The sequence below is a fragment of the Homo sapiens genome, chromosome 1 (assembly GCF_000001405.40).
Source record: "Homo sapiens chromosome 1, GRCh38.p14 Primary Assembly".
Classification (NCBI taxonomy): domain Eukaryota; kingdom Metazoa; phylum Chordata; class Mammalia; order Primates; family Hominidae; genus Homo; species Homo sapiens.
Genome location: NC_000001.11, coordinates 82,758,006 through 83,334,721, shown reverse-complemented (window position 1 = coordinate 83,334,721; position 576,716 = coordinate 82,758,006). Strand labels below are relative to the sequence as shown.

Below are 576,716 nucleotides of genomic sequence, written 5' to 3'. Positions count from 1 at the left end.
CTTTCTATAGCAAATAGGAGAACGTCAAACTTAAATTGGCTAAACCTACAAAAATATTCACTGCCCTCCTAACTGAGAGTCTAAAGAAGGCCTGATTTAGGGTTGCTCTTTCTGGTGATGAGTCTCTTTCCCCTGAAATTCCCTTGGCTCTCCCTTCCTCTGAGTGCTGGTTTTATCCTAAAGTGGTAACCAGTCTCTGACCTCACATCTGCATGCAACAAAGTCTGAGGGAAGAATATTATACCTTCCTGTGTTTCTCAACTGCTAATAAGGAAACATTTCCCAGAATCCCTCCAAATTTTTTACTTTCATTTGATTGGCCCAAATAAGGTCACATGCTTACTCCTTTAGCCAATTTCCATGGCTTCAATGTGAAATCTTGAGGGATGACCATTACAAGTTTAGGCTAAGTAGGGTCCACCACCTGAGCTGGGCTCAATCTTCAAACTGCTTGGCTATATGAATTGGGTATTACCTAGCCCACCGAAACATTTACCACAGACATTGAGGATTCCTCCAGGGCCCTGGCACCTTCAGTAGCTTAAGGCAGATCCCTATCAGGAGAGAGGAGATTTTTTTCAACTCATGGTATTTCCTCCAGAGCATTCCCTAATTTAGATCTACCATGATCTAAACTGAATATCGTGAATTTAACAAGCTAATTAAACAGACTGAACAGAATTGTTGGCATTATTTCAGAAGTGATGTTTTACATCCATCCTGAAACACTGGGCTAGATGTTCCAGTATATTAAAACATGCCTGAATCTAGTTTTTTATTCCTTGGGTTTGATTTTCTGTGAATTACTGCATCTTCTTTATTTTCACTTTGATCCCCAGGGTTGCCCACATACCATAGTCCTCCCTTTTCTTCTATACTTTCCCTCTCTGCTTTGCTTTCACTATATTCTCAAACTACCCTATGACTGATACCAGTTATCCAAACTTCTACTGTGACCTTATGCATGCTTATTGTCCATACTGTATACAGATCATCCGTGTTAATACAACACTAGTCTATCTTTAATGATTATGATGGTGGGGACTGCAGCATTTTCGCTGCCACGTAAATTGTTAGGCACTAGTTGTATGACTGTTTAAACTAGACATGTGTGGTTGTTAAAACACACACACACAACACAAGCTGTGATAGGCTCTATGAAGAAAAATAGTATGATAGAGACTACAAAAAGGTGAGTGACAAACTAATTTAGATTGGATTGTCAGGAAGGTTCTTCTGGGAAACTGACATGTAAGATGACACTTGGAGGATGAGAAGAAGCCTGGATATGAAGAATAGAGGGCACAGCTTTCTAGATGGAGGAAACAGCATATGGGGAGAATAGCCAGGGGAGTCTGCTGGGGCTGAGTGAGTGTGGGCCACAAGATAAAAACAAAGAAATCGGCAGGTCTGGATCACTGAGGAACATGGAGGCAAGTTTAGGAGAGTGAAGTTTATTACAAGTTCAGTAGGAAGGTTCTGAAGAATTATAAGCCAGACAGTGACATCCTCAGGGTTTAACATTTTACTGCTCATTATAGATGTTTTCTAGATTAAAAAAAATAATTGGGAGGGCATGAATGGAAAAGACGACTTAGGAAACTTCTGAAATATTCCATGCTGGAGAAGACAGTATTTAGACTATAGCGGTGACAGGGAAAATGTTAAAAAACAAAAAAAGTGAATTAGTGATGTAGTTGGAAGGTAAAAGCAATTTTCTACAGAAGCATTTCATTTAGAAATTGATGGAAGGAAAATAAATCAAGAGTGACTCCTATATTTCTGATGTGAACAACTGTGAGGAGATGGGTTCCCAAGATGAGCAGGCTGAGTGAGGAAAAGGTTGTTGGGGTTCTTTGAGAGTTTAGCTTCATTCAGATTAAATCCAAGTAGAGCAGTCAAGAAGGCAGTCAGATATAAAGTCTGGTGCTCAAAAAGAGAAATCTTAGTTAGAGATAGAACTTTGGGAACTGTAAGCAAATAGATTGTATTTAATGCCACAAAGTTGGATGAGGTAGTAGTAAGTAGAGAAGAGTAAGTACAGATAGTAGTAAGTAGAGAAGAGATGATAAGATGAGTGAGGGAAAAGTTCTGGACAATCCCAATGTTTACAGCTTAAATGAAACAATGGAGCTGTTGAAAGAGCTTGAGATGTGGTTACAAAGAGAGGGGGAAATCTAGGAGAGTATGAAGTCATAAGAGCCACGTGATATTTCAAGAAAGAGGCATGATTAAGAGTCTGGAATGCTGCTGAGGAGTGTAGTAAGATGAGAATTGAAAAATGCTCTTTAGATTTATGTGGAAGTCATTTGTGACTTGGAAAAAATGGTTTTATTGGAGTAGGAAGGCAAGAAGTCAGATTGAATTGTCTAATGTTGACAGGTAAGAGTTAGAAACATTGGTTGTAGACAACATTTGTTTTTATGAATATTAGTCTTTTTTTTTGAAAAGAAGTTTAGTAGTCATCTGATTAAAATCATGCTGAAGAAAGCAGTATTTATTAAACCATCCACTCTTATGATAAGTATTCTAAATCTTGTGTTGTTAGGGACTCTTTCTCCTCTCCTTCTGTCTCACATTCCCCCCAACAAAAAATACATATCAGAATTGCCATATGGTGAGAAGAAGCAGGCAGATAGAAAGATGTTTATAAAAACAAAATAAAACCCTGGAGAGACAATGTAAGCCAAAAGAAAAGGGGCAGATGGATAAGCATGCACAGAAGAATAAGCCCTTAGCCTCTGCACAATCAATACATGTTGACTGGCTATTGACAAGAAAGGGGACAGGAGAGCCAGGGAAGCACATTGGGGGAAAGGCATTTCTTCATGACAGCTGCTGTTGCCACCACCAACCAGCTGTTCAGGCCCACAGCTCAGAACTTTCTGATCCCTTTACAACTCTACTAGAGGACCCCAACTCACACCTGATACTGCTGTCTCAGAAGAGGTGTCATGTGTGATTTATACTGTATTGAGCCAGAACTTGTTAAGTCACTGAAGAGGCCAGAAGAAAACTGCCTATGCAATGAATGAGTGAGTTTACATTGCAGTCTTTCCATGCCCTGAGCTCTGATGATCCTCGAAGCCACTGGAATATGCAAACATAGTTATAGTCTTTCCAGCTGTAAAGAGGAAGCCATATTTCAGTGACTTAAAAGAAAAACATTCTCTCATCTCTTTGGTGGGATTAGGTTGAGGATGGTTAAGATTAGGTTAGGTTTAGGTTGTTCGTTGAACTCACCTATTCATGTCTATTGAAAATATTGTTCTTGATTTTCTTGTCTATGAGCAGTCTGAGAATATCTTACTAGTGCTTTTCCATGCCACATATAACAGAGCTCCTTTACTGCTCATTTACGTATGTCGTTTGATAACAAATTTTCCACTTACCCACAAGGAACTGATGTATCAAACAAATTCCTTTTATTTTAAATATATTAATTTATTGATTACTTAGGAATGCCCTGGATAGAGGCAAGAATATTTCCATCACTATAGAGGTGTATATCTTAAATCACCCAATTTTTTAATGCATTACTAAAATACCACCAGTAATATTGATATTTTATAACAAATATGTTCACAATATATGATTTAAAAAAAAACAAACAGTGGAAATAAAAATGTAATACATTTGGTAACACAAACATTTCACCACATGAATCTGGCATTATTTGGTGGAGTGGGACAAGGTAAGACAGGAGGAGGTAAAGAACTTGGAGGAGGAGAATGGTAGAGGGAGGCTGTGAGCGCTTGGGCTGAGGATATCAGAGTCGTGAGGGGGAGGGCTTGGGAGGCAGAGAAAGATAAGGATGGGAAGTTGAAGAGAGAACAAAAAAAAGTGAACAAAACTGAAAATGAATGCCTGAAACAATGGCATTACACATACAAAAATACTACCAGTTTGATTCTTAAAATTAGCACAGAGTATCAGAATGCCAGTATCATATTTGCTAAGGAAGTCTGGAGAAATACTGGTGTTTGCCTTTTGCTTTCCTTTCTTCAAGACTTATGATAGACCACCCAGAGAACTCCTTTGTATTCACAGTCTATAATTACTAGGTTTCATCTTTACTTATTGCTTCTAATGAATAAAAACATATGTTAACATGCTCCAGTCTCAATACCACTGTTCAGCACTAATGATTTAATTACCACGGCATACAATCTATGTACACATTTATTCTATTCATTTCCTGCATTAGGGAAATCTTCCATGACCCAGGCTTATTTGGAAAGTGACAGTGAAATGCATGAAATGAATCCAAAATATTGAAAATTTCATCTGGGAGAACCGGACCATATAGAGAACAAAAGCTGATAGCGATGGGATTAATTGGCTCCGTGTCTATTTATTGAGCACTGTACTAAACACAAGGGAAGCAAACATAAATAAGACAGTTTTTGCAATGATGAAAGTTAGCCTTTAGTAGAGAATCAGGTGAGGTGACTGCCATAAACAATTAAATCACAATGTGACAGGTGTTAGGATAAGGGTGAGAACAGGGTACCATGAAAGCATTTAGAAAAGAGTTTTATTCCAGACTGGAGAGTGAGAAGGGAGCAGCCATGGAAAGGGCATATGGCAGGAGTCCTGAGCAGTGACTTGGAGAGAGGCGGACACATTTAATATTCCAAGCAGAGAGCCATGAGCAATGGCCTGAAGTTGAAGAGAACAAGACAGGTTCAGGAAAGCAAGATTAGTTGTTCTTGTGGCAAGGTCAGGCATAGAATCTGTATCAGGGGAAAGCAGCAAGGGATAGATGGAAGGAAAGCACAAGCAAGACCATTATAGACCTCTGTTCTATGCTATTTGAACTTTCTGAAAAGCCATGCAGAATTTCTGGAAAAAAATTAAGAAGAAAGGGGCATAAACATATTTGCACTCTAGAAAGATTACTCTAGCAATATTGAAAACACATGGAATAGAGGATGTAAGGACAGAGGGAGTGAGGAGGCCATTATAGCACTACAGAAAAAAAAAAGTGAACTTAAGAAACTAGAGACAAAATGACTCAGGCTTGTGGGGAAGGAAGCAGACTCAGGTTTATAGTTTGTCAAGTGCTTAAATAATAGAGCTATCTATTGAGCTAAGACACATTGATTCCTCCATTCAGCCAAAATTTATTGGGTGCCTATCATGTGCCAGGCGCTCCTCTGGGTTTAGAAGTAAAGACATAAAAGATAGAGAAGATCCTTTGGCTTATGGAGTTTTTGCTCCAGTCGTAAGGGTGGAATCAAGTTTACAGGAAGGAAGCTGGTGGGTTTCATTTTGGACAGAACGAGGACGAGCTATGTGGGAGAACATTCAAATAGAGCTAGGTAGGAAGGTGGCAGTCATGGCTGGAGACAGTGATAGTGAATAAATAGCATATGAGTGGTTCCTGAAAACATGACAGGGAATGTGAACATGTGAGAGAATGCATGAAGTGGGATCCATGGAAGACTTTTAGAAAGTTGATAAAAACTCTGACATTTTATAAAAAAATCATCACATATGTTTGTTTTCCTGACATATTCTTGGCTTTTAATGGATTCCTGAAATGGTTAGAAACCAACAGTTCAGAGTTAGAAGAGAAAAAAATAAAGACAGGAACATGGGCTACAAAATCAGAGGTATAACTATTAAAGGAGAGATGTCTTTATAAAAATCTGAGCAATAGATGCAAGAGAATTATAAGAAAATGTGAAATTATGGTATCAAGTGGCATGAGGAGCAGAGTCTCAAGAAGGAGGAAATAATTTATCATTTCAAATGCTGCAGAAGTCAAGAAAGAAAAAAAAATAAATAACTGGATTTAACAGCAGAGACCACTGATGACCCTGGTGAGAACAGTTTTGGTGAAAGGATGGATCAGTGAGTTAAAGATACCTGGAGAATAAGAAGGCGGCAACAGTGAGTGCAGGCATCACTTCAAAGAAATTAGTGTATCAGTGGAAGGAGAGAAAAGACAGTAGAGAGATAAGCACACAGGGTCAGGAGAAGTTTGTTTATTTGTTCTAATATAGGTGAGCCTTGAATATGTTTAGACAATCACAAGAAAGACCAGGATATAAGGAGATATTGGAAATACTAGAGGGGATAATAACTGATATATTCAAATCTTCAAGGATTCAGGAAGAAGCAGGACCCAGGATGCCACCTTACGTGGAAATGTGGATACTACTTCTATGATGGACGAAGAGGAGGAAGTTGTTTGCAGATGCAACTGACTCTGTAGGGTCAAGGGCAGAGAATAAGTCTAGTTCCTATACTGCAGCCTTCATTTTCTCCTAAAGGAGATGGAGGAGTCATGGGATTCAAGACTTGAATTATTATGATGTGATATACACACTGGGAGGAAGGGGATAGATTCATTGGAAAGGATTCAAACTTATTTGCAGTTTGAAACCTTAAAGATTTAATGGCATGAATTTATGCAGATATAATTTCCTTCTTTAGTTTTTAGCATAGGAAGATATTTAGAGTTTTTGAAAGATGATGTGTTCCAGGTAAGTTCTATGAAACAAAGGAGGGCCTGCATTGAAAATATGAGTTTCAATTGCATATCTATTAGAGTTATGGACCTTGAGTGTTAAGATGGAAGGACAAAGAATAGTCCTAATAGAGGGACTGGGTGGGTAGGAGAGAATCAGGGAGCCAATCATGTATCCATGAGCTCAAAGAACAAACTTGGAATGAGGGAGAAGATGTGCACGTGTGCAGGGAGGTGGCATTGTTATGGAAGGGGTGGAGGAGGGCTGAAGGAAGAAGGTGAAGAGAGAGGCTTGGGGAAACTGAGCATGTAGGAGAATTTATTTTCTTTAGATCAGAGATCTCATAGGAAAAAGTTAAAGTGGAAGAGAGAGCTAAGATTGGAGGTTTGAAGAAAAGAAACTCAGAGGAATATGGAGGTTTGCACACGGATAGGGATAGATGACTGGGACAGCTTGATTCTTACCATGACAAAAAGGGACGTGGCTGTGAAACATCTCAAGTCCACCAATAACTCTTTCATGGTCACATAGTGGTGAGCAAGATAGCTGGGTGTCAATTCCTGCTTTCTTAATTGCTAGTCCCAGTCTATTTTCAGGTTTGTCTTCATAAGGTGTTTCTTATTTAATGGACATTTTAAATTTCAGGATTTATCATAATATAAGAAACACATTTCTTTTAAAAAGATAAATCCAAATGCTAGAGAGGAGTTTTCATTTTGGTTGTCTGGATAGGGATATTGGTTTTAAAAAAAATTAATTGTAGTTTCCTTTTCCAAAAATCCAGACATTTTCTAGAGAAACTAATTATACTCTAAAGAAACTAAAAAGGGAAGAAGTTCCTTTAAATATGATATATATCAAAGTAGCTGACAAGCCTTCTAAAGGCTTTTATTTTAAACAGTATAATTGGTTTTAATAATTGAATTGTGTTACAAAAGTTTATGAGAAAATGTTTTATAGACTTCCAGGTAAGGGTGAGGGTAGGGGCTAAAATTCAATTTATAATGACAAACAGTATTAAAATAGGTGAAAGCCAACATATGCACTAAAAACTAGAGAAGGATGGTTTCCTTAAGGCAGACACATCAAGGACTATCTACTAAGTGCATGTAGATGGGGTCAAAAAAATGCTGGCGGTGAGGACTAACACACAATACCTCCTACTGTAAGGTAACTGCTTCAACAAAAGTTCATCCAGGAATCCTCCATTTGTGACCTTATCTGTGTATATTGCATCCTCATCTTTTGCATTTACTTGGCCAGTAATAATGCCCCAAACATTTGGAGTACATTTAGAACTTCTGATTATTACTATTTTTTTTTTTCGTGAGCTAATTATGTCAGTTGTCAATGTCCATGTGGTTGAGATGGAACTGACAGTATCTCTACTTGAAAAAAAAGTTAGCTGACCAGGAGCGGTGGCTCACGCCTGTAATCCCAGCACTTTGGGAGGATGAGGTGGGCGGATCACGAGTTCAGGAGATTGAGAACATCCTGGCTAACACGGTGAAACCCCATCTCTACTAAAAATAGAAAAAATTAGTCAGGCGTGGTGGCACATGCCTGTAGTCCCAGCTACTCAGGAGGCTGAGGCAGGAGAATCACTTGAACCCAGGAGGTGGAGGTTGCAGTGAGCCAAGAAGGTACCACTGCACTCCAGCCTGGGTGACAGAGCGAGACACCATCTAAAAAAAAAAAAAGAAAAAAGAAAGAAAAAGAAAAAAGAAAAAAATAATTAGCTGTGAATTACAGAAAACCCAAGATAACAGCTGAAACAGATTGAAATTTATTTTTCATGTAAATTAAGATAGATGAGTGACCAGGACTGGCAATAAGCCCTTTGGTATTCCAGATCAAAATTCCATCACTTTTGTTGCACTGCCATCCTCCCTGAAATGGCATATACACTTCTTACATGCTATGGATCAAAATAATACACCCATGAGCATACATCTAGCTCTAAGGAAGGATGGGAAATGAAGCCATGAAGCCAACTAAAATCCAAGAGTTATATTTATAAGGGAAGAAAGGGAGAATGAATTTTCAATGAAACTAGCAATGTCAGCAACACCACCCCTGGTATTAGAGTGGGCACTCAGAGCATTGAATCCCTTTGGCTGATAGAAATGGTTTAGAGATGCAGTTCCTTTATACTGCAGAGAACATTATAATCCTCTCACCACAGAGATTGTAACAGGAATGCAAATAAACTAAGAATGGCAAATTTGCTTGTATTCTGGGGAACTCTTCTTCTAGACTTAATCCTGCATTGATGTAAGCCTGGAGCTGCTAGTGGCATCATAAGAGTAAAGCCAAAAAAGAATACTGATTCAAGAGATGGGGAGACAGACAGACTGACAACATTAAACCCTGGGGTAGAGGCATGCCGAAAACTTTGTCTAACTCTGAATATTTTAATGAAGTAAATCAATAACTATTTGTTGAGTCTGTGTCACATAGAATGAAAGCTTATTGACCAAAAGAGAGGGCTGGAGATACAGAAAGAACTCAGGGAACATACCACTTGGATTCTGTTTTACTGGCATGAATCAGCTCCTTTGAATATAGAATCTAGGGCAACATGATGTACTTCTGTTCACAAAAATAAAAGAATGAAAAACAAAAGGATTAAATATATAATAGAGAAGAAAAGAAGAAAACTGATTGGGTAGTAAATTTTGATGGATGAGATTTTTCAATACATTTTTGAAAGACAGGAAAGGAATGGTCAATTGTACAAAGATGGCTGCAGAGAAGAGGGAAACCAACTGATGCAGTGAATCCCAGAGAGACTCTGCCCCATAGTTAGTGAGTATGATAGAAGAGAGCAACAAAATAACTACTCCTATTGGCACCCTTTTCTCCCTCCCATATCCGTGTTGTGGAGTGAAGACAGTCTGATATTTACCATGAGTCAAATCTCTTCCATACCAAAATTAAAGTAGCCATCCAGAAAAATCAAGTCTTTTAAGTGTGGTGTTGGTGACCCTCCTCATTCTGTAATTTGGGGACCCAATGTCTGCGTGCACTATACCATTCTCACACTTCCCACCCTCCTGGCTGGACCTTCTGCTCATGGAGAAACAAGGTGAGACATAGTGAGAAAATTAGCTCCTTACAGATGCAGAAAATACCCACGTGGTTACCTAGTCCTATTCGTGTAAAAATCATCAAAGATTATAAGACATATATAAAAATTTAAGAACAAAGATTTTTAAAAGTTTTCCCAGAGTAAACAAGGAGTAGAAAATATTTTAATGTCAATAAACACCAAAATATAATACCTTTAATTAATATTCACACAGATATTTGAGAAGATATTGTGTTCCATAAAATTAAGATAGGATGCTATGAAAAGTAACTACTATAATGTAAGAATGGGATGTTAGACATTAAAAATAGAATTACTAACATTTAATGGGATGTTAGACATTAAAAAGAGAATTGCTAAAATTTTAAAAAGTCAAGAAAGCTGCTTCAAATATACAGGAAATCTTCCAGAATGTAAAGAAATAAAAGTAGAATCAAAAACATAAAGGAAAGGATGGAACCTAATAAACAAGTGCAGAGGTCCAGTAACTGACAAGTAGACATACAGAACAAAGAAAATGGAAGGGCGAACATTATCCAAGAAATAATAGGAGACACTTTCTTTGAGTTACAGAACATAAATCTTTAGGTCGTATATTACTGAGTGCCTTGTACAAAGAATGGAAATGAAAACGAAACCCACATCTGGATACATTCTTGTAAAGTTTTAAAACATCAAGAAAATCTTAAAGATTCCAAACTTTTTAAAGAGGAGAAAACAATTTCCCACAAAGAAATGAAAATCAAACTTGCATCAGATTCTCGACAGCAACAATTAATGCTAGAAGAGAACAGAGAAATGGCTACAGCATAGAGGGAAAGTAATTTTCAACCTTGAAATCTGTAATCACAAAAATAGTTAGCATGAGGGCAGAATTGAGGTATTTTTTGATGTTTAAGAGCCCAGAAATTTTATCACCATTTTCAATATGTAATTGCATTCAGTAGCTAGCAACTGAGATCAGAAATAACAGTTACTTAAATTGCATATAAATTTTTCTCTTTCCCTTGTAAAATATATTTTTAAGTAAGTGGCAGCTATGTTTTAAGTACAATATAGTGTAACAGGGCTAGTATAGCAGTTTTATGATGTCATCAGCTTCCCAGACTTCTTAGGGCCTGGCTCCTCTCTTTGTTATCCTTAGTGCATGGCTTCTGTTCACAAGATTACCTCATGTTTCAAATGGCTGTTGGAGTTCCTCTTATCACGTCTGCATTCCAGTTAGAAGTAGGGGCATGCTTGTCTATGGAGTGCTTACCAGGTATTTTAACCCATCAAAGAAGTGTTCCCTGAAATTGCACCCAACAATGCCTCCTTAAATTATTGAACATACCTAGCTGCAAGGTTGCATCTTTATTTGGGCACTTTGCAGCCCAAGAAAAAAAAAAATCAAATTCTGTTCCTTAGTAAGAAAAGGAGAAAGGATGTTGAGGAGAAGATAACTAGGTCCCACATCATGAAACAAGCAGCCACACCTCCCGAATCTCTTTACATTTTGGTAAAGTTATCTGAGGGTGTACTCTAGCAAAATGAGGGAGAAGACCAAGAAATACAAAGACACAGGGACAAAGAAGCAGAGCAATACAGGGGAATCTCAGGATGACAGTGGTCCATCCGGCTTTAAGGTGGTCGTTTTAGAGTGCCATAGGAGAATGCTGGGCTCTGGGAGGGAAGCCAATGAAGAGAAAAGAAGATATCATGCAGGGGACTCTGTGATTGAGGGGATGGCACAAAGTGGAGGTATGATAAAGCATGTGATTCAAAAGAAAAGGAATGGCAATATGAAATTTCAGGAAAAAAATAAGTTGCATGTAAACAATTGATTTGAAGCAATTGTTGGAATATAAGAGAATTTGTCTTTGCCTTGGTGCTCCTAACATTCTCTTCTAGGTGGCTTAGGAGTTTTGGTATTATTCATATACGAAAGGAAATGTAACCAGCACACATTCATAATAACATAATAATGTAATAATGTCGTAATGGTTTTCAACTTTGGTTAACTCATGGAAAAATTGTGTAAGAACTTAGATGGTGATGCAGAACTAAATGAATATATTAACCAAAAAAAACTGGTATAAATGTAAAAGAATAGCACACAGACAGTGGGAAGTGAAATGGTAGAGGGAATGTGGAAGCAAATGTAAGCACACTAATATTTGAAATATTAAATATAATCTAACAACAAATTGAAGAATTGCAAGAAATGGTTCTATTAAGCATTGAGAAGAGAAGTGGAGTGGGTTAAAGGTTTACTTAGCAAAACTTTTTAAAAAAATTGTAGGCAATCAATCAATACCTGTCCGGAGTGTTTAAATAAAGTTACAGAGATGTAAGTTTATTATCTAGTATTTTGGAGGTAACAGGAACATGTTAAAGAGGTTTTTCCACAGTGCCTAGAGCATAATCATTCAATACATGTTAGCTGTTTTAACCATTATAGTGAATTTTAATTTGAACTGATTTTTAACAAGTAATTTTACTTTCTTTCTTTCTTTTTCTTTATTTGAGATATTAAAAATATCAAAAATTAACACCTATATTACCAATAAAAAAAAAGAGGTTTCTCCTGGAGAGTGGGACTACAGGTTTAAACACGTATGGGGGTAGGAGGTATAGAAATTAGGATAGGCTAATCTTAGTATTTGATTTATTCACATGTGAGAGTATTATTTTAATGATACACATTACAAAAATTGAAACAGGAAGATTTCGAATTTTGCTTGGGAACGTCACAAAACACAAAACTCAGCAGGGAAGCAGGGCCTTGTTTCCAGTGTAATATGGGCTTCCCTTTGATGTGGTGGCATCAGGTGGGAGACCAAGCACAGACACAGCTGGAATCTGCTCCAGCCAAACAGAAATTGGTACAGAAAATTGACCTCTGGTGAAGTACCTTTACTAAACACAAAAGAAAGAGAACATAGAAAACATCTCTCTACTGGGACTACACTCAACCTGGCTTCACTTCTCTCAGGTTGTTGAATAATGTAATTATTGATGTGAACTTAGACTTATCAGCTTCTTTAGCATGTTTGAAAGTTCTAACAATAACACAATATACAGTGAAGACAAGGGCACTCTTCATTTAGGAATGTATGCATTTTAGATAAACATCCCATTGAGACTATGAAAAAGTCCACGCTGTAAGAAAAGAGATGATGGCAATTAATATGAAGAAACTGGTCACAATTTTTGGAATAATTATGACAGTAAACAGATAAAATTGTATAAGTAACTATTGTATAATTATATAATTATGATAGTAAACAAACAAATGAAATTGTATAAATTACAAATATTAGGAAAATATTAGGAATGATTATATACCATGTATCAGTCAGGATAGGCATGATGTTGCTGCAGTAACAAAAAGTCCAAAATATCAGTGGCTTCAAGCAGGAAGATCTTATTTCTTGCTTATCCTACATATTTAGCATGGGTTGATAATGGGCTCTAGGACTTCACTCTAGGACCCAGGATGATGAAGAAGCCATGACAGTGAGTGTTGCTAATCACTGAGGTACAAAGATTATGAACGAGAGTATGACAATTATCTCATAACTCTTAAAGCCTCTGCACATAAAGTCTACATTCATCTTCCACTTACATTTCATGAGTCGAATCAGGTCACATGGCCGTTACTGATTTCAATGGGAACAGTACCTTCTCTACAACCTAAAAAACAAAACAAAACAAAACTAAAAACATGTGAACAGCCTCAATGACTACCATATTAGGAAACTAAAAAGCAATTTCAGAAAGAAAATTACTAGCAGTAAAAAGTTCAGAAGTGAATTGATAATTCTGAAAATCAAATAAATAATTTGAAAGACAAATGGTAATTACTCTTAAAGTGCAGCAGAAATATTCAGACACAAAGACAATAGGAACGAATATGGTAGAAATTGAACACCAGAGACAAGAGAGCCAATGAAGTGTAATATTTCTTATTAAAGAAAAGAGGGAAAACATGAAGAAGCTTCTCTGACCTGTGAAAGGCCCAAGTATACAGATCAAAGTGTTCACTGAGTAGCAGGAAAAGTTAATGAAAAGATAAAAATGGCTGGTTCAGTTTTTAAACATCAAGAATAATGAAAGAATCTTAGGCATCCAGAAAGAGAAAATTAAATCACTCTTTTTATTTTTTTTTCAAACTGACATGTAACAGACATAAAGAAAAGTGCATAAATCGCAATTGCACATCTCAATGAATCGTCCCATGAGAAAACAATTGAGTGACCATTACTCAGGCCAAGAAATAGAACACTCTTAGTATCCTAAAGACATCCTCATGCACAGTGTAATTATTACACTCTCTCTCCTACTCAAAGGTAACTGCTATCCTAACTTCTAAACTTATTTTTAGTTTTGCCTAGTTTTAACCTTGATCTAAATGGAGCCACACAGTGAAGGCTCCGAAATATGACTTTCCTCACTTTCATATATGTTCTTGAGATTCCAACGTATTGTTCTCTTGTAATTGTAGCACATTCAGATTTATTGTTGCATGCGATTTCATTGTGTGAATATACCAAAATATTTATTTATTCTAGTATTGATAGACTTGATAGATATGGTTGTTTCCAGGTGTTGCTGTTACAAATAATGATACTATAAACATTCTTGAACATATATTTTGCAGCACACACACACATTTCCATTAGGTGTGAAATTGTGAAATGTACCCCATTGTTACCTTTATTGGAGGTCATGCCTGGGTATCATATAGAAAATTGCAGCACTCCTCCCTCCCCTTAGAACTTCCATTCTCCTTTCTCTGCTTTATTTTCTCCATAGCACTCAGTCCTCATCTAATAAACTATATTGTATTTATTTATCTTGTTTATTGTCTATTATTTGCTTACTAGAATGTAAGCAGCATTAGAACTGAGATTTGGGTTTATTTTGTTAATGGCTGTTTTCCCAACATGGAAGAAATACTCAATAAATTTGTGAAAGAGTTAATTATTTTATATAATTGTGAGTGGGGTTCCATATCTCATCAGACATTTATTGCACATTTCATTATATTTTCTCTATACTGACTGTTTATAGCTCTTGCAAATTTTTCTTCAAGATTTTATATATGCATTTTGAAAATTTTGAAAATTTGTTTTGTGTCTGTTGCATATATTGCAAAATTCTTTTCCAGTTTCTTGTGGGCCTTTTGACTTTGTTTATGGTAAGTTTTTGTCTGTTTTAATGTAGTCAATGTTATCAAATCTTTGTAAAGGTGTTTAGTTTTCATGTCTAATTTAGAAAGATCTTTCTCATTTCAGTATTATAAATAAATACACAGTGCTTTCTTTCTAGAAATTTTATGCTTGCTTTAAATCTTTGTTCCATCAAAAATTTATCTTGTTTTAAAGAATGATGACTTATCTTTACTTTTATTCATATGATTTATAGAATTATCCCTATCTTCCCTACTAATTTACAGTTCCATCATTACCATAAACTAAAGCCAATCGTGTGTGTCTCTCTTTTTCCTTTACTCTGTTTTATTGTTTGGTCTAACTTATTTCTGGTGCCATTATAAATATGTATTCATTTCTAGTGCTAAGGTTTTAAAAATTATTTTATTTGATAATATATTTTTAAATTCTATGACTGTCTGCCCCCATTATTAGATTTTTCTAATTTTCTCCATTATTAGAAAATGTCCTAGCCTCTACATATTTATTTTCAAGGTGAATTTAATATAATTTGTTTAGTTTCCTATAGGTACAAAAATCAAATATAAATCTAAAAACTACAAGGGAAAAAGCATGTAAATGACAACAAAATCCTCTGGGTTTGTTAATTAGGATTGCATTGAATATATAGATGAGTTTAGTGAACAGTGACATAATGATGCAATTATATCTTCCTATTCAAAAGCATAGGATAGCTTTTCAGTTATTTGAATCCTCGTTTATACTTCTTTATAGCTTTTTAAATTATGTCTGATGCAATACTTGTAAAATTTATATCTAACCATTTTACCATTTTCCATTGTTTTTTAAACAACATACATTTTTTAATATTCTGTATTCTGATGGTGATTATTTGAACATAGGCAATTATAGACTTTTATATATTATCTTTCAATTTCTCTCTTATTAAATTCTAATATTTTTCATAACAGGTTTATAATCATTCCCATAATCCCTTGCATAATTGCAAGAGAGAAAAATTATAGAATTGACTTATAAATCCAAGATTTAAAAATAGTGAAAAATCCAGCTGATTTTGACATGTTTATTAAATAGGTATGTATTAGAAAGACAGTCAAAAGAAACATATAAAGAGAAAATATAAGCAATACATACTTAACAAAAGGATTTAAAATATTATTAAAATGCTAAGTACAATAATATAATTAATTTTCTACAGAGTTGCCAATGCATATCAATAAGAGAAATACAGTAATTTCAATAAATAGTACTGAAACAACTGGGTATTACTATGGAAAAGAAATGGGCCTTCACCCTTACATCAGGCCGTACACAAAAACTGACTCAGAATGGATCACAGGACTAAATGTAAAAGCTAAAATACAAAACAGATTGTGGGAGGATAGGAAAAAATCATCATCATGATGGTATGCTACGCACTATACTCACAATAATAGAAAAAAATGAAAAATTACACCAAATGTTTAAAGTTTTGCTCATAGAAAGATATTCAGTTAAGAAAAAGAGAAGCCCAAGACTTTGAGGCAATATTCAAAAAATATATATCTAAAAAAACACTTGTTACACACACACACACACACACACACACACACACACATTCTTACAGTTTAACAAGACAACAAAAAACAATGAAAATGGGCATAAATGTTGAACACATACTTCACACAAAAATATATATGTGTAATCAGTTATCATGGGAAAAGATGCTCAACATATTAGTCATCAAGAAAATACAAATTAAAACCACAGTTGAGACACTACTCCTTACCCACTAAATGGCTAAAATTTGAAAGTTTGACAATATTGAGTATTGAAAAAGATAAGGAGTCAATGAAATGTCAAATAGTGTTAGTGAGCATGTAACATGGAGCAACCATTTTGGAAAACTATTTGGCAGTTTATCATAAAGCTAAACATATTTACTGTCCAGCTCAGCACGTCCACCACTAAATGAAATAAAAACCTATGTTCGCAAGAGACTTGTTCATGCATGCTCACCACAGCTTCACTCATAATATCCTTTACCTTGTGTAGGAGGCAGAAAAATGGCCCCACAAAGATTTCCACCTCTTTGCCTGGAAAGGCCTAATCTCCAGAAACTATGAATATATTACCTTTCTTCCCAAAAGGGACTTTGCAGGTGTGATTACATTAAAGATCTTGGGTAGAGAGATTATCCTAGATGATCTGGATCTGGGTAAGCCCAATGTAATCACAAGGCTACCTACAAGCAAAAAAGAGACATTGTCAACTCAGAGGTAAGAAGCTATGAGAAAGATGTGTTGGCTTTGAAGATGAAAGGAGCCTAGGAGCCAAGGAATGTGGGAACCTCTAGAAGCTGGAAAAAGAAAGAAAACACTGCCTCTAAACATCCAGAAGAAATGGAGTCCTGCCACATCTTGATTTTAGTACCATGAAACTTATTTTGGACTTTTTATCTCCAGAGCTATAAGATGATAAATTTGTGTCATTGTATCCCATCAAGTTTGTGTTTATTTGTTAAAATAGCAATAGAAAACTCAAGCACCTGATGATAACCTAAATATTTATCATCTTGTGAATGGATAAGCAATTGTTTCTAAAGAATTTTTTTATTCTTTGAAAAGAATAACATGTTTCATTGGAAAGATACTATGCAGCAATAAAAAGGCATCAACTACTGATACATACAACTACATGGATGAATTCCTGTGACACCATGTTCTGCTGAATATGTGCCATATGATTCAATTTATATGAGATCTTCATCTAAATTGACAAAGTATATCAGTGGTTGCCTTGGGCAGAGGTAGAAGTGATTGTCTGCAAAGGGGCATGAGTGTACTTCTCTGAGTGATGGAAGTGTTCTATATCTTGTTTATGGTGGTGGCATTTGTGAAAGCTCATCAAACTGTACAACTTAATAGGTGCATTTTATTATATGTAAATTATACTTCAATAAAGTTTTTTTAAAGGAAAAAAGCCATCAAAGTTAGAATTAAGAATATGAAATAATTACTTAACACAGATTAAAAATGAGAATGCTATGTACAACTAGAGCTGGAAACTTGAATAAGGCAATTACCATGAAAATTTTTTTTCTTTTTCTTTCGAGACAGAGTTTCAGTCTGTTGCACAGGCTGGAGTGCAGTGGCGCAATCACTGCTCACTGCAGCCTCGACCTCTCATGCTCACATGCACCACCATGCCCTGCTAATGTTTTTATTTGTATTTTTAATACATAGAGTTAGGTCTCACTATGTTGTCCAGGCTGGTCTCAAACTCCTGGCCTCAAGCCATCCTCTCACCTCTGCCTTACAAAGTGCTGGGATTGTAGGCATGAGCTACCATGACAGGCCAAAAAATTATTTAGAAAATTAGAAAACTACTTGCAAAAAAAGCCCAGGGTCAAAACAGTTTTTCTGGAGAAAAAAGAAAAAAGTTAAATTTTATGGCAGAATTTAATCCTTAACTGGCTAAACAATTCCAGATAGTATAATTTATAGTAGGAAAGGCTGGTGTAAATTATATGTATACATAAAATCCAGTCAGTAAAATGATATATTTGACATGTAAAGATTTTAATGACATATTGTTGAATGAATTTTAGTTTTATTTAATGCATATTAAATGTCCACTATGTTCTAACCATAGATAATGGAATAAACCAAATATGATCCTTGTTCTCACATTGCTTACTGCCTCGTGAGAGAGAAAATTAAGTAACTGCAGAAGTATAAGTAACTATGATACAGACTACAATTTAAAAATGATAAGGTAACATATATGTAATAGCAGTGACTAATTTAGATTTGGACTGGGAAGTACGAAGGGAATCAATTTGGCAAGATCTCCTACAGCAAAAGATGTTCAGACTAAAAGTTGTGAATAAGCATTTAATTATGAAGTTCTTTATTCATTATACAACACCTACTCAGCCATATTGTCATTTTGATGATTTGAAATATTGCCATATTTTCTATGTGAATCCTGCTCTTTAGTCTTCAATCCGCTGCAATCTGCCTCTATCAGTCCATTAAAATGTTCTTGTCAAAATTAACAATGACTTCTTATTTCCTGATCCAACAGACACTTAAGTTCTCAGCTTACTTTATTGTTGTGTTTTCAGCAGCACTTCTCACAATCAATCACTCCCACCTTTTTCAAACTCTCTCTTCTCTTGGATCCTGTATTAGTCTGCCAGGGCTGCCATAACAAAATCCCACAGACTGGGTGGCTAGAACAACAGAAATTTATTTCTTACAATTCTGGAGGTTGGAGAGCCAAGATCCAGGTGTTAGCAAGTGTGGTTTCTCCTGAGGGCTCTCTTCTTGGCTTGCAGATGGCCCCTGCCTGGCTGTGTCCTCACATGGCCTTTCCAGGCATCCTTGAAGTCTCTTCCTCTTCTTATAAGAACACAGGCTTTATTGGATTAGGGCCCTACTCTTATGACCTCGTTTAACTTTAATTACATCTTTAAAGGTCTTATCTCCAAATACAGTCCCATTGAGGGCTAGAGCTTCAACACATGAATTTAAAGGGGTGGGAGACACAGTCCAGTCTAGAACTGTTTTTGATCCAGGAAACAATTTCTTTCTATCTTCTCTAACGGTTCTCCTTTTCTTTCTTCTATCCCTTAAATGTATTAACAATTTAAGGCATAGTCTCAGGCCCTCTTTTTATCTCTTTCTGACTCCAGCTCTTCTCTCACATTCAAATGATTTCAAGTCTACTGCATTAGAATAAAAGTCTACTTTCTCCATAGCAGGGATTGACATGTAGCAAGTTCTCCAAGTGGTAGTATCTCATCAAAGTGGAGGATCGTATCTCATTGAGGCAGAGGGTAGATGTGGGACTCTACAAGATTCTCCCCAAGGTGACCCTCTAAGCCCGGTCCTCAAAACCCAAAATCTGAAATTGTACCAGTGTTTCATTATACACCTCGCTACACAACAACCAGTAATATTTCCTGAGTATTCACTATGTGCCAGGCAGTCGTCTATGAGCGTTACACGTGTTAATTCAGCTTGCTAATCCTTATGATAATTTTATCCTCACATTATTCCAATTTTACAGATTAGAAAACTTAGTCACAGGATGATTAAATTAAATCACTTAAGGTCACACAGCTTGTAAGTGACAGTAATTACCTTGTAGTCTGACTCTAGGACTCACACTATGTGCTAAGGCTATGATTAAGTAGAGCACTTATGATAAAAGTCTTTTTAAGTCAGAATAGGAAGTTTAAGTCACAAAGGATATTAGGATAATTGGAATATTATTCGAGAAAAGTTAAGGTATTGTTAGATATTTTTCTTCATTGCACATATCAAACAAACTAAAGACTTTGGTAGAAAATGCACATACTTCAAAAGTAGAAAACGCACATTCTTCAAAAGTAGAAAACCTACACATTGCTTTTTAAAATACTTTCGGTGGTAGATAGGCATGTCTATACATGACATTGCAAACTGAAAACAAAGATAAAAACTAGCAGATTTGACTACAACCACTTAATTAAGAAAATCCTTTGCCATAAAATACTATAAACAAATGAAAAGACTGACATAAAACTTCGGGAGCATTATTAACAAGAAAAAGAAATTAATGCCACAACACAGAAATGGGAAATAACCTAACAAGTATCTCATAGAAGGATACATATACATATCTAGTAAACATATGAATCCACCCCTGAAAAAATTAAAATAGGACCATTTCCCTCTCAAGTTGGTAAAAATTAATTTTTAATAATAATTTTCCACGTGGGTGTGGATGGGGGTGTGGGAGATGTGATATTTTCACACTGCTGGGCTGGTGGGTGTGTAATTGGTAATACCTATCTGGAGAACAATTTGATAATAGATATTTTGCTTTAAAAATTGTTACCTTGTTTTGTAAATATTTTTCTTTTACTCCAGGATATCTACACTAAGAAAGATACTATAATGGAATATTTACAAGTGTACATATTTATTTTGTAAGGAAATTTATTCAAGTTAATTATAAGAGTTAAATATTGGTAACAATCTACATCTTCCATACAAGAGGATGGCCATAATGGGTTGAATATGTAATTTTGTTACTTTATCCACGACACATAGTCCTGCACTGAAGCATTTGGGGTTGTTTTCAGAGTAGTCTGTCGTCCACACAGCAAATTAAGGTTTAAATTAAGAGCATAGATGGTAGCACATTCAGAAGCCTATGATAGCTCTCAAAATGAATTCCTGGGCTGTGTCTGGGAGTCTTATAGTTTTTGGCATAATGTGAATCTACTATATCATATAACTTGAACTCTGTCATGTCACACAGTAATTTATTTACCAACCATTTGGGTAAAAATAAAACTTCTCTTATGTCTCCCAGAACTGCCATCAAGAAGTAGCCTTCCTTGAGAAAACACTCATATTATTTTCTTCATTATTACCAACCATCATCATCATCGGGATGGTTTGTATTGTCTTTGTATGGTTAAGCTGTGACACAGAGTTCTCAGAAACCTCTTCCCTATAGAGTTATAGGTTACAGTTGGCCCAAAGATATACTTGCTTGAGATTTGGAGGGTTGGAAATGAAGCAACAGCCATTATCTTTTGAAGGTCGTTATAGTCAGATGTTGCTATAGACAGATGCAGAAGTGGGTTCCTGTTTCTTCTCATTCTCTTCTGCTTGATATGCAGCTCTTCTTCCCAACTTCTGACACTGTTGACCAAGAGCAGCTCCAGGCCTACCACTAAATGCCAGGTTGTGGACCTACAGTGGTGAGACAAGGACAGAGAAGATAACCTTCCCATAAGTATCCCTAAGAACTTTCCTTTCATAGTCTAAGATTAACAGGTAAAATATAAAACATTTATTTAAATTGTAATTTCAGATAAACAATAAATATTTTTGTATAAGTATGTCCCAAATAATGCAAGAGTTAATTATAGCAGTGAAATATTGGTAATAATCTATTATCTCCTAGTAAGGACAATCCTGAATGTGTTAGAGAATTAATTGTGGCATTTTATCTTCAAAGACATAGTCCTCCACTGCAGGGACATAGTCATCCAAAAAAAAAAAAAAAGGATTTATTTAAAATTCTAATTGAACTGAGCATCCTGTACTTTTTAATTTGTTGGGTCTGGCAATATTAGTTTTGATGAATTGATGGCCTTGGTTCATAGATTGACTGATTGACAACCCTTTCTCCAATCCTCCAATTCCCTTTCCAAACTTGAACTCCTCTAGCTCCTCCTTCAGTTCTACGAGCTCTACTTCCTAGAGTAAATCCTCTTCCCCACTACACTCACACTCTGCTACCCTGACTCTTGATTTTTATCATAATAGGAATGATGATAATAAAAACAAGAGTAAAATCTAAAGTTTACTGAGGCTTACTATGTGCCAGAGCCCCCTGCTAAGTACTTTACAATAATCTATAATAGTTACCATTACTTACTCCCATTTAAGTTACTGTTATTTACTCCCATTTAAGTTTAATACATATTAAAATTCAACTCATTTTTGTTACTGTTATTTACTCCCATTTAAGTTTCATACATGTTACAATTCAATTGATATGTGGCATTTAGATGCCAACTTTCTTTGATCTCAGATATTTTATTCTCTTCTCTTTTCCTGTTTTATTTTTTCCTTAAAGGCAGTGTGAAGTGATTTAGTTATTTCAGACATATGTATTTGATAGAAAAGGAAACTGAGGCACCAAGGGATTTAGAGAAACTTCCAAGGTCATATATTGAGTTAATGGAGCAACTGAGAGTAGAATTTACCATCTCTGAGAGCCCAAGGTGCTGTCTTGACTGTTGTGCTAAAAAGAAACTATATATCTTTAGAAGAGAAAGATAAATAAATCCCAATGTTTCAAAAAAAAAATCAACCTCCTTTCTATATCTTTCATGGAGACATTTATTCTTGGACCAAAAGTTCCAAATGTAACTTACTTTTTAAATTTTATATTTATTTTTAATTCAAGCTTATATGTTCATTTGTTCTTCTCACCAAATTGGATATTATATTCTTTGCACAACATATGCTTATGATCAATTTCTGACTGAAACTGGTTTTTATGTAAGTGCTCCACAAGCCTTGAACAATGGGTTTCATATGTAACCCAGAATAGATATTAAAATAATCTCTAGGAATTTCTTATTTTATCAGAATTTCTTCCTTTGAGGTGGGATTTGAATGAAAAAAAATGCAGAAGAGAAAATGGCAATTCTTTGAGCAAATGAAATAAGTTTGATATATAAGATTTCAGTGAAAGTAAAAGAATCAAACATTTATTCTAAACAAGTCAGACCTAGAGACTGTCTCATGGAGAAAAATGGAATTTCAATATATTTCTAAGCATTGCTATAAAATCTCAGGTGTAATAAAGATGTTTTTCATTTATTCCATAATTGATTAGATACAAAATTTCTAATAACAGTTGTTCATTTCCCCCCTTTTTTATTTGGGGGATATTTGCGATTGTGGCCAGTGCAAGTCTCTTTCTCCTAGAGATCAAACTCCCCTGTGCTCCCCCAATACTATTTATATATTATAGAATATTTGTTTTGTAGAAAAACTACTATTCTGGTAGTACTGTATCTAAAGTACAGAGCAGGAAAAAGAGGGAAAGAAAGTGGAGAAATTTGGCCAGACCCGGAGTACTTATCTCAAAAACCTGATATTAGTTTAATAAATTATTGTTTATCTTTATAATATTCATAAGAATATTCAATTAGATATAGTTATTTATAAAGCTTCTAATTCTCTTAGCAAGTCTGTCTTACAAGTTGCTTACGATATTCCAATAACAAAAGCAATTACAACCTTATAGTGTAGTGTTTCAGAACAATGCTTTTAGAACCATCTGTGATGAAATGAGTTCTTATTCTTTTCAATCCATTGGGGACCAATATTTCATAAATGACAATTAACACAGATTACTATAAAAAATGATCACATATTGACATTGAGACAATATCAAAAAGCTACATAAGTTTTCAAACACTTGTGCTCAATTTCTGCACTTACCTTGTTGTGCACAGGCACTGATGGATCACTCCCTGAGTGCCATTGCTTTAGAGTATAGTCTTTTGAATTTGATTGCTTGGGTTCAAATTCCATCTCTGCCATATTCTACTTGTCCTGTAACCTTGTTCAAGTTACTGAAATGTACAATGAAAATAATAATAGTACCTTTTCCAAAGTTCGCCATGAGGATTTAATGAGGTACTATATGAAACCCTGAGAAGAATATCTAGCATGCACTACAGGGTCAATAAAAGTAAATCGTTATAATTACTGCATGCAGTTTTACAATACACAATGTGCTTTCCCATACAACATGTCACCTATTCCCTACAAAATCTCTGTAGGGGTAGGTTAAAGAAGTAATGATTATCCTCTACAGCACAGTTGAGAAAACCAAGGGTCAAGTGTTTAAATGGTTGCTCAAGTGTTTAAATGGTTGCGCAGCTGGTAAATGGTAAAGCCAGGCATTAAATGTGATGCTGTTTCTCCCTTATTCCATCCTCCCTTTCAAAGTATGTCAAAGGCTACATGAAGTAGTCCTTTTCATCCAGAACAAAGTCTTCCTGCTCATTTCCTGAGCCTCTAGGTCCCATGACATAGCTTGACAAAAAACAGGACCATCCCAGCAATAGCAGGATCTCCCATCCCCTCTCAATTTGTAGACTTCTTCTATAGGAGGGGTTCTTGTTGACCTTGCACCTATGTTTCCTCTTCACAGCTACTGAGAGCAAGATGTGTACAATTTATGCTTTCAGCTCAGAGTGCTGTATATCTGGTTAATGTGATGGCAGCTATATTTCACATGTTGGAAACGTCAGTTGGAAAAGAAATTTCCAGCCCCAAGATGAGAGAAATGACTATCTCTTTTAATGTGTTGTTGGATGGTCTGGCTTACATTTTTTTTTCTTGAACATACCCAGATGATATGAATGTTTCTTCGGTTGAGGTTTGAATATTTTACTTCTTATAAATCCAAAGAAATGTTTATTTCTTCCTGTGGTTAAATTGTGCAGATGAATTCTCAGAGAGTAAGGAGCCTGAGAAATTCATATGGGACATTAAATGTTCTAGTAATTGTGATCTCTATTTGATCCAGAGACAAAGAACCAAACCCAAGATGTGTTAAAAAGAATAAAATTTCCCTGTGCTAGTAAATTTAAAAAGGAGTTACAAATGTAAATACTGTAGATGCATTTTCTCCAATAATGCCTTCAGGGTAAGTTAAATTCAGAAAAAAATGTTTAATTATACAGCAGCAAAAAATGAGCTTACTATAAACAAACCATTGTCCACTACTGTAAATAAGTTAATGAATATCCCATTAGCTATCTTATAAAACAAATGATAAAATGAGTTAAAAATTTTATGGAATAAAGAAATGTGAGTGAAGGTAAGCCAGAATCATTCAGAATTACATCTAAGTGCTACACTGTGTACAGGCATACCTCACCTTATTGCACTTCACTTTATTACACTTCATAGATACTGCAATTTTTGCAAATTGAAGGTATGCAGAAACTGTATCCAGCAAGTCTATCAGTATTACTTTGCCAAAAGCAAGTGCTTACTTCCTGCCCCTTTGTCACATTTTGGTAACTCTCACAATATTTCACTTTTTCATTATTATTATATCCGTTATGGTAATCTGTTTTCACTGATTTTTGATGTTCCTATTGTGATTGTTTTGGGGTGCCACAAACCATGCTCACATAAGACAGTGAACTAAAGTGATAAATGTTGTATGTGTTCTGACAGCTCCACCCACTGGCTGTTTCCCTATCTCTCTTCTCCTTCTTAGGCTTCCTTATTTCCTGAGGTGCAACAATATTGAAATTGGGACAATTAATAACCATGCAATGGTCTCTAAGTGTTCAAATGAAAGGAGTAGTTACACGTCTTTCACTTTTAATCAAAAGATATAAATGATTAAGCTTAGTGAGAAAGGTATGTCAAAAGCCCAGAAAGGCTGAAAGATAGGCCTCTTGAGCCAAACTGTTAGCCCAGTTATGAATGCAGAAGAAAAGAAAATTAAAAGTGCTACTCCAGGGTATTCACAAATTGTAAGAAAATAACCTTACTGCCGATATGGAAAAAAGCTTTAGTGGTCTAGAAAGATCAAACCATCCATAACATTTCCTCAAGCCAAAGTCTAATTTAGAGAAAGCCTTTAATCTTCAATGAAGGCTGAGAGAAGTGAGGAAGCTATAGAAGAAAAAGTTTGAAAGAAGCAGAGGTTGGTTGATGAGTTTTCAGGAAAAAAAAAGTCATCTTCATTACTTAAAAATACAAGGTAAAGCTGCAAGTGCAGATATAGAAGCTGCAAGTTATCCAGAAGATCTAGCTGAGATATTGATGGAGGTGGCTACACTAAACAACTGATTTTCAATATAGATGAAATAGCCTTCTATTGGAAGATGATGCCATCTGGCACTTTCATTGTTAGAGAGGAGTCAATGCCTGGTTTCAAATCCTTCAAAGGACAGGCTGATTCTCTTGTTAGGAGCTAATGCAGCTGGTGACTTAAAGTTGAAGCCAATGCTTATTTACCATCCCAAAAATATTAGGGTCCTTATTATTATGCCAAATCTACCTTCCTGTGCTCTATAGATGGAACAGCAAAGCCTGGATCTGTTTACATGATGGTTTACTGAATATTTTAAGCCCACTGTTGAGACCTACTACTCAGAAAAAAGAATTCCTTTAAAAATATTACTTCTTAAAGGTAAGGCACCTCATCATCCACAAGCTCTGATGGAGATGTACAATAAAATGAATGTTGTTTTCATGCTTGCTGACACAACATGTATTCTGTAGCCCATGGATCAAGGAGTAATTTTGAATTTCAAATCTTATTCTTTAGGAAATACACTTTGTAATGGTACAGCTGTCATAGTTAGTGATTTCTCTAATGTACCTGGGCAAAGCCAATTGAAAATATTCTGGAAAAAAAATTTATGATTCTTGATGCCATTAAGAACATTTAAGACTCATGGGCAGAGGTCAAAATATCAACATTAACCAGAATTTGGAAGAAGTTAATTTCAATCTCTATGAATGACTTAGTGGAGGACGTCACTGTAGTTGTGGTGGAAACAGCAAGAGAACTAGAATTAGAAGTGGAGCTGGAAGAAATGACTGAATTGCTGCAATCTCATGATAAAACTTGACTGGATGACAAGTTACTTCTTATGGATGAGCAATGAAAGTGTTTCTTGAGATGGAATCTGCTCCTGGTGAAAATGCTGTGTATGTTGTTGAAGTGACAACAAAGAATTTAGACTATTACATAAACTCAGTTGGTAAAGCAGTGGCAGGTTTTGAGAAAATTGCCTCCAATTTTGAAAGAAGTTTTAGTGCTGATAAAATGCTATTGAAAAGTATCACATGCACAGAGAATCTTCATGAAAGGAAGGGTCAATTAATGTGACAAGCTTCACTGTTGCCTTATTTTCAGAAATTGCCACAACCACCCAACCTTGAGTATCTATCACCCAGATTACCCAGGAGCCATCAACATTGAAGAAAGACCCTCCACCAGCAAAAAGATTATAATTAGCTGAAGGCTCAGAGGATTGTTAGCATTTCTTAGTAATAAAGGATTTTTAAATTAAGATATGTATTTTTTAATATGTAATGTCATTGTATACCTAGTAGACTACAGCGTGGTGTAAAAATAACTTTTATATGCATTGGGAAACCAAAAATTTTGTGTCAGTCACTTTATTGTGATATTCACTTTATTGTGGTGGTCTGGACCTGCACTTACAATATATCTGGGGTATGTCTGTAAATCAAATTTCTACAGGAATGAGTCCTTTAGAATGAAACCTCTCTCTTCTATCAAAAGTGTCAAGTAAACAAAATAACTCAGCCTCACTTGTTTGGGAGCAGCCCTGTATTCTCACAATTCTAGGCTGAGGTCAGGAGTGCTATAACAACTATGATGAAAAGTGAGAGTCCATAGAGCCCTAGACTCTTGTTTACCACACATAAAGGACTTTGCACCAGATAAATATAGGAAGTTCCAAGCATTGCACTGTTCGTGGACCAAAAATCCGAATAACCTTTAGTTTAAAGGCAAAACTGTCTCAGATCTAATAACTAGGGATTGAGAATGCAGTGAACATAGTTGAAACTCTATTTCATTAAAAATGAAGGGGGAGTACCATGGTGGTTATAATACTGCCTGCAATCTGCTCAAATATTTTCTTTGCTGTACAATCTCAATAGGTAACCCAAAATTTTCAAGCCAGAATAAAAACATGGACATACTTGAGAAAGATTAATTTGAGTTATTTTAGAAGTAGACCCTGAGGCTAGGGTTTGAAAAGTACTGGTTTACTTGGCAGGAGATCCCAGGAAGCATTGTTAGGAGAGTGGAGAACTGAGGCAGAAAAGAAAAGGCACAAAATAAAGAGTATATTTTCAAGCCAGTTACCAGTACGGCAAGGTAAATGGCAATTTCAAGTGGGAACTCTGGGGTCATATATGACAAGTGCCTAAGAGTTAGCTCAGATCAGGGGCAAAGGAGCTAAGGATTTGCATACTAAATCTAACATTGGTTGAGAGATACTGGGCATGGGGTGGGGGGTAGAATATATTTTAACACTTTCTGATCTGATGTCATGGTACCTTCAGGCAGTTGGAAGCCCAGTAGTTCCTTACAATGGTGAGATCTCAAGGAATACAGTTGGGACATCTACTACAATTTGTGAAGCCATATTTCCTTTAGATTTTGTATAGCAATTGTCTCAGTATCCTTAGAAATGTAAACACACATACACACACATTTGACTTAGAAATTATCTTCATTTGCTTTTAAACATAAGAGTATGACTAACATAAATACAAGAACTCTAATAGATTGATGCACAGGATGAAAAAGTGTAAAGAATAAATGCTTTGGCGTTAGATAGACCAAGATGTGGATCCTAGCCTTACCAGTCAAGTAATTTGAAAAAGTAATTTACTGTGTTTCATCTTCATTTTGTTAATCTGCAAAAAAAGCAAATAATTTGCATTTTGTTTTGTTGTGAGAACACAGTTTAAGCTCCTATCTCAGCACTTGAAATACAGTAGTATCTCAGTGATGATTAGCTATGATCACCAACACTCACCAGGACTACTACCATCAGCACTCTAATCAGTACCACCATCACCATCACCATCATCATCAGTATCATCAACTTTTCCTTGCAAAAAATACTTGGAGTTTTCTCTGCAAAAAAAAAAAAAAAAAAGGAAAGAAAGAAAAAAGAAAGGAAATATACCTCTTTTGATATAATAAAAAGAAAACAGAATAATCTTCAATCTTCAAAAATAGGTGAGAAGAACACAAGACTTCTCTGAAATGTGTCAATTTTTATTTCATTTAGCATTGGTTGTACAGCTGCTTGTGTTAGAACATTTATACAGGTACTAATGAACAGGTACTAACAGCTTCAATGGAAAAGAGTTGTGTGAATACTTATTTAGAAAATATTTAAAGTAGTCGTTATTGAGAATCTCCAATTTACCACATATTTTATGGCAATCTCTTTTCTAAAATGAATCAACAAGACTAAGCCATTATGTTAAAAAGCCATGCCTCCATACCACCATCTTTAGATACAGATTTAACAGAGCAATTCCTTTTGTCTCTTCTGATAATTACAATATTAAAGAAAATACTAGTCACCTACATAAAGGAAACTACACTGACTTGGTGTCACTCAGTAAGTTTACATACATGAAGTTTGGAAACTTTAGGTTCTCAAAGACAGAGTTACCTAAATATTAATACATTGTTTACTGAGGAGGCCTCTTTTTGCTTTGACAACTCAATGACTCAGATGTGAAAACCCCAGGAATTGTTTTACCTTAACTGAAATGTCCAAGGATTCTTTTTTTTTAAAAAAAAAAAAATCATCTCTTTTTTTATCTTTAATTTTTTAGAAATTTTTATTGTTTTATTTTTCCATAATTTATTGGGGTACAGGTGGTATTTGGTTACATGAGTAAATTCTTTAGTGGTGCTTTGTGAGATTTTGGTGCATCCATCACCTGAGCTGTATACACTGCACCATATTTGTTGTCTTTTATCACTTTCCCCCCTCCCACTCTTCCCCCCAAGTCCCCAAAGTCCATTATATCATTCTTATGCCTTTGCTTCCTCATAGCTTAGCTTCCACATATCAGTGAGAATATACAGTGTTTGGTTTTCCATTCCTGAGTTACTTCACTTAAAATAATAGTCTCCTGTCTCATCCAGGTCACTGTAAATGCTGTTAATTCATTCCTTTTTATAGCTGAGTAGTATTCCATCATGTATATATATACCACAGTTTCATCATCCATTCATTGATTCATGGGCATTTGGGTTGGTTCTACAATTTTGCAATTATAAATTGTGCTGCTATAAACATGCGTGTGCAAGTATCTTTTTCAAATAATGACTTCTTTTCCTCTGGGTAGATATGCAGTAGTGGAATTGCTGGATCAAATGGTAGTTCTACTTTTAGTTCTTTAAGGAATCTCCACACTGTTTTCCATAGTGGCTGTTCTAGTTTGCATTCCCACCAGCAGTGTAGAAATGTTCCCTGATCACCTCATCCACACCAACATATACTGTTTTTTGATTTTTTGATTATGGCCATTCTTGCAGGAGTAAGGTGGTATCACACTGTGGTTTTGATTTGCATTTCCCTGATCATTAGTGATGTTGAGCATTTTTTCATATGTTTGTTGGCCATTTGCATGTCTTTTTTTGAGAATTTTCTATTCATGTTCTTAGCCCACTTTTTGATGGGATTGTTTGTTTTTTGAGTTTGTTGTAGATTCTGGATATTAGTCCTTTGTCAGGTGTATAGATTGTGAAGATTTTCTCCCACTTTGTGGGTTGTCTGTTTACTCTGCTAACTGTTCCTTTTTGCCATGCAAAAACTCTTTTAGTTTTGTCCCAGCTGTTTATCTTTGTTTTTATTGCATTTGCTTTTGGGTTCTTGGTCACGAAATCCTTGCCTAAAACAATGTCTAGAAGGGTTTTTCTAATGTTATCTTCTAGAATTTTTATAGTTTCAGGTCTTAGGTTTAAGTCTTCAATCCATCTTGAGTTGATATTTGTATAAGGTGAGAGATGAGGATCCAGTTTCGTTCTCCCACACGCGGCTAGCCAACTATCCCAGCACCATTTATTGAAAAGGATGTCCTTTCCCCACTTTATTTTTTGTTTGCTTTGTTGAAGATCAGTTGGCTCTAAGTATTTGGGTTTATTTCTGGGTTCTCTATTCTGTTACATTGGTCTATGTGCCCATTTTTATATCAGTACCACACTGTTTTGGTGACTATGGCTTTATAGTATAGTTTGAAATCAGGCAGTGTGATGCCTCTAGATTTGTTCTTTTTGCTTAGTCTTGCTTTGGCTATGCAGGCTCTTTTTTTTTTTTTGGTTCCATATGAATTTTTGAATTGATTTTTCTAACTCTGTGAAGAATGATGGTGGTATCTTGATGGGGATTGCATTGAATTTGTAGATTGCTTTTGGCAGTATGGTCATTTTCACAATATTGATTCTACCCATTCATGGGCATGGCATGCGTTTCCATTTGTTTGTGTCATCTATGATTTCTTTCAGCAGTGTTTTGTAGTTTCCCTTGCAGCAGTCTTTCAACTCCTTTGTTTGGTATATTCTTAAGTTTTGTTTGTTTGTTTGTTTGTTTGTTTTGGTTTTTTTGTTTTTTTTTTTTGCAGCTATTGTAAAAGGAGTTGAGTTCTTGATTTTATTCTATGCTTGGTCACTGTTGGGGTATAGAAGAGCTACTGATTTGTGTACATTAATCTTATATCCAGAAACATTGCTGAATTCTTTTATCAGTTCTAGGAGCTTTTTGGAGGAATTCTTAGGGTTTTCAAGGTAAACGATCATATCGTCACCAATAGTGACAGTTTGACTTCCTCTTTACCGATTTGGATGTCCTTTATTTCTTTCTCTCGTGTAGTTGCTCTGGCTAGGACTTCCAGTACTATTTTGAAGAGGAGTGGTGAGAGTGAGCATCCTTGCCTTTTTCCCATTCTTAGAGGGAATGCTTTCAGGTTTCCCCCATTCAGTATTATGTTGGCTGTGGATTTGTAATAGATGGCTTTTATTACATTAACGTATGTCCCTTGTATGTCGATTTTGCTGAGGGTTTTAATCATAAAGGATGCTGGATTTTGTTGAATGTTTTTTCTGCATCTATTGAGATGATCATGTGATTTTTTAAAAAAATTATGTTTATGTGGTGTATCACATGTATTGATTTGTGTATGTTAAACCATCTCTGCATCCCTTGTATGAAACCCACTTGATCATGGTGAATTATCTTCTTGATATGTTGTTGGATTTGGTTGGCTAGTATTTTGTTAAGGATTTTAGCATCTATGTTCATCGACGATATCTGTCTGTAGTTTTCTTTTTTGATTGTGTCCTTTCCTGGTTTTAGTATTAGGGTGATGCTGGCTTCATAGAATGAATTAGGGAGGGTTCCTTCTTTCTCTCTCTTGTGGAATAGTGTCAAAATGATTGGTACCAATTCTTCTTTGAATGTCTGGTAGAATTCTGCTGTGAATCCATCTGGTCCTGGACTTTTTTTTGTTGGTAATTTTTAAATTACAATTTCAATCTCACTGCTTTTTGTTGGTCTGTTCAGGGTATCTAATTCTTCCTGATTTAAGCAAGGAGGGTTGTGTTTTTCCGGGAATTTATCCATCTCTTTTAGATTTTCTAGTTTATGGGCTTAAAGGTGTTCATAGTAGCCTTGAATGATCTTTTGTATTTCAGTGGTGTCAGATGTAATGTCTCCTGTTTCGTTTCTTAGTGCGGTTATTTGGATTTTCTTTCTTCTTTTCTTGGTTAATCTTGCTAATGGTCTATCAATTTTATTTATCTTTTCAAATAACCAGCTTTTTTTTCATTTATCTTTTGTATTTTTTTATTTTAATTTCATTTAGCTCTGCTCTGATCTTGGTTATTTCCTTTTTTCTGCTGGGTTTGAGTTTGTTTTGTTCTTGTTTCTCGAGTTATTTGAGGTGTGGCCTTAGGTTGTCTGTTTGTATTCTTTCAGACTTCTGGATATAGGCATTTAGCGCTATGAACTTTCCTCTTAGCACCACCTTAGCTGTATCCCAGAGGTTTTCATAGGTTGTGTCATTATTGTCATTCAGTTCAAATAATTTTTAATTTCCATCTTGATTTTGTTTTTGGCCCAATACTCATTCAAGAGCAGGTTATTTAATTTCCATGTATTTACATGGTTTTGAAGGTTCCTTTTGGAGTTGATTTCCAGTTTTGTTCAACTGTGGTCTGAGAGAGTGCTTGATATAATTTCAATTTTCTTAAATATATTGAGGCTTGTTTTATGACTTATCATACGGTCTATCTTGGAGAAAGTTCCATGTGCTGTTGAACAGAATGTGTATTCTGCGGTTGTTGGATGAAATGTTCTGTATATATTTGTTAAGCCCATTTGTTTCAAGGTATAGTTTAAATCCATTGTTTCTTTGTTGACTTTCTGTCTTGATGACCTGTCTAGTGCTCTCAGTGGAATACCGAAGTCCCCCACAATTATTGTGTTGCTGTCTATCTCATTTCTTAGGTCTATTAGTAACTGTTTTACAAATTTGGGAACTCCAGTTTTAGGTCCATATATGCTTAGGATTGTGATATTTTCCTGTTGGATAAGGACTTTTAGCATTATATAATGTCCTCCTTTGTCTCTTTTAACTGCTGTTGCTTTTTTTTTTTTTTTTTTTTTTTTGACGGAGTCTTGCTCTGTTGCCCAGGCTGGAGTGCAGTGGCGTGATCTCAGCTCACTGCAAGCTCCGCCTCCCAGGTTCATGCCGTTCTCCTGCCTCAGCCTCCCGAGCAGCTGGGACTACAGGCTCCCGTCACCATGCCCGGCTAATTTTTTTTTTGTATTTTTAGTAGAGACGGGGTTTCACCATGTTAGCCAGGATGGTCTCAATCTCCTGACCTCATGGTCCGCCCGCCTCGGCCTCTCAAAGTGCTGGGATTTTTTGCTTTAAAGTTTGTTTTGTCTGATACAAGAATAGCCACCCCAGTCGCTTTTGGTGTCCATTTGCATGAAATGCCTTTTTCCCACCCCTTTACTTGAAGTTTATGTGAATCCTTATGTGTTAGGTGAGTCTCCCGAAAGTAGCAGATAGTTGGTTGGTGAGTTCTTATCCATTATGCGGTTCTGAATCTTTCAAGTGGATCATTTAGGCCATTTACATTCAATGATAGTATTGAAATGTGAGGTACCATTGCATTCATCATGCTCTTTGTTGCCTGTGTACTTTTTTTTTTAATTTTTTTTTTTGGTTTTGGTTTTGCTTTTTAACTTGTATTTTGGCTTTATAGGTCCTGTGTGATTTATGCTTTAAAGAGGTTCTGATTTGATGTGTTTCCAGGATTTGTTTCAAGATTTAGAGTTCCTTTTAAAGTTCTTGTAGTGGTGGCTTGGCAGTGGCAAATTCTCTCAGCATTTGTTTGTCTTAAAATGACTATCTTTCCTTCATATATGATGCTTAGTTTCACTGGATACAAAATTCTTGGCTGAAAATTGTTTTGAGGAGGTTGAAGATAAAGCCCCAATCCTTTCTAGCTTGTAGAGTTTCTGCTGAGAAATCTGTGTTAATCTGATAGGTTTTCCTTTATAGGTTACCTGGTGCTTCTGTCTCACAGCTCTTAAGATTCTTTCCTTTGTCTTAACTTTAGATAACCTGATGACAATATACCTAGGTGAAGATCTTTTTGTGATGAATTTCCCAGGTGTTCTTTGTGCTTCTCATATTTGCATGTCTAGTTCTCTAGCAAGGCTGGGGAAGTTTTTGTTTATTATTCCCCCAAATATGTTTTCCAAGGTTTTAGAATTGTCTTCTTTCTCAGGGACAACGATTATTTTCAGGTTTAGTCATTTAGCATAATCACAGACTTCTTGGAGGCTTTGTTCATATTTTCTTATTCTTTTCTCTTTGTCTTTGTTGGGTTGGGTTAATTCAAAGACCTTGACTTCGAGCTCTGAATTTCTTTCTTCTACTTGTTCAATTATATTGCTGAGACTTTCCAGAGCATTTCACATTTCTAAAAGTGTGTCCAAAGTTTCCTGAATTTTTTTATTGTTTTTTTCTTTAAGCTATCTGTTTCCTTGAATATTTCTCTCTTCACTTCTTGTATCATTTTTTGGGTTTCCTTGCTTCGGGCTTTGCCTTTCTCTGGTTCCTCCCTGATTGCTTAATAACTAACCTCCTGAATTCTTTTTCAGGTAAATCAGGGATTTCTTCTTGATTTGGATCCATTGCTGGTGAATTAGTGTGATTTTGGGGGTGGGGGGTGTTGACCATCCTTGTTTTATCATATTACCAGGGTTGGTTTTCCAGTTCCTTCTCATTTGGGTAGGTTCTGTCAGAGGGAAACTCTAAGGCTCAAGGCTGTTGTTCAGATATTTTTTGTCTCACGGGGTGTTCCCTTGATGCAGTACTCTCCCCCTTTTCCTATGGATGTGGCTTCCTGTGAGCCGAACTGCAGTGATTGTTGTCTCTCTTTTGGGTCTAGCCACCCAGCAAGTCTACCTGGCTCCAGGCAGAGTCCTGTGATGTTAACTGTCTATGAGTCTCTCAGCCGTGAATACCAACACCTATTCCAGTGGAGATGGCGTAGGGTGCAATGGACTTCATGAGGGTCCTTAGCTTTGGTGGTTTAATGCTCTATTTTTGTGCTGCTTGGCCTCCTGCCAGGAGGTAGTGCTTTCCAGAAAGCATCAGCTGTAGTAGTGTGGGGAAGGACCAGTGGTGGGCAGGGCCCTAGAACTCCCAAGATTATATGCCCTTTGTCTTCCGCTACCAGGGTGGGGAGGGGAGGACCATCAGGTGGGGATGGGGCTAGGTGGTTCTGAGCTCAGACTCTTCTTGCGCGGGTCTTGCTGTAACTGCTGTGGGGGATGGGGATGAGATTCCCAGGTCACTGGACTTGTGTACCTAGTAAGATTATGGATGCCTCTGCTGAGTCATGCAGGTTGTCAGGGAAGTGGGGGAAAGTTGGCAGTCACAGGCCTCACCCAGCTCCCATGCAAACCGAGGGGCTTGTCTCACTCCCACCATGCCCCCTGCAACAGCCCCAAGTCTGTTTCCAGGTGGAGGGTGAGACAGGCTTGAAAACTTGCCTGAGGCTTTCCACCTCCCAGTTGTGAAAGAAAAGGGCTTTAGTTCTTCCTCCACCTGTGAAGTCTGTAAGCCGGATTCACACCCTCTCCCAAGTTCTGGCCAGGAGGCTTCTCACTCTGTTCAAATTGTTACAAAGGTCAGCTAGAGAATTCCTTCTGCCTGTGGAGTTTTACCCTCGGCTTCTCTGGCCACCCTCCTGATGGATCCCTATGGTGCCAGGCAGCAATAGGCTGCTTGGGGACCCAGCAAGCTCCCAGAGCTTTTCTGCTGCTTCCTCTACCCCTGTATTTTGTTCAGCTTGGCTCTCTAACCTGACTCAGCTCCAAGTAAAGTTGGAAACTTCTCCCGCAAACAGACCTTCAGCTTCTCCAGCGGGGGTGTGTGTTTGGGAGAGGAGGCTCTCCCTTTCCCACTTCTGCAGCTGGGGCACTCACAGTATTTAGGGTGTCTCCTGGGTCCTGCAGGAGTAGTCGCTTCCTTCAGAGGGTCTGTGGGTCCTCTTGGGATTTCTGGTTTGTTCTTGCAGTCGATCTGGAGGTAAAATTCACAATGCGAGCCTCTGCATACTGCTGTGTCTGGAGCAATCTAGTCCTGCCTCCCATCTGCCATGATCCCTAAATCTATCCAATGATTCTTGTAACGAATTTTTTTCTTTATTAATCTCATCTACTTCTACAATTTTACACACCATTGATACACTGGTAAGTCTCTAATTTTTATCACAAGCCCTGAATTTTTATTCGGTTTCTCACCTCAACTGACCCCCCATCTTGACATCTTCATTTAGATGACTAATAGCATCTCAATATTGCATAGATGAAAAACAGTAAGCTTTATTTCACCTTCTCTACTACCAGCTCCCTCCTTCTCAAAGTAAATCTTTGAGAATCATTTTTTGATTTTTCGCTTTCTCTCTCTCCTCATTTCCAGTCTATCAGCAAGTTATTAAAGTTTTTCCCCCAAAATATTTGGGAACCCAGTCTACAGATTGTCATGCCACTGTTCTTATTTATTCCAAGCCACCATCGTCTCTGGTTTGAACAACCACAATGGTCTACTCATTGGACTTTTTTTTTTTTTTTTTTTTTTGAGACAGAGTCTTGCTCTGTTGCCCAGGCTGGAGTGCAGTGGCGCAATCTCGGCTCACTGCAAGCTCCACCTCCCGGGTTCACGCCATTCTCCTGCCTCAGCCTCCCCACTAGCTGGGATTACAGGTGCCCGCCGCCACGCCCAGCTAATTTTTTTGTATTTTTAGTAGAGACAGGGTTTCACTGTGTTAGCCAGGATGTTCTCTATCTCCTGACCTTGTGATCTGCCCACCTCAGCCTGGACTTTTTTGCTTCATGCCCTGGAATCAATTATCAACCAAGACAGAAAGACATCTTTTTAAAAACTTGAATCAGATCCTATTGCTTTTCTGCTAAAAATTTCCCAGTGGTTTCAGCTCATACGCAAAATTAAAATTAAAAATTTTACCCAAACATTCAAGGCTCTACATGGCCCTTTGCCCTTGGAACTCTTTCACACACTCTCCCACTTACTTTCAAGTCATTGTAGCTTCCTGTTTCAGGGACATACCAAACTTCTTCCTGACTGTGAACTTGCTTGCTTGCCATCTGGAATATTTTCTCCAAGATTTTGTATGACTAGCTCTGAGCTCAAATATCATTCCTTTAGAGGGATCTATCTTGGCAACCCTATTAATATCTCCCACATACCCTCTTCAGTTGCTCTCTACCCATAACCCATTTTTTTCTTCATAGCAGTCACAGCTCTTTGAAATGGTTCTTTGCTTTATTGTCTGTCTTACCCACTAAAATGTAACATCTATGAGAGCAGCCAGTGACTGGACCCTAGGACTATAAATGGCACTCTCTGGATGGGACAATGTGCCCCTTCCATGTGGTTCTTTCTATGTAGATACATGATGCTCCCCTGTCTGCCAAAGGAGACTCTAATATGCTGCATTAAATTGATTATCTGGCCACTGCGAGTTTTCCAGGGCTTGTTTTCTGGCCCCTGTGGTTCAAACAAGTTATCTTACTGAAGGAAAGGGCACTGATAGTGAAAGTCAAAATAATCCACAACCTCAGTTATATTTTATCCCCATGTAGGGGTGATTAATCTGACTATAATATAGATTTTTTTTTACATCAAGCTAAGTCAAATGGCCATTTAGATAGTCTGGGACTTGGAGTCACCGTGGGCTAGCTAAGATTCTTTCGCAAGGGTAGTTTTATACAATGGAATGGCTTTTCAATATTGGCCAATGAAGAAGTGTTTCATCCTTACCAGCATTATGTTTTATAGAGGTTATCAACAAGTGGAAAAGTGGGAGAATCATTGTCCTGAATAGAGTAACAGGAAGGATGTTTGTATAAGGCACCCAAGTAAGAACATTGGGACCTTTTCTCTAGTCAGGTCAGAGCTCCCATAGTCTGACATAGAAGAGAGCTTCAAGTGTATTTTTTGAAATGTTTCTTCTCCTATGTATTCTGTTATCCATCCTCCAGAGTTTATCATAATCATATTTGTGACTAGCATTGCAACTACAAGTTGCTGACATGTTAGTGTATTCTAATCTGATCTATAGGTCTGATGTCTATAGATCTTTCTGATCTATGAAGTCCCCTTTTGTGATCACAGAGAAGGTTTAAACTGAGAATCAAAGATTAGTTTGTTTAAGACTTCTTTGCAAGGTGGCCTTCTACAAAATGCTATGAAAACTGGTCATAACTGAGTGCTTAAGGCAATCAATTTTGGTAGAAAGCTGAGGGGGTAAATTGGGTCAGCCATTCACCTTACCATATAAGGTGTAACTACAAGGCCTGAAGCCCAGCTTTCTGATCACACTAGGCGTATTAGCTGTCTATTGCTGCATAACAAATTTCCCCAGGACATAGCAACTGAAAGCAAAAAGGTTTATTACTTCACAGTTACAGTGAGTCATAAGGAGGAGTAGTTGAGCTAGAGGGTGATGATTTACTCCCTTATCAGGATGTAATCAAGGAGTCCAGTAATTTCAAAACTTGACTTGGGGGAGAGTCACTTACAAGTTCACACATGTGACTCTTGGTAAGATTTAGAAAATCTATTTCCAAGTTCAACTATGTGGGCTGATCTACAGGGCTGCCCCATGACATGGAACCTGGTTTCCCCTGGAGTGAACAAGACAGAGGGAGAGGGAGAACCAAAGATGGAAGCCACAGTCTTTTTATAACCTAATTTAGAAAGTGATATTCCACAGCATCCATTCCTTAGAAGTGAGTCAATAAGTCCAGCCTATACTCAAAGAATGGGATATTAAACAAAAAATATGAACATCAGGAAGTGCCGATCATTAGTGGGCCACCTCAGAGGGTGCCTATAACATTTTAGAAAGGTAGGTGATTTCCATACATGAATAGGTTGCTTATAAAATAGGGTTGGTTTCCATGTTGTGTTGCTGTTGGATGCTAGCCTCTTATACCAGTAAGAGTCAGTATCCTTTAAATTGCATGATTTTCCCCAATCATGTAATTTTAAAGTCTCTCACAAAGAATCTGACTTCCAGCTCCATTAGATTTCTGTGTGTTCTCCAAGAATGTGATGAACAATAAGTAAAATAAACCCGACTACCACTCCTGTCTCCATAATTTTCATGATTTTCCCTCATGAACTAGCTTCATTGTTAAGACTGGCTTGTTGCCATTTTAGCAGACATGGCATATGCTTGGTCTGGTCATTTGCCCTTGTTGATGGATTACTTTTTTTGTCTTAGTATTTTATGTTCTCTTGGTATTTCAAACCCAAACCTTCCTTAACTGGTGTACACAATTTTATTCTTACTAGATTAAATCCTATTAAATATTCTACCCATTATTTTCTTGAAAAAAAAAATCTCTTTGGGAGATTTCTGACCTGCTACGTAGCAAATGAATATGAGTTGGCTTTTCCTCTACCGTCATCCTGTGGATTCCTTTAACTTCCATCCTGTAATGGATTCCCTATTTCTTAGATTTCTTGTATTTCTCCTTCTTGGTTACTTTTTGTTGTTGTTTAAATTATTGGATTCTGTTTTCAGTAGCTTATTAAAAATGGTACATTAGAAGTAAAATTATTAGGCATTAGTATGGAACTCTAGATTAGAAATCATTTTTGCTCAGAATTTTGAAGACTTGCTCCACTGTCTTCTAGCTTAAAAAAAACTTCCATCAACTAGCCTCCATACCTTTGTATAAAAAACGTTTTTTGTTTTTGTTTTGCCTCTCTGCAAGCCAGTATCACCTTCTATTTGCCTTCAGCACTCTGATATTTCACAATGATGTGAGTTAATTCACAACCATTGTACTAGTTGCTTGGTGAGCTGTTTACATCTGGGAGCTCATGTCTATGTCCTTCAGTTCTATGACATCTTCTTGACTTATGCCATTGATAATTTCTTCTTCTTTCTTTTTTCTCACTTTCCGAAATATATATATCTTTAATGCTCTTGTGTCCTTTCATATTCTCTTTGATTTAGGAATTAACACCCAAAAAACCATTTGGGGCAAAAAGAAAAATAAAACACTTTTACTCTAATTTTAGCAGGCTTATATAAGGCAGGAAATGAGCAGAAATTAAATGTCTGTATTTAATCTATTATCTTGATCTGGGCAAACTAAATTATTTTTACATTGATTTATTGACAAATATAATTAGAGTGTTTTATTCGTTACATTTAATACACTTATTGATGTGATTGAGCTTATCACTCACTATCTTGCTAAGTTTTATGTATGTGCACCCTCTGATCTTTGTTATTCCTTTTACTGACTTATTTTGAGCAGAGTATTGTTTAGGATTCATTTTATTGTCCTATTTGATTTTTAGAGTCCCTTCATTACATTATTTTGTCAACAGATTACTCTAGATATTACAATGCACACACACAACAGACTCCTATGAATTAATATTTTACTACCTCGTGGAAAAAGTAAGAATCTTGCAACATGTGGAAAGAGTAAGAACCTTGCAACATTGTAATTTATTATATTTACACACTTCCTGTCTATTATGCTATAGTTATAATGAATTTTACTTTGGATCTATTATAAGCCTCACCAAAAAAAAAATTACTGTTTTTATTTAAACTGTGAGTTAACTTCCAAAGAATTTAAGAAAAAAATATTTATTACTACCCACATATTCATTATTAAATTTCTTCTCAGAGATCTGTACGGTTGGCCCTTCTCATCTGTGAATTCTGCATCTGTGGATTCATATACATGCAGATGGAAAATATTTGAAAAAAATTGTTGGGTCTGTACTGAACTGTATAGACTTTTTTTCTTGTCATTATCCCTTAATCAATACAGTATAACAACTATTTAGACAGCATTTACATTGTATTAGGTATTATTAGTAATTTAGAGATGATTTGAGGTATACAAGAGAAAATGTGTAGGTCGTATGCAATAATACACTTGTTATATAAAGGAATTAAGCATCTGGGAATTGTGGTATCCCAGGGGGTCCTGGAGACAATTTCCCATGGATATTGAGGGACAACTGTAGTTTTATCTGGCTTCATTTCCATTCAACTTGAGGAAACTGTAGCATTTCTTGGAGAGCAAATCTATATGCAACACATTCTCAAGATTTTGATTTTTCTGCAAATGTATTTATTTGGCTTTTATCTCTTAAGGACGATTTCCCAGTTTATATCATCCTAGGCTAACATTTTTTTTTCTTATAACACTTCAAAAATTGTTTTCTTATCTTCGATCTCCTAATGCTGTCATTCTTACTGTTGTTCCCCAGTAAGCAATAGTTCCCCCTCCCTCAACCAATTTTAAGATATTCTTTTCTTTTCTTTGGTTTATGTAAGATTGGTTCCAAATTGCCTATTTTTATTTTTTTTTTTGTTTTCTTTTGTATTTTTAAATATTTTTATTGCTTGGGGTGCTCTGATCTTCCTCTATCTATGTATTGAAAAAGTGACTTTTTACCCTTTTTCTTTATCTTCTATTTCTGGGACTCTGATTACATGTATTTTAGATTTTATACCACAAGTCATTGAGGGTTTGCTCATTTGTCTTAATTCATTTTATCTTTCTGTGATTCAGCCTCATATATCCTTTTTTTTTGTTGTGCTAAATATGCTGGTAAACTTATCCAATAAATTTCTTATTTCACATGCTTCTTTTTCAAGTCTAGAATTTCCATGTAGTTCATTTACAGTTTGTACCTTTTCCAAAAATGTACCCATCTCTTTGCCCATTTTTTATCTTTTCATTTTAAAAAGTCTTTTATGAAGGATGATTTGTTTTATTCTAGTGAGCAGTTTAATTATGGGTGGAAACTTCGTTTGGGCCTTTGTTGGGATAAGTCTACTTCTGTTTTGCTTTTGCCACTGGATATACAGTTTGGTGTCAAGTGAAAATGCAAGGTATTTACTAAGCCTTTCTAACTTGACAAGACTCCAACTCCAATCTCTGTCTGTCCGGTAATGGGCAGCTACTGAAATCTCAAAAAGTTCTTTAAACCTTCCACCTGTATCCTTCTGCTAGTGTCCCTGAAACCTTGCCTTATCTATGTGCAATTCAGGGTCAATTCAGGATTTGAGGGGAATTTGTGTGCATATTTGCAGTTGCTGCTTCTGTAGCTGCATCTTTCTGAGGTGTTCCCTTACTAGTTTCCCACTGTTCTAGTGGCGCTGAACTAAAAAAAAAAAAAAAAGAAAGAAAGAAAGAAAGAAAGAAAAAGGAAAAGAAAAAAGAAAAATACTTCCCAGATCAATAGAATTTCTTCTTTTTGTTTGAGCTCTATCCCTTCGTGAGCCACAAGACTAGTAGCATCCTGAGAGAAAATATAAGTATTGCTTGTGGATCTCCTCCTAGTGTGTTTCCTTCTTGATAAGGGTGATACCCTCTCTAGGTTCTGCTTTTGGTCATTCTCCAATGACTTCCATGATTGTTTTCTTTATTATTTCCTTAGTTTATAGTTGTTATCAGTAGGGGGGTTAGTCTAATCAAGCTGCTTCACCATAACTAAAAACCAAGATTCTCTCCTTGTGTTAGAGTTCTCCAGAGAAACAGAACTAACAGGATATGTATAAATAAATAAATAAATAAATAAATAAATATATCATTATACACATAATTTAAAATATGTAGCTAATATATACTTACATATAAAATTATATATAGTAATAGATATATAATATAGTATAATATACATATCATTTATATATATATAATTTATTATAGAGAATTGGCTCACATGATTATGGAGTCTGAGAGGTTCTATGGTCACATGGAAAGCTGGAGACACAGGAGAGATGACAGTATATTTCCACTCTAAATCTGAAGGCCTAAGAAACAGGAGACCCGATGGTGTAAGTTCTAGTCAAAAAGCCAACAGGCTCAAGCCATAAAGAGCAGATGTTTCATTTTGAGTCTGAAGGCAGGAAAAGACCAATGTCCCAGCTTAAACCACTCAGGCAAGAAAAGTTCCCTCTTACTCAGCCTTATTGTTTGATTGTGGTCTTCAATTGATTGGATGAGGTTCACCCACACTGGAGAGGGCAATCTTCTTTACTCATCTATTGATTTAAATTTAATCTAATCGGAAACATCCATACAGACACGATCAGAATAATGTTTGACTAAATGTCTGTGCACCTGTAGCCCAGTCAAGTTGACACACATCCCACACTCTTTAAATAGATTATAATTTAAGGAAGACAATTTTCTTAAGTACTTATTTCTTATGTTAATTTTTCTCTAGATATAAATTGTGCCACTCTTTGAAGGACATACTTTGGAATGGGTGGATTTCAACAATGTGGGTATACACAAGGAATAGGTGATATTCTCATAATAAGGTTATACATAGGCAAAACCTTACAGGCATTAGGCCAGTGTCTCAGTCCATTTAGTGTTGCTATAAAGGACTACCTGAAGCTGGGTAATTTATAAAGTAGAAAGGTTTATTTAGCTCACAGTTCTGTAGACTGTACAAGAAGCATGATGCCAGCATCTGCTTTGGGTGAGGGCTTCAGACTGCTTATACTCACAGCAAAAGGCTAAGAGGAACTGGTGTGTACTGAGATCACATGGCAAGGGAGAGAGGACGCAAGAGAGAGGCGAAAAGGGTGGGGGAGGTGCTGGGCTCTTTTTAACAACCAGCTTTCTTGGTAACTAATAAAGTAAGATGAAGACATTCATGAGGGATTTGCCTCCATAACTCAAACAATTCTAGTTAGGCCCACCTCCAATACTGGGGATAAAATTTCCATATAACATTTGGAGGGGTCGAGCAAGCCAAATATAGCATCCAGGCAGGCCCTATGCTATTTATTTACATTTTATAGTTTACTTTTCACGAAGTGCACATTAATGGGGAATAAGAGAATATGGTGAGCTTCACATGTCCCTTAATCATGGCAGTGACACTATGTCTCTGTGATTCTCTTGACTCTGCCCTGCTTGGGGTGCCAGCATTGTTCTCAGGGTAGCTTACTTTATAAGCTTATGATGGCTAATGAAATTCCAAGCTTTATATCCAGAGAGTATTAGTATCTCCAAATTCTCTTATAAAGTATTTGTAAATGTGCTAAATTATCCCTTAACTAATTCCTTAAATAAGATAATTCATGTAATGAGCTTAGCCCATTATTTGGCAGATTATTAACAAATGTTACAATTGCTACCAATTTTTTTTTCTTCTGACTCCTTCCATATTTTAGGTCACCCTCTTTACCCAGCATTTCACCAAAGCAAGGCAAATAGTGATCTTGATCTCTCCTGTCCTTTACCTAACATTTTCGTGTGAATGAATTTTACCCATTTTCTCAACCAGAAGTAATTTGTTGGGAATAGAACCAATTGATGGCAATGGTGACAGTGATGAAGGTGATAATCAGTCTAGTTTGTTGAGTGAATAATGGCTTACAAAGTGCTTTTAATTTCTGTAATTTTCCGTAACCCCTATACCAATGATGGTAAAATGAATCTCCCTTGATGGAATATAAGGCACTTTGGAACCTGGCTATTTATGGAAATATAGGGATTGCATAGTACCTGGTTCAAATCTTATGTAGGGAATTGTTTATTCTGCATTTGTAAGGAACAGCATGCTTGGGACTCATATGCATATTATAGTCCCAAAAGCTGTCCCAATTGCCTGTGATTGTCTCAGAGTTAGTTCACTCTCTGAATGGATGCTCAGGGTAAATTTTATCCAAAAACATTGTGAGCTTTGCTGCTCTCTATCTAAAATCCAGCCCTGAACTATCTTGTAAACTTAAAATGAATCACAGTTCAATTGTTTGTTCCTAGGTAGAAACTTAGTGTGCTCATATTCTTTGCAACAACAAGGAAAATAGCTATATTTTATCTCTTTCATCTAAAGTTCATTCATATATACTACCTCACTTGATCTTCACAATTCTGTCAGACAAGAGGAGGAAGTGGAATAAATATTTGTTACCTGCATAATATGTGCCAGACACCAGATATTAAAAATTATTAACATAAATATAAATCACTATGTAACTTTTGTATAGTCCTCATACCAAGTGCGTGACTTATATAAATTATTGATTTAACCTTCAAAAATTAAAAATTTGGGGCTCAGAGAAGTTAAGTGTCTTGCCCAATGGCATGAAGTGAGGAACAGGAGAAGCTAGAACTCAATCTGGGTTTTCTGACTTAAAACAACTGTGGATTTTGCATTATCACAATTGCTGCATCTGACACTAATGATGCACGTGAGAAATGAATCTCCTCAGCTTTTTCTGTTGGTTGGCACTTTAACATAGACACAGAGAATAACATATTATCTTCTTTTGCGTGTGTGTGTGGAAAGTCTTTGTTCATTTACATATGCTTCTATTTACAGATTCATAGTCTACACAGCCATGGCTGCAAGTATTCACTGGTGGGCCATTATGATGATGTTTGCTCTTTTTCACTAATATCATAAATGGGTATAAGGCTTGATAGCTCTAAGTGACAAAAAATATTTTTATAGGTATAGCAGACACCCATGTCTTTGTAATTAAGCTTGCCTGAAATAAGACCAAATGTGTGAACATATTAATGCTTTGTTTTGTACTGCCTCTTTTCATGTAATTTTATTAACATAAGGGGTGCCTTTAATTATGCAAAGCTACAAACTACATTATTGATATTCTATAAACATTCACTACACCCGCCTTTAATGAAACAAAAACAAAATGCAGTCTCTTATTTTTCAAGATTCTTAGAAAGGCAGAAAGTCTGGAGTATAAAATAAAAGGAGTTAGGGACTTGATCCTTGAGTCATTGCTATGTGTAGCCAGGGCTATGTGTGCCAGGATATACATGGGATAGTTACCCCCACCCACTATTTTACTTTCTGTACCTTCAGTTACCTGTGGTTCAGCACAATAGGATATCTTCTGAGAGAGACAGACCACATTCACATAACTTTTATTACAATATATTGTTAAAATTGTTTCATTTAACTATTAGTTACTGTTTCTAATATTTACTGTGCCTAATTTATAAACTAAATTTTATCACAGGTATGTATATATAGGAAAAAATATATAGCATCAGTAGAGTTCACTGTTATCTGTGGTTTTAGGCATCCACTGGGGCTCTGGGAACGTATCCCCTTCAGATCAGAGGAACTGCCATAGTCATTTTATTGTTGGAATTTCCCAGCTCCATACCTCCATACTGTATTTGGTTCAAACACAGTAACATATTTTTAAAAATATACTGGATACTGGAGATTTGTCATCTGATTCTACTTGGCACACTTTTGTTTTTTAACTATGTTATTCTGGTCCACTGGTAAACTTATGAGAATTTTTCAAAGGGGCTGACTTCCACATGGGATTTGATTTGGACTCTGAAACCTACAGACATTTGTTTTTTAACTATGTTATTCTGGTCCACTGGTAAACTTATGAGAATTTTTCAAAGGGGCTGACTTCCACATGGGATTTGATTTGGACTCTGAAACCTACAGTCAGGTTAAATTCTAAATGTATTTAAAGAAAGTAGCTTCCAAGATCAGGTATACTTAATGGCGTCTCACTGAGATTTGTGTTGCTTTATGCTGCTTTACCAGTTAAATTTTGAGAGAGAGAGACAGAGAATAGCCAATTGCAGTTATGTGGTCTTTACATGAACAACCTACTATAGATGAATCACACAGGAACCACAGAAAATATTGTGGATGGTTTTGAAAAAGAGAATCATAAAAATGATGACTACTCACCTGCAAGCTTAGGAAAACTACAAGAATTGAAAAATCAACAGGCTTTATCTTGCTTCACTCTGCTCCATCTATGGCACTACCAGACAAAAAAATCCTTATGTTAATATCAACTATGAAAAATTAAAAAGCATTTGAGTAAAATGACTTCCATTACTATAACTTTAATAGTGAAAAATATATATGCCACTGGAACCATTTTTATATTTGGGGCTTGGTTCAAAAATTTGTTACAAGTGTCTTTATGAGCATTTTTTATGGCATTGCACTTGTAAAGCTTGTGGTGCTTAGGGGACTGATCTTTTATTCATTCCTTCACTCAACAAATACATATTAGGTATTTACTCTTGGATAAAGAAGAGAAACAGCCATTCATAATCTCTGTGTTGTAAAGTTTTTGGTCTATTTGGATAGGAAGACATTATAGAGAAGGTCACAGAAAAAATTATAGATGGTGTGATTAGCAAACAATGACTTTTAAATATTAAAATGTATTAAATAAATTATAAGAAAAGATATATATAATGAGTGAAAAAATGAAGAATTCTGTGGAGCTATAAAGACTCAAAAGAAGAACTAAATGGAAATTCCAGAACTGAAAAAGGCAAACAGTTCATTCAAGAGGATTAAAAGCAGATTGAATATTTAAGAGAAAAGGATTAAGGAACTTGAAGATGCACCAAGAGTTATTCAACTAAAGCACAGACAGCAGAAGTTAAAAACAAAATTGAGCCAGAATGACCTGTGAAGCCAAATCAAGCCATTCTGCATATCTGCAATTAGAGTCCTAGAAAAAGGGCGAGATAATGGTTCAGAAAAATATATCCAGATAAACAATGGCTGAAAAATTTCTAAATTTAATTAAAAATTTCAAACTCAAGATATAAGAGATCCAACACTCTTCAGGTAGGATAGATGCAAAGAAAACCACAACTACACACATTATAGTCAAAGTGCTGAAAACCAATACAGGCACACCTTGGAGATACTGAGTTTGGTTCCAGACCACCACAGTAAAGCAAGTCACACGAAATTCTGGTTTTTCAGTGCATATAAAAGTTATGTTTACACTACCTATAGTCTATTAAGTGTGCAAACACATGTTTGCAAAACAATGTGCATATCATAATTAAAAATACTTTATTGCTAAAAAATGCTAACAAACATCTGAGCCTTCAGCAAATTGTAATCTTTTTGCTGGTGGAGGGTCTTGCCTAGAGGTTGATGGCTGCTGACTGATCAGGGTAGTGGTAGCTCAGGGTTGAGTGGCTGCAGCAATTTCTGAAAATAAGGCAACAATGAAGTTTTCAAAGATGTCTCTGTAACATGTGAAGCTGTGTGATTGCATTTTATCCACAGAACTTCTTTCAAAATTGGAATCAGTCCCCTCAAACTATGCTGCTTCTTTATCAAATAAGGTTTATGTAATATTCTAAATCCTTGGTTGTCATTTAAACAATATACACAGCATCTTCACCAGGAATAGATTCCATCTCAAGAAACACTTTTATTGTTCATCCGTAAGAAGCAACTTCTCATCTGGTCAAATTTTATCACAAGATTGCAGCAATTCAGTCACTTCTTTAGGCTCCACTTCTAATTCTAGTTCTCTTGAGGTTTCCACCACAAATACAATGACTTTCTCCACTGAGGTCTTGTACCCCTCAGAGTCATCCATGAGGGTTGGAATTAACTTCTTGCAAACTGCAGTTAATATTAATATTTTGACCTCTGCCCATAAGTCACAAATGTTCTTAAAGGTATCTAGAATGGTGAATTCTTTCCAGGAGGTTTTCAATTGGCTTTGCCCTGATCTATTAGAGGAATTACTATCTACAACAACTGTAGCCTTACAAAATGTGTTTCTTAAAGAGTGACTTGTAAGTGAAAATTAATCCTTGATCCATGGGCTGCAGAATAAATATGTTAGCAGGCATGTTAACAACAATCATCTCCTTGTACATCTTCATCAGAGCTCTTGGGTGACTAAGTGCCTTTTCAATGAGTAGTAATATTTTGAAAAGAATATTTTCTCTAAGCAGTAGAACTCAACAGTGGGCTTAAAGTCTTTGATAAACCACGTCGTCATTGCAGCTTTCTTGTTTCATTTATAGAGCACAGGCAGAGTAGGTTTAGCATAATTCTTAAGGGCCCTAGGATTTTCTGAATGGTAAGTGAACATTGGCTTCAACTTTATTACCAGCTGCGTTAGTCCCTAATGCAGTCATCATCCCCTTTGAAGCTTTGAAGCCAGGTATTGACTTCTCCCCTCTAGCTACAAAGGTCCCAGATAGCATCTTCTTTCAATAGAAGGCTATTTTGTCTACATTGAAAATTGGTTATTTAGTGTAGCCACCTTCAACAATTATCTAAGCTAGATCTTCTGAATAACTTGCAGCTTCCACATTAGCCCTTGCTGCTTCACCTTGTACTCTTATGTGATGAAGATGGCTTTTTTCTTTGAACCTCATGAGCCAACCTCCTCTAGCTTCCAAATTTTTTTCTGCAGCTTCCTCACCTCTCTCAGACTACACAGAATTGAACAGTTAGGGCCTTGTTTTGATTAGGCTTTGGCTTAAGGGAGTGCCTGGTTTGATCTTCTATCCAGATCACTAAAACCTTTTCCATATCAGCGGTAAGGCTGTTTCACATTCTTTTCATTCATGTTGTTCACTAGGGTAACACTTTCAATTTCCTTCAGGAACTTTTCCTCTTTATTTATAACTTGACTAATTGTTTAGTGCAAGAGCTCTAGCTTTTGGCCTGTCTGGGTTTTTGACATGCCTTCCTCACTAAGCTTAATCATGCTAGCCTTTGATTGAAAGTGAGAGATTTGTGACTCTTCCTTTAACTTGAACACTTTGAGGCCATTGTAAAGTTATTAACTGGTCTAATTTAAATGTTGTGTCTCAGGAGATAGAGATGCCGGAGGAGAGGGAGGGAGATGGGAGATTGCATTGGCTAGTTGGTAGAGCAGTCAGAACACACATTTATTAAGTTCACTGTCTTACATGAGCATGCTTCTTGATACCCCAAAATAATTACAATAGTAGCATCAAAGATCACTGATCACAGGTCACCACAAGATAACCACAACATAACATACTTATACCATAATAGTAAATATAATATATATTTACTATTGAAGCCTAACATATTTTTCCTAAATATGAAATGAAAAAGCTTAAAATATTGTAAGAATGACCAAAACGTGACACAGAGACACAAAGTGAGCACATGCTATTGGGAAAATGGTGCCAATAGACTTGCTGGACACAGGGTTGCCACAAACCTTTGATTTGTAAAAAGCACAGTATCTGTGAAGTGCAATAAAATGAAGCACAATAAAAAAGAGATATGTCTGTAATTAGGAAAGGAAGAGGAGAAGGATGAGGGAGAAAAATGTTGGTGGGAATACTCTTTGTCTAACTCAGATATAATTTTAACAATTCTCTCCCATCACTTGAAAAAAATTACAGTTGAAATAAGAACAAAAGTATAAACTGATACATATATAATTCAATCTTTGTATTGTATGTATCATTACATACATACATATATATATATAAAATGTACATATGTATCATACATGATTTGAGTCAGATAACCCAAAGTCTCAATTTCACAACTTTTAGTTTAGTTATAAAGCAAGCAGAATTTTTATTCTTTGCTGGATTTGAACCTAGAATCATGTTCCTTTTGGAATTCATACCAATCAGTATTGAAACATAAGATCTATTGCCCAATGCAAAACTGCATGCAGATGAAGCAGATATAATCAGAGGAAGAAATGTTGTTGCCATTTTATCTCTTGAGCTGTTAATTCACACCTAACTTGAAGCAAGATACCTTTGTCTAAGATAGACCTATTAAACTCACTTTATAGTTTAAGCTAATATAAGGTTAAGTATGCTGTTATTTGCCTTCAAAAGCATCCTAACGGATAGACTTCCCTAGCATAATATGTATTCATAGAATTTTTAAAGTTAAGAGTGATGTAAATTTAAATTTTTGATAAATAATTACATAAACAGCCCATAGAACTGTTGGTAAGTTATTTAGTCTCAGCAAAGTGTATTGGGCAACTAGTTTTCCCACTTCATATAATATGGTGATTGTTATTCTTTTTCATTATTGAAACGCTGAAATTTATATTTTATTACTGATTTGATTAAAATATATGGTAACAGAATGGGAGAAAATTTTTGCAATCTACCCATCTAACAAGTGTCTAATATTCAGAATTTACAAGGAACGTAAAGAAATTTACAAGAAGAAAACAACCTCATCAAAAAGTGGCCAAAGGATATGAACAGACACTTCTCAAAAGAAGACATTTACACGGCCAACAAACATGAAAAAAAGCTCAACATCATTGATCATAGAAAAATCCAAATCAAAACCACAATGAGATACCATCTCACGCCAGTCAGAATGGTGATTATTAAAAGGTCAAGAAACAATAGATGCTGGCAAGGCTGTGGAGAAATAGGAAGGCTTTTACACTGTTGGGGGAAATGTAAATTAGTTCAACCATTGTGGAAGAGAGTGTGGTGATTCCTCAAGGATCTAGAACCAGAAATACCATTTGACCCAGCAATCCCATTACTGAGCATATACCCAGAGGAATATAAATCATTCTACTATAAAGGCACATTCACATATATGTTTATTGCAGCACTCTATACAATAGCAAAGTCATGGAACCAACCCAAATGCCCATCAATGATAGATTGGATAAAGAAAATGTGGTACATATACACCATGGGATACTATGCAGCCATAAAAAGGAATGAGATCATGTCCTTTGCAGGGACATGGATGAAGCTGGAAGCCATCATCCTCAGCAAACTAACAGAGGAACAGAAAACCAGACACCGCATGTTCTTGCTCATAAGTGGGAGTTGAACAATGAGAACACATGGACACAAGGAGGGGAACAACACACACCAGGGCTTGTTGGGCGGTGGGGGGTGAGGGGAGGGAACTTAGAGGACGGTTCAATAGGTGCAGGAAACCACCATGGCACACATATACCTATGTAACAAACCTGCATGTTCTGCACATGTATCCTGGAACTTAAAAGTAAAATTTATATATATATATATAATATATATATATTTACTATTGAAGCCAAACATATTTTTTCTAAATTTATTGGACATTTAAGTGTTTACTTTTAATAATATTCTCTATAAGCCATTTGTCTACTGCTGAAATTGAGCCAGGAAAAAGGCATTTAGCTTTTTGATGCCCTAGGAGATCTTTAAATATTAAGGATTTTAACCTATTTTGTCACATTCATGGTTACTATAATTTACCAGTTTGCTGTCTATATTTTGATTGTTTATAGCATGAGATTTGTATTGTTATAATTGTTTATTTTGTTTTGGTGAAGTAGAAGTTTGTTTTGAGGTAGAATGGTTCCTGTCAATTTGGTACTTATAGGATATATTTCACTATCTACTACCCTAGAGCTTTCATTATTTCTTTTGTCAGTATTTAAATTTTAATAAAATTTTATCTTGAAATATGGTATGAGGTAAGAATTTAACAAGTTTCCAATAGCACTCATTGGTCTTTCCTCACTGATTTAGAATAAAACTCTTAAAATATGTTACATTTCCATTTATACTGAGGTCTGTTTCTATAATTTTATTTTCTCATTTGCCTGAGTGCCTATTTCTGTGCCAAACTCACATTGCTATAATTACTGTTTCCTTAAAAGAGGAGTCTCTCTCTCCCTACATTTATATTTACAAATTTATTCTTTATTTATTTATTTTTTTTTTGAGACAGTTTCACTCTGTTGCCTAGGCTGGAGTATAGTGGTCTTGGCTCACTGCAGCCTCCGCCTCCTGGGTTCAAGCGATTCTCCTGCCTCAGCCTCTCAAGTAGCTGGGACTACAGGCACGTGCCACCACACCTGGCTAATTTTTGTATTTTTTAGTAGAGATGGGGTTTTACCATGTTGGTCAGGATGGTCTCGATCCCCTGACCTCGTGATCCACCCACCTCGGCCTCCCAAAGTGCTGGGATTACAGGCGTGAGCTACCGCACCCGGCCACAGATTTATTTTTTATGAAAAACTGCTAAATATTAAGTCCCTTTCCTCCTCAAAGTACTGAGATTTTGATTGGGAAGGTGTTAAATTTATAGATTAATTTGGGGAGAATCAAAATCTATACTTTTTATCCAGTAACATGGCCTTGCTCTTGATTTAACATAGTTTTATAGTAGTGATTCATAAACTTCTTTGCCAATATATTTATGGTATGTCAAAAGAATAGTGTAATGATTAATAGGAGTTCAAGTGCAAGTTTGTCTGCCTACTGTATTTTGAGATTGTAAATTGTGCTTTACCTTGTAAATAGAATTTTTTTAGGGCTTCCCATATGAGAGGCTCAGTTCTAAGAAGTTTGCACAGATAATATTGTTTAATCACAACAAAATTCTCTACTTTTCTGAAGAAAGTGAGATTCATGTAGGATAAGCAATTTTCTCAGATTCACCTAGGTAGTAAGCAGTGCAATCAGGACTCCATTTAAAATCTAACTCCAAAGTCTTTGGTCTTTTTCTGTTGGTTTTATAGGTTCTGAGCCGCAATTAATTAATTTATAAGATGAGGGTAACATTAGTATCAAATTCATATGGTTTTGAGAAACTTATTTTCTTCTGCAGTTTACTGATTATTGCCAACCTTATTTGAAACAAATACATTTTATCAATTTTCCTTTGAATGTTGCTTTAGCTGCATTGTGAAGTTTTTGAGATATAGATTTAATACAGTGCCTAATTTAACTAGTCTGCATTTTCAGTGTCTATGTCTAAGTCAAGAGTAAATTAAAGTGCTAATTTAGATCTTAACTTACTAGATTTTTTATTATTAAGTGGTTAGCATTTTTGTGACTCATAGTTTTAATTCCTTACGGTCAAACGACCACATTCCAAAATGAATTTTTACATAATGTGAATTTGTTTGTTAAATTTTACACGTAAAAACACTCATCAAATTTATTAATTATATTATTTAATTATCTATTATTAGTATCATATATTTCTTGCCATCTTGGTCTAGAAAATTCAGAGAGAAAATTTTAAAGTCTTTCAGTATGATTACGGTTCTGTCAGATTCTCCTTACTTCTCCTTCCATCTGCGGTGTTATGATACAGATTGGTTTTCATCCATGGCTCCCGGCTCATAACTCCTATAGCCCTTATTATAGCCTTTTGTTATAATGTTGGGTGTGTGGGGCTTCAGGGGCAGGCCTCTGACCTTCTCTTGCTCTCCTTTCGCCTGCCCCCAGGCAGAACTCTAATATTTCCCTGCCTTTCTGAATTTGGGCCTTAAGCCTCTCCCATGAGAGGGTCTCATCCTATACCTGGAGGAAGACATGCTGATATCATGAAGCTTCCATAAAAACCCAGGAGGACAGGGTTCATTGAACTTCAGGATAGCTGAACACGTTCCTGTTGGGTGGTGAGCCCAGGGAGGGCAGGGAAACTCCATAGCCCTTTTATAATACCTCACTTTACACTTCTCTTCAACTGTTTCCTTTGCAATATCCTTTATAATAAACTTATAAATATAAGTAGGTGTTTCCCTGAGTTCTGTGAGCCGCTCCAGCAAATTAATCGAACCGAAGGAGGGGGTCATGGGAACCCCAACCTGAAGCCGGTCTGTCAGAAGTTCCAGAGGCCCAACTTGTGTGACTGGTGTCAGTGGTGTGGGGGGAGGGGAGTCCTAGGGAAGTGAGCCTTCAACTTGTCAACCTGTCACATCTGACACTGTCTCTGGTTAGATAGTATCGAGACTGAATTAGAGGACACCCAACTGGTGACCGCTGCTTGGTGTGTTGGGAAAAAAACCTCCACACATGTGGACGCAGAAGTCTTCTGTGTTAATAATTGTTGTGGTGTGAGAGTACAGGGAAAACATGGTTAGGGATAGTTTTCTCACAATATCTAACATATTTAACTTGATTTATGCTTAATAGTATATTTTCTACACACTAGTATTTTATTGGTCATGTAAGTTTTGTGAATTGTACTTTTATTTAAAATGATAAATTCTTATTTCTCCCACTCAGCAGTTTTTGCCCTAAATTCTGCTTTGACTGATATTGAATCTGCTAGTTCTGCTTTCCTTCATTTACAATGGCCTATTCCATATCTGTTTCTTTCTTTATTTTAACATTTTTGTTTCTTTATTTTTTCAGCTGCACCTCTGTGTAAATAGCATACAGCTCACATATTCCTTTTGGTCTTTATGACAATCTTGTTTTTTTTTTAATGAACAAATAAAATGTTTTTACATTTTCTTATAATTATTGATATTTGTGATCTTATTCCTGACATGTTATTTAGTGTCCATTCTAGCAATATGTTTTATATTTTTTCCTTTCTTTTTAAAATATTGATCAAGATTTCTTCTATAAAAATCTACCATGGTTTAAAATATACAAATCTTATGTTACATCTTAAAATCAGGTTTTCCCCCAATTCTAGATCTTTTGTCTTTCTTTCTCGTGTTCTCCTTAAAGGAGCTCACCCATGCCTATCACTTCAATGATTATCTCCACATTAATGCCTATTACTGACCCTGGCATCTGTCCTCACTTCTGTTTCTAGTAATCGGTAACAAATGTCACTCATGGAGTACATCCTTGATATATTAAAAACTAATAACATCTTTTTTGGTCCAAATCTCTTTTTTTCCCCATGAATGTCCTCTAGTAATAATTGAATCTTCTCCAGTAAATAAGTGACAACACATTATAACAGCCATTCAAGCTAAAAAAAAAAAAAAAAGTCATTTATTCTCAGTTGTTATCCTACATAGCTCTTTATGATCATTCCCCAAACCCTTCTTTGTATTTCTCAAATCCACCTACTATCTCTATTTTCAGGCATCTATCCCTTCTCACTTGGACAATCATCTTTACACATTTCTCTTAAAATGTTGCAAATTATCTTTATATAACATATGTCTAATTATATTGGTCTTCTACTTTTTAAAAAAATCTTTAGTAGTGCAGTACAAAGAGCATGGGCAATGGGTTCAGATATACCTTGGGTTTAACACCAGTTCTGTAATTTGTAAGCAGGGTAACCATGGACTTTTTTTTTTTTTTACTCTCTAAGCTTCAATTCTCCCAACTGCAACTGGGAATAATAATGCCATCTGAAAAGGCTTGGCATGAAGAGTAAATGAGGTTCTTTATTTAAAGATAATGGAAAGGAGTGTCAAAAACTGTTACACCCTTCCCTCCCTCCAACACGCACAGAAACACACACACACACACACACACACACTCTTATCCATGTGAGCACATCCACACTACATGATATAGAACTCATGTACTTATGCTAGGATTTCAAGCCCCCATAATCTGGTTTGACTATGTCTACAAACTCATGTCATATTATTCATCTCAGTCCCTTTTATTTAGCCAACTTTCTAGCCCATCCTGCTACAGATACCCCATCAGACATTTTCGTCATGACTTTTCATGTGCTATTAGGTCTGCTAGGAATAGCTTCCTTATCCTTAATACTTGACAAACCACAAATCCTTTAAAATCTGACTCGGTCCTAAAGCTGTCTTTCTTTCTACACAGACGCATGGATCCTCTTTCCTCCACTCTTCCAAATCTGGGACACTTCTGGAACATATATTGTGATATAATCTAGTTGGGTTTAAATGTAGAAACCATGAACTAGACTGCAAGTTCCAAGAGAGTAAAGGCTAGGTTTTTCATGCCCCTAACTCTCAAGTCTTACTATGACCTTAATACATACTATGTGCCCAACAATTATTCTCTGAAAGCATGAATAAATGGATGAATGAGTACTGCTGCTGAGGCATAGAAAAAGGTAAGGGATTAACTATGATTTAAGTTCAGAGGACCCCATTTCAAGTCTGGAATTGCACATTTCTAGCTGGATAAGGCCTTTGCCAAGTCACTTTATCTCTGTGCTATAGTTTCGTCAACTCAAGAAAGAAAATAACGCCTTCTTGTCTAAGTCATTAGAGTCAAGTAGATACATAGAAGTGGTTTGTAAACTTTAAAATACTGTGTGCATTTACATTACATTATATTACTTCTCTTACTAAGAATTAGTAAAATAAAATTTTTAAACTATTTTTAAAAAATTATTTTCTGGCCGGGCACAGTGGCTCACGCCTATAATTCTAGCACTTTGAAAGGCCGAGGAGGGTGGATCACCTGAGCTCAAGAGTTCGAGACCAGCCTGGCCAACATGGCGAAACCCTGTCTCTACCAAAAATACAAAAATTAGCCGGGCGTGGTGGCACATGCCTGTAATCCTAGCTACTTAGGAAGCTGAGGCAGGAGAATTGCTTGAACCCAGGAGGCGGAGGTTGCAGTGAGCTGAGATCTTGCCACTGTGCTCCAGCCTAGGCAACAGGGAGAACCTCCATCTCAAAAAAAATAAAATTATTTTCCAAGGCTACATTTGGAAGCAGCATATGTTATACAACCCAACATCCTATGTGTCATGGTTCTTGGGATATATATCTTAAGTGTATAACATTTCACCCAAGGACTCTGCTCTTGGGTGAATGGGTAAGTGGGTTAGGAGCAGCCTTGAAAGGCAGATAAATATTGATACTTCTATGAAACATCTTTAACAAAGTGAATAAAGATTTGAGACAAATAAAGACAAAACAGACGAACATCTGAAGAGATGAGAAAACTTTTGTTTTGCTTTCCTGGCAGAGAATTTAAGTGAGCACTTACTTAACAATATATTTCAGTTTTAATTATGTGCTACACTCACATACACATACACACACACAGAAACACACACACACTTTCACTTACATTGTTTTGATTCCTATGTAAAAAACACCCTTGGGTTAGATATTCTTAATTCCATTTACCTAAGTCCTCAGGCCTCAGTTCTCTCATCTCTTAAATGGGAGCTATAGCTTCAATCTCATATCACTTCTGTGTGTATTAAATGAAATACTGCATAAAAGTTCCTAGCATATGATAAAGTCTACAGCAATTATCTTCTGTTTTATTACTTCAAAAAGATAAATCTTTAAAAATCTTCAATGTGCATATGAGATAGGTATTTTTCTGCAATAATTGAAGAAATGCAATCTCATTTTTTAGTCATCTGTGTTGTTCTCACTGGGAGCAAGAAATAAAACTTAAGGAAAAACAATTCCAAAGTATCCCATATGTAAGAAAGCAAGACTTTGAACTTACTTCATGGGACTGCAGAGATATGAAATAAAAGTTGAAATGAAAAAGGAAGCTAGAAATAGGGAGATACAGAAAGCTGTAGAGAAAGAACCATAATGATATACCACAGAAACTGGTGGGGCTGGGGAGAAGAGACAGATTTTATGATCCAAACACTGAATATTTCTGGTTTTGCTTTTATCCCGAGGCTACTGATCATGTGTCCTAAAGGAATAATGCATGTTTCATTGTTCAAATAGGAACCATTTAGGTTACAGAAGAATGGATTATTAGTTGAAGTAAAAACTTCATACCTTCCCAAGAGGGCTCTAGGTGTGAAATGCTTTAATTAAAAGTAATCTGATTATGGCAATGATTCAATTTTACTTTTTTGCTTTAAAATGGACCTTTAAAATAAAATGTCATGGGCTTTTAAAAAATTGCTTAAGGTTTTTTGTTTGTTTGTTGCCAGAAGCAATTACAAATGACCAGAAACATGTAATAAAAGTCTTTGCTCTACTAGCTGTTGAAGAAATACAAATTAAAGTGATATGTAACTGTTTTTCTATATATCAGAATGACAAAGATTATACTCTTTATGCTAACAAATGGCAATACCTAGTGTTGATGAAGAAAAGGGAAAACCAACACTTTTAAACACTGTCATTGAGAATGTTCATAAGGACCTGGGAAAGAGGCATCAAATTCTGAGGGAGTGAGGTGGAATTTGGTAAATATCCATCTAGATAAATGTTATTCTTCTTTGAGAAATTTATCTTAAGGAAATATAGCATAACCACACAAACAATAAGAATACATGGACATAATGTTTTACACAAATGTTAATGACCGGGGACATGTTTATAATATAATTTCTTGTTAAAATTTTTTTGCATGTGATATCATTTATGTGTGTGCATTACATGTCAGTATCACTCTAGATATAAATAGAAATAGACAAAATGATGGGCAGCTATTTTTAAATGTGGGAATTACACGATTTTTAATTTTTTCATTTTGCTTACTTTCCTGTCCTGCCAAAGCTCCCTACTATAAAAATGAGTAACTTCTGTAGTCATAAAATACTGTATTTTTCATAAGGAGATTACCTATATTTGCACTTTAAACCTAATTTTTATATCTTACTTAAATCAACTTATTTTTATTTTAATATGTTTCATGCAGTTTATTTCTGCAGATTTGGAATCCCCGCTTTACATCTGGATACAGAGAGCTGCTGGTGATTTGAATAGGCTGAAAGCACCCTAAGTAAATTTTTTTTCCATACACTAAGAACCAAAGGCTCATTTTTTTTAAGTCATTCAAATAAGGAAGTGATTGTTCACAGGCAAAAAAAATGCTATCAGTTTTTGCAGGAGTTGTTGGGTCTTGGAGCCTGTAATGGGGACCGTGGAAAGCAGCACAAAAAAGTAGAACAAGAGCCTGCAGTATGTCAGTGAAATGCCAAGGGATGCAAAGTGACAGCATAATGCAATGTGACGTGTCTCTGCAATGACATGTCAAGCCTGTACAATTCAAAGGCCGAGGTTTGCCTAAAACCTTGGCTAAAGCATGGTTCCAGTTAGTTACATGTAAGGGACCTCAACATAAAAAAAAAAAAAGTTTATTAACAAAATGCTTTTACTATGGGAAAATCTTCCTGTGACAAATATTTCCAGTGGAAAAGAATGGTTTGAATTGCTATTCTCTAAATAAAGCAGATTCTCCCACCCTAAAGGACTGCATTCCAATCAGGAAGCTTCAAAGCAAAAGAAGACACCATTATTTCTGTCTTTTCAGTGCCTTCATTCAAGTGTTCTTCCAAACTGATAACCGTATATGTGTACTGTCCTATCTGTATTACTTTGAGGGCAAGAAATCCTGGAAACCTGCTCTTCTGATTATTTACCTTACATCACATTATTTTTCAATTAAACACTATTATGCCAATTTTAGGATCAGCTCTTCAAGTTTTGTCAGTTTGATTTTGCTTTAGCATTTTCAAAACTATAGGAGAGACTGATGTCATGCTTTCCTTTTTCACTTGCAGATTTATATTAGGACTTCTTTTACAGCTACTTTACAAGAAAATATCAGGACTCCATCAAATAATGAATAGATACACACTTTCTCCATTCTTTCTACTATCTATATTCATAGGAGTTCCATTTCATTGTTTCCTAAAATATAACACTTTGTTGAAACCATTAAAGTTAGAGACTTTTTCATTCACTGTGTTTCTACAGGCATTTTATAATATGGTCTCTGGTTATTAAAGCAAATACTGCACATTTTTAAAACTCCATATGAGAAATGTCCATGTTTAAGTTTTTGAAAATATCTCTTCCACTTCTGATTCTTTTAATGTGGTCTTAAAAATATATATAACAGACCACAAGGAACATGTTTATTAAGAGTATGTACATTAAATACTCAGAAGTGAGTAGGTAACGCTATGCAGATGTTGTCATGGTAAATATTCACGATAACATACATGAAAATGGCCAGAACTCAAGTTTAGATCTAGCCCAGCCAGACATAAATTACTGGCTGTTATTTTTCCAAATGTTTTCCTTTATTTTAGCCTTAATGAATAAATGTTTTCAGATCCGATACAATAATGTTTGAATTCTGTTGAAACCACAATTTTCTTCTACTCCATATTCACCATGAGCTGTATAAAGACAGAACTAAGAGGTTGTGCTTCCCTGGAGATCTCTCTTTAGTACATTTACATGGTTTGGGTTATTTTTCTAGAAGTTGCAAGTTGGTCTGCTAGAGAAATCTCATAAAAATGGTCTAAAGATGTTTCCTTAAAGAGAAGGGCTTTTCTTTAAATGATTTTCATCCAGTTATTTATTGGAAGAATAGAATTGAATACTAACTAAATGCAGAGTTGCATTTAATTCATGACAGCCCTCTCGTTCAGCAAAACATATTTTTAAAAAATCACTATACCAGAAAGTCACTGAGGTTCTAATCTTCCTGAATCTTTTATAGCTGAAATGGAATCATTGAACTTCCATTTGGGCTTCACTTATGCCATCATGTGAAAGGCGATGAAAAATATCATGATGTCTATTGCTTAAAAATTGATACTTTATGCTAGCTTAAAACTCATATTTGGAGTTATCTGTCAAAGTTTCCCTGAAGCTCTTAAATGCAAATAATACTAGTCCCAGAAGAAAAAAACTGGAAAGCTAGTTTGTGCCCAAACTACAAGGTATCTCTTGGATTAAAGATCTCAAAACTCCTGGTTTATTTTCCTAGTTTCTCACTACATAGATGATAGAATAACAGATTTATTCAAAACTTCATACAGACTATGTATGCTTGATCAAGTCTCATAAATGGCAAGGACTTTAGTTGCTTTAACTCTCAAATGTTAGAGCAACTTCTGTCTTAATACATTTCTAAAATATATGGCAGATTATCTATTTACTACTTTGAATTGCTTGCTATTTTGTATCCCTTATGAATTATAATATAACTCTTCTCAGCATCTGATATATTGCCCAGCACATAGTAGGCACTCAGCATATGTTTGCTATTGCTGATGGCATTCTGTAGCTTACTCTTACCTTGATATCAGAGAGCAGTGTTATAGTTGACAGACATTAGCCTGCCTTATCTAAAATAAATGCTTTCTCTTGCCTTTACTGATAACATGCTGTTAACAGCATGCTGTGTTACCTAATATAATACGTGAAGTTTAATCACCAAAAGTAGCTACTTCAGAATACACCTAAAGGAATGACCTGATTAATGGGGCTTATTCCCAAAGCAGAAGCTATGGCTTCAACAGATTCTAAAATGCAGAACATGAGTTTACATGAGCAACAAGCATTAGAATACAAGTCTCCATTCTGTTATTCATTTTGTTCAAACACCTGTGAAGAGGGCCTTAATCTGTGATTGTTTATGACAAAACATATTATAGTATGTTTATGTCCTTCAGCTTCAATGTTGTAGCAGTCAGTTACTTTGTCCTGGGCAATCAGTGCTTGTAAAAAGCAGCTGAAATGTTTCCCTTCACAAAAGTCCTTCCAAATAATCCTCCCTGGGAATGTGCACCATAATATCAGAACATGGGCTAGCTTGAGGTCACCAATGCTGACAGTTCCTGCCTTTGGGGAGAAAAGAGACAGTGGAGACTTCCCAACAAATGTGTATTTGACTTACTTCTCCTTTATCTGTTCACAGAACAAGTGTCACACAAGGGATTACAAAGTCAATGGCGATTTCCCTATTTAAATACTGTATGTATTAGGCTGAGTTCCAAGACGGGAAGAACCAGTCATCTACTAATGCTTCATGACTTGTCAGGTCCTGAGCAACTCAGCCTTGTAGTTAAACGTAGTACTTATCATGAGGGCTTTGATGTTCAACACAAAATGAAACTGATGTATTTAGAAAACAACAAGCAGGACAAAATTGCTGAATTGACCCAGGAAAAGGAAATTTCTACACAGGTCAGTTAATTCATGACAGTTTTAGAATGCATTACTGAGAGCTGCTTTGTTTGCTTTGATTTTCTATAGAAAAACAAAACCAGACAAATGTGACAAGGTAGAATGCATGACTCAACAGTCTCCTTTAATTGACCAACCCAGTGGCCCAGACACCCAGGATAGCCTATTGCTTTCTCATGGACCATTGCTACTAAAAATGTGCACTTGACTTCAGGATATACATGAGGATGGAAAAGTTTCTTGTTGACAGAAAGCCAGCAAATAATACCATGGTTTCTCTCTATAACCTGCACTTTCACAGGTTTTTTAGGCATTGCAAGGACAAATGCTCTTTCTTTTAATAAAACTCATCCATTCTGTAAAACTTATGTTGTACAAATTTCTCTGAGAAAAATCAGATGGAAGTATAGTAACTTACACTTCTTCCCCAAGTGTATTTGGAAATGTATCAGATTTAGAAACCAAGGAAATACTTACCATATGTTGGGGAGGGGAGGATGAAATGAAATTGGATGTTTTTCATTTGTGAATATAGCTTTGCTTTAGTTCATGTAAAAAAATCATGAAGGAGCCAGTACATTTGTATATTTCATTTAAAATATCTTTGTGTTTTACAGAAACCTGCCCTTAAACTTGTACTGAGCAGTTTTATAAATTTTCATATTTTATGCTATAAAACCAACATGTATAAAAACTCCTCTGTCAGAATAACACCTGAAAAGGCATGCAGATAGACTTGGCCTTCCAATACATGTTACTCAGAATCAAACAAATAGTGGTTAAAGAAATATTTTTTGAAAAGTCAGGTGCAAAGCAAAACCAAAAGTACTCCAGGCAGAGGCAAAAGTACTATAGCAGAGTAATCTGCTATAGTCAGAAGATTACTACATTTCTTTGATTTTTGCCCATGTGGGGCCTCCTGCTGCGGTGAAGGTGTTGATAATATGAATACCCACATAGCTAATTTACAGAACCTTGGTGTGGAACTCCCTAATTCAAGAACCCCAAGGAAATGCTGGCCTCCCTGGTGAAAAAGCCATAAAATGACTGTTTATTTAAATGAGTTAATCTCCAGCTCTTTAAAAATATCTATGGAATTCTCATTGTGAAGCCTACCCCTTCTTCAAGATATTGGCTCTTTCACAAAACAAAAATCCACTCGTTTTTGAGTAGGTGCGTAATAGTTCCACGGCATTACACTTTTAATTACCTTTACTTAAATAGCAAGCAATTTTATTAAACAGTTAAAGCCACAGTTTCTTATATGCTTTCCCATTTTGAAAACTTTACTTATTTCAATGAACTGGCTTCATATAAAAAACCTAGATGAAAGTATTCCAGTCTGCAAACTCCATACTAATGGTTAAATACATTGCCCATTTGATGCCTACACTGACACGAATATAAGACATTATCTGACTTCATTACCACAAAGCTCACCTATTTTATCAGATGAGTTGAGCTTCAGTAATTCAGACAATGATTAGATGAAGAGCAAAATAGCCCCCAGCAATTAAGAAGCATATTTAAAAGCACTTTAGACCAAATGCACCTCTTGCAGGATTTATTTTTTCCTTCATTCTCTGTAGAGTATTTTCCAGATTCAGTCTTATAATTGAAAGAAAATTTAATCCTGCATTAACCATGTAATCATTTTGCAAACTAAGTTTTGAAACTACTCTTTGTTGAAGTGGGTTAGTCCAGAATTTGTGGATTAAAGCTGTGAGACCCTATTTAAAATCTTGTAGATTTAGCATACCTTACAAACTCTCTACTTTCATTCTTATTGAAGTCACTTGAATACTAATTCATAGCATTTAGCACCTTTCTTCTAAAAGCATGAAGTGTTATAAGCATGCTAGAAAAGACAGTGAAAACTATATTACGAGGTAAGGAAAATGTATTCCTACTTCCTACTTAGCGACTGGATAATATAGAAACAAATCCATAGCTATTAACTGGGCTTCTTGACAATGAAATAAATAAAACAAATTTCCCTAAAGCCTCGAGGATAACAGTGTACAGAATTAGGTGTTTTGTAACTGCTTTTCATTAAGATAGCATTTTATTCTTATGTAAAAGTATTTTTCTAAATTTTATTGTAGAAAAATAAAAATATTAGTAGCTGTCATATATTTGCATATTTACTTGCATTTTAAACAACCCTTTTGCAGTTTATCTAACTAAACGTTTCATAAATTTCTTTTTTTAATTTTATTTTATTATTATTTTTTCTTTTTTTTCTTTTATTATTATACTTTAAGTTTTAGGGTACATGTGCACATTGTGCAGGTTAGTTACATATGTATACATGTGCCATGCTGGTGCGCTGCACCCACTAACTCGTCATCTAGCATTAGGTATATCTCCCAGTGCTATCCCTCCCCCCTCTCCCCACCCCACAACAGTCCCCAGAGTGTGATGTTCCCCTTCCTGTGTCCATGTGATCTCATTGTTCAATTCCCACCTATGAGTGAGAATATGCGGTGTTTGGTTTTTTGTTCTTGTGATAGTTTACTGAGAATGATGATTTCCAATTTCATCCACGTCCCTACAAAGGACATGAACTCATCATTTTTTAGGGATGCATAGTATTCCATGGTGTATATGTGCCACATTTTCTTAATCCAGTCTATCATTATTGGACATTTGGGTTGGTTCCAAGTCTTTGCTATTGTGAATAGTGCCGCAATAAACATACGTGTGCATATGTCTTTATAGCAGCATGATTTATAGTCCTTTGGGTACATACCCAGTAATGGGATGGCTGAGTCAAATGGTATTTCTAGTTCTAGATCCCTGAGGAATCGCCACACTGACTTCCACAATGGTTGAACTAGTTTACAGTCCCACCAACAGTGTAAAAGTGTTCCTATTTCTCCACATCCTCTCCAGCACCTGTAGTTTCCTGACTTTTTAATGATTGCCATTCTAACTGGTGTGAGATGGTATCTCATTGTGGTTTTGATTTGCATTTCTCTGATGGCCAGTGATGATGAGCATTTTTTCATGTGTTTTTTGGCTGCATAAATGTCTTCTTTTGAAAAGTGTCTGTTCATGTCCTTTGCCCACTTTTTGATGGGGTTGTTTGTTTTTTTCTTGTAAATTTGTTTGAGTTCATTGTAGATTCTTGATATTAGCCCTTTGTCAGATGAGTAGGTTGTGAAAATTTTCTCCCATGTTGTAGGTTGCCTGTTCACTCTGATGGTAGTTTCTTTTGCTGTACAGAAGCTCTTTAGTTTAATTAGATCCCATTTGTCAATTTTGTCTTTTGTTGCCATTGCTTTTGGTGTTTTAGACATGAAGTCCTTGCCCATGCCTATGTCCTGAATGGTAATGCCTAGGTTTTCTTCTAGGGTTTTTATGGTTTTAGGTCTAACGTTTAAGTCTTTAATCCATCTTGAATTGATTTTTGTATAAGGTGTAAGGAAGGGATCCAGTTTCAGCTTTCTACATATGGCTAGCCAGTTTTCCCAGCACCATTTATTAAATAGGCAATCCTTTCCCCATTACTTGTTTTTCTCAGGTTTGTCAAAGAGCAGATAGTTGTAGATATGCGGCGTTATTTCTGAGGGCTCTGTTCTGTTCCATTGATCTATATCTCTGTTTTGGTACCAGTACCATGCTGTTTTGGTTACTGTAGCCGTGTAGTATAGTTTGAAGTCAGGTAGTGTGATGCCTCCAGCTTTGTTCTTTTGGCTTAGGATTGCCTTGGCAATGCAGGCTCTTTTTTGGTTCCATATGAACTTTCAAGTAGTTTTTTCCAATTCTGTGAAGAAAGTCATTGGTAGTTTGATGGGGATGGCATTGAATCTGTAAATTACCTTGGGCAGTATGGCCATTTTCACGATATTGATTCTTCCTACCCATGAGCATGGAATGTTCTTCCATTTGTTTGTATCCTCTTTTATTTCCTTGAGCAGTGGTTTGTAGTTCTCCTTGAAGAGGTCCTTCACATCCCTTGTAAGTTGGATTCCTAGGTATTTTATTCTCTTTGAAGCAATTGTGAATGGGAGTTCACTCATGATTTGGCTCTCTGTTTGTCTGTTGTTGGTGTATAAGAATGCTTGGATTTTTGTACATTGATTTTGTATCCTGAGACTTTGCTGAAGTTGCTTATCAGCTTAAGGAGATTTTGGGCTGGGACAATGGGGTTTTCTAGATGTACAATCATGTCGTCTGCAAAGAGGGACAATTTGACTTCCTCTTTTCCTAATTGAATACCCTTTATTTCCTTCTCCTGCCTAATTGCCCTGGCCAGAACTTCCAACACTATGTTGAATAGGAGTGGTGAGAGAGGGCATCCCTGTCTTGTGCCAGTTTTCAAAGGGAATGCTTCCAGTTTTTGCCCATTCAGTATGATATTGGCTGTGGGTTTGTCATAGATAGCTCTTATTATTTTGAAATATGTCCCATCAATACCTAATTTATTGAGAGTTTTTAGCATGAAGCGTTGTTGAATTTTGTCAAAGGCCTTTTCTGCATCTATTGAGATAATCATGTGGTTTTTGTCTTTGGCTCTGTTTATATGCTGGATTACATTTATTGATTTCCATATATTGAACCAGCCTTGCATCCCAGGGATGAAGCCCACTTGATCATGGTGGATAAGCTTTTTGATGTGCTGCTGGATTCGTTTTGCCAGTATTTTCTTGAGCATTTTTGCATCAATGTTCATCAAGGATATTGGTCTAAAATTCTCTTTTTTGGTTGTGTCTCTGCCTGGCTTTGGTATCAGAATGATGCTGGCCTCATAAAATGAGTTAGGGAGGATTCCCTCTTTTTCTATTGATTGGAATAGTTTCAGAAGGAATGGTACCAGTTCCTCCTTGTACCTCTGGTAGAATTCAGCTGTGAATCCATCTGGTCCTGGACTCTTTTTGGTTGGTAAGCTATTGATTATTGCCACAATTTCAGAGCCTGTTATTGGTCTATTCAGAGATTCAACTTCTTCCTGGTTTAGTCTTGGGAGGGTGTATGTGTCGAGGAATTTATCCATTTCGTCTAGATTTTCTAGTTTATTTGGGTAGAGGTGTTTGTAGTATTCTCTGATGGTAGTTTGTATTTCTGTGGGATCGGTGGTGATATCCCCTTTATCATTTTTTATTGCATCTATTTGATTCTTCTCTCTTTTTTTCTTTATTAGTCTTGCTAGTGGTCTATCAATTTTGTTGATCCTTTCAAAAAACCAGCTCCTGGATTCATTAATTTTTTGAAGGGTTTTTTGTGTCTCTATTTCCTTCAGTTCTGCTCTGATTTTAGTTATTTCTTGCCTTCTGCTAGCTTTTGAATGTGTTTGCTCTTGCTTTTCTAGTTCTTTTAATTGTGATGTTAGGGTGTCAATTTTGGATCTTTCCTGCTTTTTCTTGTGGGCATTTAGTGCTATAAATTTCCCTCTACACACTGCTTTGAATGCGTCCCAGAGATTCTGGTATGTTGTGTCTTTGTTCTCGTTGGTTTCAAAGAACATCTTTATTTCTGCCTTCATTTCGTTATGTACCCAGTAGTCATTCAGGAGCAGGTTGTTCAGTTTCCATGTAGTTGAGCGGTTTTGAGTGAGATTCTTAATCCTGAGTTCTAGTTTGATTGCACTGTGGTCTGAGAGATAGTTTGTTATAATTTGTGTTCTTTTACATTTGCTGAGGAGAGCTTTACTTCCCAGTATGTGGACAATTTTGGAATAGGTGTGGTGCTGAAAAAAATGTATATTCTGTTGATTTGGGGTGGAGAGTTCTGTAGATGTTTATTAGGTCTTCTTGGTGCAGAGCTGAGTTCAATTCCTGGGTATCCTTGTTGACTTTCTGTCTCATTGATCTGTCTAATGTTGACAGTGGGGTGTTAAAGTCTCCCATTATTAATGTGTGGGAGTCTAAGTCTCTTTGTAGGTCACTCAGGACTTGCTTTATGAATTTGGGTGCTCCTGTATTGGGTGCATATATATTTAGGATAGTTAGCTCTTCTTGTTGAATTGATCCCTTTACCATTATGTAATGGCCTTTTTTGACTCTTTTGATCTTTGTTGGTTTAAAGTCTGTTTTATCAGAGACTAGGAGTGCAACCCCTGCCTTTTTTTGTTTTCCATTTGCTTGGTAGATCTTCCTCCATCCTTTTATTTTGAGCCTATGTGTGTCTCTGCACATGAGATGGGTTTCCTGAATACAGCACACTGATGGGTCTTGACTCTTTATCCAATTTGCCAGTCTGTGTCTTTTAATTGGAGCATTTAATCCATTTACACTTAAAGTTAATATTGTTATGTGTGAATTTGATCCTGTCATTATGATGTTAGCTGTTTATTTTGCTCTTTAGTTGATGCAGTTTCTTCCTAGTCTCGATGGTCTTTACATTTTGGCATGATTTTGCAGCGGCTGGTACCGGTTGTTCCTTTCCATGTTTAGCGCTTCCTTCAGGAGCTCTTTTAGGGCAGGTCTGGTGGTGACAAAATCTCTCAGCATTTGCTTGTCTGTAAAGTATTTTATTTCTCCTTCACTTATGAAGATTAGTTTGGCTGGATGTGAAATTCTGGGTTGAAAATTCTTTTCTTTAAGAATGTTGAATATTGGCCCCCACTCTCTTCTGGCTTGTAGGGTTTCTGCTGAGAGATCTACTGTTAGTCTGATGGGCTTCCCTTTGAGGGTAACCTGACCTTTCTCTCTGGCTGCCCTTAACATTTTTTCCTTCATTTCAACTTTGGTGAATCTGATAATTAGGTGTCTTGGAGTTGCTCTTCTCGAGGAGTATCTTTGTGGCATTCTCTGTATTTCCTGAATCTGAACGTTGGCCTGCCTTGTTAGATTGGGGAAGTTCTCCTGGATAATATCCTGCAGAGTGTTTTCCAACTTGGTTCCATTCTCCCCATCACTTTCAGGTACACCAATCAGACGTAGATTTGGTCTTTTCACATAGTCCCATATTTCTTGGAGGCTTTGCTCATTTCTTTTTATTCTTTTTTCTCTAAACTTCCCTTCTCACTTCATTTCATTCATTTCGTCTTCCATTGCTGATACCCTTTCTTCCAGTTGATCGCATCGTCTCCTGAGGCTGCTGCATTCTTCACGTAGTTCTCGAGCCTTGGTTTTCAGCTCCATCAGCTCCTTTAAGCACTTCTCTGTATTGGTTATTCTAGTTATACATTCTTCTAAATTTTTTTCAAAGTTTTCAACTTCTTTGCCTTTGGTTTGAATGTCCTCCCATAGCTCAGAATAATTTGATCGTCTGAAGCCTTCTTCTCTCAGCTTGTCAAAGTCATTCTCCGTCCAGCTTTGTTCCGATGCTGGTGAGGAACTGCATTCCTTTGGAGGAGGGGAGGCGCTCTGCTTTTTAGAGTTTCCAGTTTTTCTGTTCTGTTTTTTCCCCATCTTTGTGGTTTTATCTACTTTTGGTCTTTGATGATGGTGACGTACAGATGGGTTTTTGGTGTGGATGTCCTTTCTGTTTGTTAGTTTTCCTTCTAACAGACAGGACCCTCAGGTGCAGGTCTGTTGGAGTACCCTGCCGTGTGAGGTGTCAGTGTGCCCCTGCTGGGGGGTGCCTCCCAGTTAGGCTGCTCGGGGGTCAGGGGTCAGATACCCACTTGAGGAGGCAGTCTGCCCGTTCTCAGATCTCCAGCTGCGTACTGGGAGAACCACTGCTCTCTTCAAAGCTGTCAGACAGGGACATTTAAGTCTGCAGAGGTTCCTGCTGTCTTTTTGTTTGTCTGTGCCCTGCCCCCAGAGGTGGAGCCTACAGAGGCAGGCAGGCCTCCTTGAGCTGTGGTGGGCTCCACCCAGTTGGAGCTTCCTGGCTGCTTTGTTTACCTAATCAAGCCTGGGCAATGGCTGGAGCCCCTCCCCCAGCCTCGCTGCCGCCTTGCAGTTTGATCTCAGACTGCTGTGCTAGCAATCAGCGAGACTCCGTGGGCATAGTACCCTCCCAGCCACGTGCGGGATATAAACTCGTGCTTCGCCGTTTTTTAAGCCTGTCGGAAAAGCGCAGTATTTGGATGGGAGTGACCCGATTTTCCAGGTGCTGTAGGTCACCCCTTTCTTTGACTCGGAAAGGGAACTCCCTGACCCCTTGCGCTTCCCGAGTGAGGCAATGCCTCGCCCTGCTTCGGCTCGCGCACGGTGCGCGCACCCACTGACCTGCGCCCACTGTCTGGCACTCCCTAGTGAGATGAACCCGGTACCTCAGATGGAAATGCAGAAATCACGCGTCTTCTGCGTCGCTCATGCTGGGAGCTGTAGACCGGAGCTGTTCCTATTCGGCCATCTTGGCTCCTCCTACGTTTCATAAATTTCTAAGGTAATATGTCTGTCAATATTTTCAGTGTTTAGTGACAGAAATCCAAGGAAAATTACTACCTTAAGGAAAAGGAAAATTTATTGGCTCATGAAACAAACAAGCAAAAAATAGGCTTTAGGCATTTGAATTCTGGGATTCGAAATGAAATGTTCTCTCTCTCTCAACTCCCACTTTACCTTCATTCTCACTACAAGTAGTGGCAACGTGGCCAATGGCAAATTGAAGTCAAATTTCTCTCATTGCTTACACCTCAGAAAAAGGGAGTTTTGTTTCTGGTTAGGTCCAGCAAAAGTCTTAAGAGAATATTAATTGGTATAGCCTGGGTCAAATGTCTATTTCTGTAACAATGGCCATGGCTAATCACTGGTAAGATTGTTCAGGACAGGTCATGTGTTTCGCTTGACAGAAACTGATCAACTTCTCTCAAACCACCTGAACTAATAATGAGTTTACGGTGGAACCCAGATACCAGGGGTGGGGCAGGAGTTGGGGAGAGCGTAAGCATTGTTCTCCAAAAAGGGCTCCAGATGTTATATGCATACACTCACTACTGGTATCTTACAATTCTCTTTTATAGTTGAAAAACCTGAGAGCAAAAGAGATTAGATACCTTGATTTGTATTTTCAAGCTCATTAAAATCAGATCTAATAATTTAAAACTGTGAGTTACATAACGAACAGAACACCCAGTTACCTCATTTACCAATGAGAAAACTAAGGCATCCTGGGAAAGGTAAAGTTTGAAACTTTTAGAACCAAAACAAGATCATAGGTGTTTTTGTTTGTTTGTTTTGTCATGTTGTTTTGTTTTGAGACACAATCTTGCTTCGTCGCCTAGGCTGGAGTGCAGTGGCTCACTGCAACCTCTGCTTCCCAGGTTCAAGCGATTATCCTGCCTCAGCTTCCTGTGTAGCTGGGACCACAGTTGTGTGCCACCACACTCGACTAATTTTTATATTTTTTGTAGAGATTCGGTTTTGCCACTTTCGCCAGTCTGAAGACCATAGCTTTCTTAGCACTCAGCAATACTGTCATTCCAGGCTATTAATTACATTCTTCATTCTGCCATTCCAAGCTATTAATTATATTCTTTTTGAAAATTAATAATCAACAACTGTGTGTGTGCTGCCTCTATATCTGCAAAAATATGTGATTGTATAGAAACACTCTATACTATTGCAATAAGCAAATACTTTGGTGCTATATAAAGGATAAGAAAACTGGCCCAAATTGTGAGATTTTTTTTCTGAGTTGATATTTTGAGTGTGAATAATTTTTATAACCGTTAATTAAAAGGTAAGATCTTTTAAGTGCTGACTTATACATCATAGTCTTAACTGCTTTTCTGAGATCTTTGATATCTAGAACAAAGGTGAATTATATTGGAAGAGACATTTGAAGCATTTTTTGCAGCTGAAATTATCTAATGACAAGTATTTATTAATATTGTGAGCTTTTTCCAGAGGTCTTTCTTCTCAAAGCATCAGCTTGGAATCCTGCCATCTAGCAGGACTCTATTTATTCAAAGAGGGTGCTTACTGTCAGGACTGAGTGCTCTACATACTCTCCTGGGAATTCAGAGCCTTACAGTTCTTGTATGAATCCTTTTCTCTATTTCTTACCTAAGATGTATCTACTCCTAAAACCATTCATTTGTACCTCTCTTTAATCCCAAAACTGACCTTTTTTGTGGGAAAAGCCCCTGTTGCCTGAGAAACATTTTCTACTTGGGAAGGGGTCAGGCAAAACCTAAACTTCATTTGGAGTTGAGAGTCACACTGATTCAGAAGGATGCTCCTGGTCATATTTGGGAATTTTATTTTGTAGGTGCAGTATCCTTAGAACATCTTCCTCCTAATTAAGCCAATTTTCACATAAATTTGAAAAAGAAGTGCACTTTTCAATGGGAATATATATATACATACATATATGTATATATACATATATGAATATATACACATATATATGTGTGTGTATATATATATTTTGCAGTTGGAAAAGGAGTCCTTGTAGAAGAAGATCAACATTTATTGGGAAAATTCTTTGGTGTATTGCTTAGAGTAGAAATAAAGAAGTTTTATGTCCTAGGAGTGGATAAAATTCATGTGCATAAAACATAAAAAGAATTTTGTAGGTGGCTCTGAATAGGTAAGAAGAGACAAGAGAAAAAACAGAAAGTATGTATGCAGTTATTTATACAGGAAGGACTCACTTTCCCTTCCTGTGATTCCCCAAATCATCTGGGACACCACCATCACAGAATACTCTGTGATGTGGTGTGTGTGTGTGTGTGTGTGTGTGTGTGCACACAACAAGTGAGGTGGATGGGCTGTAATTGAAAATAGCAGGTGCAGAGTCAAGAAGGAGGATATAGAGAAAAAAAATTAGAAATTAAACCCTAGAGAGTTGCAGAAAAATTTGGTGAGGGCCTACACATGGGTGGTAGAGCCGGGATTCTTATCAGGTGTAGCCACTTCTCTGAGACAAAGAGCCTGCCATTCTTACATCATTATTCTTTCATTGTCTAATGGGCCTGCTTCTTTGCCATATGTCATTTTGGTCCATACACTTAACAACTGAGCATCTGCAACCGTCCACCCCATAAGTCACTGTGTAATAAGAAAGGACATTTTGTAAAGTTCTTAAGTCTTTTGAACTGCCTCTTACTGTAAGTGACAAAACCTGAAACAATGACTTAAAAGAACAGATCACTTACTAGCTAATACAAAAGGAAATCAGAAATAGGTAGGGTTTAGTGTTGGCTAATCCACCACTGATATGGTTAGGCTTTGTGTCTCCACCCAAATTTCATCTTGAATTGTAATCCCCATAATCCCCGTATGTCTAGGGAGAGACCAGGTGGACGTAATTGGATCATGGGGGTGGTTCTCCCATGCTGTTCTCATGATAGTGAGTGAGTTCTCACGAGATCTGATGGTTTTATAAGGAGCTCTTCCCCCTTTGCTCTTCACTATTCTCCTTCTTGCTGCCTTGTGAAGAAGGTACCTGTTTGCTCTTTGCCTTCTGCTGTGATTGTAAGTTTCCTGAGGCCTCCCCAGCCATGCTGAACTGTGAGCCAATTAAACTTCTTTCCTTTATAAATTACCCAGTCTTGGGCAGTTCTTTATGGCAGTATGAAAACAGACTAATACAAGCACCTCAAAAATCTTCCCATGGACTCTCTCTCAATTGGCTTTATCTCATTTCTTCACAGATTTGAGACAAATGCCTAAAGTAATAGGGGCTACATGTTTTCTCATTCACAACCATTGGGGAGAAATATAAAGCTTTCCTATTCTCTCTTAAAAGCAAGGAAGAACTTTCCCAAGGGCCTGTCATAAACCTCAAGGCATGGCTTGTTGTCCAGAATTGGTCACATGACCATGACTAAAGCAATCTCTGGCAAGTTGGTTGGGAGTATCCCAGGACCAACTAAACCTGCTTCCAGACCTGGGGAAAAATTCCCAAATTGTCATCTTGCTATTTGAGGGGAGTATTAATACACCACATTGTATCAACTGCCAAATATTATGTTAGATGACAGATAAAACTGGTACCCATTACTTTCCACCTGAGAACGTTCCAAATAACTGTAGAATAAGATTTCAATTGCTAAGACAAGTATGGAAACTTGACCATAAAACCGATTTTTTTTTTCAGTTCTGAAAACTGTAAAGAGTCCTACTCATAGTGAGCAGGGCTGAGAAAATGATTCTAAAGTATTGCTAGAAATGCTCTATGAACTAATGATGTTTTGAGTTCTATGAGAATATTTTTTAGGTATTTCTGATTATTTTCTTCTTTAAAACTTGACAAAATAAAGAGCATTTCTGAATTGTTCACCCATGAAAATGACAGAGCTCAAACTTGAAACTTTTATGTAAAGAAGGGAGTCAGGAATGTTTATGCTTATATCACATTTTGTGCAGAAAATGATCCTTAAATGTAAAGGGAAATCAAGATGAGCACTTTTCTTCTCATCCATTCACATTGACATTGCCTTTGTAAGAGAACTCATCAGGAAGGATTATGTAAAGTATCCTGAATATTTTCGCAGACCAAAGAGGGAATCAACTCAAGGAAGGCACTGGTTAATGGTTTGATCTCAAACAGAGAGCACTTTCTCTGATGACCGTTGGCTGTACCTACATCTGATGGGTTTGTTTATTTTTAATTGCTCCACAGTTGTCCCAGAGTGTGAGAAGTCGAGTTCCATTGAGCTGGCACTTCTAGTTTTAATTTATGCATGAGTATGTACATTGTTTTTCTCCTGCAGTTCTCAAAGAATTTTATGAGCCATTACTGAGTGACTAAAATGGGTGCAGATTTTGCAAGCCTCTGCCAGAAGATGTTTATTACTGTCATCATTCTTAGGAAAATCATGTTCCAGCAGGTTCAGGCAGTGTGCAAAACGTGGCACATGTGTGAATTGGCCATTTCACACTGCTCTTACAATATTGTCAGTAATAATAAAACCAAGGGAAAGACCTTGGGGAGGGGGATAAGCTACACATTAATTTGGTCATGAAGCTTTGATTTGTGATCTTTGTTAGACCCAGAGATGCAAAGTGCAGCTGGTTTTGTAAACTTCCCACCATGGGCTGAGGCAATAGCTTTATTTTAAAAGTTCCCACTTCTGAGGGTGGTTCCTATCTCATGAATTCATGTCCAGAATGTAATATCCTTGAAAGCTTCTGGATGATTCTGTCTCTGTACTTGTTTTGTTAATTTTGAAAAACCACATCACATGTCATCTAAACTTCAGTGGTAAGAAAAGCAAAACCCACTCAAGGTGGCAATTCAAATTACAGCACATCACTAGCATTGTAAAGCCTACTGCAAACACTTCCATATTCATCTTTCCGCCTGGCATCCCTATATTTCTAGAACAATGTTTTGTCTTCCTTTGGGATGGTTGTTTTTTGGTGGTGTGAGCAGAGACCAGACATGTGAATTTGTACACATATTCAGCTAAATATCTCAGGTCCATACCTCTTGTCTATTACATTATATTGTCCCTACTTCCTCTTTCATCTGTTTCAGTGCCACTTCTCTTTGGATTCCTGAGAGTAATTGTCATGATGCAGCCATTTTTATATATCCTCAGAAACACTCTCAATATTTATATCCACTAATTGTATATAATTTATTTATTGTAATAAATTAAAAATGGGGAACTTATGTTTAATATTATCCCATAAAGGTTAAACTTTATTTCAAAAAGTCTAAATCAATAAACACTCCAAAATTTATGCCATTTATATAAATAGGTAGCATATATTGATAACCTCTTAGTTCCAGTACGTATAAATTAGCAAGAATAATTTGGGTTGAATTTTCTAAGGAGGGCATATAAACTTCCCTATAAAGTTCTGCAATCAAGGGTGAAAATATAAACAGCACAAAGGAGTAAAAGATGGGGCCTGGACTATCACCCTTATTGTTATTATTATTTATTTGTTCATTTATTTTTTGAAACTGAGTCTCACTCTATAGCCCAGCCTGGAATGCAATGGCACAATCTCAGCTCACTGCAATATCCGCCTCCCAGGTTCAAGTGATTCTCCTTTCTCAGCCTCCCGAGTAGCTGGGATTACATGTGCGTGCCACCACGCCTAGTTAATTTTTGTATTTTTAGTAGAGATGGGATTTCACCATGTTGGTCAGGCTGGTCTCAAACTCCTGACCTTGTGATCCACTCGCCTCAGCCTCCAAAAGTGCTGAGATTACAGGCATGAGCCACCGGACCCGGCCCACACCTATTATTAATTAAATCTAAGTTTAAAGCAAATTTTTTAGAGTTAGAGTGAAATGGCCTTCCTAAGTCTGAAGCTCAGAGTTAGAGAGCCTATCCATCCAGTCAAACAGACTGGGTCAAGATACCTCTTGCCTGCAACGGCAGAGGCTGCCCTTTATACATGAGAGGCAACTTCCTCCCAGAGCTGAGCAAACTGTTCCCAATTTTAGTAATCAGTAAGAAGGCAGAGAGAGCCTTCTGCAGTACTTAGGGATGAGTCCTCTTCATTAAGACCAGGAGCGTTGAACTGACTTTCCTACCTAACATTCCCATAATTACTGGGTGTATGTGTGGTCACTGACTGAAATAATCAAATGAAAACTACAGCCAGTCTGTGTCTTATCTTTATTTATTTTGTTTCCCATAAAAAGTTGTCTTTTTTTTGTACTTTTACAAAAAAAAAATGTATTTTAAATAACTCATGTATTGCAGTTTAAATGAGATTTCAAGTACAATTTCATGGGACATACTTATGCTAAAATTTAATTATTGTTTATCTGAAAATCAAATTTAAATGGGTGCCAAGTATTTTTATTCAATAAATTTGTCAACCCTAATTTTAAGGAATTTTATTTTTGTTTAAAAATGTTTGAATTCATCACTTCCAGCTCTGGTTCTAAATTTCCATGTTTTATCCCCAAGACTCACTTTTCTTCCTAGCTATTTAAAAACGGCCTGGTTTTGGGTTAGGGGTAATTGCCTCATTCCATGATCCAGAGATGATTTTTGATAGGTCTAACCCTGTTGAGGTAACCCTATGCCACAATAGTAATTGATTCAGGGACCTAAAATCTATACCGTTAGCATATGATATTTCTTTGTTGACAGATAATTTTTCTGGAATGGGCATATGATCAAATAAAAGGGCCAAGTTGAGTCAAGCTTCAAAAATAATTATGCTTCTAGGAAAGATGATTTTCATATTTCTCAAAGACCTACTTGTAGCCAACTTTTGTTTCATTCTGAAAGACGTGGCATAAAGATATGAAGTCTGGAACTATAAGTCATTTTGACACCATGAAGAAAGTCAGTGCTGGGATAATGCTAGTACTATGGAATATAGGGAAATAAAATTAAACTGGATCTTTAATGGTAATACTGAGCTGCTAAACTGAGCCAAATACAATCCATTCATCCTCTGGAACTTCTGGTTATATTAGCCAACAAATCACTCATATCATTAAACATTCATTGTTAGGTGAGGTTGGGTTTTCTAATTATTACTATTATTATTATTTGAACTGTGAAGAGTCCTAATTTATACCAAACATTTTTATCCAATACAAATTGTTTTTGTTAAGGGACACTAATATTCTGGAGTTTGAAGGTGAAATGAATCACAAAAGTTCCTCTGTTATCAATATGAAATATTTTTGGACTCAGACCACAGTATATGCTTAAATCACTGAGTGGATTGTAGTCAAAACTTAAAGTTGATTTTTATGTCCAAATGCTATGTTGTGCTCACTCTGTGATCAATTGCTAAATTGAGAATGCAGAGGCAGTGAGATGATCACTGAGATAATTAAGACTTAATTCTCGAAGACTAAATTGAATACCTGGAGCTGAATTCAAAAACAAGAACAGTCCTAATTTGGAAGTGGCAAAAGAAAAAAGAGCTTTTATGAGATGTTTGAAACATGTCTGTAGACATCAATTTCCTAATATTTATTATTGAATATACACTTTTATATTTCTGGTTTTGGGTAAAAGTATTTTAATAGATGTCACAGTTTTCAGTGTGAAAAGTAGAAAAAAGTTACAATTTTTCTTATGTTCCTTTTAGCTAGAATCACATAATATTATTGGAGGATGTGTCTTACCATTGATGTTGTCTTGTAGATACAGATAAAGAATATAGAGGTCTAACATAAAGTGTCAGTGAAATCAAGAGTGCCAATTTGATTATCACATGAGTAATGGTTTTAATTATTTCATTCAACAAATACATATTGAGTAGTTAATATGTGCCAGATGGTCTACTGCACCCTAGTGATTAAAAAATGGAAAACATAATATCTGCTCTCACATAACTCACAATCTAGTGAGAGAGACAAAGAAGTAAAGAAAATATTAGACCACAGCACAATATTTTATCATAGAACCATGAGTGTACTGGCAACTGTGGGAGCAAAAAATAAATAAATAAATAAATAAATAAATAAATAAATACATACATACAACTAACCCAGCCTAAAGCAAACAGATGCCTGAACTTCATCTTAATCCATTTATGCCTGAGGTTGCAATTTTTGAATATTTGCAATCAGACCTTGGTGATGACCTTGAGCAATAGGATATAAATAACTCCCACATACTTAGTGTTCCAACAATGGAACCCTAGGCATAAGTTGTAAAGCAGGAAGAAGAAACAGTAAGACAAGTAAGTCTGTGAGAAAGAGAGTTAGTGGTGGGGTTGTATGGAGGGTATTCAGAGAACAAATAGCAGATGGGTTCTGCATTTACCACATATGTGTGTTCAAAATGGCTAGAGTTTGTAATGCTTCGTAGTAAATAAGAAGAGATGAAATTAGAGCCAAAAAATGTTGTGTGTTATATTGAGAAGTTGAGAATTTATTTAATCTTGGTGAGAATTCATTGAGGAAATTTAAGTGATGGAATGATAAAGTATGATTGAAGTCCTTCTGATCAAAATGAGAATAGGTAGGAAAAAACAAAACTAATGACAAAAACTAGGTACGAGGCTAAGTGTATCTATAATTTAGGTGGAAGTAATGACCATCTAAGGAGTCAGAGGTGGAGGTGGGAATATGAGAAGGTGTTTTTGGTTTTTGGTTTTTATTTGGTCATAGTCTGTGCCTATGGTTCTCAAAATTTCTAATATGAATTCTTTAGAATATATGAACTATACATATTCAAATTCTACAGCAAAATATTAATCTGCATGTCTAGGTATGATATAAGAGGTAAGTTTCATTTTTTCTTCATCTATATATTCTAATTTTTCCCCTATGACCATATATGTTTCTAACATAAATATGAGTTATAAAATATTTATAATGATTTGTTGATCATAGTTGGAGTAAAGTTAGCAAATCTTAATGTAAACCTTTTAATACAGCTGAAATATTATCTCAGAGCTAGCATTATTGACAGGTCAATTTATTTTTTGTTTATGAAAGATATTATTTCTAAAGAATATATCATGTTAAAGATAATTTTGCTTTTGATCATGTAAAGCTAACTGACAAGACTGACTTGCACTCCCACTTCAAATAACTAAGACACAGAAAAAGCATTATAAAAAAAAAAACTCCAGACATTTGAAAGCAAGCTGAATAGAACTGGAATTTTTTATATTAATAGGAGGCAAAAGAATCATAGCATGAACTTTATGATTACCATAGCTTTCTAACTGGAGGCACTAGACCATTGTGATAACAATAGCACAAGGAAGAGTAGGGAAAAATAAGTAAACTATTATAAGTTTGATTAATGTGAAGTGATATAACAGTGCTTGGTGGTAGAACTGATAAATTAAAGATGAGTGCTTTAAACCTTAGAGCAAATACACACATATACACACACAGCTAACATATAAATCACTAGGGGAGACAAAATATAATTATAAAAAATATCGAATTAAAAGAAGGCAAAGGAGCAAAACAAAAACAAGAAAAAGATATAGAAAACTTATTTATCTAACTATCTAATTATTATTCATTACATTAAGTGTAAATGGATCAAACACTCCAAATAAAAGGCAGAGTTTTTTCAGACCAGGTAAAACAGCAAGACCCAAATGTATACTCATACAAGAAATTTACTTTAGGTAAAAAGAAACAGATAATTTACAATAACAGATGGAAAAATATATATTATACAGACACTAAGCATAAAACTTTTGGAATGATTGTATTGACATCAAAGTACACTACATTCCAAGGAAAATTGCCAAGGATAAAGAGGTAAATTTCATAATAACAAAGGTTTAAATAATCAAGGAAGAATAAAAATCCTTATTAACTTATCTAAATGTGTATGCATCTAATAAAAGAACCTCAAAGTACATGAAACAAATATTGATAGACCTGAATGAAGAAATAGACATATCCACATTGATAGTTGCAGATTTCAACATCCTTTTTCAATAATTGATAGCATAAGTAGACAAAAATCAGTAAAGATACAGATAACTCAAAAATACTTGAGAATAGTATTGAAAAATACTTCTAAATTGTATTTTTTAACAAGAAAGTTGAAAATACTATCAACCAACTTTACCTATTGCAACTGATAGGTCTATATAAAACACTCTACTTAAGAGCAGGAAAAGATATATTATTTTTAGTGTACATAATACATCCTCTAAGTTATATCATAAACTTTTCAAGTGTGTTAAGAAATTAAAAAGATTGATATATTATAAAACATGTTCTCTGAACACAAAATAATTATGTTAGGAATCAGTAGAAATATGTAGAAAATCAACAAATATTTTGAAATTAAACAATATCCCTGTAAAACATAATTTCTCATAAATAATTTGAACTAAATAAAAATAAGAACACAACTTTAAAATGTGTAGGATACAGGTAAGGCTATTTCCTTAGAGGAAAATGTGTTGCTTAAAATGCTTTATAACCTGGAAAAATGAGAGCAAATTAAACTCAAAATGAGTTTAAAGAAAGGAAATATTGACTATAAGGGCAGAAAAATGATCAAATGGAAAGCAGATAATAGAAAAATAAGTGAAAGCAAAATCTGGTTTTAAGAGAGATCTGGTCAAGAATAGGAGACAGTGAAATAACCAGTATCAGGAACGAAGCAGTAACTCTCACTACAGATCCTACAAACACTGAAAAGATAATTAGGGCCTATGATGAACAAATATATCCTACTAAAATTTCCAACTTTGATGAGATGTACAAATTCATTCAAAGGTACAAAATTTAAAAATTTGAGATGAAGGAAAAAGAACAACCAAAGCCCTGTCCTAATATATAGATATATTGAATCCATAGTTAAGTTTTTCCTATAAACAGTAGTCTAAGCTCATATGGCTTAAGAGATTTCAATCAATATCAATTATATACAAAGTCTTCTAAAAAATAGAAGAGGGGAAGAATCCCTGCTTATTTCACAAGATAAGCATGTGCTTGTATGAAAACCAGACCAATACCCTTCAAAAACACAGAATTAAAAATCCTTAACAAAATATCAAATATATACCAATTGAGGTATATCTCAGGAGTAAACAGCTGACTTAATATTTGAAAAATAATCAGTGTAACCTAACATATTAACAGAATAAAAGAGAAAAACCACTTTATCATGTTAATATATGGAGAAACAAATTTTGAAAAAAGTGCAGCACTGTTACGGGAAGTCAGGGACCCTGAATGGAGGGACCTGCTGGAGCCGTGGCTGAGGAACATAAATTGTGAAGATTTCATGGACATTTATCAGTTCCCAAAATTAATACTTTTATAGTTTCTTAACGCCTGTTTTTACTGCAATCTCTGAACATAAATTGTGAAGATTTCATGGACATTTGTCACTTCCCTAATAATACTCTTATAATTTCTTATGCCTGTCTTTACTTTAATCTCTTAATCCTGTTATCTTCCTAAGCTGAGAATGTATGTCACCTTGGGACCACTACTGTACAAATCTGATTGTAAAACGTGTGTTTGAACAATATGAAATCAGTACACCCTGAAAACGAACAGAATAACAGCGATTTTAGGGAACAAGGGAAGACAACCATAAGGTCTGACTGCCTGCGGAGTCGGGCAAAAAGAGCCATATTTTTCTTCTTGCAGAGAGCCTATAAACGGACATGCAAGTAAGAGAGATATTGCTAAATTGTTTTCCTAGCAAGGAATATAATACTAACACCCTAGGAAAAGAATTGCATTCCTGGGGGGTGGTCTATAAATGGCTGCTCTGGGAGTGTCTGTTTTATGCAGTTGAGATAAGGACTGAAATATGCCCTGGTCTCCTGCAGTACCCTCAGGCTTATTAGGGTGGGGAAGAAACCTCACCCTGGTAAATTTGAGGTCAGACTGGTTCTCTGCTCTCAAACTCTGTTTTCTGTTGTTTAAGATGTTTATCAAGACAATACGTGCACAGCTGAACATAGACCCTCATCAGTAATTCTGATTTTGCCCTTTGCCTTGTGATCTTTGCTTTACCCTTTGCCTTGTGATCTTTATTGCCCTTTAAAGCATGTAATCTTTGTGACCTACTCCCTGTTTGTACACCCCCTCGCCTTTTCAAGTCCTTAATAAAAAACTGCTGGTTTTGTGGCTCAAGTGGACATCACGGACCTACCAATATGTGATGTCACCCCTGGAGGCCTAGCTGTAAAATTCCTCTCTTTGTACTGTTTCTCTTTATTTCTCAGGCTGGCCTACACTTAGGGAAAATAGAAAGAACCTAGGTTGAAATATTGGGGGCAGGTTCCCCTGATACAGCACTCATTTAAGTTTAAAAATATCCGCATACTAGGCTTAGAGAGAAAATTTCTCAACCTAATGAAAGGTATGTGTGTAAAACTTACCGTGACCATTATACTTAGTAGTGGAATTCTGAATGCTTCCTTCTATGATAGAGAACAAGGCAAGATAGCTGTTTTCTCTAATTCTATTCAGTGTTATAGTGGAGGGTCTAGCCTGTGCAAGAAGAAAAGAAAAATGAAATAAAAGATACATATATTAGAAGGCATTAATAAAATGGTCCTTGTGAAGAGATGACATGATTGTGTATATAGGACATTATGAAGAATCATCATCAACAATAACAAAAATGTTTAAAATAAATGAGTTTAACAAGATCTTAGGATAAAAGAGCAATATATAAAAGCAAGTGTATTTCTAAACTAGCAAGACATAATTAGAAAATACAATTTCAAGTAAAATATACCATTTATAATGGCATACAAAAAGATGGAATATTTAGGAATACATTTAACAGAATATATTCAAGATGTACACAGTGAATAACTGAAAACACTTGCAACAATTAAAAGATACTTTAAATATAAGTGAAATGTAAATTAGTATATAGATGCTATACAATCCCAGTAAAAATTCAGTCATGCTTTTTAAAACAATTGACAAGCTGTTGAGTGCAGTGGTTCACGCCTGCAGTCCCGACATTTTGGGAAGCAGAGGCAGGTGACTTGCTTGACCCCAGGAATTTGACCAGCCTGGGGCAACATAGGGAGACCCCTTCTCTATGAAAAAAAAAAAAAATCAGTTGGGAATGGTGTCATGGGCCTGTGATCCCAGCTGCTCAGGAGGCTGGGGTCAAAGGACTGCTTGAGCCTGGGAAGTTGAGGCTGAAGTGAGCTGCTATTGCACCACAGCACTCCAGCCTGGGTGACAGAGCAAGATGCTGTCTCAAAAAAAAAAAAAAAAAAAAAGGAAAAAAAGAAAAGAAAAGCAGTGACAAACTGTTTCTAAAATTTTTATGAAAATGCAAACACCTAAAATAGCTGAAGCCATTTTCAGAAGGAAGTTGTATTGCCTTATTTTAATACTTATTTAAAAAGCTACAGTAATCAAAACAGTGTAGCATTGTTGTAAGGATTCAGGTAGATCAATGCAACAGAATTAAGAGTTTAGAAATAGACACTTTCATAGTAAATAGATTTTTTTAAAAAGATATTGCATTTATTCAATGGGGAAAAATATCTTTTTAACAAATTCCTATCCCTGTGGAAAAAATGAACCATAACCCATACCTCATGCCATACACAGAAATAAACTAAAAAACTTTAGAAAGCTTACAATTTCCAGAAGAAAACATAGGACAAAATTGTTGCAATCTTTTATTAGGTAAATGTTACTTAGATGAGATGCAAAAAAACTGTAAATAAAAAGAACTGATAAGCTTGATTTCATCAAAATTAATACAGCACTTCTCTTCTTTGAAGACTACCATCAAGAAGATAAAAAGGCAACCTAAAGATGAGGTGGACATATTTGCATTGCATATATCTGACAAAGGACTTATATTCAAAATATAAAAATCATTCTTACAATTCAGTAAGAAAACTAGCAACCAGATTTTTTTTTTAATGGGCGAAATAGTTGACTAAATATTTTACCAAAAAAGATACATTCATGACTAACAAACACAAAACAAGAGGTTCACTCTTTCTAGGCCTTACAGAAATAAAAGTAAAACCACAATGAGATATTGCTCTATACCTACTAGAATGGCTAAAATTAAAACTATTGAAAATAGCAAGTGTTTTCAAGGTTGTGGAGCAACTGTAAGTCTCATATGTTGCTGGTATAAAATTGAATAGCCACTGGGGAGATCAGTTTGTCCATTTTTTTGACATACACCCAATCAAATCTACTACTAATTATTTACCTAAGAGACATGAAATTCCTTGCACTGAAATGTTTACAGAAGCTTTATTTTCAATAGGCAAAAAAAATCTGTAAACCATACTAATGTCCATCAACAAGCGAGCAAGTGGGTGGAGAAACAAGATGTAGTATACGTGTATGATGAAATACTACTAACAGTTAAAAAAAAAGACCACTAAGTTACCCCAACCACATGAACAAATATAAGAAGCATTATGGCAAGCTAAGGAAGCTGTGCACTACATGATTTTATTTACATGACATTCTAGATCAAGAAAAATTAATCTATAGTGACATAAAGCTTATCGTGATGTCTAAAGTAAAAGGTTGGAGAATGACAGCAAATAAATACAAGGGAAGTTTCTGGGTGATGGAAATGTTCTATGAACTTGATTGTGATGCTGATTACACTAGTGTTGTCAAAGCTCATCTAACTGTTATTCTAAGTAAATTTTATAAAAATTATACAAAAAACTTGATTAGAGAAGAGTATATTATTTAAACTCATAAAAGAGACAAAAAGAACTGTGTGATTTGGTGCTAGTCCCTTTTTCTCTATACGTCATTTCCTTCTATGTTACAAGAAGAAAAGTTCAATTAGAAAATATTCAAGACTCATCATATGACATGTTGCTTAAAAAATTATTACATTTTTCCTATTTTTATCTCCAGAGGAGAAAGCTTGATACAGAAAACAGAGATGGTCTTGGATCAGAATAAACATTTGGGTTCTCACACATTTGCCTGGTGAGAGAAAATTTAACCTTTTATGGTTGGAATTTCCTTATCTACAAAATTAGATGCAGATAAACACCTATACTTTATAAATTTGTTGTGAAAAACCAAGTGATCAAAAAAATTAATGTAAGTCCTTGGCCCTCAGAGGCTACTGAATAGATAAAAGTTCCCCTCCCCTTTCACTGCAGAAAATTTCAAGTTCAAAACTAAAAGTAAAGTTAAATAGAATACCAACTATGTACCCTTATCAACTGAATCCTCCAGAGAGGACATTTAAGTTTCTATAAAAGATCTCATCTTCTACTAAGTGTCTTTGCAGATGCTCTGAGTGTAGCACCTGTCATACTGCTGAGGGTGAGAAGACAAGCATTGTGGAATGGCACAGCAGTGGGAATAAGAGAGGCCATCCTAAGGGAGCCTTCACTTTGCGCTGGTTTCTCATGCTCAATACCCTTGGACAGCTGAACCACATGAATCTTTTCTTACTCTCTGACTCAACGGAGGGACTCCCAAATGAGCTATAAAAGTTATTTAGTGCACTTTCTTGGGTATCTCATATGTGTAGTTGAATAGAGGGCAGCACAGGAAATTCACATTAAAAAAAAAAAAACCTACTTTGATTTTGCTTTGGTTACTTTTCTTGTAAATTAAAAAATAAAATAAAATCCCTAGCCACTTGCGTCTATTGAAGCCCTGATGCCACAGGTAGAATGATTTAGTATCTTAAGACCCTTGTGGGACACAAAATGTGACATTTTCTTAGACACACAACAATATTTTCTTTATGAGCAAAGACTTAAGGCCTTTACCATATCACAAGAGGACAAAAGAGTTTAAATGAAACTTCAATGATAAACCAAACAAGGTCAGAAAAAGGTAGATATTTCCAAACTCAACTACCACCTATGGACAGAGAACATTTCACAACCAAGGTATCAGCCAACCACTGCCAATGGGGTACTTTAAATAACTCCTCTAGGGCCAATTTAAAAGGGTAAACATGAGAGAAGCTTTTATTAATGTTTCCCTTCATCACAAAAGCAATTTCCCACTGTCATCTGAGCTTTTTACGATGGCCCACTACCAGCACAAGCCATTTTAGTTTACCTCTGACTGTGCACAAGGCAGAAACGAAAACAAATCAAATAATTAAAATGGTCAAAAATATACCATTTCAAAATGGCTCAATTATTTTAAAAAATTTATAAGAGCCTGCTTTTCTGAAGAGGGAAAAATGCAAAGGAGGAACAGAGCAGTGGCTTTCTGTTCTTCTCCAAATAAGCCAAACAACCTAAAATCTTCTCTTCTAGGGATATTTCAAGGTCTTCTGCTGTGACTACTAAACCAGCTGTTCATATCTTCATCTTTCCACCTCTAAGTAATATCCTTAGTGATAATCGTGTGTCCCAGTGCTTTTAGGACTAGAAAGCTTTCTGACTGATTAAAAAATTTATACTGGTTGATCATGGTGAGAAATGAAGATTCTCCTTATTCAAGTGTAAGAGTAATGAATCAGCCTCTTGTTTCTCTGTTGAGGGCGGTATTGTTAGAAATTTGATTATAAAAGAAACTATGTGTTAACTATTGTAGGGTGGGTTCTGGCAGAAATAGGGTTAATTTTCTTTCCCCTGAGCCAGTAGCTCCCACACCTGTCAACCATCAAGGCTGGGCTTGCCAAGAACCTAGGAGTGAATGGGCATGGGCGCAGCTGTAGCAAATTAGAGTATCCTGAGGAGGTCCAGCATAAAAGATGTGAACTTTTGCATATGTCTCTGTGGGGTTTTGACTGATCCAACAACTATGTTGCTATGGGAATCAAGAGTGGTAGGAGCCTCAGAGGCTTAGTAATATATAATATGTATTCCCGTCCCTTAGCAATATATAATATATATTCCCTTCCCTTAGTAATAATATATAATATGTAAAATTGGATATGTGCCTATATTTGTGTGTGTATCTATTTTTCATAATGCCCTTTGGGATCACAGCACAGCAGCAATGTTTATTTATAATTTTTTAAATTATAAAAATAATTTGAAAAGAAATATAATGATGAAAATGATCTTCCAGCTATGTCCATCATCAGGTATGGAAGCCACATAATTATTAATGAAATAATATTTAATAAGTCTCATCAATGCCTATTCCCAAGAGGACATAGGTACCATAATACAACAATTATATGTGTAAATGTTTTAAAGAAAATGACTAAAAATAAATAATTTGGAGAAAAGATACTTGGCCCTGTTGTGACAGTAGCTTATATCTGTCAATGCAAATTTCCTTGTTATTTTGAATCCTGAATTCTGATTTGGGTTTGTTTTCTAATTTTAAAAAATATTGAATGTATCTAAAGAGTTATGTCATAATAGGCCGGGTGCAGTGGCTCACGCCTGTAATCCCAGCACTTTGGGAGGCCGAGGCGGGCGGATCACGAGTTCAGGAGATCAAGACCAGCCTGGCTAACACGGTGAAACCCCGTGTCTACTAAAAAATACAAAAAATAAGCTGGGCGTGGTGGTGGGCGCCTGTAGTCCCAGCTACTCGGGAGGCTGAGGCAGGAGAATGGCGTGAACCCGGGAGGCGGAGCTTGCAGTGAGCAGAGGTCGCGCCACTGCACTCCAGCCTGGGCGACAGAGACTCCTTCTCAAAAAAAAAAAAGTTATGTCACAATAAGTCTCTTATATTCTTGCATGAGTATAAGATGTTCTAGGCTTTTGAAACCTGCCCATTTTCAGCTTTGTGTGTCAGTTAAAAGGAGTGGAATTTCAGGAAGAGGACGGAGTTTATACCGTGAAAGAAACATAAAAGGTGAAGAGAACATAGAAAAAATGCTTAAATGGTACTTTACATTCCTGTATTCATTAAATTTCTCCAGTGGAATGTGAAGTAGATATTTCAAGCAATAATAGAACAACATCATTGCAGAATTCTGTGTGTTCTTTGCACTGAGCAGGAACTAAAAAGCAAGTGGGGGCAGAGGGATACATCTTAGTGATTCCACAAAGCCAGCATATATTCTCAGTAGAGGGGTAAAAAAAGCAAATACAGTATATCTAATTGCTCATAAAATTTAGGTCCATTGACCATCGTTTAATTACAGTCCACCAAATCCTACATTAGGATAAAAAAATGTGCAACCTTAAAGAGTTAAAATAAAATGACATTCTGGCTGAGGAAAAGTTCCAGAATCTTACAGGGTCATGATTTAATATCTCACACACTGTAACCATCATTAATAGCCAAGATATAATGAAATCACTTTTGAAAGAGACTGTCTTCCAGTGCTTTCTTTTTAGGTGTGATATTTTTGAAGGGGAAGAAGGCAATTTTTGGGATCAACATCAGATTTGGCCCAGCACAGACACTCAAAGCAGATTTTTAAAACAATCTAAATTGCTATTTGAACATTCAGAGATCTTGCACAGATAATTGATTTAGAGACTTCTCAATTTATCAAAATACCCCAAGCATCTTAAGAGTAGGAGTTGCTTTAATTACAGTGGCTATTATTGGACATTTCAGAACCCATTTCTTAAGGACTTGCAGAGTCTGCAAAGTCCTGCTGAGCAGACCTTGCTCTGAGATGTTGATGACTAGCTGGGTCTTAACTGACTCAGCAAGACCTAACTGACCTGCAGAATAGAAAGTGCAGGTCCTCACTTTCTTCACTTTTCATTGACACTGACCCATGACTGCCCCCTAGCTCTGCACTCATCTTTTCTTGAATGATGGAGGAGTGCTTAAGAATACTGTGTTACCTTGCTTATTCACCAAGACTACCTAACACATGTCCTAGAACATGCACACTGGAGTATATTGTGATGTGCATGTTTTCAGTCACCTTGAGATTTTCACTAGGCAAGCAACTTATTTCACATGTGCTCACAGGAAGGCCATGAGTTGGAAGGATATTGTTTTTCATTACTACCAGTTGAGTTCAATATAAACCATTGACCTGAATTTACTGAACTTATGTTATTTCTTTCCCTTGAAGACACTCCCCACAACTACACTATAAAATCATAACTGAAGGAAGAAAACAAATGTCCAAATTGGAATTCTGATCTTCATAATGATTTAATTCAACAAATTGCTTAAAAGTAAGAATTATCTACACTAAACTTATTTGATTAAATACTAATGGTCTTTAACCAAGGATAACCAAAGAGTATTTGTGATAATCTCTCATAGAACAAAACAGATGTGTAAAACATAAACAATTTAATTATGTAATAATGATCATGCTGCCACATAACAGAAGTGTAGGGATGGCCGCTATCTTGCTACTAGTTATCATAGCCACGACGATATCCCTTCTGATGTAGGGTTGGGATCAACAGAAACAGCCTCTTTCTCTGCTCAGTGCTGGCATTTCTTAGAACTTTGGCTGTAAGAGAAATCATGTGTTACTACTGTAGGATAAGTGGTTAAATTTCACATATGCTGAACTTATACCTGAAAAAAGTCATATTCTTTTTATCTAATTTTCTGAAACTTGGATTCTCTTTAATGGTGGTGGGAGGAGCCAGGATAGATGGTATTTTAAATTTGTCATTTAAAGGTAACTCATCTCTTTCATTTTAAAATGGTTTGTTTTTCCCTTTCTCCTAGCCAAGATGGTACCTTGACATAGCATGAGGCATCAGAAAATCTCAAATTTGAGTAGTGGTGTTCCCTAGGATGTCCTTTGTCCCACTTGGTTGTTGCTCATCTACTTCTGACATCTATGACAGATGAAAGTCATGTTTATGTTTTATTTTGTTTTTTTTTTTCTGCATAGTGAGTGCCTGCAGGTCCTTTTCCTTGTACAAACAGGTTACACTGTTCTGACATGGCTCCACTTCAGCCTCCCCTGCCACTGCTGTTCTGCTGAAGCTCAGTCATGATATTCATCTGACCCCTTCTTAATTACCCAATGATTTCTCTCTTCCCCATTGTGGGCACACAGTGACTTTTGAGACAGTTCCCTCATTAGGTTTAGAATGTGTGGAATCAAAGGTGAGAGTAGGGTGGAGGGCTATCTACGAACATTTAGCCATCATTACTCAGCTGCAGTTGCTTACTATTGTTGTGGGATATTCAGCCAAGTGGCCTCCTCCTTAAGTCCCAATAGGTTGTAGGGCCCCAGCCTCCTTTTCTTTTAGCCACCCCCACCTCCATCCCTCTCTTGGGGCTTTCCATCACTGCTCAATCTTCATCTTGAGGCTTATCCTATAATGAACCAGATTGAGATGAAATGGAGAACTAAAGACACTGGTATCTTGCCTCCTACTTTTTTATTTTCCCCTGTCTCTCTCTCTCCTACCCTGTTTAGTCTACAGACTCACATATGTGTTTTCTCTGGAATAGCCTGTAGTTGCTTTCTTTCCACCTATATTCTACATAATAAAACATAAAATTCAGATCTCCAAAATGTTTTAACTTGTAAGAAAATTTGGAATTTGTAAATTCTTTTGTCTTTTATTTAAGTCTGGATTTCAAATCTATTGTTTTATTGGGACACCAAACCCTGATTTACCACAAACACTTGGCAACTTTGTTCAGATTATTTCAGAATTTCTCCAGAATCACGGAAACCCTAAGATTGAATGAATGAAAGTCAAAAATATTATAATTTAAAGTGATGATAAAATATATAATTTAAACTTTGAAAAATATTACACCCATTTCTGAGACCACAGTGTAATATTAAATATAAGGATTCTGGGATATTTCACAAACCAAGTGAGAAATTGCATTTTAGCTCACAATTGTCTGGAGCCAGGGCTCACCCTACTGTGGAAAACCTCATTTTCATTTCCTATCTTACTCTCCATGTCATTATATGGCTGTTTTCTTTTTTTTTTTTTTTTTTTTTTTGAGACGGAGTCTTGCTCTGTCGCCCAGGCCGGACTGCGGACTGCAGTGGCGCAATCTCGGCTCACTGCAAGCTCCGCTTCCCGGGTTCACGCCATTCTCCTGCCTCAGCCTCCCGAGTAGCTGGGACTACAGGCGCCCGCCACCGCGCCCGGCTAATTTTTTGTATTTTTAGAGACGGGGTTTCACCTTGTTAGCCAGGTTGGTCTCGATCTCCTGACCTCATGATCCACCCGCCTCGGCCTCCCAAAGTGCTGGGATTACAGGCGTGAGCCACCGCGCCCGGCCTGTTTTCTTTTCATCTCTATCAGTGTTTCTCTTCACAGACCAGCTTTCTCTACATCCTAGTGTACAAAATGAAGAATATGAAAGGTGTGTTGAGGCTCTCCAGTTTTTACACTTCCATTTCCTCTTCAAGAATCCAGCTTTAACTGGGACTGGAATACCACTGTACTCTGTCAATTTACCAAAGAGGAAAAACATTAATAGTCATAACTTGGATCTTGAGCCCATCTTTCATTTAACCTTTGGCCAAGGGGAAAAATGGGGTAGTATAAATATGGAGTCATGCTTCATATGAATCAGGGTTGGAAGGGGAAAAAATGGGATAGTATAAGTATGGAGTCATTTTTCATATGAATCCGGGTTGGAAGTGAGATTTTCTCTCCTTCTTCCTTTCTCTCTCTGTCTCTCTTTTTAAGAGAAAGAGTGTCAGGTAAAAATATATAAATGTTGGCTGGGCACAGTGGTACATGCCTGTAATCCTAGCACTTTGGGAGGCTAAGGCTGGTGGATCATGAGGTCAGGAGTTCAAGACCAGCCTGGCCAAGATGGTGAAACTCTGTCTCTACTAAAAATACAAAAATTAGCCAGGCGCGGTGCAGGCACCTGTAATCCCAGCTACTCGGGAGGCTGAGGCCAGAGAATCGGTTGAACCCAAGGGGTGGAGGTTGCAGTGAGCAGAGATCATGCCACCGCACTCTAGCCTGGGTGACAGAGTGAGAGTCTGTCTCCAAAAAAAAAAAAAAAATATATATATATATATATATATATGTCAGCTATAATATTCTTTCTAGAATTTATATTGGCTTATTTCTATTTACTTATTAAATAAATCTGGTACTCCTTTGTGCAGTTCTTCTAAGACATACATGGAAAATAACTTGTAGAATTTAATTTTTTAATTTGTAGACTTAAACTCTTTTATGCTAATGTTTCTGTAATTCCTCAAGATAATGTGTCATAACAAATTATTTATGGATAAAACAAAACAAAAACAAAAGCCTCTTATGTTATCTATCTTTTCTAGACAAAAGGTCATAGTTATTCAAGATGTATTTTTATTTCTGTTCTCTAGTACTTTGAAATTTTTCAAAATCAGTAACACGTGGAATATTTTTGTTTTCAGTGCACACTATTTTAACTAATTTGTTCATCTTGCATCCTAGTCTGGTGTTACTTTAAAGTCTTGCAGTTTAACTTTTATCTTAACTAATACCATATTATGAAAAATACAAATTTTTCACTTTAACTTATTGACATAATTAATTACATTAAATTTCTAATATTGAACCATCTTTGCATTCCACTTATAAACTGTTTATAGGGTATATTATTTTCAAATATTAGTAGATTATTCTAATAGTTCATTAAAATATAATTTTATTTTGGATTGTGTATTAACATACAAAAATTAGCTTGAAAGATTTTTTTGTCAACCTGCCTTTGGCAGGTATTGGTATCAATGTTCTACTGCTTTTATAAAAGATGTTGGCAAGCATTGCATTTCTTAGTTCTCTTTAATAATGTAAATAGAATTAGCACAACTGGTTGGTTTAAGTTCTGAAGGTTTAAACATTTAACTTAAACCCTTCATTACCTCACTATCCGAGTGTTACTCTGCCACGTTTATTAATTTTATATATGATTTTTTTTGTTTAGTTTTCAATGTTTTCTTCATTTTTGTGATTAATTTACTCTAAAAAGTTGCATATTTTCTTTAGGTTGTCATATTTATTTACATAGAATCAAACAAAGTATTCTCATTTTTAAAATTTTACTTTTTGATTTTGTTTGACAAAAATATAATAAAGAAAACTAGAATATTACTTATTGTAAAGGCAAAAATATAAAAGACATTATAATTTAAAAATTGATTAATGTATAACTTCAAACAGAATGAACAATTTTGTTCAATCGAGTCATATGAACTTATTGCCAACATTCAGTTTTTTTGACTTATTAGTTGTCATATCTTTCTAAATTCCACCTTAAAATAATACTGAGGAAAAAAAATGCCTGACTTGTAATATTTTTCAGGTATAGTGAAATAATCAACAATGCCAAGGATAATGCCTAACACAGAGGTAATTCTCAGTTAATTTTATTTTCATTCCAGATAAGTTTTTCCACCTGGTAAGAGTCTAGGTTAGAATTTAAAGATTATTCAATTTTATTTATTTTATTTTATTTTATTTTTGACAGAGTCTTACTCTGTCACCCGGGCTGGAGTGCAGTGGCACAATCTTGGCTCACTGCAACCTCTGCTTCCCAGGCTCAAGGGATCCTCTGACCTCAGACTCCTGAGTAGCTGGGACCACAGGCATGAGCCATCATGTCTGACTAATATTTGTGTTTTTTTTAGAGACAGGGTTTCACCATGTTGCCCAGGCTGGTCTTGAACTCCTGAGCTCAAAGCCATCTGCCCCCTTTGGCATCTCAAAGTGTTGGGATCACAGGTGTGAGCCACTGCATCCAACCAATATTTTTAATTTAAATAAAATTAAATAAGGAAAGTCAAGTGACCACCACAATGGATAATGATGTCAACCCTAGTGCCTTGTCCTGACCTTTCCCAAAACACATAAATAATATGGATAATGATATTGAATTTCTCCTTCAAAGAACTTTTCACATATGTGTAAAATATGGCCTTCTCTAAGAGGCTAGTGATACAGAATTATGTTACATATTTTAAAATAATTACATTTTAATTAAGTAAAAATATTAATTAAATTATATATTAATTGAATGTATCAATTAAATGAAATTATCTAACTAAATTAAAATTAATTAAAATAAAATTTTAATTGATTAAATACATCATTTTTATCTCAGTTCTCTCACAATAATCAGTGTAATGCAAATGCAGTCCAGTGTCATGTGAAGCATCCTTTTCTCTGAGGTTCTATCTGCTATAAATCAGAAACTTGATGTCTTATCTTAATCTAAGAAAACTTTTTATTTGTATTTCATTAGAGGAAAAACCAAAATCTGGTCAGAACTTAGAGTCCTATTACCCTTAAAGAGTGTGACTGGACTTTTGGTTTTTCCTCTGACCAGACTTTTGCTTCTTTCACCGTTGCATGTTATGGCTGCAAAAAAACAGGAAATCTAGATTGCCAATGCAAGCTCCAGTTTAAGAAAAAGGCCCAAGTTAACTAACCATGGTTTGACAAAAATTACCCAGTTCAAGCTGTGGAATTGCCTGATGCAAGATCCAGGCTGCAGCAGGACATGTGGTTATATCCAAGGACCAACATCACCGCTTATAAAACAGCATTTCATGAGATTTCAAGTTAAGGGGGTTTAGCAATCCACCAACTGCAAAGCTCAACATCAAAGAAAATTGAATGAAATGTCTTTCAGTTTTGCCATTACTTGCGTCTTAAAATTTTTACAAACATACATGTGCACATATGCTTACACATTTGTATACATTTTACCAAATGCACACTCATATTATTAGAATTAGAAACAGGTTTTAAGATGGTGACCAGATTAATTTATTGATTTGAAATGTATCAGCTGAGTACATATTGCTACTATACATTGTTCTTGGTGCTACAGATTTCAAAAAAAAAAAAAAAAGCTTATAAAAGGGATCCCAAATTGTCTTTTTAACTTCTTGTGATCATTGTCTGTAACCTAGACTACTGCAGCAGCTTCTACACTGCCTCTGATATTTGTCCTTTTCCAGAGTACAAAGTTTATCACTGTCAGGTCATTTCCCTGCCTCTTGGTGGTTACTTATTGTCTTTGTACATTTGTGTTGCTATAAAGGAAGACCTGAGGCTGGGTAATATATAAAGAAAGGAGATTTATTTGGCTCATTGTTTTGCAGGCTGAACAAGAAGCATGGCACCAGCATCTGCTTCTAGTGAAGGCTTCAGGCTGCTTCCACTGATTGTGGAAGGCAAAGGGAAGCAGATCTGTGCAGAAATCATATGGAGAGAGAGGAAGCAAGAGAGAGACAGTGGGGATGTGCCAGGCTCTTTTTCATAATCAGCTCTTGTCAGAACTAATAGAGCAAGAACTCACCAAGCCATTCATGAGGGATCCGCCCCCATGATCAAAACACTCCCCTTTACGTCTCTACCTCCAACGCTGGGGATCAAATTGCAACATGAGATTTGGAGGGGCAAACATCCAAATTATAGCACACATTTTCCTAGCATGAAGTCTATCGTCCTAAGTGTGCTTTACAAGACTTTTATGATATGGCCTCTATTCAAGTCCATCTTGAGATATAAAGTCTAAGGTCAAGAGCCAGGGACTCTAGAGTCATGCATCTTGAGTTTGAATTCTGATTCTACTTCTAACTAAATATGTGAACTGTGGACAAGTAACTTATCTTTTCTTTGCCTTTGTTTCTTCGAGTATAAAATGAGAATCACAAATATACCCTATGTGAAAGTTTGTAGAAAATTAAATAAGTTAATTAATGTGAAATGTGAATAGTGCCTAGAACATAGTGAGCACTCAGCAAATTAGGCTAGGATTATCTGTTAAATTTTGGTCTTTCCAGTTCATATCCTCAACTGCAGGTCCATTTCTGTGATGCTGAACAAACCAGGCCAATAAATGTGATGGCCTTTTTTCACAATGCTCTTTATGAAGTCCTTACCCCTGGCCTGCTTTGGCTTGGTTATGTCCTACTTTGACTTTAGATCCATGTCAAGAACTTTAAAAAGTTTGATAGTTTACTCTACTTGCAAGCTAACAAGTTAGGCTTCAATAGTTTTATAGATGCTGGCAGAAGATGGGACATTCCTGGGTCAGGGAAAAAAATTTATTAATCATTGCAATAGCAGTAGCAGAGTTTTAGTATTTTCTCTGATTCTCTGACCCTCTGTTCCCATAGGGTGATGCCAAGAGGGTTAAAGTGACACCTGCATACCTGTTGCATTTCAGGAGAGAAACCTTGAGCTTAGGGAGCCCAACTTTTATAATGAATAATAAGCATGTCTACCTTTTGCTGCCAAGAGAGAGGTTATACTTCTAAGACTATAAGCAAGCCTGCCTTCGCTCTGGACTGAGATACTATATCTTCCAAGTCTATTCACTGTACAAATATCATTGAAAAGATAGTTGGGACAAAGGCAGTCAGTACCTCTGCTATCGAGATATAGAGAGGTGCAAGAATGCCACAGGATAATTGTCTCAACAGTCTCAACTACAATTCTTCCATTCTGCCCTCACTTAAGACAGGGTTATTGGCCCATGTAGGCCATAAGCTCCTTGAAGACAGATTCTTTGTATTTTTCCCACTTATCCCAATTCCTAGCATAGTTCCTTGCACATAGTAGGTACTCAAAACACTTTAGAATAAATAAGAGAATTTAATATGAATGATATTATTTTCATTCCTACCATAACCAGTTGGAGAATAAAATTGAAAAATAAGTGTCATTCATATCAGCAACAACTTTATAAATACTTTAGTAATGTGCATACTTTATGAAAAGTGTGCACAAACTTTACAAAGAAATCTACAAAATGATATTAGTAACATAAAAAAAGATTTAGGTATATAAAGCTACATGCATAAAAATGGGAGCAGCACAGGTCTTGAATTGCAATGAGAAACACAGCTTTTATTTGCATCTTTGCAACTTAAGCTACATGCTCTTAGAAAAAAAGTGGAAGCTTTCATAACTTTTTATACATTTATTCAACAACTATTTACTGATCTCTCATTAGAAACCGTGCCCTTTTTCAATTGGAATTGTCTTTGTTATTCAACCCTAATTAGTAAGAGTGACTTCTTAGAGCTAGCTTGTAATTTGATATAATAAAAGCAATTGTTATTTCTAAGCTTATAGACCATATAGGAAAAATATTTGGGTCTTTATAAAAATGTATTATTATGTATAATATTATACATTAATACTGTATGACATAAAACATATGAATAATATGTCATTTATATAATTAAATATCATATTACTCTTGTAAAGATTATTAACTCTATTTTTCTTTGGTTTTATTTTTTATTTTTTCCTAGAAAACCTACTTTCTACTTCAAATAATCTCATATGTATATATATATATGCATATATATGAGTAATTTTATATATATATAAATATATATATAACTACTAGTTAGTAATCACGTCATGCCAACAACTCGATAAAAAGACTTTTTTTTAGTAAAAGAAGGAGTAATTCACAATATAAATTCTGTATTTGTTCTGAAAGCTAACCAAGGCAGATAATTAGAAAACTCAGTAATGGTGTAAATTTGAATTATATCAATAAAACTCATAGCTGTATATGTTTTCTGTTATGAAAAAAATGTGGATATAGCCTCATAAAATATATGGGACTAATTCATTATTTTACACCAGACAACTAAATGATAATGTTTAGTGTTGGTGTAATAACCAGACCTCTGGACAAGACAGTCTCATTATCACTCCCAGTAAAATAGCACTTCAGTATTCTGCAAGACTGCCATCACTGTCAAGCATCATTGGGTGGTGTTTACAAATAGTTAACCAGCCTTCCTCACAGCTGTTCAAAATTGAGGGCTCAGGAACACTTATGCAAGCAGGGTAAAATCTTATAAGCACAGATGAGCAGGAAGAGTGGTGGTACGCCAAATGCATAACAAATAAGAATTTTAATTCATCTCATCATGAAAACAATAAGAGATGAAGAAAGAGAGGACAGAGGCCTTGGATGCCCAGAATTAGAGACTTAACTCAGATCAACAGTGCCTGTCAGACTTAATGAAGATTGTTTATAAACACAGATTTGGCATATTTCAGAGCTGAATGTAGGAAACAACTACTCAAGTGCTCTTTTGGTTGTGTGGCTAATATTTGAGGGTATTTACAATTTAATCATTAAGTTTAATCAATTTAATAGAGACTCTAGACCATCAAGTATTTAGATAATCATATAATTAAAGTTTCTCTGGGATATTTCACAGTGTCGTGTTTTAGAAGATGTTTAATACTCTTTTAAGATTTTGCTACTCGATATATATTTCTGTGTGAAATATGAAGACCCCAAATCTTTAGATAATAGTTTATTTAATCCAATGTAAAAAGAAGAAAGTGGTGAAATCTCCATTGTTGTTTTGTGATTTTTGAACTAAGTCCAACTCCCTCCTGTCAGAGAAAACTGAGACAGAGGTAAATTAAGTCTTACCAGAAGACCTAGACATGATAAGTGGCAGAGCAGGAATTATAGCTCAGGTCTCCTGCACCTTAATCTGAAGTTATTTCCCCTCACCTTTCTTTCAGGGCAAGGTCCTTCTATAAGTGAGACTCCAAAACGTAAGATTCTAGTAACTTGAGTATCTTGATGGACATAGCACAAGTAAACCCAGTCTGTACATGCTGTTTCTGAAAAGCAATGGACATTGATATTTGAAAACTCTTAGTTCCTTTTCCTGCTCTCATTTAACAACAGTGGCACATTCATGTTAAGACATCTTCAGCTAATGTGACAGTCCCTAAAATTTCATGCCTCTCTTTGTTTTCACACATGCGATTTAGAATTGAGTTTAGTTCTCTTACTGACAAGTTGATTTGGATTTTTTTCAATGCACAAAATTAATTTTTAATTTATTTTCTTGGTTAAGTGTGCATTGATTAATGACTCACAATGAGGTGGCACAAAGTCGTAATTTGAGGAGGTTTCAAGGAATCAAAATTTTTTTAAATATTAGCTTTATTTTGCAAGATTTTTTTCAGTCACTGTACTTTTTTTTCTAATTCCATTGATGCTAAAATGACAAGTGTAAGTAGAATACTTTTATAATTGATTTAATTTAATTTTTTTAGCCAGAAAAATTCAATGAAACTTTCTAATCTCAGGTAGGACTTAAGACACGTGCCAACTATATAATAATCTTCTAGTTGTCTTCTTTCTTTCTTTCTTTTTTTTACAGTATATAGCAATTGCAAAGTTAACATTTACTTCCTCAGTACACTGAAGTGGCATAGTACCACTCAATTGTGTCACTTTTTAATACTCAACACGTTGATACTATTTCAGTATCTTAAGAGCCTGGTTTCATGAAGACACTACTTGCCTCCACGTATTCTGCAGAAAAAAGTCTAAATTTACAAGAAATCTTTAAATAATTTTTATTATTTACCTTCACATATAATAGCTCTTGTTATTCTCCGACATAAAATTTCTCCATACAAGTAAGTTGCTTTACTAACACCTAATAATTGTTTTTTGTGAAAAGACAAACAAAATCAACGAATCTCTAGCTAGACTAAGAAAAAAAAGTGAAAAGACCCAATAAAATCAGAAATGAAAAAGGAGACATAACAGCTGAAAGCACAAAGAATCACTAGAGACTATTATGAACAACTATAAGTCAACAAATTGGAAAGCCTAGAAGAAATGGTTAATTTCCTGGATACATGCAACTACCAAGATTGAACCATGAAGAACTAGAAAACCTAAATAAACCAATAGCAAGTAAAGGACTGAAGCCATAAAACAAGTCTCCCACCAAAGAAAAGCTCAAGACCCGATGGTTTCATGGCTGAATTCTACCAAGCATTTAAAGAAAAGCTAATAATAATTTATTCAAATTCTTCAAAATCAAAATCAAACAGCAGGAAATACTTTCAAACTTGTTATATGAAGCCAACATTACTCAGTTATCAAAACTAGACAAGGACACAACAAGGACAAAAACTATAAGCCAATATCACTGAAAAATATAAATGCAAAAATCTTCCACAAAATACTAGCAAACTGAATGCAACAACAGATTTTCACCATGATCAAATGGGCTTTATCACAAGGCTGCAATGAGTCCAACATACACAAATCAATGAAGATGATACATCACGTTAACAGAACCAAGAACAAAATCCATATGATCATTTCAATACATGCTGAAAAAGCATTCAAGAAAATTCAACCTCCCTTTATATTAAAACCCTTCAATAAACTGGGTATAGAAGGGGCATACCTTAAAATAACAAAGGCCATAGATGACAAACCCACAGTTAGCATCATACTGAACAGGGAAAAATTGAAAGCCTTTCTGCTCAGATCTGGAGTAAGACAACCCTTAGTTGTAGTAAACCACTAAGATTTTGTCAGAGTACAGTGTAACCTAGCAAAATTAACTAATTAATAAAATGGAACATGTAAGCTGTGTTCTGCTGAAACAGAACACCAATATATGTGCCATTGGCTTTTGAACGGGGTAGTTGTCTAAGAGGGTATTTATTGTTGATGGGATGCAAGACAACTTATTATGCATATGTATAAGCGGAACATTTAATATAATTGTTGCTTGTAATTACTTAGAAGACAGGCAATGTATTGTATGAGCTTGAGCTGTACGTGGAGACGTTGGAAAACAGAAAGCTACTCATGTAATGTTGGCAGCATTTGATAAGGTACTTGAAGAACAAGATGAGAAAAGAATTGGCCAGTTTACTAACAGAGACAAGAGGTGTAATTCCTTTACTTTTCTGTCAGTAAAACGTAACATTGTGAAATTTTAGTGACAAAGGCTCGTTAACACTCAGCCTCAAGACAAAGACCAAATTGGGGGTTAAGGGAGCTAAAGCCTATTATTAAAACTCAGAAATAACTAATGTGGCACCCATTCAATCTTTCCAATTGGTCAAAATTTCTCATGGAAAGGAGACTCAGAGTAAGACCTTCCCATAGAATCTTGCTAAGTTTAAATGACTGGCAGCTAAAACTAGAGAGAAAGGCCTATTTTAGGGGGAAAAAGTGTGTACATTGGCACTGGAAACTGGTATCAAATAAATAAAAATCTTACTATGCTTTTGAGAGAGTTGTGCCAGCACTCTAAATTAAACAGACTATAATTATTTGAGACTTGAAATTCCCTTTGAGTACTAAGGTGTCCAGAGTAATAAATAAAAATACAGAATGCCTAATTAACTTTGAATTTCAAATAAATAACAAATAATATTTTTAGTATAATTATATCTCATGCAATATTTAGGACATACGCTAAAATATTATTTGTAGTTTATCAAAATTCAAATTTAACAGTGAACACTATATTTTATCTTGTAACCCCATATAGAGATCCAAACTTTTACAGGCAGAAAATAGGCTGCAAAGCCATCTGAGCCACCAAGAAGGGCATATCCTTTAATAACCTCTTCAGATATGGCCAAGGAAGAGAATGGAAAAAGAAGGTCTTTGTAGACGTCAGTTCCAAGATCCATGACAAATAAAGAACTGAAGATGTTTTGCTTTCAGGGAACAATACCTAATCCAGAAATGTCTTGGGTCTTTCCATATCCTACTTCTCATTGCCATGTTATTTGCAGTATTAGTTTCTGTGAGTGGTTTGTAAGTTCATCCCATTGAGTCAGGTGACTGACTTTGGTCAATGTACGTGTTAGTAGAAATAACTTATGACATTGCTGAGCAGCAGCTTAAAGCATAATCACGTTGTTATTCAATTGCTCCTTTCCCTCTGCCACCAGATCAGCAATGTGGGAGACAGGAGCTTCACCTTCAGGCTGGATTCCATGATGGAGAAAACACATGGAGCAGACCAGCAGTTATTTGCAGCTATCATGTGAGGTGAGTAAGAAATCCATCTTTTTGTGGGGATAGGGGAGTGAGAAAGTCCTAGATTTGGAGGGCTTAGGATTATTTGCTAACCTTGCTAATATGCTGGTACTAACAGGTTCTGAAAAAACATTCATTCATTCATTCATTCATCTATTCCAATCACAACACAGCTATAGTTTATTATAGCTATAAAAAATATTTGTGTTGTAATCAAGATTAAACAGTTTGCCCAAGGTCATTGAGGAAGGCAAAACTCAGATTCATTTATTTATTTGGCTCCTTCTATGGACTTATTGCTATTCAAGACATTGAGAAGTACAAGAGAATAAAACAGTCCCTGACTTCAGAAAATGAATCACTTTGTTAGAAACATAAGTTCTATCCATGTTTACACACATGTGCACATACTCCATGTGGTTTGAGTCACCTCCCTTATAATATTTTACATTGTTTCTTACCCTCACCTCTGCCTCCTCCAGCAGCTGTGTCATGCTGTAGGACACATTGGCATGCCTTGGAGGCCTCTCCATCCACATTTAAAGACCATCATTGTATTGGCTTTCTTTTCCAAGTTAAACTCTGCCACCTGCTTTATAGTAACATATTTTTTAGTGAAAAATAATGAAATATAATTGTATAAATGTAACTTTGTCCTGATATGCTAATTTTTTTCCAAGATGTATACATTTATCTAATGAAAGAAAAGCCAAACAAGAAAATCATTTTAGTTGTAAAGAATAAATGCCCATTCAAAATATTCCAAGAAAAACAGGCTGGGTGAATTTTTATTTTATTTTATTTTATTTTATTTATTATTATTATACTTTAAGTTTTAGGGTACATGTGCACAATGTGCATGTTAGTTACATATGTATACATGTGCCATGCTGGTGCACTGCACCCACTAACTCGTCATCTAGCATTAGGTATATCTCCCAATGCTATCCCTCCCCCCTCCCCCCACCCCACAACAGTCCCCAGAGTGTGATGTTCCCCTTCCTGTGTCCATGTGTTCTCATTGTTCAATTCCCACCTATGAGTGAGACTATGCGGTGTTTGGTTTTTTGTTCTTGTGATAGTTTACTGAGAATGATGATTTCCAATTTCATCCATGTCCCTACAAAGGACATGAACTCATCATTTTTTATGGCTGCATAGTATTCCATGGTGTATATGTGCCACATTTTCTTAATCCAGTCTATCATTGTTGGACATTTGGGTTGGTTCCAAGTCTTTGCTATTGTGAATAATGCCGCAATAAACATACGTGTGCATGTGTCTTTATAGCAGCATGATTTATAGTCCTTTGGGTACATACCCAGTAATGGGATGGCTGGGTCAAATGGTATTTCTAGTTCTAGATCCCTGAGGAATCGCCACACTGACTTCCACAATGGTTGAACTAGTTTACAGTCCCACCAACAGTGTAAAAGTGTTCCTGTTTCTCCACATCCTCTCCAGCACCTGTTGTTTCCTGACTTTTTAATGATTGCCATTCTAACTGGTGTGAGATGGTTTCTCATTGTGGTTTTGATTTGCATTTCTCTGATGGCCAGTGATGGTGGGCATTTTTTCATGTGTTTTTTGGCTGCATAAATGTCTTCTTTTGAATATTTTAAAAGATTTGAAAAGGAAATGTGGACTCATAGGATCCAAGGCATCTTAAAACAAGCACTTTAGCTTCACATCTTTCTGATCCTGCGGTTTCTTGCTTCTTAGAGTCTGTTCCACTCTTTTAGTCTACAACTGAATTTTCCCTGCCCACCCTTTCTGTTTATTCATCATTTAGGAGGTTGTAATAATTTGCAATGTTGTCAGCTCAGGCCAAAACTTTTACATAACTTGTCCAACGCAGAACCTGTTGCCTTCAGAATACAGTTTCTCTGCCTCTTATTTCTGATAATTAAAGAAAAAACTGATTGACTATTGATTGGATCTCCTAGAATCAAATATACACTCCAGCCTAATTATAGGCATTCATCTGAAATACTGCAGGCTTAGTTCCAGACCCCCAAATAATGCAAATATTGCAGAAAGGTAAGTCAGATGATATTTTGGTTTCCCAGTCGATAAAAAATTTATGTTTACACTTACTGTAATCCATTAAGTGTGCACTAGCATTATGTCTAAAAGACAATGTACAAACCTTAATTAAAAATACTTTATTGTTAAAAAGTGCTAACAATCATTTAAGCCTTCAATTAGATGTAATTTTTTTGCTTGTGGAGGGTCTTGCCTCCATGTTGATGGCCGTTGACTAATCAGAATGGTGGTTGCTGAAGATTGGGATGGCTATGCCAAGTTCTTGAAATAAGACAACAAATGAAGTTTGTCACATCTATTGACTCTTTCTTTCATGAAAGATTTCTCTGTAGCATGCTATTTCCTTTTATAGTATCTTACCCATGGTAGATCTTCTTTCAAAACTGGAGTAAATCCTCTCAAACTCTGCCACTGCTTTATCTACTAAGTTTTTGAAATATTTTAAATAATTTTTTTTTATTTCAAAACATGTTCACAGTATCTTCACTAGGAGTAGAATCCATCTCAAGAAATCAGTCACTTTCTTTGTTCAGCCATAAGAAGGAATTCCTCATCTGTTCGTTTTATCAGAAGACTGCAGTGATTCAGTCACATCTTCAGGCATTATATCTAATTCTAATTTTAATTCTAATTCTTTACGTCTAATTCTAATTCATCTTGCTATTTCCACCACGTCTTCAGGGACTTCCACTGAAGTCTTGAATCCCTCAAAGTTATCCATGAGGGCTGGAATCGACTTCTTCCAAACTTCTACAAATGTTGATATTTTGACTTCTTCCCAGAAATCACTAATGGCATCTAGAATGGTGAATTATTTCCAGAAGATTTTCAATTTACTTTGCCCAGATCCATCAAAGTAATCACTATCTATAGCAGCTATAGCCCTATAGCCTTAAAATACTTCTTAAACAATAAGACTACAAAGCAAACATTACTCCTTGATCTATGTGCTGTAGAATGGATGTTTTGTTAGCAGGCATGAATGCAACATGATTTCCTTGTATGTGTCCATCAGAACTCTTGGGTGATCAGGTTCATTGTTAAAGAGCAGTAATATTTTTTAAGAGAATATTTTTGTCTGAAGGGTAGGTCTCAATATAGGGCATAAAATATTCAGCATACCATGCTGTAAATAGAAGTGTTGCCATCAAGGCTTTGTTATTCCATTTTATACAGCACAAGCAGAGTAGATTTAGCATAACTCTTAAGGGTCCTAGAAGTTTTGGAATGATAAATGACCATTGGCTTCAACATCAAGTTGCCAGCTGCATTAGCCCCTAACTAGAGACTCAGATTGTCCTTTGAGGCTTTAAAAGCCAGATATTGACTTCTGCTTTCTAGCTATGAAAGTGTTAGATGCTATCTTCTTCCAACAGAAGGCTGTTTTTCTGCATTGAAAATCTGTTCTTCACTGTAGGCACTTTCTTTGATGATCTTAGCTAGATCTTCTGGATCATTTGCTGCAGCTTTTGCATCAGCACTTGCTGCTTCATCTTAGACTTTTATGTTATAGAGATAGCTTCTTAAACCTCATGAGCCAACCTCCTCTAGCTTCCAACTTTTCTTCAGCAGCTTCCTCACCTCCGTCAGCCTTCACAGAATTGAAGACAGTTAGGGTCTTGCTCTGGATTTGAGTTTGGCTTAAGAGACTATTGTGGCTGTTTCGATCTTTTATCCAGACCACTAAAATGTTTTCTATATCAGTAATACAGTTGTTTCATTTTATTATCATTGGTGTGTTCACTGGGGTAGCACTTTTAATTTACTTCAAGAACTTTTCCTTTGCATTCACAACTTGGTTAACTGCTTGATGCAAAAGGACTAGCATTCTGCCTTTCTCAGCTTTCAACATCCCTTCCTCACTAAGCTTAATCATTTCGAGATTTCAATTTAAAGTGAGAGGGAGATATGCAACTCTTCCTTTCACTTGGACACTTGCAACAAGCTTGTTCAACGCTCAGCCTGCAGCCCAGGATATGCGTTGACCAACACAAATTTCGTAAACTTTCTTAAAACATTATGAGTTTTTTTCTGATTTTGTTTTTTAGCTTAACAGCTATCATTAGTGATAGTATATTTTATATGTGGCCCAAGACAATTCTTCTTCCAATGTGGCCTAAGGAAGTCAAAAGATTGAACACCCATGACTTAGAGGCTATTATAGGGTTATTAATTGGCCTAATATTCAATTTTTTTCTGAGGAAATAGAGAAGCCCAAGGAGAGTGAGAGAGATGAGAGAGCAGTTGGCAAAGCAGTTGGAATGCACACAACATTTATTAAATCTACATGGGTGTGGCTCATGGCAGGCACTCCAAAACAATTACAATAGTAATATCAAAGATCAATGATCACAGACCACCATCAAAGACTACCATAACGTAATAATTTAAAAGCCTGAAATATTGTGATAATTACCAAAATGAGACACAAACACAAGAAGTGAGCACATGCTGTTGGAAAACAATGCCAATAACTTGCTGGATGCAGGATTGCCACAGACCTTCAATTTGTTAAAAAAAAAAAAAGTGATATCTGCAAAGTGCAATAAATAAAATAATAATAAAATGAGGCATGCCTGTATCTATAACCATTCATGTGAGGTCAGCTGGTATGTTGCATATCTCTTTTAAGAGTTCGAAGAAGACAAATTATGTTAAATGGAATTGGGATATGGCAGGCATATTAAATTGACATGTCCAACACAAAGACATGGTCTGTAAAAGCAACACACACATATACAGGCACACATGTCAGGAAACTAAATATAAATATGTTTGTGTATTGGTGTGTATAGTTTCAAATTTTGTAGCACTTTGGATTTCAGATTTTTGGATTAGGAATGCCCCCAATCCAGAATACTCTAAAATCTAAAATTGAGCACCTACATGCCATCAGAAAATTTCTTACTTGATCTTAGGTGACAGATCATAATAAAATGCCATCAAAACTTTGTTTCATGAACAAATTTATTTAAAATATTGTATAAAATTACCTTCAGGTTATGTACATAAGACATATATGAAACATAAATAAATTTTATGTTTAGACTTAGGTCTCATTGCCAAGATAGCTCATTAGATATTTGTAAGTATTCCATAATATAAAAACAATTTATATATTAGGACTTCATAAAGTTTAAAACTTTCTCCAAAACCAGATTGGCACAAATATATTTAAGCATTATTCTGCTTCATGTATATTCAATAATGCTGTATTAATTTAAATTTCATAAAAGATTCTGTTATTGAAATTTAGGAGGTAGTTGATGCCGTTAGAGGCCTTTTATTTATACCTTTTGTTTTGATCTAAACTGTTGGTGATTTGAAAATCTTAATTTCTGAGTGAATTATACAGATAGTCATATTGCTTAAGTTTATCATCTTTTTTGTATAATTAGGATGAATAATTTAGTTTATATCTTTTGTATTTAATGCAATTAAAAATATCCACTGAAAATACAATTCTATTAGCTGATTTGAGAGAATGTCTATGGTTAACTCGCTTAATAGCATTGACTGGACAAAAGCAACTTTTATCATAATTCTCTCGTCTTCTCAATTTCAATATGAAATATTACCAGTGAATAAACAAATGAATTGAGAAAAGTTCACGTTCTTTGCTGAAACCCTAAGGGTCTGGTGAATACATTTACATTAATGGTGGATTTAAAAAGATAAAATATAAATCCATAATATTTTAAGAAATATTGTGTGGGCTGGGCGCGGTGCCTCACGCCTGTAATCCCAGCACTTTGGGAGGCCAAGGCGGGCGGATCACAAGGTCAGGAGTTCGAGACCAGACTGGCCAATATGGTGAAACCCCGTCTCTATTAGAAATACAAAAATTAGCCGGGCATGGTGGCAGACGCCTGTAGTCCCAGCTACTCGGGAGGCTGAGGCAGGAGAATCGCTTGAACCCGGGAGGCGGAGGTTGTTGTGAGCTGAGATCAGGCCACTGCACTCCAGCCTGGGAGACAGAGCAAGACTCTGTCTCAAAACAAAAACAAAAACAAACAAACAAAAAAAAGAAATATTGTGTGTGTGAATAATGTGCATTTGAGAACAGAATTTTATAATTACTTTAGTCATCATACTTAATTTTAACAGTAAGAAATTGTATGAGACATGTGATGTAATGTTTTCTTATCTAGTAAAATCATTGAGCATACTATCTCCACAAAACTCAATGAGAAACGGTAGGTAATATGTTAAAGAGTAAGAACCCAACAAATGTTATTTTCTGTTAGCATGATTGTGATCATTATTATCATTTTCATCATTAGTTTACACTCTGGATATGCAGCAACATAACAAGGTAATGTATGTTTTGTATTAAGTGTCAATGTTAATTTTACAAATATTAATATTTTTAAAATCCTGATTTCTAAAAGATTCTACTAATGATATCACAGACAAGTACAGTTTTGAATTTATAGTTATATTATACATTATATCCACCAAATTCTAAAATTTCTCGCTGGCTAAAATAAATTCTCCTATATTCTCTTTTCTCATTTCTTCCTGTGTATCAACAATTTTGTAAAACTTTAAGGTTGAAGAAATTTGGTAGCAAATACAAAGAGGAAAACTGCCAATTTCTTTCAAGCTAAACATTTATTTCTACAGAACCATATATTTTGATCACTTTCTGGTCCTGCATGATCACAAAAGATTTTCTCGTTTCTCTTTGTGACAATTTTGTATAAACAAATATGCCTTTCCTGTGGATAGTGTGATGGCATTCAAATTATTCTGATTTTCCCCAATAATCTAGCATTGTTCATAACACACACACACACACACACACACACACACACTCATCTAGTAACCATCAAAACCCGGAAGAACAACCAATGTTTCAGGACACAGATGTAATTGCAATGCAATGAAATATAGATAAAATTTCTAAATCTCCTAAGAGAAAAACATTTAGAAAAGCCTTTTTAAAAAGCTTTAAAGAACTCAGAACTTGCACACACCTGGAATCCCAGCTACTCAGGAAGCTGAGGCAGGAGAATTGCTTGAGCCCGGGAGCTGGAGGTTACAGTGAGCCGAGATCGTGCCACTGCACTCCAGCCTGGTCGACAGAATGAGACTGTCTCAAAAACAAACAAACAAACAAACAAAAACAACAACAAAAGAAACTCAGAACTTTTGATGATCACAAGTGAAATGACCTCCCCAAATCTCTTAAAAAAAAAAATTGATAAGCTCTAACCTCTAAAGACAAACTGGGGAAGAATATCCTTCTATAGCCAACTTTAAACAAACAATAACAAGCTTATAATACCAACTTCCAGGGAGAGAATATCATGGGATATCTATAACTAAATTTCAGTTAAAGAATTAAGCTTCAAGAAGACTGGAATGCCAGATTCTGATGTGAAAAGTAAATGTAACGAAAGCTATCTCAGAGAAAGAAATGAAATTGCATATTGGTTATCAGCACTAATTATATAAATGTTCATATAATGATGGGGCATAAAAATCATGTATAAATCAATAATTTAAAAATTGAAATAAATGCAAGAATCTTAGGGATACCATATTTAATTTTAATTTCCACAGAAATTGATTTAAATCGATTCTGACAAACAAAGTGCCTTTTAGAGGTGAGTGAGCCTTGAGCCACAAAAAAGATTGAATTGCAGTCAAGCAAATCCATTCAGGAACCAGCATTCAAAGCCACTGTAAATTTTGTCGCTTCTTCACTTAGGTCCCAGCTCCTTCATTATGTTGACACGTATGTTAGAAAATATTCTCAATTACTCTAAAATTACCAGGAGATCAGAGTACTGGAGACAGAACAAACAAGTTTGTGAGAAACTTAAAAATAATGATGCTCTTCTGACAAAAAAAAAAGTATTTTTGAGGACTTTGTTTTTCATTTTCTTATGAATCTCTAAGGTCTCCACTGAAATTTATATCATATCAAAAGTGAAAAACAAAATGGAATAGCTATTTTTCTACCTCATAACTTTCATGAGTAAAACATTCATCTTTCCTGCTGAAGGGAAGAAAAGACACTTCCTTCATAATAATTCTTAACTATTTCTTCATGATACTGTGCATCAGAGAAGACAATAGATGGACTGTAATAGGACAGATGAAAATCAAGGCTTCGAACATTTTGATAGGAGATGGAAATAATCATTTATTTAAGTATCATCACGCAGTTCTTGGTAAACAAGAAAGCATATTCAGTGCAGCTCTGATAAATTTTAGTTGAAAAGAATCTCCCTTTGCTAAGTTTTCAATTTTGTTCCAGATAGATGAAAACCATAGAAAGCACTTATAATCTCTTTCTTAACCATAGATCTGGAGATAAGGTATACTAGAATATATTTGGAGCTAGATATTGATATGTAGTAGACTACATTGAATAAGCTAATAACTCTCTTTAAATGAAAAAGATATTCCATGAACCTATTGCTTTGAGTCATTTAAATACATTACACTGTACCTGCCTTTTGGTAATTATACCAATTAGATTGGAGGACCATTTATCAGGGTGCCAATTAAGTAAATTCTATACTTTCTGGAACTTAACAAAACGGTCTAGATTGGAATGACTAAATAACTCCTATGTTCCTAGGCACTTTAGTTGACTTGATCATGTAGCATGACAATAATTTCCTACTATATGAACTAGGGTTATAGCTACTGAAAGACATAGTTTATTCATTTAGTTTGCTTTATCATCTGAATTTGAAAGCTAAAAACTTTAACCAAAAAAATATTGGCTTGGAATCTTACTTTTAATTTTGTTTAAAAACTGATTTCCATGAACATTTCCTTTTAGTTGATGCTTGAATTTAAAGGTTAATTAACTTAATGATTCTTGGGTTGGTAGACATGTAATTGTGGTTGATTGAAATTTTTTTCACTGCCACATTTTTCAGAAGATACGGAAGAATGAATTAAGAATTAACTGACATTCAATAATAGTGGAAACTTAAAAAACCCTTATAATCAAATTATTGCTGAAAAGGAGTTCCCGTTTTTTAAATTATTAAATCTAAAGGACTTTTTAAAGTGATTTTTTCTAACATCTATTAAAGAATGGAGATGTTCTCCAAGTATTTTAACCACTCTTTGAGGAGAAGGGTATGAAATTCTGTATAGTCACTCATAGAGTTACTATACTTAGTCACACTGTACATTATTGAGCAGAACACTAAGAGGTGGTAGAGTAAATATTCAAAAACACAACTATTCATTTAATTTTTATAACTGACATTTAGAGTATTATAATTATATACTAATAAAATATGAAACAAAACATTTCTGAAACAGAATAGTTTTGCTGAGAAATCTCCAAGCCATTTTTCTGTTGCCAGTATCTAAATATACATGTTTTTACTAAGTCACATGAGATGTTGGTGTTGGTCAAAGAAATTCCATCAGTTGTATTACGTGAAAGATATACTTAGATATTAAGTAGTCAGTTAAATAATTATTTTGTACTCAAATCAGCTCTTTTTAAAATTATGTAGTTCAACACTATGGGTGTCAATGTAGTGCTTTTTCTGAGAATACATAATATATTGCAAAATTCAAATAATGTAAAGGAGTTCTTATGCATTTTTACAGTGCAACAAAGTGGTACTCACAGGTTGGGGAGAAGTGAGACGAATTGAAATCTCGATTGAATTTGAAGAGGTATATATGATGAAGAGATATGAGAGGCAACCTTTGAGGAAATGAGTGGTACAGCAATTGAAAACAAGTTTTGTAAATAAAGTTGGAAGAGATTAACCTACATCATCATAGCAGATCAGATATCAGAAGAAATAACTATAACACAAGAACCAAAATAATCAAATAATTTCAGATATTAAATTTAAAATTTTAATCAATTCTAAATGATATACATGCAAATTAGTTTGCTTGCAAAAGTCAGAGAAAGCCTATTTTGCTTAATTATAGTCCTTGTAAACATTTCTCTCTACATCTATTTACTGTTATGACTTGTAGCAGCAAGAAAACCCTTTAAAGTCAATATACTTAATATCCATAAGGAGAGAGGACTTAAGTTAGTTTTTAATCAATTTAAAGCAGTTTAACATATACTTGAGGATCTACCACGCTACAAATGTTCTTCTGAGGACTTCAGGGAGTGTAAATATGAACATGAAGCACTCCTTACAGCAGCTTACAATCTGAGAACTAAGGTAGAAGGAGTTTACATATGAATGAATTACATGATAGAATAAGGTGAGTGCCAAAGTACAAAATGGTGTAAAAGCGTTTACCAGAAACAACAATTATCTTAGATGGTTAGGAGGAATCAAGAAAAATATCCAAAAGGAAGTAGACCTCTGCACATTTGCCCACTTATTCATAGCCAACAATGGAGAAAATGTGGAACATGATGAAGAAAGAGCTTATGGCCAAGATGGGTTGAAGTGTAGTGCAAGTGGTAAGGGGAAGTGGAAAATGAGGCAAGAAAGATAGACTGGAGTTAAATTGGAGGGCTTTGAATGCTGAGTTGACAATTATTAGCCAAAAAAAGTGACACTGCCTCTTCCATCACAGAATAGATGACAGTAGACCATTCTAAGAGATGCACATTGAAAAAACATTTAGAGAGCATGATGCGGCCTTTGAGGAATTTAATCATCAAACATTTATTGAAGACCTATTATGTGCCAGGGCGGCTTTGATTGTGAAATTTGTGCTATGCATGAAGACTACAGAAATACAAAGTAAAGTCCTAGTCCTTAAATGGTTCAAAAGTGAATGAGAAAGGACACTTTCAGAAGTGCTGTGTAAATAATTTAGGATATTATCAGGAAACAGGGGATGTTTGGATTATCTATTACCATGTAAGAAGAAATCCCAAAGCAGTGGTGTTATGGGTTGGATTGTGTCCCCACAAATTTATATGCTGAAATCCCAATCCCAAGTACCTTAGAATATGACTGTATTTGGAGTGTTAAAATACCTTAAAATGGAGACAAGGCCTAAAAAATCTCTGAGAAGATGAAACCAGTGAGGCCTCATAAATGACTTAAACCTTGCTTGATTTGCGAACATCAGTGAAACTTAACTTGAGCTACTTGTAAATGCCTATATTAAAGAAAAGCAGAGCTTAAGCTCAACCAATCAGAAGTAGCCAATAAACTTATAATTGTAAAACTAGAGACTTTCCAATGGGATAGTCCAAAGAAGGCAATTGTATAATTGTACTCAATCAAATATTTTCTTTGCTTTCCCTCTGTATTCATCCTATAAAATCCTCCTCCTTGCATTTCCTCATTGGAGCTCTTGAACCACTTCTGGTTTGGAGCTACCCAACTCATGAATTGTTGCTTGCTCAAATAAACTCTTTAAGGTTTTATTAAGCCTCAGTTTACTCTTCATCAGGAGTAGGATGTTTAAAGAGTTAATTAAAATGAGGTTGTATGGGTAGCTCTTGTCCAATATGACTGGCATTCTTTTAAGAAGAAGAAATTAAGCACAGATACACACAGAGGAACGACCACTGGGAAGATGTAAGGAGAAGACAGCAATCTATAAGCCAAGAAGTCAAGCCATAGGAAAAAGGAACCCTTCTGACACTTCGACTTCAGACTTCTAGCCTCCAAAACTGTGAGAAAATCAAGTTCTGTTGTTTAAGTCACCCAGTCTGTGGTACTTTGTCATGTCAGCTCCATGGCTCTTGGGTCTGGTCTTTAAATTCTTGGTTCTGCTTCTGAATTATCCTTCCTCTTCCATAATATGTAACATGTATTTGATGAAGTAGTTTTCTCAGTCTGCTTCCTGCTTGTATAAATTTGGAGTCTAAAGACCCCTTTTCATTTTTTAATGTCTCTGCTCTCACAGTCCAAGTTGGCAGTGTTACTCCATGAATAAATGTTTTAAAAATATTGAGTTTGTGTCATTATGTAAAAGCCATATCTATACAACACCAGATGATGTGAGTCATCTGAACACTGGAGGATCTGCTTCTAAGATGGCTCACTCACACAGCAGGCAAGGTGGTGCTCTGTCAGCTGTAAAGCATAGCCATGACTGCAGAGTGGGAACTTCAGTTTCTTTCAACATGGGCTGCTGGTCCAAGTAGCCTGGGTTACTTGGCTCATTTCCAGGGGTGATCATTTTAAGAGAAGGAGAGAAAGAGACAGAGAGAGGGAGAAAAGAGAGAGAGTGAGAGAGCACTAGCACCAGGTGGATGCACTATCCCCTTTTAATGCCTAGCCTTAGATGTCACACAGCTTTGCTTCTGCCATACCATATCAGTTGAAAAAGTCAAAAAGTCATAAGGACCTAGCCACGTTCAGAGAGAAGTACATACACTCAACTTCTTGACGGAGTAGGGGCAATGTTCTAGAAGAGAATATGGGTTCAGACATATGATGGCCATTTTTGGAATACTCATTCTGCTCTCCAGTGAGCTTTGAGTCTGAGTATCTGTTCCAGAATGAATGTACAAATCAAGACATGCTTGAGAGAAGACAATATTTTAGCTTTGTTATATTTAGCTATGTAATAGAATATTAATAATAAATTATTAATGTCATATATTTTGGGAGCTTTTTATGCTTCATTTTATTTAATGCTAACAATAATCCAAAAAGGTAGATTTTATTATTCTTTATGATAGATGAAGTAACTGAGGCTTAGAAATGCTATTTAGTTTGGTATTTAATTACTAAAGCTCACATTACTGTGGTACTTCCTAGAGTATGTTCAAATGCTGATGAAACTAATCCTACAGATATAGAGATATATGTTTTAGGAAAGATGGATAACTGTAGGAATAAAGTTCTTGAGTTGACCAAAAAAGGGATGAGATCCAGTGTATCATTGGAAGTTTTGGCCATAGCAATAAAGTTCATCAGTTGTAACAGGTGGAAAATGGAGTTCATGGGCATAGATAATGATAATTAGGTAGAATTGTTAGTGATAAAATGAAGTATTTTGTTTTATGACAGCATCCATTTCCTCAGTGAAATAGGAGGCAAGACTATCAGCTGAGGCATGGGTATCAAACTTTGACCATGGAGCCATTATGAAATAGTCAAGTTTGGGAGTGGAGGATGGGGGTAGAAAGAGGATGGTGGGGCTGTGCTCAGCACCTACTTGAGGTCTGTGGTCATGAATTTATCTGAGACCAGGTGTTCCCTGAAGTCAGGTGTTTTTCTCTAGTGATAGTTCACTGCTGGGTTTAGATGCAAAACAGGAAGAACATTTAAATTTATCCAGTGGTGTAATTTTTGAAATAGCATGAAGAAGGGTAGGAGAGGAAAAGACATTTTGAAAATGTATAAATAAATAATTTCTGTGATTGGTCTCATGACCTAACTAAGGAAAAGCAGAAAGTCAAACGTGACAAATGACAAAAACAGAAAAAAAAAATGCAGGTCCCAGTGCAGTGAAAAAATGTGGGAATAAAGTAAAGAAAACTCCATAGTCATAACAAAGAGATCAGTGAGTACCTGTAGAGTCAGTGCCTGACCCTTATTCCTTCCTTTTGGTCCTCCTCCCAAACGAAAACAGTTTTTTGTTGTTGCTGTTATTGTTTTGGTCTGAGGAGTTTCTTTTCCTTTGCAAATCATAAGCGTAAGAGAATTAATACCTTTCTGAATAGACTGCAACCAAGGACTGCTGGCAGTTATAAATACTCCAAATCCCTCTCCCTTAGGTGTGATAAATCTGAGACTGTGTCTTACACCATTTCCCAAACTTCCCCAGCTGGATTAGGCTTCAGCCAGCCAGGTGGGAACTTGCTGGACAACGCACCTTTAATTGACTCTGTCTCTTTCCTGTCTTGCTTCCTCGCTCCCTACTAGTGTTCCCTGTAATCATTTCCCAAATAAACTAATTCTATTCAAATCCTTATTTCAAGGCCTGCTTTCTCAGGGGACCCAACCAGCAACTCCTCCTTTGAGCCTCTAGAGCTCCTCTCAAAACACTTACCAAAATACACTTTGTGGTTTCTTACTTGTCCTTCTCTCCATTAGACTGTTTCCCCACGAAAGGAAAAGTATGTCACCACCTTTCTGGCTCCTTCTCCTAGTACAGTTCCTGCTATGTAATAACAACTTAAATATACAGTAAATGGAACAGAATGCTCAATTAAAATGGATGCTTTTGCTGACAAAGGATTGGAAGTATCTTCTTAACTTGTGGAGGCAAAACTAGATTAGGTTCAGTATAACATGAACATTATTTGTAGCATATTCTTGGCAATGTAATTCTTTGAAATTGATAATCCACAGTAGAATGTCAAGTCTAAAATTTTCACCAGCCAAAATATATCACTATTTTAGATTGTTAAATTTGAGGGAGTTGAATAATATAATATGATCTCTTCAGATACATATTTAACAATGCTAAGGAGTTGTGTGATTACACATTTATCATTTTTCCCTAAGCTGTTTATTCTATGAATTCTTTTAACATCAGCAACACAGAAATAACTGTAGGAAAATTTTTGTTTTTTGCATCATAAACACCTAACATGGAAGATGCTGAGTAAATATTCATAGAATAAATATTCTTGTGACAAAGATTATCATTTTAAAGTAAATTATTGTTGGAATAGATTAAAATGATTTTAAAATTAGGAAATAAAAGCACAGTAATAAAGTTCTTTATATATTTTTTAATTGTAATTTGACTATCATCTAAGTAACTGCTATTTATATACCTGTTTGCTACTGCTGATTACTTTATAAAGTTCAGTTACTCTGATGGCTAAATATCACAATCATTGTGTAACTAACTAAACCAAAAGCCATACTCGCTGTTTACAGATATATTTGTGACAATGCTTATTTGCATTTGCATATCTCAACAACTGCTCAAATATCTGCTTTCTAGCAATTAGGCAGCTGCTACTTAATATCAATAGTGGTAAACTCTGGTTATGTTTGGTTTGGAAACGAAGTGTTGTCTTGTGCAGCATTCTGGTACTTTGCAGAGTATTAATGAAGTCACTTTGCTTCATGCTGTTGTATCACAGCTACTTGGCATCCTTTCCTCCTCAGCTGGCTATTGCATTACTTCATCTATTTTCCTTTCATCCTTTGTCTCATTCACAGGCTTTGCCTTTGAATGGTTTTGAATTTCCCTTGTCAAGAGTTAATTTACACTTTTTAAAAAATGTATAGCTGTGAAGCCTGACCTGGTTGAAATATGTTGGGTAATTTATTAACAAAAGCTGTGTGTGAACTATTTAGGAGTTCCATTTGAATTTCCTAAACAGTTGGGGAATTAGCTTCATGGAGGGCACAGGTATGTATGGTAAAAACTGGCAGGCAAGTGGACATTAATTGACTGAAAAGAGAGCTTCAGTCATACTGGCTTCTGTACAAGTAAAACAATCAGTTTTGAGTGATGAATTATATCTAACCCTGTGCTAATAATTGAAATATGTACAAAACACTCATATCAAATCTCCTGTATGCGTTGCCTTTGTAATGTTATGGCTTATACTTTAGTGCCAAATTTTGCCTTGTTATGGTGTTTGTGTAAGTTCTCTTAGGATAGAAACATGTTTTAGAAGTATAGTACAAAAAATAGCTTAAAAATATAATGATGGAGTTAAACTAAATGCTATCGGAATACTGCTCTACAGTTTTTAAAGACACCATGCTGTCTCATACCAGTGTACCTTTTTTGCACATGATATTTTTTCTGAAATTTACTTCCCTCACCGCAAGCCCCATCTCCTGCCTACCCTAGGAAATTCTGCATTTCTTTCAAGTCTGTGCACAAACTTCACCTGAATCTCCCAGGCTAAGTGAGACAGTCCATTCATACTCCTTAATCCCATTGTACTTGTCTCTGGAAGACAGGATAATACATGCCATGGAATTAACTATGTGCTAAAGGCTTTAGTAGGATGATAAATGCTCAAACTCAAAACTCCCTAATTTTTAAAATATATATCTGAAGAGACAATATTGTACTTTCTCACCAATTCTCACTATTTTACATAATTAGGCTCACTAAATAAATATTTCTAAAGGCATTGCTTTGCAGATATGTCTTACAAAGTCTCCTAAATCATTTCACTTTAATCCAGGATTTAATATTACTATGTTGCTCTACAGCCTTTGGGCTTTATCCTTTTAGAACATTTTGTAACTCTTTTTCTCTATCACCTGAAGTCTCACTATTTTTCTTCTGGATCTTCATCCTTTTCCCTAAGCCAACCATATAAGCTACCTTAAAAATAATTAAGAGTTGTAATGAGAGGTACACAACAATTTCTTTTCTGCTATAAACCCTGGAATTAGTTGCATGAAGTTTTGGTTGACCATATCTCAAAATCACAGTCTTAATGCCCGTCACAGCAAAATGAGATGCTATCTGCCAGTAGAAAAAACTTCAAAAAATACAGAATATACAGATCCCCCCTATATATTTGATTATGTGAATGTTTAGTTTGCCTTCCTAATTTAGGAATACTAAATAAAACATTTAAGAACTTAAAGAAGATAATATTTGCTTGCTTCTCATTGTGCAAGAAATCCCATTATAGTGCCATCGAATAAATGAATTATACTGAGTCTTAGAGTCGCTTTGGGTTTGGAGATTTTAATACTTTACAGAGGTAGTCTACTCAAAGTATGCCAATTTTTCACGTTTTGTTTTTAGGGTGGGGATTCATGCCTATCTTGGAGCCATGACTACAGTAATTGGAAAACAATTGGCTCTTTAAACATTCTTCTACTATTGCTCAAACTATAGACCTATAAAATATATAGACTTGAATCATTTAAAAATATTGTATGTTAAGCTTTAGAAGTCAATAAGCTTGAGTTGTACTAAGGGCTTCTTAAATGTAAAGGTTAAAAGCCTTCCACTAACTATATCATGATGATTAAAAACCATACATTTAAATTTGGAATTGAGGATATAAATCATTCAATCAACTAGAAAATCATGGGAACAAGAAAGTAACTTTTAGGCATTTCTTAACCAAATCATCTCTATTCTCTTCACGCATCAATAATAACTCAAGTATTTGATTTAGAAATGTGTCTATTTTGTAATGAGCTGCTTCACAGTGGGGAAAAAAAAAAGGTGGGGAAAGCTGAAACCAATTTGCTAACACCTTAGACTGTAGTCCATCAGAAATGCAAATGTGAAATTCCCTGAAGTTATGATAAGCTTCATAGACAAAACAATGACTTTCATAGAAGATAATTTGTAGCATTCAGGAACTGAAAAGTTGGCTTTGGATGATTAGAGACTCAAAGAAGAAAGGCAGAAGTATCAGTCTGAATGAAGATATGTTTATTCAGCTTATATAAAGTCATAGCCAGCCATCTTACAGGTTTTATTAAATTTGAGTTTCCTCAAGTCTAAAATATTCTCATTCTCATAGCATAAATTGCTAACTTTAAGAGTGTGTGTGTGTGTGTAAATCTGATCATATTGAAATGCAGGTGAATGTTTGGCTCCACTATGTCTATTTACTTAACCTTGGCACTCACCACACAAACCAGCTTGCCCCCTATTGCCCCCTATTTCCATCCATAGCAGCATCAGGTTTCTTTGAAGTCTATAAACCTGGCTGCCAAGGTAATTCTAGTTTTGGAAAGCATCACATAGTTGAGACACAAAGTTAGAAATCAGTTAAATATTGAGTTAGGGGTAGGTTGACAGAAATAGGGAATTGTCTGAAGAGTAGTACAGATTGCAGTAATTATTTCAGGGGCAATTTAAGTTCTCTGATTTAAGCCTTCAGCTGGCTGTTAAGGATTGACAGAACAGATTTATTTGTTTGTCCATTCATTCATTTATTCAACATTTGCTTGAAGGAGTACTTGTTGTAATAGAGAGATGGATAAGCTCCAGAGGCTGGAGCCACAGGTGAGTGGAGGTGGGTGGGTGGAATGGTGGGGAGGGTCAACACCCAAAAACTTTGTTGCACCTTTTTATTTACATGTGTATGACAAGGTAAGAGACAGACACTTTTTAAAAAGATATGATCTTGCAAGATTAATGTGTGCACTGGAAAATTATGTGGGGTAGGGAAGGGAGTTTCTCAGTAGAAGGAAGAGTGCTGGTGAAGTTGTCAAAGTTTCCCACCACCTGGTGTATCTACGGGTAACTAGAACAGGTGACTAGGTTGAAGCAAGGGAGGTCACAGGAACAGGTCACATTGGAGAGCTAAGTGTATGCACATGTCACTGAAGTGCTTTAATCGCAATGCCGTCCCTCCAAGTAGGAGTGCTGAGGATTTCCCTGATACACAAGGCTCTTTCAGGACTTAATTTCACTTCACTCTCTGTTTCTTGGTCTTCTAAATGTTTTGGACCATTAAAGGGGACTGGAGAATGGCCATGCCAAGTGGCCTGTATAAAAAGTAACCGAAGTCATGGGGCCAGAGTGCGATTTTTCTGAATGAACCACAAATGGCATGCTGTTGATTGAAAACCACTGAAGACAGGAAGAAGAGGAACAGGCAGTTTGAAGGTTAGCACAAAAATCAGGCATTGGCTTGGCTTCTGCCATTGGTGAGACTCCCATTCAATGATTTCACATAGCCCCTGGGCTGGCCACCAAAACTGTCTCCTTATTTCTCTCCATGCTGACCTCCTCCTCCCCTCAGCCACTGCTCATTCCCTCTTCTCCCAGACACGAAAATTTTAGGTCGCTTTTCCTCATTCCTCTACACTGTCCTAAGCCTCAGTAGTAGTCTTCTTCTTATCTCTCCCGGAGTGGGAGCTGGATTCTGGTATAAACTGCGCTGATTCCCTCAGGTTTCCTAGCTGAATGTTCAATGCCTGATTATTGACTATTTTATTTGTTTTGTTTTGTTTTGTTTTGTTTTGTTTGAGATGGAGTCTCGTTCTGTCGCCAGGCTGGAGTGCAGTGGCGCCATCTTGGCTCATTGCAGTCTCCGCCTCCTGGATTCAAACTATTCTCCTGCCTCAGCTTCCCGAGTAGTGCCCGCACCACTTGCAGCTAATTTTTGTATTTTCAGTAGAGATGGGGTTTCACCATGTTGGCCAGGATGGTCTCGATCTCTTGACCTTGTGATCCACCTGTCTCAGCCTCCCAAAGTGCTGGGATTACAGGCATGAGCCACCAGGCCCGGCAGACTATTTTCTTTCATTCTATTTCGTGGTACTACCTTAGCAATGCAAATGCTTTCACTTAACCAAGGGTTACTTAGCAGGATGAGTAATATGCAAGATATTATATAGTTGCCCAGGTAAATAGAATACTTTTTCTCCTTAAGTTAATAATGAGCCATTGAAGTATTTTGGAAGGGAGAAAAAGTCAACAACAATGATTTGCTTCTTAGAAAGTTCCCTTTGTCTAAAGTGGGAAGGATAGATGGTGGGAGTAGCTGACTATAGAGCAGGAAGTGTGGGGAAACTATTGCTCAGGCCTGGGAGAGGGAAAACGGGGCCCTAAACCAAGGCAGTAGCAGATAGGATCCAGAGGAGGTTCTGCACTAAGGAGATGTTAAGGAGACGTGGAGACTACACTCTAGGGGAAATAAAAAGAAACAAAAAACTGAGATAGTCTCTTTTAGGCTTAACCAGCTGGGGGGATAGTAGTGCCATTGCCCATATAGAATGCAGAAGTAACCTACTTGAGCAAAATTATTTTGAGTTCAGTTTTGGACAAATCAAGCTTGTCTGAGTGAAGATATATTTATGCTATGGTTCATCAGAGGACCTGGACTAGAAATTTATATTTGGACAGCAGCTACATCATATGGTGGTTGGTGCTCAGGGTGAGAATGAGATGAGGAAGGGAAAGTATAGATGGAACAGTGAGCCTGTGACAGAGCTTTTAGTTCCTCCATTCTTACTTCCTCTACAGAACTGTTGGAATCTTTAAGTAAATCAACTTTCCCCACAGTCCTCAGTCTATTCCACTGGGATTTAGGAAGGAAGACATTTTATTGATCCAGTTTGAGAAATTCTTGCCATCAATAATTGTGAATACTTGCCAGATGGCTCAAAACAAGAAATGAGATCAAATAAAATCTGGAGTATTGCCTGAATGCAAACTTTTATAGGTCTAATGATGTGGTCAAATATATATGGACAGTGTTGAGATTAGAGCTTTCATCAAAGCTGTATGTTTCTGCTTGCTTTGCCTATAATTGCATTCCCATTTGTGGTAACAAAATACCTAAAAGTAACCTCAATGAAACACGTCTAGTGTATATTTAATGAAAACTACCAAATATAGAGAGAATTAAAGCAGACTTAAGAAGTTGGATAGATATACCATGCTTCAAGCAAGAGGGATGCATATTTAAATATATCTTCATGCTAAATTATTTTATTTATTTAATGTAATTTTATTATAAATAAAAGAAATAATTTTTGAAAAACTGGAAATTAAAATTTCAAATTCCATATGTTAAATCATATGAGGAGAGCTAGTTTTCAAAAAATTAAAATGAGGAGCAAGACATAATAGACATCAAATGTTATAAAACTATAATACTTAAGTGAACATGGTACTAACAAAATTAGACAGACCTCGATGAACACTACAAAACATATTTATAAGAATTAGACCTTATCTTCCATGAGAACTACTACAGTCATAGAGGTATCACAAACCAGTGAGAAAGAGACAGATTATTTAATAAAACTGTTTTGGTAATCAGTTTGCTATTTAGAAAATAATGAATTTATATACTCAACTCATATATTATTCCAAAATAAGATATGAGATGCAAATATTCAAACATGAATTCAGGGAGAAATAAAAATAATAATTCATTAAATCACAAGATAATGAGATGGTTATCATTTTAAGTATATTACAGTAAAAATGGATTTTTGGTACCTAAAGTTAGAACCTTGTTCAAAAAGAATACAAAGTTAAATAATACAATTAAGAAGGTCACATTAGATGAAATATCAATATTATTAATAGTAACAGTATTAATAAATGGAGACTTCAGAAATGAATCAAAAAATCCTATAATTCCAATAGATAAGTGGCCAAGGAATATGATCTGATGTTTAAAGAAAGAGAACATATAAATGGTTAATAAGCATATGGGGAAAATGAAATATAAATTTTTATTCTATTAAAATTAAGCATATGAAATTGTACATAATAATAAATGTGTGGTCAAATATAGTATGATAAAATTATTTCAGAAATAATTTGAGACAATTATGATTTTTCTTTTGACACAGGGTCTCACTCTGTTGCCCAGGCTAGAGTGCAATGGCACAATCACAACTCACTGCATCCTCAACCTCCCAGGCTCATGAGTTCACCCATCTCAGCCTCCTAAGTAGCTGAGACCACAAGTGTGTGCCACTACGCCCAGCTAATTTCTAGAAAGTTTTCTGTAGCAACAGAGAATCCCTATGTTGCCCAGGCTGGTCTTCCGACTCCTGGGCTTAAGTGATCCTCCTGCCTCAGCCTTCCAAAGTGCTGGGATTACAGGCAAGAGCAACTGTGCCCAGCTAAAAATTTAAAGTTAATTATGCAATTTGATCTGGTAATTCCATATCTAGAAATCTATTATAAGAAATTAATTATAAACTCTGAAACATGAACAAAAAGATAAAATAAGCACAAATACTGATGACAGAATAATTCCGAACAATCAGTCGGATTGTGTCCTGTGATGATTAATGTTATGTGTCAACTTGATTGGGTCAAGGGGTGCACAGATGTTTGGTTAAACAAATACCTGTTTTTGGATGAGATGAGCATTTGAATCAATAGACTGGGGAAAGAAGATCTCCCTTCCCAACGTGGGTGGGAAGCATTCAATCTGTTGAAGGCTTGAATAGAAGAAAAAAGGCAGAGAAATGGAGAATTCACTCTCTCTCCCTGACTGGATGGGCTAGAACATCCATATTCTCCTGCCTTTGAGCTGAAACTTATACCGTCTTCTCCCCAGTTCTCAGACATTGGACTTGGATTAGAACTTATACCATCAGCCTCCTAGTTCTCAGGCCTTTGGACTCAGATTAGAACTATCTCACTGGCTTTCCTCAGTCACCAGCTTGCAGAGGGCAGATCATGGGACTTCTCAGTCTCCAACATCAAGTAAGCAAATTCCTCATGATTAATCTCTTTATAAATCTGTTTCTATATCTGTATCTCTCTATATATCTATATTGGTTCTCTTTCTCTGGAGAACCCTGACTGATACAGAATCTCTGTTTATGATAGAATCATGGCTAAGTAATTATAGTATATACATTCAGTGAGCTTTTATAATGCCATTAAATATTATATAAGAGATGCTAGCTCTTGGAAAAATATATATATATCATTTTCATAAATGAAAAGGAAGGGTTTGGAGTTGCATAATCACTATAAAAAGCAAATATATAAATACAACAAATAAAGAAGTGAGTTAAAACACACTTGGATTACTATAAAGTGGCAAAGATGTTAGTGATATTTTTAAACACGATATATTTTTGGATTTCCCAAAATAAATTTATATTAATTTTAAAATGAAAATAAACACCTTAATAGGGGGTCTACCAGCCAAAAATATTAAGTAAACCTGATAAAATGTGTACCTTGTTATGCCTTGAGAACACTAGAATACACAGGAAGACTCACACATAAGTACAAATGCATGCCATCTACTACCCAAATACACACACTGAAAAATAGAAAGCACTGGCCCACTTGACTGCTAATGCTTCCACAGGTTCTGGAGTACTTAAACTTCATTTAAATACGGCCACTTAAGCAGAATGGGGGAATATTTAACACTATAGTGCCAATAAATCACTTCTCTTGGCATAAAGTGGCTCCTAGGCAAGAAATACCCAAAAAGGGACTGGGATGGCTTGTTATATGCGTTTCTTACTAGAATATAAATCAGTTTACTCCTGTTAGTGAACAGTGGTAATATCTTCACTCCTGTTAGTGAACAGTGGTAACATCTCATACTCACATGCACACATACTTTTTTCTATCAGAGAAGCATGGAATATTGATACAGGAGATAGAAATAAACTGTTTAGGCAGATAGTAAGGGCAAGAGTCCTCGGTGCAATTTCCCTTTTTAACAAAAAGCAGCCCCCAAATCATTTATTTTCTAACAAAGAGCAGCCTGAAAAATTGAGCTGCAGACATAGATAAGCAAGCTGGAAGCTTGCATGGGTGAATGCCAGCAGCTGTGCCAATAGAAAAGAGCTACCTGGGGGCCAGGTACGTTCAACATGGAGGCTCTATCTTCCCTTTTCTTTGTCACCAGGTGTACAGTAAACAAACAGGCAACATGGCGCTGGCAAGGTAGAAAATCCGTCTGCATAATAAAAGATCAGGGTGGGGGTGGCCAGCTTTTTGCGCCCTATGCAAATGGCACACCTAGTCCTAACTAGTTTTTTGTGCCCTATGCAAATGGCATACCTGGTCCAACCAATCTTTTGTGCCCTATGTAAATCAGACACTGTCTCCTCAAGATCATCTATAAAACCTGCTGCATTTAACCCAGAAGAGAGCTCTTCTCTTTCTTTTGCCTATTAAACTTCTGCTCTGAACCTCACTCTTCGCGTGTCCATGTCCTAGTTTTCTGTGGCCATGAGACAACGAACCTCTGTATCACCCCAGACAAATGACGCTGCTTCAATATCATGAAGAAACATGTTAAAGAAAGTGAAAATTTGAAGATAAAAATAAAGTTGAAAAAAACTCTGGCCTGGAAAGATCAATACTAAATATTCAGTCATGAAATTTGTATAACAAAATTAATGTTCACCTTTCCAGGAAATGTCAATAATTTGTTTTTCTTGCATATTTATTACAAGGGCTCTCTGATGACTAGAATTGATTTCTTTTTCACAAACATTTAATATGGGAAGATTATTTTAAGATACTGATATGCAGTTAAGTTTATGATAATGAATGTAGGTAGGTTTGTATTAAGTTTTACGTAAAAATCATAATTAGATGCTGCAAAATACAAATGTGTTTGCCATTGCAGCTTTGCTACACTTTGGTAGCTACTTACAATTTTTCTTTAATGTTTAATGCCAGCCTCAGGGTTCTGCTGTGCCTGAATCCTATTGTCCTCATTGACTCTGGGGAGTCCAGTTCCAAAGCAGTGTCCCCTCCATCGACCCTGGCTTAGAAAGGACACAGTGTTGGTGCCATCCTTACTAGCTCATCCCATATTGATTTACTAAATGGAGAGTCCTCTGGGCTCTCATTGAGAAAATAGGTCAGATAGTGAATAAATTCATTCTAGCACGCCTACCTCTCTAAGCATTTTTAATTCTTCCACACTATTCTGCCAAGGCATTTCAGCATCTCCATCCATTTATTAGAGGCTAGCATTTTTTTCCCCAAGCTTCAGGGAGCCATTTTAGTAGCAAATTAGAACAAGCTCCAGGTGTCCTTGTCAGTATGTTGCATACTGTACCATTAGATTGTTTCTTATATTTACAAACTCTCCCCCGTATAGCTTTATATTCTGCATGCCACTCAACACCTTCCCTCCATTCATCTAGTGCCCTCAAAACTCATTCCTGGGACCCTGTCAGTACATATTTGCAAGAACTATAGTTTTTTTTGAGGAGGTAAGGGATGGAAGAATCCCTTTCTTCCCAGAGGAGGTAATTTACTAAACTTTATACCAGCTATTAGTCTAGAAATGATGAGGGGAAGTGGAGGGAAATCTTGGAAAATTCCATTATCAACTTGGGAAGCATCCATCTCAGCAGAGGCCTCTGCAAGGTCTCCAGGCAAGAGAAGCAGGCCTCTTCTGCAGCCTTGGAGGATTCAAGGGAATGGGGGATTAAGTATTCTCAAGTGTGTCTGCTCGGATATTCCCCTCCCAGGTAGCCAGGGCACATTCTTTTTGCACCTAGGCCCTTTATTCAGCATAGGAGACATAAGTACTAGGAATCATGCCTTCTCTGTAACTCACCTACTCTCACAATTAGGTGCTGGGTCTAGTTTTTGTCCTGATCTGCCCTCTAGTTGCAGGAGATGAAGGAATCTTTAAATACTGTCAAAGATCCCCTTTGGCCCCTCCCACCCCACCGGGAAAAGGTATCTGTTTTCGGATTTGAGCCTGTCAGCATTTTAATTTCGCTTATTAATAGAATTTTAAAACAACTAAAGAATTCCACAGTCTGTAATGACCGTTGCCACCATACCTCTTAAATATCAGTGATATTGCATCCTCTTCCACAGATATTCCATTTCATTTCACCACTGGTGAAAAGGGCATTAATGGTTATGCTATAGAATGTCAAAGATTATCATTATCCCGACTACCACCAGCAATGCAGTCTTTTGCTATCTGGCCAGCCCCAAGACCCAACCCCAAAGTTCTCTCTGAGGATCTGTTTCCTAGAACAATTTCTAACTCCTTTAATTAGGTGACCCTAAGGGAATCAGACCCTGAGAAAAGGATGAGACACGCTTTGTTTATTTGGGAGCTGCAGGAAAAACAAGCAGAGGACTGTGGAGATGATGCAGGAAGGGAAAAGCAGGCCGTCAAGTTGTTCTGGAGCACAATCCCCAGGTCAGCTCTGAGAAAAGGTGAAAAGACATGCCTCAGGATTATTCATGCCAAGATGAGCAACCTAGGGTATTAAACCCACTGGCAAAGGCTCTCAGAGACATGCTAGCCCCCAGACATTTCTGGTTAGCTGTGCATTGGCAAAGAAGGTTCTGGAAACAGAGGACAGCCTTCCAGTACAGATGGCAGTATGCGTGGGGAGTCAGACTGCCACTTATAGAAGAGATAAAGGACCCAAAGGGAAATGGGCAGGGAACTGACTATGATAAATATAAGTTTAATGTATTTTTCGTTTCTTATTGAAATAATGATGAGTTAAACATAGTCTTAAATTGCTGGGTAAAATATATATTTTTGTAGATAAATAAACCAGATAGTTCTGTTAAGTTACTTCAAATATCAGTAATAGAACATAGTAATCAAATCTTAAACATAGCAATCAGAAAGACAATTTTTTTTTTTTTTTTTTTTTTTGAGACGGAGTCTCGTTCTGTCGCCCAGGCTGGAGTGCAGTGGCGGGATCTCGGCTCACTGCAAGCTCCGCCTCCCGGGTTCACGCCATTCTCCTGCCTCAGCCTCCCAAGTAGCTGGGACTACAGGCGCCCGCCACTACGCCCGGCTAATGTTTTGTATTTTTAGTAGAGACGGGGTTTCACCGTTTTAGCCGGGATGGTCTCGATCTCCTGACCTCGTGATCCGCCCGCCTCGGCCTCCCAAAGTGCTGGGATTACAGGCGTGAGCCACCGCGCCCGGCCCAGAAAGACAATTTTTTAAAAGTGGCAAAACACTCACAGAGCAGAATTGTTACAAGAAATCATTTACTCAAAAATTATTAGTAAATGCCTCTCCAAGGGTAAAGATATACAGGTGTGAGAGCACAATCTCTACTATCAGGTACATAATAGGTGACCAATTAGTGCAAATTCATTATTGCTGATTTAAGTAAAGTACTTAATAGTAAGCTATTTTAAAGAAACTTGTTCAGATTAGTGATTATTCTCATGGATTAGTACTTAACAATTTACAATTAAACCAGTAATAATACTTAAATGCAACAACTGGGCAAACTATTGCTTGGAAATTCACTGAGAATTGATCCACATTTTGAAACATCACATCACTGACAGCAGTGCTGCTAGTGGTATTTAAAATCATAAGGAACACTTGAATTTATTATTTCAATTATTTAATAAAGTTTTTACTGAGCACATACCATGTTTCAGGCATAGCTCCAGGTACAAAGGAAATAGCAGTGAACTAAGTAGAATAAACACATGCCTTTCTGAAGTTTACATAACCTTCACTTATAGCTACAACTTCATTGTAATTACACCTAGGGGTTTAAGTATCTGATTATTTCATTATGTCTTCTAGTGCTGTTACGTTGAGCAGTTTTTTAGAGAAATATTAACTTTATTAGATGTCTTTACTCCTCCTTTATACTACATTTAGGGCACTGTATTTTTTAATTATCTGTGTAGGTATTATGTGTATATTTAATTTCAGGATAGTAGAGGGAGCATTCCACATTATTTATTATCAAAGTAAGTATTACATCTGATGGAACTGATAACAACTTCATTAAAGTACACACATTCTTACTGTCAAGAAAGTGATAAGGTCCTTGGGATCCATTATATGGATGGCAGCCTGGAGATTCTACAGTAAATATCCTGGTATCTTCAAAAAGATGTAATGCCAACTTAAAAATAAATATAAATTACTTCTAAAATCACTTTATCACCAAAGAGAAAAATATGGTATAAACATCTATGAAGTTTCTCAACTAGAAAATATTTGTTGTTGTTGTATTTCCGAAGTAATAATTCTCTATATCTCTATAGTGGGGAAAGTATCCAATGCTTCAGTTGCTAATTTGCCCACACCCCTTTCTTCAGTTATTGAGATAGTCTGACAATTCTTACTGTCTTTTAATGACCCAATTCCCTTACATAGGCCAGGATCTCCACATTCATTTCTCAGTTGGAGGTCTTCATTTGCATATTCTGCAGATATTTCAAATCCCAAATGTAACTCATTTTCAATTCCTTTACCCAAATTTACTCTCTATCTTTTCTCTCTCTGAAAATGGCATGAGGACATCCACCCAGTTGAATAGTTAAAGACTGAAGAATCACCCTGAATGCCTCCTTTTCACTTGTATCCAATCCATCTATCTCCTGATCTGCTGTGAAATTCTCATCACCCTATTCCTATTGATACTACTCCATTTTAGAGAATCATCATTCCTAGCCTAGATGGCCAAAAAAGCTTCATAAGTTGTCTCCTTGCTTTGATACCATCTGATCTTACCTATTTCTCATCCACTTTCCTCTTTGTAGCATCCAAAGTAATCCTTCTAGAAAGGAAATCTGATTATGTCATGTACATGTTAACAATCTTTTCAGTGGCATCACATTACCTCTGGATTAAAGTTCAAACTCTGAAACAGGATCAGATTTAATTCTCCAGGTTCTATTTTCCTTATTTTTAGTTCTTTACTCATAAACTCCTTCTCATCATTCAGGCTTCCTTGGAGGTGTCACTTCCATCATGGAATCTTCGATCACCTACCCAGGTCTAGGATTGATAGGTTTCCTACATGCTCTCAAAAAATACTGTCTTGACAGGGCTTATCACAATATGTAGCAATTAACACTTGGTCTCTCACTTGTCTTATGGGCATAGAGGCGCTTAATATGTTAGTTAAATTAATATGTAAAAGAGCTATTATTAAATAGTAAGGTAAGGTATATTCAGTTATAATATTTTTGAAATATATAAACAGGTGTTTTTAGTTATAATACTACTTTTAGAGCAGTTTTGTCCTATAGAAAAATTGAGCAGAAAGTACGGAAAGTTCTCATATGTACTTGCCTACCCCAGTTTCCTCTATTATTAATATCTTGCGTTTGTATAATACATTTATTACAATTGATGAACCAATACTGATACATTGTTAGCTAAAGTTCATTGGTTACATTATAATATATTCGGTTTTCTATTTTTTCTTTGTTTCTGGTACTTCAGAATAAATCAGAAAATTACATTGTGTATTTTATAAACATAAATGAAATTTCTGAATATTTGAGCCAAAAATGGGCAAACACTGGTGATATTTGTCTAATATACTTAATTCAGTAAACAAATATTTGTAAGTAGCACAAGTATGTGAAGGACAGCACTAGGTTCTGAGGGCTCAAAGCTGAATAAGACAAAGCCCCTGCCCTTACTGAGCTCCAAGAAGAAGAGAAGATGAATGAGTAACCTAATAATGTAGGGCAAGATGATAGGTCCTGTGATGGGGTATCTACAGAGTGCCACATCAGTGAAGGAGAGGGTTTTTAAAATCAGATTGCATGGAGAATGTGACTAGGAAAAGTTTTCCAGGGGACATAATTATTTGAACTGAATGTTGAAGTTTGAATAGAATTTAGCAGGTAAAAGAGAAGCAAAAGCATTTCAGTTTGAAAAATAGCAGTTTGCATAACAGCAGTGTGAATGTCGGAATCCTGAAACAACAGAACATAGCTAAAGAGAAGGAGAACAGAAGTTACAACGCAAGAGAAAGAGACATCACTCAGTTAATGAAGGGCCTTCATGTCTAAGCTAAGATTTTGACTTTTATCTTCAAAAATAGAAAGTCAGAACATTAAGTGGGAAAATGAGATTATTGGTTTTATTTTATTAAAAAGATCATTCTCTATTGCTAGAGGAAAATAAATTTAAAAATGAGTTCATGTATGTTCATACATTTATGCTCAAAATTTTAAGATAAATCACTGGTAGAATAAACATAGGTATATTATTCTCAAATCACTAGAAAACAAAAACGAAAGAAACTTTGAATAGTATAGCAAAATCAGTGAACTGACTGGGGAATAGCATGAAAACTTAAGAACATAAAATATAAAGTAGATAACAGAAGCAAGCCCAACTGAAAAAAAAAAAAAGTGTTAAACCCTACTACTTGAAAACTCGGGAATTAGATTGCAAAACAAAAAACAACGAAAATACATGAAGACTGATAGCTAAATAATATAAACAAAATGAAAAATAATGTGACAAAAGGAAAATTACAAATAAAAGCATTAGTGGCAATATCATATTGCACAAATATCATTTATAATCATAGCAATTCCTTGTTTAGCATGTTGTCAGGTATTATATGAGGATAAAAGGTGTACTGTAACATGAAGATTTAGCTATCAAAAGTCATCTATGAGACAAATAATATCTCTCTGAACTATATTAAATGTTCAAAATAAAAAATAAATGGGAAAATATTTTTCAAACTTTCTGAAGATAAAATGATCAGAAATCAAATGAAGAAATTAAGAAATTGAATAATATAATTAATGTTTTAGTTCCTAGACAGAAAATATATATTTTTAAAAAATATTTTCAAATACTCATGAGGTATTTTTAAATATTGATTATATCCTGGGTCTTAAAAAATCTCAAAAGGAAAAGAATAAATCATAACAATTCTACTTATCTTATTTCAGTGAAATAAAAACATTAATAACAAAAGCATTACTTAAGGAACATATTAAATCACATAGGAACCAAAAATAATAACCTAAAGAACTCTTGAGTCAAAGAGGATATCAACTTTTCAAGACAGAATATATCAAAAAGTAGGAAACACAGACAAATATATGCACTCTGAAAATTTATGCCTGCAAAATAGGGAAAATAAAAATAAATGAGCTAAATATGCCACTCATAGAAATGTGGTAGGCAGAATTCTATGAGACTCCCAAGAGTTCTCTCTGTTGATAAACACACACCTTTTCCCATTATTCAATCAAATACCAATTTAGATGCTGTTGTGAAGGATTTTGCTAGTGTAAATTAGGGTCTAAAACCAGCTGACCTTAAGATAGGAAAATTGTGCCTGGCTCAACCATGTCATCTCTTTAAATCTGGGTCCAGAGGTAAGAGACAAGAAGTCAGAGATTCAAAGCATAGGAAGGATTGAACATATTGTTATAGGCTTGAAGATTGAATACAGTGTTGCAGGCTTGAAGACGGAGAGGTCACATAGCAAGGAATGTGGGGGGACTCTAGAAGCTGAGAGAAGCTACTGGGTTGACAGTCAAAAAGAACACCAGGACCTCATTCCTACAAGAGGAAGGAAATGAATTTTGCAAACAAGAATGATCCTGGAGGCTGATTTTTCCTCAGAACTTCCAAAGAAGACTCAGCATAACCAACATCTTGAGTTTAGCCCTATGATACACTGAGAGGAGAAACCAGTGATGTCACGCAAACTTCTGACTTGCAGTGAGCTAATAAATGGGTGTTGTTTTAAGCTGCAAAATCTCCTATAGATTGTTCACAGCACTAAATATTAACAGGGAGATAAGAAAGTACATTGAAATAACTCCTATTGATTTAGGATGTTTGCTCTTTTAGCTCAGCTCGGTTTGGGTTATTGTCTCATGACCAGGAAAAATTAGGCATGCAAACCTCAAAGAGTGAGTGGAGTAAAATTTAAGGGAAAGAAAAGCTCTCAGCAAAAGCAGGTGACATGGGAGGGGTGGGGTGGTTCTCCTACCTGAAGACAGGAAGGTTTTCTAATGTGGTGGAGCCTGGGGCTTTTTATGAGCTCAGAATAGGGAGTGTGTGCTGATTTGTTTGTGAGTATGCAAAAAAGGTCAAAGTGAAGAACACCATTCAAAGATGGGCACTACAGTGCAGAAAACCAATTAAGAAAGGGTAGGTATATGTAAAATACGTGAAGGATGGGGATCAAGGTCAGAGGATAGTGCATGAAACAGGAAGGCAGGTTCTTAATGGGGTCCAAGGATTTACCAGGAACAGTTTCCAACTTGAAGGTTGGGTTTCATTGGGACCTGCCCCTATCTGCCTGGGCATCTGTCTGCCTCCTGCCTCGATCACTATGAAATCAGTAGAAAGGAAGTTGTAAAGATAATAACATAAGTAAGGGAAGTTAGAAATGAAAATACATCTAATGCTAGTTATTTAAGAACTATAATGAAATAGATAAATCTCTAAAAGATACTCATGGGAAAATGTGTGAGAATAGTAATTCACAACATTAGTGTATGAAAGGTGATATAATCATTGTCATAGAAATGTTTTTTCAGATTAATTACATACATGAAATTGTGCTTAAGACATTTAAACACTAAGTGAAATAATAAACTTTTTGTCATAAAGTTAGGTTATTATACAGAATAAAGAAATTGTTCAAATAGTTTCATGACCCAGATGGTTTCATAGTTGAGTTTCTACAAACATAAAAAAATTATTTTATGATATATTGATGAACTATAGTTGTATATATTTATGAAGTAAAAAGTGGCATTATAATTTTTGAATGTAATATGAAAAGTTTAAATTAAGCTAATAAACATATCCATCACCTCAAATACTTAATATTCTTTTGTGATGAGAACATTAGAAATTTACTCGTTATGATATCGTGATATATAAATTAATTATTAGCTATATTCATCATGTTGGCAATTAGTCTAAAAAAAATCAAACTTATTCTTCCTTACTGAGGCTTCACTATCATTTCCCCACTACCCCACCCCCAGCCTCTGGTTACTATCATTCTACTCGCTGCTTCCATGAGTTCAGTTGTTTTAGATTCTACATATAAGTAAGAACATATGATATTTGTCTTTTTATGTTTGGGTTATTGTACTTAGCATAATGTTCTTCAATTCCATTCATGTTGTCACAAATGATTGACTTTCTCCCTTTTTAAGGGTTGAATTGTAGTCCATTGTGAATATATTATCACATTTTCTTTATTTATTCATCCTTTGATGGACACATTAATGGTTGATTTCATAATTTGACTATTGTGAACAGTGCTGCAAACTTTTAAGAAGACACAATTTCTTTGCTTTTCAATCCCTTCCAAGACATGGAGAAAAGAAGAGAAACTTTCTAATTAATTTTTTAAGCTAGGATGATGCTGTTAGCCAGCTTGTAATAAATATTAAATAAACAGAACAAAAAAAGATACAGCAATCTACAGACAAATTTAGGTTATAGATAGAGAGATACAAAGTGAAAGATATTAGTAAATCAAATTCATCAGAGCTTTAAATTCAGAAAGTACCATTATTAAGTGATAGTCTCTGAGAAGATTCAAATATTTTTCATTATTCAAAAATAGATTTCCATAATCAATCATATCACACAGGCAAAGGGGAAAATTTTGATGAACTTTTTGACAGATGCCAAGAAATCTTTAATAAATTGAATTCAATTTCTGGTATCAGACACATTTCCTCACTAAATACTATCATGATATGTTTAGTTCAACTAGGCAACAGGAAATATTTAAGCCAACATTATGCAGCAGCAAAATCTTAAAAGATGTGTCCACTGTAAAAGTAATAAGAATGCAAAATGAAGTTGGGGAGTAATGGAGTTAAAAGGTCTATGGTTCAAGTAGTATAATGAAAGTGATAAATAATAGCTTGTTTTAAATTGTAATAAGTATAGAATGAGTTATATACTCTCTAGGGTAATCACTACAAAGTAGTTGTAGTTAATGAGTTAATATAAGAAAAACGTTCTCACAATATTTGACAAAATCAAAAGTCATCAAGAAAGCAGTTAAAAAAGGGACTTTGCAGGATAGCAGACATAATCACAGCTCTATCCATTATTATTTTAAATGAAAATAGATCAAATGTATTAAGGAAAAAACAATTATGTTTAAGATATAAAACAACAACTATATATTGTTTATAAGAATACACTTTAAATATAAGAATGCAGAATGGTTGAAAGTGAAATAATGGAAGAAAGCATGATAATCACTAACCAACAGAGAGCTAGTTCTGCTGTGCTAATTAATGTAAGTCAAAGTAGATTTCAAAGTAAGACAATGACTAGAGATAAGAGGGACATTTTAAAATATAGAGTCTATCCCACAGGAAGATAGCACAATACCAAATGGGTATTCATCCACTACCATAGCTACATACTACAGAACCTAAAAAAGAAAAGAATAAATCTGCAATTTTTTTTTTTTTGAGACGGAGTCTCGCTTTGTCGCCCAGGGTGGAGTGCAGCAGTGTGATCTCAGCTCACTGCAAGCTCCGCCTCCCGGGTTCACGCCATTCTCCTGCCTCAGCCTCCCAAGTAGCTGGGACTACAGGCGCCCGCCACCACGCCCGGCTAATTTTTTGTATTTTTAGTAGAGACGGGGTTTCACCGTGTTAGCCAGGATGGTCTCAATCTCCTGACCTCGTGATCCACCCGCCTTGGCCTCCCAAAGTGCTGGGATTACAGGCGTGAGCCACCGTGCCCGGTCTAAATCTGCAATTATTTAACACTCTTCTCTCTATAACTGATAGAACTGGCAAAACAAAAAATGAGATGGTATGAATAATTAAATTTTTAAACATGAACTAATCGATATATAGAAAACACAACACCTGAGGAAAGCAAGGTATATATTAAGTATACATGTATGAAATTTAACCATATGCTAGGCCAAAAAGGTAGCTTCAACAATATCTAAGGATTGAAGTTACTCAGTTATGCTATGAGAAGAAATTAATCTAGAAGTCAATAATAAAAATAAAATTAGAAAATTCCCAACTGCATAATATTAAATAATACATTTCTTAGTATTTCAAGGTTTAAGTAAAAAAAATCAAGCAAACTAGAAAATATTTTGGTGTGATTTATAATGAAAATATAACAGTGTAGAATGTATGCAAGATATGGAACTTCTGCTCCTAGTCAAGCCTGAATTTACCTTTCCTTCTTAAGCACCTAGGGAATAGGGGGAAAAATATGAAACAAATGTTTTCAGACATTTATTGCAGGAATTCAACAGATAGTGCAGGAATATGATCCATGCGAGAAGGGTATTAAACAAAGTGAGGCCTACAATTACAGGCACTAACTCTGTGGAAGCATTTTCCAACTGGCAGCACCAGATTTAAGGTCTTGCTGAATTGAGGAGACAGAGAAGAGAGTTCAAGAGGCCACAGCAGCAAGAATTTGTGGGGAAGGTCTAATTCTCTTATTACATTCTTGCTGTTTGTTATGGTTTGTGATAAAATAAGTACAGAAGTGAAGATCAAAATTTAGAAATTCATTAATCCAATTTAAATTAGATAAATGAGGAAGTAAGAAATATGTTCATTTGCCACATTTGAAAACTTTAAATATTGATGTCCATAGTATTCATTCAACATGTGCAAAAATGTATTTGGCACGGGAATTGTTTTACATATAACTGTTTGTTCAGTTACAATTGAGGAAAGAAAAAAAATATGGGCATAATAGTGATTCTCTACCTACATACACATTTTAAATGAACAATTTGCAGAGTTTCCATAGTTCCCTTTTTTCCTATGAAATGTTGTTTTGGTTATATTTATTGAAATGTAATTTTATCCCTGATAAATCAAAAACTAAATAATTTAGACTTGTATTTTGGATGTCTTTTTTATTTTATTTTTGTAGTAATTCACTTTTTTTTTCTCTTTACAAAAATATTGGTCTCTGATGGACTGGGGAAACAAACAAACTAAACTCTCATTCTTCACCTGTTTGAAATGCCCTGTCCTGAAGAGGGAACATGTTTCTCTTGTCCAAACTTCTTTAGTATTATTTATATCAGAAAGTTAGTTCAATACTGTACATATACTATGCTTAATACGTATTTTTGGTTAAGGCATTAGGGAGAACTCAAGTTAATTAGATTAAATAATTGCAGAAACCAACGATGGTATCAATACAGCATCACTGAAACCAAAATAGTTTATGAAAATTTTACCTAAAGTACCTTTAAAAAAATTGTCTTTTGCTAGACTGATGAAAATAATTGTTGCTGTTGAATTGTGGACAGACTACTATTATTTTAAAAATCATTTTTAGATTTAATTTTACAGATTTTTAAGCCCAATTATTCCCCATTTGTCAGTGGACATAAATGATTTGGACTGAGAAAAATTAACACATACATCCCTATAAGAATCCTGATAGCATGTTAAGTACCTGGCTCAGATGCCTTATATTGGAGGGCTATGCTACACTTCAGTTTGCCTTGCCCTTAGCTGTTTTGGTTTGGCCAGTAATTCTTTTTGTCCTATCTAGTCCTAGAGATGTCTCTGAAAATTAGAGTCCTGAGAAATACAGCAGACATATTTTCCCTTTAGTTCCTCAGGTGCATAGGGCATATTTTTGCCTGTTTGCATATTCATGTATTCAGATGAAGTCCTTGGTGCTTTTATCTCCACTGTATAACCTTGGCACATTAGGGTCAAAGGGCCCAAGTGTAGAAAGGAAATTTATGACACAGGTCTGGAGTTATTTAATAAATCAAGTTGTATTTCATCTGCATGTCCACAAACAATTACACACACACACACACACACACACTCACACAACCAGTATGGAATTGGGTGTTACCTGACTTTAGCTGTTCCAAAAGGCATTATAATGTTTTATGTCTAAATTCCAAAAGAGTACTCTTGGAATTCTTCTACTTGTAAGGCTGTTTATAAATGCTTACATGAATGCATGGTTAATATATGTTCTAAAGACCCTCGTGAGACTAAAATTTACCTGTTTTTCTGTTCTCCTTGGTCAGAATCAGGCAGTCTGACAGCCTGACAAATAATATCAGACAACATATATAAAGGTCTTAGACACTGCCTGCCCAAGAAATGTAAACTGTTAATGGGATAGGAGAGGAATGATCAATCTGCTTAAGTGATGTATGTCATGGGTGGTGGGCAGTTGGGGAGGGCTTCATGGAATCAGAGGCCCTTGATTCATTTCTCTTTTTCATTCAAGAATTATATACTGAGTGTGGAATCTGGGCCATATGTTCTTCTAAGCACTGGGGATAAAACAGAGAATAGAGTAAATATTGTTACTCTTTGAGCATATATTTTAGTCCAGGAGATGAACAGTAAAAATTAAAACACACACACACACACACACACACACACACACACACACACAAACCCTAAATAATATAATTTCAATAAGTAGTTAGGGTTATAAAGAAATAAAGTAGGCTAACGTGATAGACAGTGACCAGGTTGTCTACTATGGTATTTTCCACAGGATCTCAAGGAAAGCCTCTCTGAGGAGAAGCTATCAAGCAGAAATCTAAATGATGTGACTGAAGCTTCTCAAGTTCTAGTGGGAGATTTTTCCAGAAAGAGGGATGGAATTTGGCAGGTGTGGGAACAGCAGGAAGGTAGTTTGGATGGACAGGGAGGAGCCAGATTCCAGGGTACTGGGCACTGGGAAAGGCTGGGATATCACTCTAAGTGTTGGAAGCTCCTGGAAGGTTTTAAACAGAACTTTTTTCAAGTTATATCCAAGGGTCATTTGGTTCAATTTGCTCTATCTTCTAAATTTATATTTCTATTTCCCATAATAACTGATTTACAAGATGACAACCATGAGGCATCACAGTGTTCTGAATCATTGGAAAAGGTTCCGTGATGTCCACTACCATGGTGCTTTCTAAGGCAAGAAAAAATACTAAGACTTCTCCAAAATATAATCTGCAATACTGACTGAAATATACAGAGGACCTAGTTAACCATTGTATTTATTTTTTTAGACTAGGATATTACCTAAGGATCCTAATTAAGCCAGAATGTATAAAATCCTTTTTGCAGAGTATCTGAGAGGTTGAATGCACTATCAACATGGTGACTCATTCCTTACCTTTCATTTATGAACCGTGGCAAAGAAAAAATTCCCATGAGAAGCACTGCTTTGACAGTTTACTCTCCTTCCCTCAACTTAAAAGACTAACATCAGATTCCACATTTTTCTCTGAATAGTGAACTGCAACATTTTGAAGGATGTCTGTGTCATCTACACCCTCCAAAATACCTTGACTTTTATTTTAAGCATTTAAGTGAGTCAGAACGCACATCTGTTCATTAGGGTATCATCATAGTGTTCAACAATGTTAATTTATTCAACCAGTATGTATTCAAAATCTGCCACTTGTTTGACCCTTCAGCAAACACTGGCAAAACAAGCTAAATGGAAACCTACATATCCTCTTGTTTTTGTAGAGTTTACCTTCCAGCAAAATAAAAAAATATGTATAACAACAAATATCCATCAATGAATTATGCCTACACAATTATTAAATTTCAATTCTGACAATGACCACAAAGGGGAGGTCCTCAGTGGTACAAAGCCCTATTGCAGGAGGATGTGACTTAGCCAAGGAGTAATATAAGACTCCATAAGAAATGGTAGATGACATGTGGCTGAGAGATAAGCAGTGTTAACTACTAAGAAGGGAAGGGAAGGAAAAACATCTTGGTAGAGATAATTGCATGTGTAAGATCTTCATGGTGGGAGGAAGCATGGCTGATCTAGAGTGATGGCTCCAGGGAAGGAAATGATAAGGAAAGAATAAGAGAAGAGCTGGAAAGGTAGACAGTGTTCACATCATTTATTGTCTTTTGGGTCATTTTATCTTTTTATCTTGAGGTTCTTCGTGGCCATCAATTTAAGAGGAATGGAAAGCCATTGAAGGGTTTTAAGTAACAGTAGAAATAATATGAGCAGACCAGCATTTCAAAGATCACTTCTGCTATAGGGTGGAGAACGAACTGTCATCCTGCCATTTTCTGCATAGCCTTCCTAAATTTACACTTCTTTGGAGGCCTTACAGTTCTGAGAAGCACTGAGAATTTTCATTGACATCTCTTGTTCACTTTCAATTCACAGAGATATTTTGTGATTAGGGTTGACTTCAGAGTCAGAACTATTGCCACAAAGCAAAATGGAACTATTCATACCAATTCTTCAGGATTGAAGGGATCAGAAATCTGTGCCAAGGACTCTTAGCATAGATCCACTTGACATGGAGATCCACTCTACTGAAATGGCAGTGGTATCATCAGAGGCACAGTAACATCCAGACACAATCCTTACTGCCTGTGGTTCCTAGATACCTAGATGACAGTTTGAAGACTTCACTACGGTAACCTTCTCCACATTTTGAGTTGAGACATTACCTATGATTGCCATAAACACCCTTTTGTGTCTTAGCCCTTTTCCATTATGTATTCCAATGTCAATAATGTTTTACTTTCTCAACAAATGCTTTTCATTCTATCAGGGAAGGGGAACCCATCAAGCTACCCACCAAGTAGAAAGAGCATTTAGGTTTATTTCATCATGTGTTTCTCACTCCTAATTGTGCCTTTTATCATGCCTTTCATCATACCTAGAACCCTGATATATTTAACAGATTGTTTGCTTCATACTTAACCTATGCTATATTATTGGTCTTAGACTATAAGCTCTTAGAAGGGAGGCAACATGGAAAGAGGAAATGCTATCTGTGTCACATGAAATTAAAAACTTAGAAAATGATTTTTAAGATGATAAACTATTTAATATGGATAATGTTAACTATATCATTGTCTATGTATTTGTTAGGAGGATAAAATTATGTTACCATTTATTATATATCTTAACTTTACTATTTTCTTCTTGATTTATCAATATGTGTCTGACACATATTTATTTATCAACGCATGTTAATATATGTCTGCCCAGGCCTAGATAAAAGATAACATTGCTTTCTCTCAATCTATTCTCTCATTTGAGATAGAGAACCTTATAACTGGTATCAGTTAGTACAGTTTAAATTATGTGGCATAACAAACAATGCCCATTTGGCTCTTGCTCATGGTCAGCACATGTGAATTAGAAATCTGGAGCTCAAACAACCAGGTTATTGAATATTCTACATTTTTTGATAATTCCATTTTAACACCAGGCTTAGAGGTTTGCATGGCAGAAGAGAATTGGAGAATTAAGGTCAAGTAATTAAGTGCTTTATTGAAGGAGATATTTCCACTTACATTTCACTGGCCAGAACCAATCACTGGCCACACCTAACTTCAAGTAGAAAGGAAAGCATAATTATCTGTGTACTGATAAATGAAAATAAACAATTATTGGGCAACACTAATGGTATCAACCATCTGGTATATTCTGATGATATCATTTGCCAATATTTGGGATACAATAAATGCATTTTTAATTCTGTTTAAATTTTTTATAGTTTTTTTCACAACAAAAATGTTCAGTTTTAAAATATATTAATTTCTTCTCTATATATAACCTCTATATTATATAATTTTTATGCTTTTGATGATTAACACTTTTAGTGCTTGTATTTCAGTCAATTACTACAGGACAAAAGCTTTTAAATGTACTTACATTTTATAAGTAAGACTATTAATATTTTTATATTACAGATGAGAACATTTATTTTTAGAAAGACTAATTAATTTGAACAAGGGCTTACAGCCAGAAAGAGGCAGAGTCAGGATTTGAACCCAAGCCTATTAAATGTATAATTAGTATATAGTATAGGTTCCCTAGTTTAGATTTTAACCCATCTTCTAAGGTTCAGATCAATTGTTACATCTTCTATAAGGCTCTTAAACCTTTAGCCCTCAACGATCAATCTTTTCCCTCAGCTGTTCAAATGCTTGTTTATATAAACATTTAGTTTTATCTATGCCAGAACTTTTAAACCAAATTTTATTAAATTAAACTGAATCCAATAGTGGTGAATATGTTAATTAAATTAATTATAAAGCAGGTTCTTTTCTCTGGTTTTAACAGTAATGTATTACAAGCTTATGTGTATTTGCTTATTTATTTGCAGAAGAGCTGCCATTCTTTTCTTCAGTAAGTTCCATTTTCTCCATGAGATAATTAGATACAGCAGAATCACCCACCAAAGAATTTTATACATGACCCCCTGTGTGTATGGGCACAAATATTAAGGTACAGATATTAGTGAAAACATACTCAGTACCCTAAAAGCATCTGAGTTCCAAACGAAACAGCAGCATGAACTCCAGGAAAGTGAAACCCCAGCACTGAGTTGAGCTGCTAGTGCCTCATTTCCAAGGACCCTTACCTTAACTCCACTTCAGCCAACCACTCCCACAGCCACCTGTGCACTTGTCTTCACCAGGACATGTCTACTTCTGAATTCATGAATGCAGATATCCCACTTTCTGAGCATAATCTCTTACCAACTTGGACCTCTAGTGGTTACTCCTCCACACTTGTCCATGTAATTTATGGATACTTCCAAATCTTGACCCCTCTCCTTTCCTCCTATCATCAACTTTCTCTTTTTACTTTCTTTCCATCTGGCTTATATTTCGTGATCCACTATTCAACTTACATTAATTTCATGTAAATCTCATAGGAAATCTTAACAGGTCCACGGCTGAAATCACCTTTATTACCCAAACCCACTCTCTTTCCTGTGTTCTAGCAAATTACATTACCGTCCATTCTGTTGTCCTGACCGGAAACCCAAGTGCCATTTCTGAATCTCCCATCTCCCTTGCCTCACACACCTAGTCATTTACCTGTTGATTTTATCTCCTAAGTATCTTTCAAATTCATCTGTTCCTTCTGCTACCACCCCAGCTGTGCCTTAGATCATAGCCTATGTGGATTGCTGTAATAGCTTTTTTAATGGTTTCCCTATTTTCAGCCTTGTCTCTCTCCAGGCAACTCTCCAGACGTCAATAAGACTGACCCCTAAAAAATACAAATCTGCTCATGTTAAATTCCTATGCAAAACCCTATATGATTTCCTATTGCCCTTCTGATCAATTTGAAATTCTCTAGCATGGCTCGCAAGCCCTTTCAAGATTTTGCACAGTTAACTTTATAGGCCAGTGTCCTTCTAATCCACACCACCCACTTAATCAGTAGAATTTACTCCTGTTGACTTTCAGTCTTTCTACATTACAACCATAAAAAGGAGAAATAATCCCAAGGACGTTGTACATTGTTTCCTATACTGAGAAAACTATTTTTCCTTTCTTTGCCTTTTCTACCATCCTGTCCCTAATTATTTCTCCTCCTTAAGAGGCTATCATAGGTTTGTTTTCTTTTTAGACCCTTAGGTCTGATTTAGATATCCCACTCGTGTTTTATTGTATACTGAATTTTCCCAAGGATTTCACATGGAATTATATTTGCTGATTTTTCTAATCACTCCCCATGGAATTTGCCCTAAAAATGGTCCCAACATTCCATGCATCTATTCCAATAAATTTTCCATTAAACCATCCTCATCTATTTTTATATTTCTAGAGGAAATTTCTTGTGCTACCTGCAAACCCATTTTCTGAAATAGTGTTTAAAGGTGCTTTAAATATTTCAGATCCCATAGGAAATATATAAATTTAGAGAGTATATATAAAGCATATCTTTGAAGTATATTTCCTCTACAGAAAATACAAAAATGACAGAAGCAGAAAATAAAGTTCTGTCTTTCTCCAATTACAGGTAGCCAAATGTGTCATAGAATTGCAAGTGCTGTTAGGCTTCAAATTATGCATTTTTATAAAAAGGGGTTAATGGGATTTTATACTAAGTTATAAAGTCACCTAGAAGGACAACATTTTTAAGTTTCTATTTTACTGTCAATGACATCCATTTTAATTTTGCTTAGCTTAGAAATTGAAACAAAAAGGAAAGTTTTTTTTTTTTTCTAATTGCTCACATTGCAAAGTTTAGATTATGAAAAATCAAGCTGTGTTCTCTCTGGTTCAGTATCACCTCAAGTAATAAAGTTTCTGCAATTAGCACTTTACTGACAGTTTGGCTGATGATGCATGAGGCAGGGTGAAGCCAGCTCACTCTTCCATAGCTGTAATATCACAGCGTAGCTAAGGGAAGTGTAATTTTAAAAGAAAAGCCAGCAGATATGTCTTGAAAACACCCAGGGAGCTAATATGCTGAATAAGAAGGTGACATTTTTTTACGTAGTTAACTTTTCTGAGTACATCCAAACCATGGCTGTGACTCATGGTTATCAGCATTTTATTCTTAGCTAATGGAGCTTAAATCTTTTGGGTTCTTACAACTGCAAATACAATTACCATTTTATGATTTGTAATTTGTATGTGCTTCATAATTGTCTCCAAATTAACCTGGATCAATTTAACTAAAATTAAAATACTTCCTAAAGTTTGTACCACCTCTATTAAACTGGGCTATTGCAAAACAAATTTGTTTTCTTTCCTACCCCTACGTGGAGACAAAATAATCCTGTGCATATCAAACCAATGCAGCAGAATATATTCTTAAATGTAAACTAGAAAGCTCTGTGATAAATATTTGAAAATTAACTATTTTTACTCATGCTTTACTGACCTAATTTTAATCTACAAATGTTACCATAAAAACTCTGTAAAATTCATTCCACATTAAGACAGTCTCTTAATAGTCCCCCAATTTATTTTTACTGTAAATTAGTTGTCTTTTATGTATCTACCCATAACACTTTATTATAACACTTACCTCACTGAAATACAGGTGGTCCTGGAATTTCGTTTGACTTTCAGACTGTCGTCTTTTCCTTTATTTTACACCTGTAAAATTGACTTTCATACTCCAGAGAGGACCTTTATGTGAAGTCACGATGAATTTGAAACATCCTAAGGCTCTGCCTCCCAGCCAACAGTTCATCTGGCTCTTTTTGGGATTCATTTATGTTGAAGTGCAAAGCTTCATGGTTGCATAATATTCTCGGAAGCATATATAACATTAATCCACCTTTTTAAAACTTCCTCCAAAATTAAGGACAATACACCTACTAGAAAAAAAATCTTCAAATTTAAGCAGACTCCGTGGGAAAGGGTGGAAATATTATGCTCAGGAACTCAGTGCAGTGTGTATTGCACTAACAAGAAAGCCACTTGAAGTTGGTTTGGCAAGTTTTAGTACTTTGCTGTTCTAAGGTCTTCCCAACATGAGTGCCGATATGTTTCTTCCCTTTTAGCCAGAGAAATATGTCAGACTCGGAGAGCTGTGAAAAGTATTTGAAAATTGACTATTTTTACTCATGCTTTGCTAACCTATTTTTAATTTACATGCATTATTGCAAGAACTCTGTTTTATAATTCACTCCAAAATATTAACTCCAAGAATTCAGCTCATTTCTCTTTTTTTGTTTAGCTATTTTCAATGCCTATTCAAGAAAGGCTGCTGAAAATCACTAATCATTGCTATGCCCTACACTGTCCAACACACATGTCATAGTAGGAAATTGCTTAGCTTTGCAGCTTCAATTTCTAAAAATAAATGTGTGTACTGCTTTATCAATTTTTGAAAGTTCAAATTGCAAATATACTCTTTTAGAAAGAGCTTATTTTTTCTGCTTCCTAGTAAACGTTTCTTATAGATAGCTAAGAATAAACTTTAAATAGAAGTTTAATGTTGATAAAATGTTCTAGGCATTAGGTTTGAAGATTCTTTTTTTTTTTTTATTATACTTTAAGTTTTAGGGGACATGTGCACATTGTGCAGGTTAGTTACATATGTATACATGTGCCATGCTGGCGCACTGCACCCACTAACTCGTCATCTAGCATTAGGTATATCTCCCAATGCTATCCCTCCCCTCTCCCCCCACCCCACAACAGTCCCCAGAGTGTGATATTCCCCTTCTTGTGTCCATGTGATCTCACTGTTCAATTCCCACCTATGAGTGAGAATATGCAGTGTTTGGTTTTTTGTTCTTGCGATAGTTTACTGAGAATGATGTTTTCCAATTTCATCCATGTCCCTACAAAGGACATGAACTCATCATTTTTTATGGCTGCATAGTATGCCATGGTGTATATGTGCCACATTTTCTTAATCCAGTCTGTCATTGTTGGACATTTGGGTTGGTTCCAAGTCTTTGCTATTGTGAATAATGCCGCAATAAACATACGTGTGCATGTGTCTTTATAGCAGCATGATTTATAGTCCTTTGGGTATATACCCAGTAATGGGATGGCTGGGTCAAATGGTATTCCCAGTTCTAGATCCCTGAGGAATCGCCACACTGACTTCCACATGGTTGAACTAGTTTACAGTCCCACCAACAGTGTAAAAGTGTTCCTATTTCTCCACATCCTTTCCAGCACCTGTTGTTTCCTGACTTTTTAATGATTGCTATTCTAACTGGTGTGAGATGGTATCTCATTGTGGTTTTGATTTGCATTTCTCTGATGGCCAGTGATGATGAGCATTTTTTCATGTGTTTTTTGGCTACATAAATGTCTTCTTTTGAGAAGTGTCTGTTCATGTCCTTCACCTGCTTTTTGATGGGGTTGTTTGTTTTTCTCTTCTAAATTTGTTTGAGTTCATTGTAGATTCTGGATATTAGCCCTTTGTCAGATGAGTAGGTTGCGAAAATTTTCTCCCATTTTGTAGGTTGCCTGTTCACTCTGATGGTAGTTTCTTTTGCTGTACAGAAGCTCTTTAGTTTAATTAGATCCCATTTGTCAATTTTGTCTTTTGTTGCCATTGCTTTTGGTGTTTTAGACATGAAGTCCTTGCCCATGCCTATGTCCTGAATGGTAATGCCTAGGTTTTCTTCTAGGGTTTTTATGGTTTTAGGTCTAACGTTTAAGTCTTTAATCCATCTTGAATTGATTTTTGTATAAGGTGTAAGGAAGGGATCCAGTTTCAGCTTTCTACATATGGCTAGCCAGTTTTCCCAGCACCATTTATTAAATAGGGAATCCTTTCTCCATTGCTTGTTTTTCTCAGGTTTTTCAAAGATCAGATAGTTGTAGATATGCGGCGTTATTTCTGAGGGCTCTGTTCTGTTCCATTGATCTATATCTCTGTTTTGGTACCAGTACCATGCTGTTTTGGTTACTGTAGCCATGTAGTATAGTTTGAAGTCAGGTAGTGTGATGCCTCCAGCTTTGTTCTTTTGGCTCAGGATTGCCTTGGCGATGCGGGCTCTTTTTTGGTTCCATATGAACTTTAAAGTAGTTTTTTCCAATTCTGTGAAGAAAGGCATTGGTAGCTTGATGGGGATGGCATTGAATCTGTAAATTACCTTGGGCAGTATGGCCATTTTCACGATATTGATTCTTCCTACCCATGAGCATGGAATGTTCTTCCATTTGTTTGTATCCTCTTTTATTTCCTTGAGCAGTGGTTTGTAGGTCTCCTTGAAGAGGTCCTTCACATCCCTTGTAAGTTGGATTCCTAGGTATTTTATTCTCTTTGAAGCAATTGTGAATGGGAGTTCACTCATGATTTGGCTCTCTGTTTGTCTGTTGTTGGTGTATAAGAATGCTTGGATTTTTGTACATTGATTTTGTATCCTGAGACTTTGCTGAAGTTGCTTATCAGCTTAAGGAGATTTTGGGCTGGGACAATGGGGTTTTCTAGATATACAATCATGTCGTCTGCAAAGAGGGACAATTTGACTTCCTCTTTTCCTAATTGAATACCCTTTATTTCCTTCTCCTGCCTAATAGCCCTGGCCAGAACTTCCAACACTATGTTGAATAGGAGTGGTGAGAGAGGGCATCCCTGTGTTGTGCCAGCTTTCAAAGGGAATGCTTCCAGTTTTTGCCCATTCAGTATGATATTGGCTGTGGGTTTGTCATAGATAACTCTTATTATTTTGAAATACGTCCCATCAATACCTAATTTATTGAGAGTTTTTAGCATGAAGGTTGTTGAATTTTGTCAAAGGCTTTTTCTGCATCTATTGAGATAATCATGTGGTTTTTGTCTTTGGCTCTGTTTATATGCTGGATTACATTTATTGATTTGCGTATATTGAACCAGCCTTGCATCCCAGGGATGAAGCCCACTTGATCATGGTGGATAAGCTTTTTGATGTGCTGCTGGATTCGTTTTGCCAGTATTTTCTTGAGGATTTTTGCATCAATGTTCATCAAGGATATTGGTCTAAAATTCTCTTTTTTGGTTGTGTCTCTGCCTGGCTTTGGTATCAGAATGATGCTGGCCTCATAAAATGAGTTAGGGAGGATTCCCTCTTTTTCTATTGATTGGAATAGTTTCAGAAGGAATGCCACCAGTTCCTCCTTGTACCTCTGGTAGAATTCAGCTGTGAATCCATCTAGTCCCAGACTCTTTTTGGTTGGTAAGCTATTGATTATTGCCGCAATTTCAGAGCCTGTTATTGGTCTATTCAGAGATTCAACTTCTTCCTGGTTTAGTCTTGGGAGAGTGTTTGTGTTGAGGAATTTATCCATTTCTTCTAGATTTTCTAGTTTATTTGGGTAGAGGTGTTTGTAGTATTCTCTGATGGTAGTTTGTATTTCTGTGGGATCGGTGGTGATATCCCCTTTATCATTTTTTATTGCATCTATTAGATTCGTCTCTCTTTTTTTCTTTATTAGACTTGCTAGCGGTCTATCAATTTTGTTGATCCTTTCAAAAAACCAGCTCCTGGATTCATTAATTTTTTGAAGGGTTTTTTGTGTCTCTATTTCCTTCAGTTCTGCTCTGATCTTAGTTATTTCTTGCCTTCTGCTAGCTTTTGAATGTGTTTGCTCTTGCTTTTCTAGTTCTTTTATTTGTGTTGTTAGGGTGTCAATTTTGGATCTTTCCTGCTTTCTCTTGTGGGCATTTAGTGCTATAAATTTCCCTCTACACACTGCTTTGAATGCGTCCCAGAGATTCTGGTATGTTTTGTCTTTGTTCTCGTTGGTTTCAAAGAACATCTTTATTTCTGCCTTCATTTCGTTATGTACCCAGTAGTCATTCAGGAGCAGGTTGTTCAGTTTCCATGTAGTTGAGCGGTTTTGAGTGAGATTCTTAATCCTGAGTTCTAGTTTGATTGCACTGTGGTCTGAGAGATAGTTTGTTATAATTTGTGTTCTTTTACATTTGCTGAGGAGAGCTTTACTTCCCAGTATGTGGTCAGTTTTGGAATAGGTGTGGTGTGGTGCTGAAAAAAATGTATATCCTCTTTATTTGGGGTGGAGAGTTCTGTACATGTCTATTAGGTCCGCTTGGTGCAGAGCTGAGTTCAATTCCTGGGTATCCTTGTTGACTTTCTGTCTCGTTGATCTGTCTAATGTTGACAGTGGGGTGTTAAAGTCTCCCATTATTAATGTGTGGGAGTCTAAGTCTCTTTGTAGGTCACTCAGGACTTGCTTTATGAATCTTGGTGCTCCTGTATTGGGTGCATGTATATTTAGGATAGTTAGCTCTTCTTGTTGAATTGATCCCTTTACCATTATGTAATGGCCTTCTTTGTCTCTTTTGATCTTTGTTGGTTTAAAGTGTGTTTTATCAGATACTAGGATTGCAACCCCTGCCTTTTTGTGTTGTCCATTTGCTTGGTAGATCTTCCTCCATCCTTTTATTTTGAGCCTATGTGTGTCTCTGCACGTGAGATGGGTTTCCTGAATACAGCACACTGATGGGTCTTGACTCTTTATCCAATTTGCCAGTCTGTGTCTTTTAATTGGAGCATTTAGTCCATTTACATTTAAAGTTAATATTGTTATGTGTGAATTTGATCCTGTCATTATGATGTTAGCTGGTTATTTTGCTTGTTAGTTGATGCAGTTTCTTCCTAGTCTCGATGGTCTTTACATTTTGGCATGATTTTGCAGCGGCTGGTACCGGTTGTTCCTTTCCATGTTTAGCGCTTCCTTCAGGAGCTCTTTTAGGGCAGGCCTGGTGGTGACAAAATCTCTCAGCATTTGCTTGTCTGTAAAGTATTTTATTTCTCCTTCACTTATGAAGCTTAGTTTCGCTGGATATGAAATTCTGGGTTGAAAATTCTTTTCATTAAGAATGTTGAATATTGGCCCCCACTCTCTTCTGGCTTGTAGGGTTTCTGCCGAGAGATCCGCTGTTAGTCTGATGGGCTTCCCTTTGAGGGTAACCCAACCTTTCTCTCTGGCTGCCGTTAACATTTTTTCCTTCATTTCAACTTTGGTGAATCTGACAATTATGTGTCTCGGAGTTGCTCTTCTCAAGGAGTATCTTTGTGGCGTTCTCTGTATTTCCTGAATCTGAACGTTGGCCTGCCTTGTTAGATTGGGGAAGTTCTCCTGGATAATATCCTGCAGAGTGTTTTCCAACTTGGTTCCATTCTCCCCATCACTTTCAGGTACACCAATCAGACGTAGATTTGGTCTTTTCACATAGTCCCATATTTCTTGGAGGCTTGGCTCATTTCTTTTTATTCTTCTTTCTCTAAACTTCCCTTCTCGCTTCATTTCATTCATTTCATCTTCCATCGCTGATACCCTTTCTTCCAGTTGATCACATTGGCTCCTGAGGCTTCTGCATTCTTCACGTAGTTCTCGAGCCTTGGTTTTCAGCTCCATCAAGTCCTTTAAGCACTTCTCTGTATTGTTATTCTAGTTATACATTCTTCTAAATTTTTTTCAAAGTTTTCAACTTCTTTGCCTTTGGTTTGAATGTCCTCCCATAGCTCAGAGTAATTTGATCATCTGAAGCCTTCTTCTCTCAGCTCGTCAAAGTCATTCTCCATCCAGCTTTGTTCTGTTGCTGGTGCGGAACTGCATTCCTTTGGAGGAGGAGAGGCACTCTGCTTTTTAGAGTTTCCAGATTTTCTGTTCAGTTTTTTCCCCATCTTTGTGGTTTTATCTACTTTTGGTCTTTGATGATGGTGACGTACAGATGGGTTTTTGGTGTGGATGTCCTTTCTGTTTGTTAGTTTTCCTTCTAACAGACAGGACCCTCAGCTGCAGGTCTGTTGGTATACCCTGCTGTTTGAGGTGTCAGTGTTGCCCTGCTGAGGGGTGCCTCCCAGTTAGGCTGCTCAGGGGTCAGGGGTCAGGGGTCAGGGACCCACTTGAGGAGGCAGTCTGCCCGTTCTCAGATCTCCAGCTGAGTGCTGGGCGAAACATTGCTCTCTTCAAAGCTGTCAGACAGTGACATTTAAGTCTGCAGAGGTTACTGCTGTCTTTTTGTTTGTCTGTGCCCTGCCCCCAGAGGTGGAGCCTACAGAGGCAGGCAGGCCTCCTTGAGCTGTGGTGGGCTCCACCCAGTTGGAGCTTCCTGGCTGCTTTGTTTACCTAAGCAAGCCTGGGCAATGGCGGACACCCCTCCCCCAGCCTCACTGCCGCCTTGCAGTTTGATCTCAGACTGCTGTGCTAGCAATCAGCGAGACTCCGTGGGCATAGTACCCTCCCAGCCACGTGCGGGATATAAACTCCGCCGTTTTTTAAGCCTGTCGGAAAAGCGCAGTATTTGGATGGGAGTGACCCGATTTTCCAGGTGCTGTCAGTCACCCCTTTCTTTGACTTGGAAAGGGAACTCCCTGACCCCTTGCGCTTCCCGAGTGAGGCAATGCCTCGCCCTGCTTTGGCTCGCGCACGGTGCGCGCACCCACTGACCTGCGCCCACTGTCTGGCACTCCCTAGAGAGATGAACCCGGTACCTCAGATGGAAATGCAGAAATCACCGTCTTCTGCGTCGCTCATGCTGGGAGCTGTAGACCGGAGCTGTTCCTATTCGGCCATCTTGGCTCCTCCCAGCAGGTTTGAAGATTCTTTTACATTTATTTTTGCTGTTCTAATGGGCTTTAATATGAGACAATTTTTTGAAAAATGCTGATATATTAATAAAAGGGAAATTCATTATATCCATACCCAATATTCTGTTCTGAGCAACACTGAAACAAAGCTTTGGAGAAAGAGAGGCTTTCTGTTTATCATCTCTTATGTTATAAAAGTGTTCTTAAAATACCTTTATTTTCTATGTCAATTAAAATTGCTTTGTAGTAGTGTTGTATATCATCTGGATTACTCAGCTCACAGATATTTTTGCAGTACTCAATTATGTTATGGAGACTGGCTTATGCACGAATCTTTCTAATGGTTATATATAAAGCACTTGAAGTCTCTATTATTTTATAATAGGCAATACCTAGATAAATAATGAATTTAACTCATCTTTCTTATGTGACTCTAAAGGTCAAATCATACCACCTGAATATTTTTATCCTCTCTGAATATTTCCATTAAAGAGTTTATTTAAAAGAATTTTTAAATCTTCTCATTATGTCTTAACAGCATGATATCATACTCTACTTTTTGACTTCTCCATTTGATATGGAATAAAATTGCATCATATGGCCAAGGCATATACACTTAAAGTCTTCAATTTAGAAGCTTTCCAGAGTCAAACTGAGTCAATCTCTACTTTAGAAGTCTCCCACAAAAAGGATCCTACATAAATTATTGTGTGTTTAAAGGTTTCTGATTTTAATCTAATAACTGAAATATCAAAACTATATTTTAATTCAGGCATTTGGGCATCACTACCAGGTGTTCTCATCAGATTTAGGAACCCTGCAGCAAGATTTATCAGTGTCAAAATGCTAAAATCCTAAATTTAGTGCCAGAATCCCTCTCAAATGGCATTTATATTTTGATAGCTTAACCTACTTTGAATCCCCTGAGCATCTTGTCTGTTTTTATTAGTAGATTTTGCTGATCTTTTTTAACTTTTCAAAGGCTCTTTAAATTATCCTAAAGTCATATATTTACCATGAGAAAGCAGGTGTCTTTTTAGAGTGTAGATGCTTAAGTCGCTCATAAAATTAATTTCCTCGGGTTAGGAGAACATTTTGAAACTCTAATTTGAAAAACTCTAATCTGGCTTCTAAAAACACTGTATCAGTATTCAGAAATAATAAAAACGGAAACATAACAACATAATAAATTTAATTTAACCTAGCATAGCAAAAGAGTAGGGCATTTTTGCATAATCAGCTAGATATTTTTCAGAGGCAAATAAAGAGCAGTGGAGACTTTGTTTGGAGACAGCCATTGTTTCAAGAAATGGGTGTTGCCTTGATGAAGCTACCCTTGCTTGTCTCTGCAGATCCGTCTCCTGCTATCACCAGCTCTGTGTTAACATTGCCTATGCTGTGGACACACAGAGATACTTGACAGTCAGTGGATGAACTCAATAAATGTTATTATTTTTAAATACACAGCTTACTAAACAGATAAATAATCTTAAAATTGAGACCGTTCCAGAAACCAGAATGCATTTTCTTCATACTCATAGCTTTTGTGGTTTACATACATTTATATAATTAGAATGCAATAAAATACATTAAACAGTAAAATAATACTCTATATAATTTAATCTCTGGGGATCCAGAAGGCACTTTAAGCTATTACAGTTTCTCAGAGTCAATGTTATGTACTTTATAATTTTTTATTCTACTGGTAAAACATGGTGATATTGATTAACAGAGATTTTAGTAGATATAATATTTTATAAACTGATTTTATTATGTCTTGTTAATATTGGGATAATCAGAATATAGAGAGACTTCTATACATACACATATATTCTATATCTTCATAGCTAGACTTGAAGTATCTCACTTTGATGTTTCTAAAAATAAAGTGAGCACTTTGTTCTTTTTAATATTTTATTTATTTACGTATTTATTTATTTATTTTTGAGATGCAGTCTTGCTCTGTCAACCAGGCTGGAATGCAGTGGTACAATATTGGCTCACTGCAAACTCTGCCTTCCTGGTTCAAGCGATTCTCCTGCCTCAGCCTCCTGAGTAGCTGGGATTACAGGCTACTGCCACCACACCTGGTTAATTTTATTTTGTGTGTGTATTTTTAGTAGAGACAGGGTTTTACCATGTTGCCCAGTCTGGTCTCGAACTCCTGACCTCAGGTGATCTGCCCACCTTGGCCTCCCAAAGTGCTGGGATTACAGGCATGAGCCACTATGCCCAGCCCACTTTGTCCTTCAATTTCTTCCTTCTTCTTCATTTTGACCCCCAGTTTACATCATTAAGTACATAGTCTCGAAACCTCAAAGTATCAGTGTCATCCTTATTTGTTTTTTTTCCTCCTTCTCTGAATTTGCCTGATAGTCAAAACCTGTGCCTACTACCACTTAAAGGTTTTTTTTTTCATCTGTCTGACTAGATTGTCCACTATCTCACCAAATCTTGCTTTGACTAGTAATAATGGCAGTTGAGAGTACTGCCTATCACTTGACCAGACTTTAGCTAAATGCTGAACATTCATTATAATATTTAAATCTTTAAACCAACCTTGATTTTTATTTTGATTTATGAGATGACTCTACCAAAGGTTAGATTCTGATTTTGGAGAGCTAGATCATAATAGAGTCAGAATTAAAATCTGTTCTTAACTTCTACACTGTACTCCAACAACAGTCAAACTGTTACTTTCTCATTCAGGGTAAAATCCTGACCAAACCCATTACTGAAAACCTTCCTTTTTTATCTCAGCTCCCAGTCTCCACCCCATGTATCTGATACACCTGTGACAATGATCTTTTCTCCATATCTAGAAAATATCACCAACTTACAGTGCCGTGTTATGGTATAGGCTCTTATTTCCACTTCCTTTCATCACAGTTCTATTTATTTCTCAATACACTGTTGAAGATCAGTTGAAATATCAATTTCAGCATAACTTCCCATACTTTAGGGGCATAATTTAATAGCTTACCAGACAGTAGCATATAATGTAGTGACTTGGGAGCCAGACTTCCTGGGTTTGAATACAGGATGAAAATTCACCAGTCTTTTGACCTTGGGAAAGTTACTAAACCTTCCTATACACCAGTTTCCTCATCTGTGAAATGAGGCAAATTATAGCACCTACCTCTTAGGGTTGTTATAAACCTTAAATCAGTTAGTACAAGTAAAGGCCTTAGAACAGCACCTGGCACATTGTAAGAAATGTCTAAAGGTTCATTGCTATCATTTATTCATTTCCACATCTCATTCCTAAAATTAAAGGTGTTATAAAATTGCCAGTATAATTAGAAAAAAAATGGGAAAATGTGTTAAAGAAAAATTATAAACAAATTTGAAGAAAATGTAGAATAATACATATATATCTTAGGAGGAAATCTCTTAAGCATATAGAAAATTAAGAAACTATGAAACAAGATTAACATAGTTGACTATACACAAACTTTAATTGCTAATACAGGCATACTTTGTTTTATGCTTTGCTTTATTGCACTTCACAGAATTTTTTTAGAAATTGAAGTTTTGTGGCAAGCTTGCATCCAGCAAGTCCATCAGCACCATTTTCCCAAAAGCCTGTGCTCACTTTCTGTCTCTGTGTCACATTTGGTAATTCTCACAGTATTTCAAACTTTTAAATTATTATTATATCTGTTATGGTGTTCTGTGATCAGTGATTTTCCATGTTAGTATGGTAATTGCTTTGAGGCATCACAACTCATGCCCATATAAGATGGCAAACTTAATTGATAAATGTGTATGTTCTGACTACTCCAAAGACTGGCCATTCCCCATCTTCCTTCCCCTCCTCAGGCCACCCTACTCCCTAAGACACAACAATATGGAAACTAGGTCAATTAATAATCCTACGTGGCCCTCTAAATGTTCAGGTGAAAAGACTAATGAAGAAGGCATGTTGAAGTTGAGATAGGCTAAAAGCTAGGCCTCTTGTGCCAAACATTTAGCAAAGATATGAGTGCAGAGAAAAAATTCTTGAAGGAAATTAAAAGTGCTACTCCAATGAACACATCAATGGTAAGGAAGCAAAACAGGCTTATTCATGATATGGAGAAAGTTTTAGTGATCCGGATAGAATACCAAGCCAGCCACAACATTCTCCTAAGCCAAAGCCTAATCCAGAGCAAAGCCCTAACTGTCTTCAATTCTGTGAAGGTTGAGAGAGGTGAGGAAGCTTTGGAAGAAAAGTTTGAAGCTAGCAGAGGTTGGCTCATAAGGTTTAAGAAAAGAAGCTGTATCTGTAATATAAAAGTGCAAGGTGAAACAGCAAGTGCTAGTGTAGAAGCAGGAGTGAGTTATCCAGAAGATCTAGCTAAGATAACTGATGAAGATGGCTACATTAAGCAACAGATTTTCAATGTAGACAAAACAACCTATATTGAAAGAAGATATCATCTAGGACTTTCATAGTAAGAGAGAAGTCAATGTCTGGTTTCAAAGCTTCAGAGGACAGGCTGATGTGATTCTTAGGGGCTAATGCAGCTAGTAACTTCTAATTGAAGCCAATACTTATTTGCCATTCCAAAATCCCTAGGACCCTTCAGAATTGTGCAAAATCTACTCTGCCTATGCTCTATAAATGGAATGACAAAGCCTAGATGATAGCACGGTATACAAATATTTTAAGCCCAGTGTTAAGACCTACTGCTCAGAAAAAAGATTTCTTTCAAAATATTATTGCACATTGACAATAACTTAATCACCCAAGAGCTCTGACGGAGAGGTACAAGGAAATTAATGTTTTCATGCCTGCTAATAAAACATCAATTGTGCAGCCCATGGATCAAAGAGTAATTTTTACTTTCAAGTCTTATTACTTAAGAAATATATTTCATAATGCTATATTTGCCATAGATAGTGATTTCCCCAATGGATCTGGGCAAGGTACATTGAAAGCCTTCTGGAAAGGGTTTACCATTCTAGAAGTCATTAAGAACATTTGTGATTCATGAGAACAGGTCAAAAATCAACATTAACAGAAATCTGGAAGAAGTTAATTCCAACCCTCATAGATTACTTTGAGGGGTTTTAGATTTCAGTGGAGAAAATCCCTGCAGATGTTGTGGAAACAGCAGGAGAACTAGAATTAGAAGTAAAGCCTGCCTGGGAGGGGAAGGACACGCACCGGAGCCTGTTAGGGGATGGGAAGTAATAGGAGGGAGAGTATTAGGACCAATACCTAATGCATGTGGGGCTTAAAACCTAGATGACAGGTTAATAGGTGCAGGAAACCATCATGGCACATGTATACTTATGTAAACAATCCTGCACTTTCTGCGCGTGTATCCAGGAACTTAAAGTAAAATTAAAAAAAAAAAAAAAGAAGTAAAGCCTGAAGATGTGACTGAATCACTACAGTCTCATGATAAAACTTTAGCAAATAAGGAGTTGCTTCTTATGGATGAGCAAAGAAATAAGTTTATTGAAATGGAATCTATTCCTGGTGAAGATGCTGTGAACATTATTGAAATGATAACAAAATTCTAGAATATTTGATAAACTTTATCAGCAGCATCAGAATTTGAAAAATTTGACTCGAATTTTGAAAGAGGTTCTACTGTAGGTAAAATGCTATCAAACAGCATCACCTGCTATGGAGAAATCTTTCATGAAAGGAAGAGTCAGTAGATGTGGCAGACTTCATTGTTGTCTTATTTTAGAAATTGCCACAGCCACCCCATCCTTCAGCAACCACCACCCTGATCAGTCAGTAGCTATCATTGTCAAGGCAAGGTCCTCCATCAGCAAACAGATGAAGACTGGCTTGAAAGCGAAAGTGATCATTAACATTTCTTAATAAAACATTTTCATTAAGGTATGCAGGTTATTTTTTAGAAATAATACTATTACATAATTAATAGACTATAGTATAGCATAAACATAACTTTTATATGCACTGGAAAATCAAAAGAATCATGTGACCTGCTTTATTGTGATATTTGCTCTATTGCGGTGATCTGGATCCAAATTTGCAGCTTCTGCAAGGTATGCCTGTGTAGGGAAAGGCAGCACAAACTAAACTACAATAGAAGTGACAGAGCACAGAGCAAAAGAGTATACTTTTAACATATGTGTTAAATAAATGTTTAATACACACATCAAATACAGAACCTCTAGAAGTCAATATAATTTAAAATGCAAACACATAAAATAATAAGCAAAACTCTAAATATTCAACATAAATGATATAAAAATGTCCTATAAACCTTTAAAAATACTTATTTAAATAACCTGCAATAACTTTGCCCCTTAAATAGGGTAAATTTATATAGATCAGCACTAATTTAATTTTGGCATGTATCTGAAGAAATGATAAATATTACACATTGTTTATGATGGTATAAATTGCAATATTATTAAAGGATACATGGAATCTATTAAAATGTTTGGAAGTGGATATATCTTATGATTGATTTGATTGATACAGCAATTCCTCTTTTGTGTGTCTTATACACACACATACATAATATACACTTAGGCAAACACATTTCAGACATTTGGATTGGGATCCTGGCTGCTGCTTCAACCTCATCTAATTTCCTATTACACCTCCTCTCTCTCCCTTTTTGTACATTTGTCCCTCTCTCTGATTTCCACCATCTGTCTTTCCAGTTTACTTTCTCTAGTTCCAGACAACAAAAATTCTTTAATCCCACTGGGATCTCCAATCAATTGATTCAATCAACTTTTCATTATGCCTCAACCCTTTGATCTTCTAATCTAACTTCTCATAACTCAAGTTAAATTCCATGGGAAATCCTTAACAATCACTTCCACATATACATCCTTAACTGCCTGCCTCCCTCTTATTGCTTTGACTTGTTTGGAAAAACCACAACTTGGTTAAATCCAGATCACCATTCTCTATGTCTATAATTCTGCAGCTAAACATAGGTAGAGATCAATACACAACCATCATTTCTCATCTTAAATTCGTAACCACAAACCTCATAGAGATCTGTTAATGCTAGTCAGGCAATTACAGTGTTTCCCATTCCTTTAATTCCTTCACTATCCTGTTTCAATTTCACACCTTTTTCTGCTTTCTTATATGTAAAACACCTCCTCCCTGTCCTTACTCTCAAGTGATCACTGTACATCTGATTTCATGAAGAATATTCAAATGATTAAAAGAAAACATCACAGATTCCCATCACCACGTCTGCCCCCACACCGTTTACAAACCCACACTCCCTGCTGCCCATCTTGTTGCCCCAGGTGAACTATCTGAACTACTATCTAAAGTCAGTTTCTTCCCACGTGCACTACATTCCAGCAGCTTTTACTTAGCAAAGAACATTTTCCAGCAATTTCCTTGTCTCTCCTTTAACACCATTTTCTCCCCTTTTCCTACTGGATCATTCTCATCAGCATGTAAACAAGTTATTACTTGTTTCCCAACCTGACCACATTTTTCATCTTCCATCTCCGTAAATCTGATCTGTGCCCCACTATTTATTTCCTGAATTTCTATGATGGCCTTTTACCTGATCTTCCTGCATGTGTCCTCTCACCCTACACAATCTATTCCCAGCATGGCAGTCAGAAACAACCTTTTAAAACAGAAGCCAGGTCTTGCGCCTCCTATTCTGAAATCCTCACTGGTTTTCCCCCACCCCACCCCTCATGTCACTCAGAGTAAACCCTAAGTTCGCATGTGCCTGACAGGGTCTTACATAACCTACCCGCCCCCACAGCCCAGACCTCTCTGATCTTCTGGACCATTGTTGTCCTCATTGATCACTCTGCTCCAGCTACAACTGTCTGCTGCTCTCCCTCCACCTTCCCAACTGAAGGCTTTTGTGCTTGTTGTTTCTATCCTGAAAATGAACTTCTATAATGTGGTTAACTTTCCCTTATCTCATTCAAGTATTTGCTCAAGTCTTTTTCAGTAAGACAGGCCCTAATCATCTTATTTAAAACTGGAACATACACTCCCACTCCCTACACTTCTGCACCCATTTACTTTGCTCTGCTTTTTCTTTTTTCATAGAATGTGTCACATTATAATACTACATAGTTTACTTTTTACTATTTATCATTTTATTACCTATCCCGGTCATTACATTTTGAGATTCAGGAGTACAAAAATCTTTGACTCTTTTGTTCACTGATGAATCACAAAAAAAAAAAAAACAAACCCATCAACTATAACCTATAAAAAACCTATAAACTATAAAATAACCTATAGAAAAACATATGATCACAAAAAAACCTATAACCTATCAGCAAGAAAATTGGCATCAATTAATACTTGCTAAGTGAATTAATGTATTTGTGCAAAATATATATACAGAAGCATGTCTGGTGTATCCTTGTTTTATTTTATTTTTTATTTTTTATTTTTTTATTTTTTTCAATTTTAACTATTATTAACGAACATTTATACATTTATATGCTTTTCCATTTTCTACACTATTATAAATAAGTGTGATGAATATCTTTGTAAGTCTTTGATGATACATGTGATGATTTCCTTAGGACAGATTCCTAGAAGTGGAATTCCTGGATGCAAGAACATGACTTTTCTTTTTCTTTCTTTCTTTTTTTTTAATTTTATTTTTATTTTATTATTATTATACTTTAAGTTTTAGGGTACATGTGCACAATGTGCAGGTTTGTTACATATGTATAGATGTGCTATGTTGGTGTGCTGCACTCATTAACTCGTCATTTAGCATTAGGTATATCTCCTAATGTTATTTTTCCCCCCTTCCCCTACCGCACAACAGTCCCTGACGTGTGATATTCCCCTTCCTGTGTCCATGTGTTCTCACTGTTCAATTCCCATCTATGAGTGAGAACATGCAGTGTTTGGTTTTTTGTCCTTGCAGTAGTTTGCTGAGAATGATGGTTTCCAGTTTCATCCATGTCCCTACAAAGGACATGAACTCATCATTTTTTATGGCTGCATAGTATTCCATGGTGTATATGTGCCACGTTTTCTTAATCCAGTCTATTGTTGTTGGACATTTGGGTTGGTTCCAAGTCTTTGCTATTGTGAATAGTGCCGCAATAAACACGTGTGCATGCGTCTTTATAGCAGCATGATTTATAATCCTTTGGGGATATACCCAGTAATGGGATGGCTAGGTCAAATGGTATTTCTAGTTCTAGATCCCTGAGGAATCGCCACACTGACTTCTACAATGGTTGAACTAGTTTACAGTCCCACCAACAGTGTAAAAGTGTTCCTATTTCTCCACATCCTCTCCAGCACCTGTTTTTTACTGACTTTTTAATGATTGCCATTCTAACTGGTGTGAGATGGTATCTCATTGTGGTTTTGATTTGCATTTCTCTGATGGCCAGTGATGATGAGCATTTTTTCATGTGTTTTTTGGCTGCATAAATGTCTTCTTTTGAGAAGTGTCTGTTCATGTCCTTCTCCCACTGTTTGATGGGGTGGTTTGTCTTTTTCTTGTAAATTTGTTTGAGTTCATTGTAGATTCTGGATATTAGACCTTTGTCAGATGAGTAGGTTGCAAAAATTTTCTCCCAGTTTATAGGTTGCCTGTTCACTCTGATGGTAGTTTCTTTTGCTGTGCAGAAGCTCTTTAGTTTAATTAGATCCCATTTGTTGATTTTGGCTTTTGTTACCATTGCTTTTGGTCTTTTAGACATGAAGTCCTTGCCCATGCTTATGTCCTGAATGGTATTGCCTAAGTTACCTTCTAGGGTTTTTATGGTTTTAGGTCTAACATGTAAGTCTTTAATCCATCTTCAACTGATTTTTGTATAAGGTGTTAGGAAAGGATCCAGTTTCAGCTTTCTACATGTGACTAGCCAGTTTTCCCAGCACCATTTATTAAATAGGGAATCCTTTCCCCATTGCTTGTTTTTGTCAGGTTTTTCAAAGATCAGATGGTTGTAGATATGCGGCATTATTTCTGAGGGCTCTGTTCTGTTCCATTGATCAATATCTCTGTTTTGATACCAGTACCATGCTGTTTTGGTTACTGTAGCCTTGTAGTATAGTTTGAAGTCAGGTAGCGTGATGCCTCCAGCTTTGTTCTTTTGGCTTAGGATTGACTTGGTGATGCGGGCTCTTTTTTGGTTCCATATGAACTTTAAAGTAGTTTTTTCCAATTCTGTGAAGAAAGTCATTGGTAGCTTGATGGGGATGGCATTGAATCTATAAATTACCTTGGGCAGTATGGCCATTTTCACGATATTAATTCCTCCTACCCATGAGCATGGAATTTTCTTCCATTTGTTTGTATCCTCTTTTATTTCCTTGAGCAGTGGTTTGTAGTTCTCCCTGAAGAGGTCCTTCACATCCCTTGTAAGTTGGATTCCTAGGTATTTTATTCTTTTTGAAGCAATTGTGAATGGGAGTTCACTCATGATTTGACTCTCTGTTTGTCTGTTATTGGTGTATAAGAATGCTTGTGATTTTTGCACATTGATTTTGTATCCTGAGACTTTGCTGAAGTTGCTTATCAGCTTAAGGAGATTTTGGGCTGAGACAATGGGGTCTGCTAGATATACAATCATGCCATCTGCAAAGAGGGACAATTTGACTTCCCCTTTTCCTAACTGAATACCCTTTATTTCCTTCTCCTGCCTAATCGCCCTGGCCAGAACTTCCAACACTATGTTGAATAGGAGTGGTGAGAGAGGGCATCCCTGTGTTGTGCCAGCTTTCAAAGGGAATGCTTCCAGTTTTTGCCCATTCAGTATGATATTGGCTGTGGGTTTGTCATAGATAGCTCTTATTATTTTGAGATACGTCCCATCAATACTTAATTTATTGAGAGTTTTTAGCATGAAGGGTTGTTGAATTTTGTCAAAGGCTTTTTCTGCATCTATTGAGATAATCATGTGGTTTTTGTCTTTGGTTCTGTTTATATGCTGGATTACATTTATTGATTTGCATATGTTGAATCAGCCTTGCATCTCAGGGATGAAGCCCACTTGTTCATGGTGGATAAGCTTTTTGATGTGCTGCTGGATTTGGTTTGCCAGTATTTTCTTGAGGATTTTTGCATCAATGTTCATCAAGGATATTGGTCTAAAATTCTCTTTTTTGGTTGTGTCCCTGCCAGGCTTTGGTATCAGGATGATGCTGGCCTCATAAAATGAGTTAGGGAGGATTCCCTCTTTTTCTATTGATTGGAATAGTTTCAGAAGGAATGGTACCAGTTCCTCCTTGTACCTCTGGTAGAATTCGGCTGTGAATCCATCTGGTCCCAGACTCTTTTTGGTTGGTAAGCTATTGATTATTGCCACAATTTCAGAGCCTGTTACTGGTCTATTCAGAGATTCAACTTCTTCCTGGTTTAGTCTTGGGAGAGTGTATGTGTCGAGGAATTTATCCATTTCTTCTAGATTTTCTAGTTTATTTGGGTAGAGGTGTTTGTAGTATTCTCTGATGATAGTTTGTATTTCTGTGGGATTGGTGGTGATATCTTCTTTATCATTTTTTATTGCGTCTATTTGATTCTTCTCTCTTTTCTTCTTTATTACTCTTGCTAGTGGTCTATCAATTTTGTTGATCTTTTCAAAAAACCAGCTCCTAGATTCATTAATTTTTGAAGGGTTTTTTTGTGTCTCTATTTCCTTCAGTTCTGCTCTGATTTTAGTTATTTCTTGCCTTCTGCTAGCTTTCGAATGTGTTTGCTCTTGCTTTTCTAATTCTTTTAATTGTGATGTTAGGGTATCAATTTTGGATCTTTCCTGCTTTCTCTTGTGGGCATTTACTGCTATAAATTTCCCTCTACACACTGCTTTGAATGTGTCCCAGAGATTCTGGTATGTTTTGTCTTTGTTCTCGTTGGTTTCAAAGACCATCTTTATTTCTGCCTTCATTTTGTTATGTACCCAGTAGTCACTCAGGAGCAGGTTGTTCAGTTTCCATGTAGTTGAGCGGTTTTGAGTGAGTTTCTTAATCCTGAGTTCTAGTTTGATTGCAGTGTGGTCTGAGAGACAGTTTGTTATAATTTGTGTTCTTTTACATTTGCTGAGGAGAGCTTTACTTCCCAGTATGTGGTCAGTTTTGGAATAGGTGTGGTGTGGTGCTGAAAAAAATGTATATCCTCTTTATTTGGGGTGGAGAGTTCTGTAGATGTTTATTAGGTCTTCTTGGTGCAGAGCTGAGTTCAATTCCTGGGTATCCTTGTTAACTTTCAGTCTCGTTGATCTGTCTAATGTTGACAGTGGCGTGTTAAAGTCTCCCATTATTATTGTGTGGGAGTCTAAGTCTCTTTGTAGGTCACTCAGGACTTGCTTTATGAATTTGGGTGCTCCTGTATTGGGTGCATATATATTTAGGATAGTTAGCTCTTCTTGTTGAATTGATCCCTTTACCATTATGTAATGGCCTTCTTTGTCTCTTTTGATCTTTGTTGGTTTAAAGTCTGTTTTATCAGAGACTAGGATTGCAACCCCTGCCTTTTTTTGTTTTCCATTTGCTTGGTAGATCTTCCTCCATCCTTTTATTTTGAGCCTATGTGTGTCTCTGCACGTGAGATGGGTTTCCTGAATACAGCACACTGATGGGTCTTGACTCTTTATCCAATTTGCCAGTCTGTATCTTTTAATTGGAGCATTTAGCCCATTTACATTTAAAGTTAATATTATTATGTGTGAATTTGATCCTGTCATTATGATGTTAGCTGGTTATTTTGCTTGTTAGTTGATGCAGTTTCTTCCTAGCCTTGATGGTCTTTACATTTTGGCATGTTTTTGCAGTGGCTGGTACCGTTTGTTCCTTTCCATGTTTAGTGCTTCCTTCAGGAGCTCTTTTAGGGCAGGCCTGGTGGTGGCAAAATCTCTCAGCATTTGCTTGTCTGTAAAGTATTTTATTTCTCCTTCACTTATGAAGCTTAGTTTGGCTGGATATGAGATTCTGGGTTGAAAATTCTTTTCTTTAAGAATGTTGAATATTGATCCCCACTCTCTTCTGGCTTGTAGAGTTTCTGCCGAGAGATCCGCTGTTAGTCTGATGTGCTTCCCTTTGTGGGTAACCCAACCTTTCTCTCTGGCTGCCCTTAACATTTTTTCCTTCATTTCAACTTTGGTGAATCTGATAATTATGTGTCTTGGAGTTGCTCTTCTCGAGGAGTATCTTTGTGGTGTTCTCTGTATTTCCTGAATCTGAATGTTGGCCTGCCTTGCCAGATTGGGAAAGTTCTCCTGGATAATATCCTGCAGAGTGTTTTCCAACTTGGTTCCATTCTCCCCATCACTTTCAGGTACACCAATCAGACATAGATTTGGTCTTTTCACATAGTCCCATATTTCTTGGAGGGTTTGTTCTTTTCTTTTTATTCTTTTTTCTCTAAACTTCCCTTCTCGCTTCATTTCATTCATTTCATCTTCCATCGCTGATACCCATTCTTCCCGTTGATCGCATTGGCTTCTGAGGCTTCTGCATTATTCACGTAGTTCTCGAGCCTTGGCTTTCAGCTCCATCAAGTCCTTTAAGGACTTCTCTGCATTGGTTATTCTAGTTATCCATTCGTCTAATTTTTTTTCAAAGTTTTTAACTTCTTTGCCATTGGTTTGAATTTCCTCCTGTAGCTCAGAGTAGTTTGATCATCTGAAGCCTTCTTCTCTCAACTCATCAAAGTCATTCTCCATCCAGCTTTGTTCTGTTGCTGGTGAGGAGCTGCATTCCTTGGGAGGAGGAGAGGTGCTCTGCTTTTTAGAGTTTCCAGTTTTTCTGCTCTGTTTTTTCCCCATCTTTGTGGTTTTATCTACTTTTGGTCTTTGATGATGGTGACGTACAGATGGGTTTTTGGTGTGGATGTCCTTTCTGTTTGTTAGTTTTCCTTCTAACAGACAGGACCTCAGCTGCAGGTCTGTTGGAGTTTGCTAGAGGTCACTCCAGACCCTGTTTGCCTGGGTATCAGCAGCGGTGACTGCAGAACAGCAGTGGCTGTAGAACAGCGGATATTGGTGATCCGCAAATGCTGCTGCCTGATCATTCCTTTGGAGGTTTTGTCTCAGAGGAGTACCCGGCCGTGTGAGGTGTCAGTCTGCCCCTACTGGGGGGTGCCTCCCATTTAGGCTGCTCGGGGCTCAGGGACCCACTTGAGGAGGCAGTCTGCCCGTTCTCAGATCTCCAGCTGCGTGCTGGGAGAAACACTGCTCTCTTCAAAGCTGTCAGACAGGGACATTTAAGTCTGCAGAGGTTACTGCTGTCTTTTTGTTCGTCTGTGCCCTGCCCCCAGAGGTGGAGCCTACAAAGGCAGGCAGGCCTCCTTGAGCTGTGGTGGGCTCTACCCAGTTTGAGCTTCCAGGCTGCTTTGTTTACCTAATCAAGCCTGGGCAATGGCAGGCGCCCTTCCCCCGCCTTGCTGCCCCCTTGCAGTTTGATCTCAGACTGCTGTGCTAGCAATCAGCGAGACTCCATGGGTGTAGGACCCTCCGAGCCAGATGCGGGATATAATCTCCTGGTATGCCGATTTTTAAGCCCATTGGAAAAGGGCAGTATTAGGGTGGGAGTGACCCGATTTTCCAGTTGCCGTCTGTCACCCCTTTCTTTGACTAGGAAAGGGAACTCCCTGACCCCTTGTGCTTCCCGAATGAGGCAATGCCTTGCCCTGCTTCAGCTCACGCACGGTGCACTGCACCCACTGTCCTGCACCCACTGTCTGGCATTCCCTAGTGAGATGAACCCGGTACCTCAGATGGAAATGCAGAAATCACCCATCTTCTGTGTCGCTCATGCTGGGAGCTGTAGACCGGAGCTGCTCCTATTCGGCCATCTTGGCTCCACCGTATCCTTGTTTTAATAGAAGAAAACTGTATAATATCAATATTGGAATGGTTAAATACTGTTTTACTTATTATATTGATATTATACATTCATTAGAAGATGACTTAATTAGCCAGGTGTGGTGGTGCATGATTGTAGTCTCAGCTACTCGGGAGGCTGAGGTGGGAAGATGGCTTGAGGCAAGGAGTTCAAGACCAGTCTGGACAACATAGCAAGACCCCATCCATAAAAAAATTCCCAGACTGACAAAGAAACTTAAAAAATAAAACATAGACTAAGATCTCATTAACAAATTAACATTGTATATATATAAAACAGCTGTGAAATAAACTACCAAAAAGATTCTCTTCTACATCATATGTCACCAGGGAAATGTGAGTTAAAACAACGAGATACCACTACCTACCAATTAGAGTGGTCAAAATCCAGAACATGCTGTGGAAAATGTAGAGCACCAAGAAATTTTATCCATTGCTCATGGGGATGTAAAATGGTACAGCCACTTACCAAACTAAGCATACTTTGACCATACTCTCCAGCGATCACACTCCTTGGTGTTTACCCTAATAAACTGAAAATTTATGTCCACACAAAAACTGGCACATAAACATTTATAGCAGCTTTATTCATACTTGCCAAAACATAGAACAACCAAGATGTCCTTCAGTAGGTGAATGGATAAACTTGGTACATCAGGACAGTGAAATATTATTCAGTGCTTTAAAAAGAAAGAAAGAAGCCATCAAGCCATGAAAACATCTAGAGGAAACTTAAATGCACATTACTAAGTAAAAGAAGCCAATCTGAAAGGATATATACTATGTGACTACAACTATTAGACATGCTGGAAAAGACAAAAGATGGAGACAGTAAAATAATTGATTGGTAGTTGCCAGGGTTAGGGGGAGAGAGGGATCAATAGGCAGAGCACAAAGGATATTTGTGGAGGTGAAACTACTCTGTGATATTACAATGGTGGTACATGTCATTATACATGTGTCCAAACCCACAGAATGTACATCACCGAGAGTGAACCCCAGCATAAAGTAGGAAATGTGGGTAATGATGATGTCTCAATATAGGTTTATCAACTGTAACAAAAGTATCACTCTGGTGAGGACTGTTGATAATGGGGGAGGCTGAGCATGTGGGGCAGGAGGGGCTACAAGGGAACTCTTGGTATTTTCTGTTCAATTTTCCTATAAAACTAAAACTTCTCTAAAAAATAAAGTCTATTCAAAATTATATATATAATATATTTTTCTTTTTATAAACAGACACTGTAAGAAACATCAAAACTATCTGTAATAGGCATACAGTTAGGCAGGAGAGGTTTGACAAAGTAGAGAAGGGTAAAAGTGGAATTTTTAATTGATTTTAAATTGTTTGAATTCTTAAAATGATATTCATTTATAGTGTTGATACATTTCAAAAATAAGAAAATTAGGGCAAAGGAAAAATAAAGTAGAAAAAGTACAATGAAATCAAGAGTAACATTAATACACAAGACATGCATATAGAATTCTCTACATTTGCTGTGAGTCATAAAATGGACTCTGATCTTTTCTGCCAACATTGACCAGTTAAATCATGGTGTTAACATGATAGAAAACAAACAAATTATTCGGGAGGTACACATTATTCCTGGCATGAGTACCTAAATAAAAAAATCTATTCTGTGTCTCTATTGAGTGATGTTTGAGCAGCAACTTTAATGCTATCTTTATAGCAACTCAATGCATTTCATTGAGGTTTTTCTTTGTAAATGTTCATGTAGACTGCCACAGTGCAGCTTGATAATACCTGTCTTGTAGGTCTTGAAGTTTTCTAGGTAGGAACTGGCAATGGGCCACAAAACAATGTGATCATAAAACATGGCTCTGCTATGGTCTTGTTTATTCCAAAAGCCATATTTAGAGTGTCCTAAACTAAGCTACTATTTTTTATTCTGCAAAAGTAGATTCTTTGGTCAAATATTTCAGAAAATTTATATCAAGCCAAGTTAGATGTGTTTCTTTGCCTTTGGGACTTCTTAGAGCCTTTAATATGCAAATATGCATTGTAAATCTTTAAGAGTGAGACAGAAAATATTGTGTTTGTCAAGCAAAATTAAGTCTGGGAGCCTATTTTTGAATGAGTGTCTCCAGGGCTTTGATTCCATAGAGCACACGTCTGGTAAGCAGTATGGCCAGATGGCTCCTCCTTTTAGGTGAGTCTCTACAAATAGGGTTTTGTTATTGTGGCTCTTTTCTTTCAATGAGGATATTGATAGGCCTTCTCATGATCCCAGATTTTATTTGTAGGTCTATTATTGTATTTCCTATTTTTGCTGAATTTGATTTTTCTTTACCAATTTCTCTACCACTTTGGAAATGCATCAAGAACAGTTTTTGTTACCTCAGTACCTAATAATGCCAGTGCCTGGCTCAGTATTTATTAACTATTTTTGAAATAAAAACTAAACATAGCATTTTCACAGGAAGATTATAAATCCATGGAGCATTACAGATAGTTCTAAGGTATTTAAATATTCCAAGGCTATGCGGAAAGTTAAATGACATCTTTGTTGCTGAAATTATACCAACCCAACATGTTAATAATCATGCTGATCAGTAACTGTGGTTTGGTAGTTGTAGATGTCTTTATAGTAGTTGGAAAACAAATTAATAGACATAGTTTGTTTAATAATTTTTTTCGAATTTGTAGTTAGAAAAGATGAAAATACTTCTGACTGAGAAAAAAATGTTGAAAAATGTATTCAGCTCCTTTACAGAGAGGAAAACTAAGGCTGATGTGGTAAAAGAGACTTGCCTAATATCACACAAACCCTTTAGAGCACAGTAAGTATTAAAACTCATACTTAATCACTTCCATGCAGTAGGTTTTTTTTCTAGACTCTCCCTTTTGCAAGTTTAATGGTAACATTTCTCTTTCTCCTTGTCTTATCTCCTGTCTTTTATTTACATAGCATGTGACATTCTCTTGCAGTTTCAAGTATTTTTGCCATCTCAGGACTGAGGCCCTGGCAAACTGGCAGTTGGGTAAGCTGCATTTCCCCTCCTTAATTGATGGGAAGCACTGCCTTTGACAGAGCTGATTCACAGTGACGGGGCTGACTGGCTGAAAACTGGTAGGAGGACTTTGCAACAGCTCTGGGCCAAACCGAGTCCACAGGCCATATGTCTGGCTCCTCCGTCATAAACAGATGACCAAGTGTGCACACTCCCAGGTGTAATGTCACTGGGACCTTATTTGCAAACATATAAATGAATGACATTCAATTATGTACAGAGGCAATGTTGTCAAAACCACCAAGGAAGCAATTTACTGCTCTTGCACAGTATGTGACTCACAGTGCATTAGCAAGTTTTCATTGCTTAGTTTGTTCAATATGTTTCTGAAGCAGTTCTTTTGCAGCCTGTTGTGTAACCATGATACACACACTTATATAGCATACATAGATAGGATTAAATTAAGGGTTGTTACAAAATTACCTCAAGTGAAAAAAAATGTATAATAAAATCAGCTAATTTCTTTGTAGACATTGGCCAATTAAAGGGAGAAAAGCATAGTTTCTACAACTAGTGGAGTAAAGTTATTAGTTGATACCAATGGATATTAGCAGAAAATTGATGAAAGGTTTTAAATTTTGGGCTCTATGGGATTCCATTTTTGCTAAATGATATAATATTCTCATGGTAGGAAAAAAGTTCTCTGATTTACATAAAATGCGGGTATAGCAAAAGCAATGGTATTTTAACTTAACAACAGCCCTCAAAACACCCTTATAATGTTCTTGGAACAAATGCTGTAAAAGCTGAAAGGGTTCATTCCTAGGTGTTCCTATTGGCACTATTACTAGTGCTAATAGAAAGCACCCAGAAAACTGAGTCAGGGAGATAAACTATACCTTCACACAATACATAACAACAGTAATAATCATAGTACTTTGCATTGGCATTATGTTTTACAGTGTACATAAACATGAAGTATGCCCTTGAACTTGAGTATTACATAAAACACAGATGGAGTGGGCAGCTTCAAAGGAAGTATCATCATTATTTATCATTTTTGTCTTTCTCATTTCCAAGGTTAGAAAACTGAGATTTAGCGAAGTTATATGACTTATCCAAGGCTATATCTCAATACTATTAGAATCAAAAGTAGATGTGGCTGAGTCTTCTGAATTCTAGGGCAAAGTGTTTTCTCACAAGTAATACTGTCTCAACTGTCAAGAGTACAGGTCTACCTTATAACTGAAACTATCGTAGGTATCAGAAGAGGGACTAACTATATCAGGAGGGCAGGTGGAGGAGCTCCATCATGATGGTCCTAAACCTTCAAAGATGGGTAATGCTTAACTAATACAAGAAAAAAATGAAAGAAATTCTGAGCAAGGCAACACCTTGGATAACGATTAGAAAATTAACATTTGTTGACTGATTTAATAAGTATTAAGCACTCATAAGCACCAGCTAGTGTTCTAGGTACTGTGATTTGGCATTGAGCAAGAGACACCATCTTAGTCTTACAGAATCTATGCTATAAGTGGAATATGGACCCTTAGAAATGAATAATAAAATTTAAAAATTATTTTACCTTCTGTTAAGAAAATAGAGTAAATGGGTTGAAAGTGGTAGAGGGAAGGAGTATTTCAGGCCAAGTCATCAGAGAAGGCCGCTCTTAAAGATGACCTTGGAGGAGACACCTGAATGATAAGGAATGTTATCATGCAAATGTCCACGGAAGCATTTTCTGGTGGATGAGACCAGTGATGCAACCTGGGAACAAATTTCTTTCTAAGTGTGGTAAGAAGACGTTAAGAGGTTCTATGTACTTTTTGAAAAGATCATTATTCCTGCTTTCTTTCACAAGTCCAAAAGAGGTCGTGAATGGAAACAGGAAGAGCAGGATTTTTTGGTAGTTCATGATATGTAGGAGAGGTTTACTCAGAGGGAGAAAGGGTGAAGTGAGAGATCAAAGCAAAATCCTAAATTTTTGGCTTGAGTACTTGAACAGATGAGATGAAGAAGGGTATGAACATAAGTAGGTTGTGATGCTGGCCCTAGTTACTAAAAGGGTGTGTATGTTTATGAAGTAGAAAACAACAGCTGGCTCCATCAGGGCTGTGAGTTTAATGCAGTTGGACTCCTCAGAATGGGCCGTGATGAGGCACGGTATAGAACTGAGAAGAAGGGGATCTGCAACTCAGCCACACCTTCTAAACCAACATCCCAATCTCATTTTCATTGTCTGTAAAATGAGGGGTTAGGTCACATTGATAAAATTTAGCTAATTGTAGGCTCTGAACTCCTTTTAAGAACCTAATCATTACTAACGATTCTCCAGAAAACTAAATTGAACATATGTTTAAAATTCCCATGCAACACAGAGACTTAAGAACTTCTTGGCTTGAATATTATCAAGGATTACTCCAGTTCGAAGTGTTTGATTCTATACAATATCAAAATAAGTCCCAAATTATAGTGATCTAACAAAACCATATGTGACCATTGCAGTGTGGCAGAGTTTTGCTGCAAGTTTGCCCACATATGTGAACTGATGAAGACCCTCATCTTGTAGCTGCAACATCAGGAATGTTCAGCCTCTTTCTTCATTGCATAGTGAGAGAGAGAACCAAAAACCACATAGAGAGTTTTCACTGCCTCTGACTGGAAGTGGCATGCATTCCTTTGAATTTTATATTATTGGCCAGATCTTATCACCTGGCACTTGTCCCCTAACTGCAAATGGGATAGAAAATAGAAAAGAGTGTATTTGGTAGACATTATATATTCTCTTTCACATAAGCTTTCTCCTTACACAGATATTTTCATAGCTCAACCAGAAACTTTTGGTTAAATAAGCATAGACTTGTCTAAATAATGGAATACTATGAAGCTGTCATAGGTTTGTAAAGATTGCTAAGGCATAAAAGTCTATTTAAAAAAAGTACAAAGTAGTGTGGATAGTCTGCTGCCACTCATGTAAGAAAGAAGGAAAATGAGAATTTATGTTTGTATTTGTTTGCATTTGGATAGAAAATCTCCAGAGGATAAGCTTAAAAGTGAGTAGTGATGGTGATGGGCCTCTTGGATGGGAAAGATGAGAGAGTGAGAGCAAAACTTTTCATAGTATATGGTCTCATATTATTTTGATTTTTATATGAACATTCTCAGTAATGGAGGGCATCAAAATATCAGTGGCTAATTCCAAAGCTCCTGCTATTACAGAATAACAGCATCCGATGGAGGAGGATGTTCATGTATCACCAAACAGCTCAAGCATGGCTTCATTACAGTGTAACATGCATCATGTCGTGTGTTATTGCTTACTTAACAAACCTCACTCTATCCCACGGATTAATCAAGATAAAGTAGCTAAATATTGCCTGTCTACAGATGAGGTTTCCATTTGTCAAGAGGAGATATAAAACTAAGTAAGGAATTGGTAGATTTTCTCTTCATCCACTCTTAGTGCTAATATAAGAACTTAAAGGGGATTTTTTGGCCGTAATTCGATATGACATTAATGTTAGAAAATTATTCATCTAAATGAACAAAAAGTTTTCCAAAGTAAAAAAATTATCTTGATAATGTAAATTTATATGCTATTCAAACTTGAAATGCATGAAACAATTTTTATGGTAGTATACTTTATTATGAATCGTTTATAATTTTTGAAGCAAAAACAATGTGAAATCATAGTAAATAGTATAAGATTTGGAACTAGGCAGATATAAATTCAAATCCTACCTCTACTAATTGTGTTCCTATGGGCTTCTTGCTTAATCTTTTGGAGTTTCCATTTCTCTATCTGTAAAGTGAGGATAACAAAATACTTGTATGAAGTTGTGAAAACTGAAATTAGATGTTTGAAACACTTAATACAACATCTCACATAATAAAGCATGCACCATAGATGTTTGCTATTATTAATATTACACATTGGCCAATTAATCACAACATTTACGAATGAGGTAGATATTATTTCTTTTTCCCAAAGATATGGTGAGATTTTCTGGGCAGATAAGAGGTTCCTTTCATGATTTCTCATAATATATGAAGTTAGAAGGAGTTTCAAGATATGAGAAAACATGCTGAGACAGCATGGATTAGTCAAAAAAATCTCTGACATCTGGAACTGCCATTTTGGAAACATGAGCTGTTGTTTAGAGTAAAGATAATATTTGGAAATATACCTATCATATTGTAAGCACTTGCTAAATGAAAGTTTTTACTAGCATTTTGTGGCAAAATGAGAAGATATATAACTGAGACCAGTAAGTTAAGCCATAATCCTAAAAAAAAAAAAATCTGTCATTTAGTAAATGGTTCACATTTGGAGAAGGTTAGTAGGGAGTTAAAATGTTTGAATAATTTGCCATTATAGTTAAATTTTTACCATATTATTAGACTTCAGTGTTTTGTTTTCTGAAATCTTTCCTCAAAGTTGTAGGCTTTATATAATCTTAAACATGTTTCTTCTTTATTTTTAAGCCCAGTGTATCTCAAGGAGAAATTAATTTGTATGTTTCTGATTCTTTTATAGTTAACTAATTCAAAAGTTATTTTGTAAGAATTCTTTGATGTCCAGAAAGCCTTATCGTTTTCTTATAATATATTCAAGGTTTTTTTCTTTTGGAAAATGGAAATCATGTCTTGCTTAAAGTAAATAAACTCAAACACCCAATTTTGGAGGACTATATCAAATCATATTCTCTCTCTCTCAATTTCTGGTAGTATCTTGGCTTACAGAAATGACCATTCTTGTTCAGGAAAGAATTGGATAGTTTAGCCTTTTTCAAGTTAGTTCAATTCAGTACACATTTTTTGTTACCTCTGATATGTGGAGAAATATGCACGTTTCCATGGGTGATAGCAATAAAAATGATACAGAAAAATAATATACAGTGCATATCCTCAAGGAGTTTATATTCTAGAGGTAGAGATAGATACATATTAAAGAAATTATAATATTTGACTGAATAAAATATCCAAAAGAGGTAAAAGCAAAATTTTATCTGAATAGTGGAAGAAGAATTATGAATTCAATTTGAGGAACTAAGGAAGGATTTTCATAAAATATATGGAATTCAAGGCAGCCTTATTAGAATTTCAAGGATTATTAGAATTTCAATGAGTGAAGTAGTTGGAGGAGGGTGTTGCTCTCTCAACAAAACCACTTGGGCATAACATAGTAACTTCATAACTCTATTGCTTGTGAAGCCACAAGTTACAGTACTTTGAATGCCAAGCTAAGAGTTCATGTTTTATTTTCTAAGTAATAGAGGAGCCATTTGAATGTCCTTGAGGAGAACACGTAATGCAAATGCAATTTGGGCTTTAGAAAGATTATGCTGATGGAACTGTGAAGGATGAATAAGAGAGGAGGAAATCAAAAGGTTTGGAAACCAAGGCTGTGACTACTTCAGTTCAGTCAAGGGCTAATGAAGAAATAAACTATGGTAGGAGAAAAGTTACAAAACAAAGAAAGGTAGCCAATTATGATTTCTGGATTTTTACTTAAGATGAATGTTAGTTAGAATATAGACTGAGCTGGCTATAACAAGGAGACCTAAAACTAGAGCAAGTCAAACAAGAGATAATTTTATTTTTTTCTTATATAATAGACCAGAGGTAGGGGCATGGCCAGGGTGGAGAAATTACTCTGCCTCATAAGATCATGCATGGTGCTATTGAAAGAGGAAAATTGTCTCTCAACCACTCTCATTCTGGTCTTTAGAAAGGGGAATGAGGAAGTCAAAAGCAAGAAACTTCCTTTTAGAAAAGTGACCCTAGAATTGTATGCACTGCATGCATTCACATTCCATTCATTGTAAGACTCCAAGAGAATTTTTGATTCAGAGTCTAAAACTTGCTTGTTCAGAGCCCAGAGGTTTTTTCTCAACATTTTGTATTTACACTGTGCATGGTATTTGAAATTAATTTGGGTAATATAGAGAAGTAGGTTATAGAAAGTGGGTTATAGATCCCATGAATGCGAGGATAAGTAGGAGCCAAATGAATGGGAGGAGGAGAGAAGACCCAAGTGAGGCTGTTTCTTTCCCTTGGCTTGAAGCCAGTAGAATGGCCTTGACATGGAGGCTCTGGAACTGAACGTCTTGCCACAGATTTGCCAGTGCTGGACTGTACCAGCAGAAGCAGGAGTCCACATGAATCCTACACAAGCACCAGACTCATTTATTACACTTATCGACCCTGGTTTTTAATATTATGTAAGTATTAGTTTAATGACTGTTACCTAAATACCTTAAGCACTATGAGGCCAGGGACTTGGTCTTTTTTGTTCAACATTGAATTCACTTCATATATCAAAGTGCCTGATATATATTAGGAGCTAGATAAACACAGATATTTTAAATTTATGTTTTAAAAACTTTCAAACCTAGGGAAAATCTGAAACAGTAGTACAATAATTATACATGTTTGCTAAAACTTTTGCTATATTTGCATTTGCATATTTTTCTTTTTCTCTTTTCATCCTGAATCTACTGAGAGTAAGTTGCAAATGTTATGACACTTCCTAAATAATTCAGAAAAGAAGGAAGGAAGAAACAAACAAAGACACACCTGTCTGTTATCCTTTTAATTTCTTTACTTTTCAATTTACCATGTCTTTGTGTTTAATTATCATTCCAAGGATAACTTAAGTAAAATTACTTGGGAAAGTTTTGTTTCATAGATACTTCTAACAAGATAAACTGAAGTCATTTACATGAATGTTATTTCTGAATATTCTACAAAAATAGATTTCATAATCACTTAAGAAGCTATCATAAATCAAAAGTCTTAAAATTAAATTTTATAAATGTTTAAATGATGCATTTTTCCCAAAGAGTAACTATTAGCTAAATAAAAAGAGAAAGTGCATGCCAAAACGTGAATAGAGTAAAATTGTAATAAAGCAGCTTTTATTCACTTGAGTTTTAGAAATATTCTTCATTGGCTATTTTTGCTTTACTTTGAGAAATGTGATTTTAAAATTGAGATACTTGTAAATAGAGGTAAGAAAATCATTTTCAGAAGGTTCAGCATATCCTAGAGGATTTCTTTCTGCTAGAAGAATAAGTTATCGACATTTCGATGACATTCATAGACCGCCCTAGAAGTTAAACATCAATAAACTCAAGACAATTCTGTAATTAGACTTTAAGAAGTTGGAAGTGGGATTTAAACCAAGCAAACAAGAGACTTGACAAAGCACAAAACTGATGTTAGGAAAACCTATAGTTGGTATTGCCAAAACACAAGAACACTGTCATTCATAAAGGACCTACTAACTTCCCAGAGACCCAGATCTAGTAAAAGGGCAGAGTAGATACAAAAGCTTATGTTTGACTACAAACAAATACCTTTTCTCTAGTTTAATATACAGCCTCCCAAACACCGAGGAGAATACTTAAATAAGAGAACGGGAAATCCTCTGTTGAGAAATCTCATATATTCTGTCCAGAAAATAAATGAAGACATTATATCGTGTATAAATATTCAATATCAGAATGTTGGCCAACAGATTTGTTCATAGAATAGTACAGTGTATATTTGTTTTATTCCCATACAAGGCTTAAAAGTTCCACACATTACTTACAGATACATAAATTACATATATATTTTAGCTTTCTAGTTATTCTATTTTACATTCACAGTACCTTGCAAAGGAAGTAGTGAAACTTTTAGCATTCCCATTTCAAGGCAAGGTAACTAAGGGACATCAAAATTAAATGATTTATCCAGTGTCATTCAGCTTGTCAGCACTGCTGAACTATAGGTAGCCATGTCCCCGGCACACTCTCTGTGTTAAGGATTTTACTGTCTAGGGATTCTGAATGTTCAAGATCTTCTTTGCTATTATTAAAGGAGAGATTAAGCTCAATTAAAAATTACAAAAAAAATCAGCTGTATTGTCATTAGAGGGTTAATCGAAATTTTAATGTTATAGATCATATTAACCTTTTCTAAATAAGAGCACCTTCATCTGAGTTTATCCTTGTCAGACTTGCCCCTTATAACATTAGGCAGACCATGACTCCTCTTCAATCCTAATAGGTGAAGAAGACATCAGGACAGCATGGAAGTGTGTCCACAATTACTCTGGGTTGTCACAAAGATCTTGACTGTTATCTAGGATGACCCTTTTTAGCATTTGAGGGGTCTCTTTAAAAATCAAACAAAATATATGGTCCTCATTCTCATAAAATAAAACAAAAACAAAGCAAAACTGAAAAGACCAAGAAACAAAAAGGTAAAACAGATACACATGGGATTGTTCATTACCTGTAGGTTAAGAAACCCTGGTCTGGGAATATGAGATTGAATCAGTGTACCAGCTTTGAAACATAGTAAGAACTGAAAGACTAATAGATGACAGAATGTTACAGACGAATTCACAATGAGCCATGAAGGAATAGGAGACCAATGGCAAGGATATAGAAGAACCTGGGCCTGAAATATGCTAGTCCTTCAGTAGCGTGACTTAGATAAGGATCTGTATCCCTGGACTCCCCATTTTTTTGTGGAGACTATACCTGGACTATTTTATTTGACTGAACATCTTAAATAAAAATTCAAGGGAAAAGCAGTAAAAGTACATAACACAATAGAGAAATAAATGAAGAAAAATTAAAAGTACTTTAGATTTTCCCAACATGAATAAAGAAAACTGTCTATAGAGATATCTAAATTATAAAGAGAAGAAAGACATATTTTTTTATCATGGTTAATGGAGTTATAACTAGAAACAGAGAAAGCTATATATGTGTATTTTTATAGGAATGAACATATGTACTCTCTCTCACACACAAACACGTGTGTGTGCATATGTGTGTATGTAAGAGATATACCATTTATCTATCTTCCTAGCTCTCTATATAATTTCTTTGACAATATCATTACTAGTAGATTCAGGTACTATCTCTCAAGGGATGTAGTATAAAATATAGCTTTCTCTGTAGAATGAAAAAAACAGACTAGATATGTGTGAGCAGATTGGTGTATGCAATTTCCAAGTAAACTCCAAGGCAGTAAAATATGAAAGTTTAAAAAAACCAAGTTTCCAAAAATATCATAGAATTTCTGAAATATGTATATATCATAGAGTATATTTCTATGTAATCAATTAGTATAAACATGCCAAAAATATTAGCTATTAATTAAATTGGAGCTATAAAATAAGACTATTCATTTAGAGTTTTACATGGTATCTCTGTAAACATGATTAAAGTTCTAACCCATTGTGAGATGAGGAATAGGCTGCCTAGCAACTGTTTTAACTAGTTCCCCTGAGATTCTCAAGCAAAAAATGGGTGTATGGATGGGAGTATTTATTTTTGTTTTTGTTTCTATATTAAAGCTTCTAGATGATTCCTAACTAGTCACTCTCATTGTTTTTCTTCTTTTCATCATCTGAAAGTAATAATTTTTAAAAATAGGAAAGAAAAAAAAGAAGGAAGGAAGGAAGGAGGAAGGGAATGAAGGAAGGAAGGAAGAAAAGAAAGATATATAAGGATCAACATGAGCCATTTCAAGCAATCACTGAAGAATCCAAATATAGTAATGCAAATCAAAGTCAGATGCTTCTGTTTATCAAATACAGGCATATACAGCTTTTTGTGTAATGCTCACAAATCAAATTCAAAGTAATGATACTGGCTTAATAAACTACAGGTTCATTGAAATGAATGGCAGGAAAGGTAGCATTTCTTGACTCAGGATGTAAGGGCAACTTTAAAACTCTATAGCTACTTCTTGAAACCACACATTGCCAAGAAGATGTTCTCATAAAGAAAACATGGCAGATTAGGTCATTCTCCTCCTTCCTGACTTCCTGGTTAGGTAAAATCACACTCATAAAACACTCCCAGCACATATTCATAGGATGTCCTAGCATGTTCCACCAGGAGAGGGGAGAGAAAGTGTTTGGTGGTGATTCAAGCAACAGTAAGCTATGTAGAGGGTTTTGAGTGTTTCCTTAGAGAGAGAGAGAGAGAGAGAGAGAGAGAGAGAAAGAGAGAGAGGGAGACCTTGTTTTTACTACATAGCTATCATAAAGCCCTTATGAGTTTGAGAGAGAAGAATTAAGAACGGATCTCAGGTTAAATTCCAGAGTTAATGATGTGTTAATGAAGATGTAGGAAGCAAAAATGATTAGTTTAAAAGGTCAGAATCTCAAGCAAAACAAAAGAGGTGGTAGGTCTGGAGTATCACTGATAAGTTATATAAATAAGATGTTTATTAACATACATTACCTATTTATGCAATTATTTTTGTAGCTTTTGACTCCATTCTAAGACTATATTGCTAATAGGGTTTAGTAAACATAGTTTTGCAAACCTACATTATAAAGATGTTTCAACCTCATACATTGGCCTTTACCATCACGTTGAATACAGAAATACTGTTCTCTCTGGAATTTATTCTGAGTCCTGGGTTCATTTACGTTTTATCAGTGACCCAACATGAAACATAACATTTACTTTTTGTTTAGTACTTTCCTGAAGCAGACAGGAGAAAGTCATTGAAATTGCTTCAAATTACCTGAGAAATTGCCATAATTTGCAACTTCACAATGCAAGCCTGGATCTCCCAAGTTAGCTCTGATCTCAATGATGAGTTTAAATGCCAGGATGATATTTTAACTATGCAGAGTCATAGGCATACATGAAACTCCATTAGTTTAGAATCTAATGAAGACTTATGTTGACATATCATTCTATATATTTCAGCATATTATCTACTAAGACATTATAAGAACAAAACCCCCCAAAATTCCATTCTTTTTTGAGGTAGGGTGGCTTTTTCTCTTTTAATATTTTTTTACATTTGAGTTCTTCATGTTTCCTGAAGGTAAATGATGCATGAGAAAACTTGGAATATCTTGACTAGCATTTTAAAAGCATATTAAATATTATTTTCAAAACTGAACTATGAATAGTTGTGCACAACAATTTTCTTGTTGGAAATAAATTCTGATATTTATCCATTTTTCCTTTGATGACCTAGCATACTAATGCTATACAGACTACTTAATTCTTCCCCAATGTTGTGAAACTCACAATTTCATGAAAAATCAAGGATACAGATACTCTTTGAAGGGGTGATTTATATGTTTAATGGAAGATGGTTATTTTTTACAAGGACTTTGGATTCTTGTGAATGTAGGTTTTACAACTAAAAATATGTTAGATGTTATTTTTTATAAATTTCATGATAGTCCTAAATTTCATTAATGTACAAATAAAATGATTCCATGGTTAATACAGTCCCAGAACTACCAGAGACCATGTTATTTAATTGCTATAAATCTTCCAAAAACAACAACAGCAAGAAAAAAGTTAAAATTCCTACCTAACCTGGTGTGTTATTTAAAAGGGTACCATATTCATTGCTTTATTCATCCTAGTTTTCTGCAAGAATTGAGAAAAATCTTTATATAGTTGAAGGTTTTATAATGAGGAAAAAAATCAGTAGCTTGCAAGGAAGCTAAAATAGGTTCAATGTTGCTAAACTGATACAAGTTGTACTCTAAAAATGCAACAATCATTGAGAATATCTAGGACAACCTTCTTTCCCCTTTTTTTTTTTTAGGGTAGATCCTCTGTTATGGTCTCACTGCTAGGAACTTCTTCACATTATTTCATAGAAATCTTGTGTAGAGCATAGAAAGAGTTGTGACAGGGTTGTTTTGAAATATGTGCTTACTGGAGCCAAACTGCTAAATTTACCATCCATCTGACATGAGAAAAATCATTTGATTTTTCTGTGCCTTAGTTTCCTCATCTTTCAATGCAGATAATAATACCCATTGCAAAGATTGCTGTGAGTATTAATATACATAAAGAACTACGGTGTCTGTCCACAAAATATCAGATGGATTGTGACATGGCATTATAACAAGCATAATGTTGTGTTGGCAAAATATTGTATCAGTTTTATAATTTAGTGCTTTGAGGTCCACCAAATGTAGTTTTTAATTTATTGAACAAGCATATTTGAGCTCTGAATTAGTTAAGATCAACTCCCTAAAATTATTGGTGCTACTTAGGAGGCCAGCGGTATAAATTGTTACTATTGTCAATGTTCCACACAAATCACTTAGGATATGTGAATGTCTGCTGGACAGAATTCGACTTCTTTTGTGGGGAACTATCTTTTGTAGGGAAATGGGCTCATCTTTGAAGACATTGTACAACCAAAATCAAATCATAGCCAAGAGACCCACTTTATTAATTTGTCCAATTTGATTACTAAGAATTTAACGAGTATTAGCTTCTTTAAACATGCAATATGAAATAATATTTTAATTGCCTGGTATAAGCAATACACCAATTAGGAGATTTGCTGAATGTCCTAGCATTTGTGCATCTTTATAAACGCTTCATGGATAGTTCCAATAAGAATCCATTCCATGCTGACTGCTGTGCTAGGGCTACTCACCCAGAGACGTGATAGGGGCTACTCCCCTAAGACCAATTCCTCCTGGCAGGCCACTCACAATCTCACAGCGGGAGGCAGCTAAACACAAAATCAGTATTAATATAAAATCAACTGCTATATTTTTAAAGAGTAGTGTTTGGATTACATAAGCAATCATAAAACTCCAGTTGGCTTTAGCAAGAGGTTTAGTCCTATAAACTCCAAAGGTTTTCTGTGTGTGCTGAGCAGACAAGCATCCTAACAGAATAAGCCAGAACTTTCCTAGCCATCCTAGCATGTTTGTGCCTTGTAAGATATTCCCAGTTACATCCTTTAATTTGCCAAAGGGCAGAAAAAGAATTTGGTAAGTTAACTTTCCCACATGCACAAATTTAACTGCTGTTTTGGTATTCCACACAGGGGCCAGATTGGATGGAAGGGCAAGAGGGCCGCTGAGGGAGATCACTGCAAGTGAAGGCAAAATCTAGTCTGATGGCTCAGACTAAAAAACTTGGCCTGCCAATAAGAGGGAGCAGTGCTTCCAGTGAAAATGTGAGGCAGTGCCTGGCTTTCCCTGCTATACTCCACCCTCCTCCAGTCCCTGGACTGCCTGCCAAGAAAGAGAAGGGTGAGCAATAGAGAAGGAAGTGAATCACTAGCACTTCACAAGTGCTGCTGCAGAGGCCTGCCATAGAGAGCTGGCCCTGAGACCTAGGTGCTCTCCTGCTGATCTGAGAGGGCAGAAAAATAAATAAATAGAAATGTCAAAAAGAGGACAGCAGCAGTGTAGGGAAGGGAGGCAGAGAGGAACAACCCCGGGCAGGAGGAGTGTGGGTCAAATGTGAGAACCAATACCCTCCTTCCCTAGCTAAAGTTGTTCCCCCATCAGCCTCAGTTTCCACCATCTCTGAGGGATTCACAGGAGGAATAACTGGTGTGTTAAAATCCACCAACCACTTATATACAGGAAAGAAAAAAAAAAGGTAGGGTCTTTAATCTTGTTGTAGTAAAGGAAACACAATGGAAGATAAGCGTAGAGCCTCTCGGTGAGAGGAGTGGCAGGTTTTAACAGAGTTTCTCCTTGTGCTGAATTATTGAAGAAGGGCTTAGGGATGTGGAAGCCGATCTGGATACACTGTCAAGAAGAGGGGGCAGTTTAGTTACCGGACATTTCAGTAATCTTTGTTCAGGAGGCCAGATCAGCTACGCAAGAAAGCAGCAGTAACTCAGAAGTAGCTTCAGTGTGATCTTGGCCACGTCCTGTTAGAAATACACTTTGTTCCTGTTGGCCTTGTCAGTGTCCTATTGGAAACATGGTTAATGTCTTGGCATCAACATCAGAATTCTATTACTAACAGTGCTGCTTTCCGTGGTCTCAAGTAGGAGATCCTCAGAAAGGACAAAACTCCAAGATATTAAAAGGAGAAAAGGAGCAGCAGGCATCAGAATTTTGATATTTTGTTTATTTTATAAATATGGCACACGAGTTTGGCTGGTGAGGCCAATAAAATACAGATTTTGTGTGTGTGTGTCACTAGTGTGAAAAAAGAGTTGTAGTGGAGAGCTTGGTATGTCAGGCAACGGTGCTAGGAGAGGCTGTCTTTTGGGAAATATTTCATAAAATGGGAAACACTTGGAAGAATTGGTAGTTTGATAAACTCCATAAAAGTGAGTTGAGTGTTGGCCATAGGTGAGAACAGCATGGAAGGAGTGGAGGGAGTGGAGAGAAAAGAATGTGTCCCAGGAGAAATAAAGGGCTGCAATATTTCAATGTACAGAGACCTGAGTATGTTTGGGTTTAGGAGACACTGAGTTACACAGAGGAATAAAATATATGGTCGAAGGTAAAAAGCGGCTTGGGTGAGGCTGGAGACAGAATCTTAAATGGAGTTAATACATTATTCTATATGTTCTTCTGAAGGATCAAAAAATATTATTTTATTCTCTAAAGATTATTCCCCAAGATAGTAAGTATCATAAAAGTACTTTTCTAAGACAGTTGATCCGTATGCAATTAGCAAAGTAAAACAGACTGGAAGAAATAAAAATATTACAAAATTGGTAAACTGTTATTCTGTGTTTACATAAGACAAGCTTCCTAAAACACTGCAAAGTGTATCATTTTATTATCTACACAGAGCAGAGAAAGCAAAGGCAAAATGTTAATTATGTTTTATGCTTGCTGCTGGATTCTATTATGTATTTATGATTTTTAAAATTGTAAATACAATGCAAGTACATATTGCTGTTATCTTCAGTTTACAAATGAAGAAATTGAGGTCCATTTGGTATAAGTGGTTTGCATAGGATCACAACAATGAAGTGCCACGACAGTGATTGCAACCCAGGTTTCTCTATTTCTGATGCTATACTATATGTGTTCCAGTAATCCATTTCATCCTATCTTTTGTGTCCACTTAGTTACTATCTACTACAAATTCTACTTTTAAATACTATTTATTTCCTCAAAACAGAAAAAAACATGAAAATTTGTTTATCCTATCTCTTCTTCCAACCACTACGTCATTCTTCTATTAACTTTTCTTTTAAAGAAAAGTCTCCAAAGAGTTGCTCTTTCCACTTCTTCACCTTCCAGTCTCGTTTTTTTTCAATCAGCTTTATTGCAGCATAATTGACATATAGTATATACACATCATTGTTAAGTTTTGATCTGTGCATGCACCCACTTAACCGTTACTGCAGTTATGAACCAAACTCACCCATGAAAATTTCCTCATGGTTCCTTGTTATTCCTACTTCCTTTCATTATTATGGATTGTAGTTTTCTGTATTTTGGCATTTATGGTAATTTTGTGGAGAATGCAAAATTTTTGTGAATATTAATTTGTTGGTGCTGGTTTTTTTTTTTATTTCTATAAATATTATTGAGCTTCCTCTTGAGATATAGTTAAGTTATATGAGTCTTATTATAAACTTTGTTGCATGAGAAGATAGTAGCATTTCATTTAGGACTAAGTTCACCCCTCTGTTTAGACATAAATCTTCTGAGCAATCTACCTGATGTCCTGTGAATCATGAGGTTTTCCATTCTGGCTGTTGAGAACAACACTATTCCTATCCCTTTGTGAGCATTGAAGACTTTTCCCTCATACCCTTTCAGGTGGTTCTTTTCCCAAACTCAAGTAGTTTTCTCACATGCACTGAGCAGTACTCAGCTGTATGTACAAGGGGGACTCTGGAGATTTCTGGGGTTATTTCTTTGTATAGCTCTCTGTACTTCAGTACTGTGCTGTATACATGCCAGCCACCTTGATCTCTCTGCAATTCCAGCTCCTCAACTCAAAGTTCTGTGTTTCACTTGTGTTCCCATTCTGTGGTATAAGAATAAATGCATATTTACTGTTTGTTCCATTTCTGGTACAAAGCAGAGCCTAAAAGCCTTGTAACTTCCTGAGTGATAGGAGTGTCTTTTGTTAATAATAACAAACTTCTTTCAACCACATTTGAATTTATGCTAATGAGGTGACCCTCTTATGGCCGTGAGATAGCTTCAGGGTGGGGGTTGGTTGTCAGAAGAACCAGCCTTCTCATTAGAAGGTTGGAATTTTCAGTCCCTTAACCTCCAGGGAGAGAAGAGGGATTGGAGATTGATTTCACTCACAAGTGACCACTGATTTAACAAATCATGCCTATGTGATGGAGTCTCCATAAAAAACCCTAACCCATGGGGTTTGAGAGCTTCCAGGTTGGTGAACACATTGAAATGCTGGAAGGGTGGTGCAACTGGAGAGGTCATGGAAGCTCTGCACCCTTTCATCCATACTTTGAACTTTGTGTCTCTTCCATTTGGCTGTTCCTGAGCTTTATAATAAACTGGCAATAGTAACATTAAAATAATTAATTGGGAGGCCAATAGGCTGAGACAACTAGCACCTTGGGTTCTTACAGAAGCAAACCAAAACCCAACTCAGTGTCAACAGTAACATGAAACTTAAGCTTAGCTAATCAGCTACTGCCAATCAACCTCTAAGGACTTCCACTTTAACTGGTCAAATATTTTCTTTGTCATGTTTCCATGTGTCCCTTATAAAAGTGTTTGCCTCATGCCCCCTTAATGGAGCACTAACTGCTTGTTTTCTGGTGCTGGCCAATCCGTATATTGCTGCATGCTCAAATAAATTCATTAAGATTTTAATTTGCCTAATTTTATCTTTTAATAGTCTGTAAAGCTGTTTCCAGTGTCTGTAAATTGCTACACCAAATTCTTAATCATGGGGGGATGTCCTGGGAACCCCTTACTTTGTAGTTGGCCAAGCATAAAGGTAGGTAGCCTAGGCACCCCATTAGCAACTGGAGTCTGAAGTGTGGTCAGTCTTGTGGGACTGAGCTTTCAAACCTATAGAGTCTCATGCAAACTCTAGGTAGTTAGTGTCATAATGGAATTTAATTGTAGGACCTCTGGTTGGTGTAAAAAATCAGAGAATTGGAAAATTGGTTGTTGGTGTTAGAAAACACCCAGGTCCTCCTTGTGCTATGACCTGGAATCTTTCTCCAGGCAGTAAATAGAGCAATCAAAAGGCTCATGCTTCTTGTCAATGGATCATTGTCTTTCATTTTTTAATGGTCAATGTATTGAGAACTTTTATTTTAAATATTTTGTCCACTTTTTTAGTTGCTTCATGTGGGAGAGTAAGTCCAGTCTCTGTTACTCCCTCTTGGCAGGAAGTGAAAATCCCTTTATCTCTCGAATCTGCAACCCCACAACTTTCCATCCGCAGTCATCATAGATGCTCCTACTGTTTTGTTCACGTGTGATCTTCAAAGGTCAATTCTCAATCCTCATCTTATTTTATCTACTACTGACAATTCCACATAGTTACTTATTTCTCTCCTCCCTTGCTGACTTAGGTTTTCTAGGGTGGCCTTTTTAAAGTGCCACAAATGGGGAGTTTACAATAAACAGAAATTTATTTTCTCCCTGTTCTGGAGAATTGAAGTCCAAAATCAACATGTTGACAGGACTATGCTCCCCTCTGAAACTCATAAAGGAAGAATTCTTTCTTGTCTCTTCCTGGCTTCTGGTGGTTTGCCAGCAATCTTTGTCATTCCTCTACTTGTAGCAGCAGCACTTCAATCTCTGCCTCCAATATCATGTCATTCTCACCTCATGCATCCATGTCTTCACATGGCATTCTCTTCTGTGTGTTTCTATCCCTTCTTCTTATAAGGACACCAGTCATATTGGATCCCTATTCTAATGACCTCCTTTGAATTTGATTACATTTAAAAGATCTTATTTCTAAAGAAGATCACATGCACAGGTACTGAAGCTTCAGATTTCAACATATATTTTGGGAGAACAACATTCAGCCTGTAACACTGATTATTCTATTCTACCTTCTTCTGAACTTCTGAAAGTTGAAGCATCCTAGCTGAGTCTTCAGACTTCTTCTTTTGCATACTCCCTCAGTAATAATCTTATTGGGTCCTAAGTCTTTAAACATCACCTCAACATTAAAGTTTCCAAACATTATATTACTGATGCCAATTTGTTTTCTGAATTCCAAATTCATATGTTCAACTGCAAAATCTATATTTCTAACTAAAGAAATCCAAAACAAAGCCTTTTTTCTGATTCCTGCTTACCCTCCCATCAAACATGTCCTTCTATTCTTTCTCATCTTAGGAAATGAAAATACTATTTCTCACTGTTGCTCACATTAAAAATTTGAATAATTTTAAACTTTGTTAAAACCCAGTAAATCTGAAATTTAGCATCCTAAATTTACCATCTAGCATCGTCTGATATCCTTGCCCAGTCATCATTGTTTTTTGTTTCTAATTTAACTTTAGCCCGTGCAATAGTTCTCTAATTGGTCTTCCTGTTTACATTATTACACATTGTATTCCATCATCTGCAAACTAACCACAGTAGTCATTTTCATGTTCAAAACTTTTATTGGCTTCTCATTACACATAGAACAAAGTTCATATTTTTAAACTCTAAACAATATTGTTCTATGTAATCTAGCATTGCATCCTCCTCCTCAATCTCACTTCCTTCCCTTCTTCCTGTTGCTCACTCCACTAGCTTTCTAGCTTCTGTTTGAATAAGTCAAGCACTTTCCTACCTCAAGGGCTTTGCAATAGTTCCTTTCTGCCGGGCACAGTTTTCTCAACCTTCTCATGAATTTCTTTCCACAAATATTCTTTTTTTTTTTTTTTTTTTTTTTTTGATGGAGTCTTGCTCTGTCACCACCCAGGCTGGAGTGTAGTGGTGTGATCTCAGCTCACTGCAACCTCCACCTCCTGGATTCAAGTGATTCTCCTGCCTCAGCCTCCCAGGTAGCTGAGACTACAGGCATGTGCCACCAAACCCAGCTAATTTTTGTAACTTTAGTAAAGACAGGGTTTTACCATGTTGGCCAGGATGGTCTTGATCTCTTGACCCCGTGATTTGCCCTTCTAGGCCTCCCAAAGTGCTGGGATTACAGGGGTGAGCCACTGCGCCTGGCCCTCTTCCCATAAATATTCTATAGTTCAATCTCTCTTTTATTCAAATCTGTGTCCCCAAAATCACTTCCAGAGATGACTTAAACCACTGTGTGTCCTGACCACTGTGACTTAAACATCACACCCAGGATTTCTCCATTTCTCTCTGCTTTATTTCTCCTTATAATTCTAATCCTTTATTGACATTATTTTAGAGATTTCAGAGATATACATATTTGTTTGCATGATTTCCCCTTTCCTCCATCAGACTGCAGCCCTATGAGGATCAGGATTTTTGTCTGTTTTTAGTATATTTAAAAAATTCCTGCTTAATACATAGGAGTTATTCAAAATATTTCTGAAAATGGAGTAATTTTTATTTATTGATACATACCTAGTATTTATCAGAATGCCTGGCATAATATAGGTTTCAGTAGGTATTTGCTCAATGAATGAAGAGTTTCTTAATGTAAACTGAATAAACAGAAACAATTCATTAGGAAATGTAATTTAGATTTAAAAGGCCTCTGTTGTTTACAAATGAATTCTAATCAGGTAGGTACTAGCAGCTCCTCAGGGAGGTAAAAGCTATCATTTAGAATGTAGCTGCCCTTTCTGGGTAGCTTTTTGTTTTTTCTGATCATAATGGCATGCAAAAAGATAATACAAGAAAGTACCAATGCTAAGGCTTACATTGGTAAAGAGAGAGAGAATATTACTCTTCAGCAATTGTTCATTGTTATCAGTACTGGATTTGATTACGGATATAGGATTTATAGCTCTAAATTTGGTTCTAAAGAAACCTTTAGTTTTGAAATAACTGTAAGAATTTGTAACTCTTGAGTTTCCAATATTAAATCATTTTCCCAACTTTTAAAAGTTAGATTCTCCTTTTATCCATAAAATGGTCCTGAAAACTTGAAGTTTATTATAGTCACATATCTCATGTTAAAACAAAAAAAAAAGCTACAATCCCTGAACTAACAATTTTCTTTTTGGGTATTCTGGGCAAGAGGGCTGACTAGAAGCAGCTAATATGCACCAATTTCAAGGAGAGAAGACAGTGTGATCAGTAAACACTAGCTCTTCAACTAGATCATCCAAGAGTAAACTTCGGAATTCATGAAGAAAACAACACAACCCACGGAGAATGGAGAAGCGTGAGATATGACAATTGCCCACCCTGTGAGTGGTACAGAGCCAGGGGAGGCCCCCACCTCGGGAAAATGGTCAGTGAGTGAGGGTCCCTGGGGACCACACTTCTGCCATGGACCCCTTTGCAATCCTGGGCACAGGAAATACCCTAGGACCCCTCCACCCATGGGAGAGAGCACCTTGACTGTGGACTAATGAAGACCCCCAGCATAGCAGAGCTGCCTTACAGAAAAGTGGCCAGACGTTTTCCATGAGGGTCCCCACCCCTGCTACTCCTCACAGGGCAAGGCCTCCTGACCTAGGATCTCAGAAACACCCAACCTGGGCTTTCGGCCTGTTGCAGCTCTGCGTTTTCTTGGAACAGAGCTCCCAGGGGTAACAGGCAGGCCTGCAAATTTTGCAGCTCCACAGTCCTCATTCCTGCTGCTCTCAGGATTGGGAGGGTAGTGCAGGGATTAGGGACTATCATGGGCCCCCAGCACAGCACAGCTGCCTTACCAACAAACAGTCAGATGGCTTTCTGCATGGGTCCCTGGCCCTGCTACTCCTCACTGGGCAGGGGGCTTTTTGAGGTGTGCCTGCAGCATAACTACACTGCCCGCACCTGAATACTTCAGTCAGTGGCAGCTCTGCGTTTCTCTGAAGAAAAAAATCACAGAGACATCCACAGCCCCTCTGTCATTGCAGCTGCAGTAGTACTGCCCTTACTGCCTTCAGGCTGGGGAAGGAACAAAGGGCCTGGTTGATATGCTGGCACCTCCAGCATGCCACAGCCACCCTATGAAAAGGAGCTCAGTCTTTCTTCCCTGTGAGTCCTCACCCCCAACTCTTCACCAGGCAGGGCCCCTGGCTCAGGACCACAGAACAGCTGCCCCACCCCAGGCTAAGCATTCTTACTGGTAGTTGCTCTGGGTTCCCAGGGATGGAGCTCTCAGAAGAAACCAACAGCCTCTCCGCTATGGCTCCTGCAGTGGTTCTGCCCTTGCTGCCCCAGGACTGGGAAAGGAGCAAAGAGTTTGAGGGCTTTACTCACATTTCCAGCTTGCCACAGTCACCATACAGATAGGAGTATAGTCACCCCTTCCTGTGAGCCTTGACCCCCAGCTTTTCACCAAGCAGGGTCCCTGGATGAATATTCAGCCACACCCAGCTGAACATTCCGGTTAGCAGGATCCTTGTATTTCTTTGAGGTGAAGCTCCAAGAGGCAACTGAAAACTCCTCTGCCACTGTAACTGCAGTGGTACTTCCTTTGCTGCCCTCAGACTGGGAAAGGAACAAAGACCATGAGTGCTTTAACCACACCTCCAATAAACCACGGCTGCCCTAAAGAGAAGAGGCCAGTCTGTCTCCCCAGGTCCCCTGGTCCCCACTGCTTGTCATTGGGCAGGGACTCCTGGCTTGAATCCACAACACAGCTGCCCCATCCAGGGCTGATTGTACCAACTGGTAGTGGCTCTGCATATCTCTGGAGTGGAGCCCCAAGAAACAAGTGAAAGTCCTGCTGCCACAACCATTGCCAAGGTCCCATCTCTTGCTTCCTCCAAGCTGGGGAGGGAACATAAAGCCTGAGCTTACCCCAGGGCTGCAGTGTGGATCCTGGGCATGCCAAGCTAAGATCTACAGCCAGCATTCTGGAGGAGCCGACACTTTCAGATCACTAAGAGGGAGCACAGATACAATTGGGAGGAAATACAGAGGTTCCACATGGCTGAGCAAGAGCCTACCTACTGGCCATTATGCTTAAGCACCATCTACTGAGTCATAGCCCAAACTTCGTCACCAAAAACATTTTGCTAATATACCCACCTGTGAAATCAAGGACAAAAATTAGAATTCAGCTACAAATAAAGACCCTGCACAAAGGTCTTGGCCTTCTGAAAACATCCAGAAAAGAAGTCAACGGACGATATTCAAATTATACCACAGTTAAAGGAATAACAGCCTACACAAATGAGAAAGGACCTGACCCATAGAAGAACTCTGGCAATTAAAAAAGCCAGAGTATCTCCTTTCCTCCAATTGATTGTGCTGGTTCCATAGCAAAGGTTCTTAACCAGACTGAAAGTACTGAAATGACAGACATAGAATTCAGATATGGATAGAAATGAAAAGCATCAAGATTCAGAAGAAAGTCAAAATTTTATTCTAATCCAAGGAATCTAAGGATTGCAGCAAAACAATACAGGAGCTGAAAGATGAAATGGCCATTATAAGGAAGAACCAAATGGATCTGATAGAACTGAAAAACACACTACAAAAATTTCATAATAAAATCACAATTATTGTATTAGTTTGTTCTTACACTGCTACAGAGAACTGCCTATGACTGGGTATATTATAATGCAAAGAGGTTTAATTGCCTCAGAGTTCCACAAGGCTGGCAAGGTCTCAGGAATGTTATAATTATGGTTGAAGGAGAAGTAAACATGTCCTTCTTCACATGGTAGCAGGAAGTAGAATGAGAACTGAGTGAAGGGGGAAGCTCCTTATAAAACCATCAGATGTTATGAGAACTTACCACTGTCACGAGAACAGCATGGGGAAAACTTCCCCCATGATTCATTTGCCTCCCACCAGGTCCCTCCCACCAGAAATGGGATTATGGGAACTATAATTCAAGATGAGGTTTGGGTGGGAACCCAGCCAATCCATATCATTCCACCACACCCAAATCTCATGTCCTCACATTTCATGCCTTTCCAACAGTCTCCAAAAGTCTTAGCTCATTCCAGCATTAACCCAAAAGTTGAAGTCCAAAGTCTCATCTGAGACAAGGGCAAGTCTTTTCCACCTAAAAGCCTGCAAAATCAAAAGCAAGTTAGTTACTTCCTAGATACAGTGGAGGTTCAGCCATTGGGTAAATACACCTGTTCCAAATGGGAAAAAGTGGCCAAAACAAAGGGGCTACAGGCCTCATGCAAGTCTGAAATCCAACAAGGCAGTTATTAAATCTTAAAGACCCAAAATAATCTCCTTTGATTTCATGCCTCACATTCAGGTCATGCTGATGCAAGAGGTGGGCTCCCATAGTCTTGGGTTCCAAATCTCAGTTCTTGACTTCTGTGTACCAGAAGGCTCAACAACAAGTAGAAGCTGCCAAAGCTTGGGGCTTGCACCCTCTAAAGCCATGGCCCAAGCTATTCCTTGGCCCCTTTTAGCCATGGCTGCAGCAGCTGGAATGCAGGGCACCAAGTTGCTAGGCTGCACACAGCAGGGGGACCCTGGGCCTGTAAAGCCATTTTTTTCCTCCTAGACTTCTGGATCTGTCATGGGAGGGGCTGCCACAAAGGTCTCTTACATGCCCTGGAGATATTTTCCACATTGTCCTGGTGATTAATATTTCTCTCCTCATTACTTGTGCAAATTTCTGCAACCAGCTTGAATTTTTCCCCAGAAAATGGTTTTTCTTTCCTATTTAGTTATTGGGCTGCAAATTTTCCAAACTTTTATGCCCTGCTCCCTCTTGAACATTTTGCCACTTAGAAATTTCTTCTGCTAGATACCTTAAGTGATCTCTCTCAAGTTCAAAGTTCCAAAGATCTCTAGGGAAGGGGCAAAATGCCACCAGTCTCTTTATTAAATCATAACAAGAGTCACCTTTGCTCCAGTTCCCAAGAAGTTCCTCATCTCTATCTGAGACCACCTCAGCCTGGACTTTATTGTCCCTATCACTATCAGCATTTTGGTCAAAGCCATTCAGCAAGTCTCTAGGAAACTCCACACTTTCCCACATTTTCCTGTTTTCTTCCAAGCCCTCCACAGTGTTCCAACCTCTGCCTGTTACCCATTTCCAAAGTCACTTCCACATTTTCGGGTATCCTTATAGCAGCACCCCACTCTACCAGTACCAATTTACTGTATTAGTCCATTCTCATGCTGCTATAAAGAACTGCTCAAGACTGGGTAAATTATAAAGGAAGGAGGTTTAATTGACCACAGTTCCTCAGGGTTCGCAAGGCCTCAGGAAACCTACAATTACGGTGGAAGGGGAAGCAAATGCCCTTCTTCACATGGTGGCAGGAAGGAGAAGAATGAGAACCAAATGAGGGAGAAGCCCCTTATAAAACCATCAGATCTTGTGAGAACTTACTATCATGAGAATAGCATGGGGGAAACTGCCCTGTGATTCAATTACTTCCCACTAGGTCACTCCCACCATACATGGAGATTATAGGAACTACAATTTAGGATGAGATTTGGGTGGGAACACAGCCAAACCATATCAAGTATTAACAGCAGAATCAACCAAGCTGAGGAAAGACTCTCAGAGCTCAAAGACTGGTTCTCCAAAATACAGTTAGACAAAAATAAAGAAAAAATTAAAAAAATGAACAAAACATTCAAGAAATATGAGGTTATATAAAGAGAACACATTTTCAACTCATTGGCGTCCCTGAAAGAGAGGGGAGAAAGCAGGCAACTTGGAAATCATATTTGAGAATATCATTCACCAAAACTTTTTCAGCTTCACAAGAGAAGCTGACATTCAAATTCAAGAGATGCAAATAACCCCTGCAAGATACTATATAAGATGACCATCCCAAAGACTCATAATTTTCAGATTCTTCAAGGTTGACATGAAAGAAAATATATTAAAGGCAGCTAGAAAGAAAGGACAGGTCACCTACAAAGGGAAACTCATCAGATTAACAGTGACTGTTTCAGCAGAAACACTCCAATCTGAAATAGATTGGGGGCCTATATTCTGCATTTTTAAAGAAAAGAAACTCCAACCAATAATTTCCTACCCAGCCAAACTAAGCTTTATAAGCAAAGGAGAAATAAGACCCTTTTCAGACAAGGAAATATTAAGGGAACTTGTTACAACCAGACCTGCCTTTCAGAAGGTACTTGAGGGAGTTCTAAACATGGAAAGCAAAGACCATTACCAGCCACCACAAAAACAAACTTAAGTACATAGGTTATGGACACTATAAAACAACCACATAATAAAGTCTGCATAATAACCAGCTAACAACACAAAGATAGGATCCAATTCCCTTCCCCCACCCCCCCGTGAATATTAACCTTGAAAGTAATGGGCTATGTGCCCCAATCAAAAGGCACAGATTGGCAAGTTAGATAAAGAAGCTAGACTGCAAGACTCAAATGTATGCTGTCTTCAAGAAACCCATCCCACAAATAGTGACACCCACAGACTCAAAGTAAAGGGATGAAGAAAAATCTACCAAGCAAACACAAAACAGAATAAAGCAGGGACTCCTATTCTTATTTCCAACAAAACAGACTTTAAACCAGTGATCATCAAAACAGACACAGAAGGGCATTGAATAATAACAAAGAGTTCAATTCAATGAGAAGACCTAACTATTGTAAATATATACCCACCCAATGTAGGAGTACCCAGATGCATAAAGCAAGTTCTGAAACACCTACAAAAAGATGTAGATAACCACACAATAATAGTGGGAGACTACAACATGACACTGACAGTATCAGGCAGATCATTGAGACATACAACTAACAAAAATATTCAGGACTTGAACTCAACACTTGACTAAATGGGCCTAATAAATATCTACAGAACTCCGCATCCAAAAACAACAGAATATAAATTATTCTCATCTGCACATAGCACATACTCTAAAGTCAACCACATGATTGGCCACAAAACAACCCTCAGCAAATAAAAAAAAACTGAAATCATACCAAACTTACTCTTGGACTACAGTGCAATAAACAATCAACACTAAGAAAATTGCTTACAACTATGCAATTACTTGGAATTAAACAACCTGCTCCTGAATGACTTTTGGGTGAACAATGAAATTAAGGCAAACATCAAGTAATTCTTTGAAACTAAACTCTGGTATCCCAGAGATACCAGAATCTCTGGGACACAGCTAAAGCAGTGGTAAGAGGGAATTTTATAGTGATGCCCACATCAAAAAGTTAAAAGGATCTCTAATTCATAACCTAAGGTCACACCTGGAAAAATTAGAAAAACAAGAGCAAACCAACCCCAAAGCTAGCAGAAGACAAGAAATAACCAAAATCAGAGCTGAACTGAAGGAAATTGAGAGATGAAGAGCAAAAAAGATAAATCCAAATTTTAATTTTTTTAAAGAATAAAAAGATTGATAAACTCTTAGCTAGACTAATAAAGAAAAAAATAGAGAGGACCCAAATAAACACAATTAGAAAAGACAACGAAGACATTACCACTGACCCCACAAAAATACAAAATACCCTCAGAGACAACTACAAATACCTATGCACACAAAGTAGAAAACTTAGAAGAAATGGATAAATTCCTAGAAACATAAGCTCCCAAGGTTGAACAAGGAAGAAACTGAATCCCTAAACAGATCAATAATGAGTTCCAAAATTGAATCAGTTATGAAAAGCCTATCAATTAGAAAACAACAGGGACCAGATGGATCCACAGCCTAATTCTACCAAATGTATAAAGTAGAGCTAGTACCACTTCTACTAAAACTACTCCAAAAAGTTGAGGAGGAGGGACTCTCCCTAACGCATTGTATGAGGCCAGCATCATCCTAATACTAAAATCTGGCTTAGATGCAACAAAAAAAGAAAATGTTGGGCCAATATCCCTGATGAACATAGATGCTAAAATCCTCAACAAAAATACTAGCAAATCAAATCCAGCAGCACATCAAAAAGCTAATCCACAGCAATCAGGTAGGCTTTATTCCTGGGATGCAAGATTAGTTCAACCTGTACAAAACCAATAAATATGATTCATCTCATAAACAGAACTAAAATAAACCACATGAACATCTCAACAGATGCAGAAACGGCTTTCAATAAAATTCAGCATCGTTTCATGTTAAAAATCCTCAACAAGCAAGGCATTGAAGAAACATACATCAAAATAACAAGAGCCATCTATGACAAACCCACAGCCAACATCATACTGAATGGGCAAATGCTGGAAGCATTGCCCTTGAGAAACAGAACAAGACAAGGGTGACCACTCTCAGCACTCCTGTTCAACATAGTACTGGACATCCTAGCCAGAACAGTCAGGCAAGAGAAAGAAATAAAAGGTACCCAAACAGGGAAAGAGGAAGTCACACTATCTCTATCTGCAATCTGTTTCTATACCTAGAAAACCCCATAGTTTCTGCCTAGCAACTCCTAGATCCAATAAAAAAGTCATCAAAGTTTGAAGATACAAAATCAATGTACAAAAATTAGTAGCATTTCTATACACCAATAACGTTCAAGCTAAGATCCAAATCAAGAACACAATCCTATTCACAATAGCCAAAAAAGGAATAAAATACCTAGGAATACAGTTAATGACAGAGGTGAAACATAAACATCTCTACAAGAAGTACAAAACGTTGCTCAAAGAAATCAGAGATGACACAAACAAATGTAAAAACATTCCATGCTCATGAATAGGAAGAATCAAAATTGTTAAAATGGCCATACTACCCACAGCAATTTAGATTGAATGCTATTCCTCTTAAACCACCAATTACATTCTTCACAGAATTATAAAAAACTGTTTCAAAATTCATATGGAAACATAAAAGAGCTCAAATAGCCAAGGTGATCCTAAGCAAAAATTAAAAAGCTGGAGGCATCACATTACCTGACTTCAAACCATACCACAAGGCCACAGTAATCAAAACAGCATGGTACTGGTACAAAAACAGACACATACACCAACTGAACAGAATAGAGAGCCCAGAAATAATGCCAGACAGCTACAACCACCCAATTTTTGACAAAGTTAACAAAAAACAAGCAATAGGACAAGGACTCCCTATTCCATAAATGGTGCTGGGATAACCTGCTAGATATATGCAGAAGACTGAAACTAAACCCCTCCCTGACACCATATACAAAAATCAATTCAAGATAGATTAAAGACCTAAATGTAAAACCTAAAACTAAAGACCTTAGAAGGTAACCTACAAATTACCATTCTGGACATAGGTCCTGGGAAAATTTTCTTCCCAAAGATGCCAACAGCAATGGCAACAAAAACAAAAATTGACAAACGGGACCCAATTAAAGAGCTTCCGCACAGCAAAAGAAACTATCAACAGAGTAAACAGACAACTTCCACAAGGGGAGAAAATATTTGCAAATTATGATTTGATGAAGATAGGTTCTTCATAGATTCTAATATCCAGAATCTATAAGGAACTTAAATTAACAAGCAAAAAACAACCCCATTGAAAAGTGGGCTAAAAACCTGAACAGACACTTTTCAAAAGAAGACATACATGTGGCCAATAAGCATATGGAAACAAGCTCAACATCACTAATAATTAGAGAAATCAAAACCACAATGAGATACCATCTCATGCCAGTCAGAATAGCTATTATTAAAAAGGCAAAAAACAGCAGTTGCTAGTGGAGTTGCAGAGAATGGGGAATGCTTATACACTGCTGGTGGGAATGTAAATTAGTTCAGCCACTGAGGAACACAGTGTGATGACTTCTCAAATAACTTAAAACAGAATTACCATTTGACCCAGCAATCCCATTATTGTGTATATACCCAAAGGAATATAAATCATTCTGTCATAAAGACACATGAATGCAAATGTTCATCACACACTATTTTCGTAATAGCAAATATTGCATGTTCTCACTCACAAATGAAAGCTAAACAATGAGACTACATGGGTACAAAGAGGGGAACAACAGATACCAGAGACTACTAGGCTGAAGGATAGGGGAGGGAGAGGATTGAAAAGCTACCTAATAGGGCCTATGCTTATTTCCTGAGTGATGAAATAATCTGTACAACTAACCCCTGTGACATGCAATTTACCTATATAGCAAACCTACACATGTATCCCTGAACCTAAAATATAACTTAAAAATAAAAATAAATATTTTCTCTTCATTTTTTGTATTACCAGTTTAGTTTTCTTTTTTACCTCTCACTCAGACTGTTGCAATAATCTCCAAGCTGTATTTTATGCATTTCATTTTCCCCCATCCTATTTATTCTCCACATTGCTTCCTAGATTTTCTTTTTTCTTCTTCTTCTTTTTTTTTTCTGTTTTTGAGATGGAGTCTTGCTGTCACCCAGGCTGGAGTGCAGTGGCGCGATCTTGGCTCACTGCAAGCTCCGCCTCTTGGGTTCATGCCATTCTCCTGCCTCAGCCTCCCCAGGACTACAGGCACCTGCCGCCAAGCCTGGCTAATTTTTTTGTATTTTTAGTAGAGACGGGGTTTCACCGTGTTAACCAAGATGGTCTCGATCTCCTGACCTCCTGATCCACCCGCCTTGGCCTCCTAAAGTGCTGGGATTACAGGCGTGAGCCACCGCGCCTAGCCCTAGATTTTCTTTCCTAAAGGAAAGATGTCAAGCCACTTTCTTGCTTGACAATATTTAGCAGCTGGCTTGCCATTGATTTTAAGATAAGCTCCAAATTCTCCATTGTATTAGCTAGCTATGGTTATGCAACAATATTGTAACACATTTATTGTCTTATTTTTTATGATGTCAGTATTTATGATGTCAGTTTCTGTGGGTCAGGAGTCCAGGGATGGTTTGGCTGTCTACTCTGATTCAGAGTTTCACAAGGTTTACAGTCAAGGTATAGGCTGGTGCTGCTGTTTCAAGCTCTGAAGTTTAACCGGGGAAAAATCCATTTCCAAGCTCATGTGGCTGTTAGTATCTTTCAGCTCCTGTGAGCTGTTGGCCAGAAGCTGTTCTGAGTTCCTGGCTGGCTGTTGACCTAAGACTGCCTCAATTCCTTGTTCCATGAATCTTCCCAATGTGGACGCTTACTTTGTCAAAGCCAGCAAGGGAAAGAGTCTCCTTATAAGATGGAGTTTACAATCTTAGGCAATGCAATCACATCACCTTTGCCACATTCTGTGGGTTAGAACAAGCCCCAGACTCTGCCCACACTCAATGGTAGGGGATTGCATCAGCCATGAATATCACAAGGTCATCTTAGAGTCTGTCTGCCACATTCATCAAGTCATATAATGCCCTTAAAATCTGGTCTCAACTATCCTTCTTTTTTCTACTCCAGCACTGTATATTTTGTCACACTAAACTATTTTTAAGAAATTATATTGAATCACACGAACAACTGTATTTTGTTGGGGGGATTTTTGTGGGTTTTTTTTGCTTCCAAGTTTTTCTCTTGTTATCTTCTGTGCCTGAATTACACTTCTGCACCTTACCTGGCAAAATTTTACCAAAGACCTTGTGCAAATTTCAGCTCTTCTTAAAACACTCCTGGTTCTACCCGGAAAAATTAATAGCTCCTTCTGAACTGTGTTCCTAACCTCCTCCCACCACCTTCCTATCCATTCTGATTTCATTATGGCATAATTTGGGGTGCTTGCCTAAAATTGTAATTCCAGTAAGAGTAGACAGTGTTTTATCAATACTGAACCCTCAACACCTAGCACAAGATCTTGTACTCGCAAGGACTTGTACATTTGCTAATGAAGTGAACAAATATTGCATTAATTTCAAATGTTTGTTGAACTGAATTTTTGAATGCTCTGTTGACCAAACTACTAGCAGAGCAATGTGTTTCATTCTTGAAAAGTTGTACCTTTGCATTCCAAACACAACCTTGCCTGCTTCCCAGAGTTCTAAAACTAAAGTAAAACATCCAATTAATCAATCAATTACTCAATTGATAAATCAAAGCTAGAGAAGTACTCTAATCAAGCATAACTTATTTTCCTATCTGAGATGTTTTTCACATTTTGTATTTGCTGAAGCAGTGCAAAATGTTGCTGCTTAAAGACATTATGTGACAATCTGTTTTCATTCCTATGCTCTAAAAATTATGAATAGTAATTTTAATATTCTTTATTATTTTTTATATTTTAAATCAGTGTTATTAGTTTTCCCATATTTATTTTAATGACATATATGTAATTTCAAGGTTTGGAAAACTTTAGATAGCAGGTCAAATTCTTTTTAATTCAATCTGTTCAACTGAGGTCTTTATGGGTTTGGAGTAGATATTGCTTTAGGCTGTATATTAGTCAATAAGCTAGATAATAAAAAATGGAAGTATATTTTTCCATTTTAGAGTAATGATGAAAGTCACATAAAGACAATTTCCCAGGTAACTGAAATTAATATTCATTATTGCTAAAAAGTTTTTGTTTTTATTTTCATGATTGGGAGGAAAGCATTTCTTAATTGGGTTATTCATATTCTGGCCTCCTGAACTAGAAGTTCAGATAATTTGAATTTCTGAAATAATTATCAGTCATAACACTGTGGTGTGATATAACCATGTCTTTAAAGCCTGTTACAGGGAATCTATGCTACAGATTGTAACAGCTATGCTTTTCTTATTTATAACTGCTTTTTAACTTACTTTTAAAAATGTAGTTTCTTTCTATCAATGTGCCTGCTTCCAGTGCTGCCTCCTCCACCAACTCTTCTTAGGCATTTTGAAACATATAACCATTGAGGGTATATATGATCCTGACATTAAAATAAATTCATTACAATTTTATTATTATTACTTAGTAGTATTGAACATTTACTGAGCTCTTCCTATTTGCCAAACACTGTTCTAAGTCCATTAGGTGTATAATCTCATTTGTCTTCACAGAGACTATGGGTTAAGGTAAATGGTAGAAGAGCAATAATCTCCTAGACAGATTAAATACTTTATGCAAAGGAAGCCCTGTGGTAAAGAGAGAGTTAGTATAAATAAACATGGAAACAAGTCCAAAAAAGCTGGAGTAAGAAGTGTCTTGGTGGAAATGGATAAAAGTGGGAATTAAAAGGTGTGCAGGGGCCAGATCTTTTAAATGCTCTGGTTCAACCTTACCTTGAGAAACATTCTGTTATACCCATTGAGCAAAATAAAGCATCCTTTCTTCTTTGTTTCTTGAAAACATAACTTCTACTTTGAATTACATTTGGTTGTTTCTGTAATTTACCTTCATTGGCAATTCCTTAAGGATTGGACAACACTTTTATTTCTTTTTTTTAGATAATCTTCAACATAGGTGTCAAAGTCATTTCTGTGATAAGTGTGCAATTAGCGTTGACGGATTTATGTCTGTGTTACTAAGGATTCAATCTGTGGGATGTATAGCCTTCAGCATAAACAGGCTTTGTCATTTCTTCCCATGTTTCATTTGAGTGTGGCCTTCTTACCTCTTTCCTGCATAGCTATTTACTTCTCCCTTCACTTCTTGCACAAACTGCCCCTGCAACTTCCCGCATACATATTTAATCATATTTTTTCAGCAGAAATTCTTATAATTTTCTTTAGTAACAAAATCTATCTTATGAAAATATTCAGTTTCAGAATGCACTGACATTGGATTCTTCCCTAAAGTGAAGATATCAACGTGTATTTTTCCTTTAAACATGAGAGCACGCTGCAATTCCCTTTGATTTGGTTGCATATTTGCAAAATTAAATGAAAAGCAAATGTAACTTTGTAAAAATCACCTCGTCCATGAAACAAGATAATGTGAGAAAGGAGGAAACAACATAACAATTAGAAGCAAACCGTCTTAGCAAGGTGATGAATTCTTTGTACAGTAGAAATGTAGAATCATCAAAGAGTTTTATCTTCCTCTGAATACTACATCACATAGGCATGTGTAAATGCCAACACACCTGCCTGAACATTGAGAAAAACACAAAGGCTCCATGATTCATTCTTACACTGGGCCCAATTTTTACCCTGAGGTGCTGTAGGCACTCATGTAGCACTGCATATTTTAAGACATTCAACACCTTGCATAAATGTTCCTGTGCCAGAGCAGATTATTCAGAATAATAGCCTTCAGTGGTACCTGTATACTTCAGGGGACTGCCTAACCCATTGTTTATTTCAAAAGGAGAGGCAGGCCCCTGAGAATAGACATCGCCAATCACATTTCTATGTTGTACCAAATCCTCTAAGGAAACCAGAAGGTTGACAGAAAGTTAAGCATTTTTTTCTAGAGGAACTGCATTCAGCATTTTCACTCAGAAAAGAGAAAAAAAAATCAATAAATAGACAATCCAAGAACTAGAAAAAGAGCATATTGATAGTGCAAGAAATTGTAAGAAGAAAAGTATTTACTCAAACCTGATTTTTGGGTGTGAGAAAGCCATGAGCAAGACAGAAAGAGGAAGAGAGAATGTTTTCTTCCAAGGGGTTACAAGAAAGTCCCTGCAGAAAATTTCCTCCTTCCGTTGTTTTAATTTTCTTTAACTAAAAGGCATTATGTAATATTTATAGTTCATTTTGTAAACAAGTTTGAGGAACACAGTAGCTGATGTTTTGCGGGGTAGGAATCAAAGTAATGGTGCAGTTGAACCTGGACATCTTAGAAGTGTGGCCCTCTACATCTGAAAATATATATCAACTTTACTCTGCAACTACTAGTATGACTCTAAGTCAGCATTATTCTTTCTTTCCTTCTGGAAATTATATAAACACAACAATGAAAATACATATAATTAATTTTCACAGAGGTTTGGAAGTATACAATCTTCCAACTTCAAAATATATGCAGGGGTTCCTAGAGGCAGCTTAACAGCTAGAGGCATGCAGGAATATGTGAAGTGTAGGAAGCATGGAAAATGGCAAAAGGGCTTGGTGGTGGCAGATCTCAGACTATAATGGAAAAATCTGCTTCTAGAGGCCAAGGGCTCACCTTGAAGGTCAAGCCATATATCCTGTTTGCAATAAAAAGTGAGAAAACGAGCACGAGCAGAGTTTGTAACAAAAGCCTTCATGGCTTTGGTTTAGATCAGAAAGAAGAAATGGGAGTCATATAGTAGAGAGATATTTGTAGGTAGCTGTCCATCTCTGTGAAAGCAGAAAAGGAGAGAACCTCTGAGTTACAAATGCTGGAAGAATACCTTGCCTCTTTGCCTTAACTTCAAATCATTCTAGGAAAGTTCAAATCAGCCTCTGATAAGAATTAACAAAAAACAAACAGTACTGGCCCCAAATGATACAAAGATACATAAGAAAAATTATAGAAAAGAGAACCAATGCATACCGACAAAAGTGAGTAATCAGAAATCATACAAAACTACAGACAAGAAAGTTTTAATATGGAAGATATCAGGTAATAGTGTTTCAGTAACCCATTCTTGAGATGGTTACTAACTAGAGATCAAATTTCAGCCAACCAAGAGATTCTATAACTGGAGATATTATGGCACAAGGGTATTGAGAATTAAATATATTTTACTAAAGAACTAACACTGAAACAAATTTGGAGATTAAAGTGGCAGAATTAATGTAAATGGCATATGTCTCATAATAATTTAGCAATAAAATAACTTCTACACAAATTAGGAGGACAAAGAAGAAATAAGATGAAAAGACAGTGAGTTTCCTGATTGTGTTTTCTTTAATAACTGGAATATTCTTTTTTTTTCATTTTTTAATTAGGGTAGAATTCACATACAGAAAAAGTATCCTTTTTTATTGTAGAGTTCTACAACTTTTGACAAATGCATGCTGTCATATAAAAACCAAATATTATTCCATATCAAAATATGGAATAATTCTATCAACACACAAACACACACACACACACACATCTTCAGATCTTCCTTTGCAGTCAAACATGCTTCTCTACTGCAGCCCTTGGAAGTCATTGATGTTTTCTGTCTCTGTAGTTCTGCCTTTTCTAGAATATTGTTAAATAGAAACATACAGTGTATAGCAATTTGAGTTCAGTGTCTTTCATTTAACATAATGCATTTGAGATCCATCCTTGCTATTTCATGTATCAATAGCTCATTCTTTTTTATTGCTGGATAGTATTCTGCTGTGTGATTGTTCCCCCAGGTAAGGAACATTTGAGTTGTTTCAAATTTTTGACAATTGAAAAAAAGCCACTATAAAACATTCACATACAGCTCTGTATGTGGACGTACATTTTTATTTCACTTAAGTAAGTAACTAAAGGTAGAATTCCTGGGTCATGTTAAGTAAATGTATATCTTTATAAGGAAGGCCAATTTTTTTTTTCTAAAGGGTCTAAACCATGTTGAATTACCACCAGAAATGTGTGAAAGTTCCAGTAACTCCACACTCTCACCAATGAGTGATGTTGTCAGACTTATTTTTTTGTTTTGTTTTAAGTCAATCTGGTAGGTATGTAGAGACATTTCTTTTCGGTTTTAGTTTGCATTTCTCTATTTCCTATTGAGTATCTTTTTAGGTGTTTATTTGCCATCTGTATACCAATCATCTTTGGTGAAGTCTCTGTTCAAGCCGTTTGTCCATTTTTTAATCGAATTATTTGTTTCCTTCCTTAGATTTTAGAATACTTATTAGAATCTGGATGCAAGTCTTTTATCATAAATGTGATATGCAAATATTTTCTCCCAATCTGTGGCTTGTCTTTTCAGTCTTTTAGCAGAGTATTTTAAAGAACAAAAATTATTAATTTTGGGAAAGTCAATTTATCTCTTTTTTTCTTTATGAATTATGATTTTGTGTGATCAAAAACAATTTTGTTTAACTCCAGGTCACATAGGTTTTGTCCCATGTTACCTTCTAGAATTTTTGTAGTTTTAAGTTTCAGATTTAGGTGTACAAGTCATTTTGAGTTTATGAAGGGAGTGAGGTACAGATTAAAGTTTATTTTGTGCATAGATATCTGAACTTTTAGAGCAACTTTGCTGAGAAGGCTTTTTCATTCTCCATTGAACTACCTCTATACCTTTGTTGAAAACCAACAGACTATATGTCTGAGTCTATTGTATTCATTGTTGTCTTCTGTGTATCTGTACCTATATCCTTTTCAGCACCACACTGTCTTGATTACTGTAGTTTTATAGGAAATTCTGAAATCAGGTAGCATGAATCCTTCAAGTTCATTCTTCTAGTTCAAAATTGTTTTGGTTATTTTAGTTCCTTTGTCACAGATATTTTAATGTATTAGCTTGTTTAATTCCTAAAAATATGCGCATGGGTTTTTTTATTGGAATTTTGTTGCATTTATAGATTAGTTGGGGGAATGTATACATCTTACTACATTTGTAATTTTATTTTTTTAAGATTTGTTGAGGGTTGTTTTGTTGCTCGTGATATGGTCAATCATGATGGATGTTCCATTTGTACATGAAAATAATGTGTATACTGTGGTATATTTTATGCTATAAATACTAATTAGGCCAATTGGTTGGTAGTATTTCTGTGATCTTCCATATTCTTATTAATTTACTGTCTTTTTGTTTTATCAATTACTGAGAGAAGAGAGTTAAACTAAGTCCACATTTTGTTTATTTCTACTTTCAGTTCTGTCAGTTTTTGTTGTATGCACAGTATTTTATAGATCTGCTGAGAAGTAGATATATGCTTTGGATTGTTATGTCTTTTTATGAATTGATCTGTTTATCACTATGTAATGATAATATTGTCTAATATTAATATAACCACTTTAGCTTGACTAGTGTTTGCATGCTATAGTTTTTCTATCCTCTCACTTTTAACCTTAGTTTTAAATTAAGTTTCTTATAGACAGCTTATACTTGAGTCTTGCTTTTTAATTCAGTCTGACAATCTTTGTCTTTTAATGGATTTGTTTAAACTACTTATGGTTAATGAAATTATTGATATCCTTAAGTTAATATTTACTATTTTTATTTTTGCTATTGTTTTCATGTACTATTTCTTTTCTTCCCATTTCTGTTATATTTCTTTTTTTATATAAATTGACTATTTTTATTTTATTTTATCTATAATATTGATTTATTATTTATATTACTTTTTAAAAAATTAGTAATTCTCGTAGGGTTTACAATATACATTTAAAATACACATTTAACTAATCTGTCTGCTTTTAAAGAATATTATACTACTTTTTGTATAGTTAAAAATCTTACAAATACATATATTCAATCTATTCCTTTTATTTATTTATTTTTTTGGTAATGTTGTCATACAGGTTACTTTTATGTTTGCTCTAAAAGTCAATACCTTACTACTCTCTTGCTTTAGGCAGCCAGTTGTATTTCAGAGTAATTAGAAATAAGAAAAAAAAATGGCCTTCCTGTATTTGCTTTCATATGCCGTTTCATTACCCTGTTTGTTTGTTTGTTTGTTTGTTTTTGTTGTTGTTGCTGTTGTTGTTGACTTAGATCCAAGTTGGTTTATAATTAATATATTTTTTCTGCCTGAAGTTATCCTGAAATATTTCTTGTTTATGGAGCTGCTGGCAAGAAATTCTCTATTTTGTGTTTCGGAAAATTTCTTAATTTTCCTTCCCTTCTGAAAAATAACTTTTTAAGGAATTGAATTCCGGGTTGACAATTTGTTTCAGAATTTAACAACCTAATTCCATTTTTCTTTCAGATTGCATATTTTCTGTAGAGAAATATGCTGTAGTTCTCTTTTCCTTTGTATAGGTGTGCCATTTTTATCTAGCTACTTTTAAGCAATGTGTTTTTATTTTTTTGTGTTCAGAAGTTGCAATATTAGACGTCTAAGTATTTCTGTTTTTATTGTTTTATTTTGTTATTTGTCTTGATTGCTGTTCTCTGAGTGTCATGAATCACTTGTGCATTTTTTCAAGTTGAAAATTCTTGGACTATCTCTTCTCCATCATTCTTTCTCTTGGTTTTCTTTCATCTGTGGAAATTGCCACTACACTTATATTAAGTGATTTCATATTATCCCACAGCTCATGCATGCTCTGTTCCTTTTAAAACAAAAACAAGAACACTTTCTTTTCTACTTGCAGTTTTTTTGGCTTATTTTTTTATGAACCTATCTTCATGTTTACTGATTCTTTAGCTGTTTCAAGTCTACTTATCAGCCTTTTGAAGGCATTTTTTCTTCTCTGTTATTGTATTTTCTCTGTATAATATTTTTATTGAGCTCTCCTTCAAAGTTTCATCTTTCTGTTGAAGTTACCTATCTAATGATGCATTTCATTCACCTTTTTCACTCAAGACTTAAGCATATTAATCAAAGTTATTTTAAATTCTGTTTTATAGTTTAAATGTCTTTGTCATATCTGAGTCTGGTTTTGTCAATTGCTTCATCTCTTGGCAGAGGTTGTTTTTTTTTTTCCTTCTTTTTTGTGTATCTTGTAATGTTTTGTTCAGAGCTGGACATGCTATGTAGTGTAGTGGAAACTATGGTGCATAGCTTTTCTGTGTGAAAGTGGGACCATCTCATTCTGTACTGTGATATAAGAGGGTTATTCTCTGTTGTTCTTGTTTAGCCTCATTCTCAGGTATGTACTATGTCACTGATCTCAGTGGTTGGGGCCTTCTCAGTGATCTTGTGTCTCCCTGACCGAAGACCTCTGATGGTCTGGGCCCAAGAATTATTGCTGTCTCTGCTTAAGGGTAGATATGGATAGATTTTATTTTATTTCTATTCCCTACCCCTAGATGCAGTGAGTCCTCACTTGTGGTTGATGCCCTTTATTTAAACAGGGTAAGGCTTGTGTTCTGTAGGTAAGATAAGGGAGTAGGATCTTGACAGGGTTTTGTATCTTTTCTACTAGAGCAGTTTTGTTTTCCCTTCAGCCTGAAACCGAATAGAGGATTTTTCAGCTATCTTTCCCTGCCCCAAATATTTCTCATGGATACTTCGCTGTGGTCCATTGATAAGAGCTTGCTAGTAAGTAAAAATTACCCTCTGTATAGACCTGAAGGGTTTGGTACTTTTATACTAATTCATTTTTATGCTAGCCTTTAGAAATTCATTGAAACTTTAATTGAATTACTTTTACGGCCTTGCATAGCATCTGGCATCCATCTCAAGGAAACAAGTCCTTGCATCTGTGTCTCTTTGAAGGTTCAAACTTATTGAGATTTTTATTTGTGGTTCAGTATACCATCAATAAATTTCTACAAGTAGAAATAAAACAGACAACATTATTTCACCACAATACAAAAGAACAAACAGAAATTATTAAGAAAACATGAAAATAAACCAAAAAAGCTACTCAGCCTATAAAAGTAAAAAGTATCTCTGTGATGGTTAATGTCAAGTGTCAATTTGTCTGGATTAAGGGATACCCATATAGCTGGTAAAGCTTTATTTTGAGACATGTCCAAGGTTTTTCCAGAAGAGATTTGCATCTGAATCAGTGAACTAAGTAAGAAAGACCAGCTCTCACTCAGTGTGGGTGGGCACTATCCAATTGGCTGAGGACTCAGACACAACAGAAAAACAGAAAAAAGGCAAATGTATTTGGAGCTGGGACATCCATCTTCTCCCATGCTTGCACATCAGAATTCCAGGTCCTCCAGCCTTGGGACTCCAGGATTTATACCAGTCACCTCCCCTCACCTCCAGGGTCTCGGGCCTTTGGACTTGGACTGAGCCATGCCACCAGCTTCCCTGGTTTTTCTACTTGCAGACAGCATATGATGGAACTCCTCAGCTTCCATAATCATGTGAGCCAATCTCCATAATAAATCCCCTTTCATATATCACTCTATATATCCTATTGGTTCTGTTCTCTGGTAAATACTGACAAATAAAACTCTATAACAATTGTTGAGTAAAAGGGAAATTTTAAATGAAGTTAAATTATATTAAAAACTGCATGTACTACATTTGTATGTTCAATACATATGCTACTACTGCATATGTACTACTAAAAGCACTTACAGAGAAAAAATCATAGCAATAAAAACCAATATCAAAGGAAAAAAGAAATGAATTCGACATTCGTGAAAAATTTTTTGAAAAAGAACAATGAAACAAATAAAAGGAAAGCTTATGGAAGGGTTATGGATTGAATGTTCCTACCCCACCTCCTAAATTCATATGTTGAAATCTTAAACCTCGACGTGATGGTTTTAAGAGATAGGACCTTTGGAAGGTAGATAGGGCATGAGGGTAGAGCCTTATGAATGGTAGCAGTGACCTCATAGAAAAGACCACAGAAAGGTTTCTTGTCCCTTCCACTATGTGAAGTCACAACAAGAAGGTGGCTATCTATAAAGCAGAAATCGGGCCCTCACCAGGCACTGAATTTATAGGCCCCTTGATCTCAGGCTGCCAGCCTCCAGAACTGTGAGAAATAAATTACCGTCACTTAGAAGCCACCCAGTCTGTGGTACTTCATTACAGCAGCCTGAATAGTCTAAGACAGGTTGTGGCAGGCAGAATTCTAAAATGGCTCCCAAGGCTTTCTATCCTAACCTCTGAGACTGTGAACATGATGCACTGTCATTCCCTTATTATATCATGTTACATGTCAAAGAGATTTTTTATTTTTTTGCAGATGTACTTAGGAGACTAATCCATTGACTTTGAGTTAATCAATAGAGAGTTTGTTTGGGTGAACCTATCCTAATCTCATGAGACCTTTAAAAGCAGAGTTTTCTCCATCTGATAGCAAAAGGGAAACTCAGAGAGAGAGTTAAGGCACAAGAAGGAATCCATGTGATTTTGGTGTCTTTGAAAGTGGAAAGAGCCACTTGGAATGGACTTAAGAGGGCTCTCTAGGAACTGAAAATGACCCTAGTTAAAATAAGTAAATAGGAACCTCAGTCTTATAACACTAAGGAACTGAATTCTGCTAACAACCTGAATGAGCCTAGAAGGTGATTTTATCCCAAAGCCTCCCGGAAAGATTCCAGCCCAACTCAACTGACCCCTTTGCTTTAGCCAGTGAGACCCTAAGCAGAGAACTCAGTTGAGTCTGTCTGCATTTCTGATCCACAGAACTATGTGATACTAAATGAGTTTTGTTTTAAGCTTCTAAGTTTTTGTGATTTGTTACGTGGCAAAAGAAACAAATACCAAAATATAACAATAATTAATGTTAGCCAACAGAAAAAAGTACAGTTAATATATAAACAGATAAATAAATAAGCTTGTACTTGAGAAAGTTTATAATACAGATAAATTATTCATAAACTAACCAACAAAAAAGACAAATAAAAGATAGATATTATTGTGCTTGGGGGAAAATAATAACATATGAACGGAATTAAAAAATCAGAAGATATTATTTTGCAGAAAAGAGAACGGATAACATATCTTCATATTTATTTTATCTGCCTAAAGAAATTCTGAAAGAATGTATAAGAGACTATTAATAATAATAACTAAAAACTGAAGGCGAGATGTGAGTGGAGGCTGAAAACTAGATCAATGGCAGACAGCTGTGAGAAAAAGTACATATATATATTTTATATATCTGTGAATTTTGTTCTTGAACTATGTGAGTTTATTTCTTTTTTCAAAAAAATTAATTTAAAAATAATGATTGCGCAAGTAAATTCTAAAACATTACTAAATTACTTCCTGACCTACATGTCTGCTGGTGTGATTTAATTATATGTATTTCAAGAAGTCTTATTTTAAAACAAATACAGTTCTTTTTAAATTATTTTTATTACATTAAAATAAATGTATGACAGACAGGTAATCACCAAAGCTGACGTACCTTCAAACACCTAGGGAATTTTTTTTTTTTTGACAATACTGTTTTAATTAAACAAGATGTCCTTTGGAACAGCCAAGATGGAAACATTTAGAAGTCTCTTTTCACTCTTCTGTGGAAAGTGTGGGAAATGAATAATGGACATAGGTAATTAAAATGAGAGGTTTTGAATTACCTAAGATGACATTCAGCAATACCAAGAGGACATCCCTGGGAACATGCAGAAAAATCACAAGGCTTCTTAATAGGATGGGAAACAGAAAAAGAAACAGGAATGAATCTTTTATTCAGACATGATGATAATGGTATTCCTTCTAGATTTGGATCCATGGTAAGAAAGCGAGTCTCATTATATGAGGGAGAAAATTATTCTAATATGATTAATATGGCAGGTTGGTAAAAATAAGAAAGGGATGTGATTGACATTGTTTTTGTAACTTTTTATACTAAAATTCATCATGGAGAGAAAATAGAGGAAGATGTAAATGTCTTCATATTGAATATATGCAGAGACCATATGGTAGAATTATAGCTCCCAAATGGCATCAATTTCTACATAGTGCTCTAATTTGGAATATTACTGATAACCTAATTTTGGATGTGTTTCAAGCCCATCATTATATTTATCTCCAAAAGAACCAAAGGAATGCATTTTGGGAAAAAAAAAAAGACAAACTTTAGTCTGGTGGATATTGAACGCATTTAAGAAAAATAAACAAATGATAAAAACTGCATGGAATGTAATGATACATGGCATGAGGAAGAAAAAATACAGGCATGTGGAAGAAATGATAGATTAGATAACATCCTGATAAATGTTATTTTTAAAATCCTTCCTTCTTCCTACAATAGGTAATCTCTGGGAAAATGATTAGAGCAAGGACTAATCATAAGTAGTGAGTTCTTTTAGAATACATGCACCCACTGCACACGCATGCGCGCACGCACGTGCACGCGCGCGCACACACACACACACACACACACACACACACACACACACACACACAAAGCTTTTTATTATAGCCAGAGATGGACGCAGGTAATAAAAAACCAACTCATCTCTACTTACAGTAAAACCCTAAAATAAAGAACAAACCTTATTATGAGGACATGAAATTTCAAACGAAAGTATAATTGGCTTGCTGCATTTTAAGACTGCATTACTGAGCTACAACATTATTGTGGTAACTTTATTACATACATTTAAAAATGAGCTCATTGTCAAGCAGTTTGGAGTGTCTGTCTCTTTCTGTCTGCCTCATCATTCACCCCTCCTATTTGCCCCAACTTCACCCTGATGAAAAACAATGCTCTCTTCTGTTTCCCTGCATAATAGGGATCAGAATTTATTCTCACTTTCCCATAAAAGGTGTCACCTGGTCATTACAAAATTTTAAGTCACAATTATTGCAATGTATCATATTCAAACCTTTAAATTTTTGAAACTTTCCCAATTGTATAAGCATAAATTTTCATGTAATAATGTAATAAACAAAAACCTTTTTCTGCCATGAATGATGAGAGAACATCTGGCTTTCTTTTTAAATGGTCAAAATCAGTCAGAAAAAAGTTTTATCAAGTTTTAAATATGAAAAAAATTACTGTTAAAATTTGTCACGATCATATCATAGAGCAACTTCATTTTTTTAATTTTAGTTCCATTCTGATGAAAGATGGCTAAAACCAAGGAGTGATGTTCCACTTGAGGAGGAAATGTTTTTTATTCTAGGTATGAAAACTATCCTTAAACCAAAATCAAACTTGATGCAAACACAATATTTAAGAATTAATTCATCATTCTATCTTGCAAGTTTAGAGTAATCCAGATTTTGTATTCAGACTACCTGGGCTCAAATTTTGATGCACCATTTGCTTAGCTATATGACTGTCTACAACTTCTCAACTATAAGATGAAGGCAAATAAATAAATAAATAAAACCAAAAACCTCACATTTCATAGTATTGTTATGAAGCTTAAAGGAGGTAATACTTGAAAAGTGTTTTGTTCAGTGCCTGGCAAATTAATTAGTATTTACTTAATGCCACTACTATTATTTTATATATAAAAAAGAGTCATCTAGGGAGGACATAAACCACAGTATCTCTTTTAAGAAAAATTTATCTCCCATTTATATGTGAAATGGGACAGGCAGGGAGTGGAGGTGAAAAGAAAAATTACTTAAGACAAAAAAAAGTAGCACAAAAGTTCAGAGACTTGTCATACTTAACGGCTTTGAATACACAGTTGTATATAATGTCATCACATCCTTATCCTTTGAAAGCTTTGTCAGATAACCCTACACAATTAAAACTAACAAAAAAACTTCATCACGATCTTCTCTTGCCACTGCACTATATATCTCCTACTCTTTGCAGTCACATATCTTTAAATAATTAAACCTGGATGTCACATTGACTTTCACAATGTGATTGTACATTTTGGTTATAGTCATATTGTCATTGTTTAAGCACCCTCTCAGTGACAATATGACTATAATAAAAATATTCTCACTATATATATATATACACACACACACACACACACACACACATATGTAGCTATATTCCTTAGACATATTTCAGCCCTTATCCTCCTTATCCTACTTGTTACCAATCCGTCTTTGGTTGCTTGAAACCTATCTGTAGCAACAGCACTCCTACAATAAACTAATTTTTCTCACTTGATGTCCATGTCCTTGTCCTTATCTTACTTTTCTCCTGCCCTTCTGGGCTTTCTCTTTTTACCATTCACTTTGCAATCTCCTAAAATGTTGTTGCTCTTTACAGCCATATCTATTCCTTCTGTTCTCATTCTGATTGACATCCAAAGGAAATCTCACCCACTTCCATGTCTCTGAGATTTACACTTTCTACTTAGGCTTATCTCACCAGCTCTTGACAAGTCTATCCAAGAGCCTTCTGAAATGGCTATTTAAATGTCTCAAAGTACTTCAGAGTTGATTATTTCAAACTGAATTCTTCTTTCACTGTCTTTTGCCCTTTAAAGTTACTCCTAAATTTCCTCAGCTCACCAAACGGTCACCACTATGGAGTTGCTCAGTTTAGAGTCCTGGGAGTCATCCTTGAATACTTCTTGTCCCTTGGAACCAACAACCTATCATCACTAAGCGCTGTCTCTTAGACTTCGGATTGCCTGTGTCCACTCAGCTTCATTCCTAGGATTAACACCAGAATCTATCCACAAATATTCTACTTGGATTACTTGTGAAGCCACTTAACTGCTCTCCGTAGCTCCATTCAGCCTTTCCCCCTTCATTTTCCATCCTCATTTAAACATCAACACTTTAAAATGAAAATCTCATGAACATTTCCCATAGTACACATTCTTTAATGCCTCCCTGTAGTTCGCAGGATGAAGACCAAAATTGTTTTACAGTTTGACCCTTGCTTATATTTCCAGGCCCATCCGTTGCCACTCTTCCTCTGGCAAAATACTTTCATATCAATCTTAACTTATTTTTCTGTTCCTTACTTTTCTGTTCCTTTCTGTTCTAGGATTTTAGTGTTTCAAGATTTTTTCTGTGAGTGTTTTCCTTGTCTGAAATGCTCAAACACCTCTAGTCTCTAACCATTAAGCACAATCGTTTTCTTTCTTAGGTTTGCTATCACTTCTTTAGAATATTTTGGGGATATTTTTTTCTCAGTAAGGGATGTCAAACCTACCACACCAACCACCTGCTCAATATTCCCATTACAGTTCAGAACAGGGATTACTATTTTTTCCATAAATATTCATCAGTAATGGATAAAATTTTATTAGTAGAACCCTCATATTTTAGCTACAAATATGGGAATCCAGCTAAAGACTGCTTTCCTGGCCTCCTTTCAGCTCAGTGTGGACAGGTAATTAATTTCCGTTTATGGGTTGTGAACAGGACTGATGTATGCCACTTCCCAATTGTGCTCCTGAAGTGAAATATAGATATATACCTCTGCCTCTTTCACTCTTTTCTGTGGTGGGAATATAGTGAGAACTAAAGCAGCCACCAAGGACCCAGAGATGGAAGCCACATTTTGCTCCTCTGGCCCAAACTACGTAACTGTGTTTTTAAGTCTCATCTTAGCAACTTAGCCTGCACATAATACACACTATATTTTCTTTACTGTAGATGTAATTACTCTATATTGTAATTTATTTATAATATCTACTTAATCTGTCACATGCTGTATATTAATCACCTCTATGCTTTTGGTACCTAATGCAGAATCTTGACAAAGAGGAATTAATGAATGAATAAATGAAAGTCTATAGGGTAAAGCTGGGGCATGGTAGGACTAGTCCTTTAGAAGTCTCCTGATTCTTAGTTTACTGCTCTTTGCAATCCACAGCATTAACCCCCACAAATATATGCCCCAGGTGTAGCCTGACTCATAACATCACTAACCCTACTACCAATGGTGATGTGTAAGCACTTTGTGCTGGGTTAAAGTTTCAAACATTTTCTTATAGAGATTAGATGATCTAAGCAGTAGAGTCCCTTAAATCAAGGTTCAGGGCCAGGCGCGGTGGCTCACGCCTGTAATCCCAGCACTTTAGGAGGCCGAGGTGGGCGGATCACGAGGTCAGGAGATCGAGACAACCCCGTCTCTACTAAAAAAAATGCAAAACATTAGCTGGGCATGGTGGTGGGCGCCTGTAGTCCCAGCTACTAGGGAGGCTGAGACAGGAGAATGGCGTGAACCCGGGAGGCGGAGCTTGCAGTGAGCCGAGATCGCGCCACTGCACTCCAGCCTGGGCGACAGAGCGAGACTCCGTCTCAAAAAAAAAAAAGAAAAAAAATCAAGGTTCAGAATGGACCATTTTTTGCCTTGAGTGAGATTATACAGCACACTGAAATGATACCTTCAGTACTGAATGATTTGGCGTTCAAGAGAATTAAAATAAGGCTTTCCTTTATGGTTAAAAGTGAATTACAAAAAAAGGGATACTGGCAGGCAATTACTCTGTAAGCTATAGGAATGAAAGGGATTTCACAATGTGAGTAGTTCAGATTCATATAATGTGAAGAGCTGCTGGCAAGTGGGAAATCACGTGGTAATCTAAAGGAGAGAACTGAGGCTATAAATGCAAACTCTCTCACACACAGACACACACACACATACACGTACACACGCACTTCATAAATGCACTAAATGAAGAAGTTCTGAAGTATGGATAAAGATTTTAGCCCAAAATGTGTTATATTTTAATTTAAAAAACAACTGAGAATGCACATAGTCAAGATATTTGGCATATAAGATAATAAATACTACAGAGCTAGAGCTAAAATAAGGGCATCTGCACTCTGTTGACATTACGTGATCTAATTTAAAATCTAGAATTAATATACAGGATGGCTTCTGAAATGCCTTATGAATTGAACTGTAGCCCTGCAAAATCCATACGTTGAAGTGCTAAACTCTAGTACCTCAAAATGTGACCTTATTTGGTAATAGAGTCTTTGCAGATAATTAAGTTAAAAATAAGGCAGTTGGCTGGTTGCGATGGCTCACGCCTGTAATCCCAGCACTTTGGGAGGCCGAGGCGGGCAGATCACAAGGTCAGGAAATCGAGACCATCCTGGCTAACGTAGTGAAACCCCGTCTCTACTAAAAAAAATACAAAAAATTAGCCAGGCGTGGTGGCAGGCACCTGTAGTCCCAGCTACTGGGGAGGCTGAGGCAGGAGAATGGTGTGAACCCAGGATGAGGAGCTTGCAGTGAGCCGAGATCGGGCCACTGCACTCCAGCCTGGCCAACAGAGCAAGACTCCATCTCAAATAAATAAATAAATAAATAAATAAATAAATAAATAAATAAATAAATAAAAATAAGGCAGTTAGGGTGAGCCCTAATTCAATATGACTGAGTGTACGTAAGTGTCTTTTTTTAAAGATATAAAACATACAACATTTATTTTGTGACTTACAGCAAGACTTAAAATTTTGAAGAAATCATCAGTTCAAAATTTTCAGTTTTCTTTGATAAACTGAGAAATACCTAAGTAATGAACCATTTAGATCCCTTCTCAGAACCGATATACAAACAGAAATTAGATGTGACTTCATAGATGTGTTCTTAGTTAAGGAAGGTAATATAGCTACAGTAACACTACAACTTAAACTAGCATCCTTCTCATTACTTGTGATGGTTAATTTCATGTTTCAACTTGGCAAGGTCATAGTACCTAGTTATTTAGTCAAACACAAATCTAAATATTGCTCTGAAGGTACAACACTCCCTCTTTATCTGTGGAGGATACATTCCAAGACCCCTAGGGGATGCCTGAAACCACAAATAGTACTGAACCCAATTGATGTCAATTGGAATATGTTTCTTTTCCTGTCTTACAGCCACAAATTTAATGCCTTTTCCATCTTAGCTAAGTACTTACTGTGTACCATGGCCAAAACATTTTCAATTTGAGGCTCTACATCAAACTAGCACAAATTTCTTTTTCCTTCTTCACAATCTCATTGATAGAAAATTTATTATTATTGCAGATCTTAGCAACCTCAACGTACAAACTTTTTTTTTTTTTTATGTATTGAGTCAAGAACTTTGACCTTTTCATCTCAAGGAAACACCTGACGGCATTTCTTCGGCCTATCTGAGTTTCCAGTATCACTACCCTTGCAATCTGGGGTCATTATTAAGTAAAATAAGAGAGACTTGAACACAGGCAGTGCGGTACCGTGACAGTACATTTGATAACTGAGAAGGCTACTGAGTGACTAAGGGGTGAGAGAGTAGAGAGTGTGGAGATGATGGACAAAGGAAGGATTCCCATCCTAGGAGGAACTGAGTGAGACAACTTACAATTTTATGGTGCTGCTCAGAATGTTGCACAATTTAAAATTTATGAATTATTTATTTCTGCAGTTTTTCATTTTATAGTTTTGAACCATGGGTAGCTGAAACTGAGGGAAGCAAATCCACAGATAAGGGAGAAAATACTGTATTTTGTAGATATGTTTACTATCTACAATCAGTTAACTTTAATTAAAGGAGATTACACTCAGTAAGTTTGGTGGGCCTCATCCAATCAGTCGAAAGCCTTAACAGCAAACATTGAGGTTTCCTGGAAAAGAAATTCTGCCTCAAGACTGCAGCATTATTCCTACTCAAATTTCCAGCTGTCCAGCCTGATCTACAGATTTTGGAGTTGCCAGCCTCCATAATCACGTGAAGAATTCCTTTAAAAACAGACACACACATAAAGATATATGCAAACCATTTCCTTAAAAAATAAAATGAAACAAAAAAGATATATATCTATATGGTTATATAGAAACTATATATATTATATCTGTATTCTATCTATATCTATCTATCTATATCTCTATCTATCTATCTATATCTATATCTCTATCTATCTATCTATCTAGTTTCTGTTTCTCTGGAGAACCCTGCTGATACATTACCTAACTTTAAAATGTAGTCTGTCTTTTATAACATTTCTAGGCTAAACAGATCATTAAGCATGTATTTAAATTATATTCAGTGATGAACATACAAATATGTATATTCATGGACCAAACATACTGATTGCGTTCTTTTATTATAATGTTATGTCTTGAATTTTGGTTGCAGACACTGGAAGCTCATGCTCTTGATAGACATTATATTGCCAATACTCCTTCCAGCCATTGGGCACTCAAAGTGGTAGCACACATTTGTTAACAGAACCGTTTCTGGTATCCCCACAAATGTCAAATTATGTTTTTATAAGAACGATGGTTTCTTATGAGATTTTGAACATGCTCATAAGCTGACAATGACTGAAAAATGAACATAAACAAATGCCTCAGTATGTCCATTTTCAAAGGATTAAAAAGTCATTCATAAAAGGTTATAGAATAGTGGCTAAATACTCTAATACTTTTGTGTAATTAAATTAATTTTACTTTTTAAGAAATTAGTAAATACAATACTATAATTGTGAGCCACCTTTTCATCAAATACCAAAGCTCCTCTAAGCAAAGTTTGGACTAGACAGATAAGATTTTAAATTCTTGCAATTTCAGTAAAGATTGCAATTTTTCCCATGTACTCAAAAAGGCCTTAAGCGTATAGACCATTATAAATAGCGAATAGGAAAGATTGTTTGACATAGGGCTATCTCCTTTTCATTTATCTCCCTAGACCCATCTCCTCATGCGAGTGCCCTCTGGCCTTATTTCCATTGGTAATAATCTGTAATTTCTGCTATTTTCTCTTTTCAATACCACTAAAGAGTCAGATTTTCCTTAGGCTATATTACCTATTTATAGCCATTTAGAACATTTTATACCAATCGGCACTTTGGAGCTGTATCTGTCAGTGTAAGTAGCATTTACAGGGTTTCTGTAGACTTTTATTACACGGTGTGACATTAGATTGATGGACTGTCTCAATCTTATTCCCTGTCAATTGTACACTGATCCATGACAGCATAATGGATATGTGACAGTGTTTGGAAGGGTGAGAGCTACTACAATAACATTTTGGGGAGGATGGATATCAGAGTTCCTTTTAATACTCTTCTTAATTTTCCCTTCACATTAAAATTTTTAAAAGCTGCCTACATTGGATATGCCAATTTTCTTCATCAGAAAAAAAAAATAGTACCTGTTTTAGACAAATGGTATTAAGTTTGATGGCAAAATAGCTGTCAATCATGCTGCACAGGGCTATTAGGCATTCCCTATAGCAAAGAGACTTCCAAAGACCCTTTCAGAAGGGAATCATGTTATGCTCCAGTCTGGGCCAAAGGCTATTACATCTAGGAAGAAATTCTCTGTTGAGGGAGGAGAAGAAGAAGGGTTTACTGCTCTTAAAGTAGGGAATTACTCAGGACTTGCCTGAGGAGATAGTTGAACCTTCCTCTAAGCAGGCTGTTCCAGGGAACATGCTTCTGTGACTAGCCAGAGAGCCTTTGAACACATGAAGATTTCAAGTGTATTTACTGTTTCAAAGGTTCCACCAGTGTTCTCTCTTAAGGGGCAGGGAAAAAGAGCTGCAAAAACATTTTCTCCCTTCTGAAATGTCACAAATAATACCCTTATGCCTGTGCTTCTCGGTTTCCTTGATGAGAGAGATTCCAGGAAGCTTCAAGGAAATGGCAGAGAGAGGACGAGTCAGCTGGGGGAGTCAGTTGTAAAGTGAAAGGCACTGAAGGGAGACAGCCATGACCCACCCTTGGCACTGTTTCAGCATGAGCAGGAGGCAAAGTTAACAGAGCTCAGACAAGAGGGTGGCAGCCTATGATATATGACATGGTAAAGGATACAAGACATGGAGCCTGGACTCAGCAACAAAGAACCAGCCAGGGGTGCATGCACTCTATTCTGAGTCCAAACAGAGAAGCTCAGCTGAAGGTCTGGAAGCTGTGTGAGTCAGTTTGATTTATTTAAACACTACCAAGAGCCATAGGATGGTTTATTTTTGGAAGGGACAGGTATTCTGAAATTATGCATGGGAAATGCATAATGTATCTCTGTTCATTGCCATGGGTCAGTGCTAAGTGCGTGCACACACACACACACACACACACACACACACACACACACACACACAGGCCAAGGTTCTCTCAGACATTTTTTAAGTGAGAATAATATATAAAACAAAAAGATAACGGACTCTGAATGTGCCAGTGTATTCAGTTAGAGAACCACAGGGTCATGACTAAAAGATCCTTATCAACACAAGCATAAGTCTTACACCAAGCTGTTGAATATTGAGTGTCCAGCTGCAGAAGGGTCAAAAGAGTATTGCAATCATTATCATGGCATTCTATTGCTCACTGGACTTATTTCCACCTCATCAAATGTGTTACTTGTCCCTAATTCACAGAGCCAAGACTCTCCCCGACTTCAAACCCAGTGGAGATGACTGGGTTATCTCCATGATTCTGATTCAACTAGGATGTTTGGGCTCTAGATAATAGAAGACTCAATACCAAATACCTTCAGCAATTAAGAATTGGTGCATGTGATTTACAAAGTTCAGAGGAAATACTGGTTTCAGAGAGGCTTTATCTGGCTACCCTAACAATGTAGATGAATCCGTCTCTGCATTGCTTGGCTCTACTGTCCCAGGATTTCTCTACAAAAATGGCTGCCAGTGACTGGCTGGACCGCAGGCTTTCTCTTTCACAGCCAAGGAAGTTTGAGATGGCCTTGGAAACCCATAGAAGCCATGGGAAAATGTAGATACTATTAATATTAAAAAATGTTTCCAGCAGTAAGAGAAGGGAGAAATGGATACTGAGTGATAATAAATAGCAAATGTCGACTGCTGCCCCTGTGTCACTTTATTTCCTCTGTAACATTTTATCTTTTGAGTTTCATCATACTCTTTATTAATGATTAATTGGCCAGTCATTTACTTAGCCAAGTAGTCATTCAGGCCACAAACAATTATTGAGCACCTTCTTTATGACTGGTATTATATAGTACGGCTGCAATAACACATTTCCACTCTTAAGGAACTCTTACTGTAGTGGGAAGAAGAAATATAAACTTTAATTAAAATAACAATGTATAAGTTCTAATTATGGGGTTATGTACAAGATATTGTGGCAGCATGACTATGCAGAAGGCCATCACAGAAGGCTTCACAGAAGCTGGATTTGGACTTTGAGCCCAATAGGAGCTCTTCAAGCTATGAAGGAATTACCTGCAGAAGAAATAACATGTGCAAAGGAAGAAGTGGGGGTGAGAAGTGATTTTAAGAAATAGTGAGTGGTATTCAGTATCTGGAGAGGAGACTGTAAGATAGGAATCACAGGCTTGGAGCCTGCAGAAACGGGCAGAGGCCTGCGATTTTCGGCCATGCTAATTGGCAGCCCTGAGCCTCTGCTCACACCGGTCATCTCTAGTCTTGTGCAGTCACAGTAAACTGTTTGATGGGGATCCACAATGGGGCCTATCCTATCCAGAATTTGTTCAACAAACATTTTCTAAATGTCTGCTATGAGCAAAGTACTGGGTCACTACAAATGCATCTCATGTGACCTCGCATGGAACCTTTCCATTGGTTGGAAATGCTCATAATCATCTCTCTAAATTGTGTCTTCTCTCTTTACATCTCTGTTCACTTCCTTTGCTTATTTTCTCTTACGATGACCTTGCCTTTCAAATGACTGAATATATTCAGGCCACATGTCAAAAGCTCTTGCATTCACTCTCTCTTAGGCTTCAGAGGGACCACCTACCTTTACTTTCTTTTTCAAACCTTAACGTCCATTTTCTGACGATGAGGCTTTTCTCCTCTTGTTTCCTGGTTGTAGTCGGTCAGGCCCCCCACAGGCAATGCCTAGCACTTCCTGATGAGAGATGCTCAGACAATCTATTCACTAGTTACTTATTTCAGTGTTAAATGTGCTCACGATTCTGCCTGAAGGATTCTGATATGGTTGAGACCCTTCCATCTTCTCTAGTCTTCCCAGTGATTTGTTCCATCATTCATTACTTCCCTCTTATTACCTGATTCCTCCACTGATTCCTGCCCACTGATTCCTGCCCACTGACATTCACAAATGCTCAGATTAATCCATCCTCCTCCAACAAAGAAACACTAAAAAGTATACATCAATTCTAGTCTCCCTTCAATATCCTCCTTTACATAAGAGAACAGCTTAGTCTTGCCCTTTTTATATCCTAACTATGCACTGATTCCTTAAACTACTGAAATGAACTTTTTATATAGGGTTGGTCACAAAATTTGTGAGGCCCTTTGTTCACAAAGCAGGAAAAAGATTTCTTTTTTTTCTAATCCTAGGGATCTCTTTTAACCCTTCATAAAGCCATTGAATTTATTTGCCATTGAATATAACCTCTCTTGGGCATAGGGATAGTCATAGGCAAGTGCAGACCCTTCCATGTGCTCAGATTGACTGAGATTCACCACACAGGGCATGTGCCTGACTTCCACCTTCCCTATAGCTGCACCCAGGACCCCACAGTGGGCAGGGCAACAGAGGCACCAGTTATTGCGTGGTGGTGGGGTAGTGACAGCTGAGAATCCCTCGCAAGGAGGCAGAGAAGCTGAGAGAGGCAAATCACATGTAAACTGAGGCTCCTAGACCCAAGTATATGCTCCAATATCCCATTGGACTTCATTTACAAAACACGAATTCAAAGATAAATTATGAGAGATTTCACGATAGGTTTGATTTGCATTTCTCTAATGATTGGTGACACCTATCCAGCCTTAAAAATGCATAAAATTCTATAATATGTACCAATATGGATGAACCTTGAGGACATTATGCTAAATGAAATAAGACAGATGTAGGACAGATAATCATTTCATTTATATAAAGTATCTAACGCAGTCAAATTCATAGAATCAGAGAGTAGAATGGTAGTTACCAGGGAAAGAGGTGAGGAAAAAAGGGTGGTTGCTAATCAATGGATAGACACTGTCAGTTAAACAAGATGAGTAAGCTTTAGAGATCTACTGTACAACATTGCACCTATAATTTATAATACTGTATTTTCACTTTAAAATTTGTTAAGAGATCAAATCTCATGTTGTGTTCCTACCACACTAAAATAAAACTTGAAAAAAAAGTCACGATAGCCACCACAGAGCATAAAACCCTAAGCATGGGACCCTGTGAGACTGCACCTGTCATATTCCCATGTAGCTGGCCTGTTTCTACAACTAACACTCTCACTTTTGCTCTGCCTCATTGTCATTATTCAGCATAGATTGCATTTGACACAGTTAATCACTCCTTTCTCCACTAGTATCTTAGTCATTTTGGGCTGCTATAACAGAGTACCATAAACTGGGTGGCCTAAACAGCAGGAATTTATTTCTCATGATTATGAAGCCTGGAAAGTTCAAGATTAAGGAGCCAAAAGATTGAGTGTCTGGCGAGGGCTGGCTTCCTGGTTTGCAGATGGCCATCTTCTCCTTGTGTCCCCAAATGGGGGAGAGCAGAGAGCAAGATTCCAAGTCTCCTCTTTTTGTAAGAGGATTCATCCAATCTTGAGGGCCCCCAAACTCTAATCTAACTCTAATTACCTCCCAAATGACCCACCTCTAAATACCCTCACACTGGAAGTTACAACTTTAGCATATGAATGGTGGGGTGGACACAAATATTCAGCCCACAACTACTAGTCTGCACTATTCAATCCACTACTCTCTCTGTCGCTCACTTTCTTACTTCACTGGCTGTTTTCTTTTCAACCAACTTTTCTGGTTCTCCCTCATCTGCCCAAACTCTTATTTCTAGAATGACTCAGGCCTCAGTCTTGAGACCTCTTCTCTGTTTCATTTACTAGTCTTAGGGATTTAAAAAACATTTGTATGCTGACATTTCCCAACTTCACATCTCTAACCTGGATTTCTGTTTTGAAACCCAGACTTCCATATGCATTTGGACATATAACAGAGATCTTGACATTTCCATCTAGACAAGTAAAGGGCATCTCAAACTTAACAAGTCCTAAACAGAACTATTGGCTTTACTCCTTCCTTGAAATCTGTTTTTCCTACAGTATCCCCCAATCTCAGCTGATGATAATTCCATTCTTCAATTGCTAATGGCAAAAACCTTAGAGTCATTACTGACTTCTCTCTGTCTTTTTCATACCACATTTTAACTCTCAGCAAATCCTATTAATTTTATCTTTAAAATACATCTAGGATCTAACCACTTCTCACTGCAACCAGGCTACCACTCTGGTAAAAGGTGTTATCGTCTTTCCTCTGATTTTTAGAATAGTTTTTTATTCATCTCTCTGCTCTGCCCCAGCAAAAGCTTCCAAAAAAATGATCCGGGTCATTTTTTTTTACATGGTGTCAAGCTATGCCATTTCTCTGCACAGAACCCTCCAATGACTGACTTCTCTCTCACTTGACATAAAGGACAAATTCCAGATATATATATATATATATATATATATATCCCTTAAGACACTGTGTGACTTAGCCCTGGTCCTGTGCTCTCTCTGTGCTTATCTCTTGCCATTCTCCTTGCCTCACACACCACACTGGCCTCTCTTTATTCTTCAGTGGTGACAGCAGGATCCTATTTCATGAACTTGGCACTTGCTGTTTACGCAAAAAAGGAGGCTTATAGTTTCACATGTATGAAAGTTCAGGGTTAAAGCTAACATCAGGTAAGGCTCCATCTAGCTATCCAGCAACACAATGAGGAACTTAGCTCTCAGGACTTTAACCAGCTCTCTGCAGTGATATCTCCATTCTCAGATAGCTACTCACCAGAAACTCTAGACTTGCCGACTTAGGAACATTAACAGAAAGAGTGTCTTTCCAACAGAACCAGTAAACATTTTTGAGAGTTCACATTAAAACACTTTGAGTTACATGCCAATCTCAAGAAAAAAAAAAGAAGAGAAAAGAAAAATGGTTAAAATATATGGCACTTTGATTGACCAGGCCTGAGTTATGTGCTCACACCTGGAGACTGTGGGAAAGGAAAGAGAATAAGAAATGTGTACTTCCCAGAAGGAAAAGATCTTATTTCTCAACATAAAATACATGTCAAATATGGCTATTTAATAGAATATTGTGTTACCATTAAGATCAGATTTTTGAAGAATATTATGTTTAATGACATAAAAGGCTCATGTATAATGTTAAATTAAAAAGTAGGATATTAAATGACAAAGAGTGAATGAATGAGAAAAAGAAAATGTGAATTCTGGAAGAGAATAAATGAGGTGTTAAGTGATAGTCAAGAAAATTTTCTCCCTTTGAGGGAAAATAAGCAAATATTTTATTTTTTAATGTTATTGATAATTTACCATGATCATGTATTTCACAAAAACATAAATAGATGGTTAGATAAGTAGATGAAGATAAGTATAAAATGCAGTGGGGCAAAGTGTTCATGAGCACAGCTTTTGTAGTTTTAACTTTCTGGGTTCTAACTCTGGATTTACCAACTATTATATATATAAGTTTGTGCAAGTTACTTAACATCTCAATCCTCAATTTCTTATAAGATAGGAATGATAGTGCCTATTTACTTTCTGTAAGGTAGGAATGATAAGGCCTACTTCATAGGATTATGGCAGGGAATAAATGATTCCTATAAACTGTGTGTTCGGCCCACATTTGGCTTAAAAATGTCATCATCATCAAGGTGTAGACCTGGTTAGAGGTGCGCCAAAAAGCAGAGAGACATGCTTCAACATTTTATGGAAGATTATCCATTCTTAAAGGACAATCATCTAGTAACTTTTAAAAACAACTTTTGGATTGGCTTTTATAACCAGTGCCTGAATGAAGTTGACTGAGTCAAATTCAAGACAAAAGAAAAGCCAATGGCTTATTTGTACTTTTGCCAAGAAGTAACCAAGGGCCTCTGTTCAAACACTAGGTATATTAGGTTGCTATCAGTCTGTCAGTCATCAGGGGATCAAGAGAGAGATAAGCTAGGTGGTTTAAGCCATGGCTATAGGCTCTCTTCAGGTAATTGTGCAGCAGTCTTCATTTCAGAGAGATCTTTTCTTTTTTTAAAAATTTGCTTCACAGTGAAATCTTTGTGGCCCTCATGTAAACTTCCCCAACCTCTAAGTAGGTGCCTAATTTTTTAATAAAAATAAATTTTAACTTATGCCTATCAGATGAGAAAACGAGAGAAAAATGTCACTGGCTGCTGCCTATCAAATAATTGGAGTCCTTGTGAACGGGCCCCTAGATGACACAGCAGTGTTAAATAAAAGATAAAATGGAAACAAGACTCTTTGAATAATACTGGCTGAAAGCAATTTTCTTCTTGAACTAGGGCACTGCTGATCTGAAAACCACAAATTTTGGGGAATCATGCAGGGCCTGATACTTTGATTGCATAGTTAATAAAGGATAAAAAAAACCTTCATCTCATACAGTTGATGATATGCAAAACAAACTCAAGATGTTCAGTGACAGAGTGGCAAGAATTCCAAATAAAAAAATGAAACAGGAACTAAGGCTGTTCTTTTAACTATTCACAAACTTACACCTATAGGGTCTGATGATTTTTTTTTTTTTTTTTTTGAGATGGGGTTTCACTCTTGTTGCCCAGGCTGGCGTGCAATGGCACAATCTCGACTCACGGCAACCTCTGTCTCCCGGGTTCAAGCGATTCTCCTGCCTCAGCCTCCGGAGTAGCTAGGATCACAGGCATGCGCCACCACACCCGGCTAATTTCGTAATTTTTTTTAGTGGAGACGGGGTTTCTCCATGTTGGTCAGGCTGGTCTCGAACTCCTGACCTCAAGCGATCTGCCCACTTCGGCCTCCCAAAGTGCTGGGATTATAGGCATGAGCCACCGTGGTGGGCCGGATGATTTGTTTTTCTTTTTAAACCACTGCACTGAGGTTTGGGGCCAGAAACTTAGTTTTAGATATTAATTCTCAAGATGTCTGCTTAGATATTGCCAGAAATTTATCTGACAACAAAAGTTAAATGCCTAAGGAGTTTTCATGTGTCAAAAAATTACTCTATCCAATTGAGAGTGTGTTTTAGGAAGACCCCTCCTTCTTCTGCCCCCTAACTTTCCTCCCGACATTGCCCTCTGTGTAAAGAAAGCTAATATATCTGACTCCATGGAAGCCACTTAGCTCAAGGCTCCCTGACAGTTTGTGTTCTTTCCCAGAATTGTGAAGTTTGGGTTTGAGAAAAAATAAGTATATTTTATATTTGTAAATGTATTCGTATTAAGTACATTCTTCTGCCAATATTGATGATGGTAAAAGGTTAATGAAAGAAATATAAGGAATGAGCCAGCCATTAAGACTCCAGGCAGAAAGAGAAATGTCTGGCCAGATGATATAATTCCAACAAGATAAAAGGGGTTAAGACTCCATTTAATCAAGTACAGCACAGGAAGAAAAGTTCCAAAAATTAGGTTTGATAGATGTAAGCAAGAGAGAAACATAGCATCATTTTTAAGAAATGAAAGAGGAAATTTTAGAGATGGAGCAAAGAGGTGACCAATGAGATGAGTCTTGCCTGGGTGGCAAGATCCATGGTACCTCCTGCCAGATTGTGCCTGTAATTGCCACAATCATTTTAGAAAGAAGTCTTGAAAACATTCTCTTAATATATATATATATATATATTTGCTTCTTTTTGCTAAATTCTGGGAATATCCTTGGATGTGGTAAGGGTCACTGAACTTTTTCATTTCAATTTAATGAAACTCTTTTATTTATGCTAAGATTCTGTCAATGTGAATATTATTCCATGCTCTTAGTGATCACAGTGTTTATGCTCTGCTTATGACATCTTCTTAATGAAAAGAACTTTGCTATGGTCTTGACCTTTTCTTTTCTCCCCAGATTATTTTCAGCCAGACTAGGCCAATTGAACTTGAGTCTGTTTCTTCTTTGTGCTTGATCAAATTGGTAATGGGGTAGGGGTTAGATACAGGAAAGGGAAGAATAAAGACCTGTGCTGTGAAAAATAGTAGCTGAGTTTAAAGGTGGCTTGACCCATAAACCTTTAATTTTATCAAGCTATGGCCTTTTTTCCCCTTAGAAATTATTTATGAGTAGAAATGGAAATTTTATTCTACTAATATAATTAGGCCATTCAGGGATAAGAATGCAAGTTCCTTGGCCTTTGGGTAATGATCTTCTTTGACTGATACTATCACCTGATCTGCAAGAAACTCTACAGGTCACTGATAGCCAGTGGGGAGGTACAAAAGAGGAACCAAGATTTCATAAGCAGAGATTGGCATTTAGCAGTAGAGCATTTATTCCTGGTATATATTTTAGGCTACATTATTGAGATTTACTCTCTAGAAAACAAATTAAAAGCTAAGTCTCAAAGAAATCAGGGCACTTAAGACCCTAGTAGAACCATACAAAGGCTTATCATGCTTAATCAGTGATTTACAGGCTTTTAAATCATTCATTTTGGGGACCAGGATTGATTCTGGAGCTCGAGATAAAGAAATGCAGCGAACACATCTAAAGGCAAAGAATAATAAACTGAGCACACAAAAATTGCCAAGCAAAACTAGGATATATGCATGTTCCTTCTTTTAAAATTATCATCTTTACCAAACTTTATTTGGCTTATGTGAATTCTACAGATAGCTTCCACATATTTAAATCCTAGAGCAACAACAGGTTGCTGAGATTGAGAAATAAGAAAGTCAAGGTTAAGACTTCTATGTCATCCTTAGTTCTAAATGATCTGCCCCTGATTTAGAGAGAGAGTCATCCATTGCCTAACTCTTTGATTGAGGAATTCTACAAGCAGATGATGATCTCCACTGGGAGGCCAAGTCAGCACAAGTTACTTTCTCCCCTAAAGCTGGAGCCAACATCTTCACGTTTGTCTATGACCATGTGTCATAGGTTGGGTTTTCTGGAAAGGAGACTGAGATAGATCATGAGGCAAATCAACAACTATAGAAGGGAGAGGAAGGGAGCAGATTCTGGCAGGAGTGATGCTGGCCTAATGACAACCTCAGCCAATGACCAACCTCATGGAGATACTTTAGAGCTAAAACCGTATCTTAATGTTGTCATGCATTGGCTGAAATGACCTGGCATTTGTATAAATACTCCAGCAGTCATTTGAAGTGGGCTGCTTTCTTAAGGGCACTGCCTTAGGTAAGAAAGTTCTCTGCAGCTGAAGCCATCCCTGAAGGGGCTACCAGCTGACACTTGCCTGCCAACAGCAACCTTAGCAGCTGGGAAAAGTCTTTCTTGAAGGGGAATTTAAACAGCAAGTTCTTTCTCTAAAGGGGATCTAGAGAGGGCATCACCATGGCCAACGCAACTTCAATTTCTGTTGTACTTACCTGTATTGGGTAGAAAAAAGCTGCATATAAATGTGGATCTCTTGGTGCACAGAAGATTAGTTAAAGGAAAATTTATCGTAATTTCCATGTAATTCTTGGAATGTTAATTCTTATGAATTTTTTTCTTTCTAAAAGAAGGCTTTCTAGTCATTTTCCCCCAAGTAGTAGTATAAAAATGCCTTGATCAGAGAATATATATATACACATATATATACATATATACATATATACACATATATACACATATATATACGTATATATATGCATATATACATATACGTACATATATATGTATATATGCATATATACATATATATTCTATATATATGCATATATATGTATAGATAGATAATACATATACATATATACATATATATACATACATACATATATTATATATATGTGTATATATATAAATACATGGTTATAGACTTATTTCCTCAAATCTGGGAGCTGTCAGTTGAGAAAACTTCCCATCAAGAGAACCTCAGGGCAGCTTTAAGTCTGGATGCACAGCAGTGTAGTCAACTTCAGGGGGTTAAAAATCCACTTAAGGTTTTAATAGTTTCAAGGAAAGTAGTTTCAAGACCCAGTATCTAGGACAAAAAACATCTCTAATATTCTGTAATTGTAACTCATCTGGTATAAGTTCTACCCCTAAAAGACCATTTTAAGTAGATTTTTCTTCACATTCTTGTGGTTGTAACCAAGGATCACAGTTGGAAAACAGAAGGAAAAAGTGTTGTCTCCCTGACCAGTGGCACAGAATTTTATCGAAGCATAGGAAAGCATGTAAAGATTATCTCTTTAAAGGCATTCCCTGGGCTGAGCTCCTTTACCAAACTCTCCTGCACTCTTTGGTGACCATAGGTGATTCTATGCTACCTAAACCTAAAACCAACATCTGGGAGAGCATACCGAGTTGATCTCATCCAGGACAATCCACTTTTTTCTTTATTAATTCCTTATTTAGCTGAACTATAAATATTATTAAACATTTGCTTATGAACTGCCAGAGCGCCATGCTGTTCAACAGATGAGGTTGGTGTGTTTTAATTTTATGCACACTCTGAACGTGCTTAGTTTAGCTCCTTCTCTGCACTCCACATTCTTTTAAATTCCAGATACTGGAGTTTCCCCTTACAGCCCAAGAAACAGATTTTCTTAATATTTTTCTGGTGGGGGGCAGGGGATTGCTTTGGGGACATGTGTGAAAGTTGGAGGATTATAGGGGTGGAATGGGTTATGACACATTTTCATTTGCAGCTGCTACGACTCCCTAGCCTTAATCCAGCCCAGATCTCAGCAGAAACTTAACACCACTCTGGTGACCCTGGAATTGCAGCAGAGGCTCAAATCACCAAATAAGGTAAGTCGTTTGTCATCTGAGCCATAAATATTTACATCCACTAGTGACAAATGTATAAAGAGTGTGGAGTGACTGTGTAATTTCAGCTGCTCTCCTCAAGCCTGTCAATAGTTTCTCTTATCTCTTGAAAGCCCCAATGACTGATTTCTGCTGGTTGAATAAGAATGCACTCTGCAGCTTGTTAACCTGCTTTAATTGTTCATTATAACCACATTAGTCACCTAGGAATTTTTTTTTTCCTTTTAAATTTAGGGCCCATTACACACATTTGTTGAGGCTGGGGACCATTCAGCCCCCTCCTGTGTCTCCCTCATTCTATCATATGTTCTATCCCATTGTTGCTACAAATCCAAGAGATTGTCCCCATTTTTTTTCTTCACTTTATTGAACTAAGAGCAACAAAACAATTCAATGTTTTTCTCCCTCCCACACACTCCCCACCCAGCGTGCATATAAGTGACTTAGGAGCTTAAGTCTTAATAATATCTCTAAGTAATTCTTAGACATAGACAGACAGTTCCTAAACCTTAAAAAGTGACCACACCACAAAGTGCTTATAATGTAAAAGTATTTTCCAACAAATGCCTAGAAAAATCTTTCAAATATTAATGGCCTGAAACTGATCATGTAAAGCAGATCCTGTTTTACTCTTCTATCAAGACGTAGACAACTAAGAAAAATAAAAAATCAGTTAAGATCACACTGTTGGTCTTTCATTCAATAAATCATTATGCAGAGCTTGCATTTATATATACTTACTACATAAAGAACTGCAAGGGTCAGATAGAGTGATAAACCCATATTTAAATGAATTTGAAATATGAGAACTGATATTATTATTAGAATTCAATATTATTATATCTCATTAATATGAGAACTGATATTATTATATTAATTCAACATTAAAAAACCTATCTTTTTTCTTTTGTTATAGGAATATGTTGACTGCTGTTGACTAACTGCATGTATACCTTTGTCATTAGGTGAAGAAAAATGGCTGTAGATTTCCCTGAAATGGTGTAGTGGTTTGATGGCTAAAATTCAATGCCCAAATGATAATTAGATTTACCAGCCTCTGTAGGATTTTTCCTGTAGGGAGAATTTGGGTTTAGCAAGAACTTAACAGAGCCTCAGAAACAACTGAGTTGATAACTTGCAGAAATGTGAACCCCACCTGAAAAGCAAGACTCAACTAACATGATCTCCTAAAAGTTTCCTAACACTCCAGCTCAATAAGGACTACACTTTTCTTGCTCCCATACCGTCCTATCTATATTCCCATTACAGCACCACACTGGAATTTGAGCTCCTCGATGCAGGAGTCAGTTGGTTCATTACAAAATCTCTAAAATTCAACACACTACTTTGCAGATAATTCGAGCATAGAAAATACTAGTTGAATGGATGAATGAGAAGGGAAGTTGAGAAAGACAAAAAGGAAAGGATCTTAAGAGAGGGAGTGTTCGAATTTTAAAATTAGAATTGCCAAGTGTCTGGAAATTAGCCCTTTCTTCTCATCTTCCTTATTAGTGCCTGCTTGTGTATATATGTATGTGTGCATATGTGTGTGTGTGTGTGTGTGTGCCTGTACATTATAGCAACCGATTAGGACAGCTCTGACTTTAATGTAGCAGTGACTTACAGAAGATTAAGCTACATTAGACTGCAGAGACACAGAGCTGACTTAAGAAGACTTATATTTGTATCCTTAAAAGTTATTTGGAATCTAGATATCCAAAATTAACAGCCATGTACAGAAGATAATTTTCAGTAACACACGGCTGCTATCCAGGGCCCAGTGCAGAAGTAACCTCTAGTGTACAATTACCTATTGACCGCCTGTTTGCCTTCAACTTTCCTAATATTCAGAGCCCTTCTAATGCTTTCTAGCTGTACAAAGTTCTTCCCTTACCACTGGTGCTTAATATCCTCAATGCTCTCAAATGATCTCTTCTTCCTCTGCCCAGCAAAACTCCCATTTCCTGAATTACTTATTTTCAGCTTGATATTCATGTGATTATTAAAATAATTGTCACTATGACTTAGAGATTTGATCTTCCCAGGATATTTGCTTTTAAAAGGAGGAGTTTCCTAGTCCAGATTAATTTCTAAGTGCTCAAATATTTATAAGAGAAGAGATATTTTAATCAGAATGACTTCTGGTGGCTCTTTTCTACACATACGTCTCCTGGCTAGGCACCCATTCCCATATTCATTGAATAACCCCGCCAAATAGTAAAATATAGAAGTCAGCACTGTTCAGTTTCATATGGTCGTACTCTGCATTCCCTTAGGTTTTTTGGCAAGTGTCCTTTTTACCCTGAAATTCTCAGTAAAAAAAAGAATTATAGTTAGACAAATGCAACAAGGCTTAAAAGGGTCATCATTCAAAATAGGAATCAAAATTGATAAATGTCAGTGTCACAGCCAACATTCCGTAGAGGCAGACAACCTGAGATTAAGACCTAAGACCTGGATGCAATCATATAGCCTCTTCCTCACCACTTCCTTATCTGTAAAATGGGAATAAATGCTCTTACGTGGGTTCAGAAAGTAATATATGTGAAAGTGCTGAGTCAACAAGCATCTAATATATCTAAAACAATGTTATTATCAATCAATAGACAACTTATATAGAATACTTAACATTTAACTATTATTCTTGAGCCAATATTTTCTCCTATGAAGAATGAATTCTCAGAAAAGAATGTATTTTATTATTTTAATTTTTTTTGGTCTTTACAATACAATTTAGTATTAAGATTTCAAAATAAAGAAGCCAATAGATTTTTCATTTTTATTCTGCCTCATAAGCTTTTTTTTCTTTTTCTTTATCTTTTTTTTTTTTTTTTTTTAGAGTTTGGGAATGAATACTAGAAGGTAGTATGTGTAAGTTATATGAAGACCTAATAAATTAGTGAGTGCACAGAACTCCAGAGTAATAATCAAAATCCCTCAAAGCCAGCCTCAATGGTACTTTTTCAACAAATAGACCTTGGGAATCTCACTGAATCTCACGGAGCCTTGGTTTTCATGTTGTGTGAAAGGGGATACTTCAACCATTTATTCAAGAAATACCATTAAGCACATTCTATATGTTTAGCATCAGTGATGAAAAACATAAACCCTGCCCTGGCGCCTGAGGGTTGACCTGCTCTGTCTATCACAAAAGAATTTTGTGAAGATCAAAGTAGGCCTATAAGAATGTGATTCAGCAACTGAAAAACTGTCTATAAATAGATACAATTAAGTCTTCACCATGCAAAGGGCTACCTATAAGAATGGTAAACAGTGATGTTTAATATTCAGTGAACATATGACTAAAGGAATAGGCTTTCAGATGTACTAAAAGAGCTTGCTAAGAGGGTATACGGAAGTTCTGTCTTATTTTTTTTGTTTGTTTGTTTTGTTTGTTTGTTTTAAATAAAGACTTAAATGCCAAAAAATGAGCAGGATGACCCCTTAAACTTCTTCCTACTTTTCCTTTCTGTAATCCTATGGCAGGCATATGTTGGTAACAATAGCTGAGGATTATATTTGAAAAATAATGGTACCCTGTCTTTATTTTTTATCTGAACATGCTCTAACCAGAATCTTTTTAAGTAGCCATCTGCAATTTAAATAAAGCCATTTCAGTTCATTTCTTTTGAACTTAAAATCTCTGGGAGTGTACAATAACAAACTCCTCTTATAAAACCTGATTTAAGTGATGAAAAATCAGTAAACTAGATAATAATTTAAGTTAATATATTTTCAAAGCCTTAAATTTCAATTCCAGAACTTGCAATTGAATATTAAAGCTCCAAGAAAAATTGTAGTTGGGCAGGTGAGTGAGCAAAAAATGACCAAATGCCTTTTGGTCTGAGTCATATGTTCTGTGTTGAAATTAGGTTCTGGGTGGGATTGTTTGCAATAGTTGCAGGTTTTCCATTTGCAAGAAGGCAGATTTTTTTATTTCATCAATATCCTCTCTTTCCTTATTGCCCTTGAAAGGCCCCAACAGTTCTAGTTACACGTGTGTGTATAATGTTTCTACATTGAGTTGATTCATTATATTGTCTCAAGCTTATTTCAGACAAGACTTCTACCTGCTTTAGTGCAATGGAAGCCTGTTCTATGTGACTTGAGAGAAAAAAAAAGAACTGTGGATCAGAGTGTCATGAAAAAAACGTATTGCATATCCTGAAACACCTAATAAGGTTGCTGCTAGGAGGGTTCTCGAAAATATTAGTGACACAAGAAATGTCTTTGGGAATATCTTCATCATATATATGTTTTTTTTTTCCTGAAGTGCTTCATTATTCACATATTATGAACTGTTCATAGGACTTGGCTTAGATCCTCTCCTTCAGGCACTCTGGTCTCCAGTGACTTCTTAAAGCAGTCTTAGCACATTCACAAGGCTTTTCATTGCAGTCCAGCCTGTTTGTAAAAACGATCCATCAATATCATGTTCAGATGACAGTCTATGTAGAACCTGCCTTTGCTTAAGCAGCCTGTCTAATGCTGAGAGTGTAGAATTCTATCCAGGAATGACATCTTGAATAAGTTTGGGTTGGGGCATATTGCATTCTTCTTCGAAACTATTTTTTCTTCTCTTCAGACATTTCCTTGCTTTTACAAGGCTGTAAAAATAGGAACACATTTTTCTTTCCTTTGAAATGATGCTGGCCCCAGCTTTGCTCTTCTCTGGGGTTCAAGATAATTAAATCTGCATGCGAAGAAGGAAATGTTTACAAAGCCATGATTTTGATGTCATATGCTGTATTCAACCCCAGTATGTATGACAGCCCATCCAACCTCTGCTTCTTGACATCAGTTGAATTATCTGGGTTGACATTTATGGAGACTATCATTTATAGGACTTTATGGTTGTCTTCTACAATAATATGCAAAGGAGTTCTCCAAAAGGTAGTTTCATAACTGTTACCCACATTCTGACTGATTCCTATACTTGCAGGAGAAGACATGACTAATTAGACTGAATTAAAAATAGCCAAGAAAGCTGTCAGTGACAGATATGTATTACTTCATGTACTAGTTCTGGTCCAGATGCTGAAGATATAGCATACTCTTCTCCCTTTTGCAGCCCTTAATTGAACTTCAAGTTGGTTTTGTGTATTTTTGGAAAGTGTTAATGGTTCCCCACCAAAAAAACACTCACTTTTTCTTCTCTTTAACATTACTACTTCACTAGTAGTCTTTTCCTCTCCCAGGGTGGGCTGGGCTGACACACAGCATGTGCCTTTTTCCCTAGATGCGAGGCTGTTGAAAGGGGTCTCATCGTTTGTTTTTTGCCTTCGGTACTCCTCACTGCATGCCCTAAGTCAGCTTATGTTTCTAATAGTCAAAACACAAACAGTCCCCCCAAAATATGACTTTATATTCTGGGGAATTGAGAAGAGGAGGACATCCAAGAAGAATATAAAATACTGTTTGCCATACATCTTTGTAGTCCACAGTAATCCCAACCTCTCATTCTAGAGGGTGGTCGGCTTTAAACAGCTTACTTGTTTGTCAAACTTAGAAAGACTGACACCACACTTGGATGTCTCCTTGTGGAATGCCTATGAGTATATTACTCACTATAATTACATATATTTTTTAAAACAATCTATATGCCAAGTCTTGAATTATATATATGCAGAATTTTATCTATTGTTAATGCTCTCAACAACCCTATGAGGAATGAACTATTATTTTCCCTATTCTCCAGTTATTGAAACTGAGGCTTAAAGAGATTTTATTTTTTCTAAGATAAGAGAGCTAAAACATGGCTAGAAGAGGACTATGTAGGCCAGTTTCTTCTGCCCCCAAAGGCCTATGATCTTAAATGCTTTATTACATTGCATCCTTAGGATCACAACATAGGAAAGACTTATTTTTAAATCATCACTTTATAAATGATGAGGGTAAGATCTTATGAGGTAGTGCTTGTTCCTCATTATTTAACGGCGGACCCAGGATTCCAATGTGGAGTCTTCTAACCTTTGGTCCACATTCTGGGCAATAATTCCTCTAGTGATAACAGCAGATCCTTGAAGAAATAATCATGTTAAAATACATTATACAGATAATGTTCAGGTTTCATATCTGTCTACTACTTTGCACCCCACCTAACAGCTAATCAATCTTTTATCATTTCTCATATTGTAAAATACAAAGTTTTGAAATTCAAGAGTAAAAGAAGCTTGACCACACTTCACCTTGAAGTTTCTGTCCTACTTCATTTCTACACAAACACTCCGATCTATCACATTCCTTTACTCTTATCATATAGAACAGCCTATGTGAATTTTTCATTTGTACAATTAATCCTGTTTGTTCCTCTATTTACTTTTCCCGAATTTTATGAATTATAATTATCATTATGTTCCAAAGGATGTAACTGAGGTTTGTAGAGGTAGGGTAAATTGCTTGGCTTATTTAAATTGTAATTTCCTTAAAGAAAGCAGTATGGTGCCATAGAGAGATCGTGAGTCTGGACACAAGAGTGAACTAGCAACAGATAAATTTGGTGAATTTCTTCTACTTCTCCAAAAAAGCAGTTTTTTCGTTTGAAAAGTTGAAGTAACACTATCCAACTCAATGAATTGGAAGGGTCAAGTGTGATACTGTTAGAAAAGCACCCAACACATAGTAGACTCAAAAATGTGTAGTTTTCTTTTCCTTTACATTCCATAAAATTGCCCAAGAAATGTTTGCTGTTAGGCACAACATTTTTAATTCAAGTGTTTGTTAAGATAGAGAGGAGCCTGAGTAGACTGTCTTTTGCCTGATGCTTAAAAACGCTTAGGGTCCAGTCAGTGATGTGGATTCAAAATGGAGTGAAGCTGTTTAGCAACAATGTAAGTTAGTTCAGCCACTATGGAAAGCAGTTTGGAGATTTCTCAAAGAACTTAAAGCAGAAATATCACAACCTACCAATCCCATTACTGGGTATATACCCAAAGGAATATAAATCGTTCTACCAAAAAGACACATGCACCCATATGGTCATCACAGCATTATTCACAATAGCAAAGACATGGAATCAACCTAGATGCCCATCACTGGTGGAGTGGCTAAAGAAAATGTAGTACATATACACCATGGAATACTATACAGCCATGAAAAAATGAAATCATGTTCTTTGCAGCAACACGAACGCAGCTGGAGCCGATTATCATAGGCAAATTAACGCAGGAACTGAGAACCAAACACTGCAGGTGGGAGGAGGGAGAGAATGTTCCCTACTATTTAGTAGCAAAACTATCAAGTACCTATTGAGTACTATGCTCACTACCAGGGTGATGAAATCATTTGTACACCAAACCACAGCAACATGCAATGTACCCATGTAACAAACCTGCACATGTACCCCCTGAATGTAAAAGTCAAAAAGAAAATTTAAAAATCTCCACTTTTCACAATCCCCTCACACTTATTGAGAAAGCAGGCACACTAAACCATTCTCTTATTTCTTCATGAAGGACTATCACTCCAGAATGTAACACAGGAAAGAAGAGAGAAGAAGAGAAAGGAGCTACCTGATGAAAGCACAGACCTCTATTTGGCTTGGAATCTGGGTTGTGTCATTAGGGCTCAGGCCCAAGTGCTTTTTTAAGGGACAATCTTCAGATACTGCTCCCTCTAACACACGATTTTATTAGATGATAATAGAAACTGGATTTGCATTATAATAGAGTTGCTTGTGCTGGACTTCAATATTTTAACAACCACATAAGTTAAACATTCAAAACTTCAGTGGATAGTGTTTGACACAAAGATAGGAAGAAAAATATCTAAATCACAAAGCATTCAAGTCCCATATTTTAAAGCTTTGACTGATATATTTTCTTACACCTGTATCTCAGCCAACAACAATAATAATGGCAATGAACCGTTATAGCCCTCTTATAGTGAGCACCATTGCCCCTTTCATAAAGAAGAAACTGAGGTCGAAGGATTGAACTGTGTTTCATGGTCTCGATGAATGGACTGAATTGTGCCAGACACTGGAAAATGTGTTCTCTTTCTTTTCTAAATCAAAACATCATTCTGGTTATATAACATTCTTATCTATAATCCCTGCTTCTCAGTCTTGATAACCACAGAAGAAGCTGATTTTTTTTCTATGTGAAAAGAAATGTAATTTAAATCTCTACTTACAATTCTTGTATAAATTTTGTTAAGTAAACTTCCTCCATGTAAGAGACATAGGGATATTCAGAAATCATTTCCTAAAGAATTCTTTTACCAGTAATTTGTAAAAGTTGCTGGGTTGCTAAGCTATGGTTAAGGCATTAGGAGTTGTGTTGTTTTGAAATGAAATTAGTTAAGTGGAAAATTACTCCCTATTCACCCCCAGTTACTCAGGTCACCAACTATATGGTTTCCTCAGGGCCAAATATGTTTCTGTGCAACTTTATGGTATATGTTGAGCTTCAAAGATAAATGGAAAATTTATTAAGTGACCTAACCTGACTTTCCCCAAATAGAGGGTGGCTTGTGTATCTGTCAGGGCAGGCTACGTTTTGCTGTGGTAACAATTCCAAAAGCTCAATGATCTAACACAATAAATAGATTTTCTACTCAGTCTATGTGAACAAAACAGGTCAGCAATAGGACTCTGTTCATTATAGCAATCCAAGGGACCGCCATCTCATAGATGCTTCAGCTCAATCCATACTGCCGCAATTGTGTGCTAAGTGGAAGGTTGCATGGCGCATCACACATTGGCTCTTGTGGCTTCCACCTGGGTGAGACATGCATCACTCCTACTCATTTTTTCACTGGCCAGAGCAGACCTCATGACCATGCCTAATTTCAAAGAAGGAAGAGAAGTACAATCCCTTATTTGCCTGGAGGAGGAGGTCTGGATTATATATAAACAGCCCTATAGTGCCTACCATAGCAGGTATTCCAGCTTCACTTACCAGATGGTTTGGGGCCATTTGCTTTGCTTCCACAATAAAGAGAGGTCAAACCACCCACTTCAAAAAAGGCTGAACTCCTTTGTGCTAGCCCATAGGTGGTTGGCCTTCAAGTCTGTGTAAGCTGCCATGGCTTATTCATCATGCTTAGGATATGAACTTGTTTCAACTTTTTGTCCAAGCTCTCTGTGAATGAAAACAAGTAAATCTTATGTATTGGTAGAGAGTTGTTGAAGTTACATTTGGTAAGATGCTTGGTAAATGTCAGTCATTTAGGCCCCATGAATTTCTCCTTAGTTCATCTACTGCACTTCCTTTTGACTGGCTTGCAAGTAATAGGATAAGCATGAAGACTAGAATTACTTGCCAAATTTGAGAACTGACACTCATTTTTTTTAAGTATATACTCTCTTCTCTCTCATGGAAAAGATGAAGGTAAGATCTAGTGATAATTACTTAAGCTATTTAAGGAGTAGTTGCTGGAATAATTTTCTAAATTCAAGTACAGCAAATATTTGAGTTTTTAAAGTAAAAATACCCTAATGTGAAAGGACGGAAAAACTAGGTTGCAAGATAAGATGGAGTATCAATTAAAGAGAAGTATATTGCTTAAATTGGGCAATAACAAACGACATAGACAGAGATAATTGAATACAAATAAGAATATTTGAATGTGCAATTGTACCTAAAGAAATATCAGTTTAAATGTTAATATTTAAAAAGTTTAAGTTTGTACTATTTTGCTTAAATGGTTATTCTTTGTTAGAAAAGGAAATATTTATAATCTATATCTAGGAAAGTTGTACTTTCTTTAGTGAGATTTTGTATTTTAGATTACATTATTTTCTGGTTCCAGGGCGCTCTCATCTCGGGATCAGAAAATCAGAACTTTTAATTGCTAAATATGAACACCAAGTAATGAGGTGAGAGTTAATGGTAAAGGAGCCAAAGACCCTGTGAGAAGCTTCTATTTCTGCTTTTCCCAACATAACAATATTGAATGTCATGTAATAGTTTTGTCCTTACTCTCCAACATATGTGATTATGTGACAGTTACATATTTTTATGTCTAAGGTAGCTAACCTGTTTTTGGATGCAATCCAAGACAGCTTTGGGATATTTTAATTTTCTTGTACAGTTTTTAGCAAAGCATTTAAAGATTGATATTAAAATGGTATTTGGTTAAAAGAACTTTGGACACTCCAATACTATCTTAAAGTCATCAACTTTACCCCACAAAGGCAAATATATGTGCCAAAGACAATGTTTACAAATTAATATTACTCCAAGATTATAGCCCTACACTGCAAAATACAATTCCTATGAGCAAGTCATCCATTTGTGCAGACATGCTTTTTCTTAGATAAAAAATCATTCTAAAAGTGAATCCAAAGCAGGCTCAACTTCTGGCTTTTCTTCTTTTCTCACTAAAATGGCACACTAACATAAAAGAGAAAAAATACAAAGTTGGACATCACTGATTTGGGTAGGCCTTTGGAGGTGGTGGAGAATTGAGAGGTCAGAAGGAAAAACATAGACCTTGTCTCAACTCACTGTTTTGGCATCCCAAGAGAAGAGCTGAATTACAATAATACATAGGATCATTATGTGTCTCTTTGTTTAAACTATAGGATGGAATAGGATTAACCAATTGGTATTGTGGTGTAGGTGAGTTGTGGAAATAGATTGCATATGCTGTGGTTGTTCTGCATTTTTTTAAATCAGTTATGTGATAAATCTATATATATTGATAGAGGTTAGAAAGGAGTGGTTATAAATTCAAGTGCATGGCCAAGAGTGCTTCTACCTTGCACATATCTGAAAATCTTGCCTTGATTTATTTTATATTGTTTGAGGAAAAAGTGAGATTAAATATGCCAACTACCTAGAATAAGACCTGAAACATAGTAGGAGCTTCAGAAATACTTGTTATATTTATTAATAAATTAATAATGCCTATTCTTTGATCTAATGATAAGTATTGCTAATGAAAGATGAGGATACACTTACTTAGTACTTCCCAGAATTTAAAGCCTTATTAAGAAGTTTGTACATTACCCACTATTTTTAAAGCTTCATTTTGGTTTGAGATCTGAGGACTGATTGTTATATACAGGCTTCTTCTAAAACATGCCAGCCTTCTTAATGTAATTTTCTGTACATCAGTTGGTGTATCATTAGATAATGTGCTGAAGGGTACAGCAACAGCATCTTAAGAGATGGTACAAACTCAAAGTGCTTACAGGGGTTCTCTTTTTTTTATATTCTGTAAAAATAATCTCTATGCTTAATTCCTTGCTGCTATCCACTCTGTCAATTTGAGTTGCAGGTGACACTCAGTGATTAAAATTTTTAAGTGCTGACATTTTTATATTCTAATTTCAAAATTCACTGCTATGTATTTGCTGAAATTGATGTGTTAGCTTTACTTATTTGAGCCAGCTGGTCCAACATAGAATTTTTTTTGAAGATTTTAATATACTAGGCTTAATAAATTCTTTAACTACTTTTTCACGTTTCATTAAATTACACTTGGAAGTGCTTGCTGATTAGCCACTTCACAGAAAAAGCAAAGTTAAAGTTATTAAAATATCTTCAATGCCTAAGAGGAAGTATGTTATTTAGAGAAATAACAAAAACTGAATTGCTTATAATTTTACTCATTGAATGTTGTCCTCTTCCCATCCACCTTCCTTCAATAGTACTGTAAGTACAAAAAAACTTGTACTGTACTTGAAGGATTTTGTTCTTTATTCTTGTGTATTTTTAAAAATGCTAATAGTCTACATCTAAATATAAGTTTATGTGTACTGGGAATATGTTCTTAAAATTAGCTTCATAAAATATAGCATGTCCTTATTATTTGGCATTTTTAGACATGAGAGGTATCATACGTATAACAACATATATTATCAATTTTCAAAACATTACAAGAGGAAGAACTTTAAGCTTTAGACTTCACATAGTGCAATCTCGCTTTAATGATTCAGAAAGAATTTAAAGACTAAAATGTCATGTGATCAATATTATAAACTTAATTTGTCTCCAACACTTTCTCACTTTTGAGAGATACCAAATGAATAGCACACTCAGTTAATCAAATGTAATGTTGTTCCTTTTAGAAATTCTAAATTAGAGCAGTAATTCTCAAAATGTGGTCCCCAGACCCACAGTGTCAGTGTCATCAGAGACCTTTGAGCCTTTCCCCAGACCTACTGAATCAAAACATGGGGGTGGGGCCCAGCACTCTGTGTTTATCAAGTGCTCCAGGTGATTCTGATGCAGCTAAACTTGAGAGCCACTGATTCAGAGATTCACTATGGAGCAAAAGAAACATGAGCTGATGACCTTGATCTTGGTTTTATTGACTATAGGGTAGCAATGCCAAGTATTGGGCAGTCCCTTTAGAGCAAAGTGTGGGTCTTAAGCGGCAATAAATTTGAAAGGGAAAATTTTTGTTTCCACTAAGGTCAGAAGATTGTTCCAAGGCCTCACAAGGAATGTAGCTGCTGATTAAAATTCTTATGAACACATAACCACAAAACAATCCTTTCACCTTGGCTTGGCTTTAGTTTCAGGATATCCCAGGTGGGTGGGACTAATTCCAGGGCGTTGGTGGTTACAGATTCCCCAAGTTGCTAAGGAGGTTCACTTGGATTTGTGCTATTCCTTTGGCATGAAATAGGGGGTGAGGAAATACCTAAGGTTTTTAAAGATTGCAACTGAGAACAATCGTAGGGATTATAAAGAACATTAATTGAGTGTAATGTTACCAGATAAAATACAGAATGCTGTGTTAAATTGGAATTTCAGGTAACCCACAAATAAGTTATCTGAGTATGTCCCATGACATATCTTGGGCATACTTATACTAAAAACAATATTTGTTATTTATCTGAAATTCAAACTAAACACAGCATCATATATTTTTATTTGCTAAATCTGGCGATTTTAATTGATTGTCTACTATGCCCATTTAATCTTTCCAATAAAATACTTACTGTATTTAGATAACTAGATATTTGCTGTTGTGTTGATAGGTTAATTTATAATTTTAAACTTATCAAATATCATATTTGTCTGTGAGGGTGTTGCCAAAGGAAATCAGCATTTGAGTCAGTGGGCTGGGGAAGGCAGACCCACCGTTTATCTGGGTGGGCATCATCTACTCAGCTGCCAGCGAATATAAAACAGGCAGAAAAACATGAAAAGGCTAGACTGGCTTAGCCTTCCAGCCTACATTTTTCTCCCATGCTGGATGCTTCCTGCCCTCAAACATCAGACTCCAAGTTCTTCAGCTGTGGAACTTGGACTGGCTTCCTTGCTCCTCAGCTTGGAGATGGCCTATTATGGGATCTTGTGATTGTGTGAGTCAATACTAGTTAATAAACTCTAATTTATAAATATATAGATATATCTATCTATCATCTATCTATCTATATAGATATACATACATACATTAGTTCTGTCCCTCTAGAGAACCGTGACTAATATAGAAGGCATGGGTTGGCATTGCCTCCAAGTTAGCCTCATTACTGGCTGGCTAGTAAGCTTTAGTATTTGCAGTTCAGTGTGAATAATTGAAACTAGTCCTTATGTTTGGAAAAAAATAATTAATATAGCTTCTTCTCCCATAACTCTTTGAGTCTGAGGCATTCTTTCCATAGGTGCTGTCTTATTTTCTGTTGTCATAACAATATCAAAACTGGGTAACTTACAAAGAAAAGAGATTTATTTGGCTCATGGTTCTGGAGACTAGGCTTCTTGTGAGGGCCTTCATGCTGTGTTATTCCATGGCAGAAGGCAGAAGGCAGAAGGGCAAGTGAGTAAACAAGACAGAGAGAAAGAAAGAGGGTGGAACTACCTTTTATAATAGACCTAGTCTTGTGATAACTCACTTCCAAAGTAACAGCATTAATCCATTAATCCATTCATGAAGGCACAGACTTTATAACATAATCACCACTCAACTTAATAGTGTTACAATGGCAACTAAATCTCAACATGAGTTTTGGGAAAGACATTCAAACCATAGCAGGTGCCAAGGTTTGGCTTTCCCTCCACTACACAAAAATTGGTGTTTTCTATTCCTGCAGTCATCATTGTGTCTTTAGGCAATCATCTTGTACTTTCATGCAGACCTTTTTTTCAGAAAGCTTATGTGTAAATGAGGCAGGACAATTTTATAAAAATGAGAAAGACCCATTATGTCCCCCACTTTTGGTATATGTGGGCTACTGTAAGGGGACTTGGAGAGAAAGGTCATCAGCAATGTTGTTATTATCCTTATGATACAGGATCATGTCAATCAATCAAGAGAATCTAAGTAACTGATCCAAAATTAAATTTGAATTACCTAGACCATCTTTTCACTAGGCTGCCACCAAGAGAGTTAAGAACCAGGCTTTCTAAACCCTTCATTCTAAATCAAGGGAATGAAAGAAGAATCATGCCTAGGAATGGTCAAGGCAGAATCCTAAATGGTCTATATAGTTCCCCCACCTTTCATCTTGATTATTATCCAGGAAGCAGCCAAAGGGAATGCTGTCTTTCAGAGACAGCCAAATCCAGTGACCAAACTGCCTTACTAAGGAAGAGGTGAGAAGAGTAGAGCTGGAAATTTTCCTATGTTGATTTTTGAGGAGATCCTTTCAATGCTCAAACTGACCAGGTGCCTGTGGGTGTTACAGAGCACGGTAGCCCATTGAATACCTTGACCAGCAGCTCTGTAACATCAGAAAGCTGAAAACATGACACAGATTAGGATCAAGAACCATGGTAGTGTGGCCAGAGTTGGCTGATTGGACTGGAAGAGCAACACTGTGACCTGAAAAGGCACTGACAGCAGTGAGGCAGCACTTTAGCCCAGAACAGTTAGTAAAAGTTTCAACTTAGTCATTTTTCCAGGAATGAATAAAAGCAATGCCTCATGTGTTGTGGCCTCCTTCACTACTAAAACACTGGTCAACTTTAGCAGGATTCACAACTTCTGACATGCATTCGTAACTTCTGTGTCAGAGAGATAGAGTCCCTTACTTTGTTCCTAGTCTATAATAATGGGTATGGTGCTGTGTTTAGTAGCATGATGGATCTGGGCAATAACGATGGCAATTGGGAGTGTTCAGGTTTGATTCTATTCAGTCTTCTCAGAGAATGAGATTTTACCATGGACATCTACATGAGTGACGAATTGCTCCCTTGCCATGATTTGTATCCGTCATTCACAGCTCCAAAAAGGGGTATCTTCAATTTGCCAGCTTGTGGTTTTCTACAATTGCTAGTCCATTGGCAATAAGTCAGTAAAAATATAGCATTTCATCAAAGGAGTAGTAGCCAGAGCTGTGAGAAGAGCATTGAGTTTTGCGCTCTGAATGGACCGACCCCATCCATTTTTCATTCTGCATTGCAGATACTGAGGTTAAATGGCTGTGGTAGTCCAATGGACAACATTAAGCTTCAGCTTAGCTAAACTGTCAATGAACCCAGTCAAAGCTTTTAGGGAACATCTGTGAATCAAGGACCCCTTGGAGCCAGCTTTTCTGTACATAAAAAGAGTGGAGATAAAGCTTCCCACAGAGGGATAACTGTCAGCTATTCTTGTAAAGCCAAGATACCTCTGAGGTCAGGGATGTTGTTAAAAATATCATTGGCATTGGACAAGCAAGGCTGGTTGGTAACTCAGTAACCTCCCATCCTGGTAGTTATTGAGTCTGAGTTGACATACACTCAAATGGAAACGCTCAGCAGTAGCGTTACAAGTCGTCCATGGGCCGGGAGTTCGGTTTTGGCAAGACCCCAGGAACAAGCCAATACTTGCTTCTCAGAAAGGGTGGTAGCTGCGTCACAGAAGCAATGAGTCCAAACCATAAGAAGCTCCCCTAAATAGAGGTTACTTTCCTCTGATAGGATACTTGGCAAAGCCAAGTCACAGAGACTTTCAATGTAAAGGAACTTATTTTGTGGTTTTATTTGGGTTAGTAAAAATCTTTATTGAGAAATGAGGGTTCCAGAATATACTTTGAATTTACTAATATGATTGTTCTTAAGGGATTTTTTTTTAGGAGTGTGGGGCCCCAAATGTAGAGTGTGCCACAACTTTCTAGACAATCTATTAATTTGGACCTCACACACAAAACATGCTGATTTGTGGCTTAGCCAATATAATAGACCCAGTAGAATGCCCCAGGTAGAAATACACTGTCCCGAATAGTCAAGCAGTTCAGTAAGGTGTTGGGCCTCATTTTGGTGGTAGAAAGCTGAAGCAATATTTTTTTCTTTGACTGCTAGGAAACTGACATTAAGAATCTGCCCATATATGGAGGTTGCAGTGAGCTGAGATCGTGCCACTGCACTCCAGCCTGGAGGACAGAGTGAGACTTCATCTCAAACAAAACAAACAAAACAAAACAAAACAAAACAAAACAAAACAAAAGAATCTGCCCATATAGTCTCAGGAAACTTTACCTGGTGACTCATAAAATGCTTTCTTGTTTCAGTGGGAAACAGTCTTCCAAGGCTACTTGCTATACAAACATCCTTGAAAGATAGCCCAGAAGAAAGGACAGCCAGTGCCTCTGCTCACAACACATGCAAAAATGTGAGCGACCCATGGAGAATTATCTCTCAGTACTACACACTGAAAAGGGTGAATTTCACTTCATGTAAACTATACCTGATTTTTTGAAAATCCATTTAAGCTCTCATTGAAGAAATCGGAAGGATGGGAAGGTGATCTCAAAGTTATTTCTTCACTGTCCTCAAGGGATTTATTTCCTCTGTAAGACATTTTTGGGTTTTGTTTATTTTTTTAAACATACAATTGGATTGCAAACTAAACAAACAAAAAAACGTGCAGATCCTTAAGTGAAAGGACCTAATAATGTACATACTATATACTCAAATGCCATTAGCACTAAATTTATTAAACTGAATTCATTCACTTCTACATACCTTGAGACATATATTGAGATTAGTGAAGACATATTGCTTGATATTATAATTGCCACTTATTTTCAGAAAAGGTCAAATGTGTGATGATCTATTTCTTAGTATTCCAAAGGATCCTATAGACTCAGGAATAAAAAAAGTCTTGAATAATTCCATGAGAAGAATGGAAGTTCCTGTCATTGATTGCATACTCTGAAACTCAATATTTTACTTAATATAAAAAGAACTTACTCTAGATTGCTCTATAGACAAAGGGTTTCTGGGTCTTTGGCCCATAATGGTTCTCAGTTCTGACTGCATACAAGAATTACCTGGGGAGCTTTAAAAATAATGATGCCAGACTCCATGCCTACAGAGCTTGATTTAATTGGTCTGGGGTGGGGCTTACGCTTTGGTGTTTTAAAACATTTCCCATGTTATTCCAGGGTTACAGCCAGGATTGAGAACCCCTAGCCTGTGCAATGGAATATGCTGCCATGTAAGTTTGCTGTAGCTCCTTGGTCTTGTGAGAACATTTTAACTCAGAACCTTTAGTATTATATAACTGTTTGAAAAAATAAAAGTACACAAAACAGTTTAGACATTTTATGGCTTTGACTTTAAAATTCGGAATGAAAGGTGAGACTCAAAGTATGTCATTAATTTATTTCAGCAGTTCTTAATTTGGGCGGGATGGAGGAGGCAAATCGGAACCACCTGGGTCATTTTTTTCAAATTAAAATAGCCATGTTCCCACCATGAGATCTTAATATTTGAAAAGGCATGTGAGTTGGGGAGGGAGAATTGTATAATTTTTAAAAGTTCTCCAGATGATTCTGATCCCCACATGGCTACAACTAATTCAACTTTTGTAGAAAACCACTGGATTACTTCTTTTTCTTCTAACTTGCCAAAGGAGTTAGATCGATGTTAAAAGGATCAGCGGTCAACCACAAGTTTTTACACTCTTGTTATGTGATCAGGTTAATCTTTTGGGAAGCCTCAAAATACACGTCTTATAAGAGGAACGCTATTGGTTAAGAAAGACACCACAAATTAGAGCAATTTAGGCACAGACATAGCCAAAAGCTTTCCTACTTTTAAAAATAAATGTATTCTAGGAACAACTACAAACTTGTGATTATTCTTGGCAATATAAAATTTATACAATGAAAAGGAATAATCGTGTTAGTCCATTCCATGTATCATATTCTGGAACCTACACTTCTCAATAAAGTTTTTGACTAATCCAGATAAAACCACAGAATAAGTTCCGTTACATTTAAACCTAAAAAAAGGAATTTTAAAACTTCATTTCTATGGATACACTATGTATGTGACTTGCTCAGAAAGATAAGTCAGAGGTGTCTCCCTCCAGTTTTTCAACCCCTTGCTACTCAAAGTGTGGTCCGTGGACCAGCAGTATCTTACTACCTTGGGACTTGTTAGAAGTGCAGAATCTCAGGCTCCACCCTACACCAATCAAGTTGGAATCTACATTTTAACAATATTCCCAAGTGATTCATATGCACATTAAAATTTAGAAACTACTGCTCTAGCCCACTGTTTTTAAGACAATCAACTAAACGTCTGCCCAGAAACAAGCAATAGTGCCCATAAAATGGCAGTAGAGCAAACAACATAAAAAATAATTTGTTTTATTAATAACAGAATGATTTACAAGGACAAAAATAAAAGATTTTAAGATCTCTAGTTCTCACCCTAAACCACTGAGGTGGATCCTCACACATTAATGTGGTGGGATTTTCATCTTTCTCTTTGTAAACAGTCAATAGATGATAGAAAGTAAGCTTGTGTTGGTGTAGGTAATAGAGGTATTATGTGTTTTGTTGTTATTCTTTTTATCTCAGTTTTCCATTTCTATTTTGGAAAGTGAATACAAGAGGCTGTAATTTGCTAACAAGCAGAAGTGCAAACTGCTCTTGGGGGAAAAAAAAAATACAACCACAGCCTCCACCTGTTCTTTTTACTTCGAGGCAATGCTATGTAATCCTATTTATCCTGGTATCACATATCAAGGCTAAAGGGGCAAGGAAGGAAGGCCCAAACTTAAATCGAGTCACCTTAAATCAATAAATGGCCTTATGTTCTTTAAAATGATAATGAAAATCAAGTTATTGATTTCCAAAAGCAGCCTCAACAAATTTAATATTAATTTTAAATTTAATATTAATTTAATATTAATTTAAGTATTTAAAATTTTTAAATAATTAAATTAATTTAATTATTTAAATTAAATTAATTTAAATATTTAAATAAAAATATTTTAAATAATTTAAATTAAATTTAAATAATTTAAATTTTTAAAAATTATTTAAAAATTTAATATTAATTAAATATTAAAATAAAATAGTAATATTTATTAATATTAAAAACAAAATAGCAACAATACTGACATAAGTATTTAAAGAACTTATTCTTTCCTACTGACACATCTGAACAGTTCATCATATGGGATTTTTTGCTTTTATTGGCCTCATCTGTATCTCCTTCAGTTATTTTACTATGACCCCCATGTGAGAATGCTTTCATATCATCTTTCTCACCCAGTTAAGTGACAAATGTCACCATGAAGGTAAAACTCTAGATTTTCTATTAAGATCTGCACAGTAAGTATTTTTGAACTAAAGATCATTATATCATATGCATAACATTTTCACGAACAGGCCACCAGAGGATCTTTTTTTTCTTTTCTTTTCATAATGTGTAAAACGCATAACTTTAAAATTTCCAATTTCTATAATTTGGGTCTGGATGGATAATTATGTCACTAACAAACACCATGCTTGCAAATAACATGTAGAATTGCACTTAATAAAATCCTTGAAAAGCTGTGCCAATAGGTGGACCATGTATAATGTAAAAGACCAAGCACTAATAAAGACCATGCCTTATAAAGAATGCAGTGTGGATTTGCCTGATACACATAGAAACAGGTCTGCACTTTCAAAGTGACACCTTGTGCCAAAACTCATAATATGAGACGTTTGGCTCAATGCCATTATAGGAGATTCTACTGTTGTTTTTCTGCAACGGCCTTAGTCCAGTCTCCTAATCTCCATGAAAAAATGATTGAAAAATGAAACCACTAAAAAAAAATTAGAATAACATGCCTAATCAAGTCATTAGTTTTTTGTTGTTGTTGTTGTTTTTGGTTGTTTTATGTTTTCATATGATCACCTGTCTTTTTCTTCTTTCAGAGAAGCTCCTTTCCATTACGTGTTTAGGTGAGAAAAAATAGCCTGACTTTCATTAAGCTCTAATTTAATGATTCTATTTTCCTAAGTCTGTTCCAGTCCAAATGTGATTTCATGGCCATATCAATGGTAGGAGAAATAGAAGTTTATGAAATGCTACATTCTTGGGAAATGGTAGGTGGCCGGGATAATTGTTATCATTGCAAAAGGAAATTTAAATGGAATTGGGAACTAAAAAGTAATTGGTCTAGAATTTATGACATAAGTTGAAATTAGACTATTCTAAAACAGATTGGTCTTAAATTATAGAGATAAAATTTTGGTTGCAATAAGAGATTAGGAGATGATAAAGTATTTCCAATAGTGTCTAGCAAGGAGTGTAACACCTGTTATTGATCAAATGAACAAATGAATTCATAAGAATTGCAGCATTCTATCATTTTGAATTGGATTTTAAAAAGCCAGTTAGATATCCTAGAAAACCAAGTGTTGATTAAGAACTTATATTCCAATTATGCTGGCTAATCAAAATAAATTACAATTTGATAGAAACCTCTTTGTTGTATTGCATGCTACTTTTGGCAATTGTTGACATACTGGACCACATGCTACTCTCAATGTTCTCTTTTTGGAATTATGGAATCCATAATTCCTTGGTTTTCTTGAATTTTTACTTTACTGACCATCCTCAATGCTTTTGACAAGGATTTCTGTCTCTATTCTGTCATTAAATGGAAGAACCATCTAAGAAAATTCTGAATTTGTATCTTGAGCCTGTATCTGTCTTCTAAGTTTGAGTTTTGTAGCACCAAAAGCTTAATTTTCTTACTGACTTTATGTCTCATTGGCTAACAGATATTAAGCTTCACATATTTAGGAGGACAATAAAAATTAATCCCTAGTCTTTTCCATCTCAGAAAGTGGGGCCATCATACATCTAATTCTTCCAACTAAAAACCTAAGAGATATGCTTAATTTCTATCTCTTCTTCACCTCCCAGCTCTATATAATCCATCAACAATTGCTGTTACTTGTAGATCTATAAAATGTCTTAAATCCTTTCATTTTCTTCATGTTTACCTTCAGTCCTAAATCATCATCTTGCTGCTGAGTTACTGCAAAAGCCTCTCTATATTCATATGTTCACTCTTTTCTACTTCTATTCCATTCTCTTCACAGCAACTAGAGTGGTTATAATGATTGCTACCTTGCTTGAGGTAGTTACATCGTTTTCCATTGAACTCAGGAAAAAAATCAACCTAACTCTTGGACCTGTAAGGTCTTACACATGCTACCTCCTGCCTACCTCTCCAGCTCTGTCTCATGTCACTATCAGCCTTTTTCTGCAGGGTACAGCCACACTGGCCTCCTTTCATGTCATACATTCCAGCATATTTCCTTTTACAGAGTCTCTAATTTGTTTTTCTCTGTCTGCAATGTTTTTTCCCCTACTCTTGCTCTAGGCCTGGCTGGCCACTTCTCACACTTCAGGTCCCAAATGATACCCGTGACTTCTCTGACCATTCTTTCTATAGTAGAACCTTGGCTCTCAACCATCACAATAACACTCTGTCACATTCACTGTTGATTTGCTTGACAGTATGTATCAAAATCTCTAAGTATCTCCTCTCTTTCTTCCTTTCTTTCTCTTTTTCTTATTTAAATGTAAGCTGCATGAAGGTAAAAAGCTTACCTGTCTTGTCTGCTGCCTTATGCCCCACATATTGCAAATGCTTAATAAGTAATTGTGTCATAAATAAATGAGGCTGTGAAAGAGCACTTCTCAGTAGTAGTCATTTAAATGTAACACTCAAATAACAATACACTTTTTCCTAATGTGTCAAAAGGTAGCAGAACCAATAGCTTTCTTTGTCCTATTGCACCATGTCTAAGATTCTTATATTGTGTGAAATTACAAAGGACTTGCTATGGTTTGAATTTGTGTCTTCAAAATTCTTGTTGAAAGTCAATCCTCATTGTGGTGGTATTAAGAGGTCTAACCTTTGGGGAAGTGATTGAGAGCCCCCACGAAATCATTAGTGTCCTTATAAATGAGAATTCAGAGAAAGTCTGTCCCCTCTCTCTTGCCCTTCCATCTTCCACCATGTAAGGACACAGCGTTTGTCTCCACTGCAGGACACAGTCACAAGGCACCATCTTGGAAAGAGGGAATGGGACCCTCACCAGATACAAATGCCAGTGCCCTGATCTTGGACTTCCCAGCCTCCAGAACTGTGAGAAATAAATTTCTGATCTCTATAAATTACCTAGCTGGTGATATTCTGTTACAGCAGCACGAACTAAGACGGGTCTTTCTTCTCTTTAAGATAAACGGTGATGGTAATGGTTAGGAATGATTACCTTAGCCATGGCATTTGTGTTCATTAAATATGGAAATACTTAAATATAAAGCTGCTGATATTCCCCTAATTATTGGGTTTAGGTTGACTATACCTTGAAGACAAACTACATAATAACAAATTATAGTATTAGAATTATTGTTATTCATGATTTGTTGAATTCAAGTTGTGAGGTTAGCTCTGTAGAGAACAACTGAGAATACAGAACTTTGTTTCAAAAAGCTATAGATGATTCAAAGATTGCATTTCTCCTTTTCCTACATCTCCATTTTCTTTCATTTCCTTTCCTTTCCTTCACCCTTGTAAGGGTATGATATTTTGAGCATCCTCAGTACTCTCTCCAGCAGATGTTAGCATGCATATGCTAATTCAACACACTTCCTTCCTACTCATTCCTAAATTCATAATATCTTCAGTGTTTTCTAAACAAAAACACTCCAACTATCCAGATCACAAATACTGATATATACTTGGCAAAAATTTAGCTGCAGAGAGACTGCACTTTTTTCTCTGAAAAGTTTTCAATTTCCTCTGAAATTGTTGAAGTTTTGATCTTCAGTTTTATAAGAGTTTTCATCCTCAGTGTGTGGGTTTCTGAAAAGGAAAGGATTTCTATCTGATAAAAAACAAAATAATGTGTGCTTTTACATAATTATTTAAAACTATTCCTAAATGTGGAGAATAGTTTATGTGATAAATACTCAGGCCAGTAAATAAAACAATATGCAGCTGTGGCCTAAAAAAATCGTCCTTGAAACATTTCTTCCCGTAATTACCCATTTCTTTCAGAAGGCATTTCACTTTCCATGTCCTGGATTTATGTATTTCTTTATTCATTTTTTATTAATTTAACATTTATCAAACACCAATTTTGTACAATAAATTATGATACACAAATTGAAAAACACAAAGGTTATTAAGGTGCAAGAATTCTCATTAAGGAGCTTACAGTTTAAGTTAATAGGCCATGGACATGTGTATGAGTCTGCTTGGGCTGCCATAACAAAATACCATATGCTGGGTAGTTTAAACAACAAAATTCATTTTCTCACAGTGTGGAGGCTGGAAAATCCAAGTTAATGATTCTGGTAGGATTCAGTTTCTGGTGAGGGCTCTCTCCTTGGCTAGCAGACAGCTGCCTTCTTACCATGTTCTCATATAGCAGAGAGAGAGAGAGAGATCGAGAGAGAGAGAGATCTTTCCCGTCTTATAAAACCACAGTCCTACCAGATAATCTCATTTCTCATTTAATCTAAATTATCTCCTAAAGACCCTATCTCCAGATACAGTCACACTGGGGGCTAGGGCTTCAACACATGAATTGGGGAAATAGATCGAGACACAATTCAATCTATACAACATACTCAGCTGTAATTCAAAGTAAAAGCAATGAGGGCCATTAAGAAATACAGTAATAAAAGTATTTCAATTGAATTTTAAAGAATGAATATGATTTTATGCATATTTCACATTGGGTGACAGAAAAAAACAGCATGAATAAAGCCAAAGGTAGAAAAGCATGAGAAACTGTGTTCAAAATACCTAGAATAGTTAGCCCAGAAATAAAATGCAAGAAAGAGAGTAATAAGAATAAGATTACAATGAACCGTGTATTGAGGCCAATTTAAGAAAGACCATGAATGCCAGGGTAGCATACATACTTTATTCAACAGGAAATGAAGAACCATTGATAATGTTTAGGTAAGGGAAATGCTTGATTATATGTGCTTTCATAAGATAAAGATGGCACACAGGTTGGATCATAGGGAAGTAATTTAGAGAAAAAGAAGTCAAACAAATCACATGTTATAACAGACTACCCAAATGGTAATTAGGGGGTCCAATGGTTAAATGAACAAAAGAGAAAAGATAGGAGAAATATTATAGAGGTAGAATGAGTAAGACTTGGAAATAAATTAGACATAGAAGTGGAAGAAATAGTGGTTCTGAACTTTGGTGCATATGAGCATGTGTTCCTGTGAACTATATTAGACCAGTGAAAGGAGAAGCAAGTATGAGAGTAAGGTTATTCAAGGCACACTATGAATGTAAATATATCCAATTGACAGATGGTAATATTGGACTTAACTGTAGTGGTGATGGTGGGAATAGAGGATTAGAAAAAGAATTCTAATTCCTCTGAGCTCATTGTATTTCCAGGAAATGCCCTCTAGTAATTTAACTTCTACAGAGCTTCTTAATGTTTAAAGGGTTAGTACAAGTAATTTGAACCAATTGCTCATCCATCAGTATTTTTTTCTTTACTCAATAGCAAACAGTTTATTATACAATAATAAAAAGAAGAAATTCTTGAGGTGTGTGCTACTATTATCGCCATTTTGCAATTGAGGAAATTGAGGCCTAGAGTAATTAAGTAACTTGCCCATGATCACAGTGTGTGAAAGGCAGATCTGGGCTTTCTAATCAAAATCTTTATCCTACAGTTGCATCTCACCATAAACCTTGAATCTCTGCCAACCAATGATTTCAGGAGTCATTCATGACCTGAAGTTAGTCTAATAGTTCTAATCCTAGTGGATGCACAGAGTGTGGGTCATTTGGCTTTCATGTGTCTATTGAGCTTTGTCACCAATAACCCTATGTTTAGTTTACTAAGTGATGATTGATTTACGCTGCTGCCCTTGAGGCTCTGCTCTATTCTTTTGGTTGGAGCCTCACCTATTCTGGCATATATTTTTCCCCCTTTCTCAACAAATTAGTCCCTGATCTGCATAACACTACCCAATAGCTTGGGCTTTCCTTCAACCCAGTTTAATGGTGTTAGAAGCACTGTTCTATTACTCATCTCACTTTGCTTAGAGATCCTCTACCCAACTCCTCAGAAATAATCCTATTAAAAACAGCTGACTAAAATAGAGCTGAGTTGCTACCTCTCCCTGGAGGCCAGACCTTAACACTGGCTGGCTTTATTCCCGCTCCTTCATCATTTCTCTAAGCCTGCTGATGAGTATTAGTTCCTCTTGTATTATACTGGGCATGGCATAATAAAATTAAGGTTGATATAATCAGGAAGGTGTTTAACGGTCTTATCTAAGAAATGCCATGATGAGCATATTACTACCCAATAGAAGTAATCTTTTTCCACTCAGATGCCAAACAATAATTACATTTTGCTTTAAAGAAGCATTCTCATTAGAGATTTCCCATTGCTAGAGCACAGGATGCAATAGAGAGACAGATGACTGACAGATGCACAGAATAGTGTGAGAAGATAATGTAGCTTAGCAGAAGAACAAGGGACTTTGAAACTTGTTTTGGGACACTAGGCAAGCAAATTTTCTTGTCAGTTTACTTAAATTTAAAGTGAAAATAGCAACTATTTTGTATGGATTTTGAGAGGCCTAAATGAGATAATTTTTATAAAATACCAAATATTTTCTACTTCCTGAGACTTGGTGGGTCAAAATAAATGACAGTCATTATCATCATTGTTATCATCATCACTTTTATTATTAAGCAGAGCTTCACTTCATGACAAGAGAAGCTATTTCTTAGTGACAAGAACTAGCATCTGGTAATTTTAAGACCATTTGAAAAGAAAACTACCTTCAATATAGATGATAATCATTAAATTTAAAGTTCACTTTGAGCAATTCTAAATGGAAAGATGCAGAATTTTCTGCAAAGAAAAAAAGTTATATATTGGAATAGAAACTTATGGAAAAAAATAGTACACAACATCATGAAGAATATCCATAGAACCTGAACAATGAAAGACTGGAAGAGACCCAAGCTGTAGTAACAAACAACAAGCTAACCAAACAAAAAAACATCAAAACTGTTGAGTGAGGAAAATAAAAAATTAATATCTGAACCTCGCTACATCATATTCTAGTTTATATGATTATGTTTTAGATACCTTGATCATTTAGCTATATGCACTTTTCATTCTCTAGTGTGTATTGTTTTCTTTATTGTCACAATTGTACATTGTCACATGGACAGGACAGACCTTATTTACTCATTGTAGCCAAGATTTTCTAGCCCTGACTGAAGAAACTATTGACTGTACTCTTGTAGAGTGGGGATATTATTAACTGTTTAACCAAGGGAGCCCTTCAAAAAAGCCCCTTATGTAGTATTTAGAACATTGAGTCATCTAGTTGCTGCTTTAAAAAACAGGGATGAAATCTGTTGCACCTTGTAGAAAGTCTATCAGTAAGTAAAGGGTAGGTTAGGCTGCAGTAACAATCCCAAAATTGTATTGGCTTACAACAAAAGTAGGTTAATTTCTTACCCACGTGACTTGTCAGTTGAGAAGAAAAGGCAGCTCTTCTCCATGTCTATTCACTCCAGGATTCTGGCTACTATTGCTTGTCATCTTAACAGGAAAAGGAAAAAATTTTTGGTTAACCATGCATTGGTTCTTACATCTTCTCAGGTTCTAACCTTTCACTGGGCAAAGTAAGTTTTGTGGCCTAGCCTGACATAAATGGAAATGAAATGTATAATATTCCCAGGGAGGGATAGCAAACTTTATTTTGTTAGCAATAATACAATCTATCACAGGAAATCTCATTACCTTTTGTCCCACAGGAGTGCACATTTTAAAATTATTTTTCCTAGTTATAGTATCCTTCTTTCTCATATTTCCCCCCACCCCCATAAACATGTAACATTTTAATATTTTTAGGATATATTGTTGCCAACTACAATCCAAATAAAACATTATTTTTTATGTTAAATGATGTTATTTGTATCATTGTTACTTTACTATCTACTATCTAGGAATCCTAGAAGGAGTTGAAAAATGAGCTCTAATTAACACTAGATTTTCCATGCATCACAAAGCATGTGCGTACCCCTTATGGGTCAAATTTTCATCTATGTAAAAACTTGATAATTTTACCACATATCCCTAGAGGGACCACTGTCACAATTCAGAAGAAGGCAGTGATGGTTTCCAGAAAGTGAAGAGCATTTCTGAGTCTTATTTTTAGTAAAGCTACTTAATAAAAAAACACACAATTTAACAATGGCATTTTAGGTTAAAGTATCAAATGAGGCTTACTTTTATGCACTTAAAAAGTTTCTATTTATGTGAATCTGGATAACCAGACACTTTGATTAAGTCAACTCAATTAGGTCTAAGTCCCTGATATGTCTCCTGGGTCTTATGTAGAAACCTCTCATTCTATGCCAGACATCAGAGGCAACATCAGAAAAAAACAGAAGTGAAATATTCTGTGACCACTGTAACACTGAAGAGTAATGCTAAAAGACACTGCCTTCTAACTCTTCCAGGTTAGCAATATATATTTGTTTCTCAGGTAAGAGTTTCTCTTGGTAAGAGTTTTTTGTATGAGAGAAAAGACAATATTGGAGCAAGGAATGAACCGTTCATGAGCTCATACAGTAAACTCCTCCTATTTCTCTTCTTATTAATGCCAAATAACTGAATCTTGCTCATCCACATAAAAGAGTCTAAAATCAATGGAAGGTGAATACGGGACAATAGCAACCATAGCAATATAGTGCATTACAGATGTCATACACACACATACACACACACACTCACACACAGCTCTGATAAGAAAGATGGTATAGCGTAGTGGTCTACAAACTTTCCCTGTATGTCAAATCTGGTCCAACTCCAGCTTTCGTGTGGCTATCAAGCTAAGAATGGTTTTTATATTTTTTAAAAGTTGAAAAAAGTCAAAAGAAAAAAATATTTTATAAAATATGAGAATTACATAAAATTCAAATTTCAGTGTCTATAAATAAAAGCTTTATTGCCACAGACACACTTTTCTTGTTCATGCATTGTCTATGGCTGCTTTGACAGAGATCACAGGCACATGGTCCACAAAGATTTACAGAAAAAGGATGCTGACCTCTGACTTACACCAATTCAGAAAATTGCTAAGAAAATGCTTGATAATCACAGGCATAAACCCCATAACATAAAGATTTTTGGTAAATGAATGTTGTCTTCACTGTGTGCGTTCACGTGTATGTGTGTGTAATTTAGACAGTGTATTTAATACGGACCAGTAAGATTTTTTTACCTGGCTTGGCACATCCCTAGTAAAGACTCATTAGACAGCATTTGTGATCCAAATGTTGTCTTCCTTGCCTGTAGAATCTGAAAACTTTATAGATTTTCTTTGATTGAATTGCTATAATTTTTGGCCTGAAATTGACTCCCAGACTAAGGTTGATCCTCAGGCTTTAAGATTATTTAATTGACAATGAGGTTTTCTGATTTCACTTTTCAGATCCTATTTCACTTATTGAATATAATGACCTTGAAGTGTTTCCTTCTAGTTTTCCCAAAAAGCTCATAATTTTAATATCCTACTACTTTAAGAATTAATTTGAGAAGACAGTCCTCATTTCAAACATTTGGCAATAAGTATGTTTTCTAATATTTCACTTTAAAAATATAATGCTATGTAATCATTTTCAGACAGTTTTCCTTTCACTTACATTTGAAAAAACATTTGAAAATACATTTCAACAATCTGGTACTTTCATTTTTAAAAATTCAACTAATTGATTAATTGTGCCCTCTACTACTAAATGAGAAATGTTACTGAAGTTCATGATTAGATTAGAAGCTTTGGAAATGGAATTATGTAAATGCTTGCTTTTTTTTTCTATAGAAGACAGACTCCTTACTCTTCCAAAAAATTATCAAAATTTATTGTATAAATTCTTCCATTACTTTCAAAAATTCACCAATTTTAGTTATATCCATCACACTGAAGTTCCTATATGGCACTGCTGTTGTTGTTTTCCAGATAGTTTCTTCATTTGTTTACTAGTGTCTTTCTATTATGAACATCAAATTTCATAGCTTGGTGAAGAAGTTTCATGAGTTCCTTTTTGAATATGGTATAATAAAATATAAGGTCCTATGAATCTAAAAAATATTAGTATAATATAAAAAGGGAGCAATAAAATTGGCTAATCAAGTACATCATTATTTACCAGTTTTGTCCTCCCCCCGCCTTGATAGCAGGCCTTTGTTATGGAGAAATCTCTAGGTATATTTCATGATGAGTAGTCTTCTTTTGCTGCTACAGGTAGAAGGGTATTTTCTTGAATCTGCACTGTGAGAATCTGGGGTTAAGGAAGAAGGGGCTGGTTTTCCAGTGGTAAAATCTACAAAAGCGTGCTCTGCCAACACTGTGGCCTCCAATAGTTTCTCATTCTGAAGCTAGTTCACACTCAGACTCCAGCAAATTGTCAAAATTGCCATATATACCAATTTATGGCACCAGAGACTTCCACTTCAGGTTGACAAATCTTGGCTCTTACTGTCTGGATTCATACGTCTCCAGATTTAGGGTATTTTGCTTTGCAACCTCAAGTTTCTACGAGTTCAAGACAAGTTGTTGATTTTCAGTTTGATCATCTTTTTTTGTTGTTGTTGCTGTAAGCACAAGAGTGAGAACTTCCACACTCTTTACAGATCAGAGATGAAAATGAAAGTATCTCTCTTCCATTTTGGGGAAGGGAGTCAGGGGATAGATCTTTCTTTCTTAAAGCTCAAATGTTGCCTATTGAAAGTGGTCTTTCTAGCTAAAATACATGCCCTCCAAGATTTCTCTATATCACATTATTTGTATTGTTCTAATTAATGGGAGCACTCTGATCCCTAAGCTGATCCCTAAGCTATTGGGATCAAAATCATGAGTAGCATTTGGATCACAAAAGCCTAGAAAAGTCACTACCCAGAATTGGAATGTACATGATTGAAAAACAAATATTTATTGTGTAAAGCCACCATCACGCTTTAAAGAAGAAAATTTCTCTCTATGGTTAAGAGTATATGAACTACGCTTCTTGGTTAGAAGTACCAACCAGTTTTGGAGAGAATAGACTGCAATCAAATTCAAATGTATTATTGTTCTATGCTTTTTTACTTAAATAGTTGCCAATAATATAATAAGTTTTTACAAAATAAAGAAAACTGGGAAATGATTGACTTTTGTTTGAGGGATAATAGGAGAAAAACTAGACCTTATGGAAATTTGATCAACCTGAATTGCATATGATGGTCCTAGATTTGAGAAGCAGAGAAAAGAGAAGATAAGACAGCTTGTCTGAATATGGTTGAGCACTACCAATATCCTGCAGAGTCCATGTCTCTCTGCTCTCCATAGTTCTAACATAAGGTAAATTCAAGGCTTTTAAAATGTAGAAATGTGTTTGCTGGTAGGATGAATAATCAAAGATTAGCTGTACACCCCAGAAAACTATTCCTTCTCCCATGATTATGGAGGTAATCAAAGATTAATATTCCCTTCACAGAAAATGGAGATGGAAAGAACATGTTGGCATAAATCTTGTGTATAAACCAACAGGAGTTCAACAGACTTAAAAAGCAATTCAAAATAAAATACTTCTCAACTCTTGATTTACATTATATAGGCAGCCTAACTATAAACTTGACAGTTCTCTTATTATAAATGAACTCTCCTATGGTTCATTGAAACATTTTCCTACTTCTAAGCCTAAACCTCTTCATAAAAATAAATTAACATTTTGGTTTGCAATACTGTATTGTAGATCCTTTGCTTTAGAAGCAATATAATATCTTTCATTATCCCTCAAACACTATAGACTACTAAATTTGTGTTTATTATACTTCATTTAATCATTAGTATAAGCTGCAGCAGCCAAGAACCTCTATTTGGATTATTGGCAATTACCTGAAACACTGTAGATAGGATAACAGAAATAAGGCTTTCCGTTTATGACCCTTTTCAAATCAAAGTACCAGTGCTCATAGTCTGAATCTTGCCACTTCGAAAGACAACATAGAAAATTAGAGTAAAATTATCAGTGTGCTGTGTTTTTTGTCTTGCCACTTCGAAAGACAACATAGAAAATTAGAGTAAAATTATCAGTGTGCTGTGTTTTTTCACCACTTCTTTTGGGAAAAGTATTGATGACTAATATGGCACCATTGTTAGCAGCATGAATTTCAGAGTTAAATAGAACTTGAGTTGAATCTGTAAGTTTGCTTCTTCCTAACTGATCTTGCACAAACCTTAACCTCTCTAAGCCTTTGTTCTCTTCTCCATAAAATAGAAATAGTATTATTTACCTCACAGAAATATCTGTAGTACTGCAAATGATAATGTTATTAATGTGTTAGCATTGAGTCTAGATTATAGTAAGCATTCAAAATATGTTAACATTATTTTCATAATATTATTTTAGCCAGGAGCCCTAAAATTTGTAAATTTTATTATACTCCAGGGAAATTAACATAGAAAAAAATTTGATTATTGCAATTATTCAGGAAAAGTTACCTTATAGATTGATTCATTCAATTTTAGTCTCTGACATTCCATCATACTTTGTGTGCGTGTATGTACTTATGTTTGTCGTGCATGTACTTAGGTTTGTTGTGCATGTATGTGTGTTTTGGAATACCTTTTTTCGGGGGTGAAGATTATCAATACAAATTGCACATCTGATTATCTTATCATCTGGTATTTTTTTTTATTCATCCAGAAATAAAATACCAATTTCTTGTTCTGGCACTTAGGACTCCCTCTATTCTGAGCTTCATACTCCATAGTAGGAGGGTTAGTGCAGAAAGTTTGGTACATTTCCTATTGCTGCATTTCATCCCAAGGCAATAATAAGGGCTCATTATTTCCTTCTTCTACTAATATTTTGGATACCCTCACTCTCAAACTACACTTTTACTGCTCTAGGTTGCTTTCTCCATAAGTTTTGAAGTAATTAACTTGCTGCCAAAGAACTGGTTGGTGTCTTTAAGAAATGGTACCCTTAAAGGTACTATTAAAGACTCAGTGATGGTCTCTGATACTCATCAGGCTTAGTGAAAGGAAGTGTAAGCAGTTGGGTTCACAGATAGCCTCCTTCCACTGTATTTATTCTGTTCATGGGCCCATTGTACAAGCACCAACATGGCTAATGACAGAAGCTGGCTTACACGTACTGATTGAATCATTCTCTCCAGTTGGTTGTCCAGCAGGTCTTCTGTAGTAAGCACTCTAGTGAGCATTGATGTAAGACACAAAGATCTATAGGCATAGTGCCTGTTCCTAGAGGTCCACATGTCTAAGTCTACTATTCTCTTCCTCAACACTCAGTCAATATAATTCTGGTATTTTACCCCACTTATTATAGGCGATCTGTGCCTCTAAACTTCAAAGAGCCACTCCATGTCCCTGTGAGGATATTAAATCATAAATCACAGAAGATTGCCCTATTTTTAATAAATCTTCCCTGTCTTGCCTTATATTTCAAATGCTTCTCAGTGCAACACTCTAGGATCACCGTCATAAGATAACATAAATGTTATCTTATTAAGTGCCATTAAATATTATAAATGCTTCAGCTTCTTTTGGTGAATAATTCATACCAGTTAGGCCAGGATAAGGCTTGATGCTAGTGATCCAGAATTACTAGGGGGAGGCAAGTAATTCTTCACAGAGCTTGAAGAGGATAAACATCCTCTGTCACACATTGACCTTAGATGAGACTTTGGAGTGGTTTCCAAGCAAGGAGGTCAATGCTCTCCTCTTGCAATCTTGAGAGAGGTAGGCAGTCAGCTTGGACTTCTAGAACAAAAGTGTCATAGACTAGGTGGCTTAAACAACAAACATTTATTTATCACAGCTCTGGAAAGTGGTAAGTCCAAGATTAAGGCTCTGGAAGATCTAGTGTCTAGTGATGTCACTCTTTCTGGTTTGCAGGCTCTTCTCATTTTATCATTGCATGGCAGAGAGCAGAAAGGTAGAGAAAGCTGTCCCATCTCTTCTTCTAAGGACACTAATCACATTCATGAGGGCTCTACCTCATGACCTAATTATCTCCCAAAGGCCCTACCTCAACATGCCTTTACAGTGGGGATTTGGACTTCACACATGAATCTGGTGAGGACACAAACATTCAATACATAACATAGGGATTGAAAGTTCTATAGCATATCTACATATTAAATGTCTCAGCTGAGGTCCCAGTGTCTCACTTCTCTACTATGGCCCTGACTTTGGCATAGATTTTCTGGAGCTGTGAATTTAGATTTGTTAGTAATTCCACCTTTCTTATAATCAAATGGTGGGCCTAATTTTTAGCACATGTTATACTTCATCTGCAGTAGAGGGTCTCAACCGCTGCCATGAAAGCTTTCTGCCTTTACAGCCCTGAGTAGATAGTTGTTTGACCTAAGCTGTCATTCTTTTTCTGCAAGGCTTTTATGTCAGTTATAAAAAGTCAATCTGTTGTACAATTTTTATATTTATTCTCATACTTTTTAAGTTAGGGAGAATTGACTGTTAAGCTTTACAATGCATCAGAATCATCTGAAGGGCTTTTTAAAACACAGATTTCTGGACCTCAACCCCTGAGTCTCTGATTCAGCAAGTCTGGGATGGTGTTTGAGAACTGGCATTTCTACCAAGTTCTCACATGATGGTAGTGCTGGTGGTTCAGACACCACACTTTGGGAACCAGTGTGATAGAGCTATTAAAAGTCAGAGCTTTCTCTTCCCTGTCCCTCATCCCAATTCACCAGGGATGAGAATCTATATGATTATGATACCACATCACACATGGCCGATAATATTCCATTTGTCACCAGAAACGGGACCCTTGTTTCCATGCGATCAGCAGGCAACCCAATTCCAGATTATCATCCAGAGAGTCTTTTCTAATGCCTCTACTAAAACCACAGTTTTAATTTGGATTCCCCTAAAAGCAGACCCTAAGACAGAGATCCGAATGCAAGTAATTTATTTGGGAGATGTATAAATCTGGGTCCAGTTAAGACATAGGAACTACCCAGAAATTTGAACGTGGAAGATGTATTAGTCCGTTCTTGCACTGCTATAAAGAAATGCTGGAGACAGGGTGATTTATAAAGAAAAGAGGTTTAGGCCTGATGCAGTGGCTCACTCCTATAATCCCAGCACTTTGGGAGGCTGAAGTGGGTGGATCACTTGGGCCCAGGAGTTTGAGGCCAGCCTGGGCAATACGGTGAAATCCTGTTTTTACAAAAAATATTTAAAAATTAGCCGGGCGTGTTGGTCCATGCCTGCAGTCCCAACTACTCGGAAAGCTGAGGTGGGAGGATCACCTGTGCCCAGGGAGATGGAGGCTGCAGTGAGCTGTAATCACACCGTTGTACTCCAGTCTGGGCAACAGAGTGAGACCCTTCTTCAAAAAAAGAAAGAAAAGAAAGGGAAAGAACGAACGAATGAACGAATGAACAAATGAAAGAGAGAGAAGGAGAGAAGAAGAAAGGAAGGAAGGAAGGAAAGAAAGAAAGAAAGAAAGAGAGAGAGAGAAAGAAAGGAAGGGAGGGAAAGGAAAGGAAAGAGAGAAAGGAAGGAAGGAGGAAGGAAAGAAAGAAGAAAGAAAGAAAGAAAGGAAGAAAGGAAGAAGGAGAAAGAAAGAAAGGGAAAGAGAGAAAGAAGTTTGGCAGGCTGTACAGCTTCTCCTTCTGGGGAAGCCTCAGGAAGCTTCTAATCATGGCAGAAGGCAAAGAGAGGGTGTGGCACTTCAAATGGCCAGAGTAGGGGGAAGGTGCTACAAATCTTTAAACAACCAGATCTCACAAGAACTCTATCACAAGAATAGCACCAAAGGGATGGTACTAGACCATTCATGAGAAACCGCCCGCACGATCTAATCACCTCCCACCAGGCCCTACCTCCAACCTTGGGGATTACTGTCCATCATGAAATTTGGGCAGTGACACAGATCCAAACCATATCAGAAGATTTCATATTAAGAAATATTAACTATGAGATTGGAGTAAGAGATAAGCTAGTAAGGAGTAAAGAGATACTTGCTCTTTACCCACTTCTTTATATGATTTCTCTGGTCCAAATCAGTGTATTCAGACTCAATCCTATTACTCTGATGCTTCTTTTATCTCCTAATCCCTATAGCACTCATTGACTTTCAGCTAGTACATAATTCCTTACATCATTGCTTTGTTTAATCAGTTATAAGTCAATGTTCATAACTATCTTTAGACAAAGAACATAGGAATAGAAGATATAAGGAGGAGGAACTATCTCTAAGGCTGAGATAGAGTGCCATGGAAGGTCCTCTAGTAGAGGGCCACTGCTCCTGCATCACACACACACACACACACACACACACACACACACACACACACACACACACACCTCTCACCAGGGCTAAGGTCCAGACCTTGCTGAATAGGATGCAGCTCTGGCTCAATGAGTTCATTGAGGTTGTGTAGGTGTCCAAGGAGAACCAAGGGAGGTCATCCCCATGGAGGGGTGCCAATATCACTTTACTGTGAAGTTGTTACAGGGGCTGACATGGAAATCATTCATGGAAGGTGCTGTGCTGGAGGCACCATGCCTCAAAAGCACCTAAAGAGTGTGCAAGGAGAAGCTGCTCATGGAGAGGTGGCTGCCAGGTATGTGCAAGCTTCATGTGCTGCTGTAGCTTGCCTAGAGGGGCATGCTGAAATCAGGAGGAGAAAAATCATGGCCTCATCAGAGTATCTCTCTCTCATTTGCCTCTCTCTGTCTCTCTCTCTCTCTCTCCACCACCCTCTACTGAGAAAGCTTAACATTGTGCCAGCTAGTGGAGGGAGAATTTTACAGGGTCCAGCTTCATTATCATAGAGCAGGAAATAAAGGGTAGATTTGGAGTTGAGAGGCAGCAATGAATTAATAACTGGCATAGGAAGCAAAATGTGGGAGTGAAGAAGTTAGACATGGAAAGGAGAAAATTCATAAAACCTCCTTTTACAAGCAGATTACTCTTTGGGGAAACTGGAATCCATGTCCACTGGCTATCATCTAATAGAATTTCCAGGACACAACTCAGTCACCTCATAAAAGGAAAGAAAGCTGAAGTTCTTACAAATTTCCTTTTCTCATACATAACTCGAGGACCACTCCTAGGGTTGCTCCTTGGCTTGCGCTCCTGGCATGCCCAGGCAAGCCAAGCTCAGACCCCTGGCTTGAGAATGGCCTCAGGCAGAGAGACTCAGGAAGCAATAAGCTCACAGGGACACTGTGTGAAGTCACTACTCAGACAGGCCAAGGGGATATGGGTGGCACAGCATCTTCAGCATTCACTGCACCATCATAAAATCCTAAAAAAAACAACCAGAATCTAATTCACTCAAAACTAAAAGCAAGTAGAAAACAAAAGAAGTGTATACCCAAAATTCATGTTAAATAAAACTGTCTAGGCATTTCAAATGGTCTGTATAAATTCCACAACTTTTGTGCAAACTCTAAAACTCTTCAATAATGATAATGGTTGTTAACAGTTACTGAATGTTTACCATGTTCCTGGCACTGGGCCAAATAACCATAAGTAAGAAAAAGTGAGACACTATTATTGTTATCACTTTACAGCTCAGGAAACCTTGGTTTAGAAGTTTAAGTAAGTTGTCCAAGTCTCCAAAGACAATTGCCAATGTTGTTATTTAACTCTAGTCCTTAGAGTTCTAATCCCACACTTTTAATCAGTAGGTCTGACAGCATTTGTGTTTGCTTTGTACATTGTACTCACTCAGGAAATGTTAACCAATGGTGACGGTCTTCAAAATGAGAACTCCAGAATTTAATCATCTGAGAAATATTAAGTGAGATTATCAGATACTGTAAAAACTGCCAGATTTGTCTTTTCAAGTCTCTTCAAATTCAAACCATTCTGTATACTGTCAGCTTTTTAATATTTCCAAATACTTGCTTTATTATGTCATCTTTTGATCCAAATTAATGTATTCTGACTCAATCTTATTAATCTATTCCAATTGAAAATATTTTTCATTTCCTAATCTTTAAAGGACTCATTTATTTCCAGCTGGTTATATATTTCCTTATGTTGTTGTTATGCTTTCATAAGTTAATATCTCTTTTAATCTATGAGATAATAAACTCTGGAAGTCAGGAATTATCTATTATGAATCATCCATATCCACTATAGTGCCTACCATTGTTGAACCTAGATTAATTCAGTAAGAACTATTCAAATAGGCATTATTAAATGTAGGAATAGGAAGAACAAAATACAGACTTTTTGGTCTTAAGGAGAAAATTAACAAGAGAATCCCATTATCCCAATTCAGAGTGTTCCAGTTAATAAGGTTCTACTGTACTTTGCTCCTTCTCTCTTCTAAGTAATTAAAGCCCTCCCAAGCAGATTAAATAAGCAGAGATAGGGTTTTCCTTAATTTTATTTTCTCTTTTAAATTCAGCCAGCATTAAATGGGGGAAATGTTCCAATCTCCTAGTCAGAATTAATTTCTTCCTCCTCCAAAACAACTCTTGTAAGCTTTAAGTTTTTAACTACTGAATAGGCAGCACAGAGCATAGGTTACCTTCTATAAGAATTGTACACGTACTTACTCTTGTTACTCATTAGACTGTGAGGTCCTGGAGTTCAGGAATCCTGTGATTTTAATTTTGAATCCACAAGCTCACCCAGCAGAGGGATTTGTACATAGTAGGCATATTTGTACATAACACTATTTGTACATAGTGTATCATCTATGTGATACCTCTAGCTTGATTGACTGATATCATGATATATACCTAAAGGATAATAGTCACATATGGCAAGCAAAGCTTTGTTTTCACATACTTTCCTACTCTTGTCTTCTCACCAGTGTATAATATCAGTATAAAATTTCTATTCTATAAATGAAAGAATCAAGTCTCATAGAAAGTGAAAGTGAAAGTAACATTTTTTTAAAGCTCCAACTCCAGGTCTCCTACCGGATACTTTACATATCCATTCCATTTTATATCAGTTGGCTAGGAAACTAATGCTTAATTACTGTCTTAGGAATATTATATTTCAGGGTGGTTAATGAACTTCACAGGTGAGACACTGCAGAGAGAGTTGGCGCTCAGATGTTCTTGGCTTCTAGAACCGCACTTATCCCATGGTTGCATAATGCCTTGTCTAAGATACAAAGAAATAAAATCAAGATTCCTGACCTAAGGAAGTTTACACTCTTATTTATGAACTGATGTGGAGTGAGGAAAATGCAGTTTATGTGATTGTTGTCTTCCTATAAAATGCTTTTAGAGTGAAGGTCTTAGGTTTCAGTGAGCATAGTGATTACCCAAATAACTTAACTAAAAAGAAAGATTCCTAAGTTATGCCCTTAGGGTTTCTATCACCCCAGGTGATAACAGTGCAGGTCACCTCTTGAGGATCTTGTGAAAAGGCTCTTTCGAAAAGAGTTGAGGTGACCAGAATTAAATTCTGAACTGAATGCACAGCCCAAACAAAAAGTCTGAAAGGGGAAATCACCTCCCATCTCCCCAGACTCAAATAAAAAACAGAAGGAACAGAGCTCTCAGAAAAAGCGCACCAAAGCAATGAACAAATAAACAAAAACAATAAAGACTAAAAACACACTTATTTCTTGCACAAAGTCAGATTCTTCTTTACCAAATCAGAAGAGGCCCCACTTTGCAGCTCTTAGCAGGAGAGTGCACACCATGAGAACAGCTGAGAACAGCGTGTGTGGAAGAACTTGTAAGCACGCAGTGAGCATCTCTTCAGATCATCACTGAGACACCAGTCTTAATTAAAGGAAAACAGAAGGAAGGCAGGGAGGGAGGTAGAAAGGTAGAGAAAGAGGGAGGCCTGAAGGAAGGGAGAGAGGGCAGAGAAGAAAATTAGATGATGAAAGTGTAAAAACTACAGTAACACACAAAACACAAGAATAGATTTAGAGAAAAGGGGACAAAATCTATGTTATAATCTGGAGAGCCAGAGAGGGCAATTCTACCGCATGCTTTATGAAACTGACTTCTCCACTTCTCCCCAGGCTGGACTGTACAGAGGAAATTCATTAGCTCCATTTAAATGCACATCCCAGAGCCCATCTTCAGTTTCCAGTAGAGCACAACACATTTCACGTTGGATAAATCACTCTGACTCTAGAGAATGACTTTTTTAACTTAAATCAACCTTCATGAAATGGTTTGTATTCTTATGAGGAAAGTTATTATACTAAATAATTCATAGTAGGGAATTTTGTTGTGATGAGATCAACAAGGCCCTAATGCTCTAAGCCATTGACGTGGGCTTAGAAATAATCTTATTGTTGAAAACTTTTTCCCCATATTAGTTCTTGTTAAAATGGAATTTAACTATACAAATACATTTATAAACATTTACAGGTCACCAATATATACCAGTAAGTCTCATAGTCAAAACTTTAGAATCTTTTTTTTTTTTTCTAGAGACAGGCTGGGGTGCAGTGGTGCAATCATAGTTCACTGCAGCCTCAAACTCCTGGGGTTAAGCAGTCCTCCTGCCTCAGCCTCCCAAAGTGCTGAGATTATAGGGGTAGAATCATTTTTTAACTGTTTATGCGTTATTGTCACATCCAATAAATGGCCAAGTTCTTTCCTCTACTGGATTTTCTCTTACTCCTCTTGGATCTTCCAACAGAGTCCATTTCGGACTGCTAGTCCCTGACTGTGCCTTAAATGTTTTTGATCCTTTCTCTGAAATCTTCTTCTCTTACCACAGAATTCGAGGGCTAAATTGTCCACTCTCATGACTTTAATTACCATTTATTTCCTTATAACTTTCAATTATATTTCTAGACCACACCACTCTCATAAGATTCATTTGTATGTTATCCAGCTGCCTTCTGTTACCTTACATGGATGTTAACACAAACTAATATGCAAAAGTGGACTTTTCATGCCATTCCCAAGGCACTTCCTTATCTCCCCCTATAATCATTAACTCAGAGAACAGTACCACATTCATCTAGTTGGTGAGGCTGGATGTACCTCATTCCCACATCCCTCATTTAAATTACCATCATCAGAAGCATTTTACTAAAATGGGGGAGAAATGTCTCCTCCACTCTGGGACCCACAAGGCCAGAGAGGAGATAGCAACAGAACTGCCTGACTTAGATGGAGTGCCTACCTACCTTCATATCCCATCAGCATCAAAGATGGGAGTGTGTTACAAAGGAAGGACTCCTGTATGAAGGACAGGAGCAACCTATTCCTGAATTATTATGAGAAATCCCTCGGGAACTCTCAGAGAAGCTATAGAAACACTTTGCGTAGAGCCATACCTAGCAAGTAAGACTGTAGGGGCTTTTGCTCTTCACTTACACTGAAAGTATCATATATAAACTATTTCAATGAAATGGACATCTTTCTGAAGTAAAAAACTGGATAAATGAATGTCACCATTATAATCAACCAGGACATATGCTTATTATACCAAGGCTGTGGAAAATAGGAAAATGGCATAAATGAAAGTAAGTACAATTTATGTACCTTTCAAAATTGCACATAATTTGATTTTAAAGAGAGTCCATGCTATATTTGAGAAGTGTGAATATAAGCTGGAGAATTATTCTAATGCTTGAATTTTTATCACAGTGATATATGGAGATGGGTTTAAAGAAACAAAGTTGGATAAATTAGGATGTTTGTCAATGCAGAGTTTGTTCCAGAAATGAGTGAAGGCATTGCCTATTTAGCATTCTGAAAGTACAGAATGGACTGAATCCAGGAAATGAAGAGCTACTGTGAAGCTAACAGAAAGGAGGAGAAATTGTGGCAGGCACTTAGCCTCCATGAACAAATCAAATACTTAGAAATCAAGTACAGGCTTAGAAGCCCTGGGAAATGGGGAGCTCAAGATCCAGTCAATAAGCCGGCTTCCTTATTAGTTGGCTAAGGCACAGAATGGAGTCCTCCCCACCATGCATCCTCTCCCATATTACCAGAGTCCTAGAGGAGAATCCAGAATACTCAAGTGCACTGAAGAGTGCTGCAGAAGAAAGAGTTGCTTTTACCAGGTATTCAGAGGTGGTGCTACCTGTTACTGTTTATGAATCAAGAAAGGTTTTAACACTTTAAAAAGAAACATTAGCCATTATTTTTTACACTATAGATCTGTTGGTTGAGAAGTCTTTGTAAATCGATCTATATTGGCTACAACTGGAAGCACAGGACACCACAGGACACCATAATGACTGGCACACCATACTTCAGCAGACATGCTTCAGATGGAAGATAATTTCCTTAAGGCAGGCAAAATTTGCAAGCTATGTGGAAATATGCATTAGTGGTCATGTGTGTGTGTGCTTCTAGTAGAGAATGTGAATTATTTCCCTGAATCCATTCAAAACAGTTGAAATCACCATTGATGTTAGAGTCAGAGGATGAATGATCCCACTTATTTTCAAAATGTTGCCTGTCCAAGACGGAATTTTCACTCGTTCTCCAAAAGGGGTCACAGGAATTCAACCTCCTGTTTTTGCAACAAGAATTCATCTCACAGCCAAAATTTGCAAAATAATGAGGCAACCTTATTACGTTACTTTCTTTTTCTTCTAATTCTGGTTCCATAAAGGATGTCCGCAATCATCACTCTCAGGTCTTTGTGACTTTCTTTATTGTAAAGACTTTTCTTCTGTCTGACAAACTAACACAATATAACAGATAGGGGAATGTGCTCTATTCAAAGAGTTTTTTCTTTTTCTTTTTTCCATTACTTAATCACCAGCTATCCAACATTCTGATATATCCAATATACTTTTTGTCTTTACATCTGTAGATTTTTCAGACTAGAAAACCACTTCTACAATTTTAGCCCTGGAGACCAGAGAGCTGGCAGTGTTGCAGATGACAGCATTTCTTGGCTGTTACATCCACATCTGACTTCTGCATTTCTCCTTTTCCTGGGCTTATTGGAAACCTTGAAGCCATAGTCACAACAAAATAAATGCTGGTTCTTAGCCCTCCCTCCCGCTCTCTTGGTGCTTTGCCTGAAAATAATATATTTGTTTCTATTTCTTCTTCTTATACCTTTTCCTTTTCCTTTGTACTTTTGTGATTACCTGGAGAATTACTTCTCCCAATTCCAGTATAGCGGCTGCTGCTATAAAAGCCCACTGAATTTTATTCCTGTGACAACGAATCGTATGCTGTCATAAAGATACCCTCAGCATCCCTCAGCATCCTTAGGCACAGGAGAAAGGAATGCACCTGGGAACACGTAGTTGCAAATAGCTTAACTGTTGCTAAACATCAGAGGTCCCAGATCCAACCAGTGGCCAGCTCAGGCCCTGGCATCTAGCCAAGGAATTCTGGGAGACCTGGAGGGGAATGAAAGCTATTAAAGACTGCAGCCAAGGTATTTTTGCAGTAAAATGAGAATAGTGGTGTCTAGTCAGTATTAACTTTAAATTTCAAGGTTTATTTACTTTCACAAAGCTTTTTCAAAGTCCACTCATTACATACCAATTTAACAATTGGTAACACTATTATTCCTATAGGTCACCTGTAAATTAATGGGCTTATATAATTAACACAAAAACAAACTAAATTACTTGTATAAAATTTCCAAACCCACTATTTCGCTTTGTTAATAAGGGATTTGATATAACTTATCATAGCATTTATTAAAATGCCAATATGGTCTACTAAATCCCATGTTAAAAGTCTTCACCATCACGGCTGATAATCAGCCTCAATCTGGGTATCAGCAGGCTCAACAACAGCCTCGCATCCCAAGATTGAATGTTCACTGTGTCAGGAGATTAAGAACCATGCTCAGAATCAAGCTGCAACTAGATCAGCCTTCACTCAGCGTTCCAACTCTGGCAAAGAACTCTATCTGTTCCCCATCCCCAGTCTATCTCGCGTGCCCTGTTTTCATAACTGAGCTCCATCATTTTTTGCCTTCTGGTAAGTGATCTAGTAATCATTTCTTCTTCTTGATCAGTATTGTAGACATTTGTTTTTTCACATCTAAAATCTCATAAGCTTCTGGAATCTGCCATCATGTAACTCTTGACAGAAAGTTGGTTCCTGGAGGGAAACCAAGGAGAAAAAAAGGTATTTTTCTATTTAAAAATGTTTAATTTCTATTTTAAAAAGTCTAAATACATTTTAATTAAAAATTATTTTAATATTTATGTTTTTTAAAAAATTAAAAAGCAGCTAAAGGAAACTCACAAATGACCTAAGCTTGTGCCATTTGACTCCTCCTGCCAGGGCATTTGGAGTAAATGTCCATAAATGCAGGAACAATTCAGAATTCCTGTGGGCAGCAGTAGTACAGCATCCTCTGTAGAGTGTCAGTGGCAGCAATAATCCAGCTTCCTTTTTCCTGTCCATCTTCTGAGCATGGTGCTCAAGATTTAATTGATTTTAGTTGACTGTAACCAAGAAACCAGCTAGAACTTTCTTAGTTTTCATAAGTCTGCAGACCTGACCCTGAAACCCAGCAAGCAAGCCCAGCCTTCCTGCCAGCAGCTGCTGTAATCAACTAAATTTCTGAGTGTCATGTAACCCAGTCTTTCCAAACAAGCAACTATTTGAATGTGGGATCCCATCAACCACCTATTTTATTCACCTTCAATACAACTAGAGTTTGATTGAACCCATGCACCCTGCAACTCAGGTCAGCTCTTCCAGGACTGATCCTGCTAAAGTGAGTAAATCTTATGGTCAGAGTCTGGCTTCTCTCAGCCTGTTCCCAGCCTGTGAAGCAGGATGCATTTCTGAACCTGAAGATAGAACGACTAATATATTCTCTTTAGAGAATGTACTGATGTGGAAAAGTATTTTGATAAATGCACCAGGGGTAAGAGAAAACCTAAATAAAACTGCTACTACTGCAGGACCAGTCTCAGATCTGTGTTTTTTTCAAAATTACATGGATTGACTTCCAAACTCCTTGAAGAATAACCAACTTTTATTATGAGTTTCTTTCGAGGGTGGTATAAAAATGTATAAAAGATTTATAGAGTTCTTCCATAGGAAAACTGCCTAAAATTCCCCTTAAGCCCTTTTTCTCATTGCAGCTGCTTCTAGTCATTCCATCTCCCTAACCATCCAGTTGCCTCACCCTCCTTGAGGTATGCTGCTCTCCTGGCCACCAACTGCTCTTCTGACAGCCACAGGCCTTAGCAGGAAGCCTCTGCACCTGCCTTCTGTACATCTTCCATCTTGCAACAAATAACCTCTGAGTGGTGCAGTTCCTTTCTCACTTCTATTTGTTTGTTTGTTTGTTTATGTTAGGAGTAACCCCTTAGGAATTCAGGTTCACACATGGAACAAATATTTTTTAGTCACCTATTACATTTCAGGCACATAACCATTACACACAGAAGTTAAGTAGCTATCATAGGAAGATGTTTTAAGCATTTTCTCTTATTTACAGGCATTTAATTTTTTTAAATAAAAACTTTAAAAAATCGTTGCTTTGTTTGAGTCAAATCATACTTAATTTTGTTTCTGTTCCATTCTTCTTGCATATTATAGTAAGATTTTATAACAGGATTTTGACAACCTCTAGAAATATAAAAAAATTAGTTTCTTATATTTGAGGCTTGCTTAATTCTTTCCCTCTGTAATTTAATTAGAAATGTACATAGTTTACATAATCAAAACAAATGTAATAGGTTATAGATCAAGATTGAAAGCAGGAACATGTAGTATACTCATTGTTGGTGAAATAATTTTGAATAGTTGAGGAATTCAGGAATCCTTGGCTCTGAAAATATTTAAAAGCTGATAAAATTAGGGATAAACATTGACTTTGATGTGGTACCTGAGTGTTTCTGTAAAAGAACAGTGACCAAATGTATTTTAACCAACAGAATAATCACACACTTTTATAATGTATCAATATGTATGTGTAAAGCACATTGCAGGGTATGTCATCCCAGTGCAAATTTACAGCTATATTAGTCAGGATTTCTTAGAGGGACAGAACTAATACGATAGATTATATATACATGGGAGTTTATTAGGTATTATCTTACACGATCACAAGTTCCCACAATAGGCTATCTGCAGGCTTAAGGAACAAGGAGAGCCAGTCTGAGTTCCCAGACTGAAGAACTTGGAGTCTGATGTTCGAGAGCAGGAAGCATCCAGCACGGGAGAAAGATGGATGCTGGGAGTCTAGGCCAATCTCGCCTTTTCATGTTTTTCTGCCTGCTTTATATTCGCTGGCAACTGATTAGATTGTGCCCACTAGATTAAGGTTGGGTCTGCCTTCCCCAGCCCACTGAATCAAATGTTAATCTCCTTTGACAACATCCTCACAGACACACCCAGGATCAACACATTGCATCCTTCAATTTAATCAAGTTGACACTCAGCATTATCCATCACAACAGCCCTACTTATTGGTGTATGGGCACCCTAGGAACCATCTATTGGTAGAGCTAGTTAACAGAGACTATAAGGGATAGACTCACTAATCTAAGTGTACCTCTTCTTTGAGGCCTCAGGAGCACTTAGAAGAAGGAGAACTGGGGTGATCAAAAAAGTATAAGAACAGCCCAAAAGTAAGCATCTCTTGTTCAATCCTTAAAATACTCATGGAGCAACTAAAGCTGCCCTATAGTTGCTGGGATTGCATACTCTAACTAAATCCTCTCAATTGTCCTGAGGAAGACATATGGAGGAAAAGACGACTATTTTGCTCTAGGAATGCGGGATTGTGCAAGAGTCAAAATAGAGGAAAAAGATACGTTTGAAGGATAATGAAGGGTGTAGAATAAATGAAGTGGAAAGATGCTGAAAAAAAATCAAGAGAATCACTCTTTGTTACTCAGTCTGATGAAATCAAGGTCAAAATGGCACCATTGTCTATGTAACAAGTGTCCCAGGGAATGTTACTGAAAGACTATATAGCAGGAACTGCTTTGGGAAGAAAAATAAATTCCAAAGGCTACTCCAGGAGAGAAGGATTGTATGATAGTGGTCCAAGAATTTTAGAAACTTTATAACTATGGAGTCAAGGAGCACCAGTGACAAGGCACCAATCATTCACTGAAATAGGAAGCATTTCTAACAAATGGGCTTTGAATAACCAAGTGTGCGCCTCTCTGCAGAAATTATTAACCTTACCTTAGGCAAACCAGTCTGAGGAATGATATCCAGCTTACACAGACAAGAGGCTATTTTTGATTCAAGGGATGGAATAACACAGCTCAGACAAGGGATCTTCTTTCATTTGTAAGTGCCTTAAACTACATACTTCTTGTTATAGTCATTTTCTTTCTCCTAAATGTCTTTATTTCAGGATATGTCTTCTATGTATAGACTGTATGAAATTTTAAATTTATTTTACCAAAAAGGCTCCCAAGTATCAAGGTACTTATATCAGGATCCTAACCCAAACTTAGTATTCTATGACTTTGGCAATGTTATTTAACTTCTCTGGGGACCACCCTTCTTATTTATGAAATGCAGAAATACAGTATTTGCCTCATAGGATTAAATTAGAAAATCCATGTAAAGAATTTTGAATATGTCTGATACCTAGGTATGAGCTCCATAAAATGCTAGCCATTGCTATTAGGTTGGTACAAATGTGATTGTGGTTTTTACCATTACTTTTAATGGAAAAAAGCCACACTTACTTTTGCACCAACCTAATATAAAATTGATCAAGATTCTTATCATCACAATGATTTGACTAGAAAGACCACATGCAACTATGTAAACATGTTTTTCTCGTTTTACTTCATTCCAAGACCTAACAAAGGTGAATTTGGGGAAGTAATGACCAGGGGCAAATATGCTTTGACATACTTGCCTTTGGTAGGAAGTGTGATAGGTAGTTGAAAGTGACAGTGATTTATGATCACCATTACCAAAAAATGATACTCAATAAGTTCAAGTCAAAAAATATGGACAAAAGAAAAATAAAAGGGAGTAAGGCAGGGAGGGAGGGAGATAGAGGAAGACAAAAAAAAAAAAGAATGAAAGGAAAGGAGTTACATTTCAGGTTACTGATGGAATGTGAAGAACAACTGAACTGATTATCTGTACGTTGGAACCCAAAGATTGGGTTTATCTACCATAATAGGATTATCATTCCTTTGAGAAACTGGAGATATATAGAGCTGATAATACTGTTAGTCATTCCTTCAGAATTTGCTTTCTTGACAATTGGAACAGGTTCTTCTGCTTTCCAAGTTTCCTCCCTGGCTCCAGTGGGCTGGCAACTGGTGAGGAAGATGTGGGTGGGGCCAGTGGTACTTCAAACTAGTTTTTTTAGGAGACAGTTGCAGGCCCACAGAATTTTAGTGGGCCTTCACCTCATAAACATCAAGAAAAAGGGAAACAAAGATAAATGTGAAATTCAATTTTTGAGAAAAACAAACTGGAGTCAAAAAAGTCAACTTTGGGTGGCAATAGAGTAACTACAGACTAAGAGAAAAAAAAATGTAGCCTACAGTCCACAACACTCTACAGAAAAATTGGTTTGTCTTGTTGAAGGAGGGAGAATGAATAGACTATAAGCTAAGCCAGAAAATCAACAATCCAGCCATCATCACAATGTATTTTATGCACTTTTTAAAAAGCTGGTTTTATTTAAAATGAGAATTTATAACAACAATTTCTTCAGGGGGAGAAAAAACAAAAGCAAAAAAAACCATAAATTCATCTGAACTATATCAAGAACAAGAGAGCAACATTAAAACAGTTCTGCAAAGTTAAAAATTATATTAAAATGTTTGCCTACAAACTTTGTATAATTCCTGATTGTTGCCCTAAAGTGATTGTTGGATAGATCTTGGAAACCAACATGAAGAAGCGTATCTGTTTTGAGAGCTGAGCCAGATCAAGTAGGGTTTATAGACATATTCTAGAAATTGGAGTTCAGTAAATACTAGATGATCATCTAATACATGCTGGGCACTGTACCAGGAGATTAAAAAGAAGAGCTCACGATGAATCCATAAATGCGGCAAATAGCACTACTACAATCCAAAATGGCCTATGAAATTGAAGTGCCATTGTTTCCATTTCCAGCACACTACAAATCCAAAAGTAGTTGTAAGGATCTGAACTTTGGCTTTGTTTGCTACAGTTTCCTTTAGGCAGATGTTGACACTTTCATTATTCTCCCTGCAAGCTTGAGACTGCTCAGCTGTGAATTTTAGCTCAATCCCAGTATAAAGAACCTATATTTTCTCACACATAATATGCCCGTGATTGTAAGATGCAATGTTATTTAATGCTCCACTGAAGATAAAGGGGGTGTGGGGAAGAGAGAGAGAGAGACAGACAGACAGAGAGAGAGAGAGGGAGAGTGGAATTCTAACAGCTGATTCCAGCAAAAACCATCCTAAACCCTCACTGCAGAGGTAAATATGAATTAAGCCCAATGTTTGGAACAGTTAAAGAAACTTGCACGTTTCAATATTGACAATGGATGGAAGAAGGGAAAAATACCTCCCCTGAAAATGTGAACTACAATCCGCCACTTTTGCAGGTGTGCAGTCTGAATTCACAGGGCTAACATGGTACAGAAATTCTTAGCAGAGGATTTAAATTGAAGTGGACTCCACTGGATAGTGCCCTCAGGTGACTGGCAAGAACAAACACAAAAGCTACCTGGAAGGAGAAAGGAGAGTTCAATCCAGGGCAGCAGAAACATTACAAGATACATCAAATGAGAGGGGCATCCTGATTTCAGAAATATGCAAACGTAAGTAAAGAGCCTGAGGAAATCCAGCAGCTTGTGTGAGATTTGGGTTGGTCAAGCACAGTGTTTTTCATATATGCTCAGTCATGTAAGGACCATGCAGATGTCTTTTGACTTTGTTGGACTTGATTTTGGGGGATTTCTTTATTCTTAACTGCCTTATCATTTTGATCATCCTGAAGCTTTGGTCTAAGTAAGGTATCTCTATTTGTTTGGATTGCATCTTACTCTTTGTTCTTTATCTCTGATTTTATAGTGCTTTCCTGAGGATCTATTTTTTTCATTAACGAAAACATTCAAGAATACTTATTAGGTGTGCCAATTATGTTCTCGGCACTGATGATTCAGAACTTCATGAGACAGACTGGCCTCGACTTCATGGAGTTCAAAGACCTCCCTAGGGAGTTTCAGACTTTAGACTGAAATACATGTTAAATACAGACTTTAGACTAAATACATGTTAAATTTACCTATGAAGCTTATTAAGAAAGAAGGTGCTTATGTCCTTCGTTCAGAGACTCTCATGTAAGAAGTGGGAGACTGGTCCTTAGTAACTCTGGAGTAGCTGTGTTTTTGATGAGGTGCTAGTGAATCTTATGCACATTTAGGTTTGAGAAGCCCAGGCTGGACCACTGCTGTGTGTGTGTTCCTATCTCACCTCAAAAATTCCAGAGTTGACTCTACTTTTTCTGCCAATCATTAGTCTCAATCCTGGGTCTAAAGAAACAATGGGAATTAAAACATATCCATGATAATTCACTAAGGCAGTTTTGACTGAAACCAAAGGAATCAAATTCTTTTATTATTAGCTAAACTTGATCAATGTTAACAGCTCAGCCATATAAATTCACTGTAATGTTTACTCCAATAGCCCCTGAATCACCTGCAGAAGGGCCCCAATCTTCCATTGAAGGACACACACACTCATAACATGGGGCTGTGCAGTCTGAGATTCCAGTTATGAGATAAGATCTCTACAAATGTTTGTTGAAGTGAATAAGTTGAAGCCTCTGGAAGATTATTCAATACTTTTGAATAACAAGGAAAAAGTTATACTAGAAATTGAGGTATGCTGTTAATAGCAGAGATTTCCAGTTTTAAGTGGTAAATTATTTTCTTATTCCCTGGAGACATATGCCTAGTAATTACTAGGATGTACAGGAAGCTGGAAATTCTCATTTCATAATCATGTCAGACATAAGACACTTTTCTGTTTTGTGCGTTACAAGCACATTTGCAAGGCATGCCAGGTTAAATATCCTAATCATTTTTTTCAGCTTGACTTTCAAATAGAGAAAGGGGAAGGAGCACAGATTCAGAATTCTAGTTCCAGCTCTGTCACTTAACAATTGCCATAACCCGGGCTTCAGTAACAACACCCATAAAATGATGAGACTGAATTACGTGCAACCTAAACTCTCAGGGTTAGTGTAAAATTCCAAAAAGTTAACCTATGATAAGCATAAAATGCAAGATGGAGTTATCATTAATAATACTGTCATTAGAATGAGAAAACTAGCTGTTGAGACTGTTTTCTTTCAATAATATTCAAAACATGATTGGGAGCATATTACAGGATATCCCAACCTGATTACACACTGAGTAAATATATGTGCCTTCATTCACTCAGCATCCACTGTAGATTTTCAGTTTGGAAATCTACATGAACAATGACACAACTTTAGACTTGACATTGCCCCACACCTCTCAATCAGTATTGTCATATAGCAGGTGATATGGTTTGGCTGTGTCCCCATCGAAATCTCAACTTGAACTGTGTCTCCCAGAATTCCCATGTATTTTGGGAGGGACCCAGTGGGAGTTAATTGAATCATGGAGACCAGTCTTTCCCTTGCTAGTCTCATGATAGTGAAAAATTCTCACAAGATATGATGGGTTTATCAGGGGTTTCCACTTTTGCTTCTTCCTCATTTTTCTCTTGCTGCTGTGATGTATGAAGTGCCTTTTGCCTCCTGCCATGGTTCTGAGGCCTCCCCAGCCATCTGGAACTATAACTCCAATTAAATGTATTTTTCTTCCCAGTCTCGGGTATGTCTTTATCAGCAGCATGAAAACAGACTAATACAGTAAACTGGTACCAGGAGTGAGGTGTTGCTGAAAAGACACCCGAAAATGTGGAAGTGACTTTGGAACTGGGTAACAGGCAGAAGTTGGAACAGTTTGGAGGGCTCAGAAGAAGACAGAAAAATGTGGGAAAGTGTGGAACTTCCTAGAGATTTGATGAATGACTTTGCCCAAAATGCTGATGGCAATATGAACAATAGGGTCCAGGCTGAGGTGGTCTCAAATGGAGATGAGGAACTTGTTGGGAACTGGAGTAAAGATGACTCTTGTTAAGTTTTAGCAAAGAGACTGGTAGCATTTTGCTCCTGCCCTAGAGATTTGTGGAACTTTGAACTTGAGAAAGATGATTTAGGGTCTCTGGCAGATGAAACTTCTCAGCAGCAAAGTGTTCAAGGGTTGACTTGGGTACTATTAAAGGCATTCAGTTTCATAAGGAAAGCAGAGCATAAAAGTTAGGAAAATTTGCAGTCTGACTATATGATAGAAAAGAAAAACCAGTTTTCTGAGGAGAAATTCAAGCGAGCTGCAGAAATTTGCAAAAGTAGCAAGGAGCCTAATGTTAATCCCCAAGACCATGGGGAAAATGTCTCCAGGCCATGTCAGAGACCTTCATGGCAGCCCCTCACATCACAGGCCTGGAGGCCCAGGAGGAGAAAGTGGTTCTGTGGGCTGGGCCTAGGGTCCTCGTGCTGTGTGCAGTCTAGGGACTTGGTGCCCTGTGTCCAAGCCACTCCAGCCATGGCTGAAAGGGGCCAACGTACAGCTTGGGCTGTGGTTTCAGAGGGTGGATGCCCTAAGCCTTGGCAGCTCCCATGTGGTGTTAAGCCTGCAGGTGCACAGAAGTCAAGAATTGAGGTTTGCAAACCTCCACCTAGATTTCAGAAGGTGTTTAGAAATGCCTGGATGCCCAGGAAAAAATTTGCTGCCAAGGTGGGGCCCTCATGGAGAACCTCTGCTAGGGCAGAATGGAAGGTAAATGTGGGGTTGGAGCCTGTGCACAGAGTCCCTTCTGGGGCACTGCCTAGTGGAGCTGTGAGAAGAGGGCCACCATCCTCTAGACCCCAGAATGGTACATCCACTGACAGCTTTCACCGTGTGCCTGGAAAAGTCACAGACACTCAACACCAGCCCATGAAAGCAGCCAGGAAGGAGGCTATATCCTGCAAAGCCATAGGGGCAGAGCTGCCCAAGACCATGGGAACCCACTTCTTGCATCAGTGTGACCTGGAGTCAAAGGAGATCACTTTGGAGTGTTAAAATTTGACTGTCCTACTGGATTTCAGACTTTCATGGGCCCTGTAACCCCTTTTGGCCAATTGTTTTGGCCAATTTCTCCCATTTGGAATGGCCATATTTAACCCAATGCCTGCACCCCCATTGTATCTAGGAAGTAACTAGCTTGCTTTTGATTTTATGTAGATCAAATTTTACATTGATTTTACATGCTCATAGATAGAAGGGACTTGCCTTGTCTTGGGTGAGACTTTGGACTGTGGACTTCTGGGTAAATGCTGAAATGAATTAAGACTTTGGGGGACTGTTGGGAAGGCATGACTGGTTTTGAAATGTGAGAACATGACATTTGGAGTGGCCAGGGGTGGAATGATGTGGTTTGGCTGTGTCCCCATCGAAATCTCAAGTTGAATTGTATCTCCCAGAATTCCCACTTGTTGTAGGAGGGACACAGTGGGGGGTAATGGAATCATGGGGGCGGGTCCTTCCCATGCTAGTCTCGTGATAGTGAATAAGTCTCAAGAGATATGATGGGTTTTATCAGGGTTTTCTGCTTTTCCTCATTTTTCTCTTCCCATGGTGATGTAAGAAGTGCCTTTCACCTCCCACCATGATTCCGAGGCCTCCCCAGCCATGTGGAACTATAAGTCAAATCAAACCTCTTTTTCTTCCCAGTCTCAGGTATGTCTTTATCAGCAGCATGAAAACAGACTAAAACAGCAGGCTATTAAAAATATACACTATCATGTTCTTGGTCCCATCTTTTCCAGTCTTTCTTGTATTTTCTTTTTTTATTATTAGTATACTTTAAGTTCTAGGGTACATGTGCACAACGTGCAGGTTTGTTACATATGTATACATGTGCCGTGTTGGTTTGCTGCACCCATTAACTCGTCATTTACATTAGGTATTTCTCCTAATGCTATCCCTCCTCCATTCCGCCACCCCACAACAGGCCCCAGTGTGTGATGTTCCCCGCCCTGTGTCCAAGTGTTCCCATTGTTCAATTCCCACCTATGAGTGAGAACACGTGGTGTTTGGTTTTCTGTCCTTGCGATTGTATGCTGAGAATAATGGTTTCCAGCTTCATTCATGTCACTGCAAAGGACATGAACTCATCCTTTTTTATGGCTGCATAGTGTTCCATGGTGTATATGTGCCACATTTTCTTAATCCAGTCTATCATTGATGGACATTTGGGTTAGTTCCAGTCTTTCCTGTATTTTCATTGTAAACTGTTCAATATGTCATGCCTGTGGCCATGCTGAAAAATGAAGGAGGGAAAATTCCTTGGCAGGCTATGTAGCCCTGCTTTAGGGCTTTGCTTTCTGGATCCACCGCTTTTCTTCTGCATTTTATTGTGCATACTAAAAAGGTGTGAGTAGGTCACCAAGGCACCTAGTCTCTTGATGACTGATCAGCTGCCCCCAAAGCATTTACATTAGTGGCCTTATATTCTATGACAGGAAGGAGTTGCCGTAAGTCAGCATTTCTCAACCCCTTCAAAAGTTTGAAATTCTATTTCCAAAAAAAATCATTTTTCTCTCTGCTACTCTATGCCTGAAATACAACTTTTGAATATTGTCGTGTGTTTGCTGTTTGGTTTTACTACTTAAGTCTTATTATTACTACTCCTGATTATTATTTAAAATAATGGTTCCTCTCTTCAGGTAAGTAAGGAAACATCAAACCTGGGTGTTACACAAGCTTTACCCACAGGGGCACTGTTGACTGGGAGAAGGGAAAAGCATGTGTGACTGCGGTGTTTATTGGAGGGGTTTCCTGATAATATTGATTTCCTAAAAAGGGGGCATCCCATCTTGTGCTGGGGAAATTGGAAGCCTGGCACCACAATCCCATGGGGATTGAAACGGCTATCCATAAATCTGCACAGTGTGCCTGATTTTGTCCCCATTGAGCAACTGTAATAAGAATTCTATAGACACTGCAGGAGCTGAATCAAGACTACTGAGCAAAAGAAGGCTATTGTCAGTGCTGTGTATGCATTAAACACAGTAGATTGCCGGGTGTGCATCCTGGAATTGTACAATTTCTCAATAAACTAAGTCCTAGCTTTTAATACCATTTGTATTTCTTTACCCATACCTTACTATTTATTTTATTAAGTTTGTCACTAAACTCTGTTTTGCATACACTAGTACTTGCTCATGCATGCCTTATGAATATAGAAATTAGCATCTCATTAACTTGATAATTAGGCCAATGATAAACAGCTGTTTGGTTGCCATGTAGGGCAAGATTTCTACTGAAGTTGCTTATCTGCCATACACAATAGCTGTGCAGTTATTTGTCACACTATCAATTATAGGCAAACAACAATAGGAAATAAACTTTTCTTTGACACATTTGCTTTCATTGTAATTAAGATCCAAACTCACGCTCTGCTTTTGGAAAAATGATAATGCAGTGTTGTCTAACAATCTTGATAATGTAAGTGTATATTTTCAGCTTGGCTTTTATATTTCTCATGCAGTTCAAACATTTCACATTGTGCATTCGGCTATAAATGACTTCTTCCAAGATGTCTTTTTTTTAAAACTCGATTTCCATTCCATTATGTTGAAAAACATGGCATATATTGATCACTGAGAATTTCTCAAGTTATCCTGTTTCACTCTAGTTTCTGTCTTACTCACTGCCCCCTCCAAGATTAACCTACACTTTGAACTTCTCTTGCTTATAATAGGCCTTACATTGAGAGAAATCATCTAAGAAATGTTAGGCGTGTAATGAAAGCTATGAAAATGTTTCCTCAATTGTTTAGGCATGGCTCAATCCATATTTATTTCCAAAAAAAAGGGGAAAAAAGAAAACGATGTGTTTCCCTTCAATTCATATGGATTTAAAACTGGAGATGTAATTTAAAGGAAAAAACCCAGAAACCTGTCTTTCCAACTAATAAAAAAGAAACTTGGTGCTGTGCTCACAGCAAAGTCATGGAAGATAATTTGAAACTTCAGTTAGCTTCCTGTAGAGCAAAATAACAACCACCAAACTAATGGGTAATCAATGGCCAATTGCTTCAGAAAAGAGGCACCCCACAGAATTCCCTGGAAATTAATGTGCTACAAAGAAGCCACTGGGAAATGCCTTAAGACTATCCAAGTGAGCCCACCTTTCTTAACAAATAAGTAAGGTCTGGGGGTGCTATTTTTGCTAATCAAGGCCTGGAGATGAATCGCTGTCTTCATTTAAATTTCTCTGTGCTTTGCTCTGAACCGCTATATTAAAAACAATCTTCCTCCATGATTTTTGGTGCTATAGTGGAGTACAGTTTATGTGAAAGTAAATCTGGAAAGATTACCTTTCAAAACTGCCAGATGCTTCGCATTTTCTGGTAGAAATCTGGATTCCAGGTCTGTAATGATATTTCCTGCTGTGCTCAACACTCAATCAACGTATGCTTCTTGGTGGGCAATGTAAAGATTCCAAGGCTAACCTGGCAGTTTGGCTTTTATATTTTTCTAATCCAGCTAGGGGGTATAAATGTAAATTCTGGGCCCCCCAGGCTAAACTTCAGAAGGGATCTTTGTTAATTCAGATCTTCTGCAGTTGGAGTCCCCTTTTTTCATAAACTGCCCCATGCAATGCAATTTATGATTATATTTATACCAATGAATAAAACATAGTCTTTTTAAAAGAAATCTAAATTACTGTATTAATGATACAGGAATGTATGGGTTCTTATTGTCCCTCGCTCTCCCATGTTTAGATTTAAGTTCTTCCACTCAGTTTGAATTACATTAACGTCCCCTTCCCTCTCTTCCTTAATCCACCTTACACATTTTGTCATGTGGTGTGGTGGTTATTAGTAGATTTTCTGGAGTCTGAAAGACCAAGGTTGGAATCTTAGCTCATTCATTTTAAAGCCGTTTGCCCTTGGGATGAATAATTTAATTTCTCGAATATGTGGTTTATTCATCTATGAAATGGGGCTAATAATGGCACCTACTTCCTAGGATTATTGTGAGGATCCAATGAAAAAAGGTAAATAGACTGTCTAGCACAGTGCTTCACACAGGTCACACAGCAGTTGATGTTAGCTGGTCTTCCTTAATGGGGGATGGCTTTAGGGAGAGTGAACATAGCATAGTGATTAAGGAAAGAATCTTGAGTCTAATTTAAATCCTAACCCCTCTGTATACTAGTTGTGTGACCTTATACACTTATCAATATCTCTGTGCCTCAGTTCCTTCATTTCTAAAATGGGACTAGTAGTAGTACCTACCTCATGAAGTTATTGTGAAGATTAAATGAATTAATGATTGGCAAATAGGAAGTTTTATATAGTTTATTAAATAAACCTATAAAACACTTGGTCCAGTCCCTCCCCTGTCTCAATTTGGTTCAACCTTTGATAGAGTTTGGCTCTGTCCCCACCCAAATCTCATCTCGAATTGTAATCCCCACATGTGGAAGGAGGAACCTGGTTGGGGGTGATTGGATCATCAGGAAAGTTTCCCGCATGCTGTTCTTATGATAGTGATTGAGTTCTCATGAGATCTGATGGTTTAAAAGTGTTTGGCAGCTCCCCCTCACTCTTCTCTCTCTCTTGCCACCATGTAAGACATGCTTTGCTTCCCCTTTGCCTTCTGCCATGATTATAAGTTTCCTGAGCCCTCCCTACCCATGGGGAACTGTGAGTCAATTAAACCTCTTTTCTTTATAAATTACCCAGTCTCAGGTAGTTCTTTATAGCAGTGTGAAAACTGACTAACACAACCTCCCTCTCCATGTCCCACTGTTGTCCATATCATTTCCTATGGTGTTACTTTTCAAACTGTGGGGGAATATTCAATCAAGCTCTTCCTGTGGGAGAAACTCACAGAGGTGTCTTGTGTGACAAACTGGCCATTTAAGATAACCAAGGTAGCCGGGGAGTTATGCATTCATGCTTTACAGGCTGCTGTTGTTGGCTGCTGAGCTCTGGAGGTTCTTCCTTTTTAAATCCACTTATTCATCCTGGGATTTTCATTATTCTATAGCCTCTGACCCTATAAAGTGCAGCACATATAGGGAATTGGGCACTTACTACTGGGATGTTTCTTGTAGTACTTCCAGCCTAGATGCCATTGTGTTTCCATCACAAACAACAGAGAAACAAGAGGGGAAACTTCTCACTTGAAGAAAACTATCTTATTGTTGAACACCAGGTACATTTTCTTAATATTCCACTGGCCAATGTTCCATGCACAGTGATATGGTTTGGCTGTGTCACCCAAAATCTCATTTTGAATTGTAATCCCCATAATCCTCACATGTCAAGAGCAGGACCAGGTGGAGGTAACTGAATCATGGGGGCAGTTTCCCCCACACTGTTCTTGTGATAGTGAATGATTTCTCACAAGATGTAATGGTTTTGTAAGGGGCTCTTCCCTCTTTGCTCAGCACTTCTCCTTCCTGATGCCTTGGGAAGAAGGTGCCTTGCTTCCCCTTCACCTTCTACTATGACTGTAAGTTTCATGAGGCCTCCCCAGCCATGCTGAACTGTGAGTCAATTAAGCCTCTTTTCTCTATAAATTACCCAATTTAGGTAGTTCTTTATGGCAGTATTAAAACAGACTAATACAGCAATAAGGAAGACTAGAAAATGTTTGTTATTTTATTCTGAATCATGATGAGTGCTGCTAATAATCACAATTTGATAGAGAAGAATGGGAGAATAGACACTGGTGATGTTTATTGATTTTCAGAGTTGGCGACATAATACCCAGTTCATTTGCCTACCTGTTTGCTACAAAGAGTTATAAAAAGTGAAAAAATAAGAATACCTATTATTTGTCAAATGTGTGATATATACTAGGTACCAGGAGATACCCATTTTGATCTTCACAACAATCCTGTGAGGCAGATTTCATTAGTCACATATAAAGATGAAAGAAATCAATCTGGCAGGGCATGGTGAGTCATGTCTATAATCCCAGAACATTGGGAGGCCAAAGCAGGAGGATTGCTTGAGCCCAGGAGTTGGAGACCAGCCTGGGCAACATGGTGAGACCCCATCTCTACAAAAATAAAAATAAAATTAGCCAGGTATAGTGGTGCATGCCTGTGATCCCAGCTACTTTGGAGGCTGAGGTGGGAGGATCACTTGAGACCTGGAGGTTGCGACTGCAGTGAGCTATGATGGTGGTAATGCACTCCAACCTGGGTAACAGAGTGAGACCCTGTCTCAAAACAAACAAACAAACAAACACACAACAAATAGTGTTCCTGAAGAGGGAAGAAAGGTTTGAGCTTCAAAATAAATGGATACTGAATATTATTGCCCATATTAAGATCTCTTCCCTGGCAATAGCAAAATGTAGACAACAATTTCTGGGGTAACTGCTCAACTCAGTCCCCATTCTTTCTGAACTGCAAGTCACACCTCAACCCCATACTCTGGACCTGATAACAGTATGTGTCACATATGACCCCACACCCCTGGATGGGAGGTAAATGGATGGGTTGGGGAGGTTCTCTTGGCTAAAGACTAATTCTTTCTGAGGAATTGGTAAATGGGGCTGAGAGGCTGTCAGTCACTTCAGATTTTGAAATGCCAGTTTGCTTTTCAGTATGTGAAGAGATGAAGGCAGCTGGACTGTAGAGAGACAAAGCGAAGGACATGTGCGAAGAGGAACAGAGACATAGGATGGAGAGTTTGAGTGCCCAGGGTCCCCTAAGGCTTTTTGCTTCCTGATTCTTTCATTTCTTTCTTCTTCACTTGCATTGGCTCAATTTGATTTCTGTTACTAAATGTAACACAATGAATCTTAACTAATTCAAGAGGAAAACAGAATATCAAGAGAGGCAAAGTGGAAGAAGAACTTCTAAATCAGTCAACTACCGTACAGAAATGAGGCAGGAAACCAAGACCCTCTCCAGAGATCCAAAGTAGCCCTGTTGTTCATACCCTTCCCACCAGTCCCAATTTGGAGTGGAGAATAGTTTCCTCACTTCTTGGGTCACTGATAACAGTATCTGATCACAGAAGCTTCTTCCAGAAAGGTGTTCTGGAATCTTTGCCCCATAAGATATTTGAAATGGAACTGTGCAAGCTTACAAACAGAATCTCACCATTCATAGTGTAATGGGAACAACAGGACTCCCCGTGCATACCTTTGGCCAGGGACATCTAGAAGCTGTAAAGCCTGAAATGAAAGATTCTTGAAACATAATGCTTGAAGATGATCTTTTCCCTTGGCAGCCTTCCACAAGCCTTCAATCACTCTGTGCACTGAATTTCTTTCCATATGTTTTTCATTCATTTACATTTAAGATAAAAATTATTAGCTCTGAGAGCCATTTGATGAGTGGTGATTCTTCTCATTGTGATCTCAGCCCAGTGATGATGCATATCATCTGTACAATGTTCCAAGAAAGTGGAATCATTCATGATGCCATCTGAAGTCATCTCTTGATAATAACAGACTTGCATAAATCCTTTTTCTTTCCAGCAAAAATGTTTGAAATAAAATCAATGTCTATGTGTTTGCTCTATTTTGAATTCGCTTCTTTTAAGTTTATTTACTGAAAAACTAACATTCTAATTTTAAGACAAAGATGCATTGTTTAATTTTTGGAAATGGCACTTACGCATTATATCAATTGTTGCTTCTGAGAACTGTAAAGACACAATTCAAATCTTTTAAATTAATTTTGGCATCTCTTACTTTAGTTTATATTCTAGAAAAAATGGTTATTTAATTTATTTTTATTATTAGAAACATTGAAAAATTCTTTCAACATGTTCACATTCATGCTACATTGAGCCACCTGACAGGCAATTACTTCAATTCTTTTCCTGACATTGCTAGTATGTATCATATTAACATTCAAAATATAGGCATAAAGCAAACTAAGAAAAGCAGCCACTAATGTAAAATATTTGAGCCATTTAATATCTACCCATTCATATCCTCTCTTTGATGAAATGTAATTTCTCTCTTGCCTTTTGTGAAACCATGTCTGTCTACCTGGTGCCAAAATATCAAGTTATTTTGATGAGACAGTCCAAAAATCAACGAAAAGCATTCATTTACCAAGCTCTATAGTGACATACAGCCATATGTTTTTTCTTGTCTGGGATTCTATATAGAAAGTTTGCCTAGATATAAAGATAAAATAGATATGGTCTTGGAGAAACTATTTTCATCATTTAAGAAAAATATATATATTCCCGAGCCTTCACTGAAACTGTCCCACTTGGGTTTTTAGAATGACAAAAGGCATATTTTGCCTCATTTGCCTGTAAAAATATGCCTTTTTAGAGCATGGAAAACCTATATTATTTGAAGTGCAACTTGATAAGTGTTTCATTCTTTATGAACCCCAGGAAAAGGAACATATTCTATTTTTACAAATAGTAAAGTTTTTTTTTATTCCTAGAACCATCTCTATTCAACAGAAATTGGAATTATATACTGAATATTTCCTATCTAGATGTAGAATTATTCATAAAAGATAGCAGAATATATTTTTTCTTATGACAATTATTAGAGCTAACATTGAGTTTATTAAGAGCTGGCTATTTGCAAATACTATGTCATCTAACATTTTCATAACTTGAAATGCCTAATTACTAATCCCATTTTACAAATGAGAAAATGAAATTGTAGGGCTTAAATAATCTGCCTATAATCACATAGCTAGCAAAAGAAAGAGCTGAGATTCAATCCCAAGTTTCATCAAATTCTAAAAGCTTTGGTAGTAATTGTCTGAAGGTACATCTATTATGAGTTTTGAAAAACATCATTAAGGAGAAGAGAGGCCAGGACGACAGACATGGCCCCACCACTTCCTTGTAAAGTGGGCTTGAGAAAGGTACCTACTCTACTTCTGCGTATGTGTTTTTTTCTTTTATAACACAGGGATAATAATACCTTCTGTGCCTGAGAGGGTCAGAGGAGATTGTTTCTGTAAAGGTACTTTGAATCTGCCAAGTGCTCTTCATTGGTAAGATAGAACAATTAAGCTCATCTGCATCTAAAATCTTAGAACTTGACAGTGTGCGTCTGCTGCTAGGGTCACAGATAAGAACCAGTGCACTCCGGGCAGCAGGGTTGTGCATTCTTTTTGAGTGAGGAGTGATTGGTACTGATTGCTCCAGCTTTTCAAGTCGTCTGTAGACACAGAAAATATTGTTGTGTTTTATCGGAGGAAACAAGATACTTTTTCAGAGTATTCACATTCTCATCAATTTCTCTTGAAAAACATATAATTACACAATGGCTGTATCTGAATCCTGAGTGTGAAGAGTGAGAGATGGAATTGCAGAAAACTGTAAGATGTGATGAGTATGGTGGAAGATATGGATTAACATCCATTTCCTTTCCAGAAATGATGGCTTCATTTTCTGAAAGAGAAATGATAATGATAGTTTATATAAGAGAAATAGACTGTTCCCTGAGACATCTTGAGGGATATTTTTGTTCAGAATAGGAAGTGGTTTCAGAACTAATCATAGATCCTAATTTTCTGTCAACTTTAATGTTTAGAAAAGATCATCAGATGAGCTAATTTTAGTATTGGTATTCTCTCTCTGTCTCTCTATTTATAGGTATATAAATATATACATATGTGAAAATATGTATATGTACATGTATATTTATGAGAGAAAAGGTAGTATGAGCATTGGATAGCCACTGTTCAATGAGCACTTATTGAGACCTTAAGGATTTTCCTTTCTGTTATCTTATTTAATCTTCTCAACAATGTGTGGGTGTTATTACCAGATGAAAGGCAGAGGCTTGAAGAGGCCAGTGACCTCCACTCATTCCCCCTCCCAATAACTGTAATGGAGAATCTACTGTGTGCCAGACATTTTGCATACATTATCTCCAGTCCTCAGAGCAACACTGTTAGGCTATTAATATGGTTGGCTTTTTTTTTTTTTCCATTGCAGGCACTAATTCACTGAAGACTTCAAAAAATAACCCAAGTCATATACAATGACTGAGTTACACAGCTAAGAATTCATGCTATGCTGGGCCAACTTCAAAGTCCAAGTCCACAAATGATGGTACAGATTATGTATAGTCAGTTTCATTGGTTGTTGGCACAATTTAGTTCCTTGAAGCTGCACCCTCAGGAGGCCACCGAAGTTCCCTGTCATGTGCTGTTCTCTACTACAGAGCCATTTGCCTCCCTAAGGACAGCAAAAGATTGTCTCTCTGCAGTGTGTTAAAATAGTCTTACATAACATAGTGCCATCAAGGGAATGACATAGCATAGCCTTTGGCACATAAAATAACCTTACCAAGGAGTGGCATCTTACTTTGTCAATTCTTTTGGACAAAGGCAAGACAGTTTCCACTGCACTCAAGGAGAGGGGATTATACAAGGATGTGACTCACCGAGGGTCACCTTAGTGTATGTCTGCAACCGTTAGTTCACCAAATAATTCCAGCCTGATTAGAAAGATCATATAATCTAATCTCTGTTATTCTGTTTTTTATTGTTATGTAAACAATACAAAGAGTTGAAGGCTCAAAAAAATAAACTTCTCTCTATTAAGTTATAGTAAAGTTATGTGCCAACATACTCTGCTAAATGTTTTTACTGTCACTATTTCCCCACATATCTTGTACCTGATAACCGTTGTGTATGTAAAATTAAAAATTTTCACAAGCATCACTAATTATTGCAGCATTTTAACCTTTAAATGATAAAGGTTATCATTTATACTTCAATTGACAAATAATTTACCATATAAAATGCAGGAGATTTTCATCCAAGTTATATCTAAAATGCTTGTCTTTTTAAAAAAGAACATTTGGATATTAACAACAAATTCAAATAATATATCATGTTCCTATTAAGATAAAGTGATTATTTCATTTTTTAAAAAAATATTTTTTATCTTTTTATTAAAAAAAAAAAAATAGAGATGGGATCTCACTATGTTGCCCATGCTGGTTTTGAATCCTGGCTGAAGAGATCTTCTCACCTTGAACTCTTACAATGCTGGGATTACAGGCATTAGCTACCTCACCTGACCACAGTGACTATTTAGGATAAAAAACTGTAATCACACAAGCATAGATAATACAGAATTCCAGGGATGCTAGATAAAATGATGAAGTAGGCTAGTCAGCTTCTAAAATAATGACTTTAAAGTTAGAAGCAAGACCAAGGCCGGGTGCCGTGGCTCACGCCTGTAAACTTAGCACTTTGGGAGGCCTGTAAACTTAGCACTGAGGCAGGTGGATCTCCTGAGGTCGGGAGTTTGAGACCAGCCTGACCAACATGGAGAAACACCGTCTCTACTAAAAATACAAAATTAGCCGGGCATGGTGGCGCATGCCTGTAATCCCAGCTACTCTGGAGGCTAAGGCAGGAAAATTGCTTGAATCCAGGAGGTGGAGGTTGCGGTGAGCCAAGATTGCGTCATTGCCCTCTGGCCCAGGCAACAAGAGCAAAACTGTCTGCTGACTTTTCATTCATAGTGTCTTTCTTTAGAATTGCTGTTTTATCTCTAATTCAAATACATTTTTCATTCTTAGTTTTATTTACTTTTGTCTTCTATCATTTTTCTTGATTAGTTTCATAAAAGGTTTGTGTATTATATTAGTTTTGTTAAAGAATTACCTTTGAACTTTTTGATTAAACTTCTCTATGCCTTAGTTTCTTTTCTTGTAACAAGGGAGATAAAAATAGAACCAATCTCATAGGGTTCTTTTGAGGACAAAATAGATTAATATATATAATGCACTTAAATTAGTTCCTGGTTTATTACATAGCAAGTATTATGTGTTAGTGATATCACCAACAACATCACCATCATCATTAATTCTATCTCTTTAAAATTCATTTTCTATTTCAATGACTTTCTGTTTTCATTATTTTATTTCTTCTACTCTATTTGAGTTTATCCTGTGTTGCTTCTTTTCTTTTTAAATCATACTTCAAGTTCTGGGTTACATGTGCAGAACGTGCAGTTTTATTACACAGGTATACACGTGCCATGGTGGTTTGCTACACCCACCAACCCATCGTCTACATTAGGTATTTATACCAATGCTATCCCTCCCCTAGCCCCACACACCTGGACAGGCCTTGGTGTGTGATGCTCCCCTCCCTGTGTCCTTGTGTTCTCATTGTTTAACTCCTACTTATGAGTGAGAGCAGGTGGTGTTTGGTTTTCTGTTCTTGTGTTAGTATGCTGAGAATGATGGTTTCCAGCTTCATCCATATCCCTGCAAAGGACATGAACTCATCATTTTTTATGGCTGCATAGTATTCCATGGTGTATATGTGCCACATTTTCTTTATCCAGTCTATCATTGATGGGCCTTTGGCTTGGTTCCAAGTCTTTGCTATTGTGAATAGTGCCACAGTAAACATACATGTGCATGTGTCTTTATAGTAGAATGATTTATAATCCTTTGGGTATATACCCAGTAATGGGATTGCTGGGTCATATGGAATTTCTGGTTCTAGATTCTTGAGGAAACACCACAGTGTCTTCCACAATGTTTGAACTAATTTACCCTCCCATGAACAGTGTAAAAACATTCCTATTTCTCCACATCCTCTCCAGCATCTGTTGTTTCCTGAGTTTTTCATGGTCGCCATTCTAACTGGCATGAGATGGTGTCTCATTGTGGTTTTGATTTGCATTTCTCTAATGACCAGTGATGATAAACTTTTTTTTCATATGTTTGTTGGCTGCATAAATGTCTTCTTTTGAGAAATGTCTGTTCATATCCCTCACCCATTTTTTGATGGGGTTGTTGGTTTTTTCTTGTAAATTTGTTTAAGTTCCTTGTAGATTCTGAATATTAGCCCTTTGTCAGATGGGTAGATTGCAAAAATGTTCTCCCATTCTGTAGGTTGCCTGTTCACTCTGATGATAGTTTCTTTTGCCTTGCAGAAGCTCTTTAGTTTAATTAGATCCCATTTGTCTATTTTGGCTTTTGTTGCCATTGCATTTGGTGTTTTAGTCATGAAGCATTTGCCTATGCCTATGTCCTGAATGGTATTGCCTAGGTTTTCTTCTAGGGTTTTTATGGTTTTAGGTCTTACAATTAAGTCTTTAATCCATCTTGAGTTAATTTATATAAGGTGTAAGGAAGGGGTCCAGTTTCAGTTTTCTGCATATGGCTAGCCAGTTTTCCCAAAGCCATTTATTAAATAGGGAATCCTTTCCCCGTTTCTTGTCTTTGTCAGGTTTGTCAAAGATCAGATAATTGTAGGTGTTTGGTATTATTTCTGAGGCTTCTGTTCTGTTCCACTGGTCTATATATCTGTTTTGGTACCAGTACCATGCTGTTTTGGTTACTGTGGCCTTGTAGTATAGTTTGAAGTCAGGTAGTGTGATGCCTCCAGCTTTGTTCTTTTTGCTTAGGATTGTTTTGGCTATACGGGCTCTTTTTTGGTTCCATATGAAATTTAAAGTAGTTTTTTCCAATTCTGTGAAGAAAGTCAATGGTAGCTTGATGGGGATAGCATTGAATCTCTAAATTACTTTGGGGAGTATGGCCATTTTCACGATATTGATTCTTCCTATCCATGAGCATGGAATGTTTTTCCATTTATTTGTGTCCTCTATTATTTCCTTGAGCAGGGGTTTGTAGTTCTCCTTGAAGAGGTCCTTCACATCCTTATAGGTTGTATTCCTAGGTATTTTATTCTCTTTGTAGCAATTGTGAATGGGAGTTCACTCATGACTTGGCTCTCTGTCTTTTCTTGGTGCATAGGAATGCTTGTACGTTTTGCACATTGATTTTGTATCCTGAGACTTTGCTGAAGTTGCTTATCAGCTTAAGGAGATGTTGTTTCTTTTCTAACTTAAGTTAGATCTTCCGCTCTTTAATTTTCAGCATTTCTTTTGTTTGAATATGAGCATTTAAAGCTGTAAATTTTGTTGTAGCTACTTTTTTAGTTACATTGCACAAGTTTTGGCACATTGTCATTTCCTTATCTTTCAGACCTAAGTGTTTCAAATTTTTAATAATATTTATTCTGTAACCCCAAAATTATTTATGTCTGACTTTTTAAATCTAACAAATGCATTTTTGTTAGGCAATCTTTATATTGATTTCTAATTTAATTTCATTTTGACTGGAGATTTGTGTGACACCTATTTCTTATGAAATTCATTAGATTTCCTTGATGGACTAATATCTGCTCAATTTTATAAATAAGCTTTAAAAAGATTGGAACTTCCTTGGCTGTCCTTATTTGATAAACTACAAAAAATAGTGACTTAACATAATAAAATTTTATTTCCTACCCATGTGAAATTCTAGAGAAGATATTGGCAGGTACTTCAAGCAGTAATTCAGGATTTAGGCTGTTTCCAGCTGGTAGATCCTTCATTTAAAAAATGTGACATAAGGTCAGTTTGTAAGTAATCTCCATTTTGTGTAGCTATGAGGGAAACATTATGGAGACCATCCTATTTAAATGGCCACAAATAAGTACAAGAAGAGCTGAGAATTGTAGTCTAGCTAGGTGTCAGGAAGGAGAGGCAGTGGGTTTTGTTGATTACCTACAATACAACCTCAGTTCTGATTTTTGTAACCCTACAAATTAGACACTTTTAATACAGAATTACAAATCTGTTTGTTTAGGTTTCCTTACATGTTTACTAAGATCCTTGCTCATTAGCTTCTTAATCATGGGCTTTCCATGTTAGCCAGAATAAGCAAGTTAGGTTGAGGCAATAAATTAACCTGAAATCTCAGGGGGTTCACAATCAAAAACTGTATTTTTCACTCATATCACATGTCAAACGAGGCTGCTTCTCCTCAAAATCAGTCAAGGACCCAAGCCAATGAGGACCCTACCATGCTATCCTAGTGTAAATGCACCAATCAGCACTTTGTGTCTAGCTCAAGGTTTGTAAATGCACCAATCAGCACTCTGTGTCTAGCTCAAGGTTTGTAAATGCACCAATCAGTACCCTGTCAAAGTGGACCAATCAGCACTCTGTGTCTACCTCAAGGTTTGTAAATGCACCAATCAGCACCCTGTCAAAGTGGACCAATCAGCTTTCTGTAAAACGGACCAATCAGCTCTCTATAAAATGGGCCAATTGGCTCTCTGTAAAATGGACCAATCAGCAGGATGTGGGTAGGGTCAGATAAGGGAATAAAAGCAGGCTGCCTGAACCAGCAGTGGCAACCTGCTCGGGTCCCCTACCACACTGTGGACGCTTTGTTCTTTCACTCTTTGCAATAAATCTTGCTGCTGCTCATTCTTTGGGTCCACACTGCCTTTATGAGCTGTAATATTCACCACAAAGTTCTGCAGCCTCACTCCTGAGGACAGCGAGACCATGAATCCACCAGAAGGAAGAAACTCCAAACCCGTCTGAATATCTGAAGGAACAAACTCTGGACACACCATCTTTAAGAACTGTAACACTCACCACAAGGGTCCGTGGCTTCATTCTTGAAGTCAGTGAGACCAAGAACCCACCAATTCTGGACACACTATGATTATATGTTCCCCCAGTCCCATAAGCCCCTTCTTCTCATGACTCATTAGTCAGCACCTGTAGTATGGTCTCCATCTAGCTGCAGTAACCTCCCAGGGAAAATGGGGGTTGGAGGATGAACACAGCACATCTCTGCCACACTTCCCTTCTGGTTTCATTTTTTCCTTTCCTTTAGAAATATTCTCTGATGGCCAGGCACGGTGACTCATGCCTTTAATCCCAGCACTTCGGGAAGCTGAGGCTGGCAGATCATTTGTGGTCAGGAGCTTGAGACCAGCCTGGCCAACATGGTGAAACCCTATCTCTACCAAAAATACAAAAATTAGTTGGGTGTGGTGGCGTGCGCCTGTAATCCCAGCTACTCGGGAGACTTAGGCATGAGAATCACTTGAACCTGGGAGGTGAAGGTTGCAGTGGGCTGAGATTGCACCACTGCACTCCAGCCTGGGGGAAAAAAAAAGAAAGAAAAGAAATATTCTCTGAAAAACATCTGTTGTTTGTAAGCACTCATTTTATGTTTCTCTGAATATATTCTTACTTATCTTCGTTACTTAAGGAGAGATAGTTTTGTTGGATTCACAATTATATGTTAATTTTTATTGCTATTGTTATATTGATATTCATATTGATATCATTGATATTGATATTGATATTCCATTATCTTTCTACTTGCACTGGGCTTCTAGAAGTTAGAAGACATTGTACTCTTTTTTCCTGTAACTTTTTAGTTTACAAAGCTTTACCACAATATGTATGTGTGTCTTATTAATTATGTTTGGAACTCAATGGCCTTTTTTGAAACTTTAAGTTTGTCTTCAGTTCAGTGAACTGGTATTCCATTATTTCATTGTACATTATTTATCCTCTGTTCTGTTTTGTCCCCTAATAATTATGTTATTCATACATTAGGTATCCCAGATCTCTCTTCCATAGCTCATATTATTTTGCTCATATTTTCCATTTATTCGTAAACTTTTTCTGCATTGGTGCTTACTTACTCAATTTGATTGTCTGGCTGCTAATTCCTACTGCTTAATTGTATCCGTTGAATATTCATGTGTTGAAGTACTAACCCTCAAGGTGATGGTATTTGGAGATAAGGGCTTTAAGTGATAATTGGGTATGGATGTTAAGATGAAATCATGATAATAGATCCCCCTTATGATGTGATTAGTGCATTTATAACAAGAGGAAGAAAGACCAGCTCTCTCTCTTACACCCTCTCTCTCTGCCATGTAAAGACACAGGAAGAGGGCCACATGTAATTCAGGAAGATAGCCTCCACCAGAACCTAACCATGCTGGCATTCTGATCCCAGACTTCCAGTCTCCAGGGCTGTGAGACAGTAAATCTCAGTTATTTAAGCAACAGTATTTTATTATGACAGCCAACATGACTAATACACTTACTATGTTGTCATTCTTCAAACCTATCACATCCTGTCCCTCTTCCTTCTCACTAAGGGTAACTCACCATACCTTTCTGAGCACAAAAACTATCAGAAAGAATTTCTTCATCTTTTTAGGACAAAACCTTTGTGCAGATTACTCTGCTGCACCTATCTTTTAAACTTTTGTCCCTATTTCTGTGGTCAAAATTTCTATTTGTGCTATAAATTCTAATACCTCCCCATATTTGTTACTCTTTTTCTGTTATTAATTTTTCTCTGTTTATTCATTACATTGGCATACCAACATACTATGGTAGGAAGGAATACAACATGGTGGTTCTGGAGTCAGCCTATGTGGATTCAAAAGTTTAGTTGCCAATTTCTAGCCATGTGACCCTATAAAATTAAATTTGCCACAAATATTTCTCATCTAATAAGGAGGCAAATACTAGTACTTACCTCTTGATATTGTTGAATAAATAATTTATTAATCTGAAGCAATGGACATAGTGCCTGACACATAGCACTCAATAACGTTTAATATTGTATTAGTAAATTTTCACACTGATGATAAAGACATACCCAAGATTGGGCAACTTACAAAAGAAAGAGGTTTAATTGGACTTACAGTTCCACGTGGCTGGGGAAGCCTCACAATCATGGCAGAAGGCAAGGAAGAGCAAGTCACGTCTTACATGGATGGCAGCAGGCAAAGAGAGAGAGAGCTTGTGCAGGGAACTCCTCTTTTTAAAACATTCAGATCTCATGAGACTTATTCACTATCATGAGAACAGCACAGGAAAGACATCCCCCATAATTCAATTACCTCCCACCTGGTCCTTCTCGCAACACGTGGGAATTAAAAATGAGATTTGGGTGGGAACACAGCCAAACCCTATCATTCCACCCCTGGCCCCTCCCAAATCTCAAGTCCTCACATTTAAAATCCAGTCATGCCTTCCCAATAGTCCCTCAAAATCTTAACTCATTTCAGCATTAACTCAGAAGTCCACAGTCCAAAGTCTCATCCAAGACAAGGAAGTCCCTTCCACCTATGAGCCTGTAAAATCAAAAGCAGGTTAGTTACTTCCTAGATACAATGGGGGTACAGGCATTGGGTAAATACAGCCATTCCAAATGGGAGAAATTGGCCAAAACAAAGAGGCTACAGGCCCCATGAAGACTGAAACCAGTCAAATCTTGAAGCTCCAAAGTAATCTCTTTTGACTCCATGTCTCACATCCAGGTCACACTGATGCAAGAGGTGGGTTCCCATGACCTTGGGCAGCTCTGGCCCTGTGGCTTTGCAGGGTATAGTCCCCCTCCTGGCTGCTTTCATGGGCTGGTGTTGAGTGTCTGCAGCTTTTCTAGGTACACAGTGCAAGTTGTTGATGGATCTACCATTCTGGGTTCTGAAGGATGGTGGCCTTCTTCTCACAGCTCCACTAGGCAGTGCTCCAGTAGGGACTCTGTGTGGAGGCTTCCACTCCACATTTTCCTTCCTCACTGCTCTAGCAGAGATTCTCCATGAGCGCCCTGCCCCTGCAGCAGACTTTGGCCTGGGCATCCAGGCATTTCCATACATCTTCTGAAAACTAGGTGGAGGTTCCCAAACCTCAATTATTGACTTCTGTGCACCCACAGGCCCAACACCATGTGGAAGCTGCCAAGGCTTTGGGCTTCCACCCTCTGAAGCTATGGTTCAGGCTCTACATTGGCCCCTTTCAGCCACAACTGGAGTATCTGGGATGCAGGGCACCAAGTCCCTAGACTGCACACAGCACGGGGACCCTAGGCTTGACCAACAAAACCATTTTTTCCTTCTAAAACTCTGGGCCTGTGATGGGAGGGGCTGCCACAAAGGTCTCTGACATGCCCTGGAGACATTTTCCCCATTATCTTGGTGATTCACATTGGGCTCCTTGTTACTTATGCAAATTTCTGCAGCTGGCTTGAATTTCTCCTCAGAAAAATTCTTTTCTTTTCTATTACATTGTCAGGCTGCAAATTTTCCAAACTTTTATGCTGTTTCCCTTTTAAAACTAAATGCCTTTAACAGCACCCCAGTTACCCCTTGAATGCTTTGCTGCCTAGAAATTTCTTCTGCCAGATACGCTAAATCATCTCTCTCGAGTTCAAAGTGCCACAAATCTCTAGGGCAGGGGCAAAATGCTGCTAGTCTCTTTCCTACAACATAACAAGAGTCACCTTTGCTCTAGTTCCCAACAAGTCCCTCATCTCCATCTGAGACCACCTCAGCCTGGATTTCATTGTCCATATCACTATCAGCATTTTGGTCAAAGCCATTCAGCAAATCTCTAGGAAGTTCCAAACTTTCCCACATTTTCCTGTCTTCTTCCGAGCCCTCCACACTCTTCCAACCTCTGCCTGTTACCCATTTCCAAAGTCACTTCTACATTTTCAGGTATCCTTATAGCAGCACCCCACCCTACCAGTACCAATTTACTGTATTAGGCTGTTTTCATGCTGCTGATAAAGACATACCCAAGACTGGGCAATTTACAAAAGAAAGAGGTTTAATTAGACTTATAGTTCCATCTGTCTGGGGAAGCCTCACAATCATAGCAGAAAGCAAGGAGGAGCAAGTCACGTCTTACATGGGTGGCAGCAGGCAAAGAGAGAGAGCTTGTGTAGGGGAATTCCTCTTTTTAAAACCATCAGGTCTCATGAGACTTATTCACTGTCATGAGAACAGCAAAGGAAAGAGCCACCCCCATGATTCAATTACCTCCCACTGGGTCCTTCCCACAACACAAGGGAATTCAAGATGAGATCTGGGTGGGGACATGGCCAAACCATATCAAGTATTTTGCCTCTTAAACGGTGAAAATACTTGCACTTGACCCTACAGAATGCCCTGATTCCTGCTCAATTGTCTATTCTCTTTCACATAAAAATTTTTCTCAAAAGGAATAATGGGAAGACAGAGAGAGGGTATAGACACATTGTGAAAGCCTGGATTGAATTGATAAAAGAGAAAAGGTCCCAATATGATGATAAGCCCAAGCAAAATTAAAAAAAAAATAACAACTGAAATTTGACTCAGGTGTGGAAAAAAATCTAGGTTTGGGATGGGGGAGATGGTGATTAAAAAATGGTAGCATGGAAAGTCATCAGAACATTTAATGACTTTTTTCTATAGGCTCGATATAGAAAAAATAGCTCAATTATGTAATTAATTTTAATCAAACAAGGTTTAAGATTTTTAAATTGCTTGAAGTATACCTTATAATCTATTATAATATATAATACATGTAAAACTTATCAGATATAAATATGTTGTGACCTCTTTGGTATTACCTATATTCCACTATCTGGTAGATTGCCTTAGAAGTTCAACTTAAACAGTTAATATCAATATAAATATGTCAGAGAAGTTATAGAGAACTCATCAACTATCATTTACACTGGACATAAAAGAAGAAGGCCAATGCTTATCTTGATGTTTGTTCAGTGGCAGGAGATATTGTAAGCTAGAACATAAGATAAAATTTTTAATTTTATACATTAAAAAATGTGGTAAAGAAACTTGCATGTTTCAACTAGTAGTGCTCTTCCTTGCCACTTTTTGTAAAATTACTTCCTGCTTGATCTCTTGCAATTCCAATACTTAGCAAAGAGCATGGGACATAGAAAGAACTCAATGAGTACATACTGAATGGTTGACCTATGCCCTAGAGTGGAGAATTTATTCTGTGGTTTGGTCATTTTGGATTACTTATTATAGAATGTAACATAAACAAAATTCTGCTAATGTTTAAAAATCATGTTAGTTCTATAAAAGTAAATAAAATACAGACAAAGAATTACTGAGAGAAGCCACAAATATCCAGATGGTCAGGGAGTCAAAAATAAAAATAAAAGTCCCAAGAACTATGAAGGAATCTGAAAGAATAGAACTCAAGAAGAAAAGACAAGTAATACAAAGAAAACTGTAAGCAACAGAAATATTAGAATATTTCTCCCTTCTAGACAAAATGTCTGCCCATGTAGTTATTCATGTTCCCCCAGTTTGAGGGGTCATTGTCTTAAGGCAATCAGTCTCTTTTTTTTTTTTGTTAAACTAACCCAGAAGTAATAATTTAAGAAAATAATAGAGACTAGGAGTTCTCTCCGGGCAGAGGCTTTTACTTTTTTAAAAATTTTATTTTATTATACTTTAACTTCTGGGATACATGTGCAGAACGTGCAGGTTTGTTACATAGGTATACATGTGCCATGGCGATTTGCTGCACCCATCAACCCGTCATCTACATTAGGTATTTCTCCTAATGCTATCCCTCCCCTAGCCCCCCGCTCCCCACCAGGCCCCAGTGTGTGATGTTCTTTTTATGACTCTTGATGGCTACTGGAACACATTCCTTTTTAAAACACTCTTCTTTTTTTTTTTTTTTTTGCCTAGGTTTCTTATTTATCATTTTTATTTTTTAATTTAATTTAATTTCCAGGATACATATGCAGGACGTGCAGGTTTGTTAGATAGGTAAACATGTGCCATGGTGGTTTGCTGCACCTATCAACCTCTCACCTAGGTATTAAGCCCCACAAGCATTAGCTATTTATCCTGATCCCTTCCCTTGTGTGCCCCTCCCCCACCCACAACAGGCCCTAGTGTCTGTTGTTCTCCTCTCTGTGCCCCTGTGTTTTTATCCTTCAGCTTCCACTTATAAGTGAGAACATTCGGTGTTTGGTTTTCTGTTCTTGTGTTAGTTTGCAGACGATAATGTCTTCCAGCTCCATCCATGTGCCTGCAAGGGACATGATCTCCTTCCTTTTTGTGGCTGCATAGTATAAAATACTCTTCTTAAAAACAAAAAGGTAACATATTGGAGCTTTGGACATTTGGTCTTTTTATATCCTTATAAGAGATTTTATTAATATTTGAATTTTGTAATATGGCTCACCAATAAACTTTGATGATGCCCTCTGTGGTACAGATCATACTGGTGTCAGAGGATGACACACACCACATTTACCCTTAGTTTGTTTCTATTTAGAAAATGATTTTTCTTGGCTGAAATTCTGCTGAATAGATAAATTTCTCTAGTGAAATGCAATGCTTTACAACCACTCCTTGCATTTGGAAGAGGTTCAAAAGCTGGCATATTATCTTAAATGCTATTTTGATGGCATAATGGTATTTAAATTGAACTGAAACCTTCCCTCTCCACCATCCTTTGTAGAATGTGCTATAGAAATGTGCATTAGAATCATCCCATGACCTTTTACATTCTTATGGTGATATGTGCTTTAGGATGACAAGACTCTGAAGTTGATGGAATATTCTAGTTAATCTGGTAATGTAGACAAACCCACTGTCTGGAAATGAATATGATAAAACATGTCTGAGATATGGAGGCTAAGCCAGTGAATTCTAGAACAGAAGAATTAATAAACTAAGGATACTAGGTATTGGTATACATGGGACTGGAAACATTCAGTTCACTCTAAGGCAGAAAAACAAAATACAATCTTTCCTACAGTGGCACCAGGGAAAGATGATGGCTGAATCCGTAAAAACCAAAGCCAAAAAACAAACAAGCAAAATCTAACTAAATGACAACAATAAAAACTAACGCATATTGAGCACTTACTAACATGTCCAGCCAGGGTTGTGCTAGCACTTTACAAGCAATAGGTCATTTAATTATCTCAAAAACCTAATGAAGCAGAAACCATATTATTCCTGTGTTAAAGATGAGGAAACTGAGGCTCAGAAGATTCAATGACATCCAAGATGATGTAGATATAGAATTAATGGAGCTGGGATTTGAACCCATGACCCCGACTCCAACCTACTTACTGCCTATGTCTCAGTAATATGTATGCATTAATTTGTATAAGATCCAAACATCTGCCTATTCTTCTAAATTGAAATGTCTTCTGCTCTTGTCTACAAAGAGCAGTACTTTTCAATCTAGAATAAAAAGCTGCCTTTTTATTTTGGCTTAACTATGGGTTGTAAAATTTTAATTACCTTTTGTTTAGAAAATGCTACAGAACCTGAACTTGTAATCAGAGCTGGAAGTAGGCACACCAAGGGGTTGTTGATTTCCCTAGTGAATTTGAGTATCATTTATGGAAATGTAATTACAGTGGAATCCTATTATAACGATCAATTTGGGCAACCCCCATTTGATCATTACATCCAAATGATCACCACACACAGACCATAAAACAGTGAGCTTCTCAAACCAGACAAGCTCAACAGTACAATATCCATCTTGCAAAAACAGTATTATTACCACTAAGTGCTTCAGAGCTAACACAGGTCAGTCAAATTATTGGCTCTAATTAGTCCTTCTACAGGCTATAACATTCTTTAGCTAAATCAAAATGGCTTATATGAAAGGTTTGAAATTCAACTAAGTCAACAAGTATTTATTATGTGCCTGCTGTGTACTCCAAATGGGGCAAAGCACTGAGGAGAATGTAAAATAAGTAGCAATTTCCTTGTGAAGCTCACTATCCACTTAGGGAAACAAGTTGCATAAACTACTTGAGCATTCCAGCCTAAAATGAGTGGGTACCCACAAGCCCCCACATTACAATATTGGTTAGTTTTAGAGGTGAAAACTTTGGCATCAGTAGAAAACAGAGTTCGCAGAATAATCTTTTGTCACAAAAATGACTGCAAAAGGAAATGGAATAGGAAATGAAAATTAAAGTTCCTACCTGCATAGACAGCACCTTAAGTCAGAGACTGCAAAGGCGTTTCATCTTACATTCCAATTTCAATGAATTGTTACCTAAGTCAAAGGGAGCAATGAGATTTTATCTTTCATGTCAATATCAATGAATTGTTAATGACTGACTATTGTTGGGTTAAGAAGGATCTCGAGGCCAAATTCAGACTCAGAAAGAGTGATATTACTCATCAGTAATTCTTGGCAAGGGGATTCTAAGTAGAAGACACATGAAACACCAAGCATTTTCCTCTCTTGGGCTTCTTTCCATATGACACTATTTTACTTTCAAGACCTCTGAATTGACATGCCTACTGTCTAACTAATACACTCTCCTAGAATCCTGGGACAGAAAACACTTTATGGTGCATTGCATATAGGAGGCAGTTCTCTTTTCCTGTATTTCCCACTTTCCTTTCCTTTTGACTCTCCCCTGGCCCTCACACTTAGCTTTACACTTTAACCAGAACCCAACTTTCTACTTTGTCCACATCAATCATCCTCATCTCCACACTCAAACCAGATACTATAGTCAACCCATTTAACATTGCTCAAATCCTCTATGTTCTAAACTCCTGACATTCAACATTTTTCACAAAGCCTATTGTTCAAGATAGTACACATCTGAAGCCAAGCAGAAAACCTCATCAGTCTGAGCAGGCATATAGTTTCTCTCTCTTCTGACTTCTAGGAAGCCACAGTTTATTCAAGCAGTAGTATCTGTCTACTTAAACTACTATCTACCTTGTAGCTACATGTTCTAAACACTTACCTATTCCTTAGTGTAGAAGGCAGTTGCCTTGTGTTTTGATTGCTTCTAATACCCTGTTTATTTTCCTTTTCTCTCCAGAGAATCCACTCCAGAATCTTCTCTGCTGATTTTCCTATGTAGTATATTCCTGTATTTTAGCCCCAATTCACATGTATCATGTTTTATCACACAAGATATAGTCCTTGAAGTGTTACCTGACTTCTCAATCCTTTGTATAATAATTATACTTTGAGACAAGCTAATATGGCATCAGTACAGAATATTATGATAATATCTTTTCAAGTCTATCTTTCTCACGTAACTGTGGGCTGTGTCTTTTCATTTCTAGGTCCTTATCACCTGGAAAAATTCCATACACATAGTAATTTTCCCAAGATACTATTCTTGAGCTCTTTGGGCATTTTAAGAAGGGAGTCATAATAATAAGACTTCTTGGGTTTTATTGTTTCTCTGTTTTTCACCACATACCACATGGAAAAGAAATGTGGTTAGAAAAAATAAATCTTATGGACTAAACTAATAGAGCCTATTGAGAGTGCTTACCTTAGGGAGCCAAGCACTGATATTTGAGCTGCACATAAATTATCTCTATTAACATAATGATTGGTGATAACAGGTCCCTCCATAACTCTCTGATAAGAATACAACCACAGATGAGAACTAATTATCTACTGCGCCACAATAGAACAGTGCCAATGATTACATTTAGCCAACGACTTTCAGGGTTAGTTAAGATTTCCTGGTCATAGTCCTAGCATGTTCAGTACTTAAGGGCCCTTCTGCTCAGACCCGCAGCTGTGTAGGGCAAAACTCATATAGTGGAGCATTGCTCTGAGGGTAGGGAGATAGTAAGACAGGCTTTTTTTTTTTTTTTTTTTTTTGAGACGGAGTCTTGCTCCATCACCCAGGCTGGAGTGCAGTGGAGCGATCTTGGCTCACTGCAAACTACGCCTCCCGGGTTCATGCTATTCTGCTGTCTCAGCCTCCTCAGCAGCTGGGACCACAGGCACATGCTGCCACGCCCAGCTAATGTTTTGTATTTTTAGTAGAGACTGGGTTTCACTGTGTTAGCCAGGATGGTCTCGATCTCCTGACCTCGTGATCCGCCCGCCTTGGCCTCCCAAAGTGCTGGGATTACAGGCTTTTAAATGGTGAAATAATTTGTTAAAATTCACAAGAAAGAAGACGCCATTTTAAAAAATAAATAGTCAGTGAAAAAGAGATTGCTAAATTTCAGACAGACAAGAAAACAGAGGAGGCTAAGATTACAGCAGTGTAAATAAATAAGTGCATCATCTTGGCAGGCCTGTAGGCTGGAAGGGACAGCCCAGACAGCCTGCACCGAAACTAGCATTTTAAAAAGTGCATTTTATAATTGCATTTCTTCTCTTAAAAGCCCTAAGACAGAAAAAAAAAGAGACAAGGAGATTAGGATCAGTTGAAACTAGGACTTCTTTGAACTGTAATAGCAACAAAAGTAAAAGTAAAACCAACACATCCCATTTTTGCCTGTGACTTTTTCCATATATCCTTTTCAGAAACACAGAAAGTTTTTCCACTTTTACATACCCAGAAATGCAAATTACTCTCTACGCTTCCTTCTACTCTTGTTTGCTGATTTTCAATTAGAGTAGGGAGACCTGAGATTTGGGGCTGTATCCTGCTTGGATGGTAATTTTAGTCCGAAAACAATTAAAAGGAACACCAGGGTGTGGGCAGGTTTAGCAAAGGAGCTTGTTCTGAGCTCAGCCTCAGAGGGCAAGAGAGTCCCCTGAGAGATTCCCCATCATCTAGCTCATTCCACTGTGGTAACACAGCAGGCTCAGGACAGAAGTCCCAGTTAAGAATAAGGATGCGTGTTTGGTTGGAGTGGCCCCTCTGTTGTACTTGTTACCAGTCTAAGAACTGACAGCTGAACATTGTCCTATCTACTGAGCATCTGGAAAACATTAAATCCTGATGTAAGTCCCAACTTCAGTAATCAGTGATTGAAGTTTTTGATTTAAACAGGCCTAGAAACAGGAACCATGGGCTAGGTCAGATTAGTAGAGGTTGAAATGAGCAAGTGGCAGGAAAAGGTTACTTAAGGGGAATAGGTAGAATGGAAATGGAGGTGACAGAGAGATTTCATGAGGACAAGTTTTGCCTTCCACTGCAAATTACCTGCCTACCATATATAGAAAAAGAAGGTTGAAAGAGGTACCACAAATGGGAATCGTAGGTCTGCCATGACATGTGACCTTGGCCAACTATTGAACTTCTGATAGAGAAAGTGAGCCAAATCATACTTTCCTAATAGAGTTATGAGGATTCAATAAGACAATTTATGATATAAAATTCCCAGTACAGAGCCTGGTGTATATGGTGCCATCCATAAATGCTATCTCCTCTCTTCTCTTTATCTTTTTCTTATTTTTTAAGGTGACATAGAATTAATCTTGAATGCACTTGGAGGTTTTGTTTGGGCACCCAGAACTTCTAAGTCAGGGATCAATGAATCCTGGAGGAGCAGAACCTTCTCTCTCTCTTGCTGTCATTGGCTTTGCAGGGCTTGAACCACTCAGCCAGCCTTAGCCAATGTATCTCCTGAGTACCGCATGTTTCCAATGTATGTTGTTTATTTTCTTCACTGAATTTCCATGACAGCCAGAAAGTAAGAGCCCTGCATTTGTAGAAATACTTGTAAGACTAAGGCCAGACAGGTGATTTCTTCATCTTCAAGCCCCTCCTTGAGTGAACCAACTTAGTTTTAAGCAGAGTTATTACGTGTGCCATTTGGTGCCATTACTATGCTTAAGATGAATATGAGATATCAACCTCAGATTGTGAAATGCAGACACTGATGGATGACCAAGATGCATTCAATTACAATTAGGACAAAACAAACAGCCTTTTGAGATGAAGCTCATCCTGGGAAGAGGGGTGGGAGGAAATTCCTGTCCTGTTGTACCGATAGGTTTCCTTTTCTAAATGAGCATAACAGCTGACAGGTTATACAGAAATGCCTCTGGCAGTAGCGATGACAGTGACATTAGCAACATTTGGGAAAGAAAACAAATTGGCATCATCAAAGTACAGCATGTACCTTGTAAATTTATTTCTTTATAATTATTTCTTTTACAACTTGTATAGCATACATATGTATCTATAATAGCTGTAGAGAACAGTAATGGTGCAGCACAGAATATTCAAGAACTGCATACAGGTATATAGTTCAGCATACTAAATCACAGCATTAAATATTGTCTCTTTAAATAGAAAGTTTGGTAGGTAATGGTTGATATAAAAAAGAGGTAATAGTATGAGTTTTGGAGTAACTGGAACCTGGGCTCAAATTCTGCCTCTACCTTATGGTAGGTGTATATATTTTTCAAGCTTCAGTTTCCTCCTTAGAAAATGGGAATATTAATATTTACTGTGCAGCATCATTGTCCTTACAGTTCTCTAATGAATGTAGGCAGTCCTGCTTTCTCCTGGTTAATTCCTAGTCTTCATAGATACAGACAGGATCTTGGATATCCTTTCCTACATCCACCAGGGAACTAAATGCCCCTTAATTTGAGAAGTTTACGTCTACTACTCTGAGTTATAAATGCCTGTTGATTTTGCCATCTCTCTACTAGACAAGACATTTTTTGAGAGAAGAACCCAACATATGTATTTTCTGAAAACATAAATCAGTTCATGAATGACCTTAATTAAAGTCAAAAGTTAAGCACCTCCTGCTCCTTATTTAAGAGTATCAACTCTCTGACATTCAGTTTTAAGAGATAATCTGAGGCCAAGGCAGGCAGATCTCTTGAGGCCAGGAACTTGAGACCAGCCTGGCCAACATACATACATGGTGAAACCCCGTCTCTACTGAAAAAAAAAAAAAAAAAGAAATTAACCAGGTGTTGGCATGTGCCTATAGTCCCAGCTACTGTGGTACTTGGGAGGCCTAGGCAGGTGAATTGCTCAAACCTGGGAGGCAAAGGTTGCAGTGAGCTGAGATTGTGCCACTGCACTCTGGCCTGGGTGACAGAGTAAGATTCTGTTTCCAAAAAAAATTAAAAAGAGATAATCTGAAATAATATTTTTTAAATAATTTCTTCAGTGAGCCATCAGGAAAGTCATTTGCCAATATAAATTTAGCTGACCTGACCTTCATGCTTAACTCACCTTCAGATTAATAAGCATTAATATGAAATAGATTTTCAATGTTTAGAGTATACAAACAATATCAAGATCCTAGACTGGACAGTCCCAACACTCATGAATAACCACTTTTTCTCCAAAATTGATGTCTCAATTTCAGATATAAATATTAGTATATCTTTATGTATAAAATATCCACATAAAAACAAGTGCTATTTATTGAGATCAGAAAAAAGACAAATAATATTTTTATTTTAGAATTTATCTCCAAATACCCATAGAAAACTGGTTTCATAAACATAAAAAATTGGAAAATAATCCAAATAAGGCCATATACTCTTGGGGAATAAATAAGTTACCAGATGACTGTTGGAAATATTTTACTTAGGCATGAAGGCAAGGGTTATTACACACTTTATGAAAAATGTTCAAGCTTATAAGGACATTATATATATACATCTTTCAATATATATATAAATATATACACACACAAGGATACCTCATTTAATTGTGCTTTGCCTTACTGCACTTCAGATACTGCACTTTTTACAAATTGGAGGTTTGCAGCAACCCTGCATCAAGCAAATCTATTGATGCCATTTTTCTGACAGCACGTCCCATTTTGGTAATTCTCACAATATTTCAAATTGTTTCATTATTACTATATCCATTATGGTGATCTGTAATCCGTGATCTTTGATGTTATCATTGTAATTGTTTTGTGGTGCTACAAACTATGCTCATTTAAACATTGTTAAGTGTTCTGACTGCTTCACTGACCAGCCGATCCCTCATTTCTCTCCCTCTCCCCAGGTCTCCCTATTCCTTGGGACACAACTGTATTGAAATTAGACCAACTAATACTTCTACAAAGACTTCTGAGTGTTGAAGTGAAAGGAAGAGTTGCACGTCTCTTATTTTAAATCAAAAGCTAGACATGATGAAGCTTAGTGAGAAAGGTCTGTAGAAAGATAAGATGGGCCAAAAGCTAGGCCTCTTGCATCAGCTAACTGTGGTGTGAATGCAAAGGAAAAGCTTTTGAGGAAAATGAAAATTCTACTCCAGTGAACACACAAATGACCAGAAAGCATAACAGCCTTATTGCTGAAAAGAAGAAAGTTTGAGTGGTTTGGATAGAGAATCAAACCAGCCCCAACATTCCCCTAAGCCAAAGCCTAATTCAGAGGAAAGTTCTAACTCTTTTCAATTCTGTGAAGGCTGAGAGAGGTGAGGAAACAGCAGGAGAAAAGTTTAAAGCCACCAGAGGTTGGCTTATGAGGTTTAAGGAAATAAAGCAACCATCTCCATAACATAAAAGTGCAAGTGGAGAAGCAAGTGCTTATGAAGAAGCTGAAGCAAGTCATCCAGAAGATCTAGCTAAGATAATTGATGAAGGTGGCTACACTACACAACATGTGTTAACAGCCTTCTACTGAAAGAAGATGCCATCTAAGACTTTCGTAGCTACAGAGAAGTCAATACCTGGCTTCAAAGCTTCAAAGAACAGGCTGACTCTCTCATTAGGGGCTAATGCAGCTGGTCACTTGAAGTTGAAACCAATGCTCATTAACCAGTCTGAAAGTCCTTGGGCCCTTAAGAATTATGCTAAACCTACTCTGCCTGTGCCCTATAAATGAAACAACAAAGCCTGATGAAAGCGCTCCTGTTTATACTATGGTTTACTGAATATTTTAAGCCCACTGTTGAGACCTACTGCTTCAAAAAAAAGATTCCTTTCTAAATATTACTGCTCATTGACAATGAAGCTGGTAACCCAAGAGCTCTGACGGAAATATACAAGAAGATTAATGTTGTTTTCATGCCTGCAAACAAATCATCCATTTTGTAGCACACAGATAAAGGAGTAATTTTTACTTTCAAGTCTTATTATTTAAGAAAAACACTTCATAAGGCTACAACTGCCATAGTGACATTTATGATGGATCTGAGCAAAGTACATTGAAAATCTTCTGGAAAGGATGCACCATTCTAGATGTCCTTAAGAACATTTGTGATTCACGGGAAGAGATCAAAATATCAACACTAACAGGAATTTAAAGGAGGTTAATTCCAACTCTCATGGAAGACTTTGAGGCATTCAAGGTTTCAGTGGAGGAAGTTCCTATAGATGTAGTGGGCAGAGTGAGAAAAGTAGAATCAGAAGTGGAGCCTGAGTACATAACTGAATCTCAGGATAAAATTTGAACAAATGAGGAGTTGCTTCTTATGGATAGGCCAAGAAAGAGGTTTCTTGAGATAGAATCCACTCCTGGTGAAGATGCTGTGAACATTTTTGAAATGACAACACACAAAAATAGAATATTTTCTAAACTTAGTTGATGAGACAGCATCAGAATTTGAAAGGTTCGACTCTAGTTTTGAAAGGTTCTGCTGTGGGTAAGATGCTATCAAACAGCATCACATGCTACAGAGAAATGGTTGGTAAAAGGAAGAGTCAATGGATGCACCAAACTTTCCTGTTTTATTTTAAGAAATAACCACAACTAACTCAACCTTCAGTAACCACCACCTGATCATTCAGCAGCAGCCATCAACCTTGAGGGAAGACCTTCTAGCAACAAAAAGATTAAGACTCTGAAGGGTCAGATGAGCAGTAGCTTTTTTTTTTTAGTAATAAAGTAAAGTATTTTTAAATTAAGTTATGAACATTGGGAATTTTTCACATAATGCTATTATTCATACACACAACTTTTATATGCCCTGGGAAACCAAAGAATTTGTGTGACTTACTTTATTGTAGTGGTCTGGAACCAAATCCACAATATCTTTGAAGTATGCCTGTATATGTGTGTGTGTATATATATATATGTGTGTGTGTGTATATATATGTATATATATTACATGCATACACATAGATTAACATTTTAAAAGTACATATACTTTATATGCATATGTATATATGTGTGTGTACATATATACATATGTACACACACATATATACATATGTATGTGTACATATGTATATATGTATGTGTACATACATATATACATATGCATATATACATATGCATATAAAGTATATGTACTTTTAAAATGTTAATCTATGTGTATGCATGTAATATATATGTACACATGTATATATGTATATATGTGTGTGTACATATGTATATATGTACACACACATATATACATATGCATATAAAGTATATGTACTTTTAAAATGTTAATCTATGTGTATGCATGTAATATATATACATATGTATATAGGCACACACAGACATATGCATACATACACATATATAGCAGGGTCCTAAAATATATATAGCTATATATACACATATATAGCAGGGTCCTAAAATATATGTAGCTATGTATACACATATATAGCAGGGTCCTAAAAATCTGTGACCATGCAGTTATCATCTCCAGGAAATTATTATGAGTCTATTTCAATTACGATACAAATCTCTTCCCTAGTAAATACAGTGCAGCCTATAAACATAGACATTTGGGAATAGAGATACTTTCTTTCAATGAAATAACATTACATTCCTTGCAAACTTAGATTATTTTCAAAAGACTGACCAAAATGTATTTTTGGAAAGAAAGAGAATAAGACAAAAAAAAAAAAAAAAAACCATAGCAAAATTTCAGGATAAAAAAATGCTGCTCAAATTAGCTTTTCTCACAAAATGCTGCACCACATAGTGATATTTAGTCCCAAAGAGGCAGTAGTTTTTCACCATAGGCCTTCTGTCCCTGTGGACTGCCCTTTCTATGGCTCCCACCCACTCCCCTTTTGTATCTGTAATCACTGTGTTGAACATGGATGGCACTGATAACATTTTGCATTCCATTTTCTTCCTCTTAGTCTTGTGTTATTCAGATGCACTGACCCCATAAAATGTTATGAGGTAAAAGCTACTCTCATGACCTGTAGAAATGAATGTCACTTTCTAAGGTATCAGGGAAGATTTGAGTCCTGGGAGAATATGCTGCTCTCCCTAATGGCAATTCATGTATCACTTTGATGCTCAAAAAGTAACGACGCTGTCTCTTCCCCAAAGAAGAATGAAGCATATGTGAAGCCATCGTTTTCTTCACAAGGTCAGAGAACAAAGTACTTCGAAGCCAAATGAGGAAATTGGGGCGTGAAGATAACTATTTTAGAATATTTCTGGAAATATGGTAACCAGTCAAGACAGCATTTATTTTAAAGTGTGGTGTTATAATTTTGCACAGAAATTTTTTATGAGAATATTTTTGTCACTTTCAGAGAGATCTATTATGATATGCAGGGCTGAAGGGAACATGTTGACATGTCTGAGAGCTAAAACAAACGTGAAGAATGAAGCTGAAAATAACCAGCTGTGAAGAAAGCATTACAAAGCGCTGGGTGGCACTCAGCATTGTACATCTAGAATTCAGAGATGTGTTAGGAGAATGCAATAACATGGCACTCGTAGCAAGCTTTTCCAAGAAGAAATTAAGAAGGGCACATCATTTGCTATTATAGACTAAGGTAATTGGTATCTACGTATCTGTGCTCTTCTGCTGCCAATAGGGATATGCATGAAAAAGATGCAGCTGCACCTCTCTTTGCACAGTGGATTCCCGAAAATCTCTGTGCAAATAAATCCCATTATAAAACCAGAAATGATTCATCTTTTCTGATTGATCTTCAATATAAATGGTTCTTAACATTTAACCTTTAAGATCCTTTGTCTGAGCCACATGGGGTTCAACTTCCTTCTCTATACTACTGGCTCCTAAATATTAGTTCTTAATGAAGTGTTCACCATGCTCTTGTGAAATAAGAAAATGAAGGGAAATGAAGTAACATTTTGGGAGATAAATGTATTCAAATTAAATGGCCTTGTTTAATTCTGAGATTATGCCATTATGTTTTCCCTTTTTGATGTTAAAAAGACCTTTTCTTTTATGAAATCATGCTAACAGTAGATGTTCATTTATAGTGTGTTGCTTATAATTTTACTGGTTTCTGAAATCTAAAACTATTTGTATCTCAATATGCAACCATACAAAACATCTCAAGCCAACCTCTGCCAAGAGTTAATGCATTTTTCAACAAACGAATAAATATAGAACTTACTTTATAAAGAAAATATCCCAGGCTTCATCTTATAATGCAAAGAGGTGTTATCTAGCTATTCTGGGTTTTGACACTGGATGTTACATATTTCTCTTCCTTTCATCAAATTCATCGAACTGGTTATATGAATAATACTAAGATGTATATACTTGAAATACAGCAATTTCACCATCTACAAGTTCAGATTTTACAGGTTGTGCTAGTCAAAGTTTTTAGTAACAACCAACAGAATTTACTCCCTGTCCTTTAAGATTGCTTATGAAAATCAAAGAGATAATTCATGTAAAACATAGTCAAGGCTAAATACCGAAATTATTTAATGGTGAAAAATGTTGGTTATCTTAGCAAAGCCATACAGATTACAAGCAAAAGTATAGTAGACTAAGTATAGTAGACTTTTAATACTACAGTGCATGTGACAGCCAAATACTCTGATTTGCTGTGCTGAATCTATGCTGGTAGAGCCTCCAGCTTAGCATATTGGGTGCTTTTGTCCTCAGCCATGAGTTTTAGTCACCATTCCCCCTCCCTTAACCTCTCATCAAAGGAGAAATCCCATTCTGCACTCTACACCATAATACATATTTCAGCAGGAATGACAGATAGTAATAAATCATTGAAATGTATCATTGTAAATGACAAGTGCTGTGGCAAGAAATGTGTATGAGAAAATGGGAATGTGTGAGCAAGGGACCTGGTGTGGATCTGTAACTTCCTTGAGGAATTGACACTTGAACTCAGATTAATAAAAAGATTAGACGTTAAAGAAGTATTCCCTCCAAGGGTAATGTTCAGGATCAGGGGCCAGGAGGCAGTAGGATGAATTAAAGAAATGGAAGGTCAGCATGGCTGTAGCAAAGTGAGTTAAAAGATGGAAAACAGTGTTAGGGTACAAAAAGAGGTAAAGTGCTCCAGCAATAGAGTGAAGCAAATTGACTCGGACAGACACCTTTAGCTACAGAAGATATAAATGCTTGATCATTAACAAAAAGTGATTTTCACTCTATTATCAAACTCAAATGGAAGAAAGCAAAATTTCTAGAAGACAGATAAATGAAAGTGGGAGTGGTTAAGGCCCTAAAAATTATACAAATGTCAGGACCCACAAAACCTGGATAAGCCGCTAGCTAGAATAAATAACAAAAACAAGAATTAAAACTCAAATAAATAGGAATAACTGTCCCTGAAGAAAAAAGAATAATTTGAATGACAGCAAAATAGGTGTGTTTAACATGATTAAAGATATTTTTCAAGAAAATAAAATCATGAAGATGAAATGTACTATATAAAAAATGACAAGGTATTAGATAAAATAATCAGATCTTCTGAAAATAAAAAATATAGTAATAGAAATTAAAAAGCAACTGAACAGGATTATATATACCTTTGAATATATAACTAATGAACCAAAAACTATAAATATGAAGAAATTATCTAGAAGGCAGCACAGAAAAGTAAAGAAATGTAAAAATAATATCAATATATATAGATCATTGGGTGAAAAGCCACTATACATATTTTTAAAGGTCCCAGAAGAGGAAAATAAAGTAAATGGAGGTAAAATCTATTCAAACAAAAAATAAGAATTTTTTAGCATTGAAAATGATATGAGTCTTCACATTTTAGAAGCACACTGAATCAAAAGAAAAAGGAACAAGAAACATAAACTCAGATACCTCATGCTAAAACATCATCAACTCATGAACATAGAGACTACATTAAAAATTACTAGAGAAGAAAAATAGTTTATCTCCAAAAGAATAAGTGTCAGCCGACTGACAGCAGACTTCTCATCAGCAATAATAAATGTCAAAAGACAGCAGTAGTAAATTAACTGTCACCATAGAATTTTATAAAGCAATCACTCAAATTTGAGAATAAAATAAAGATATTTGCAAGAAAACAAAGGCTAAGGTTTTCTATCCCTGACAGACGATTACTGAAAGAACTACCCAAGAAGACATGAATGGAATAAAAGAAACAATGGCAAACAAAAAAAAGGAGGGTATACATATTGGGAAATCTAAATAAACACTCTAAATTAATAATCATCATTAATAGTTTGAGACAGGTATAAAAGAAGGTAGAATAAACTTGCCTAATATAAGAAGGAGAGCTTTTTGTACTGATTAGAAGAATATAAATATTTATTAACTTAGTTTTCATCAAGCTAAGTAAAGGTGGTAAAATGTAAAGGTATTCATTAAATAATAAATCTAAAACTTTGAAACCAAATGGAAGAATACAGGGAGGTGATTAAGGGAATTTGATTTGTCTACTAGAAGGCAATAGAGGAGGGAAAATAAGTGATAAGAATGAGAAATAGAAAATTCAAAATGAAGATGGCAGTAATATTTCCAAGTATTTCAAGAATCACAATAATATAGATGATATCTACTTATCTAAAAATAGGAATTATATGATTAGATGGACAAAAACCTATAATCAAACTAGATGCAATTTACAAGAAACACATAAAGTGTAAGAACACAGGAATGTTGACAGTAAAGGGCTGCACAAAAGTATAACCAAATGAAAGGTGGTATAGTTACATATATGAAACTAAGTGAGCATTAAATTATAAACTATTATTAAGCAAAGTTCATTATTAACACAACAATATAATGGGGAAAATCATAGAAAGCTATAAAAATGTTAACGCTGTGTGTGTCCAAACATAAAAATTAAAAATAAATGAAACTCCATTTGACAGAATTATTTAAGGAAACACTTTAAAATCCATAGTCACAATGGTGCATTTTTAACACAGCTATTTCATAACTGAGACATCACTTAGATAAAATATTAAGAGATATGTGAACAACTCTTGCTTGATGGCTACGTATGTATTCCAGTACCTCAATTTAGAAAATATATCTATTTTTTCCAAAGGACCACTTACAAACATGAACAATTTTTATAAATGCTTTTTTGAAAAATATATATATACAAACATATCTAAGTATATTTATGGATGTACAAATTTGAAAATAATTCACAGACAACTCAAGAGAAAAATTGGAATTGGCAAGGAATATTACCAGACAAATTTTAAAGGAGACAACTGTGTGACCGATAACCAAGTGTAAAGTTGTTCACTCATCAGAAACATGTACATTTAAACAAGATGAAATTTCCTATCCATCATGTTGGCCAAAAATATTTGACTATGCTAGTTGCTGGAGTGCAGGTGGCGAATCAGAACATTTTACGTAATGCAAAGAGGGAAAATTGGAGCAACTGCCTTTGAGAGAAATTGTCAATATCCACAAAAGTCAAATATATCCTATGACCTGGCAATTCCACTTTGACTTATAAACTCTAGAAAAGGTGCTTTCAAACTTTTTTTTTTTGCAGCAATCCATAGCAGAACAAAACAAAATAAGCTAACAAAAACTGTTTCACATTGCAAAACAGAATATATACATGCATATTCATACACATAACTGAAGTAAAAGTTCACAATAAAATAATCTTCTGCATTTCATTTGATAGAATCATTCTATTATTCTATTCTATTCTATTCTATTGGATTCTATTCTATTCTATTCTATTCTATTCTATTCTATTCTATTCTATTCTATTCTATTCTATTCTATTCTATTCTATTCTATTCTACTCTATTCTATTCTATTCTATTATTTGATCCTATTCCATTCTATACGATTCTGTTCAATGTCACTCTACTTCAACCCAATCTACTCCACTCTGGTCCCATACCACTAATTGATTTCATTACTCAATTGATCCTGATTGTGTCCCTCAATATGAAAATCACCCTACTAGAGAAATTACAACAAATACTCAGACTCCTCCAAAGATATTTATTGAAATATTGCCTGCAACAGTGAAATGTTATGATCAGTCTAAATAAATGTCATTAAGCCAAAGAATTGTTAGAAAAATAATTATATGATCATACAGTGGAATTCTCTGGGGCAGCTAAACTGCCCTGGTATGCATGGAACTCTGCCTGCTTACTCCTATCATCTCAGAATCCTATCTGGTTAGTGTACCCTTCCATTTTCAAATGTGTTGAGGTTTGGATGAAAAAGTCAGGGCTGGCTTCATGGGCAGATAACTTGGACAGTCATGCAGGCTTCCACCCTCACATGGGCTCTGAGCTTGGGGTTTAATGCCCTGTGTCACTGTCATGAAATTCCTAAAATTTTCTTTAAATTATGTTTTGGAAGTGAGGTTGGTGGGACAATAAGCAATGGAATGTGTGTGGAAAAGAGAGGCTTGGAGACTTGGGTCCTCCACGGTCTCATCTTCCCAGATACCTCTTGCAGGTTCTCCACCCTCTGATGCTGCAGGTCCTACCTGGCCTCTGGCTCCCTGCCATTGCCAGGCAACTACTGCCATCCTCTGCCCCAGAGGAGGGGAGGACTGGGGTCTGTTAAGTGCCCAGTGGCCTCTTTGGGTGGGACATGGCACAGTGTAACTCATGAGCCTCTCGTTCAACCCCAATCCAGTACCAGCACAGAGTTGGCAAACCCTTAGGTGTGGCCTGGCAGCTGCAGGTTTGGGAGTCAGGACTATGAGAATGGGAGATGCCCGAGAGGGAAGATGTCTCCATGCCTAAGAAAAACCCTATAGTAAATGGCAAATATAAAACCACACTGACAGGTAAGGAGAAAGAAAATGGAAGAAAATCAAAGTTTGATATTAAGGGTGCTTTTCTCCCTGCTTTTTGAACAAGGGTCCCTACAAATTGTGAAGCTAAGCCTGGAAAAAATACATGATAACCCTGTTAATATTTTATTCTTTTTTCACAGATCAATAGGAAGCCAACAAATTATTTTCATAATAGAAAATAGGTTCTATTTATATTCTAGAAAGATCACCCTTCAGCCTCTGTTCCTTCGTCCATCTCCCCACCTGAACACAGTGCGCTGATACAGCCACTCCTTACTCACTGATTGTCAACTATTATCAACATAAAATTATCATTCCTATGATAAACTTGAACCACTAGAAGTCAAAAAAGGAAAGAGAAAGAGCAATCTTCTGCCACTTGTCCTGTCTTCCTCCTACTCTGTGTCCACTCCTCTTTCAGGTGTTTGTCTGTTTCGCTGATTGCTATCCATGTGAGCCCCCCGTGTCTGGGTGGAGGGTCCTTTTGCAATTCTGCACCTGGAGCACTTAGTGTATATTCAGGTGATTACCTTTGTTGATTAGTTTTGTCAATTCCTCTCATCCTTTCAGCAAATTTAGTTGGGTCACCTTGAGGGTACTTCAGTTTTAATTTAAATACAGTTTTTAACTTGTTTGTACTTTCTGACAGCTGCTATCATTCAATTTACTCTGCGAGATATTCTGCAAGTTTGCTCTCCTTTTTTCTCCTCTAAGATCTATTGAGTTCAAAAAAATCATAAAATAGAACGGAAAGGTGGCTTCCAGCAGTTATTACATTCTTCCCTCTTCGGAAGGACTGCTAGGAAGCCGTGTCTGAAGAATGAAGAGTTACTCTAAGAGATTTCTGGGAAAAAGAGAATTCATAGCCTCCCTCCATACTCATTTGGGGGCTAAAGAGACCTGTCAGGAAATTTTTCCTTGTATCTAAACTAAATCTAGCTTAATGTTCCTTTTAGAGCAGGCAAAGTACATGGTGTATATTTAATAGTTGAACTAAGACTTTCTTTTGCTCTGACATGCCCCAGCATGTTTTAGGATAGTGGTTGGATATGTCAGAGAGAAAACAGGTTTTATGTTATTTGGCCTGAATTTCCATTAGGTGCCTGTTTGTCTGGACAAACAGGCAGGAATGCCCATCTTTAAATAATGAGCTTGGAGTTACCTGGGGGATTACTTACCAATGAGTGTTACCTGCAGGATGGGAAAAAAATAGCTGATAAAATCATTACTGAGCGTTATAAAACACCCAGGTGGATAGTATGTGAGCTTCAGACTGGATAAATCATGCCTCTCTAATCTATTTGGAATTTTTTTGAAAGAGTTAACAAAATACTGAAGTGTAGAGAAGTAGTGGGCATTAAATATTTAGACATTCAAAAGGCTTTTGATCAAGCCCCTAACCAGAAAACATTTAGAATCCATTTCAGCCTTCTGTAGGACCCAAGAGGTGAGAGGTAAAATTTTGTCTGTAAATCCTTGATGCTAAAAAATCCTGGATAACAATGAAAATAAAAGGTTGGAATAAATGATGTTGTTAGTCTGAAAGGAAGTTAATAGAAAGGTGCACTAGGGAATGGTGTTGGAACCAAGTTTCTTGTATATGTTAACACCAATCAATCTGGAAATGCTTCCGAATAATGAGGTTGCAAAATGTGTTGGGGATGGAGAACTATTTAGGCTAGTCGGGAGTGGGGAATATTTTGAGGAACTCCACAAGGGCCCAACAAAATTTAGGTAGTTGAATAATCTGATGTCAGATAAAATTGAGCCAAGACAAAACAATGGTACTCTATATTATAAGAAATAATTTAAGCTATGAATGAACACTGATAGATTTTGGATTAACTATAATCTTTCAGGAGAAAGGTCTAGCAGTCATTGTGAACATCTCAATAAAGGATCTGTTCACAGCAAAGAGACTGTAGGAAAGGCCTACAGAGGTGTAAGTGCAATGATTAGATGCACATGAGAAGAGATGAAAAAGGCCAGGATTATTTCATTTGGAAAGGAAAGAAAGAGGAAATTTGTTAGAAGAGGGTAAAAAAATGAAATATTAAAACAAAAAAGCCAGTTGAGTACTTCTATTCACTTTTGCCTATAATATTAGGAAGTCAATGAAATTAGATAACATGGAATTTACATGAAAATGAGGGAAAATGCTTATGTAATTCATAGTTAACATTAAGAGCTTCCTGCATGGAATGCCATTGAGCTGGATACCAACTACTGAGCAAGGTATCAAATGGGTTACACATTCACAGGGGTGGGCTGAGATTAGACTTTCTCCATAAGATCCTATTAGAGACGGTGTGTGAACATGTATTCTAAAGCAGTTTTCACAGTCTCTCTTGTATTTGAATTAATTTATGTGTCTGTCTCCCCCTCCTTAGGTTGTAAATTCATAGAAAGCAGAGGTTTTTGTCTTAAACATTTTTATCTCCTTTCCCTTTTTCTCTTCAGTGTCTAGGAATATTCTTTGCTCCTAGAAGGTACTCAGTAAGTACTTACAGATTTCACGCTGTGATGCATGGGGGAGTAGGAAAGGTTTAGCAATGGAAGAGGTGAGTTTCTCCCTTAAGACTGTCTGCCCCCTCACCCCCAGCAATGTCTACTTAGCCCATACTGTAGCTATCAAACAACAATGAAAGGTGATGAGATGAAATCAGAGAAAGGAAAGGAAGGATGGAAAGTAGGGTTGAAAGCTATTGGTCAGTACTGAAAATCTATTGTGTGTCAGGTGCCTTGCTACACATTTTTATGCACATCTTCTTAACAAGCAGCTTAAAATCCAGTTATTAGTAGGGACTAGACACTACTTCTTTGGCAAAGAAAATGTTTCTAAACTCCTTCCCTGCTCTATCCCTGGCTTGCTCCCTGAAATAAACAAGAACTCAAGGAGTTGACCTTCAGTGCCTTCTTGGAAGTCACATACACCCAGTCATCTAAGAGCTTATTTTTAAGAACTCAGTTTATACTAAGTCGTAGAAATACAAAAACATCTTTTCTGGATGTTTTCATGACTTGGAGTTCATTTGTTTAATAGTATTTATTGAGCACCTATGGAACCACTCATTAAAGAGACAACAATTAAAGCACTGTTTATTATCTCAAAGTGTTTAGACTAGAAAGGGAAAATTAGAGAAGTAAAGAAGCAATTAGAATATAGATTAATAAGCCTTATATTATGGAAGGCACAAGAAGTTATAGGAACACAGAGGAATAGCATATAACCCATGTCTAAGGGATGGAAAAAGGGCTCCTGGGGAAATTTGTATTCAAATTCAAAGGTGAAACTCTGATAGAAGAGGGTTGGAGATTGGGGGAGTTGGGATCAGACGCCAAAGCAAGCATGAATCTGGCACATTTGGGGTCATCTGAAAGGTATTCAGTGTGGTTAAGTTAGCAAGTCCTGGCTTTGACATTAAAGGCAGGATAAGCACTTCACCCAAGATGAATAACAACTTTTTAGTGCTTGAAAAGTTTCATTCAGGACCATGTAGAAGAGTAGTGGGAAACAAAGCTGGAGACAAAAATTGAGATTGAGAGCAGAGAAACAAGCACATTGCATTAGTTTAAAATTTACCAGGAAGGCCGGGCGCGGTGGCTCACGCCTGTAATCCCAGCACTTTGTGAGGCTGAGGAGGACGGATCATGAGGTCAGGAGATGGAGACCATCCTGGCTAACACGGTGAAACCCCGTCTCTACTACAAATACAAAAAATTAGCCGGGCGCGGTGGTGGGCGCCTGTAGTCCCAGCTACTTGGGAGGCTGAGGCGGGAGAATGGCATGAACCTGGGAGGCGGAGCTTGCAGTGAGCCGAGATAGCGCCACTGCAGTCCCGCCTGGGCGAAAGAGTGAGACTCCGTCTCAAACAAAAAAAAAAAAAAAAAAAAATTACCAGGAAATGGACACTAAAACAGACTAGAACTACAGGAGATGTATCTGTGGAGGGAATAGGAGTGCACTGTATGCGGTGCGCCATAGGAGCACCCTACATGGGGTGCACTCTGATCATGATGCAGACCTGACACATGTGGAAGGAGAGAGGGAGGAAGGAATACCAGGTATAAAGAGTCACAGGCAACAATGACATTTCCAGAAAGATTCAGCAAGGGCCAGTGGGGAGTTCTGAAGTTAAAATTGTGTGTTGAAGGAGTTCACATTTTGCTAGAATTGGCCTGTTTGTAGGCATATTAGCTAGGGTTCTCCAGGGCAACAGAACCCATAGGTTGTGATACATACACACATATACACATATACATGCATATCTGTAATAGGATGTGTGTATGTTTATACACATAAAGAGAAAGAGAGAGAGAGAGATGTAAAGGAATTGGTATATGTGCTCTTCAGGGCAAGGTGGAGATCCAGGGATGAGTTGCAGATTGAGTCCGACGGCCGTCTGCTAGAAGAATACTAGAGGAAATGAAGGATCATCTGCTTTACTTAGAGTCTACTGATTTAAATGATAATCTCATATTAACAATACAGAAGTATCTAGACTAATGTTTGACCAAATATCTGTTTAGTTTACTCGTAAAATTGGCTATCACAGTGTGGTCATCATACTCTGTCGCTGGTTGGGAGCAGCTTGCAGGAAGTAAGGCCTCCGCATGAATGCAGCAGTGGAGGCAGCACGGCAGCGGCTAGGGCTGTCAGTCAGTTCTGCTCCCTGCAGCAGATCTGAGCAGCTTCTATTCTTGGCCACCACACACACAAAAGCAGTGATCAAGGCAGCATCAAAAGATCTGTCCAAAGTTTGACTTTCCTTAGTAGACAAAATATAGGTTTGAACAACACAAGGGACAGGTGGATGAAACCAGAAGAACACATGTAAGACAACAGCCGAGTAGGCAGACGTGAATGAGGCAATACACTGGAGCTGAAAGGAAAGCAGAAAATCAAGGAGTGGCGGTGCGAAACATGCCAAAGCAACAATAACAACAACAAACCATGATCTGACAGGCACTGTGCTCAGACTAATACCCCCATTGTAAGAAGAAGAGACCTAGGCTCAGAGATGCTAAGTAACTTGGCCAAACTCATCTTTCTAATTAGTAGCCAGATTTAGAATTTGTCTTCTTTACTCTGAATTCCATCTCTTTCTACTCTATTATACACACTTCATTTTTTAAACAGACAGGGTCTTGCTATATTGCCTAGGCCAGACTGAGACTCCTGGGCTGAAGGGATCCTCTTGCCTTAGCTTCCTGAGTAGCTGGGACTATAGGTGCACACCACCAAGTCTGGCTTAAACTGACTTTCTGCTCTATCTTAGGGCCAAGAAACCTAACTATGGAGTGAAGAAACAGGCATGAGGCAGCAGAAGTAAGACAGCTTCGGCAGGAAGAAAACCATCTGCCTTAACAAAGAAGCATCTTAATATATTTTCTACTGAAGCAACTTCCAGTCCCTGGGGAAGTCCAGGCTCAGGCTTGCGCGTGAAAGCAGGAAAGTAGATTCAGTCGGGGAAGCAGTGCATGCGAGGGCAGGGACACGGGCTGATCCCGACACATCTTTGTGAAATGGGAATGAACTATCAGAAACAGAGGCAGTTTTCCTTTGAAAGTCTGTTACATTCACAATGAGGGTGATGAAAGACTTTGCTTCCTTGCCTTTTAGGTAACTTCAATATGGCCAGACTTTGAAATATAATACTGTACTGAATTTTGTATTGAATGTGGTGGTGCAATATTGAACTATAAAAGAAAGGGCTGGAACAGTACTTTTCAAATACTTGCTGCTCAGAATCCCTTTGCCCTTTTCCACTTACAGGTATGATCTTATCTATTGATATTTTCTGTCTCAAAAGGCCCTCTGTCTATTCTATCAGGTTGCCCTATTTTTCATTGTGTAATAGGCTGTATTTTGAAAATGAATAGCCCCAAACAACTTCGATATATTGCTATTACTGTGCTTTTCTTTTGAAGAAATTCTTCACTTGGCATTTCACTTTAATCAGACTTCAAGCTGCTATGATAGCAGCCCTCCTCTCTTCCTAGACCTCACCACCACCCAGACACTGACTCCTTTGTACATCTCAATGACTCCTGTCATTCTTAACACTGAGGGCACCCCTCCTGACATCCTGAGATGGTAAGGAGCAGCTGGCAGCTTTCTTCCAACCTCTTTCCAGCAATGCCCACTGCTGCCACTCTGTAGCAATCAACAGACGCACCGTGTGGCCTCCTTTATTCTCACTGTGCATCTCTGCCCACCCTTGCTCTTGATGCCCACTTGAAATCCTAGTGTATCACATGTACAGGTTTTTCATGGACACTATATCTAAAGTGAATATGGCCAGAAGGAGCTATTGGGAGGCAGAAAATCTGTTGAAAGCTATTTGTGTTCTAGGAGCATACTGAAGAGTCAGCCCACTTGTGTAAACACTGAGCACCGAGATAGTGATATTTTAGCTGCAGTTTGGAGAATTTCAAAATAAGATTGGTCGGAGGCAGAATAAAATCATATAGACATATATATCATCAGCAGGATACAGTCTGATTTATAAAAGAAACAAAAGAAATGATATTGTGCATTGAGTGTCAGCTGTGACCTTTGAAGACAAGGACCAAAGATCCTAGCACCCTTGGCACTCAAGTATGATGCTGGTCACAGTGGGTGCTCAATCGAAGTGTGTTTAACTGAACTGAATTTTTGGTTTGTTTTTGAGACAGTCATGCTTTGTTGCTCAGGCTGGAGTGCAGTGGTGCAAGCATGGCTCACTCTAGCCTCAAACCCCTGGGCTCAAGCCATCTACCAACCTCAATCAGCATCTCCAGTAAATAGGATTGCAGGCATGCACCACCACACCAGAGTAATTTTTAATTATTTTATTTTGGGGGAAGACAGGATCCTGCTATGTTGCCCAGGCTAGTCTCAAACTCTTGGCTTCAAGTGATTTTCCCAACTTCATTTCCCAAAATGTTGGGATTACAGGCACGAGCCACTGCATCTGGCTTGAACTGAATTTACAGCAAGGGAAACAAACTGGTTTGTAAGTTTATTATTGTGGTATGTGTTGCAGAATTTAGGTAATCAGGTAAAAGTTAAGGACTCTCCCACCAGAAACATGTACACACAAACATTTGTATTAAATTTCAAGAGGTCCTGTTACGTACCTAACATTGAAGTCCTGCCATCAACCTCCACTGAGATTTTTCACACACTAGAGATTCTAGTGTAAAATTAAAAAAAAAAAAAAAACATTCGAAGAACAATGAAGGATCAGCAACCAGGGTTATATCCTCTGTGGCAAAATGTTGATGACCTGACATTTAGAAATAACCCCGGCATTTACTGTTCATAGAAAGTTTCTTAACCTCCCTAAAGCTCATCTGCAAAATAGAAATAATTTTTTTTTCTTTTCTATGCTGTGTGGCATTTAATGAAATAATTTATGTGAAATAGTTGTGTAACCTCTCTAGACAGCTTATTATCATTATTATTATTGAGCAAATCTAAGCTGGTTATTTTGTTTGCTTGTTTTTCTTCTTCTCCTTCCTCTTCTTTTTCTTCCACCTTTCCTTTTCCTTCCCTTTCTCCTTCTCCTGACTTGATATTTGGTGAAAAATATTGTTAGTGTTTCGTGGTTGTTCTGTATTTGTGAAGAGTTACAAGCAATGAAAATACCTTGATCTCCCATTAGCACATAGTGGGTTACTAGCAACACGCATTCCTTAGCTCATGTTGTTCATGCAAAGAGCTTGGGGTCAGAGCTTGAAAGATTGAGATTTGAATACTTCTTCCATTTACTTGGGGAAGATGACAAAATCTCTTTGTACAACTGTACTTTATATAAGTTTACACATTTGGAAAATAGTGATAATAACCTAACAGGGTTATTTGAGAATTCAAGAGACACTGCACTTAAAAATAATACTTTGAAAATTGTAAAGCACTCTTCAAGAAATAGAGAATAGAGGTGTGATAGTGCTAGTCCCATTTGCCCTTTCGCTGGCTGGATACTGTGAGACTGAAGTGGGCATTTATTATTTTGTCTGCCAAGCCTCTCTAATGAGATCTGAATTGATCTTCAGATTCCACACTATACTGTCACATGTGGGAATGGGAACTGTTACATACTCTTCTCCTCAGCCAGTGATTGGTCTCAGGCTGGGTCAATCAGAGACTTTCCATAACATTTTCCAAATTAGAAGTAATAGAAGAGGAGCTTTCCCTCTCAGGAAGCCATGCTAGGCAGTTGTGAGTAAGTCTGGAGCTTTAAGTAGCTGTAGTTCTGGCTCAAGTGAAAAGCTGTTTTGGGAGGACAAGGGCAACATACAACAAAAAGCAGAGAGACCAGAAAGACAAAGAGAATTCTGAGTCCCTGAAGTCTCAGAAGCCACCCCAATTCCTTCTTCCTCCAGGTTTGGTTGCTCCACAGTTTATTTAATTTGGTATTTCTGTTACCCCATTTTCTAAAGTGACTTTGAGGTGAGTTTCTGTCATTTGCGGACAGAAAAATGCTGACAGACAACAGGTCTTGCATGTGCCTTAATAGAAGCTACAGGAGTGTGACTGCCAAAATGCTGTCTCCATGCACTTAGGGAAAAAAATTCTCTTGGTCCCCATTCTGGTCCTAGCCCAACCAAACCCACTCGTCAAGTTGTATTACCCATGAAAGCAATATGATCAGTATCGCTTGCCCAAAAAGCCAGGAAAATGTCTCTCCTCAGTTAGCAATAGCCTATTCCTCAACCTAGAGCTTGTGGGGGAAGGCACTAGGCTCCTTATGAATTCACTCTGCTTCTTGCAGCCAGAATGTGTTTTTAAGAACTGCAGCTGAGGGAGATGACATGAATAGGGCAATTTGGATTGATTGGAGAGCAGACGAGCATGAGGAGGAGACTGCAGCAGGAAAGAAATGATTTCGGAGCAAGAGTAGATTGCTGCTGTTTGGCTCTTTTAGCCCATGGAACCCAATAATAATTTTCCTCAAATTTTATATTTCCTGCCAACTGAGTCCTATAATCACATGGGTAGGGAGGTCTGAATTACTTTGCTTGTCAAAGGAGGGTGTTGTTTATAAGTGGAGAGCCAACACACTACTTTGCCCTCAAGTCAAGTGAAGAGAGATCTATCTGAATAAAAATAAAATAATATCTAAAAACTCCCAGTTAATGCCAAGATAACATGGAATTTTTCATTGTTCCAAGATCTGATCGTAAAATGTTGTTTTAGGCCTCACAAGAATTAATCCTGTCACCTTAAATTTGAGCTGGAACAAAGCAATATATTTCAATTAAAAACATACATTTTGAACTGCCTGTGTAAACCCATCTATAGGATTTGTTATCCTCAAAACACAACACACAAAGAAACTAAATAGGGTTTTAATTGTCTTTAAAGTCTGGGAACTCTCTCAAAATGCGACAAAATAAAATACTTCATTTCTCTGGCCTGTGTAGTTAAAAAGCTTCTGTAAGAATTCCTAAATGGCATGGCCTTTTATCCCCTCCATCCACAACCACCTACCCTCTTCTTCTTGTGTGTTACCATTATATTTGTGCTTCCTATATTTTATATTTCAGAAGTTTCTCCATGCTTTATAAGAAACAAGCTAGTTTAAGGGGTTTTGTTTGTTTCTGTCTCTAAGTATTTCAAACATATCTTTATTATGTTAGAAGCTTCTTGGTTTCCAGGATCTCTTTGAAATTAAATAAATTTGTAGAAATGGTTATTTTCTTACTATGGTACTTATTTCTAGGTTCTGTTTTATATTTGTCTAGAATTAATCTTGAAGATAATTAATTAATTATATTATTTGTATGTGTCACATCTTAAGTCCTCACATCCTAAAACAACAAAAAAAGACATTTTAGCATTTAGCCTGGAATTTCATTCTGTAAAAAACAGTAATTCCCTTTCGTTATGTCTTATTTTCTACTAATATCTATATAGACACTTTTCCTGTTACCCTATCTAAAAAGATATACACATATAAATGTCAGAATGAACAATTCCTTATATGTCATTTAATAGATTTTTCTTTTTTAATTTCAATTTTCCCTAGATCCATTCAGTTTTTAGTGATAATTAGATTTTAAGCATTATCCTTCAGGTTTGCAAGCCATATTGATCTAAATGTGATTCATGTTGTCAGTTGCGTTTTTTAAAACTTATCAGCCCATATTCACACATAATTCAAGATGTGTGTATTTTCCTAATCTTCTGCCCTTTTGCCCTGCATAATGTATAGTAGATCTGTTAAGTACAGTAGCTTATGTCAAGGTGAATTATTGAACTAAAAGTTTGATATATGATCTGGGGAAACTACTACATTTTCACTGAAGGCAAACCGTGAATCTCTTCAGGGCAATTCCAGTTGATTCCTTTGCTGCTTATTTCAATTGTTTTTTTGAAGGCATGCACTATATCTTCATATTTGTAAATGCATTTGATTTTTCTGTTTATAAAAGTGTTACAGAACATGTTAAAGAAGACTATTATGTTTCTGTATGAACCTTAAAATGTGCTGGTGTACATATATATGACACAATTAGTATAATGCTTATGCTGGCTCATACATGATGTGCGTTGAGGTTCTCAAAACATTTTCTCCCAAATCAATAACACACAATCACATTCCTACATTAAAACAAAATAGAGTGTGTAAGACAAAGGTAAAAAAGACCCCCTTTATTCACTATCCCTTATCTCTTTTTTTTTTTTTTTTTTTTTTTTTTGAGACGGAGTCTTGCTCTGTCGCCCAGGCTGGAGTGCAGTGGCGCGATCTCGGCTCACTGCAAGCTCCACCTCCCGGGTTCACGCCATTCTCCTGCCTCAACCTCGGGACTACAGGTGCCCGCCACCACGCCCGGCTAATTCTTTTGTATTTTTAGTAGAGACGGGGTTTCACCGTGTTAGCCAGGATGGTCTCAATCTCCTGACCTCGTGATCCGCCCGCCTCGGTCTCCCAAAGTGCTGGGATTACAGGCGTGAGCCAGCACGCTAGGCCCCCTCATCTCTTTTACTTTCTCTCATACACACACACACACACACGAACCACACCCAACTGCCATATCCCACTTCTTTTACAAATACAGTTCCTTTTTGTGCTTTAATATGCTTTCTTCTAGAATATTTGTATGTATTTAAATACACATATATAACTAATGCCAAATATATTTTTGTTTACTTTGTTTTGACTTTCCATGAGTTCATACCTATACATGTCTATACTTTGCATTTGCTGTTTACTCTCTTTCTGGAATGTTTTTCCTCAAAATATTTCTGAGGCTTAGTTCCTTACCTCTCTTAGGCCTTATCCAGACATCTCCTTTTATTAAGACATTTCCTAATTACTCTATTAAAACTGAAACTTCCTCTCCTATACCTATTTCCTGCCTATCCTTGCTCATGGCTTATCTGTTTTCAGAGTTTTTATCACCTTATAAATAACATATATTTTATGTTTTTGTTGTCATGTTCTCACTAGAGTACGAGATTCATCTAGGCAGATTTTTTTTTTTGTCTGGTTTATTTACTACTATGTTCTATCACTGAGAAGAGTGCCTGACACGTGGAAGTAGTTGATGTGTTAATGAATAAATACTATGGTGACTAAAAAGTGTGTGTTTTGTAGTCAGATTACCTGGATTCAATCCCAGTTCCAAATCTACTAGTCATGTGATCCTGACAACTTATTTAAATTCTTTGGTGTTTGGTTTCCTCTTCAGTAGTATAAAGATAGTAATAATGTCTCTCACCTGGGTGGTTATAAGGATTAAGCAAAGTTGACACATATGTAGGGAAGTGCCAAACAAATAATCCTCACTAAATTTTATCTAGTGAATATAGTAGTGGGAATAGTGTCAGTAGTAGTAATAATATGCAACTAGCTTTTTCATTCAATAATGTCATAGAAACATTTAGTCATTACATCTAGGTCCACCCAAATTTCTATTGCTACAGACTACACCATTGTGTGGATTTATTGTAATGAATATAACAATTTTCAGATTGTTAGACATTGAAGCTGTTTCAATCATTTCTGTGTTATAGAGAGGAAGTTGTCACTGCCAGTGAGCATTCTTGTGTGAGCAATCACTTACATTTGTGTGCATGCTTATGCAACTATGCGACGCTGTGTTATATGTCTTTGGTGAAACTCTTGGTAAAAGAATATTACTATTCTAACGTTTTCTAATTAATTCCAAAAAGTTGTAGCAATATACTTTCTTACCACCAGTAACAGAAGGTATCCATTCCTCCCAGGTCTCCTCAAAATCGGATGTTTATTGATTTTTTTTAAAAAAGTCCCTAACCTGAAGGGTCCCAATTAAAATGTTGCTTTAATTAGCATTTTACTAACAAGTATTAATGTTGACCAACTTTTGTAACTTTCTTAAACATTTCTATTGTTCTCTGACCTCTGTCCTCACGTGATAATTTATAAAATACAATATATAATTCTTAATTTATTATTTGGGATCCATCAAGCAAACATTTTCTCCTAGACTCTCTTCTGTTTTCTCTTCTCTCTAACTGCCTTTGCTCTACAGACTTTTGAAATGTTATTCACTGAAATGATTAAGCATTTCCTTTATGGCTTCTAGATCAAAAGATTATAAACTCTTCTGTATTTTCTTTAAATCATTTTGTTTTAAGCACTTAAATCCATTTGGTAGATTGTGTGTGTGTGTGTGTGTGTGTGTGTGTGTGTGTGTGCATGCATCTTTGGTTTATAGCCAGTAGATGCTGTAATAGAAACCTAAATCATTTGGTGACAATGACTTTGGCAACAGGTGACTGGTAGAAGCCCAAAGGACCTTGAGAAGATTTTTAGTAGAGTCTGGAAGGACAGCAAGGCAATTGGTATTGGAAGCTATGGAAAGGGAAACCTGAGCTGTATACTAGACAAAGAGAAAAACTACTGCCTGCGGTAACATAGAAAATAGAAAGAATACCTCTAGTAGGCAGAATAATGGACTCCCCAAAATGTTTACATCCTAATCTGGGGAACCTGTGAACATGTCACCCTACATGGCAAAAGGGATTTTGCAGATGTTACTATGCCCACAAGACATCAAGATAAGATTAGCCTAGGTTATCCAGATGAGCCCAATCTAATCACATGAGTCTTGAAGATCAGAGAAACCTTTCCCATCTGGGAACGGTGAACGCCTGTAATGACTGTGTAAGTGAGGTCAGGGAGATGTGATGTTGCTGGCTTTGAAGATGGAGGAAAGGGGTCATGAGCCAAGAAACGTGGGAGACCTCTATCTGCTGGGAAAGGTAAGGAAACAGATTCTCCCTTAGAGCCTCCAGAAAGAAATGCAGCCCTGTTAGCCTCTTGAGGTTAGCCTCGTGAGATCCATGTCAGACTTCTGACCTATGAAAGTATAAGATATCAAATTTGTAGCTTTAAACCACTAAAGTTGTGGTAATTTGTTATGGCAGCAATAGAAAATGAATGTAAACTGTTTAGTAAATATGGAGGATTCAGGGGTGGGGAAATTATTCTGGATTATCTAGGTGTGCCTATCTAGTCACATGAATCCTTAAAACAGAGAACATTTCTTGGTTGCAATCAAGGAGGGAGATGTGATATAGAAGAATAATCAGTGAGTTGCAACATTATTGAATGAGAAGATGGAAGGAACAGGCTGCAAGCCAAAATGTGTGCCCTGTAGAAACTGAAAAAGGCAAGGAAATGGATTCTCCCATGCACACCCCAGAAAGGAACACAGTCCTGCTGACATCTTGATTTTAACTTGCTGCAATATCCACATGTTCTGCAGTACACAAGAGATTACTGGCTTATTACAGCCAATTTAACAGTGAGGAGACAGGGCACGCTCAGAGTGGTTCACCTCCCATGTCAAAGGTCAGGGGTGAACTGAGACTGGAAAACTTAGATTGGTCCTGTTGTCACCCTCCTCTTCCTTTCTTTGCAAACACATACCATCAAGTTTTAAAAAAGAATCGACGGCTATTTTTTTCTATTATTGTGGAAAAATCATTACATCATCTGAAAAGTGGCACAATATTATTCACTGATACATTCAACAAACGTTTACTGAACTTTTCTAGCTGTCCATTCATTAGTAGTCACTGGCTACAACCATGAGTAAGAGTTACTCTCAAATTTATCAGGATCAAGTAAGAAAGTGGCAAATAAACAAAGTTCCATGCGGAAGGGGAAGGATATCCTAATAAGTGTAATCTCACGGAGGTACAGGCTGAAACAGAAGGGGCTTCTAGTCAGTCTTCCCTAATGAGGAGTGTTTTCCTGGAGAAAGCAACTTCTGAGCTGAGAACTGAATGATGAGCAAGATTTCATTTACAGAACAGGTTCTAACATTTTTAAGAACTTCTTCCTGGTTAAATCATAGAGTACAAAGAAAAAGGTAAAAACAAACAAGGAAACAAAAAACCCTGAAGATATAATAAGGAGCCAGATTATGAAGGCTTTTATGAGGCATACTTGGGAGTATGGGTACCTCATAAGTATTTTAATAGCAAAAGTAGCATAATTGTTTTTTAATTTTAAGTATAGGTATTTTAATAAGTATTTTAACAGGAAAAGTAACATAGTTATTTTTTAATTTTTTTAAAATCACCTCATTGTGTAATAGGAATAGATTAATGAAGAACAAAACAAGAAATCAGAATACTAGTTGAGATACATTGCAATAACCTATGAGAGAGAGAAGTTATAATCTTGGGGATGGCAGAGATGAAAACAGGTAGATAATTTTAAGAGATACTCAAAGGTTATAATAGAGAGCACTTTGTGATTGTTTTAGTTACCTATAAACACTATCAAAAACTTAGCGGTTTAATCCCACAATAAAATTTATTTTTATCACTCACAAGTTTGTGGATCAAGAATTCATCCATGGTTGAAAGGAATCCTCCCATTTTTGCTTCCCTGGTGTCAGCTGGGACAGTTTGACCAAGGCCAGAAAATGCAACATGACTCCACAACTCACGTGTCTGAGGTCTTGGCACTGGCTGTCCGCTGCACACCTTGTTCCTCCTCTGTGTAATCTCTCTCTTGCTCCTTCTCTGTGTATGATGTCTGATCACCCAGTTCGGCCCAAGCCTCCCTACATGGTGACATGTTTCAAAGAGAATTAAAATGCACAATTTCAGGCCTCTTAAAGTCTAAGCTGAGAAGTCATACAATGCCACTTCTGCCTTATTCTCTATATTAAGCAAGTTACAGAGCCTGCCAAGATTTAGGGAAAGGGAAATAGACTCTACCTCTTGATAGAGGAAAAACAAAGTCACATTTTAAAAGAACATAAGGGTGAAAAGTTGAGAGGAAACGAGGCATCAGAGGTGTTACTTAAGCAACCAGGTTAAGGAGTGAAGGTGTCATTTAGAGGCATAAATAACATAGGAGAAAGACCAATTTGAGGGGAACACAATGCAGTAAATTTTGGATATATAGATGTAAAGATATATACAGATATCAATGAGATATCCAAGGCAAGGTTATAAATCAAACACTTGTATTACTACCTGCTCAATGTTTTAAGTACTTTGCAAATAGTAACTATAGCTGACCCTTGAACAATACAGGGTTAAGAGAACTGACCCCTATGCAGCCGAAAAATCCACATATAACTTTTGACTCCCTCAAAACTTAACCACTGATAGCGCACTGTTCTCAAGAAGTCCTATCAATAATATAATATAGTCAATTAACACATATTTTGCATGGCAATATATATCGTATATTGTATTCTTACAATAAAGTAAGAGGAAAAATGTTGTCAATGAAGAGAAAATATACTTACTATTCATTAATTAGAAGTGGATCACGATGAAGGTCTCCATTTTCATCATCTTCATGTTGAGGCTGAGGAGGAGGAGGAAGAGAAGAGGGGTTGGGCTTACTGTCTCAAGGTAGAAGAAAATCCACATATAACTGGACCCACACAGTTCAAACCCACAGCATTTAAAGCTCAACTATAATTTAATCATCATAACAACATGATAAAGAGGATATATTATTATTATCCTTACTTCATAGGTAAAGAACTAAGAATCTTGAGAGCTTTACTAACTTTCCCAAAGTCACACAGCTATTAAAAGATGTCAGCAGGATTAAAATTCAAGCAGTCTAGCTCATATCCCTTAGTTGAGCCACTCTTCCCTGCCTTCCTACAGTATCTGGATGACCATGTTTTTCTAGAGCTCAAGAGAAATATAAGATGATTTAGATATGTATAATATTTCAATGTTTTAACCAGAAATGAGTGAAATTACAGTGACAAATTTTAACCTAGGAAAATATGTAGAGCTCTGAAGGATTTAATAACACTTATCTTTTGTCCCTTTTTGAGCTATAATACCAAGAATGATAGGAACTTCTGATCTCTTGGCAGCAACAACCATACAACATACTTTCTGGTGAGATATTTAAGAAATGGTCAGCTATTAAGTGAAGACGCTCTGCTGACTCAGTTTTAGGAACTTTTCAGTCACTGCAGACAAAAAGTCCAGAGGTGGCAGAGTTCAGATTTTTGGGCTAACTTCTGTCTTTCATCGTGCCATTTACACAATACTATGTGTTCAAAGAGCTTACTGTCCTTTAAACTTCACTACATGACAGGACATTCTAGGAACAATGACCACTCTCAAATGTTCTTGAGTACTGCTAAGGCATTTAAAAAGTGCATAAATCCTTGCTTTTAGTGTAAATTTGGCTCATTCCTGGGAACCTGCCTTTGAACTCAATCCAAAGTTCCATTGATATTCATATAATACCTTATGATATAAAAGAGTGGGAGTGAACTTTTAAATCTCAGAAAAATATTTACTGGCTTAGACCAGGAAAAAGTAACCAATGAATCTATCAATTTGCTTTTTTGGAAAGTGATTCTGGCTGGTCATATCAAATCTATAAAACTGATTTCCTAAGTCTCAATAATATCTCTGTAGCAATTAGACTTTTCTTTAAATCAGTAATTTTACAAGACATCGAATACCCATCCCTTTTATAAACCACTTCTCAAAATCTTAGCAAGCATTCTCCACTCAAGTTATATGAATCAGTTTGAAAAAATGGAATTATAACACGGGGGTGTTAGCACTAGAATGTGAACCCAACAATTTGGATCTGTCTCAAGGTCAAAAACTACATCCTTGATCCCAGGCAGCTATCAGTGCAGATTCATTATTTTGCAAAGAAGAATCAGGGTCCTGTGGGGAGTTACGTCCCTTGTCATCATTTGTGAATGGAAGGAAAGATTCCAAAAAGAAATAGAAAATATAAAACAATTACCTTAATGTACACATCCTTTTGCCTGTGAATCAGCAAAATTGTATTTAGGTATAGAAAGAAGCATTCTTTGAAATACTGCCAGCCTAAATCTGACAGTCGAGAAAATGCTGTAGTGTTAACATCAGCTGGAATATAGCCCAAATCTTCCCTCTTATTCACAGTTGCTGTTTTTGCCTGTAACATCCAGCAGAGAGAACCCTGTGTTGAACTGGTGTTCAGTAGTGAATGTGGCCAAGTACAGGGCCATGTGGCAAGCACTCCCAGGCTTCTTAAGCCCCCAGTAGACATCTTCCTAGGAATTCCAGCCAATTCCCTGCTTGAATTCCCAAGCCAAGTTACTGCTGTCTCTCTTCTACCATTAGTTCAATTTTGGAGCCTAATCTGGGGTATAAGAGCAATTCAGAGAAGGGGAAATTCTCTAAACAAACCAAGATCATTCTCATTCCAGGTTTTTGAACATGCTAGTCATTTATCTGTAACACACTTCCTTTTTCTATACTCAGAAAATTACTATCGTCCTGTAAGTTCTAAATTAAGCATCACTTTTTCCACAGAGATTTCCCTAAACTGACTGTCATGTGTTTCCACTCTGCGTTTTTCTAATTTATTTAATAAGAAAAATTTACTCACACACAGAAGGATAAAGAAGATGGTGTTAGCATTATCCAAAGACAGATGAGAAACAGAGACAAAATGAGGCAGAAAGAGTTACATACACACACACACACACACACACACACACACACACATAATAGACCCTTGAGCAACATAGGTTTGAACTGCACTGGTCCATATACACAATTTTTTTTCCAACCAAAAGCAGGTCAAAAATACAGTATCTGTTCATGCCTGTAATCTCAGGTACTTGGGAGGCTGAGGCAGGAGGATCACTTGAGGCCAGGAGTTCAAGACCGGCCTGAGAAATATAGCAAGACTCCCCCACCAAAAAAATAAAAACATGAAATTATTTTATTTTTAGCTGGGACTACACATCTGTAGTCCCAGCTAATCTGGAGGCTGAAGCAGGAGGATCATTTGAGCCCAGGAGTTCAAGGCTGTAGTGAATTATGGTCATGCCACTGTACTCCTGCCTGGGCAACAGAGCAAGACTATCAATAAATAAATAAATAGATAAGAAAATGCAGTGTTCACAGGATATGAAACCCATGTATAGAAAGGGCCAATGTTTTATATATATATATATATATATATATGTATATGAGTTATGCAGGGCTGACCCTGAAACTTCCACATATACCAAGGGATGACTGTTGATAGGAGAATTGACTCATGCAATTTTGGAGGCTGACAAGTCCCATCATAGGCTGGTAGTCTGGCTCAGTCCAAGTCCAAAGGCCTCAGAACCAGGGAAAGGCATGGTACAATTCTCAGTCAGAGACCAAAGGCCTGGGAACTGCAGAAGGCCACTGTTTTAAGTCCTGTAGTCCAAAGATCAGAGAACCTGAATTTCTGATATCCAAGGGCAGAAGAAGAAAGGCAAAAGAGTACAAATCCACATTTTCTCTGTGTTTTTGTTCTATCTAGGCCCTCAGCTGATTGGCAGGTGTCTGTTCACTTCAGGTACAGGTGGATCTTCCTTAATCAGTCCACTGATTCAAATGCCAATATCTTCTGGAAACACCTTTAGAGACACACCCAGATATAATGCTTTACTGGCTATCTAGGCATCGCTTAATCCAGTCACCTTGCTACCTAAAATTAACCATCACAAAGACTATAACAAAATGATCCACAACCTAGAATTAATTAACATTTAATTTCATTTCCTTCCAGTGTTTTCTTCTGTGTGGAGGCTACTTTGATCTCTATTCCTAGTCCTATTTGCTTGCAGCACTGATGTAAGAGAAACACTATCATGAGTTTGATTTACATACTTAAAATTCATTCTTAATACTTAAACACACACACACAAACTACATTAATAATAATGTAGTATTGCACTGTGTATGTTTTTCATTTACAGAAATATTATACCATTTCTGTTGTAAACAACATATTTTTGAAATTTATGCATGTTGATATTTATAGATATATTTCATTCTTCTTAATTACTATGGTATGTTACATAATTCTTATGTCTTTCACATGTGTACACTGAATCTCACTGACAGAAAACTTCATGAAATTATTTACTTTGTTCACCACTGTTTCTCCCACGTATAGTACAGTGCCCAATATTCTAGTGACAAATAGCAGATATATCAGTCCATTCTCACACTGCTATAAAGAGCTACCTGAGACTCGGTAATTTATGAAGAAAGGAGGTTTAATTGACTAAAAATTTCACAGGCTATACAGGAAGCATGGCTAAGGAGGCTTCAGAAAACTTACAGTCATGACAGAAAGGCAAAGGGGAAGCAGGCACATCTTCACATGGTGACAGGAGAGAGAGAGAAAGAGAAGGGGGAAGTGCTACAACCAGATTTCATGAGAACTCACTATCACAAAAACAGCAAGGGGGAAATCTGGCCCCATGCTCCAATCACCTCTCACCAGGTGCCTCCCCAACAACTTGGAATTACAATTCGACATGAGATATGGGTGGGGACACACAGTCACACCATATTAGTAGAATACTATTTGAAGTTTGCTCTTCTATTTTTCTTGAAATGAGCTTTGTGTATATAATTGGAAGTCTGATTATTAGATTGCCTCCTCTTGCTTTTACTAAATTTTGTAGAAATTTTGGTAATTTAGATCTTTTTGGTCTTTGGTAATTTAGATCTTTAGTCTTTTTGGAATTTTTGAAAGCCTTTTAATGTCATATAAACTGCTGATCAACTAGAGGGGTGTGTCAAACTGGCTAAAAAGTGCCTAATTAATGCAGGAGAGCTCCTGAACAGGAATCAGTCCAGGGTCTAACACTTAAAGGACTTTAAATATGTTATTTCTTTTCTCTGAACTTCAGTGTTCTTTAAGACATGGTGGGAGGTAATAATATTTCACCTCCAGGATTAAAATGAAATAGTTCATGTAATGCTGTTACTTGAATAACTGGTATATTATATGAGTACTGAACATTGGAGGTTATACAGATTACTATTATGATTATCTAAATTCTAGAATGTGGAGCAATGCTATAGATTAACATATGCTATGGAATAATCTCATTATGCTATCCTTAAGAGACTTTAGAAATTCACCCTTAAAATTAGCAAAGAGTAGCCACTAAGCCCTTTCTATAAAGTTTTATAGTGCAAAGAGTGAGGCTTTGGGCTCAGTCAAACCAGGGTCTATGGTACCAATAACTGGTTAGTTGCGTAACTGAAGCCAAGCTATTTTTACCTCCATGAGTCTCAGTTTCTCATCTACTAATCGTACATTCTATCCTGGAGAGCAACACTTCCTTGCTGGTTTAATGCCATTATCCTCTTTGTATACACCCCCAGCCTATGAAGAAGGAGCCCTGATAAGAAAACAAAGACAAATTAGAATTCTTAAAATACACACTGCTATGCTGATGTGGGAAGATTTTTATGAGATGAGGTAATTATAACAGGTCCTTATAACCTCTTTTGTTTTCCACTTCTATATTTGTCGTGGCTTATGTGGCCAGGTCAGATGTTAGGATTTGGAATCACTTCTCACCCATGTATCAGAAATAGAAACTAGATGAAGTCAAATAAAGAACATATGGGGCAGAATTTTCAAGGCAGCATTAAGACTAGTCCTTGTAAAAGGGAGATGGGTCTTCAAGAACGTTATATGACTCAGCTCAGCCCCCACACAGTATGCTAAGCACAGATATGGGGCAGATACTTGAGCCATAAATAAAATGTGTGCCTTGGCTTGTAGTGTACTTTGCCCATAGAGACTTTGGAATCCAGTGATAGATAGAAAGTTGGAAGTTTGATCAAGTTTTAAGTACTTGGAGTTCAGGTCTTCATCATTAAATTTCCATGGATCTAGTACTGGTACCAACCTCATAGAGATATTACAGGATCTAAATGAAATAACATGTAGGAAGGATTTTGCTTATTTTTTCCACAAGTTTTCATTCTTAAAGATCTTGATAGGAGCAAACTCCAAGTAAAATGTTAAAGTGAACAATTTTGTATTTGGCACTTGATCATCTACCTCTCTCTTGATGTTTCATCTTCTTTATGTAGTTTTACAGAGCTAACTACAGGAGTTGGGTTTCTCAGTTGTTTGTTTCACCTTTGCAAATTGAGGCTTTAGCTAGCCTAGGAGTAATCATGAATCTCAGCACCCATGAACAAATAATAACATTTGGCAATCTTCTTGGTATCCAACCATCTAATCATAATATCTTATCCAAAAATCCATCCTATGCAGTCATAGTTGAGCATAAATGCTTAAAGAAAGGCTTTGCTTCTTTGTCTACTCACTCAGGACAAGCTATTATGAATGACAAGTATCTACTAATAATATGCTCTTTCATAGACATTTCATTTTCAGAGGGGGCTATTGAAAATTAAACAGGATTCAAAGCAATGTGTTTCTGTGTGAAATTTTGGGTATAGTCTGATGATAGTAATAAAGATATAGAAATCACTCAAGAAATAACTGTGGATTGATTGAAAAAATGAAAACATGAACAAATAAATAAAAAATATTTTGGAAATGGATGCCTTAACAGAATTATTTAAACCATTTGAAGATGGTATCCCTGGACCTGATTGCTATTTTAGAAACTGAATACTCTAACCTATTTTATACATATCTTTGTTTTTCAGCAATGCCTGGGGAAGCTCTGGAAGCGTAACCACACTGGGATGGTGAAGGGGAATTAGTCAATGACTTTGGGTAACACCTGGAATTTGACCTGCAGACTGGAATACAGCTTCCTATTAAAATGTTTCATTCTTATAAGTCTTGTGTGCATTTACGGCTTTAAGGAAGAAATTCTCTCAGGCTTAAGACATAAATTAAAGCCATATAGTGTCAGTTTCAATAAGAGCCTCTGTTTTTCAAATTTTTTGACTTTCACTTAGAAAGACAACACTGTACTAGGAGGTTACTCTTTTTGATCAGTCTCAACATTTTTCTAGCTGTTCTCAACTCCCCTTCAAAAGTATTTCCCACTAGAATTACATGAATGTTGTGCCCCCAAGGTGAATGCAGTGTTTGGAACAACAAAATATTGATTTCCCATTGTGTAACTTCCATTTAATTTAAACCAAAATGCAAGAAGGGGAAAGGGTTGGTAGGAGAGTACGCTGATATAACCCTTTCCAGTGATCCTTAAAAACTTCACACATTTCCAGTGCTGAATTTTGTTGACAGACACTTATTTCAATCACATTTGGTCTTACATATCTCTTCAAAAGTCTAGTTTAAAAAAAAAATCTAAAATCTTTAAAAGCCTGGCTTCGCCAGCCAAGAATTGATATGGTGAGCATTAAGCCTTAGTTGTTTGCTCAATTCAGTCTCATTCATCATAGTTGGTCTAAGTCTTAGGGCTTACTCCAAAATAGCCTCTAAACTTACTGGCTGCTCCATAAATGCAAGAAAAAGACAGCTCTCTACCACCTCCAGCATCATATGCTTTGCCTTTGCAATTCCATTATCGCTCCTGTCTAAGGGAAATTGAAAACCCTCTTGAGTATTATTCTACCATTTTGCCTATTCTATTATCTTACTCAACATTTTCTGATCTGCTTTTCTCCCCATCCCCTAGGTCAATGCTATTTTCCTATGATATTTTTGTCTTGTAAAATTATTTTACAAAATCATAGTAAATGTATTTAACATTGGTTATTTTGATATCTTTTTCTCTGCCTTGTTTATATGAGTAATTGTTGAAGTTCTTGCCATCTGATTTCTTTTTTAGGAGATATACTGAGTATTTTTACCAGGTTTTGTCATTTTTATCATTTAATGGATAAAGTAGTCATTCTTTTTATTATTAATTTCTATATATTTTATGCATCTATTTGTTAATGCACTCCTTTAAAATTTCATTTAAATAATGAAAAAATAGCTACCTTGTACCAAACTGCTAAGCACTTTATGTGCATCAATAATTTTATGAGGTTGGTTCTATTATCCTTATTGTATAGCTTTAAAAAACTGAGGCTCATAGAAGTTAGATAATTTGTCTAAACTTACACAGGTAAATATTTAAAGCAGAACTGCAAACAATAATCTTCATTTTTAAGCCTGAGATTTAACTTTCATACAATTCTAGATTTATCATCAGTTGGTCACTATTTTGAGACATGAGGTTAGCTTGTAGGAGAGAAAAATAAATTTTAAAAAAGATACTGCCTTCACAAAACTTGCACTATACAGTAATGAAGGGAAAAATCTACATACACCAAAAACTTGAATATCTCACATGAATAGAATACACCACCGGGAAAGAAAAAGCCCTTTGAACATTAAGAAGCTGAAAAGATCCTTGATAATTCAAAATGGTGGGTCTTGCTGTTCCCCTCAGCTGAACTACCTTCCCTTGCTCTTCTAACTTCTTAGCAAACTTCAAAGCTTTCCTGGTTACCCTGCCCTACCATGCTATCTCATTTTGCTAAATTCTGATAGAATTCCCTGCAGCTCAGGCATATTTAATATCACTGATTTTACTGTTGGGTATTTATCTTGTGTATTACATGGTTTGTCTCTTTAACCTGATCATAATCTTCATGAGCTTACTCTCTGAATAACCTGGCTAGTTGTATATTCAAAATAAAGGGCATTGGTAATTGCAATTATAAACACGTGGTTCATTTTGGTAGAGCAATGCTTCTCAACCTGTTCAGGTGATGGAAAAGCATTAAGGTCATCATGCTGTAAAAGGAGACGTCAATATATCTGATTTTATTAACTAGATATATTATCTTACCATACATTAGTTACTATCCCAGAATTTATATATTGTAGATAAGTAATAAAAAGCAACAAAGATTGAAGGAGAAAAAAACTTTGAAGAGGAAATATATAAAAATTATATGAATGCATGTTATTCATGTGTTTTTTCTGTTGTATTTTGCCTTGCTTTGTTTTTTAATAAAGTGGGGAAACATAAAAGCCTTTTAAAAATATTGGTGGCCGGGCGCGGTGGCTCACACCTGTAATCCCAGCACTTTGGGAGGCCAAGGTGGGCGGATTACAAGGTCAGGAGATGGACACCATCCTACCATCCTGGCTAACACAGTGAAACCCCGACTCTACTAAAAAAATACAAAAAACTAGCCTGGAGTGGTGGTGGGCGCCTGTAGTCCCAGCTACTGAGGAGGCTGAGGCAGGAGAATGGCGTGAACCCAAGAGGCAGAGCTTACAGTGAGCCAAGATTGCACCACTGCACTCCAGCCTGGGCCACAGGAGAGACTCTGTCTCAAAAAAAAAATAAATAAATAAATTAAATAAATAAATAAATAAATATAAAAATAAAAAAAGTAAATAAAATAAAATATTGGTGATATTGTTGCTTATATTACTTGGCTTCAAGTCCTTGGAGTTCTATGAAGCCACATTTGGAAACCTCTGTCACAGTGGCAAAATGTTGTATTTATTCTTACATCAACTTGTAAGGTAGCTAATGGCTACAGGTGTTATTAATTACAAAAGAATTCGGACTTGCTCAGTTACTTCGATAGGAGCATGGTCGCAAAATCAGATCTAATCAATTCCAGAGACAATGCTTTGAAGGTTTAGCACTTCTTGTTTTGATCATTGAGATATTTAATCCTATATTCTTATTTTCTTAGAATGCTAAAGAAGCATATAGATAGATTTAAGTGGTAAACAATTTTAATGCTGTTGATATCTCCCTAGAAATTTTTTATCTTTAATTACAATAGAAGGGGGATAAGAAGGCACCAACATTTACTTAGCTCCAGTTATGTGCCAGGTACTCTGCATAACTTAATTGACATTTATTCATTCCTTAACCAATATTTTTCAACAGCTGGCACATTACAAAAAAGTGCACTCTTGTGATAAGCAAAAATAGACATGCTCCCTACATTCATGAAAGGTACATATTCCAGTGTTAGACACTAACCAAATTCATAATTGTAAACAATGCTAGGAAGAAATAATACATAATTTTATCCTCAACAATCCTTTAAAGAAGTACACTGTCCCCTATTCATAAATTAGGAGGTTAAAGAGCTTGTCCAAATCTACAAGGCTAGTAAAGGTCAGCATGGCTGCCAGGTATGGCTCAGCAAGTGTTGCCTGAAACCCTTCTGAGGGCAGGGGGCATTATTCACATCCACTATAATGTAGCTGAGGCTTCTAGAGTTTTGAAGTGTATCACCCGCACAATCATAAGTGTGGCCTTAAGTGAGAGCGGAATCAGCCCTCAGTTTCTCCATTTGTCCCTAATTATTGTAGTTTCTCAGGGTAATTAAATTTGAAATATTTTAGTTTGTTCATCGAACCTACAGTATATTAAAGGTAAAATATGTAGGACAGCATCTAAACAATACCCAATTGAACGGGATACAATTCTCATTCAATTAATAAAAGATTGTTTGAGTGCCTGGTGTCTGTAAAAAAGACAGTATGAAAGATGTTTCCTGGCCTCACACTTGCCAGTAGACCAGGAAAATAAATGAAATGAGATTGACCATCACGCCACAATGCACTTAGAAGGCATTTCACTGCCTGTGAAGAATTTGTTTTTGCCTCTCCTGGCAGCCATATCAGTTGTGAGATGGAAGTTTGGAAGATAGCTAGAATGCTTCGACGAAAAACTTTGAATGATCTAACCTGGGCAATGGTGGATCCCTGCCAATTTGAGGGCATAGGAATATCATGTGCATCACAATGTTCATAATGGTTACTCCAGCAGTGTGAAAACCCATGAAGGAAACTCCAAGACTCAGGGAATCCAATTAGAAAGCTTTCACAAAAGATCGACATGAAGTGACAAGTTCTTGGATTATGGTGGTGAATTTTTTTTTTAATTGGAAAAGCATGTTCTATTTGGAAGAAACATTGAAGTCTCCTTTCCTCCTGGTTTGCTGTAGTTGCAGCTTTGTGTGGCAAGTAACACTTAGTAAATCTTCCTTACTTTTTTACTGTACTATAAATGAACTTTCTTACATAGCTTGTTTCTCAGCCCTTTTTAATTAGAATCAGAATAGGAGAATGGGTATCTCAGGCTGTGAGTAATTTGATATAGAACTTTTCACCTCCAGGTCAGTGGTAAGTGAAACATATTTATATATTTTAAGTGAATTTATTGCTCTTGAAGGGATCCCAGTTGTAATCCTTGACACCAGAACACTTATTGCCAGAAAGCCCACGGGCGTTGAAAACATTGATCAGAAAGTAACAGAGAGAAGGGGTTCAATTTCAACCGTTTTTCACTGTTTGGCTTCCCTTACAAGACCTTCTTAAATTGTTTTAATTAATCCTAGTTATGATTCTATTTTTAAAGGCTGATATCTATCTGATGACAAATTGGATATGAATCAATAAGATGGGCTTATTTCAATTTAGAGTATGAGCTATCCTGTTGCTTAAAAATAATTACCCATATCTGAAAAAGCAAGGAATTTACTACGGTATTCACTTTGCACTAGGGGGAAAAAGGAATGAGTGATAAAAATTGTATTACAAATTTCAGTAATAGGAATATGGCTTTTACAATTAGAAAATAATAGCACTGATTACATTGATCTTGGCATCAAGGGAATTAGAAGTTACTTTTTCTGGATGTGTGTGCCCATTTAACACCCCTAGAAATGACCAGAATGGATTCAACCCTGTCCAATTCCTCAGCTTCCAAGGCAACACATCCATGGCAACAACTAAGCATCATTACAGTTTCTCAAATGTGAAAAAAATAACAATTTCTTAACTCCCTTTACCCCAAGCACATTTTAGGCAATGTAAAAATATAAGAAAAAATTTCAGTTTTATCATCATTGATTATATATATACTCTGTCAGATACATTACTAGAAGATGGGCATATAATAATTAATAAAACAAATTACCTGTGTCTTAGCTTGAAGTACTCTGAATGCATAACCTAGAAAAAGAGCTTGCATGCAGACCATTAGGGACAGGAACCCAAGGGACAGGAATGAGAGAGAATGAAACGCAGGAGGGAAAGCCAAACCAAAAATGAATGCATCGGCCACCACTATAGGCAAATGGTGTTCCATCCTGCCAGACTTTCTAAGGAGGCTTATGAAATGTATTTCAGAATTGTTCACCTGGAAGATAAAATGGAAATGATTTTTTTTTTTTCCGTGGGCTCCGGCTCTCCTATTGTCAAGCGTGACCTAATGGACGTGAACTTCCCCACACTACCAAGTTGTGTGACTGGCACAGACGTGCCATGCAGCAGCATCAGGGAGTCCCTGTGGAACCTAAGAAGGACACTGTCAGGTTCACCTGTGTGAGCTTGGCCAGAACCTACGACAGACTATATGGTGCAGCTGACTGGTGGAAGAGATGAGGCTGAGAAGACACGAAAGGCTTATGGTACACTCTTCCCTTAGGGTACTCAATATTCAATGCATACCACAAAGGCATACCTTCTCTGAAAGAAAGAAGTTAAAGACTTGCATCCTTTTAGAATTATTCTATAAAGTAGATAGGCACAGATTAAATAGATGAGCTTTGGAGTCAGATAAATTGTGGTTTGAACATTCTTGGTAATTCTTGCTCTTTGTGCAGCCTAGATCAACTCATTTAGCATTTTCTCATCGGTAAAAGGGAGGGTGGGGTATGGTAAAATAGTTTCTATTCCATGCAACAATTGTGAATATTAAATGAGATTATGTATAGCACCTAGTCCATTGTTGTGCATAGGTACCATATTAAAAACAAATTTCTAGAGGTGAAGATCGGCAATCTTTCTATTTTCTTACTCCCATCCATATTTATGCATCAAATGATGCCATGAAGCATAACATATTTTTAATGATATGAGGATTCCTAAGATAGAAATAAGCCTTCTCATAGTGCTGAGAACTGAAAAAAGGAAAGCTATATTTTGTCTCAAGTTTATCAGAGCTCAAAATAGAAAGTGTTTTAAGCTTCATTTTCAATTCATAATGTTCCTCTAAATTCTATTTTCTGAGAGAAGCCAGCAGATGATTTGGTTTCCTAATTGTTAAAGTAACTTTTTAAAATTTGAAGAAAAAAAATTGATGTTTGGCTAAGCTGTTTCTTGAAACATCAGTGACCCTGAATGCAAGGTCTTTACAAGCTAAGAATTCCCTGAAGCTTGATAGGAACGTTGAGATCTTAACCTACACAACAGAACAGCAGGATCAGGCAAGTCACTGTGCTGAGATACCACTTGGGGCCAGATTTTAATAGCTGACAATTCATAATGGATTGACAAAAGCAAAACATCATTAACTTGAATCTACAAAGTCGAGATTTCCATATGCAAATAGGAGCTGGCACATATGTGCCTGTGTACAAGTCTCATTGCTTGTTTAGTTGTCTGTATGTCCTTTCCTTTGTCTTTAAGATCCCAGTGGACAAGAACCACGTCTAATAACCCACTTTGCAAAACAACAACAGGTGCACAGATTGAGGCCTCACTAAATATTTTCTATGGTAATGATGGCAGTATTGTTGATTTTCTCTCTCGCATAAGAGTAAGGCCTACAGTCTAATGTCAGCAACCAGAAGTAATAAGATAGTCATGAATGATACATTTGAGCAATGGAACGTGAAAGTTACATTATATTTATGTAACAAGGATAGACTAAACTCACCCTAAGGGTGTGGTCACCAGAAAGAGCCCTTACTCTGATTTTCTATATTTTACTTTAAGTTCATAATATCAATTCTTATAAAACATGTTTCCTTCATTGCAAGGTAGATAACTCTTTCATATTTATTCTGAGAATAATAGGGCTGTGAATTTTACTTTTTAGTGTAAATCTGCTTGGTTCAGTAATATATCATACAAGAAATTATAGCAACAGACTGCCAGACTGATTCTGGCTTACGGGAAAGTGATTTTACCTCTCTAGTATTAAGTTCTTCTTGAATAATTGTAACCTATCTTATAGACTTGTTGTGCAGATCAGATAAGATCAAACAAGATAATATAAAGTGCTATAAAAACTTAAGCTATTGTTATCCCTGAAAACGTATCCTTTGGCCTGGGCTTAGGTGACTTTAGGAAATAGCCAATTATACTATTTCCCTTATGAAAATATAATCTTGGACTTATTGTTCAGCATGCCTGTGTGAACACACTACGAGGACCCGCAGCCTCTTAAGATTTCTCACTCTACTTTCTTTCTCCATGTTCCCCAGGGATCTGTCTTTCTTGGCTTGTCTTTCCTTTTCTGCTGTGTATACAAATGCTGTGTGTTAAGATCAAGGAGTGGACACCTGGTTTGCTTCTCCAAGTTCTGTCGCTCAGTCTCATAAAGATTTTGCTTTGGGCATTGCAGCTGGCATTCTTTTCTTTCTCTTCCTTGCTGCTGAACGGTTACACAGGAAAGAATAATGAAGGCTTAAACTCTGCGATTCTGCTTCCTATCTACCTTGCATCCTCCTGTTACCAAAGGGGGAACACATGTTTTTCAAGCTCAATTTTTGCTGATGAAAATTTTGTTCAGTTTCACAGCTTGACTTCAGAATTTTCCCAAGTGATGGTAAATTTCATTCCCTTGCCAAACAAGGAAATAACCTACAAGAATGTTTGGAAGAAAAACTTAGCAATCCCCCTGAAGCTTTAGTATCAGATGAATAGAAGAAAGAAAACAAAAGTGTTATGCCAGCCTCTCTGTCATTCAAAATACTGATATGGTTTAAACATTGTAAATTTGGGGAGAATATTTAACGTTAGTCAATAGAAAATATTGTTACTAACTTGTAAACCTTGAAGTATAGATATTTATAGTAATGGTAGCATTTGAACTCTGAAAAGACAAAGAAGTGAAGCTTACACATGGCTCAAGGTTGAATGCATATTTGGTGAATCAATTACAGTTGGAGACAATAAACTAGATTTTCTTCCTCTCGTACATTACATTATTTTGTTTAGAACATTCATTTAAAAAATATCTTATGAAAACTTAACTTCTCTTATTTCCTTGATGGCTAACTAAAACACTATAATTCTAAGTTCTTTTTTATTTTCTTAGTTCACCATAGCCCAGGTAAAAGTCCTTTCTATAGGTCACTTTCATTAAAGGTGTGATAAAAATAAATGACTTGTAACAGGTAGAGAAAACATGAACCAGGAGGGGCAGGCTGCAATCCTATTTCCCAGCAGTGCTACAGAAAGCCTCCATGTTCTTTTGGGTTTTATTTCTGTGTTCAATTCCCACCAAGTTACACCGCTCCCCGACCCCATCCCCATCTTCCTGCCTGGGTGTCAAGGGCTGACACTGAAATAGACAAAAGGCAGAAGAGACCTTCCCTCCCTGGGAAGGGTTTTGGAAGTTAGCTAGTTTATTTAATCCCCAGGCAAACCTGCAGTCAAGTTAATCAGAATGAGAGAAACAGCTTCCTACATACGAGCTAGGACTGTGAGAAATTGTTTTTCAGGGTGTTTTATAGCCAAAAGCCTTCAAGAGAATGGAAGAGCTCTCCAACCAGGGGCACAAATATTCAAGGAGAGCTTGTTTGTTTTATGGTTATTTTTATCCCACAATAAACAGCTTAAATTTGCAGACTATACTTTTTGACTATAAAGTGGGTTATTTCTCAAGATGCTGGTGCTTTCCCCTAACAGATGGAATAAATAGAAGAAAATGCTGAGAATAAACCACTGAAATTCTGATTTATTCAATCATTAACAAAAAGAAGTGCAATTTCAATGGTAATAGAATGAAAACCCAACTGTTTCTGCTTTCCTTCTGAAAACTTGTTTTCTATGGAGAATGCTGCTCTTAGGCAAACACCTATTTAAACCTCAGCAATGTATAATCTTAACTTCAGGCAGCATGGTTGTATAGGTTTGGTAATTTGTAATACCTCTGCAAATAGGGATAAAATACTAACTTTCAATAATATAAGCAGTATCTGCAGTACAAATACTAAAAGTGCTACATTATATCCCAGGAAAGATATTTTATAAAAAAGACTTTGCACTTGGTTTTAAATGCTTCTCTAGGCAGTTGCTTTGCAGGCTTGTTAGAGGAAACACAGTGTATGTACAACCTTCGGAGACATGGCACTAAGTAGACAACCAGTCAGTCCAGTATGTCTTTTTCAGGACACAAATAAGAAGGCAGGAAAACAAAAGCCATTTAAGTGCAACAATAACCTCAGGGAGGACACTTCCGTGTTGGAAACCACACTAAATGCTTCTTGGAAAAATTGCTTGATTATAATGAAACCAAATAAAATATTGTTGTAAGTCTATAAGAAAAGCAGAAAACCTAAAATTAAAAAAAATCCATGACATAAGTATATGTATAAAAAAAATCCATGATATACACACGTGTGCACGCACTCGTGCACATACACAGGGTATGTAAGAACATAAAACATTTATCTGTGTATTTTGCATATCACAAAGAACTGTAGGATATAAAGATTTCAACATATTTGTGCACAAACTTTTTAAAGATTTTGAAGTCCTTGAGCTGGAGTTTGGCTCTGTCGTTAACTAATGTTGTGACCTGGGTTTACTCATATTTTTTAAATCCTAAGATTATTTTTGCAGAATTTGGTAATTAGACTTCTAAATGATCTATAAGGAAGTTCTTTCCAGTTTAAAAATACTGTAATTTCAAGGTTTTCCTTTTTTTTCTGTTTGCTTGTTTGTTTTCAACTAAGTATTTCTTTTTTTCCTTTAGGTTTATTATTAATAAAAAGAAATCAACACAGAATTATGTTTGCAATATGCAATCACCTATATTTAGCTGAAGAGAGATGTTTATGACACAAACCCTTCAGTTTCCTCGTTTGTTATCTTTGGTTTACATCAGATGAAAATCTCCCCAGTAGCAAGGTGGCAGTTACAATCTATGGAGCCTAAAATTAAAATGAAATTAAGTTATTTTAGAAGACATCTCATTTAATAGATTCTTCTATTCACTTATTCCTCTCTCTCGTCTTTTATCTCTAACCCAGCACAATTCTTAAAATCTTGAATAAGAACAGAACTTCATGATAGTCTTCCCAGGAGTTTTAACAAAGCTCTGTATAGAAACAGTCTGGTTGAACATTTTTTAATCTATATATTCTGAAAGTGGATGTGGCTTCTCCTGTCCTAATCATGTAAGCAGACTGCAACAACATTACTGCTCAAACCAACGAGGTCTTTTAAAATGTGCTGCCCGTTTCCTTTTTCAATCCACCGAATAGCTGCAGTTGTTTCTAAACCTCTTTAGTTCTCTATGCACACACAGTATCATGCCTATCTCTTTGTGCAGGTGTATGTTTTGTTGCGGTTTGTTTACAATTGGCAGGGGTTGATTGTAAAAGCCCTGTATTATGAATAAACCAATGCCTGAAATGAAGTGGAACCTTGATTTATTTGGGTAGGACTGTTTTCCAGTACTGTAAATCATATTTTGGTGTTCATTTACCTTTGCATTCTTTTTGAGCCACCGGCACTGAGACTGACGAATGGGAATCAAATGAAGTGTGCTAAGTGCTTCTGCTGGAGGGTTTCAGTTCCCCATTTGCCGGGGTGTGATATATCTCTGCAATACATCATGCAACTTATTTTCCTTTACTTATTTTATTTAGCATTGTCACAAATAATATCAATTGGCCATTGCCTATGAACCCTAAAGAGTAGTAAATTAATGAAATAAGCTGCATGTACAGAACTCATCTGTCCCCAATTTGATTAGAGCCACTTTGGTTGCACCAAGCCATTTACTATAGATGAGCTTCATTTATTAAACAAGCAGCTTCATGAGTTCTTGGTAAATTGTTATGCACAGTATTTGCAGTGATTTTCATGAAACACTTAAAGCTGACTCTTTTATATCTCAATCACTAAGAGTATTTTATGCCTGTGAAATAGGCATTTTGAGTCATCTTGTGACTTTCATCTGACTAACTCCATCTGAAGTAGTTGTCTATTTATGGAAGGAGGTGTCCTTTATTTTTGTTTCTAGGGAACACAGTAGGAGCAAGGGAAGGGCAGAGGGGCTTATTTCATATAAGGGCTTCTTGTCGCCTGAACTATGGTTGAAGTTCCCTCACAGAACAGAGCAGCTGGTCACAGCTCTGCCCAGGCATTTCTGTGTCTGCATCTTCCTGCTGTACTTGCATATCAAGAAGCATTTCAGACCACAGGAATGCAGGATTCCAAGGCGCCAATTTACCTTGGAATTTGAAAAGGTAGGTTTCACAAAGCGAATGGCTTTTTAAAAAACAACCAGAATCATTCAGATAGATAATGTTGGTGTTTCTTTGTGGCTTTAACAAACCTGGGGAGGCCAAACATGTTCCAGAAAAGCACTGCAAGGTAGGTAAAAGCTGTGAATCAGAAACAGGGAAAACATAAGTGACTTTGGTATGAAACAAGGTGACAGCTTCTGGGCACTGGGGAAACTGCCTCAAAAACAGGAGAAGGGGTGAGGGGCACAATGCGGGGAATGTGTATCCAGAGGCTGCAGTGAGATGTGCCGATCACATAACTTCTGTGAAGGGCAGAGGAACGAAGCTGAGAGACAAAGAAATCATGGTGGATGAGATAAGAACATTCCGGAGAAGTATCTGTGTGAGAGTAAAGCAGAATAAAAATTGGAAACATTTGGAAGAGCTTGTCTCTTTCCAGAGCTTAAATGAAGGTGGGTGGTGGTGATGTAACGCAGAATCGTCCTATATGTCTTTGCTAAGAACATATGTCCTCCTCATGAATCCACTGCAGTCAATACCGATAAAAAAAAGTGGGAGGCAATCATAGAAATGCTTAGTGTTAAAGTTAAAAGCATATTCAATATTCCTGTTTTACTAAAGAATTTTATGCATGCCAGTACCTCAAACCCTCACATGTTTTCAAAGAAATTTAGAGCCCCAAAATACTAGAGCTTACAAAGTGGAAATGAAGAAATTTAGATATCCCAGTCCCACAGATTTTGTTAATGATGTTTCCTGAGAGTTACTTTATAATTTTTTCAGTATATAGTTACAGTTGAAATCTAATTCGCTGGTACAAGTTCTTTATTTTAAATGAAAATTAAAGAGTCCATTGAAACAGTCTCCTAATTAGAGAGAATATGGAAGGAAGGAAGGAAAGAAAAGGAAGGAAGGAAAGAAGGAAGGAAGGAAGGGTGGGAAGGAGATAGGTGTCCAAACCAGAGTGACCTCCTCTTGAATAGGGGCTGGGTAAAATAAGGCTGAGACCTACTGGGCTGCACTCCCAGGAGGTCAGGCATTCTTAATCACAGGACCCTGTTGATAAAGAGGATGTGGTAAAGAAGATGGCCAAATCCCACCGAAACCCAAAACCAAGATGTCAACGAAAGTGACCTCTGGTCATCATCACTGCTCACTTTATGCTAATTACAATGCATTAGCATGCAAAAAGACACTCCCACCAGACCATGACAGTCTACATGCCAACATCCGGAAGTTACCCTGTATGGTCTAAAAGCAGGAGGAACCCTCAGTTTTGGAAATTGTCTGTCTCTTTCCCAGAAAATTCATGAATAATCCACCCCTTTTTTAGCATATAATCAAGAAATAACTACAAATATACTCAGTCAATCAGCCCATACTGCTGCTCTGCTATGGAGTAGCCATTCTTTTGTTTCTTTACTTTTCTAATAAACTTGCTTTCACTCTACTCTGGACTTGCCTCAAATTCTTTCTTGTGGGAGGAGGAAGGAAGGAAGTAGGGAAGGAAGGAAGGAAAGAAGGAAGGGAGGGAGAGAGGGAAGGGGGAAGGAAGAAAGAAAGGAAGGAAGGAAGGAAGGAAGGCAGGAAGGAGAGGAAAAAAAGACTGGCAGTTCCTGTATGTATACATCATTATTATTATTAAGTGATTTTTTTTGTGCTCATTATATAACATAAAAATATCATGGAACATTTGAGATAAAAGGAGCTGGAAAATATTAAATAAAATACATCCCACTCAACAAGTCCAAAGGTGAGTTTCACGACAAAAATGATATCTTGGGCAAAGTGTTTTGAAAACAACTGCTACCCTAAATACTACTTTCATATTCACAGTTGCACACTAATAAGAGATTCTGAGGAGTCCTGCAGTAAAGAAAGTGTCTGAGTTTGTTTTAACTTGCATTTCAAAAATATGTTTGACTAGGGTAATTTTTTTTTTCATATAACAGCTATTAACAGACTATGTACTAGTGCTCCATTGAACATATCTTGGGAAATGCTACTCTCAACACTTCGGCATAACTCACTCACAAATTCTAACTCTTTTAGAGATTATACTTAGGAAAATGTGTCCGTGGGTAGAACTACCTCTAAGAAAAGTAAGGTTTATGAAGGGAATTCTAAGCTCTGGAATCTTCAGACATGACCAATGAGGGAATAAAATCTCATTCTGGGAGTTCCCAAACTCCAGATGTTTTATTTTTTCTATAACTGAACTTGAAATTGAAAAGTCAATCTTTAAAAAACAATAGTATCATATAAAAAAAACCTATAGATAGGATACTCATATTTAGCAATGCTCTTTTTACCATTTTTGAAGTTGTAAACATGACTAGAAGCCAAAAATACTGATTCCTACTCAACAACTTCCTGTGTTACCTGAATTCCGCATCTTCTCTATCAATCAAATTGCTGAAATCTCACTCTAAAATTAGCAATTTTATTCTGATTATTTCTCAGCTTCATTTCCCTTGATCTCTTGTGGGCATTTGACAGATCAGGCCCATTTTTCAATCCCAAATTCAAATCCATTCCTCTCCCATGAAGCCTTCTCTGATTAGCTTGTCCTGTTCTCACTGACATATATCTCTATCTATCTATCATCTATCATCTATCTATTTATCTATCTATCAATCATCTATCATCTATGTATCTATCATCTATCATCTATCTATCTATTTTTTCCCCAAAAAATTATTTAATATTTGCTGGATACTGCAATTCATGCATTATCTTTTTCCATTTTTTACTTTTCTATTTTAGACTAATTTCAAATAAATGTTTTGTTTATTGAAGCCTAGAACTAAGTGTTCATTACACCCCGGGTTTCTCACTTGTTTTGAAAATAATCAGCATCCTAAAGTCAATCTACAAGACTTCCTTTAGAATTTTTTTTTATGTTGGTCTCAATGCAAGAATCTGCAACAAGAAAAAAGGTATCTAAATTTGTTGAGCATAGGCCAGGCACAGGGGCTCACGCCTGTAATCTAAGCACTTTGGGAGTCTGAGGCAGGTAGATTGCTTGAGCTCAGGAGTTAGAGACCAGCCTGGGCAACATGATGAAACCTTGTCTCTACAAAAAACTTAAAAAATTAACCGGGTGTGGTGGCATGCACCTGTAGTCCCAGCTCCTTGGGAGGCTGAGGTGAGAGGATTGCTTGAGCCCAGGAGGCAGGTGGTACAGTGAGCTAAGAATCATGCCATTGCACTCCAACCTGTGCAACACAGCTAGATCCTGTCTCAAAAAAAATTAAATAAATAAAAATTATTGAGCACTTATGTGAAAAACCCTGTGCTAGATGGATCTATGTATAAGCCTTATCATACCACTGTGGCATTATTGTGATTCTTATTAATATCATCATCACCACTGCCATATCAATATAAGGAAAGTGAGTTAGAAATACATTAAATAGGCTGGGCACAGTGGCTCACACCTGTAATCCCGGCTCTTTGGGAGGCTGAGGCAGGCAGATCACCTGAGGTCAGAAGTTTGAAACCAGCCTGATCAACATGGAGAAACCCCATCTCTACTAAAAATGCAAAAATTAGCCGGGCGTGGTGGTGCATGCCTGTAATCCCAGCTACTCAGGAGGCTGAGGCAGGAGAATCGCTTGAACCCAGGAGGTGGAGGTTGCGGTGAGCTGAGATCGCACCACTGCACTCCAGCCTGGGCAACAAGAGCGAAACTTCGTCTCAAAAAAAAAAAAAAAAAAAAAAAAATTAAATAATTGGGTTTTCATAATGCCCCAGGCATGGTTCTAAGTATGAGTGCAAAAGTAATATTGTGGTTTTTGCATTATTGGAATTTACCGTTTGATATTGGAATACATTCTTAAATAAATGTGGTTCTGTTAAACATCATTTTAATGGGCATTTCTCACTTTATTTTTTTTGCTAATCACTTATTACTTGTTGTTTATTTTGTGTTTATTTTAGATGATGGAAATGATGTTAAAGAAAAAGAAAATTCGAGTGATTTTCTTATTTGAGGTCAAAATGGGTCATAAAGCAGTGGAGACAACTCGCAAAATCAACAACACATTTGGTTCAGGAACTGCTAACAAATGTACAGTGCAGTGGTGGTTCAAGAAGTTTTGCAAAGGAGAGGAGAGCCTTGAAAACGAGGAAAACAGTGGCTGGCTATAGGAAGTTGACAATGACCAACTGAGAGCAACCATGGAAGCTGATCCTCTTACAACTGCGTGAGAAGTTGCCAAGGAACTCAGCGTTGAGCATTCTAGAGTCTTTCAGCATTTGAAGCAAATTGGGAAGGTGAAAAAGCTGGATAAGTGGATGCCTCATGAGATGAGTGAAAATTTAAAAAAAAATAAAATAAAAAACAAAATTGTCATTTTGAAGTGTCATCTTCTCTTACTCTAAGCAACAACAACAAATCATTTCTCAATCAGTTTGTGACGTTCAATGAAATGTGGATTTTATACGACAACTGGTGATGACCAGCTCAGTGGCTAGACCAAGAAGCTCCAAAACACTTCCCAAAGCCAAACTTGGACCAAAAAAAGGTCATGTTCGCTGTTTGGTGGTCTGCTGCTGGTCTGATCCACTATTGCTTTCTGACTCCCGGCGAAACCATTACATCTGAGAAGTATGCTCAGCAATTCAAAGAGATGAACCGAAAACTTCAACCCCTGCAGTCAGCAATGGTCAACAGAAAGGGCCCAATTCTCCACGACAATGCATGATCGCACATTACACAACTAAAGCTTCAAAAGTTGAACTAACTGGGCTACGAAGTTTTGCCTCATCCACCATATTCACCTGACCTCCCGCCAACCGACTACCACTTCTTCAATCATCTCGACAACTTTTTGCAAGGAAAACACTTCCACAACCAGTAGAATGCAAAAAGTGCTTTCCAAGAGTTCACTGAATCCTGAAGCACGGATTTTTATGCTACAGGAATAAACAAACTTATTTTTCATTGGTAAAAATGTGTTGATTGTAATGGTTCCTATTTTGATTAATGAAGATGTGTTTGAGCCTAGTTATAATGATTTAAAATTCACGATCCAAAACCGCAATTACTTTTGCATCAGCCTAATATGAGGAAGTAATAGTTGAACAGAATAATTCTTTCCTGGAAGTCTGGCATTTTGCCTGGGGAGAAGGATCATTAAAAACTTAAACATTTTAATAAAACCATTTAAACAAATGATTTTGTTACAATGTCTGATAGGGTGATACATGCTGTTGAAATGGGAAAGTTCCCTTGTTCCCTCACAGGGCTGGTGATGGGGGTGTGGCTCGCTTCTTCCGTGCCTCACTGCTCAAACCTCTAGGGGAGCATACAGACCGGCAGCTGTGGGGCTCTGACCCCACGGCAGTGTCTAGAGGTGAGTGTCTACAGCTGAAGCCCCAGTGGGTGTGTGTTACAGGGTACTCTTTTAGTTTGCTGTCTATAGGCAGCTTGTGTTAACCAGCTAGATTAGACCCTCTACCTTATCCCAAGGACAGAGGGCTTTCTGTATCCTGGGTTCTTGCCTTGGTGTACCGGAAGAATCGGATCACACGTGGGCTTGGAGAATGAATGTAAAGTTTTATTGAGTGGAAGTAGCTCTCAGCCGATGGGGGAGCCAGAAGGGAGATGGTTTTCCCCTGGAGTTGGGCTGCTCAGTGGCCCCTGGCTCTCCTAAGACTTCCCCAGGCCAAACTCCACCTAGTCCTGCTAGAGGACGGCCTGGCCTCCTGCCGGCGTCAGTCAGTGTGCTCTTCCATTGGTGTGCTTCCCTCAACATCCTCTCAATGTCCGGCCACTTATCTTTTTCCGCCGATGTGTTCCTCTCGCCATCCAGCAGCTTCTGTCTCTGCCTTGCTAGGGTCTCAGGTTTTTATAGGCCCAGGATGGGGTTGTGGTGGGCCAGAGCGGTCTTGGTAAATGCAACATTTCTGCCTGTCCTCACCTAGGTCCGTGGGGGTAGAGCCCTAGTCAGGGCCCTCCTCTACCCAACACTTCCCTTCCCCCCTCCATATCATTTAAAGGGACCACGCCCTTCCCTTCCTGGCACTCTTGTATCACTATAAAAATAAAACAGTATAAAAGCTTGGAATGCAAAGAGCAGTAAACGCTGAGCTAGGATGGGAAGCCAGGCTCTAGATCCTCTGTAATAGCCCCTGTTATTCATCAGTCTCAGGTACAACTGGGAGGTCACAATTCAACCCATAATGAAAGCATCTCTATTACTGGCATTTGAGGCCTCCAGTAATCACTCCTTACCTACATAATCTAAGGTAACTCAAGTCATCAACATCAAATCTCTGTTCCAATCAAGTCTACTTATCTTCACTTAAAATGTACTCACTATGACTCTGTGCCTTGGCTCACGCTGTTCCTTTAGCATGTGTGCACACGCACTCAGGCACACATTCACACATGCTTTCTTTTGACTTTAATGTAAGTTCAATTTATTCTATAAAACATTCCCTGTTTATTAGAGTAAGAGTTACATCTTCAGTTTTGTTTGTAATTTTTATCACATGTACTGTGATTCTGAACAATCTATAAATATGTGTTGACAGAGCAGAATTTATCTGAGCTCCAAGCCCTGAAAAATGATAAAAAGAAACCAATATGCAAATATTTCAGAAGCTGAGGAACTATAACTTCGGGACTAGTTTTTTGTCGTGTCTGCATTGACAATGATTTTTAAAATTAAAGTGTAAAATCTGGAAAAAAGTATTAAAAATATTGAACCTACTGGTCAAGAAAAAATATTGAGGATAAATACAAATATGATTTGCATGGCATTAGACTTTGGAGAATTTAATAACATTAAATTCAAGATACCTTTAAATCTTTGTGTATTAATATTATTTAATTTTTATATCCTTCAATTCCAAAAAAGAATATAAAGAAATAAATTTGAATGTTTATTCACATTATTTCAGCCATTAATTATAATATACAGTTGACCCTTCATATCCACAGGAGATTGGCTCCTGAACCCCTGAGGTTACCAAAATCCGTGGATGCTCAAATCTCTGAAATAAAGTGGCATAGTATTTGCACATAACCTACGCACATCCTATTATATACTTTAAATCATCTCTAGATGACTTATAATACCTAAAACAAGGTAAATGCTATGTAAATAATTCTTATATGGTATTGTTTCCTCATTTGTATTTTTTAAATTGTATTATTTTTCATTGTTTTTTTCCCAAATATCTTTCAGCTTCTGATGGTTGAATCTGAGAATGCAGAAGCAGCACATATGGAGGACTGACTGTGTATTTAAAAGTGGTGGTTCAGTCATAGTGAAGAGAATGACTTCTTTCTAAATAAAATGAAGCAGGTGTATTCATCATTAAAGTGAAGAAAACATGTTTGAGAAAAGCAAAATGCCAAGAATTCATATGACATTTGCACCATCTCAAACTAAAGCTGAAGTGGCCTTGCCAATATTATTTATTCTAAATAATCACACAGAAAAACAAATGGCTTCTCAATAAAAAAATACTCCTTCTAGTTCCAACAATAATAGAGTCAGAAACAGGACTTGACTAAAACTGCAGTTGCCATTCCTGCTTTCCACCTTTTTCCAACTTTAAAAGATTTAAATACAATTTGCTTGTCTTTATAAACAACAGAACTAATCACCATCCGGGGTAGCAACCAGCATGTGTTGCTAAATTTGGCAGACTCAACCAGAATAAAGAATATAAAGAACAGTTAATAGAATCTTAATAAAGTTGCTGGTGTTTATAGGCATTACATTAGTTTGCTATGGCTGCCAAAACAAAGTACTGGAAACTGTTGGAAATTTAATGACTCTCAGTTCTCGAGGCTAAAAGTCTGAAATCAAAGGATTGGTAGGATCGGTTCCTTTTTAGGGCTGTGAGGGAAAGATCTGTTCTAGGTCATTCTGGTTTGTAGATTTTCATACTTACATGTCATTCTCCCTGCATATGTGGCTGTCCCTAAATTTCCCCTTTTTACATGGACACAAGTCATGTTGGATTGGGACCCACCTTAATGCCCTTATTTTAGCTTGATTAATTCTATAAAGATTCTATTTCTATACAAGGTCACATTTGTAGGTAGAGGGGTTAAGACTTCAACATATGAACTGGAAGGTCACAATTCAACCTATAACAAGCACTTTTCTCATTTTCATTTGGAGCGTAATTTAAAATTTTATTTTTTTGTGTAAATTCTATGGGTAACATAAATACCTATTCGGAACAATAATTAAGCTGGGTCTTCAAAACTGTATATATTTAAAATAATAAATGAAATTCCTAACAGGTTCTATGGTTGTTTTAATCTTGACATATGTAAAGTTCAAATGAGCTTGGAATCATGATATGACTATATATTAAAAATGAGGAATTGAAAAGTTACCTAAACATTGCTATATAAGTTCATGGGCAAAGTAGGCAGCTGCCTATGATGTGCAGGACCTGCTAGTAATTCCTCATGTCTCCAAAATCTGTATATTGTCAATTTCTGGCTAATATCTAATATTCCATCAAAAGAGTCCCTCACATGAAAATACATATATTGAAAGTAATGGGAGGTGAAGCCAATGGTTAATCACCAAAATTGTATTGCTACACTGTCACCTTCAAGTACAATGTACCAACACCTTTCACCTGAATTGCTAAAATAGGGTCTTAACTGGATGCATACCTTCATTCCTTTGTTTAGCAAATATCTGTAGGGCTTCTGCCAAGTACCAAGCACTGTCATAAATGTTTAGGGTATCTTTGTGAAGGAAAAATATACCTGTCCTTGCAGGGTTTATCTAGAAGGATATGGAAATGTCTGTTTTTTTTTTTTTTGTCTCTTTCCAATTCATCATCTACAAAATATCCAGAGTGATCATTTCAAGGAGAATTCTGATCTTGTCACTTGCTACTTAAAACCTTTTCATAATTTTCTTTGCTTTAGATTAAAATCCCAAAGCCCTGACATGGCTCTCAAGGCCCTGTGTAATCTGCTTCCTCCTTGACTCTGCCACCCCATGCATATAAGCTTTCTATCCCATCCACTCTGCTCCAACCACACTACCCTGCTAATCTAATGGTGATGATGAACAAATCTCTCCTACACTCAGAGCATTTGTATATTTATTTCCTTTATTTTAGGAGCTCCCTTGTTTTTCAAATGTCCATTTCCAACTCATCGTTCATATCTCAGCAGAAATATCATTTCATGGATGCTTCCCTAATGCACCAAACCAAGCACAGTTTCCCTCTGAAACCTATTTATAACTTCTGATTTATAATAATTGTGAATAAGTATGTGTATAATGTCTAGAATAAAGATTATGTATTTTTATAATTTTCTCTTTATACTTAGCACGGTACTGGATAAATGGAAAGAACTCAAAACATATATATTGAATATAAGAGGATTAAGGTAGAAGGGAAAAGAGAGAGACTACCCTGACTCTTGGTAAGGCAAAAATTAAACTGGAATTAACTTGAACAGGGATGGACACTAATTTAATGGGTAGAAGTTTGGGCCCTAGGCAGAAAACTGCAATTTACTTTAGTCAGCATTTTCCAAGTACATTCAAAAACAGGTTCATTCGAGGAAGTGCTTCTCAAAAACATGATGCAATGGTCAAATAAGTTTGTCTGCCTCTTAGATAGTGCCTATTAGAGTCTCCTATTAGGAGCTCTAATAATTCTTCTAGGAAAGAAACCTGTTTAACAAACCCCCCTCTTCCTCTAGAAAGCCTAATAGCATTGAAGAGTACCTCCTTGGAAATACTGTTTTAAGGTATAACAAGTCTGTTCCACTCCCTTGTCTTTTTAAGCTATGTAGATGGAAAATCTCAATCTGCATTTTTTCTTATCTCAAAAAAAAAAAAAAACCTAGAGGCCTTACCTTTAGAGGTATTATTTTTACTTCCCAATCAAAAATTAGTATGTAAAATCAGGAGTTGTAGCCCCCTCTTTAGAATATAGTATTTTCATAATTTTGGATACTTGGTGCATCAATATTTATAAATTTGTAGTATCATAATAAGTGGCTGCATACTTTCTACCTAGAATTCCTTTAGCTTAATTATTGTGGTATAGACCAGGAGTCTCCAGATATGTTGAGCCTATTACTTGTGTATTTTTATATGTAACATAAATGTACCACTACACTTTTATATCATTTATTTTTTGAAACTTTCCCTAAAATAAAATCTTTAAAGATTGAGGTAAAATTAATATAATAAGAAGTCCTAAAATTTTCTTACTATTATTCAGAGGATCATTTTGCATCCACCTTGGATTACATGCATGTACCTCACCTTAGAGATAATTCTTAATACTATGACTGGACTAGAACTTGCCAGAGCATGATAAGACCTAGGAATAAGGAATTATTCCATGCACTTGAAGCTTTATTGTTTTCATTTACCCTGAAAATTACTCAGCTACCGTTTATTGGATGTGGCTTATTTAGGTGAGTAGAGAGAACTGAATTCGGAGGCTTTAAAGAAGATATAGGAAGGTGAACAAAAGATTTATCTTTATAAACTTTGTGTCGGGATTGAGGTGTTGCATAATTTACTATCATGATGGTATTAGACTGAGTCCTGTCTTTTTTACTTTGGCTTGGGACCCCAGGAGGGTACAGTTTCAAAGGTACACAGTTCTCCTAGAAGACTAGACTATAAAGCTGTCTGATGATTTAGGGCATGAATCTACCAGAAGTTCAGAAAATAGAAGTTACAAAGAACCAATTCTAAATTTTATTCTATTGTGTTTTACTCAGGGACAATCCTGAAGAGTAAGTTGTTTCAATACTCAGAACACTAACAATAGTGTCTGGGGCAAATCGACTTGTCATATTGTACAGACAACTTAGTTTGATCCTCTATCCTGGCAGAGACTACATTCAGAGAAACCCTTAGAGGGGATTCATCACAGATTCATATGAAATCGTAAGTTTGAAGCTCCTGAGTTCCAAAGTCATTTATCATTAGATAAAAGCATCATCATGATTTAGATGAGTAGTATTGCAGAATGGTTAGGAATACAGGCCTTGATGGAAAACGGAAATGGATTTGGCATTAATTTCCACATTAAACAACTTAAAGGCTATATGACCTGGGATAGGATATCTTAGAATTACCATGAAATGTAAATAACTGAACAATCCCAAGTATCACCTTGAGTGAAGCACTCAGCACAATGATGCTATAATTAGCACATAATAAATGGTACGTAGTTCTTATTATTATTTATATTATTTTTACTTCTATGGAAGAAATGAGAATAATCTGTGATCCATAGTGTTTTTCTATGTAACAGGACCCTAAATTTGCTCTTGACAACATTTCATATATATATCCACTTGACTGTATTAAAGTTAGCGACCATATGAAAGCTGACAACTTTGATTAAGGAATTTTCTATTGGAACTTGACTTAATCTTTTAGTTTGAGTGGAAAATCTGGTGGTGAGTCTTTTTCTCTTCTGCAATTCTGTCAAACACCGTGATCCATGGAGACAGAAAGGAGAATTAAGCCAGGGAAATATACCATAAGTAAAAACTTTATGGAATTGAACATGGAAGCAACCATGAAAGAACTGTAGGAAAAAAAAAATGGAATCAACACTGCAAAGCCAAATGACTCCTGAATTCTGTATTGGCTGAACTTGAGAGTGAAATACTTTACACAAATTAAAATTCTTAAGGAGAATGAGTTATAAATAACATACCTATCAATCTTGATTTCAAATGATATTCTAGAACATCTGAGTTCTAATGCATTTGGGACAATTGTCAAAGTTCTCTACTGGAAAGTTTGTTTAAAATTTATCTGCAATAAATTTTATGGGTTTTATGTGTTATATTAGTCTAGTCAGCTGCTAACCCTGCAGGGGCAAGGACTGGAATTACATTTGTCATGATGAAGTAACTTGGAAGTGGAAATGATGCATTTGTCCTTTTTCTCCAAAGAAAACACGGATCTTTATAAAGTTATTTTTTTCTTTTACAAAATGGGACCCAGGTTCCATAATTTTATATGTTAAAGTAGACTCATTGATTGTTCTTTAGAGAATTGGGACAGTCTGTGAAACAGGCACAGAATGGAATAGAAATAGCTTCAGTAGAGATTTGATGTTCTAATTCATTCTCTGCAGAATTACAAATGCCCGTGCTTTCTATTGTGATACATTCCCCTCACCACACATATCTGCAAAAATCTGTGCAATATGTTTAGGAAAATAATATTCATTTTCAGGGTCTAAGAGATTCAGATTTCTTAACTCTTTATTATCCTTGAAAAATCAAGGCTAAGATGGACTCCTGAAGAAATTATTTTCTTAACATAGAAGTATGGCTAACGGAGAACACATGCAAAAGTTTAAGCTTTTCCAAACCAGCATAACTTCCCATGCATGCAGCAAAGACTGGCTATCATCAAACACCTTTTTTTGGGAACAAGTTAAAAGACAGTGCACACTCAGCTTGCACCACCAGAACTGGCCATCTAACCACGGTAAGCATTGGATTCATTATCCTAACATAACACCCTGAAGGCAAAATTGTAAGGACCTATGGATCATAACAAGATGGAGGTCACAGGAGAGCCATTTAACTCTATTCCTAACATAAGTTATTTATGAAAAAAAAAGATACTATTGAATTGTTTTTTGCATGAATGCTATAAAATATTTTTATTAAAAATAAAACAGCGATAGAAAAAAACACAAGGAGAGAGAATATCCCAAAGCAACCAAACACATTTAACAGAGATGAAGCCCATTCTATTTCCCTGGGGTGAAAATGTGTGGTTAAACATATGAGAAGGATATTTTACTTGGTGTATGTTACCCATCATAGTAGCACCAGCAGGAGCAGCTACAGAAAACGGCCCATTAGTTTTTCCATAATAAACTCTTTTTTCACTGGCACACCCTTGGGATTCCTTGACATTACTTCAGTAGAGTTATTGGTGGATGGCTTCAATAATTGGAACTCTCACAATCTGATATTAACATTCTCCCCATCACTTTAGTATATGCTAAATATTAGGAAATTTGATTTTCAGAGCATTCTTTCCAAGGTATGTGATTCCAAAAGACAAATTTATAAATTCAAAATGCTCTTTATATTTTTGCATTTTACATTTGCATTCCTTTCTCAAAGTAGCATGTCAAGACACCTATTCAATATAACTTTATCACGTTCAAGGAAGGACTAATGAATGAGAGTTAACAGCTCCCAGTTGCAGTCTCCAATGTGTCTAACTTATACCTAAGGCAATAGCCTCTGCACAAGGGAGTTCTCTGAAAATATGTGCCCTGAAGTGTACAAGCATAAATGAGAATTGGATGGAAGTCTTCACTGAGCTTAAAAATTTTCAGCAATTAATTGTGCCAAGCACCAGGAAGAAGACAGGGTTCTTAATGATAAAAAGAAATCATGATTGAATCTGGAAGCCAGGCATTTTATGCAACATAGCAGAGTAAGTTTAATCAGAGAAATATGCAGCCATTTAAGGAAGAACACAGAGGAAATGTGATACGAGATCACCAAAACACTGCTTGAAAATTTTTCTTAAAGTTAGTGAGAGTATTAGACTTCATCTGACATTATGTCTTCTCTAAATGTTATAATAGGACTGAACCTAAAGAGGTAAAAATGACCCAGGCAGGGACCAACAGGTCATTTACACCACATCTCCAGATTCTAAGTCTAATGTTCCATTACTAGAGTAGACATCTCTCTAGGGAAGACATGGTAGCATATCTCTAATTCACAGGATTAATTTGTATGTTATTGCTCCCTTTTCAAAGACCAAAATAGAATGAGGAGGGTGTGGCCAGAGAAATGACAACTATTAATAATTTCCTATTTCAATTTTGCTATTTAACAAAGGAAACAACTGCTGAGAGACCAGGAACTTAGGAAAAATGTCTAACTGAGGGTCTAAGAGAAAAGGCAAACAAGAAAGGAAAATAGTGAACGTATTAGGTACATGGAAAGATAGATGACAGTTTCCCATTAAAAATTTGTTAATAAATTTTACAGAATAGATAAGATTTCTCAAGAAAAGGAAAATGAAAAGAGAAAGAATAACCAGGAAAATTCAAAGTAATATCATTCAATAAACATTTATTAAACATTTCTTATGGGCCACGCATAATACTGGATACTAGGTGCTACAAAGAGATGTCAAAGTTCTTGTTCTTAGAGAGGTATTAGTGGAGTGGGAACACAGAAATTAATCAAATAATTACACTATAATTAAACCCAAGTCAAGTGCTCTGTGACAAGAACATGATTCTATGAAGGGTTATGAGAAAAGCTTCTGAACTAGCCTGGTAAATCAGAGTTTCCTACACAAACTGATATTTGAGCTGAAATAAAGGACAAATAGGAATCAGGCTAAATAAATGGGCCAAAGAAAATGATGTCTCAACAGCTAGGGGGAAAAACTGTGTGAGATGGGGCTTTGAACCAGAGACTATATTAGCACATATTAAGAAGTTAGGGCCAGGTACAATGGCTCACACCTGTAGTCCCAACACTTTGGGAGGCCAAGGTGAGTGGATGGCTAAAGCCCAGGAGTTTAAGACCTGCCTAGGCAACATGGAGAAAGCCCATCTCTACAAAAAATACAAAAATCAGTCAGGTATGGTGGTGCTGGCCTGTGGTCCCAGCTACTCAGAGGCTGAGGCTGAAGGATAGACTAAGCCCCAGGAGAGGTCAAGAGTGCAGTGAGCCATGACTGCACCACTGCACTCCAGCCTGGGTGACAAGAGTGAGGCCTTATCTCAAAAAAAAAAAAAAAAAAAAAATAGGTGTTTTTAGTAGTTTCATTGCATTAATGACCCCAATTTATCACACCTTTATAAATCCATGCCCTTTTTCTAGTGCTTTACCATAATGACTCCACTTGCCATGTGACTTTCTTTGGCCAGTAGAGCAGTAACAAACCAGACCCAGGCAGAGACTCAGAAAAGCACATCCAGGCTGCTACTTTCTTTTCCTCCACCAGAAGAATCTGCATGGGGCTACCCTGCTGAATGAGAAAATGTGGAGCAGAGCATTTTTATCAACTCAGCCCCTTCCAGTTTACCCAGCCACTAGCCACACACCTGGGAGAGCCCAGCCAAGATCAGCCAAGCAGTCTAGCTCATTTATAAATGGTAAGTAAATCCTGCTAAGCCCTCTCTTCACATCAGCAGAATTCCTCAGGTGAGTCCCAGAAGGCTGCCCAATTAATCCACAGATTTGTGAACTAAATAAATATTTAATATTTTAAGCCACTAGGATTTGTGGTTATGTTAGGCAGCATAAATATAATATAGATAATGGAGACAGTGGTAAATGTAAAAATGGATTGTACAGTGGTATATGATGTGCACAAGATGGAATAATTTTCAGGCTATCACAACAAGATAAACTGGCAGCTTGGATTAAGTGATAGTGAAGATGACAAAGGCTACCAAATCAAGGCAATTGGAATTTAATTCTCTAAGAAATGGTGAACTTTTAAATGCCTTAAACAAACAAATAGTGACATGAAAGAGCTTCTGCTAATTTAGGAAAATTAAATTGACCATGTTTTCATGAATGGCTTATAGTAGGAGAGTAGAGGGACAGAATACTAGAATGAAAAAAAATTGGAAGAAAGAAAAACGATTAAATGCCAAGGGAATGTCTCCACCACATGATAGCTAATTGAACAGCCTCATTCAATGAAACCATTCTGAGGCCTATATTCAATAACATATTCTCATTCTTAAAAAGTTGCTAATTCTAGATGTTTGGAGCTTAATTCAATGCTCTTTTGACAGTCCAACCTCAATTAGTGGTGACTTGAGAATGGAATATAATCCATGGATTAAGGCAATGTTAAATTAGCTTCAAGACCCTTTTGCATTTAGTGGTCATGTGAATAAGAAATTAATATGAAGATATAAACAATTCAAAGGGTATAGAATCAGTTTTAATGCCCACTTTGCCATTGCTGGCAACAGGTTACTCCTTTCTGACTTTCCAAAATGTTCTCAATTCCATCCTTACAATCATAATAAAAACCATATCCATAATATAGACAAACACATTCTGTTTCCTCGGTAAGTGTTTAATCACCCAATGATATTCATGGGTATGTTATAAAATAGGAACTGTATAGGGCAGTAAACAATGGGCTTTAATCTTATCTCCATCTATCTAAAGCCAATCCCTCCACTTTTACAAAGATACCATTTCCTCTTGCTTGTTTAAGGATGTCATTCCAGGAACTCCTTGAATTCTTTGAATATCACTCCAGTAATACTTCCCTCTTCTTCTTATGTTAATATTTTTCTCTCTTTCTCCTTTTCGTTGAAATAGATGTACATAAATATATAGATATGTCTAAGTTCTTAAGTTTACTTGCTCCACTTTCCCTGTCTCTTATCCATTTATTACTTAGTTGTATTTGTTGAAAAACTCTGAGGGAATGACCTATTCTTGTAGTTTCTAATTCTCTCTTCCCATTGTCTTTTAAATCCACTCAAGTCAAGCCTTTGCCTCCCTCACGCCATCAACACTACTCTCTTCATGTTTACCACCAATCAACAGCCACTCTCAGCAGCAATCCTACCTCCTTGATAGATCTTTTCTCATTTTCATTTAATACCACCCAATGCCTTGATGTTCATTCTTTCTCACTGGTTTCTCTTTCTCAATCTTGCTTAAGCATTCTATTCTTCTCCCCAGTCTCTTAAAGTTGGGAAGACTCCCACATTGTTTTTGGTCTCTTCACTCTCTCTATTCATGCTTTTGGTGATCTTGTCCAATCACATGAATTTAAATATAACCCATATGGCAACAACTCACAAATTTATATCTCCAGCCCTAGCTTTTATCCTAAATACCATATTTGTACCCCTCTCTAGTTAACTACCTACTTGAATGTCTAATGGACATCTCAAAATCAGTATGCCCCAAACTAAGCAACAGGTGGTTTCACCTGCAACCTTCCGCATCTCAATTGATGAAAACTCCATCCAATTGCTAAGCATAAAAAATTATTATTATTGTACTATTATATCCAATTATTATCATGATTATTACTAACCCTTGACTCTTACTTTTCTCTCATAATTTGCATACATCCAGCATATCCTTCTAATTGGATTCACCCTTTTCTTCTGACATTCTATTCTCAATACAGTAGACAGAGTGCTGCTTTTAGCGTTTAAGATGGATCATATCATTTCTCTGCTCAAAACCATCACAATGGCTTCCATTTTCATTTTCCTCCAGACTAAAAATCAAATTTCTTTAAAAGTATTAAATTGCCCCTTCCCCTGTACCTGAATCCAGTTACCTCCTGCCCTCAGCTAGTAATATGGTCTCCTTGCTTACTTTCTACTACAGCTATAAGCTCTCCTTACTTTTCCTTAAATTTGATGACCAGACTATCACCTCAAAAGATGTGCTCTCATTATGTTTTTTTGCTTGGAATACTCTCTTTCCATATATATTCATGTGCGTCTATGTGAAGAGACCACCAAACAGGCTTTGTGTGAGCAACAGCGCTGTTTATTTCACCTGGGTGCAGGTGGGCTGAGTCCCAAAAGAGTCAGCTAAGGGAGATGGGGTGGGGCCGTTTTATCAGATTTGGGTAGGTAAAGGAAAATCACAGTCCAAGGCGGGTTGTTCTCTAGCGGGCAGGAGTGGGGGGTCACAAGGTGCTCAGTAGGGGAGCTTTTGAGCCAGGATGAGCCAGGAGAAGGAACTTCACAAGATAATGTCATCAGTTAAGGCAGGAACAGGCCATTTTCATTTCTTATGTGGTGGAATGTCATCAGTTAAGGCAGGAACCAGCCATCTGGATGTGTACGTGCAGGTCACAAGGGATATGATGGCTTAGCTTGGGCTCAGAGGCCTGACATTCCTGTCTTCTTATATTAATATGAAAAATAAAATGAAGTAGTGGTAAAGTGGTGGGATGGTGAAAATTTCGGGGGATGGTATGGAGAGATAATGGGCAATGTTTCTCAGGGCTGCTTCGAGCTGGATTAGGGGTGGCGTGGGAACCTAGAGTGGGAGAGATTAAGCTGAAGGAAGATTTTGTGGTAAGGGGTGATACTGTGGGACTGTTAGAAGAAACATTTGTCATTTAGAATTATTTGGTGATGGCCTGGATATGGTTTTATATGAATTGAAAAACTAAACGGAATAAGAGAAGGAGAAAAACAGATATTAAAGGTCTAAGAATTGGGAGGACCCAGGACATCTAATTAGAGAGTGCCTAAGGAGATTCAGCGTAGTCCTGCCAGCAAAGATTATTTATTTACTTCAAGAGTTAAGAGTGGCAGTTTGGGGATAGCACCAGGAGATACCAGCTGTGATGGCTTGGAGAAACAGTGTAAACCGGCAGTGTAAACAAGCGCAGGGCATGTATGAGTAGTTGGGAATGATGAATAGGAGTATGACTAGACAGAAGATAGTAGGGATGACAAGTTTTTTGGGGCACAGTCCAAGTTGTTCTGGTGTCTGGAATGAGACTGGGGCTTAGTAAAAAGGAGCGTCCATACAGGAGCTCAAATGGGCTGTACCCTGTAGCATTCCGAGGACAGGCCTGAATTCTGAGAAGGGAAAGTGGTAAAAGTATTGTCCAGTCCTTTTTAAGTTGGTGGCTGAGCTTGGTGAGGTGTGTTTTTAAAAGACCATTAGTCCGTTCTACCTTTCCTGAAGACTAAGGACCGTAAGGGATATAAAGGTTTCACTGAATTTCCAAAACCTTGAAAAAATGCTTGGCTGATTTGGCTAATAAAGGCCGGTCTGCTATCGGATTGTATAGAGGTGGGAAGGCCAAACTGAGGAATTATTTCTGACAGAAGGGAAAAAATGACTGCGGTGGCCTTCTTAGACCCTGTAGGAAAGGCCTCTACCCATCCAGTGAAAGCGTCTACCTAGACTAAGAGGTATTTTAGTTTTATGACTCAGGGCATGTGAGTAAAGTCAATTTGCCAGTCCTGGGCAGGGACAAATCCCTGAGCTTGATGTGTAGGAAAGGGAGGAGGCCTGAACAATCCCTGAGGAGTAGTAAAATAGCAGATGGAACACTGAGAAGTGATTTCCTTGAGGATAGATTTCCAGGATGGAAAGGAAATGAGAGGTTCTAAGAGACAGGCTAGCGGCTCATAACCTACATGGAAGAGGTTATGAAATGATGACAGAATAGAATGGGCCTATGAGGCTGGAAGGAGATATTTTCCTTGGTCTAAGAACCATTTGCCTTGTGTGGCAAGAGATTGATAGGTGGAAGTTTCAGTGGGGAAGTAGGTGGGAGTGACTGATGTGAAGGAGAAAAACTGGCAGGGACAGAAGTTGGAAAGCTGGCTGCTTGTCTAGCCACCTTATCAGCATAAGTGTTGTCTAGAGCAATGGGATCTGATGCCTTTTGATGGCCTTTGCAGTGAATGACTCCAGCTTCCTTTGGAAGTAAAGCGGTCTTGAGCAGAGTTTTTATTAAAGAGGCATTAATGATGGAGGACCCTTGCATAGTGAGGAAACCTCTTTCAGCCTGTATAACAGCATAGTGGTGCAGAATATGAAAGGCATAGAGTCACTATAAATATTGATGCGTAGCCCTTTTGCAAGAGTGAGGGCTTGAATTAAGGCAACTAGTTCAGCTTGCTGAGAGGTAGTGGAGTGCGGGCAGAACGGTAGCCTCAATGATAGATGTGGAAGATACTATAGCATAGCCTGACTTTGCTGGTGAGTGGCAATTAGGCCTGATGGAACTGCCATCAATAAACTAAATGTGATCAGGGTGAGGAACAGGAAAGAAGGAAATATGGGGAAACGGGGTGAATGTCAGGTGGATCAGAGAGATAGTCATGAGGGTCAGGTGTGGTATCCAGAATAATGTGGGAGGCCCGAGTGAAGTCCGTGCCAGGAACAATGGTAATTGTGGGAGACTCAACAAAGAGTGAATATAGCTGAAGGAGCGGGGGAGCAGAAAGTATGTGTCAGGTACGAGGAAGAAAATAGATTTTGGAAGTTATGAGAAATGTAGAGAGTGAGTTGAGCATAGTTTGTGATTTTTAGGGCCTCTAAAAGTATTAAAGCAGTGGCAGCCGCTGCACGCAGACATGAGGGCTAAAACAGTAAGGTCAAGTTGTTTGGACAGAAAGGCTATAAGGTGTGGTCCCAGCTCTTGTGTAAGAATTCTGACCACACTAACCATGGCTAGGAAGGAAAGGAGTTGTTGTTTTGTAAGGGATTGAGGTTTGAGAGATTAGTCGGACACGATCAGCAGGGAGAGCACGTGTGTTTTAATGAGAATTATGCTGAGATAGGTAACAGATGAGGATGAAATTTGGGCTTGACTGAAGTAATGGGGGCTGTCTGTGAAGCCTTGCGGCAGTACAGCCCAGGTAATATGCTGAGCCTAATGGGTGTCAGGGTCAGTCCAAGTGAAAGCGAAGAGAGGCTGGGATGAAGGGTGCAAAGGAATAGTAAAGAAAGCATGTTTGAGATCCAGAATAGAATAATGGATTGTAGAGGGAGGTATTGAGGATAGGAGAGTATATGGGTTTGGCACCACGGGGTGGATAGGCAAAACAATTTGGTTGATAAGGTGCAGATCCTGAACTAACCTGTAAGCCTTGTCTGGTTTTAGGACAGGTTAAATGGGGGAATTGTAAGGAGAGTTTATAGGCTTTAAAAGGCCATGCTGTAACAGGCAATTGATAACAGACTTTAATCCTTTTAAAGTGTGCTGTGGGATGGGATATTGGCAATGAGCGAGGTAAGGGTGATTAGGTTTTAATGGGATGGTAAGGGGTGCATGACTGGTCGCTAAGGAGGGAGTAGGGGTGTCTTATACTTGTGGGTTAAGGTGGGGAGATACAAGTGGAAGATGTGAAGGAGGCTTTGAACTGGGGGAAAAGGCAGCAATGAGGTGTGGCTGTAGCCCAGGAATAATCAGGGAAGCAGATAATTTAGTTAAAGTGTCTCGGCCTAATAAGGGAACTGGGCAGGTGGGGATAACTAAAAAGGAGAGCTTAAAAGAATATTGTGTAAGTTGGCACCAGAGTTGGGGAGTTTTAAGAGCTTTAGAAGCTTGGCCATCAATACCCACAACAGTTATGGAGGCAAGGGAAACAGGCCCTTGAAAAGAAGGTAATGTGGAGTGGGTAGCTTCCATATTGATTAAGAAGGGGACGGGCTTACCTTCCACTGTGAGAGTTACCCGAAGCTCAGCGTCCATGATGGTTTAGGGGCTTCCAAGGCAATTGGGCAGTGTCAGTCTTCAGCCGCTAAGCCAAGAAGACCTGGGAAGGAGTCAGTCAGAGAGCCTTGGGCCAGAGTTCCAGGAGAGAGCCTTGGGCCAGAGTTCCAGGGGCTCTGGTAGTGGCTGCCAGGTGAGTTGACAGTCCGATTTTCAGTGGGGTCGCACACAGATGGGGCGCGGCTTAGGAGGAATCCTGGGCTGCAGGCATTCCTTGGCCCGGGGGCCAGATTTCCGGCACTTGTAGCAAGCTCCTGGGGGAGGAGGTTCTGGAGGAACACCTGGCTGCTGCAGTTCAGGTGTTTGGAAGTTCTTGTGTGCTGGTGATGTGGCTGGGGTTTGTCTCCCAGTGGAGGCAAGGAATTGCAACTTTTTTCTATTATTGTACACCTTGAAGGTGAGGTTAATTAAGTCCTGTTGTGGGGTTTGAGGGCCGGAATTTAATATTTGGAGCTTTATTTAAAGTCAGGAGCAGATTGGGTAATAAAATGTATATTGAGAATAAGAAGGCCTTTTGACCTTTTAGGATCTAGGGCTATAAAGCATCTCAGGGTTGCTGCCAAAGGAGCCATGAACTGGGCTGGGTTTTTCATATTTGATGAAAAAGAGCCTAAACACTAACTGATTTGGGAGAGGTCAGATAAAGAAAAAGGAGCATTAACCTTGACTATGTCTTTAGCTCCAGCTACCTTTTTAAGAGGAAATTGCTGGGCAGGTGGGGGAGGGTTAGTTGAGGAACGAAACTGTAAGCCGGACCGAGTGTGAGGAGGGGAGGTGACAAAAGGATTATAGGGTGGAGGAGTGGAGGCTGAGGAAGAATTGGGACCTAGCTCAGCCTGGGGAGGAGGGGAGAGTTCAGATGGGTCTGTAGAAAAGGAATATTAGAAAGACTCAGCGACACTTGGGGTTGGAACTGAGGGGACAGGCGGGAGGGAAAGAAGGAGCATTTGGGAGGAATCACATTGGGAACAGAGACTAAGGAGGGAATGAAGTGTGAAAAATGCCTGGATGTAAGGCACCTCAGACCATTTGTCCATTTTTCAACAAAAATTATTTAGGTCTTGTAGGATGGAGAAATCGAAAGTGCCATTTTCTGGCCATTTAGAGCCATTGTCAAATTTGTATTGGGGCCAAGCGGTGTTGCAGAAGAAAATAAGGCATTTAGGTTTTAGGTCAGGTGTGAATTGAAGAGGTTTTAAGTTCTTGAGAACACAGGCTAAGGGAGAAGGAGGAATGGAGGGTGGAAGTTTGCCCATAGTGAAGGAGGCAAGCCCAGAGAAAAGAGAGAGTAGAGACATGGAGGGAAGGGTTTGGGGGTTCTTACCCTCCAGAAAAGCGGGAAAGGGGTCGGGACACGGAAATAAGGGGTTGGGGTGTGGAAATAAGGGATCAGGGTGCAGAGATAAGAGGTCAGGGCATGGAAATAAGGGATCGGGGTGCAGAGATAAGAGGTCAGGGCACAGAAATAAGGGATTGGGGCACAGAGATAAGAGGTCGGGGCATGGAAATAAGGGATCCGGGTGCAGAGATGAGGTTGGGGTGTGGAAATAAGGGATCAGGGGTTTCTTGCCCCCCAGAAAAGCAGAGAAGGGGTAGGTAGAGACAGAGAGAGAAGGGGTCAGGGTTCTTGCCCCTCCGCCAGAAAAGTGGGACTTGCCGCTAAGGGTGAAGGACCAAGGCAGGCGTCCCTGCGTGGTCAGACACCTCTGAAACGTGGGTGATAATCAGAGAGGCATCCCTGCAATGATTAAACATCAAGGGAAGGCTGCCTTCCTGAGTTCATGACCGGCGCCAGAGTTATGGGTCCACGGATAAAACGTGTCTCCTTGGTCTCTACCAGAAAATGAAAGGAATTGAAATTAAGAGAAGGGAGAGATTGAAGGGTGGCGCCAAGATTGAAAGGAGAAAGTGATTGAGGGATAGTGAGAGAGGTTGGAGAAGAGAGTAAGAAGAGGCCCCCTACCCGATTTAAAATTGGTGAGATGTTCCTTGGGCTGGCGGGTCTGAGGACCCGAGGTCATAGGTGGATCTTTTTCACAGAGCAAAGAGCAGGAGGACGGGGGATTGATCTCCCAAGGGAGGTCCCCCGATCCGAGGCACAGCACCAAATGTCATGCGTGTCCGTGTGAAGAGACCACCAAACAGGCTTTGTGTGAGCAACAGGGCTGTTTATTTCACCTGGGTGCAGGTGGGCTGAGTCCGAAAAGAGAGTCAGTGAAGGGAGGTAGGGGTGGGGCCGTTTTATAAGATTTGGGTAGGTAAAGGAAAATTACAGTCCAAGGCGGGTTGTTCTCTGGCGGGCAGGAGTAGGGGTCACAAAGTGCTCAGTAGGAGAGCTTTTGAGCCAGGATGAGCCAGGAGAAGGAATTTCACAAGATAATGTCATCAGATAAGGCAGGAACAGGCCATTTTCATTTCTTTTATGGTGGAATATCATCAGTTAAGGCAGGAACCGGCCATCTGGATGTGTACATGCAGGGCACAGGGGATATGATGGCTTAGCTTGGGCTCCGAGGCCTGACATATTCACTGCTAATTCCTTAATTTTCTTTGAATTTCTGCTCAAATGTCACTTCAATGATGCTGCCTTAACCTCAATATTTAATATGGCAATCTAACTCCCTCCTGCAAACCCTGGCACTCCTGATTCACTTTTCCCTATCCTACTTTATTTCCTTTTTCCGTCTAACACTTATTATCTATGAATACACTAAATAACTTATTTATTATGTTTATTGTTTGTTTTCTGTCTCCCTCTTCTTGAATGTAAAAGCAGTGAGGTCAGAAATCTTTGCTCTGTTCAATAAAGTGTTCCCAAGAATAAACAAAGCATGCCACATAGAAGACACTAAATAAGCTATATGTTGAATGTATGAATGAATGAATGAATAAAGTGATGCTCTGAATTATTTAAAATGGCATGTCCCATCTCTGCCACAACTAAGCCCTATGTGTGTGCTGTGAATTATTTCTGTGGCTACAATTAATGCTTTTTTCTTGGCTCTTAGAACAATTTTTGAATGTGAATTAAGACATCCTTGTCTCATTTTATCCTTTTTAATTTAATTGCCAACCATTACAGCCACTTCATTTGCAATATGGAGGCCTTGCCCTCATCAAATATAAAATGTAGGAATAAATGACAGTACTGAGTGACCTGTTGGATGTGGGGAATGTACAGTGATACATAGGAGTCAAAACCTTATGAGTTAGATAGGACAGAAATCTAGTTGAGTGACTTACTCAGAGTTACACAGTGATCAGCAACAGAATGGGAGAATATAAGATTTCTGCTTTCTGATGAAGGCTATCCTCACTAGAACGAACTTACTGCTTATAGTCTAATTCAAAATTTCAGAGGTTACTGACTGACTTCCAGCAAGCTCAGACCCCTGATGCTACAAGCTCTAGGTTCTCCTGCTCATCACAAGTCCACGTTGGACAGTCTCCATGGTTTGAGCCCTCATCAACATCCCCTTTCGTCTCTCCTGATATATTCAAATTGAGGACACAAGGTGTTTGAGTCCTTGTATATTTTAGCATATCTTTATAATAACTAGCTTGGTGTTTGCATGCATGCATGTGCACATATACATGTAATGTGGAAAAATTCAAAGAAATGATGAATTCAAAGAGATAATGAGGAATTGTCTATGGTAAAACATGACTAACATCATACTGACTCTTTACTGAAAAGCATACTTCAACTCTGCTGTTGTACCTTTTTTCTTATATCTATCCTATATGAGCGCAAGTTCTTATATGTTATTTATATTTCACCTGCATTTTGTTCAAGAGTTGTTCTATGCTTAGTGAATCTTATATATGTTTATATTTCACCTGTGTTTTATTCAAGAGTTGTTCTGTGCTTAGACAGTTCTATGCTTAGAGCCTAACCAGCTAGATTGCAGAATATTTCAGCTTTCTAAGCTGACCCCTGATTCTCACCTAAACACTTGGTTAATTGGTACAGATGCAAAATTATGAACAGAAAGAAAACCTTAGAGTGAATGCAAATAAATGAATGAATAAACAAGATTAAGTACTGGGCAATGCTCTTCACTAAACAATACTGAATGGATGGCTAATGTAATAAACCCAAATGGTAAAAGGAGATGCCATTTCTTACAATAGCTTCTTTTCGATACTTTAGGTATTCAACATTTCAACCACTTTTAAACCATTATCTGCTCTCATGTTCACATGAAATAAACTGCCCAGTAGATATTTATTTAAAGGGGAATATTGACTTCTGTCGAGGTTAAGCTATTTACTTGAAAGAATGGCATTCGCAGCAACAGTGTTTGAAACTTCTTCACTGTAGTGATTCTAAATTTCCCACCACAAATGTAAACTAGTACAGCCACCATGGAAAACAGTGTGGAGATTCCTTAAAGAACTAAAACTAGGACCACCATTTGATCCAGCAGTCCCACTACTGGGTATCTACCCAGAGGAAAAAAAAGTTATTATTTGAAAAATATACTTGCATGCTTATTGCAGGACAATTCACAGTTGCAAAATTGTGGAATCAACCCAAATGCCCATCAATCAACAAGTGGATAAAGAAACTGTGATATATGTATAAACATATATATATATATATATATATATATGATGGAATACTATGCAGCCATAAAAAGGAATGAATTAACAACATTTGCAGTGACCTGGATGAGACTGGAAACTATTATTCTAAGTGACATAACTCAGGAATGGAAAACCAAATATCGTATGTTCTCACTGATATGTGGGAGCTAAGCTTATGAGGACGCAAAGGCATAAGAATGATACAGTGGACTTTGGGGACTTGGGGGGAATAGTGGGAGAGGGGCGAGCAATAAAAGATTACAAATATGGTGCAGTGTATACTCCTCAGATGATGAGTGCACCAAAATCTCACAAATCACCACTAAAGAACTTACTCATGTAACCAAATACCACCTGTACCCCAATAACTTATGGAAAAATAAAATAAAATAAATAAATTTCCTACCAATTATATCCAAAGGATGTGGTTCTTTATGTTTACAACTTCTCAAGGACCATGTTATTTCTTTTCTTTATCCATTTTCTAGTAAAGTATCCTCTGTAACACTATTTACCTCTTCCCAGTTTCTCTCAGTGATTCTGTCTTCTCTTTCAGAATCTTCATTTGTGACCTATGTTAGAAAAATACTTAAATGGATAGCCCTTAACTTATTCAAAATTTTAACCAATTTATTTAAATATTGTAACTAATTTATTTAAATATTGTATTTGTTTAAATCATGTCCCAAATGTCTATACGTCTTTATTTTTATAAAGACAATATATTTCTGTAAGTGAAATAACACATATATAAATGATTTTGTAGAGTAATATCATCTTTCATGTAAACAAATGCAAAGTATTTTGATAGTGATAATAAGGATTATATTAGATTTTCAGATTCTTTTATTATACTGCCTTAACCATCATATTAACTATGATGAATTCTACAGCATAGAAATATTGGAAGGATAGCTGAAAATGTATTTTTTTAATGAAGTGTGTGTCAGCAAATTAGAAAGAGATTACCCCTCTCCTCCTGCAATATGGTTTGATACCAGCACGCCTGTGTTGGTGGGCTTGAGATAACTTAAATAGAAAATGAGTTTATTCTTCACTTTTTCATTGAGTCATTCTGTGACTAAAGTTGGGCCTTAGTGTCATTTCTCTTATCTTCCATTTATTTATCTTTAAAATGGCCATAATGGCACTTTTCAATAGGAGTTTGTGGTTGGACACTAAATAAATAAATAATAATAACCCTTTATAAACACAATGCTATAAAAATATAGAGTGCTTAAAAAACTCATTTTTTTCTAGGTAGAAAGCTTACTTAACTAACGTTCTATTTGAAAAGAACTCTACAAAAGACAGTCCGTTTATCTGAATGCTCTCTCTAACATTAACACAATTCCAGGTGTGGTTTTGTTTATTCTTTTTGGTCTAGCAAGTAAAAATGTTTTTAATTTCTCTAAGTGTAGATTTCTAGGCAAAGATGACAGATATTTAGTGTTTTGAAGAATTGTTTAGTTGGGTCTGAAATACATACTTTTAAACTAAGGAAACGGTTTCAGTGAAGGAGAAATGAAGATAAAAGGTATGGTCATCTGATGAAATAAGGTCCATGAGTGAGTTAGAGAATGTGTTGGTGGGTGTGGCAGAGAATGACAATATAGAAAGCAAAATGGAAAAAGCAAGAATGTGATTGTTAGATTGTCTCAGTACACATAACGGGGCAGAGTCTAGGTGAAATTTAAGGGATTGGTGGAGGAGAAAACTAGGAAAGACCCTGACAACAACTCAAAGACATTTCTTGGTGGAGTGAAGGAAAATGATGTAAGGGCTGTGCCTTAAGTAACTTTTCTCTGAAAGAGGAAGAAGTAAATTAATCTGCTGTGAGAGGATAACCATGCTAGGAAGAATGCTGTTTGAACACTACTGAAGAATAAAATGACTATCAACAGGCTTATATGAAGCAGACTAAGCTACCTTTATAATGAGACCAATTTTTAAAATATGTACAGAATATATTGTTTTCTGATATTCTGTATTCCCTATTATTATCAGCATTTAGCTATTTAGTTAATATTTAGATATCCCATTAATATTGTCCTTTAATATTTAGATATTTTTGGAAAACTGGCATGCTAAATAACTAGGACTGTGGGAGTAACAGTACCCTCCACCCTATGCAGGCCACATTACAGTAGGAGTATGGTGTCCAGTTCCAGATGTCCCACTTAAAAGGGCCATTGACAAGCTAAAAGCAACTACAGAGAACAGAATACTGAGGGCTCTAGTCACGCCATTTGAGAAATACTTTAGGAAAAGGAAGCTGTTCTCCTAAAAAAAAAAATCAAAGAATCGGAAGGACTCTTGATCATCTGCTTGATTTGGGGAGCTTTCACATTCTCTGGGAGATGCAACAACGTGGAAGTTTTCACTGTCTTTGCTGAAATGAGCCCTTCTCATGAGATCCTTTTTTCCTTCTGTCTCCAGGAACAAAGGATCTGTAGTTGAGGCAGCTAGATGGGGAATATAATTATCTCTTTCTGTCTCTAAAACTATGATGATGTTTAGAGTTAGCTATGTAACAAGTATCTCTCTGTTCTTCGGAACACAGAGTATCTTTTGCCTAGTTTTCAAGATCCTAATGTTTTGCCCGACATTATATATCCCAACTTTATTCTTCTCCGCAATGTAGTCAGGCTAATCTCCTTACTCCATCTATACGTCCAACAGCAGATTGTTCTCTTTCTATTTTAGTCTCTAATTTGGGTTTCTGTTGCTATATAAAAAACCACCCCGAAACATGGTTATAGCTTTTTATTGAGATAATTTTATAGATTAATTTGGGGTGTCAAGTAATGCTTTTATTTTTTTCCTCAAGACTGAATTAGGAATTCAGGCAGGATTCAATTGGGATGTTTTTCAGCTTCACATGGCTTCATTGGAGTCACTCATTTAATAGTCGTCTTTCAATATTAGAACATAAAGAGTACTTTCTTTATAATGTCTTTATTGCCTTTTTTTTATGAATGCATCCCTCTACTTAACTAGTCCCCCACTGATGGGTATTTAGATTGTTTCCGATTTATTTTACTTTTGCCAACATTGCTGTAATTAACATCCTTTGCAGACTTATTTGAGTCTCTGTTGGATGAAGTGTATGAGGGGAATTGCTAATTAAAATATAAGTTCATATAAATATTAGTACAAATGGATAAACCAACAAATGTCAGGACCAACTTAGAAGATTAACGCTTTTCTATTAATATCTTCTTTCCATTTCCATTCTTATAGTGAAATTTATCACTACTATTTTAATTTGTCTTTCTTTGAGTATTAGTGAGCTTGAGCATATTTTATATGTTTAATGATCATTTGTAGTCTCTTCTTTGAATTGTCTCTTCATATCATGTTTTAATTTGTATTGGAATATTTTATTTTTTGTTTTCTGTTACATATGTAGGCAGTAGGATATAATAAAGATATAAAGTGTTTGACAACTATAGTTAATAATATTCATAAATAAATTCCCTTTCAATTTTTTTATAATGTATTTTTCCCATACAAAAGTGATTAAAATGTTTGAAGTAAAATCTGATATTTTTCTTTTGTGACTTCTGGGTTTTATTTTATACTCCTTAATATTCTCAAATATTTGCCTTTTTTTAGTATTTTGCTGCTTCATGTTTTATGTAAATATTCAATGTACCTGGAATTTATCTTTTTGAATGCTATGACGGAGATTTTATTTTTCTTGGGTAGATAGCCAGCTGATCCACTGTCATCTGTTTAACAATGCATCCTTTCTCAACAAACATGGAAAATCAAATTTACTATACTTTGACTCTGTACTGGACCACAGCTGACTTGTCTCTTCCATCACAAATACCAAGTTCTTTAACTTTTCTAGCTTTAGAGTATGTTTTAATATCTGGGCAAATGTTTCTGTGTTATTGTCAATTCTGGGCATTCTTGCAGATCCATTCCTGTAAATGACGCTTAGAAAACAAATGTTTATAAATGTGTCATACAGAGTTATAGCTTCTTATTGAGATAATTTTATAGATTAACTTGGGGAAAATATAAATTTTTATAATATTTAATCTTCCTGGCAAAAAATATTATAACTTTTATTTTACATTCATATAAATGTTCTTTTATAATGCTAAGTTTTTATACAGTATTTTATATATTGTTTTATTCTGCAATAAAAGTTTATCTCATTATAGTTTCTTATTGCATTTCCTCTCTCGCTATTGCTGTTACATAAGAAAGCTGGCACTTTTTTACATTATCAAAAATACTTTACAGTACCAAACTTATGCATTGATCAAATATTGAACCACTTTAATGACTTATCTAATTGTTCTTTTGGCTTGTCAGATGATTAACAAATTTTCTAGGTAACCATTTATATTATGTTCAAATAATAATCATTTAGGTTGTGCCTTTAAATCATAAGTATTATTTATTTACTTCTTATTTTAGTCTTAGTACATTGGCTAGATCCTCTTGAGTAATAGAAAATAAATTTTAACCAATTTAATACTTAGGAGAATATGTATTTTTAAAAAGAGTTAAATTTCATTGCCATCTGTGAATTTAAACATGATACCAGGCACTGTAATAATTAATATTGTGTGGAATGAAAACTAGGAATAGTTGGCCATTTCCTAAGTGAAACTTGTACATCCAATGTGCACTTGGCAATGTTTCAGGAAATCATAAGATTGAGAAAAAAATGCATTAACTTCTTTGGCAAAATAAACGATTCCCATCTGACAACTGGAGATTATGATTTTTTGTTTTGATTTTTATTATTTTGTGTTTGTCTTTCTTGGATAAAAAGAAAAGTTTTAAAGGAAAATAGAAAAAAATGGAAAAGTAGGCAAAGTGAGAACTGAAGCTAATGAAGAAGCCACAGATAGACAGCCTGAACGGATCTATGAGTTGTTATCAAATAATAAAAATGGAAAATGTGTAACTTGAAGGAAGAGATCACTTCTTGTTTTGGTATTCGTCTTTAATAACCAGTAGAACGACTAGCACATAGAGAGTACTAATAAATATTGTTAAATGAATGAATGAGGAATTAGTGCAAATAAATGGACTCAGTATCTATATTTAACCCACAGGGCAAGTGTGTTTACCTCCTAATAATTCACACAGATACATTAAGGTCTAATGTTAAGATCTTCACTACGAATCTCAGTGAATATGAATTAGTGGCTACTTCTCCAACTAAGACAAGTAACGCATTAGTAACTAATGAGTTACTAATGCTAGTTGATGATTAGGGGGATTTCAAACTATCTACTATTGGTTTAAAGTTGCTTGTAACTTATAATAAACAAATGCTGTTAATTAAAAAATGCATGCATCATGTAAATCTCAGAATACTTTCTTTGAGGCAAGACTATAGAATCCGTTCACATGACAAATTTGTGTAAGGAAAGCTACTGTCTATATCACACCACAGGAGAAGCCTTTTAGTCATGACTGAAAGAAATTTAAGTGTCTAAGATCTTTGCATTGAAGAACACATTTCTAAGCCTCAGTAAATTGATAATGCCTAAATACAGGCTTTTGACCAAGGAGGTTTGGAGCAATAAATGCACTGATGATTCAACCAAGCTTTAGGGTACTCATTTCAAATGTAACAGTATTGTACTTCCACATAAAGCAGAGATAGAACATCAAAAAATAGTAATTACTACAAAACTTCTAACAAACTAAAACAAAATCCTGTGGCAACAAACTGTGTAAGGAGATTTCACATGCTCTGATTTGCTCACAGCTGTGGGCTTCTGTCATGCTTTTCAGATGGTGCATTAGTTCAAACATCCCAGATTACTGAAATGCATATTATTGATGTGAGTAAACTTCCGTATAGTCTTTTTTTTTTTTTTTGCTGAATTTTGTTGTATATTGGAAAAACATGGAAAAGAGAAAAATAAGTTCTACACTTAGCTATGATTAGCTCAGTGCCTGTGAACATGTTATTCGTGTAGCTTAATTTCTCTGGGACCTAAATGTGAAGTGAGCTGTTTATCTCTAAGGCTGATCCTAGCAGACCTTTCTTAGCTAGGTAAGGCCAAATGGGAGTGGGCTTTGATGGAGTTGAATGCTGAAAATTGAACTTAGTTGTGGGTAATTTCACTCACAGGTCTAAATTCATTAAATTCTTAGTCAAGCAATCTAACCAGAAAACCCAAATTAAAGAGAAGAATAGAGTAAGACATTGGTTGAGACAGGAATATGGTTAGAAAAAAAGATGAGACATTTGATTTGGGCCAGAAAATCTTGTGGTTTAGAGTCACTCTGCTTAAGAGGTCAATTTAGGGCACTGTAAGCAACATCATTTTGGTGTGTGCTGGAGGGCTGAGTGGGAGAGAGTTGCAAATAAAAATGTTATATTAATTCTAAAAACCTATGGCCCCCTTCACTAGAGTTACCATGCACAGCTGTCAAACCTACAATTCTCAGCAATATCTGGAATGATTCAAAATCACAGGTTGTATTGGTGTGGTTCGATTGGGCTGAACAGCTTACCACTTGCTTCTATGGTGAGCTGCAGTGAGGTAATTACAACAGACTGGGAAGGGACAGTGTATAATGACACTCACTGGCTTTGTCTATATGACTAAGCAACAACAAAACAGCCCTAAAATCGACTCTAGCACAGCCGGCTCATTTTCTTGGCCATATCCATAGCCTGTTTAGATTGTGGCTACAATCTGTTTGAAACTCTGCTGGGGGAAAACTATAGGGAATTTCTGAATCGGCGATGCCAGGGTAATCTGGTTGTGTTCTGTCAATATGGCCACCACCCTGCTTCAAATTCTGTGGCAAAACTGTTAAACTGTGGAAGACTCAAGTAGGGGGAACAGGCCCTTGGCAAGTGATACAGATTGTGCTATTTATTATGTGTGGAGGTTGCTGGGAGACCAGAAGATTAATAGTACATGCTCATTTGGAATCCTAATGGAAGATTTCTCAATCACTCTACAGTGAGAAAGATCTATACTTCCTTTCACACTTGCACACTTGGGAAATAGGAAAAAGGAGATGGAGGAAACAAAGGCATGAGTGATAGGGCATGGGTTCAATATACGTAAATGTTTCTACATAAGCTGATATAAAACACATGACTCCTAATGACTTCTAAAATGCTGGAATCCTGTAAGACACACAAAAAATGAATGATCTGAACACCATCTGTTTGTCCTTTTGCTACATGTGGTAATGGTCACTTATTTGACTACCTGTGGATATGGAAATGTGTTTGAAATGATGAAGGACCCTCTGCTCTACTATAATGACAACTACCAGTGACATTTGTAACCTTAGCAGTGGGTTAGAAACTATTTATGTCCACTCCCATTAAGAATTTTACCTCTTTGACACATCCATTTGGTTCTGTTTGAAAAAGAAAATCATTAGTCTGACCTAAAACCACAAATGAAGACCAACATCTCTCAAGTAATTTGCATATGCTTAACTATTTATGAGTTCCCTGCTGAGCATCAAAGGTGGTTATCAATCTACCTACACCCCAAACTTCTATAGAACATTTACTTTCTGTTAAAAGCATGCTCAGTACCCTATGAAATGAAGCTTGAGGTCAGAAACATACTAAGCAGTACTTCCTTTTCCTTGGGGAGCATTTTGACATTTTCTGCAATGAATACAATTTATCCATTCATTCAACAGATATTTCTTAAGTAGCTGCAATGTGCCAAGCATCAGCCATAGTCTGATTCTGGAACATGTTTAAATCTTCAATAGATTGTATTAAAATCAATCTTACTTACTAACGTCTATTCTTTTACCAGTATTCACAATCATTTCCTCTTTTTTACCATAATTTAATTTGTCATTTGTTGATAGATGGGCTAGATGACAAAATTTGGCTAAATACAATATATGGAATATCTCTACTCGAAGCACATGTACTAGTAGACTATTAGGCCTTTAAACCTATTCAACATAGCCTGCAAGAACAGCAAGTGAATTTGTACTTATTTTTTTACTTGTATATTTATTTCAAGTTTTTGTGTTTTTTAGTTTTCATCTGATGTAAAACAAAAGCAGCAGTTAATACAGTTGTATTTAATATAATTGCAGTGCCTACAGTGGTGAGGCAGCAATCTAGAGGAAATTACTGCTGATGCAAGTAAATAAGTTTTTCATAGTTTTATTGAAGGAGTTACACTTCCAACATGCAGTGCCTTATGCTTTGTTTATTTTACATTTTTGGATGCAAATTACGTGCTATCTTAATCTGGGAGTACATCAGAAGCAGAGCATTAGAATCTTTGTCCAAACAAACAATGCTCAGCATATTTTCTTGAATTATATGGGTCAAAAAGCAAGAAGATTGTTTAGAAAATACAGAATATCATCAAAGAAATTTTGAAAAAAAATCATTTTACTTCTGACCACTAATAACTTCTGAAATCTTTAGTTGACTGAAAAGAAAATGTATTTTAAAACAAAACAAAAATATGTTTACTGATGCTTCTTTCAATTAGTCTTTGCTTTTTAGAATGAAGAATAGAGTACAATTTGTTTTTTATTCCAAAAATGCATAAAGTCTATTGAATTCCAGCTGACACTGCTAAAGGCAATTTTTTTAAGTTTTCCATTTTATGATGAAAATCATATTTACATTATTTTGCATCATATTTCTATGTGCATAATTATCAAATAAACTATTTAGGAATTATATGGGGGAAGAGTGGGAGAAAAAAAACTAAACCTAAACCACCTTCCTCCAGTTTTGTTTGTTTTTCTTTCTCTCTCTTCACATAGTGTTTATAAAATGGGCAAGTCTAGGGGAACTTTCTAATTTGTGGATGGTGGTTCCAAGCTGTGCCTATACAGTTTTATGACTGCTTAGTTCCAAAACATATAAACACATTACCCTTCTACATAGCAAAATGCCCAGGAGAATGCAATGCAAAAGAAATGAAGCAGAAGAAAATATATTGCACCGTTTTCTTTTTTTTTTTCACATTTAATTTAAAATTGATATAAAGTGGTTCCAGCTTTGAGGAGCCAGTGAATGTTTTCTGCTAGCTGTTTCCCCATTTCATCTCCAGTTTTTCAGTTGCATTTAGTTGGCCGGCAATCCAACCCTACACAGTTTCTGAGAAAATCTTCTCAGGTATTGAAAGAAGACACAATATTTCCTCTGAGAGTCAGTAGTTGATTTTCCTATTATTTATTTTGAAGCAAATGGTTTTCGGTCTGGAGTGTGTGTGTGCACATATGTGTGTGTGTGTGTGTGAGAGAGAGAGAGAGAGAGAAAGGGAGATTCCCCATAGTCTTAACTTTGCTTTGCAAACCAACTGTTCAACAAGACCTGCAACATTCAGCCTTCTGCCACATCAGCTTTAGAACAAAACATCTGGAGGTCAAATTGCCTTAGTGCGTCATACATCTTAGTATATTATATATTTCTATGTAGTTGGTGCACCACTAAAGGAAAATCCCATGTTTGAGAGATTTTTTTTTTTTGGCTGAAAAGTATGTAAAAATGCATGATACTTTTTGATCAATATAAACTACATGAGGAAGATTCCAGGAAAGTTTTTGACACATAGTAGGGTTCAACTAACATAAGTCATATCTGAAATTGAATATTAAAAGGCCTCAAGGTATTTCAGGTTTTTGAAAAAAATAGCAACCTATATTTCTGCTCATGTAGGGGAAAGGAGTTGGATTCTTGTCCAAACCACAGAAGTTAACCTAACAGAATTTACACTCTGGTACCAACCCTACAGGGTATGTGGCCATGAGAAGAGCAGCAGACTGGCAGGCTTTGCTCCTGAATGTGAGAAGGGCTAAGAGGCATGTGCCTATCACCCTTCTTCTCCTTGTACAGGACAAACAAAACTTTTTTGTTTGTTTTTTCTGAAACTGAGTCTCACTCTGTCGCCCATGCTGCAGTGAGGTGAGTGGTGAGATTTAGGCTCACTGCAACCTCTGCCTCCTAGGCTCAAGTGATCTTCCCACCTCAGCCTCTCAAGTACCTGGGACTACTGGCAAGTGCCACCATGTCCAGCTAATTTTTTGTATTTTTATAGAGGCAGGGTCTGGCCATGTTGCCCAGACTGGTCTCAAACTCCTGAGCTCAAGCCATCCGCCCACCTCAGCCTCCCAAGTGCTGGGATTACAGGCGTGAGCCACCCCGTCCAGCCCAAACAAAATCGTTAAAAAGGTGATCTGCTGTCACTTTCTCTGCCTCGTTATCTCCTACTTACTCTTCAAAGCATTAAATCATTTACTCTCAGAGTGGCTTATTCTTTTGCTCCCAAAAACTCACACATGGAAATTGTTCATTCCAAAATCCACCTGGAAGTTGTCTGTGGCCAGGAAAAGATCTGCATTAATGGCCCATTTTTTGAGATCCATTTGAAACATCACTTTTTCCTTCAAAACAGAGTCTAATTCCTGTGGTTTATTTAATTTCTTCCTCCTTTATGTTATGAACAATTGAAAATTGTTCATAAATCTCTTATTAGAATTACCCTGATGTATTATAATTTATTTGTGTACAGAGTGGCTGCTCTGCCAGAATTTAAAATCCTTAAAAGCAAGAACCATAATTTTTTTCATTTTTGTAACATGAACATGTTATAGATATATTGACCATTTTGTAAAGGCATAATAAATATTTATTGAATGAGTGAATGATAGATTTCAGGCTAGCTTTAGAATATTTTTGTTGTCTTCAGTGATGCAGTATGTTCCATCATTTATACTAGCATAGGGATCCAAAGATGCCTATGATTTTTAGGCAGATCTTTTTGTCACTAGCATATAGGCTTCCTAAAACACCATTTGTTATGTTGAACCTCTGCTTCAACATGTATGCAACTAATAACATTAAGCATCTGTAAAACAGAGTCTTTAGTTACTCCTCTTAGACTATACAATCAAGTCAAAACTTCTTGAGATAGTGTAGCATTTTTAACATGCTTTACCTTTCTCTAATACATTGTACCAAAACTCATATATTGTCCTTTAGAGGGTAGTGACCTTTGACATCTTTGAAGTATAATTACTTTACTGAATAATCCTAAGTAGCTTTAAAAAGAAAGAAACCATTAAGGAGAAAAAAGGCAGCAAAAACAAATATTTGAGATTATAAATTCAGATTGAAAAGATATTTGATGGCATATATTAAGTTGTTTCATTGTCAAAAACACTAAAATATAAATTAAAAGCAGACTATCAAACTGAAAAATAAATTGTAACAATAATTCAAGTAAAGGTTATTTCCTTAAGGGCTAAAAGCCAAACACTTAGAACTAAATTTAGAAATAGATAAAGAATATAAACAACACACACACCACACACACACACACAAACACACACACACACACATACACAGATAAATCTGAATGGCCAGAAACCAGTTTAAATGACAAGATGATATTGATTTACCTATAAACAGGATGTTATTTTTTCACATGTAAATATGGTAAAATTTGGTTTTTGTTCTTTAATATTTTCATTTGCTTTAGTTTTGTTTTAGTTGTATTAATCAGTGTGGGCTGACATGTTGAAACAAGCATTCTCACAAACTGTTAGGAATTTTAATTAGTATAAATTTCTTAATTAGAAAAGTCTTTCATATTACTTTGCTCTGAAATTGAAATTCTCTATATTGGGCCACTAAAATTAATCAAGTAACAATTTTTTTAAAAAACAGTAGATTCTCAGGTCACATCTATGAAACAACCATGTAATAAAATAGTTTTCTAAAGTATAAATAAGCTTATAGGCTTAAAAATTGGAAATAACAGATTCAAAGGAGAGTTAGAAAAGAGCCATAGGACTAAAAACCCAGGGATTAACTGAAAATTGGTCATTTAAGACAGCCTTACATGTAGAAGAGCTGGTGACTCATGCCAGGTAAAAATTTATAGTTTTCTTAAACATTGAACTATGTGTACAAGAAGAACTAAAGCAATCTGTGGGCATTGATGCTCCAAAGCAAAGATTTCCTCTTCTGGAAAATAGAGTTTCAAATAATCTCAGATTCATTACCAGGTTGATCAATACCTATTCAACTGTTCCAGCCATCAATGAATTCAACACATTGTGAGGGAAACCAAGGGTCACCACATATTGGAAAACTTGAAATAAAAAGAAAGAGACTGAGATAAAGAAATGGGGAAAATTATGTTAAAGGGAAAAAATGAGATAATGATGGGAAAATAACTGAACTTAGAAAGATAATTTTACAAACTTGCCCTATGGTGTCCATGAAAATGTACTACCCAGATAACCTGCTGCAAGAAGCATAATTGAGTGATGGACCCAGGTAACTTCTGGATTCACCATCGAGTATACACTGTAGTCACACGTCCCAGGACTGCTACCAGTGATTGAGTGTAGTAGGTATATTAATGCAGACCAATTGATGCAAGACATGGGGCTTCCTTAACACAACTCTTTGGCTTAAGAATTCCCATCAGGCTGCCTAAAATTTTCTGAGAATTACACTGCTGTCTAAAACTCTACCCAATCCTTCTTTCTTTGCTCTCCTTTCACAGGCATCAAAGCTGCATCATGGTCTGAAGGCTCTCCCTGCTTTCTGTGGTCCCATTCCTTTTACCCTTTATAAGCATGTCCCACAGTAAATCATTTGCACATATAATCTTGCTGTTTGCTTCTTGAAGAAGCCCTCACATGGTTCTGGGAATGTTCTGAGAACACAGGTGGCAGGTATTAGGACAGGCTCCCTCTCCTTCCTGGAGGCAAAGTCTGCATTCTGAGTGGTATACAGAGCAAGAATAGTCCCTGGAATATATTCGTGGCTAAAGATTTTACCAGGATGACCAGGGAAAACTTTCTATTGGAAGGAAACATCCTTGCAAGTTCCATGATTCTGCAATTTGAAAAATATAAAGGATGTAGGGGCACTGCCTACAAAGACACTGGAGAGGGATACTTATTGCTAAGTTTTATTTATGTCCTGCAGAGGTATAATTAGAAATTGAGGACTGTAAACAGGCAGTTAAAGGCCAAGTGGAAGAGCCAGAGGGCCTCCTTTATAGATACATAGAGCTGAGCAGCAGAATGAAGCTTTGATAGTTTGATTAACAGAGCTCCAGAAGCATTTAAATGAGCTGGCAAGGCAGGTGTGTTATGATAATTCTAGGACTCTGGCGAGTAAAATCTGGGGCCCTGAAATGTGAAATGGGAACAGAAATATGGATGCCTATGAGGATGTTGGCTATGAAGATCCCCTTAACCCTTAGTTTTTAGAGGTGGTCCATCTTTTCCTGAGTAAGAACTAGTACTTCTCCTGTATTGAGAGATGTAGAGGACGCTTCCCTGCAAGGCAGCAGAAGCACCCTCAAGAGCTACCCTCACGTTCTCTCCTGGCCACTAGGTCAATAGCTAGAGTTAAATCTAGGTTGGGGATGTGCTGGGCCTGAAAAGTGAGAAAACAGATTATACACCAATAGAGCTGCAAGAATTTGCATATTTCAGAAGAGAAAGGTACTATGGACTAAACTGTTCCCTTCCCACCACCAAATTAATATGTTGAAGCCCTAACCCACAGTTTGACTGTACTTGGGGATAGAGCTTTTAGGAAGCCATAAAGATTCAGTGAGATCATAAGAGTGAAGTCCTAATGTAATAGGATTGATGGCCTTATAAGAAGAGGAAGAGAGATAAATTGCTTATAAGAAGAGGAAGAGAGAGAGATGCCTTTCCATGCTTATGCAGACCATGTAAATACATACAGAAAGAAGGCGGCTATTGTAAGGCAGGAAGAGGCACCTCAACAGAACCCAACAGTGCTGGTATTCTGATCTTAAAATTCCCAACCTGTTGAACAGTGAGAAATAAATTTCTGTTGTTTAAACCACCCAATATATGGTATTCCATTATGGCAGCCCAAATAGACTAATATATCATGGAAGTATATATTCATCCCTTGGAATTGAATTTTGATAGTGTTAAATCAAAAGGGCTAAAATATAACCAGATAGATGAGAATTAAAGGACTCAGAAGCTGGAACCAGTTTGTCAGGGTGCCTTTTAGACACCTGAAAAAGTGATGAACAGTCCTTGATAAAGTGGAAATGCCTGAGTTTCCCTGGAAGATGGTAAAACAAATAAAAAGACTGAAAGAAGTGGGCATGCTAGAATAAACACATTAGGTGATGCCAGAAAACCCTTTCAAGGATTAATGAGATAGTGCAAAAGACATACCACTCTCCACAACCACCAGGATACCAGGACCACACTACAGAGAGGAGCCCTAGAATCAATACATTCAGTGGTGGCTCTCCCCTCCAGGCCACGTCTGACAGTGAAAGGGGGTCACAGACTAGGGCTTGTTAACATCCATGGATTGGTGAGGCCCAGAAATAAAAAAGGCAGGTGGTGGCTTAACCAACAGAAGTTAACAGGTGCTACCACAATAATTGATAAGTTTGGAAGGAAAGAGGAAAGGGCTTGGCTCACAGCAAATTATGGAGATGGTTCATAGAGCATGATCACCATACTGAAAAAATAAGGAGTCACTTAATATATATAACTAGGAAAAAAGACAGTGAGCACCAGCTTAGAGGCATCACTCTGAAATAACATGGTGTCATCCTTCAGGATACAGCATATACATTAAATCAGAGACCTCTGTATGACACAGTCTTCTCAGCAGGAAGAATAAATGTGCCTGGGAGCCAGGAGTGGAAGCAGTAATAGCCCCATTAATCATCACTCCCATTGACCCACTGGGGAATTTTGAGCTTCTCCTCCTCCTCCTCACAATGCTGGGCTCTGCACACTTGCAAAGTCGAGGTCCCACTGAACTACAAGCTATGGCTGCTGCCAGAAGACTATGGACTTCTTTGTATCTGGGAACCAACAGCTGAAAATAAGAGTCATCATCATCCTGATAGGAAGAATCAACTGTGAACAGCAGGCAAAGGTAGGGCTCCATTTACACAATAAGTGAAGGGAGAATGCTTCCTTGTACTCCCTTGCACCATTGTAACTATAATGGACACACACAGCCACCCCAGCCCAAAGAGTGTGATTGCCAATCTAGGGTTCATACCTTTCAGGATTTCAGGCTTGGATTGACCCACGAGGTAAGCCTGCAAGATGTCCTGATATGACAGATGAGAGTGAGGACAATTTCAGATGGACAGTGGAAAGGGAAAAAGGTGAATACAGGTGTGGCCCTGAGACTACCTGCACGATGGAGGCTACTGTTCATTCTGCCAACCTCCATCTTCCATTCCCACTCAGGAAGAAAGACCCACAGGAACCGCAAGAAAGACCCACAGGAGCAGCTTCTTCCCCACCTGTGTATCTGTGAGACACAGGGGACTGACTCTGGTGGCAATGAAAAAGCACTGCTCAGATTTCCTGCTGCAAGAAGCCTAATGGTTTGAGCACATCAGCTCCTGCCCTTGTGGATCCAGTATTGGGTTTGCAGCAATGTCACACTATCCATAGGCTACTCCCACCTAGTGAAGGAGAATATGGGGGTTCCAATGGAGGCCAAATCCTATGAGATGCAGTTCTCCTTTAAGGTGTACTTTTGTCTCAGAGATTCTTCATTGGTCTGGTCAAAACTTTCTTATAACTCTACAGAATTTAAGGCTGTCTCCCCTGTTCACTTTCCTTCCCCTTCTCCATCACAGATAAAGACCTGCCTCACTGTCTCCCACTTCATGTGCCTCCCTCTACTTTCTCCTTCATAGGTGCTTCCCCAACAAGTCTCTTGCGTGTCCATATCTACTCTGGCATCTCTTTCTCAAAAGACCTAAACTAATAAACAGTCTAAATGTAATTTTTTTAAAAAAAGAAAATCATAGAATAGTAAGGGATATTAATATTATCTTGGAAAAAACTAAGTTTTTAAATTTTAGAAATAATATTACTGCTGAAAAATATAGTAGACATAGAGGATTGATTCAGAAAAATCAACACTGACAAATATGATTTCTAAAGAGCAAGAAGCAAATAGAAGTGAATTTCTGAACACTGATGAGAGTTCCAAAAATTTCTGTTGAAAAATGTCCTACTGAATTAATGAAACATGATGCACTTAGGCATTTTGAAGTTTCAGAACACCACATATAAATAAAAGAGTCTAAAGCTTTTATAGTGACAGAGCCTGTCAGCAATGTGAACATTAATTAGAATGGTAAAGGACTTCTCAACAGCAATAGTAGGTCCTAAAAGACTATGAAAGAATGAGTTCAAAATTCTGACAAGAAAATAATGTTTAGCCTAGATTTTAAGCCTAGCCAATCTATTAATTAAGTGATTTATTAAGTGGCAGGAACTGTATGAATGAATTCATTTAATCTTTATAACAACCCTATGATTAGATGCTATTAATATACCCATTCTGCAGGTAAAGAAACTAAAGCAAAGAGAGATTTACTAATTTTGCTCAAAGACACAGAACTAGTAAATAGCAGAGTCAAAAATCAAACCAAAAGAAACAAACTGAAACCAATGTTTTTAACTATATTGCTTTTATATTGTCTAAAGTGCAAACTGTAGACATTCTAAGAGACACAGTCAGAAAATTTATGGTCCATGCCCTTTTGATTAAAAAATTTTTTGAAGATATGATCCAGAAAAGTTGAGGTAAACATAAAATTAAACATAACTCTTGTAGATAGAAAAACAGCTTCCCAAATATATCCATACCTTAATTCTCAGAACGTGTAAATATGTTGTTTTACATGGCGTGGCAAAAGGGATGTTGCAGATGAGGTTAAGGATCTTGATATAGGGAGAATATTAAGGTGGACCCAATATAGTCAAAAGCATCGTTATTAGAGAATGAGTAAGGCAGGAGAAAGGGAAAGATTCAACGATGCTATGCTGCTAGCTTTGAAGATGGAGGAAGGGGCCATGAACCAAGGAATGCAAGTGACCACTGAAAGCTGGAAAAGGCAAGGGCACAGACTCTATCCTGGAGCCTTCAGAGGAATATGGTCCTGCCCAAATTTTGGAATTCTGACCTCCAGAACTGTGAGATAATAAATTGTGTTAGTTTAAGCCTCCAATTATGAGATAATTTGCTATAGCAGCAACAGAAGACTAATAACAACACAACAAAGAGTGGGAGGGGAACAGGATTCCTGAAAGAAGATGATTCATCTCAGAAAGGAATAAAGGAAGCCTACGATGATGACCTCACACAAACCCTAGAAACAACCATCTTGAATTAGAAGAGTTGGACACAGCCTTGTAAGTGAGTGGTTGAGGTATAGAACATGACAGCAGGGAAAGAGATGCATTCTGGTATTACTGGAAAAACATAGCTGAGATTTAACATAGAAAAGATGAGTGTAAATAAATAAAAAATGAATAATAATTTTTAGAAAAAATATCCAGTAAAGAAAATTCAATAACAGTGAACAGCTTGTCTTTGGCAGACACAACATACATATCATTACAATGTAAATACTCCTTATTGATTTAATTAGAAATTGCAATATAATTATATCAGAAAGATGACGGAAGGAGAAGTAGGGTTTTACTCAAATGATAAATCCTTATCTGTTATTAGTTAATAGATAATCTCTAAAATTTGTATAATAATAAAGAACAGTAAACACATATTGAAAGATACAGATTTGAGTAATCACTCGAAAAACAAATAGCTAAAAGTAGTTGCTCTTAGGAGTGGGTCTGGAGATGGGGAGGGAGTGAAGGGGAGAATATTATATTTTCATATTTGTGTTAGTATTGTTTAATATTAAGTTGGTATTTGATTTTCAACCACATGGAAATAAATTTAATATAAGGCTTTAAGTTTACAAAAAAAGAGAAATAAAAATGTAAAATTAAAACAAATATGTGAATATTTAACAGATTATAAGCACAAAAGCAAAGAAAAAAAATACAAAGGTGAGACCAGTAAATCTGATTCTCTAAAATTTTTTCATTTTCCAAAAAGACCAAACAATATATAAAATTAGAAGAAAATGAAAAGGAAAATATATTTGTAACAAATATGACAAATAATGTGTATCATTGATGTATAAAGAACCCTTTGCAAATCAATACAGAAAGTTCAAGCATTACTATCAAAACACTGGCAAAGTATAAGTCACAGGGTAATTACAAATTATCCATCAATAAAAACAGGTTTAACCTCTGTAATAGTTAAATGAATATATATTAGAACATAAATCAGGTTTTTTTCACTTGTGAAAATTATAATGGTAAAATTGATCAGTAGTAGGAGTTTAGTGATGTAGGAACTCTTGTAAATGACATGAGAAGGTAAAATTTAATACAGTCTTTCTGAAAGCAATTTGGCAATATATTCAGTCTTGAAAGTGTTCCACCCTTTGAACTAGTAATTCCACTTCTAGAAATCTGTTCTGATAGAATAGGCAATGGAGACAGAAATTTATGTGCTAGAACACAGTGTTGTTTATACTGGTAAAATCATAAATAATTTAAATGTTCAACATTAGGAGACTGTTTCAAGAGATTATGGCACACATGTTGTGCAGCCATTAAATTTCTTGTTTATGAAGATTATTTGGCAACGAAAAAATTCAAAGATGTGTGTCTTCCTATTTAAGATTTTCTTAACTGAACCTTAAATAGAAAGACACACATGCTATCCATTCCAATGAATTCATATGCATAAAAAAGTGAAAATATCCCAAGTATTAAGTTCTGTGATGTATAATGGTAGCATTTAAAATTTTATATTGTATGCTTTTTCTCAATTTCCTACAATAAATTTGTATATAATAATGAAAGTATCTATATAATAAAAATATATAAAATAATGAAAAAAGAGTGAATAAATATAAATCAGTACAAAGAGTTTTTTTTTTTAATTCTTTCCTTGGGCTTATGCTTTTTGCATTGGAATTCTTAGAAGACAGTAATTTCTCTACCAGACCCTCTGCTGCCCTTTCAGAGGATAATGGGCATCCTGCCAACCTCAGCACTCTGCTGGCCTTGCCAGCTCAAGCACTTGGGACTGAAACCAAGGCCTGGGGAGAGGAAAGAGGAAGAACTTGACCCTGGCTCTGAGGTGCCCAGTAGCCCTTCAGGCATGGGGATGTGCACAAACCACTGTGAAGGAATGCTGAGTGCAGGAAGGCGTCAAGACCAGGAAGCAAAGCTCTTTTGCCTTCAGAGTCCAGGGATGGCTCTTTACCTGAAATTCATGGCTGCACGCCTCTCAGAAGCCTCTGGGCTCCATCATACCTTTTTTCCAGGTGAGTACATGAGGCCCAGAGAAAATGGACTTGCTCAAGGTGTTTCAGGAATAGATTTTAGGTGGGAAGGAAAATTGTCCAAGCTGGGCCTTCACTCAACTGGATGCTGAACCTGGCAGATGGAATCTGTGATGGAAATTCATGGGAAATTCAGGTGTGTGAGATTAGGGTGGGGGTGGGGAGGGATGTGCCTTCTTCACTGCTGTGACCCTGAACACCCATGCCTTCTGCAGGCCATCTCTGTGCTTTCCTTTAGGTCTACCAAAATAATTGGCAGCGTAAAGAAAAGAAATAGCCTCTTAACCAATGCACAAGATCACTCAAGTGCAAAGTTCTGATGTACACACTTTCTTTAGTACTTGATTTTTCCCAATTCCATTATCTGCCAGTGCCTGCCTTCACTCTTCTTCCTATCTAAACTTTTCCCCAGCGTCACTAATTTCAAATTCCTTGCTAATGTTCTTAATTTATTCCTTGTTTTTCTACCATACATGTTAAGGTACTCTTCAGACATAGATGAATAAAATTAATTTACTCTACCTTTTTTCTTCTCGAGACACTGAAAATATTCAGAAAAGCATATGAAAATGATTATTTTCATACATATTTTCAGACAAAAATGTATCACTCTTTCTTCCTGTAACTTTCTCTCTTTTTCTCCCATATCCCCACCCATCCTGTCCCAAATCTTTTCTCCGAAAGGTAGCAAATCCTTCCTTTTTATCTACAAGAATGACACATTGATATGGTCTGGCTCTGTGTCCCCACCTCAATCTCATCTTGAATTGTAATCCAAATTGTAATCCCTTGTGTTGGGGGAGGGACCTTGTGAGAGGTGATTGGATCATGGAGGTGGTTCCCTCATGCTGTTCTCATGATAGTGAATGAGTTCTCATGAGATCTGATGGTTTTTATCAGGGGCTCTTCCCCGTTCACTCTGCACTTCTCTCTCTTGCCTGCTGCCATGTAAGATGTGCTGCTTCCCCTTCCACCATGATTGTAAGTTTCCATGATTGTAAGTTTCCATGCAGAACTGTGAGTCATTTAAGCCTCTTTTCTTTATAGATTACCCAGTCGAGAGTATGTCTTTAAAGCAGTATGAAAATGGACTAACACTTACATCTTATATAGGTCACATCCTATAAGGTCTAAGCTGTGAACCATGCCAAACCACAGTGAGGGGTGAAGGAAGGGTTCACAGGGAATGTCCAGGTTGGGTCTAGGATTTGACCAATGGGGCTGTGAACTACTCCTTAAAAAGAAATCTGGCAGTTAAGTTATCAATGTGCAAACAGACATAGCTGACTACTTTTCCACCAACTGGGAGGCAGTGCACCAGCATGAACTAATTCAGGAGAAGGATTCTCCAGGTTTCAATCAAGGCTCTGCCAGTTAGCTCTGTGCCTCTGTAACAGTTACTTAACTCTAGAGCCTCAGTGTTCTCCTGTGTGAAATGGCCCCATGTGACTCACATCACTGTTATCACAGAGTTTGAATGAGGATCAAAAATACAGCCCGCCACATTTAGTATAATGCCTTATTCATTAAATAATGAATATTAGTTGTTAATATGAATTCTGTTATTGTCATTATCTTACTAATCTAGTGGCATTTCTATAACCAGATTCATATGGTCAGATAGGAGGTAATTATGTCGTCCTTATGTTTTCTCTGATTCAAAGCCAGAATTCAGTAAATCAGCCAGGGTGCACTGGGGGTGGGATACAACTCCTGGAGCATTAATACACTACTAGCTTGACTGAGATGAGCTCTGGGTGAGCCTGCTGGTTGAAGAGAGCCTGTGAGAGTTTCTAATGAGGCAACTAATATAATAATCACAGAAAGCTTCCCCGAAGAAGAAGCATTCAGGGTTTGAGTGGGAGCTGGCAGGTGAAATGGAGAAAGGCTGTTAGGAAGAGGAACTAGCAGGGCAAAAGCATGGCGTGGAAAGGAGTCAGGCACAAATAGGAATAAAGGAGTAGTGAAATTAGTGTGCAGTGAGCAGGGGAATGGGAAGCTCACAATGAGGCTGAAGACACTGACAAAACCCAAACCATTCAGACCCCATATGCCACACTAAAGCAGCCAAAATAAGACCCAGTGAGTGTGAATGAGAAGGGAAGGGATTTCTTCTAGGATGAGGTCTGCTTTCCCTTCTACCTTGAATTCCTATAGATTTTCACAGATACTCTTTCCCTGTGACCAGGCATACCCAGACCAGTGTTGGAAATGGACCTGAGATCCATTTAAATATGTATACACACACACACACACACACACACACACACACACACAAACACACAAACACACATGTATATATATGAACAAATTCAGGAGGAGGATTCTCTAGACTTTCAATCAAGGCTCTGCCACTAAGCCCTGTGCCTCTGTAACAGTTAGTTAACTCCAGGGCCTCAGTGTTTTTCTGTATGAAATGGCCTCATGTGACTCACATCACTATTATCACAGAGTTTGAATGAGGATCAAAAATACAACCCCCCCCCCAAAAAAATATATAATATTATATATTATATATTCAGAAGAGATTATGAACAGGCAAATTAAGAGATAACGAACAGATTTCTGGCTGTGGTCCTCAGTGGCACAGATGATAGCTAAGTTCTTGTTTATAATACCTGGGGAGTTGAAGAGTGTAACTGAGGCTCAAAGGAGCTGCCACTTTAATGGGACATAAAGATATAAAAGAGATCAGGAAATGTGGCATTTCCAGGATGCTACTTTGGCTCCAGGAAACCTACATAAATAAATAAGATAAAGTTACTTCCTTTGTTGCTAGGCTACAAACATAACAAAATAAAACACAACACAACCACAGTTACCATATGACCCTCTCACAGTGACCATGCTCACCCCAGAAGACTGAGGAATGGCTGCTGTGACAAATAATTGTACAGTTGTGCCAGTTCACTCCCACTGTCAAAATCTCAGATTCTGCCTGTTGGACTGGGGACATATGGAAAGACTCAGAGGAGTCTGAAAGGTTTAGAGGCATGTCACACATTAAACCCTATTAACCATTTCCTATTGCCCTACCTCCAACTCCAGCTTGAAAAGTAAAATATACACCTGGGCAAGATCCAAATACTATGTAGGTTTAGACTGCGACTGAAGCAAAGAAACTAAACTAACAGTGATGAAACTGAGAGGAACCAGAAGTAGGCGGGCTCAAAGAATTGCTGTTTCAATAGCCATATTCATTTATGCAATAAATATTTATTGAGAATCCACTATGTCGTAAACTGTATTCTAAAACACTGGGTGAAAGGTTAACGAACAACAACAAAAAATCTTTAAGTACCTTTATTTTGTATTCTAGTTGGAAATGGTAATGCTAATTCACAGTGTGATTTTGATCTATGATGATGGCTTTTATGATAAGCAGCCAAGTAAATTTCAGCTGATCTGTGTGTTCAGAAAGACCTCAAAAATCTGTTTTAGCCTGTGGGATCTGCATGCTGTTGTATGCATATTGCAAATGAACCCTGCTTTGATAAATGCATTAAGTTGGCCAGATCAATCAGCAGACAGCTTAGTCTACATTATTGTTTGTCTCACCCTCCATAATTTACCTCACCTGTGTGACATTAATGGGAAAAAAGTTCTCAACATTTCAGAGTTTATCATATGCAGTATCTTATTTATTAGCAAATCCTGGATATCTTAATTATCACAGTTGTCATACAATTAAAATAGGAAGTTAGAAGAGTCAAATGATAGTTGAATTTTGGTTTGAGTTTGTCTTACAACAGGTAAAGAGAAATCACCAAATGTTCCTAATTATTTCCCAACTATTGAATATATAATTAGAATAGATAGATCTGCTAACTCAAGGAGTTACCACACCACCCTAGGAATTACTGAGTACTCTAGTAGGATAGAACTAGTAGAAGTTATGGGAACTCTCTCTGAATTCTAAATTTTTTTAAAGAGGAATTGTAGTATCTTACAATGAATCATCATGTTCATTAAGGATTTGTTAGAGATAGTGTGTTTTTATTAAATTACACAGTTTGACAAGTTCAAAAGCAGGGTGAGTTACAGGTAATAATTTTTGGTTAATAGTTAATAAACTGTGGCACAACTTTATATTTATACTATTCAGTGAACTTTTATTGACAGCCTACTGTGTTCCAGGCATTTGCTCTCATAGATATTATAACCTAGTAGGGAAATGAGCATTAAAAAATAATCACGCACACACGTGTATACACGCACAAACTTACAAATTATATTGAATGTTATGAATTAAAGATCAGGGTACTTTAAATGAGTGTAAAGGAAGAAGAAGTGCTATTTACTGGAATGGAGAGGTCTGGAAAGTGGCAGATTAAGGAAGGTCGTGAGTTTTGTTGCAGACTTGTTAAGCATAAGATGATGCCAGTGAGCCTTCCAAAAGAGATGTTACCTAGAAATGTGCAGATATAGATCACAAGCTGTGGTTTTTTTTTCCCTAAGAAAAAGATTGATATGTCAGAGTAGCTGGAAAGCAATTTAATTTAATTAAGAGGATCTGTAAAATACTGGTAAAACAGTTGTTGGATGTGTGCTAATTTGGAACTCTAAGTAGTGAAATATAAACAATAGATAGCCCTAACTCTGCTCAACACCCTCCAACTTGGCAAAATGCTGAGTTCCAAGGACTGTTTCTTCAAAGCTGTTTTGGTTCTGCAGATCAACATAGTGTGTTTGGCAAATAAAATGTATTTACTCTTTTCCAGAAGAAAAAAAAAGTAAAGATAAATACCGAAGGGTCTTTACTTGACACTGCTTGATCACTACCACTCTGCTGTCCTACAAATAAAGTGTTACACCCAAGGCTGTAGGTTGTATCAACTTTTGAATGCTGGGGGATAGTATATCATCCTGGGGAAGTCAATGATAAGCACTGTGATCTGAACTAATTGGCCTGAATTAAGATGTGGAAGCCGGCAGTGAAAAGCGAAACACACTGGCAGAAAAAAACAGAAATCAGGGTATTTTTTTAATTTCCACCAATTTGGTGGAAGGCAAACTTCTAAAATAGGAGCTCTTCACTAAGCAGGCTCTGTACTAGTTCTGTAATGGGAAGCTTAAAAGATAATCTACTAATCTGAATTTCTATGAGGAAAAGCGCAGCTACACTTGCAGGCGAGTGTTTCCTAACTAGGAAAGATCTTAAGGGTAACTGTTCGCACTTTCAGCTGTGATGAAGTGGTGAAAACTGATGTCAAAACCTCAGCACTGAGGTTATGGAAGACAACTGACAGCTCTGGAGTTCAAAGACTAGTGTGCTTTCTTCCACTGGCTATAAGTATCAAAATTAATAAAAATCCTGAAAGTAAAATATTCTGAGAATAGGATCATTCACTTTATAAGCTTATGTTGACTTCTTTAGAAAGAAAAGGGGAAAAAGAAAAAAAGGAAGAAAAAGGCATTCAACCATTGCTTTTTCTGCTGATTTTGAAGTCAATTATACTACCTTTGAGTATAATTTAATTTCAAACAGTTAAATTTATTTAAAAATAAGAAAGGAAGAAAGAAAAAAAAAGAAAAGGAGGAAGGAAGGGAAGAAACAAGGAATGAAGGTGGGAAAGAAAGGAAGAAACAGGGGAGAGAGAGAAGAAAGAAAGGAAGAAAAAAGTCCTTAAGATGAAATTATTAAAATCCTAAAACTTCAAGGACCCTTAGAAGTGATCTAGCCCAATATGGTCACCAATGAAATAATCCCCTCCTCTTCTCTCTAACTATTGTTTATCTGTCTTCTTTTTGATCAATCACAGTGACAAGGAACCCACAAGGGCCACTGTATTGTTAGACACATCTAATTCATTATTCAATGTTTTCTTAGGTTGAATTTAATCCTACCTTCTTATAACATTTACTCATTGGTCCCAGTTCTACCCTTTAGACCTACTAAACTCTGTCTATTTCCTTTTTCTCCAAAAAAGCCCTTCAAGTACTAGAAGCCCTATAGCCTCAGGCACTCTAGACCCTGATCCACGAGGATGCCTGGTCTTAGCAGAAGCAGAGCAAGCACAAGCAGACCATCCTCCATAGGGAATGCAGCTTTGGGAGCAAAGCTATGACATCACTCTGATTAGAGAAAATGTTGCAGCTGGACCCCTGTGTTGTAGAACATTTGTTAAACATTAAACAGTGAGGCCCATCTCCACAGGGGAACCAGAAACAACTGCAAATGGGGTCAGACTTGCCCAAGGGAGCCTGAGGCAGAAGTATTCTGACATGAACATAAAGGATTGATGTCTCTGATGTAGTTAGTAAGGCAGTTCTTACTTTTGCTGTCTTTGGTTCAGTAACAGTGCAATGGTTTGATTCTACTGAAGCTAAAGCAGAAAGTCTGTACACAAAAGCATTATTTTGCCCCACGCAGGAAAATGGAAAACTAAAGAATTAATGAAGGAGGATGGAAGATGGTTTACACAGTGAAGCATTAGGCTCCAGGCAGACTAACAGGAAGTTCACTGCAGCTCATATACAGCCCCTCAAGGTGATAGATGAACCCTGTGCAGGGACAGTGATCACAGGGACTCTTGGTGGAACTCAAATCTCAATCACAGGAAAGAAACATAGACTGAAGATAGTATTTTTTTTTGTATTGAAAAGGTATCTTTTTTTGCTTTTGTTTTTTCTTCCAAAATTTCAGTTACAAATTTGCTGCAGCTACAGTTGAAGTTGTGATACAGGAATCATGACACAGAGAGCAAAGGTTTGAAGTGTGGCAGCTAATAGGTTGAGAGTCATTTGTTTGCCTCTATGATTAGAAATATTTCCCAAATTCAAACCCACAAGATAAAAGGAGGAAACAAAATGTCTGAGAAATCAACCACAGAAAAAGAGGCAATTACAACCAGAGAACCAGTCAAATAGGACTAAACACACTTGAGTCGTGATGATATCAAGAGACAAGTTATATCGAACAGAAACAATTTTACACGGCTTCTGATCATTACAGAAGATACCAACGGACATGTCCATAATTCTAGTGAGAGACAGGGATAGGCATTGCTTAGGCCTTAACATTAGATCTGAGATAGCCTCATGTGATGGTTATTTTTATGTATCAACTTGACTGGGCCATGAGATGCCCAGATAATTGTTTTTTTAATTATTTCTGAGTATGTCTGTGAAGGTGTTTCTGAAAGATATTCACGTTTGAACTTGTAAATGAGTAAAACAGATAGCCCTCCCCAATGTGGGTGGACATCACCCAATCCATTGAGGGCCTGAAGGTGAAGGAAAGTTGAATTATCTCTGCCTGAGTGGTTGAGCTAGGAGACTGATCTGCCCTCCATTGCTGCTGGTTCTCAGGGCATCAGACACAGACTGGAATCTACATCATCAGCTTTCTGCATCTCAGGCAATACTGACTTTCCTGGGTCTCCAGCTTATAGACAGGAGATCATGAAACTTCTCGGCCTCCACAGTTCTGTAGGTCAATACCTTAGAAAAATATCTTTATAGACAAATGTAGATACAGATAGATATCCTATTGGCTCTGAAGTCTGGAGAACCCTGACTAATATACCTCACTAATATTGGTATGGCACTAATAAGAAAAACTAATGATATTTTCTATAGTTGTATCATGACAGATAAAGCATTGTTAGAATTAAGATAGAGAATTCTGCGACTTAAAACAAACAAAAAATATCTGAATTCACAATACCAGCCTTGGAGGAAAAGGCTTAGGTGGTTTATATAGAGAACAGTACTTTAGGAATTACATCTTTTGGGTTGATTTTTCAGCTCACAACAAACTCCCAAAGTAAAACAAACTAACTTCACCTTATGAGGTAAGACTCCAATAATTTTGTACTTGTCTCCAACTTAGAGTAATGGTTTCTTCCCTAGAAATTGAACAGAAGGGGCCAGGCGTGGTGGCTCACGCCTGTAATCCCAGCACTTTGGGAGGCCAAGGCAGGTGGATCACGAGGTCAAAAGATAGAAACCATCCTGGCCAACATGGTGAAACCCCATCTCTACAAAAAATACAAAAATTAGTTGGGCATGGTGGCACATGCCTGTAGTCCCAGCTATTTGGGAGGCTGAGGCAGGAGAATTGCTTGAACCTGGGAGGATGAGGTTTCAGTGAGCCAAGATTATGCCACTTCACTCCAGCCTGGTGAGAGAGTGAGACTCCGTCTCAAAAAAAAAAAAAAAAAAATTGAACAGAAGGCATTCTAGTTTCTTCTAGGCTAGTGTGTTGAATGGGATTATATAAACTTAGGTATCTGCCATGCGGTCTGAGAAGCAGAGGAGAAGCCTGGAAAGGGAGAAGTCTGCAACAGAAATACAAAGACAGACAAATATGAGATTCACAGAATCCTTCTTAGTTTATGGCTCCAATTTTAATTTATAGCTCCAAAATCCTTCCCAACTGAGACCCACCATACTGCTTCCAGTACATTCTGTAAGCTACCTCTATATTTTAAAAATAAACACCTCTTTTGCTTTAACTAACTTTAGATTTTTTTTGTTACTGATAATCAAAGTCCTATATGCTATAGAATAACTGAGTTCCTGTTTGAACAGGAACACAGGTTCATATTTGACACAGCAAGTTGTACAAGTCAATTGATAATTGAATTTTGGTTTGAGTCTGCTTTACAAGGGGTATGATGAAACCTCCAAAATCCCCTAATTATTTTCCCAATTATTCGAATGCAAAAATCCATGGTCATTACTTCTTACCAATACTCCCCACAGTCAAACTGAACTGCCTGGCATAATCTTGGGTCGGACAAGCCCCTCGAAGAAGGCTGTGGGCAGAATCAAGCATGTTGATTAATTCTCTTAGAAAATGTAGTCATGTATTAAGCAACTGTCATGTGTTTGGACGCTGATCTGGATATTGGCGTATCATTGATGGACAAGCTACAGTTCAAGGAGACAGGAGCTATGAAGACTAAAGAGAGAATTTCAGTGCAGAGCAGTATGTCCTAAAATAGGACTAAATCTGGAAATATAAGAGTACAAAGAAGGGGCATCTATACCGGAGATCCAGAAAGGGATTCCAAGGGAAATGAGGCATAAGGCAATATTGAGAAGATGAGTAGAAGTCAAGCCAGATTAAAGAGTTAGGGTAAGGGGAGCAGGTTCCTAGGCCAAAGTAAGACATGTTCCAAGGCCTGTAGGCAAGAGTTAGCATGAGGAATTTTTCACGATGGCTGGCACCTAAAATCAGAGCAGGAAGGAGTGAGAAATAAATAGACAGATAGCAAGATGCAGATTCCATGTGAGGACCTTGGATTTGATCCTAAAGGCAATGGAAAATCTTTGATGGATTTTAAGCAGGGGAATTACATGATCAAAAATGTGTTTCAGGAAGATTATGCACTCCTAAATAGGTTAAAGGATGGCAAGCTTACCTTCAAAGAGACCTAGAGAAGTAAGCTGGTTCAGTAATCCACGCCAAACATGATGATATTTAGGATTCATAGAGTAAGCACGAGGAAGGAGAAAATGAAAAACACAGAGAGCTAATGACTAAAGCACTCCGCTGTGGAAATTGTACTAAAAAATCTGAGATAAAGGGTCAGGTCACTTCTTACCATGATCCAAAAACCAAAGGCTTTGATGCCAGATGTAACCACATCACAATATTTCAGAGCTGATTTCTGTTCCAGAAGAAAACAGTCTTGGTAATTTTTATAGTTATCTGAACCTCAAAGGTCTTCAAGGCTGGCTTGAAAACTTTACTTAACCACTTTACTGCCACATAAGTTACAAAGCCTGGGGCCGGCCATAAAGATGTTAATTTAATGAATATTCATAATCAATAAATATTCATTAAACAACAATTCCGTTCCTGGCATGCTGTTGCTCCTGGCAGGTCCCGCCTGCATGGCAGAGTGCACTTGTTAAATGAGTGTTGCTCATTGCAGAAACACCTTATGGGATTTCATGAAAGAAGCTGCATTCATCTACAATACATACAGATGTGTAGAGACAAGTTGGAACAAATTCTGCACATAAAGAAAAAAAAAAAAGCTTTTCTTCTTTGGAACAATTCTTGTGTTTCACAAATGTGTGGCCAAATATGCGAAACTGTATGGGGGAAGCCAAGTAGAATTCAAAAGGTTTTATTCCTGTTTCTATATGCTGGGTAAGTGCAAAGGCAGAAGTCTCTAACCAGATCTATGACTGCCTGAAAGAGGCCAGTTTGTAAATGCAAATGGCGAGTTGTGAGCGTAAGTGCTCCAAAAGAAAAAAAATCTTTTTTTCTTATATTGTATGGTGGCGTTTAAGAAGGCCACCCATTTCATATTAGATGGAGTCGCTATGATGCTGTATACATTTCAGTTGTAGTATACGTGTTCCATTATGATAAATTATTTTTCTAAAACATGGACATCACTATTTACAAGTGTTTCTCATTAAGAATCCACCAGAATTCTCCATGATCACCACCCAAAGAATTTTCACATGTTCTTGCACACTGGTAATAACTGACAAAACCTTCTAGATAGTGACGGTAAACAGATGAATTCTCTATCAGAATTTCCTGCTTACGAATACTATGTAAAGAACCAAATGTTCAACACTTTTCTGTATTCTTAAGGTGCTGCAAGACACTTGCTTTCTGTTGATTCCATAGATTGCCTCAGGGAAACAATCCTGTTGTTTTCCAAACATATGATGAGCTTCCGGTCAGTGTAGAATAATATTTTCCTTCTTTCAGACCTGTTGGGTTCTCCCCCATGCCTGGATATCCACAAGCATTACCCTAATTAGTGGGCATTTAAGCAGATTTTTAAAACTCCAGTTATTTTGCCACTATTCAACTAATTCACTGAAAAAGAAGGCTAACCTGACCAGAAGTACCTGCAGTGCTGAGCTTCAGCCTCTTTGAAAGAGTAGTCCAAGAAGCTGTGATAGACGCATGCAAACTTTATGGGAAATTCCATGAGTTTTGATGTTGTTGTGCCATTGTTGTTGCTACTGCTGTTCTTGTTGATTTTCACGATTGAGTAACTTGCTTCATAAAACTTCCCTCAACATACTCTCAGCAACCTGAGAAAAATGAGAGTTTCCATGTAGAGGTGCATCTCTCTGACTCTTACAACTTGGCCTTTTTTTTTTTTCTTCAAATCTTGGAACTTTGATTAACACTTGAATATTTTGAATAAGGTGCTAAGGTTTGTGATTCAATAATGATGGCACTTACTTCATCTGCCTTGACAGTCTTTGAATAGAAAATGTGAGAGGTGAAAGGTTGGCTGGAAGGGCTACTGCCTCCAGCATACAGGTGGAAAAAGACGTCTCAGCTAGGGCACACTATTAAAGGAAAAATGATATCCTTATATATTTTCTTCTTTGCTTTCTAAGTGAACTTTCTCTTAATAGTCCTTATATCACATTATTTTCCTTTTAAAAAGGACAGTATAGAAACCACAGGACTCTCATAACCAAAGTAATTGCCTATCAAACCCAGGTCACTAATTAGACAAATTAAATTTTTCATGTACTCAACAACCACTCTCACTATTGGGCACTTGCTATTCTTCTAAAGGAGCCTCTAATAGTCATCTTATTTTACCTGAGCAATTTTAATTGCATCTTGTGGCATACCATTAGTTTTATTAGTGAGTTGCTTAAGCTTACTCATGAATAATAATCGTAAAATACAATAAATTTTTAAATACAAATTATAAGAAAAGTGAACTTAAATAATTTCTTTGAGACTAATTTTAATCCAAATTGAGCTTCGTCTATAAATTTAATTTTTTTCAGTCTGAAAATGGAAAGTTACGGTGGAAAACTTCCATCTAAATTCGCTTAATGTGATACCCTATTATACACAATTGTATCTTGGAGAAGCACAATGAAATGATTTTAAAACTATATACCGCTAAGAATGTCTTTGTGACTATGATGACCTTGCCTGATTACAAAGGTCTTTTTGTCCTACGTGTTGATGATCTGTTTAATTTAGCAATATTCAGGTTATTTCTTGCTTCCCATTCAAGAAGAATATAACATTGCTACAGGCATTTTAAGAAAAAAAAAAAGTTAAAAAAATTGAAAGCACAGATCAGTCTGTCTTGTTGTACAACTCCCCAGTCACCCTAAGTATTGCATTCCAGATAACAAAGTCTTTGTTTGGAATAGCGCATGAATAGTGTCTTGTGGAGCAACGCAAGAGCTGGGCAAGGATGACGGGATTGTGTTTTCATATTCAAATCCCATGCACCTTACCTTACATTTTTTCCAACTTGAAACTGTAGCAGGAAATTAAATATGATTATATTTTCATTGAGGTAGACAACATCTTTTAGCTGAGTAAACATTCTAAGAAGCTCTTTTTCAAATACGCTTCCTAAACTCCACTTACTGAAAATTCCTTTCCAACATTACTGCTCTTCTCCAATTTTTTCCTCAAATGAAACACAGACATTCCTGCCACCCTGACTTTGCTCCAGATGTGTCTCTCCCTGCTGCTTGCTCTCCATTTATCTAAGCCAGGAGTAGCAAGCTCAAAAGTGTGAAATTGCAGCTTGTAAGCCAGTAAGGTGTCAGGACATTGGAGAAACAGAGTCAGATTTTTTGAGCATTTATGCTCACAGCTCAAAATAAAATCAAGTAAAATGACAACAACAACAACAACAACAGCAAAAATCCTTACCAACAGCACATGCCTTTTTAGCTTATTTGGTCCCAGGAGGAGCCAGCCAGTTGCCCCTGGTTTAAATCCCACTGTTTCTTCAGACCCCAAGTTTAGTTCTATTTACTTTCGTGAAGACTTCCCTGGACACCCACCCTCAGTTGCCACGACCTCCTGTCTTCACAATGTAGCATTTATTGTAAGTACTATTTAGTTTTTATACACATATCCTGGAAGGTCAAAGGAGTTTCAGGGCAAATTAGCAGATCTTAGCACTTTACTTTGAGGGCCTGTTTAGAGTAGTTTGCCAAGAGCCAGCCAGGCAGCCTCTCCCTTGGGTGGTATGTGAAACCACCAGAAGTCCAGGGCTTGTTAACGCTAGGAGCATTGCAGTAGATAGACCCTAAAAGCAGAAGTAAGAGTTCATAAAGAAAACAAGGCCCTCAGCTCTGATTCTGACATATGTGGCTTGGTGAACCAAGGGCATGGAAAGGAGTGTATCAGAGCTTGTATCCTGAGGGACATTGTCTCTCATTTTCTCATCATCTTCCAGCGGATCACACCCTGTTGTCTTAGGGTCTGTGCTAGTCTTGTTTGGAAACATCTCCTTGAAAACCAAATAACTTGTAATTGTTATTATTACAAGGTTACTGATAAAACAGATGACAGCTATCAGCCAATCATGTCTATTATATATTTAACGGGAAGTCTTATCAGCCACAGAGGAAACTTAATTAATTAAGTATTCTCCGTTGTAAAATAATACACAAACATTTAGCTCACACTTCTATGAGATAAGCAGCATGAGTCATAGTGCAATAATCTACTAGTCCTGTGAATGGAGAAAGCAAGCCTAAGAAGTTATCAATGATTCATTCAAGGACACAGAAATAATCAAGAACAAAATGAAAAAGGGAACTTGGATTTTCCTCCCTCTTGTGCTGGTTTTTCAGAAAACTCATACCACCAGAGGCAGCAGTAGCATCCAAAGGCCCTTTGGAAATGCAAGTGTTTTGCATACAGATTTTAAATTCACAGAAATGTAATTTAATAAGCAGCTGCAGCACATGGTAGAGATACCTGGCTCTGCAAACTGTAAACTGATAATCTAGTTGGTTTTCTATTCTCCATTTTCTATGCTCCCCTAACTGAAGAAATGGTAGCATCTACAGAACTATCAAGCCTGTCAATTTGCTTTTTCACCTAGAAATATTTTGGAAAGATAAGTGTGTATGTCAGTTTGCAAAACAGCATGACTCCCTTAGCCTTTGCTCACTTTATTCTGAGCCAAAAGAGCTGATAGCATCTGTTTCCACTACCCATGCCATCCCATCATCAAAAAAAAAAAAAAAAGGCATAAAGTTTGGGAAGGAAGTTCTGAAAGCTTTCACATGCCTGTTCCTTACCAGGAAAACTATTTTCTTCCATGCATTCATTCTGCTTCCCTTTCTTGTGTCTGACTCACATGTTTAACTGGAAGATAATTTGGGAGGAAGTCAAGGGTAAAAGGTCAAGGGTTGAGGATTGTATTAAGTTCTGTGTTTACCAAAAAAAAAGAAAAAAAAAGATGATGTCAAATATTTTCCAATGAGAACTAAGCAGGATGGTCTTAAAAATAGAGGCAGAGAGAAAGAAAAAGAAACATTCACCCTCAGATCCTGTGAAAATTATGTTAGAACATATTAAACCTAGGATAAGAAGTTTAACATTATTGGAAAATTTCAGGAGACACATCAAAGTGTCTTAAACTGCAAAGTAATGCAAAATCAAAGAAAAAACATACTATGTTTACTAAATCAGTTTCCTTGTGGAAAACAGAGGTAGAGAATTAAGAATTTCTAAAAGCAAATGCATATACTGGCATTCTTTTCTTGGCCGTTACTTTTAATTTTATTCTTCTCTATGCATATGCAAGGATAATTCACGGATAATGGTTAGGAAAATGTGAATTAATTTAGAGAAAAGAAGATTCTGTGTAACATAGTCAAGCCAAGCTATTCATCCTTCTACCTCAAACACTACAATACCTGTGTAGCACAGGAGATGGGACGGGAAAGGGACAGGGAAACAAAGAGGGGCATGTGAAGAGGAAAGAATGCTTTTTTTCTGTTCTGCTGTGCATGACCTTGAAGAATTTGTTGACCTTCCTTATCAATTAGCAATGTTAAAGGATATATGGAAATATTTTGAACATTGGATTACTATAAAAAGTGCTTTGCAAAGCTTGTTACTAGGGAAATAATAGCAGTGATACAAATACGTCTTTATAGCAGGTTTTATTAACATTTTGGAAATAAATATATAGAGAATTTAAAACAATTTTAATTTGCTGTAATTTCAGTAATTATTCCATTTTAAAATACCAATAAATTCATATAAAATATATCTTAAGCTTAAAAACGAGTTTATTTCATTGTGATTATTTTCTATTGTTTTCTAACAAACTTGAAAAGCACTTTTCATAATAATTCACTACTCAAAATAATCATGGCTGGGTGCGGTTGCTCACACCTGTAATCCCAGCATTTTGGGAGGCCAAGGTGGGTGGATCACTTGAGGTCAGGAGTTCAGGACCAGCCTGGCCAACATGATAAAACCCCATTTCTACTAAAAGTACAAAAAATTAGCTGGGCATGGTGGCACACTCCTATAATCCCAGCTACTCGAGAGGCTGAGGCAGGAGAATTGCTTGGACTCAGGAGGCAGAGGTTGCAGTGAGCCGAGATCACTCCATTGCACCCCAGCCTGGGCAACAGAGTGAGACTCTGTCTCAAATAAAAGAAAAAAAAAATCCTGTATGTTATTTAATGTGGGCAGTGGGTTAAGAAGGTCAGCAGATTTCTCAAGGTCATGGATAACGAACACTACTTTCTCACTCTCTTTTATACACTGGGATTCAATTTGTTTAGGCATATTCAGATCTCATTCCCCTACCCTTGTAAAACTTTTACTTAAAACTTTTGGTGCCATATTTTTAATATTGGAGAATAGCTTGATCTAATATACATGATTTTGCTTTATATTTATTATTCACAGCTCTTTCTCTTTTCATCTGAAACTTAGTAATAAAAATTTAGTTATATGAGCCAACAACTTTGTGACATTAAGCCATCTGTCTAGCCTTTTATGCTTGCCTCAATAACAGGCAATCAATGACTTCTTGGAACAACTAACAGGTTTTAACAGTGAATGGAAGGAAACTTTTGCTTAATTATAGTCTTTGGAAAAGTTAACATGCATTAACCTCCAAAATGGTACACAATTACATTACTAAACTCTCACAAACTGTACATACATATATTTAACATTATCCTCTATTTACCTGACCATAAATTCTAAATATTTATTCAAATGTTTAGTGCAGTATCATACCAAAGGGTAAATATATACAAAGTTTTTGGGTTAACTAAAGTATGTATGCCTTTATGGCATTGAGCACATTGTATTGGAAACTTTTTAACATATTTGCTAAAATTTAATAAAATAAATGTTTAATCCATATGCCAATTTAGCAGTACACCTATTATTTCAATTGTTTTCTCAGAAAAATATAAATACAAGCATAGTGTACATGTGTGCATACCTCTATCTACTAGTCCCTAAGAGCACCTTCCAAAGGTAAACTAATGTGGTTGTAAGGACAACGGCCTTGCCACATTATCATGCCCAGGTGCTCAAAGAGATGAGGCTAGTTCTGAATATGTATTTTCCCCTATTCTGCAAACATAGTTCACTTAAAGACATTGTATTTTAAATATGTAAGCTAACCCACTCTTTATTAAGACTGATAGGTATTTTTCAAAATGAAATTTTTGTTGTCTGTACTTGCAAAGCAATATAGAAGCATTAATTTAAATAATTCACATAGGAATATATTCTTCTGGAAAAAAATGAATGCTACAAAAATTCATCTCATTTCAATTGAACTATTAGAATAATTACTTTAGTTATCTATATGTGTAAAATCTGTGGGTCATTTAATGGGCCCTGCAAGATCAACACTTTGGAAATAAATAGGTTCAGTTATTCTTGGTAGGTTAAGAATTATATAACTGATTTTTTAAAGTATTTGAAAATTTCTTAGATATTCATGAATTAACATTTTTGCTTTTTTTTTTTTCCCCAAAGCAGGACATTTAAAAAGAAAGAATGGAAGAAGTAATCAATCTTAGGCCAGAATTTGTCTTTACCAAAAAGGAAAGGGATATTGGAATCCTGGTACTTGATTTCCATTGCAGCTGGAAATCTTACTTGTTGTGTGACTGTGAGCAAATCTACTTACCCCTATCAGCCTACCTTACAAGGCAAGATAAGATTATCACGGAGAATAGTTTATGTTATGAGTACAGTACAATATTCCAAATGAAGTAAGAACTCAAAAAATAGTAATTATTTAAAATTACTTTTATTATTGTTTATGTAATTTCTGTCATTTTTAACTTAAACTGGACAACCATTTGGGTTTCAACTAAGGTTTTAAATTTTAAATCAAAATAATGTAATTAATGGATTGTTAGGGTCACACAGGTATTGAACAAAAAGACTTTAAACACATGGAATGTTATCTTTGTACTGCTCATCATTTTCAGCTCCAAAGTTTTAACTGTCTTTCTGTGTTCACAATGTGCTTACACCATGTGGGTTTGATCTAGTGAATCTCGCCTTTCTCATTTTCTGATTTCCTTATATCTATATTTGTAATCAAGTGAATTAGTAGCGTTTACAATTGCAATTTGTAGAAGACAGCATAGGCAAGCAGATGTTCCATTGTTAGAGATTCTGAGTCCAGTTTTACCGTATGTTCTAAACCAAAATGTCATGTCAGATTTGAGGTCCCTTGAGCTCTGCTGAAGTAGTAAAGGGGGATCCTTGAGTCCTATTACATTGACTTGTTGGCTGAACTCATTTCTACCTTTTCTCAGAAATGTTATTGTTTTAGTAATAGCAAAAATATTTTTATGTCCAAGACTTCCTAATAATTAATACTAAGATTTAGCATGAGCTTATTATTGTGATTACTTTGGTTTTTAAATTAGTAATGAAGAGAATTAAAGAAAACACTGTTAGGATGGCAAGAGAATATCTGGACTAGAATCAGGGACATTTTAACTGATTGGAGCATGAGTTTATTATAAGCACTTAATTTTGCCATTTCATTGCTGAGATTTCACATGATTTTTCTCTTAAAAATCAGAACATTTAAAACAAGAAATTGTTAGTAAAGTGTTAGATAAACAAAAAGGTTTTTTTTTTCCCAAAAAGGTTTACCAGTCTATCTAGCAAGGAACTCAATACAGCACAAAAGTAAAGAGCTGTGTTTCCATGCCAGAGTGATATGAGTAGGAAACTCAGATCTGCCATTTGCTACATATCAAACCTTGGGGAAATTATTTAATTATGGGAACATCAGTTTTACCATCTATAACATGGCATAATAATAGTATCAACATCATTAAATTAAAGATTAAAATAGATAATGAATAAAGTACTAGCACAGTGTTTGGCATGTACCACACTTATTGGTTCTTATTATTAATAGAATTTCTTATTAACAGCTGCAAATATGGCTCACTTGACCAAAATAGAATTTTATAGGCAATGCACTTCCACTATAGTTTTTACAGATAAAGATATATCTTATCATTGGGATTTGATGATAATTGTTGCAAAATGAGGATTAGACAGAAGATAGATGTGCATGTCTAAATTCTGTATTGAAGAATGAAAACACATATTTTTTCAACAGCACATTATGGCTCAATGAGATGTCACTATTGTGACAGGATATGAACTTCTCAATGTAAAAACAAATAGATGCAATACAGCCATAACCGTCAGATCATAATTCTTTTCCTATTAAATTGCTTAGTTGTCTGTTTCTCTAATGCATAGTGAAACATAAATTGTCAACGTTCCCTTTACTGGTTAAAATTTAAGAAAAGATATAGGCATGTAGAGCCAAGTGTTTCTAAAGCAAAACAATAAAAGGGGGATAACTAACACATATTTTTTTTTCTTTAAACTTTCTTAAAGTGAGGGACTTTGAAATGACTTAAGGATGTGAGTATCTTTCTGTGCGTCTAGTACAATGATGTAGTAGTCTTGAACACAGCACACAATGTGGCAGTTGCTATGGTGACAAGATGTTTTTCATTGAAGAACAGTTAAAATGGTGACATATAAATAACATATGCACAGTATATTGTCTCTGAGTGGAATGACCTTTGCCCTTGGACTATAAGAAGGTGTTTTTTTTCTTTTCTGAAATTCTTGTCTATTTTTGATGTGCATATGTATCTAATAGACTGGTGATCAAACTGCCCTCTTTGAAGCTGCACAGGGTACAGATCTGTGGTGAGAAAATAAAAGGTAGCTCAATATTGTATATGCAGTTAAAGGAGTTGATGGGTTGGAAATTAAAGCACTTGCATTAGGTGCTGGGCTGGCTGAAAACATTTTACACTTTACAAGCTCACTTTCCAATTAAAACTTATAGTACAGTTATATTTTCTTGTAATTTGGTGGAAAGGTTACTATATATAGCAACTAATTGTTTATAACAAAAAAAGGAAAATATAGCTGTAGGCAGAGAAGTTGAAATCTCTTCTGTTCTGAGACAAGGCACTGCTGGAGAAAAGGACACTTCATTTAAAGTACTAAGAATGCAGGCCGAGGTCTACCTTCTGCTCTCTGGCCTTGGGCAAGTCACTTAGTGACTCTAAGTCTTATCTTTAAAACAGAAATAGGGCTAACTTAATTGCCACAAAGAATAGGCAAGGGTATCAAAGTAGCAAATGCAAATGAGATTGGTATGCAAATGCAAATCATTGTTCTTATGAAGTATTATGAAAAGAAATATTTGAGAAGGTCAAATTTCAGAGTTTGTCCTGTCTGGCTTTAAAATGATAGACAGTGCTAATGGCAGTTAAACTAACTTTCTTCTTATTTCATGGCCTACTAGTCAATGTTATCTAGCTGGTAACTATTAACCTTTTAGATTATAATATATGAACATGTTCGTTTCATAAATGTAAGTTAGACTGCTGTATGTGATAGTGTGGCAGATATTCTGAATGCTTCTGACTAAAATAATCATAATTGCAGATTAAAATTATATACAAGTATGTATATCTGTGTATATATAATCTATTCATCTATATATAATAAACAATATATATTAATTACATATAACATACATATGTGTATATGTATTCATATGCATAGACAAAGAGGGAGATAGTATATATAATACATCTGGATATTTTCTATGTCTATATCTACATATATAATAAGTATCTGTGTATATATACGTATATATACACACATACATATACTTCGTTACATATCTGGCACGCAAAGAAACATTCAAATAAGACAAAAGCAATATAAGAACAGGCCATTTGGGAGGCCACTTGTTTGGCTCTGGTTTCTGCAAAATTCTGTGTTGATTCTTACATGGAATGCAGGGACGAACAGGAAGTAAAATGTAGGGTGAAGCATCTGATAGGAAATCCCATGATAAAGGTGGGATTGGCGAAGAAATACAGACTTAGTGTATAAGTGAATAAGAAATAAAATAAAGCCAAGAAGAAATACAGACTTAGTGTATAAGTGAATAAGAAATAAAATAAAGCCAAGCTTGAAAACAGGAGCAAGCAATAAGACTGCAGAATGACTAAGTAAATTTGAAAATCAGCTGAGGATTTTTAGACATCAAAAAACAATAATATATTGATGTTAAGATATTAATAGTAAGATATTAAAAAATAAAAAATATGTATACATATTATAAAGAACTAAAGCATTCATAGATAATATAATAGTTAACAGAGAAATTCTAGAAGAAACTATGTATTATTAGAATCACCCTGTATTTCGAGCACTTTGGGAGGCCAAGGCGGGCAGATCATGAGGTCAAGAGATTGAGACAATTCTGGCCAACATGGTGAAACCCTGTCTCTACTAAAAATACAAAAATTAGCCAGGCATGGTGCCTGTAGTCTCAGCTGCTTGGGAGGCTGAGGGAGGAGAATTGCTGGAACCTGGGAGGCGGAGGTTGCAGTGAGCCAAGATCGTGCTACCGCACTCCAGCCTAGCAACAGAGTGAGACCCTGTTTCAAAAAAAAAAAAAAAAAAGAGTTAATAGGAATGTAAAAAGGTTGCTCAATAGACTGTTAATATATAAATGTATTAAATTTTATCCAACAGCAACAATATATTATAATTATCAATATGAAATATTCAGTTTTAATAACATCAACCAGTAAAAGTGCCTAAGAATAAATCCAACAAATTTCAACTTTTTGATATAAGAAAGCATTAAAATACAATTCAAGAATATGTTTATATTGGAATTTACCCAATGTTTATGGATTGGAAGACTTAGTATCATAAAAAGATGAACGTTTTTAAATTTTCCTCAAAACAACAACATAAATTTTCTACAGAATTTGACAGGCTAAATCTAAAATTTGCATGGAAAAGAAAACCACCAAGAATAATTTAGATATTTCTGAGACAGGTTCTGAACAAGGTTGATAGAATGAAGATAGAAGAAATATAGGTATCAAGGTTCTGTATAAATCTAAGCTATTAAGACAGTGTATTGATACTGTGCTAAGCAAATATTCAAGTGGAACAGAATACAGAGCTCAGAACAAAGCTATGCATATATGGAAGTTTGATTTATGACAATACAGACATTTCGATCAGAGTAGAAAGAATATTTTAAAATTTATTTTTAATAAATTATCCTGAGATAATTGGTTACCCATAAAAATGAAATTAGATCCATAACTCATATATACACAAAAATCAATTCTAGGTGGACTAAAGACTTAAATCTTAATGGCAAACTATAAAAATGTTAAAAGACAAGCTAAGGAAATGTATTTATTAAACAAATAGAGTACAGAGAATGAAAAAACACCAGTCATTAAGTAAAAGACAAACAACCCAATAAAAAATTGGGCAAAAGAATGAACAGGCATTTCACGGAAGAAGAAACACTGTAGTTTTTTAATCACATGGAAAAAAATGTTCCACCTGGTTAGTAATCAGGGAAATTTAAATTAAAACTGTATCTATATATTTTTTACACATACAAGATTGAGGAAAAAATTAAAAGGTGAACAATGCTGATATTGGCTAGAATATGTTTTAACAGGAATTCTCATCTATTCTTGGGATGTGTATAACTGCTATAAGTATTTGGAAACAGTTTGGCATCAACTACTAAAGTAGGACATTTATATATTCTCTTGTCAGCAAATACACTGTTATGTGTCCTAGAGAAAGTCTTGCATGGGGATTTTTTAAGTTCATACTAACATCGTTTATTACAATAAAAATCTATAAATAATAAAAATGTCCATTATGAGTAAAATAGATATATACATATTTGGAATATCATAAAATGGAATATTATATACCAGTATAAAATTAAACTTCAGTTACAATATCAGTATAGATAAATCTAAAGATAAAATTTTGAACCAAAATAAAAGAATACAAATATAATCACTCTATATACATTTCAATCCAGACATAACTACAGTCTATATTATTTAGTGTTTAATATATGTGTATTAAAACTTAAAACACACACACAAGAAGATGATTAAAATAATATTTAGAAAAAAACAATAAACTTGCTGGGAAGAGAGGGATTAGATTGAAGGGTTCTACGTTACTAGTTACATTCTGTGTCTTTAGCTATGTGGTGGCTAAATGTAAATTCATTTTTCTATTATTCTTCATACTGTAGTATGCATGTTTCATATACTGTCATATATATGATATATTTCACATAAAGAATAAACAAGATGTCATTTATTCATTACTTTATTCCTACATAAATTTAACAGATAGTCATTGAATGCCTGTAGTCTGCCATTGTACAGATTATTTTAAATTGAATAGACAAGTTTTAGCATTTCCAAAAGCTAAATATCTAGTACGAGTTATAGACAACCATGCCAGAAATAACAATACAGAATTCTCACATTGTTCCATGACACATCTATGCACAGAAAAAAAGATAGTTAAATTGGCCTGTAGTTTAAGAGGGTTCAATGTGACAACAGACTTGAACACTGAAATCTGCAGGAGAAGGTGTTGGCCAAGAGAACAGTCCCCCAAAAAATGCATTCCAGAAAAGCCAACAGTATGTGAAAAGGCAGACATCCTAGAGAGAACAGACTTTTTAAATAACTGGATGAAACTGATAATTTGCTGGCAATTGCCATTTAATTACCTAAACTCTTTGGAAGAAGAAAACTATTGTAGGGGAAGGATGAGGAGAAGTTGGCTAATGGGTACGAAAATACAGTTAGATAGAAAGAATAAGTTCATGTTCAATAGCACAGTAGGAAGACTCTACTTAACAATAATTTAGTGTATATTTCAAAATAGCTGGAAGAGAAGATCTGAAATGTTTCCAACACAAAGAAATGATCAATGCTTGAGGTTATGAATAAGCTAATTACCCTGATTTAATCATTATGCATTCTATGCATGTAGCAAAATATCACAAAGCCCCATAAATATGCACAATTATTAAGTACCAAAAAAATCCCTATTAGATTCTTGAAAGGCAGTGAAGGGTCCAGGGAAGGTAGAACTTAAGAGAGCTGTCAAAATCTAGCCATTGTATGGTGAGCTCTTGTTGACCCAATAGCTAAACAGGGAGCTGCCAAGGGGAATCAGAAGTTCTATATTTCATTTCTTGGCTTGGTGTTATACCAAGAGAAGTAGCTCCGGTACTGGAAAGTTGATTAGGCAGGAAACCTATGTCTTAAATTAAAACAGGTTACTATCTCATCAGAGAAGAAAAGGAGTTTCTCAATAAAATAGAGGAAATTATATGAAAGAAAAACAGGTGTTGGAAAGTTCAGAGAAGGCCAATATGAATCAGAAGTAGGAAGGCAAAAAGCTAAATTAGGAAAAGAACTAGTCTTTTAGGTATCACATTTTAAGAGAGGCCAGCAAACCCTAACACATCCAATTCAAAGGGTCGTGATTAGGATACTGAACATTCCAAAACTGGGGTGGGGGTAGGGTTTTACAAAATTTAAAATCAAAAGAACTGAGAAATTTTTTGCCTAGAGAAGAGGCTCAAGGGTGAAGAAAATTGGTCTTCAAATATTTAAAGGATTGATATGTGGAAGAGGAAGTAGGCTCTCCAACTCATCAATTTTGGATAGTTACAGTGAGGTAAATTTTAGAGTAATATATGGAAGAACTTCCTGACCATTTTGATAGCCTAAATATTAAACAAGGGTTTTTGGCAATGGTGAGGACACCAGGACTGTCTCAGTACTCAGAACTAGATAGTTAATAGGCAGAGGTGATGTAGATAGAGGTGATATCAGACTCCATGAATATTATCTCTTCCAAACCAGAGATTGTTGAGCTTGTTTTTACGCTTTCTTTCCATATTTTTATTGTATCAGTTTATAACAGAGTACTGCGTAATAGAAAATTTTAAACAATAAAATTATCAAAATGAATAAATTGTTTTTTATAGAATTTGGTAGAAATAGATAGAAATTAAATGTGAACACAAGTTATCTCTCAACTCACATGAAAGCTATAATTTTAATAGTAAAATGTGGTAAGACAGCAAAGACCTTTTGAGAAATTCTTAATAAGTTTTAGAATTAAATTGCTATAAAGGTCATGGAGTAATTTTAGTCATTGCTACCAGACACAGGAAGATGTTTGGGGTCATTGCTGCCTGTCTTCTGTAGACCTAGCAGTAACTTTCCCACAATGTAAGAATGTTATGTGTGGATGTACAAACCCCTTATTCAGGATCCAGGAGATTACAGAAAACACAAATACCCTAAAAATACAAACTCTCAAGCAATTAATTTGTGATTATTACAGAAAATAGCAGGTTCACAAGCATTAGTTGACAGATTCCCACAAATGAAATTTGCAATATAAAGATCTTAACAACAAATTGCATTAAATAAAAACCACAATCGCCGAGTCTCTAGATAACTTCAAATAGTTCAAAAAGTCAGTGTCTGAGTGTGCAAATTTAGTACATCACAGTGAAGAACTCATGTTAGAAAACCCAGCTTCCCTGAAGCCAAGTATGTTTGTACTTGCCTTTACAGAAACCAAGAATCATTCAACTCATCCATGTCCTGCATAAACTCCTGCTATAAAATGAAGTTATTAATGATTTTCCAGGCTCTGATCATAGTGAGGTTTCTACTTCCTTCCATGTCTTCAAATTGAGCAGTGTTGATTTATGTTTCATCTAAAATTTTATGTAAATGTATTTGATTAAAGAGTCCTCTTCTAAAATTTGTCTTTAAAAAGCATTGGACAATATCATCCTTCTCATAGCTCTAAATATTTTGAGAACACGAAGTATGCCTGTTTGTCTCACCTCCTATTCCAAATTCCTAGCACAGTGCCTAATAGTGCTAAAGAAATATTGCTGTATGTATGAACGAATAAATAAAAGTTAAAAATTCATAATGCTATGACTAAGTGCAATGAAAAATATGAAGAACATTTCCAAGAAGTACCTTTAAATATTTATTTATAAAAACTTGTTTATTGGTCTGGCACAGTGGCTCATGCCTGTAATCGCAGCACTTTGGGAGGCCAAGGCGGATGGATCATTTGAGGTCAGGAGTTTGAGACCAGCCTGACCAACATGGTGAAACCCCATCTCTACTAAAAATACAAAAATTAGCCAGGCATTATGGCGGGCGCCTGTAGTCCCACTTACTCGGGAGGCTGAGGCAGGAGAATTGCTTGAACCCGGAAGGTGGAGGTTACAGTGAGCTGAGATCGTGCCACTGCACTCCAGCCTGGGACATAGAGCAAGACTTCATCAAAACAAAAACAAAAACAAAAACAAAACCTTGTTTATTTAATTACCAAATGTGTACTGGGCACCTACTATATTATATGCAGGTAGTATTCTACACAGCTGGAATACAGCAGTAAACAAAAGAGAAAATAATAGATAATAAATAACGGACATGAATAAATACATAGCCTGGTAGAAGGTGATGATTGCTATAGAAATAAAAGGGTAGTATGGGAGCTAAAGAAGTTCCACTCACAGAATTGGAAAGTAGGATATTGGTTGCTAGAGGCTGTGAAGGGGATGGGAGAGGATAAGGAAAAGATGATGGTTAAGAGATACCTTATTACAGCTAGACAGGAGGAATAAATTCTAGTGTTCTATAGCACTGTAGGGTGACCATAGTTAATATTAATTTATTTTATTCACAAACATCTAGAAGAGAGGTTTTTGAATGTTCTCAAGACAAAGAAATGAAATGTTTGAGGTCATGAATATGCTAATTACCATAAATTGATCATTACACCTTGCATGCATATATTGAAATGACACTGTACCCCATAAATGTGTACAATTATTATATGTCAATTTTAAAAATAAGGAAAAAGTGAGGGAGGAGAAAGAAAGAGAGAAAAGAAATAGAAATATTAAACATGAGACAGTATAAAGGGGTTCAGGAGGACCCAGGCTGGAGAGGTGGCAGGTTATAGTAATAAGCAGGGTGTTCTTATAAGACCTCATTGTGAAAGTGACATGATCAGAGATTTGAAGATGGTGATCAAATAAATTGATCATGTAGAATACATGGTGGAAAAGAAGTCTAGGCAGTAGAAACAGTGCAAAGCCCCTAAAACATACTATCCTTAAGGAATGTGAAAGAGGCCAATGCTTCTGATTAGAGTGAGCAAGCGGGTATAGTAGAAGATAAGATTCTTAATCTGCACCATTGTCATAACAAAATGTCATAGACTGGTTGTCTTAAACAATAGAAATGTATTTTCTCACAGTTCTGGAGAATAGACGTTCCAGGTCAAAGTCTGGCAAAGTCAGTTTCCTGGGAGGGCTCTCTTCCTTTCCTGTAGATGACAGACTTCTCATGGTGTACCCACATGGCCTCTCTCTGGTGGGTGTGTACAGACAGAGAGAAAGAGAGAGAGAAAGAATCTCACAGATTTGCATTGGGTGAAATGTTCTGTACTCGATCACATAATAGAAATCTGGGTTTGAAATAGAACAATTTGAGTCACTAGTAATAATGATAATAATTAAATAGTATATTATTATAACTACTATTATAACAAGCAAATGAATAATAATTTTTAAAAAGTGATTTCTGCATCATATGACTGAGTCTAAAATACACTCTTTGCTGTGAACCTTAATAATCAAGCACAGATCTCTCTCTCTCTCTAATTCTTTTTATATGGCCAATAATCCTATCAGATTAGGACCTCACTCTTGTGACCTCATTTATCCTTAATTACTTTTGAAAAATTCCTGTTTTCAAATATAGTCACATTAGGATTAAGGCTTCAACATACAAATTTCAGGAGAACACAATTCAATCCATAGCAAAGAAAAACAAGATAAAGTTTAAGGGTAGATCACGTAGGGCCATACAGATCATTGAAAAGGCTTGGGATGATTATGCCTGGAATTCTCTGCATAAAGAGTTTTATGATTCTGTGTTATATCAAGGCATAGAATTTTTTCCTCCCATTATTTTTGGATTTTAGCTTAGGGCTGAAATAACAGGAGACAAAAGCTAAGAAGACACTCAAATTGAGCCTCAAATGTCAGCTTTGAGTACTGGTGTTTAATATAATTGGAATAATTTGCCTGAATTTATTAATTAAATTCTACATCACAAACCTTGGAATTAAAACTCCTTTAATTTAACATGCAAATCTATGCAGAAACATGCAAAACAGTATTCGTAAAGCAACTGAAATGTATCTTCAGGCTTTACTGTAGGGGTCAAAGCAAGAAGATGGGAGGCAGGGAACACATTCTTTAAGAACAGTTTTCGTATGACCTAGTATACCAAAATATATGTTGGAGGCATACTGGTGAACAGGATAGTTAAACCAAAAATGGGTGAGACACTACTCAATTTAATTACAAAACTTCCTGCTGTGTGCTTATAAAGTATACTAATGGGCTAATAGATAATGTACAAAGATGTCTAATTGCCACTGAGGATCAACTATTCCACACAATATGTTAGGGGTTTTTAGCAGAGCATCCTTCCATTTAACCAGAGTTTATCCTGCCCATTAGAAGAATCTAATTCAATCATTGTTCAGTGTCATTAAGAAAAAATATGATTCTGCTGACAGCATTTGATTTAAAAAAAAGTGCAGTTCTGAAAATAGATACAGTTAGTCATTGGAATCATTATCAAAGCTGAGTTAATTATAAAAATTTTATAAGCATGTATTATTTTCAATCTTATAATAACTACTATTTTAATTATTATGATTATTATTCGTGACTCACATTGTTTTATTTTAAAACCAGACTTCTATTATGTGATAGAGTATAGAACATTTCACTCAATGAAAATCTATGAGAAGGAGAAAAGGAAGAAAGTACAGTCATTTGTATATTGGTCCAAGCAGGACCTTAAAGATCAGCTGTCTAACCTTCTCATTTTACAGATGAGGGAAGAGACCCAGAGAGGTTAAATAGTGAAATGTGAAATTGAGATGATTTGCTCTCATACGGATTTAATGGCTTCATTCCTAGCTACCCATTCTGCTTCAAATCTAGTCAAACAAGCAAATGAATAATAATTTTTAAAAAGTGATTTCTGACTAACTCTAAAATATACTCATTGCTGTGAACTTTACCAATCAAACACAGATTTTAACCTTAGATCAAAGGAGTAACATTTTCTCAATTTAATCAGACTACAAAAATTTCTGTGTGTTAGTTATGACTGCAAGCTATTTTATTAGTGTATATTTTAAAGCTCATTCAGGAAAGGCAATATAGCCTTCCATTCTCTTTCAGATACATTACCCTAGGTCAGTTTTCAAACCCAAAAGGGAGAAAGACATCCAAATAAAAAAATTAGCATCTGGCTGGGCATGGCTCACACCTGTAATCCCAGCACTTTGGGAGGCCGAGTTCTGGCAGATCACGAGGTCAAGAGATTGATACCATTCTGTCCAACATGGTGAAACCCCGTCTGTACTAAAAATACAAAAATTAGCTGGGCATGGTGACGTGTGCCTGTAGTCCCAGCTACTAGGGAGGCTGAGGCTGGAGAATCACTTGAACCTGGGAGGTGGAGGTTGCAGTGAGCTATGATCATGCCACTGCACTCCAGCCTGGGCAACAGAGCGAGACTCTGTCTCAAAAAAAAAAAAAAATTAGCAACCATGCATAGATTTATCTAAATACAGAAATTTCACGCAGAATAGATCTGTGCTCATTACACTAGAGCATATTACCAAGAGAATGCTTTTTAAGCCAAAAAAAAAAAAAAAAAAGATGCCGAAGACCTTTTTTAGACCCCATCCACCCAAGGGTCATTGCTCTACTGCAATCAGTGCTTATGGTCACAGTTATAAAGTGGTGACTCTTATAACACTGTCATGAGTTATAGCTCAGAAAGTATGAAGCAGAGAAACCGGCAAAGCTGACCCAACAAAGATAGATATAAAGTTAGCAGAGGACTAGAGATAACTTTATGCCAGTTGCTAAGGGTGACGTACAACTGATGGATAATGTAATAATGCACATTAAGCCACACTTACACTAAATAAGTTCACAACATCATTAATATCCATAACAGCAGGGGCATCAAGCTGACTGAGGTAAGTAAAGGCGTTGATGATAAGGATGCCTTAAGGAAAGGCCTAAACCCCTAATGACCTGATATGATGCATAACAAAACAGGGAAAAAAGGACACTGTGGTTTCAGCTTCATTTGTCCTTGTTTTTTAACTTGAACAGCCCTCTAACTCTTTTTTTCACAGCACTGCCATATTTCACATGTCCTTCTTTTTGAAGGTAACAGATACATCTCTCATCTTATGGACCTGCATTCTCATGTTAGCAAGTCTGTGACTTTCTCATTTGTCCTGACTGCTCATCCCTATGCCGGGGCTGCTTCTTTGGTATTCCTATTCTTTGCATTTTTGTCTGTTTCTCATTTTATTTAATTCTCAGAAGTGTTGTAAACTAAGTTCTCTTTAAAAAAACATTTTTTAAGATACAGGGTCTTGCTGTGTCACCCAAGCTATAGTGCAGCGGCATGCCCAGAGCTCACTCTAACCTCAAATTCCTGGGTTCATGAGATCCTCCTCTCCGGTAGCTAGGACTACAGGCATGTGCCAACAAGCCTGGATAATTTTCTAATTTTTATTTTTTGTAGAGATGGGGTAGCTTTATGTTACCCAGGCTGGTCTCCAACTCCTGACCTCAAGCAATCCTTCTGCCTCAGCATTTCAAAGCACTGGGATCACAAACATGAGCCACTGCACCCAGCCAAAAACTAACTTCTATTTAACAAAATCCTTCCCTGTCTTCTGCTGTACATTGCAATAGGGAGAAACAAAAAAAGAAGAAAAAAAATAGTATATGAGGAAGTTGTGCATGTATGAAGGCTATGAAGGCTATCTCTAGGCAAAATTAAGTGGGCAACTCCATTTCCTTCTGAAAATCCACTCTTCTCTCTGTTCCCAGTTTATAAACGATGTGGCTAATTAGACCATTTACTATGGTATGCCAAATCCGAACTTTTGATACACTCACCACCATCTCCGTAGAAGCCAGTTGACTTAATAATCTGTTAACTGTAGCTAATTAATTTGAGTCCTTCAGATAGAATATGCCTTGACTGGAAGGAATGACTCAACCGGAACAATTTTAAACCTCATTTAAATGGATTCTAGAGTATGAAGCAAGGAGTATGGGATATTGTAGCTTCCTTTATAATTCTGTGTTATATCAGGGCATAGAATTTTCCCATTATTTTTGGATTTCGGCTTAGGGCTGAAATGACAGGAGACAAAAGCTAAGAAGACACTCCATTTGAGCCTCAAATGTCAGCTTTGAGTACTAGTGCTTAATATAATTGGAATAATTTGCCTGAATTTATTAGTTGAATTCTAGATCACAAACCTTGGAGCATAGGTAATCCAATTTTGTAGATGGGGAAACAGGTCTGAGGAAGTTAAATAATGTGCCCACTATCAGAGAGCCTTAGTAAATGTTGGGACTAGGATTCAAACCTAGGCAACCTGAATCCACAGCCCAATGTCTCCAAGTGCCTACTTGTTTCTGAGGTTATTATTTGTTGAGAACACTCCAGAATCACTGTAGTAATATAATCACTGTTGTCTGACTTTGGTCAAGTGACTTAAATTCTCAAATGCAAAGCAAGAGTGGTTGAGTAGACGATCTCTAAGGTCTTTGAGAATTCTAACATTCTAGCATTCTCTGGCCCTGTGATTTCATAAACGTTGAGTCAACCTTACAAGACACACAATAGCTGGCTGATAAAAAGCATTATTTCAGTTACTTGAAAGTGAAAGAGGGCCAAGACTAGTAACCCCAATGATAGATTCTGTGTTCCTGTCTTAGTCTGTTTTCTTCTGCTATAACAGAATACCTGAGACTGGGTGATTTATAAGGAACAGAGATTTATTTCTTACAATTTTAGAGGCTGGGAAGTCTAAGATCAAGAGGTCCACATCCGATGAGGGCAATCATCCTGCATCATCCTATGGCAGAAGGCAGAAGGACAAGAGAGTGAGAGAGACCAAAACAGCCAAACTTATCTTTTTATAAGGCACCTTCTCCCTCCATGACAAATCCACTCCCATGAACATGTCATTATTCCACTTATGAGGGCAGAACTCTCATGTCTTAATCACCTCTGAAAGGTTCCACCTTTTAATACTGTTACAATAGCAATTAAATTTCAATGTGAGGGTTTTTTGTTGTTGTTTTTTCTTCTTGTTGTTGTTGTTATTGTTGTTTTGAGATGGAGTTTCGCTCTTGTTGCCCAGGCTGGAGTGCAATGGAGCGATCTCGGCTCACAGTATCTCTGCTTTCCTGGTTCAAGTGAATCTCTGCCTCAACCTCCCCAGTAGCTGGGATTACAGGCATGTGCCACCATGCCCAGGTAATTTTGTATTTTTAGTAGAGATGGGGTTTCTCCATGTTGGTCAGGCTGGTCTCAAACTCCTGACCTCAGGTAATCCGCCCACCTTGGCCTCTCAGAGTGCTGGGATTACAAGCATGAGTCACCGCACCCGGCCTCAATATGAGTTTTGAGGGGACAAACATTCAAACTATATCATTTCCCTGAGTCACAAAAAAATCAACTGACACTATATAGACCTACAATAATTTATGTATACAAAATAAGAAATACCTATTTAAAAAATAAATGTTAGTGGTACTAGTACAACTAATGAAAATAAATGGGAACCATAGAGATTTTGTCACATAATAGAAATCTTTTTGATCTATGGTGTATCATAATGAGACCATCCATCAAATCAGTTTGGCCACTGATTCTCTTATTGCTAATATGAGCTCCACTGTAAATTAATTTAACACTCGCTTCAATTGTAGTACTATTCAGAGTACTGAACTTGACTTCACCTAAAAGAACTGCCCCCTCCAGTCCCCATAATGTGTCTAATCGGTCTGTTAATGTAGGCGCCTCAGACTTTTAGTTTCAGCCAATTACTTATAAGAAAGTTGGTGCACTGCCTCACTTAAGACTGAATAATAGTGCCGGGGCAGATAATTTAAATCTAAAGCTTCTTAAGCCAGCTGCTTCATTAAGAGGTAAGCCAGTAACTGATATTTTTAATTTAACACTCTTTTCTGGAGATCCTCCATCAATCGGGATGTGTGCCAGAGTAATACCCTCATAAAGAAAGAAGTAAAACAGGCCTGAAACAGTGTAGTGAGGAAATAAAAGAAATTGATCTAGGGTTATTTTTCACAATCCAAATGATTCACTTGGTAGTCACCCAATAGTAAAGCTAAATTCGAATGCTTTGAATGAGGAGGGATTAAGAGATTGTAAAAAGGGATATGAGGGCTATGGAAATTCAACTCAGCAGCAAAAATAAGGGGAAAATGGCCAAGAATAAGGCATTCTCAAAAGGTATGAAGGATAAAGAGAAGTCAGAAGATATTTCTATATATGAGTTTATTATTTGTTTTTTAGATGACTCAACATATTAAAATATATTGAAGTGCATTATTATGCTACGAGTTCAGCATAGAGCTGGACACTATAGCTGATCCAGATGGAGATAAAACTCAGGAAAGGGAAGCAATTAATTAATGCAAGATGGGATGCATTCATGTGCTCAGATAGATGCATGTAAACAGAATAAGTATAATTATAGATCAGAGAAGAGAGAGCATAGTGTTGGTAGGTCTTAAAAAATTTTGCTTACATAATGGCTAAAAGACTTTTCATCACATTTCATTGGTTGCATAGAATACAATTTCTGCTATATTATAAGAAATAGCATTTATTAAATAAAATAGCTAGATTATTTTGTAAAATGTATTAAAAAGAATCTAAATACCAGTAATCTGATTGCAAAAAAATCCATTTTAAAGAGTACATAAGCAAGCTTTTCTCTGAGTCAGAAATTGTGTATTATTTCCTTAACTCCTTGAATTTGTATTTCCATTTTGATTACCATACAAAATTATATAAAAAGGAATATATTTTATGCATGTCTTTTCTGTCACAAAAATATGAATATAAATTGAAATTATTCTTTTATTAATTTTCCTGGACTCTAACAGTTATTAATATTATATAACCAAATAATATTTTGGTTATTATATATAAAAAGTAAATTTTATTAAAAATAATTTTTAGTGAAATAGGATTGTCATTTTCAATTAGTATATGTATTATAAAAGAATACAACTTATTGATAAATGTTAGTGGAATCTTTGATAATTGTATTCCTATCTGTTGTTTGTTTTCTTTAAAAAATGTATGTTTTTAGAAAAATTGTTCCTATAAATAAGTAGATGTGGATAGGAGTTTAGTTTTGGCAACACCTTTCACTTTTTCAACATTTTCTGAGGTACATGTCAAAAATTACATTGTGATCTATTATTCTTTGTAATAATCAATCTTCTGACAACCCAATTAGATCTTTGTTCAATTTTGTTGAATGCGATGAATGATTCAATAAATGCTTGCTATTCAGTCATTAGAGTCTTCTACTTTCTCTGCTTCAGGAAAAAGTTTATTAACATTTATCAAAAAGTCATTCATTACACCTGTTCCTCTTCCACTTACAGTCACCTTGTTTGACCTGATAAATACAAAGTTAAACAACAACAACAAAACACTTTAAAAATGATTTTATGATGTCACATGCTTTACAATTTCATCAAAAAGCTTGGAGCTACAGAATTAGTTCATTCAATTTTTGGATAATGCTCACTGTGTGACCCAATTGATATGAATTAGAGCTGATATCCATTTTCAATTCAATCAGCCAAGTCAGCTTTAACTTCAGCATAACAATCTGACTTCATCTTTCAATCCAAATAAATCTGTTAATATGTGTGCCTATTACGAGACTCTAACTTCTGAATTCTACAAGTTGACAGGTAAAAAGATTATATATAATACATAGAAAAGGCATGAAACTTTGCAGTAAATTTGTTATTTGACAAAATAAACCACTGCAGTATTTCATTCCAATGCTTGCTTTGTTCATTTTCACTGATCTCTTGCTGAAGACTATTGCATTCTTCAACAAAAATCAGCAGATGTAATAGGCAAGGTTGTTTAAAGGAAATTTCCACTATTCCCAGTATTCTACACTAAAATAAATTGGAATGAAGATACCCAAACACATTTCAAAGTATTCCAATTCTAATTCTATATTTTTCATTAACAGACATACATATAAGACAGAAACATAATATAATAGTTCATGCCTCTATATATAATTTCATGGATATTTTATGATTCTTGATAATCCATATCCATAAAGGGAGGTAATAGTGGAAGAATACCAAAATGCCATAAATATGTCACTTTCAGAATATATAATTTAATCATTAGAATGACTATAATACTAATGATTTACATATTAAGAGTTATCATAATCTGTAAAGTACTTTCCTGTCAGTGTCAGTCAGGGTCCAGTCAAGAAATAGGAACTACTCTTGGTCTTCTACAAAGAAAGGATTTAATATAGGGTATTGAGTATTTACCTAATGGGAAATGAAGCCATATATGAAATGCTAAAACAACTTAGAGATGAGCAAAAGTTGGGAACTACTACCCCTAGAGCTAGAGAGACAACAGGAGGAACTGGTAATACCAGAACCCAGAAAAGGAACCATCTAGCAGGAATTTAAATCCACTGGAGACTGCCCTGCCCAGCAACAAGGCCATACAGGAAATGGCTGATGGGTGGAAGCTGGAGCCGTGGAGGAGCCACAGCAAGACGTACTCCCTCAAGAGAGAGAAAGGAGGAAAAATACGAAGCCTTTTCTTAACTCTTGTCTGAATTTTCTAAAGCTGCTTCCAAGTGGCTGAAATGTAGATGTCAGAAAGCAAGAAAACATGGAATCTGCAGTTTCCTGCAATACAGAGGAGCAAGTAAAGGATGCAGAATGAATTAGAAAGAAACAGGTAATTGGCATACACAGCATTCATTATTTCATTTGATTATCACAACTTCATGAGATCATCAATGCTCTACAAGGATTCTTTTGATTGTGCTCTTTAACAACAACAACAACAACAACAAAAAGACAAGACCACTGGAGTTTAGAGAGGTCAAGCTGCCAAGAAGAGTTGGATCTAACCCTCAAACTCAGATCTGTTACTCTAGAGATCTTTCAAGAACAACACAGAACTTAATATACTACCTTGGTCTTTCGGATTTTGGCATATGTGGGGAAATACGCCTTTGTATCTGTGGGTTTAAGATAGGGAAAGTTGACGAACAAAGTGGGCCTAACTGTGTTAAGTTTCACAATTAATTGTATTAAGATTATTCATGGTGCCTACAAATCAATGACATAACTATAGCATCAGTAATTAAAAGTATGATAAACACTTATAGTGTTAAAGAATCTCTGATCATGACCATTATTTGTCTTCTCAGCAAAGAAAGCAAAAGCCAGCTTCACTAATGACTTAATGCTGCCCCAGCATTGTAACTAGGCCATAGCTACAAAAGCATATTATCATGGGGATTTTAAAAAATAATATAAGGGCGGTTTACTATGGAGATAGAGTGAGGACAGTTTCTTTTACAGCCTCTGCTGTAGCTCTTCTCTCTGTAGGATAATATGACAGTTTAGAAGAGAAGAAATAATACCAATCATAAGAATTCTTAAATAGGAGCCTATGTGCACTTGAAATTGAACGTTGTGTGTGTGTGTGTGCCTGCGCACATGCACACATGCTCACAGTGTATCTGTTGTGGCTGTGTTTTAATCATAATCTTTAATAGAGATTGCATTATTAGGGTGCATAGCAAAGAGTCTATATTGGATAACTCTTTTGCTTTTGCCATACTTTCATTCTAACCTGAATTTGGAAATTTTAAATTTTCCTACAGAGAAGAAAAAAAGGAAATGGCAGACACTAGTTAGCCATTCCCTCCAAATTCTGGCTTATCAGGCTACAGACCCTAGCCAATTTTATACTACATAAAACGATTCTCAGGTCTGGATTCCCCACAGTTGTTAAAGGCAGGTATCCATGTGATTCAAAATCTTGCCAAGCAGAGCCTTCTATACCAAGGGAAACAGGGAGCAATATCACTGGCATTCAGAATCATTGTCTGAAACACATTCAGTGCTGTCTACTGTTAACACTCAGGGGCTGATACTCAGGGAATGGTGAGTTTGTGGAGAGAGTAAGACAAACATTTCCACAATTAATTATGATCCTTTTCAAAGGGCTTTGGGAACAGAACCCATTGTCAGAAGAGCCTGAGTTCCCACAGAAGGCAATCAATTCAACATTTTCCCAATGGCATATGGGACAATGCACCATTTTTACAATCTGGGGAAATGACTTTTAGCATCCCTTATGAGTCTGAAACCTGTGAGAGTGAAGACAATTGTGAGACATGCCTAGCCAATTTCTTGCAAAGTCATCTGAGAATGATTGGTAGTGTCATTGTCAACGATAATGGCATCTATCCGAAGAACAGAAGGAAGCAAAATTATGAAACTCTTGTTTTCCTTTTTAATTAGCAGTATTACTTGGGGCTACATGATTTTTTTCATTTGCCATGAATGATATCATGTTTTGTGGGCTATTGTAAGTTTGCAGCCAGATTTCATTAAATGAGAAGAGTGAATGTTTTCAGTTAAATTTATTCCTCATGGATCAAACCAGATTCTTGTTGGTATTAGTTTTCTATTGCTGCAAGTAAATTATTATAAACTGTAGTGGCACAAAACAACATAATTTTTTTATTTTATAGTTTCTATAGCCCAGGCTAGGTCCTCTGTTGAGGGTCTCATCGTTCAAATTCAAAGATCGTGATCTCATCTGGTCCTCTTCCAAACTCACAGGTTGTCAGTGGACTTCATTTCTGAGGCCCCTATTCCTTGCCAGCTGTGTGCAAAGGACCACTCTCCTCAGGTTCTTGCCACCTCCTCTCACAGTATGGCCATCTGCTTTCTTCTGCGTCAGCAGGAGAGAATCTCTAGGACACTTCACCTAACTTTAAAGGGCTTACCTGTACAGGCCAAACCCATCCAAGTTAATCTTCTTGATTCACTCAAAATCAACTGATAAATAACCTAATCATGAAAATAGTATTGGTCCTACTCACATTCAAGGGGAGAAAGTTATAGAGGGTGTGTACATCAAGAGGTAGCTATTTGGAGCTATCTTAGAACTTGACCTGCCACAATTTTCATGAATTTGTTTTGCAGATGTTACTTATGAGATATATGCTACTTATAAGAATAATTATAAATGTATCAGAAGACCAGATATTTCAAATGAAATTATTGTTTCTAGAGAATATTTCATAGTTACCTATAAATTATGACTACTTAGATTATGTTTGAGATGATTATAAAAATCATAATGACATCTGATTAATTTATTCAGAAACATAATTGACCTATACATCATGCACATTCTGGATTAAACAAAATATTTGTAAGGTTGAATGCAAGATCCTAGCTATATATTTCCATTTTTTCCATGATCTTAGAAATCTTATATTCCTTTTTATCATTTTTAACATATGCAATCTTGAATACAAGCATCACTTCTATTACTGTGAGCATATAAGTGGTCAACACTTGGTATTGTCTGGTGAAAGCATGTTTATCTAGAGCAAATGTTAAATGTGTACATAGTTTTAAGTTCAAAGAGTAAGGACAAAACCAGAAGTTTGACTCAGAGGTTAAGTCCTTAATCAAAGTGTGATGCATGCTGCATTAACACAGGGCCAGATTTGGTCTGAATGCATAAAGCTTTTGTTCTCTCATTTACAAATGTTTGCAACAGGCTAAAGAGCAAAAATGGTAATTTACTATGATCTAAAATAACTGTTTTGCATTTCAGTGTCTTTTATGGTATAGTGTGGCATACTCAAAAAGTATTTATCAAAAAGAACAATATTTTTAAATAATAAGACTTATAGAATTAAAACATAGTGATGCCCTTCCTGTAGCTTAGAGACTATACTGCTCTCGCCATTGTGGTAGATTCTAAACCAGTAATGTATGAAATATAAGCTTTACTTTTTTATCGCATCTTCTTAGGAAAAGCAAGAGAGAGGTGATTTTAACTATATTTGTTCTTAAAGAAAGAAAGAAAATGCAGTCAATTTGCTGTTTTCAAGTAGCCAAGAGAAATTAGTTAGCATTTTTAAGAGGCAAATAGTGGTCTTAAAAGGAAATTCAGATATATGAAAATAATTCTGAACTGCCAAGTAATTTATTTGAGTAGTATGGAATGGTGGGTGTTTCTGTGTGTGTTTTACGGAATAATTTAAGCTCTATTCTGGTTTAATGTACAGTGCCTGCTCACGGAGACTGATGAAAGAAGTTTTATATAAAAGTTTGCTACTGTGATTATTGCTAAAATGCTACATGGTTGCTCTAAGTTAATGATATTTAAACATTTTCCTCAGTAATTGTACTTCTCAATTGAAAGGAAGATACATTTTAGGAGTGTACTTTTTTTACTCCTTTAAACTAAGTGCTCCTTATAATACAAAACAGCACTCAGTGATCCATGCAGGCTTCCATTTATAATATTAATAGAAGACATGTTCCATGTTAATCCATCTCATTAATATTAAAGAAAGAACTCCAAGACTGGTGAGCACTTAATCATTTGCAATTAGCACCTAACTGTTAATTCTATGGAGGGCTCTTAAGGAGACAAGCAGAAGAAGTAGCTCCCGTTTGTTAAATGTTAGTTGATTTAACTTACAGTATTTAATTCTGGGAAAACTCAGTAATTAGAACAATTCATGTAGCTAGACAAGTTTAATTGATCAGTTAAAAATAAAAGAGTCCCCAACTGAGAGCAACCACAAGATATACATTTTGGAAATGGCCATGACATAGCCATTTTGCTAATTTATTTTATTAAGTTCTGTGTGCTTCTAGGCCAATGTATTTGGCATCTGAGCAGAGGTGAATAAACTTCCAGCCCAGGCCACCTCAATACAGATCCTAAAATCCAATTAACAGAATGGGCAGGTTGTCTGGTTTGGCTCCAACTAGAGCAGATTGTTTCCTCAATGTCAACTCAACCTGAAAAAAAGAACGCCTGTGAGCTTCCTACTTTAGGACTAAAAAGAGCTCCAAGGCCCAGAATAAGAGCTCTATGCCAATTACTTAGAGCAAAACCAAGTTCCACACTGTGGTGCGGCCCCTCTACTTTCCTTCTACGTTGATTCTGTCATGAAATGGCCTCTCTCCCTCAGCTCTGAAATCTGCCTCTTCTATAGGAGCAGATTCTATTATCAGGGATTTTTGTTGAAAACTTGTTGGAAGAATCAAAGGCTTTGGAAGAATCTGTTACAGAGCACTGGAGGGGAATTGACCACAGGGTAGACATGCTTTTAAAAAAGAGATCTGTATCTGTTTCCACCATCTTATTGACCCAGTTCTGAAAGCTACTTCCAGCACCATTTTTTTCTTTTTAATCAAAGAAAACCTGAGGTTGGTAGGATCCTTAAAAGGCAGCAGGACTCCGTGAAATGAGCAGAAGACAGACCTGTCCATCTCTTCTGTTAATGTCATTTACTCAATTAGTAATGATGAAATGCCCCCAGGATATACCACACCAAATGTTGACTGTGGCAAACTTTAACACCAATTCCACTGCCAAGTCTAGCAAATTAACCAGATTTAACTAAGCACAATTCTGACAGTTTCTAATTACTGGGAGAATGAAGACATGTTTGAATCTGTCTCTCCTTATTTAAAATTTTCAGTAACTTTCATCCTGCTATCTCACCATCTTCTCCATAGATTTTTCTCATTTCGTAATACGTTGTTATCTGTCCGGTGCTCTTCTTCCTTTCTATATGCTTTGTTGTTGTTGTGACTGTCCTTCCTAGTCTTAAACTTGCCATTCCCCAGAAGCTTGACTCTGCTTCTATTCACATTTGATAACAAGGCCATCTGTTACCTTTGCCAAATGTTAGGCTCTTATTTTACAGCAGCTCTCCAGATGTGTGTGGGCACTGCAGCTGCACAGCCATTACAGATGGCATGGAGAAATCTGCTTTTAGCCTTCTGCTCTACAATATACCCTAATCCTCACCAGCTGTATTGAAGTGCTTTAGCCTTTAAGGATTTGGATGAAAGAACATGGGTAAAGCAACAAAAGTCGTCACCATCAGATACACACCAGCCATAAGGCTCCCTCATGGCCATGGCACAGGATCCACCAGAAGCAGCACTCCAGATGAGTCTTGTTGAAGAATGATGTGCATGTAAAGAACTATATGCATACAAAGAAGCTGATATCTAGTTGGTACCTAAAAACAGATTCTGTATTTGATAAATTTCAGGTACCAGGTTTTGAGTTTCCAGATTCTCTTGGAGACACACTTTGGTAGTCCATTTATTCCAAGGACAGATTTGAAGAATCCTGGTGAGATTTCATGCTTAAGAACAATATATACAGGAGGGTAAGATATACAGAGACTAACAGATCATGGATTCAGTTTTGGTTCTGCTGCCCACTTGCAAGTTTGCTTGGGTAAGGTACTAAACTTATTTGAAGCAGTTTCCTCATCTGGAAAATTAGGTTAATAATACCGGCACATTATAAGAGTTCTGTGAGGGTTGCCTGACACCCTGCATTTAGCATGTGCCTGACCTATCATAAACTCTCAGCAAATGACCATTACCAAAATTACTATTATTTTAGATAAACATTTAGATAGGTGTTTTCTGTCACTCCTTTCCTTAATATTTATCAAACCTAAAAATCTTCTTTCAATTATTATTTGAAAAGTAAAGATGGAGAATAGTTGGGCTTCAAAAAAAACCCCTAATAGCTGCATGCAACATAAAAGAAAAATGATGTCAATCAAAAAAATAAGTATGGATAAGTGTCATTAAGCTGGAAGGTAGGACTTGTCTTGTAATTAGTCCTCATCATGAAGTCCATAACTAAACCTCAGCATATGTGTATTTGCTCAGGTTTTGATGTTTATGGTCTACTGTCCCTCAGAAAGTTCACTAGCCTATAAATCTGTTATGGCATATAAATAGAAAAATTAATAAAATTAAGATTTTTTAACTTTTTCTAACACTTTATATTTAATAAAGTTAGGCAAGGAAGAAAGGACACGGAAATCGAAGTTTAAATTCTAGTTAATTGTCATTAGCTGTGAGACATTAAGCAAATTATGTAACTTTTCCAGGCCTCAGTTACTCTATCTACAAGATGGGAAAATAATGTCTGATTTTACAATGGTTATTAAAAAAATAAATGCTTCTCTTAAAATGCCTATCTAGTTGTTTGGAACATAGTAGCATTCTTGAAAGAATAAGCATTATTACCATAATTAATCTTCATAATGACTGTGTTAGTTTTTGTTATTGTGTAACAAATCACCATATAAACTTAGCAGCCTAAAATAACACCTACAGTTCTGTAGGTCAGAAGTCCAGGCATGCAGTGGCTAGGTTCTCTGCTCAGAGTTTTATAAGACTAGAACATAGGTGTCAGATGGGCTCTGTCCTCATCTGGCACTCAGGATCTTCCCAGCCCATATAGTTGTGGCAGAATTTAATCCTTTGTGGCTGCAGGACTGATGTCTTCATTTTCTTTCTGGCTGTCAGTCTGGAATTACTCAGGTCCCACATGACCTCCTCCCTTTTCAAAGCCAGCAATGAAGACCCTCCTTTGCATTGAATTTCCCTATTTAAAAATAATAATAGTCTGGAGCACAGAGGCACAATCATGGCTCACTGTAGCCTTGACCTCCTTGGCTCATTCCATTCACCACCTCAGCTTTCTGAGTAGCTGAGACTACAGGCATGTGCCACCACTCTCAGCTAATTTTTGTATTTTTTTCTAGAGACAGGGTTTTGCCATTTTGCCCAGGCTGGTCTCAAACTTCTGGACCTCCCTACATGCTGGGATTACAGGTGTGAACACTGAGCCCAGCCTGAATTCCTCCTTTACTAGGAAAATGCCCCATCCTTTTTACAGGCTCACATGTTTAGATTTGGCCCATGAAGGATAATTTCCTTTTCTTAGTCAAATAGTTTAGGACCTTAATTATATCTGCAAAAATCCCTTATAGCAGCACACAGATTAGTGCTTGATTGAATAACTGAGAGAAGGTTTGTGTATGCCAGGCAGGTGGGACTCTTGAGGGATATTGTATTAGATCATTTTCACACTGCTATAAAGACATATCCAAGACTGGGTAATTTATAAAGAAAAGAGGTTTAATTGACTCACAGTTCTGCATTGCTGGGGAGGCCTCAGGAAACTTATAATCATGGCAGAAGGAGAAGAGGCACCTCTCACATGGCAGTAGGTGAGAGAGAGTGAGTGTGTGAAGCAGGAACTGTCAGACACTTATAAAACCATCAGATCTCATGAGAACTCATGCACTATCATGAAAACAGCATGGAGAACACTGCTCCATGATCCAATCACCTCCCAGGAGGTCTCTCCCTCGGTGTGTGAGGATTATAAGGATTACAGTTCAAGATGAGATTTATGTGGGGACACAAAGCCTAACCATATCAGACATCTTAGAATTCTGCCTACCTCAGTAATCTTGAGAGACAAATATCTGTTATTTTTACCTTTGAGGAAACTAAAATTTCAAAGGTTTAGTTGACTTGCCAGAGGACATCCAACTGAGAAATGTTTCTTACTAGGAATGTCCCCAGGATATATTTGGCAATGTTTGGAGACATTTTTGGTTGTCACACTTGGGGAGAAGCTGGAAAACTAGCTGGCTCAGGTTAAACGTCTATTAGCATGTAAGAAGAAGAGAACAGACATGAGACCAGTGGCAGTCTCTGCCAAAGATGACGTTCATTTATGCCAGGCAACTCACTGAGAATGCAGCAAGATTGTAGTGGAAACCATCTTTTCCAGCTTCTACACCCACAAATATCTACCAATAAGAAGCTTTCACTTTGGTCTAGCATTTCTCAAGTTTAGCAATACTGGGCCAGAACATTCTACATCATGTGGGACTGCCCTGTTTACAACAGGATGTTTAGCACTGTCCATGGCCTCTATCTGCTAGATGTCAATAGGACTATCACCACCCTGCTCCCCAAGTTATAGCAAACAAATATTTCTCCTGGGGAGGAGCTAAGTTGCCCTCGGTTGAGAACCACTGCTTTAAAGGGAAGCAGCAAGGCAGCGCTCTACTCTCCTCCCTTTTCCATAAGCTTGAAGGCAGGAATGCTAGCTACAGCCAGAGCATCCAGTGTGGACCACACTTGGAAAACCAAATGCTGAGGATGCTAGAGCCAAACCTCAAGGGAGCCTAGTCCCTGACACATGGCCTGCACTGCAAACACCTGAATTGGTACAAGAGATGAAAGTTACCTTCTACCTTATTTAAGACACCATATTCCAGGTGTCTTTGTTTACTGCAGGTGTATTTCTATCCTACCTAATACAAACTTCCTAGGAAAGTCACTTTTGCAGGGCAGGTAGGGGTTAACGCATATTGCCTGTTACCTTAAAATCTTGTAGCTTCATTTCCTTTTTGTGATCAGCACATTATCCTGACCATATAGCCTGTCCCCAAAGAGGCAATTCTTACAATGAGAAGCTGCACTTGATTCTTCAGTAAATACATACTTTGTTTGACTGTGTGCTAACAACCCAAATGGAGGTTTCTGTTGTAAACATTTGTTTCAGAAGCAAACACATCCAAATTGAAATGTTTCTTTTCATTGTTGCAGCAAAATATCCATTTGCTTTCAGGCCATTAGGGACTGCTGAATGCTTTTGTAAACGTTTCCACAGGCTGCTGGCCACTCCAGGCCCATTTCTCTCCCATTGCTCAAGAATATCCTAATGGTCAGGAACTCCTGAGAGACTTACCCAGGAGTTCAGTGGTTTCCTGATGGAGGTGAGCTCCAAAATGATCCTGCAGTTGAGGCAGTTAAGACTGAATTTTTGTGTTTGTGTGTCAGAACAACTTGTTGTCCCAGTAAATATATTATTCTTTTTTGGATATATTAAGTAGAAATAAGATGTTGTATTGATGTTTTCAAGCCTATCATCAATAGTTTACTAAATATTATAGTGACCTTAAGAAATTACCTTCATATGACATGTTGGAGATACTTTTTCTGCTGTAACAATATATTTTTTCAATTTTTCTTTTTAGTAGTACTTCTTGAGTAAAGATGACAACATAGCAGATAAAATGAGTTTGGGTACATTTGCATGTATTGACATCTGGTGTTGGCTGTGAGCATGCCCCCAGAACTTGTCTGAATGTCTTCCCTTTCATATCCATCTACCAAAATGCTACCCATCCTCCAAGGCTCCATTTCCCTTCCTTCTTAAATAACTGTAAGTCTCAAAGATCCTGCCAGTTACACAACTCACTAATGAGGAAAGTGACCCAAGTGTGTGTGTGCTTTTGAAAAATATATATTTTAAAAATACACATTTAAAAATGTATACATAAGGGAAAACCTTATGATTATTAAACATATCCTAGTGCCTTGGGAGCACCTGATTGAACAAAGGATTGCTATAACAGTCAAAAGCAACCATTTATGTATATGCTGAATAACTATCACTGAAGCATCTTAGCTGAATTGTCTGCCCACTAGTGGATGGTGGCACACTGGCCAAATCAGAGGTTCTTTTTGTAAAGAATCAATATAATAAGACAAGTCATTCAAGCTCAGGTTATGCGCTGAATAAACTTGGTGAACATTCTTTCCCTGAAAGCACTGGGAACCCTTCAAGTGAAGACATTGCTGAAAGGAATGTGTTCTTTCCTATCCCATATCACAGCACAGTCTTGAAATAAGTTGCCAGAAAACCCCTATGATCAAGAGAGCATCTTTCTTCCTTGAAAATGTATACAAATTAGTATATGGATATGCATTATGATATTCATCTTAATCTACCTTCCATCAAAGTTAGATAAAAATCAGGAATTTAGAAAATTCAGAAATAATAGCTAGGAGATTTCTTCACCACTTAATCTATGTAGTACCTTGTATTCATTTGATCATTTGAATCTCACAGCTCTAGGAGAGAGACAGATTATAGCCATTTAACGGATGAGATATACAAAGTGTGAAAAGTACATGCATGTTTGTGTGTGCATGTGTCTATGTGTGATTTTCCCAAGATTACATAGCTAATAAATGTCAGAGCTGGGTTTCAACACCAAGAGACTTAGAAAAATGAATACCAATACAAATTTTAAAATATACTAGGTAATAAAACAAGGGTAAAAACATAAGAGATTTATTACATCCAGTGGATAAAAAAGGAAACCAATGAAGTGAGTAAGCAAATGGGTCTTAAACATAGCCCTCTGATGCAAATGGCTCCATGGCTTCTGGGACCTCGGCCTAAGTGTCTAATGGAGAACCTCAAAGGCAAAGCATGAAGGACAAAGGATATGACCGGACCTTATTTTTTGCCAAGCTCATGACCCTCAGGCATCTGGCTCTGCACTGTGCGCAAAGCCAGCACGATCAACAATGAATAGACCTAAGTATTCAACAGCTCTGCTTTTGCCTGGCTCATAAAAGGGCGCTAACTTGGCCGGGCGCGGTGGCTCACGCCTGTAATCCCAGCACTTTGGGAGGCCGAGGCGGGCAGATCACGAGGTCAGGACATCGAGTCCATCCTGGCTAACACGGTGAAACCCCGTCTCTACTAAAGATACAAAAAATTAGCCGGGCATGGTGGCAGGCGCCTGTGGTCCCAGCTACTCGGGAGGCTGAGGCAGGAGAATGGTGTGAACCCGGGAGGCGGAGCTTGCAGTGAGCAGAGATGGTGCCACTGAACTCCAGCCTGGGTGACAGAGCGAGATTCGGTCTCAAAAAAAAAAAAAAAAAAGGAGCTAACTTACTTGGGTAACTTACTCTCTTCTCAGTAGGCTCCAAAGGCCTGTATGGTCTTATCAACAGGTATACTTATGCTTTGGATCTTGATTCTGTAACTTCCTAGAGATAGAGATTTGTCCAAGTTACTTAAACCTTATGCACCTCAGATTTGACAGGTATGCAGTGCCTTTGTGAAAACTGAATAAAATAAGATTTAAGACATCAGTCATCTCATGAAGCCCATAAGAGTTAGGTGTGTGCCATCAGTACTAGAAGTAGCAATCAAGTCATAAATTGTATTTGCACCCTTATTGTGTTCAGTGCGGTTGACTCCTGAAGCCCCACAAGCAATTGGTTGATGCTTAATTAGAATTAATTTACCACAGTGTTTAAAAAGTTTTCCACAATCTTTACTGTCATCAAATCTGAAGTTCTTAATTCTTGCACCTGGTTATGATTTCTTCTGTCTTTTGGGTTGAAATTTTGTGATAATGATACTCTTTGTAGTAGGGTTTGACCTACATGTTTCTTCTTTCATCTTAATGCAATGCAAAGAAAAATGCAAGCATACATATTTTGGGTGATAAATCCTATGATTTAAATCTGTTGCTTGTTCTTATACTATAATTTTCCAACTTTACATTTTTGAAACAGTTATTTAGTAATAAGTTTGAACTGACTTCTTTTTACCCGTTAGCAGAATGGGTGTGATATTCATCCATGTTTCTGCAAAGAAGAAAAAATTAATACATTCAGACCTGGGGAAGATATTCAATTATATTGATTATTTTTCCTGAATGAACATAATATTTCTTAATGGAAATAATATTCCATATAGTTCAAAGAAAAAACATAAATGCAAAGAACCAACATGTTACTCTTCTCTCTCTCTCTAGTGGTACCGCATGAAAGGTGATATGGTTTAAAATATTGTTATTGATGGCCGGGCATAGTGGCTATCACCTATAATCCCAGCACGTTGGGAGGCCAAGGTGGGCAGATCACGAGGTCAGGAGATCGAGACCATCCTGGCTAACACAGTAAAACACCGTCTCTACCAAAAGTACAAAAAATTAGCGGGGCATGGTTGCACGTGCCTGTAGTCCCAGCTACTTGGGAGGCTGAGGCAGGAGAATTGCTTGAACCTGGGAGGTGGAGGTTGCAGTGAGCCAAGATTGCACCACTGCACTTCAGCCTGGGCAACAGAGGGAGACTCCCTCTCAAAAAAAAAAAAAAAAAAATTAACTGTTATTGTTTAGTTCTGCTTTGAAAATTTAAAAAAAAAAAAGTTAATCTTTCTGATAGTCACATGGGCAATCACTCCCGGTATCTTTTATACCAAAGGGGCAGTGTCGGGACAAGGCTAAAGTAGTTGTGTAGGTCTCTTGTACAAAGAACTATGATGTAAACCTAATATCTTAAAAATAAGGGCAAAGGGGGAGTAGTGGAAATCCGATTTGGCCAATTTAAAGCTAGTTCCCTTCCAAGCACCCCTCCCTACTCCCAGATCAGCATCATGTCAATCTTAGACTGGCTAGATGTAAGAACATACATTTACATAGTGGTTAAGAACGAGAGAGAAATCTATGGATTTAGACCTCATAGTGGCACTTCATAGCTATTTTGCTTTTGAAGAGTTATGTACTCTCTTTATGCCTAAGTTTTCAAACTTATAAAATAGGAACACTAGTATCACCTACTCACAGACTTCTTAGGAGAAGTACATGAGCTAACACCACAAAACAGAATAGTTCGTGGCATGCCGTAAGCATATTAACATACATATGTAAGCTAAGAAATATTGGCTATTATATCTCTGGATCCAGTGACATTACACATATATTTCGATATTGCTTGCCAGTTTGGAATGCCTGTGCTTCTAGTATCCTGGTTGTTGGTTCTTTGAGGCATTGAAAGGAACATATGTAACTGTCAGTTTTGCAGCTGAGAAAGGAGTACACGGGTATAAATGTGCATCTACAGGAAAAATATAAACTTAAGCAGCTAAGTATTCTGTTTATATCAGATATCATGGATAATGGTCTACTTGCTTTTGCCAAAGAGTAAAATAATTTGGGATATATTTCTGACATTTGTATTAGCTCTAACAGCTGACAAAAACGTTTAGTCTAGTGACCCATTCATGCCCAGAAACAAGTGTTTGCTGGCTGTATTTTGTGCCTTCTGTAAGACCTCTAGGCTTTATTTAACTGTCATTTTCTAGAAACGATATTAAGATAGACCAATGTAATACAAGAGTGAAAGGAGTTGAAAATAACTCATACACATAGTAAAATAACAGGACATTATTGCAAACTGCTGCTTCTTTGAACTTGAAGTTGCTCCTGGACCACTGTGATTTTTGTTCATAGTATAAACCTTTCTACATCTATTGAATTTTATTAAGTGCTTTATAGAAGAACTTAGATAAGCTATCGTTTCTTTATAATAAGCATACATCATCTGAGAGCACAGACATACGTGCATGTTTATTAACACACACACACATCCAAAAGTAATACCATAAAAGGTGCTGCTATATTCATTGTGTTGCTGACATATCTGATTGATGAATCACTGATATAATTTTTCTCATTAAAAACAGATAAAGCCCTCTTACTTTGAGAAAGGGTCTACAATCAGCCTAAAAGGATCTACAGTTTCTTCACCTACTTTATTTCACAGGTTATATGAATTTTACTGTTTCCTTGAAATGATGCATCACTTAGCTCCTGATCACTCCATGCTAGCCAGTCTCTCTTTTGGTCTTATTTTTCAGCATTTGATAAATGGAACATATTGTCTCATGATAATTTGAATGTTCCTTTCTGCTTTTCTTACATTCAGGAAGATCTAAAATGGTGATAAAATTTAACCATAATGACTTGGTCAACATCGTTGTAAAACTCATCATTCCCCTCATTTAAGTCTTTACGCTGGACTCTGACAGTTACATCCTAACAGCGGGGACTGAGTCTTACTCATATTTGTATATTCAGTGCAAGTGACCTGGTATATATTCGGTCCTCAAGACATCTTTGCTGAACTGTTGAGTTGAAATAACCAATTTTCTTAGTTTTTAAACATATATCTGAGAGGTGAAGCCAGCTAGACTTCCTGGGTCGAGTGGGGACTTGGATAACTTTTCTGTCTAGCTAAAGTTTTGTAAATGCACCAATCCACACTCTGTAAAAACGCACCAATCAGCACTCTGTAAAAACGCACCAAACAGCGCTCTGTGTCTAGCTAAAGATTTGCAAATGCACAAGTCAGCACTCTGTAAAAACGGACCAATCAGCACTCTGTAAAATGGACCAATCAGCAGGATGTGGGCAGGACCAAATAAGGAAATAAAAGCTAGCCACCCGAGGCAGCAGCGGCAACGTGATTGGGTGCCCTTCCATGCTGTGGAAGCTTTGTTCTTTCATTCTTCATAATAAATGTTGCCACTGCTCACTCTTTGGGTCCGCACTACCTTTATGAGCTGTAACACTCACTGGGAAGGTCTGCAGCTTCACTCCTGAAGTCAGCAAGACCACGAACCCGCAGAAGGAAGAAACTCTGGACACATCTGAACATCGGAAGGAACAAACTCCTGACACACCATCTTTAAGAGCTGTAACACTCACCAGGAGAGTCGGTGGCTTCATTCTTGAAGTCAGCAAGACCAAGAAGCCACCGGAAGGAACCAATTCCAGACACACATCTATTCTACCTCAAATATTCTTGTTCTCTAAACTTTGTAGCCGGTCTACGTAAATAATCATTCCCTACTATTAGTTTGCAGGAAGTGTGTTTGGGATACAAGCAGATCATTTTGCAAACTATCATAGAAAATTATAGAAAGGTATAGTTTCTTATAAAGCCTCTTGAAAATCTACTTTCCTCATGAAAGCAAGAAGATTCTGACTCAACAGTTCACTTCAGCATGTCCATAATCAAAACCAAGATTTATAAGGATATTTAATAATATGAGAAATGTTCATGCTATGTGTCTAAGTAGAAGAATAAAACTAGGTTGACCCCTGCCCTCTCCCAAGACAGAGACTAAAATAAGCATGTTTTCAAAGAAGTTATCTCTTATAGCCCAAATCCAAAAACTTCAGCTGATTCTTTTGTAGCCTAAGTATGCTTAGCAGGTACTTGACTTGACAATGGTGCGTTTCTTATTCCCAGAAGGCTGCTTGGCCACACGTTAAAAGGTGAGGCAGATATAAACAAAAGTATCCAGTGTTGTTCTGCCTAATAATGTGAAGTGAGTTTTCCAATGTTAAAGAGGTGACTGCATAATTCAGGAAGCTAGTTTACACTCTGCCTCCTCAATAGCAGCAATACTAATAGCATTCATATAGCACCCACTGTATGCCAGACACTAAGCATATACATATTATTTCATACATACAATATTCCATGAGTAAAGTAATGATAATATCCCCATTTTGCCTTTGCATTTCCACACAGAGGCCTGAGTTTGGGAGAGGAAGATCAGAAACTGTAGAGTGCCCAGGAAGCCAAGAATGAGATTAACTTCTTGGTTGCCTTTCTCTTAAATTATGAGAAAATCAAATTGAATAAACATGCTTACAGTGTTCTTCCTTTTATTGTAATTCCATTAGTTACCCAAGCACATTAAAAAGTCAAATATGGAGACAGAGACTTGAGTTAAGATGCTGTGAAAAGTAAATGGACAAAAAGTAAAGAAAAGTGTAACCTACCTGATATCCCCCCACCAGTCACCATGTTTCAGGATGGAAGCAATATGCTAGAAAGACCGGGTCCCAGAGTTCCAATGGAGACAGCCTAAAGTGAGAAGCAAAGCTGAAATAGCTGAGAAAGAATATGACTGTGAAGAACAAAGTCTTAGACTAACTCAGCAACAAGAAATATCCTTCCTCATGCCACATGTTACAAATCAGAGCAGGTGAGACTAGTCAGGGGTGGGCATAAAGGCTGACACTTGGGCTACATGAGGTGAAGTAATACAAGCAATTAAAAGAACAGTCTGATACTAAAAGAGAAGTCTATGTGCATATGTTAGCAATGATTATGCGTGAAGGGAGAGTGAGTGACTTTTATTTGCTTTTTGTGCTATTGTGCATTTTCTAATATAATTATGATTTATGAGTACAACTTTTTATAACAGAGAAATGCTATTAAACAGGAATTATACAGACATAATCATAGCCAAGCATGGCACTAAGTACTTTAAAGATTATCACATTTAGAAAGGCACTGTCTCTTAGACACCAGGGAAATTAATGCCAAAAGCCTGCTCCACCACCTACCAGTTTTGGATTTCGGGCAAGTTGTTTCAACTCTCCTTGCCTCCATATTTTCAGCTATAAGATAAGGACAGTATTAGTTTCTCATATATAGCATTGCAAAAAGGATTAAATTAAATAATACATGTAAAGCACTTAGACTAGGACCCAGCATACAGTAAGTAATTAGCTTTTTTAAATTTTCAAAATCACACTATAGAGAATAATGAAGCAGAAAAGTTGTAGTCTCTCGTCTAAGGTCACAAAGCAGGGAAAGGTTGGGATCAAAATTTGAATACTGATACAGCTGGACCAAATGTAATGTTATTCTAATATTCTATTATTGCTATTAGTGAAACATTCAGACTCATGGGATCATTGAGTGATTCTCTGGCCATCTGATTAAAATAGAAACATCCTTTTCCTTCTTTCTTCCCTGCTTTCCTCCTCTTCCTTCTTCCCTCTGTTTCTCTCTCTCTATTTCCAGGTTTTTTTCTTTACAATTCTCTAGTCCAAAGCTATGGGAATGTAAACACAGATGAAGATAACATTGATGTTGGATTAAGAGGTTTATTTTTAAAAACATACACAAAAGACAGGTTGTTAAACAAAATAGATGTTATTTCTCTCTCACATAACAGTCCAGAGGTGAGAAAAGCATGATTGGTGAGACAACTCCACTATTCTCAAAACATGACTTCCAGAGTTTTTCCAGGAATCAACATTTCTTAGCCAGCAGGAATGGGGGGAAGAAAGAGTTCATGGCAAGTACATTTAAAGAAATAATTGAAAAGTGGCATGTGTCACTTCCACACCCATCATATTGATCTGAAAGGTCAAACTTAGCTGTAAAAGAGGATGGGAAATAAAGTTACTAGGTTCTAATACTAAATACTGAAGGGGAAAACAGATCAAGAATGGGGCAGTTTCAGGGTCATCTATAAGGAGCATAGCAAGCATAGGTACATAATTACCATTCTGACTCTCTTTTATAATAAATATTTGTGTCAAAGATTGGTAGTAGAAAGTTCCATGGTTACTGTGGAAAGAGTTTATCACAGATTTTGTATTCATTGTTGCCATATTTATGAAACCAGCACCATTCTTCTATTACAATTGATGCTTTTGCTTCCTGTTTCAGTACTACCTACACTAACAGTGCCCTCAGAATTGTGCAATGCAGCAACACTGGTAGAATTGTTTTTGTTTGTGTTTTATTATTATTATTATTATTAAAGTGCACTTTAAGTTCAAAGTTACATTGAATGATAGTGCAGGAAATATCTCCACGAAACATGCCAAAGCCTTTATGCTTTTGGAGGTGAGAGGAGGAAAAGATACTGACATGTATTTGACTCCATCATTCAGCATTCCATGAGGATTCTCTTAGACCTCAGTGGTGGTAAAATCTTTTTGACAATGTTTTCTACCATTGAAAATAATGTGAATCATTCAATTGTTCTTTTTTGGCTACTAGGAAAATTAGAGCATATTCCACGGTCTATTTTTTTAAATTTATAAGGTTGGTGTGTCAAATTTTTTTCTTTTAATATTCTACTTTATTTTCCTTCATTCTGATTTATTTAAATTTGTATGTGTCTTTATAATTCACCTGTTGGAGTGATATGTATATGTAAACATATACACAAATGCTGAAAATTTTATCATAGTATGGCACTCTGAAACTGTTACATTCCCTTACTATACAATAATTACTTAAAGAATTAGGAATATCTAAAGATTGCAATTGTTACTTTAACATAAAGCATCTTTAAATTTTAAAATGATTTTAAAAATTAATTAGTAGGTTTGATTATTCCCTTATTGCAAGACATGAACGTAAAACTGTGAGTTGGTAAATTGAGAACTTATTTTTAGTTTGGAACAACTGCTATCAATTTAAATTGTGCTTAATTAGGAAATGGTAGTGCTTACATATGGCACTATATCTTCAGTAGATTTGGAAACTAAGAAGGATTTTGCTTATGATAGAAAACTGAAATGCCCATAGTGACTCTAACATTTGTTTTTTAAGCATGAGGGTAAAAAGATGAATCACTTTAGGGGAAAACTTGTGACTCACAGTGCAAGTTTTAACACCTTTCCTGTGATTACCTATACCTCTGGCAGAAAAATCTTTTCTGACCCTATGGGTCTTTGCCACGGTTTAAGCCAATTGGGACTTTTTGGAATGGTGGATAATCAATTTAGCCTGATTAAATGCAGTTCCCATCTTAAATTATGCAAAGTGTAAGGACCCACGGGTCGAAACTGAGGTAGAATTGAGACCCGTAGGCATTCTCGCAGTTTAAGCCATGGAGGGCTATGGAGACTATGCTATGGGAATGTGATTTTTAGTTGAATTGCTTTCAATAATTCTTCTTGCTTAAAAGCAAATAATGATGCATGCTGCTAAAGTCCAAAGAAGAAAAATAGTTTAATGATTTAGGTTATGAACATCAGTATTAAAAAACCTAAAATGCAAAGCCCCTTCAGTCGATAACAGGACAGTTTTGTAAACCACTTAAGGCTGTGATAAAATCCTACTTGACTGGCCCACGAGCAGATGTGACAAGTTGAATTTATTTCCTCTCTTACCAGGAAGCTTTGCAGGAAACTCTTAACATATGGTGCTTTTCGCTTCCATCTAGAACTATAAATGTTATTGGAAAAGGATGTTCCCAAGAGCAGTGAGTTTCTGACGTCTCTGCCAAATGGAGTCCAAATGATCCTTCTGTGGTTCTGAATTCCCTGAGTTCTTAGGAGTTGGCAACCAAGGGTCTCTGATCTAAACACAGCTCACTAATTTAATTATTTTATTATAGATTTGTGGAAGCTCTTTCAGACCAGTGACTTAGCATCTGTATTGTATCTAGCTATACAGGAAGCACAAGTTAGAAGGGTGTAAATATTTTGTTTCTTAACTGCTTTCATTTGAAAGCTTGGAAATCATTTCACACAGAAACCAGGCACCACAAACTGAACACAAAAGAATGTGAAATTGAGATAAGTCAAATTTTAGAGCTTTTTGTATTTAGAGCTTTTTGTATCATATTTAGAGCTTTTTGTATCATACACAGGTCCACCATCTACCACTACATAGTGATATTGTAGTAAATACTCAGTTATTAGCAATCATACAAAAATGAAATATTGCTAAGTAAAAATCATTGACTACCTTATGTTTAGTTTATAATACTCCACAAAGTGTTGAATATGCACCCCAGGGCACATTCTCATTTAATATCTTTTCGGAGCAATTCATTTTAATAAATTAAAAGGACAAAATTGATGCTTGGACCATTAGAAGTTTGCTGCTAGCTGAAGCAACATCATGATTGCTAAATTGAAACTGATGGCACCATGGCACCAACTAGTTTATATTTTCAGTGCAATGAACTATGTTGAAATGTCATTCAGTTTAAGATAACCAAATATAGTAAAGTTAAAAAAATCTGAAAATGGACATTTACTGTGTTATAAGTATTATATATTTCCAGACTGATTACTAAAGCATCATGTATGAAACATACACATGCTTTAACATTTTATAGCTTTTTTTTTTTTTTTTTTTTTTTTTTTGAGACAGAGTCTCGCCCTGTCTCCTAGGCTGTAGTGCGGTGGCATGATCTCAGCTCACTGCAACCTCCGCCTCCTGGGTCCAAGTGATTCTCCTGCCTCAGCCTCCTGAGTAGCTGGGGTTACAGACATCCATTTTTAGTAGAGACGGGGTTTTGCCATGTTGGCCAGTCTGGTCTCAAACTCCTGAACTGAAGTGATCCACTTGCCTGGCCTCCCAAAGTGCTGGGATTACCAGCGTGAGCCTATTTTACAGCATTATAGTTGGGATTACATGCCTGGCCTATTTTATAGCATTTTAGTATTATATTAGTACTTATTAAAATACAACCTTTATAGTCATAAATAGGTGTTTTTAGTATATTTTGTAGCTTCCAAATACATAAAATAAGTCCTAAAAACTCAAGTACAATGTATGTGTGTATATATGTCATATATGTATGTATTACTGTGTAAAAATGAATACGTGTGTGCAAGTGTTTAATGAGTTTAGATACAATTTCTCAGAAAAAGTACATACATACTAACCTACCACTCTAAGGCTATAGCAAAACCGTTTGGAAATTTTAATTGTAATTATAATTTAATAGCTGTCTTTAAAAACCTAAATCATAGTATTTGAACGTAAAGCACATCTTAACAAACTAAAAGAAGAAAAATGTATAGTATACCAATAGCTATGCACTTAAAAATACTCGATTACAAACTTAAACAAGTTAATAGAAACTAAGCAGTGATGCAAAATCTTTGAAAAAGCGTTTTTTAAATTCCCATTTTGTCTAATTCTTAAAATTTAAGAATCAAAACACCTTAAAATTATCAAGAATGTTCACTTAGGCTGAATACCCTTATTTAAATAATAATATTAATTTCATCTTTTCTTCAATGTGATGTATAGCATTAACTTCACTCTATCACTATATTGTTAAATGAATTTCCTAATTAGCATAGCACTTCCCAGAAATTCTTAGAAAATATTATCTTTTTTCCATTGGTACTCACCCTTTCCAGGAGACTTTGCTGCTAACTTTAATTATTGTGACCATCAGAATTGTTAAAAGACAAGTACCCTAAAGCAATGCTGAAGAAAGAAAACACAATTCAAAGCTGCCATTTAACTATCATCTCATACGTGCCATTAAGCAAATAGACACATCAACTAATACTGAGATTATATGTACTTCATTATTAATATGATATAAACACACAACCACACAATAGTTATTTTCTCAAATGTTTATTTTTCAAAATTGTTTTAACTTTAAATTGAAAAGAGATTTCATTAAAAACCTACCATGATATATATTATTACTTAACTAATTTTACTTTTTTTCCAGTTTTTACTATTTACATTGGTTCTAAAACTAATTATAGGTTATCAAAATATCCAGCAGAAAAGTAGGATGAAAAGATTCAGTTGTTTAGTATCTATCATGCCACGATTAAGCAATCAAAAATAAGTTGATGGTTGACTAAAATTATCATGTTACAAAACTCTAAATCTTAACTCATGTAATTCTCTCGTTTAAAGGGGGGGAAAACCACAAAATTGAGTATGGTTGAAATCATCATTTAAAAAGAAAAAAAAACAGTTTTCAGGCTCATAGACATTTCAGAACTAGAAGGAGATTTGGATATCACCTAACACAAAACTCCAACTTTACAGATGAGGCAAATGAACCCAGAAACAATGTATTTTTAGAGCTTCAAAGACTATTGCCATTGAATAGAGCTTCAATTTATTTAAAAATAAATTTAAATCAGGACAATTCTGATTATTTCATCCAGGCAGGTATCCCAAATGGACCAAACTGCTGATGTTTAAACCCTCTACATCTTGGCTTTTAAGAAATTGCTTATTCACATTGTCACGTGGATTGAGTGCGGATGATTGGAATAATATGTCAGCGAGCTTTGATGTTAGAAGGGCAGAGATTAACAAGTCCAAATGTTCTCTATCAATAAGGGAGGCCCAGAGAAGTAAGACCAATTCCCAATTAAGTTTGATGTGTCTTTTACTTATTCCAATTCAGTGGGAGTAATTTGTCCACTTCAGATTTTCTCACTCAGGCAAACACAGAAAACTCAATGGAATATAAAAGTTAATTCAAGAGAAGAAATTGAAAGTTTACTGAAGAACAAATTTACCACTCTTTACTTCCATGAGTGTGAATAAATAATAATGACAAGTATATAAGGTTTCCTAAACTGCTGATGAATACTAGACATTCAATTTTACATAAAATGCATCATCAAGTCATATCTGGTTAGTTACTACTTTGGCTCAGATGGTTACCAGTCACTCTTTACATTTTATTTGACTCTTCCCTATCTCATGCCTCACATTCATATATATATACACACACACACACACACACACGTATATATATTGCTATATATATAGCTATATATGTATATATACATATATGTACATATATGTAAATATGAGTGCATATATATAGCAATATGTATATATGTGTGTATATATGTATATATATAGCATATGTATACATGTATGTATATATGTATGTATATATTGCTATATATATTGCTGTATCAGTATATATATTGCTATATATGTATATATATATATTGCTTTCCATGTTTCCTGTGGTCTTTCATCACATTTCATTTGTATTAATTCCTCTAGGCTCTACGTACCTTTATAATATTAAATGTTCTAGATAATAAAAGCTGTCAGCAGTGAAAGTACAACACCAAGAACTTAAAGATGTCCCTCTGAGATTTAATTAACAGTAATTTGACTTGATCCGTGCTATTGACAAATTCACAAAATGAAAAGCTGGCAACATTGAAATATGATGTTCAGCAAAGCAATTTTTTCGCTATCCAGCAGAAAGGAAGAAATATTAGCTAGAGTGATATGTAAGAGGTAACAAAGAGCTAGTGTTAATATTCTAGTTATTCAGGATAATTTATCAGACATCATCATGACCCAGAAATCTCTACATATCACCAACATTTTCTGCTTTTTACCCTCTGAACCTTTCTGTATTCCCAGGTTATGATGACATTTGGAAAGTTGTCTTAAATCACTCTTTAAAAATGGTCAACCATTAGTGCCATATACTATCACTGTGATATGTGGCAATCACTTGGTGCCCACAGTAGGACAGCAATTGTCTCCAGTTTTGTGGTTATTGATATAAAAAAGGCAGTTGAGCATAGTTTAAATGCAATATCCTCTAAACAAAAAGGCTACTGAATAAAGCCATAGAGCACTCAAGACCTGAACCACAGAACATCAAGACAATATATCTCTCACCATCAGCCCATCATGTCCATGACTATCTCCAAATTGACCCTCCATTTTATGGACAGGCAGCTCAAGCTGAGTGGTCAGAAGAAAGCTTATATTCCAGCATAAAACAGGTACAAATTTTCACTCTCTTCTATAATCTGCTACCACCCTGACAGGTGGAGATACAAAGACTTGCTTCTTGCCATGCATTCTTGCCCTGCCCCTAAATGAGAAAAAAAACAGGAGTGGTATCTATATTGTGTCTACTATATTAACATCAGTCAGGTCAATAACATCATATATAAATATCTTTCAGTTCTTATTTTCTCTGCCTTCAAGTAATTTTATGATGAACTTTATGTACTCAAATAATCATGCCTGAAAATTAATACTGCCTCTGTTTATCAAGTACAAACTAAGGGTGATATTTACAAAATTTGAGAGTATAATTGAACATGTATTCATTTTTGAGCTGGGAAAAATCCAGCTGTGTAAATTAGCTCATGTCCACAGGTTCTGAGCATTAAAGAAACTACCGAAGCATTATAAAGCAAAGGCAGATAACACAACCCTAACTTTGACCCAAGACAACAAACTTAAAGAAATTCTGGCCTTGGAGTCAGATGTCTTGGCCAGGGTTTCCCCTTCTGCCTTTGCTTTTACTCTCTGATATGGTTTGGCTCTGTGTCCCCACCCAAATGTCACCTTGAATGGTAATCCCTATAATTCCCACATGTCAAGGGAGAGACCAGGTGGAGGTAATTGAATCATGGTGGCAGTGCAGTTTCGTCTATGCTGTTGTTGTGATAGTGAATTCTCACAAGATCTGATGGTTTTATAAGGGGCTCTTTCCCCATTGCTCAGCACTTCTCCTTCCTGCCGCCTTGTGAAGAAGGTGCCTTGCTTCCCCTTCACCTTCCACCATGACTGTTGAGTTTCCTGAGGCCTCCCCAGCCATGCTGAACTGTGAGTCAATTAAATCTCTTTCTTTTAAAAATTACCCAGTCTTTATAGCCGTATGTAGATGGGCCAATACACTCTCTTTGTGACCTCAGATAAATCACTGATCTTCTCTAACCTACAGTTTTAATATCTTCAAAAGGAAAGTGACATAGTTTGTTGCAGGGATTAAGGGAATTCTTGTTTATGAAAGTGGCCTCACAACTTATAAAACTCATCTATAAATTTGAAGATTGTTGCAGACGGTAATCATCAGACTTATTAGATATAATGTTCTTGTGATTGTATCTGCACAGGTTTATACAATATTGGCTTTAAAACAAACAAACAACAATAAACTTTGGTAAAACCGCCCCCACCCCAAATCGTCAGACCTTAGTATTATCGTATTTGTCCATTTTGTTTATCTTCTAAAATGATCTGAATTGAAGCTACAATAAACTCTGAGTACAAACTCCTATCAATAGAAGTCTCTCATCTCTTCACTTCTAATGAAATCTGTTTCTCAGTCTCATTATTACCCCCTCCCCATTCCTTGGTAGCTCACTACTGTCTCAGTTCATCAGCCCCTCTTCTGGCCTCATTTGCTTGCCTAACCAGCCTTGACACTAGGGTCAGCCACTTTATTAGATTTTCACACTCTCTTTCCCCAGGGCTGCCATTCCAATCCCCAAGAATGGGTAAATAACATCATCTGCCTTCCAAGCCCACAGTCCCAAGCTGCCAAACATTGCTGATGAAAGTCACAAAGCCAGGTTGACTGGTTCCACTACAGTTCCAAGCTACCTAAAATCAGCTGGGCCCTCCTTCCTGCTTGATAGTACTTGTTCTCATTGCTGATTTACAGCCTTTTGTATCCCCTATAGTGTCAATTCCAAGATTTCTTCCTGCCCTCAGTTTCTTATGTGATATGATCTCCCAGTACATAGAGAAAGTCAAGGCCAATGCTTGCTTTCTCCCTTTTTCTTCTATGTAAAAGCTGAACTTTCCCTCTGATCTCATAGAAGGTGCCCTCCTCTCTCCTGCTAAGCCTTTCACTTGTACCTTTCACCAGTGCCTTCCCTCTTTTTTGCTAAGGCTTTATCACATCCTTTTTCTACATATCCTCATAACAAGTTTTTCCTTTGTCCAAGCACTACCTGGTTTTGCGATTTTGTCTCTCTCTCTCTCTTTTTCCTTTTCTTTCTTTCTTTTTTTTTTTTTTTGTAAAATTTCTTGAAAGGAAAGGGTAGTTCACACTTATTGTTTCCACTTTCTTGCCACCTACTCACTCCTTGGGATCTGCTTTCTGCTCCAATAAGTAAATCCAATGACAGTTTTCCAGCCCTCCCTGTTTTTGTTCTTTGTAAAGCAATTGACATTTCTAACACTGCACTGTCTTAAAATCTTCCACTGCATTCTCTCCAGTACCACCCTTCTCCAGCTCGCATTTCATTTCAGTGGTATTCATATTTTCCTAGATACCCAAGATTAAAACTTTGGAGCAGTACTTGCCTCCTTACTCTTCTCTGCACCTTATGGCCAGGAGTTGACATGTTGTATTGCTTCAATTTCCGCAGTATCTCTCACATTTTTATTCTTTCTGAAATTACTTTTTCCAGTACTACCAAAACAGATTAACACAATTTTCTCCTAACCCTTTCTCTTTTAAGTCTTTTCTCTGACAATATATTTGCACCTTGGAATTTTGAAGTTCTTCCATCAGTCCCAATTTACCTTTTTATTCTTAGCTCTTCCCACCTTTATAAAGTCAAAGAGGACTCTTTGCTCATCTCTTTATAAAACCTGAGGTTATTGGCCATTTACTTCTACACAGAGGTGGAAAGTAGGGGAAGAAGACAAGACAAATCACATTATGTGACGTTTGCCCCTCTAAGCCAAATACTGCTGATACAGAAGACATCTGATGAAAAAGAATACAAAGTGATGGGTACACAGATATCTTCCAATTGTGAAAATTAGATTCATCAAACTGTACATGTGTGGTATATGTGCCCTTCTGTGTGTATAATACACTTTAGAATAATATATTTCCATTAAAGTGTATATATAATGTCATTTTCTGTTTATATAATTGAATTCAATAACTTTTTTAAAAGTCACAGCAAAACAGGCATAAATGAGCAAGAAAGAGGAAACGATGACATTATACAGTCACAGCATTGGGTTTGTTGAAAAAACACAATTGCTGTGACTACAGAAAGGCTAAGCAAACAAACAAAAAAAAGCAAGCAAATTTCTTTTGTCAGGGTTCCCTGAGTTCTTTAAAATGTGTGGTGCCAAAAGAAGCATTAGAATCTTCAGGACACCAAGATTACCCTTAATCTAGAGCAAACTTTTTATTTGGCTATGACTTATGACAGCACTTTAGATAAGAGAGGTAAGAGGACATTTGCAATTATAAGTGTCTCTGAATTTATAATATTATATGTTTCCAAAAGTCATTCAATGACCCACAAAAGCAACCCATCAGATGGCAAAGTCAAGTTGCTGGTACATTTATGCTCTTAATTTAGAGATGGGATAACAGCACTCTTCTTGAGTTGTTTTTTCTAAACATCTTATGGTTATCTGCCTAAGTAGTATACTTCAGTATTTAAGTGTAGGCTAAAGGGTCAAATAACGCAGACCTGGCTATTGATTCCAGCTTGGCTTTTTTTTGGCTTTGTGACCTGGAATATATCCTGAGCTCTGTGAGTTTCTGTTTTCTCATTTGTAAAATGAACATAACAACCATCTTGCAGAAATGTGAGGAAGAGAAAGGATATATGTAATTTAATAACACAACATTGGAAATAATAAGCACACTCAATAAACAGCTGTTAACTCTTATTTGTAAAATAAGGAGGCTGAGGTAGATAGTCTCCTCTAGTTCTAACTTTCTATTCTTTATATGTTGCCTTTTTCCATAATAGTGGCCCTTGATTACAGGTCCTGAGAAAATATTAAAAAATGAGTCAGCCAATCTGGTTTGTTGAATCTTAATAACATTACAGTATCAGTAGAAATTTGGGGAGCTAAAATTTGAACATTATCTAGCCAATCTCAAAAAGTAAATGATTTCCCATTTTAGCATCCTTGAATCAATGTGTCAAGTTGGTCTTTGCTTCAATTTCAAAGTTGTTTTTCTAGGGGACCTTTTAAAATTTCTCCTTTGTTTTTAATACATTTTTTCTTATTGCTAGAGTAAATAAAAACCAATATTACATTACATGGAAAACATTCTAAGGAAATATAGGTTTACGTTAGACCATTTAATTTTCTCATAATGGAAAATGAAGCAGAATACATAATATCCATTGTACCAGTGTATGTGACTCAGCTCCTTCAAAACTAAAGCACTCATTCTCTTGATGCCAGGGATGTTAGTTACTGACCCCTATGGCTGAGTCTGTCTCTGGCCTCACAAAGGTTTACAGTCTCTTTCCCAGATAGAGGTAACCTAAATTCAGTTACTGATAAATTCAGGATTTGGTGGGCTGAACCTCTTTCCTCAGTTCAAAGCAATTCTAAAGGGTCATCCCAGCTCCCAAGATCCTTGTGGAATTGGTTGAGGTGTCTCTTGTAATTTTTCCCTCTGACCAATCCGGTCTTGTTTACTGTAATAGATATTGTTCCTAGAAATGAAGCATTTGCATGCAACTTTGCATCTCAGAATAAGTTTCCTAGGAAAACTGTCCTACTACAACTATTATCAAATATTTGAAAATAATTGGAAAGACATTTTCATTGAATAGTTAAAAAACTCTCTGCCTAAGCTCAAAGTCCAAAATCAGGCCCCCAAATATTTTGAAGTCATCTTCATCCAGATACCAGTCTTATATTAACTCAGCAAATTTCTACAGATACAAGAGGAGAAGAAATGTAGAATCTTGGTCAACTGTGGAACAAAAATCCAATCTGGTTTTTATATGGCACCTAATATAACCTGGAAGATCTGTAAATAACTAGGGAATTTGATCTTCTCCATTTGTGAAGTGGTTGGCTTTGTTAAGTTTGCCTGTGGATAACTTGTGGGTCATACTGAGACTGCTGTGCAGCCTCACAAACTCCATGATGGGGTGATAGGCTCAGAGGAATGTGGCATGCCTTGGAATCCCATACTGCTTAAAAGCGGATGGCTGCAGTCAGCTGAGTATCATGGATAAGCACAGTATCCAGTAAATGAGTTCACATTTATTTTCCCTCTGGACATTCTGTATCTGTACACACCTGGTAAGATGACTACCTTTGCATTTGCCAGGTACCTGCTTATCCAGGAGCTACGGTACAGTTAGTGCTTATGCCATAAAGATAAAGTGTCAGTGAAAAAATGATCCAAGCAGTTAACATAACTCCTATTACCAATAAATAGTTACACAGGAAAGATACTAGCTCAACAAAAAACTAGTTGAGAATAATAGCCCAATAATAGAACTTAGAGAACCATGAGACATAAAGTAAATGTCTAAGTCAGCAGTTCTCAAACTTTTTGGTCTCAGGTATTCCTTATGCTAAAAATTTATTAATGAGTCCAAACAGCTTTGGTTATGTGAGTTATATCTATCAATATTTACTACACTGGAGATGAATTTTGAGAATTTTAAAAAATATTTATGTAAATCGCAATAAAAAACTGCAACATGGGAATATAATCAGCATATTTTTATTAAAATTTTTTCCAGAATGAAAACAATTTTTTGAAAAGTAGCATTTCTACTTTTACATTTAATCTCTTGCAATATATTGTTTTGAACTACATAAAGAGAATCTGGCCTCATGCTGATATGTTGTTGGAAAAGGAAGAGATATTTTAATAGCCTTTTCAGATAACTGTTAATATTCTTCTTTGAGATTTACCATAATTTGTCACATTAGTGTCTTACGGTTAGTGTCAATGTGCAATCTGAAAACATATGGTGAACTTTTCCTGCTCTAATATTAAAAACTTTTGACTAACTTGCACTTTGAATGTGCTTTTTACCCATGTATAATTTTGTAACATCATAAATTTGTGATGTTTAAAATATTGATTCATTGAGCAATATAGATTTTCCAAATCTTGACACATTTCTTTACACAATAAAAAAAAGTCACACTTATGAATACCCCCACCCATCTCATTAGAAAAATATTTAAGTATTGGGAAACTGTCCAAAATCCCATTCTTCCCAAATTCTAATTTTTCCTTGAAACCTCAGATTTTATCATTGTCAACAGATACTGTATTATTTCCTTGACATGACAAGTTAACCTAGTTCATTTTTGAGAAAACATCTGTCAAGTAGCCACGTCTGTCAGCCAATCATTCTTTTAAGTAAAAATGATGTTCCATGGAAACTACAGCTAGTTCAGCTCACAACTCCATCATCCACGTGCTTTTTCCTGAGTCAATCATCATGCTTCCTTGTGGAGCAGAATTTGTTTTTCATACTTCCCATTTTGCCCACAAAAAAATTAAGGGAAATATAATAAGAGGTAGAGGCCTAAGGAAATTAGTAATTCTTACTGCTGCTTCAACAACATTTTTTGGTGAAATAACCACTTTTTTTTTTTTTTTACAGCAAGAACCTATCTATCTGTGAAGAATATGATGACTACTATTATGGTTTGATGGTACTGCCTTAATTCCTAATAGGACACCAGCAATTTTATACTCTGTTGCTTTTACTTCATCAGTGCAAAAATTATTACAGTGGAAACCACAAAAAACATCTTAGTGTTTATATAAAAATAGTTTTGACCTTGCAGACTCCTGAAAATATCTCAGCTACACCCAGGGGTTTTGTGGACCACATTTTGAGATCTGCTGCTCTAGACTAGAACTGGCCCCAGGGCAAAAACCAATATTTTGGTTGAACATTGGGCACTATTAGAGCTTCCTATCTCACCAGGGCAAGAGAGAGAGCAGAGATTAAAATCCAAATTACCTTCCTCTGTTTTCTTTTCTACCCGAATCACAAATACAAAACTGGAGTTGAAAGTTTTTGTATTTGTATTTCCAAGAAAAATGAGTTTAATGACTATAAAAATGGATTTTCCCCCTGTGGCAGCAGCCTTATAAACTATATCCACTAAACCTTTTTTCATTTATCCCTTCTGAAAGTAAAAGTGGCTAACTAAACTCTATGGCTGGCTCAGCTCCCTGACTCTAAGACCAGGTAAATGCTCATTGTGTTGCTGTCTTAGATACCCTGAACAAAAGTAATTGCATCAATTCTCTTCATATAGTGCTTCTGTGTAAAACATTTTCTTCTCCCTTCAAAAAATGTTTTCCTATATCAAACAGAAATCTAAGGCTGTAGTATAAATCTGCCTTCCTCACTCTCCTCACTCTCTCATTAGGTCCATGAGGAACAGCTAGTCAGCATGCTCATTATCAATGGCCAGGCGTGTATTTAAACAGATTTTAAGTCACCCTCCAGCCTTCTTGCTCCTTCAGGCTAAACAATCCTAGTTATTAACCTTTCCTCTCAGCCTTTATTTTCTTACCTTTTTATCATTTTTGTTGCTCTTTGTTGGACTCTCTCCAGTTTTGCCACATTCCCCTAAAGTGTTGAGAACAAAACTAGACACTATCCGTTAATAAGGTCTTCACCAGTGCCGTAGAAACGAAATCTTACTTCCTGGGCTTGGCATGTCATATTTACGTTAATATATTACCATGTTAGGCTTTTAAATAACAGCACTGTTTTGCTGACTGGTATTCATCTTAGGTTTGCAATCCCTCCAGACTTTCTGTTGTAGTCACGCTGAAGCAGACAGAACCTATCTTTAATCTCTGCCTTTTGCTTCTGGCTTCTGAGTGTCATATCTTACCCTGAAGCAGCAGTAAAAATTACTAATTTCCTTAAGCCTCTACCTCTTATTATACTTTATTTTATTTTCCCCTAGTTATTTCTGCCAATTTCCCTAATTTATCAAGCTCATGGTGAGCTATTCCTGGCTTCCAAGATGTAAACAATACCAACCACTTAATATCATGCACGCACACTCTTGATTCTATCATGCCAGACATTCTTTTAGAAGTACCACTTGATTTAAGGCACATTATTTTCCAGTTACAGAAGGCGGAAGTGCAGTCACTAAAATGGGCTTCCCAAAGTAACCCTTTTCCTATTTTTGCACTACCTATAGAGGTGCCTGCATCCCATCAAAAACAGAAATAAGTGGTCGCGTGCAGTGGTTCACTCCTGTAATCCCAGCACTTTGGGAGGCCGAAGCGGGAGAATCAGTCGAGCCCACAAGTTCGAGACTAGCCTGGGTAACAAAGCGAGACCCCCATCTCTACAAAAAATTAAAAAAATCTACTCATCTGACAAAGGGCTAATATCCAGAATCTACAAAGAACTCAAACAAATTTACAAGAAAAAAACAAACAACCCCATCAAAAAGTGGGCAAAGGATATGAACAGACACTTCTCAAAAGAAGACATTTCTGCAGCCAACAGACACATGAAAAAATACTCATCATCACTGGCCATCAGAAAAATGCAAATCAAAACCACAATGAGATACCACCTCACACCAGTTAGAATGGCGATCATTAAAAAGTCAGGAAACAACAGGTGCTGGAGAGGATGTGGAGAAATAGGAACACTTTTACACTGTTGGTGGGACTGTCAACTAGTTCAACCATTGTTGAAGACAGTGTGGTGATTCCTCAAGGATCTAGAACTAGAAATACCATTTGACCCAGCAATCCCACTACTGGATATATACCCAAAGTATTATAAATCATGCTGCTAAAAATACACACACACACATATATATTTATTGTGGTACTATTCACAATAGCAAAGACTTGGAACCAACCCACATGTCCATCAATGATAGACTGGATTAAGAAAATGTGGCACATATATACCATAGAATACTATGCAGCCATAAAAAATGATGAGTTCATGCCCTTTGTAGGGACATGGATGGATGAAGCTGGAAACCATCATTCTCAGCAAATTATTGCAAGGACAAAAAACCAAACACCGCATGTTCTCACTCATAGGTGGGAATTCAACAATGAGAACACTTGGACACAGGATGGGGAACATCACACACCAGGGCCTGTTGTGTGGGAAGCAGGGAGGGATAGCATTACGAGATATACCTAATGTAAATGACGAGTCGATGGGTGCAGCACACCAACATGGCACATGTATATGTATATAAAAAACCTGTATGTTGTGCACCTGTACCCTAGAACTTAAAGTATAAAAAAAATAAAAATAAAAATAAAAAAAGTCACCCTCCTAGGTAGAGGTTGCAGTGAGCTGAGATCATGCCACTGCACCCCAGCTTGGGCAACAGAGTAAGACTCCATCTCAAAAAAAAAAAAGTCACCCTCTTAGATGAGTAGACGAATCAAGTCTCATCTGCAGATGCTGTCTGCCCATGATCTTTGATACTAGCTCTATGGATTATAGCTAGAACCCCCTTCACTGTCTCCTCAAGTGAATTGCTTCATGACTTGCGTTTCTATGAAAACCCAACCTGATGTTCACTTAACATGATTTCACTTAAATACAAATGTTGGAATGGGCCTATGCGATATGATTCATTATAACTGGCACTTCCCTAATGACAGTTGTTTAGTATATTTGTTTATATCAACATCTCCTTCTTAGAGAAACCTACTTAACGGATTCTAAACTACTGGGCTCATTAGCTATGGATTATGTTTCTAAATATATAAAAGTTTATTCTTGTCTGGGTTAAAAAAAAAGCTTTGCTGTGTTTACTATCTTATTTGAATTATTCAAATCCCAATATTCAAGCCTGATATTTCTAATGATGTGATTATGTCAATTTTTCTTACCCAAGTCTGAGATACCTTATTATTTACTTTATCATTAGGATGTTCTTGCATAGGTAGGTTGACACTGATTGGTTTTGAATAGCTATAAATGGCGTTCTGCATATGAAGAGGTGACTTCTAGCATGTTTTAATGGCAGAGGAGACATGTCCACATATGAATGAAAACTTATGCAGAAGTAACTTAAAACATCACTATATATATATATATATATATATATATATATATATATATATAGTATAGAATTCTGCTACATGCCTATATAAACTCTATTGAAGTCTTAATATTTCTTGTTTCACTTAATTCTCAGGGCATCTGTGAGTTAAGTATCAGTTAATCCACACTGCAGATGACAAAACTGCAACTCAGTGATTTAAGTAGCTTGCTTAGAGACACACAACCAGTGAACATAGCCAGGATTCAAACCCAGAGCCCATGGTCTTTTCACTACACAATATTTTCCCCTCTCATGTTCATATTTGAGCCTGGCAAGTATTCTGATTGTATTTTCCTCAGAGAAGAGCATAATTTGCCAATGACAGTGCTCCTTGGTCAGTGGACATTTATCAGGTGGAAGTGACCCACCAATTTGTCCTCCAGTTATAGATGATGAAAGACTCCACTGCCTTTTTTTTTCTTTTTTTTTTTTTTTGGTTTAAGAACTGAACAGAGGCATAAAAGAGTCACTCACTTTCCAGAAGGATGGAAATACCTAAAGGTGAGTTAGGCCCTAGAATTGGACTCTGTGTGGTGTGTCTGCCCTTGAAGAGAAAATCTAGCCATCAATGTTTTGTGTCTGAAGGGAACAATTTGGTTTTTGCTCTTTCAAGTCTTATTATCTACAAAATTTGAATCCCTTCACTTTTCCTGATGCCTCTTGAGATTATGAAATGCAGATAAAGGGATAAAAACTCATGCCAATATGTTAGTATTACTCTAAAATGACTGATTCCCATCAGGTAAAAATAAAAAACAATTTAGATCAGTTATTTCCCCCATTCTGCTTGCAATGCCCAGAATCATTTTGTGGAATTGATGAGAGGAACAATGAAGTTTTGAATGAGATGCTCCTAAAATTATGGCTGGTTTTGATTACATAAAATAAGTACATTTTTAATAGTTGCCAGAAACAGAAGGACCACATATTCACACGAGAAATGTCAGCCCCACAAGAGACCAGGTTACTGACCACCTGGAGGAACACTGTGGACCACACTCTGTGAACCACTGCGCTAGAATTACTAAAAACAAATTTGTAAAAATCTAGAAATATGTCTGGCCTATTGTTTGGGCCATTTCTAAAAGAAATGACTGCATGATTACTTTTTCCATACTAATTCAACTGTTTACTTTTTAATTTTCTGCCTTGATCTTCCTTTTTAAAACTGTTAAGTCACCATGCACTGGGTTATAGCGACCTCCTAGTTAACATTGGTTTGGGCATATCTGTGTTCTTTCTTTTTCTATCTTCTTCCCATCTGACTAGCTCACCTAATTACACAGTAAGTCACTGATTCTATGACATAGGAAAAAAGTCTTCCCGTGCTAGTCAACTGATGCTTTTATTTCACTCAGGGAAAACTTATCAAAGGAGACATGGAGACCTAAATGCAACACATATTTGATGCTACTGGTAAGCTTATATTGTTGCCATAGCAACCTTGTCATTAAGGATGTTTTAGCTTTTCCTATTAACCTCTATTTTCAGAGGTTTATAACTTCTTGGTAAAAATTACCTCCAGGCTAAAATTTGGCATACATGATCTCAGACGTGTCAGGTGTCAGGGAATATATACATATGTAGTATCCATTTTCTTAAAGAAAACCTGGTGAATTTCCAAATGAATTATCTCACTTCTCATAGGGTACAAGTTCAGTAAATTTATTATTAACTTGATTATTTATAGAATATTATTATGGCAACACAACTAAGCACTTGTAAGACCTAGTGTTTGCTGTTGCTTTCTTTCCTTTTACATTCGTTGGCACGGTCACAGTGATTTTTCTCAAAAATCACTAGGAGAGACTTGACTGGCTCAAGATCAGTTTTACACTCACCTAAGTAGGTACATTTAGAGGTATTCGCTTTATGTATCTGGAATTTACATTGTACTTTTATCAGCATAGGAAAGAAAAAAGAAATCTAGCTGGTGATGCAGTAGAGGTCGGGGTGGAGATGGAAAAGGCAGAGGCTTAGCTCTGAGCTCGCCCCTCCCTCTTATTTCTCCTCTCTGCATAATGAAGCCACATTTTTTATTTTCCCAAGGGAGAGCCTGGTAGTTTCCCAAGGACTAGAAACCAATTCTGCCCTCTCACCACAGTTTTAGAATTGGGTAAAAACATAGTGAAGGTTTTGTTTTGTTTTTTGAAAGATAATTTTTAAATAAATTTTCCAATTTCCTCATTTTTTTTCTTTTTATTTTGAAGAATTTTAAGCTCACAGAAAAGTTGCAAGAATAATAGAATAAACCATTTGAGAGTTGATAACACTAATAAACTTCAGGCCTAAATATTTTAATATGTATTTCCTTCATGTCTTTGGTGGAAACACGGATGGAGCTGGAGGCTATTATCCTTAGCAAACTAACTCAGGAACAGAAAACCAAATACCACACTTTCTCACTCATAAGTGGGAGCTAAATGATGAGAACTCACGAACACAAAGAAGGGAACAACACACACTGGGGCCTTCTTCAGGGAGGAGGATGGAAGGAGGGAGAAGAGCAGAAAAAATAACTATCGGGTACTAGACTTAGTACCTGGGTGATTAAATAATCTGAGCAACAAACCTCCGTGACAGGAGTGTACCTGTAAAAAAAAATGCACATGTAACCCCAAAACTTAAAATAAAAGTTAAAAAAAAGTATCTCCTAAGAATAATGACAATCCTCTATGAACCACAAAACAATGATCACACTCAATAAATTTAGCATCAATGCTACTATCTAAAACAATCCTTATGCAAATGTTCTCAGTTGTACCACTTACATCCATTTATAGCTTTGTTTTCCATCTATAATAGCATTCAATCAAGGATCATGCATTACATTTAGTTATCATTGTTATAGTCTTCTTGGATATAGAATACTTATCTAATCTGCTTTGTCTTTCATGACATTGCCTTTTTTGTTGTTTTAGGCAGGGTCTCACTGTGTTGCCCAGGCTGGAGTGCAGTGGCACAGCTCTCTGCAGCCTTGACATCCTGAACTCAAGCAATCCTACCACCTCAGCCTCCCAAGTAGCTGGGACTACAGGCTCGGCACCACACCAGGCTAATTTTTGTAATTTTTTGTTTTTGGTAGATGCGGTTTCCGCATATTGCTCTGGCTAGTCTTGAATTCCTGCACTCAAGAGATCCATCCACCTGCCTCGACCTCCCAAAATGCTGGGATTACAGATATGAGCCACCGCGTTTGGCCAACACTGACTTTTTTTAAGAGTTCAGGTCAATTGTGTTAGAATGAAAAATATCTCTCAATTTGTTTCTTATGATTCTAATCATACGATTAGATGATTTGATTAAACATCATCTAATCGTTTGGTTAACCAAACATTTAACCAAAATGTTTGGTTAAACATTTTGGGCAGGAATACCATGTAGGTGGCATTAGATTATTCTCAGTATCACATCAAAATGGACATGATGTCTATTTGTCCCATTATTTATCACATCAAAACGAACATGATGTCTATCTGTCCCATTATTGATGACCATTTATTTCTTAAGTTTTATAATTCCTTTTAGTCTGTTTTGTGTTTCTAACATAATGTATTGAACCATTTCCTTAGGGAAGGTCATTTATTCACTGTGTTTAGAATTTTATTTGCATATTTTCTCCCATTTTATACTGACAACATCTAGCTCCATAAATCCTTATGTGATTTTTATTTTCTTACAAAGAAAGAGCTTCCTAGAAGAGAGATGGACGTGTTAAACTGGATAGGTACTTTAACAAAAGTTGAATGATTGTTTTAAAGACTCTACCCATCCATTTATCTACTCATAGCATATGAGACAGCCTTTTATTTTTTCACATACCCACCATGGACAGTATTCTCAGTTATTTTAATATTTTCTTCTCTGATAGATGTAAGGTGATATCTTATTAATACTTTTTTGCCCGTTTTGGACTACTGATGTGCTTGGGAAACTTTATATGTTTACCAGCCATTTTGATTTACTCATCTATAAATTACTCTCCACATTGTCAGCTTAATTTTTCAAATAGAATTTTTATGCCTACTTAGCAAATTTATAAGAGATCTCTATATATTGTAGATACTACTCTCTGCCTTTCTTCTGTGTTATAACTTCTTTGAATCTGTGTCTTTGTCTATGATTTTACCGATGGTATCACTTGCCATTCAAAAATTTAAAAAAATTTTATTTAGTTAAATGTCTCTTTTGGTTTATAGTCTCTACATTTCTAGTTTTAGGAAGCAAATGTCTCCAGCCTCTGGATTTTATATGTAACCTCTTAGATATTTTTCAAAATATTTCTTGTTTATTTTATATTTTCAATATTTTAATGTAGCTACAATTTCATTTGATAAGGTAAAAAATAGGGTTTAATTCTGTTATCTTCTAAGTAACTGACTATTTAACAATATTTAAATAACACAATTTTTTTTCTTTTTTTCTTTTTTTTTTTTTTTCTTTGAGACAGAGTCTGGCTCTGTTGTCCAGGTTGGAGTGCAGTGGCGCAATCTGGTCTCACCTCAAGCTCCGCCTCCCAGGTTCAGGCCATTCTCCTGACTCAGCCTCCGGAATAGCTGGGACTACAGGCCCCCGCCACCACACCTGGCTAATTTTTCTATTTTTGGTAGAGATGGGTTTTCACCTTATTGGCCAGGCTGGTCTCAAACTCCTGACTTTGTGATCTGCCCGCCTCGGCCTCCTAAAGTGCTGAGATTACAGGCGTGAGCCACCGCGCCCGGCCAAATAACACAATTTTGTAAAGATTCTACTTTTTTTTTTTTGAACAGAAATGCCACTTTAATCATGTTAAATTTCCATATGTATTAGAGTCATTACTAATTGTTGTTTTATTTCCACTGACCTATTTGTTTCTTTATATTTCTTCATCATGTAGCTCTGAATACTTCTTACATTTTAAGGTATCTATTATGAAGTATTGGTTGTTTAGAAATAATTTTTCTCAATTATTTATTTAGATTTGGGTGCCGAGTTTTTTTTTAATTATTGCATATGTACAAATATATGTATCCCAGCAGGTGAAAAATAATTAATCTGATTATAGGACTATTGGATTGAATTCCTGGCTCTCAGAAGTCTGTAAATAATGTTCCCTTGTAATTTACAATGTGGCAGATAAGAAATCCGATGCCAGTCTGATTCTTTCGCCTTTGCCAGAAACATGTCCTTTTTCTTCAGAAGAATGTAACATGTTGTCATTATTTTTAAAATCCAAAAAAAGGCCAGGCGTGGTGGCTCATACCTGTAATCCCAGCACTTTGGGAAGCTGAGGCAGGTGGATCATGAGGTCAGGAGTTTGAGACCAGCTTGGCCAATATGGGAAAACCCCATCTCTAGTAAAAAACAATCCAAAAATTAGCCGGGCATGGTGGCATGTGCCTGTAATCCCAGCTACTCGGGAGGCTGAGGCAAGAGAATTGCTAGAACCTGGGAGGCAGAGGTTGCAGTGAGCCGAGATCACGCCACTGCACTGCAGCCTGGGTGACAGAGTGAGACACCATCTCAAAAAAAAAAAAATCCAAAGAAAATGTACTTATATATGTCAATGCCTGTGTCTTTTCTAACCTGGAACACACTGAGCACTTTCAGTCTACAAATTCAGTTCTTTCCTCAACTTTGGGAACTTCTTCAATGATTTGTTTAATTATTGTCCATCATCCATGTGTTCCTTTGCATCTTTTTGGAACTTTGATTAATCTCATGCTAGGTTCCCCGTATCTACCTTGCAAGTCTCATATCTCATTCCATCCGGCTCTCTTTATGTTCTCTCTTTTTGTTAATTCTTTGTGTTACTGTGCTTTGACTTTTAAAATCAGGATGTATTTATTTACTTTTCCAAGTCAATACACACATTTCAGCCATACTCACACTTTTCTTTTACAAATCATTCAGACAGTAAATCATTATGTTAGGTCTAGCAAGTCCATGTATGTGTGTGTTGACATGCATGTGTTTACCTGAATGCTACACTTGCAGCTTCTAAGGTGTTTTCCTTTGTTCCTTTGTTAGTTCATGCCTATCTTTTCTAACAGTTGTAAATCAATGGGCCTGTGGTTTATCTGCTCTGACTGATAATTATCTCAGGTTGCTGAGCACCTAAAGATATACGATTGTTTTTCTTCCTAGACTCATTGGTAATTAGTCTGATTGTTATAGGCTAGGATCCTAACTGGTGGAGTTTCCAAAAGTAGAGACAGAGAAGTAGTGTTTATATGCACATACAGTCAGGCCTCAGGTGCAAGAAGATGCAGTCCACCTATTCAGCTGTTTCACGACCTCCTGAAAGCAGGTACAATAAACACTGAAGTGAGACCAATTTTCAACTTATCCTGAGAGAGCCATACCCCTCTATGGGCCAGGTTATTCCAAAGATCCAGTACCTTGTAATTGTTACCTTGGCACTGTTTGATGTGGGTCTTTAGGTACTTGCCAACTTGAAAAAAACAAAGCCCCACATAAATGCTCTTTTTTGGAACCAAAGCAGATTCTAAGACAGGCAGATAGATTAGGATCAATTGTGGGGAGGTGGGGAGGTGAAGCAAGGCACCCATAATCATGTCTCAAACTTTGCTGAATGCTCTGAATCTACTGTTTCTACAATGGCTTGACTTTTACTTTTGTTTCTACTGATGTTTACCTTAAAATTTTATAAAGACATGGTTACATTTATCATTGGAATTAATTTAAATAGTTTCCACTTCCTTTTGTGAATGTGAACATTTTGAAGACTTTCTCAATCCTCCCCTTGTCACATACACCTGCTCAGTACTTGTTTCTCATTTGAAATTATGAACTCTGTGACTTTAACTTTTTTCAATTTTTAAAGAAAAACTATTACCAAATCTTAACTATACTAAAACCAATATTAAAATTTATCTCAATATAGTTAACAGATTTTACTGCTCAACCTGTCAGTTATTTTCAGCTACGATGTTGTCATTATAATTTGATTCATATTTCATCATTTTGTAATAGACCTTCTGGCAGTTTAATAGTTTACCCTGAAAAGAACACAAACTGGATGGCATAGTATTAAGCACTTGCACATCAAGGAATTGCTTTGTCCTGGGTTCATAAATCAATGACAAATTGGCTGGAAATATAATTCTTGAGTCAAAACATTTTTCTTTGGGACACTGTGATTGTTGCTCCAATTTTTTCTGTCCTTTAGCGTTGCACCAACATGGAAGCATGCCTGATTTTTCTTTTCTTGTAATGAAACTGCTTTTTTGCCTCTTAGATGCCTGCAGAATTCTTCTATGTCTTTGAAGTTTCGAATTTCACCAGATCATTTTGAAGTATGGTGTTCTTTTTAAGCTGGGCTCAGAAATGATATGTACACTTGGTTGGTTATTGGAACAAATAATCTCTTTAGAATTAAGAATAATTTCTTCAATTTTTTCATTTTTTCTTTTTATTATATCTATGTTGTTCCTTCTTCCAAAAATGTTTATGACTCATAGTTTGAACTTGCTGAATCTGACCTTTCTACATTTATACCTTTTCTTCCATTTTTTTTCCTTTTTATGATGATTCCTATTGAATTCTGTAAATGTTTCCTAAATTCTACTCACAGCTTTTATTTCCTAGCATGTACAATCTGCCAAAAAAAATTCTTGTTTATCATCACCATGTAGATCTTTTTGATGGCTTTTCTTGTCTGTTGACTTTGGATTTCTTTGTCACAAATATTCCAGCCAATGTTAACCAAACATTGACATTCAGAGTATGTCATGAAGCATTGCAGTCTGAAGCCTGAAAACGTCTGGTTTCCATCCTGCTGCTTGAGACTTTGATCTGATTGCCGAAGGTCCATGTTGGTCTGTGAAATAATTTTGGGACTGAGGTCCAGGAAATGTGGAACAATGAGATCTAAGGACCGTAGGTCTCTCAGGATTTGGTGGAAAGGAGTCGCTCTTGGGTAGCTTTGACCTGCTTGTTTCTGAATTTTATGCAGGTTACATTTATTTTTTGTTTAAGCCACTGTTTCTTTGATTCCTTTTAAGTGCCTCTTTAAATGGATTTTATGGAGCCAGGCTGCCAAAGTTTAAATGAAATAACTACTGCTTAACTTGCTTTGTGAACTTCAGGCAAATTACTTAGTTTTTCTGTGCCTCAGTATACTCATCCATAAAATGGGAGTACTAATAGTATGTATTTCATGGTTTGTTGGGATTAAGTAAATCACTAAATTAATCTCCTAGCACAGAGAAATCACTATTTCAGTGTCTTTTATTACCTTCAGCTTTAACATAGAGCTTATTTCTGTCCCACACATCATGGATTATTACAGGAAAGCTGCCACATGGCTGTTTCTTTGCTGTGTAGGTTTGCAAAGGACTTTTCTTATCACTGGGCCAAGATTCTGTCTTGTTGGAGTGGTCTACACTGATGAGAAATCTGGGTTATGCCTCTACTAAGGTTCAAAGTCTACAAAACAGAATTTGGCTGGTGTGCTGCTGCACAGCCTCTTCCCCTGATATTAACTCCAGTTCACCTCCATTTACAATAGCAATAAAACAAAAGATTTCCGGGGTCTTCTATTTATTATCCAGACTCTCCAGTCTTCCTGTAGAGTGATATCCATGCCTTAATATGTGCCTTCAAAGTATTTTTCCCATATGTATTCTATCTTGCAGAAATTCTTCAAATCTGTAGATTGGCTTCTATGCTTGGCAAATATCAGTTTAACCAACCATAGATTTTTCTAGTTATGCTGTAGAATTTTGTTTTCCCATTTGTAAGTTCCATTTCAATAATTTAATAATATGGAAAGGTGGATGCCTGTGTTCATACTGCCCATAAATTTACAGCAAGGCCACTTGTTAGGAGTGTCTATAAGAGCCGGTACCCAGAGAATTTTAGTGCCCCCAATTCTGCCAGCTTCTCAAATCACAGCTGTACCCTAGTCCTTGTTGCATGCTCAAGTTACTTCCCTTTTGTCCTCAGCCTTGATTAAATTCACTAACAGCAAGAACTCATAGGGTTTTTCAGAGAAAGAGAGAGAGAAAAAAAAGAAGAAGAGATATTGTTCAGTGATTCTTGATTGTATATCCTAGGCATAAACTCAGCTTAGGCTATCCTGAGCTTCAGCCATGCTCTAGACCTAGTGGATAGCACTGCAATAAATATTAGTCTGAGCACAAAAACAAAAACAAACAAAAAACCAAAAAATTCTCTTTTCTTGATTGGTTACCCAGCATTATGTATTTTTCATTTTAATCTTAATTACTTTATTCCCTGCCTTGCATACATTTTAACGAAATAAAGCTCTCTCTACAGAAATGCTAATCACATAGATTGTGATCCATAATCGGGCCTAATTTATGTGCTTATATGTGCTTTATATGTGCTCATTAAAACATTATCTTAGTACAAGAACTTATTATCATTTTGTATTTTTGTGTCATACTGAGGCATACTAATTATGCCTCAGAGTTACTTCCTCTGACTCCTGGTACATTACTTCCTATAATATTTTTCTCCCAATTTCTAGTAGAATGTTGATCAATATAACTCATTTCACAGGCTTAACCATATCTTGTTGAAAACTGGCAATAACTTTTAACTATTTTAACTAGTCCAAGTAGCACTAGTATTTAATACATATAGGCTTTCTTAAAATAATTCTTAAGAAACTGGACATCCATGGATGTTGGGATAAAATATAATTTAGTGTGTTCCTAGAAAGTGAGGTAGGGAAGTCTAAAAGATTTCCTTATGTTAATCAAATCACACAGTATTGAATAAGTTTGATTTTTCTGGCTGGCACATCTGTCCTCATTGTGCAACTCTTATTTCAGGGCCTGAGGTTCAATGTCGTTTTTTTTTTTGTTTTTTGTCCTTATTCTAATAATCACGGTGTTTGGAGCTGGTCCATTGCAGTTAATTTGCACTATTAATTCAATAATTTCTCAGTTTCATAGTCCATTGAGGCTGCTATAACAAATACTTTAAACTGGGTAGCTTATAAACAACAAACATTTATTTCTCACAGTTCTGGAGACTGTGAAATCCAAGGTCCAGGCACCAGCAGATATGGTGTCTAGTGAGGGCCAATTTCCTGGTTCATAAAATGTGCCTTCTCACTGTATTCCCACATGGTGGAAGTGGCTAATGAGATCACTGGAGCTTATTTTAAAAGGGCACTAATGCCAGTCATGAGGGCTCCAACCTCCTGACCTAATCACTTCTCCAAAGGCCCCAACTCCTAATACCATTCCCATGAGGGTAAGGATTTGAACACACAAACTCTGGAGGGGAACACAAACATTCAGACCATAGCAGGCAGTCATGGTAAAAAAGTAATTCTCAGCTCTGACATAATGATTTTAATCTGGAATAGAGCTGAGTGGTGAGTTATAAAGTCAAAACCTCCAGACTACAAACTCAAGAATACACAAAAAGAATAACCTAAATGTTTTTATTCAAGAGTGACATCATATTTAAAGACTCATTACCAAACTGGCAAGCATAGGTTTGATTCTTGAATCCTGTGTCTGTAAGAACTTTTAAATGGCTTCAGATCATGACCTTCTGCAGCACTTCCCTTTCTGTCTCTCACCAATTCTCTTGGACTATTTCATTTGGTCAAACTCTCCTCATCAACTCTGTAATGTGAGTATTAACCTCACCAGCTCTGCTTCAAATCTACCGTTTCAAATCTCCTCTTCCTCAACCACTTCTCTGATTTTGTATCACAAAAGTCAAGGAAACAGCCTAACCAGATTGAAAAAAAAAAAATCTCTTCTGCATGAGGGAATGAAGAAAGGGTAGAAATGGGACTCTTGAATACAAGCATTCTCTTGATAGACAACAAATCACATATACACCATGGAATGCTATGCAGCCTTAAAAAAGGATGAGTTCGTCTCAAAAAAAAAAAAAAAAAAAAAAAAAAAAAGGATGAGTTCATGTCCTTTGCAGGGACATGAATGAAGCTGGAAACCATCATTCTCAGCAAACTATCACGAGAACAGAAAACCAATCACTGCATGTTCTCACTCATAAGTGGGAGTTGAACAATGAGAACACATGGACACAGGGAGGAGAGCATCACACACTGGGGCCTGTTGCGGGGTGGGGAGCTAGGGGAGGGATAGCATTAGGAGAAATACCTAATGTAGATGATGGGTTGATGGATGCAGCAACCACCATGGCATGTGTATACCGATGTAACAAACCTGCACGTTCTGCACATGTATCTGACAACTTAAAGTATAATAATAAAAGAAAAATAAAATGAAAAAAAGAGAAATATCTGTCATTAAAAATGTTTTTCTAATTATACCTACAACATGGATAAATCTTATAATTATGCTGGAAGAAGGAAGTCAGACAACAAAAGAGTACATTAGTTTATGATTTCATTTATATAAAATTCTAAAAAATGTCAACTTATCTATAGTGACAGGAAGCAGATCAGTGGCTGCCTGGGGTTAAGGGAGGAATTACTAAGGGGCAGGAGAAAAGTTCCTCATTTTTGGAATGATGAATATGTTCATTATTTTGACTGTGGTGATGGTTTTACAAATGCATATCAAAAGTGATTAAATTGTACGCTTGAAATGTGTAATTTGATGCATATTAATTATATTTAAATAAAGCCATTTAATTTAAAAAAATAAGCATTATCTGCTAATTAATCAATGATTAGGTTAATTAAAAAAGTGGTAAAAACATTTTCAGATACTCTTGAGTGTGAAAGTCAATGTGATATTGCTAAAGTAACTCTACAAACTTCTGATTTCCTGAATTCAAGTCTCAGTTCTGCCAATTTAATAACCAACTAACCTTGAGCAAGTTGTTTAATCTCTCAGTCTCAGATTCCTCATTTGTAAAATGAAGAAAATAACATTTGCCTGAACATGTTAAACTAATATACAGCATTACTGTGGATGTAATCTTATTCACTCATTGCTATATTTTACATCAATTCCTATGCTGTTTCTAGTCTCATCCTCCCTTCTACATAGAGTGGCATGTTTACATTTAAAAGATAGCTTCCTCAAAGTTATAGAATCACACAGTTAACAAGGTTTTCTTATTCAGCAAAAGAGAATGGAGAAGAGAGTTTTAGAAATGGTGTAGCTTATGTTTTGCCCAATTTCTTTACTATCAAATATAAAAATAATTCTTAAATTTGTTTTGTTATTTAGTGATTTATTTTGAATATTACTGTTATGTGAATTTAGATGGCTCTATAGTTAGCCCACAGTATTACTAGAACTATGAGAAAGAACTCATCCTAATTGTGCTTCTTATACAACTTCACTGATTCATATACTTGTGTGTTATTATATCTGAATATTTTAATATTTTCCAGGCATTCTTTTTGAAATCAGCTTTCCCTGCCACCACCTCAGACTACATCCGCGATTTTCTCATGAAAGGTAAATTGGAAAAATAATTCAATACATAAAAACCATATATAATTAACTTTTTAAAGGAGTGTTTTTTATCTGTCCTACAGTATGTGAGCATATTGATTTGGTAAGGTTTGGACTAACAGGAATAAGGAGTCATTCTTGCTCTCTCATTCTCCACAAGTCATTTAAACCTGTTGCTGTTGTCTTAATGTTTGTATCTCCCCAAAATTCATATGTTGAAATCCTAACCTCCAAGGCAATGGGATTAGGAGGCAGGGCCTTTGGGGGTGATTAGATCATGGGGTGGAGCTTTTATTAATTACATTAGTGCTCTTATAAAATAGGCCCAATTAAGCTCATTTTCTCCTTCTACCATTAAGGACAACTAGCAAGAAGGTGCCATCTATGAACCAGGAAATCATGAGCCCTCACTAGATTACAAATCTGCTGGCACTTGGATCTTGAACTTCACAGCCTCCAGAACTTTGAGAAATAACTTTATTGTATGTGTATAAGCCACCCAGTTTTTATTATAGTATTTTGTTAGAGCAATTCACATTGAATTAAGATGAAAATTGGTACCAAGGAGTAAGGTTGCTGCTTTAACAAAAATATGGAAGCAGTTTTGAAACTGGATAATGAGTAGAGGCTGGAAGGGTTTTCTAGTGCCTGCTGGAAAAAGCTTATGTCACCATGGACAGATCATAGAGGGAGATGCGGAGGAAGGCTCAGAAGAAGAGGAGAGCTGTAGAGAAAGCCTTCATCTTCTTAGCAAACATATGAGTGGTCATAAATACAATGTTGGTAGAAATATGTACAGTAAAGGCCATTCTGATGAGGTCTTAAACAGAAATGAGGAACATACCTTTGGACACTGGAGGAAAAGTGCCCCTTATTATAAAGTGTACTAGTTTTGTAGAAAGTAGAACTTATGAGTAGTGAAATACATATTTTGCCAAAGAAATTTCTAAGCAGTATAGAGGGCATGGCTTGGCTTACCCTCAACACTGCTTAGAAATTTAATACCGAAAAATTAAATAGTGAATTTTTAATCAAAAGAGAAGCAGAAGTCAAATTTTAGAAAATTCTCAGGTTGTTCTTATTCTTTAAAATGAGAAAGCATGTTGTGGAGAGAACATCAAGGGTGTGACCAGTAAACCATTCAGTAAGGAGATTCGTGCGTATAAACCAGGTGCTATTCATCAGGACAATGGAAAAATGATCCCAAAGGCATTTTGAAGAGTAGCAGAGTTGCCACTCCCATCACAGGCCAAGAGTGCAAGGTCCTGGGGAAACAGAGTGATTTCAAAGGAGTGGCCATGGGTGTTCTCAAGACCTCTGCACTTGATGCCCTGCACCCCTCAAGGCTCTGCTCATTGCCCTCCATCATGATACTCCTTGGCTGCCCCAGGTGTGACTACAGTGGGTCCTGGTATAGTATGTACTACTACCAGCAAAGCCGTGAGGAAATCTAGCTAAGTCCACCTAGATTCCAAAGGATTCCCCGGAAAGCCAAGAAATCCAGGTAGAAAACCAGTTTGAGGGTGGTGGTGTCCCCTAAATTTCAGACCAGTATATCTATAGATGTGCAATTCCAGCCCAGGAGAGCCACAGGGACACGACCCAGGCACGTTGCTGCTGCAGAGGTGGGGTTACTGCAGGGAACTGCCGTATGGGTGGAGCCACCCAAGCCTAGAAGACAGGGCCATCATCCCAGTGGGCCTGGAAGACAGAGCCACTGCTCCAGAGTGCCCAGACGGCACAGTTTCACGCCAAAGAAGTTATTTTTGACCCTTAAGGTTTTGGACTTGCTCAGGACCCATTACCTCTTCCTTCTTTCCTATTTCTCCTTTTTGGAATGGACATGTCTATCCTATGCCTATCTCGCCATTTTATTTTGGAAGCATATAACATGCTTGATTTCACAAGTCAACAGCTGGAGAGCTATTTGCTTCAGAATAAAGGGAACCTTGAGTCTCTCCATATCTGATTTAGATGATCTTTAGATGATGCTCTGGGTTTTAGACTTCTGAGGTGATGCTGGAATGTGTAAAGACTTTTGAGGCTATTGGGATGAAATGAATGTATTTTGCATATGAGAAGGGCATGAATTGAAGCTAGGGAAAGAATGCCATGGTCTGAATGTTTGTCTCCACCCAAATTTGTATGTTTAAATCCTAACCCCCAAGGTGATACAGTATTAGGAGGTGAAGACTTCGGGGAGGTAATTAAGTCATGGGGACAGAGGCCTTATGAATGAGACTAGTGACCTTATAAAATAGGCCTATGGGAGCTCATTAGCCCCTTCCATGATATCAGACACAGCAAGAAGTCAGCAGTCTGCAACCTAGAAGTGGGCCCTCTCCAGAAGCTGAACATGCTAGCAACCAGATCTTAGGCTTCCCAGCCTCTATAACCAGAAGATACAAATTTATGTTATTTATAAGCCACCCAATTGACGGTATTTTGTCATAGCAGCACAAACAGATCAAGATACCTATTGATAGTACCCCTTAAATATGTCTGTAAATACATCCCACTGGAACTCTTCCAAGTCTGCACATCACTGCCACTTATTTTATTAAAACAACAGGCTCTTAATTGGTCTTTACTCTCTAGTCCTGCCTCTCTTCAATCAGGGCAATATTTCTAAAATACAAATATGATTGCACTACACTATTTCAGTGGCTTACCATTACTCTGAGGGTTAAATATATCTTAGCATGATAAATAAACTTCTTTATATTCTCTGATTTTCTTTCTGGTTTCCTTTCTAACCTCAAACTTTTTCTTTCCGTTCACAATCTATTACCTGCCCCAGTGATACTAAATATTGTCCAACATTGTGCTGGAAAATATCCCATGCCTATCTCCTTCCTTGAGCTGTGTAACACCTACTTCTCAAGGAAGATTTCATTTAGATTTTACCTCCCCTAGGAAGATTTCCCGGAGCTCTGTAGTCTGGTTAATTGCCTATTTTTATGCATTATATACATACCCACTTCATAGTGCTTACTTCTTTCTCTGTCTACTCATAAACTGTAAGTCCTAAGTTATATCCCTTCAGGGACTGTATCTCCAGTGCCTAGAGATATGCTCAGTCATCTGGATATGTACCATTTGCCCTCCAGCTCCCCTCAACATCCTTAAAAGCTTTCCTTATGTCCTGGAGACTGATCCATGTGTACTACATCAATGGACTCCCTCGGCCTGACTTTCAGTTGGTCGCTGCTAACGAGAGGCCCTGGTATGAGATGAGAGAGAGAGTCAGGATGTGGTGTAGGGGCTTGATTCCATGCCCTTGGGACCTTGAGTCCACTGCATCCCTCCTCCAAGGGCCTCAGCTCATTCCAGTTCTCTTTCCAGGATCTGGCAACCATTCCCTCCCATTTCCCCTTCAGGTCTGGAGGTGGTAATCAATACATATTTATTTAATTAACTTTAATTGAATCACTTTGTGTGAAACACTTTTTCCCCCTGGTGGATATGTTTTCTACAGTAAAGAAAGCAAATGAGTTTTCTCATGACTGACTAGCTATTAATTGACCGCTATATAGAACAATATTTTCCACCCTGCTTTTGGTATTCAGATGGTATGCAAAATAACATTTTATATTTTAATAATCATTTATTTAATATAGTAGGAAAATTTAACTAGCATAACAAAACCATGATTTAACGGATATAATGAAGTAACACACATTTTTCTTATAGACCACAATTAAGTGAAACATTGTCACTTTAAAGGAAAAAACTAAGTAAATGATATTTACTTACTACACGTAAAAATGAATATGATGAAATTATGGGCATGTTATATGATTCTGTGGAACTTGGAAAGCACTGGCATGAAGGATTTTGAGGCTGTGTCTTAATAATGCAGAAAAGGTTGTGACTGATTTATGATCTCAGGCATTGGAACAGCACAAAGCACACATGCCAGGTGAGTGCCACGTCTAGAGTCATGCCCTTGTTTATACCTTGGCAATCCAAGGGAATTTCCAGTTCTAATTCTTTGCATCAGCTATTCTATTGGAGCTAGTTAGCTTAAAATACTGCTGCCAGGTAAAAGGGTAGAAGAAAATATATTTCTGCTTTTGCAGAAATCCATCTGTTTTATTACTCTGGAAGTTGTGCTGAAGTTCACTCATTCAACTGCCTCAACTAGCACAAAGAGTCTTCTAAATTATTTGATCCTAGCAAAATAACAAAGATTGTGAAAGAGTTACCAGTGTTATCATTGTAATTATATGAACAGAAAAAGTACTACTTCCATCTTTGGAGTGACAACAACTAATAACATTGTAAAATTGTCATTGTTCAGTTCATAATTTTGAGTTTGATGAAAAATCTGTAGATTGTTAGAATTATTATTATAGTATGGAATATGAGAGATTTGGGCAACTAAATGTTTTATAGAAACTGAATAATTAGAACCTAATTCCATGAGTATTCTGGGTGGTGACTGGGTTTATGACTGTAGGCACACCATACTGGGAGTGAAACATTTAGTAGGTCCAATTCTGCAGAGACAAGTATTTTATTTACTTCTATATGTTTAATTTATACCCACTGGCCTCCAAAACATGTGCTATACCAAAGAAAAGGTAATAATGTACACTTGACTGGTTTTGGAAGCAGAGTAACAAATTGGATTAATTAATTGTACTCAGTATTTCCATCCCATTTAGTTTGGCTTTGATAACCCCCAAACTACCACAGTTTAATGGTCCTAGAGAACCCCCAGACAAATAAAATGGAAGAATAAAATGCTTAAAGTTAAAAACAACAACAACAACAAAACACTTTGAGACCTGATTGGTCCAGTTAACGTGTCTGCACTGATTCAATCCACTAAAGAATTCTAAATATTCTATTTGTACATAGTAAAAACCATTTATAGACAAATAACTTAGGCGTTCAAATGATTAAAGTAGGGGGTTTCACAGGGTGTGCTGGGAGCAGGTAAGGGTGGATATCAACCCAAAACCTCGGAAGTAGTTCCCTGTTAAGTAGTTGTCCAATTTCTTGTTGTGGTCTAACCTATTTCAAAGAATGAAATTGGCCACAGATGTTCTCATTTTAAAAGACATGAGCTTAGTTTCTTAATGCTTATTACTCTATGTAGAAATCCATTTCTCTCTTTGCTGTCTCTTTAGGAAACCTTTGTTTAATAATGCTCAGTAAATTAGGCCTCCATAGGCTTGGCTTTATCCCACCCTGCCAGTTTTCTTTCCCTTTCTGTACCTCTGTAAAATATCTGCTTAGAGTCTCTGATTTGAAATGTTAATTAAGGTGGGCCTGGCCTCAGGTTACAGTGTACATCCCTTTTTACATGCAAAGGGGGATATGCTAACTAGGTTACTTAGAGTCTGGGGGCCAAGAGGGAGGCTTCCAGAAGACAACAAAAGTCCATGAAGAACAGGGCACTTCTCAGCAACCCTCAAGGAAGCAATTGGTAAGACTGTTGGCTGAAATAAGTTATCTAGTATACAGAGATGTCTAGTATTAATTTTGGCCACGTTTTTTCTTTTTGTAATCTCTTAATGTTAAATTTGTATCCAGTTGACATAGATATAATATGATTTAATTAGATATTCAAAAAAGCCAGATATGTGACTAATCCTGCCTACTGATTTCAAACAGGTAAATAATGTTCAATCTATTTGATTTCAAGATGATGATCTCAACATTTTAAGGTTTCTGAGTGAGATATTCATTTCAAATCATCTGGGCCACCCTGAAAAACCTAGAGATAATTCCTATATTACCCTGAAGAAAGGGTGTCTGTGTTTCTGTGTGCATTGTGATTGTGTGTGGGTATGAATGTGTATGTATGAAAAGTATATATGGGATTGTGAATGCATTGCATACACGGCTCTCCTAGCAAGCAAGATTCAGAAAGAGAAAATCTACATTTGAAAGCAAGGACACCGTAGATGTTAACTTTAAATCATGTAAGAGGTAGCACAAAGAAATAAATTAATATTGTTGTGTAAAAAGTACCCTAAATTAGCCTCCAGAGACATGAATTGCAAAATAAATGCAAAAGTTACACCTTTAATTACTGTGGTGGAACCTTTGAGATTTTGAAACATTTATTTGTATAAATCACTTTCATAGTTATTATGGAAAGTATTTTCTAACTCTTTTGATTATAATGTTGTAGATGAGAAATGCTAGTTTCATTATTCTCATACTCGAGATATTTAAAGTTTTCCCTTTTATTGGCATGAACACATTTCATCTGCGGAGCTGTAGAGGACAGTCATTCAGGCTCACACATAAAAAGTAGTTAGCAAGAAACATTTTTCTCTCAGAGGTCAATCTTAACTGCCTTTTTCTTTTCTTCCCAATAAGACCGTCTTTCTTCCTTGCTTCGTAGCAGGAGTTCATTGTGTTGAACTATATGCCCTCAAATAGCCATAAATGCTGTAGAATCATTCCGTTTTTGAATGTAGTGGTCAATCATGTATGTTCAGCTTTTTTTTTTAATTCTTAAAAGTTAACTTGCCATCCCCTTCATTCAAAGCCAGTAGAAATAAAACATTTGAATGAACTAAACAATTAGTATTTTGAGCAAATGTGTGAACAAAGGAGATCATGTAAAATAATCAATGACAGAGGAGAGTTTGTACTTTTTACTCCCATTCCCCTTATTAAGAATAACCTGGCTAAATAAATAAATAAGTTGTGTGTATGTGTGTGTGTGTGTGTGTGTCTCTGTGTGTGTGTGTGTGTGTGTGTAAATTGGGGGGAGGCTGTGGGGGATCCCAAAGAAAAATGAAGGAGAGTTGGGATGTTCATCACATTGGCAGTTGACATAGCACACTGATCTGCTCAAACTGCTGTTCTAAAAAATCCATTTAGTTTAAATATAAAATTTCACCCACAACCAGAGAAAAGAGCACCTCTTCAGAATTTATTAAATGTTTCTTTTTAAAGAAAGACAGATTAGAGTAATTTGACAAAGTGTAAGTGATATTTTTTGACACCTGAAAAAATGAAAACTAATTTCTGACTGAGGTTTAGAATTCTTTTCTTTGAAAGTCTTTAAAAAATAGTGTTTTTCTTACTGTTTTATTGAATGAGTAGCATGTTTTATGTGGCAAGCCTGATTCTTTGCTTTACTTCCTGGCCACTGCTGAAGATGCAATATCATACTTTGCACCAAGTTAGAGGAAATAAAATTCAACAGAGTCTATTTAGTTTGTGACTACCTGGAGCTTTCTCTTACCATTCTTTAAACCAAAGTCTAAAATAGATAAAAATCTGCAAATTATCCCCCATTTTATTCACTTAAAAATACATCATCACTACTTTGCACAATACCGTTAGTCGAAGTCAGTAATTCTTCATTTGATATATAGTAAAATGAAGTTAATCATGACAATTGTCCTAGACTGTGTACATCAACACTATTACCACTTTCTTTTTGGAAGTCATAGAGAAATCTCACTCCAAAGTAGGCCACATTAACAGAATGTATGAGCTCACTTTCCCCTCCCTGACTTACACTGACTCGCCAGGTTATTACTTTCCCAGACACTGATAATGATATAGCCAGACTATTCCACTTGATAAAAAATATTTAAATAAAGTTTCTTCAAGCACAAATGAGATGCAGCATATTTACATTTTTATTTGATGAAGCCTGTTCCTGCTATCTTTGTTCTTAATTTGGTCTCAAAAGAATTAGCACTAAGAGGAAAAATAGTCTGTAAATATGTATGAAATCAAATATAGAGGGTAAGCTAAAAGGTATTGACTGCCAACAGAGCTTAGCTGCAGGAGGCAAAATTTTCTCCATAGTTTTCTTCTTGGCTGGAAACACATTGCCTTCTATCTAGATTATTTAATCCTCAAAATGCACATCAAAGCTTCTCATCAGGTGGCACATGTCTTTATAGGCAGTTGAATGTCAAAGATCTAGCTTAAAGATTTTTGAAAAATGTAAAAACATAATAGATCCCAGATAATAACACAGCAGTGGAGCTCCTGTCCTATTCCTTCCAGCAAAGTACCAGCATCACAGGCTGTGGCTAATCTCTGTGGCAAAGGGAAGAGCACATTCTGCTGCCTGAGAATGTGTGACATCTGTCTAACTGCTAGAAATGAAATGCTTAAACTGGGTTCCAGACCAATATCAGCTTGCTAACAATCCCAATCTCACTCTACACCTGTGGCTGAGGAGTGCTCTGAGCCATAAATTCTATCCTGCTCTCATGCCCAATTAGGCAGTGGAACAACTTATGCAAAAATATGTAAGAGGCATTTTTTGTCCTTCTATGCGAAGCAAGATGCAGGCTTCAGCATTAGCTCTCCCCTTTTAGAACTCATTTTTCAATCTTTGGCAAGGACAAATTACTTGTAATGATTACATCAACTCCCTTAAATGATTATATCATTGTGAGTTTAGTTTAAAAGCCCTTTAACACATTTATTTTTGCACTTCAAAAGTGGCTTTTGTGTTAGAGAGACAGCCCAGCATATGGAAAGAGACAAAAGCCTCTATATTAGTTGGAATATGCCATACACGAGGGACTTGGGGGTGTGGAAGGTCACATGCTAGGTGTATTAGAAACTGCCTGAAATAGTTCCACATGGGGCTCAGCGTTTTATTCATTTATATGAAGATGTTTAGGCGAATAAGCTAAGCCTTTGTCTTATTGAAAGATGTTACAAGAGGTTAACTCACAGTCAGCATTCTCATCCATAGCATATCATCATCATCATCATCATCCAGTATCTCTCCACTTCTTACAGGAAAGTGTCTGGATGTTCATTATATTTGAAAAAAAAATTCTCTGGCTTGTAGTTTGCCCACAGAATAGTCTCCTACAGATTTTTCAAATAGAGAAAAGAAAATTAGAATCACTGAAGAATGCCAGCTACCAAGCACCTCCCCTCTTAATTATGCTACCCCAATCCCCTTACCATAATCTGCCCAGCAACAAGGCACTTCCAGCTCCCTCTGGGGAGAAATCATTATAATGTATTAATTCAAGATTCCTAGTGATCTGGGACACCATAACACCATACGACGGTTGTATTAAATGCATTATTTAAGTCTGTCAAGTATTTGGGGATGCATTTTGGCATAAAGACACTACATAAAATAAAGTTTTATTTTATTAACAATCATATGGGAGAAATAGGCCATGATGTTCCAGGTGCAATTTTAAGCATGGCTACACATCTTGGCCAACCACCCCTTTTTTCTTCCCTTTTTTTCTCGCTTGGCTGTCTAATTACATTCTAACCCTGACCAGGAAAGGAAGACAGGTTGAAGGTTTGGGGGGCCCTTGATAATTTGGATGCTGTGGTGATTTATAGCAAAAGTGTTTGCACAATGTTGAGTTCATTCTCCCTCCAAACATTGTTATACAAAAGACGGAGGGAAGAAGAATGGTTAGGAAGCCCTGTGTCTGTCAGACAACAAAATTCTCACACTGGTGGCCATTTGCATCTTCTCGCAGCTTGAAATTGTTGTCCGTTGTGCCAACACAGCTTCCTTACTTGTAAAAAACGCTTCTCTCTGTTGGAGGGCTCAGAAAGATATTCTTCCTGCAAAATCCCCTTACAGAACCTCCAGTCCCCTTGGGGCATACTCGCCGGTTTATGGTAGCGATGAACTGTCATCGGTCCCTCCTTGGTCTGTGAGATTGGGACCCGTAGAAATGGCTGTGACCGTTACTTTTCTCTTTGGGGATTTGCCCTTTTTTCATTTGGGTGGAGATTGAGACTGAGCTTTGTTACAGAGAATTATCCTGTGGCAGTGGGTTGGGGAGATAAGTCTTTGTTGAGACATAAAACACATACAGACAAAAGTGTGAAAAATTGAAATGACAAGGTTGCTGGGGTGTTGTTTCTTAAGTTCGGTCAAATGCTCAGACATAGGAAGTAAGGTACTCTTTGGCTCCTTGCTAGGTACTAAAGCGAATTCATATTCTGTGTCTTCAGAGTGGAGGTACTATATGATTGTATCGTGGATATATATACCAGACACCATTACAGCATCCTAGTCTTTACATAATCTTAATGTATATAAATATTGTTTTTACTTTGGTGTAATACAGAAATAAGATGGATGTCACTTTATAAGAAGCTGGGCAGAGGAATCAAATGAAAGCCAAGTTTCTTGCTATCTATTGTTATAATAATTACGTGATCTCTTCTATATGGTTAACACATGTCAGCATCCATAGGGACACTATATGAAGAACAGAGATGATATTTGTGGTCTTGTGATTAATTTAGTGTCTAATCTGACATTCTTTGTTTGTCTCTGGCAGAGATAATATCCTTATTTAATTCAAATAAGACTTCTACATCATTAGGCCTCAGGTTTAAAATTTCTGAAGTCCATATAAAATCAATTTAGTTGCTGTGCAAAATGTGTTAAATACTAAAAAATAACAATAAAAGCAAACTACGAAAAAAGCATTCAACATCTCCACCTTAGAAAGAGAGAAGTATTTATTATCTGCTTAACTACTGGTATATCTTAGAGGTTTTTAGAAAGACAACCTGTGAAGTAATGTAATTTACCTTCTAGACATGATTCAGAAAGTTGTGGTTTTATTATCCCATCACTATCTGTGAATTACCTTGTTTTTCTTCATAAACATGATTTAAATTCTGTTTATTGTGATTTCAAAATTCTTATAATTCTAAGTGCCACTATTAATAAGAAGTGCCATGGATGTGCCATTTTTCATTTGCTTTATTTTATAAAACAGGGTTTTAAAAAAACAAGGTGAATGTGTGCCAACTATTCTCATAAAAATCTGAAATTTTATTTTAATACAAAAATTCGAATAAAAAATGGAGATGTTTAAATAAAAATTAAATTAAAAACAATAAACATACAATACACTGAAACTTTGTTTTTCAATAATATAGATAATGAAATTATATCTAAATATTGATAAAATTAAGTACACACATAAATTTTCTGGTACAAATGTAAGACAAGCAAATAAAAATAGCTATTGGAATAAAGATCCTTGTAAACATTTGCTGAGTAATTTTAATGTTTTCTATTATGTAACATTTCTACCCCTAAAACTATTTCAACTTGAACAATTTTTAAGTGACAGAAATTACATTTAAAACTTTTTTTTTTATTTTCCTGAAGTTGATAGTCAGAAATCTGAGAAGATCTAGGTTCTAACCCTAGCTTTGTTCCTAATTTGCTGAATACTAAGGCAAAGCCTTCACCTCCCTAGACATGTTTTCTTTAACATTCAAAGATTAAAATTAGAATCTCTAAATTCTTTTTAAATTCTCATATTCTATGACTCTATTTGCTCCTTTTTTTTTTTTTTTTTTTTTTTTTGTTCCAGGCAATCTTTCAGAAAGGGTGTCATCACCTTAAATCCCAGTGTAAGGTATTCAATATATTAGCAGTACTTTTAGCTTCTTATTTATTCACCAAATAAAATGACATTACAGTGTTGCCAAATTTATGTCAAATTGGTCCAAAATATAGAGGTCTATACCAATTACATTCAATGTCAAAAGATGAGACATTTATCTCTTTTGTTGTATGTTTTAAAAGTTTCCCTTAATTTAATTTTATGATAGCGTGATATTCACTTCCCAGTATGCTAAATCATTAACAAAGTAACTTTTATGACAGTTAAGTTCAATATTCTAATTAAAAGTTATGGCAAATCCTCATTCAAGACTCCTAAATTTCCCTAGTAAGACTTTTTGTTATATTAGTTAAAAATATTATTTATTATCTAGCGATATATTATATATCTTACTTTTTATTTATCTATAGCTAGTAGAACATTTTAAAATGTGAAATAAGTAAGTCAAAACAAACCAGATATTTAAAAATCATTTGCTTTTGATTGAACAATACTTATTATGGAAAAATTACTCTGCTAGAAACTAGTAATACAAATATTAATAATTCATATTGTTTATTATATCCTAGGGCTTTTACGTGCATTATTTTATTTAATTCACAAAGAAACCTCATAAGATACTACTAATATTCCATTACACAGATGAACTGAAATGCAAAGAGGTTGAATTACCTACCCAAGGTAACACACTAGAACGTGTACCAGGGGACCATCAGTGGCCTGTGCTCTAAATCACTCGCTCCATCACAACCTCACACAGTTTGTAAAGGGTCTGCCTTTACTAAGGTAGAGACACATTCCCAACTCCCTAAAATAAAATGAATAAAGTTCGTTAATCAGGACCTGGATACATTTTTAGGAAGTTATAGGAAGAAGACGTGTGTGTGTGTGTGTGTGTGTGTGTGTGTGTGTGTGTGTGTTTTAGCAGGAGATGTGGGAGGTATTATTTTAACTCAAAATAAAGTACCCACTTCCCTGAGAAAATCACAATGTTATATTCCCAGAATATAATTCGCTCCATTTTCAAATGTGCAGACAGGACAAGGTGATGTGGATGGTACAGGCTTGTGTGGGCTCAACTCAATTTGCCTGCTGCCCAATTATGCCAGCAACAGGAGTTCTAGCTGGTTCTCTCTTAGGACTTGGCAGCATTTACTAGCTCCTGGCTAGGAGGTTAACCTGAAGTTTTGCCCAGAATTTATGTCTTAAGGAATAACCTGAGAATGTCCTACAGAGAGGTAAATGGAGAACATTGAAATCTTCCTCCTTTCCCTATTTCTCTCAGGTGCATTTTTACACATCTAGTAGAGGACCACAAGGTTTTGTTCCATAAACCAAAGGGTACATTTAAAGAGAGAGAGAGAGAGAGAGAGAGAGAGTGTGTGTGTGTGTGTGTGTGTGTGTGTGTTTCATGTTTCTGGCTGGCACAATTCCTGTGGAACTTCCTTAGTCTTTTTGAACAATCACCCAATATCATATCTGAAACCATAATTGTTTATGGGAGCCTTCTTTTCTGTTATTCTGAGGACTCTCATGGTTCAGCTATTTTGTTTTTTTGTGGTATTTAAATTAAGTAAGGAAAATACACATTGACTTGTATATATTTTTATTTGGTTACATTCTACTTTTAGTACTGTAGACAAATAGATTTTCAGGCTACTAAGTTTCCCCTTCTTAGCCACTGAAAGTTAATTTTCAATTTTTTCCCCGTTCAGTTATGTTTTCAGGTCATACAAATGCTCAGTCACTAGTCATCACTCTCATTGCAGAGGACAAGCTCTTGTCTTGTGCTACGTCAGGATGGAATTGGGTAGGACTGTGAGGAGGGACTGAGACTGTGAAGAGGCAACACCCTCACTTCAGTCTTTTCACCTGACACTTACATTCAGCTGTAGCTGAGAAACCTGCACTTTTCTTGAATGTGGGGCAGTGGAAAACAATCCTATAGTGGTCAGATTTAATTATTAGCTGGACAGCATAACTTTCTTTTTTTCTTACACCTCAAGTATGTTAAAAACAATATAAACATTAGGATTTATGCAACACACTCATATTTAAAATATGGCCAAATGTGTTTTATGGTAGTATATGTTTCTTGCCTCAAATAATATCTCCCTTCAAACACAGAATTATCTGGATGTAACTTCTTTATATCTAAAAATGAAAACACATTGTCTCCTCTCTGATATATTTATTTTAAATAAGAATAAGTTGATTTACATACGCAAGTTCTTTCTGGCTATCTCCATATTCAACTTTACTAGAAATACAAATATACCAACACTGAGGCTATCAGAGGTAGTTTTGTGGGAAAGACAAACTTGTCATTGTGAAGAGAAGAGCTGACAAGAGGCAATATAGCTTAAACCACTTACATCAAATGAAATAGTTTAAAAAAAGTTGCTAACTAATCAGCTTAAATTCTTAAAAAAAAAAGGAAATTGTAACTAGAAAGAGTATAGTATCTCTGTGAAACTTCAAAAGGTACAGCTGGCTGGAGAATGTACAGTCCCCTGAGACTGCAGGATAAAAACCTATAAGTGCGCTCTCTAAAATCTTTTCTTCTCCTGACCTCATGCCAAGGTTAAGATAGAAGATTTTTTATTATGACTTTGAAACAGAGTTAAGGTGAAACAACTTGAGGGAAACAGATGAGAAGCTGGGACCCTTTCCATCACTCAAGGGAAGAACTCAAGTAGAGGCCAACTGCTGGTTCTCCCATCTGCATCTTGAGTTGTGCTGTGATTATTGTATTTGCACCTTTAACTCCTGCAGTTATATATGCAAATCAGTGAATTCTGACCACGATGCAAAGGGTAAAATGCCAGGGCGATCGTTTTGAAAAATTTCACATGTTTAGTTTACAGTCATCTCCTCTTCAAAGCAGCCCTGTCCTCTGTCCTTGTCCAAAGTAAGTGCTAGCAAAAAAGTAGCAGATTTGTAGAAAACAAGAAAATACTACCGCTAAATTCCAACACAGGTTAAAGAATATTCAGTAATGTCTTGGCTTGAGGCTCTGTGCACTGTGTACCATGGGTTTGAGTCTGTGCACTGTGCACCACATGCACAGATATACTTCATTTCATTCAGGATGCTGTGTTCAACAATTAAATGCTTGCAGAAGAATGACAGATTTTTAGTCACATTCTGAACTGTATTTGCCACCTTTTCCTTCTCAGCTGTTGTAGTTCTGTTCTGAAGCAGTGAAAATACAACAATTTTTGAAAAGAATCAATTAGAAGGAAGCCTTAATGATGCAAATTTTGAGAGGATTTATGTATTCTTTTAGATCTTAAATGTCTCTCTTTTAAAAAAGCAAAACAACCATTGCCCCAGACATCAGTTTTTAAAAGTGTACCTGTCTGTCTGTGTAAACTGTTATGGTCTTCAGTCTCATATGGACTTGAGTATGCCAGAAGGCCACCGATCATGTGCTCCTGAAGGAGCCTGTCTGCCTACATTCACTTTTTTTTTTCCTTTTTCATTTTTGTGTGTGTGTTTGGCGTCGGGGGGGTGGGGGGTTTGGAGCTGTATCATACATTCTTAGAGCTAATGATTAAATCAATCTTTATATTAATAACATGTGGCCCATATTATTAGTCCCCAAACAAATGACATGTATTTTAAAACATACGTTTAAAAATACACACTGGACTATTATAATGTGGAGCCATTGTAGAAAGCAAGCAGATGTCTAGCATGGAGACAAAAAAGGTCAAACCCCGTTAAAAGGGAGAAAGCAAGGTAAGCCTTCATTCTGTTCTGTTTGTAATGAGGTGGCTGCGTCTTCCACTTGATTAAGCAAGGAGGAAAGCCAATGAGAAAATGCACTAAATAGACCCAGGGTATCGGTGAGTAGGTACGTGTTGACTTTCTGGCTGGGACTCAGCAGAACTGATACCTTACAGACACTCAGGAGTTCTCCTTAAGCCTGTCAATGATACATTTTGTTTTCAACCCACACACTGGCTGAGGATTTGATTTTTGTTATGTGACTCACACCAAAGAGGAAACAACTCTAACATTTCCTAAGGGTGGGGACCAAGAGTAACAAGAAAGAAAGGACCACAAGGAAAGCTAGATGACAAAGCAGGCAGAGCAAGGAAAGGCCGACCTGAAAAAAAAAAGGATAAGAAAATAAAAGCAAAAAAGAAAAATCTGGGTTTAAACTCAACTCCTTTTAAATGAATTTGGTGATCGTAGCACTTGAGTGAGCACCAAGCCTCGTGAGAGAAACATACTGCCTGGCTTTAATTGTTAACCCCACATTACAAGATTCTTTGTCATAAAACTAAAAGCTGTTTGACTCAAAGCTCAATCTTTGCACATGAGATTGCACAGGTTGTGATGAGCCTGGAGACTTAATTACTTTCTTGCATCAATTGAAGGGGATCCTCCAGGTCAGGCTTATGGCATATTGATGAGAAGTAAAAGAAATCTTACACAAAATTAGCCTCCAGTGTGCTTGTTTCCCAGATACCCAGGAATGCCTGATCTCTGTTCCTTGCTTTCATAATTTCTTAGTATTCAAGAGCAATATATTTACTGGGGATACTGATATGGAGTGAAATCGTAGGGAAGAAGGAAATGAGCAGTGCAAAAGACTGGCTTACAATTACTTTGCTGAAATAATTTTCTATCAAAAAACATCTGATCTAAATCAGTGCCATACTTTCTAAAGTTAGAATGTTACTTAATTTTGTTTTACTGTGGAGTGCTGTATTTGCAATTGCTTGTCTGCAGTTTCAAACAGGCATCTTGCCTCTTCTATTTTGTTTGTGTGTTCCTTGGGGTGAGTGTGTGCAATTGCTTAGTCATAAAAGTGATTTGTTTAGCAAAGGCTCATTTTACACTGTTTGTGTGGTTTTATTTCACTAAATATAGAATAAATTTGAAGCCCAAGAAGTGTTTTTTATGCAAAAATAATTACAAGGTTTTAACTGCAAAACCTTAAGACAAAGAACAGTGCTGGGAAATAATTCTGGTGGGAGAATGAATGGATTTTTGATATCACTAAGGGAAAATAGCCCAGAGTCAGTGTCTTTTGACGCTGCTCTGCCTCCATCCCTCTCCCTCTCTCTGTGGCCGTATTGAGTCCGATCAGCTTTTGCAGCAGTTCTATATATTCTGTAGGCAAAGGCAGCATGTCAAGGCCTTGTCATTTCTGGTCAGTAGAGTAGTTTGTCAGGAGAATTTTCCACTATAAAAGCATCAGTAACTCATCAGAATATTTGTTGTTTCTTTTTGACAAAAGAGGCAAGTGTCTGTCAAGAAAAATCTAGGGTTTTCCTTGCCTTCCCCGAGGAACTTGGAGTCTGTCTTGAATAGCCCTAGACTCCAGAAACCTTGTGTGCAAAATAGATGTATTGATTCCTGTAGAATCTTGTTATTTGTGACATGCAACAGTATAAGTCAACATGACTTCGCCTATTTGTTACCATGTGTGAAACAGAATGTGCGGCTTTCATTAGTGAGGAGCACATTATGTGCAGAGGCTTTAAAGGAGGTCTCATTGGAAACCCACAGAAATGCAATCCACACATAATAATTCAGGAAGGGACATCGTACGTATGCTTAACAGGTAGCTCTCTAAATGGTTAAATATCAACGTATTGGTTGAATCTTTAAAAAAAAAAATTCCAGAGCTAAAAAAAATGCATACTCATGCTTATAAACAAACAGATCAGTTGCTTAAGGGTTATAAGAAATTTAAATGCAAATAGCACTTTGTAATGATACCCCAGAGACTGACATTGTAGTCAATTTCTTGAGAATGCATCACTGTAAACTTAGTTTTTGCTACTGGTTTCCTTAGTAACCGAAACAACATAGTGTTCAGGACATAAAATAATACTCTGTTTCAGTCACTGAGAATCTTGAACTAAATGTAATTGATTTTGCATGAGGTACAGGATTATCATGTCCTCCCATTTTGGTGAGGCATTACAGCACAAAATGAATGTAGTTGGAAATATTTTTCAAACCAGCCATTTTGTTTCTAATCATCTCATTGTGAGAATACTAAAATTGCTAACAGTGTGGAATGTTATATCTTTAAGAGGAGCAGATTATTAGATAGAATTATATAATTGATATATAATTCCTAAGCATACCAGGATAATGTTTATTTCTCTTCTCTCACATGCAGAAAGCAGCATATGTGGAAGTGTATCTATTACTGTTAAATAATAGTGATGCTTATTTTGTAAGACCCATATGCAATCCAATGCATACCCGTGTAGATATTATAAAGTACGCATATAGAGAAAAGCCTGATATCCAGTATAATTTTGCAGTTTGAAATCAGGACAAAGAGTCAGAACATTCTATTTTAATTTAGTTTCTGCAGCTGGTCTATTATACTGCCTTAGGCAAATTATTAGATCTCTAGTGTCTCAATATCCTTATCTATAAAATGGGAATAATAACACCATCATCGCAGGGGTGTTATGTGGATAATTACTTGATGTGTGCAAAGAGCCATGAAGATATAATATGCTAAATCTTATGATTGTTTTAAACCACATATATAGCAGCATGTTTTAGGCATAAAATTAGAGAGTGGTTTAATGAGCTTAGAAAATTGGAGGCCTCTGGTTTAGGAGAGGAGTGTCTTGAGACATAGCAAAGCTTTGTCTATTTTACTGTTTCTGCAAATAGCATTTCCTAAAATGATATGGCAAGAACAGAACTGTTGAGTGACTGATTTCTGATGATACTCTTACTAGAAATACTGTGTTCCCAAGAAGGTGACAACATTATGCTCTGGGCACCCCTGCTCTAGTGAATTTTGTAGGTAGATTTTGTTTCCCCCCATCTATTGGGAAATTAACCTCCTTCCTAACTGCTCTGTGGGAGATTTGGGTTCCAGGTGGAGGTTTTACAGATGAAACTGCTGCCTATCATAATGCCTTGTTAACTTGTTTGCCAGCAGAGGGTCAGTCTCCTATCATATTAGCCGTGGACTGTTTTTCTATGAAGTAGCAGCTAGCCAGAGGAAACACCCTGGATATTAGGAGTACTGTATTAATTCATTCACTCATTCAACAAATAGTGAAGGTCTACTATGAACGGCTAATATTTTTGGCATGTAGGGATTACACACAAATATTAAAACATGGTGCCCCCCGCTCAGCCTTTTTCTCAATATAGAAGAGGCAGGTGCCACGTGCACACACACTACAGAATAATATGGTAAGTGCGAATCTCATAAACATCATACAAAGAGCTCTAGTTGGTTTGAGAGTGGCTAAGGTGATCAAAGACAGACTCTAGGAGCAATGACATTTGAGAGCTGGGCCTCATAGAATAGAAAAGATTTCAAAAGATAGTGAGAAGCAGGAAGAAGAAGGAAGCTCAGATAAGACACAATACGTAACTACTATATTTTGAAAAGGAAAAGGAAACAAAAGTTTGATCCATCATCAAACAATCCAACTTGGTAAGAACATCAGATATATGGAGGACAGCAGCAGCACATAAAGGTGGAACTATGACTTTCTGTAGTATCACTTCTCATGGTTTATAATAATACATTAACTGATTAATGTCAGTTCATTCCTCCACCTGAGGTACCCACTCCAAGTTGGTACCGTGTCTGATTATGAATATTCTATATTATTCCTAGTCCATTAAATATCTGTTGAATGAAAGCAGGAAAAGGCCAGGTTGTAAAGAGACTTGACACCAGACTAACGGGCATGGATTTGTCTAGTAGGCAGCAAGGAGTAACTAGCAGTCTCTTCTCCTAGAAGTGAAAAACAGAAACAGGATGCAGGGAAAAGTATAGCCCATAAGCGGGAAAGCCTGTCGGGATGCTCTTGCATTTGCCAAGGGGTAGATTTGCTAAGGGGTTGATTATAGGGCTCTAAACCAGGGTGGTGGTAACATGATGAAAGACAGGTATTACCATTCAGCCACAATGCCAGGGGACAAGCCAAAGCACTGTACTCCACGACAACAGTGTGCTTAGAAGAGATTGGGTAGCCATGGGCAGGAACTGATTTGGCGGGATAAGTGAAGAAGTTAAGTGATAGACACGTTGAGTCTGAGATATGCTTAGGGCATTAGGTGGAGGTGTCTGGCAGATGTCTGAAAATAGGAGACTGAATGAGGAGAGAGTTTAGAAATGGAGATTTACTCTTCAATGCCATCTTTATAGAACTAAAGCTTGAAAACCATGGGGTCACTGAGAGAAGGAGCCTGAAGAGAGAAAAGGATGAAGGACCCAAAAAAGACTAACATTTAACAGATGGGATGTGAAACAGAACCAGGTAAGAGAAATTTGAAGTGCTGTCTTTCAGAGAGATGGGAATAGAACTAGGCATAGAATTCAAAAGGCAGAGACTTTCAAAAAGGACAGGCTGATACCAAAAGTACAAGTAGGAGAAGACTTTGTAAAAGTCATTGAATTTGATTATTTAAATCTTACTGTTGATATTTAATGGTTTTCTTGAGCCATTAGTACTAAAGCCTGACATTAAGGGATTAAGGGCTGAATGAATGATTATTGAAGAAGTGAATGCAATAATTGGAAACCACTCCTTCCAAGGGTTAGCAGCGGCAAGTGTAGAAAAATAGGAAAATAATCTGAGAAAGCTGTTGGCAGAGAATACTGCAAGTTTATCACTGTTACAGTTGCTGCCTGGGATGTTCCACGACTGTATATTTCCAATATGCAAATATATGGCTGCTCAGTTTGTCTGCATAGAATCCTGTAATAATAGTTTCAAGTTCATGATTTCTGTTTTTGATAGATAAAAATTCTTTCATAAACCCTTGTTCAGAATGGAATAGTGTTCAAAGAAGCCATAGTTCTGACTCCTGAACCAATGTTTATATTCTCACAAAATGGTAAAATTTGAAGAAAAAAATATAATCTAGACAGCAAGGCATCTAACAAATTAAATATACCATTAAAATCTCTTTAAAAATAAGATGACTTTGTTATATCCTAGACTGTTGTTTTATAATTGAAAACCACATTCTGATCACATTTCAATATACTGTGTGCTTTTATACTGTTGGGCAACAATTCTCTATGGGTCTCCCATGTTTCTGCACATCAAAGTAAAGAGCAGATTTGCTTTCAGCCTTAAGGATAGAGATACTGCCTATCACTGGAGTGAAAGGCAAACATGCTTACTGACCATTCTCCTATGATATCACCCATGGATTGTGCAGGTATTACTTGGCCCTCATCTTGTTGTCCTGAGGGAACTGGGACTCAGTGCAAAAATTGTGAATCCCTGATTGTGGTTATTGCTGCGAGTAATAAACTACTTTGTCTTTGATCCAGGAGTCTCGTGTCTTCCACTCAGATTCATGAAACTGTGGCAAACTAACTTGTCAGCTTCCAAGTATTGTCATTCTCAGATCCTTAGCAGTTGTTGCATATACATTATTAACAATAATAACATTAATAATTTTTAAAAGTTAAAAAATTGTAACATGTATTGAGCATCTAACATGCCAGATATGTTAGAACTGTAAGTATCCTCATTCATTCAACAAATATGTATTTAGCATCTATAATAAACCAAAGATTATGCTAGGCTGAACATTGGGAAGTGGTGAACAAAAAGATTTGAGTCATTTCTTCACAGAGTGGATGGTCTATTTTATCCTCCCAACAGCCTTGCATAGCAGGAATATCATGATTCTAGAACTGAGAAAATTAGACATCAGTAAGTTTACATAACTTACCCAAGGTCACACTAGTCTCTGGTTGGGACAGACATTGAAACCAGGTCTGGACTGATTAGGTCAGTATTCTTTTCACAACACCACATAGTACATTATTTAAAATTTTAATATTTAGCTTCCAATAAATATTATTAATTTAAGCTTATATTTTGTAGATCCTCCTTATACATCTGACACTTGGATAATATCTAATAAAATTGTTTTGAAAATGAAAGAGTGAAATAACCTTAATAGCCTTTTTAGTCACTTTTGTAGTCAAAATGTGGATTCATGTTGAACACTCCTTTCAAAATATTCCCTATACCATCCATTCCCAAAGCAAAAAGGATACAACCATGTTGCAATAAATTAGAAGTTCAAACTAGACTTTTAAAAAATCCTTTTTATCTTTGTTTCTCCCATAAGCATTGGAAACTTTGGATTTTACTTTAAAAAAATTGGTATGAAGTTATATTCACAATTAGAAATAATATTGTTCAGTAGATTATGAGCACATCCAAAGTTACATTAGCACTTCATTTTGTTAATTTGTACTAAACGCTCTTTCTGCTGTTAATTTTTTGGCATGGTGCAGGGATGCAAAAGAGAGGCAGTGTTGCTTAGTAGAGATCATTAGGCTCTGAAGTCAGGTGCCATGCATTGTGCATCTCTGGCCCTACCAGTTTTACTCAATTTGTGATTTGGGCAAAATACTTTTCTATTCCTCCATTTTCTTTTTTGGAAAATTGAATAACAGCAGTAGCTACAGCTAAGATTATTATATGGCTTAATTGATTTTATGAACTCAGTGCACTGAGGACAGCACCTGTCACATGGTGTACAATAAATGTTAGCAGGATTTGTGACTTCACACCAGGGTCTCACTGAACAAATGTCTCAGTTAACTCCCTATTTCTTTAAGTTATAATTGTTCAAAGTAACTTTGCTCTGAACTCTGAGCTCCAAAGCGATGGCCCTTGACTTTTGTGACTATTTCTAAGCATAGTATAGGCATGTCAATTTAATAATGATGATTCCTGACTTATAAAAGTAAATGTCATCAGCTTCCACCATGTGCAAGGTGAGTGGTCTGAAAGAGAATAAGGCATCAGACATTTGGCTCCTATTCCCAGCTCATTACTGACTTGTTAGGGCAGAATAAATGAATCACAAATAAATAAATAAACAAATCACTTAACCTTTCTGCATTTCAGTTTCAGCAAAATGAGAATGATAAGCCTTTGCTTTGTAAGGGCTTTGAAATCACTGACTGAAAGGTGCTACAAGAGTGGCAAGTGTTATTAACTTTTCAGTATTTCCGTCTTTCTTATGCATACTCTGAGTGTTTGCTTTTCATCTTGGGAATTAAATACATCTTTAACATTGATATGTGGTAACTGCAGGAATTAGTGAAATTTGCCAGCTCCTCAGATAAAATCAGAGGACAAGTAAGTCAGGCAGTTAATTATGTGAAAGAATAGATTAGGGGAAGGAAGGACAGCTTCAACAGAAATCACCTGATTGTTGTCTCAAGTTCAGGGTTACAACTTTGGAAGGTAAAAGGGAGGGTGGAGGTTATAGAGATAAAAAGAGAGCAGTTTCTCTGTGTTGCTCATTCGTGCTTTCCCTGTACTCGGCCTAGACTTCTTCGAGACTCTTGCATCCTTTTGCTCGCACAGTGTGTAACCACTTCAATCAGATTCAAGCTGCTCTGTTTTGTATTTTTTAAGTAATCGCTGTTGCTTGCTATGTCTCAAAAACCTATTTTATTTCAAAAGCCACATTCTTTGCCTATTAATTTCCTCCTTTATTTATTATTTGTAAACTCATCTTTGAAAGTGCAAATACCCATGCCTTTATATATGTACTTAGATGTGTATAAATATACATATATATTTTTGTTGTTTGTAAGGGTGTTTGAGAGTTAAACAAATACTTATTAATTCCTTATTAATCACCCATTATTATTCTTATTCTCTTAATTATTTTTAAATGACAAACATTTGTAAATTTTGGATTAAATTATTGAAATATGTGACGCATTACCATTTTTGCTCCTGTTCATAAAGCAGATACAAAAGAGTTACAGTTTATTGGCCAAAAGAGATTTGCTACCCTTCTCATAAATCTCTCATTTAATGTGTTTTTGTAGGAAATCAATATTACATTGGTGTAAAATACAGATAAAATATAGTACACAATATATTTTATAAAATAGGCTTCACTAGAAATACATTTTTGATACATTTTAATATGTCACATTTTTCTTTGAATGTGGGATTATATTTTCATGTATGTGTGAATGTGTCTTTTCCTTGGAGTTTGCAAATTCCATCAAATTTGTTTGTTTTATGTATATATGTGTTTATGTTATAATTATACATAGAGATGATATAGATATAAACAAAAATATATATACACTTTTTTCTTCAATATTTTGTTTTGTCAATATTTGGGGCACCTGAATTTTTGTTATGCAACAATTTTTAAAGAAGTACTATAAACACATCAATAAGCTGTAGCTTACTGTTATCTCTGTAGAGAGGAAAATACACATTTAGGTATTGTATACGTATTAATATTCTTTAAAAGAAATCTTATGGTACTCATGAATTTAAATACTTTTCATATAAGCCATGTAAATATAATGATTAACAATCTGCTGTATTCACTATTCAGGACATGAGATGTAGTATTTTTCTAATTACAGGCACCAGTGTGGGAGGATATGACTGCAAAAGAAGATTAAGCCATTTGTATTTATTTAGTGTTGCTTTATAGCATTAACTAGGAAACTCAGTCCTGCTATATTGAATGCTGAGGAATTTGATTAGGAGAGCAGCAGACGCTGCCAATCTTGGCTTGAGACAGCAGACTCAACTAATTGTCTATCAGCAGTGATTTAGCTGTATCATCCTTCTACAATCTTGCTATTGATGGGTGCATTTAAAATCTGATGAAAATTACTGTTTAATAATCAGGATTTGGAAAACCCACCTGGCAAATGCATTCTTTCTCCCCCCACACCCCCCGCCCCCATTCATTTTTCAGGTAGAGGGAAAAATGTCAAGTTTCCAAAATTTAAAATGTAGACTTTCTTAAAACATTTTTTTTTTTATAAATCAGGTTTTACAAAATACGTTATCAAGAGCAGGGTTAAATGTTGTTTCTGTTGTTACTTTTTTTTTGGCTTTATTTTACAGTTTCTACAAATGCTATTGAACCTCTGTTTTGTTTCTCACTTTAATGGTTGAAGATCATGGGTCAGTGGTTAGCGTTGCTTTTACAACTGTAGAAACTATCTTTTGACTGCTGCTCCACTTCTCATTGTGTCTAGTTTCTGCTGTGTAAAGCTTATTGGAGGTAGAGCTTTAAAATATAAAATAAATATAAATCTATCTAATATATTACATATGTCTAAGTATGATAATTCAGATATCTTTTTAAAAAGATATCTGCTGCAGAAATTCTACTACTCATGGCAAATTTGTGTCTAAAATAGTGTATTTTATTATATATCTAAGAAGGAGAAAAATATTTTACATATAGAGGAAAGGATCAAGGCCCTCTAAAATAATATATAATAAATAAGGGTGTGTGGGTGAGCTGAGTGCAAAATCAATCGCCCCCTGGTTGCCAGGTTTGATGAAGTAGATATTTAATAAGTCGGGACATTTACATTCACTCACCACGCAACTGAGCTTTGCAGAGAGTTTCCCTAAGATTAGTATGGCATTTCTGTAAGTTGACAGTTCAATGCACAGAAGGAGTCACTTAAACGGTTCTCCATTTTTCCCCGAAGCAAAACTTGCAGTGAGCATATGTAACAGTCTGTACTTCTGCGTGAATACCAATTGGTGTCATTAGGTGCCTGGAGTCTCAGGTTGCATTTTCAAGGCATGATTTTCAACTGGAGCAGACTCAGACATACCAGTGTCATATCTTCACTGTGGGTTTCATAGTTTGACATTGTCTAAGTGATTGGTTTAGTTCTGGGAACACCCCTAGTAATCTCACCTACTTGGAGAAAAGGATGAAACTAAAAGTTTGGTGGGTTCCCCTCATTTCACCCACTGGACTCTGAGAATCCCTGGTAGATGGGAATAAAGAATCAGTAGAAACGGCAACACAGAAAGGTGGCTGTAACAAAGAAGAATAGAGTGATTCTAATATTTTAGTCAAATATTCAAGAAACTAACCAGAATGAATTCTTTCCAGCAATTGAGAACCGTAAACTAAGGTACTCCTGAACTCATGAAGGTTTTTGTTCCCATACCATTTGTCATTGGACAATATGTGTTTATATTCTACACCCTCAAAATAATCATGATGGCATAGGCTTAGAGTGGGATGGCCTGGATTTGAGACTCTGACTTACTATGTTGTAGATATGAAACTTCAGACAATCATTTTCCTTATTCTAACCCCTATTTTTAAAATTTCTATGTTATAGTATATCCTGTATTTCTATGAGATAATACATCCAAAAATACTATCTATCTAAAAGGTAAAATGGTACATAAATATAAAATATCAGAATTAATATGTTATTTGTCTGGTCTCTGAGAAGCCTCATTACAGTTTTTGGAGATGCTTCCCAAAATATTTCAATTGCTTCTATAATTTTCTCTATACTTTTATAAGGAATATTGACTACAAAATACAAGAAGTTTATCTTTTGATAAAGCAGCTTCTTAATATATAAAAAGTATAATTGAGGTATTTTAGAACTGGGGTAATTAAATATATTATTTGGCTTATAAAAATGTATTAACCTAATTATACATCTTAAAACAGGTAAGAGAAGAAACCAACCTTAGTCTTTCACAGAGAATAGCCATTTTAGCATGTCTGTGACTCCAGTGGATATCGTAAAAAAAAAAAAAAACACACTTAGAATACATAGAACATTCTTCCTTCGGGTTACAACTTTTGTTCATGAAGGTCCATTTGCTGTTTTCAGTTATCCTTAGATCAAATAAAGTTATCCATATGTAATGGAAAACCCTTTCAGGTTTTCAGCTCATGAGCAATTATTAAGTTTACTGCCAATCATCCACCCAAATCACAGCAGAAGGAGCGTTATCCTTTTCAATACCTTGCTTAAATTTTTATTTTGTATCTCAGAAGATTGATGAAATTGATGAGAGAATTTTGTGAGTGTTATAAGCTTGTTCAATGTTTTAGATATATAATTTCCTTCTTCCAAAGGCTGTAGAATCTGATTCAAATTCGGAATTTCTCAAATTTTGTGTCAAACTAGTTCCATGCCATTGCTGTGGTAAATATGTACCTTAAAAGTGCTACAAAGTCCTTTTTCTATTTGGTTTGCATGACCTTGTTATGAATTATTTATTGACCAAACATCTATCTTTGAAATTCTTCAAAACTGAAGAGGATAAAGAGATTATGGTGTAAAATTTACAATTTTTCCATAGAAAATATGGGGTAGTAATATAATTTTTAAATAATTATTTGATTTTTTAAGTTTAAGGCAACTTGGTCCACTTTGAGGAAATTCAGTTTCCACTACTATTTTCCTCATCATTAATACTAAAAATACGAACGAAGAGCTAATGTGCATGACCATTTAAATTTGAAAGACAGAGTCGGTCTTACTATGGCTATGAACGATGAAAACAGAAGAACATTTCAAAGGTATTAAGATTGCTATATCTTAAAATATGTGCATGAGAAAAAAATTTGAAAAATAAAACGTTAATTATGAAATGTGGTTATAATAGATACAAGTTAATTATTATGACATGAATTGAGTATCAGCAGGAGCTGGCATAATTGATGTCAGATGAATGTGGAAACTCCCTAGGATGAACTCAATCCCAGATGAAGTGACGACTGGAAAATATAAAAGCTGTTGTGATGCATGTCCTCATCCCCTGATGAAAGCCGATTAACTCCAAAAGTTGATATTAAGTCAGTGGGGGGAAAATCTATAAAGATCCTTTCATAAAAGTTTGAATGAAAGCTGGTTATTTTCTATCGTTAAGGTATGAAGAATGTCATTTGTTTGGGTGGATATTTTGCTACTATTCATTAAAGGGTCCATTGAGTCCTACATCCTCCACCTTCCTCCTCCTGTAATTGTTTCATATCCCATGATACGAAGTGTAATTTGTTCTTTTTTTTTATCATCTTCTCTTCGTATAAAAGTAGACAGATATGCATTTTAGATTCTTTTGTTTCATTACACGCCAAATTAGCAGCACTTCCACTAGCCTGGTTTTGATATTTCATTAATTCTAGGAATAGCAGTGGGTGGCAGAATGGGGCACGAACAGGCAGGGGCAGAACCAAATCTGTCTCCTGCTTTTGTTTGTAACATTTGAGCTATTAGATGTGGAAGGAAAAAAATCTCCATTGAATTGAAACCAGAGATTTTTAATTTTTTATTTATACAGTCCTATTTACAAAATCTTCATTGATTCATTTTCACAGATTTTGTTCTTATGCTTACAGTTCCAACAGACAAATGAACAAAATCTATCTATAGCCATATGCAGATATAGATACAGATATCTACATATCACAGACTCTCCCATGATTATTTTTGCACTCAGAATTAAGGGATCCAGTTGGATCGAATAATTGACATTCTGCCTCTCTGATCTATTGATTTAACATGGATACTACACTAACTTTTGTGTTGTTTCATGTAAGCATGTTAGCCTCTTCAATCTTAGGTTGATAACACTTCATGAGGAATGCCAAAGGTAGCTCAAGTAGTAATTAAAATTAAAGAAAATTTGTATCCATTAGACCATCTTTCTTATAAAAATGAAAAATCAATAACTGAAAAAGATGTTCATCAGGATCCTAGTTTATTCAGAATCTCTCCTGTGATTATCCTCAATGCCTTCATTTCCCTGTTTCTAATGATCTTCTGAGTTTGTCTTTGATTTCCACGCTATCCCACCTTTGTAGAGAACTTAGTGTCACTTCTTAGAACACTGTCTGAATATGCTGTTGTCTGGGAATTCAGCTTACTGTATATTGTTGACAGTTCACTCTTTTTTATAGGTTTTTTTTAATTTCTCAGCTCTCAAATCCTATTACTACTTCCAGGGACTGTCTAGTGTTATTTTGGGTTACATTTTTTTTTTAATGGTACTGTTTGGTTTCGACAGATAATAATAAAAGGTATTTTACTGCTAGTGCTTGGTGAGATTTTGTTCTACACAGACATTACAGTAGTGGTTTGTTATCAAAAGAGTTGGTCTGGAGTTTGTGCAAATGATTTCACCATGACCCCAGTCTTTTCTAAACAATAAAACATACATGCTTATTCACACATCTATACATAATTTAATCATCTCATATTTTCATTCATGTCCCTGCACTGCCAGAAACATTCCATGATATTCTTTCATCTTTAACTCATGACCATGTACTTTATGACCTTCCTTGCTTCACATCTTCACCTCCTTCTCAGGAAAAAAAGAAATCCTTTGTTGAGATCTGCTGCTCTTCTAAGAGGTGGCTCCCTCCACCTGGGAACTCCCCATTAAAAAAAGCCTTTACATTGCCTACAGGCTGCCAATTAGTCTTCTACCGCAACTATGGCTGCTTTTTTAGAGAAACTTTTTTTTTTTTGTTATCTACTGTGTTAACTGACATGTTAACGTTACAGGAATTTGACCTATAAATTTCTAAAACTTCACTGCAGAAAAAGAAATGTAACATAATATTATGAAATAAAGCTACTTCAGTGGAATATGGCTTATTACAACATACAATAGCAGCTCATTTATCCAATTTATTTGGTGGAATGAAGTTTCTTCCCTAAGTAAACTTTCCAAATAACACAGGCAGTATTTATATTCCCGTTTTTACTACATATATATTTTGATTAAAATGCTCTTATATACATAGCATGTTTTGGTATCATAGCAAAAAACTATGGCCAACATGATTTAACATTTTCTTAATGACTTGAAGCTCTTCATTACAAAAATCAATTGATCTGTTCTATATTATCCTTGGGGTTTCTGACCTGTGTGCTCCTATGTTAAACGCCCACAGACAGTTGAGAGTTTACTGTTTGTTTGTCTTGGTTTTATTGTTCTGTGTCAGCTATCAGTTCTTGCTTTACTAACAACATCACGGTTTTAAAAAGACCAAGGTTGTCTTAAACAAATTAGCACCAAAAGCCATGCTGGGAATCACAGTTTGAGAAAACTTTGAGTTCACTCCTTATTATCCTTATTTCATCAGCTTTTTCCTTTATTTTGTTCAGGTTCTTCTGCCTTTATTCCATTCAGGGGAATACAGTATGGGAGAAGGAACAGCGAAAGTTGTGACTGCACATTAACCAGGCTAAACAGAGGACAAAAACAGTTCCCCTGTCTGGGGCAAAGAATGGATAGCTAACAGATGTGGCTCCTGACTTGCCTGGCACTAGTAGAAAGGATCTGAGTGTGAATATATTTTCCTAGAAACTTAGGAAATTACCCCCACTACAATGGTCTCTCCCATAGAATATAAGGCGGTTGAGGACAGAATCTCTGTCTTTTCACAAGCGATTAGACAGCATTTGTGGGCTGGCTGGCTGGCTGGCTGCCTGACAAGATGGCAGAAGTGAAGGAATAAAGAAAGCATTAATAAGGAGAACAGCAGATTGGCAAACATCCCTTTGGTGAAAATGAGACCTGCGCTCCTCATTTCCTACATAAGCTACTAAAAGTGTCCTGAAAATAGTTTACAACAAACATCCTTTCCACAAGAACATCAAGGTCACTTTCTCCATTTGAAGCAGGGTGGAGTTGGGGCGGGGGGGCGGAATAAACCAACCTATATAAAATATGAATAAAATGTCAATCAAAGCTGGTTTTTCTGTGTATGCTACGGTAATATGAGCCATATTCCTCTATTGCTTTTTTATTTTTAAACACAACTAGTCTAGATCTGGTAGTTTGGCAGCATTTTTTTTTCTTATTTTTTTTTTCTTATTTTTGTTCTTTTTCTTCCTCTTCCTCCCCTGGCCCCTCCCCGCCTTTAACAAAGAAAGAGCTTTCAAACTCTTTTCATAGCAAGGCTGGAAATCCTGCCAGGTAAAAAAAAAAAAAAAAAAAAAAAAAAAATTATTGAAAACCTTTCTCCCCTTATAGGCCCATTTTGACAGGAAATCTTTGAGAGGCAGCAGCAATGAAGTGCCCAGAGATTTCATCTGTCTTCTTTTGCTTTAGGAAATGCTGAGCGCAAGGCTCCCTATTAGGCAAATAGAAGGAGTACCAAATCCCCTTAACAATCATCTTCGGCCGGCTCCTGGGTTGACAGCTCTCTGTGTCCTAGACTGTCAGACAGGCCCTCGAACTGAGGATCACAATACTGGTACCAGCGTAAAAGTTTCTGACAGGACTTTACAAAAAAATATTATATTGACTCTGTTTGTGGATTATCTGGCACCATCAACTTTGCATAGGCTAATCAGAATAAAATCTATTATACTAGGACGGCATTAACTTGCAGCTCTTTTGCTTTTTCCTCTATGGTTTTGACATAAAATTCTTGTCAGGGTGTTTTTCCACTGTCATTCTGTGTGATTGGTTAAATTTCAGCAATCATTACCTGCTGTATGATAACATCCAATAGGATGACAGTGTTTTTTTTTTTTTTCTGACAGATGCCAAATCTAAATTTCAAATAATCCTTTCAAAAATGAAAATGCCAGCTTGTAGAAATACTGCAGAATTCTTAGCAGATGTACTTTAAAAAATAATCAGGATTAGGCAAAACGGGTAAAGTTCAGAGTGAAAGTTAAAAAAAAAAACTTTCATAATTTTAGGTAGACATACTTATGTTAGTTTAGATTTGCTTTTGAGTTTTCCGTTATTAAAAGCTATATTTAATTACCACATTATAGATACTTTGCAAACAAAACCCCTGAATTTAGAAGTGTAAATCAACTTGTAAATAACTTTGACAAAAAATTGATTAAAAGTAGAATAAACAAGTATCATATACTGTGTGTGAACTAATCATATTGTAGATTTAAACATCAATTAACATCAATTAACATGAAACATCTGTTTCATGTCCCATGAAACAGAAGCAAAGGGAAGGGGGTTATAATTTCTAAAACATTCCTCAAAGTAAATTAGATGGCAGTGATGTGATATTTAGCATATCTGTGATGAGAAAACAAGTTATGAAAAGGATGCCTGCAGTTGTTTAACAGTAGACTTGAGAGAATTCACCTCATCTATGCTTACATTTTGGCAATTAACATTCAAAAACAATAATCAGAATAACAGATGCAAAGGGATTAAAAATTTCAGAATTCTGACAGGAGGCCATACAAAGGGCATCCTAAACAGCTTCTCCGACTCTAGCCCTGCTCTCTGTAAGTCCAGCCACCAAACAGCTGTCCCCAGGAGATATTATTTAAAGGTGGTATTAAGTGACTCTTCTATATAAAACCCTTTAACAATTTCTGATGCATAAAACTAATGTCCAAATTCCTTTTGACGGCTTGTAAGACTCTCCTTTATCTGGACCCTGCCTCTCTCTCCAGGCTCATCATCTTAGCATAAATATCTCCATTATAATGGTTTATTTACTAGAGTCTATCAAACACCTTCTATGGCACAGTAACTTGAATATATTGTCATTAACTGACTGGTTGATATAAATAGATTGCAAGTATAATGGATATTTTGGTTGCCTTTTTAGTATTCATGGTTCCATTCCTTCTTCCTTAAAGATTTTCACATTTGTTCGGGTACCCTCTGTTTCCCTGTGCAGCCCTTATGAGGCAGTGGAAGTTCATCAGTCCCTGATTGCAGAGACAGGCTTTCTGATTGTCAGAGAAATAAATTTAATATTAGAATAAGAAGATAAGAAAGTAAAACATATAGAGATGTGAATATTCTATCCACTAGGCCCATTATCCAAGTATTAAGAATTCTAGAATTTGAAAAAAAAATCAATAGATGGAATTCAATTATCATATAAATAGTCAATGAAATTATCCCAGAATGGAAAGGTCACAGGGTCCCAGAGAATGCTGATCACAGGAAAAATATAATAATAAACAAATCGTGAAATACGAATTTTAAAAAACAAATAAATCATTGTAAAATTTTAAGACACTAAAAATAAAGAGAAACCTCAAACATTTCCAGAAAGAGAAAGAAAGAAGGGAAGGAGATAAAGAAAAAAGGAAAGGAGAAGGGAAGAAAGGAAGAAATGAAGGAAGGAAGGAAGGAAGAAGGAAGGAGATAAAATATTTCTTTATCTTACAAAAAGAGCAAAATCAGACTGGCATCGGACATTATCAGCAATATTAAATGCTAGAAAGTAACAGAGAAATACCTTTAAAATTATGAGGACTAATAATTTTAGACTAGATATCCTATATTGAACTAAATCATCAAATCGCATATAAGGACAAAAGAAAGACTTTCTAGACACGGCTGTATTTCCTGCATATTATCTTAGAAAGTTTATTGAGGATATGCTACAGCATGAAAAGGGATTAAGTAAAGAATGAAGTCATGGGGTCCGGTTAGAGGCAGATCTAATCAGCACATTTATGAAGGGTTGCCCCAGGATGATAGATGTCTAACAGTTCCAGCTTAGAACCAAAAGGTGGAGGCTTCAGAAGGAGGGTCTCCATGGAGAAACAGTGGGGCTGAGAGAAGAGGGGCAGTTAGAAAACTAATACTTTGCACAATTAAGAACATGGTAAGCAGAGAATTTAAAAACGAAAGAAAAAGAAAAGGAAAAAAATCTTACGTTGGTGTGAGTGGATTAAAAGGATTAGCATTTTCAGGAAAATAAAAATATTGCAGAAGATATATAATGCATATCACCTGTCTGTGTAATGGACAGAATTTACCACTGTGCCTCAACTCCTAGAACAGAAAGGGAAAATGCTGTTTAAGAGCTTGGGGAAAGTAGAAAGGAAGGAAAGAAGAAAGAGTGATAATATTGAAAATGCTCTATATTAACTTTCAACATTTAAATTCAATGGGCAAAATGCAATAACTGTAAAGTTGCTGAATTAAATATAAAACGTATCAAACTTAAAAATGTAAAAGTACATAAACAGATGCCACATACTAAGAGCTGAAAGAAAATTTAGGGAAAATAAAATCCTCATTTTTATATTGTGGGAGATCAGATATTTTCTCTTCAGTTCATGAGATAAGAAAAAAGGATGTAAGTGTGTAGCTTTAAAATAAAGTGAAAATTAAAAATGCTGATGCAAAGAATCTAAGTCTTTACATGTCATAATAGGAAGGTGATAATAATATTTACAATAAAAAACAGGAACAGTAAAATTAGTAACTTATGTAAAAATAAGAACACAATGAAAAATCTAAAAAACAAAATGATTAAAAGATGTTACTTCCAGGGACTAGAATGGAGGTGGAGATAGAACAAAGAGTTGTTGCTGCTCATAAAGTCTACCTTATTATTATTATTATTATTATTATTATTATTGTGTGTGTGTGTGACTGTGTGTGTGCATGTGTTTTAGACATATGTGGGTTAGTTTTATTTTTAAATGTAAAGTTAGGTGAAGTCTCTGTTTTGCTTTTCTACTTGGGTTTTAGTAATAGGAAATTATAGTTAAATTCCTCCTTATTTTTCTATGTTGCCTTTCTTTAAAAAATTTCTTTTTTTTAATAGAAACAGAGTCTCCCTATGTTGCCTAGGCTGATCTTGAACTCCTGGCATCAAGAGCTCCTCCTGCCTATGCCTCCCAAAGTGCTAGGATTCCAGGCATGAGCCACTATGTCCTGTCTTACGATGCCTTTTTAAATTGACAATTGCTTTGAATATTTTGCTACATTCCAAAGTAAATGTATCTAAGCATCAGGAAAATCACTGTGTCAGTTAGGACTGGTTATAAGCAACATAAATTGAGTCTGGATGAACAGAGATAGAAGGAATTTATTGGAAGGACAATGCACTGAACAACTCCTACATTAAACGAAAATGTGATATACCTGGCCAGAGAAAGGTCTAGAGTTACCATACCTCTGTGGAGAGGAAAGTCTGAATGGACTAGATTGGATCAAGTGCTCACCCACTGGTGAGGGTGAGACAGGGTGGAGGAGGTAGAACTAATGTGATTGATGGTTGCACAGAGGCTATCTGTTATGGGAAAGTGAAAGTAAAGTCATGGAAACAAAAGTGAAGATTGAGTTCTGTTACTAAAAGATGATGACAGGATTCTGTGTAGCCAAAACAACTGTTTATTACATTAACCTTAACATTTAATTGTCCTGTATAGGGGCTTCATCCTTGGTGAAACACACAGTGTTTTCTGAGCTACCAAACCAACCAACAAAACAACATTATATACATAACAGAATAAAAAGGAGTGTCCTGCCAGTTCTGCCTCCAAAACATACTTCCATCTCTTTACTTCCTGTATCTCTAGAGTTTATCATCATTTTTTTTATTGAGTCTTATAAAATAACCCCCTAGTTTTTCTTCCCTGCTTGTACTTTCGCCCTAACCCCCATGCTTCCTTGTCTACCAAGTTGGCAGAAATATAGTTTTAAAACATAGATCACATCACATTACTTCTCTGCTTGATTACTTTCTCATTGCACAAACTCCTTATCCTGACACCTTTCTTTACATCTGCCTCTGCACCCTCCTCACTTCTGGGCTCTTGGATTTATAGCTCCATCTGCCCAGAATGCTGTTCCTCCAATGCCTCCTATGAGTAGCTCATTCTCACTCTTCTACATAAAGTACTCCCCCATTCTCAGGTATTCTGTCACATGACCATATTTAGTTGATTCATAGTACCTGTCTGGATTGAATGTTTTCTTTTTCACTAACTTGCTTACTGTCTCTCTAGGCCCAATTAAGAGCTTCAAACTGGAAAAGGGCCAAAACCTTCTCTGGCATGTTTACCATTGAATCCCCAGCACCGATAATTGTGCCTGCCACTTACTAGGTGCACAAAATTAATACTTACTGAACAAATAAATGAATGTGCAAATTTGGTTAAAAAGTGAAAGGTTTTGCCTTCAAACTGCAACCTGTTATTTTATTTTATTTTATTTTATTTTATTTTATTTTATTTTATTTATTTTTGAGACCGAGTCTTGCTCTGTAGCCCAGGCTGGAGTGCAGTGATGCGATCTCGGCTCACTGCAAGCTCCGCCTCTGGGGTTCACGCCATTCTCCTGCCTCAGCCTCCCGAGTAGCTGGGACTACAGGTGCCCGCTACCACGCCAGGCTAATTTTTTATTTTTATTTTGTTATTTAGTAGAGACGGGGTTTCACCGCGTTAGCCAGGATGGTCTCGATATTCTGACTTCAAGATCTGCCCGCCTTGGCCTCCCAAAGTGCTGGGATTACAGGCGTGAGCCACTGCGCCCGGCCAACCCTGTTTATTAATGAATAACAAAAAGCAGTTAACTTTCTGTTAACCAAATTGACCTGTAATGCTTTGTGCACCAGATAGACATATTGGCAGCATCCACTTCTAGACACACCAGAGGGTTGAGGTCTGGGAACTACGTTTCCCAAAAGCCCCTACCAGCAGTATTCCAGGTTTGTTCCTCAAATGAGAATAACAAGAGATTTGGAAGGAAGCACAGAATCAAAAGCCGTATGACTTCTTCTCTGGCAACAGCTGACAGATATGTGAGTCTTTAACATGTGAAATTTTGCAACAGCCTCTGTGTTTAGTTTTGAATCACCTGCCTAATTTCTGGATTGTCACTGGCAATTTTATTAAACTCCTGCAGCTTTCCAACTCTCAGAATGCCAGTTGCAATTTGAAAATTATCAGCATTTTCACCAGACACTTTAGTCATTGTCATTCTAGTGCTTTTTGTTTTAAATTGTTATTTTGAAATAGTTCCAAACTTCCGGAAATAATAGAGCAAAGCACCACATAGTCTTCACCTGGAGATACCACTTAAGCTTTACTGATATCCCCACTAACGTCTTTTATGGTACACGAATCATGCATTGCATCTAATTGTCTTTCTAGTCTCTTTCTACCTGAAGCAGGGCTTCAGTCTTTCATTTCCATGACCCTGATGTGTTTGAAGATTACAAGGCAACAATTTTGTAGAATGTTTCTCAATTGGATTTGCCTGATATTTTGTCATGATTAGAGCTGGGCTATACATTTTGGGCAGGAATAGCACAGAAGTAATGCAGTACTTCTCATTACATCTGGTAGCACACAATGTTGATTCGTCCCATTACTAGTGGTTTAAATTTCGATGGCAAGATTAAAATTGTGAATACCAAGATTCTCCACAGTTAAGTTTTGTTTTCTTTGGTTTTGTTTACTTTGTAGATACAAAGTGTTTTCTGTGGAAAATTTGACATTGTATTAATATTTCTTCTGTCATTCCACTTTCACCCAACAGTTTTAGTACTTGTTGACATTTCTTGTCTGAATTAGTACTGTGATAATTGCAAAATGGTGAACTTTTTTTAATTCAATCATCTCTTTCACATTTACTGGTTGGCATTAATGGAAGGGCAGGTTTTTCTTTTTCTTACTTATTTATCCGTATGGATTCATGGATTTCTATGTCATTCTATGGATTAGTATCTGTGACTATTTATATTCATTTTGATGCTTAAATTTCTTGGATTTGGCCAGTGGGAGTCACTTCAAGCAGGCTTTCTTTGTCCCTTTTCATTTGCCCTGCAAAACGCTTTTATTCTTTCTTTGAATGTTGCATTACTTATTTACATAGTTTATTACTTCCAGGAACATATTGTTTTGTTGTTGTTGTTGTTTTGTTTTGTTTTTTCCAAATTCAGCCCTGGACTCTGCCATTTACCCAGGAGCTCTACTTTATTGTAATGAAGAGTTGTACTGTACTTAGAAACCAAGCTTTGCATGCCGGGAGAGCTCATTGCTACCGGGTTGTTGCTACATCTAGAACATTTTATTAACAGAGTGAGGAAGTATATGTAAGAATGAATATGGATATACAACTACACACATATTCACACACATACATACATCTTTATGTCTATATTTTTACATATCTGTCAACTATGATCTATCTATCATCTATCTATCTATCTATCTGAAAAACCTTGAGTTTATGCCATACTGCCAATTTCAGTCTAACACCACAGGTTTATTCCAACTTCCTTTATTTCCATATTTGTACCTTCCTTCTCCTTCAGTGAGAAATCTGTTCCCATACTCCATTTATTTATTTGCCCAATTCCCTCAATGTTGCTAATCACCATCCCTGCCAGACTGCATATACTTACTGTACTTACTGCCTTGCTCCAACATATCAAATTCTCACAGGCTTGCATTGATGGCTTCTGGGATGTCCCTGCCATCCTGTTCCAACAGGCTGTCCTTATGTAAACCCAGTGCAAGTTGTCATTACAGGTTGTCACCTGACTACATTGACTCCCTGCTTCAAGATAACATCCTTCCACAGGTGACCATCACTGCCATTGCTAGTATCTTTTAAAGCAGGAAGAGAGGCAGACAGTTTCTAGTTCATATTTACAACCCCAACCCTCTATATTAAATTCTTTTCTGCTTGACATATCTAGAGTAAATTTTGTTTCCTTAAACAAAAGCTAATCATTATACTTTGGTATATAATGTCAATAGAAAAAATTCCAATGCATTGTAATTTTATATGCCAAATAAATAAAAGTGTACATGAAAGTCAAAATAATAAAAATATTTGCTTAAATACAAGAAAAAAATCATGACAAAATTTTTTATCTGAAATAAAAAATTTGCAATATTTTAAACTTAAAGTGTTTGAATAACTGACTATAATTGTTGCTACTAATAACCTAGCAGATGCTTGAAACACTTTATTATAGATTAATAGATATGTATTTTTCACTTGCAGTACTTAAATGAAGCTTAGAATTTTTGTCCTGCCAAAATGACGTCAAGTCACATTTATGCAGAAAATGCCAGACTATTGTAACTGTTAAAGGTATATTTAAAAAACTCAAGTGCTAATAAATATTAGATAATAAATTTTAGAATGTTATTTTACTGAATAAATTTGTCCTTTGAAAGAAGGCTGAGTTTTATTTTTATTTTCAGGGAATGGTGTGTAAAATAGAAGTTTCTGCAAATAAAGGAAAGTCACTGCATTAAAGAACATATTCATTATGTGCATGTCAGGACAGAATTTAACTAGTTGGGGGCATGAGCTATACTATGTGTGAAAGAAAGCCTTTTCCCAATCCTGCTCTTGTAACCTTCTATCTGTTCATCTTGTGCCACATGACAGGTGAAAAATGTAACCTTAGAAAAATAAACTGATGCTTTGAGATATTTCTACTAAGTGAAGTTTGTTCATCTGAAATATTTGCTTGCAAGGAAAATGCCCCTGGCAGTGTTTTCGTATCTTTCTCTCACAGTTTTAAAATCCTTGGGATTTTTAAAATGATGAAATTAGAAGAAAATATATGCATCATGTTCATTTTGACATTTGAAAAAGAAAATTTTCATCCTTTGTAAAATAAAATATACAAATACATAAAAGCCTCAGAAAAAGTACTGTTAGCATTCTCAGTTCTAGTATGTGTATGAATCAACATAAGAATTTAAAAAATGATCGACATATGTGTCCTGCCTATCTCATTTGTATACTTGAAATTCACTATTAATTCACCTGTTGCTAAATTCCACCATGAACACAAAGTAATTTTGTTTTAAAAAAAGTCAGAGTCAATTTTCAGCTGATATAATTCCAAGGATTTAAGAGGCATAGAATGAAAATAAATAGGCTGAGGAAATCTAAGCTGTTTAATTTGATTCAGTAAATATTTATTGGTTGATTCCTGTATTCTCAGTGCACTGCTAGGTATTAAGACAGTTATGAATGAATCTGAATGTAGCATAGTCTGGTGCCACAAAATGTTTTCAGTTCATTACTGGAGAAGTGGAAAAGGGAATTTATACAAATCAGTGTAACATAAAGAAGCAGTTTTTAATAAATGCCTTAAGATTTCCTCTAAGTGGCAGTGAAAGTTAAATTTCTCCTTCACTGCTTTCCTATCTTGTAATTTGGATTGGCACCTTAATATGTAGAATATGTGTGGTCACTGTGAAATAATATCAGGAAACAGAAAAGAATGAAAAACATTGGAGGTTTAGTAATAATATTTAGTATGGTATGAATGTCACCCAAAATATAAAACTTAATCCTCATCGTGGTAATATTGAGAGGTGGGGATTTTGAGGACGTGACTAAGTCATGAGGGTTCTACCCTCACAAAAGAATGAATGCCCTTATAGAAGAGATTTCAGAGAGAGTTAACTTCTCTTGTTCTTGTGCTCTTCTGCCATGTAAGGACATCATTTTCATTTCCTCCAGAGGATGCGGCTATAAAACGCCATCTTGGAAGCGAGACTGGGCTCTCAGCAGACACCAAACCTTCATCTGGGACTTCCCAGCCTCCAGAACTGTGAGGAATAAATTTCTGTTATTTATAAATTACTCAGTCTGTGGCACTGTGTTACAGCAGCACAAACAGACTAAGGCAATATTCTAAAATGGCAAGGGATGGTATGCTAGAGCAGCCTTTCCCAAACGGTGCTCAAATGTGCATGTAGTTGATGCTGGAAAAGAAAGAAAACAAAAGCTATTCCAAGGTCAATGAGTTTGAGAAATGTTGGATTAATTAAAGCCGAACCAGCTTCTTTTTTGTAGAACTTCGGTTGTATAAAATAATTCCAAGAGGGAATTATTATATGCTGGGACACGATTTGGGGAAGTCTATGCTACTGAAAACAGGCAGAAATAGCAGGCAAAACAACAACCTAAAATCACAATTTATATAACTGCTTTGATTTCCTGTACTCTTTTAAAACATTTAACTCAAATGTTGCTTGTAACTTAGCCAGTATCAATCCCTGTTTTCTGTTGCCACATTTAAACACTGGAAACAAATGCATCAAAATGCTTGCTATCTTTTTATCCCTTGCAGATGTCCTTGCTCCCTGGTAAAGAAACCATTGGAATGTTGCCATTTTAATTAGGCTTAGCTACAAAAAAAGCCTTAATCTGCCATTGAGATGTATATTTGCTTGTTTTATTAAAGCTTAGAGGAGGGGGAAAGGTGGTTTTCCATTTATGGAAATTATGTAATAATACAGATACACTTATTCCAAGATAGTTTTTACAACTTGGAGTGAATATGAAATACAATTGATGATTTTGAAGCCCTTCCCAAAATAAAGAACACTTTTATTTTATGGTATTTTTAGTAACCAGAATTTTTTCTATCATTAAGTGATTACTTTTTGGAACAGTGTCAAAAAGAACCTCCCATTCCTATATCAGATATTTTATTATTATAATATCACCTTCCCTTAATTAAGGAGAAATCAAACTGAGAAAACAGCTTTTATGAGTGTTATTGGTCTGCTACAATAATGTATCTCTAATGTTTAAGTTTATGTTCATTTTAAGTCTTACGTTTATTGTAAATTATTGTAAGAACTTTTAAGATTCTTACACATTTTGCATGATTCCTTTTCTTTCTTTTTTTTTGAGCCAGAGTCTAGCTCTGTCGCCCAGGCTAGAGTGCAGTGGCGCGATCTCTGCTCACTGTAACCTCCGCCTCCCGGGTTCAAGCGATTCTCCTGCCTCAGCCTCCCAAGTAGCTGGGATTACAGGCGCCTGCCACCCCACCCAGCTAATTTTTGTATTTTTAGTAGAGACGGGGTTTCATTGTGTTGGCCAGGCTGGTCTGGAACTCCTGACCTCATGATCCGCCCTCCTCTGCCTCCCAAAGAGCTGGGATTACAAGTGTGAGCCACCGCGCCTGACCTGCAAAATTTCTTAAGAATGAATTTTCAATATATTCAGGCAGGATTATATTCTATCTTACAGAATTTTGGGGTTCTATACTTGGTTTTAATATAATAAATATTCATTTAAAGGTAAAAGAACATGAAAGGGGAAAGGTGTCATAAACATGAATACATCAAACATTTAAAATATATAAGCCTGAAGGACACAAAGACATACAGAGTGATATAATGGATTTGGGGGACTTGAAGGTGGAGGAGAGTTTGGGAGGGGGTTGAGGGACAAAAGACTACATATTGGGTACAGTGTACACTGCTCAGGTGATGAATGCACTAAAATCTTAGAAATCACCACAAGAGAACTCATCCATGTAACCAAATCCACCTGTACCCCAAAAACTATTGAAATAAAAATAAGAAGAGAAAAAATAAAATAAAGTAGCCTAATAATTATCTTGGAACATGAATAACCATATTAACACTTAGCTATTGTTTTTGAGAATAGTATGTTTATGTCTTAGTTACATGACAGCAGGTAGCAGTGATGAGGACCAAGGACCACAGGAATTAAACTCTGGCTCCACCACTGTAGGATGTGTGTCCTTGGAAAAATCTTTGACTCAGTTTCCTCATTTGAAAAATCAGAATGATATTAGCAGCTACTTGAAAGTACTGTTTTGAGGAACAAATAAGTTAATATTCAAGAAGTACCTAGAATAATGCCTGGAACATGGTTATCATTAAATACACTTGGTTTGCCTCTTCAAACGTAACATTTATTTCAAGAGTAGTTAGACTCATCTCACCTTAAAAATTCAATTCAATCCCTTTCCTTTAACTGCTATGGTTGCCTTTGGCTATTACTACTGAAAAGCTCCTATAAGAATTAGTCAGACATTGGAGAAAGCAGAATGTAAGATTTTAATTTGTAACTTCACATGAGTGCTAATCTAGAAGTACCAAAAATCTCCATCAAAGTTTAATGAAAGAAAAAGAGTGCTCTACTTCTAAACAAACTAATGAGGTCACAGCTACCTTTTCTTTTAAAAATTATTAAACAAAACTATCATTAAATCAATGTTGTGTTGAACAAACAAAACTCTTCCAACCAATACTGCCACGAACAAATACTTAAATCTAAAAATACAAAGTCTTTACTTTACCTCTCTCTTACATACACTTTTAAAAACATGCTTCAGAACTTTGCATAGTGTCTTTTTCGTATTAATCATTTACCACATATTTGAGGATTTTTTTTTTGGTCAAAATGATCAAATGAGTCATTGAAATTGAGATTTCAGTTTAGCATTAAAATAAAACACTGGAAAAGAGGAGTTTAAAATATCACCATTGCTAATCATTGAAATATTTGATCTCTCTAAGATTTCTGGGATAAGGCCAAGTTTTCCTTGGTTTTCTCTTTACTCTATACTTCCTCTACCCTCTTTCTGAGGTGCTCAATAAGCTTCAACCTACCCAAGCCTGACCTCATCCTATGCCCTATAATTTATCTCTACTTATAAACTTACCTCCTTTGGTCATTGTAATGGGTACATATTGAGCTATCTTTCCAGCCTACACATTAATGTCTTGTCTTTTCCATAGATGCTACTCCACATTCCAGAGTAAGCCACCATTAGATAGGCATCTAATAGATTATACTGCCCCTTGACAATAGCTTATTGGCACAAAGGTGTTCATCTGTTCCAAGTTGGGTGTGATGGTTTTTATTCTTAGGGAATTGGAACTGAAATGTTCTGATGGTATACATCCGTATGTTTAAAGTCAGAACTTTGGGGTGCCAATGTTTTATCTGTGGAGCAAAGAGCCAAGAAGAGTCTATAATGAAAAGACTGAAGCCAACACTCTGGGAAGAGTAAAGATGAAAACTGCAGTGAATAGGCAGCTAATTCCCAGTTTCAGCACTTTTCTGAGGTTTGTGTCTATTCATGGCTTTGGGAAGTGAGACATATCCCTCCCCTTTCCAACAAAATTACCATTTTGCTAGTGATAGAAGAGTCAAGGAGATATTTTGAGAAAGCCAGACGTCTTGTAATCTTAAAACATTTTACTATGACTGTAGCTATGTCTAGCCTGGTACTATCAAAATGCAAATTTGAATTTTACCACTAGGGCCAACAGACATCGATACAGCATCAAAATAACAATTCTTAACACCAAAGTATTTAAGATTTACAGAAGAAACACCCACAGGTGGCTAGTTGTCAAGAAAAGTATCCACAGTTATAAACAATTTGTTTAAAATTTCAAGCAACAGTTTATTCAAATTACAGATGAAAACTCTGCAAAAACCTTGCACTATAAAAGTACTGTTCACCTTTCAGGTCATACAAGCACTTTTATTTCATCCTTAAGCACAATTGGCATTACCAGATTTTGCAAATCAAAATAAAAGACACCAGTTAAATTTGAATTTCAGATGACAAACACTAACTTTTAGAATAATATTTTAGACATACTTATGCTAAAAAGTTACTTGTTCTTTGTCTGGAATTCAATTTTAACTGGGCATCTTCTATTTAATCTGGCAACCCTAAGCCCAGTGAATAATATGCAATCACAGGTGTGGGAGGAATTTTTTCCCCCAGACTATATTTTAAGTGGTAAGACTTGTCATTAGGCAGTTAAATCAGTCAAGATGCAAAACGGCAATTTCTACCAAAATGTTCTTTCAGTGAATTGTATAGATGTGTTAAATGTAGATGTATGACTGTTGTTTTTTGAGGCTCCGTCTTAATTCCTTCTTGTAGGGAGAGCTGGGGAAATGAAAGGACACTTTATATATGTTAAATTTTAGTAAAACTTTTTTATTTCTGGAATTAACAGCAGTAGAGAACCCATTATTCTAGAAGTAGATTCATTTTCTTGAGAACAGAATTGGATGGTAAAAAAGGGAGATGATAGATAAGAAAGGAAGAAAATAAAAAACAAAGGCAAGGTAAGATAATTTAGAAAAAATAAGAAAACTATTTAGATATTTTTAAAGCTTTCTGCTTGCTTTGGCTATTTTTAAAACCAAATTTGATTAACTTCAAAGCAAATCTAATCATTTGGGCAAAATTGATAATAGAAGCAGAAAAAATATAATTTAACGAGTAAAACCAGTCACAAAATTGATACTGCTTCTGATTCAAAAAATCTTAGTTGTACTGAGATTTATATCACAGTACAAAAAGATTGAGCTTGTCTTTTATCCTCTGAAAATTTCTATTCTCTCCTTCTTTCTTTTTTCTCTTTCTCCCTCTCCTTCTTCTGCCTTCCACAAATGAAAATAGCATCCAAGCATAAAGTGTGAAAAATACTACATTCAGGGAGGCTTGGCTCAAAAACAGCAGCCAGGAAAGGAAGAAAGTTTGTACTAATGGCTGGGATTTTAGCCTCTTCATGGGGCAGGTTGTAGGGAGTGGTAGTAAGGAGTGGGGAATGTCATTTCTAAAAGCTCCCCTTAGTAAGAACTAGTGCTGCAGCAGGTCATTAGTATGCCGAGTTATGTTTTGGGGAATGTAATGTGTCTGCCTGAATCCATGTAATAATGAACTGTGATACTAAGAAGCATTAATTAAATCAAGATAAATAAGATGATTGTACTTTGAACTTGAAAATAATGTATATTCAACAATATCTTACAAATTTGAACATAGCATAATATACACCTCAAATATCTTTGTAGTAAAAATGAGCCATTACATTCTCAGAAATAATTGGGACCCTTTTCCAAACTGAGGCTGAAGCTCCATAAAGGAAAATTCCAGTAATATGACTTGCTTTCACTCAGTGCCTATCAAAATTCTTCTTGTGGTAGCTCTTGGAAAGATTATCTTTTTTTATGATTAGAACAGGGAATATAGGTGTCTTGCTGACTAAATTGCTCTTTCTGATGTCTGATGTACCCACCCACTATGTCAGACTCTCCAGTACTAATATGTAGGTCCCTTTAAACCAGTAGGTTACACATCAAACTTCAGGTTTGAAGCTCTGGAAGATTCTCTAGGATCACAGGTTAAAATCTCACCAGGTCCAACGCAACCTTTCATTCTTCCAGAAGGGATAAATCAACCGGCACGTACTTCACTGTGTTAGGGTGTTTCAGATGAGAACTTATAAACTTAAGACTCCTTTGCTTTGTAATGACATTAAAGATCTCATGGGGTGTTTGTTCTAAGGTTTAGAGACCGTCCTAAAACCTTGAGTAATTTTTGCTTATACTTGAAGTCTGCACTATGAAATGCTTGAACATTCTTATATGTTATTAAGGTTTTATGTACCTTATTAAATTATGAAAACTAAATTCACCTTTAGAAAGTACTTGCAGAACTAACATTATTTGGAACTCGAGATTACAGAGTACATGGTATGATTTGAACACCTGTAGTCTCATTTTCATCTTTTGTGTATCACATACACTTTTATGCACCTTCAGCCTAATAGCATGACAATTGGGCCAGTGTCTGTGTTTTTAATAAGCCACAGCCTACTGGTGTGAGACTCAATTCTAGAGTCATGATGTGTAACACATTTAGGCCTCCAGTGACTTCTGTGTCCAAGGCCCCAAAGACTTTTTGAAGACTTTAATAAAGTGTCTCTCATTGTCCTGTGTCTAATCGAGTCTGCCTGGATTACCCCCTGCCCTGCACTATATTACACACATTCATCTTATGATTTCAATTCCTCTTTTCATGCTTTTTTTTACTTTATTGCTTTTAAACTACCATTTCCCCCATTGTTTATGATTAGTTGATATATCTTTCTGGCAAACAAATAAACAAGGAGAAAAGTGGCAAGGCAGCTGGTGAGTGTATGAATGTGGATCATGGGGACAAATTCTCCTCCTCAGCATTCATATGCTGCCCCTTGATAATTTGAGCTTAGAGTTCATTTTAGAAATCCGAACGCTAGCTACAATACTTTGTGTCACACGTTTTTGCTTCATTTTTTCTCATTTGATTGAAAGCCACTTAGAGGCTTCATTTCCATTTCATTGTGAAGCAGGATCCCATGGGATCATTCTATCAGAAAAATTTTCAAACCATGTTCACAGATTCCCATAGGGAGGGTGTCCTGTTGGAAGTGTCCAAAAAAATGGGGGAAGGTATAGAATACATAACACATTTACTTTTATAATTCAGGTGAGATTACTTGAGGAAACTTATGTGTAAAACCAACCTTACTCAATCCCTAAAATATCTGAATATTTCCTCCTGGAAAGTCTTTTACAAACCCCAAATGGAGATATTCCTTCCATTCTATTCATTTTCTTTAATATACCCAGAGCCCAAAGGAAGCACCTCCTCTTTTCTTTTCACATATCATCATAATTAATTCCATAAGCATCTTCCAGCTTGCAAATTTAATTTTTATTTTCATAGAAGTTAATAGCTTTATAATAGAACAAATGCAGGGAGTAGTTCCTCTGAATGGAGATGCCACAGTTTTATGTACCCAGATGAATCTCCCCTTTCTGTGTTTAATATGACCTATGTTCTCTGCCAGAAACTTTAATATCATCTCATTCATCACTCAGCTTGCTCAGTCTCCTTTGTCTATCTTGTTCATTTTTTCCCCAAACCACTTGCTGATAGACTAAAATTATAACTGTAGTATTTCCCTGTTTTAGGTTTTAAATTTTTCCTTGAAAATAGTATAATTAAGATGGATAAATCTTTGTCACCCCATTTGAATGTTCTAAGTAAAAATGGTGCAATGTAACATTTTAGAATTCCATAGTCTGAATCAACATCAAACAGATGTATGTGTACACACACATGCACACACACAAATTTTCTATGAGACAAAGGTCTTTTGTGTCTTATTCACTGCTTTATTTCTGGGCCTATCTTGGTGCCAAGCACGTAGCACAAGTCAACAAATATTTGTTGAACAAATGAAATTAGATATTAATCAACTCATATGTACTTCATGTGCATACTAAAATATTTGAGATTTTTTAAACAAATAAAAACATAAATGTTTATAATTAGTTTGATGAGTTAAAACTAAATGTGATAAAATCCTAGTAAGCTATCTCTCGGTGAATAGAATATTTTGTGCCCTTCAGTTCAGTCTCTCAAAGTTCACAGGGGTTTCAAGATAAACTCTCCAATTACAAAATGCCATTAATATGATCATTTTACCAATAGATGTTGAGAGTCTCATGATATAAAGCTTTATAATGCACAAAGAATTTATGTATATGTTTTCATATTAATCCCATAAAATAATGGTCTCTCTATTTTTCAAGGAAAAAACCCTAGACTCAAAAACGTTAAATATTTAAAGTAAAATAGGTCAGTAAGAAGTAATAATTTTAAGAGATAAGCCTGGTCCTTCCACTTCTGACCCCTTTGTTCTGTGGGCTGCATTACAATTGCTTGTGTGGAGTGCTATTGGGATTGCCAAGCATAATCCATTCCTGGTTTTCACTTCAGTAGGACAGAGCTCCCTGGGAGCGGCACTTAATCAATGACTAATGGGCATGGAGGGAGTGGATGAATATTTCTGTTTGCTCCAGCTTCAGGTGGGGAAACTCCCAAGACACAGGTCCCATACTGTCTCCTGGTCCTGCATGGTGGGATTTAGCTCACCACTGCGATAACACACCTTTAACTGGCTGTAGGCACTTATCCACACCTCTATAGTGTTTCCTGGTATTGCCCTCAGAAATAAACTACTTCAACCTGACTCCTAGTCTAAGGGTCTGCTTCTGAAAGATAAAATCAAGACTGCTGATACTGAAAGTAGTCCTAGAAAGCAGATTCTTATAATGTGATTCTGGAATTGAATGTTTTGCTGGCCATATGGAACAAGGATGTTATTGCATTCATGAATGGGGTGGTGACGATGTCTGGCATGTGATTACTGAGAATTATTAAGACTCTCACCTGTGGTAGATGAGATACAGATAGAAGGAAATGTCTTGTTTTAATCATTTCAGAAATAGCATTTTTAAAGCTGTGAAGGGGGTGTTTTTGCCATCAAACCTCCGAAGGAAGTAAACAACAGGTTTGGGTAAGCCAGCTATCAGCCTACAGTATACTATGAAAGCCAAAAACATATGGCTACATTTAAAGAGACCCACATTCCTATAGTTAGTGGAGAGATAGTTCTGAAAAATCACTACCAGGATTTGTTTCTGAGAGTAGTAAAATTTAAAAAAAAACAAACAAAAACAACAACAACAAAAAACATGAACTCACAGCTCCCGCAAGCTTCCTGAGAACTCCAATGAGGACATCTGAGTGAATGCACTTGAGCCTCTAGATTTTTACGAGCCCTTTTTTCTGTGCCCCAAACAATATGTGCCCCACTTGCTAGAGGAGAGCAGCTTCCCCTTACCTGGAGGCCATGCTTAGGCTGCAGTTGAGGTGGTTTACCTGAATAGATGATGCTCAACTTCCTCCCGATCTGTGACTCACAGATTGGCCTTTGGACCAATAACTAAAGATAAGTCTCAGCAGAGCCCCATTGGGGAAGTACCATCTGTGTTATGGGAAGAAAGGACTTAATGTATTAAAAGGGTTAAAGGACCGAGCAATGGCACTGGTTAATATGCCTCACCATGGATCTTGAGAGTTCTGGACTGGGTGTGGGGGTTGAATACAAGGCTGGATGAGGGAGATATATTGACACGGGGACATTTTTCTGTGGCTCAGACTGGCAAGGACACCTGGAGCTTGTTCTAATATGCTGCTTGGATGGCACCTTGAAGCTTGGAAAAAAATGATGGCCTCTAATAAAAGAAGCAGATGTGCCTGGTTACCTTTGCAGAGTATTGAGGAAGGAGTTAGAAGGCTCTGAAAGACGCAATATGCAAGAATGGATTTACTGCATTAGACCTGAGAACCACTGGCTAATTATGTTTCTGCGGAAGGTTTACAGAACACTCCTTTCATTAAAGCAATAGGAATTATGCAAGGGAAGGGACATCGACATGGCTAAGGAGCTCAGTGCTGGCTGTCTTATACAAGCTAGAGTAAACTAAGAGATACTGCTCTGGGGTCCCTACAGTCAATGCAGCTAACAGGATTGTGGAACAGAAGAGACCAGGTAATAGCACTTAACCATCAAAGGCATGGTGGGTATAAGTTAGAGGGAAGCAAGGCTGCATTCTGTGGGCTTTGAAACATGGGGTAGGATTGGCTACATAATTGTCAGTGCTCAGTGCAAAATGAAAATGCAGGCACATTAAAAATTACTAAAAATTTAAGACAACAACATCAGAGAGAGAAACCAAGCATGGGACACTTCTGAGCACAGGGCCCTGTTTAATTGCACAAGGTGTACACCATGAAGCCCACCCTGATGGGGGCAACTGTGGCAACGACAAGAGACTGGTGTTTTCAGAGCTGAGATACCTGGACCATCAACAAAGATATCATTTGACTTTTGTAACCAAAAATATGACAAAAAGTGAGAAGAAATCTTATGTTAACTGCTATAGTGGAAAAGGACAATCGTTCGCCCAGCTTTTACCCTCAAATCATTTCTCGGACCAAGAGCATTTTACTAAAGGAGAGGCAAGGGCCCCTTTGAGTAAAGACCCTGCAAAGCCACAGGCTAAGCAGATAAAGATTAATGATTCATATTGAGACCTCATACTTTGGGATTCAGTGCCTTGGCAGGGGCTGGACTGTTACAGTACTAGGACAAAGTTTGTGTGGAAGGGGAAGATAATACAATAGTGATGGTCCAAGGAGTCTTGTGTCTGTATTTGTAATTTGTGGCTTCTGACACGTCTCAAGATTAACATGTCCCATTTTGAACTGACCTGGGAAACCAGTTTTGAAATGCCATTATTCTGTTAACTCTGAAAATGATGGCTCATGTTGCTTAAATATTAAGTGAAGAATGGATTGTACATTCTTCTGGATTTCTTGTAGTGTTTTACACATTGATGGAAAGAGATGAGGTTACTCCCCTCTTTCTTCCCTACCCAAATAAGCCCAACCTAAAGTCAAACCGTTGTCAATTGCTTCCTGGTCTGGCTTCTTGCTCCTTTTCCAATTTGCTTTATATCTCTCTATTCACCCTTCCACTCATGTTCAGTGTTCCAGCAACACTGAAAATATCTCCTGACCTGTGTTATTCTTTCTCTTTCCTGATCTTCAGACATGCTGTCTCTTCCTTTAGGAATAGCGCCCCTGCTCCCACCGTTTATCCCGCTCTTCCCTTCTGCCTCTGGGTTAGCCATTATTCATCTTTAGTTCTTAGATTTAAAGGTCATGTCCACATGGCAGCTTAGTATAATTTAAGTCTTATCCACCCTGCTATGCCAGGCTCATGTGCTTGGCTGATGTTTAATTTTGAATAAAAAATAATAAACTTATTTTCTTTCTTAATTTTTTATTTATTTTATTTTATTTATTGATTTATTTATGTTTTTGTGAGACAGGGTCTTGCTCTGTCACTAGGGCTGGAGTGCAGTGGCATGATCATAGCTCACTGCAGCCTCGACCTCCCAGGTTCAAGCGATCCTCCCCCCTCAGCCTCCTGAGTAGCAGCATTACAGGCATGTGCCACCATGCCTAGCTAATTTTTGTATTTTTTGTAGAGACAGGATTTTGCCATGTTGTCCAGGCTGGTCTCAAACTCCTGGGCTCAAGCAATCCATGTGCCTCGGCCTCCCAAAGTGCTGAGATTACAGGCATGAGCCACTGCACCCAGCCAATAAACTTATTTTCATGAAAAGAATGTCTATTTTTCCCCTACTTGAATAGGTTGAATTCCAAATTTTATCTGAAACCTTTTTTATTTAATCCTTTACAGAAGCTATTTTGAGAACTAATAAGTCAGGAGAGTTGGACAGCTAAAGATGGTACCATCTTTGGTTTACTGAAGATCTATATCTTCAAATGATTGAAATTGCCTGTCTATCCTTTATGCCTAAATTAAAAATAGGTCTTAAATGCAGAAAAGACAGTGCATCGTAGGAAAGCTTAATATCATATTCATTTAAAAGATTTCATTTTCTAATAATACTTAATAATTCTTACAGAATTTTTCCTTATTTGCCACTTCTAACTCCGTGAATTCATGTTATTTTTTTTTTCCAAAGGAAGAAAGAGGGACTGATAAAAAATCTGGAAGATTGGTTTTCTTCACAGTGTGTTTATTGGAAGTATTAGGAACCCTGATGTTGGGTCTAAAATCTCCAGTTTGGTGTTTCAACTTAATGTCAGAATCTTCCCTTTATCCTTTTAAATCAGTGTAACTAGAGTCAAGACAACAGTTGCCTGGTATAAAGTAAATTGTGTGTGTGTGTGTGTGTGTGTGTGTGTGTGTGTGTGTGTGATTTTCAAGTATGTGTGCACAAGTGTCTCTGTGTACTTTTCTTGTTGATAGTGGTTTGGGATAAGTATGCATTTTTGGAAGGGAAGAGAGGTAAAATCCCATTGAGGTGTTTTTGAATTTTTTTTCTGCAATACTCGTAGCTTCCAGCAGTAATTTCTAAAATGTGCTTTGCCCTGAATATCATCACTGAAAAAGCACCTGTTCTGGAGATGATTTCCAAGCCTCTGTAAGATCTTTACTCTCCTGGAAAATAGGGAAAAATTGGATAACAAATGTGAACAACAATATCACTCAAAGTGAAAATTTAAAGTGGCCACCCATTCCCTGGGTCCACCACAGACAAGGAATCATAAGTGAAGAATGTGTCCCCTTCTGCTCTGGTTACTGGCTTCAGTGAATTTGGACAATTCACTTAACCTCTCCATGTTCCCATTTCCTTCTTCAGGCACCTTGATGACACTGGTAGTGAATTTCTTTGCAGTAATGTGACAATTACCCAATTAATGACTATTAGAATTTCTAAAAATAGAATACAAGGAAATGCTTAATAAGATGGTAAATAGAGAGAAAATGGACAGTAAAAGGCATGTAGCCACAACTGGAAAATTATTAAAGCTTATTTTGAGAGGCACAGTGACAGACAGCTCCTAACACCATCTAATTGCGGACTGCCTGATCTTATACCTAAGCTTTTATGACAACAGGGTCTTCCACACCTGCATCATGGTGAGGCTGCCATCACAGCCAAGTTCCCAATCACAGCGGCATCTGAACTTTCCCCCTGAGAGTTGCTTTCATTTCATAGAAACTTCTGTTAAAAAAAAATACTTTTTTTTTTTGCTAAGATAGGACACTAAGTCATTCTCCTCCCCTTCCGAGCAAACTTCCCCTCCCTTCTCTCCCAGAATGGCTTTATCTCTGTAGTTCCCTGTAGTTCAAAGGCAGAAATGGGACATAATGGGATTTGGCTGAAGGGTTATAATCCTAAGAATTCCAAAACTTTTCATCGAAGGGCCATTTTAGAGAGAGCTTTTATCCATTGGCAATTTCAGCTGAGAGCTATTCAGTGACTCAGGAGGCGCCACATAAAGGCTTTAAATGCCCTAGTCTGCCACTGTCCCTTTGCAAGGGCAGAGACAGAGCCTCTGTGTGGTGTTTCTCAGCCCATTTGTGATAGCATTCTTGTGAAAGAGGAATAGCCTAAAGCTAAACTGGGAGGAATGGGAAGGCTGTTTTCTTGGCAAAATTTACTATCAGAGCATCAAATCCCCCTTCTCCACCCACTGAAAGAGGCCTTAACATTTATTATTAGTCCGGCTTAGCTAGGAAGGTATACAATATAGAATCAGGGGGTTATTTTCATCCAGGATGGCAACACGACAGTGGGAAGAGGAGATGGTTCTTTGTGATCCAAGTATAAGAAAAGAAGTGATCACACACACACACAAACACACACACATACACACATTCGTGTTTCACCACCTCATTATTTTCCCTCCCAAGGGAACAATGAGAAGAATCCCTTTTGTATAGGAGAAACTGAATGTGTCCACAAAGTCCACATGTGCTCTTGGCTCTAGTCAATACCTTTGCCCTCCTGGCTGTAACCTGGATTCTGCACCAGCCATTGTTTAGAATGAATAGGAAGCTTTTGAGTGGTTTCTCCCATTATAGTAGGAAAATGTTAATATGGAACTTTTAGAAATATTCCTGTAATATCTAGTGAGTTGTAGACATCTCCATTGCCTTAGGAGGGGTAAGGGTAATTTATTTCTATGTAGTTCCAAGCCCATAGGGTTGAGCAATGAGGACTCCCTAAGTACTTAGAGAAAAGGGAAATGAGGTTGCCCTGTGAGAATTAAATGACTTGAAAACAACACTTAGCAAAATGTTTTCTAGTTCCATGGGAACATACTAGAATAACACTTAATTAGTGAAATTGACACATCTACAGTCAGCATACATTATGCAAAGGGAGCAGCCTCGTAGCAAACTGGCTTCAGAGGATGCAACTCCCTGCACAATCTAGGAGACAAGAGGAGAGACCAGGAGGTTGTGAGCATCCTGACCACGAGGACTCGTAAGGTCTGATGAACCATCCTCAAGGCTTTCAACCACTCTGTTCTCATCCTGCAATTACTGAGCAGGCCTCTGATTTAATAGTTCATCTTACTAAATACTTACATACGGAGAAAAACTGTGGCCATCAACAGGAGATATAAGCACCTTTGTCACTAGAATGAATATTCCCTTTTTATAAATTAATAACTTGGCTTTCTTGTCCACCTATCAGTATAAAGTAAATCTAGTTTTTATAATAAGTTTTTCTCTAAATGTCTAATTATTTCTATGTTTGCTCATAAAATTCTATTTTTGTACCCGTAAGACCAAGCACCGTAGAAATTTCATTAAGGTAATACCACTCAGCAAGGAATCTTGGGGTCAGCCACCAGCATTTGGCAACTGTTTTTAGAATTTCCACCCAAATGAATGTTTTCTTCTGTTTTAACCTAAATAATTCTGAAGTATTTCTATAGATATAGTAAAGAATCTCTAGAATTAAAATAATCTTCATGCTTCCCTAACAGATAAAGCCAATATTTGTTGTTGTTTATGAAAGTTGAGTCTTTTCCTATGGGATGTGTATATTTTAGAAATCTGGCTACCAATATGTCAGAAATGACACTACCTGGTCATTCCCATAGTTAAGATTGTGAGAAACAACCAACTCCACTTTAACCAAGTATGTATGATTAGAACCCAATGTAGAAACTTACTCATTTTAATTTTTGTCTATCAAAACACCCTCTCTTTGGTAATCTATTTAATAATTTTTCCCATGCCCTATGTGCCAGCCATTTGCTAGTCTTTGGGGATACATTGGTGAACAAGGAAATCCCTTACAGAATTTGTGGTTTTGTAGAAAAAGCTAAGACAATAAATACCAAAGATAACCCATTACTGAGAACTGCAGACATGTTATGAACTGTGAAGAACACAATCAAGATGTTTTATTGAATATAGTGGAGCTGGCCAGGAAAAGATTCTTTGACAAATTAACATTTTAGCTTAACTCTAAAGGATACATAGGGACCCATCAGGAAAGAAACTGAGGAAGGGCTTCCATGCATAGAGAAAAGAATGGACAGAAATCCTGAGGTCAAAAGGAGAATTTTGTGTTCCACGAACTTAAAGGAAACCAGAAGTAGCTAATACTGAAACTGTAAGGAGAGAATGGAGGTTTAAACAGCAACCTGTGCATGTGTTAACATAGCTGATCTCACTGTGGATTGTGTTTATGCTCTTAGCAAATGCCCATTGAGGGCTTGTATGGTTTGGAGTTTTGTCCCCTCCCAAATGCATGTTGAGATTTAATTGGCATTGTAAGAATATAAAGAGGTGGGACCTTTGAGAGGTGATTAGACCATGAAGGTTCCACCATCATGGGTGGGATTGATGTGGTTATAAGAGGGCAAGTTTGGCCGTCTCTTGACCCTTCTGCTTTCTGCCATGTGAGGAGGCTGCAGCATTGAAGCACCATCTTGGAAGCAGTGAAATCAGGTTCTACTCCACTAGCACCTTGATCTTAGACTTCCCAGCCTCCACAACTGTGAGGGCACATTTCTGTTTTTAAAAAATTACCCAGTCTGTGGTTGACATGGTTTGGCTGTGTCCCACCCAAATCTCATCTTGAATTGTAGCTCCCATAATTCCCATGTGTTGTGGGAGGGACCTGGTGGGAGATAATAGAATCATGGGGATGTTTTTCTCCATACTGTTCTCATGGTAGTGACTAAGTCTCATGAGATCTGATGGTTTTACAGGAGGTTTCCCTTTTTGCTTGGCTCTCATTCTCTCTTGCCTGCCACCATGTAAGATGTGCCTTTTCACCTTCTGCCATGATTGTGAGGCCTCCCTAGCCACATGGAACTGTGAGTCCATTAAACTTCTCTTACTTTATAAATTACCCAGTCTCGGGTATGTCTTTATCAGCAGCATGAAAACGGACTAATACAGTGATATTCTGTTATAGCAGTGTAAATGGACTAAGAAAAGGGCCTACTATGAACCAGGAGCTGTTCTAGGTACTGACTTAGCATCAGGAAACAATGCCTTTCAGAAGGAAAAATACAATAAGAAAGCACATTTCTAGAATGTCAGATGTGGTTAATAATATGGAAAATAATGAATAATGGTAAAACAGAATAGAATAATAAAATAGACAAGGGAAACAAAGAACATGAGAGTTGGAGTTTGATTACTATTTACATAATGTGCTAAGCGTTGGCTTTACTGATAAGGTGGTGTTTGAGCAGCGACCCAAAGTAAATTTGATAGAGCACATCAAGAGTATATCTTTGGGAACAGCAGGCAGAGAGAAAAGCAAGTGCAAAGGCCCTGAGGTGAGAGCATAACTGAAGTGTTTAAAGACAGCAAGGCAATTGGTATGAATCACGTAATTCAGATGAGAATAACAGAAGATGGGATCAGAGAAAGTGTGTATGTGGGCTCCAATCATGTAGAACCTCTTGTACCATTGCTAGACTCTTATTCTGAGTGAAATAAGAGACTCCTAGCAGGTTTTGTGCAGAGAGGTGCCATGATTTAATACCCATTTAAACAGATCATCCTGGCTTTTGTGTTGTGCAAGATAGGAAGCGGGAGGGTTGGTATGGCAAAAGAGATCTCTTAGGAGACTATTATCTTTATCCTGAAAGTGATGGGAAATAAAGAGTTTTCAGACAGGAAGTTACATTTTATTAAAATATTGTAGAATATATTTTAATTGTAAGTCTCAGTTTAGCAATTAATTCACAATACAAACACCTTAGCCAAATTAAATACTTTCCTATCTTAAACTACTGTATTAACTAATTACTGCTAAACTTCACTTTGATTTTTCTTTTCTTCTTTGTTTCCTATAACTTGCAGCCATTTGGCCTCAATGCATCTCCCAATTCTTCTGATGTTGGAATAAACTGGGCTAATTTTAGCACTAATTACCCTTCTAAGAAAACATTTGGACTGTCTTTTTCCAGCTTCAAGAAATGCCTTGGATCCCTGCGGCTGGCTTGTGTAACAGGTATCTACAACGCCAGAGTACATGAAAAATCTGGCTCTAAGCACTCGCTTATCAATATTGGCAAGAATTCTAATATCACTCATTCTGGGATTTTCTGGTCTCAGACTGTATTGTACAGAATTCTCAGAATTACGAGGTTGCCAGAGAATGAAGACATTTCCATTCCACCCTGGCTATGTGTTGTATGGCTTCCTCCCTGAGCTCATACTGGCAGTTTGAATAGAGATGACCCATCAGTAGTACCCACTTGCTCAGTGCCAAACTCAATCATGAGGACCCTTCAGCATGGCAATTAAAGGCATGGTTCTTAGTGTTCTATGATGCTACTCCTTTATCTGTGATCCCGCTAGCTCACAGGTGCTTTCCTCAAGAGAATTTCCAATCTCGGCAATTCTCAGAAACCAGCAAACTGCTGTCCTCATTTCCAGAGAACCAACAATCCTCCACGTGAGCTAAAAATCTGGAAAGTCACATCAGTACCTCTGAATTTACATGCCTGTGGACTAGCCAGATCACAACATCTGGTGTAGTTTCAAAGACTGGATTTGTGTAAAATAGTTTTCATTTTTGCTTTCTACTAAACCAGTAAAAAGCTGCAGAAAGGATATAGACTACACTTGAGTGGACACTCCCTAACCCCTCTATGAGAATCTATTAATAAATTGTTCAGAGTGGCTTGCCTGAAATCTGGTGGTCAGTGTAGCTCACACTAGGTGAGGATTTAGCCAGATTCAAGGACTCAGGACTTGGACTCCCTGCCCTTCTTACTGCTAGGCTGACAGAGAAGTCATGTCAGGACCCAACCATCTACCCACTGCCATAGTCAGGAAATTCTCACTGCCTATATATTTCCATTTTCTCTTTCTTGCAGAACAGTCAAGCTTACAGAATAGTCCTGACCTACAGCTCATACTACTTGCCATCCCTACACAATGCCCCCTCTTCCTCCACCTGCTAACATTCTTAGAGGAAGAATATTCTTAATCAGGAAAAAAATATGCACACAAATTATAATCTCTATAATTCACCATTTACACCATTAAGAGTAAAATGATCCCTGCTCTGTGACATGCTTTCCCTTCCTTCTCCCCTTCCAGCTCAGCTAGAAGAATAAGAATGTCTTATCTCCTTTATATTCCTAAAAATTTTAGGTTTTTTGGTGTAGGGGAGGAAAGGAGTGATACCTTTTCTCATCCATCATAAGGGTCATGGTCAGTACCTCATAACAAAAAGACAATTTAAGAAGAGAAAAACATAACAAATTTAATTTTAGTTTTACATGATATGGGAGACTTCAGAAGTAAGATCCAAAGATACAGGGGAAGCTATTTGATTTTTTACTTAGGACTCAGAGTCAATGAAGCAGGGACAGTCATGTAGAAATGTGATTGGACAAAAAGGGTATAATGTAATACCAATTGACTGGCCAGTAGGGGAACACCCAGCAAGGCCTGTCCGTTCAGATTCTTGGTCTCTCTCTTGTAGCATTTCTTTCTCTTGAATATGGAATAGGCTCCCTCTGGAATGAGGGTCTTAGTCTTAAATTCTTTATGGCCAGCTCTTATGCAGAAAAGTGGAGCAGTGGGAGGGGAAGAGAAGTTAGCGTAATCTCTATTTTTAGACCTTACGGCTGACTTCAGGCAAAGGGGATTCTAGTTTCTATGAGTCACCCTGAGGAAGAGGAACTCTAATTTCTATGACTTGCCTCAGGGGAAAATGAAGGATGAATGACAGGAGGGCAGAAGAAGGTCTGAGAGAAACTTTGCTTCTGAGGCCTTATATTTGGGTATTGTTTTCTGAGCTCCATCATTGGCATCATAGGTCTCAAATATCCTGTGAGTTTCCATTTCCAGTTGATGGAAGCTTTACTTGGCAATTATTTATATTCATTCCAACATCAACCCTTCTGATTAATGCTAACGCCTCATCCCATAAATTTATTTTCATACTTAGTTTTGTTGATTGCCAACAATTTTAGATCTGGGTCACCATAAAAGACTTATGAAAGTTTATGCCTTTTGATTTTCAGGAAATAAACTTTTAAGCATTTCAACTGACATGTTTTTACAAATAAATGTGCAAAGACCTTTTCTCAGAACCGACAGCCTTTGAAGTCCACTCAGGAAAGGGAATTATAGGAGACTCCAAGTAGAGGTTGATAAAGAAGATATCATTTGAGAGGAAGTGAAGAGGGTTTCATCCATGCAATGATTATATTTTACATCTCTACAACTAACACTGGCTATAACTGTAATTCCACCTCTTATCCAGTCTGCATTTTAGTTGGGCTCCTCAGTTTTCATAAGCAAATGTCAGGCTTACCTCAGATCAACTGATTCTTAACGATATCATTCTGCCATAAATAAGTTAAAAAATATCTCAATTTTAAGTACTGTTCTATTTGATGTTTAGTTGTAGGGAACATTGGTGTTGAATTACTGTTTTTGAAAAAATATGGAGCCTTCCTTTATTATGCCTAATTTTATCCTTGGATCATGTTGGATTGCTATCAAGCTGCTATTATCAAACTATGCCTTAGTATCTTGGAAGTCTGGCACTGAAGAATGTTTATGGATAGGTAAATATCCTACTCTGCACTTAATTATAATGAGATTGTTGAGGGCAATGTTTCCCACATCACACTCTCGGTAGGTAAATATCCCACCTTGTACTTAATTATAATGAGATATTTTTGTTGAGTGCAGTGTTTCCCATATCACACGCTCTGCTTTTCTGAGGATCTAAAGAGACATTTTTATCAGGTTTCAATAAGAAAAGATGTGTGCTCCTCCCTTCTTCACTGTTTTAACAAATTCCTTTTCTTGAGATGGAGTCTTACTCTGTCGCCCAACCTGGAGTGCAATGGTGCGATCTCAGCTTACTGCAACCTCTGCCTCCCGAGTTCAAGCGATTCTCCTGCCTCTGCCTTCCAAGTAGCTGGGACTACAGGCACCCACGACCATGCCCAGTTAATTTTTGTATTTCTAGCAGAGGCGGGGTTTTACCATGTTGGCCAGCCTGGTCTTGAACTCCTGACCTCAGGTGATCCACCCGCCTTGGCCTCCCAAAGTGCTGGGTTTGCAGGCATGAGCCACCATGCCTGGCCTGTTTTAACAAATTCTAACTAAATCTTACTATATGCAGAAGGCACTGAGCATACAATGATGAACACAAAGAGACATGGTCACTAACTTCACGGAACTTAGAGTTTAAGATGTGAGAGGCAGGAAATGTATATCTTATTTAAAGTTGTCAAAATGAAAATGCAATATGTGCTATGAAGAACGGTTTCATCTTGCCATTAGAGCATAGAATAAAGGACTTGACCTATTTTTGAGATAAGGAAAGAAATTAAAGTGGAGATGCATACTCATGGAAGGTTTTAAGCAGGTTGGGAAAGTATGACATGGTTAGACATGTGTTCTGAAAAGATCACATAACTGCCATGTGAAAGGCATGTTGTGTTTCCCTAAAAAGCAGAGATCAAATTTTCAGCCTGCTTTTCTCCAAGTCTTGATAGTGTTGATTTCAGTTATTAACTTTATCCCTTACTCTACAATATTCTTTATATGTTTAATTTCTCTTTGCTCTATTTTTTTCTTCTTTCTTTTCCTTTTTTTTCTAGAGACTCACTCTGTTTTTCTAGAGTCTCACTCTGTTGCCCAGGCTGAAGTGCTGTGGTGTGATTATATAGTTCACTACAGCCTTGAAGCTTAAAACTCCTGGGCTCAAGCAATCCTACCACCTCAATTCTCCCAAGTAGCTGGGATTATAGGCACCAACCACCAAGCCTATATCTTTATAATCCATATAATTTGGAGATGGAGGAGAAATGAGGAAAGGTACTAATAAATAAATAAAAAAGAATATATCCTATTTCTGAAAATGTTTATAGTGCATTTGAAGAGCTAGAGAAAGTGTAAGAAAAAAAATGGCTCTGAAAAATAGAGAATACATAGATGAGAATAGTTCTTTACCGATTAATTCACAAATAAAAGAATTTTATTTTTAAACAAAGTAGAATTGAACTAGTCAGCAGCATTGAGATGTCTAGCAAAGCCTGCTGAATGTCTTTTTCAATATAAACAGACTTTATCTCTCATATCTTTCTCTTTTCTTTCTTTTAATCCTGGCACTCTTATTCTTTTATTTTGTTAGTTGCTTGCTATTAGGCAGTAAACTCATTGAGGAAAGGAATCCTGCCTTTCATTTATTTATTTTCTGTAACTCTGTCTCCCCCCATAACATCGAGTATAACATCTAGGGGTCTCTTTGTTAACTGATCTGTAGCTATGCATTCAAAAAATATTCATTCTTTCTCAAAGTTATGCTTGTTGGTAGAGCTGGTCTCTGAATTTCCAAGCATTGGCATATAAAATTGACAACTGCAAAAAGTATTTCTTTTGTGCTTTCCCTCTATTTCCCTTCCTGATAGTAGTTAAGAAAAGAGCATCTTTTGACAATGAAAGAGCTAATGTTCCTATGTAAAATGCAGATGAACTTTGCCACTCATTTACACATAAATGCCAGGAAAATGAGTAGATAACAGAGTACCCATATTCAATTTTTTTCTCTATTTTCTGCTTATGTTTTTAATTTTATCCCAATGTTTTTAAAGTTCAAAACAAATAGGCAAGTTTTTCCCTTCATAGGTTAAGCTATTACAACTACCAAGCCTAATAAGACCATCTTTAAAAAATAAAGGAAAGGAGCCCTGAGGAGGCTGAGGATGAGGTAAAGTGATGTGTCCCAGGAGCTGATGTCCCAGGAGCTGGAGGCAGTTAACCTTCAGGCCCATGAAAAGTACTGAGCACCAAGGGAAAGTGGATGGAGATAATTTAGGGTCTTTATGGACGGTTTTCTTTTTCCCCTGTGAAAGCAACTTACCTCGTAAAGAAAAAAAAAAAAGATGTTTGTCTTGTTAACCTGGCTTTGAAGAGGAAAGACCCTGAGAGAGAAACAATAGCAGCAGCAAAGTATAAAGGGAAATAAACTCCTATAAGCGTTTTCCGGTCTGCAGACTCTAGTTTGGGGCAATATTAGGGCATAGTCACAAGGCCAAAAACAACAAGAGCAATAAAGCATGTCCTGTCTCCCTTCTCTTCTCAAGATTAATCTCTGTGCTTATTCCTTATGAAGAAGCCTTCTGTTGTCCTCCTCAGCTGGAAAGCCTTTTTGCTTTTCTTCACTCTTGGAATATTTCCTAACTTTTCTTGCTTCCATCTTTCCTTCCATCAATTCCTATTTTCCTGTAAAAGCAGCTGTAGGAGACGTCACAGGGCACATCCTCAGAATGCAGCAGCTTGGAAAGCCATAGGTGATCTGCTTTGAGGGCAGCAGGCCAGAGATTGCACCTTCACTGCTGGGCTCTGAGGGTTCACCTAGAAGAGCTTTGACCGATCACACCCAGAACAGCAAAAGTACTTGGTACATTTTCATCCACAGTGAGAAATCCTTGGTTGAGGGTCAAGTTTAAAATCTAACGTTTAATTATATGAACACATACTCTGGACTAGAATTCATCAACATCATGGTCATTTGATTAAATCTGAGAGATACATATATAGTATTTGGACTTTTAGGTTTCATTTTTAATTTTTACATGGATTGTTTTACATATATATGTATAAAATATGCATAAAACAGGCACCTAGATCAAGAAACATATCAGAGCCAGCACCACTGAAGAACTCGTCTGGCCTCCTTCCTTTTACTCCTTCTCCTCCAAGTGTAACCTTGTTTTGACTTTTAACACTAAGAAATTGTTTTGCCTGTTTTTCACCTTTAAATCAGCTTCTAGCTCCCTGTGCTCAATATCAGGTTTGGGAGATTCCCACATGTTGTTGCAGTAGCTATAGATTGTTCTAATTACTGTGTCCAGTGATTATCAAAAGGTGCTCCCACACCATCAGTTATCAGCATTGTAGAAACGTACTAGAAATGCAAATATCAAAGCGGTTCTTGTGCTGCCAACTTGACAATGCTGAATCAGAAATTCATTGTGGGGCAAAACAATCTGTATTTAAAAAAAAAACTCTCCAGATGATTCTAATACAAATTTTTTGAAAAAAACTGCTATATATTATTCCATTCTGTAAATACATTGTGATATATTTATCATTCTATTGCTGATGGATATTTTGGCTGTTTCTAGTGTGAGGTTATTATGAAGAGCTATGAAGATTCTAGTATGTGGCTTTTGGTGATCATGAATATGCATTTTCTTTAGTACATACCTAGAAGTGACACAGGATTTTTCTCACTTTGCAAACCAAGGACCTCCAGCTGGCAACGGCCCTGCCCAGGCCTTGCTCGGCCATGCTACCTGCCTCAGGAGACACCCCACCCACTTAGTCCACCTGGGCCTCACCTGGCTTGTGCACTGGCTCAGCCTGCCTTTGGCCCAGGTGTGCCCCAGCCCACCTGTGTTATAGCTTGTACTCATGTTTGGTGGTTCCAAAGTTCTTGTCCCACATTCAAGAAGAATTAGGAAACCCTGACAATTGAAGGGTGAGGAGAATGGAGAAGAATTTTATTGAGTGACAAAACAGCTCTCAGCAGAGAGGGGATGAGAAGATGGTCAACCACCCAGAGTCTGGTGGTTTCCCTCCCAGTGTGGCTGAGTCCAGGGCTTTTATGGGCTCAGAACAGAGGAGTGCATGCTGATTGGTTTGTGAGTATGCAGAACAGGTTAAAACAAAGGCACCACTCAAACGTGGGCATAACAGTATAAAAAAACCAATTAGGAAAGGGCAGATATATGTAAAATAGGTGAAGGGTAGGGATCAATCAAAGGATAGCACACCAAATGGGAAGACAGGTTCTCAATCTGGACCATGGTTTTGACTTGTAGCTTGACTTTCAGGCTTTAAACTGTCTTTGGCTTGGAGGTAGGGTTTCACTGGGGACCTGCCCCTATCTGCCTAGGCATTTGTCTGCCTCCTGCTGCTATCAGGAGTATAAAGTCTGGATCATATGATATGTTTTTGGTCAGCAATATGGTAGACTTTCCTATATGGTTTCCAAGTGGTTACACTAGTTTATATTCCCCAGCAGAATATGAGTTTGTTTCTTAATATCCTTACCAAAAATGTGCTTGGTATTCATTTTATTTTTAGCCATTCTCATGAGTGGTAGCAGTATCTCATTGATGTTTTAGTATACATTTCTCTAATGATTAGTGAGATTGCGTACTTTGTTCTATACCCATTTGCCATTTGTCTATCTTCTTTGATGAAGTCTATATTCAAATCTTTTTCCATTTTTCTATTAAGCAGTTTCCTTTTATCTCACTGATTTTTAGATACAAGTCTTTGTCAGATAAATGTATGGCAAATATCTTTTTCCACTTTGTGGGTTACAAAGCAATCATATTTTGATAACAAATATTGCCAAAGTGTAAGTATGAACTAAAAGCCTGCCTTCTAGCTTATAAATTTTTTTAGCATACTTCCTATTTCCTGATTATCTACTAACTTTCTTTCTTAATCAAACATTATTGCAAGGAGTAGTGGAGTTTTGTTGCACTATGTATAGCAGCTGTGGTGGTAACACCATTCAAAAAGCTATATACAATATTTGGAGCAGGCCAATGTCTCACAACAAACTCTAAATAACTCTTAGGCATGTGCACCCCCATCTTTTCTATATCTTATAATTGCTATCCCACCTTCTTTTAAATATGGTTCTAGGTGACTGGCAAGTAGCCCACTAATAGGCTATGGATGATAAAGGAGGCATAACCAATCGGTGGGAAGAGGAAAAGATTATTTCAATAAACAGAGCTGGGGCAATCGGTTGGTTATTTGGATAAAAATCAATTCAGATTCTGATCTGAAGCTATTTATGAAAATAAGTTCCAAGTGGAACAAAAGTTAAATATAAAAATTCCAACCATGAAGAAATAGAAGATAATATTTGTGAATATTTTTCTGATTTTTTTTATGTAAAATGAAATAGCAATGAGAAAGATATATAGATATAACTATATTACACTTTGAAACTTTTGAACTTCAGAAACCAAACTGAATTCAACAGTAAAAAGCAAACAATGAAATATTTCAAATAAATATGACACAGGGTATATATTCTTAACATATTAAGATCACAAATAGGAAAAATATTAAGAACTCAATAGAAAATATCCAAAAATTAAGATAACAAATACACTAATTATATTACAATGAGGCTCAACTGGCTTTTAAATTAATAGTTGTTGAAAAAATAAAAATAAAGCAAGGAGGAAAAAAGCCCAAACTCATATATTCAAAGAAATACAAATTAATATTCTTAAAATAAATTTCCAATAATATAGAGACTCTAGACTAAATTTAGAACCAAATGTAATTTGAATTAAGAAAAAAGAAGCTCTCATAGATAAGCAAAAATCTAATTTCTATTGTAGCAAGATGCAAACCAGGGAGAGAAAAGAGAGGCAAGTCCCCTCCCATGTACTAGGGAGTAGTGCAAAAAAAGAAAAAAAAAGAGTAGACAGTCTTGACTGCCCTGAGAAAGCAGCCTTTTTGTCTGTGTCAAAAGGAAAAAACAAAAGAGGAAATAAAACTGCAAAGAGTTTGGGGAAGATTGGTGATGGGGTCATTGATTAGAATCAGAAATGAGAATAAAAAGCAGCCCAGATTTTACAATGAAAAAAAATCAGTTGTTTATTATATTCAAAATGATCGAGGCACTATGGTTAATGCTAGGTTGACAAAGATAAATGCAGCCTATCCCTGCCTTCAAGGAGCTTAGACAGGTTAGCTGATAATTTAAATAAAATATTGCTGAAGTGATTATAATGTCAGCATCTTGAACAGGATTTTTATTAAATTTGCCTGGGGTACTTCCACCTAGTCCCTTGAAAACACTAGCTGTTTGTGTTGTGAGTGTATATGTGTGTGTGTGTTTCAATTTATCTTAATAGCTGATACTTATAATGATCTTGATTCATTAGAAACAGTGAAATTAAACTGATGTGTTCTGATAAAGAGGACAATAAAGCACAAGGTATATTTTGTAAGGATTTGTGGCAGAACTGATTTTTAAAATGATTCTGGCTCTTACAGAGTTAACATGCAACTCTCTCTCTCTCTCTGAGTCAACTGAGATCTCGGCAAAGCTGAAATTCTGCTACATACAATTCTTCAGCAGGTAGGATTGATTGAAACATTGAAATGAGCTGCTTGTTCTGCTGTCTTTGAGAGTATCAACCAAAACAAAGAGGGGTGTCTGGGAGAAATAGGCACCCACTGAATCTTTACAGTACACAAATATCTTACATGGCGGTCACTTTAGGAAGTCCAAAAGAAGTGAGGATAAACACCTGATATTTCAGACACCAAAATATCTGTTGTTTCTGTGAACAATTACTATAATTTAAATTGTGTTTTGCTTGACTCATCTAAGTAATTACCTCAAATCCATGCTTCATTTTTTAATCTCATGCTATATATAGTTTATTATTGTTACTACCTGGAGAAATAAGTAAAGCATTGTGAAGTTTCTTTGCTTTTTGCAAGATAAAATCTTTGTTCTTGCAAAATAACATATTTGGTGGTATCACCCGAAACATTACTTTTTTCTAGAATTAGAAACAGCATTCATAGAAGAGATCTGAAAGTGCACTGTTTCAAAGATAAGTTTTCTGCTGCATGTAACTGAGTCTCTGGGAAATTTTATGACAAATATCCATCCATTGTTTTTGTAGTAATCATCGCATTGTGAAATTAAAATGGACTCAATACTAAGCATTTTTAAAACAATTACCCAGCAGTGAAATTACTACATCTTTTCTTCTAAAAATAGATTGTTATCATACATACATTTATGTGAAAAGTGACTGAACTTTTTGATTCAGTTCAGCAGCAACATTCATTAAACTTGCTTTTTAATTTCTTCAGTTGGTTCCTGTAAAGTGCAAGGCTGTTCTGAAGGTTTAGGGTGTGAATATGTGGGCGTGATTCCTTTTGATCAAGAACAAAACTGAACCTTATTCTCACCCAGCTTTCCCCTTTTGTGCTGTGTGTTCCGAGCAGCCTTTCAGAACAGGGTCCCAAATTGCAGCGATGTCCCAAATCACAGGATTAATGTGTCTACGAACAGACCTCTTATGCCTCCAAAATGAAGTACTCCTTGCTAATTTCTCTTCAAGACACCAGCTTAATTGCATTTTAAACAAATGGGCTGCTTTGCTGGCCAACTTTTAAATGAGATAACAGCAATGTTCACTCTCCAGCAGTGATGAGTGCCTTGCAGTAGATTCAAAACTCTGTTCAATAACAGGTTTAATCTCACACCAGCAGATTTACTGCAGAATAAACTGCCACTGAGCTCATAATTAGTAAAACAACAACAAAAAAAAAATCCAACCTACTAAATATTATTTTCCAAAGCAGCAGGCAATCTTTTAGTGGAAAAATTCAGTCCTGGTCTTTGTCTGTTTTATTGATTTTATGTATGATATTGGGAATTCATGCTATGATTTAAGATAATGTTCTTTATCGATCACGTAAGCAGTTGTTTAGCTATCCAGTAACAAAATGATGCTCGCATTCACAGAATATGGGACATACATAGCCAGGAGACTACAGTGCTACTCTCTTTAATGTTTATTTCTTTTTTTTTCCTACAAGCATATTCACTGCTGGAAAACAATGGCAAAAAAGCATTTGTGCTTTAGAAACAATCTTCTCATAATTTTCTTTGTTGCAGCTATTAGTGGCCAATTGTGATTCAGTGAAAACCCCGTTCAACAAACAGATGTTACAAAGTATATTTTCTGCTTGCTGCATCTAAACAAATATTAATGAGGTAATTGGAACTATGAAGGAAAAAGGAGTGTTTTGCAAGTATTTATGATTTCATGTATGAGGCTATACCCTTCTAAAACTTCTCATTTATATTGCACAATTGTAAGATGTAGTTATAAAGATATACCAAGGGACACATTTTTCATAATTGTCTCAAATATCTGTGCAAAAAATTCAAAAACCTTGTCTGCAAATAAGAGTAAATGAAAGCTTTTGTGCAAAAGTGGAGAAAAGCAGTTATAGGCATTTTTTTAAAAAACCCAAGTACATTATATATAGCATACAGAAATTTTTAAAAATCTTACTTGTTTTGTCTAAATATAAATGAAAACTGTGATAGCAAAAAAAAAAAAACTATTAACAAATAGCTTTTAAAAATTTGGGCAGTGTGCTTTTCCCAACATTTTTCAGACATAAGTTGTCTTTAGTACAAGCACTAGCTCACCTCTCATCACTCAAACATATAGTAATGGCATGTGAGGCTAGCTTTATTTCTGGCATTAACCTTTTGATAATGAGTGCTACATCAAATGGAATTTGAGGAATCTAATGGTATTGCTGTGCAGTTTATTTTTTTAAGACCCCCAAAGCAAATTAAACCTCAGTGCATCAGACATCATATTCAAAGACAATAGCAGTTTTAAGAAATAACTAAAAAATACCAATTTTACAAATAAAGCTTTTAATGCTATAGGTTTTCCAAGAGAAGATTCAAAAAAAAATACTCATTATTATCTTCATTTAAATTACCCCTAATTAGTATCGATCCTGAGGATTAAAAGTTTAAAAAAGAAGAAAAGAAAAAACAGAAAAAAAAGTGTTTCTTGTTCCATCTCTAATTATCATGGTATTTCTAAGTCATACAACCAAATAATTTTAGAAGTGAAAGGCCACAGGAATGACCTAATTCCCATAACTCACAAAGGAGGAAACTAATGTTCAGAAAAGTGATGTGATCAGCCCAAGGGCACATTTTTCATTTGTCTCATCTATTATATGGGAACAGTGTTTATTCTTTCATCACATACCTAATAAGTTTCATAGTACATACTCTAGTCCATCAGATTTCAAAGTCATTGCTCCTAAACACACAGTGGATGATCTCATCTAATACATGGCCACCTTATAGATCCTGTGCAAGACTATATTCATCTTTTCCCGATCACTTCAATTTTGGCCTCAGTGCTGCTAGAGCAAGCATTTGTTGTGACCTTTTTTGCAACTTTATTGAAGCATGATATACATGTATTAAAATGCACACATTTCTAAGTGTACAGTGTGATGACTTTTGAAAAACACCCATGTAACCACCATTCCAATCAAGATATAGAACACTGGCTTCACTCCAAAAATTTCCTTCCTGTCTCTGCAACAAATCCTCCCCCATCACTCACCACAGGAAATTGCTGATCTGATTTCTATAATTATAGATAAGTTTGGCCTGTTCTAGGACTTCATATAAAAGGAAGCACACTTTTATTTATTAATTTGATATGGCAAATACTTATAAGAGCTTACTATGTGCTAGACACAGAGTGCTCTACAAATATCAGAATATTCAATCCTCTCAACCACCATGAGGTGGATCTTATTATTCCTGTTGTACAGATAGTTAAACAGAAGCCCAGAGAGATTAAGTAAATAGTCTAAGGTTACACAGTGGGTAGATGATAGACCTAGAATTTTAGCCCAATAGTCTAGTTCCAGAGCCTATGCCCTAACTCCCACAAAATGCAGCATGAGAATAGATGTAATGATAAGACCTAAATCTTATTCTCTCCTGGCCACTCTTCCAAGCATTTACAAATATTAGCTCATTTAATTCTCATAACAATCATATGATGTAGGCGATATTTTTCTCTTGACTTCATAAGTGAAGAAATGGAAGCACAGCAAGACACAGAGTGGTCATAAAGCCAAGACCTTCACATACATTACATCTGAATCTCCAGAGCCTAGAAGAATGCCTGGTATGTAATAGGTGCTCAATAAAACAAACACATTATACATAATACATTATATCCACTATGATATTATTTGGCTCTGTGTCCTCACACAAATCTCATCTCGAATTATAATCCCCATGTGTGGAGGGAGGAACCTGGTAGGAGGTAATTGGACCATGGGGGCGGTTTCCCCCATGATGTACTCTTGATAGTGAGAAAGTTCTCACGAGATTTAATGGTTTAAAAGTGTTTGGCAGTTCCCCCCAACCCCACTGCCATGTAAGACAAGCCTTGCTTCCCCTTCATCTTCCACCATGATTTAAGTGTCCTGAGGCCTCCCCAGCCATGTGGAACTGTGAGTTAATTAAACCTTTTTTCTCCTATAAATTACCCAGTCTCAAGTAATTCTTTATAGCAGCATGAAAATGGACTAATACACACTGTAAGATTGTATGTGAAATATATTATCAATAACATACTTTATATATACATCATATATGTCTTTTAATAAATGAATAGGTTTATTTTGATTTTTTAGCATCCCATGTATGGAAAACATAAACTCAAAGTGTTTTTTCTATTCTGTCACTCAACAACAATCAATACAAAATGCTTCTGTGACCAAATGCTTGGGGGTTTGCTCCACACACCAAGCAAACCATCAGTTCTGCAGCAGACGCCAGCTGGGTATTCTCCAATTCAATGCTGGACTATCTACCTAGAGGTAGCAGCAGATCCCACAAGTTGAGGGCTCAGTCCAAAGACTGCTTCCTCTTCAGACCTCAGATCAGGCCTATGGAAATTCTGATTAAATGGCTCCAAGTTGGGGCTCTCATGGCCCCCTCTTTGGGTTTGATTAATTTACTAGAGTGGCTCACAGAACTCAGGGAAGCACATTTACTGGTTTATCATAAAGGGTATTACAAAGGATACAGATGAAGAGATGTATAGAATGAAGTATGGGGGAAGGGGTGCAAAGTTTCCATGCCTTCCCTAGTCATGCCAACCTCTATGTATTCAGCAATCTGGAAGCTCTCAAAATCCTGTCCCTCTGGTTTTTTATAGAGGCTTCATTACATATGCATGATTGATTAAATCACTGTCCATTCATAATTGACTTAACCTTTAGCCCCTCTCCCCTCCTCAGAAGTCAGGGGGTGGGGCTAAAAGACCAAACCCTCTAAAATTATGCCTTGGTCTTTCTGATGACCAGCCTCCATCCTGAAGCTGCCCAGGGACTTCTAGCATTCAGTCAATTATTAGTATACAAAAATACATCACTTTGGATAGTCTGAAGACTGTAGGAGTTGTAAACCAGGGAACTGAGCCAAAGACCAAACATATATATTTCACAATATCACACATTCCCGTTCTACAAATGAGAAAACAAAATGGAGAGGTTCAGAAAGTGAAAGTAAATAGCGTCGAAATTTACAAACAGATTGCATGGTTTTAACACCAAGTAAGTAAGTTTGTAAAGAACACACATTTTCCCTGTATTTTTTATGCATTTTTCAGCATTTGCAACATAACTTTTCTCATGTAACCATCATGCCAACCCTACGGAGAATCGCTTCTCACCACTTTACCTGTTAGATAACCAATATGCAGGGGGATTAGACAATTTCCCATGGTCAACTAGCTGGGAAAGAATATAATCTATGTTCATATTCAGGCTGATGATGCAGGTGGGCAGGCAAGCCTTGAAATTGGGCCTTAGCTCAGGAGGGTTCTTGGTTTTTCCCAGGAAAGCATTCGAGGGTGAGCCAACAGTATTAAACAGCAATATTGTATTGAACTGGAGCTGCTCCTTGCAGAGCAAGGCGGACTTGTTGGCAGTGCACCCAGAGTCAGCAGTGTATGGGCTGTTGGCAGCTGTATTTATACCCACTTATACCTACTTTTAATTACATGCAAATTAGGGGGTGGGGTATTCAGAAATTTCTAGCAGTGAAAGTAACTAGAGGTTGCCTTAGGTGCTACCTATTGGTTCCTGCCAGTTCCTTCACTTCATCCTGTCAACCAGGAAATACATCCTGCTGGTCTACTATCTCGTTCCCCCTCAAAGATTAGACACTCCTCCTTAATCTTAAGGGAGCTGCAGAAGGGAGGAGGTTTTTCTGCTGATTTTATGGGGATAGGCCCTGCCTAGCATTGGAGCAGTAAAAATCCCTGGATGCTGCATCTAAGGGGCTTATTGGCCGAATGAGAGCATGTTTTCATTTTCTATGTCAGAAGATGGGATGGATCAGAAGCCTTCTACCACCATTGTTTTACATGGAATTGTTGTAGTCTAGAAGACACAAACTTTATAAGTAGGTTAAACAAGCAAGGAACAAAATTATTTGTAACAAGATAGCTATCAAAGGTCCTAGGAAGGGTGAAAACTAGGTGAGACTAGAGAGGGTACTTTTGACAGTGAACCAGATACAGTTGGGGTCAGTGTCCTGGTTATATCTATGTAACAAAGTGGAATTGATCCTTGGCGGGGGGGTCCTTATTTCCTAGTTTTTAATAGGACCAAGTCTCCTGGTTGAACAGGGGAGCTATTATTTTCCAAGGGGAATGCTTTATTTTCATATTTTTCAAAGGTCTTTTGAACCTGGTCTAAGTTCCAAAGGGAGCATAGTAAGATATGTCTGTCCTCCTGTTTCCCATCATGGCTCAAATTAAGTTTTTGGGCATCTTATAGCCAATTAAAATTTTAAGCCAGATGCAAATGGAGGTGGGCAGGCATTCATTAGTCCTTAAAACACTTTTGAAGCAATATAGAAGCCAAAAACCAAAATACAAAAATAAGGTTACATATTAACAAAATCAAGTTAGGCCAGGCATGGTGGCTCACATCTGTAATCCCAGCACTTTGGGAGGCCAAGGCAGGTTAATCACGAGGTCAGAAGTTCAAGACCAGCCTGGTAAAGATGGTGAAACCCCATCTCTACTAAAAAAAAACACAAAAATTAGCCAGGCATGGTGGCTGGCACCTGTAATCCCAGCTACTCAGGAGGCTGAGGCAGGAGAATTGCTTGAACCTGGGAGGTGGAGGTTGCAGTGAGCTGAGATTGAAACACTGCACTCCAGCCTGGGTGACAGAGCAAGACCCCATCTCAAAATAAATAAATAAATAAATCTAAGTTATAATGGAGGAAATTAGTGCTTTTATAGACCTCTAAGATAAAATATTTCAGCATCAGGCTATAACAACAGTTAGAAACAGAGAAGGAAAAATTACAGGAACTGACAAAAGCTGAAGAAAGAGTTATCTCAGGCTTTCTCAAAGGGAGAAAAAGCTGAAAGCAGTGAGACATAACAATGGTTGAACCTCTGAGATATGAATGAAAAAAGGTTTTAAACAATACACATTATAAAATTAAAAAGCAAATCAATATCTTAAGAAAACTGTTTTAATATAAAGACCATTCTTTAGAAAGACTATTATAAGCAATTCCATGTTAATTATAGCTAGTTTAATCACACACAATTTTTTTTCATAAATTCCTCTTCACAAACCTTATCATGACATACACAGATCATCTATGACATGTTTGGCCTTTCTGACTTGTCTTATACCACCTTTCTCTTAAATACCAGTCAGTTTATTCTAGGATAAGATTTACCATACAAGATTTTCCCTCATTTAAAATTACTTTCTATATCCTATGTTACCAAAAATACATTTTTGTATCTATAACCTTTTCCACATCTCTCTTTTCTACCGACTGGTTCATTTACTTTTTACAACTAAAATGCCATGTATAGCCAATCACTATGTAAAGCCACTTTTCTGTTAGCAATTCTAAAGCCTGCAAACTTTAGCATCTCACCTAGGTAAGAACCTTAAAGTTAAATTTTAAAAGACACAATGTTACCAACAAACTAATAAGTTTAGACTAGTCCCATTCACCCAAAGATTACCAAGTTATGTGAACTTGAGAAGTATTTGGTCTTATCTGTTTAGTTTATCAGAGCCATTTTTTTATAATTCAATTTGATAGCATGTTAGATACAACACACATCACAACACCTGTATATACACATAAGCAGAAACATATTAAACAAAGCAACCTATACAAGATGGCTGGATCCAAGTTATTTACAAAACTTTGTTTACTTCAATAGGTATGTAATACAGGGAGAGGCAGGGAAAGGGTGCCATCTAAGGGAGGGGGTGAACCATGTTGCTCAAGGGGAGATGCTGAAGTTCCTGAGCCACCAGAGAACTCACCCAGCAGCGGAGACACGAATGAAAAGTGTTTGGGTAGCTGCTAGTTGATATTGCAGACTGTCTGTCAAGTCAAGGGTCCAGGAACCCCAGTAATTTTATTCAACCAAGGCAGTTCATTGGGGTGAATGGAAGATGGTTAGCTCTGGTATTGACAGGGAGCCTTTTTATTCTCTCACCAGGGATTGTTAGGATAGTCTCATTGCCAATGCCCCTCTTGATTATAGTAGTCACACTGATTCTGGCCCAGGGGCCAGCAAGCTGGGGACTCTTGTCTGGGCATCCCAGATGCTGATCTCATGACACTTTCTCAAGATAGATAATCCTGAGGTAGCAAGGGGCTTAAAGCAGATGTTAATGATTGTACTTTTGGGGTTTTGTTTTCTCTGTTTTTTTTTTTTTTTGCTTTGTTTTGTTTTTTGTTTTTTCCATCTCTATTGTTGTAAGTCCAAAGGCCATGTTTAAGAGTTTGCTTATAGGGGTTTAGAGTCCCACTGCTGCTCTTTTTAGGTTCCTCCCAACATCAGGGGTAGATTGAGTAATAAAATGCACAACCAGGAGAGTTTGCCCTTCCAGGGAGTCTGGGTCTGCATTAGTGTATTTCTTGAGTACCTCAACAAAAAGGCTCTGAAACACAGCAGGACTTTTGTCTTTCCCGAGTTACTTCTTTAATTTTGTCATGTTTAACTGGCTTAACGAAGCATGTTTTTAAATATATTAAACATGTTACCATGTGATTTCTGCATTCAAGATCTTGGGAACCATCCTGGTTATCTCACTAAGGGTCCAGATCAGGAACTTCTGATACAATAACTATGCATGGCCTTCATTACATGTGGCTGCTCCATCTGCATACTCACAGTCAGCACGCAGAATCCTCTGCTTCTCCACTCACAGCAAGTGGATGACCATACATGCTAGTCATGCCAAGTTAAATTGAAGAACATGGTCAACTTAACAAACTCTTCTATAAACTTCCCTGGGTTATCTGAAAACTGGCCAAATTTCTCCCTGCATAAAGCCAAATCAGACACACAGAATGGCATAATGTACTCTAAGTGTTCCCTTCTCCCTGCCAGCTACCTCCTGCAATGGACACAGCTTTCATTTTAAGGGCCGATAAGGGGCTCCACTCCTGGTAGTACTGGTTGGGCTTACTTCAATGAGCAGTAGGGGTTATAGGCTGGGGCTAGTTGGATAATGGGGAGGGGTGCCATGCCTCATGACCTTGGGGTAGAATCCTGCGTTAGAGAACTGGTAGACCCCCTCAGAATTGAGGAAACTAAGGAGACAGTGGGGAGGGCCTATACCTTCTAGTGGGAACAGTTAGGATGGGACCCCTTAAACATGGCTTCTTGGTGCCCTTTATTTCATGAGCCATTAAAGAGCCATAAGCCTGTACATAAGGCACCTCTTCCCATTTTCCTTCTTTTTTACGGAATAAGTCCAATTGTAAAATAGTATTATGATGTAAGCAGCCATTTTAGGCCAAATTTCTTGGTCTGCCGATTTGTATTGGACCCAAGCAGAGTTGGAATAGAAAATGAGCTCCTCCTTCTTTAAGCCATATTTGAATTTGCTCCAGTTACCTAAAAGCCACCTAGTGGCAAGCCGTCTGGAATGCTCACCATTTCCCTATGTCTAGCAAGGATCTTTACCAGTCACAGAAGTTTTTCTAAGTCCAGTGAAAGAAAAAGCAATTCGGTTCTTGCTATTTTTCCATTTTAGATTTTTACCTCATGCAGAGGTGTGAGTATAGGTCTCAAAGCACTGTGAAAGTGGATTGTGAGATACAAGCAGGCAGTAGAGTACTGCACATGCCGGCAAGCGAAATACAACAAAAGAAGTATTTTTTACATAGCAAGTATAAAAGGAAAAGTGAAAATAGAGTGACAGAACTTTAGGACAGAAAACAAAAAGGTAAGACCAGATTCTCCTACAGTGGGTTTCTATCTTACCCACAGTCCTAGAAAGAATGCCACTGCCAAAAACCCCAGAGCATCCAGGAAGTAGCCAACAATACCAAGTGCTAAAATCACCAGAGTCCCCAAGTATTTGCCAATGAGTGTCTCCACACCAAATGCCTAAAACCCTGGAGTATCCACGGTCCAACCAATGTCAAAAACCTGAAGCATTCAGAGTCAGCCAGTAGTGAACCCCAAATGCCTGGCTGGGGCCACGGAACAACATGACTGGTGCTGCAGAGTCAACATGATGGGGAAACACCCACAAACAAGTGTCCTGCCTTAAATAATTGCCCAAATACAGTTAGCAGGGAGCTAAAGCAAAAAAAAAAAAAACCCTGCAAACAAAACATACATTTCAGAGCAGAAAACAAAATTGGGCCACGGAAAAATGATATGGTGTTAGTGGAGAAAGGACTAAGAGAAGTAGGAACAAGGATGTCATTGGTCAGGACTGCTATGGGGGACTGTGAATTGACTTATTTCCTGGCTCACCCGATCTCAAGTGGGAAGAAGCAGAGGGAACACTCACCTGTTTGTAGGAGCCAAAATGGCCCTGATGAATCTACAGCTTGGGGCCTGGGTGAAGGTCTTCCCCATGTTCCCCCAGCTGGGGTGAGTTCGGCTACCACAGGGGACCAGCATGCGGTCTTGTGACCAACCAGCTGGAGCAGTGGATCTCACATGAGGCCGTGCTGTTGCTGCTCACCCTTCTGCTCAGCTCCACCGCCTTTCAGGAAACATGATGGCTCTTAAAAGAGTCTTTGGCTAGTGTTACAACGCTGCAGTGTTAGCAGCTCCTTACTGTTGCAGCCACCATCTCTCACTGCCTAGTCGATTGCTGTCTCTCTCTCTTTCCATCTCTCGCTGTCTAGTCAATCGCCATCTCACTGTCTCTTGTCATCTAGCTGATCGCTGTCTCATCATCTTTGTCATCATCATCTTTGATGTCTTCTTCATCTCTGTTATCTTCATCTCTGTGGTTGCCAGACAATGCAAGCAGGCAGGCAAGCCCTGAAATCGGGGCTTTGCACGGAGAGGTTCTTGACTTTGCCCAGGAAATAATTCAAGGGCGAGCCAGTAGTGTTGAGAGGTGACAGCGTGCTGGCAGTCCTCACAGCCCTCTCTCGCTCTCGGTGCCTCCTCTGCCTGGGCTCCCACTTTGGCGGCATTTGAGGAGCCCTTCAGCCCACCGCTGCACTGTGGGAGCCCCCTTTCTGGGCTGGCCAAGGCCGGAGCCCACTCCCTCAGCTTGCAGGGAGGTGTGGAGGGAGAGGCGTGAGCGGGAACCGGGGCTGCCTGCGGCGCTTGCGGGCCAGCTGGAGTTCCAGGTGGGCGTGGGCTTGGCGGGCCCCGCACTCGGAGCAGCCAGCCGGCCCTGCCGGCCCCGGGCAATGAGAGACTTAGCACCCGGGCCAGCGGCTGCGGAGGGTGTACTGGGTCCACCAGCAGTGCCAGCCCACCGGCGCTGTGCTCGATTTCTTGCCGGGCCTTAGCTGCCTTCCCGCCGGGCAGGCCTCAGGACTGCAGCCCGCCATGCCTGAGCCTTCCGCCACCTCCGTGGGCTCCTGTGCAGCCGGAGCCTCCCGGACGAGCACCACCCCCTGCTCCACGGCGCCCAGTCCCATGGATCACCCAAGGGCTGAGGAGTGAGAGCGCATGGCGCGGGACTGGCAGGCAGTTCCACCTGCAGCCCTGGTGCGGGATCCACTGGATGAAGCCAGCTGGGCTCCTGAGTCTGGTGGGGACTTGGAGAACCTTTATGTCTAGCTCAGGGATTGTAAATACACCAATCGGCACTCTGTATCTAGCTCAAGGTTTGTAAACACACCAATCAGCACCCTGTGTCTAGCTCAGGGTTTGTGAGTGCACCAATCGACACTCTGTATCTAGCTGCTCTGGTGGGGCCTTGGAGAACCTGTGTGTCAAAATTCTGTATCTAACTAATCTGATGGGGAGGTGGAGAACCTTTGTATCTAGCTCAGGGATTGTAAACGCACCAATCAACGCCCTGTCAAAACAGGCCACTGGGCTCTACCAATCAGCAGGATGTGGGTGGGGCCAGATAAGAGAATAAAAGCAGGCTGCCCGAGCCAGCAGTGGCAACCCTCTGTGGTCCCCTTCCACACTATAGAAGCTTTGTTCTTTCCCTCTTTGCAATAAATCTTGCTACTGCTCACTCTTTGGGTCCACACTGCTTTTATGAGCTGTAACACTCACCGCGAAGTTCTGCAGCTTCACTCCTGAAGCCAGCCAGACCAGGAGCCCACCGGGAGGAACGAACAACTCCAGGCGCGCTACCTTAAGAGCTGTAACACTCACTGCCAAGGTCTGCAGCTTCACTCCTCAGCCAGCGAGACCACGAACCCACCAGAAGGAAGAAACTCCGAACACATCTGAAAATCAGAAGGAACAAACTCCAGACGCGCCACCTTAAGAGCTGTAACACTCACCACGAGGGTCCGCGGCTTCATTCTTAAAGTAAGTGAGACCAAAAACCCACCAATTCCGGACAGTGTTAGAATTTTTTTGAACCAGAGCTGGTCCTTCAGAGCAGAGCTAACACCTAGGTAGTGCTCCCAGAGTCAGAAGGATATGGGTTATTGGCAGCTGTATTTATATCCACTTATATCTACTTTTAATTACATGCAAATTAGGGGGTGGGTCATTCAGAAATTTCTGGAAACCAGGGGCAGTAACTTCGAGGTCATTGTCATGGAGAGGGGCAGCAGCTTCGGGGTTGTTGCCAAGGCTATTTGTAAACTGTCAAGGCACTGATGGGAGTGTCTTATGCTAATGAGCAGCGCGGGAAACCAGAGGTTGCCTTTGGCGCCACCTGCTGGTTCCTGCCAGTGTCTGTCTTCATCCTGTTGGGATTAGGAAATAAGTCCCGCTGGTCTCCTACCTCATTAGGAGTTGAGTCTGATGTTGATAAATTTGAAATTCCTCATTGTGTAGGTGATACATCGAAAGTGCATGAGATTAGTAAAATAGATGATGAAAACGGACAACACAAAGCTAATCAAAGTAAGTTATAGCTCCCGAGTACGTCAGTGTGCCAGGAATTTTATATACTGCATTTTATTGATTCAGAGCCAACATCAATTGTAAGACATATCCTGATTTGTTAAAATGAGAAAGCAATAAACGACTTGGAATCAAGGAGATATAATATGTTATCCTATAATATAATGACCCTACCTGATTATTATTTCGGTTTTTCAAGTGAGAAAAACAAGGCTCAAAGTAAAAAAAGTGACACATTCATGGACCCAGAAACTAGATTTGGGTGGTTCTGGAGTCTGTCCCTTCATGTGACTTATGTCATCTGTCACTGTTTTCTGCCCTGTCTGATTCTTTTGCCTGTTTAGGAGCTGCTCCTGCAAAAAGAAGCTTTTTCGAGAGAATTCACTTTAAGGGAAGGTCAAAACATTGCAAATCCAAATTATTGTTGGTTTGAACTACTGAACTTTTAAACTATTTTTTAAATTAGTATTATACATACAACCTACAATTGATTTGTTTATAGTTGCACAATGTCTCACTTTATAGTTGCACAAGATCTCACCTTTTCTACTTTTGAGTTTGGCTCAGACATGCCCTTTCTTTAGTTACAAATGGTTAAATCCAGCTCTTTTCCAGAAGGTCACCCTGTCTTTCATGAACTAACTGGCTAACCCATTATGACAATAAGAGAATTATTGTATTTTGACAACCTGTTCCCTTCGGTTATTTTATTTTTACAGTAAAGTGTTGTTAACATTTTAGTAAAGACATTTAGTTAAACAATTTTATAAAATGAATAGGTTCACATGTTCTAATGCCTTTTAAATTTTCTTTATTTTAAATCACCATAAATTTATATCTTCCTAAAGATAATCCATCAGAGGAATTGAGTCTGCCACACCCGCTCACAATTCGCATTTTTATATCTCTGCATTCAAGTATCGTTATTTTTACATGTAACAGGAAATGTTTGTCTGGTTCTTCCTAATGTGGGTGGGACTTTTTTCTGAAATCATGGCAATGACTTCTGTTCCAACTGTGAAAATCCTGTAAAATTTAAATGATTAGATTTTCAAATGGGAGTTTTTTTTCTTTTTTTTTCATCAAATTTAAATTTCTTGTGAAGAGACGTGATTTTGTGGAAATAAATTCCTGATGAATAATTGTCCCTTTTTCTAGGAGATATGATTTGTTTAGCATCCAGAGGAAAAATGCATCATTGACTTATACTTTGTACAAATAAAGAATAAAAGTTGTTTACTTTCTTATCAGAAAAGTCTCAATAGCAACTTCTAGTTTTCTACAGGATTTGAAAGTCTGGAATTTTTTCTAATTTTATTCTCTCTTTTTGTTTCTCTCTCTCTCTCCCTTTCTCTCTCACTCTCTCTTTAGCCAGATGGCATTTATAAACCCCACTGAAAGAAGAAATATTCTAGAAATACAGCAAATTTATTCTGGATATTTCCAGTGATTTCTTTTTAATCCTTTAGGGATGTAAAACTCCTTTATGCATATGCAATCCTTGAATGTTGTCAAAGCATTTGAACTTCCCTTGCTTCACTAATACTCTCACTTGCCTCAAAACACAGCCAGGATAAACAATATTAGTTATCAGGATTGGCTTCACGGGCCTGCAATTTGTGCAGTTGAACAGGGACCCATGTTTGGAAGGACCTACACACTAACTCTCTGCTGTCATTATCTTTCTATACTTAACAACATTTAAACAAGAGCCCCCAGATTTTCACTATGCACTGGACTCCACAAATTATGTCATTGGTCCTATTAATTATCCCCATAAATATAAATGCTCTTCAACTTATCATGAATTTATCTGGACATGGACTCATTGTAGGTCAAGGAGAGTACTGGATACTTATCGCTTTCCTACCATTTTAAAGTTGAAAAATTGTAAATCAAACCTTCATAAGCCAGGAACCGTCTGCAGATAGGAAGGTTTCTTTCTCCACTCCACATCAGAGGGATAGCTAGCAAAAAGAAACCAGGAAAAGGACAGTTAGAAAAGTTAAATAGTTGCTATGTTTTGGTTTTATTCTTTAGCTTAAAAATATAAATTCACAAAACATTAGATATGTTCATACTTGCTTATTATCTGTCTCCAAATATAAGCCATTTTTTTCTCACTGAAAAATTCATATCCTAAAAAAGAATTGTCATATATTTGAGTTCTTACAGTCTGTCATATAAAGTGTGGTCTCAATTATTTGATTTTAAACATGAGCCTGCGATAACCTCAATCAATTCTAGTTGGAGATATTTATAGATATCATGACAGAAATTTGTTTTAAAAAATGGAGGCAACAATATTTGGTTATTCTTGGACAAATGATCTCACAATTTTAAATGTCGGATCTTACTGTAGAAAATCCTTCTAAAGATTACTTTTAAAGGATAAATGGTAGAATTTTACCTTGTCAAGACAATAAAAATATACCTTCAGAATAATTTTTAAAATTCTAGAATGATATGTGAACAGGTACTTGCAACTGGAGATAAAGTTTGTACTGACAGTGTCATATATGAGTTCAAAATGAATTCAAACAACTTTGATAGAAGCTGTGCTATGGAAGATTGAGGAAGATGACTCTTAAGGGGACTCTGGTGATGGGGATGTCACAAGTGTTAGAGATCATGTGAAGAGTGATAAAAGTATTTCATAAAATTCATGTGTGGGAAAATCTTATAAATTCACATGATTTTGTAAATTATTGAATGTAAATTGTATATCACTAAATTAAATATTATAGTGATTTGACTCTTTAATGTACTTGCTTCAAAGTTTATATATTCAAACTGTCCCCCCCATCCCTCAAACTCTTTCAACTGGGAAAATGAGGAGTTGCCTTGTATTCAGGTTTGCCTTATGTTTAAATGTATGTGATAGTAATCATAAACATTTCAAAATCACATATGAAAGTAACTCCTATTTGATGTTTGCTCTTTGTACAATGTGGATGGTTGATTAGCATAGCTAATTGAAAGTTGAATATATTCAGGCGTTCTCAGTTGCAAGGTTCTTTATAGCCACAGAGTGCCAAATTGAATTATTTTCATCTCTCTAGTCCAAATCCTGGGCTATGAATCTCTCCGGGACAGCTCTGCTGAGATTTATTACATGTACACATCTGTATTCCCCCGAAAGTCTTTCATTGCTGCCTAAATGAAGAGAGAGAGTCTGATTGCCTGTCTACCTCCCTCTTATCCTTTACACCCATGGCCGGAGGCAACTGCTGGTGAGGATGAGGTTACTACTAGAAGCAACAACCCTGAGAATTTGCATCTCTCTTGGATGAAAGCAAGCAAACAAAAACAAAGTCAACCCTACTTACTCCTGATAGATATTTCCTTTTTGTTACTACTTTAATGAAAGAACTTATTTTTCCCTGAATTCTTCTATTCTATCTCTCACATCTTTCACTCCTTTTCCATTCCTGCTGTCATAATCTTACAACAAAATGTTTTCACTCTGTGTGGATCTCCTTCCTCCAATTAGTCCATCTCTCGGTTTTTACCTGCCCCCTTCCCTCCCCCACATACACCATTCAACCCATCTTCAAGCCTGCTGCCTGTGTGCTCTTTCAAGTGCCCATCAATATCCCCTCAACTTCTGCTCACCCAATTTCTATGCCTTTTGATTCCCTAAGAATAAAACAAAACTCTTAGTTCAGCGTTTCAAACTCACCAAATTCTGATCCCAATTCACTTTTCCAACTTTGGTTCTTACTACTAGCATAATAGTAGCCTGAACTCGACTAAGAAATACCTGTAGTGTTCTTTAATATAATTGTTAATCATATTACTTTGTTGTAATTTATGTATTCTTGGGGATACTTTAAGTCTTGTCTAGAATGGATAGAGTGAAAAAGTAAAAATAGCTGCATTTTGAAACATTATGTTTCTCAGCTCTCTATTTCTGTTCATGCTGTTCTCTCTGGAGTATTCTCCCATCCTGATATTTGCTATTGAAATTCTATTCATCCGTTCATGGAGGTCCAGTCCGTATGTTATTTCTCACACGATTAGTTTCCGAATCAATTCAGGCAGACTCTTTTCCTCTCTCCTGCCCTTGAACTCTGCAGACCCCTCATGTGATGGCTCACATAGCCTTGTATTACAGGTAACTGAATTGCACCTACTAAATTATATACTGATTGCACAAAAAGCTTTCTACCTTTTAGTTTTAAAGAAAGTCTATCACAGAATCTTGCACAAAGCAGATACTCATAAACACCTGTTGACTGAATGAGGAAAAAAAAGTTAAATTTTCTGCCTCTAAATTTTAGTTTACATTCTAGAGTTCTACTGAGGACTCCCTTCTTCTAGTAGGTATCCTTTAAAAAAATAATTTTATAAGTTGGCTACCTTATGATGTTAGTATTATGGACAGAATACTAGTCGGTGACACATTCATTCTTGCTTACTTCCTAGTTGCGAAGTGGCAGGCAAGTCACATAAAGCTTGGGACATTCTTTCTATAAGTAGGAATAATAAGTAATAACTGACATTTACTTACTGCATCCTTACTGTGTGCCAAGGACTACTCTCATGCTTTATTTATCTTACTTCATTTAATCCTACCCAAATTCTAAAAGGTAGATACTGTTATCAATTCAGTATCCCTTAACCTAAATGCTTGAGACCAGAATTATTTTAAATTTTGGAATATTTGCATATACATAAAGAGATATCTTGGGGATGGGCCCCAAGCCTAAACATAAAATTCTTTCATGTTTAATATGCAAGGTAATTTTATACAATATTTTTTAAACAATTTTGTGCATGAAACAAAGTTTGTATACATTGAACTATCAGAAAGCAAAGGGGTCACTATCTCAGCCACCCATGTGGACGATCTGTGGTTGTTTGGCATAATCTTCATTCCTAACTTTGAATTTATATGCTACCAATAAGCAATGATTTTCTTACACTTACTCACACACAAGGACTTAACAGTAAAAATATGACGTGCTGTTGATTCAGTGAAAAAAATAATGTGTTCAGGTAACTAAGCATCCCAGTGACTTCACCAGAGTACCTATACCAGCTGTTAATCAACAGCAATAACAAACAACAGCCAGCTTTCAGTATCTACCTACAATGCTGTGATTTGATTAAAATATTACTGTATACCATAAATTTTTTAGGTGAGAAGAAACATCAGAAGCAGTTGAGACACCATGGAGTGAGTCCTTTAGGGATGAGGAAGCATTCTGCTGGATGGTTTTTAAAAATGTTTCCTCCAGAGTCATCTGCCTCATTAACAACAAGTTTTTGTTTCAGAAATGTGTCTTTGATTTTGTAAACTGACATGATTTCTTGTTCTGTTATGAATGCATACTTCTGTAGTCCTTCAATTAGCCCATCACACATTTTTACCATGTTGTCTATAGGCACTTTTTCTGCAGTGTTAACTGCATCATCACCATGATCACTATGATTAGGATCACCTTGATTCGAAAGCTTTTCAACTATTTTACCATCAATCAAGGAATGAACAACTGGGCTTCATTACTGATGTTAAAAACTCTGACGGCATATTTTTTGCACGTGTAAGGAGTTCAGACGTCATCTTTCTCTCACTTGACATGTGGAATCCTTCAAAGTCGCTGCCTTGTTCATCCTTATCACTGAACATAGTCATAGGCCATGGGTTGTGCCAGTGGTTCTGCCAGCCACTGTGTTTGGAACACAGTGCTTGGAGCCCTGCCAACAGCACATATGGCATCCTTCATGCTAAACTCCTTTTGGTAACCATCCACATCCCATGCTAGTATATGGTTCAAGAAAGTGCTTTTATAGTTATTCATAGATCTAAAACTACCCTAGTTATATGGCTTAATTAATGAGGTCATATTTGAGGGAAAGTACATGGCATAAATATTATTTTTGATGATTATTTCAGCTGAAGGATGAGTACAACAGTTGTCAAGGAATAACAAAAGCATGCAGTCTTCATCTACCCCAGTTTCCCTGCAGTGAACACAAAAAACTGATATAAAATGTGAAACCAATCGAAGAAGATGTCCCTGGTGATCCATACCTTTTTGTAAGCATAATAATGGGTTGGTCAGAAATGCACTCTGAAAACAGCAAGCATGTAAGCTTTCACCAATCATTGCAAGTTTACACTTATATGTGTCTGTGGCATTAGCACAGCCCAGTATAGTTATTCTATCCTTGGCATTCTCAATTGCTGTTGGGACTGTCTGACCAGCTGTAGTCAGTGTTTTTCTTCAGCAATTATGTGAAAAGTGATGTTTTATCAGCATTATAGATTTGTTGTGGCATCAGATTTTCATCCAGGATGACTTTGGCAAACTTGCCAATGGATTTCTTTGCTGCGTCATGATCAACAGATTCTTTGTCACCAAAAATCTTTAAAAATTTAATGCTGTATTTTTTCTTAAATTTCTGCAGCCAACCTGTTGAATATTCACAGTCCCCTTCAATTTTCAGTTTATCATGATAGATCTTTGCTTGTTTCATAATCAGCATTCCATTAAATGGCATGTGTTCACTGTGATGCTGATGGATCCCCTCTTTCAATACACAATTGAGATCTTCATTTTTAGCTTTATGCAGGGTTTTGCTATTTTTTTTAAATTAACATCTGTTCATCACTTTCAGCATAGAACTTCAACAGTTTATCTTTATGTTTCTTCAGGTCATATATGGTGGTTGTTCTGACACCAGACTCTTCTTGGAGATGCTTGACACTTATACCATTGTCCAGTTTCACCAACAGCTTGATTTTCTTGTTACAGATAAACATATGCTTTCTATTCTTATCACTGTTACCCATAGGGTTATCTGCAGGCCTTTTGACATTTGCAACAATATCTTTACACTACAGAGCAGAGAATAAGTAAAAAAAAATGCAGCAGAAATGCATCTAGGTCTTGGCCCTTGGTGGGGCATCATGGAGAACCTGCCCTTGGTGTGTCCAGCCTTCACACATGCCGTTTTATTGCTTCTTGTGATCATGCTTGTATGAGGGAATCTGGGTGTGTTCAGAAAAGATATATCACAGCTGAGGGTGCTGGAGGGGCCTTTTTTCCTTTGGGGATGCCGAATAAACTGTGTCTTGGGAGCCTAAGTTTTACTGTGACCTCTCAGTTGAGGTCATGGGGAGAATGTCCCACTTGTGGCATAATGTTGAGGCTTAAGTTTCAGATTTTGGAGCATTTAGGATTTTGAATTATCAGGTTAGGGGATGCTTAATCTGTGTTACATTTGTATAGAAAAGAGACTAGGTGAATTTCTCAAAGTCACATAGCTACTAAATGATCAGATATGAGATTTTAGCTCACTAATTTGGGCTCCAAAATCTATGTCTTCTATAGTCAAGTGGTATTGGATGAGATACACATTAAGTTTACTTCAATATGAAAAAAAACTATGAGTATTTGATAGATATTATGCTTTTACTTCAGTCCTTAAGTATGATGAAAGATCTAAGGCAATATTCCTGAATTTCAGTAATTGTTTCATTATTCTAGGAAGTTTTAATTAAAAATCAAAGATCAGTGCAAGCTTGGCTTCCCAGCCATAGAACCTTTGCAGCTGCACAGACCCTGTACATAGAAGGGCCTTGTGCTTGTTTTAATGTGTCTCAAAATTCATAATCATTTTTGAAATAGGTTCCAGACTTTTCTTTTTTCTTCTTTTTATTTTCAATTATACATCTGGCCATTTAATGTTTTTGCAACAAATATAAATATTTGCTGAACACATTAATGTAAACATTAAGGTTTTATCCCTTCTGCTCCTACTTCTTTCTTTAAACACACCTCAGAGGGTATGGCAAGGTCTTTAAAAAGCTAAAGATCTCTTTTATAAGAAAGCAGTAGAATTTCCTGAGTAAGATGTTAATATTAACATGTCCATCTGGAAAACAGATGAAATAGTCGTCTCACTTTCTTCATCCTGGTTTAGGTCAGAATTACCCCCTGTCTCCCATAAAGCAGGATATATGAATAAGTATACTTCCTTCTTCTAACTAGTGCTCTGTAATTTCTGGAGTGGCTTTTTACTTATGTTCTTTTTTCATTCTTCTGTCCATTTCCCTGGCCAAGCTTTGGTTCCCCTAGCCCTCTGCTATCTCTGGCCTGTCTGTGAAATTCATGGTCTTTTATTGTCTTATTCGGCAATGAACTCTGTTGAGTCTCTACTGCAATGTAGAAAGAAAGACACTGAGATGAGACAATTACACAGTTTGGCTTCTTATGGTGGTAAAATGTATAAAATGCATTTGACGGATGGCTCAGGGATGAATAATATTCTGCAGTATGGGTCTGGTCCAAATATAAGAAACATAGATTGGGTCACTTTTCACAGAACAAATCTTTCTACTAATAACATTATTGAAGTGAAGACTCCTACTAAAGGCAAAGATGAAGTTTAGACAATTTCTGTCCTCTGGTATCCTCTAACCTAAGGGAGGAGATAGTCATGTATCGAGTGATGTACAGGATGTTGATATGAGTAAACTGCACTATGGATCCAGAGGAGAATAAAATGGGACACAGAAAAATGGTAACAGAATAGGTAATATTTAGGCTTCCTCTGAGGGTAGAGATGGCAGTCTTCCCCACACATTAAAAAGACAAAGCCATAATATTTCAACATCCGTTTGTAAAAGTAAGTGATTTCTGTTACTGGGATTGGGCTTAATGGGGTTCAAAGTATAGGGAGGGACAGGCGTGCAATGCAAGAGGTAAGATGACATTCTGTTGAAATGAGTGAATCCATCAAAAGTTTTACTGAGTAAAGAGATTTAACAAAAATATATGTTTAACACATATAATATGTGCAGTAAGCGGCATAACGATTCTCCTCCCTTACAAAGATGTTCCACATCCTAGTCCCTGGAATCTGAATATATTTGGTTAGGCGAAGGAAAATTAAGGTTGCATATGAAATTTAAGGTTGCTATTTAGCTGGCTTTGAGATGAGAAGATGATATTGGATTATACAGGTGGGCCTAATGTAATCACATTGGTTCTCATAAGTGGAAAAAGGAGGCAGAAGAAAAGGAACCAGATAAATGGCAGCACGAAAAGACCTTGACCACATGTTGCTGGCTTTGGAGTTGAAGAAATGTGGCCCCAAGAAGGCATGCAGGTGCCATCTAGAAGCTGGAAAAAGATAAGCAGATTCATTCTCCCCTAGAGCCTCAACAGAGAATGTAGCCCTTCTCCTCTGATTTTATTTAGGCCGGTGAGGGTGGAGTTGGACTTCTGATCCCTGAAGCTGAAATATAATACAAATATAATATATTTGTGTTGCTTTCAGCCACTGTGTTTATGATCAGTAGTTATAATAGCAATAGGAAACTAGTGTAACTGGTTAAATTCATCATTGTATCATGAAAGCTTTGAACGTCAGTGTTAAAATATGCTTTAATCATTGATAAATATGCTCTACTATCTACTTACCTTCTCTTAAAGTTCTTAGGTCTTGCACGCATTTCCCAGGGCTCCCCACCTATGCTTCTGCTTCCCACTGTTCCCAGATTGCTTAGGTTTTTGAGCACAATCTTCCAGTCACACTCAGGGAAGAAGTATAAGTGCTAATACCTATTCCAGGCTAGCCATAAGCTAATAAAGAGAAGCAGTTACTGAGTTTTTCAGACACATTACCCACTGGCTTTCTGTTGGACAGGAGATACTATGTTTGCTTACATTGTTCTGTGCCTCAATTCCTTTCTACTTGTATCAAATGCAAAATAATTTGGATCTGGCAAAAAAAAAAAAAATTAAAAGGTCAGAAAGATGCTGTTTCTGAGATGCTTGACACAGTGCCAAATCCTTAATCGCAGATTTTGTTTATGCCATTCCTTTTGACACAGGGTAACACAGCTGTATAAAAACTCTTCTACTTTAGGGTGAGAATTCTGTTTAGATTAATTGACTAGGGAGATTAATATTTACTTTCCTATCATTGCTGAAATATTAAGTATATTGTACAAAATCCCTTAAGTACTGAAGCATACTTTGGAAACTACAGCATGTTGATTTACTTCTAAAATGCAGCTCATATGGTCACAAAATGGCAGAAAATCTTTGCGTATTTTAAAGTGCAAATAGTGTTGATTGAGCATCAGGAACATTTGTGGCACGCAGGTTTGGAGTTATTTATCCTTGTAGTGGAATGACAAAAGCTCTTCCACTCATGAAAACAGATTGGATTTGCTAGTATCCTGTCCGCTAAGGATGCCCATACTGAGTAGACCCTCAGTAACCATTTGTCTGCCAGAGTAAATAAGAAGACAAATGTGTCCTTATGTGTTGAAGACACCAATATCTCATTGTGAACTAGATAGGTGTAGTCTTACGAACTATGTCACCTAGAAGCCACCTTTTAGCTAGGAAAAAGCACTGTGGCAAAACAGCAGTTGTTACTTCTGCCAGACATTCTCCAATAGTTATATGTTTAGGATCAAATATGCCGCAGAGCTCTGTAATACAGCAATTCAATTAGAGATGCATTTTCCCATTTTTCCTTCTGACTCTTGTGAAACTACATTCTTATAAATGTTTCTTAGGATTATAGCTGGATCTTTCTGCGGCCTTGGTAGAAGCTTGGCATCACCTGGTCTGGGTGCTTTTTCAAGCCATATCCCTCTCTGAGTTGCCATGTTGTAAAAATTCAAAGCCTTTACACAGGTTTTATTCAAGAACTGTGTTCAAATGGCTTCTGATGTGAAACAAAACAAAAAAAGTAGTTTTTTGTTTGTCTTTCCTGTAGATACATTCTTGAAGGGGTGGTAATTTCTCCATTTTGTGGAGAATAATATAGAGAATCCTTAATTCTCTTTGAAAAAATGATAGCACTCACATGGCTTTTCAAAGCTTCGAAATTTATTCTTAAAAACCTGTTAAGAACAAAACGACTTCAGTCCTTTTGTCCTACAGGAAAACCTTGAATTAATTGCTGTTTGGCTCTTAGTAACAGTTCTTCAAAGACGAGCTCAAGGGAGAGTTCTCCAAGGTGCCTGCCACCCCTCTATTTCTTTGGAAAATCAAATGTTCTTTTTTTGATCAAATTAGACACCATCACCCAGTCACCTTCACTGAGCTTCACTTCATTGTTAAACCTTTCACTTTTATGAAATGCAGCTATAAGAATTGGCTATATAAATGTAATTTCTGCATACCATACTAAATGATATTGCCCACTGCATTGCACAATGCCCTCTATAGATTATATCATGTTGAAAACTTCTCTCAGGATTCAGGACCAGAAATGTTTCTTGAAAAATTTTCTTTCTTCTTTCCAATAATGAGGATGATGTATTTTCTATATTTCCTTGAGTGTGCATTGTCACACTGCTGTAACTTAGCATTTGACCTGCCAGTATGCTAAGAATCAGAAGAGATGCTCATTTACGCAATTCAACATATTGGCCTATGGTTAGATATTTGCATTTGTCCTTTAATTTTCCATCTCTCTCTATTTTTAGCAAAGGAAGAAAGAATGTATTCATTAGTAAAATTAATTTGAAAATAATATTGTTGTTATTTGGGAAGTTGAGAAAAGAGATGCACTTCAGGCTGAATAAGATAGGGAAGTTAAAATGGCTTTGGAATGATAGTCTATGAAGTAGATAAGACTATAAAAGCAACATTTAAATTCTATCCTATTTTTTAAAAATCCGAATATTTTCTGATGTGATGACAGAAGTGAAAATAAGAAAGAGGACTAAGTTAAGGCATCCATTAATTTATCCCACAATATTTATCAAGACTGTGGTATGTGTCTGACACAGTTCTTGCCTTTAGGAAGTTTTCTCTCATGAACATCGATAAGCAATTTTGCTATATTACAGCATCTGCTATGTCAAAGGAAATTCATGCTGCCAGAGGACCAAATTAACAAGCAATTTTGATTTGAATTTAGGGTGGGCTAGAAGAAGAAGCAATCTCAAAGCAAAGACCAGAAGAAAGATGACAAAAGAAGGTAACCAGAGGAAGAGGGGAGGGTGGATTCAAAGAAAAGACAATGAATTGGCAGAGACTCCAAATTAAGAGAGGACACTGAGCCTCTAGGGAATTAAAATGTATTAACCAGCACCTTCCCTCTCAGATGGCAATGAGGTTAATCTAATCTTCAGGAGCCCTGACAACACATCTACTATTAACATTAATTACCTTATTGACAGTGATTACATTATTCAGAAAGTAAGAATGCACTCATATTTAATCTATAGTGATTATAACATATTAGATTATGTTTCCAATTATGTATGTATGTGTGTATGTATATATTTATAAGTGGGACCTGAAAATGACTTAAAGAGAACAGAATTTTGTTTTAGTTTCACATGAAGCTCTTGAGTTAATAATTAGTTCAAGGCTGCTGTGGTTTTTGCATTGCTCTCATGTGCATTTGCCATGAGCATTTGCCAATGTTCTCTGTCATGTGGCCTCCATTCATAATGTTAAGTCAAGATAAGATGGCTGGCTGATGCAACTCCTAAAATCACATCTACCATCCAGCTGGCAGAAAATAAGGGACAATCAAGAAAGGCAATCAACAAAGATACATACTTTTCTTTTTTTAAAAAAAGAGGTTGGTATAGAAGAGCTCTTCTTATCAATGGGCTAGAACACAGTTTCATGGCAACACCTACCTGTGCTTTCAGAAATGAAGCCTTTATTCAAGGTACCAATGAGTCCTGATGAAAATTCTTAATATTTAAAAAGGGGAGAAAAGATTATGAAGGACCATTTATGGTTTCTAATATTATATTTGTACAGCATAGTTATATCTGCATCTATAAAGTAATGCTTACATATATGTGTGTCTATTTATAAAGATAAACCATAATGTGTGAGGTTCTCAAAGTTGGTGATTTTACCATATTATACACACATTATTTTCTTATAAATAATTATGTTGCATCTTATCTGTTGACCTGACTGATAACCAATAAAATAATTTTAACAAAAACTATATAACACAGCAAGCCACATTCCCTATCAGTTACATGCAAAGGGAAACAGATAAACTCTCTTAGCTATACCAAACTAAGTTACCTGGAACATTGGACTACTGATATTAGGAAATTTGAGTGGTTATTAACCATCCATATAATCAGCTTATTTTCCAGCATATTTTGCCAGTGCATACTTTACTTCATATGCTTTATATGATACCTATGGATATCTGTGAAAATGAATAGCTCAAGTTCTATTTATGTAGAATGGCATCTCTCAAAGGCATTATGCCAATCATCTAGGGAACCCAGGTAACTTTTAAATGGTCTTGCTTGTATAACTCTGATAAAAACATGTTTTAACCTGAATTACCTATACAATTGAATTTATGTTCTTATTTCTTTTTAAAGTAGAATTAACACAAAAAAACAAAATCTATGTAAGATTATGTGAGGTAGAAAGCCAATCATTATATGGGGTGGTATTGTCAGTCAACCTGGTCGTATTAAAAAAAGGAGCCACTGTTACATTTTTCTAAGTAGATCCTATTAAAAGGAAATTTTTGCCGTTACTTCTGTTTCTAATTTTTTTCTCTAATTTACCTTTATTGATTTTTTTTTTTTTTGCACAGTCCTCACATGTTTTTGTAGCAGAGGCTCATGCTGGAAGGGATGGGCACTATATAAGGACTTTCCACTCCTATTTGCCTAATAAGACATGATATCAGACCACAGATCTCTTGTCTTTTTAAGAATTGCATAATAACAAATATCACAGAAAAAATAAAATTTTGTTTCACAACATAGTATATGTCGTTTTAATCATATCTTATATTTTGTAATATTTTGGACTTTTAGAAAATGTATTATTTCTTTGGAGTTGGGACTTCGGGGAGAATTATGACAGAATGTGGATATTAAGAGGTGTGTCACCTGGCAAAAAGCTGTGGTTTTCTGCTGGATATCCTTAACTTTGCTGAGACTTTGATGCTCAGGTAGTTAACCTGGAATTTTTAATATTTTCCTATTCCTTCAGGTCAAATATTTGAATATAGCAATTTGAGGTGATATATTTATTATAATATTTAGAGATGAATCGATGTAATTCTTTAACACTTTACTGTGGTTTAGTAGACTTAAATTCTTTGAACAATTCAATGAATTCCTTTACTTTCCTAAATACAAAATACATAACGTAGTAAGCACAAAATGAAGTTGCTAATTATTCTGTGCATTTGGGAATATGCACATAGGAAAGCAATGAAATTTAAGGGCAATACAGTCACCTTTGGATCTAAATGATTTCTATAAGTTCCCCCCTCAGTTACATGTACTAGAAAATTGCCAGTTTTTCACATTACTTCAGGTTCTATAAATCTTGATAAAAGGGAAATTTTAAACAGAGAGTGGTGAAGATAATACGTATTTTAAAGGTCACAAGGTAATATGGATGGCTTAAAAAATAATACTTTCTGGATCTTTCTCAAACTGGTAACAATTGGATATCATGATTTGGTTGTGTACTGGTATTTGTACTGGACGTCAGGAAAACGGGTTTCTCATATCTCTGTTTTACCACTTACCAGAGTTATAACTTCTGATAGGTGCAGCCACATAATTAATAGAATGATGTAATGATAAATTTGTCTACTTAAAGACACACAATGCCTTATTTTGTGGTCCACAAGAGCTCTAAGACAAGGGTCAGCAAAGAACAGACAATGCAGTAAATCCAGCCCACAACCCAATTTTATAAATAAAGTTTTGTTGGAATACAGCTCTGCCTATTTATTTATGTATTGTCTACAGCAGCTTTCATGCCTCAGTGACAGAGTTGAGTCGTTGCAACAGAGCCCATGTGGCCCACAAAGCCCAAATTATTTACTTGTCTGGCCTTCTACAGAAAAATTTCATTGACCCCTGCTATGCCAGCTGTGCTATTGTCATGCTGAACACATCCTGCTATAGATGGGTGGTAGTTTCTGATAATTAATCGTGTTTTGTTTGAGCTCACCATATCCTCTGAATGTGCTAGAATCCAACACTGAAAAATGTTTCTGTGTGAAGTAGAGGTAGGGGCTGGTCACATTAAACCTGTTCCACAAATAGAGGGCAAATTTCTCTTAGACAATCAGTTTGCCATCTTTTGTGAGCATGAAATTCATCTTATAATTTTAGGGAGGAAAATGTCGTCTTAAGCATGGGGGAATGTTTTAAAATTCTTATATTCTGTAATATGATCTACCTTCTCACTGTTTGTTTCAACTCAATAATAAAATATAACTCCTAAATGTGAAGAACTTTCCTGGGCTGTGAAATTGATAAGATCCAGACTCTTCATCTGGAAATTTTGTCAAGCCTCCCTCCTCCCGATTCTCACCTCACTTTCTTTGGACAAATTTGAAAGAAAATCATATTTCTTCAAATTTGCATATGTGCTCATTTTTTTTTGTAAACCAAAAGCAGTTCACATTTGTTTTATAGTTATATTAAATTTAAAAGTAGTCTATAACAAATAAAATGAAACATATCAAAATAATTCACAGGCACTTCCAGTCTATTTTCTCAAAGTGGATATACCACAGTAATAGTGTGACATGTAAAATTACTTAGAAAGAAAATTATTTGTTGGTGTCCACTACTACTTTCTCTCCTTGCTTCTAAATAATCTGTTTATTTATTTCTCCACTCAGTAGACAGTTACTGCATGCCCCATTATTTCTTCTTTTTCATTGCCAGAGGCAATTGCTCATCATTCTGCAACCATGTCACAGCTCCTTGAGCATTCCTATTCTTTTCTTGGCTACCATTAGAAATCCAAGTGATTCCTGAAGAGTTATTTTATTATGTGTCTCAGCCGCAACCTTAGTCTCTCATCATGTTGTACATATGAGACAAACTAAGTAAACATAGAGACATTGGGCAAGATGGCTCAAGGAATTTATGCTGTGACACAACTCCCCTAAATGCTAAACAAAGTAGAAATAAAACACAGAAGCAAAGCTAAAGCCACATGTCTCCTTATTTTCAAGTCTAGAATTATATAGGGGAGCTGGGAATTTGGCATGTATGAAATATTGGGAACCAATAGAGCAACATGCCTAATTGGGGACCAGAACTGAAGCTTGATGCTGTGGATTAGAATGTGGCTCACACTGCAGCTGTATGGGATCCTAGAGAACTTACAGCCAGAGGGAAAAAGGAAAACATGAATACAGGCAGGATTTAAGCCAAGCCACCTGCTGGCCCGGTGAGTACATGTGCAGTAACGTGAATTTTAGATTCTTTAACAAATGTTTACTATGTGAACAATTTAGATTACTCACTAAAAGACCAGAAATACAATGTGTCCAAACCAGCAGAAGGAAACGGAGGAGGAGTAATGAAAATCTTATCAACCCTAGTAGAAGACAGAAAAGGAGAGAAACAGGAGGAGGAAGCAGGGAAGAAGAACGAGGAGAAGGGGGAGGAAAAAGAGGAAGAAAATGAAGAGGAATAAAAAGGCTAGTGAACCGAAGCACAAAATATGGTTGTTTCTTGGTATACTCTGGAAATTGGTTTCAGAACCTTTGCATATGTCAGAGTCCACGTGTTCAAGTCCTGCAGTTGGTCATGGAGAATGTGGGTATGTGAAAAGTTGGCCCTCTGAATACGCAAGGTTTCAGATGCCTCAAATCTGCATTTGTTTGGAAAAATCCGTGTATAAGTGGACCCATGTAGTTCAAATCCGTATTGTTTAAGGGCTATCTGTAACTATAAAAAAATCCAATTATCTAACTAAAAATAATGCAAATAAATGAAACTTATATTAAAAAACTACAATTATCTGACTGGTTATAAAAAAGAGGATCTAGCTATATGCTATATTCTCAATCATATCTAAAAGCAAAACCCCACCAAAAAAGCAAAAATAAAGGAATGAAAATAACAATACTTTGTAAACACTGAGAGAAGACTGCCCTAGCAATGCAAAGTATTATTTGCCTTAACAAGCAGAGTATTATTTAAAGCAATAAGAAGTTGTCTTAGTATATTTTGTGCTGCTATAACAAAATACTCAAGACTAGGTAACTTATAAAGAACAGAAATTTATTTTTTCTCAGTTCTAGAATCTGGGAAGTCCACGATTAAGGTGCCAGCAGGTTGAGTTGTCTGGTGAGGCTGCATCCTACAGAAGTGCAGAACACCATGTTCTTACATGCCAGAAGAGCCAAAGAGCAAGATAGCGGAAGCCTCTTGTCTACGGGCCTAGTCCTATTCACAAGGGACAAGTGCTCATGGCATAATTACCACTTCAATAATCTACCTCTTAATGCTATCACATTGGCAACATGTGAATTTTGGAGGGGCCGCATTCAAACTATAATAGAGGAATCCTGCATAATAATTAAAGTAACCACCCCTGTAGGAATATATAAAAACCATTATATACCCTAATTATATTATCTGAATTATATAAAAC

General features: G+C 36.7%; 4 long non-coding RNA genes across 7 annotated transcripts, besides 8 other annotated features; 1 reads left to right on the top strand and 3 right to left on the bottom strand.

Moving 5' to 3' along the window:
* Positions 1–20,855: 20,855 nt before the first annotated feature.
* Positions 20,856–47,568, bottom strand: LOC105378816 (uncharacterized). Of its 3 annotated transcripts, XR_947541.3 has the most exons (5): positions 47,168–47,568; positions 43,175–43,265; positions 28,870–28,970; positions 23,753–23,886; positions 20,856–21,481 (listed from the first exon to the last, which is right to left on the bottom strand). It is a non-coding gene; the product is annotated as an uncharacterized LOC105378816 (long non-coding RNA). The 3 variants fall into 3 exon arrangements; XR_002958324.2 differs by lacking the exon at positions 43,175–43,265 and having other exon boundaries at positions 47,168–47,567; XR_001738120.2 differs by lacking the exons at positions 43,175–43,265; positions 47,168–47,568 and adding an exon at positions 36,367–36,391.
* Positions 70,306–70,888: an enhancer, noted in NCBI's record as "OCT4-NANOG-H3K27ac-H3K4me1 hESC enhancer chr1:83729517-83730099 (GRCh37/hg19 assembly coordinates)". NCBI's record gives its function as "activates a minimal SCP1, AML or CMV promoter by ChIP-STARR-seq in naive and primed H9 embryonic stem cells {active_cell/tissue: H9 hESC(naive and primed)}" and the evidence as "EXISTENCE:reporter gene assay evidence [ECO:0000049][PMID:30033119]".
* Positions 70,889–71,471: an enhancer, noted in NCBI's record as "H3K27ac-H3K4me1 hESC enhancer chr1:83728934-83729516 (GRCh37/hg19 assembly coordinates)". NCBI's record gives its function as "activates a minimal SCP1, AML or CMV promoter by ChIP-STARR-seq in primed H9 embryonic stem cells {active_cell/tissue: H9 hESC(primed)}" and the evidence as "EXISTENCE:reporter gene assay evidence [ECO:0000049][PMID:30033119]".
* Positions 152,297–152,880: an enhancer, noted in NCBI's record as "H3K27ac-H3K4me1 hESC enhancer chr1:83647525-83648108 (GRCh37/hg19 assembly coordinates)". NCBI's record gives its function as "activates a minimal SCP1, AML or CMV promoter by ChIP-STARR-seq in naive H9 embryonic stem cells {active_cell/tissue: H9 hESC(naive)}" and the evidence as "EXISTENCE:reporter gene assay evidence [ECO:0000049][PMID:30033119]".
* Positions 166,248–166,748: an enhancer, noted in NCBI's record as "H3K4me1 hESC enhancer chr1:83633657-83634157 (GRCh37/hg19 assembly coordinates)". NCBI's record gives its function as "activates a minimal SCP1, AML or CMV promoter by ChIP-STARR-seq in naive H9 embryonic stem cells {active_cell/tissue: H9 hESC(naive)}" and the evidence as "EXISTENCE:reporter gene assay evidence [ECO:0000049][PMID:30033119]".
* Positions 166,749–167,249: an enhancer, noted in NCBI's record as "H3K4me1 hESC enhancer chr1:83633156-83633656 (GRCh37/hg19 assembly coordinates)". NCBI's record gives its function as "activates a minimal SCP1, AML or CMV promoter by ChIP-STARR-seq in naive H9 embryonic stem cells {active_cell/tissue: H9 hESC(naive)}" and the evidence as "EXISTENCE:reporter gene assay evidence [ECO:0000049][PMID:30033119]".
* Positions 167,907–431,539, bottom strand: LINC01362 (long intergenic non-protein coding RNA 1362). Its single transcript, NR_147074.1, has 11 exons — positions 430,899–431,539; positions 427,140–427,254; positions 342,742–342,862; positions 337,946–338,007; positions 337,133–337,249; positions 258,498–258,581; positions 248,408–248,510; positions 240,739–240,921; positions 237,745–237,857; positions 174,056–174,116; positions 167,907–168,018 (listed from the first exon to the last, which is right to left on the bottom strand). It is a non-coding gene; the product is annotated as a long intergenic non-protein coding RNA 1362 (long non-coding RNA).
* Positions 205,366–205,515: an enhancer, noted in NCBI's record as "active region_1241". NCBI's record gives its function as "activates an Ori minimal core promoter by ATAC-STARR-seq in GM12878 lymphoblastoid cells {active_cell/tissue: GM12878}" and the evidence as "EXISTENCE:reporter gene assay evidence [ECO:0000049][PMID:35858748]".
* Positions 348,514–360,840, top strand: LINC01361 (long intergenic non-protein coding RNA 1361). 2 transcript variants are annotated; one of them, NR_110633.1, is made up of 3 exons: positions 348,514–348,573; positions 355,436–355,661; positions 359,604–360,840. It is a non-coding gene; the product is annotated as a long intergenic non-protein coding RNA 1361 (long non-coding RNA). The 2 variants fall into 2 exon arrangements; NR_110632.1 differs by lacking the exon at positions 348,514–348,573 and adding an exon at positions 349,800–349,862.
* Positions 431,540–447,360: 15,821 nt separating the features above from the next.
* On the bottom strand, positions 447,361–466,339 carry LOC107985396 (uncharacterized). Its single transcript, XR_001737794.1, has 4 exons — positions 466,215–466,339; positions 451,967–452,020; positions 451,397–451,481; positions 447,361–447,407 (listed from the first exon to the last, which is right to left on the bottom strand). It is a non-coding gene; the product is annotated as an uncharacterized LOC107985396 (long non-coding RNA).
* Positions 454,134–455,039: an enhancer, noted in NCBI's record as "VISTA enhancer hs442". NCBI's record gives its function as "enhancer in: other[3/3]" and the evidence as "EXISTENCE:transgenic organism evidence [ECO:0001131][PMID:17130149]".
* Positions 558,230–559,429: an enhancer, noted in NCBI's record as "BRD4-independent group 4 enhancer chr1:83240976-83242175 (GRCh37/hg19 assembly coordinates)". NCBI's record gives its function as "activates an origin of replication core promoter dependent on BRD2, P300/CBP, MED14 and CDK7 cofactors, and independent of BRD4, by STARR-seq in HCT116 cells {active_cell/tissue: HCT116}" and the evidence as "EXISTENCE:reporter gene assay evidence [ECO:0000049][PMID:35650434]".